Source organism: Rhinatrema bivittatum, chromosome 2, assembly GCF_901001135.1.
Source record: "Rhinatrema bivittatum chromosome 2, aRhiBiv1.1, whole genome shotgun sequence".
Lineage (NCBI taxonomy): Eukaryota > Metazoa > Chordata > Amphibia > Gymnophiona > Rhinatrematidae > Rhinatrema > Rhinatrema bivittatum.
Window position 1 is genome coordinate 81,616,134 of NC_042616.1, and position 511,912 is coordinate 82,128,045.

The window sequence follows — 511,912 nt, forward strand, 5'->3', positions numbered from 1 at the left end:
AATCCCCATGTATACTGGCAGCTGGGCGGGATGCTGAGTCCATCTGCATACACTAAGGAAAACGAGATTATCAGGTAAGTAATCTCTACATTTCCTAGCATGTAGCAGATGGACTCAAAACAAGTGGAGATTTGCTTCCGCCCAAGTCATCAGACTTTCTAGGGATACCTGTCGGCTTCTGGTCCCGCCTCGTCGGTTGATGTATGCCACTGTGGTGGCGTTGTCCGACATCACTCTGACCGCTGTTTCGAAGTCTGTGGGCAAATCACAGGCATGCTATCCTGACTGCCCGTGCCTCTAGTCGGGTGATGTTCCACCCCGACTCTTCTCTGTTCCACCGCCCTTGGGCGGTGAGTTCTTCGCAGTGTGCTCCCCATCCGTTCAGGCTGGCATCTTGTAGTGAGCAGGGTCCAGGTTGGGGAGGACATTCTTGACCCCTGGCTCATGTGGCCGGGCTGCAACCACCACCGTATCTGAATCCACACTCTGGCTGGTAGAGGTAGGTGTACGGTGTAGGTCTGTGATCGTGGGCTCCACCGAGATAGGGCGTGTTGTAATGGTCTCATATGCGCCCACGCCCATGGTATCACCTCCAGAGTGGATGCCATAAGGCCGAGGACCTGTAGGTAATCCCAAGCTGTGGGCCGGGTGGCGCTCAGCAGGGCCTGCAGACGATTCCGGAGCTTTGACCTCCTCTTGGATGTCAGACTGACCTTGTCTTCCTGGGTGTCGAATCAGACTCCTAGGTATTCCAGTGACTGAGAAGGCTGTAGGAAACTCTTGTTCAAGTTTACTACCCATCCTAGGCTTTCCAGAAGAGCTATAACTCTGTTGGTTGCCTGGTGGTTCTCCGGTGATTTTTGCCCTGATCAGCCAATCGTCCAGGAAGGGATGGACGAGGATTCCTTCCTTCCGGAGGGATGCCGCCACTACTACTATGACCTTGGTAAAGGTCCATGGCGCGGTGGCTAACCCGAAGGGTAAAGCTCAGAACTGGAAGTGCTGGTTCAGGACTTTGAAGCGTAAGTAGCGCTGGTGATCCCGATGGATTGGGATATGCAAGTAGGCTTCCGACAGATCTAGGGATGTGAGAAACTCCCCTGGCTGTACTGAATTTTTGACAGACCGCAGAGTTTCCATGCGAAAGCTGGGGACCCGTAGGTGTCGGTTGACTGACTTGAGGTCCAGGACGGGCCTGGAAGTGCCCTCCTTCTTGGGCACTATGAAATAAATGGAATAATGCCCAGAATTTATCTTCTCTGCAGGCACTGGGATTATGGCTTTTAGGGACAGGAGCCTCCGCAAGGTAACTTCTAGAGCCGTCCTCTTGAGGGGTGAACAAGGAGATTCCACAAACTTGTCCGGCGGGAGCCGAAGAAAGTCCAGGTAATACCCTTTTCGGATGATGGCGAGGACCCACTGGTCCAAGGTGATCTCGACCCACCTGCGGTAGAAGAGGGTTAGCCTGCCCCCTATGGCTGCTACCCCCGGATAGGTCGGCTGATTGTCATTGCAGGGTACGGCCAGGACCTGAACCCAGGCCGGTTCCCCTCTTGTTGTGCTTAGTCCGAAAGGACTGGTTCCTGGCCTGCGGACGAGGTGCTTGGTAGCGAGTCCAGTAAGGGTTGAAGCGCTGAGAGTTTCTACCTCTGGATGGTCTAGGAAAAGGGCGCTGGCTCCTTCTTGACCTGTCTTCTGGTAAACGGGGCAATGGAGAGGCGCCCCATTTATTGGCCAGTTTCTCAAGGTCGCTGCCGAACAGGAGGGATCCCTTAAAGGGCATTCTCGTGAGCCGTGTCTTGGAGTCGTCATCGGCCGACCAATTACGTAGCCAGAGCTGTCTCCTGGCTGCCACTGAGGATGACACTCCCTTGGCTGCCGTACGGACTAGGTCGGAGGCTGCGTCAGTGAGGAATGAGAGAGCCGATTCCATCTCTTCTCCGGGGGTGTTGTTCCTAGCCTGTGATAAACAGGAACGCGTCACCACGGTGCAGCAGGTCGCAATTCGTAGGGACATGGCTGCCACCTCAAAGGCTTGTTTCCGAATGGCGTCCATGCGCCGGTTATGCGCTAACTATGGCGTCTACCTGGGGGCACACCAGCAGCTCCTTGGTTGCTGGGTCTAAGGGGTACATGCCAGCCAAGGCCCGACCCCCTTTGAATGAGGCCTCCGGCGCATTCCATTCCAGATCGATTAGCTGTTGTGCTGCTTGTAGGAGGGGAAAATGGTGAGTCGTTGGCGCAGGCCCTCTAACAGGGGGTTCATTGTAGGTTCCCCTGGGGTGTCATGGCCCGGGAGAGCCAGTTCCGACAGGCATTGAGCGATCAGGCCTGGGAGATCCTCTTTCAGAAAGAAGCGCCTCATGGTCCGATATGGTTCAATCCCCGAGGGAAGTTCTCCCTCCTCGGGGGGTTCGTCGTCTTCCTCAGGACAATCTGAATCCCCATAAGTGGGGGTTCCGGGCGGCGAGTGGCCGTGCCTAGGCCTTGAGGGTCCAGGGGCCGGGTCATCCGGTACGTATGGACCCGTTCGGGGAGCAGCCTGCATTGTGACAAAGGCATGAATCCCCTTGAATAATTCCACCCAGGAGAATGAAGCAGGATCTGGCCTTAGGGGCACCAGGTCTCTCGGGTTCCCTGGCTGCTCACTGCTGCCTGCTAGGTCCAGGGTGTTCCCTGAAGAACCAGCAAGTACGCTGGGCTGCGACCGGCCCTGGCCTGGAACTTCCAGGGCCTCTTCACATTGGGCACATAGGGAGTCTGCTTCCTCGCTCTGTGTGGCTCTGAGGTTGCATGCAGAGCAGAGGCTTATGCCTGATTCTGGAGGTGCCGGCTCCGCTGACGCATGGGCTCTCGTACGCTCCATCTCGTCTGTTAACTCAGCTGGAGTCTGCGCTTTGTAATATGCGCGAAAGATGTGCGCCTACCAATATGCGCTTGTCCACGTGCGCTTATCAATGTGTGCCTATCCACTGGCGCCTATCAACATGCGCATGAACGTGCGCCTATCCACTGGTGCTTATGAACGTGCGCCTATCAGCGGGCGCCTAAGGACGTGCACCTATCAACGTGCGCGTAGCAACAGGCACCTAGTGCGCGGTGACGAACCAGGGCAAAAGGAGACGGCGAGCAGGCAGGCAAAATGGCGACCCCCTTGGCGGGTTGCCACGTAGGCAGACTCTGCTACTCCTCGCTTCCTCGGAGACCACAAGTAAGGATGTACGCCTTACCTTGTCTTCGGCACTTCCCGGCTGCGACCCGGGCGGTCTCCGGCTGCGGGGGGAGAGGGTGATTACCGTCACCGCCGCGCTCGAGGAGGTGCACCCGCTGCCTCTAGGCCGCGCCCGAACTAGTCTCGCTCGGGAGCCAAGTCCACGCCGGGACCGAGGCTGCCTCTATGCCGCGCCCGAGCCCTTCTCACTCGGGGGCTAGGTCCCTGCCGTGAGTCGGCCACTGGACCGAGGCTCTTACCTCCGAGGGGCCACGGCAATCGCCTCGGGAAACTCAACTGGGGGAGGGACCAAATGGTATCACCGCAGGAGTGCGGGGCTCGTCTTCAGGTAGGTTTCTTCTATGAATTTAGTCGTTAGAATTTGGAAAAACACTCAGCGAGCGTGAGGTAGCTCCAAACTGCTTTGGAGACGGAAATTACTGAATTGTTGCACTTCCTGCGGGGGTATATGTACCCGGTGCTGACGTCAGATCAGTCTCCAACTGCTAGCACTAGCACACTATACCCACTTGTTTTGAGTCCATCTGCTACACGCTAGGAAAAAATAGTTTAAGGACCATGTTCTAAGGGGTAAATAATACTATATGAGACAGTCCTGACATATAGGTTGAACTTGTGTACCTGATACTCCTCTTCTTCACAGAACCTATTTTAACTAGATACCTTGTCCTTAACTCTCCCCCCATCTCACTCAGTTACACACATGTACTACCACAATCTCTCTTCTGCATAGTGGAGTAATGCCATCCACTAGAATTCCATGGGCCTTTTAAGTCCATTGAAATTGTTTCCACTCAGTGATCCACAGGCACCAGTATACCTTAAATGGAAAAAACTGTGAAAATAATTGTGTGTCCTCTATTGTCAGACAGATCTCTCCAGTCACTCGCTACATGCACTGTTCACATGACAAAATTGTGTCAAACTGTGCAACTGCACGAACCACATTTGTTCACAGCCAAAAATGTGCACAGGATATGACCAAAGTTGCAAACATCTCTAAGCCCTAGCACATCCCGTTCCTCCTTCCAGTCACTCCATGCCACTACCTCTGTCCTTTATTACCATAGACTTGTTGCAATACAATCTGCAGTAGATACTAATATAGCAGGGCCTTCAAAATACATGGAGTTGTCTTATGGAAACCACTGCAGCAGTTAGATCCAATATTTTGATAATTCTAGGTGATTTTAATATCCACACAAACTCTAGTAATACTGGTCCATAATCTGATTTTTATTCTTTTATAAACACAGGTGGTCTTATGCAAATGGGCAGGGGGAAGCTGCATCAGCCTAATCATGCCTTGGACACGATTTAAAAGAACCTTAGATTACAGCCACTGCCTTGGTCCAATCTTTTATCTAATTAGTTTTAGGCTGAAATCCAAGTTCTTTCTTAAGAACAACAAGAAAGTACTTATTGAAACATTCAATACATAAAATAAAAAATGAAACATTTTTTAAGCACTTTGTGCAACCTTGCTATGAAACTTGTAGGTAAATCCACATATTTAGAGCCTGAACACGGATGTTCAGTTAGCAAGAACTGAATCAACCGATCCCATTAAAGAACAGGCTTCCAGAGAATGCTTTAGCTGCCTGGTATCAGATTTGAGAAAAAACCAAAACTGAGCCAGACTGGAAAGGTTAGACATGTCCTAGAGGAAATCAGATTATAGTCAGAAAACAGATGGTCTAAACTATTATAGGAGTAAAAACATTTTGCTTTAGCAACAAAGAAATATTTCTTTTCCATTAAATTAGCAGAAGCATAAAATCAGCCAATAGTTTTCAATAGGTCAGTAATTTGTTAACACACCAGCTTCTAATGCTGCCTTACAGGATTGTTTGTTCCTAAGCTGAGTAACTGTTTGCAACATTTTTTAAATGAGAAAATTACATCAGTACATGCTGATTTGGACAAAAATAGTTATCAGATCTAACTGAATCTGAAGACAGGTTTAGCTTCCTGAAAAATATTGTGGAGATTAATGACACTGAGGCTAAAAAGATATTACAGGGCATGACATCCCACAATTTTTTTGACCCATAACCTTCATGACAAATTTAGTAGAGGGTCAGATGGATTCAGGGATGTAAACCTGATAAGTGTAAATTGCCTGCCTGCCTTAAGTCTGCAGTGCCTCTGCTTAAAATAACTTGGACAGACAATAGTGTGCCAAAAAAAATTACAGGTTTCCTAAAACAGATTAGGAAAAGTGCTGTGGTTACCTAACTACTCCTTAGTGAAAACCCTCATCAATCTGGATTCAGCCCATAGCACTGAAACAGTGGCCTTGGTCAATGATTTAAAAAAAAAAAAAAAAGTTGGGTACGGGTGTTGAATCTGCATATGAAATGGAAGAAATTTTATTCGGGCACTTAAAAATGGGTATTGGAGGGTCAGTTTTAATTTGGTTTGGATCATTTTTATCAAACAGAATACAGAAAGTGGTTACAGGAAAATAATCTTCACAAAACTTTGTTTAATCAAGATTCCCCCAAGGTACTATTTTATCTTCTATTTTATTTAATATTTATTTGAAACCATTGTAGGGTCTGTGAATCAGGGTTTTAAGTTCTTTTGTTTATGCAGATAATACACAATTGTATTTTTTACTGACCATCAAGCGAAAGGAAGTTGTGGAGAAATTATACTCATTTTCCAAACAGATGTTTAAGTTCCAATTAGAACACATTCAACCAGTCAGGGTGTTCTGGAGGAGACAGAAAGGATAGCTCTTACCTGCTATTAATCAAGTTGACTTAGGGAATAGCCATTGCTATTAATTGCATCAGTAGCCTGGGATCTTCTTGGTGTTTGGGTATGTGCCAGGTTCTTGTGGCCTGGTTTGGCCTCTGTTGGAAACAGGATGCTGGGCTTGATGGACCCTTGGTCTGACCCAGCGTGGCAATTTCTTATGTTCTTATGCTAATTTTCGTTCCTGTAGTACCACAGATCAGTCCAGACCAGTGGGTTTATGTATCCCTACCAGTAGATGGAGGCAGAGAACAAAACTTTGAGGCACTGCTACATAAATAGAGCGTGCCACCTGAAGTCCCTCAGTATTGACCTGTACTCAAGCCAAGATTAAAACTCCTCCCCTCTCCCTGGGCAAACTATTAAACCACCTGGGGTTGGAATCCCCTAAACTGGAGATCCACCAAAAACAAAACAACCAAGACCCTTAGGCCCTGGTAACCGTCTAACGAATGAACTTAACTGCTGCATTTGGCAAGGCCAATGCAACATTGTAAAAATGAGCACCAGGAAAATCAGTCTTTCAGCTACAATACCGGGGCAGGTCTCTGTACTGATCTGTGTGTCCAGACCAGTGGGTATGTCCAGACTAGTGGGATATACCAAAGCAATCCTACACCGAGCAGGAACCCGAAAGACCCGTTCTCAGCCTACTGCCACCGAAAGTTGTATCCTCTGGAGCCTGAACATCCAACCACTAATGCTTGGTGAAAGTTTGAAGTGAGGATCACACAGCAGCTCTACAAATCTCCTGAGGAGAAACCAACTGACACTCCGCCAAGAGGCCGCTTGCGCTTTAGTAGAATGTGCCTTAAGGTCACTTGGGACCAGGCAACCCTTAGCAATATAAGCCGAAGAAATAGCCTCTTCTAACCAACGAGCCAAAGTAGCCTTCGACACATTCTCCCCTTTCCTGGCTCCACCAAATAGGACAAAAAGATGATCCGACCATCTGAAAGGATTGGAAAGCTTCAGATACTGCAGAAGCACCTGAACATCCAAAAGGTGAAGATCTCTCCCCATTGTGAGATCCCTAGACCAGTCTGGGAACCCCGGCAACTCCACTGTTTGATTCACATGGAAAACAGAGACCACCTTTGGCAAAAAGGAAGACACCATACTCAGAGGCACCTTGTCAGTAGAAATACATAAGAAAGGGTCGTGAGCCTGAAGCTCCGAAATATGTCTGGCCGAACAGATTGCGACCAGAAACACCATCTTTAGTGAAAGATCTTTCAAGGAGGCTCAACCCAAAGGCTCAAAAGGGGGTTCACAGAGAGCCTTCAAGACCAAGTTGAGATTCCAATCCGGACAGAGCCTGCGAACTGGCAGCTTTAAATGCTTCACTCCCTTCAGGAAACAGAAGACATCAGGACGAGAGGCCAACAGCCTGCCCCGCACCTTGCCCCTGAGACAACCTAGAGCTAAAATCTGTACTCTGAGCGAACTATAATCTAGGCCTCTGGACAGACCATGTTGCAGAAAGGATAAAATCTGCGCAACAGAAGCCAGTAGAGGTTCTACCCTCTGCTGATCGCACAAGGGCTCAAAAACCTTCCACAGTCTGATATAAGCCATGGAAGGAGAGGGTCATCAAGCCCGAAGAAGGGTAGAAATAAAGGACTCCGAATAACCCTTCATGCGCAGTCGCTACCTATCAAAATCCAAGCCACAAGACAGAAGCGATCCTCCCGATCCGAAAGTATGGGACCCTGCTGCAGCAGCCCCTGCAGATGAGCCAGTCTGAGGGGACTGTCCTCTGCCAGACGCACTAAGTTCGAACCACGGCCACTCCAGCATGACCAGAACCACTGGATGCATCACTTGCCCAATGAGCAGTCACAGAGGGAACACATGAAGCATGCCCGTCAGCCAATGACATACCAGAGCATCCAAGCCCACCGAGCCAACTTCTCGTCTTCAACTGAAGAACCATAAAGTCTTCGAGTTGGCCCCTGTCGCAATGAGATCCAGTTGAGGAACCCCTCATCTGCACAAATGTGGTTCCAGGCTTCCAGGGACAGTTCCCACTCCCTGGGATCTAGTTGTTGTCGACTTAAGAAACATGCCTGCACGTTGTCTTCTCCCACAACATGGGAGGCTGCAATCCCTTCAAGGTGATGTTCCACCCAAACAGTTGAGCTTCCCAAGCCACAGTGTGATTCCTTGTTCCTCCTTGGTGGCTGATGTATGCCACCATTGTCACATTGTCAGACAACACTCGTACCACTCGATCCTGAACCAGAGGCAGGAACACCTCCAAAGCCCTATGCGTTGCTCTCATTTCCAGGTGATTGACAGACCAAGTCTTCTCTGCCATCGACCAGAGACTCTGGGCTGAGTGTCCCATGTACATTGCTCCCCAGCCTTTGAGGCTGGCATCCATGGTCATCACCATCCAATCCGGAACTTCGAGAGGCATGCCCTTGTCCAAATTGGGCAGAGACAGCCACCACGCCAGACTAGAAGCAGGGGGACACAATTTTACGATGTCCGATTCCAGCAAGACAACAATGCCCTCTCTGTAGTGGTCGCATGTGGGCAAATGCCCATGGAACCAAGTCCAACGTCGATGCTATGGACCCCAGGACCTGCAGGTAATCCCAGACTCTCGGGACTGGAAGATGCAGAAAACGGGCAACTTGTGCCTGCAATTTCACCACTTTGTCTGCTGTCAGAAACACCTTGTCCTGCCGGGTATTGACGTGGGCTCCCAGATATTCGAGATATTGAGAGGGAACCAGATGGCTTTTCACCACATTGAATACCCAACCCAAGGAGGTCAGAAGCTGTCTCACTCACTGCACCGAACAATCGCACTCCTCCTCAGTCTTTGCCTGGATGAGCCAATCGTCCAGGTATGGGTGTACCAACATCCCTTCCTGTCTCAAGGCCGCCGCTGACACCACAATCACTTTTGTGAAGGTTTGAGGAGCCGTGGCCGGCCTGAAGGGAAAGGCCCGAAACTGAAAACGCTGATCCAGCACCTTGAACCACAGAAACCTCTGGTGTTGCTTTCGGATAGAGATATGCAGATAAGCCTCGGTGATATCCAAGGATGCCAAGAACTCGCCCTTGCAGATGGCTACAATCACTGCACGCAGAGTCTCCATCCAGAATTGTGGTACCTGTAATCTCAAGTTCACCTTCTGCAGGTTCAAGATAGGACGGAAGGTGCCCTTCTTCTTCAGCACCACAAAGTAGATGGAATACCTTTCCCTGCCCCTGCTCAGCCAAGGGAACCAGAAGAATGGCTTCCAAGCTTATCAACCTGTGCAGAGTTCCTTCCACTGTGACACCTTCGCTTCGAAAAGAACAATGCAACTCCAGGAAGGTGTCACTGAGCGGGCGAGAAAATTCTAAAGGTGTAACCATCCTGTACCAACTCCAGAACCCACCGGTCTGAGGTAATCTTGACCCACTCCTCAAAAAAAAAAACGGAACAACCTGCCCCCTACCGCCACCGAGGAGTGAGGGCCCATGGCCTCATTGGGGAGATTTACCGGTTCCAGCTCCCTGCCCTGAGCCGCCTCTGGAGGATCAGCCAACCCCCCAAAAGGAACGCTGATGATTTGATGATTGCTTTTGTCCTGCAGAAGGGGAGCTTCTACCGGCCTGAAACCACCTCGATTCTCAAAAGTGAGGGCGAACAGAAAAGCTCTTCTTGACACTCTTATCTTCTGGAGGGCGACTGCCCTTAGTTTCACAAGCTGGTTCATGTCCTCCCCAAAAAGCATTCCCTTAAAGGGGAAATTAAACAACTGTGTCTTAGTCCACATGTCCGCTGACCAATTGCGTAACCATAAGAGCTGCCGGGCAGCCACCACCGAAATCATACTTTTAGCTGTGATGTGTACCAAATCATAAGGCATCCACCACATAGGCCACACCCCTGCCTCCAGACGGGCCACCTGTATGGTGGCTAGCACACCTGGAGACGCCTGCTCTTGCAGCTTCTGGATCCAGCACAAACAAGTACGCTACATCATACTAGTGCACACCGCCGCCTGGAGACTCAACGCTGACACCTCAAACATGCGCTGCGATTGAACCTCCAGCTTACTATCCTGGATATCCTTGAGGGCAGCTGCCCCCACCACCGGAATCATAGTCTTCTTGGTCACCACGGATACCGCTGCATTGACTTTAGGTATTTTAAGGCACTACAAGTGCTCCTCCACCGGGGATACAGCTTAGCCGTGGCCCTTCCAATCTTCAAGCCCGCTTCTAGGGAGTCCCACTCCCAATTAATGAGCTTCTGGATCTTCTTCAGAATGGAAAAGGCACTGGGGGGACCCCCACAGACCCTCAAGCACCGGATTTATGCCTTCGCTGTCAGACTCCTCCTGAGTCAGCTTGATACCCAGTTCCTCCAACACCTGAGGAATAAGTGGCCTGAGTTCTTCCTTCTTAAACAAGGGCACCACCCAGGGATCATTCCCCTCCATGCCGGCCACGTCCGTGAGGTCCGGTTCCTCCTTGCTCCCATCCAAGCCTGGAGTCTGGTCCACATCCGGGTCCCCCTTGAGCTCCATAGCCAAAGAGGGTGCTCCCCCTTTCTTGCGGGTCAGAGTCTTCAAGATCTGTCGGGGACGGATCTATGTGCACGGCCCGAAACACGAAATACTGTTCTGGCTGCACCGAAGCCACCCCTGCGGACGCCTGAGGTCTCTTGGAGGATCCGGAAGGCCTCTACTGTCCGCCACTTAGCTGCCTTCCTTGCCAGGAAGGCTTTGTGCATCAGCAAAACAAATTCTGGAGAAAAACTTTCCAGGCCCTCTATCTCCCTCAGGGCTTTTGGTATCAGAAACTGCCCCCTCCTCAATGCCATCCTCACAACCTTGTGCCGCAGGAGAGAGGCAGAGGAGAGTCACCAGAGCACCCAGCGGTTGGAACCCCCTGGCTGCAAATCCCCTCGGGAACTGCAGGAGACCCCACTTTGGCCCCCACCACAGGCCCTGCACACAGAGGGCCTCTGGGTCTTAGGACTCTTAATGGAGGGTCCCCTCCCCCCGAAGCACAGGCAGTGCACAGGGAAAGGGGAATGAGGTGGGCAGAACAGGCACACAGGCCCTACAGAGCTCTCCCTGCGGTTTCTCAGACATCCTCAAACAATATGCAGAAAACACTGCTGCTCTGGAAAGACCGCACCACGTGGCTAAAAATTAGGCTGTGTTGTTGCGCGACCCATAAAGGTGAGCAGGAAGTTTGATAGCGGTAGGAAGTACAAGCATGCGAAAAGGACTCCAAACGGCCTGAAAACATGACCAGCTACAAGAGGAATCCCCAACAGGGAAGCCCTCTGAAACGCACAGTCAGAGCGAAGGCAGGCAGATAAAAATGGTACCAAGTGCCCGAATCAAAGACAACTGCAGCACGCTGGTGCGAACGGTCACTGTCGGGAAGCCCCCCCACAGAACATCAGCCAGTACCGCTCCCACTTCCTCAGCGACTCGGCACTCAATGTCGTCTGCCCCAGTCCTTTACAGACTTTCCTGTCAGGCTGTCCACAACAAACCAAAGGACAAGTCGTCTTTCTCTTTTTTTTCTTTTTATTAAACAAAAACTTTACTAGCAGAAAAAAAAACACACAAGCAAAAGGAGAAAAGCCCTTAAAGAGATACTTCCCTGAGGATGCCAGTGATAGAGAAGGGGACCTCAGGGTATGATAAGGGAGCCAGTCCCCTGGCTATCAGAGGCCCTGGAATTCACAGGCATCTCAGCCAGGGGTATCTAACCCCCATCGCCCGGCTCAACTCGAGGGATGGCCCACTTAGGAACTTGGCACCTCGAGGAGCAGCTACTAAATTTCCAACTCCAGATGTCAGGACTGCAGGTTGCATCTCTACCATCTGCTGAAGATGGAGAAATACTGAGGGACTGTAGGTAGCACACTCAAGTTATGTAGCAGTGCCTCAAAGGTTTATTCTCTGCCTCCATCTGCTGGCAGGGATGCATAAACCCACTAGTCTGGACTGATCTGGTATGTTCAGGAACTCATTTGCATGGGCCAAGAATCATCTGCTTCAGTTGACAGCTCAGTACATAGCAGGACAGGTCAATGTTCAAGCAGATTATCTAAGTCGGAACGTAAACAATTTATTGGTCCATTTCAAATGACATAAGAACTGTTGTCAATGGTGTTAATTTGTGCAGTGGATTAAAGAATGACGATAAGTATTACCTCAAACTCTGCAGTTGCTCATGGGTATAGAATATCCATCCCATATTGAAGTTAAGTTCAGAAGGGTGAAGAGACAAGATGCTTTCTTAATCTACAAAGGTTCTGTTTATTTCCAGGTTCACGTTACATTTTTTTTTTTTGATAAGCCTTCCTGATAAATTACTTATTTGCAGATTGTTTAAAATATGGCTGCCTGGTTTCTAAAACGTTATAACTGGAGGGAAGACATCACACCAATTTTTTAGGGCTTCCAGTAGTTACCCATATGCAGTTCTTGTATTTAAGGCCTTACATAACGTGGGCCAAACATATCTTACAAAAAGAAAAAAAATTTAGATTATTTTCCTAAGCCGACTAAGATCTTCCGCAGCAGCCCTCTTGCAGATCCTATCCTTATCCAAGATTACAGTAGTAGGCACCCCTAAGCAAGCCTTTTCAGTTACAGCACCATTCCTTATCAAGTTTCAGATTTTCTATTGGTCATAAAAGTTTCCAAAGCTAATTTATATACTTCTCAGTTTTCTTGAGATTTTATCTGTTCTTACTGAACCTGTTTATTACACTGGAGCCGATGCAATATTTGTGCGCTCTCATGTTGAGCACCTGTTTTCCTAATGCCCAGCCACCTCTCCTGGGCGTGTGATACAATATTTAAATTAGTGGTTGTGCTAAAAAAAGAGGCACTAGGGAAAATTTGTACGTCCCTAGCACCTCCTCAGCATCGGGCGCATAAGAGATGTGGCTGTCAGTGCAGATTGGGAAAATGGATGTTCAACCTACGAGCGTCTGTTTTCTTCTGCTACCGGCATAGACACGCACAAGATACACAGCCTGGACTGTGATTATTGGGCATCCAGAATTGTTTTTTTCTCAATCCTTTTTTTTTTTTCCTTTAACTAAATCTGATTTGGTTCTCCTATTAGTATCGCGACGATACTATTAGGAAGAATCACAGAAACAGGATTTCTCTTTTTTTTGTTTTCCAATGTGCCCTAAGCGTGGCATACCTTTATGCCAGCCCTGGGCTGGTGTAAAATTTGCCACATTACAATGGGCGCATTGGCCACGCAGGAAATCTTTTGCATCACTGGGACTAGCTAATAGCCTCATCTATATGGAATTTACATGTGATGAGCGCTATTAGCTATGCAGTGATTTGGACGCGTGTTTTGGACGTGCTAATCCCAGTATTGCATCGGGGGGTTATGGATGCATGTCCAAAAATGCTCGTCCAATCATGTGTTAAGCTGTGCTCTAGCCACTGTGCATGGTATTGCATTGGCCCCATTGAGTTTTTTTTTTTAAAATTAGATTTTAATTCTTGGAATTTAGAGTGGTTTTTACAATGTTTTCAGAGATGGATCTCACAATTTTTTGTGTTTTTTAAACTTTTTTTTATTTATTGTAATCTCATCTCTTTAGGGGAAAATCAGAACATAAATGTAAAGTTAATAAAAATAAATTTGGACAGCAATAAAGCACAAATTTCTGCAATTATAAAGCAATGTAACCCTCAACAGCAACTCTATTGTTATTTTAATACTTTCCTCAATGGACAAATGAAATTAAGACAAAAGTAGAAAGAATTTCTAATTTAGTGTAGCTGGGTTCAAAAAGGTTTGGATAAGTTCTTGGAGGAGAAGTCCATTAACTGCTTTTAATCAGGTTTACTTAGGGAATAGCTACTGCTATTAACTGCATCAGTAGCATGGGATCTTCTTAGTGTTTGGGTAATTGCCAGATTTGGCCTCTGTTGGAAACAGGATGCTGGGCTTGATGGACCCTTGGTCTGACCCAGCATGGCAATTTCTTATGTTCTTAATTTCAATAAATGTCCATTCCCCAAGCACATTAAAATGAGACCTAGAGGGCACGACAGTGTCTATTTAAAGAAGCATGCACTAAGTTGGTTCTTGCATCATGTAACAAATACAGATCTAACTTAGTACAGCAATTTACTGCATTTCTGTTCCATAAGAAATCCCAATTTTACAAATCACCAAGCATAATTATAAAAATAAAACGGTGAATGAAAGACTCTTTATTGCGTTGCTGATTTATCTGCATATAGTTCAGTTCCCTGGGTACTCGAATACTGCAGCAGCTCCCATTCCCGTTCCAATACACATGGATACAACTCCATAGGCTCTGAAACAGAGTAATACAAAGTTAAAACAGCAATGACCAGCAACTGGTGAGCTGAATTTTCTGTATTTGATATATTTTACACAGTATTGCTGTTTAAAATGGCTAACCCAGTAAGTACATTTCTTGTTCAACTTCTCACCTTTTCCCTCTACGCTTCAGTTCATTTAGTAGAGTCACAACTTGTCGAGTTCCAGTGCAGCCCAGTGGATGTCCCAGTGCCACAGCTCCACCGTTGGGGTTTACCTTCTCCATGGGGATCCCCAATTTCTCAATACAGTATACAGCCTGGCAGAGAGATTACATTAAAGCAAATATAATATCCAAACCAATACCTATTTAAATGAACAGTGAGAATAGTCAATATTTGTTTAAAGCTATGATTCACACATGTATATATGTATGAATGAATATTTGAACAACATATATAAAAACACCCAAACTTGTGTGTGACACACCCAGTCTAACTTCTTATTATGAATATCAGTGTGCATTGCAGCAGTTTATGGTCTTGGAACACCTCTCTGGCTGTACCGTTACAGGATGGTTGTAGAGGAGGTAATGGTCCCCTTCCTTCTGAGTCAGGGTGACCAGATTCCTCCACAGGTTTCCCTGTAGTATGTTCCCTTCTGTCCCCACCCATGTCCTCTCTTTAAAGATCCTCACTTACACTTAAGACAGATAGTGCTAAACCTATACTTGTTAGGGTTTCTGTTTTCCTGGAACCCTCCTTTGACCTCCTCAGCTGGAGTGTACTGATTCTCCCAGATCTTCCTGCTGCACTGGCAAGCAACAATGCTTGTGCCAGGCTTACATGTATATCCCCTGAAAGCCAACAGGAGTCAAGAGGAAAAGAACTGAGCATGCTCAGTTTGACATGCTCTTGCTAATTAGCTTCCCTTTAGTAAGCAAGAAGCTCAATTTTTAGCCAATACATTTTTGGGTTTCTATACCTACACTATTGGGAACATTTTTTTTTTTTTTTTTTTTACTATGCCCATGCTAAATCTTTTAGCATCATTAGTTATATGGCTTTTTAATGTGCACATTAAATTGTTTTTGCAAGCCCATGCACTGTAGACCCAATGCAACGTGGATGATGGGGTCCAAAGGTTTGGTTTGCATAAGTGAGCCTACGTTATATTGAGTTTATATTCAGTGCCACTTAGCAGGATAAGTCCGTACTTATCCAGCTAAATGCAGCTGAATATCTATTATAACATGACTCGATATAACATGAGATTACTTATAATGCGATCAAAGGTTGCTTTCAAATTTGATATTTATTTATTTAAAAACTTTTCTATACTGTCGCTAAGTTAAGTACCATCGCAACGGTTTACAAACAGGCACAAAATAATGTATGTATAGGTAGGTTATCGTACATTCTAACAGGTGCCAATTAAGTACGGTTACAAACTCATTAATAAAATCAATGTTTCAGTAGTGATGGTCAATTCCAGGTGTATTATTGAGTTACTCTTCATAGTTATGTTAACATGCATTTTTAAAAACTGTTAAATTCTTCATTCTAATTGCACTTCTCTGACTTGTTTTTTCTCCTCCTCTCTACCCTCCTGCTTCTTTAGGAAAGGCTTGTTTAAAGAGCCATGTCTTTAAGGTTTTCTTAAAAAATTTGAAATCAGTCTGCAATCTGATTAGTGAGCAATGTGTTCCATAGATTGGGCCCTGCCAGTGATAGGGCCCTCTCTCTTGTGTTAGTTTTGCTGATTTTACTGAAGGGACTGTTAGTAGTGCTTTGTTAGCTGAGCGAAGGTTTCTTTGTGGGACATGGACTCGTAGGGCTGTGTTTAGCCAGTCTGCTTCTTTAACATATACAGTTTGTGTATGGTGCATAAGGCCTTGTATTTTATCCTGTATTCGATTGGCAACCAGTGTAAGTCTGCTAAGGTTTCAGTTATATGGTCCCTCCTTTTTTTTCCCCGTCAGTATTCTGGCTGCAGTATTTTGAAGTATTTGGAGTGGTCTTATTGATGTGCTGGGGAGTCCTAATAAGAGTGCATTACAGTAATCAGTGCTGGAAAAAACAAGTGTTTGTAAAACTGTTCTGAAGTGGGCATGTGAGAGTAATGGTTTCAATCTTTTTAGGATCATAAGTTTCGCGTATCCTTCCCTTACTTTTAATGATATGTGTTGCTTTAGATTAATTTCTGGATCCATTATTACTCCCAGATTTCTTACTTTTTCGGCAAGTTCTATTTTCTGGTTATTTCTTAGAGTTATTGGGGTTTTAATAATTTCAGTATGTTTTCTTTCAAGGTGTAGGAATTCAGTTTTGTCAATGTTAATAACCAGTTCCATTTGGGTAAGTAGTTGTTTTATTATGTCTAGGTGTATGTTTGCTAGTCCTAGTGTTTTTTCAATTGTGTCGTCTATTGGTAGAATTAACTGAATGTCGTCTGCGTAGATGTAGTGTATTATCCCTAGGCCTGCCAGCAGATGGCATAGGGGCAGCATATATATGTTAAAGAGGGTGGCAGACAAAGCTGAACCCTGAGGTACTCCGGTTTCAAGTTTAAGTTTTTCTGATAAAAAAACACTCTATCTGGACTTGGAAGAATCTATTGCTGAGGTATGATCTGAACCAGTTTATCATTGTGTCACATAATCCAATTTCTTTCAGTCTTTCTAGTAATGTTAGATTGTTACTCAGCCAGATAAGTCCGGACGTATCTGGTAAATGGTGATTATTAAATTTGAAAATGGGAGCCAACCTTTATCTGCGTAATAAGCGATCTTCATTATATCAGGTCTACAGTGTATTTACATTTTTTATGAGAATTTTTATTACACACAGCAAGTTTTCTATGTTCTAATTTGTAGTTCCCTTGATGCATTCTTTGATTTGTAGTATAATAAGCTGACCCCATTCCATCAAGAATGGAGAGGGTTTTGTATGATGCACCCCCATCGGAATGCCATTTGTACAAATCCCTTTCATAAAAAGAGTTAAAAAAAAACCCAAACCTCAGCATTAATTTCTTATAAATGGCAGGTGTTTCCTTCATAGCTCAGAATGCCTCCCTAGGGGTTTCTAGGTGACAGTATGAATGTGCAGATACATGCTAATCTACCTTACTGCTGACATCTATGCACTGCTTCAAAACAAACTGTGAAACAGTTAAAACAGGATAATCGAGACAAGATATCCAACCAAAAACAGTGAAGCCATAACCATATTATTACCTGGAAGGAAGTCTTACCTGACTGGCAAATGCTTCATTAATTTCATACACATCAATGTCGTTCAAAGTCAATCCTGTGACAATGAGAAGAAATGTATGATACAATCTGTAATGATGTGACTCTAAGCTGCAGTATGGAATTTGTTAAACAAGACATTCCTAAAATGACATCATTTTCCTCCATTCTCACTGAAGCATGATGCCCTGCATGTTCACTCCATAGAACCGGGCCAGTCTGCCCCCGATTACCAGAGACTAGGAGTGGACCTGCCGGATCTCATTGTGAGGACTTATTGCCACCCCCACCCTGGGTGGATCCGCCTCTAGATGACCTTCCAGCCCCTCGAAAGGACTGTTGCCTATGTGAGGACTGTCTTGGGGCAGAGGCCGCCGAGGGCCTCGTCTGATGAAAACGTCAGGACTCCCGAAAGTGAGGCCGAGAAGAGAAAGGTTTCCGGTCAGACTTTTGATCCTCTGGCAGCCTATTGCTCTTTGTCTCTCCCAGCGACTTCATCAGACGATCGAGGTCCTCACCAAACAGCAGTTTCCCCTGAAAGGGCAGATTACAGAGCTGCGATTTTGATGACAGATCCGCTGACCAGTTGCATAGCCACAAGTGTCGTCTGGACGCCACCACCGACACCATAGCATGGGCCTTGGTTCTCACCAGGTCATACAAGGCATCCGTGCCATAGGCAACCCCTGCCTCCAGGCAGGCCACCTGGACTGGGGAAACTGTTCCAGCAGACTGTTCCAGCAGCTTCTAGATCCAACATAAATAGGCTTGCTGCATCAGACTTGCACATACCGCAGGCCGAGCCCCAGGACCTCAAAAGCTCGCTTGAGATGCACTTCCAACTTCCGATCCTGAACATCCTTCAGAGCGGAAGCTCCAGCCACCGGAATAGTAGTCTTCTTAGTGACTGCCGAAACTGATTCCACCTTCGGGACCTTGAGAATGTCCAGATGGTCCTGCAGAAGCAGATAATGCTTGGACATCGCTCTGCCAACTCGCAGACCCGAGTGGGGGAATCCAACTCTCGGTTGATCAATTTCTGGATTTTCTTCGGAATTGGGAAAGTGCTGGGGGGTTTCCGTAGGCCATCCAGAATCGGATTAACCCCTTCAGCATCTGAATCCTCCAGGATGAGCTTAATCCCCAGCTCCTCCAACACCTGAGGTATAAGCGGGCAAAGCTCCTCTCTCTTGAAAAGCCAGATCACCCGCGGATCATTGCCTTCAGCCTCAGGACCCTCCAAGGTCCCCTGTTCAGATTTAGAGTCCCCTGGGTCCAGAGGGGGATCCCCAATTGGGTCCCCATCCTGATCGGCCTCTGAGGAGACCTCATCCTCCTGCTTAGACTTGTCCGAATCTTCCGAGTCCGATTCCAATCGCACTAGTCGTCCCTCGGGGGCCTGCGGAACCTTTAGAGGGGACCTTTCCCCGCTTTGCCAAACCCGTCGGGCCTTCTGTGACACCGCACTTACCTCCCTTCCTAGCCAGGAAGGCTTTGTGCAGTAAAAGTACGAATTCGAGCGAAAGCCCCCCCCCCCCCGGGCGCTTGGGTCTGCTAGGGTCAGAGACATCCGGACCTTTTTCCCCAGGTCGAACCATGGGAGACAGGAGCGGCGGGGACCCCCCAGGAGAAGCCCCCCTATCCAGCTCCGCTTCTGCGGTCATAGCCACTCCCTCCTGTGATCCTAGCACCACCGCCGCGGCATGCGAATGCCTCCGGGGCTTTGCTTGCCTTTCAGACCCCCCCTCCCCGCAGAGGAGGAGGTCATTCAGGCCGACAGACGGGCTACTACAGGCCCTGCAGGTCTCTCTGAGCCGCCTGTCTGTCATAACAAGCACCAAGAAATAAAGCAAGGCAAAATAAAAATCCAAACAGGCAATCCTATGCTTGCTGCGCTTTCCCGCGGCCTGGATCGCGAGGAGGAGGGGTGCACCACTCGGCAGCTGTCAAACCCTGAAGAGGGCGCACTGCCCCAATAATTTCCCGCTGGCACAGTGAACAGGCTGCTGCCACGACTGAAAATCGTTCGGGAGTACAGCCAGCCCCCACTGGAGTGAATCTGCCCCGACCAGGATCACCCTCCTCCGAATGATCCCCGATCCGCCCACTTACTGCCCGGCCTGCACCCGATCTCGCCGAGGATTTCAGCCTGCTAGGCCGCACAGCCTGCCGCATGCTTCTGCTGTCGCAAAAGCAGACAGCTGCCAATGACTTTCTTTTTTTACAACAAAGATTTAAAGGCCCAGACACACAGGACAGCACAAAAATAAAAGTAAGGGTACATCCCTGTCCTGGGCAGGCGGAGGGGCTTCGGGCCCTCAAAGGGAACCAGACCACTGGCTGTCAGTGGTCCCGGGGTCATGGGCTGAAGCTGGCCAGGGGCATCCAATCCCCCGTTCGCCCGGCTCAACCCGAGGGACGACCCTTCTGCAGGAACCTGTCACCTCGGGGAGCAATTTTCCTTAAAATATCCAGTCTGTACTGCAGGGTTAGCACCTGTACCATCTGCTGGAGATAGAGAAATACTGAGGGACTGCAGGTGGCACTCTCGTATATGTGGCAGTGCCCAAAGTTTTGTTCTCTACCTCCATCTGCTGGTAGGGATGTATAAAACCCGCTTGTCTGGACTGATCAGGAAACAGAGTATATGTTTACATCTAGCCCCGTGACAATCATGTGTTCAGTGTGACACTCATGTGAGAACCATCTGTCAGGTGTGTCCCGACAGAAAAAAGGTTGAGAATCACTGCACTAGGCTAATCCTCCATTAGTTTTAGTAGCCAAACCCAGAAAAGTTTTCAGCAGAGAGTTATTTGCTAAGTTCAGTTTTGGATGGATTGAGACTTTTGCCACTTACAGTTCACTCTATAATTCTGCTGTAAACATCAAAAGAAACAGGGCTAGTTATAGGTTTTCAATAAGGAAATTTTGCACATTGGATACTATGTGGCCTGCCTGAAAACTTAAGAAATATATGCATTCACAATCTAACAACATAAGAACATAAGAAATGCCATACTGGGTCAGACCAAGGGTCCATCAAGCCCAGCATCCTGTTTCCAACAGTGGCCAATCCAGGCTATAAGAACCTGGCAAGTACCCAAACATTAGACATATCACAAGCTACTACTGCTTATTAATTTCTGTAATAGCAGTTTATGGATGTAACCTCTAGGAACTTATCCAAACCTTTTTTAAACTCAGTAACACTAACTGCTGTAACCACAACCCCTGGCAATGAATTCCAGAATTTAACTAATGCGCTGAGTGAAAACGAATTTTCTTCTATTTGTTTTAAATGAGCTACTTGCTAACTTCATGGAGTGCCCTCTGGTCCTTCTATTATCTAAGAGAGTAAAAAACTGATTTACATTCACTTCTATCACATCCTCCCTCAGTTGTCTCTTCTCCAAACTGAACAGCCCTAACTTCTTTAGCCTTTCTTCATAGGGCAGCTGTTTGATGCCCCATATCATTTTGGTCGCCCTCTTCTCTGCACTCTCTCCAGTGCAGCTATATCTTTTGAGATGCAGTGACCAGAACTGCACACAGTATTCAAGGTTTGGTCTCATCATGGAGCGATACAGAAGCATTATGACATCCTCCGTTTTATTTTACATTCCCTTGCTAATAATCCTTAACATTCTGTTTGCTTTTTTGATCGCCACAGCACACTGGACCAAAAATTTCAATGTATTATCCACTATGACGCCTAGATCTCTTTCCTGGGTGGTAATTCCTAAGATGGAACCTAATATTGTGTAACTACAACAAGGGTTATTTTTCCCTATGTGCATCACCTTGTACTTGTCCACATTAAATTTCATCTGCCATTTGGAAGCCCAATCTTCCAGTCTTGCAAGGTCCTCCTGCAATTCATCACAATCCGCTTAAGATTTAACTATTCTGCATAATTTTATGTCTTCCGAGAATCTGATCACCCCACTCATCGTACCCCTTTCCAGATCATTTATAAATATTAAAAAGCACTAGTCCAAGGATAGAACCCTGAGGCACTCCACTGTGAAAACTGACCAATTAATCCTATTCTGTTTCCTGTCTTTTAACCAACTTGCAATCCAAGTTAAGAGCAAGGATGTTTGGACTTATTCTTTGGGATCCTACTGGTACTTGTGACCTGGATTGGCCAAAGTCTAAAACTTGATGTTGGGCTTGAATGACCTTTAGTCTGACCCAGTACAGCATTTCTTATATTCTTATGGTGCCTTCTTTCACTCTGTTTTCCTATGCAGTTGCTTTCTCAATCCTGCTTCTTTTCAGTGAAAAGTCCTTAAAATTGTACCCTTACCTGCTTTCTCCACAGCAGCTGGGATGGCATAAGCTGGACCTATGCCCATAATGTCAGGAGGCACTCCAACTACTGCATAGGAGCGCAGGATCCCTAGGACTGGAAGACCCAGCTGCATGGCCTTTGAACGTTTGGCCAAGAGAACTGCAGCTGCTCCATCACTGACCTGACTCGCATTACCTGTGGGAGAGAAGAATTATTGGGTGTGTTACATTGCATGTTCTTCAAAGCAAGTTATTTCATTATACTCTGCTCATTTGACCTCCAACTATGCTCTACTGATCATGCTCACCAGCATGGCCACTGCCTTGACCGTCCAACTGCACTCTCTCAAACTTCTCCTCTTCAGTTCTTACCCTCTCTGACCATCATCTGATAACAAACACTTAACTACCCTCCCTCCACAGTTTTATACAATCATCATCAACACATTTAGGAACCTCCAGGCTATCGAACCTTGTATCCTCTCCACCAATCTCTCTTCTCCTCCACTACATTGTCAAGAGTCTAAACAAGGCAGTTTCTTCTTCTAATATTATAGTCTCCTCTGCTTTGGACACTCTTGCTCCTCCCCTTCCCATCAGGCAAGCAAACCCCAGTCTTCGTTCATCTCCAGAATTCTTTGCCTATGCTCCTGTGCCTGTCTCTCTGGCTAAAATTAGATGTCCATGTTAATTTAATTCAATTTAGTTGAATAAGTTGCTGAATATTGTGGCTAAGCCATTTACACAGATAACTTTTCAGTTATCTATCCCACTATTAAGATTATCTGCATATTCATAAGAACAAAAGAAATTGCCATGCTGGATCAGACCAAGGGTCCAACAAGCCCAGCATCCTGTTTCCAACAGAGGCCAAACCAGGCCATAAGAACCTGGCAAGTACCCAAACACCAAGAAGATCCCATGCTACTGATGCAATTAATAGCAGTGGCTATTCCCTAAGTAAACTTGATTAATAGCAGTTAATGGACTTCTCCTCCAAGAACTTATCCAAATCTTTTTTGAACCCAGCTACACTAACTGCACTAACCACATCCTCTGGCAACAAATTCCAGAGCTTAACTGTGCGTTGAGTGAAAAAGAATTTTCTCCAATTAGTCTTAAATGTGCTACTTGCTAACTTCATGGAGTGCCCCCTAGTCCTTCTATTATCTGAAAGTGTAAATAACAGAGACACATCTACTCGTTTAAGACCTCTCATGATCTTAAAGACCTCTATCATATCCCCCCTCAGCCGCCTCTTCTCCAAGCTGAACAGCCCTAACCTCTTCAGTCTTTCCTCATAGGAGAGCTGTTCCATCCCCTTTATTATTTTGGTTGCCCGTTTCTGTACCTTCTCCATCGCAACTACTACTTTTTTGAGATGCGGTGACCAGAATTGTACACAGTATTCAAGGTGCGGTCTCACCATGGAGCGATACAGAGGCATTATGACATTTTCCGTTTTATTAACCATTCCCTTCCTAATAATTCCTAACATTCTGTTTGTCTTTTAACCATTCCTGTGGGCTGTTGTTGCTTACATATGCACATGTCATGCAAACAGTATGTTCCCACCAAAATGCAAAACAATTGCCAATTGCTTCAACAGAAAATATCTCCGGGCAGACATTTGCCCTCTGCTTTCTGTTTCTCCATTGCTCAGCAGACTCCCACTGCTCCGCAATGCGATGGCTGAGCTGCCCTGTGTGTATATACATAATATAAAATCATAATCGGTTCTATTTCTTATTAAATGTACAAAGCCTGGGAGGGAAGGATCTGGAGTACCGTACTCGCTCCTTTAAAAAAAAAAAAAAAAAAAAGTCCCAGAATTCATTGCCCAACTGCTTACCAGCTGTGGTGCTACCATTTTCCTTGAAAGCTGGCTTCAGCTTGGCCAGACCTTCCAGAGTCGTAGATGGCCTGATCCCTTCATCCTGGGCAACAGTGATGGATTTTGTGTTCCCTTGATCATCCGTGAACGTCGTCATTAGTGGCACGATTTCATTTTTAAACAGTCCCAACTGCTGGGCTCGGGCTGCTCTGAGGAAAGCATACACAATGTGACGCATTTCAGACTATTGTATGCTGTCTGTATTCCTTCTCCTCAAGTGTGGCGCCAGCCTCAAGAGCAAACGTGAGACATCTCTAAGCTCTGAACACTCGCACCACACTAGAGAGACATCCATGTGCGAGCTTGTATTAAGACTGCTCTTATCTTTTACACTGTAAAAGAGATGAGATTCAAACCGCCATGATAAAGAGGAGGAAAGGAGGCTACAGGGACCCTCCTATACCTCATTATTTCCTTTAAATGTATGCTGCCAGCAGGCTAATTTACATCCTGGCACCAAAGCATGACTAGACAGCATAGTCAGGCCAAGGAGACACGGCTTCCCCCAGGTTGCCACAGGACTGGCTTGGTTTTCCTGCTGCCTTTTTTTGCAAGAGGGAAATATACAAACCATTGGCAGGACAATCAGATAAAGCCAATTTAGGACTTGAAAGAAAGCACTCTACGGAGATTCCTTTTTCTTACCTTCCTAAGGATATTTAGCTCCCTTTTGGTGCACACCATGCTTCAAACTGATTTTGAAGAACAAAAATATTTTTATCTTCTTGAAACTGCAATTCCTGCTTGGCCTCCAAAAGTGATCAATTCTGCTAAGCTTGCTTCCTTATCTTACAAGTCCATCAGAACCTTCCCCTCCAACTCCTGGCAGTCCACTAATAAACAGTACACTCAGGACCACCATTACAGCCATCTTCAGGAAAGGGATCCAGGCTTGTCTGTGTGTAATACTAGCACTGGCACATGCAGACTAACAAGGCACTCAAATGCTCTTCTCTCACATGCCCGCTGGCTCCACTTAAAAAGCAAAGCCTTGCTACTCTGAGCAACAATAAAAATCCAAGAGAAACTAGATTCTATTCACAAAGTACTGGATGCATGAGCTGTTACCCTACAGTTGTCAGTGCCCAAATCTTTTTCACAATAATCAAGTCAGAGTATGCCATGCCTACCTTTGGTGTGACATCAAAGCGAAGGCATCTTGCTTCTGCCTGCTAACTCCAAACTTCTCTGCAACATTTTCTGAGGTTATTCTATAATTAAAATGTTTTTAAAAATATAGTGGATGAACATGTAATGTTAAATACAATAAATACAAAAAAAATGTAATCCAACCTCTGTTTTGCCTAACATGACTCGCTGTACAATTTGGCAGCCTTAGGAAGCCCACAGGAAGTTTGCCAAGGGGTCCCATATTTCTCTGGGAAGTCACCAGCGCTCCCATGTCAGCTCTGCACAGATTCTCTTGATATACAGGTGTTTTGGGGACAGTTTCATGCCAGTTTAGCAAAGTAATTGCAAGTAATGTAACATTGCTAACCAATTCCCTGGATCAAATAGGTAATATATAGACCCAACACTCAGCAAGGGTCTTTGATTTCACAGTCTTTTTACAGCGTCAACAAGTTAGAGCAATAAACAAGGCTCCCTGATTCACACAGCAGAGCAGTTGTGAGAACTTAGAGAGGATGGGGTGGAAATCTACCTTATAAATGGGCTCTGACCGACGGCCCGCAAATGCGCAGTAGAGAGCAGCTCTACCGCGCATGAGCGGGCGAGCACGTCGGTCAGAGCGGAGCGTGCCCGGAAAAAAAAAATGGCGCTGGGTCCTTAGGAGCGGCGGCGACGAGCAGGAGCGGCGTCGGCGAGGAGCAGCCCTGACAGAGGACAACCTGAAACTCCCACCAAGCAGGACTTCATGTACCAGAATTCCCTGCTTCTTAAAGGGTCTACTTACAACCTGCAATACTGCAGTAGTTGGGACATTGAGAAACTCCCTGTCAGCACGTTTTCATTTTTGCCTTTCACTGTTCTCACTGTTCTTATTGTCTGATAAAGCTTTCACTGCTTGCCTGCCAAGTCTGTAACCTAGATTAGAACAATGAATGTATTATGAGCAGGACAGTATTGCTATGCACTCGCAAATTCCTTTCCAGAACTGCAAGTCCCGGCAGCCTCTCCGACAGAACACGGGAGAAGCTTCACAAAAGTTCCAGACTGGAGAGGAGGAGGGGGGCAGCAGCCCCTCAGCCGGAATATGCTTGCTCAGCAGGGTGTAGAACGCATGTGCGAAAGATAAGAAATGTGGAATGTATAAAAAGTTACTCCCTGCTTGGGAGGGGGGGTGCAGTCTTACTGAGTGATTCAGCTGCATCTGTTATTTTTGCTGGCAAAAAGAAAAAGAATAAAAACTTTTCCTTTTTTGGACCAAGTGCCTGGAGTCTTCTATTTGTGCCTGCTCTTTGTAGCCTATTACAGGAGGAGCAGTAGCAGCGGCGACGCGCGCGAGGGAGGGAGGGAGGGACACGCCCCCGTCTGCCAGTTGTGGATGAGCTGAAAGGGAAGGGGATTGAGAGAGGGGGAGTGAGTGAGGGGAGGGGGGAGGTGAGAGGGAGGGGGAAGGAAATGGACCGAAACAAATTTTTTAAATGTAGCCCGTTGTTACGGGCTTAACGGCTAGTTGGAGTATAAATGGACGAAGTCAGGTAATCTGATGGACAAGGCTGAATATCAACTCATTTAAGTTTGTGTAAAGCAGAGAGTGTTATTACCAAAAAGATGTTTTTTCTCTACTTTACTATCACAATCAGCTAATAGACCTAGGGAACTCTGATGCAATTAGAGGTTTTCCACCAATTTTGGATAGCACGAGTTACTCTCACTGTCTTGTGAACATCGTTGCTAATATTCAGGGGAAGCTGGATGTGGAGCTCTTGCAAGCCTCTAGCTCTGCTGATGTCAGTCCAGATGGAGACCAACATTTGACTGGGATGAAAGTTGAATCCTTGGAAGGGAAATCAATTATTAACTTCTTTCTTGGAACTACCCCAGTCGGAATTTGAGCATCTGGTCTCAGAATAACTCACTGTAAGCTGGATTCTTGCCCCTCTTGGATAGTAAAACCAGGTAAGAGGTTATGTGTCTGACTCTTTCAAATGGGGAAGCCTCTTTTGAAAAAATTGTCTCTAGGCCCTTCACTACTGGCCAATTTCAGACCAATACCAAATATCCCTTTTCTAGATACAGTTTTTGAAAAAGCAGGGCTTGACCAAGAGTCAGTTTTTGGAGGACTACAGCATTCTAGATAAAATGCAATCATGGTTCTGTCACAATTATGGCACAGAAACATCTTTAGAGGCCCTCTTTAATCTCCTCCATTCCTTTTTGGACAATGGTCTGGATAGCACATTAGTCTTTGTGGACCTTGCAGCAGCTTTTGATACAATCGACCACTGCATTCTGGCCACAAGACTTCAATCTATAGGGATTTCTGGGACATGCATGGATTGGTTTCATTCTTTTTCAAACAGGGGACAACAGGTCAGCACAGGCTTTCTTCTTGCTCTAAATGAGATGCCTTATGGGGTTCCAGAGACGACAGTGAGCTCTGTGGTTTTATTTAGCATCTAATTGCTAACATCGACTAAAGTCATAAGGGTGCTTGGATTTGAGGCTTTTATGTATTCACATGATATTCAAATCTGCATTACCCTGGGTCATCAACAGGTGGTATCTTTAAGTAAACCACACCAAGGTTTTAAGCTTGTGAGGGTCAACAAGCTTAAAATGAATCCTGCTAAATCTGAGCTAATGTGGGTTAGGAGACCACCTTTTCTGTGGTCTGCCCCCATAGTTAAATTACATGACACTCTGCTTCCAATATCTGAAAGCGTGGAGAACCCATCTGACATTAGAATCACATATTGTCCCTGTTTGAGCAATTACCGTGTACTGTGTCAGATTAGACGCGCGGAACATTTTCGCAGCTAAGGATCACCGAAGGTACAGTTTGGCAGCCACAGAAGCCCACAGAAAATTTCAAACGTCGTTGGTCTCCAAAATAGATACTGAAATATCTTAAATATAGGGCTTTCTAAAAGGACAGCTCAGAGACTTCAGCATGTACAGAATTATGCTGACTGGTTATTGACTGGCATTAAATGACAGTAGTTACTCAGATACCTTTTAAATTGGTGATGCTGATTTTTAAAGCTCTTCAAGATCTGTCACCAAGGTATTTGTGAGAGAAATTATCCCTCTATGAGCTGATGGAAATGATGTGATCCTCTTAATCTGCCCAATGAAATTCCTCCCCCGAGATCAGTTAAATTACACAGCACTAGGAATAGGCCCAAAATGTTGGAATGACCTTCCTAAGGATACTAGGGTTTTAACCAATTTGCTTCTGTTCTGTAAGGCAGGAAAGACATTGCTATTTAATGTGTTTAATTTTCAGTGGGGTTAATTTTAACCAACTTGTTACTGTTAGGTGTAGCATATTTGGGCAGGCAATGGGGCGATATCTCAATATTTGATTGCTATTGCTGGTTTATGTTGTGTATGTTTTTAATTACTGCCTTCATTTTTACTTATTGTAACCCATTCCAAGCACCGTTTGGGTGAATGCAGCAGGATATAAATTAATTTAAAATGGCACTAAACTTGAGCTGTAAATATTCCGGGCCCCAGCAGGAGTACAATGACCACAGCAAAAATCTGTCCTGCTGTATTTTCAATTGGTTTTCTACTTTCTCTGAAGGAAGCTCACACCATCCTGTACACAAGCAAAATCAGCCCTAGCTGCCTTCCCCCAACTAACGGGCTATAAAGGAAAATTGGTTCTTACCTGCTAATTTTCGTTCCTGTAGTGCCATGGATCAGTCCAGACCCTGGGTTATGTCACCAATCCAGCAGAGGGAGGCAGAGAAACGTTCTACTGACTCTGACGTATACCCTGGAGGACCACCTGCAGTCCATCAGTATTGACCAGTATCAAAGCAGAAAAATAACTACTAAAATACTAACTAGCTATCTAAACAGGATAACAAATTTCCAACTCACAAATCCTAAATGGAAGCAGAACCCCAAGAAAAAAATTCTTAGGAATAAACCAGAAAATATCAAGAAAAATAGACAGCATGAAAGGCGAATTAAACACCCAAACAGTGAACGAGCGGACTCTCAAAAAAAAAAAAATATATATAATACACAGACATAAAGGGTGGGCGTCTGGACTGATCCATGGTACTACAGGAACGAAAATTAGCAGGTAAGAACCAATTTTCCTTTCCCTGTACGTACCTGGATCAGTCCAGACCCTGGGATGTACCAGAGCTGATTCATTTAGGTGGGACCCAGAGAGTCCCGCTCGGAGAACACTCTCTCTGAAGGCTGATGAACTTGGAGCTTGAACATCCAAGCGGTAATGACGAGCAAATGTATGCAATGACTTCCAAGTCGCTGCCTTACAAATTTCCTGAGGAGAAACTAACTGACATTCTGCCCAAGAGGTTGCTTGTGACCTAGTAGAATGAGCTCTCAAACCCTCAGGAAGATCACGACGAGCAAGAAGATAAGCTGAACGAATTGTCTCTTTTAACCAACGAGCAATCCTAGCTTTAGAAACCTTATGACCTTTACGAGGACCACTCCACAAAACAAACAAGTGATCAGACAATCGAAAACTGTTAGTAACTTCAAGATAACGCAACAGTGCTCGTCATACATCTAACTTCTTAAGATCCTTAGAGGAAGGATCCAAGCGATCTAAACACGGAAAAGCCAGAAGCTCTTTGGACTGATTCAAATGAAAAGAAGATACTACCTTAGGTAAAAAGGAAGGAACAGTCTGTAATGAAATTCCTGAATCAGAAATTCTAAGAAAAGGCTCTCTGCAAGATAAGGCCTGCAATTCTGAAATCCTACGAGCTGAAGAAATGGCCACCAGAATCACCACTTTCAACGTGAGATCTTTCAAAGTCGCATGATTAAGGGGGTTCAAAGGGAGCCGAACACAGAGCCCTAAGGACCAAATTCAAACTCCAAGCAGGGCAAGGATTCCGAAATGGAGGACGTAGATGTTGTGCGCCTTTGAGAAAACGCGCTACATCCGGATGTACTGCCAAGGAAAATCCTTGAATTTTACCACGAAAACATCCAAGCCCTGCTACTTGTACTCTTAAGGAACTACAGGACAAACCCTTGGCTAATCAGTCTTGTAAAAAAGATAAAATATTTGAAACAGAAGAGTGAACTGGATCTATTTGATGCTCATTACACCAAGACTCAAAAACCTTCCACACCCTTGCATAAGCCAAAGATGTAGAAGGCTTTCTAGAACGCAACAAAGTAGTTACTACAGCATCTGAATAACCCTTATTCTTTAACAGATGCCTCTCAAAAGCCAAGCCGCTAGAGAGAAGCGTTCGACCTCTTCCAAATAAACCGGACCCTGAGACAGAAGGCACGGTATGTCTCGAAATCGAAGGGGACCGTCCAGTGCTAGACTGACAAGGTCCGCAAACCACGGACGACGTGGCCACTCCGGAGCCACTAAGATAACGTTGACTTGTTGAACTTTTATCCGACACAAGATCTTGCCGATTAGAGGCCAAGGAGGAAACACATAGAGAAGAACATCTCTTGGCCAAGGGAGTACTAGAGCATCTACTCCTTCTGCTCCTCTTTCCCTTCTGCGACTGAAGAACCGAGGGGCTTTGGCATTCTGAAATGTGGCCATGAGATCCATTGCCGGAGTGGACCATCTGTTGCATATCATTTGATAAGCTTCCCCGCACAGTTCCCATTCACCTGGGTCGAGATGATGTCAACTGAGAAAGTCGGCTTGGATGTTGTCTACCCCGGCAATGTGTGAGGCTGCAATGCTCAGCAGATGTTGCTCCGCCCAGGCAATCAGCTGTTGTGTTTCCTGAGCTACCAGTAAACTTCCGAGTTCCTCCCTGGCAGTTGATATACGCTACCGTGGTCGCATTGTTGGAGAGAACTCGCACTGACTTCCCGCAGAGGAGAGGTTGAAGAGCGATTAAGGCTAAATGGACCGCTCTGGTCTCCAATAGATTGATTGGCCACTGTGCTTCCTCTTCGGACCACTGACCCTGAACAGATGTTTTCAGATATACCGCTCCCCAGCCTGAAAGACTGGCGTCAGTAGTGACCACAGTCCATTCCGGAATCTCTAGAGGAACACCCCGTTGTAGATTCGCTGGTTGCAACCACCAATCCAGGCTGGAACGAGCCGTTTCTGTAAGAGGAAGGTGGTATAGTTCCGAAACCGGATTCCAGCATGAAAGCAATGCAGACTGAAGAGGTCTCATATGTGCAAAGGCCCAGGGAACCAATTCCAGAGTAGAGGTCATTGAACCTAAGATTATCAGATAATCCCGAACACAAGGAATAGGAATAGATTGTAAATCTCGAATTTGCGATTGGAGTTTGAGAAGGCGATGCTCTGGAAGGAACATTAACCCTTGACGAGTGTTGAACCGTGCCCCCAAAAACTCCAGAGATTGGGAAGGCAACAGGTGACTCTTGTCTTCATTGATCACCTAACCTAGAGACTGCAAGAGGGTGATTACTCTGTAGATTGTATAATGGCAAAGAGATTCCGACTTTGCTTGAATTAACCAGTCGTCCAGGTACGGATGTACCAACAGGCCCTCCTTCCTGAGTTGTGCAGCCACCACAACCATTATCTTGGTAAATGTCCTGGGAGCTGTGGCTAAACCGAATGCGAGAGCCCGGAATTGGTAATGTTGCCCTAAATGCAAAATCTGAGAAACTGCTGATGATCGGATCGAATGCCGATATGAAGATAAGCTTCAGTGAGGTTGAGAGATGCTAGAAATTCTCCTCTGTGTACCGAAGCTGTGTCAGACCTGAGAGTTTCCATCCGAAACTTTGGAATCCTTAGACAACGGTTGACTCTTTTGAGATTGAGAATGGGACGAAAGGTTCCTTCTTTTTTGGGAACAACGAAGAAAATTGAATAACGACCTCTCCGACGCTCTGATATTGGAACTGGAACAATGGCTCCTAGGTCGCTTAAATGCTGTAGCGAGTCTTGGATTATGAGACGCTTTTGTAGGGAAGAACATGGGGAAATTAGAAACAGGTGATGAAGCCTCCGAACAAAATCTAAAGCGCAACCTTGACTTATCACTGATAGAACCCATTGATCTGACATACATCTGGCCCATTCTCCGTAAAACAGAGACGGCCTGCCCCCGATGACGGGAACCGGAGAAAGGACAGGCCTCATCTCATTGGACAGACTTTGCACCTCCTGAGACTTGGGAAGTTCCTGGTCTGCCAAATCAACGGCCACGAAAGGACTGAGACCAATTCTGTTGTCTACCTGAGGACTGTTTAGCTGGAGGAGCCGACGGACGAGAAGAACAAAATCTTCTGTTAGACCTAAAACGAGAGCGAGATGAGAAAGAGCATCTAGGTCTAGGACGGTCCTCTGGTAATTTGTGAATATTATTTTCTCCTAGGGACAAAATTAAATCTTCCAATTCCTTACCAAATAACAATTTTCCCTTAAAGCGTAAAGCCCCTAATTGAGCTTTGGAGGATGCGTCTGCAGACCAATTTCTCAACCAAAGAAGTCTGCGAGCCGACACTGAAGCAACTATAGAGCGAGTCGAGGTCCTAAGGAGATCATATAAAGCATCTGCACTGTAAGCAACAGTAGCTTCCAGTCTACCAGCTTGCGCAGCTTCCTCTTCAGAGAGGGAAGAATTATTTTGTAAAGCCTGTACCCATCTTAGCCCAGCTCGCAAGGCTAAGCTACTACACATAGCCGCCCGCACACCAAGAGCAGAAACTTCAAAAATTCTCTTAAGCTGAACCTCCAGCTTACAATCTTGGAGATCCTTAAGAGCTGTTGCTCCGGTTACTGGAATAGTTGTCTTCTTAGTGACCGCTGATACAGCAGCATCTACCTTAGGAAATTTTAAAATTTCCAAAGCTTCCTCAGGTAAAGGATACAATTTATCCATAGCTCGAGCTACCTTAAGTCCCAACTCAGGAGTATCCCACTCCCGGTACAGAAGATCAGTGAAAGAAAGATGAAAGGGAAAAGAAGTTGTGGGACCCCTAAGGCCAAGCAATACCGGATCAACGTCACCCATCCGAGAATCCTTTACTGGGGCCTCTAGACCCAACTCCAGTAAAATTGCTGGGATTAAAGGACCAAGTTCCTCTCTTCTAAACAGTCGGACCACTTTGGGATCATCCCCATCCGCAACTTGAGGGTCTGAAGTAGTACCCAAAGCGGGATCTTCAATTATATCCCCCTCTGGTAGGGACTTGTCCGGGATAGGCAAAGAGTGATGCTCAGAATCATCTGTGGAAGAAAACATTGACTGGTCCAGACCCAAACGAAGGGGGCGCTTAGGAGCTGACCCCAGTCCCAAATGCTTAGATCTAGTCCTTTTAGAGGAATGTGGTTTTAAATTCTGACCAGATGAAATCTCCTCCAGGCAATCAGCAGATAAATATGGGCCTGTTTCACGCGGCTTATCCCCCCCAGGGACAGCCGGATGCGGCGACAACGAAGGTGGGTCTGCAGCACTCTGAATAGCTTGCTGTGTTGCTGTCCTCAGAGTAGACAAGAGCGCTTCAGTCCCAGCACTGCAGGGAAATGAGCCCGGGGCAGGAGAGCAGCTGGTCCGAGGATTTGGAGTCTTGCGAGGTAGCCTGGTTCTTTTTTTAACCGGCAAATTTGACAAACCTTCCCCCCCGGGGAGACAGTAAGTGCAGAGACTCTCTCTTGAAAGACGCGCGCGCGTCCCCACAAGCGCGGCAGGCCACGCCTCGCGGCATTGCAAAGAAAAAAACGACGCGAAAGGAAAGAAAAACTGAAAATTAAAAGAAATAAATAGAAACTCTGCTAAAAAGAATAAAAGCGCAGACCAACCCAACACCAAAGGTAAATAACCCACGATTCAGCTGTCCAAAAATAATTTACTTTTTTTTTTTTACCTGACCAACCGGACCCTCGGCCCTGCTCCAAGTAGGGTGAGTGAGCTGGGCTCCCCGGTATCACCCCTGCCAGGAGTGGTTGCTGGGCCCAAACCTCCCCAACTCCGGCAGTCTCAACCAGGAGGGATAGTCCTCCCAGGACTTGACAACCTCCCGGGAGGCAGAGGAAACGGCTGTGAAGAAAAAGAAACTTTTTTTTTTTTTTAATTAACTTAATTCAAAAGAACGGCCTCTCTACAATAGAGAAAAAAAAAGAAAGACTGCAAGGAATTAACTCCCAACTACCTGACTAAAAAATAATAAACTACCACAGACTGCAGGGGTTAGGGACGTCCACCTCTGCTGGGAGACAGAGAAATACTGATGGACTGCAGGTGGTGCTCCAGGGTATGCGTCAGTCAGTAGAACGTTTCTCTGCCTTCCTCTGCTGGATTGGTGACATAACCCAGGGTCTGGACTGATCCAGGTACGTACAGGGAACTATGTTTACTTTTTACTCTTACTGGATTCACTACTTGTCTTTCCAATGACAGAAATCCAAACAGAAATGTAAAAATCCCTTCACATTTGGAGACTCAATGTACTCCTGAGCCCCTCTCTTCCCTGCCTTTCAAAGGGAGCCTTCCCATTAAAAGACCTGTGCTTTTGAGTCATTCCAGGCAATACCTTTCCTGGATATCACAACACTTCACGAGTTCCTGAATTAATTTGGCCTTTCGCCTGGCATCTCTGTACACACACGCCACAATGGCATGGGGAGGCAGAGCACTCGCAGTTACCTCCAATTCCTGGTGCTGATTCACTGCTAGCTTGCCAGCCCCACATTACCTTGGAGAAACAGGTGTCCGATTTTCAGACCTAACACTCCCCCCCCGTAGCTGCACAGTCTGTACTGCTACCTTAAAGAACACTGGAACTATCAAAATCCCAAAACATTACTTTGCCTTGGACCAGAGATCAAGTTTGTGGTGGCTTGAAATGAAAAACCCAGTGATGTGAGTACTGCAAAACACAACCTTTAAATGTACCGAGACATTGCTTACCCCATAGGAATGAAACAATCCTTGGCTTTGCTGTTATCCGCTGCACGAGAACCAATATCGCCCGGATTTCCTGTAGGTTTCAGGGACATGGATTCCACCCTGGAGAAGGAAACTGACATTATATTTGCAGTCTGCCTTGATGCAGTTACAGCTCCCACACATTTAATGCCATTCCTACCAAACAGATTCCAGAGCCCAAGAAAAGTGCCAAATACACAACTGAAGACGGGCCATACAAGGAGGATTGCCTCAGACAGAGACCGTAATCACATGCATGGCAGAAGATTGCAGCAATCTCACTATGCAATCAAATGTAAAAGATTCTAGACAACTCAGCCAAGGACAAGAGTTATTTTGCTTCCTAGTGAAGTCCCTAAAGACACACGTTAACATTCACTTCAGCACAAGCCCACTAACAGCTGCATTTTCAGTTTGCTCACATTACTTCCTTCAACTGTAATCCTGCCACCGGGCTCACACTAAACTGAGATAATATACGGTAAGTCATCGATGGCATCACTGATAACAAAGGGAGCATCAGTTTATCTGCATTGTACTGCAAGGTCACATGAAATCTCTTAATGTAATCGCAAAGTCATGTTATTACCTTCCATAACAAAGGAGTAGTCTGAGCTGAGGACAGGCTTCCTGTAACCAGGAGGATCACACCCTAAAGATATGAAGAGGATGACGACCCTCGAGCTGCCTGGAGAGGACTGCTCGCCAATATAAATAAAAATCAATTTCCTAAAATATGCAGGCCTAGTCATTCTGAACTGCTGAAAAACAAAATCTAAGAAAAACATTTAGCAGGATGTGTGGCAGTGATCCACTGCTTCATATCCTACCAGCAGCATTCCATTCTTATTTATTTATTTTTGACTTTTATATACCGATGTTCCTGCACATATCGCACCGGTTTACATAAGAACTGAACTGTCGCCTTGGGGCGAGTACAAAGAACATGAGATACAGATAAATTATAGCATAGTATGATCAAGAACCTAGAGCTATACCTGAAATCACTTTAAATACTTTAAAACTTTCAATATTTTAAAACTTTAAATACATATATGGTGAAATGTATGGTGTATGCTGAGGGATAATGCTGAGGGATAATGGTGTATGCTGAGGGATAATGAGTGGGACTGATACAAAAAGGCAAGAAAGTTACAAAGGGGTAAAGAGAATAAAACATTTAAGAACGAATAGCTATCAGGTTCATATACAAAAAGTGTATTTAATAGCTTATGTATACAAAAAGCTTACGGATCTGTATACATAACGTATACATCAAGGCAAGAGGTTACAACAGAGGAAAGAGAATAATGCATCTAAGAACGAATAGATTAAGACTCTGGCTCACGGGTCGAAAAGGAGCTATAGGATGTATAGGTTGCGGGGTTTGATCAATAAGGTCGAGAGGGCTCTGAGTCAGTCAGCTAAATTATGGTTGGACGTGATGTGATAGGACTAGAGGGATGTGAACAAAGAATAAGAGTGGTCCTTTGGAGGGACCAGGGGGACCTCTGTGATCTATTATCTCTCTGAAAAGGCTTGACTGAAGAGCCATGTTTTGAGTTTCTTTTTGAAGACCAGAGGGCAGGGTTCATGTCGTAGGTCCGGAGGGAGCAAGTTCCAAAGAGGGGGACCAGCTGTGGACATGGCACGCTTCCTTAGTGAGGTTTTAGCAGGTGGGGTGTACAAAGTGTCTTTCTATGCATTTCTGATAGGTCTGTCGGAGATGTGTGGCCGTAGTTGGTAGCTTAGCTTGAGGGGGAAGATATTATGCAAGGCCTTGTGTATCAACATGAGAACTTTGAAGAGAATTCTGTATTTGATTGGTAACCAGTGGAGGTACTGAAGGATAGGGGTGATGTGTTCTCTTTTGTTGGCGTTGGTAAGGATCCTGGCCACTGCGTTCTGGACCATCTGAAGAGGCTTGATGGTGTTCGCAGGGATGCCCAGTAGGAGGGAGATGCAGTAATCAATTTTGGACAGGATGATAGATTGGAGCACCAAGCGGAAGTCTCGGAGGTGTAGGAGTGGTTTAAGTTTTCTTAGAACCTGCAGTTTAAAAAAGCATTCTTTGGTGGTGTTATTTACGAATCTTTTTAAGTTAAGCTGGTTGTCCAGAAGAACGCCTAGGTCTCTCACATGTGGTGAGTGATTAACAGATGTTTTGGCTAGTTGGGAAGAACTTGGGGAGTTGAGAAGGACTTTGTTATTGTCATGAGCTAAGAGCAGAATCTCCGTCTTGTTGGTGTTGAGGACGAGGTTGAGGCTTGAAAGAAGTATGTTGATGGATTGGAGGCAGCTGTTCCAGTGTGACCAAGTTTTTTGAAGAGACTCTGTGATCAAGATGAGGATCTGGATATCATCCGCATAGAGGTAGTGTGTTAACTTTAGGTTAGAAAGTAACTGGCAGAGCGGGAGAAGATAGATGTTGAATAACGTAGTTGAGAGGGATGATCCCTGTGGGACTCCCAGGTTGGATCTGACTGGGTGCGATTCTTTATTGTTGATCCTCACCTTGAAAAACCTGTTTTCTAGGAAGGATTGGAACCACTTGAGAGCTGTTCCCTTAATGCCAATGTCTACAAGCCGCTGTAGTAAGATAGAGTGGTTTATGGTGTCAAACGCCACGGAGAGGTCCAGAAGAGCGAGTAAGTAGGATTGTCCTTTTTCCAAATTTAGGAGGATGGTATCTGAGAGAGAGGTAAGTATCCGAGATGGTATCCGAGAGAGAGGTAAGAACCCACACCCACTCTACTTGCACGATACAAAACTTTGCTGCAAAATTATAGTGAGATGATCAACAATGCTAAAAAAAATTACTACGCTGGTAAAATACACCAATTTCAATTCAATCCAAAAGTGCTGTTTGAATATGTCACTTCACTTACCAACCTCACTCCAAATATCATCCCAGAAGAAGCAGCCAAAATCAAATGCGAACAACTGGCTTCTTTCTTTCAGGACAAAATTAACAAAATTATGACACGCTTCTCCCACAATTCCTACATGCCCCAAGTCAATAACTGCTGTTACATAAAAGACTCTGCACCTCAGCTAACAATTTTTGAAAACACAGCAACAACTGAAATTGAATCCCTACTCAAAAAAGCTAGACCCTCCTCTCACCCCTCTGATACCATCCCCACAAAACTCCTCCTCACCGTCCCTGATCTAATAGCCAGCCCTATCTCTAACATTATCAATGCATCCATTGAATTTGGGCAAGTGCCCAACTCTCTCAAATTTGCTATCCTTAAACCCACTTTAAAAAAACCAAAACTCGACCCATTAGACCAGGGGTCAGGAACCTTTTTGGCTGAGAGAGCCATAAACGCCACATATTTTAAAATGTAATTCCATGAGAGCCATACAATATGTTTAAAACTAAATATAAGTAAATGTGTGCATTTTATGTAAGATCACACTTTTAAAGTACAATAAGTCTCTGAAAATATTACACCAGGCCTTAAGACACCAATACATCTCCTATTAGGAAAATGGACCAAGTCAGGCTGCTATAGAGTCCTACACAGAAACCCTCACCTGAATCACGTGCTGTCCCTCACCTAACATAGAATAAAAAGACCAAAACGCATAACAAGAAGCATACAGAAAAAAATGAATTGGAAACTGCAACAAGCCAGAGTCTCTGTATGCAGTGTAACAAAGGAAAAAAGAAACATCACCCATCCTTATAAAACAAATCAAGAAATATAAAATCATCAGCAGTAAAACTGTACTAACAAAAAGAACATATTTCGAAACAGCTAATGAGTGGAATATCCAATAATTAAAAACACATATAAAACATTTCCAGATACCAACAAAATATTTCAAAATAGCAGACACAAAGACCCTGTAATGAAAAATAATGATACAAACATTTTTTTGCTCTGCATACCTGGGAACGTTTGATATCCAGGTGTCCTGAGATTGTTCTGAATTAGCAGGAGGTGGGGTGGTTTGCTTGGAACTTTCTCCTCTCTCAGTCACATACCAGCGCTCTCTCTCACACTGGCTCTCAATGACACACCTATACACACATGCTCTCAGTACTCACATATACACGTTTTTTCTCACTCACTTATATAGGCTCTTAATTACACATTTACACACATGCTGTCTATCTTTTCACGCTTACACACACACAGGCTTTCAATCACATAAATACATGCTGTCTTTTTCTCTCACACACAGACTCATTCACATGCTTACAAACATGTCCTCTCTTTCTCTCATTTACACACAGGCTCTCAATCACATACTCACATGCTTCCTCACCTAAACCAGCTCTCAATCACACACAGACACACATGATCTCTCTCTTACTTATACACACAGGCTCTTAATCATACATACACATGATTTCTCTCACACACAAAGGATCTCAATCATACACACATACTCTTTCACACAAACAGGTTTTCAATCACAAACTTACACATACAGGTTCCCAATGGTAAACTTACATTCATGCTCTCTCTCTCTCACAGGCAGGCTCTCAATCACAGACATACTCTCTTTCACATGTACAGGCTCACACACACACACACACAGGCCCCTTGCGCCCGGAAGAGGAAGTGAAGAGTATCGGGTGCCTGCGCGGCAAGAAGAGGCCACGCTAGTGCGCTCGGCATCGGCCCGAAGAAAAGAAGACTGCAGCGCGGCTCGGAGGAAAACGAAGAGGTTCAGCCGCGGCCGATGGGACTCCGCCTCCGCGAGGGCTGAAAATGAAGAGGTTAGCGTTGGGAGGAGGCTGCTGCTGCCGCAAATTCCCGGGGTGGGGGAGAGAGAGAGTGAATGAGCGAGCAAACAGCTTGCTCGCTCATTCACTCTCTCTCTCCCTCACCCCGGGAACTCGCGGCAGCAGCAGCCTCCTCCCAACGCTAACCTCTTCATTTTCAGCCCTCGCGGAGGCGGAAGTCCCATCGGCCGCGGCTGAACCTCTTCGTTTTCCTCCGAGCCGCGCTGCAGTCTTCTTTTCTTCGGGCCGATGCCGAGCGCACTAGCGTGGCCTCTTCTTGCCGCGCAGGCACCCGATACTCTTCACTTCCTCTTCCGGGCCGCGAGGGGGGGGGGGGGGGGGCGAAGAGAGCACGCCGGTGCCGCTGACTCCAGCTGTCCTGCCGCGTTCCGCCCGGGCTGACAGCATTTTAAGCCCGGGCGGAGGAGGACCGGGGAGCAGCTGGGTCAGCGGGAAAGTGTGGCGACTGTCTGCGAGCCAGATGCAGCCCTCAAAAGAGCCATATCTGGCTCGCGAGCCATGGGTTCCCGACCCCTGCATTAGACCTTGCCAATTACCGCCCAATTTCTAATCTCCCATTTATTGCTAAAATCCTAGAAAAAACCATCAACCGTCAACTTAGTGACTATTTAGAAGAACACCAAATCCTCTCTCCCTCACAATACGGATTTCGCAAATTACATAGTACTGAAACCTTGCTCTTATCTCTGTCTGATTACCTTCTCAAAAGCCTAGATAAAAATCAACCTCATCTTCTAGTAATCCTGGATATCTCAGCGGCTTTTGATACCGTTAACCACCAAATTCTCCTCCAACGCCTTCACGAGATTGGAATAACTGGTACTGCTCATAACTGGTTTACCTCCTACCTGTCCAACCGTAACTATAAAGTCAAAATTGGCAACCACCTATCAAAAGAAATCCCCCTGAAGCAAGGAGTCCCGCAAGGCTCTTCACTTTCATCTACCCTTTTTAACATCTATCTCCTACCACTCTGCCATCTCCTCGCCAATCTTAAGCTTCCACACTTTTTGTACGCTGATGATGTACAAATTCTTATTCCAATTACGGAATCCATACCCAAAGCCCTTGAAATCTGGGACACTACCCTCGCTTCTATCAATAATCTACTAACTTCCTTACAACTTGCCCTCAACTCCACAAAAACAGAACTCATGATCATATCTCCTCCCACACCACTACATGCTTCGCCTACCTCACCAATAACCCAGATGCACATACAATTCTCCCACCAAGTCCGAGACCTAGGAGTCATTATTGACGACCAAATGACCCTCAAAAAATTTATCAGCGCTATCCTTAAAGAGTGTTTTTTCAAATTACATACACTCAAAAAATTGAAACCCTTGCTTCACGCATCTGATTTCCGGACAGTTTTACAAGCCATGTTGTTTTCCAAAACAGATTATTGCAATTCACTCCTCCTAGGCCTACATAAAAATGCCATCCGCCCCTTACAAATCCTGCAAAATACTGCAGCCCGCATCCTTTCTAATACAAACTCAAAGGAACATATTACACCAGTTTTGAAGGATTTACACTGGCTCCCCATTCAATCTCGCATACACTATAAGACACTAACACTTATCCATAAAGCCCTCCACAATCCCGAAATGAAATGGTTTAATAATACACTACAATTTCAAAATTCTATCAAACCTACCAGAAATCAATACCTTGCCACATTACAGACCCCCTCGCCTAAACTATATAACTATGCCTCCACCAAAGCGCGAGCGCTTTCTTTTGCTGGCCCTTTTTTATGGAATACCATGCCCACCGAACTGCACCTTGAGCCATCTCCCAAAACATTCAAGCAAAAACTCAAGACATGGTTATTTACACATGCCTATACTTGAAATATATATGTCCTGCCTTATCTACCCGACACCCACTGTCTATATACCAACTCTAACTTCCCTATTTCTGCTATTACTATAAATATCCTACCATATAATTGCTCTTAATCGCATTCGAAGCGCTATCTCTCCCTTCTTACCACCTCTAATTTAGAACTCCATCCCCTCTTAACCCTTTCCCTTAGCTTTTACTTATTCCCCTTGAACCATTTACTCTCTAGTACTGTTTAATTCAGTTCAGTTAAGTTACAACTATATGATAGTTCTGTTTAAAAAAAAAAAAAAAAAAAAAAAAGGATTCTAATTGTTTGATTTTTAAATATTTATATACTTACCTTTGTTAATTGTATAACGCCTATATAACTCTGTTAAATGTATAACGCTTTGGTGTAAGTTCCTGTTTACTGTACACCGACGTGATATCTTTGATGAGCAGCGGTATATAAAAATTTATAAATAAATAAAGTAGTGATTCCGTGTTTAGCGCTTTGCGGAAGCCGAATTGTGATGGGGCGAGAATATCATTTTCTTCCAGGTATTCAGAAAGTTGTTTAACAACATTTTTTTCCATGAGTTTGGCGATCATCAGTAGATTCGCTATGGGGCGGAAGTTGGCTAGGTCCGATGGTGAAAGTTTGGGTTTTTTCAGCAGAGGTTTGAGGATTGCGAGCTTTAATTGGTCTGGCACAAGCCCTTGAGCCAGGGAGCAATTTATAATGTCTGCGATAGGCTTGGCTATGATATTCGGAATGGTGAAGAGCAGGTTGGACTGTATGTGGTCTGACGGGTGTCAAGAGGGTTTAAGTTTCTTGAGGATATTTTCTATTTCTAGTGATGATGTAGACTCAAAAAATTCTAGTGAAGCGTTTTGGTGGGGACCGATGGTGAGAGTGGGGGGGGGGGGGGGGTTTTGAGGGTTGGGCGCCTTGAGGGGCGCTATGAGGATGGCGATTTTATTCTCGAAGTAGTCGGCCAATTCCTTGGCTTTACTGGTGGCTTGGCCATCTGGAATGAGAGGTGTGGACGGTTTGGTGAGGGCTGAGATATAGGAGAATAGTGCTTTGGAGTCGAAAATGAAGTGATGGATCTTTTTTGAAAAGAAGTCCTTCTTAGTTCTGTGGATGGTGTTCCTGTAGGCATTTAGAAGGGATTTGTAGGCAGGTAGGGTTGTGGTGAAAGGGTTTTTACGCCATCTGTGTTCTTTATTTCTTAGGTCTTGCTTGAGGGATTTTAATTCAGGCATGAACCATGGTTTCCTGTTGTCCTGAGCGGGATGTAATGTTTTAGAGATCGTTGGGCAGGTTTGTTCGGCAATTTTGCTGGTGATGTCGATCCAGGATGAGGTTGCTGTGTTGGCGTCAGAGAGGTTGAGGTGAACTAGATCATTGGCGAGCTGCGTGTTTCTATGGAACCGGGTTTCCTGAAAGAGACGGTAGTTTTGGGGAAGGCATATGGGGGGGGGGGGTGATCCTTAATCTCTAGGACCGTGGAGATGATCTGGTGGTCCGACCAGGGGACCGGAGAACATATTGGGTTGGCAGAATATGAGATGCCCTCATTTATAAAAATGAGGTCTAGGGTGTGGCCCGCTTTATGGGTCGGATTGTTAACAATTTGTCGGAATCCCAAGTGCCTAAGAGCAGCCAGTAGCGTTTCGCAGTTCGAGGAATATGGCAGGGCATCCAAGTGCAGGTTAAAGTCTCCCAGGAGGATTGCTGGTTTGTCCGCATTGAAGTGTTTCACTATGAATTTGATAACCTGAGAAGGGTCGGATTCTAGTTGAAGGGAAGGCGATTTGAAGAAGGCTAATTCCAGATTGGAAGTGGCATTTGCGTGATGCAAGCTAAGGCCTAGCCCTTTTTTTGCAGCTAAAAGCAGACCTCCTCCTCTTTTTTTGAGTCGGAATAGAAAGGAGGTCGTATGTTTGGATGGGGAGCTGATTTAATAGCACTGTGTCCGAGGATTTCAACCAGGTTTCTGTGATTGCACAGATGTCTGGTTTGGAATCTAATAGGTAGTCGTTGAGTATGTGAGTGTTCTTGGAGATAAATTGGGCATTGAAAAGGGTTAATGAGAATAGGGATAGGCAGAGTATTTGTGTGACTGGTGAAATCATGATGGGAATGAGTCTCTGTTGTCTGGTGGAAGGGAGAGCACGGGATTTAGGCCGATTGGCCACGTAATTGTAGATTATGGGGATCGCAATGGAGCACATCTTGGAGAAGGAGAGATTTGTTGATTGAATTGGCAAGGACAGGAGTGGCTGATGAGGAGGAGGGATGGCGTCGGCGAGGGTCAAGGCTGGCCGGGGTCTAGCCAGACTTCGCTGATTGATCAGCCTCTGATTGAAGAATAGAGTTAGAGAGATGCACCAAGGGGCTGCACAAAGGGGCGCACAAAGGGGCAGGCTCCTTTGTTGCGCTCCTTCGGCGCGCGGCACCCGGAGCGAGGGCTGGAATTTAAAACCCTGTGGTCGCGGTCAGATTGATGTCAGCAGCACGTGTCTAGCTGCTGATTGGAGGGCATCTTGCGAGGAGGCAGCCGGTAAGGAGAGGTGGCGGTGGTGGGTATGGCTAGGCCTCGTGGCCGGCGGGGGGCCCTCGGAGGTAGGCTATCTTCCCTTTAAAATGACCAATGCTCTGCTATTCAGTGATAAAATCAAGTCTGAAATCAGTGCTCACCTGAAAGAAAGAACTTAGAAAGGCTCCTGGCAAGCTAGACTCATTTCAATACAGTTCAAAAGAACCTCTCATTAGAACATAAGAACATGCCATACTGGGTCAAACCTAGGGTCCCGTCAAGCCTAGTATCCTGTTTCCAACAGTGGCCAATCCAGGTCACAAGTATCTGCCAGGATCCTTGGGATAAGCAGTGGACTTAGAGAAATTCACTGCTTATCCCTGGGATAAGCATCATGATTAAGGCTACAACCAAATTTAAAAACATTAAAAAAAAAAAAAAAAAAAAAAAAAAAAGATGTAAAGACCTGGTTATTTGGCAAAGCTTATCAATACCATGAATAATATAAGATCCAGCAATTCATTTTTTTTATTGCTCCTATTTATTGTAAATTTTAATGGAATTTTTATGTGATATTATTTCCACTATTTTATTTGCATATTTATTTATTATTTATGCACTACATTTAATATTTGCACTGCCTGTTCTAATTTCTATTTTTATTAATTTTATTTTACTGTATTTCTCTTCTAAGCCATATTTAAGAACTACGAAGGTTGGGCATGGCTCAACTATGATGAGAAGTTCCAGGGCAAAATGGCAGGGAATAGGTTCATGACTTGGGGAACTCAGGATATCAATTTATGGCTCACTCAAATGACAAATAAGAGCGCAGGAAACATGAAAGAGGGGTTAGGGACTGGCACGGGTCAATCTGGGTAGGTGAATGCAGGGGGGGGAGCGTTGGGGTCCTTTCGAGGATCCAGGAACAATAGCAAAACTGGAGCGGGTAGCAAAGGTGTGGGAGGAGGATCTGATGTCTGCTGGCGTTTTAATAAGACCACAAGCTTGTTCCCGAGCTGAAAGTTCAGACATGTGTGCGGAGCCCCGCACCCAGCTAGTAAGTGTTCACATGGGCAGGGAGGGGCTAGTTGGGAGGCATGGAAGGAAAAAACTTTTTTTTCCAAATAACATGGGGGAGTTATGTAAGGAATTGGCAGGGTATCCAGATAAGGGGACAGCGGCATTATTATGGGGAGGTTTTCGTGAAGGTTTTAGGATCCCTTATTGTGGTCTGGGGGCAGGGGGAAGGGTAAGGAACACTAGGTCGGTGAGCAAATTGAGGGAGGTCGCTAGGAGTAAACTGGGGGCGGAAATTCAGTTGGGAAGAATTGCAGGGCCGTTTGATGTTCCTCCTTTCAATCAAATGCACCTTTCTCCATTAGCAGTTATACCAAAGGCGGCTCCAGGTAAGTATAGATTGATCCTGAATCTTTCGTATCAGAGGGGATCGTCAGTTAACAACTTTATCCCCAGGAGTATATGTTCCATTCGATATGCCTCTTTCGATGCGGCATTAGAGCTAGTGCCAAGGGCAGGTAAGGGAGCTTTACTTGCCAAAGCGGATATAGAATCCGCTTTTAGGCTGTTGCCAATACACCCTGAAAGCGTACCACTGTTGGGTTTTACTTTTAGGTGAAATATTACGTGGATAGGTGTTTACCCATGGGTTGCTCCATATCCTGTGCGTACTTCAAGGCATTTAGTTCATTTATTCAATGGGTGACTGAGCGACATACGGTCTCTACAAATATGATCCATTACTTGGATGATTTTCTGTTTGTAGGGCCGAGACAGTTGCAGTGCTGTCAGGGGCAGTTACATGGTTTTTTGGAGGTGACAAAGAGATTGGGAGTTCCAATTGCTCAGGACAAGATGGAAGGGCCGTCTGCGTGGTTGACCTTTTTGGGTACTGAAATTGATTCAGAAGAGATGGTGTTGCGCCTGCCAGGGGACAAAATTCAAAAGCTGCATGAATTGGTGGTGAGGGTAAGGCAAGCGACTAAAGTAACGTTGCGACAGATGCAATCGCTAATAGGGTCTTTGAACTTTGCGTGCAGGGTTATTCCAGGTGGGAGAGCGTTTATTAGATGGTTGTTGGCATCCACAAAGGGGGATTTGAGCTGGACATCACTTCATCAGGGTGACAAGGATGATAAAGGAGGAATTGGGAGTCTAGAAGGGATTTCTCGCAACTTTTAATGGAGTGCGAATTATCCCTGAGGGGGAAGTGTCAAATGTTGAGTCGGAACTCTTTTCGGACGCGGCAGGTGCGTCGGGATATGGTGTTTATTTTAAAGGACAATGGTGTGCGGAGCCATGGCCCGAGGTGTCGTTAGCGGAGGGTATAACAAGGAATATTACTTTCTTGGAATTATTCCTTACAGTAGTGGCTTTGGAAATTTAGGGGAGGCAGTTAAGCAATAGGCGGGTGGTGATAGAGTGTGATAACCTGGGGGTAGTATAGGTGATCAACCGGTTGGCGGCGAAGTGCTTAAAGGTGGCCGTCTTGTCTAAAATGGAATGTTACTATTATGGCAAGGCATGTGTACAGAATGCAATCGCGGATGCTTTATCTTGTTTCAAATGGACCGTATTTCGAGAACTGGCACCAAGTCCGATGGCAGAGCATTTTCCAGAGCAACTATGAAGGCTTGGTCTGATGAAGAATGGCAAATGATCAGGAATTCGGTAGCTCCAGCTATGTGGAGAGCTTATGTGGCAGGGTGCGGTGTGGTGTCTCATTTTCTGAGTGAGAAGGGTTGGCGAGGAGGACCGGTGCATGAGCGAGAGGTGGTCAACTTCTTATCTTGGGCAAAGAAGCAGGGATATTCTAGGTCATTGGTTAGGTCGCAGCTAGCTGGATTTTCTCTCTTTCAGAAAGTAAAGGGATGGGGAAATCCAGCAGTGAGCTTCGTGGTAAAGCGTGTTATGGGGGGTAAAAGTCGCCCTATCAGGTATGATGACTTGAGTTAGTGAAGGTGTGTTGGTCAGGGTATGAAGTATTATTTTTTAGGACAGCCTTCTCGCTGGCGTTTTTTGGCGCCTTGCGAATAAGTGAACTGGTGGCAAGTTCAAAAGCAACAAAAGGGGGCGGGATTGATGGTAAGCCAAGTTCAGAGAGGAGATTGTCTCGGTTTGCATACAGCGGTCAAAAACGGACCAGAAAGGCAGAGAGCAGTTCCTCAGGCTAGATCCAGTCGGGCACGCAATAGTTTGCCCGGTAAGAACGGTATGAGCGTTTCTGCATGTGCATCCCAGGATGCGGGGGGGGGGGGGGGGGGGGGGGGGGGTCCTTTTTACTACATGAGGACGGAGTTCCTTTAACAAGTTTTCAGTTCACGAAGGTTCTCAAGTTAGTGGTTGACAGGTTGGAATGGGATACTGAAGAGTACAGTTCGCATTCATTCCGCATCGGTGCGGCCACGACGGCATCAGAATGCGTATGGTCGGAGGGAGCAATAAAGGCTATTGGCAGGTGGAAGTCAAAAGCCTATCAATATTATGTCCGCAAGTAGGAAAGCAGGGAAGAGCGGTGGAGTTGATTTTGTTTTCTTCTTTTACATAGCGCAAAGGGGTGAATCGTATGCAGGAATATGCTTGGGTCGTGGGCCATTCTTTCGTACACTGGGCTCAAAGGAGAGCGATTCACAGACCTTACGGGGAGCATTTGTACTTGGATAGGTTGTGTTGGAGGAGTCAATGGTTGGGTAAATGGGGAATGTGATGGTCTGAGGTCTTGTCTATTCTGCAAGAAGGGTAGAGGTCTTAGGGGTGCTGGGAATAATATTGGTACATTTGGGAGGGAATGACATAGGGAAAGGCACATGTAGGGAACGTATCCCTAACATGCGAAAGGATTTATAGCGCATTGCGGTACTGTGGACTAGCATTAAAGTGGGATGGTCCGATATAATAGTTCGGTGGAATCACAGGGAGGAACTGATCTGGAAGCGGGGGTTAAACTGAACAGGCAGATGGGACGGTGGGTAGAGAGACAAGGGGGCTTCTGTGTTAGACATGAGTCGTCTTGGGAGGAGAACAAGGGACTATTCAGAGGGGATGGGGTGCATCTGTCAGATGTAGGGATAGACCTCTTTAATAACAACTTGCAGGAGGGACTAGAAAAAGCAATTGCTGGAGTGTGAAGGGCCGCAGTGGGGGAACAAGGGTTTGTGGCGGAAAACCCGAGCCCAAACTATGATAATGCATTGTTAAAAGGACATTTGGGGGGGGGGGGGGGGGGGGGGAAGTCCCGTGTAGCTGGTGGGCTGCTACATGGGGCGGCCAAAGAGCAAGGGGCTAAGCTCAAGGCCAGAGCTTACTCTCGCTGGGACGAGGCGGGGTAAACAAGGGTGGGGGGAAATTATTCCTTATGCTTTACTGCTGGGATGTGGTGGTTTAGGCGGATAAGGAGGAAGATATGGATCAAAGGGGGGGGGTATGTTATAAATGTTAAATGGATAATGTATTGTACGGGCTTGGGTTAGTTAATAAACTGCGGCCTTTTATAACGCCAAAAGTTGTTGTCTTTGTTGGTGGTGAGGGAGAGGAGCCAAGCACAGATCTTGACTCCCTGAATTAATCTCATGTTAGCTTGCAAATCTCAAACTCACAGGAGAAGGAAATCAAACAGGGCATAAGCACAATTCCAAACTGACAATTTTGTCCCATGTGATCTGCATTAAGTTGCAATCTTCTGCAAATTCAACAGCTGAGAAGTCTGACAGATAGGATGTCTGAGTCTCCAGCAGAACTACAACAAAATTCAAAGACAGATACAAACAGAGCAAATAATCACAAGGCCCATTTAGTCTTCTACCACCCTGCCGCAATATCACTTTATCCTCTGTTTCTTTGAAACCTGAGCCTTGACACCAAAGGCAAAGAAATCATCCTAAACAAATAAGCAAACCCTGTTGCATCTTTAACTTTACTCTTCCTTCCCCCACTGCTAAGGATCTTCTGTGCTTGTCCCAGGCCTTCCTGAATTCCAGCAACAATTCTGTCCCCACCATCAATGCATTCAACACCTGCTTTGTCAAAATATTATTTCGTCACGCCTTATCTATTGCCTTTCCCCATGAATTGTTAGGATCAGGTTTGCCCCAGTTGAAAAATATGAATGCTTGCTCGTGAAGTTGGGGTGAGAGAATCAATTAGGTATTTTAATTTGTTATTGCCCTGCTGGAAGTACAGTTAATACTTCTGATAGGGTGACTCAGCCAATATTAGAGGTACATCCAACTGTCTTGAGGTTATTGGCTGTAGAAGATTTCTATCTTCGTGTCTATAATTTGAGCTTGATTTCATCCTCCTCAGTGGGAAGCCTCTTCCAAATTATGGAAGATCTGACCCATAAAGACAGGCACACTCTGGATTTGGTTTCATGTCATCATGAGCTGGAGATTAGAGGGCTATCAGTGTATTAAACAAGGCATACCCCTCAGGGTTTTCCACTGTCTTCCTATGGTTTCCCCTTGGGAAATGTAATTAAGCCATTTAAGATGGGATTTACAGGTAAAAACTTCATAGGGAAAGGATGTTACAAGCTGGCTTCACTTTGTTGAATTTTTGACCGGAGTCAATTTCAAAGTGGTTACTTAATAGCAGGCTTATACCAAACAGTATCAAGACTAAGATTCTTTGGGTAGGTTTTTCTAGCATATGGGCTGGTATCCAAATGCCTCTGGTTTGAGGTGTGATCTGCACTCCCCCCCCCCTTCCCCAGGATTCTGCCTGGCTATGCCATGGGCACGCCAGGGACTCTATCTAGCCGTTTCCTCTCATAGGCCGTGTTGTGGAAGCTCCAGGGATTCTGCATGGCTGCCTTCTCCCTCATGCCAGTTCTGTAGGAGCACTCATGACTCTCTACACAGCTGCCTCGTGGCTACTAATAGGATTCTGTGTGGCTGCTCCCTCTCTCACAGCTGCAAGGTCTTCAGAGAATCTGCATGGCCTGACCTCGCTCACAGCAGGACCGTGGGCACACCTGGGCTTCTCCACAGCTGTTTTCTGCCTCGTGGTAGTGCAAGAGGCTCTCCCTGGATTCTGTGTGGCTGCTTTCCATCTCTCAGAGGTGGTGTGGATGCACCCAGGATTCTGGGTATCTGCTTTCTGTTACAGCTGTTCAATGCGAATTCCATGGACTCTTTATAACTGTTTTCTGTCTCAAATCTTTACCAATTTGACACTGCCTTAAGGAACTTACAAATATATTGCATGGTCTTCAATGCAAGCCTCAGTTCTTACTACAGGCTTACTTCAATATTTGCCCCTGCTATACAACACAAATGAATGTTGACCTTTACCTATACTTCCACTGTGAGGGACAGCAAATGTAATGGACAAAAAAAGTTTCACTCCATCTCATGGACCCTCTTTCTTTAATGCATTGATAACTTTGTCCTTAGGTCTCAGTCTCCCACAAAAAAAAAAAAAAAGAAAGAATCAAAGGAAGCCACATCGCCAACAGAGCATACAAGGTGCCTTTGCAAATTATGTCAATCCTCATGCATAAACCTGTGCCATATAATGTGTACAAAGCAAACTGTCAATTTTCTTTTAATTTACAAAATTTAGCTTTTTTATTTCAGTATAATGCACTGGTGTTCATACAAACGAAAAACACTAAGTCATAAAACCATGTTACACAAATGTGCACATGCCGATCAATTCTGAAGCAGATAATTACAACAACAAAAAATAATAGCCAAGAACAAAGTGGTATAAAGTGCTGAGAGAAGTTTCAGCATACAGCTTTACAAGATGACTAACTATAATGAAGAAGAACTGGGCAGGACACCGTTCTGGGCTCCAGAGAGGCAGCAGCGTCCATTCAGGCCTGCCGCAAATCGATCCAGAGCTTGCTCTGGGACTTCACCAGCATCGATGGGCAAAAGGAGGAAGGTGACTGTTTCCAGCTTAGAGACACTGCAGACCCTGGGGCGAGCCAGAATACTACAACACCCCAGAAACCATTCAAGTCTGTATGGGAGGTCGGTGGCAACCTAGCACCATCCGTCTACAAAAACCAATCATTAATTCCTTTTTAATTGCCATGTATCAGATGTTGACAGTGTACGTATTGACCTTGCTGAACTTATTATGTATCTGATATAACTTTAATGCTTGCAATGATTTGAACCATATTGTACTAAGTATCTAATGTTACTTTAAATGACTGCAATGTGCTGCTTGTATCTATAACGATCGCTCTGTAAAACTTACTTTTTACCAATAGAATTTATTTTCTTTAAAAAAAAGATTCTGTGCTGAGACCATCAAAGTGATGACCTTCACTGGAGCCAGGGCCATATTTGCTGCAGCATGACTGCTTTTTCTCATTATGGCCATCATGCTGCCCAAGCACCCCGCAGCAAAAAATTAGGATTCTCGCCACTGTCCACCAAAGCAGAAAAAAGCAAATCTTGAAAGGGATCAAATCAGCAAGATTCTGCATAGAAATATTCTTACCCACAAGCCATGCCAATGTCATAAGACCCATTTCTGATGCCACCTGAAACAAAAGTACTGAATAAATCTAATACTCAAGGTAACACTTTTTATTTTTTATTTTTTTTAGCAATTCTGCTACAATGAAAGCTGAACCGGTATTTAGTGCCTCAGGGCAATCAGTAGTATTTGAAGATTAGATTCCTGCAAACAGCAGAGCTATCACAAGTAAAGCGAAAGAGAGAGAGAGCACTTGCTTACCAGCTATATTGATGACTGCTTGCAAGCCCGAGGAACACTGCCTGTTAACAGCATATATGGGTACAGACTCGGGGATTCCACTACAAAACAAGGATTGATCAGACAGAAGTTAATCAATAACACAACCAGCCTTTCCCCCATCAGCCCCAAAACCCACTCTTTCCCCATCACTTCCAAAACCCAACAGAATTCCCCCACCACCACTTCTGCTCCATCTCAAGACCCCAACAGCCTTCTCCCATCAACTCCACTGCTCATCATGGCACTCCCAGGGTCCCTTTCCATTTCCTGCCAGAGAAAGGTGACTGCTTCAATGGAGAACAAGCGTTGAAACAGATCAGCATTTAATTTCAGTGTGTCAAAAGCATGGCAGTGGGAACAGGAGATTGCATTCCCCACGATACAATATGTAAGAAGGGCTCCTTTTAAGATGTTAAAACAATGGCTTTTTGCCCAGGTATGTAATATGTAAAGTAAAAAGGACATCAATCTGATGAACTAATCCAGCGGTTCTCCACCGGTGCGTAGTGACGCACTTCCTGGTCTCCCGCTGCTCTTCCCTCCCTCTCCTCCACCCCCGCGAGCAGCACACATTTCTGCCACGTACACTGCCGCCGTTCCTGCCCAGGCTATCGGCACGTTCAAGCCCGGAGTGGGTCGGCAGCAGTGTTTGTGGAAGCGAGCAGCTTAGATTTATGGATGTGCTGTTGAGGTTCCCACCCCCACCAGCAATAAAAGGATGGCGCGGTTTATCGATTTGCCAGCGAGGCTCTCACCCCCACCGGCAAGAGGGCGACGGTGGGGCCAGTGAGGTTTCCACTCCCACCGGCAGGACGAGGACCGCGCGATTTGACGACTGCCCGGCAGGCAGAGAGTTCTGCGTAGGTTGGGGGGTGGGGGTTTCCAGGCCCCTCCTGCAAAAAGTAAATTGGCGCACTGGCTGTTTTTCCACCTCTGTCTGCTAAGCAAACTCTTGCCAGGAAAAAAAGGAAGTGGAGGAGGGCTGAGGCAAGCGGGAAGGGGTTGTGGATGAGGTGAGAGGGGATGGAAAGAAAAGCGAAGAGGATGCGAGTGAACAAGTGGGAAGGGAAAGTGGGAGCAGGTGAACCACTACCGTGAGTGCAATGGGGAGGCCCAGCCTCACCCGCAGAAAAAGAAGAATGGGGGCATTGCAGGAGCACAGCCAGCGACTGGGAGGCAAGGTCATAGCAAAGACGACCCGGCTGGACCAAGCAAGCCAGGAAGGGAAGGGAGGAGAGAGTAGAGGGGAAGAAAGGGATGAGTGAGCTGGGCGGGAAGGGAAAGGCGTGAATGAAAGGTGGTGTGAGACGGAGGGAAAGGGATGGAGAAAACGCAAGGGTGTGGAGTGGGGAGGGGAAAGGAGGAGTGCACGAGAGGGAAGGGGTGGTGTTCACCTGCAGGTGGAGGCAGCAGTGGTAGAAAGGGCGAGACACAGAGGGGGCCACTGCAGCCCGAGAAAGAAAGGAAGGAGAGAGAAAGGGCCAGCAGCTGAAGAAAAAAAGGTGAGAGAGAGGCCCCGGTAGAGCTGCTGGTGGCGGAGAAAGGAAAACCGGAGAGAGGCCTTGGCACGAGGAAGTCTGTGTGTGTGTGCGCGAGGGTGCATGTGTAGCGGGACGCGTGGGAAGAAAAGGCCGTGCTGCACTGAAAAGCAGCGGCAGTATCGGCCTCAAGCAGCAGCGCAGGTCTGGAGCAAAATGAGAAGCAGCTGGCGGTCGGCAAGCGAGACAGCAGCGTTAGCCTCCACGGTCAATGGGATTCTTCTTTTCGGGCCACTGGGGTTTATGCTCTGGGGGAGGGAGTGTGTGAGAGTGTGAGTGTGTAACTGAGGCGAGTTAAAAGACCTCACCTCATTTATTCTGTTTTCTCAACAGGACATGCATCGGTAGTGAACTGCTGCCATTTTATAAGCAGGGCTATTATATGCCTGGTAGCAGAGGGAGTTTGTGTTGTTGTCGAGATAACACCAGAATATCATTTTTGTATGGAGAATTGTACAGGGAATGTTCTAGTTCTGCTTTATATCCATTGCTGAGAGTCATTCTAGTGAATGCAAACTGTACATTTACATTTAGCCCCGTGACGGTCATGTGTTCAGTGGCCACACACGTGAGAACCATCTATCAGGTGTGTCCTGACAGAAAAGCTGAGAACCACTGAACTAATCCATCAGCTGTACTGATGCTGAAAAGAGTTTACCAGGAGTCAAAATCTGTTTGATGGGCCAAAGAGCTGCCTAGAATGATTCAAAGATGCTCATTCTAGTCATTTGGTTTACTTTGCTGTGACTTATTTACAATTTTTGCATTATATGACCTTTTTGAAGTCCCCCCGCCCCCCCATATGACAGAGTAAGCGGAGAAGGCACTGGAGCCATCGGTGACCCAGGATCCATCGTTGGAAAAGCGGCTATAAGCGCTTCCATCTTCGAGAGCAGCGGTGCCAGTGCTGCCAGAATCGGATCGGTGGTCGGTTCCACAATCGGCACAAGTTTCAGCGGCGGAGGAATTTTAAGTCTTGCATCGCCTTATCGATGGCCTCCTGAACCATCCAGTCCAGTTCTTCACGGAGACCTGGAGCAAGCAGTCCCGGCTCCAGAAGGAAAGAAGGAGGCAGAGGCATAGCCGGAGGGACCACCGTTAAAGGTGGAGTTGCGGCTCCCGATACCCATCTGGGTGAGGGTTGCTTCGGTGACCCGGTCGCAGAAAGGGTTGGTACCTTTTCTGGACGGGGTTTCTTCGATGGCGGCTTGGACGATGGCAAGGTCAAAGATTTTCCTTCCTTGATGGTCCAAGACTTGCGGTGTCGATGCTGATGTTTCTCTCTACGATCCCCTCGGTCCTGAGGGGGGGTAGAGGTAGTTGAAGGCCGAGAAGTCGTCGATGCCGGACGGCCGGTAGCCGACACTGGTGCAAAGTGGACGGTGCCGGTTCAGACAACATCGATGCAATAGACGGCGTCGGAGTTTGAGAACGGAAGAGAAGTTCGATTTTCTCCATTCTGGCCTTGCGACCTTTTGGTGTCATTAAGGCACATTTGGTGCAAGTCAGGACATCATGTTCGCACCCGAGACACATTACACAGACTTTATGCGGGTCTGTAATGGACATGGTACGAGTACAGTCCGGGCACCAACGAAACCCCAACGCCATGGCCTTTGAAAAATTTAGCCGCAGTACGGTCGACGGCCAGTAGGCCGCGAGGGCCAAACTCGACGGGAATCGACCGAAAACAGGTAAAAACTTACCGGAGTACCGCGGAGTCAAAATTTCGAAGGAGGGACCCCTGTGGGGTATGAAAGTTTTTAGTTATTCCATGAGGAAAATTCCCGTCAAGAATCTCTGTGGAGCTCCTTAACCTGCGTGGCTACTGCTGCTATACATTTTCATGTATGTTTGCAGGTAACTTATTTGTGCCCCTGAAGCAGGCACTTTATAGTGCTGAAGTGCCATGGGGCCAGGCTTCAATTTGCAGAACATACAGCATTTACTGCTCTGTATTCAGAGGAATTGTCATCATAAATCTTCAGATGCTTTTTATTCTAATTTCTACAAGCTAAGTACACAAGTAATAGAATTTGGGCATTTTGCGGTAGCCTTGAGTAGTTTTTGGACAGTTATGTGATAGACATTTTATTTGCAACAAAACAAAATATCTCTATGTAAATATATCACAGGTTTATTGAGCTGGGTGCCTTGGTAAATGATTATACTCTGCAACACTGTTTATACTGCTCGCAGGGTTGTGTACCCAATGAATCAGCTTTAGGACACACATCTTTGATACCAGACAAAAGGCAGTAGACCCTTTTTTATTTCTGGGCTTCCGACAGGCTCAAAGTTGGTTTTCTGGGTGTACTATACACGATTTCAGCTTACTGAAAGAGGAAACATTTAGTTTACATTTGATCCCACTGTGTCTTTTATAACTTGTTCATGAGGCAGAGTGGCTGATTCTCTGCAGCTTTTCCTGATTAAATTGGTCCCTGTCCAGTTAACCCATGTGTTGAGATTTCCAACCTTTAACCCTGAGATTCATTTGTCTTGTCTGTTTTTAATAGACCGAGTGCCACAAAAATAGAGACTCTTGCGTGACCCTGGACAGTGTTGTGTACACCTTATGAAGCACAATATAAATGTTTAACAGTTTTAGTTTGTAAGGCATATTGTACTGTCACTCCTTGCTCAGAAACAGCTTCAGCTGAAATATGAGCTAAGGACAAACTTCTCCTGAAGTGAAATAAAGTAAAGAATGCATCACATCAGGATACGGTTACAGTTGGGGGAAGATGCCTGACCTCACACAGAATTGGGCATCCTCCGGCTGGTTGATACGCAGCATCAAAGAATTGGCCATGGAAGCAACATCTCAACCCAAACGCCATTCTAGCATCCAGCCCACTCATCTCAAGCATAAAACAGAAGATAACAGGAGGATCATAAAAAGAAGATCAACGCAACTTACCTTAGAAACTGAGCAATTCGTGCAATTACAGCCCCAGCCCCAGGCTGCAAAACATTACCTACACAGAAAGAAAAAAACAGCTGGGCTTGGCTCTGAAACAGTATATTCAAACATTCATTATCTTCTGGAGGCTCCCAAGCACAGGGAAAATTATTTTTGCACCTTTTGTTAATAGAAGAAACTCTGGTCAAAGCTCCCACTTTAAAGAGATTTGTAGGGGAGGGTTACAGAAAGACTATTTATTCTTTTCTGCTCTAGCTCAGCGGTGCCTTCAGTTTTTACTATTCAAAAACCATGCCCGGCGGAACTGGGTGTGCAAACCGTGCATTTGCACGGAGCGGCACACCCGGGGAGGCGGCGGGCCGGCGACAGCAGGAAAGCGCGCCAATGCATGCCTGTATGAGCATGCATGTGCGCATGCCCGCAGCGTTCCTGTTAGTCCCTGCCCTCTGAGACAGTTTTCCTGAGGTGTGTGGAGAAGGGGCACTGGTACACTTCCCTTTAGTCCTAAAGCTCAACACAGTGTCCACTTGGTCAGTCCTCAGGAATCTCCTGCAAAAGGAACAAGAGGGGCTTCAGGCCCAGGCAGCAAAGGAAAGAAGGAAGAATTTAACTCTCCCCGATGTACTAACTAAAATGACCAGTACACTGCCTGCAAGCCTCACTATAAGGAGCCGACCAGGACAGAAATCCTGCCTCCCCGGGTGTGCCGCTCCGTGCAAATGCACAGTTTGCACACCCAGTTGCGTTTTTGGGCATGGTTTTTGAATAGAAAAACTGAAGGCACCGCTGAGCTAGAGCAGAAATTGGCATTGGCGCAGTTTGCATGTATGGAGAAACGATAGGAAGTATGATTAAAATACAGGAGTATATGTATCCCTCCTACCTCCCCAGTCCACAACAATCTCAAGGTGACTGGAAATCAAAAGATCCCCGGTGTGGAGAGCAGGAGACTTTTTAATCCTTATTAGTTTTAATTATTGGGTGTAATTTGATGTCGCTACTGTTTCAAAATATTGTTTGTGGGAAATTAGAACATTTTAATTATTGTATTTTTTATTCATCAGATAATTTGAAATATTCTGTTGGTGTTTGGGAAATTTTGGATACATTCTAATTTGTTTACTGGTTTGAAATATTCTTTTTATGACTATGATTTTACTATTATGATTGATGTTTTATATTTCTTGATTTTATTTTTAATGTTTTATGAAGAATGGTAATGTTTCTGTTTTTCCATTGTTGCTCTGTTTATAGAGGCTGGCTTGTTGAGGCTTCCAGAGCAGTTCTTCTTAGCATATTTCTATTTATACTTTCTGGTCTCTCTATTCTGTATTTGGTCAGGGTCTGGTATGAGTTCTCCATATGTGACCGAGGTGAGGTATTCTGTCACCATGTAAATTATCTGTAGTGATCTATAGCAGTCTGATTTGTTCTGTTTTACTAATAAGTGTATTGGTATTCTAGGGCCTGATATAATATGTGCAATGTTACATTTTCATAGATAAGGTGGTTACTGTTTGAGTGCTGGCAGTTAGGGTTGTTTTGGTATGGGAGGTTACCATTACTATATTGTATTGGTAATTCTGTTTGTTCATGGCTTTCTGAGAGCCAAGCCCACACCCAACACACATTACAAAAAAAATGTAATTCCATAGGAGCTCCAAGTGTTTTTTGCAGGATTTTCTGGTTGGCATCACAGCAGTGCATGTAAATATAGTATGCATGTTGTGATGTTTTGCCTCAGAAGGCTGTACTTTTGAATGTTCTTTTTTTTCATGTAAAACCTGTTATAAATGCATAATCGAATTGTGTATGCGCGTCTATAGAGGGTGAGCGTGTGCAAGGCTATAAGGTTTGCTTAGGATACCTATTACCCTTCCCTTGACCATGGGTTCCGTTTGTGGGGGGGGGTTGGTCAGTTTTTAAAGATAAAGATTGCTGGAGGGAGCTGGGTGCAGGACAGAGACTGAATGATGTGGGTGCGGCGGGAGGAGGGCAGCACAGTAATTGTTTGCACAGGGCAGCAAAATAGCTAGCACCAACCCTGTTCAAAAACTATGAGACGAAGAAATCCATAACAACAAAATGATAAATACCACTCCTCATTCGCAAGTGTACCTTACTTGCCCCAAGTTCCTTCCTGTGAATGCTATGAATCCAAAGCTTCTTGCATTTTCAGACGATTAGAGCCAAATTTCCTCTATAAAACAACCAAAAGCCCCTCCCCAAGCTACTATTGGCTGTGCTAAACCTCACCTGGCGGTCAGCCAGGACCCAAGAGTTAAGATCCACTGCTCAGGTGCATTTTTTTTTTTTTGTTAAATAGTGGCAAAGAGGGACGACCTTAGTCACTAAACATGCTGTCACAGGCAGAAATTGCTTAAGGGTACAGCAGTCCAAGGGGCACCCTAACACACACGACAGACAGACTGCGGCAGTCCTGTGCCACCCGCACAGGACTGCCGCAGTCTGTCTGTCGATATGGGGTGGAGCCTGACACCAGCTACTGGGCAGCAATACTCTATGGACAAAGTGTTTATGCACATCCTACCTGCAGTATGAAGCAGCCCCAGACGCCTGAGGCTCTTTAAATATACTTCTTGCACAGTTGGGATCTGTAAAGCCAGTAAGAAAGTTCCCCCTAGTCTGGAACCCTACAGCTCCTCTTCTCATTGTACACAACTCTCTTTCCTTAGGCCTCAGATTTATTATTTATTACTTGGATTTACTTCCCTTCTTTTGAATATGAGACTCACTCAAAGCGGGTGACAGCATGTTAGAAAATTAGCTCACACCTCAGGACGACTTTTTGCTGAAATATTTTCGTAACTTATTTCTAGCATATCATGCTGATAAAGGATTTCTAGTCTCAGAGTCCTGGGAAGCTTAAAAGCTTCATAACAATGTTGTACCAGCACAAAAATGTCAAACACAGGAAGAAAGTGCCCACTGCTGCAACTTTACACCTGTTACCTGGACTTTTATATAAAATGTATTTTCAAAAGTAACAAAAATGATCTCTTGATGAAATAAAATATACCCCATTCGTATACAGCAAGCCTGAGCAGTGGCCTACAGACCCATCAGCTCATGCTGAGATACTGACCAGGCGGTCATCTCAAGAGAACGATGGATGCTCGAACTTCTGAATGTTGCTACTGGGCGCTAAGATTTCTAGTGAAGATTCCACCTCACATTTGCCATAACTTAAAAAAAAAAAAAAGGAATTTGATCGAATGCAGTAAGACGTCCAGGAGCACCTCCCAGTGGCAGTAATTCACCAGAGACGAGACAGTGAGTTATGTAGAAATACTTGTGTGCTGGTGTATCTAGCAGAGGTGCCTCAGGTTAGTTCGTGCAAGACCACTGCTGCCAGGCGAGTGGCTGGGTCACAGCCTAAACCACTGCAAAATCCTTCATCCGTGTCTTTCAACAGTTTGACTTTCTTTTGGTTTTCAAATGTTATCATACTGTTAAACCCACAGTGGAATGATCTGCCCGCCTAGCCACCCTGCACAGAAAATCGGGGGGTGTCGGAAAAACAAGACACCGGACTTGGTGCTTTTATGATCTCCCTAACATCACACCATTGTACAGCACAACACAACGCAACGCATCCTTGCAAGCGCATAAAGGATCCTGTAAACTGCTGCATATCCATCCACAGAGAGTCATTTTTTTAGGGTAAGGGGCCCCAGAAATTGTTTTGTCCTCTCGGCTAGATCACTGCCCGTTAAGTCTTTTCTCCCCAACAGCAGGGAGTGCAGAATCTAGAGGAAATTCCAAATACTTCAGAGGGTCCCACAAAACTCGTTTCTCTTTCATATACATGGCCTAGCAGCTATACTGGATTTCTGGGCATTTCTCCCCATTTTGCTGCTCTGTGCATTATCTCCCCAGGCTTCATGTCACATACAGAGTCCTCCCATCGCGCCCCAGGGAAGACTTACATGCATGATTAGATAAAAAGTCTAACCACCTACTGATTGCTTAGCAGCTTTTTTCCCATGTTCCATTCACACAAAATTTGATATCTGGCCTCTACAGAGTAAGTGGGGAAAAAAAAACCCAAACAAACCACAAACCTAAACAGCAATTCTCACAAAAGCAGATATTCACAAGTTAGTCATCAAAAAAAAAAAAAAAAATCACATCCTTCAAAAATGATACATGCAGGGCATCGAAAGAGACCATTTTAACACCCACAGATATATACATCTTTTATTCACCCTTGGACTAATATATATTATAATCCTGCCCAACAATGGCCTATATACAGGCCAGAGCACCACCCAGCTCCTCTGAGTTTGTATAAGAGCAATTCTGACAATTTATAAACCTTTTTACCCCAGAGAAAAAGGAGAAAAAGGCAAGCTTGCTTACCTGTAAGAGAGGGTTCTCCGTAGACAGCAGGATGAATCGGCCTTCGTGTGTGGTTGGCATTTAACAGCACCAGCACGAACCCAGCTCTCAGAACTCAGGCATGATTTTACAAAGCGCGTGAGGGAGTTCTCGCATGCAAGCACCCTGCCTCGTAAGCCTCCCCCCAGTCTCTTCCAGAGCTCAAGCTTTTCGCAAGGCAGACGACTCTCCAGGGCAGCAGGACTGGTCGACTTATCCTTCTGCCTACGGAGAACCCTGTTTACAGGTAAGCAGATCTGCTTTCCCTGTAGACGAGCAGCCATGAATTAGCCATTACGCATGGGAAGTTGCAAGCTGAACGTTGCACAGCGGAGGCGCTTACTTATAAAACAAGCATGCTGCCAGAAAAAAAAAAAAAAGTGACTTATCTAGTCTGCCCATCCACACCAACTATTCATCTTTACTACCCCTACCTCGCCCTCAGAGATCCTGTTTATCCTATGCCTTCTTGAATTCAGAAAGGGGTAGATTTTATAATTTTGCGCGAGCGCGAACAAAAGTACGCCGGATTTTATAAGATACGTGCGTAGCCGCGCGTATCTTATAAAATTCGGGGTCAGCACGCGCAAGGGGGTGCACATTTGTGCAACCTGCGTGCGCCGAGCCCAGCGCGCACTGCCTGTTCACTCCGAGGCCGCTCCTATTTCGGAGCAGCCTCGGAGGGAACTTTCCTTCGCCCTCCCCCCACCTTCCCCTCCCTAACCCACCCCACCGGCCCTATCTAAACCCCCCCCTTACCTTTGTTGGCAGACGTAAATCTGCGTGCGCCAGCAGGCTGCTGGCGCACCATCACCCAACCCGGGGGCTGGTCTAGAGGCCTCGACCACGCCCCCAGGCTGGCACCACGCCCCTGGGCCCGCCCCCGAAACGCCACGTCACGCTCCCGAAACGCCGCATCATTTAGGGAATGCCCCCGACACGCCCCTTTTACGAAGCCCCGGGACGCACGCGCCAGCGGCCTATGCAAAATAGGCGCACGAGGGCCCTGCGCTCGTAAATCCGGCCGGATTTACGCGCGCAAGGCATTTAAAATCCGGCCCAAAGTGTCTGCACCTATACACCACCTCTACATGGAGACTGTTTGATGCAGCCACTACCCCCTCTGAAAAGTAGTATTCCCTGAAGTCATCGTTTCCCCATCCTTTTCAAGCTGAAGGCATGCCTGCATTAACAAAAATGCTGCGTGGCACATCACCCTCCTTAGAGTAGACTGTGCGGACATGAAGAGGAAAGCTAGGGAAGCTCCGAAAGCCCCATTAGCCTCTCTTGTAAATCTTTAAATGATGGACAGGGGCAGAGAGATAGACATGTACCTGTCATGGTGGACTCCCTCAACATACAAGTGCAGGCAGTTGGCTCAGTTAGTTAGTTATTTTGGCTGCCAAAACTTCTTCACTGAAACTACTTTCATCGACTCGGAGTAAGCCCAATCTCATTCAGCCTGGTGATAGGAAGTATTTAAAGTAGGTGGGCAAGAGAAGGAAGTGCCGTGTGCAACTTGTGTAATGTGCAGCTATCCGTGCCCTGCAGGCTGGCCACTACCAGGGCTAATTCTGTGGCTCGCAAGGAAAAGCAGGCATTATGACGTTCTCAGAAAGGAATGCCTACACATTTCAGAGGAGACGCTGGGGTCTCTTGTTGTTGTGAGGTGCCAAAAGCAGAGCCCAGGGATCTGAGCATAAGGCAGTGGTGACTTTTCCATGGAAAATCCGATCAGCATACCAGCGTGCCATGACATGGGGATTGGAAAACTCCATCTTAGATTACTTTTGCATCTACCTACCTTCATCTCATAACCCCCTCATTCTCGAACTGCCCTTCCACTGAGAAGGGCCTGCCTCTGCTGCATAGAAACCCTGGAGGTATTTAAATGTCTTTATCATATCTCCCCTATTCCACATTTCCTCTAGGATATACATGTTTAGATCTTTAAGTCTGTCCTCAAATGATTTAGAATGAAGACCACTGACCATTTTAGTAGCCACCCTCTGGACCAACGTCAGGTTATATCTTTTTGAAGGTGCAGTCTCCTGAACTGTTCACAGCATTCCAAATGAGGTCTCACCAGCGACTTAAGAGGCAAAACTCAGCTAACTATTCCTCTCCCTATACTCACTGCTCTTCTGCTTCCCCTAGGATTTTCCCATCCAGCTAACGACTGCTTGAGGTACTCTCCCATTTTAAAAAAGTTAAGTTTCCTAAAGTCCAGAACCTTCATCACCTGCACTCTAATACTGAACCATGCCATTGGTTGATTACTGGATCTGAAATGATCAGCCACAAGATCATAAATGCTTTCCCCACTAACACAGCCAAGTAAACTGTGATGAAGGTTAAAATATGGTGATGTTTCATTTAGTTGGTGGGGGCTTTAATCAGAGAAATCATCTCTTGAAACTTGTTCTCTCTACAGGGCTCACCTGCCAGATGTGCACATATGCTGTCATGGAGGCCACTCACCTCAAAGCCATGCAAGCCTCACACACTTCTCGAATCAGGCATTGAGCCACAGACGGAACCAGCTGCACCTCCTACCCCACCCTAGCTTCAGTGGCGGGACTCCTGGGCTTGTGTACGGATATGACCGACAGCGTCCTGGTGTGCCCCACACCAAATGGGATTGAGCCTTAGAGTGCGAGCTTTGCGCAGAAGACATGGAAAGAGCCCTGGTCAGCTCCAGGTCTGGACAGAACACATTGCCTTGGCACCATGAGAATATTCCACATCATGAAGGATCAAAGGACCTGCGCTGATCTGGTTATCTCCTGCCTCTGGGTTGAAGAGGCCTGTTCCAGCGGATCTCTGTACTGATGGCAATGACTCCTTTTTTGACTTCAAGGAAGATGGCCAGGAAGTGAGTCCCTCGTATCGTATGGGTGCTCTTCTCAGCTTTGGTGCCATGCTAAACCTCTGATCGGAGGCAGTTCTGGGAACCAATGCCATGGGGATGATGGGGAAGCCTTCCCATGCTTGCAGGAACAAGGCGAGAAGAATTCCTGTTTCTACCTCCTGCATCAAGAGCCTGACACCACCTTGCTCCTATACAAGGAGAGGCCTTATGCCCAGCCACATGTCAAGGCTTAGGGCTCCTACCTGCCAGCCTCCTCCTTAAGACCTTCATCTTCCAGGTATGGTGCTGTTGTGCCCTAGGAGACATCTAACTACAGCTGTAGCAGTATCCATGATGTACATCCAGCATCCATAGATGCATGCCTTGCAGCTGTTAAGTGCAGGTTTCTTGGCCTTAGACTTTTCCATGCTCATCTTTGATGTCTTCCTTCTCTTTACCCTTTTTTCCTAATTAGAACTGAAAAGTTCTTTGAGGGGCTACTAGACAGTGGCAAAAATACAGAGGAAGCAAAAGGGACATAAAGCATCAAGTTGGAAAAATCTAAGAAAGATTGGGACACGTCTATGCGATAGCTTGGATGAAGAAAAACCAAGGGGCTTACAAGGCAGTGCGCATGTGTGGGAACTCCCGCACATGCTCAGAAAAGTCTTTACTGAGCTGACTCTGTCGTAGCAATCGGATGTTATCACTCAGGCATAATGGTAAATTCATGCTCATCAATGGAGAACTTATGTGACTGAGCCTTCTCCTTTCATTCTCTTAGAGCAGACCTTATATTGTAAAAACCTTCTGTTATTTCTAAGTATGAGTAAAACATTAAAAATGCAGTCATGTGAGCAGCACCCAGAAGACATGGTATCTATATACTCTTAATTTAAAAAGAATTGGTTGACAGTTTGGGTGAAAATGCTCCATATAAAACCAAACAGCATCCAAATGTGCTTTCTAACAGTTGAACTTCAGAAGAACTCAGACCATGCATAACCTGCAACTCACTTGCGTATGCAGACAATGCATGGACATCCCCTCAATAATATTACCTACGCAGCTAAGATGCTAGAAAGAGAGCAACTTGACAGGGATCTCTCGCACTCTACAGTACAGTAACATAGAAATGATGGCAGAAAAAGATCAAACGGTCCATCCAACTGCCCAGAAAATCTCTTATGGTAGTATCTGCTGCTCCGTGCATGTTATGCCCAAGCCTTATTTTAAGGGTAGTAATATTTTCAATCAAACCCATAACTAGCAACATTTTTACAGGGTGAGCAGCCTTCATAATTCAGATAATGCTGCGTGAATATGCTTTGTTTTCGGACTTGGCTGTAGAAGCTGTCCTGTGCTTTTTCCCCTAATGGCTGCATATCCGTACAGTAAAAGTCGGGGGCCAGCGTTGAATGTCTGAATCCAATTCCTCTTTTTGTCCCCACCAAAGCGGAGATCAATGTTGCAACTGTTCAAAAACATCAAGGCTAACTGGTTAAGGGTAGTAATCCCCATGCCTTCTGTTAAGGGTAGTAACTGCTGCTCCGTGCAGGTTATCCACATGCACCCTTTCTTCAATTCCAACCTATAGCCTTTAGGGATCCGCAGTGTTTATCCCATGCCCTTTGGAATTTGTTTCTGTTTTCATCCTCACCAATTCTTCCAGAAAGGTATTCTAAGCATCCACCATCCTCTCTGTGAAGAAATACTTCCTATTGTTGGTTCTGAGTTGTCCCCGCTGGAGTTTCATTTTGTGACCCCCCTAGCTCTTCAGTTTCCTTTGCAACAGAAAACGTTCAAAATTTGCGCATCATTAAAACCTCTCAGGTATCTGAAGGTCTGTATCACATTTCCCCTGCACCTCCTCTCTTCCTGGGTATACATATTCAGATCCTTCAGCCTCTCCTCATAAGTCTTCCAATGCCGACCCCACACCATTTTGGTCACCCAACTCTGGACCACATTCATCCTCTGTCTATCCTTTTTAAGATACAGGCTCCAGAACTGAACACAGCACTCCAGGTGAGGCCTCACCAAGGACCTGTAAGAAGGGCATCACCACCTGCTGGTTATTCCTCTCTCAGGCCAATGCAATATCAGCACACGTTAAATGGGCGCTCATGATTGAGCACCTGCTCTCAACGCGCACCGACCTACCTCTCCTGGGACTCGATTTAATATTTAAATGGGCTGCCGCAGTAAAAAGAAGGGGCTAGGGAAAAGTTTGTATCTCTAGTGACTCCTCAGCATCAGGCGCCCAGGAGAGGTGCCTGTCAGCACGTTAGGAAAAAGAGGCTCAATTTTACGAGCGTCCGTTTTCCTAACCTGACCTTCGGCGACAGTTTTTTTTTTTTTTGTTCTTTTATCGATTCCTCAGACTTAATATCGCCTCATCAACATGAATTTACATGTGATGAGCACTATTAGTTTTGTGCTGGTTTAGACGTGCGTTTTGAACGTGCTAACCCCCTTATTGCTTGTCCAAGCACCTGTAAAGCCATGTGCTTGGCTAAACACACTATATTGCATCAGCCAGAGCATGCAACCCAGTATTCTTCTGGCTTTAGCTATCGTCTTGTCACATTGCTTTGCCACCTTTAGATCGCCAGACGCTAGCACCCTAAAGTCTGGTCCCTCTCCTAGGCCATGCACATTAGTCTTTCACCCATCATCACATAAAGCTCTTAGATTACCGCTCCCCAAATTTATGACTCTATACTTCTTGGCACTAAATCCAGCTGCCAAATCTTCAACCATGCTTCAAGCTTTCTTAAAATCACTTTTCATTCTCTCTACTCCTTCAGGCGTGACCACTCTACTGCAGAGTTTAGTATCATCCGCAAATAGACAAACTTTGCCTTCTATCCTTTTCACAACGTCACTCACAAACATATTGAGCAGAGCTGGTCCTTGCGGCACTCCACTTAAACATCATTCCCTCTTTAGGATAGGCTCCATTTACCATTACACGCTGTCTCCTGTCAGTCACTCGTTTTTTTATCCACTCCACCACCTTGGCGCCCACTCCCAAGCTTCTAATTTTATTTACAAGCCTCCAAATCAAAAGCTTTGCTGAAATCCAAGTAAATCACAAATCAGGCCAATAGTGTAAAAGTCACGGGAGAGCGCCCGCTCTACCGGCGCGCGCACAGGCCATTCTCCTGTGCGCGCGATTTAGTATTCAAATGAGGGCCCGCGGTAAAAAGAGGCGCTAGGGACACTAGCGCGTCCCTAGCGCCTCTTTTTTTTTTTTTTTTTTACAGGAGCGGCGGCTGTCAGCGGGTTTGACAGCCGACGCTAATTTTGCTGGCGTCTGTTCTCAAACCCACGGACAGCCAAGGGTTCAGAAACCGGACGCGGGCAAAATTGAGCGTCCGGTTTTCAACCGCGAGCTGATTTTAAATTTATTTTTTTTAATTGTTTTTTACTTTTGGGACCTCCGACTTAATATTGCCATGATATTAAGTCGGAGGGTGCACAGAAAAGCAGTTTTTTACTGCTTTTCTGTGCACTTTCCCGGTGCTGGCAGAAATTAGCGCCTACCTTTGGGTAGGCGCTAATTTCTGAAAGTAAAATGTACGGCTTGGCTGCACATTTTACTTACTGAATCGCGCGGGAATAAGTAACAGGGCCATCAACATACATTTGCATGTTGCGGGCGCTATTAATTGCAGGGGGGGGGGGTGGCTGCGCATTTTTGACATGCTATTACCCTTTACTGAATAAGGGGTAAAGCTAGCGCATTGAAACGCACGTCCAAACGCGGGTTAACAGTGCACTCTGCCGGAACGCATTGTACTGTGTCGGCCTGAATGAGCACTATTCCTTGATCCAATTCTCTAGTTACCCAATCAAAAAAAATAAAGTCTATCAGTTTAGTCTGACAGGACTTTTCCCTGAGCAACTAACCGGATTCAAGATAGTTCACTAGCCTTTCTTTCAGCAGAGTTTCCATTAATTTTCCTATCACATAGTTGAGGTTAACCGGGCCTGTAGTTTACAGCCGCCTCTTTTCTACCACTCTTGTGAAGCAGAACCACAGCCACCAACGGTCTTTGTCCAGGGGCGTCTTTAGTGAACACCGAACTGAAGTATTTAATATTTCTGCCATTTCTTTGTCTGTATCTACACAATGCTCCTCATCACCTTTCAATTTCACTATACCACATTGGGCCCTCCTTCTTTCCCTGACATACCTGAAAAATGTTTCGTCATAAGAACATAAGAAGTTGCCATATTGGGTCAGACCAAGGGTCCATTATGTCCAACATCCTGTTTCCAACAGTGGCGATCCCAGGTTACAAGTATCTGGCAAGTACCTAAACATTAAGTAGATCTCATGCTACTAATGCCTGTAATAGCAGTGACTATTCCCTAAGTCAACATGATTAACAGCAGGTAATGGACTTCAGCTCCAAGAACTTATCCAATCCTTTTTTTAAACCCAGCTACACTAACTGCACTAACCACATCCCCTGGCAACAAATTCCAGAGCTTAATTGTGCGTTGAGTGAAAAAGAATTTTCTCCAATTTGTATTAAATGTGCTACTTGCTAACTTTATGGAGTGCCCCCTAGTCCTATTATCCAAGAGAGTAAATAACAGATTCACATTTACCAGTTCTAGACCTCTCAATTTTAGAGACCTCCACCCAGCCATCTCTTCTCTAAGCTGAACAGCCCTAATTTCTTTAGCCTTTCCTCATAGGGGGGGCCATTCTATCCCCTTTATTGTTTTGGTTGCCCTTCTCAGTACCTTCTCCAGTGCAACTATATCTTTCTTGAAATGTGGTGACCAGAATTGTACACAGTATTCAAGGTGCGGTCTCACCATGGAGCGATACAGAGGCATTATGACATTTTCTGTTTTATTCACCATTCCCTTCCTAAGAATTCTTCACATTGTTTGCTTTTTTGACTGCTGCAGTACACTGAGCCGATTTAAATGTATTATCCACTATGACGCCTAGATTTTGTTCCTGGGTGGTAGCTCCTAATATGGAACTTAACATCCCTTTGAACTTGTCAACATTAAATTTCATCTGCCATCTTGATGCCCAATCTTCCAATCTCACAAGATCCTCCTGCAATTTATCACAATCCTCTTGTGATTTAACTACTCTGAATAATTGTATCATTTGCATATTTGTTTACCTCACTCGCTGTATTCCTTGCCAGATCATTTATAAATATATTGAAAAGTAAGGGTCCCAATACAGATCCCTGAGGCACTCCATTGCCCACTCCCTTCCACTGAGAAAATTGTCCATTTAATCCTACGCTCTGTTTCTTGTCTTTTAAGCAGTTTGTAATCCACGAAAAGACATCAACTTCTATCCCATGACTTTTTAGTTTTCTTTAGAAGCCTTTCATGAGGGACTTTGTCAAACACCTTCTGAAAGTCCAAATGCACTACATCTACCGGTTCACCTTTATCCACATTTATTAATCCCTTCAAAACAATGAAGCAGATTTGTGAGGCGGGACTTCCCTTGGTGACTGTGTTTAATGTCTTTAAGATCATGAGAGGTCTTGAACGAGTAGATGTGACTCGGTTATTTACACTTTCGAATAATAGAAGGACTAGGGGGCATTCCATGAAGTTAGCAAGTAACACATTTAAGACTAATCGGAGAAAATTCTTTTTCACTCAACGCACAATAAAGCTCTGGAATTTGTTGCCAGAGAAAGTAGTTAGTGCAGTTAGTGTAGCTGGGTTCAAAAAAGGTTTGGATAAGTTCTTGGAGCAGAAGTCCATTAATGGCTATTAATGAATTATACTTAGGGAATAGCCCCTGCTATTAACTGCATCAGTAGCATGGGTTCTTCTTAGTGTTTGGGTAATTGCCAGGTTCTTGTGGCCTGGTTTTTGGCCTCTGTTGGAAACAGGATGCTGGGCTTGATGGACCCTTGGTCTGTCCCAGCATGGCAATTTCTTATGTTCTTATGTGTTCCACTAAACCATGTCTTTCTATATGCTCTGTGATTTTGATCTTTAAAATAGGTTTTCCACTATTTTTCCTGCCATTTAAGTCAAGCTCACTGTCTATAGTTTTCTGGATCACCCCTGGAGCCCTTTTTAAATATTGGGGTTATACTGGGAAGTCTTGAGGTACAATGGATGATTTTAACGATTGTTACAAATTTTAACTAACAGATTTGAAATTTCGTTTTTTAGTTTCTTCAGAACCTTGGGATGCCTACCATCCGATCCAGGTGATTTGCTACTCTTTACTTAGTCATCTGGCATACTGCATCTTCCAGGTTCACAGTGATTTGGTTCAGTCATCTGACTCATCACCCTTGAAAACCATCTCTGGAACCAGTATCTCAACATCCTCATTAGTAACTGGCCGTCCACCGGTTAGGAAACCCAAAGCCGGGGTTTCAGGAAATGGATGCTTGTCAGTTGAGCGTCCATTTCCTGTACCCAACTGTAAAGGCAGAGGTTAATATCAGCTAAATATGCGTCTGAGACGCACATTTTTTTTTTGCATCGGAGTGAATGCCTAATAGCCTCATTCACATGCATTTGCATGTGATGAGCGCTATTTGATTCACTCTGCGTTGGACGCACGTTGAATATGCACAATCCCCTTATTGCATTAGGGGATTGATTAGCACCTATTCAGCCCGCGTACAACTGCGGGTTATACAGTGCACTCGGCTGAGCGCACTGTATTGCATCGGCACCTTAATGCATGGAATACATCTGGACTGAAAACAATGCCCATGTCTGTTATACACTTATTCTTTGCAGCTTTCAGTTGTTTTCTATTTTCCTCATTTTATCAAAGTTTCCCTTTTGAAAATTTCATTTTAGAGCTGTAGATTTACATTTTGTCCCCTCTTCCAGTCATTAGTTCAAATTTGATCATGTTATGATTACTATTGCCAAGTGGCCAAACCACTGTTACCTCTCTCACCAAATCCTGCGTTCCACTAAGAATTAAATCTAAAACAGCTCCCTCTCGTCTGTTCCTTCTTGCATTTTCCTGTATCGTTAGTACCCACATGTACCACGACAGCTGGCTCCTCCCCAGCACTGTCTAAAACCCTATTAAAACCCTATCTAGGTGATGTGTGAGGTCTGCTACCTTTGCACCAGGCAGTCCTCACATCCACCAGCCACCCTGTTATCTACATTTCTAATAATCGAATCACCAACTATGATGGCCGACCTAACCCTTCCCTCCTGGTCAGTAGCTCTGGGAGACTCGTCCTCAGTACAAGAGGACCATGCATCACCTGGAGAGCAGGTCCTTGCTACAGGATAGTTTCCTGCTACACCAGGGTAATGCTCTCCAACCGGGAGACCTTTCTGATCCAAGGCAGCACCAGGGCTGCCAGACTGGATTTGAGATTTGGCTACTATGTCCCTGAAGGTCTCATCAATGTTCCTCTGTCTGCCTCAGTTCCTCCAGGACTGTCACTCTAGATTCCAGAGATCGGACTCGTTCCCTAAGAGCCAGGAGCTCTTTGCACCAGGTGCACACATACAACCTCTCACCGGCGGGTAAAAAAAAAATCACACATGTGACACTATGCAAAAGACCGGAAAGCCCCCCTTCTTTACCTCTATGGCAATTCTTTCTTCCGCTTGACCTTTTGCTTTCCTGATTTCTTTCTTCATCTCCCTCAGTTTCACCAGGTATTCTTCCCTAATTCTAAATCCATTCTCTTACCACTAAAACAGAACTCCATCACCGACTCACCTACACAGACATCACCTAGCTTGTCTGGACTCAGGTGGACATCCCGAAGCACTGCCACCATCACGGCAGAGAGCAGCTCATCAGGTGTGGTCTCCTGAAACAAACCAGAGAAACATGAAATTCACCACGGAACCCCCTTACAAGCACAAAGAAAAAGCAACTTACTAAAAGCACTTTAGACCCAAGGTCCCTAAACTTTTGTATTCACAATCCACTTTCATGCTCTAATGGAATTATAGAACCTAGCACAGAGAAAAAGACTTCAACATGCCTACCTGGTGCGAAGGTGGCGGACCTCACGTGTCACCTAGATAGGATTTTAGACAGTGCTGGGGAGGAGCCGGCTGCCGTGGTACATGTAGGCACCGACGACATAGGAAAATGTGGGAGGGAGGTTCTGGAAGCCAAATTTAGGCTCTTAGGTAGAAAGCTTAAATCCAGAACCTCCAGGGTAGCATTCTCTGAAATGCTCCCTGTTCCACGCGCAGGTCACCAGAGGCAGGCAGAGCTCCGGAGTCTCAATGCGTGGATGAGACAATGGCGCAAGGAAGAGGGATTCAGTTTTGTTAGGAACTGGGGAACCTTTTGGGGAAGGGGGAGTCTCTTCCGAAGGGATGGGCTCCACCTTAACCAGGATGGAACCAGACTGCTGGCGCTAACCTTTAAAAAGGAGATAGAGCAGCTTTTAAACTAGAACAAAGGGGAAAGCCGACAGTCACTCAGCAGCGCATGGTTCGGATAGCGGTATCTTCAAAGGATACTAATGATGCATTAGAAATTAGGACATCCCAACAGTGAGGTTCCAATAATAAGAAAAGTAGTCCAAGTGCCTGTAACTAAAAACTCACCTGAGCTAAAATATTCTAACTTATCCCTATCAATTAAAAAGCAGAATGAAAATACAAACAAAAAACAAACTTTGAAATGTTTGAATGCTAATGCCAGAAGTCTAAGAAGTAAGATGGGAGAATTAGAATGTACAGCAGTGAATGATGACAAAGACTTAATTGGCATCTCAGAGACATGGTGGAAAGAGGATAACCAATGGAACAGTGCTAAACCGGGGTACAAATTATATCGCAATGACAGAGAAGAGCACCCGGGAGGCAGTGTGGCGCTTTATGTCCAGGATGACAGAGTCCAACAGGATAAACATCCTGCATGAGACTAAATGCACAATTGAATCTTTATGGGTAGAAATCCCTTGTGTGTCGGGGAAGACTATAGTGATAGGAGTATACTACCATCTACCTGGTCAAGATGGTGAGACTGACAGTGAAATGCTAAGAGAAATTAGGGAAGCTAACCAAATTGGTAGTGCGGTAATAATGGGAGACTTCAATTACCAAAAGCGCAAAAGGAGCAGAAACTGTACTTAAAGCAATATTGCAGAACACACAAAGTGCAGATACGTGTTCAATCCTGACAGAACACTCACGAAATGTTCAAAGGTCAAAATTGTTTTATTTCTTCAATATGGCAACTCCACTGGTTTATACAAGAGATATCTGCGGCGAAACACGGTCCCGCGGGAAACCATTCAATCTCCCGATTCAGACCCTTGGTCTGAATCGGGAGATTGAATGGTTTCTATTCACCTAGGTTCCTAACTAAGCAGGGTTGGTTGGTCTGCATCTACTGTTGTGGTGCACTACAGGAACGGGAACCAATGAACGGGGCCCTTTGACCCACGTGGTTGGTTCTCCTGTAGGTTTTGGCGCCTTCTGCTTTGTTTAAATACCTGTCAGCAGTCAAGGGTAGTGCGCTCCCTGTCATTTTCAAGTACACTAGCTGTCAGGTATGTTTTGATTTGTCTTAATCGTTGATAACATGTTCAGTTGTAAGTCCTGCTTTGTTTTTCCTGATATTTACTTGTTTATTACAGCTTTACCTGTGAATTCCTGGTGGCGAGCCCTCCTGATGCAGCCCGCGGCGAAACACGGGACCGTGTCGGGGGACGCCATTAAGATATCTCTTGTATAAACCAGTGGAGTTGCCATATTGAAGAAATAAAAATTTTGACCTATGAACATTTCGTGAGTGTTCTGTCAGGATTGAACACGTATCTGCACTTTGTGTGTTCTGCGAGACTTCAATTACCCCAATATTGACTGGGTAAATGTATCATCGGGACACGTAGAGAGAACCTAACATTGTGTAACTATAGCAGGAGTTATTTTTCCCTATATGCATCACTTTGCACTTATCCACATTAAATTTCGTCTGCCACAACCCAACCCAAAAAAGAAACCTAGGCGTCATAGAGGATAACACATTGAAATAGTCGGTTCAGTGTGCTGCGGCAGTCAAAAAAGCAAACAATGTTGGGAATTATTAGAAAGGGAATGGTGAATAAAACGGAAAATGTCATAATGCCTCTGTATCGCTCCATGGTGAGACCGCACCTTGAATACTGTGTACAATTCTGGTTGTCGAATCTCAAAAAATATATAATTGCAATGAAGAAGGTACAGAGAAGGGCGACCAAAATGATAAGGGGAATGGAACAGCTCCCCTATGAGGAAAGACTAAAGAGGTTAGGACTTTTCAGCTTGGAGAAGAGACGGCTGAGGGGGGATATGATAGAGGTGTTCAAAATCATGAGAGGTCTATCATGTTGATAACTATTGCCAAGCAGCCCCACCTCCCTTACCTCTTTCACCAAATCTTGCTCTCCACTAAGAATTAGATCTAAAATAGCTCCCTCTCTCTTCCATTCCTGACCCAATTGCTCCATAAAGCTGTCTTTCAAGCCAGGAACCTTCTTTCTCTAGTATGTCCTGATGTTACATTTACCCAGTCAATAGTAATGGTTTATTTCAAATACAAGCTTCTCTCCATGATTAACAATAAAGTTACTGACTCATCTTCCCACTGGAAAGCCCAGAAATAAATTATCTTGACTAATCTGAGCAAAAGTAAACACTTCACTCATAAGTCAGATGGGAACACTGTCATTCTGAATAAGACACCAAAGTGTATTAACTGAACCTTCACCCCTTCTGAACAATTAAAAAGGGAGGTACCCTCAAATTGTTTTATTCCCTTCATGTGATCCCCAAGCCTCCACATGCCAGCAATGCTCAACTGAATGGTTCTTGACTGTTCCTAGGTTTAATTATTTCACTTCAGAAACAGAAGACATTGAAATGGTACAACAAACCATCTTGTATGGCAGAGCCAACAGTCAGGCCGATACAGTACAGTGCGCTCCGGTCGAGCGCGCTATTAGCCCGTGTTTGGCCACATCGAAAACGCGCGACTAACCTCCCCCGAAACTAATAGCACCCGCAACATGCAAATGCGTGTTGATGGGCCTATTAGTTATTCCTGCGCAATTCAAAAAGTAAAATGTGCAGCCAAGCCGCACATTTTACTTTCAAAAATTAACGCCTGCCAAAGGCTGGCGTTAATTTCTGCTGGCACCGGGGAAGTGTACTGCTTTTCTGTACACCCTCCGACTTAATATCATAGCGATATTAAGTCGGAGGCTCCAAAAGTAAACAAATTTAAAATTAAAAAAAAATTAAAATAAAAAATCAGCCCGTGGCCCGGAAGATGGACCCTCAATTATGCCGGCGTTCGTTTTCCGAACCCGTGGCTGTCGGTGGGCTCGAGAACCGACGCCGGCAAAATTGAGCGTTGGTTGTCAGCAGCCGCTCCTGTCAAAACGGAGGCGCTAGGGCCGATACTAAATCAGGCGCACAGGACAGTGGCTTGTGCGCGCGTCCAGAGAGCCCGAGTGTGGGGGATTTGTTTAAATATAAGAACTGCGTTTAATTCAATCTGTGGAGTCACCGTACCAAATATTATGTAACCAACGTGTGGACTTTGGACTTTTCTGCTCGTTTTCCCTTGGATGCTATAGAGCTAACAGTGTCCCATCCACCTCAGTTTCAAAGTTCCTTTTAGTTCTCACAAATATATAAACGTTTGCAAATACAATGGAAGCTACAGGAAACATTATTTCGATTTACAAGGACATGAAAATACTGCCGAAAGCAGAATGAAGGAATCTTGGATTTATAACATTAGAGGACTGGGCTCATCCCATGCACCTTCTAATAAATCTCTCGGCGAGAATATGTAGTGCACAGCGACCTACGGAACCCCCTCATGACCTGGCTGACTGTGCGGTAAAGACCTCCCTCTCTCCGTCCCTCGAAGCACGTTGCAGGATAATTTGGCCACTTCTATCTCTCTGCTCTAGTCCGAGTTATCTCAAGGCAAAATTAATTCCACCTTTATCTCTATGTAAACACTTTCTCCTAACCCAAGAGAAAAGACGCAGGAGAAGACAGCATGGGATGCTGGGCGTAGTAGTAGCAGCAGCAGGGGAAAATCGATGGACGGGTACGAGGAGAGGCACGGATGATAGGGAGAGCAGGAAATGTTAACGGGGGGGGCGCGAGGGAGCACGTAGGGGTGGAGGTGGGGGAAATACCTTGAAGCCTCCCCTCCGAGCCTTGCAGATGGCAGTGCGCAGGCCGTGCACCACAACGACGTCCTCGGGTCCGTCCCGGGAAACCGCAGCGCCGCACCCAACGGCTCGGACGGAGCCGCTTCCGGCACCAGCGGACAGTTGCCCGAGCACCACCTTCACCCGATGCATGCTTGGAGGCACTCAGCGAGGCCGCAGCTGGAAACCAGGATGCATCGAAGACAAGGTCCAAACGCCCGGTCCCCCCCCTGGCGCGCGCGCGCGGAGCGAACGACGCCAGAGCGCCGCTGACGCTCAACGACTGCCAATGACGTCACGCCCGGGCCTGCCTCTGCCCCGCGCCAGTCAGCCGGAAGGGGGAGCACGACTCGGCTTGTGAAGTACTGCTCAGTGTTACCGGAGGTCCCATACATTACATTTAATTCGTCCCATTGTAGGATATTCAGTCAGCAAACCCCCAGTACTGCAGAAATGCACGATAATTTGTATCCACCGATACGTTAACCCTTTTGCTCTGAGGTAGTGGCCTATGCCTAAATCCAGGCCTTTATTTTGCTGCAGAGGAACCCAGCCCGGCCGACCTGCCTTCCCTTCCCGCTCTCTAAGACCAATCAGGGCAGCTTCGGACTTCCTTCCTATAACGAAGAAGGGGGTTGGGTATTGGAGTTTGCTCTGCCTGCAAGCAATCAGCTGAGTATTTCCTCTGCTGGGCAGAGGAGCAAAGGTTTTGTGCTAGATTTTGTTCTCGATGCTTTTCGTTGTCTCCTGTCAGAAAGTGTAAGGAGTGCCTATTTTACCGTAAGGCGCCCTGCTCTGGTCAAGAAAAAGTATCCAAAACCGTAAGGTTGTGAGCCAGGATTGCCCTTTGACTGCAAGTGCCTTCTTTACCTCCCACTGCACAACTTTTGTTAGAGATAACTGAATGGCATGTTGATGTTCAAATAACTTTATTAGCATGACAATTTTACAGGTGTGTCCAAAGTAATATACAGGATACTTAAAAGGGTAGGAAAGAAGGGAAAAATTACAAAATGATAATAAATCAAGTAAAGGTACATGTTACAGAAAGTACAGTTTCAGGGACGTGTCTGAGGTTTTGAAGCTGGTCCTTATTGTCGCTAGTCAGGTTTCATTTCTGGCCTTGTGGCAGGGTACCACATATTTTGCTGCTATAGCTACTGATTTTCTTTTTTCCTTAGGATTATAAAGAGGCTTTATTTATTTATTTATTTAAAAAATGTATTCTCCTAGGACAAGCAGAATGGTAGACCTCACACATCGGTGACATTATCGGATGGAGCCCGGCATGGAATACTTATTTCAAACTTTGACTGGCACACTGAGCATGCCCAGCATGCCACTATCCACACATCCATGCGGGGTCCCTCTTCAGTCTCTTCTTTTCTGTGAAGCTAGTCTTCTCATGGTTGCTCGTTTTGTTTTGTGTGGAAAACTAATTTTTAGAGTTGGTTCTTCTACTCCTCTATGCAGGGTCCCTCTCCATTCTTCCCGTTTTTCGATTACTCAATGGCGCAGTAAGTTTTTGCGTTCTGTGCAGTCGGTTCCCGGTCAAGTGTTTTTTAGTAGCCTCTGGTTGCTGACCACTTGCCGGCTACATTTTTTCGTCATGTATCGTTGGGGTTTTTGGCAGTGCCCCAAGTGCCCTCGGACTTATGGATCCACACAAGGTGTGCATCCTGTGCCGGCGTGCCCACCTGAATAAAATGGAGAAGCTGCTTAGGTCCAAGAAATCTGAGCCCTCGACGCCAGTGTCGGGAGCATCAACACCAAAGGGCAGTGGGGAACCAATGGAAACTGATCCTTCGGTGTCCACCCCTCCACCATGGCCCCCAGTGGAGAGGGGAGCCGAGAATCCGGCTTTGTCGGTCTCCTCTCACTTGAGGACTTCTGGATTGTCCCCGTCCACCTCGGCGCCACGGATAGACCAGACCAAGCACCATGAGAAGTCCTGAAAGCATTGCCATTGGTCTCTGTCCTCGCACAGTACCAGGCTCGAGTTGGCACCGGCGCTTGCCATGATGCCCCCGAAGTGACTCCGCAGCGAGGAGGTATCGCCCTCCATTGATGCTGGGGGTCCGAGGCGTTCCCCACCAATTCCGGTGGTGGGTGTTGATCCCTGTCCTCGATGGTCTTTGAGGAGGAGCTGAAATGCAGGGTGCAGTTGGCGGTTGTTTGAGCCTTGCAAGGCATAGAGCCGCTGGCCCCGCTGGAGCCCGAACCCTCCCTGTAGTTATGGTTTAGCGGTCTTTGGGTGGATTCTTGGGTACTGTGGCAGATGACCACGCCCATGGGAAGGAGCCCTGTGGGGAGCCACAGTACTGAGCTAGACTCAGGACGCACAAACACAGATCTTTTATTGTACAGCTGATGTATACCACCAGAGGTGGCAGTAGTGAGGTGATCCAGAGGTAGCAGTCCAGGGACCCTCGGCAGAGTGAACCCATCTCACCAAGTTGGTATAGGGAGATCCAGGTGTAGGTTTCCCAGCACAGCAAGGCTGTAGATGAGACAGACTGAGAATTAGATTACTCACTAGATGGTAGCTGTAAGTTTGGCGATTCCACCAGGCTGAAGTAGATGGTAATAGGCACCGAGGCAGGGAGAGCAGGCCCTCGAGGAGCGAGTACCTGATCCCAGTAAGGCACCTGAAAGGAAAGCAGAGGGCCCCCAAGAAGCGGGTACCCAGGTTAGAAAATACCCTGAAGGGCAGAGAGAGAGCTTCCAGCGGCAGCACGGAAGCAGCAGAGTAGCTTAGACCGGACGAGGCCAATCCTAATCCGAGTCCTTGCTAACTCAATGAGCTAGCAAACAAACATAGGCTAAATACCCGGATGGCATGACATCACTTGAGGGGGACTCCCCCGAGTTTCGCGCCATAGCTGGAATAAAGACGTGGGTAGCACGCGCGCACCCTAGGAGGCCCTTGGGAGGAACATGGTGGGAGGCAACGCCATAGCCATTCCAGGGATGCCGGAGAGAACGGCTTGCAGACGCGGCGGTGGCCATCTTCCCAAGGCTAGCGGGGAGAGCAGAGAAAAAGGTGAGGCACAAGGGTCGAAGCCATCTGGGACCGACGGACGCAACAGTACCCCCCTTCAAAAGGCCCCCTCCAGACCTCCTGCCTGGTCTTGGTTTCCGAGGATGCATTCTGTGGAATTGCTGAAGCATCTCTTTATCCATGATATTTGCCAAAGGTTCCCAAGAGTTTTCTTCAGGTCCATAACCCTCCCATGACGGGAGGTATTCCCATACTCTCCCAGTCTTTCTCACATAAAGGATAGCATCTACCTTGCATTCAATGTCTTCTTCTGCATCAATTGGTGTAGGTTCAGGTGTCTTGGTTGAGAACTCACTAAGGACTAATGGTTTCAATAATGAGACATGGAACGCATTATGAATCTTCAATGCTGGTGGAAGTTTGACTGTATGTAAGAGTACCTAGTCGTCGGAGACTGGGAAAGGGTGCTACGAAGCATGGAGCAAAACGAGCTGAAGGTAGCTTGAGTCTTAAATGTTTTGTTGACAGCCAGACTTTGTCACCAGGCTGGAATTCTGGAGCCTTGTCGTGATGAGCGTCATAGCCTTTCTTTGCTCTTTGTCCTGCTTTACGAAGCATCTCTTTAGTTTTAGTCCAAAGTTGTTGAATATCTTTGGCAGTAGATTGAGCTGCCGGGGACGACACTGAAAGTGGAAGTGGTAAGGGTGGTGATGGTAGTCGTCCGTAGACCACTTCAAATGGTGTTGATCCAGTAGATGTTGCTGGATGAGAGTTGATGGCGAATTCAGCCCAGGGTAACAGTTCAGCCCAATCATTTTGATGAGTACCCACATAGGCACGAATGAACTGCTTGACTGTCCTATTCATTCTCTCCGTTTGCCCGTTAGACTGAGGATGGTATGCAGAGGTGAAGTCGAGAGAAATATCAAACTTCTTGCACAATGCCTTCCAGAACTTAGCTGTGAATTGGGCTCCTCTATCAGAGACGATGTGCTTTGGCATGCAGTGTAGGCGAAAGATGTGAGCGATGAAAAGCTTTGCAAGCTCCATGGCTGAGGGCAAGCCAGGGAGAGCCACGAAGTGAGCCATCTTCGAGAAACGATCCACTTTTACCCAGATGGTGTTGTTTCCTCCTGAAAGTGGTAAGTCTATAAAAGTCTATAAAACTCCTGTTTGTTACCGAAAACTAATGGCACCACCCATGTAATGTACGACCCATTTTTTTTTTCTTTGATATAGGTGCCCTATTGTAAACCGTTGTGATGGTGAATAACTTAATGATGGTATATAAAAACTCTTAAATAAATAAATAAATAAAAGTCTGTAGCAATGTGAGTCCAGGGCTCTTCTGGCACTGGCAAGGGTTGGAGTAGGCCCCAAGGATGACCGGGCAGCGGTTTCTGTCTGGCACAATTGGAACAAGAAACAACGTAGAAGAATATGTCTTCCTTCATGGTGGACCACCAGTAGTACTTCTGTAGTTTTGCCAGAGTTCTGCGTTGACCAGGGTGTCCAGCCAGTTTAGAGTTGTGAGCCCATGCCAACAGCTTTTTCTCAGGTTCTTGGGTACAACGGTCTTACCCGCAGGTACTGGGTGAGTAGCTGACAAGATAAATCTTTTCGGGTCGATGATATGTTGGGGTTCATCAGGTACGCCTCAGAGAGAAATGAGCGAGATAAAGCATCTGCTCTGACGTTCTTATCTCCAAGGTGATATTTCAGCACAAAGTCAAATCTGTTGAAGAACAGGGACCATCTCGCCTACCTATAGTTTAGGCGCTGAGCGTGGCAGAGGTACTCCAGATTTTTGTGGTCCGTGAAGATTGTGATCTGATGTGCACCTTCAAGCCAGGGGCGCCACTCCTCGAAGGCCATCTTTATTGCCAGTAAGTCTTTATCTCCTATGCTGTAGTTCTTCTCTGCTGGCGAGAAGCATCGGGAGTAAAAAAGAACATTGGGTGTAAGGTCTTAGAGTCACCGGCCTGGCTTAGCACAGCCCCTACACCTACGTCTGAGGCATAACTTGTGCGCACACACTGCACATAGCTTCTGCGCTCTCGACGTGCACAACAAAGAGCATCCACGCACATAACTCTCACACAGACACGTTTTTAAGCCCTACACGCACGCAAACTACGGCACCACCATCGAAGAAGGCCAAGGGACCCTTCGTTTGCCCAGCCTGCCACTTGAGAGCTGCGCAGCCTGAATTAGAATCCCTCCTGTGCCAGCAGTGCGAACAGAACCAGGGAGAACCAAATCAAGATCTCCCACAGCCAGGAGTGGGATCCAGAACCACTGATGATGGCACCCCAGACCTAACTATGTCCAACGCAGCGCCCTCACAGGAAAGTTCCTCCTGCGCTACCACTACAATCCCTCCTGGCATCAGCATGGACCTAGGAACCTTCTCCTGGGTGGAATTTTTCAAAGGGCTGCAAACCTTTGTCCAGGCGCAACCAGCCCCGGCTGTCCATATGCCTCAAACTCCGCCGGAAGCACAAGTCCTTCCCAGCACCTCCTTAGGCTCTCGAGACATGCCTCTCCTAACCTAGAGCATCCCGGATGGGGATCCGGACACCTCAGATGAGGAAACAGACCCCCTGGAAGAAGGGGAAATCCCCCCAGGGATGGAGCCATACCGCACCATGCTCCGATTCTTCCACAAAGACGAATTACCAGCCCTCGTGTCCCAAACTATGAAGACACTGGGTCTCCCAAGCACGGACCCTACATTGGAACCGAAAAAGAATCTCATGTTGCTGTACCTCCGTAAAGCCTCATGCTATTTTCCTATGTTGGAGCCCATCAAGGAACTGATTGATCTGGAATGGAATGCTCCAGAGGCCAGTTTTAAAGGGGGATAGGAACTAGAAGCTCTATACCCTCTGGAACCCATGGCCAAGGAACTTCTATGCTTCTCTAAAGTGGATGATCTGTGCTGTCTCAAAACGCACCACGATCCCTGTGGAGGGAGGAGCGGCACTGAAGGATGCCCAAGACAGAAGGCTGGAAGCCATCCTTAAGCAGTCCTTTGATGTTTCAGCAATGACGCTACAAATTGCCACCTACTGTGCCTTGGTGGCACGTTCCTGTTTGATCTTCTCCAGAGACGCTACCACGCCCGGAGAAGCGATGGAACCTAAGAACATAAGAACATGCCATACTGGGTCAGCCCAAGGGTCCATCAAGCCCAGCATCCTGTTTCCAACAGTGGCCAATCCAGGCCACAAGAACCTGGCAGGTACCCAAAAACTAAGTCTATTCCATGTTAACATTGCTAATGGCAGTGGCTATTCTCTAAGTGAACTTAATAGCAGGTAATGGACTTTTCCTCCAAGAACTTATCCAGTCCTTTTTTAAACACAGCTATACTAACTGCACTAACCACATCCTCTGGCAACAAATTCCAGAGTTTAATTGTGCGTTGAGTAAAAAAGAACTTTCTCCGATTAGTTTTAAATGTGCCCCATGCTAACTTCATGGAGTGCCCCCTAGTCTTTCTATTATCCGAAAGAGTAAATAACCGATTCACATTTACCCGGTCTAGACCTCTCATGATTTTAAACATCTCTATCATATCCCCCCTCAGCCGTCTCTTCTCCAAGCTGAAAAGTCCTAACCTCTTTAGTCTTTCCTCATAGGGGAGCTGTTCCATTCCCCTTATCATTTTGGTGGCCCTTCTCTGTACCTTCTCCATCGCAATTATATCTTTTTTGAGATGCGGCGACCAGAATTGTACACAGTATTCAAGGTGCGGTCTCACCATGGAGCAATACAGAGGCATTATGATATTTTCTCTTTTATTCACCATGCTCTTTCTAATAATTCCCAACATTCTGTTTGCTTTTTTGACTGCCGCAGCACACTGAACCGAGGATTTCAATGTGTTATCCACTATGACGCCTAGATCTCTTTCGTGGGTTGTAGCACCTAATATGGAACCCAACATTGTGTAATTATAGCATGGGTTATTTTTCCCTATATGCCTCACCTTGCACTTATCCACATTAAATTTCATCTGCCATTTGGATGCCCTTATTTTCCAGTCTCACAAGGTCTTCCTGCAATTTATCACAATCTGCTTGTGATTTAACTACTCTGAACAATTTTGTGTCATCTGCAAATTTGATTATCTCACTTGTCGTATTTCTTTCCAGATCATTTATAAATATATTGAAAAGTAAGGGTCCCAATACAGATCCCTGAGGCACTCCACTGGCCACTCCCTTCCACTGAGAAAATTGTCCGTTTAATCCTACTCTCTGTTTCCTGTCTTTTAGCCAATTTGTAATCCACGAAAGGACATCGCCACCTATTCCATGACTTTTTACTTTTCCTAGAAGCCTCTCATGAGGAACTTTGTCAAACGCCTTCTGAAAATCCAAGTATACTACATCTACCGGCTCACCTTTATCCGCATGTTTATTAACTCCTTCAAAAAAGTGAAGCAGATTTGTGAGGCAAGACTTGCCTTGGGTAAAGCCATGCTGACTTTGTTCCATTAAACCATTTCTTTCTATATGTTCTGTGATTTTGATGTTTAGAACACGTTCCACTATTTTTCCTGGCACTGAAGTCAGGCTAACTGGTCTGTAGTTTCCCGGATCGCCCCTGGAGCCCTTTTTAAATATTGGGGTTACATTTGCTATCCTCCAGTCTTCAGGTACAATGGATGATTTTAATGATAGGTTACACATTTATACTAATAGGTCTGAAATTTCATTTTTTAGTTCCTTCAGAACTCTGGGGTGTATACCATCCGGTCCAGGTGATTTACTACTGCAGTCTCCTTTCTCACCGATGCTACTGCATACTTTGTGCGCACATCATGCAGGGGTGTCGCTGCCGCAGTGGCGGCCAGAAGATAATTATGGCTCCGAAATTGGTCGGCTGATGCATCTTCCAAGGCGAACGTCACAAAAATGCCTTTTAAAGGATCTCTCCTGTTCGAGAGCGAACTGGAGAAGTTAGCCAATAAATGGGGCAAATCCCCAGTACCCCAATTACCTGAAAATAGGAACAAAAGAACATATAAGCGCTCCTCCCCCAGAAGAACCAAGGGTAGAGGATCGCAGCATTTTAAACCTTACAGGAACACACAGTCCCAAACACCTCGTACTTCAGGAAGGTTTCAGTCCTTTCAGAACAAGCACATTAAGAGAGGAGCAAGCTCAGGGGCAGCCTCCGGCCGTGCCCCACAATGAGAAGACGCAGACCCATCCACAGGAAGAAGACATAGGGGGCAGACTTACCCTCTTCTACCAAAGATGAGTCAGAATAACATCGGACAAGTGGGTCCTAACTATCATTCGAGAGGGGTACCCCCTGGAATTCCAAAGCATCCCCCCAGACAAATTTATGAGATCACCATGCCACTCCCAAGAGACTGGCCGTGGAAACCACACTAGCAAGACTACTCAGCCTGAAGACAATAGCTCCGGTACCTACATCTCAACAAAATACTGGCCACTATTCCATCTATTTTATCGTTCCCAAGAAAGAAGGAACATTCCGGCCCATCCTGGACCTCAAAGCTGTCAACCGTTACCTGAAGGTACAACACTTCCGCATGGAAATCCTACACTCCGTTATAATGACGGTACAACCGGGAGAGTTCTTAACCTCCCTGGACCTATCCGAAGCCTACCTTCACATCCCGGTCTATCAGGACCACCAGCGCTTCCTGCGCTTTGCGATACTGGGTAATCATTACCACTTTCGAGCGCTACCCTTCGGACTAGCTACCGCTCCCAGAACCTTCACCAAAATTATGGTGATAGTAGCAGCAGTACTGAGGAAAGAAGGAGTTCTGGTACATCCTTACTTGGACGATTGGCTGATCAGATCAAAGTCTCTGGAGGAGAGTCGCCACACGACCACCAGAGTCAAGAACCTACTACAAGAGCTCGGGTGGGTCGTGAACACAGCCAAGAGCTGCCTATAGCCCTCCCAGTCACTAGAATACCTGGGAGACCGGTTCGATACCAAGCTGGACAAGGAGAAGGAAACTGATGGGTCAATTGCAAAACCTGTTGAACTCAACTTGCCCCAAGGTATGGGACTACCTTCAAGTCCTCGGCCTCATGACATCAACTCTGGAAGTTGTTCCATGGGCAAGGGCCCATATGCGACCACTACAACGCTCCCTATTGTCACGATGGAATCCAGTGTCCCAGAACTACTCAATTCACCTCCAGCTACCGACAGTGGTTCGGCATCAGCTTCAATGATGGCTACAGGAAGAACACCTAAGCAGAGGTGTAAACCTATCTGCACTGAAGTGGATCTTGCTCACCATGGACGCGAGTCTGCGAGGCTGGGGAGCCCACTGTCAGGAACTAACAGCCCAGGGGCAATGGAACAAAGAAGAGGCGGAATGGAACATAAACCGCCTGGAAGCTCGAGCGGTCAGAATAGCCTGCCTGCAATTCAGCAACAGACTCCGAGGCGAGTCTGTCAGAGTCATGTCAGACAACGCCACAACCATGGCCTACATCACCCACCAGGGAGAAACCAAGAGCCAGCAGGTGTCTCTGGAAATAGACCCTCTCATGGAGTGGGCGGAAACAAACCTGCAAGGGATTTCGGCCTCCCACATCGCGGGAAAAGACATCTCAACGGATTATCTCAGCAGAGAGAGCCTAGACCCGGGGGAATGGTTGCTGGCGGACACAGCTTTCTAGTTGATAGTGAATCGATGGGGTCCCCCAGCCATGGACCTCCTTGCAACTCATCGCAATGCCCAAGTCCACAGATTTTTCAGCCACAGACGAGAACCACAATCTCAAGGAATCGAGAACTCATCCAGAACTGGCCAGAGGAAGACCTCCTGAAAGCATTCCCACCCTGGCCACTAATGGGCAGGGTCATTCACAAGATAGAGCACCACAGAAGAACATGGTACGCGGACATGCGAAGACTATTGGCGGGGAATCCTCTGCATCTACCGCCATACAGGGACTTTCTTCAGCAGGGACCGATCTCCCACGAAAACCCGGCTTGATTCTCTGGTGTTGATCCAGTGGATGTTGCTGGATGAGAGTTTATGGCAAATTCTGCCCATGGCAACAGTTCGCTCCAATCATTCTGTCTGGTGTTCACGTAGGCACGAATGAACTGTTTGAGTGTCCTGTTCATCCTTTCTGTTTGGCCGTTGGACTGAGGATGATATGCCGATGTGATGTAGAGGGCTATATCGAACTTCTTGCATAAGGCCTTCCAGAAGTTAGCTGTGAACTGAACTCAGCGATCGGAGACTATATGCTTAGGCAAGCCATGCAGACGGAAGATGTGCATGATGAACAATCGCGCAAGCTCCATGGCAGTGGGTAAGCCTGGGAGAGCCACAACACATGCCATGTTCGAGAACCTGTCAATGGCTACCCAAATGGTGTTGTTCCCTTCTGATGATGGAAAATCTACCACAAAGTCAGTGGCAATATGTGTCCACGGTTCTTCAGGGACCAGCAAGGGTTGGAGGAGACCCCATGGACGTCCTGGCGGCGTCTTCTGTTTAGCGCAGTTTGTGCAGGAAGCGACGTAGGCGAACGAGTCCTCTTTCATGGTGGACCACCAATAAAAGGTTTGCAGTTTAGACAATGTCCTTCGTTGACCAGGGTGTCCTGAGAGTTTGGAGTCGTGGGCCCAAGCCAATAGCTTTTTCCTGAGGTTTGTCTTTCCTGCAGGCACCAAACGGGTAGCTGCCAATATGACCTTTTCGGGGTCAATGATGTGTTGTGGCTCTACGGGTACATCCTCAGAGAGGAAGGAGCATGAAAGAGCATCATCTCTGATATTCTTGTCTCCTGGACAATACTTGAGCACGAAGTTGAATCTGTTGAAAAACAGCGACCATCTTGCTTGTCTATGGTTCAGCGCTGTGCGTGGCGGAGATACTCCAAGTTCTTATGGTCTGTGAAGACCGTTACTTGATGTTGCGCTCTTTCGAGCCAAGGGCGCCATTCTTCGAATACCATCTTTATAGCCAGAAGTTCCTTGTCTCCAACTCCGTAATTTCTCTCAGCAGGAGAAAAGTGATGGGAGAAAAATGAGCATGGATGTGGGACCTTAGAATCTCCAGCCTGGTTTAGTACTGCCTCTACGCCATTGACAGAGGCATCAACCTTTACGATAAAAGGTTTTGAGAGGTCTGGATGTCGAAGACATGGCTTGGTTGAAAAGGTATCCTTCAGCTTTTGGAATGCAGCAATCGCTTTGGGAGACCAATTAGCCACGTTGGCACCTTTTCTTGTCATAGCAGTCAGCGGTACTGTGAGTGAGGAGTAATTCTTGATGAAGGTTCTGTAATAGTTGGTGAAACTTAAGAAGCGTCTGAGAGCCTTTAACCCGGTGGGTTGTGTCCATTTCTTGATACTCTCCAGCTTCTGAGGGTCCATTTGAAAACCTTCTTTGGAGACAATGTAGCCTAGGAAAGGCACTGATTCTTTATGAAATTCACATTTAGATAGCTTAGCGTAGAAATGGTTCTTACGAAGCCTCTGTAATACTCTCTTGACATCTTCTTGGTAAGTGGTGATGTCTTGTGAGAAGATTAAGATGTCTTCTAAGCAGATGATAACACATTTATAGAGGAGGTCTCAGAAGATGTCGTTCATTAAATTTTGAAAGACGGCCGGAGCATTGCATAGGCCGAACGGCATCACTAAGTACTCGAAGTGGCCGTCTCGAGTGTTGAAGGCAGTCTTCCATTCATCGCCAGCTTTAATGCTAAGCAGGTTGTATACTCCTTTCAGATCCAGTTTTGAAAAGATCTGGGCTTCTTGTAGTCTATCAAAAAGTTCCGAAATCAGAGGCAAAGGATAACGGTCCTTAATAGTTATTTCGTTAAGGCCTCTGTAATCTATGCAAGGACGCAATGTGCCATCCTTTTTGCCCACAAAGAAGAAGCCTGTGCCTGCAGGAGACTTGGATGGTCTAATGAAGCCCTTGAGATTCTCCTGAATGTATTCAGACATGGCTTTGTTCTCTGCCACAGCCAAGGGGTACACTCGGCCCTTGGGTGGCTCCGTATTTGGCTTCAGACGAATGGCGCAGCTTCTTTTAAAAAGACATCCTAAAGATATCCAGAGCTGTTTCCTCGCTCCCACGTAGAAAGATTTTTTTCCTTCAGGGTAAGAAAGGGCTAGGGCGAAAAGTGAGAGACGCCGCTGCCGGTACAGCAGGCTTGTAGGGGGCAACGCGCCCAGTGTCCTTGTAAAAAGGGAATGGGAAAGAAAGGGCAGCGGGAAGAGTGCCGGGTGCCGCCAAGGAGGGGGAAAAAGCAAAAGAAGCAAAAGCCTACAGCACCGGGTATTCCCAGGCGGTCTCCCAAAAGAAGCAAAAGCCTACAGCACCGGGAATTCCCAGGCGGTCTCCCAAAAGAAGCAAAAGCCTACAGCACCGGGTATTCCCAGGCGGTCTCCCATCCAAGTACTAACCAGGCCCAACCCTGCTTAGCTTCCGAGATCAGACGAGATCGGGCGCTTTCAGGGTGGTGTGGCCGTAGGCAGTGATGCAGGCTCCCTCTCCCGCTCTTAGTCCGCAGCTCGGCCTGCCGGGTGCCGCCTCTCGCCTCCCTTTAAGGCCGGCTCCTCCCCTCTGCTAGCTCCTCTCCGCTGGCGTTCGCTTCTCCCTCCGCACCTTCTCTCCGCTGTCGTTCTGGACAGGCAGCCTCTCACTTTTCCTTTTCCCCCACAGCCGGGGCAGTCCTGGCCGCAGACGACCGGCCGGGCAGCGCTGCTTAGCTTCTCTCACTTAACCCTGGCGTTGCAGCCCTTCTTGGGCGTGCTGCAGCAACTCTGACCGCCGGCACTCGGGAGGAGGAAACATCCCGCTCGCCAGCCGCCCCTGCAGCTCAAAAAGCGGCCAAGCAGAGGAGAAACTCTTTGCCTACAGCCAGGGAAGGTTCGGCTGCCCCCGACACAGCGGCCAGAGTTTCCTTCCGCACGCCTGAGAAGGAGAGCCCGCCTCCAGGGGCAACCAAGATACCGCGGCACCCCCAAGCCCCTCTTCGCCAGAAGCAGGCAAAAAAAGGCCCCACTCGTTTAAGCGAACAGGCCCACGGCAGGCGAAGCCTTCCTCGTCGGGCTCTAGCAAAGCAAGGGGGCCGCTAGGAGATCGGGAATGGTCCTCTGTCCTCTCCCCTGGGCACGGTGGACTTCCCGCACCTCCCTCCGGCTCGCTGGCCGCAAGCAGAGGAGATGTTTGGGGAAAACCCAGATCGGCTGGGCTCCGCTGTACGGCATGGGAAAAAGGCAGTCTTAGCTGGGCTTTCCCGTCGTCGCGTGCCATCGTTTTCTCTGCATTCCGTCTTTTCACAGCCTCACCGCTGGCTCCGACACAGCTCCGACGGCTGAGGCAGCAGAGGAGGCACAGCTCTCGTGCGGGGCCGGCTGGAGTCGAACCAGCGCACTGTGCGAAAACTGGGTCCGACGCCCCCTTCTCCTCTCCGTTTTTCTGGTGTCAGCTTTGGCCCATCGCTGCTCCTGCACACAGATCACCTTGTATTTCTCTCTCTCTCTCTCACTCTCTCTCTTTCTCCTAACCTGGAAATCCCCTTTTCTTCTTCCCACCCTCCTTCTAGCCTCCCCCCCCCCTCATCTCCCCTTCCCTCCCCCCCCCCCCCACCAGCATCGTCCCTATTGAACCGCACTCTTTTTCCCCTCTGCCTAAAGGATGCGTTTTGGTAAGGGGAGAGGGTGCCAGCATTGTGGCGCCCCGAAAGACGGCCCTGCTGTTACACCACGGGTGAGACATCTCTCCCCTTGATTGTCCAAAGCCCAGAGAGTGAGAGAGCAACGAAGAGTAGAGGAGGGGTTGAAGGTGATTTTCTGGCCCGTGAGACTCGAGAGCGGGGAAAACCGCCCTCCTCCCGCAAGAGGAAAGCGCATTCACCTTCCGATCGCAGCACAGACTGCTGGAAGCGCTTCCCGCCACGTGTGCTTCGGATGAGGAAAGGACGGCTTTCCCATGTGCTCCCAGGGAATAGAGCTGACTTTCAAAGGCGCAGCCCCGCCTTTCCGCAGCCCACCCTCCCCCAACAGGCAAGGAAAGGAAGCCCTAGATGGACCTCCGTGCCCCGCGGCGCATCTCGGAAAACAGATGTGGGACCGCTTCTCTTCACCTGATGTGGCTTTGGCCCGCGTTTCTGCCCTCTTTGCTGGTTCGGTCGCCCGGGCTTCCGTCCTCCCTTTCGTTTCGGTTCGGCGCCTCTCTCTTCCTCTTTTCGGCCGCCCGCCTCTCGTCGGACCCTGCTTCCGCCGGGGACCGCGACACGATGAGCCCGCGTTGACGGCTACTGCCCGGGGAGCGTCCCTCGTTCGGAATGGCTCTGCCTTTTGCCAAGCTGTCCGGGAGAGGTGGCGCGCCATGCCCTCCGAAGCGGGTGCAGGTGCGCTGCTGGGCCCTGGGAACGCTGCTTCTGCGGTTCCGGCCGGCACGGGGAGCAGGAGCCGGCACCCTAAGGTTGCGCTTTGAGTTTCAGGGAAGCCATTCCTGGTCGACAGGTTTCTCTGGGAGCCACGGGTTTTTCCTTTGCAGGTGTTTGGCTTCATTCTTCTTTCCTCGCTCCCACTTTGAAGGATTTTTTTTTCCTTCGGGGTAAGAAAGGGCTAGGGCGAAAAGTGAGAGACGCCACTGCCGGTACAGCAGGCTTGTAGGGGGCAACGCGCCCAGTGTCCTTGTCAAAAGGGAATGGGAAAGAAAGGGCAGCGGGAAGAGTGCCGGGTGCCGCCAAGGAGGGGGAAAAAGCAAAAGAAGCAAAAGCCTACAGCACCTGGTATTCCCAGGCGGTCTCCCAAAAGAAGCAAAAGCCTACAGCACCGGGAATTCCCAGGCGGTCTCCCAAAAGAAGCAAAAGCCTACAGCACCGGGTATTCCCAGGCGGTCTCCCATCCAAGTACTAACCAGGCCCAACCCTGCTTAGCTTCCGAGATCAGACGAGATCGGGCGCTTTCAGGGTGGTGTGGCCGTAGGCAGTGATGCAGGCTCCCTCTCCCGCTCTTAGTCCGCAGCTCGGCCTGCCGGGTGCCGCCTCTCGCCTCCCTTTAAGGCCGGCTCCTCCCCTCTGCTAGCTCCTCTCCGCTGGCGTTCGCTTCTCCCTCCGCACCTTCTCTCCGCTGTCGTTCTGGACAGGCAGCCTCTCACTTTTCCTTTTCCCCACAGCCGGGGCAGTCCTGGCCGCAGACGACCGGCCGGGCAGCGCTGCTTAGCTTCTCTCACTTAACCCTGGCGTTGCAGCCCTTCTTGGGCGTGCTGCAGCAACTCTGACCGCCGGCACTCGGGAGGAGGAAACATCCCGCTCGCCGGCCGCCCCTGCAGCTCAAAAAGCGGCCAAGCAGAGGAGAAACTCTTTGCCTACAGCCAGGGAAGGTTCGGCTGCCCCCGACACAGCGGCCAGAGTTTCCTTCCGCACGCCTGAGAAGGAGAGCCCGCCTCCAGGGGCAACCAAGATACCGCGGCACCCCCAAGCCCCTCTTCGCCAGAAGCAGGCAAAAAAAGGCCCCACTCGTTTAAGCGAACAGGCCCACGGCAGGCGAAGCCTTCCTCGTCGGGCTCTAGCAAAGCAAGGGGGCCGCTAGGAGATCGGGAATGGTCCTCTGTCCTCTCCCCTGGGCACGGTGGACTTCCCGCACCTCCCTCCGGCTCGCTGGCCGCAAGCAGAGGAGATGTTTGGGGAAAACCCAGATCGGCTGGGCTCCGCTGTACGGCATGGGAAAAAGGCAGTCTTAGCTGGGCTTTCCCGTCGTCGCGTGCCATCGTTTTCTCTGCATTCCGTCTTTTCACAGCCTCACCGCTGGCTCCGACACAGCTCCGGAGGCTGAGGCAGCAGAGGAGGCACAGCTCTCGTGCGGGGCCGGCTGGAGTCGAACCAGCGCACTGTGCGAAAACTGGGTCCGACGCCCCCTTCTCCTCTCCGTTTTTCTGGTGTCAGCTTTGGCCCATCGCTGCTCCTGCACACAGATCACCTTGTATTTCTCTCTCTCTCTCACTCTCTCTCTTTCTCCTAACCTGGAAATCCCCTTTTCTTCTTCCCACCCTCCTTCTAGCCTCCCCCCCCCCCTCCTCTCCCCTTCCCTCCCCCCCCCCCCCCCCAGCATCGTCCCTATTGAACCGCACTCTTTTTCCCCTCTGCCTAAAGGATGCGTTTTGGTAAGGGGAGAGGGTGCCAGCATTGTGGCGCCCCGAAAGACGGCCCTGCTGTTACACCACGGGTGAGACATCTCTCCCCTTGATTGTCCAAAGCCCAGAGAGTGAGAGAGCAACGAAGAGTAGAGGAGGGGTTGAAGGTGATTTTCTGGCCCGTGAGACTCGAGAGCGGGGAAAACCGCCCTCCTCCCGCAAGAGGAAAGCGCATTCACCTTCCGATCGCAGCACAGACTGCTGGAAGCGCTTCCCGCCGCGTGTGCTTCGGATGAGGAAAGGACGGCTTTCCCATGTGCTCCCAGGGAATAGAGCTGACTTTCAAAGGCGCAGCCCCGCCTTTCCGCAGCCCACCCTCCCCCAACAGGCAAGGAAAGGAAGCCCTAGATGGACCTCCGTGCCCCGCGGCGCATCTCGGAAAACAGATGTGGGACCGCTTCTCTTCACCTGATGTGGCTTTGGCCCGCGTTTCTGCCCTCTTTGCTGGTTCGGTCGCCCGGGCTTCCGTCTTCCTTTTCGTTTCGGTTCGGCGCCTCTCTCTTCCTCTTTTCGGCCGCCCGCCTCTCGTCGGACCCTGCTTCCGCCGGGGACCGCGACACGATGAGCCCGCGTTGACGGCTACTACCCGGGGAGCGTCCCTCGTTCGGAATGGCTCTGCCTTTTGCCAAGCTGTCCGGGAGAGGTGGCGCGCCATGCCCTCCGAAGCGGGTGCAGGTGCGCTGCTGGGCCCTGGGAACGCTGCTTCTGCGGTTCCGGCCGGCACGGGGAGCAGGAGCCGGCACCCTAAGGTTGCGCTTTGAGTTTCAGGGAAGCCATTCCTGGTCGACAGGTTTCTCTCGGAGCCACGGGTTTTTCCTTTGCAGGTGTTTGGCTTCATTCTTCTTTCCTCGCTCCCACTTTGAAGGATTTTTTTTTCCTTCGGGGTAAGAAAGGGCTAGGGCGAAAAGTGAGAGACGCCGCTGCCGGTACAGCAGGCTTGTAGGGGGCAACGCGCCCAGTGTCCTTGTAAAAAGGGAATGGGAAAGAAAGGGCAGCGGGAAGAGTGCCGGGTGCCGCCAAGGAGGGGGAAAAAGCAAAAGAAGCAAAAGCCTACAGCACCGGGTATTCCCAGGCGGTCTCCCAAAAGAAGCAAAAGCCTACAGCACCGGGTATTCCCAGGCGGTCTCCCAAAAGAAGCAAAAGCCTACAGCACCGGGTATTCCCAGGCGGTCTCCCATCCAAGTACTAACCAGGCCCAACCCTGCTTAGCTTCCGAGATCAGACGAGATCGGGCGCTTTCAGGGTGGTGTGGCCGTAGGCAGTGATGCAGGCTCCCTCTCCCGCTCTTAGTCCGCAGCTCGGCCTGCCGGGTGCCGCCTCTCGCCTCCCTTTAAGGCCGGCTCCTCCCCTCTGCTAGCTCCTCTCCGCTGGCGTTCGCTTCTCCCTCCGCACCTTCTCTCCGCTGTCGTTCTGGACAGGCAGCCTCTCACTTTTCCTTTTCCCCCACAGCCGGGGCAGTCCTGGCCGCAGACGACCGGCCGGGCAGCGCTGCTTAGCTTCTCTCACTTAACCCTGGCGTTGCAGCCCTTCTTGGGCGTGCTGCAGCAACTCTGACCGCCGGCACTCGGGAGGAGGAAACATCCCGCTCGCCGGCCGCCCCTGCAGCTCAAAAAGCGGCCAAGCAGAGGAGAAACTCTTTGCCTACAGCCAGGGAAGGTTCGGCTGCCCCCGACACAGCGGCCAGAGTTTCCTTCCGCACGCCTGAGAAGGAGAGCCCGCCTCCAGGGGCAACCAAGATACCGCGGCACCCCCAAGCCCCTCTTCGCCAGAAGCAGGCAAAAAAAGGCCCCACTCGTTTAAGCGAACAGGCCCAAGGCAGGCGAAGCCTTCCTCGTCGGGCTCTAGCAAAGCAAGGGGGCCGCTAGGAGATCGGGAATGGTCCTCTGTCCTCTCCCCTGGGCACGGTGGACTTCCCGCACCTCCCTCCGGCTCGCTGGCCGCAAGCAGAGGAGATGTTTGGGGAAAACCCAGATCGGCTGGGCTCCGCTGTACGGCATGGGAAAAAGGCAGTCTTAGCTGGGCTTTCCCGTCGTCGCGTGCCATCGTTTTCTCTGCATTCCGTCTTTTCACAGCCTCACCGCTGGCTCCGACACAGCTCCGGAGGCTGAGGCAGCAGAGGAGGCACAGCTCTCGTGCGGGGCCGGCTGGAGTCGAACCAGCGCACTGTGCGAAAACTGGGTCCGACGCCCCCTTCTCCTCTCCGTTTTTCTGGTGTCAGCTTTGGCCCATCGCTGCTCCTGCACACAGATCACCTTGTATTTCTCTCTCTCTCTCACTCTCTCTCTTTCTCCTAACCTGGAAATCCCCTTTTCTTCTTCCCACCCTCCTTCTAGCCTCCCCCCCCCCTCATCTCCCCTTCCCCCCCCCCCCCCCCCCCAGCATCGTCCCTATTGAACCGCACTCTTTTTCCCCTCTGCCTAAAGGATGCGTTTTGGTAAGGGGAGAGGGTGCCAGCATTGTGGCGCCCCGAAAGACGGCCCTGCTGTTACACCACGGGTGAGACATCTCTCCCCTTGATTGTCCAAAGCCCAGAGAGTGAGAGAGCAACGAAGAGTAGAGGAGGGGTTGAAGGTGATTTTCTGGCCCGTGAGACTCGAGAGCGGGGAAAACCGCCCTCCTCCCGCAAGAGGAAAGCGCATTCACCTTCCGATCGCAGCACAGACTGCTGGAAGCGCTTCCCGCCGCGTGTGCTTCGGATGAGGAAAGGACGGCTTTCCCATGTGCTCCCAGGGAATAGAGCTGACTTTCAAAGGCGCAGCCCCGCCTTTCCGCAGCCCACCCTCCCCCAACAGGCAAGGAAAGGAAGCCCTAGATGGACCTCCGTGCCCCGCGGCGCATCTCGGAAAACAGATGTGGGACCGCTTCTCTTCACCTGATGTGGCTTTGGCCCGCGTTTCTGCCCTCTTTGCTGGTTCGGTCGCCCGGGCTTCCGTCATTCCTTTTCGTTTCGGTTCGGCGCCTCTCTCTTCCTCTTTTCGGCCGCCCGCCTCTCGTCGGACCCTGCTTCCGCCGGGGACCGCGACACGATGAGCCCGCGTTGACGGCTACTACCCGGGGAGCGTCCCTCGTTCGGAATGGCTCTGCCTTTTGCCAAGCTGTCCGGGAGAGGTGGCGCGCCATGCCCTCCGAAGCGGGTGCAGGTGCGCTGCTGGGCCCTGGGAACGCTGCTTCTGCGGTTCCGGCCGGCACGGGGAGCAGGAGCCGGCACCCTAAGGTTGCGCTTTGAGTTTCAGGGAAGCCATTCCTGGTCGACAGGTTTCTCTCGGAGCCACGGGTTTTTCCTTTGCAGGTGTTTGGCTTCATTCTTCTTTCCTCGCTCCCACTTTGAAGGATTTTTTTTTCCTTCGGGGTAAGAAAGGGCTAGGGCGAAAAGTGAGAGACGCCGCTGCCGGTACAGCAGGCTTGTAGGGGGCAACGCGCCCAGTGTCCTTGTAAAAAGGGAATGGGAAAGAAAGGGCAGCGGGAAGAGTGCCGGGTGCCGCCAAGGAGGGGGAAAAAGCAAAAGAAGCAAAAGCCTACAGCACCGGGTATTCCCAGGCGGTCTCCCAAAAGAAGCAAAAGCCTACAGCACCGGGTATTCCCAGGCGGTCTCCCAAAAGAAGCAAAAGCCTACAGCACCGGGTATTCCCAGGCGGTCTCCCATCCAAGTACTAACCAGGCCCAACCCTGCTTAGCTTCCGAGATCAGACGAGATCGGGCGCTTTCAGGGTGGTGTGGCCGTAGGCAGTGATGCAGGCTCCCTCTCCCGCTCTTAGTCCGCAGCTCGGCCTGCCGGGTGCCGCCTCTCGCCTCCCTTTAAGGCCGGCTCCTCCCCTCTGCTAGCTCCTCTCCGCTGGCGTTCGCTTCTCCCTCCGCACCTTCTCTCCGCTGTCGTTCTGGACGGACAGCCTCTCACTTTTCCTTTTCCCCACAGCCGGGGCAGTCCTGGCCGCAGACGACCGGCCGGGCAGCGCCGCTTAGCTTCTCTCACTTAACCCTGGCGTTGCAGCCCTTCTTGGGCGTGCTGCAGCAACTCTGACCGCCGGCACACGGGAGGAGGAAACATCCCGCTCGCCGGCCGCCCCTGCAGCTCAAAAAGCGGCCAAGCAGAGGAGAAACTCTTTGCCTACAGCCAGGGAAGGTTCGGCTGCCCCCGACACAGCGGCCAGAGTTTCCTTCCGCACGCCTGAGAAGGAGAGCCCGCCTCCAGGGGCAACCAAGATACCGCGGCACCCCCAAGCCCCTCTTCGCCAGAAGCAGGCAAAAAAAGGCCCCACTCGTTTAAGCGAACAGGCCCACGGCAGGCGAAGCCTTCCTCGTCGGGCTCTAGCAAAGCAAGGGGGCCGCCAGGAGATCGGGAATGGTCCTCTGTCCTCTCCCCTGGGCACGGTGGACTTCCCGCACCTCCCTCCGGCTCGCTGGCCGCAAGCAGAGGAGATGTTTGGGGAAAACCCAGATCGGCTGGGCTCCGCTGTACGGCATGGGAAAAAGGCAGTCTTAGCTGGGCTTTCCCGTCGTCGCGTGCCATCGTTTTCTCTGCATTCCGTCTTTTCACAGCCTCACCGCTGGCTCCGACACAGCTCCGACGGCTGAGGCAGCAGAGGAGGCACAGCTCTCGTGCGGGGCCGGCTGGAGTCGAACCAGCGCACTGTGCGAAAACTGGGTCCGACGCCCCCTTCTCCTCTCCGTTTTTCTGGTGTCAGCTTTGGCCCATCGCTGCTCCTGCACACAGATCACCTTGTATTTCTCTCTCTCTCTCACTCTCTCTCTTTCTCCTAACCTGGAAATCCCCTTTTCTTCTTCCCACCCTCCTTCTAGCCTCCCCCCCCCCCTCATCTCCCCTTCCCTCCCCCCCCCCCCCCACCAGCATCGTCCCTATTGAACCGCACTCTTTTTCCCCTCTGCCTAAAGGATGCGTTTTGGTAAGGGGAGAGGGTGCCAGCATTGTGGCGCCCCGAAAGACGGCCCTGCTGTTACACCACGGGTGAGACATCTCTCCCCTTGATTGTCCAAAGCCCAGAGAGTGAGAGAGCAACGAAGAGTAGAGGAGGGGTTGAAGGTGATTTTCTGGCCCGTGAGACTCGAGAGCGGGGAAAACCGCCCTCCTCCCGCAAGAGGAAAGCGCATTCACCTTCCGATCGCAGCACAGACTGCTGGAAGCGCTTCCCGCCGCGTGTGCTTCGGATGAGGAAAGGACGGCTTTCCCATGTGCTCCCAGGGAATAGAGCTGACTTTCAAAGGCGCAGCCCCGCCTTTCCGCAGCCCACCCTCCCCCAACAGGCAAGGAAAGGAAGCCCTAGATGGACCTCCGTGCCCCGCGGCGCATCTCGGAAAACAGATGTGGGACCGCTTCTCTTCACCTGATGTGGCTTTGGCCCGCGTTTCTGCCCTCTTTGCTGGTTCGGTCGCCCGGGCTTCCGTCTTCCCTTTCGTTTCGGTGCCTCTCTTTTCCTCTTTTCGGCCGCCTGCCTCTCTTCGGACCCTGCTTCTGCTGGGGACCACGACACAATGATAGGAAAGGAATCTGGGTGGAAGGCACTGGACATACCCGTGTCCTCGGTTTCACCGGTGGAAGGGCACCAATCAACGCATTCAGCCTGCCAAGTAGTAGTGTGAACGCCGTGCTAATCTGGTTGGCGACTGGGGCCGGTGTCGGTACCGGCGCCATTGGAGGTTGGAAGCCTTGCAGTGCCTTTCCGATGGCCTCTTAGATCATCCGATCCAATTCCTTGTGGAAGCTTGGGGTGTGCAACCCGAGTTCAGGAGTAGGAGGCAGCATTGGCCTAGCCTGAGGGTCCACCGGTGAAAGTGGAGTCACAGCTCCCGGCACCAATGAAGGTGGAGAACTCCTCCATGACCCAGTCACAGAGGAGGATGGGGCCTTCTCTGGACAGGATTTCTTTGTCGGTGGTTCTGTTGACGCTGATGTCAAGAACTTGTCTGGATCAGGGGACTGAGCCTTCCGATAATGGTGTCGATGCTCTTCACTATGTTCTCCTTGATCCTTCTCCGGAGCCGAAGAGGAAGAAGTCGACGCCTTCGGAGTAATCTGTGCCCCGTGAGCAACACTGGTATCCCGCTGCTGGAGAGAAGTCGATGGCACCGGCTCAGACGATGTTGAAGCGCTTGATGGAGTCGGTGGGTTTGCCTGAAAAAGAAACTCCATCTTCTCTGAGCGGGCCTTACGGCCCTTTGGTGTTATTTGGACACATTTGGTGCAAGTTAAGACGTCATGGTCTGACCCCAAACATAACACACAAATCCTATGTGGGTCCATGATGGACATTGTCCGAGGACTATCAGGGCACGGATGAAAACCTGACGCCATGGCTTCGACAAAGTTTTAGCCGCGATGCGTTCAATGGCCGGTAGGCCTCAAAGGAAAAACTCAATGGGAATTGACCGCAAATGAGGGTAAAGCCTTACCTTACGATCGCGGAATACGGAATCGATAGGGGGACCCGTATGGGGTAGAATTTTTTTAAATTTTGGAAAGAAGTTCCATGAAGAAAATTCCTGTCAGGAATCTCTAGAGAGCTCCTTAAACCGCATGGCTACTGCTACATGGAAAAAAAGGGGACCCCTGCTGGATGCATGGTTAGTGCCATGCTGGGTATGCCCAGTAGATGCAGGCCAAAGTTAGAGAAACATTGACAAAAGTGTTCCATGATTGGGCTCCATCCTGATGATGTCACCCATATGTGAGGACTACCATCCTGCTTGTCCTGTGAGAACCCATTACTCTAGCAGACCTCAAAAGTGATGATTGACTGCTCCCTATTTGACAGAGGAAAGTTGATTTACATGACAAAAAAATATACATTATGCAGAATTTTGCCATCATTGATTGTACAAGGGGTAGAATTATTATATAAATGCAATAATTTTGGTCCATCTGGCAACACTGCATAGTTCCCATGTTCATTCTTCAGAAGTGCTACACAAATTCTATCATGCCCACAACTGCTCCATCCAATTGCCTTTGCATGCTAGTAAACGGCCAGGTTTTAACATCTGTGGGCATCCCCTTCTCTCTTTCTTCTTTCCCTCCCCTTGCTAGTTCTTATAATTTTAAAAAGATGCTAGACATACTTAGAAAAGGAAATGATTAATTTAATGAAATAAAGTGTTTTTTTGTTGTTCTTACAAAACTGGCTTCCCAATACAACAGTATATCTATATGTTTAATTTCATGCATCGGGAAATGATTTACAGCATTTTACAAAGTACATTCAACATACCGTCTGATTGCCAACACTGCAATGACTTTCACCCCCCCCCCTCAAATTCAATTGCTAACATGTTTATCGGATGAGCATAAATTGAAGAGTAAGACTAAAGAAACATAGCGATAGTACCTTAGAGATCTGTCAAGAGGCAAGACATTTCCAAAAGGGCAGTGTCAACTAATCTTAACCAGGATACTCACATATAACAGTCCCTTTGGATACAACAGATAAGCCCATACAGTTTTCTTATTAACTTCACACTTTTATTTTCAGATGTAACAGACACCATATGGGGGACAGCAAGGTTTGATTTAGATCAGGGGAAGGCAGCTCCATTCTTCGAGACTGCAAGAAAGTTGGGTTTTCAGGATAACTACAAGGAATATGCATGAGATGCATTAGCAATTGTTTATGGACTTTTCTTCCTCCTTTTTAAACTCGGCTACACTAATAGCTTTCACCCACTGGCAGCGAATTCCAGAGTTTAATTATGCGTTAACAAAAAAAAAAAATATATATATTTTCTCGTATATTTTCATTGAATGTCTCCTAGTCTTTGTACTTTTTGAAAGAGTAAACAACTGATTCACATTTACCTGTTCCACTCCACTCATGATTTTATTCACCTCTATCATATCTCCCCTCTTCCATCTCTTCTCCAGGATGAAGAGTCCTAATCTCTTTAACCTATTCTCATGAATATTCAGTACTGATAACTTGAAAACCTGACCAGTTTGGTACCACTCAAGAACTGGAGTTGCCTAACCTGGTTAGGTGCTGGAATTAGTGCTTGGGCTACAAAACAATAGTCATCTTATCAATAGGCAGAAGGACAAGACCTGACATTCCACCTACAACTTCATATTGTTAAGTGTTGCAAACTGTAATTGTGAAGAGTTGAGTGAGGAGGGTGCCAGAAATGGATGGCTCTTCAGGATTAAATGGGGGGATGGTATGTTGCAAACTAGCCCTAGCCTGAAACATTTCCCCAAGTCCACCTTAATAATGGTTTATGGACTTCCTCCTTTTTAAACCCAGCTATACTAGCAGCTTTCACCCACTGGCATACTACAGTATACTATGAAAGCAAGTTCCGAGGAATATGAGGGCATCTCAACATCAACAGTAACCAATGGAGATCACTAGTGGTATGATTATTTTGAGAGTAGTTATAAAGGGATAATTCTGATAAATTATAGGTGAGCATTAACGAGCTAGAAAAGATAATTCTTTTTCAGGCCTTGTGGTGGTTTATGAAACAGTTATCTGAACTGCAAAATTAACTTTTATAAAATTTGTAATGTATGTTTAATCTTGGCTCTTGATCAAAGTGAAGACATCAGTTTGGTTTGTTTCAGTGTTATGTATCAATACTCCAGTCAGAAGCCCTTCAATGAACACTATAAGGCATAAATAAGCAGAGTAATGAAGATTGTCTAGAAAGTTCTCAATTTAATCCTTATGGTAGACTCCCATAGCATATACCGTCAGCTCAATGTTTAGTTCCTCGTAACTTTTGGTAATTTACTTCACTATAATATTGGGCTTTGCTGGACATATTATTCTTCACCTTTAAAAGTGTGATGCTAGTCTTGAAAGTGAGTGATTTGGTTGGGTTAAGAGAGATCCATTTTCCTATGAAGGTTATACTTGTGCTATCTGGAAGAGGGGAGAGTCACGGGCTATAACACAGACAACAGCTGACAGCTTGGTCTAAAGCAGAGAGCAGTAGCTGAGAAGCTGTTTATAAATAATCCAAGTGCCAGGCATTATACCCTAAAGCTTAGACACATCACCCACCAATTTTTTTTTTTTCTGAAAGTACATTAGCTTTTATTGGTATCGATAACTAGAACCAATTCCTTGCTTAATGAGCAGCCATGCATTTTTAAGTCCTCATCAGGAATCTAAGCTGTAATTCTTAGTTTATAAGAATGCATACACACACAATCTCCGCCATTCTCAGCTACTTCATGTTCACTAATCTGATCTTTCCGTCACCGCTGTAATGCCATGTTCAAACCAGGGATCTGTCACCAATTTCTCTCTAAGGGGCTGCCAACTTTACTGTATTTGGTGAGACACCTGGCACTTAGCCTGGCTCTTAGCTGGACAAACGGCAGAATTTGAAATTCCCACCAGTTTGATCACTCTGACATTGCCGGCTGAGTTTTTAGTTGGCTAAAAAACTCATCCAGCTAGGTCAGGGCATTCTGGGAGTGGAGTATTCTTATCAGGCTAAGTCAGCCAGATAACTTTGTGACAGCTGTGGGCAGATTCGGAGTTACCCAGCTACGTTAACTGGATAAGTCAGATCTGCTCGATAGCAGGTCTAAAGCTAGCCAGATATAACTTCTCCGGGTACATTCAGCAGCACAGCTGTGCCACTGAATATCCCTTCTGTGTCAGCCAGATAAGTTATATTTAGCTAACTTGGACAGCAGGATAACTTTGAATCCTGGGCTCTTTCTTGTCTCCTACTTGACTTGTTAGAAAGAGGGATCACTTCAGACATTTACAAGCAGACCTGGACCCAGATCTCCTGATGTTATAGATACTGCAAATTTGGCAGACACCTGACACAGTGACGTATTTAACCAACATTCAAGTTAGAGAAACTTACATTGTTGCTAATAAAATGGCACAGTAATACATTTTTAGAAAAATATTTTCCCCTAAAATCTGTTTAAAAAAACCCCCAAAACCTTACATACCTGAAACAGATGTTCCTAGGGTGAATCATACAAGGCTACAGCTCCTTATTTAGGTCTCAGTCCTACTCTCTCTTTCAGCCCCAAGGGGTTTTGCTTTCTTGTTCCCTGTCAAACTCTTATAAGTACAATTTGCTGCACAAATATATTTGGCCCAGTGTTTAAAAGAATCACAAGATTTATGGGATATGATAGAATTCAGGTGATATACAATACTACCCCCTCCCCCCCACCCAAGATAATGCACAGGTAATAATCGGGGGGCAAACAAATAAAGCAAAAGAATGTCTACCATTCATTATTATGAAATGTAGTTTCAGATGCAGCTCACAGAAAAATGCAAAGATATTTCCTTTTCCAGCATAAAATTGAGAGGCAAAAACGCCCAATGACCGAGTCAGCAGAAAGATGCCCCCCGGGACATGTAGCGAGGTTCAGAAATCATGACCTCTCAGAATGATACAAGTCAGCAGCCACAAACACAGACCCCCTCAGAAGTACAGATAAGGAGGAATAATATCCACCCTGTATTGATTACAGAATGCTGGAAGCAGCTTCCCTGCAATCATCTGGAATCCCTTGACAAGAGCATCACACATTGCTTTGCGCACCCAAGAGACCAGACTGGTCTGTGTTTACGCCATTGTCACAAATGACATTAACACTCCCTGGCAACAAATAACATTAAAATATTTAAGTTTGGTTTATTATAGGACCAGCATATGCCGGACCCAGGCACTTAAATAAATTGTGTGAAGATCAGAGCTGTTGTAATCAATGGTTCAAGTCTTTAAAAGTCTTAGGAACAGATTGTGCGAGATAAGTAATGTCTTACATTCAGCTTATTTGAAGAAAGCATTTGAGAGTTTGAAGAAGGTTTTTGAGAATTGTTTGGACACTTATAAAAATTCACTTTTAAGTTTGACACACTGAAGCACTTCAAGACTTTTAAATTATTGGACTTATAATTACAATAGCTCTGATCCTCACACAATTTAAGTGCCTGGATCTGGCATATGATGGTCCTGTAACAACATATATTAAAATATTTGTTTAGTTTATTTATTGTTAATTATTCTTTGGTACCAAACTTAAAAATCTTGGGTTATTTGTATTTGTGATAACACTGCATGAAGCAAACACATGAGGTGTTTTGGGGCACTGCCCCCGAAGACCAAGTGATTGCATTTTTGACTGATTCTCTGCTTGCAGGTTTTGGAATACTGCACGGCCCACAGCAGGTACAGAGTTTCTTCTCTCTTCCATGATGGATAGTGCACTGTACCGTGGCTCTCTCCCACCATTGACCCTGGAAAGGAAAAAGCCTGCTCAGAGGTGGAGCGCCAATAGAGGGCACCATGCACCTGGTCCACCCCCTGCTCAGATCAAAGAATGGGCTCCAACTAGAAAAGCAAGGCAGCTGGTTTTGTCAGAGGAATGAGAAAACAGAAGTGTTCCTGCACATACTGTATGCAAATTTGGAGAACAACTGATAACTCACAGTAAGAACATGCATTTGTCAATGTTACAGTATCCTAGTCATATGGAACTGACCTTCAAGAAGTAATTTTCAAAAGGTTTTAGTGCGTAAAATATAAGTGGCATGTAAGCGTGCAAATAGTATTTTGTTAATGCGTGATGTATGAGCTTGCAAGCAGGGTCACCCGTAAATGTTAAAAGGTGGGGGTGTTCTGGGGCAAGCTTTGGAGGCTCACGCACGAGTTAGTATTTCATAAGCGTACGTTACCACATATGTACGCACACTTTTACACCTGCTGAGTGGCAGAAATGAAAGCACCCTTGTCTTTTGCAGTTTTTGGGTAGGAGGTCAGAGTGACATGCTGGAGGGTAAATTGGTGGAAGTGCTGATGAACTGGTGGCTAAAGGTTTGCACACAAGCATTTCTATAGGTGGAGTACGTGCATGCTTTATAGAATAACTGTCTCCATGCGTAGCCTCCAGTAATTACAATTATTTCACGTGTGCTTACTTTTCTAAAATAGTGCTGCACTAAAAAATTGTGTGCACACTGAAACGCACACAGGTACTTTTGGGACAGAGAGAACGCAGTATTTTATAAACTGTGCAGCTTCCACTGCAGCTTATAAAATACAGGAATAACTTTCCCCACGATCACTTCTGTGTGCATTTGGTAATTTATACACACCACTGTAAATTACCTTCTTAATGTATTTTCTGAATTTTAAAGCTATTTTAGATTTTTCTGTTGCTTAGTTGATTGCCACCTTGTAAGACAAATTATAAATAATCCTAAAGTTACTGAAGCCATGGAGGATTTAGTCTACAGTGGACGCATGGAAAATAGAGCAGCTTGTGCTGGCCACATAACAGTGGGACTAGTGTAAAGGGCGGCTGTAAATTCCAACTCCACCACAACCCAACCAAAGCTACCTTCCCCCAGCATATTCCTCACCTCTGACCATAGGGAAGTAGGACCACTTGCTTCCTACATTTTGTTTTGCTTCGTAATGGCCACGGTACAGCAAGGTTTTCCGTGACCCAACCGTGCTTCCTGACCAAAATAAATAATTAACTGGGATAATTCTGCATTAAGTGATAGAAGCAAGCAGGGGGAGGAAGTTCACTAGCACAGTGTCCAGCATGACAGAGACAAGAACGCATGGTCACTTCACAGTGCAGTGAGGTCACTTGTGTTCTGGACATCCCTCCTGCTGACGGCAGGAGAAGGGAAACACTGAGACTTTGAAAGAAAAATGGTCACATTTTAAGGCCACAAGAGGAGCGGCCATTTATCCCTCAGAGTGGCCATCACAAAATAAAACCTCAGATGAGGCGATCAGCACCACAGAGGGAATTTCTCAGAGGAATGTGGAGAAGCGGCTGGCAGGCACATGAGGCAATTCGAGCAGTCTTTGGACTAAACAAGCACCAAGGATTTCTGGGATCAGCAGCACAGAGGGGATTGGTCCACAGAATCAAAAAAGTGGTACCCGTTCCAAAGCAAGCCAGAATTACAGACACATATAAAGCGCAGAATACAGTTTTCCTAAAGCGGGCCAGCAGTGGAAGAAGTCATTACAACCCTATGCAAAGCTCTAAATGACCCTCTCTCAGTCAGACAATTACATGGATATTGCCAATGGTGATCAGCTCCTGAACAAACCACTCTAGGTCTTAATGCAGTTTTTCTAACAGTAACCAAATATATGCTTAAATATCTTTAAGTAGCAAAGTGAGCCGGTGTGACCTCATGTTGACCACTGAATCCCACCCCTATCCTGGTGACACACCTAACCAAGATGGTTTTCAGGCTATCCAAAATGAATATGCATGAGAAGGATTTGCCTGCTCTAAAGACCCAGTGCTTACAAATCACTCTCCTGCATATTCATTTTGGCTATTCCGAGAACCAAATTGGTTAGGTGTTCTCCAGGATAGGGTTGAGTACCCCAAAGCTTTCATTTTTACAGAGTCTTTTCCTCAAAAGTCTGCTAAGCTCCTTCTACAGAGGAGAGCGCGACTAGCACATGACACTAAACCATTTTTACTGCCCAAATATATGGTCATAAATTCAGCACAGCATTATTGTGGGTTAACCAATGGTGGGGTGGACATTTGACACCTGGTAATATTCAAGGCATACAACAGTACAGCCCTGACCAGTCTAGGAAGTTGGCATGCCTAGTGCCTACTTCTCAGCGGTCTTCAAATTTCATTCCTGACAATCAGAACGAATTTTTCCCCACTGCTGGGACACGGTTGCAGCCCTACCCACTAATGAGCCCAGTTCATTGAGGATCTGCGCCACTGCCAATGTGATTATGTGCTTCTTTTAGTGCAAAAACAGGCTGTGCAGTGTACATGCCATTTACTGCGATCTATTCTATTCCTGACATCTCGACAGAGTTAATGGAACAGAACCGGGGGGGGGGGGGGGAGGCACATTTTGGTCTAGGGAGGCTTCCTTTGGTTGAAAATGCAACTCAGAAACCAGCTGATTTTGCAAACTGCCTACTTCACGTCCAGACCCCTGAATTATTTTTTCATAGGCACAAACAGTTAATAAAAAGCTCCCATGGAAAGGGAAGCAGAAATATTTCAGTGCAGAAGGGCCAAGCACTCTCGTCCCAAAACACTTTTAACCATTCCTAATGGAATAATCATTGGAGAGTAACCAGCAGTAGAATCCTTAAGCAAAAAATCGCATTTGAGAGATTCTGCTGGTTACTTCTATCTAGCAATGAAAATGCTAAAAACAGCAATATCTTTCAAGTCAAATATAAAAATTATATTTCTGCAGTAGTGTGTGTATACATATATATGTGTATGTTTATATATTACAGTCTATGTACACACACATATACATACAGTTTTATTTATTTATTTTTTTACACTAGGTTGGATAATTTCCTCCCACTTTTTTGCCTGCTTTGCTCCCAGGCTTTTGTCCCCTTCATTGTCCCTTTCTTCGCCTGCTTTTCTTGCTATAAGAGCTGTGCAGCACATTCCGGTCTTACGCAGGTGCCTCTGGCTCAGTTTTCCAACACCGCTACTGACCAAGAGGAGGCACTGTAGCCAGGTCCTCACACCTCAGCTCCTCTGGGGCTCCTCTGGAACTCAAAAGCAGTCTCTGAACTCCTCCGGCAGCAAGTGACGCTTCTAGTCACAACAGGAGGATAGGAGAAGAAGGTTCATTGCTGTCCGCTGGCATCACTACCAAAAAAACGGAGTTGGAACTCTTCCCAAAACGGAGCTGCAGTCAAGTACACCAACTTCCATACAGGAACAGCAGTACTTAGAGCAAAAGAAAACCAACCGTATTCTAAGCAAGGAAGCAGAATAAGATTTGGGATAAATTTAGGACTGATCCAAAGAGGAAACTGAGGTTTTTCTGATCCCTGGAGCATTTGTTTGCCTCCTCTTTAAAAAAAAAATAATATGTATAATAAATGTTGTATATATACATAGAAGTGTGTGTACACGAGTGTGCCATATGTAGAAATGTTTTTATACAGGGTGGAGGCCTAGACGCTACAGCTCACAAACGGGTGGCTTAAGAGTTCTTCGGCTGGTGGCCTCCGTTTTTCTTCAACGAAGATCAGTTTGAGGAAATTCCTGCAGTAGTCTGAAACCCCATCGGGGAGCTTGGGCTTGGTCGGCTGTGTGGCAATTTTGAAGATCGCCGCCATGGCTTCAAACTCCGCCCAGGGAGGCTTCTCTGTCAGCATTTCCACCACGGTGCAGCCCACGCTCCTGCAAACGACACACAGAAAGCATGGGGGGGGAGTTAGCAAGAGCAAAAGGCTTCCCTTGGCAACTGGGGGGGAAACATCCACTCTGCTTCTGACGTTATGCCTCGGAAGGCTCAAACGGACAGGCCTGGCACCGAATGGTTCACAGGCTGTGAAGGTCGCAGAGCTTAAGAGAAAGCCGCAAGCACGAGGCAGCCTATCTGGAGTGCGCACAGCAAGTGACAATGCTTGCCCTGTATGACTCCTGAATCAGAACCGAAAAGCTCATATGATCAGCTTCCGACACGAGTTTTTCCCAAGCATCTCCTTCTAGAGTTTGGTGTGTTTTTGCTCTTGCACCTTTAATGCTGATTTTTTATAAAGTTTATAATTAGCCTCATTTCCTGTAGGGAAATTGACCTTAAAAGGTCACTGTGTCTATCCCTCTCCTCCCTCTAACACCCCCCCCCCCCCAATATCTTTTGAACTGACTATCAAATTTCACTCAAAATGTGTGCCACAGAGTGTACAACACCCTCGGCTCTCATTTTTCCTGATCTCTCAATGCCCTTGGCATCTCTTCTTTTTTGTTTTGTATAAGGAAACAGACCGGTTCAGTTGTAATCTCAGGGAAGTCACAGTACACTATCTTTAAAAGGGCTGCATGTGCGCCCATAAATACGCATAAAGATATGCGCTATTTTATAAAGTGTATGCTCTGCGCACATATCTTGCGCTTGTGGGGGGGAGGGGGAGAGAGGGAGAACCTCTTTATAGGGCTCAGCCTGACACGCAATACATGGACCATTGTAAGGGGGCACTTTGATTCGGGGTGACGTTTCGGGAGGTGGGTTGGGGTTGGGCGGGGGTGTTATAACAGACACATTCCGAGGTACTCATTGTAAAACTGACATCATTAAAGATTTTTTTGTCCTTCTAAGTGATGAAGAGTTGTTTGTACAAAGTGCCCCCTTACAATGGTCCATGTATTGAGTGTCAGGCTGCGCCCTATACAGAATCTCTCTCTCCCTCCCTAGACTCCTACACCTCTCGAGGACATGCGCAACATACGCACGCGCTGGCTAAGGAAAATTAGGGGTTACGTGCTGGTATGTCCATGCCCCTTTTCCGCCTGCTTTTTCTGGGTGCGCGCCCTTCCCGGCTATTTAAAATTCATGTAGCTCCCGCGCGGCCCACTCACACACGTATGTGGCCGTTTTTGCGTGTGCAAGGCTTTTAAAATCCACCTCTATGATGTCATCTAGCATTTTCCAAGCTGCCCTGCTATTGGTGGGCCAACCATTTTGAAAGCTGCTTTGCCACTGGTTAACGCATATGGTCACCAGCAGATGCCATTTCTTGCACAAGAGTCTCTAATATTTAATGATATACCTATTACACAGAAATTCACATAATGAATATTGTCATAACAACGTGCAAATTTCGGTATAAAGAAAACAGGCATCATAACATAACATAATAATTAAATCCTGCTAAACATGAGATATGTAACAGCATAAAGCAGAGTTGCTTACCTGTAACAGTTGTTCTCCTAGGACAAGCAGGATGGTAGTCCTCACACATGGGGGAATCCCTAGCTACAGGCTGTTCCCAAACAACAAGCAAGACCAACAGGCACCCAACCAGGTGCCAATGGGTACAAAAACACTGGTTTCATTGGTAACAGAGGGAGACAGCCTGAACCCGAAAAATGGTCCCCAGGCAGGAAGAGTTGGGTTCTACACCTGAAAGAGATTCCGGAGGACAGACTGGCCGAAGCTGCTATCACGTTGGCCATCCCTGTCCAGACAGTAGTGAAAGGCTACAGCGAGGAGGGAACTCCATGTCGCAGATCTCGTCCAAGGGGACCACTCATGTGGGTCACTGAAGCCGCCATGGCTCTGACAGAATGAGCCTTGACATGGCCCCCAAGCTGCAGTCCCACCTGAGTATAGCAGAAGGAAATGCAATCTGCCAGCCAGTTGGATAGGGACTGCTTAGCAACCACAATTCCTAACCTATTCCTGTCAAAAGAGATGAAGAGTTGTATAGACTGCCTATGGCCTGATGTTCGCTCCAAGTTGAAGGCTAAGGCTCTCTTTGCAATCCAGACTGTGCAGAGCCCATTTACCCTGGTGCAAATAAGGCATGGGAAAAAAGGTGGGCAGGACGACTGACTGGTTAAGATGGAAATCTGTCACCACTTTCGGCAGGAACTTAGGGTGCGTGCACAGAACCACCCTATCGTGGAAGAACTTTGTGTAAGGTGGGTACATCACTAGGGCCTGAAGCTTGCTGACTCTGCACACTGAAGTGACTGCGACCAAAAAGATGACCTTCCTGGTCAGGTACTTAGGGTCACAAGTGTGCAGCGGCTCAAAAGGAGCTTTCATGAGCTGAGCCAACACCACATTGAGGTCCCAAGTCACAGCAGGAGGTCACAGGGGAGGCTTCAACTGCATTAGACCTTGTATAAAGCGACTCACTATGGGCTGCACAGAGATGGGCGAGCCATTAAACCTTGGTGGTAAGCACCGATAGCACTTAGGTGCACCCTAACGGAGCTGGTCTTTAAGCCAGTGTCTGAAAGGTGCAGGAGGTATACAAGCAGTTTCAGTGTGGAGCAGGAGAATGGATCCAAGCCGTGGGAGTTACACCACATGGAAAACATCCTCCACTTCATGCCATAAGACTTCCTAGTGGAAGGCTTCCTGGAAGCCACCAGGACCCAAGACACATCATCTGACAGGTCAAGGGGCTGTAGAATTAACCTTTCAACATCCAGGCCATCAGGGACAAGGCCCTGAGGTTGGGATGGCACAGCCTGCCCTGATCCTTCGTGATGGGATCTGGGGAAGTCCCCAGAGTGATCGGTTCCCAGAGGGAAAGATCCCGCAGGAGAGGGAACCAGATCTGCCTCGGGCAATGAGGGACTATGAAGATTATTGTCCCCCATCCTGTTGGAGCATTAGGAGAGTCTTGCAGAAGGATATGCTTACAGAAGGCCCTTGCCCCAGTGGCGGGCAAAGGTGTCTGAGGCTGGCTTGCTGTCTCCCCTACTGGTCGAACTTCCTGTTGTAGGGGGATGTGAAGAGATCTACGTCCGGGGTGCCACAGAGATGGAAGATCCGATCTGCCACCTCCTCATTCCGGGACCATTTGTGGGGTCGGAAGGCTTGACTCAGCCTGTCCGCCACCACATTCTCCGTCCCGGCTAGATACATAGCTCGGAGCACCATACCCTGGGACAGAGCCCGTGACCAAAACTGAACTGCCCTCCACATGACCAAAACTGATCTGCCCTCCACATGGGCACCCCACCCCCATTTGTAATGAGCACAATCTGGGCAGGGGGAAACTGAAAAGGAATCCCCTACTCCAAATTGGGCAGACTCTCCCACAATGACAAGTAGTCGGAGAGGCAGAGTAACACAGATGCGAATATGGAGGTCCTGGGTGATCTGCTGCCACTGGGTTCACAAGGTCCATTGAGCTCTGTGCATATGTAAGCGAGCAAAGTGGGTAACATGGACAATTGTGGCCATGTGACCCAGGAGCCGTAGCATGCGGTGAGCTGAGACCTGCCGGCTCCATAGGACCACTCCCATAAGGGATGCCACACGAGCACTCGATCACGGGGAAGAGAAGCTCTGGCTTGAGCAGTGTCCAACTCGGCACCGATGAAGCTCAACTGAGGCGACAGAACAAACTTGGACTTCGGGTAGTTGATAACAAATCCCAGGGACTCCAATACCCGAACAGTCAACTGCAGGGATCGTAGCACTCCCTCCTGGGTGATGCTTTTGACCAGCCAATTGTCCAGGTAGGGAAATACCTGCACCCCCAGTCTGCGGAGTTGTTCACCTACCATGGCTAGACACTTGGTGAAGACACCTGGGGCAGAGGCAAGGCCAAAGTGCAACACCCTGTACTGGAAATGCCACTTGCCCAAGACAAACCGGAAATACTTTCTGTGACCGTTGAAGATCTCGACGTGGGTGTATGTGTCTTTTATATAGAGGGTGCAAAACCAGTCTCTGCTTTGGAGGAGGGGAATCAGGGTGCCCAGAAAGACCTTCTTGAATTTTTCTCTTTTTAGAAACTTATCAAGGCTCTCAAGTCCAGAATAGGACGGATTCCCCTAGTTCGCTTTAGAATCAGGAAATACCGGGAATAGAACCCTCAACCCCCCCACTGCTGCAATGGAACGGGCTCGACTGCCCTGGCCGTTACAAGGGTGAAGAGCTCCATCAAAAGTATTTCCTGGTGCTAAGATCGACCTCAAAAGAGGGAGGGGGAGAGTCCGATGGGACATCCAGGAAGTTCAGCCGATACCGTCGATGAACAGAACCCACTGGTCCGAGGTGATGCTGGGCCAATGGTCCACAAAGAACCACAGCCGGAGGGTCTGGCATCATAGGCACAAGGTGGCTGGCTGGGGCACTGGCTGAGGTCTGGGGATCTGCTGCTTTCTAGGGAGGCCCCTAGAGCTCACGCGCTGGGAATGGGCATGAGAGGCAGGAGGATAGTATTTCCTCTGGCGATAAAAGGACCTCCTTGGATCTTGTTGAGAGGACTTCCTGGCCGAAGACGGTGGATCAGACATATTGGCAGAGAGATGCTGCAGGGTCTCATGGTGATCCTTCAAGTGAACCACAGTATCCCTCATCTTACCACCAAAGAGGGTTTTGCTAGTATACGGCAGGTCCGCAAGCTTCTCCTGAACTTCCAGCTGGAGATCAGAAGCTCAGAGCCAGGCATTCCTATGGGCACCAATTCCCGCAGCTGCTACTTTTGCCGTCATCTCAAAAACGTCATAGGTGGAGTGCACCCCAGGTTTGCCACATTCAAGGTCCTGCTGTACGACCGCCAAAAAATCATCTGCTGCTGCTTCTGAGGCAGGCACTCAGACAGGTCCTGACTCTGATTCCAGAGATTTCGAGAATATTGCTTCATGTACAGCTGGTAAGAGGCGATACGGGCAATCAGCATGACGCCCTGAAACACTTTCCTGTCCAGCACCCAGAGCCTTGTGTTCCCGTCCCAGAGGGCCAGAGGTATGGGTGCGAGAACACTTGGCCTTCTTAAGGGCAGACTCCACTACAACCGACTGGTGTGGGAGTTGATGGTTCTCAAACTCCAAAGTGTGTTGGACCAAGTAAATCACATCATCGGAAGCACAGAGATGGGGTGTTCCCAAATCCGAAGGAGCAACTCTTTAAAGATCTCATGGATGGGAACAGCCACCACCTTCTTCGGAGCATCCACAAACTGAAGATCCTCCAGCATTTTGTGTCTGGCATCCTCTTCCATTAGTAGTTGGAACAGAATGGTTTCTGCCATGGACTGCACAAACCCAGCAAAGGTTAAGTCCTCAGGTGGGGATTGGCGCCGTTCCTCTGGAGAAGATGGGTCTGAGGGAAGGTCACCGGAGTCATCAGAAGAAGACTTGGAGGTATCATCCCCTCATGGGTCGTAAGGTGTGTCATCATCGCTGAGATTGCCCGGAGATACCAGTAGAGAGCCCTTCCCAGGTCCCGCAGTTTGGGCGCCGAAGGCATTGAGGGCTCCAGAACCGGACCAGGCAACACTGGCCACAGAACCAAGGGCCTCGACCATGCCATGGGCTTCAAAGGGCCTTCCTCCTTGGAGGAACTCACAATGGAAATAGCACCAGGAGGAGGAGGCAATGGTGACAGCTGGAGCATCGATGGACCCCCGCACACTGACAGTGGCTGCATGGGGAGAACGCTGAGAAGGAAGTCAAGGTGCTCCTGTAGCATGGCCAATATAGAAGGCACAGGCTCTGGCACCAGTGGGGCCGGTGGCTCGATGCCCTGCATGGCTTGGACAACCGCCAGTTGCACCCTGCATTCCAACTCTTCTAGGAAATCTGCCAAAGACAGGATGGATGGAGGAGTGGGAGGCGTAACCGAATCTCCCCTGGAACCCAGAGGGAGATCTGTGCCCGGCACCAAAATCGGTGGGTAATGCCTGGGACTCCTGCCTCCAAAGCAGGATCGCTTTGGAGGATTCACAGCAGGTGCTGGTGCTGACCCGAGCCCGATGAAGACCAGTGGAGATGCTTCCTGGACTTCCCACGAAGGTCCCAGTGGAGGGGTGAACATCGAAGACTTGGTGTTCATTGTCTCCCCTTGGCCTTTCAGGGTCAATAGCCCTGACACCAGAGTCAAGGGTTCAGATTTATTCGATCCAAAGAGCAGAACTTCTCCATTTTATCCAGGCAGGCGCCCCGGCACTTGGGGCTCATCTGTTGTGAAAAAACTTCGTATAAGGCGGATACGACACCAGCGCTTGCAGCTCACCTACACTGCAAGCTGATGTGACTGCAACCAAGAAGATCATTTTCCATGAAAGGTACTTGAGATCACAAGAGCACAACCGCTCAAATGGAGGTTTCATGAGTTATGAAAGGACCACGTTGAAATCCCAGGAAACTGCTGGGGAGCAAGTAGGAGGCTTCAATTGAAGCAAACCTCTCATGAACTGGCTAACGAGCAGAAGGCAGAAAATTGGGTAACCATCCAAGCCTCGATGGTATTCCCTATGGCACTGAGGTGGACCCTCACTGACATGGGTTTGCAGACCGGACTAAGAGAGGGACAATAGGTAGTCCAGAAGTGCAGGAGAGAAGCAAGAGAAGGCATCCATACCGTGACCCTTGCACCAGAAAGAGAACAGTTTCCACTTCAGATTATAGGACTCCCTGGTGGAAGGTTTTCTGGACTCCAGAAGATCACTGGATACCCCCATCTGGTAGGCTGAGGGCCTCCATCACCTGATCAACATCCAAGCTGTGAGGGCCAGGGTCCACACATTGGGGTGATGGAGCCTGTCCTGGTCCTGGGTGATGAGGTCTGGCGCCGTTCCTAACCAAATTGGGGATTGTGCAGCTAGGTCTTGAAGGGTCGGGAACCACACCTGACAGGGCCAATAGGGAGTGATCAGGATCATGGAGCCTTGATCCTGCTGCAACTTCTGGAGTGTCTTGGATAAAAGCAGAAGGGGTGGGGAGGCGTACACAAGCCTGTCCCCCAATGGATCGAGAAAGCGTCAGCTATCAATCCTCTGCTCCTCCTGCCGAGGGAGCAAAACTAATGTAATTTCCTGTTTCCACGGAGGCAAAAAGGTTTATGTCCAGGGTTCCCCCAGCAGTGGAAGATGCTGTTTGCTACCTCCTGATTGGACCATTCAAGGAGCCTGAATGTCCGACTCAAGGTATCAGCCAGGATGTTGTCCACTCCCAGTAGGTACACCGCCTGGAGAGTGATACCATTCTTAATAGCCCATGTCCAGACCTGGACTGCCTTCTGGCAGAGGGGAAAAGACACGTTTCCTCCCTGCTTGTTCAGTACCACATGGCCACCTGATTGTTGGTTTGAACCAGAACTACCTTGTTCACAAGAATCTCTCGGAACACCCACAGGACATAGCGGACCGCTCATAGCTCCAAGAGGTTGATCTAGAGCCAAGCCTCCTGAACTGACCAAAGCCCTTGGGTGCGGTAACCCAGAACATGCGCTCCCCACCCCATCTGAGAAGCATCGATGGCGAATGTGGCTTGGGGCTGAGCATTCCAAAAGGGGCATCCCTGCTCTAGGTTTGCGGAGATTGTCTACTACTAAAGGGATTGCCGCAAGCTTTCGGCAACCATGATGCGGGCATGCATGTCTTGCAATGCCTGACACCACTGAGAGCGCAGCGTCCAATGCGCATGACGCATGTGTAGTTGAGCAAACGGGGTGACATGTACCATCACTGCCATATGGCCCAGCAGCTGAAGAAAATGGTGGGCAGAAACATATGCACAGCTGGAGACATTTCATACAAGAGCTGCTAAAGTCTCTGCCCTCTCCTGAGGTAGGTAGGCCCTCTCCTGGACAGTGTCCGGGTATGCTCCAATGAAGTCCAGCTGCATGGCCGGCTGAAGGTGGGACTTGGGATAGTTGATCAAGAATCCCAGGATTTCTAGTGTCGATCGCGAGGTGCATGGCACTCTGCGCCCCTTGATGGGAATTGCCTTTTATGAGCCATTCGTCGAGGTAGGGAAACACATGAATTCCCTGCCTTTGAAGATGGGCACAGACAGCTGCCATTTTGTGAAAACTCGGGGTGCAGTCGCCAGGCTAAAGGGCAGAACTCAGTACTGATAGTGGCGCCCGTAGACCAGAAATCTTAGGTACTGCCGATCTGCCTGAAAAATGGGGATATGAGTGTTCGCATCCTGAGGATCGAAGGAGCAGAGCCAGTCCCCCTCCCTGAGCAGGGGAATCAGGGTGCCCAGCGAGACCATCTTGAACTTTTCCTTCACCAAGAAGCGGTTTAAAGCTCTCATGTCCAGTATGGGCCTGAAGCCACCTGTTTTCTTGGGAATTAGGAAATACCTGGAGTAGGAATAGCCTAGTGGTTAGAGCAGTGGACTATGAACCAGGAGACCAGGGTTCGAGTCGGTGTCGGTGGAGGCCACCTGGAAGCCTCGGTTGGGTCAGAGGGAATGGCTTCCTCCACCCTCAACTGCTTCATGGGAGGCACCAAGGTCAGTGCCTTCTCATGGTCTGGTTTGGAAGAAGATGATCGATGTCGGTGCTTTTTGGACCGTCTTGACAATGACCACGGTCCTTGCCCGATGCCGATGGCGATGTTGAGGAGCCCAATCGGGAACAGGATGACAGGGACAGCAGTCAGTCCCCTGCACCGAGCTTGGTACCCGTAGGGCCGGGGCAGGAGAACCCAAAGGAGCCGAGGCTGAGGGCTCCTTACCAAGCAGGGTGGGGACTGGACCCAAAATTTTTCCATTTTGTCGAAACGGGCCTGACGACCTTAGGGGTCTTCTGGGCACAGAGGTTGCAGATGCGGACATCATGGGAAGCCCCCAGGCAGAGGCCACAGACCTCGTGTGGCTCCATGATGGACATAGTCCGAGGGCACTGAGGGCACTGGCAGAAGCCAGTAAATGCCATAGGAAAAAAAGCGTGACGCGCGGTCGATAGATACCAAGAGGAGACGCCGTCAGCGATTGACATCAATGACCCAAAAACTTATTGACTGGAGGCAGAGAAGGGTGAGGGACCCTACGCCACGTGTGGAAGGTGAAGAAAATCACTTTGCAGTCGCAAATATCAAAAAAGAAGCGCGAGCTCCAAAACCGCAAGGCGACAGCTCAGCGGAAAAGAAGAGACTGAGGAGGGACCCCGCGTGAATGCGTGGTTAGCAGTATGCTGGGCTTGCTCAGTGTGCCTGTTAAAGTTTCTAGAAACTTTGACAAAGGTTTTCCGTGCCGGGCTCCATCCTATGATGTCACCCATGCATGAGGACTACCATCCTGCTTGTTCTTGGAGAAAATAACATTGTGTAGATTTGTATTTTCAAGGCTGTATGCAAATTTCTTTTGTAGAAAACACTACTTGCACAAAAAGCAGATGCCAAATTCCACAGGTACAGAAATTTGAAAGGGAAAGAATGCCATGCTGACTCTCTTTGACTTTCCAGGGCAGGAAGCGGCTCTCCCTGGAGCTGTCTAAACTGATTATTAGATGTTCCCAGATGCACCACACCCTGGCCATCAGCATCTCTCCCAAACCCCAGTCAGCCCAAGGAACCAGCCCTTGGTCACCTGCCACTGTCCACAGGTGTGCCCCAATAAGGATTACATTCTTCAACAAATTTCACAAATGTACACAGAATGCTTTTCAAAAAGCTGGACATTGCTTTAACTTCGTTTCTCACCACACATCCGCCTTCCTTCCGTATCCTTCACCGCTGATCACCTCTGGGCTCATCCAGTAAGGGGTTCCTGTGACAGATTTAATTCCCGATCCAGACATGCAGATGGTCTGAATGCGTTTACTGGCACCAAAATCACCCAGCTTCACATTCCCAGCAGAATCTCTCAAAATATTGGCACCTGCGGCAGCAAAAGAAGAAAGAAAAAAAAAACCACACATCCATAATGCAATCTGTGCAAAACTGAATCCAGGCTGAAAGTCTCTTCTGCTGAGCACACATTCTACAAAACACGGAAACAGCCAGGCAGCATGCCAGCAACACAACACAGTCCCAAGGCTAAACTTTTTATCTTGCAAAATTCGCCTTCTTTGGATTCTCTCTCGCTTTCCGTTTTTTTGTAGAAGGTGAGAAGAGGGGGTTATTTGAAATGCCCGCTGTTTCTGTGACCTTAAGCATTTCTAAGAGGAGGGTGGAGGTGGTGGTGGGAAGGAGGCCACAGGGGCAGCAACAGAAATGGATTGGCCCCTGGGCGCTGGAGACTCTTGTTACCCCCACTGTGCAGCCGTAGAGATGGAAATACCCAAGCTTGGGACATTGTCCTTCACCTGCAGCTCTTCTCTCTTGCCACTGCTTCGTTTGAATTATATTTTTATGGACATGCTGACAAAGTACACAGCACTGGAAAAGGTCAGCTCGGAAGACCTCGCTATGAATGGGTGAGCTCGGATGGGCCCAGAGACCTCTCTCTGCCGCCATTTCCCACACTTCTAAAGACATTTTTATTACTCTTCATGCTGGGCATTCATTTTTGATGCTGGGACAAGTAATGAAAGCTCATTAATAAATAAATGATAACAGCAAGTTGAACTGGGCCCTGAAAAAAACTGGATTCTTTGCAGTTTGGGAAATTTTTTCTGGGCCCCACGTTAGAGATTATCCAAAGGTGACGCTGTAAGTTAGCATTCAAGGTCGCAGAAGTCCCTTGGTGACCGATATCTTTTTTTTTTTTTCAATTTAATATTTTTATTGAATTATAACATCTTTTCACAAATGCGATAATCAAGAATAGTAAAGAAGTTTAAATAACAAAAAAGGTAATTTCAGACATATCATATTACATAACATTCCTAGTCCACATCAAGGGTAGGAAGGGGGGTTCCCATTGCTATTGCATACCTTTATTCCTTATGCAGCCCTAAATCCTAACAAAACATTTTCTATTGTGGGGTTTTATCCCTTAAGAATCGTTCCAGGTGGGTAGGATCAGTAAAGATAAATTTATTAGTCTGAAAAGTTATTAGGCATTTGCAAGGAAATTTTAGAAAATAACTGGCCCCTATATCAAGAGCCTGTTTCCTCAAATTTAGGAATTGTTTCCTACGTGCTTGGGTAGCACGGGAGACATCTGGAAAGATTTGGACTTTATGCCCACAAAAATTAAGATCCTTGACCTGAAAATATTTAGAAAAAAAACTATCTTTATCTCTCTTTAAGGAAAAAGAGACTAACAATGTAGCTCTAGTATTTATGATATCCATGGAATCCTCCAAAAAAGTGGAGATCCCAGGACTGTTCAACATGTCCATCCCCTCCTCTTGTACCTGAGTAATCCTTCTACTAAGTAAATAATATAACCTTGATAGTATTGGTAGTTTATGATTCTCAAAGGATAAAATCTCCATAGCATATTTATTAAACAATTCACCTGCTGACAATAATCTAGTTTTGGGAAAATTTAACATTCTTAAATTGAATGACCTACATTCATTCTCCAATAGCTCAATCTGATTATGTAGCATTAGATTGTCTTTTATAAATGAGGTATTGGTAGCAGTAATAGTATTAACCTGTGGGCCCAACGTTTCAACCACTTGCTCTACTCTCATAACCCTATTATCAAGATCTTCAAATTTTGCCTTTACCTGAAGCGAGAATTCATGTGTTTGTACTACAGATCTAGTTAGTTTTTTATCTATTTTTGCTGACAATTTCCAAACATCAGAAAGAGTAACATTTTCTGGCTCTATATTACATTCATCAACTTCTTCAGTCAGTTCTGGTAATACCATTGGACAAGGCACTTTATCAGTACTTGCGGTTTCAGTTCTCCCTTCAGCATTTAAACCATACATCCTATTCCCTCCGGTGACACACCCTTCTAGATTCCCTAGGGGGTTCACCCGTGAGTTTTCGGATGTTAGAGTCTCTCCAATACCTTCCATCAAAGGTTGTAGGGGGGGTTGACTGGACCGGGGGCTCAAGGTAACCCCTAAAGAGGAGCTACCTGCAGAATCCCCCCGTACAATGGACTCATCCATATGAATTATATGGTTGTCCATTGGTCCTTTTCTTACGACTGGAGTTGTTGGTGAGGAGGTCCAGTTCTTTGACTTCCGTTTCCTTCCCATGGTAAACCTCTGTAAAACAAAAATTTACCAGGGGCGCGCCCCTTTGGCGCGCGGCTTTGGCTGCGCGCCGGCGGCTGTGCGCCGCAGGTGCCTGTTTTTATGGTGTTCCGGGTGCTCACGAGTGACGTCACCTGGGGGCGTGTCCACAGCCGCGTCCTCCTTTCCCTCGACGAGGAGATAGAATGTCTCTTTCTCTTTGCAGCGATTAGCACTCGCCTGGGACTCCTGCAATAGCCGGTATTCTCCTCCTTCCCCCGACTATTGCTCCACAGGTGCCTGTTTTTATGGTGTTCCGGGTGCTCACGAGTGACGTCACCTGGGGGCGTGTCCACAGCCGCGTCCTCCTTTCCCTCGACGAGGAGATAGAATGTCTCTTTCTCTTTGCAGCGATTAGCACTCGCCTGGGACTCCTGCAATAGCCGGTATTCTCCTCCTTCCCCCGACTATTGCTCCACAGGTGCCTGTTTTTATGGTGTTCCGGGTGCTCACGAGTGACGTCACCTGGGGGCGTGTCCACAGCCGCGTCCTCCTTTCCCTCGACGAGGAGATAGAATGTCTCTTTCTCTTTGCAGCGATTAGCACTCGCCTGGGACTCCTGCAATAGCCGGTATTCTCCTCCTTCCCCCCCCTTGGTGACCGATATCTGAAGAAGGGGACCAAATGTGATCTCCAAAGCTCATGCACATCATTCTCTGGATACCTTCTACTGGCCCAATCAGCAGAGAACCAAACTCCAACCAGATGCATTTATACATTTAGGCTCTTAGGATGGGGGAGGAGTGAAGTAAACCCGGCAGACTATAGAATGAGGACATCTACAGTTTCGAAGAAAACACGAAAACTGATCTTGATTTTCCCAGACTGGATTGGTGCTGTTTTCACTTAGCTCCAGAACCTTAAATATTTAGCTCTCTCTCATTCACTCCTTCATTTGGGGCAAGCACTGTCCCATTTCCAGACCTCTATCCTTTATGTGTCCTTTGCTCAGCTTATCCAGACACCCTGGGGTAACTTGTTTTGAAGCAATTTAGATTAAATCTGCACTTACAATTCAGAACTACATGGCTTGGGGGACTGGCATGCAAGGAGCCTTCCACCTCTAGGCTACTGCTCAAATCCAGCTCAGATCTGACAAGGAGTTCTTTGGCGACCTGTGAGATCCAAATTGGTGGTTTCTGTTCCATTTCCCAGGGCACAGCAGTTATCCCCATCACTATCACTGGCACTGCCAGACTTGCCACAAAGCCCAAGGACCCTCACCCGCCTGCAGAAGGCTCCTGACGGATACTGCTGGGAAGCCTTCACTGGGACCAGCCCTGCTGATCCTGTTTAGTGCAGAGACAGACTACTTCACGGGCCGATTCAGTAAAGTCCGCGGGAGAGCGGGCGAACGCCCACTCTCCCGGCATGCGCACAGGCTACTTGCCTGTGCGCGCGATACAGTATTTAAATAAGGCCTGGTGGTAGAAACGAGCAAAAGGAGGCGCTAGGGACACTAGCGCGTCCCTAGTGCCTCCTTTTTGACGAGTGGCGGCTGTCAGCGGGTTTGACAGCAGACGCTCAATTTTGCCGGCGTCGGTTCTCGAGCCTGCTGACAGCCACGGGCTCGGAAACCGGACGCCGGCAAAATTGAGCGTCCGGTTTTCGACCCGACAGCTGCCGGCCAACTTCAAAATTTTTTTTTTTTAAACTTTTTTTTTACTCTTCGGGACCTCCGACTTAATATCGCCATGATATTAAGTTGGAGGGTGCACAGAAAAGCAGTTTTTACTGCTTTTCTGTGCACTTTCCCAGTGCCGGAAGAAATTAGCTTCTACCTTTGGGTAGGCGCTAATTTCTGAAAGTAAAATGTGCGGCTTGGCTGCACATTTTACTTTCTGAATCGCGCGCGAATACCTAATAGGGCCATCAACATGCATTTGCATGTTGAGGGGCGCTATTAGGTTTGGCGGGTTGGACGCGCGCTTTCCGCCCCTTACTGAATAAGGGGTAAGGGAAAACGTGCGTCTGATGGCAGGTTAACAGTGCGCTCCGTCGGAGCGCACTGTACTGTATCGGCCTGTCAGTTTGTTCCTGCATCCATGGCTTGGGAATGAACCTCTGCCCTAGACGGGTGTAATTCTGCAGAACTTAATACTTCTTAAACCAACTCCAGAAACGAAAAGCATGGCAGACTTTTTCAGCTTAACATATCCAATGCCATGTACCTACCTTTAATGTCCCTGTGTACAATCATGTTACTGTGCAGGTAGGACACGCCCTGGAGAATCTGCCTGGTGTACCGCCGCGTGACATTTTCAGTCAGAGCACCATAGGCCTTCAGCTGGTCTTTTATTGAACCCTGGGGTAAAAAGCAAGAAATAACCAACGACATGGACCATCTCATGTACAGGACTGTTGGTATTGACAGGCAAAGACATGAACAGGGAATATTTTCAGAATCCTGTATCCTGGCAGTTTTGAGTCACCTAAGGTTTCACAACCAGCCATACCTGCCCAGGTAGAAGCCTCTAAGACGTACCTATCTGTGCAGGAAAGGCAGTCTGTGCTTTACAAAGAGTCTCTTAAACTGATTTCTGGATGCGAGTTCAAGGCATAGCTATGTCAGGACATAATTCCCTAATGATGCAAGTTAATAGTTGGGAAGCACCTGAGGGAAATTATTAGACTCTTTAGGGCTGTATGAGGTTGAAGTGAATGTCAGGTTGAAGGATTTTGCTTACATGAGCCATTTTAAAGTGTGGTTTAGGGTGATGGATGGTTTAGGCAAATTATTAATTCTATTATTATTATTGATTTGATAATTATATTTTTACTGAATCCATTCCCTAGTAAAAGTAGGATCTAGTTGATTTAGAAGTTTTGGAATTATGAATTGTACTTAATATTTTGCTTTTAATTTGTATTTAATATTTTTGTTATTATGAACTATATTTTATTGTTTTCTTATATGAATTGTATTTGTGATAGTGCATTTTACTCTATATTTGGGTATTCCCTTAGAATTTGATAAGATGGGATACAAGTTCAAATAGAGATGAAAAAATAGATAATGATGACATAAATATACCTAGATTAAAATTCAAACTTCATTGTATCAGAGCTCCAAGAAAGAATGGGGGTAACCTGCAAGGAGCAGTAGTTATAACCCCTAAACAGCAGGGCTGGTGCTTTCACTAGGCAACCTAGGTGGCAAAATCCCATCAGCCACTGGTGGAACCCATCCTGCCAGCAGCAGAAAGAGAGAGAGAGGTCCAGGGCTGCCAGCAGAGTCCAATCTGCCGGCAGCCAAGGAAGGAGGAGAAGCTCAGGGCCAATGCCACCAAAGAAGAGAGCATTGTGTTAAAGCTGCCACCAATAGGTACGTTGTTTTTTTTTTTTTTGGGGGGGGGGGGGAGAGAAATGGGAGGCAAGCTTGGGGATTTGCCTATGGCACTTAACACCCTTGCACCAACCCTGCCAAACTGCAATGTAAGATTGCATCAGAGCTCCAGGAAAGCATGGGGAGGCCAATACTGTGAAGGACTTTGGCCATGCTTGAGACAGACATGAGACCCAAGGGGGAAGTTGTAGGCTTGCATCTGGGAATTTTATTTACTCATCTACCAGAAGAGGATGAATCTCATTCGGACAGATTTGCTAAGCCATTTAGGTATTTATCCACCATCATTTACTATGTTACAATGAACCAAAGAGCCTTAGAGTAGGACTCAAGTATCACACTGCTATTTCTTGCTTTTTCTATAGGTTTTCTGGAATGGACAGACAGGGCACTGATATTTCCCTGTAGCCCATTGTAGGCAGGCTTAAACAGTTAGGCAATGTGTGCGGAAAGTGATAAGTGAGATGACATAAGAGCCACTGTCACTGAAAATGGTAAAGTTAAAAAATACATTTTCTATAATTTTATGATGCTCCTGCAATAGTGCCTATGTCCAGCAGCTACACGTAGATGTCCCAAACTGAAAGTCAGGGCCTGACTCTGCAGTGTCATGGGACATAGGAACTAAGTGACTCTCGTCTTGGTGTATAACGGGGTAGATTCTCAGAATAGTGTATCCAGCTGAGCACACAGTGGCGATGGTAAAATGCATCTCAGTAAACAGTATTTTCACGAGTTGGCAACCTTTACTACAAAGGGAACTACAGCATCTATAAAACACTTTTAAAAATCTCCTCTCCCCCCTGTAAAACAAAACTCACAATCGGGGTTTTGTGTTTATTTTTTTTTTAATTGCTGCTTCAGCTGCTGGTTGCAGTATCCACTCTGCAGCCAAACCCTACCCTTACATAAACCTATGTTTAACAGACTACAAAGCACACCCTGCCTGCCTGCTGAGTGCCACAACAGTACGGCGACACAGGTACAGCAAGTCACTCTTCAGTCAAGGGAACATGCTGCTGAAGAAAGAAAACAGTGTTTCTTGCTTCCTTATGATTTTGGATGATGCTAAAAACTGAACGGCACAACCAAGCTACTGAGAAATAGACTTAGAAGACCAAACACAGACCCTGGTTTAAAAAAATGTGAGCAAAAAAATGTATGTGCTAAACTTCAGTGCGCATTTTCTTTACTCATGCTCAAAAGAAATAATAAATAAAAGAGAGCTAATTCCTGATGAGGTATGCTAATGAATTGGGAGTTTAATTAAAAAAAAAAAAATCATGCTAGGCCAAAATGTGTGCATCAAACTATGCTTAGCATGCACAAAACATGAGAGAAGCGTAAAACATTTTCCACAAAGAAGTTTACGATCCCCTCAGGAAGCTCTTTTGGAATTACCATCTGTAAAAGAGGCTCGATTAATGGATAGCAGACTAAAAGCTTTCTCTTTTGTTGCCAAAAGAAGTTCTCTCAATCAAGATTATTTGAACTTCCATACACCTTCTAAGCCTTGGTCATGCACCCTTGCATTTAGCTGAATGATTCGAGGTGATATGGTTACCTGGACTGTGTATTTATTCATCATTTATTATTTCTATATATTTGGTAGTCCACCTTTTCCCCCCCAAAGTCGGTCTCAATGCAGATTACAACAAATTTAAATCAACAAAGACAACTGCACAGCTTACAATCAGAAGACACAACTGGAGTAGTATTGGGAACTAGTCTAGGGAACCTATTTTTCATACAACTTGCAGTTCCCTATTTGTCCCTGTTGTGTATAACAAAGCTCCTGGTTAGGGGTTCAAGAAGTTAGGCCAAAGGGATGAGGGTCTCCGAGGGAAAGGTCTGGATAAAAAGCCATGCCTTAGCCTTTTCCCTGAATTTAAGGTAGCGTGGCTCCAGGCTTCTGTGCGTAGCGACTGAAAGCTTGGCGTTTTGTGCAGGATAATCTGGCGGCAGTCAGAGGAGGAGAGGAAAGAAGGGCCATTTGCGAGCTCCTCTGCTGACAGGGAAATATCTATAGTACCGAAATTGAATCTGCTTTGAAGCACCTGAAAGGCAGAATAGAAACTAAATAAATAATAATAATAAAAAAAGAATCTGAGTTCCCTTGAGGGCATATATGGTGGAGAGAAGTTGTGAGAAGTGATCAGGGGCCGGTTTGTTCATGTTTTGAAGTCAAAGCAGAGAGAATTTTAACTTTTATCCTGATTTCAACTGAAAGCCACTGAAGATAAGGACTAGGCTCGATATGAACAGTTGCTTTTGTACCCACCATAATTCTAGCGGCAGTATTTTATAGGAGCTGGAGGCCCTTCATAATGTACTGAGAGATGCCTCTGAATAGGGAACTGCAGTAATTGATATGGCTGATTAACGCATGTATTACAATAGCAGGATTGTGTTTATCAAGGAAATGATGGAGCTGGCAGATCTCACGCACATACATGAAGGTGGACCCTACCACTTTAGAGATGTGGGGTTCCATTGTGAGGTTTTGGTCAAGTTGAACTAGGCTTTGTATTGACTCTTTAGACCAGCGGTTCTCAACCAGTGTGTCGCCAAGCACCAGCAGGTGTACCTGGTCACCCGCTCTTCCCTCCCTCTCCTCACCCCAACGAAAACTGCTGCTGTTCCTGCCCGTGCTGTCAGCACTTTCAAGCCCAGAGTGGAATGGCAGCAGTGTTTGTGGAAGCCGGCAACAGCAGCATGGCCTTTTCTTCTTCCCGCCCCTGTGGCCCGGAAGAGGAAGTGATGTTTACCAGGCACACGGGAAGAAGAAAGGGCCACGCTGCTGCTGCTGCTGCAGAAATCATGTCCCAATGCTCCCAAGATTCTCCCCCAGCCTCGCAGTGGTAAGAAGGCAGCACTCAGCTGTTTGCCTGTGCTGCGATCATCACGGCGCAGAGCAGTCAGCTGAGAATGTGGCCAAGGCGATTTCCTGCTGCGCGGGCTGTTTGGGAAATCCGTCGATTAACTGCCTCGGGTCTGCGGCGTTTAACTTTTTTTTTATATGGCCCCCTGCTCCAGACGTACAGGTCCCGCTGATATCATCACTGACATCAGCAGGATTGTGGCCTAAATCGTAAGGCTCCCATTGCCATCTGCAGCTCCCCTCTCTCCTCATGGTGGCACTAGGCTCAGAGACTCACGACTGCGGCCAAGTTCATTGTGGGAGAGCTGGCAGCTATAGTGGCTCGACATGCAGCTGTCTGTTCCAGCCTTCCCCTCGGGAACACTTCCTGCCGCCTCTTCTCGGGCTGTGAGCAACTGGCTCCTGCAGATCAAAATGCAGCCTCTTCATACTGTAGAGAGCCTGTCATTGCTTCCCAAGGCTCTGCACATCCACGGCCTACAGCCGCTATTCTCAGCCCCTCCTCCCTGCACCCTCTGTACCAAGGGAACTTCCCCGGCTCCTGCAGCCTTTCCGCTCTTGGCCACTCACCCGTGCAACCAACAATGGCCCACAGAGAGAGATGGTCATTGACTCCCGCAGCCCTTGCACATCACGGCTACCCAACGGATTTCCCAAACAGCTGCATGGCAGGAAATCCCCGGGGCCACATTCTCAGCTGACTGATCTGTGCTGCAATGATCACAGCACGGGCAAACAGCTGAGTGCTGCCTTCTTATCACTGCGGGGCCGGGAGAGTTACTCCTGCTGCAGTTCCTAGCCTGTCACGACTTCTTTAATAGCAGAATACCGGCTACATTGTGCTATAGCTGCCATGTGGGGTGGGGGTGAGTGAGTGAGACAGAGAGTGAGCCAGCATGTGTGTAAGTGTGTGAGAGAATGTGTGTAATTGAGACTGTGTGCAAGAGAGAAAAAAATGTGTGAAAGCAAGAGACTGGTCAGGGAGGTGACTGGTATATGTATGAGAGAACGAGATCGGTCAGGGGTGTGACTGGTATGTGTGAGAGAAAGAGAAATTGGTCAGGGAGATGACTGGTGTGTGTATGTATGTGTGAGAGAGAAAGATTGGTCAGGGAGGTGACTGGTGTGTGAGAAAGAGAGGTCAGGGAGGTGACTTTGTGTGTGTGTGTGTGTGGCAGAAAGATGACTGGTGTGTGAGTGGCAGAAAGTGTGTATGTGTGAGACAGACTAGTCATGGACCCTAAGGAAGAGGAGCATCAGAACAGGGCTTCAGCAGCCATTGCTGCTTCTGGTGTGTGCTAAGGCCTACAAGGGAAAGGAGTAGGAGAGTTGCCGGAGAGGGTAAGTAAAGATGGCTTTTTATCTTTCTTGATTGACTGCCATTTTAATTATTGGGTATTATGTAATGTGTCTGCTGTTTGAAATATTTTATTGGTGTTTAGGGAATTTTTAATAGTTTTGTAAGTTTTTAATGATCAGTTGTTATTCTATTTTTTAGCTGTTTTGAAATATTTATTATATTTATTATTCTAGTTTTAGAATTATTATTTTATATTACTTGAGAAATGTATAAATAGTAATGTGGAGACAAAAACTGAACTGGAAACAGCAAGAAGCCAGACTGAGTGTATGCAGTGCAACAATGGAAAAACAAAATCATTAACTTGACGGTCACTTTATTCTGTATTTGGTGAGGGTCTATCTGTGTTCTGCATGTGTGACCCAGGTAAAGGTGTTCTGCAAGCTTGTAGTTTCTGTGTAGGGATCTATAGCAGCTTGGCTTGTTCTGTTTTCCTCATAGGAGGTATATTGGTGATTAGGGCATGGTTAAATATTTGTAGTCTTGCCTTTTCATAGCTGGGTTGTTACTATTTGAATGAGTTCCATAATGCAGGTGTAACTTTTTGCTTATTAGTTTGTGCACATTAATGCAGATCCTGGGAGTCTACTAGGTGCTATATTTGTTTCCATTTCTTCAGTTTTGTACTGCATGCAGAGCGGCTTTTTTGGATCTCCATTCCAGTTTGTCTCCATATTTGTAATTTGCGGTCTTTCTGTATATACTTGGTGAAGGTTGATTGTATGTGTGTGTGACCGAGGTGAAGTATTTTACTAGCATGTAGGCATTTGTATCAATATTATTTGTTGTGTTTTCTCAATAGGACATGTATTGGTGGTAAATTACTGTTGTTTTCATAAGGAGGGCTATTGTGCATAAAAACTGTTTATGTTGCCGTTACTGAGATGACACCAGAAATATCTTTTTTGCATGGTAAATTGAAAGGGAAATGTCCTAGTTCTGTTCTGCACCCATTGTTGGGGGTCAAGGCGGTTCCTGTAGATACAGAGTATATATTTACATCTAGCCCCATGATGGTCATGTGTTCAGTGTGTCACGCATGTGAGAACCATCTGTCAGGTGTGTCCCCACAGAAAAATGGTTGAGAACCACTGCTTTAGACTATAAAGGGATATCAACTAGTGAGGGAGGAGACTGTAGGGGATGACCTTGGCGGCTGAGCCAGAGTTCAGATTTTGAGGGGTTTAATCTGAGTTTTTGTTTGCTAAGCCATTGGGCTACCACTGTTAGGCAGTTATTGAGAATGATAATGGAAGAGGTTTAGTCAGATTTCAGTCTAATGCAGAATTGGATGCTATCTGTAAATATATGGCATTTGATGTTGAAAGACTGGATGAGGTCGCAGTTTGGACGCCTGTAGATGTTGAACAGTAACAGGGAGAAGACTGAGTCCTCGGGCATTCCACAGGTCAGCTCTCTGGGACAGGATGTTTGTTGGCTCACTTAACTGATTGTCTTCTGTTGAAAAGGAATGATTCAAACCACGTTAGGGCTGTGCCATTGATGCCAATGTCCTTTAAGTGTTGAATCAAGAGATTGTGGTCAAAGATATCGACAGCAGCCAAGAGATCAAGTAGACCAAGGAAGGAGTTGCCACCTTGGTCCAGATAAAGGTGGATACTGTCCCATGGCCTTTTCCTAAAGCCGAATTGGGACTTGTGAAGAATATTGTACTCATCTAGGAAATCTTAAGAGTTAGAGATAAACTACTTTTTCCACCACCTTGGACAAGAATGGGAGGGTGGAGACTGGATGAAAGTTGTCGATTATTTTATGAACAGCACTAGGTTTCTTTAGGATAGGTTTGATAACAGCCTTTTTGAGTGAGCAAGGTAATGAGCCTTGGATATGAATGGCATTTATTATGTTGGTTAGCTAGGGGACTAGGTTGTGTTTCAGGATGCAGATGAATCTGGGAGGGATAGGATCTAATGAGCTCATGGACTGACAGATTCGATGGAGGATCTTTTCCCCTCTTGTGGACAGACTGTCCTGAAGTTGGACAACAGATAAAGTCTGGAGGGAGTTGAATACAGTTTACCTGGATAGGAGGGGTGGGGGGGGGGTAATTGTATTTTGGGGTGATTGAGGTGGATAGGTGGGGGAGGTGCAGGGATTTAAAAGAGGAGCCAACAGCTTGTATTGTTTCCATGAAGAATTTGGTGAAGTTTTCAGCTATATTACTCTTTGTGGTGGTGGAAGGCATTTGGGTTTCAGGACACTATTAGTTAGTTCTATCTGGTTTGGATTTTATGATTTATTGTATTGTACTGTTTTAAGTTAGTGAATATATGGATTATTATTCAATTATGTGTTATATATTCACCCAGAGCCCTTGTCGAAGGGTGGTTTACAAATGTGATAAATACGTAAATAATTTTTATGTGCATAAAACACAATTTGTGCCCAAAGCATTTCTCTACATAAAAATATGATTTATGTGCATAAAACATGATTTATGCAGAGAGAAATGCTTTCTGCATAAATCATATTTATATGCAATAATCCCAAATAGAGGATCCCCGCACCACCAGCTCCAGGTTCAACTCCATATAATAACACTTAACCCCAGGAACTTTACTTCCTTTCTTACCTGGAGTTAAAGTTCCAGCATTAAGAACACAATTTAAACCTACACAGTTCTCTGCATTGGAGATTAATAGCCAATGCCTTGAATATTATCACATTAGTAGTTTTTGTGAGCACATTTTTTTGTGCGCCTAATTCCTTGTTAAATCAGGACGACAGCTCTATGCACAAAAATATACGCACAAATGTATGCTAACGTGTGCACAATCAAGCACCCTTTATTACATAGGGGCCATAATAAATATAACTGCTGAGAAAAGGGGAGTTAAAGCACTTTGTCCAGCTAAGTTTGAACTTAGCTGGACAAATTGCAGGATTTAAATATCCCACCAGTTTGACTGCCTTTGACAAAGCTGGATAAGTTGTTAGCTTATCCAGCTATGTCAGGAGTGGTCTGGAGGTGTTCTGGGGCAGAGTGGCATTATCCAGCTAACTTGGGGGGTCATTTATCAAATCTTGTTAAGGCTCTAATGCCATAACACATGCAATAAATAACACATTGCGAGATGTGTATGCAAATTTGAAAAGTTTAGTCAAGTGGGAGGAGTTTGGGAGGAATAAATGAAAATGAGGGGTGCTTAACGTTGCGTGCAATAACATAAAGCATGCTATCGCGGGATTTAACACTGGAAATAACTACACTTTTTTTTCCCCAGCGTTATGTCTGCGATAGCTGTGCGTTACAGCCGAAATGGGATTTATCGCAAATCCCGTTTCAGGAAGGGAGAGGGAGAGAGAGCCTCTGGGGAGGCACACATATTAGTCCACTTTTTATGCCACGTAAGAGGGGGCATTCTGAACTCGGGGTGCTGTTTTGGGGGGCAGTTTTATTTGCAGTCAGAGGTACGAACAGCACAGTTACGATCAGTAAAGATTTTATGTGATTTGGAGTGATGAAAGTTACAAAAAGATTAGATTTGTACAATGTATTTTCGACCTAGCTTGATGCACTCTCTGCCTAGCTGCTATCAAGCTAGGTTGAGAGTACAATGTACAAATCTCATCTTTGTGTATCTGTCATGACTCCAAATCACATCAAATGTTCACTGTGATCTTCTGTTCTGTTCGTACCACTGACTGTGCATGTAAAACTGCCCCACCAAAACCTAACCTCGAGTTACTAGTTGCCCCTCTTACAGTAGTATAAATAGTTTACTTATATGAGAGCCTTATAAAGAGTCTCTCTCTGAAAAATTAGCCTAACCACACCCATTTTTTTTTCGTGGGCACTATTTTCGCAAAAATTATAGCAAAATGATAAATCTAGGCCTCAGCTGGAAAAATTTTAGGATTGCCAGAGAGCAGTCCTAAAGTTAGCCAGATAAATGATTCCTGCCAATTTTACCAGCCATCCAGAGGCTGAAAATGGACCCCATAATACTTACAAAACAAATAAGAAAAGAATTGCACCCAAGGTCTGAATCGAGTCAGTTACATGCAAGGTTAAAGCACCGGCCTTCTGTCCATGGCCTGCATCCAACTTACCCCAGGCATGTATTCTACAAAGATGGAGAGCTTTCTGTCCGCGGGGTCTCGCAGGCAGCCATAATAATGCACTATTCTGTCATGGCGGAGGTTCTTCAGCAGCTGTATTTCACATTCCAAGGCGTTCACCTCCTTTAGTTAAAAAAGGCAAGAAAAAAAAAAGTAGAAAAACATTGCAGAAAATGCCTGCTATAAGACACCTGATGGCTTCTAGAAAATCAACCTTGGCATCATTCAATCATTTGAAAATAAAGCACTGAGTTAGTGGGAGCCCATGCTGGCACGGTACGAGGGCAGCTTTGTCAGGCTTCAAGTTCTGACAGAATTTTCCATGGGGCAGAATCCAATACATTCTAGGAGAATTGCCAAGCTGGTACCGGCTGTAAGGGGAGAGCTGGGTAAGCATTGGGGGGTTTTTTCTGGTAGTTTTTTTGCCTTCTTCTGGATTACCATTGGGAAATCGGAAAAAGGTAATGTAAGTAATTATGGGATAAAGCCTTGAGGAGGCAATTTGCACAACTGAGAGGCCAATATTTTAAAAACTGTCCAACAAATAACTAATCCAGCCAAGATTGGCCAAATACGTTATCCTGCATATTTAGTGGAATAAATGTTCCACTGGAAATCCCCAAATAAAGTTAGTTATCTGGTTAGCTTCAGCAGGATAACTTTAAATATAACTGGCCATCTTTTAAATACTGCTGATTAGGTTTAAAGTTATCCAGCCTCACGTGGCTGGATAATTTGAGACTTAACTGGCTATATTAAAAAAAATATTCAGCTGGTTAAGTGGTTTGGTTGGTGGGCAGGGAAGAAGTGAGGCATGGGTTTGTGGTCCGATTCCCTTAGCCTCACTCAGTGGGTAATTTTCAAAAGAATTTACACACTCAAAACTGGAGTTTACACACTCAAAACTGGAATTTACACACTTAAAACTGGAATTTACAAGCTAAAAACTGGAATTTACAAGCTTAAAACTGGAATTTACACGCTTAAAACTGAATAGGTGGGCTTTTGAAAATTGCTACAATATATGCTTTTGAATTGTCACTAGGTTTTATCAACCCTGAGTGCACTTAACATGAGTGAATGGGTTCTGGAAACTGCTAGGATGGTGTGCTACATTTACACACGTAACGCCTTTGAGAATTACTCTTCGGTGTTTAAAAGGGCTGAGGCCCGTCCACCCCCTCCTTGGTTAGATTTTAAAAGATTCCAAGTGCTGTATCACTTGGCGACATCTCCCTGCCGATTTAGAAAGAATGCCGCCTCCTTCCCTCCCACCCCCCGCCTGATATGCTTGAGCACGAGCCCGGCTGCCTGCAGCATCGCTGTGTGTTTGGTCGCTTGCGCTCGCAGTGCGGCTGTCACAGCAACGCTGCCCGTGGCCAGGATAGCTTGGAGCACACCGCGATCCTGGCATAAGGGTGTTTAACGGAACCCAGTGAGTGGGGGCGGGGCACTCTCTTCCAAATGGGCGGGACCGGAGAGGGGGCGGGAAGAAGTCGCAGACTGGCGCATCTGTATTTTAAAAAAAAATCTAACCATGGAGAGGTCTGCTGGGGGGGTGGTGGAGAGGAGAAGCTCGGCTGCTCTTTTAAACAGTGAGTGGGGGTTGAGAATTGGTCCACAGGCCCATGCCTTACTTTTTATTTTCCCCAACACTCAGCCACTTAAGAGGCCAAAATTCAGTTTGGACTTATCAGGCTAAGTGGCGCTATTTCAATATTTGGCTGCGTTCAGCGGCCACCATTTATCCGGAAAACTGCTTTTCTGGACTTCTTCAGTGAACAAAAAAAAAAAAAAAACCCCTCGGCAGACCGCCGAGTTATGAAGACCGAGGCTGGTAAACTCGGATTCAGTTTTCATAGCCGGCCGTGTGCCAGTAATGAAAAACGGACGCCGATAGGTCATCATAACCGGCAGCCGCCGCGGGGGTCGCATTAGTAAGGAGGCGTTAAGGTCGCGCGAGTTATCCCCCTAAATGGCTTTGAATACTGATCTCTGCGCATTTTGATGCAAAGCTCGCAACCCGTTCTTGAAAACGGTTAAGCAGGAGCATGCTTTCCAAGGATAAAGCAGCCGCAGAGATTTGCGCCTTCTTTTTTCACGGATACTCTTCCTGGTCAAAATCCAGAACTAGGCCTGTAGCTGCATATCCCCCCCCCCCTGCCCCCCCCGCCGGGAAAGGCTCAGCTCAACGCGGGTAAAAGCAGGGCCTCTTGTGGCACCACCTAGGCACTTTCACCCTCACGCAGGGCGGGCAACTTTCAAAAACGCCCTTTTCCCTGGCTCTACCGGCCACTCTTGCTTATCCGGCAAACTGGAGCCCCCCCCCCCCCTTCACAAGCTTTGATCTGCACTCAGTTTTTAATTTTTCCTGTCAACTGAGATTTCTTCTCGTCTTTGTCGTGAACCGACAGCGCACTGGCCCTGCTGGCCTAATGCGATCTGGCACACGTGGCCATTAAAGATCGGATGGAATGATTCGGTTGTATTTGGTTTTAGCAAGTTGGCCGTTCATGAGCACGCCCTTTGGCATCCCATACTCCATCCATGGGGGCAGGTTCTCCGCTACTTTGTCCTCCCCCTCACAGAAAAAAAAAAAAGGTTATTCAGATGTTCTTTGTAACTAGCGACACCACGCAAGAGTCTTCGACTACTTTCTTTTGGAACCAAATTTCCTCAGCCCCTGTTGTGCAGGCATGGCTTGTGATAAAAGAATGGTGAAGAGGCAGTGAAACACTTTTTGAAACGTCACACAAGAGAGCATTATTCTTATTCTCCTAAGGTTTTTGATCATAAGTAGCTTTATAATTACAAACGAGTATTCTATAGCATCCTTGCTTCAGTTTTGTGCTTTGTTTTTGCTAGATGGCAGACGCCACAGAAAGGGAAAAAATGCTGTATTAGCTGAAAAGTAGTGGGCTACGGTATTACAGAAGTTATGTTTGCCATACAGTGCCAGTGTCATGCTGGCACTGTAACCAGTGCAGGCCCATAGATAACATTTGCTTATAAAGCAAGGATTAATTTACATGCAGAGCAAAAGAAAATTAACATATGGCCATTCGGATTAAGTGTTTATAGTAAAATGCTGTGTTACAATTATGTAACTTAGTTTAGGGGATGGAAATATACAAGTGTAAATCCTATATAATGTCTTATTATCAATAAAATCATTTGAGAGATAATTTTATACTAGTGCTTTGCGTAACGCTCTGTCTCTCTTCTCTCTCTATAAGGTATATCTTATAATTATATTTGTAGCAATTAATAAAAAAAAAAGATTTTTTTCTACACTGCTGTTGGCTTTAGAGTTTACTCATTGATCCACATCACTCCTCCCCAAAAGACTAGAAATCTGCACCATGAAATTAAAAATTTGGCAAGTCATTAAAATCATAGGAGAAGGCCAACTTGGAGAATAAAAACACATTAAGAGGCAAAGCAATAAGATTAATAAAAAAAAGAATTCTGTAAATTCTGCTCATTTATGGTGCATTGAAATTGCCGTCACAGAAAGCACTGCTGTGCCAGGCATCTCTGCTTGCTCACCTTGCTCGTCTCCTGGCTCTCCGGATCAAAGGGCACCTGCTTCACTGCCAATTCTCTGCCGGTGTCCACGTCATAGCACAAGTACACCTCTCCGAATGCACCTCGCCCCAGCAGCTTGCCCAACCGCCAGTTCACAGGAGCCTGTGGGGCTGAGGCAGGAACAGAAGATATTTCAGTAACACTCCCCCAAAGTTTAGGCCATCTCTGCATGACCATCAAAAATCTAGCGGTGGAGTAATAATGATGAGTTTAGCATTGCAACTGTGCTTCTGATCTTGCCCACTCCCCAAACCCCCAGAAATCAATATGCTGAATTTAAATTTTACCTAATTAAAAACACATACCAATTCTTGTTGAGATTATATATTCGGGAAGCCTGGCTAAGATGTAGTGTTGGCATCTCCAGCTGAAGATGGTCTGATACAGACAGTCTGCCCTAAGGGAGACTCCTGAACCAGCCCCTGGTGGTCTAATGGTGGGTGGGAAGAAGGGAAGGAAAAGAGCTCCTGTGTTAGCTGGTCAACCTTTGGCACCAGGCTACACCTGGCAGCTTGTTTAGCCTGTGACCTGCACAGTGACAGAAATGAACCAGGAACTCCTGCATTCCAGCTCAGGCTGATGGAGCCTCCTGCCAGTGGAATCTGAATGTCAATCTAACTTATTAGTAAATGAGAGGCAGGGCACAGGAGCACCTGGCTGACCTCGTTTCTAGGGATTATATTATCTAAATGCCAGTAACTCATGGATGGACTTGTTCTTGCCGAACAAGCTCCCATATCAGACCATCTATGGACGATGCTGCCTGGTTAAAAGCAGTACATCGCTTGTCATGTATCTGCAGAAAAGAAAGCAAGCCGGCTGTGCTCAGTCCTAATGCAGTTATAAAGCACCAGCTAACGAAGCAAATGCTGAAGAGAAAGAGATGATGGCAAAAGTAAAAAAAAATATATATAATATTCTCTCTCATTTACGGCGAACATCAATAGCACCCGCACACTCACTGCTCCAGTTTTTAAAGGTTTGTTTGAGAAATGACCTCAAGACACTATTTTGGGATAGCCTGGCCCCAAGAATTCAGAAAGAATCCCCAAGAACCTTTCCTTATGCTGCAAGTACTTGATGCACTGCAACTGGACCAACGTAGGTGGAAGATCCATCTTTGCCACGCTCTTTTAAGCTGAGCAGACATCCGTGCAGGAACTCTGTCCTGGCAGTCTTTGCCTTTCACGGCATTAAGAGGCTTGCCCATTGCAATTAATTGTCCAGCTTAATAAATCAGGAGGAAAAGGACCTTTCCTTTTCTTAAATCAATGTTTTTTTTCTCCCCCAGAAAACACACCAGCAAAAAAAAAAATAAAAATCTGCATAAACAAGACATTAATGAAGCCAAAGGATCTGCAGACAGTAAGGCAGTTCTCGGCGGAGGTGAGCGTTTGCTTACATTTGCCAGGCCGAGAAGAGGGACAGCAAGGCAGTTCTCGGCGGAGGTGAGCGTTTGCTTACATTTGCCAGGCCGAGAAGAGGGACAGCAAGGCAGTTCTCGGCGGGGGTGCGCGTTTGCTTACATTTGCCAGGCCGAGAAGAGGGACAGTAAGGCAGTTCTCGGCGGAGGTGAGCGTTTGCTTACATTTGCCAGGCCGAGAAGAGGGACAGTAAGGCAGTTCTCGGCGGAGGTGAGCGTTTGCTTACATTTGCCAGGCCGAGAAGAGGGACAGTAAGGCAGTTCTCGGCGGAGGTGAGCGTTTGCTTACATTTGCCAGGCTGAGAAGAGGGACAGTAAGGCAGTTCTCGGCGGAGGTGAGCGTTTGTTTACATTTGCCAGGCTGAGAAAAGGGACAGTAAGGCAGTTCTCGGCGGAGGTGCGTTTGCTTACATTTGCCAGGCTGAGAAGAGGGACAGTAAGGCAGTTCTCGGCGGAGGTGCGTTTGCTTACATTTGCCAGGCTGAGAAGAGGGACAGCAGAAGAAGGGGAGACTCTTTTCACATTTCTTCCAGCGTTTTTTCCTGGGCTCATCGTACTGCATTGTGACAACCAGGCTGTCCCCGTTGAAGCTTCGGGTCCTGCTGGACGGGATCAGCTGTAAGATGTTCTCCTGCCGCATGTGGCTCCGGGGAAAAGTCCTGCGACCTTCAACAAGTGAACAAAACACAAAACACCAGAGCTGGCACACTGAGCAAAAAAAATGTTGTTCCTTATCATTTCTGAATGAAGCTTGGGGTGAACGAATGCGCCACAAAACTTGTGCAATCCATCAATACGAACATTACAAACGTCAGGTGTGTGAGTGTTTATTCCTTCCTATTTTCTTTATTCACTGCCATTTTAGGGAGGTTCGTTGCCCTTGCTCAATTGTTCGTGCCACCTCGGCGCTTTCATCGCTATCAAAGAGAGGGCTGTGGCTTGTTCATGCTTCCAGTGTGCACCAACTCCCGGCAGACAGGCGAGGCCCAGCAGCGAGAGTGCGGTGCACTGAAATGTGGAGAGACTGCCACTTCTAACCAATGCCCCATGCCGAGCGTGCTGTCTGCAGATGGTCTTATAACCAACTCCCCTTGATGCTTTCTTTTCTAGCCCTTTTCCCACCCTCCTGAGCATCACTCAAGTCACTTTTACCACTCTCCTGCAGTAGGGTGGAGTTTTCATCTATGAAGCAAAGTTTCTATGAAAAGCACAGGGAGAATAGAAGAGAATTTTGTTTGCCACTGGTTAGAGGAGTTTATTCAAATAATAATAATCATTATAATGTGCCCTGTCTTCTTTGGAAGCACTTACACACATCGGGCTCTGATACTGGCCTTTTACCTCAATGATAACTCTCTGTACATTTCCTTAGTGTTATAACTACAAAGCGCCTGAGGATCCTGCTTGGATGACAGGCACTGTGCGTGCACGAGGACTTCTTATCAAAAAGAACCACAAACACAGAGCTGTGAAACCTGAGACCCTTTCACAAGCTTCCAGGTTCGATGGTCATCCATGCCAGCCTCACTGCATGACCCTGTGTAAGTTCTGTATCCTCCACATCTGTGCACATGAAATGAGCTTTCCACCTCCATGTAAAAGATTATAGAAACAAAACATCTTCCCTTCAGAGCTGTCAGCAGCCCTCCTGACGCCTGGCCACCAAGGTTTTTCTTTCATTTACCTTGTGGCTTGATCTCCGGCATCCCTGACAGCATGCCAGAGTCCTTATATCCTTTGCATGTTGGCGCCATAGCATCTTTGGCCTGAGTGGCATAAACAGCACCGTCTTATCTCAGCTATGGGCGCAGCTCCTCCCACTCCTCCCCCCAAGTCTCACCATCGCTGTAGTCCTTCCGACTCTGGGAAAGGTGATACTGCCTGGGAAAGGTCCCTCCTTTTCCGAACCTCTCGCAGTGTGGAATTTCAAAGTCTTCTGCAGGGGGGAAAGAAACGGGGGCGGTGAGCAAAAATCTGCCAGGCAGACACGCAGCCAGTTTCTCTGAAGCCAAGCTCCTGCTGTAGCCTGATAACGTATCCTGCACCTTTCCAGGGTCACTTTGTTAACATGGTGAGTAACTTAGGAGGCAGCCACGTACCTAAGTGGCACCAGTTTTCAAAGTCGACTTGTGTGCATAAATCTGAAATAAGGTGCCTAAACTCACCCACACAAAGCTTCACCTGCTCTTTGCAGCCTGTGGCTTGAACAGGTTAATTTACGCGCACACTTTCTAAAACCAAAAGTATGTGCGTAAATCCAAACTCGTCCCCTCCCCCCCTCCCCGGAATGCCTATTTTGTTTGCACCTAAAAGGATACTTGCAATCCTTAGATGCACACAGCTCCCAAGCAATTCTGTAACAAGACATTTACATGCACGAGCCTGAGTTTTATGCAGGGAAATGACTTGAAAAATTACCCCTTAAAGGAGGCGGGAAATCAGTCTCAGAGTGAGGCATCATGAAAAGCCTCAACAAAAAAAAAAAACCAAACAAACCCTCAGATATTCAAAACAGGGCAACCTGATTATAAGCAATAAATTAAAGAAAATTATTAACAGCTCACAACTTGAGCAAGACCATTGGAAAATACATAATTCTATTAAACTAGGGCAGTGGTTCTCAGTCCAGTCCTCGAGTATCCTTTCCCTCCGCAGCCAGTCGGGTTTTCAGGCTATCCACTATGAATATGCATGAGCTATATTTGCATATGCGGCCTCCCTTCTATGCAAATCCCTCTCATGCATATTCATTGTGGATTGCCCAAAATCCCGACCTGTTGTGCCTGCGTGTGTATGCGGGGGTGGGGTACTCGAGGGCTGGTGTGAGAACCACTGAATAGGGAACATACAGAAGTGTTTTCCTGCTGCCTCCCCCACACACCCAGGCCGATGCAATATTTGTGCATAGAAGACGGGCGCTCAATGCTGAGCACCCACTTCCCTAATGCGCATCCAGCCACCTCTCCTGGGCGCGTGATGCAATATTTAAAAGAGGAGTCGCGCTAAAAAGGAGGCGCCAGGGAAAACTGCGAGTCCTCATCGGCACTGGGTGAACAGGAGAGGTGTCTGTCAGTGTGGGTTGGGAAAACGGACGCTCAATACTAGTGTCCGCTTTCTCCCTCTACCGGCACAATATTTACGCAAAGATACATGGCCTGGACCGGTTATCCTTCTCGTGTATATTAGGCGCCCAGAATTATTTATTTAATTTTTTTTTACCAAGACTTTTGGGGTGTTTTTTGTTTTTTTTACCCGAATCTGCTTTCTGTGGTTCCTCCTACTTAGTATCGTGACGATACTAATAGGAGAAATCACAGAAAGCAGGAATTTTTGTTTTTATGAATCAGCCCTTGAGTGCGGCATAACTTTATAAAATTTGCTGCGTTGCAATGGACGCCTTGGCTGCGCGGGAAATTTTTGGAATCACGGGTATTAGCTAATAGCCTCCCCCTACATGGAATTTGCATCTGAGGAGCGCTATTAGCTACGCAGTGGTTTGGACGCGCTAATTCCTGTATTGCATCGGGGGTTATGGACGCCCGTTCAAAATGCGCATCCAATCGCGTGTTAAGCCACGTGCTAGCCGCAGGGCACGGTATTGCATCGGCCTGACAGTATTTTGGCAGATAGAACGACATGCTTTAAATTGGATAAATACATTTCCCATTTCATGCGGATCATTACAGCCAAGGGAGACTCCCCGGCTCTGCGAGGCACTGCAGAAAAGGCTGGGGGGCTCTTCTCTTTGCTGTGGAATTTACAGAGCCGTTCCAATATTATTGCGCTTACAGCCGTGATCCTCCAATTCTTACAAAATGTACAAGAAGAGCAGGGGATGTGTGCTCCAACAGCCCCCTGTCTCTGAAACACAAAATAATACCTTTTTTTTGTTCTGTAGTTTAACTGTGAAAGACGTGCAAAATAAGCATTTAGATGAAGTAAAAAAATATATTTCTGCTAATTGTTAGGTGGTGTCACTACCAGGGCTGATATCAAAACAAAACAGGCAGCTTGATCAGTTTGTGTTTCATCTTCACATTGCTAATGATACCTTGGGGGCCTTGACCCCACTTCTGGAGCCTGGCCTCTCCACATGTGAACAAGCTTCCCCCCCCTCCCCCCCCCGCACATCTGTCGGCGTAAGTGTGAGAAGGCACACGTCTAGCTTCAGGCACCCATCCCCACAAGGGACAGACTAATGGCTCACGAGCGTCACAGAACACGCCACGTTTTTAGCATCTTCCCTGCTTTGACTCCACATTTCATGCTTCCATCCAGAAACTTCACACTCGGGCCAGAAGCCTGTTGTTTTCTCTGTGGGCATGCCGCCAGCTGTTCATTCTGCAACCGTCACAAACATTGCACCATGCCAGAGTTTCCATGATCTCACCAGCTGCATGTTTACAGCCGGCTATAAGTTAGAGCCTGCTCCTCCCCCAAGCTGAAAATATTCCTCCCTCCTTGAACGCCCACTCCCACTCCCCCCCCCCCCCACCACTAGCACAAGAATTCTTTTCCGTTTCTTGGCTTGTGAGCTTTCTGACGGCACTTCCAGCAAGGTCATCCGTGTCAACCCGTGCATCAGTACAACAACTAGCCAAGAGCAACTTATTTTCATGAGTGGAGTGCAGAGTATACAGCACCGGATCAGGCTATGTGAAGCCTCAGAAAAATGAAATCAAAATGTAAACAACGATGGGCAATGCATCAAAACCAGCAAACATCCAAAACAGCAGTGGTACGACTGAACTGTGCTTCTACGAAGGGCTTTGGAGTAACCTGCACAGAGTGGCGGTTACAAACCTAACCTTATTTATTTATGCAAACAATTTATATTCCACTGATCCACCAATCTCAGTGGATTACAAAAATATACAAAGTAAAAAAAACAGACAATCCTGCATCATAAAACAGCAGTAATATGATTGCACTGGGGTGTCCTGCCTGAAGCAGCAGTTACTACCCTGTACAGCAGTGGTATGATGGCATCAGAAAGCATTGGGATAAGCCATTGTTAAATGGACTTTGAGCATGCTTGGGATAGAGATGTGAAGAGGGTTGAAATGTCAGGTAGAGAAGGTGGAGGATGAGCCTCAACTGGGCAAACTGGAGGGGCCAACCTGGTCTTCATCTGCCATCATTTACTAAAGCATGAAATGCTCTTATATTCAAATTAGTGCTCGGGAACTGATTGTTACCTTTGGTCCTGCCTGAGGCCCATCTCTCCTCACTGAACTGTTAAGATGAGCAGGACCCTCTCACTTTCTTGTATAAAACAAAACTAAAATGTTAATTGGATAAGCCACCTCTGGTCGGTTAATGCCCTGTCTGGGTAAAAGCCCTCGGTTTTCACACACACACACACACACACACACACACACACACACACACTCTCTCTCACATGCTGTATCTCTGAACTTTCAAGCTCTCACTCCCTCACCCAGTCTCTCAACTCACTCTCATACACACACAATCTCTCAACTCACTCAGCCTCTCTCTCGCCTCTGGGCCTCTTCTTTGCAGGTTGCTGCAGGATGGGGCTCCACAGTGGCCCTGATCTTATTGGGCTATCACAAGGTGGGATCTGCAGTGGCCCTGCTGCTGGGTCTCCTCTTCTCGGGCCACCACGAGGTGGGATCCACGGCAGCCCTGCCACAAACGCTGATCCTCTTCTGTACGCGGCCCATGCTCCTCATCCTTTCTGCCCATGAGGCTCCGGCAACCTTTTTCTTCCGGGGCAACGCAGGCAGGAAGGAGGAGGAGCACCTGGAGGTTTGGACGTGACCTTTTTCTTCGGGCAGTGGTGGAATGAACGCCACCATGGCCCCGCGATCTTCCTGCTGAGCGTGGCCAGCACACAGCATAGCAGTAGTTTCCTGCTCAGTAGGATGAGATCCACCGGCGGCCGCATGGGCCTCCCTGTCTGCTATCAGCGCCCCCCCTATGGCCCTGCGCCCAGGGGCATTGGCTTCCCCCGCCTCCCCTTGCTATGCCACTGGGCGTGGTTATAACCTTAGGTAAAAAAAAAAAAACAAAACCCAAATCAAAAGGATCACTCCAGAACTATTCCTGAATACATACAACAGGGAGTGCCCACAAAATTTTTTTTAATTAAAATGTTTAATCAGAAAATAAATCAATAGGAAACATGGAAAGATGTCAGAAAAATATTACCAAAACTTAAACATTTTTAATATATTGCAAACATGTCATGATGCTCTCAAGCTGCACTCATTTTGTATTGTTCTACCTGACTGATTGGTTTGGTATTACTCAATCTACACAGCTGTTTTGTGACCGAGCATGTTTATTTCCAACCATGTATGTATGTTTATGTTAAAATGTTAATAAACATATGTGAAAAAAAAAACAAAAAACGACAGAGTGAAAACACAGTGATGGAGCTGTCACACGCTGTGAGCTGCGATTCTTCTACCAATGGCGTGCTGCAGCCCAGTTGCTCTTAAATCAGGAGGCCGAATGGCAGGCACCCCTTACCTGCCAAACCTTTGACATCTATCCCATCACTAGCATCTCCAGTAAGTGTTTGGGTGGGTCATGGGATTAATAAGCTCTCTTTCTGCAAGTGATTCCTTTTTTCACTTGATTAGAAGAGCTCCGAGATCGTGCTGCGCAACCTTTGGGGAAGCTGGGAGTGTGCATCTTTCCTATTTTTTTAATATTATGCTGTTCAAAATTATTTTTGGCAAAAATGTTGCATTGAACATTTTTTAGTTTTTTGCAGAATGAGCAACAGTTTGGTCCTGGATGTTTTGTGTTTGTTGCCTGTACAGATCAAGTGCCACAGGCAAATCAAAGGCCTTCGGTCGGGGAGTGTTACTTTTGTAGGACTCCAAGTCAGTTAAAATCTTGTTCAAATTTTCATTTGTTGAAGATTCCAAAATTGTGAGAAATTCTTTTGATCTGGTGGTCATTGTGAGGCACACTGTTGCTCGTTAATTCATTGTGACGGGACTGTCCACTCGTTGATCAAGGTTATGCTTTTCTAATATGTGAGGAGTGGACTCACATACGCCAACGGCACATGATTATAATTAAAAAAAAAATAATCTTCTATATACCAAAATAAAGTTTTTCTTTTTCAGAGTGTTTTTTTAAATGACATTATGATTACATTTTATATTCTTTGTGATGTGATCCATCACTGTGTTGTATGGGTGTTGTTTTCACTATTTTTCAGAAATTTATTTAAAAATATGTTTGTTTTGATAATGTTTTTCCAACATTCTGGTTAAAAAAATTTGTTGTAATCTTGCAGGCACTCCCTTTTGTGTGAACATATGGTTATAACCTTATCATGAATAAGCATGCTTGGGACAGATAGAGACGGCAGTGGTGGAATAGGATTGAGAGACTGAGTCATGGGGGAGGAAGCCAGTCTTGGTTTAGGTACAGGAATTTATACACTCAACTACCCAACATGGTTGAAAATCAGAGCGGATGGACCAAGCAGTCTATCTGCCATCAGTTTTTCTATGTTACTGTATGTTACTATGGACAACACACCTGCCTTTTACCCTGGGACTGAATGGTTTTTCACTCAGTTGCCAGGCAACAAGGCATCTGCTTCGGAAAGCCTCACAACTGTAATCTCATACAGCTCAGCCCAGTTGGCCATCAGAGAGCTAGAGAGGCCCATGTGTACAATAATAGAACCAGCTGACTGTATTAAACTATTTCTACACTCTCTCCTCCAAGAATGGATGAACCTCCAGGTCCACATGGAGACTATGGGTGATATGGGGAAATATGCACTGCAGATGACCAGCCACGCACAATGCCGATACTCAGAGACATCCAGTTTGCACTGCTAACGTTCCTGGAGTACTCATGAAAATACGATACAGTCCTTATTTTATTCCTCCACCGCCGCCGCCCCCCCCAAAATATGTTTGAAATAAATTCCATGTAGGTTTCAAACACAATTAAATTGCAAGTCGAATGGAACATTCATCAAACTCGCTCGTGAGAAAATTTAATGTGGCCCGTATGGTATTTATTACCATGGTTTATCAAGAGACCCATCAGTACCTTGAGTTATGGGCCTATTTTGCAGAGCCGCCAACTGAACGGAGGTATTAAACCATGAAAAATATTAAAGCTAAAACCTTATGTCATGATAGTCAACACTGTAGTAAACAGAGAATTGGAACGGGTGAGCAGTGAAAATTCTGGGCCATACGGCAAGCCTCTAACTAAAATAAAACCGCAAGCACTCGGGGGCAGGAATTCTCAACACCAGTCCTTGAGGGTGGCAAACAGGTTTGGTTTTTCAGCATAGCCAAAATATGCAAACTAACCCCAGTTCCTGAATCAAGTGTATGCAAATATGTCTGATGAATATTCATTGTAGATATCCTGAAAACCCAATCTACTTGAAGCCCTTAAGGACTGGAGTTGAGAACCACTGATCTCAAGGCAGGCCAGTAGTACAGGGGCTTCCCAAACTCATCCTTGCAACCCCATAGGCAGTTGGGTTTTCAGAATATCCACAATGAATATATGTAAGTGGGCCCCAAATACACTCCTTAGTAGTGGAATTGCCCTTAATCATAATGACCACAGTGGGCTTAAAAGATCTGGTGTGCCAGTAGTATAGGATCAGTGGTCTTGACAGACCCTGCCCTGCTAGGGAAATCCGTGTAGATAAGAATGTGTTAGGAGGTTTGACACTCCCCAGTAGGAGGAGGTTCGTGTAGATGGGAGGAGGTTTGACACTCCCCAGTGGGAGGGGTCATAGGTTTAATTAAACTCTTGGAGGCCATAGGATTTTAGAGTTGGAGTATGTTAGAAATTATTAGGAAGGGAATCGCAAATAAATGGTAGATGTCATAATGGCTCTGTGTCGCTCCATGGAGAGACCACACCTTGAATAATGTAGGCAGTTCTGGTCACCACATCTTAAAAAAAGATATAGTTGCACTGGAGAAAGTACAGAGAAGGGCAACCAAAATGATAAAGGGGATGGAATGGCTCCCCTATGAGGAAAGACTAAAGAAGTTAGAGTTATTCCGTTTGGAGAAGAGACAATGATAGAAGTCTACAAAATCATGAAAGGACTTGAACAGGTTAATGTAAATCAGTTATTTACTCTCTCAGACATGGGGGCACTCCATGAAATTAGCAAGTAGCTCATTTAAAACATATCGAAGAAAATGCTTTTTCATTCAGTGCATAGTTAAGCTCTGGAATTCATTGCCAGAGAATGTGGTTACAGCAGTTAGTGTAACTGGGTTTAAAAAAGGGTTGGATAAGTTCCTAGAGGAAAAATCTATAATCTGCTATTAATTAATAAGCAATAGTAGCTTGAGAACTATTTAACATTTGGGTAATTGCCAGGAACTTATGGCCTGGATTGGCCACTGTTGGAAACAGGATGCAGGACTTGATGGATCCTTGGTCTGACCCAGTATGGCAACTTCTTATGCTCTTAGAGTCCGAGTCAGGAGAAGCCATTCTGCAAACTGCAGTGTGAGGACACTCCCCCCACCCAATAGAGTGATGCTAGTAGGGTCTTTCCTTTCACATGGAAAGTTCCTGGAGGGGGACATTCTCACAACTGAGGTGAGTCTGGAGAAAGAAGAATTCTTATCCACTGAAGGGGATTTGAGACCCAAGAGAGAAGTACCCAGTATTTCCAGAAAGGAAAGAGGTCCTGGGATTCAGCTGGATCTGAAGAGAAGAGATGTCTAAAGTTCCTTGTTTGTACAACCCGACCATCCTGTCAGGCTACCTGTAAGCCCTGGGACATATCATGGTTGTGCAGTTAGTGAGGGAATAATTAGGGGAGGATCCACTGGTGTGCAGGCCCTCTCCTTGAGGCTGCTGGAATGGACGTCCCACTTCAGAGGTTTTAAAGCAGTGCTCTGTCAAGAGCTCTGGGGACAGCATAACTCTTTTTCACTCAACGCACAATTAAGCTCTGGAATTTGTTGCCAGAGGATGTGGTTAGTGCAGTTAGTGTAGCTGTGTTTAAAAAAGGATTGGATAAGTTCTTGGAGGAGAAGTCCATTACCTGCTATTAATTAAGTTGAGTTAAGGAATAGCCACTGCTATTACTGGCATCAGTAGCATGGGATCTATTTAGTGTTTGGGTAATTGCCAGGTACTTGTAGCCTGGATTGGACACTGTTAAAAACAGGATGCTGGGCTTGATAGACCCTTGGTCTGACCCAATATGGCAATTTCTTATCTTATGTTCTTAAGCAGTTCTGGAGGAAGTTTGTAGATTTTAGCCTCAGTTGTATTTTTGGCCTACCTGGAGTCCAAGGCTCCATCCTGTCTGGGATCTTTTGGGACTGCTGGACTCTTCTCCCAAGGTGCAGAGTGGTTGACCTGGGAATATTTTGGCTTTTGGACTTTTATGTGGTAGGAGCATTGCTGGACACCTGGGCCTTTCCTGTATTCAGGGAACGGGGAACCCTGTGTTTTAGACACCCAGAGTTAGGGGAAACCTGCCCACAGAGGTGGTGATCCACCGCAAGGTACAACTCCAGTGTTAGTACTGTTTGGGGACAAGAAAGACTTTTGGTTAATTGTCCAGCAGGAAGACTTTTGCCCTCCTTCCTGCCTGGAGTGGAAAGTATGTGCCATTAGTATATTGCACTTTTATTTTTCCTGCTACCAGTGCCAGTAAATATAAGCTTGCATATACTGGCTCTACAATTGTCTTACTAACCTTTTGAGAGAGCAGAGTTGGGAAGGATGAAGTAGTAGGGCTGGGTTTTTGTAATAAGGAATATTATATTTTTAATGTATTTATTCTGATATATGTTTTCTTTTTTTAATATCGTAACTCCTAGGTTGATGTAATTGTTGTTGAATTTGTGCTTACTGGGGACTTGATAAGAGTGGTTAAATCTAAGAATAGAATACATGCAAATTTATCTCATGTACATTCATTATGGATATGATGAAAAGCTGACTGGTCAGCGGGGGGGGGGGGGGGGGGGGGTCATCAGGATAAGTTTCGGAAGGTTTATAGTCAGGAAAAAAAAAAAAAATAAAATTAATCAACAGCCTTTCCTTGAATCTTGGACCAGAAAGGAAGAAGTGAGACAGGGTACTGAATAAAAATATCAAAAGGGTTACTAAAGAGTGAGAGAATCCAGGGCATTCCCAAAGGAGGAAAGAACAATGCCAGATGGTTAAAGAGGAAACGATTAGCCCGGCGCTGAAAGAGAGAAGAACAGCTGGGACAGGCCCTGCATAGTTTTAGAAACAGACAGCCCTGGGCCTCTGGGTATGCCCTGCAGTATTCAGGGGGTTCACAAACCAATAAGAGTCACACATCTCACAAAGTTTTCACGTCTCATCGCGTGACCTGGCTCTGCTGCCACCGCTCTGCTCAGCTGGCCGACGAAAACTCTCAAAGCCTCCATTAACCGAAAGGAAAAAAAAAAAAAAATACGAACAGAGCACAGAATTAGAAATGCCAAGCGAGGATGAATCCTGCAAACTCTTGTCACGCAGACCGGTGTGGAAAAGCAAACAGAACAGGAATTGACAGACGTAAGACAAAAATCCTGTTCTAGGTTATTTTGCCTCCAGCCTGGACCTTGGGGATAATGCCAGAGCAGGAGCCTTATTGAAAGGCGAACAGTGTGGCTCAAATGACTCATTTTCCAAAGGCCACATCTGGAGATGCCCTTTTGTCGGTTCTGCAGTGCTTTAAAACAGCTCGCATCTCTTTTCTATGGTCCTCATCTTAGAAGTCACCTGATGGCACGCTGGTGGAAATTTGGCATGTTAGAGCTTTCAGGAGTCCTGGACAGAACTCCCCTGATGCAGTTCATGACAAAACACGGCACCATGTTGGGGTGAAGCATTAAGAACTGAGTGAAGTACCTTACATTATTTGAATTTGGCTTTTTCAGGGCTTTAAGACCACCATCCGGTGTTCCGCGCCTTGGCTGGGCTTTAAAATATTGGTTTTTAAGTGGCACTGGATTACAAAAACCCAGAAGAATTATATAGTAATACAGACCCCTACCTCTAAGCGCAGTCTTAATTCTACATAATCAGGCTGCTTTGCAACGGTCCTACAAATGTATTTTTTTTTTTGGCATTAATTGAATTTTCAAAGTTATCCAGGAATATTTTTTTTGTTTTGTTTGGATTATCTCAACTTTTCCCGGTTTATTGTGAGTTTGGAGCTTCTGAGTGCTAACTTACGAATTCCATCATTTCATCACGTATAGTAGCTTTGCATGCATCTGAAATAGAGTTTTGCGCCCCATTTCGAGACAGGCAACTTTGAAGTAGGTAATTCTTTTACCCACTACATATTGTGTGAATGACTCCAAGGGTTTGGGGGGGGGGGGGGGGGGGAGCATTCAGCCGGCTCACCAGCTAAATTCCAAATGTGGGATATTTTGGGCACTTATCCAGCTAAAGTGTAATTGGATATATCTCATTGTCCAGCTAAAATTTAGTCGGATAAGAACATAAGAACATAAGAAAATGCCATACTGGGTCAGACCAAGGGTCCATCAAGCCCAGCATCCTGTTTCCAACAGTGGCCAATCCAGGCCATAAGAACCTGGCAAATACCCAAAAACTAAGTCTATTCCATGTAACCATTGCTAATGGCAGTAGCTATTCTCTAAGTGAACTTAATAGCAGGTAATGGACTTCTCCTCCAAGAACTTATCCAATCCTTTTTTAAACACAGCTATACTAACTGCACTAACCACATCCTCTGGCAACAAATTCCAGAGTTTAATTGTGCGTTGAGTAAAAAAGAACTTTCTCCGATTAGTTTTAAATGTGCCCCATGCTAACTTCATGGAGTGCCCCCTAGTCTTTCTACTATCCGAAAGAGTAAATAACCGATTCACATCTACCCGTTCTAGACCTCTCATGATTTTAAACATCTCTATCATATCCCCCCCTCAGCCATCTCTTCTCCAAGCTGAAAAGTCCTAACCTCTTTAGTCTTTCCTCATATGGGAGCTGTTCCATTCCCCTTATCATTTTGGTAGCCCTTCTCTGTACCTTCTCCATCGCATTCCATGGATGTACAGAAGAATAGTCCTAAAGTTAGCCAGGTAAACAGATCTGGCTATCTTTAAGAGAGCTGGCAATATTCAATGGTGCGGCTACACCACTGAATATTCTTCCAAAGATAGCCATTGACTAAATAAGGCTTCCAAGCTTCCTGTCTGAATAAAATGTAAGCAAATAGTCAGACCTGGACGCACTGCTGAAAACGTCACAGGTACCTTTTACAGCCATACTCAAAACAAAACTACTCCAGTACTTTTCCTTTATTGCTCCGCTCAGAAGCGCAGTCACAGAAACCTATGCTTAGTTTCTGTGTGGGTACCTTTTATAGCTGGGGTCGGGAACCTATGGCTCGTGAGCCAGATGTGGCTCTTTTGATGGCTGCATCTGGCTCGCAGACAAATCTTTAATAAAAAAGTAAAAATCTTAACAAAACCCCCCACCCTCCTGACACCCCCCAAGACCTCCAAAATTAATTTACTACACCCCCCACCCTCCCCAAGACCTGCCAAAAGTCCCTGGAGGTCCAGCGGGGGTCCAGGAGCAGTCCGGGAGCGATCTCCTGGACTTGGGCTGTCAGCTGCCAGTAGTCAAAATGGCGCCGACGGCCCTTTGCCCTCACTATGTCACTGGGGTTGACCAATGGCGGCGGTAGCCCCTGTGACATAGTAAGGGCAAAGGGCCGTACTTTTGTTCGCGCTTGCGTAAATTTATAAAATCTACCCCACAATGTACGCGCACAGGGCCAGATTTTAAAACTTACGTGTGGGCGTAGATTTGTGCGCGCAACCCAGCGCGCACAAATCTACGCCCTATTTTATAACATGCGCGCCCTCCCCACCTTCCCCTCCCTAACCCGCCCCCCAGCCCTACCTAAACCCCCCACCTAACCTTTGTCTTGTAAGTTGCGCCTGCCTCCGGGCAGGTGTAGGTTGCGTGGGCCGGCCATCCGGCAAATGGCCGCTGTGCCTGGAGGCTCCGGCCCTGCCCCTGCACCCCCCGCCTCGTCCCCGGACCACCCCTTTTTTCAAGCCCCGGGACATACGTGCGTACCGGGGCTTGCACATGTCGCCGGGGGCCTACATAAAATAGGCTCGGCGCGCACAGGAGCGGATTCTCGGGGTTACACGCGTAACCCTTTGAAAATCTGCCCCACAATGTACACGCACAATAGCAAGGGGGGCTTAGCTCTGGGCATCCAGCAACTTCAGCAAAATTGGCCAGAAGCGGGATAAAAACGGATGCTTGTACTGAGCGCCAGCTGCAATTGTGGGGGCCTGATGCATTTGAGTGCATTTCCCTAGTGCGTCCTTTTTCCCGCAGTCCCTCATTTACATACTGCATCAGGCATCCAGGGGATGTGGCTGTGCGCAAGTTAGTGCCCGTTTTAACGCGCGTCTTCTCGCATCGGTCTGAGAGGGTGGGTAAGCCCATGCCTCACAGTTTGAAATAAGATCTTATGCCTTTCTGGGTTGGTTGAAACTTTAGAAGAGATGAACGAACCTCCCAGAAAATTCTGTCTGGCAACTCTTCTGGGTGAGACTCAATGCCCAACTACGTTTCAAGAACCAAACCACCAAACTTAAACCTTGCAGCCTTCCTCCCAGACTTCCCCTTTAAAAATCTGGCTGACGCATGGAACGGGATACAAAGCACCTGCAGTGAAGCAGGCAGAAAAGCGTGCGCCGGAAATGGTGCATGGACACCGAATGCAGCTCCCCTGCATAATTTAACTGCCCTGTACTGACGCTGCTTACTTTCCCCCCACATGGTGTCCGTGTGCACATTTTTGCCGGGGGGGGGGGGGGGGGGGAGGGGGCTTGTTTATTCACACTGCATGTTACCATGCAACACGGCTCAGTAAATAGGCCCCTCCCCCCCGGGGGACTGTTTTCAGTTGACAAAAGAAATAAGAAATATCAAGGCAAAGATGCACATAAGCAGTGCAAAGATAACAAGACAGGGAGCAACAAATGAAAAACCGCTAACATGAAAACAGTTTACATAATATAAGAATTGCAACTTTCAAAAAGACAATTATCAAAATACACAAGAAAAAAAAAAAAAGAGGGATAAAACTGCTAGCCAAAGCAATAAACAAACAATATAGATCTATGATCCAGAAAACTCAATAAAATACCGTCAGGGCAATAAATGACCAAAAACATGCAATGGTCTGAAAAAACCCCCTAAGATGTTTCGGCTAGTGCTTTAGCCTATCTCATCAAGTGCCTCCCTGGATCTCATTTTTGCTGATAACTGATTTAGATCTTGGGATACCATTTGCTCCTTGTGTATTATCATCATCATCATCGAAATGTATTTAAATGTAAAGACTTTGGTCTTTTTTGAGAAGCCTCCCATACAATTAGCTCTGACCATCCTTACCCAAGCATTCCAGGCTGTCCTTGGCCTGACTTTTCCTCCTTGAAACAGATGTTTGTGTGAAAGCAGAGCTGAAAGGAAAGAGAAGTTTCAAAATCACCTAAAGAATCACAAAGCAGTACCACCACTGGCTAATTCATATCTAGGTTACATCACCTTTTTTTTTTTATTTTGTTTTAACAGCCACTGCTGCTCAGCCAAAGGTAATCCTGAAATCTAGCTGGATTCTCGCATCTGTATCTCTCTTTTATGTACTCACCCATGGTCACATGGAAGAGTATGACTTGGAGTTGTCTATATGTAAGCAATAACGGTAACATTTAAGGCAATGCAAATCCTTGGGTGGGGGGGTGGGGGGAGTCAATATTCATAACGGTTGTCCGGATAACTCTGGAAGTTAGCCAGCAAATATTTGGGGTTAAAATTTGCACACACACACACCCCTCCACCGGAGGTAACTTTTATGTGCCTAACTTGAGTACTCAAAATAATCTTGCATAAAATGAGGTGGGGCCGGAGACGCTCCCTGGACACGGTTAAACTTTATGGTCAGAAAAATAACTATGCTAAAGTTAGCCGGTTAAAGCATTGCTCTTAACCAGACCCAGAAATACTCAACGGCACACTTGAGTCGCATAAGTCCCGCTGAGTATCTGATAAAGTTACGTGCTAGCCGGCTTAATGAATATTGACCTCTCAGAGTTCAACCAGTTTCACCCTCTCCCCTTTCAGACCCCTCAAAATATTATTCTTACATTTAAACACAACTTGAGTTTACCTGCCCTCAACATAAATTCTGCTTCTGTAGCAAAAGGTTTCTTTCAAAGCATCCCTCTTTTGAACCTTAAACACAAACTCCTGCGGCTTTTACCCTGCTCCACAGAAAACTACGTTACTGCAAAACAGTATCAGAATGATGCCACTTAAATGATGACGTGTTTTTGTATTAAATAGCAACTTGGCTCTTCAAAGCATCGTAAGACCAACACTGGGAACAAGAAAGGGAAGCTGGCAGAATCACTGCTGGTGATTTGTGCTCATCTTCCCTGCCTCCTTTCCTCACTGTAGTTCTTACAAAGAGGGTTTTCATCACTGTGTTGTAGCTCCTTGACATTGCTTACATTGGTTGGCTGCTCTCTAGTGTCCCTTTAGAATTCAGATCGATAAGAGAGGGTTAAAATTGTTTGAGCGCTTTCTTTACGTAATGATTTATCTGCTGTACCTGTCCACAGGTCTGTCCAAGGACTGGCAGCTACTAGAAAGCGAATCATCCGGACTGATGAAAGAATCCAGCATCTGCAGCCAAAAAGGGAAATAAAAAGCAATGAGACATGCAAAGTCTTCAGTTTTACTGTAGGCCTAGGGCAAATGGCGCCCTGGGCAACAATCAGCTCTGTGCTCCAGACTAACATAACGGGCAATACCAACAGCACCCCAGGTAACTGCCCACCATGCCCTACCCAAAGGCTGCACAATAGCCCAGCTTAAGCATTTTGTTTTATTTTATTTATTTATTTATTTAAAATCTTTTCTATACTGTCGTTAAGCTAGATGCCGTCACAACGGTTCACAATAAGGCACATAATTTCATGTTGCTTAAATGTGTTAAATTATAATAACCAAACAGGTGCCATCAAAATATTGTAACATAGTTTCATATTAAAATATTACTTAGTGGGTGTGATAAGTCATATCTACTTCTATCTATATGAGCTATAAGATAAATAAATACTTAGATCTAATCCTATGTTGTTGAAATATAATAAAAATAAAATACACACAATTCGAGTAAGAAGGTATGTGTGTGTGGGAGTTCTGCTGACCGCAACCTACATTTCCCTGGATTCTATTCTCCATTCTCTTTGTGGTACGCTTGCTTAAAAAGCCATGTTTTTAAACTTTTTCTGAATGTTTTGAAGTCTCTTTGCATTCTGATTTCTAAAGGCATGGTGTTCCATATTATAGGTCCTGCTAGGGATAGGGCCCTATCCCTTACTTGCGTTAGTCTGGCTGTTTTTACTGAGGGGATAGTTAGCAGTGCTTTGTTTGCTGATCTTAGGTTTCTATTAGGGACGTGTACGTGAAGGGCTGTGTTCAGCCATTCTGCCTTTTCGTCATGTATTAATTTATGTATGGTGCATAGAGTCTTGTATTGTATTCTTTGTTCAATGGGTAGCCAGTGTAGTTCAATTAGGGTTTCGGTGATATGGTCTCTTTTACTTTTACCAATTAGAATTCTTGCAGCTGTGTTTTGTAATACCTCCTGTAGATATTGATTATCACTCCAAGGTTTCGTACTTTCTCAGCTAGTTGTATTTTTTAGTTGTTGTTGATTGTGATTGGGTTTTGAATGATTGGAGACTACACGGATGTTAGCATTAATGACTTCATTAAATGAGCATTATTGTGGGCATCAACTAACTTCCATGAACTAAACACATTAACACAAGCTGTATGCACATTGGCCCCATATAAAAAAAATAGTGTATTAATACTGAAAGTGCTATTCAATGTTAATACATATGAGGCTTAATTGTGAGGGGTGCTAAGGCAAGTCTATGACTATCCCTGGGGGTAGCTGAGCCAAGGCCTAGAGGGGGTAGCCAGACATGTCATGCGTGTTACCTTTCCTAAGGAGTGAACATCATCCTGCCACGGGCAGGGATCCTCTCACAGATGTCGCAATTTGAGTTGTACCAATGCAGTCCAGACTGTACTGTGTTAAGTCACTGGCTGGGCTTGGCACCCAGGCTGGCTTGAGAAGCCTTAAGACATGAGCTGGGTGCTGCCACAGCAGGAGAAAGAATCCTAGCTTGGAACACAGCAGGGCCCAAGGACTTGCAGGGATGTGGCTAAGTTCATGTTGTGGTGGGCTGGCAAGCATAGGAATTTACAATTGTTTACCTAACCTGAAAAGGGCAGTCAGACAACCTAAACAGGTGTCTGGATCAAGTATGAAGTTCTATTTTTGCAGTCTTTTTTTTTCTACTCACAAATGATTTGTCATCTACAGTTTTGCAGGCTGGGAGAGATGAAAACAGGGACGGTTCTATCATTAGGCAAAGTGAGGCAGTTGCTTCAGGTGACAAAATTTTGGGGCAGCAAGTGCTCTCCAAAATACTCCTGCGGTGACCTCCTCATTTCCCAGACAAACTGAAAGAGAAAGTCCCATGGTGGTGCAGTGTAATGACTTGCCAGTAGGGTTCACAATCCTACCAGCAAGAGGAAGACTTGCACACCAGAAAGAGACAAACCCAATGGAAGCAGCACACTATAATGATGTGCCGGTGAGATTCCCACCCCCACCAGCAAGAGGGAGACCTGCATGCCAGCAGGGTTCTCCCTTCTCCGCTAGCAGGAAGAGATGTTAAAGAGGTGGCAGTGGGGTTCCACCACCCCACCGCAAAGAGGAAGACCTGTGAGCCAGGAAGAGACAGCCCACAGAGGTGGCACACTGTAATGACAGTCCGATGGGGTTCCCTCTCTCCACCAGCAAGAGGGAGACCTGTGCGCCAGCAGAAGAGACAATCCTGCAGCAGTGCAGTTCGAAGACCTGTCACCGTGGTTCCCTCCCCACACTGACAGGAGGAAGACCCGCGCATTGGCAGGGATCTCCCTCCCCCCCTCTGCAGCAGGAAGACAAGATAGAGTGGCATGTTGAGTTTGCAGAAAAAGAAAGATGACATAGAGAGAGACTGCCACCTAAGTGAGAATGTGTATGAGAGAAGAGAAGGAGTGTATGTGCGTATGTGTGACAGAGAGAAAGAGTGAGAACATGTGCATGCTTTGTGTGAGAAAGAGAGGGAGGGTGTGAATAAGAGAATGAGCATGTGTATGTATACGAGAGAGAGAAGAGAAGAGAAAGTTGGTGCATCCCCTCTCATCCCCCACAAATCCAAGATAATCTCAGGATGACCTAAAACCAAAACTTCCCAGGTATGGAGAACAGGGGATTTTTAAAAATTCTTTATTAGTTTTAATTGGGTGCTATTTAATGTATCTGCTACTTTGAAATACTGTATTGATGTTTGGGAAATTTTTATAATTTTTGTAAGAGTTTTTAATTATTGAATGTTCTATTTGCCAGCTTTTTTTTTTTTTTTTTTTTTAATAAGAACATAAGAAATTGCCATGCTGGGTCAGACCAAGGGTCCATCAAGCCCAGCATCCTGTTTCCAACAGAGGCCAAAACCAGGCCATAAGAACCTGGCAATTACCCAAACACTAAGAAGATCCCATGCTACTGGTGCAATTAATAGCAGTGGCTATTCCCTAAGTAAACTTGATTTATAGCAGTTAATGGACTTCTCCTCCAAGAACTTATTCAAACCTTTTTTGAACCCAGCTACACTAACTGCACTAACCACATCCTCTGGCAACAAATTCCAGAGCTTAATTGTGCGTTGAGTGAAAAAGAATTTTCTCTGATTAGTCTTAAATGTGCTACTTGCTAATTTCATGGAATGCCCCCTGATCCTTCTATTATCTGAAAGTGTAAATAACCGATTCACATCTACTCGTTCAAGGCATCTCATGATCTTAAAGACCTCTATCATATCCCCCCTCAGCCGTCTCTTCTCCAAGCTGAACAGCCCTAACCTCTTCAGCCTTTCCTCATAGGGAAGCTGTTCCATCCCCTTTATCATTTTGGTCGCCCTTCTCTGTACTTTCTCCTTCACAACTACATCTTTTTTGAGATGCGGCGACCAGAATTGTATACAGTATTCAAGGTGCAGTCTCATCATGGAGCGACACAGAGGCATTATGACATTATACAGCGTATACTTATTCATTTTATTAATATGGTTTTAATATTGTGATGTTTTATATTTCTTGATTTTATTATTTGATGTTTTATGATGAATGATGTTTCTATTTTTCCATTGTTGCACTGCATATAGAGTGGCTTTTTGCGGTTTCTAGTTCAGTTTTTGTCTGCATGCTTCTGTGTATACTTTATGATCTCTTTATTCTGTACTTTGTGAAGGTCGGTGTGTGTTCTCCATGTGTAAGCAAGGTGAGGTATTCTATTGGCATGTAGTTTCTGTGTAGGGATCTATAGCAGCCTGGCTTGTAGTGTGTTCCTAAAAGGTGGTGTATTGAGATTTTAGGAGCCTGGTGTAATATTTGCATTGTTGCCTTCTCATAGCTAGGGTTGTTACTGATTGAGTGCTGGCAGTTAGTGATATTTTGGTATGGGGCATTTACTATATTTTAATTATAATTCAGTTTACTCATGGCTTTCTGTGGGCAAGTACACAGCAAACACCTGAAAGACCAGATGGGTTCCAAGTGTCTTTCTGGCAGGGTTTCAGCAGTGTATGTAAATATAATATACTTGTGATCATATAAAGTGATATTTTTACCTGACAGTACTTTGAATGTTCTTTATCATGTACAATTTGTTATAAATGCATAATTTTTAATGGTGGTTGGACAGGACCATGAGGGGAGGCTGGGGTGCAATGCTGTAAGGTCCGTCTAACGTGCCTAAATAGTCTTGCACCGGCCCCGATTGGAAAAACAATAAAAAAATTGAGCATTAAAAATGAGGGGGGCAAGCACAAAACGTCTTTGCACGGGGTAGGACAAAAGCTAGCACTGGCCCTGGGTGGGGGTGTGATTGGGGAGGGAAGAAGGGGGAGGGAAGGGGGATGAGTTTCTAGGAGGGAAAAGAGAGAAAAGAGGGGTGGGTGCATGGGAGGAGGAGAAGAGGGTGAGTGAGAGGGAAAGAAAGGAGAAGGGGATGGGAGCGAGTGAGAGGGCAGTAAAATAAAAGGGGGGTGGGAGCAAGAGGAGGAGGTGCGAAGGGAAGGGAAAGGCGAATGTGAGTGGGGAAGGAAGGAACAGGGGAGGTGGAAGAGGGGAATGAGAAAAAAACAGGGGGAAAGGGAGAGAAGTAGAGAGGGAATAAGACCATCCCACACAGACCCCCCACCATTATTCCCACTTCTGGGGGGGGGGTGATTCTGGGGAAGGCGGGTGGGAGGCAGGAGGTAGGGTTCCCGAGAGTGCGGCAGGGTTGACAGCTCTCTAGAAATGTAACTGACGTTCTCTCTGCCACACCCCTGAGAACCCTCACCCCTGCCCTGCCTTCCTTCCACAGCTTTTCAAACCAGACCAGGGGTCTTTCACTCAGCAAAACTCAAAAGGAGCGCCGGCCCTCTCAGTGTGACACGACCTGCACGGTGCCTCAGGGTGGGGGTGGGGGAGCACCGTCTTATCTCTCGCCTCAGGCAGCCGATTGCCTAGAGCCGCCCTCGGGTGAGAGCAAGGGGGTCACGACTGTCTGTGTTATATATTCCACCAGCCACCCTTACGCAACATATTTATTTATTTTATTTATTTAACACTTTTCTATACCGACCTTCATGAAAAATTTCATATCAGATCGGTTTACATGTAACAAAGGGTATAACTTAAACAAGAACAATTCACTAGACGCGGAAGTTACATATAACAAGGGTAGATAACTTGGGGGCTAGGCTAGTCAGAGGTAAAGGACAGTGTAACTGAAGAGAACTAGAAAAGGCAATGAAACAAAAGAAACGACGGCTTAATTACAATGTCTAAACATGGCGGGGCGTTAGCCGGTAAAGCAGAGTCCTGTCCGGTTGACAATTAATGGCTTAGAAAGTTCATATACAACAATCACATTTCATATACAACAATCACATTTCACATTTCAGCAAGAGTGACCTGGGAAAAGAAAAAAGAAAAAAAACCCCACACTACATTAAAAGGCCGGAAATTCCACAGTCACACTCGACCTTAATGCATGACCCCATGGGAAAACCCCCGAAAGTGCAGGTGCAGATCAAGCGCTTCAGTGAGGGTTAGAAAGAGTCCCTGAAAGTGCTGACTGCGGTGGGGGAGCGTCGCAGATCCCCCATCGTGAGGGCCTCCATGTTCAGATTAGGACACAGCAAAAGCTGGACGGCGGGTGCATAGGGTGGCCGAGGGCAGGTCTCGAGGGCAGTAAGGAGGGCGGGCCTGACTGTGGAATTTCCTCTCTTCTGGTGCGGTGGTCTGTCTGTCTGCCTGCCAGTGACAAATCTACCTTGTAGTTTACAAAGCCCACACCTCAGAGCAATATCTGCATATTTCCGTGCATTTCTAATTCATAAATTATCTCCAAAATTCTACCACTGGGAGAGAGACCAATTCATGATTTTTTCTTCAATGGGCATTTTATTCCTTGCTGATTAAAGATAAAATAATATCTACAGAAATAATTTTCCAACTTGCAAGTTGCTCTTATCCGTGCCAGTCTCCTCCTTGGCCAGCTCTCGGCTCCGCACTTTCCACCTTGCTATACCGTATGCCCGAATCAGTGCGTCATGCTCCCTTCTCTGCCCGTACTCAAGTCCAGTTTTAAAATTCACCTTTTCAAAACTGATTTTAAATCCTAAGCACTTGTCTACAATAAATGCAACTTCCCACAGACTTGTCTATCATCCGTGTTTGCCTTGCCTACTTTATAAGCTCCATGGAGCGGGAACTGTCTCCCGTGCACTGCATGAGTCTAGCAGCGCTTTATAAATAAAAGCAGTAGTAATAGTGGTACGAATCGAGCTGGCCCTCCAGACTACTCACACTCTGGTGCATGGTCTCAGGAATGAACTCCCCTTCACTGTTGATGCTGGTGTACGATCCCTGTCGGGCAATTTGCTGCTGCTCTTCAGGCACGCTCCCCGGGGGCGGAGAACTCCGACCAGTGTGCAAGGAGCCTAAAGCAAAGAGAGAGGCGAGAGAGTTCATGCACCACAAAATGTCCTCAGCAGCAGAAGGAGGGGGGCCGAGAAAAAATGTGAATGTGCAGGTTCGGTCCCCATTAGGGCTTTGCCTATAAACACGCAAAAGCTATCAAGTAGCCATGAAAGGCGTAAAGTTGTTTTTTCAACGAACCCATGAGATAACGTACGCCATGTAGGAGAAATGAATCAGTTTCAAGATCAAGAAAAGATGTAGAGACTACTCCAATTACACTGATGGTCCTCTGTAATTCAGAGAATGCCCATCTGGCAGAGGAGGAAGACGACCGGCCGGGGAATGACAAAAACCGCACCCAGCGGCTTGCGTCTTGCAGCAAAGTAGAAGAGACGTCTCCTCCGAAACAGGACTAATTCAGCTTTTTCTGTGCAAATGTTCTTTTAATGAGGGCAGGCGCGTACAGCAGTGATAACCTGTGCCGCTGTGAGTCCTGGCATCCATATTCACATGGGGTGAAGACACCCTGCATGATTTATTTTCACCCATGCTTAGTTAGTGCCAACTGTCCACGGAATATTTCAGCTTGTGAAGAAGCCAGCAGGGAACTCTAGAGGGCCCCCATGGTTTGGCTTGGCCAGATCTTCAAAAGCTTTGATTTGCCCTGTGATTAAAGACCACCCAGCTCTTATGCTTGCTGACATCACCCACCCATTGCTTAAGATGCATTCTTACATTTTGAGACCTCTGTGATATTTGTAATGAATGTTTGACTCAGTATTTATTTATTTAAAATTATTTGTGTACCGCTTTTACAATTAGAGTTGGTCAAAACGGTTCACAGGTAAAAAAAAAATATACCTAATAAAGCATAAAAACATGGAATCCAAACAGTAGTCAGGAAAAACTACGTTAAAATAATGACAAGAACAAAAATAAGCTGATGGTAAAGCTTATGCTTAACTGAGGCTAGATAAGGTTAAGCTTTCACTGGGAAGCAATGGGAAACTGAAAGCTCTGGAGAACAGCCAAGTTTTGAAAGTTTTCTTTAGGGTTGATGATCTGCCGTGGGAAAGCAGGTATGGAGTTCCAGAGTATAGGGCCGGCGACTGACAAAGCGCGTTTCCTGGTTATATCGAGCCTGGCGAAACGAACGGAGGGAGCTTCGAGAAGGTAACGTGTTTAAGGATCACAGGTGTGTCTGTTAGGCTGGTACACACGAAGGGCAGTGAAGGACTGGGTATAAGGAGTGCATAATGGACAAGAGCTTGTATTGAGTCCTATGTAAGGCGCACAGGATAGGGGTAATGTGGTCTTTCCTAGATGTGCCTGTTAGGATGCGAGCAGCGGTATTTCCAGTTAGTTGCAGGGGCCCGGAGAGAGGTATCAGGGAGTTCCCAAACTTTGTTTTATTTATTTATTTATTTATTTGCAGTGGGTCCCCGCCAGGACTAGACCACATCACTGTGTTAAACCATCAGGTTCCCCTGGGGCTGATCCTTGCCACTCAAGCTCTGGTTGAGGGGCAGATAAACTGCCTCTCTCTGCAGATTCTCATCCCCCCCCCCCCTTCCATCTTTGCCTTCTCTCTGTTTTGCCTAAGGTCAATTCCCCTCCCCCCTCCATCTCCTGCTCCCACTCTTCCTGCTTCCTAGTCTCTCAGCATTCAGCTCCTAAATCTTCATCTCCTCCTCTCTCTGTCTTCCCCTACCTGTATCAAACTCTCACTCCCCTCCTTCACACAAATCCCATGGGTTGCATTGCCAGTTTGCATTACTGACAGCAAGGAGGCCAATTATGGCACGTGCTCCCTTCCCTCCCTGAAAAATATAAACCATACTTACTACATATACAATAAAAAAAGGATGCAAATAAATTGCACATACAATACAGTCACATATTCCATCAAGGTGTCAGGTGTCGACTGACCCTGAACCTGCTTCTTGTAGATTTCAGGGTTCGCCCTTCTTGAATGAGCTAACAGGCCTGTAGTTAGCTTGCCTTCAGCTAAGCCTACTTCTGCCTGTTAACCTGTCTGTTGTTCCTTGACTGACCCAAATTGCCTGGGATATGTCTTCCCTGCCTCTGACTGTGCTCCTCGCTGGTTCACTGAGGAGGATTATTGCACCTGTGCTCTGTAACTTCTGCTCCAGCCTCTGATATTCCTATTAAGCAGTGAGCGAGCCTATTAAGTTCTGCCTAGAGACAGTGAGATGCCCCTGCCCATTAAACCACAAGTCTTAGTGTCATGCTTTGGGCAAGCGGGACCCAAGCTATAAATCCCCCTCATCCCCACCCAAGGTGTCATTTTGAAGGATGTGTGCAGGATTTCCATCTCGCTCCTCTGGAGTGAGGTGGTCCCATTTTGGGGTAAGATTTTTTTTTTTTTTTTTTAATCATTAGGGTTTCTAGGTCAAGCACATTAGGTGCTTGGCTCCAGTTAAGTCATGTCCTAGTCATGCCCAGAAGGGCCCTTGTAATATTCCTGGGTGGTCTTCTGTGTGAGTGAGAGTAACCCAAGAGCTCCTAGTGGTGTAAACCACGAAAGATGAAGAGGCAGAGGCTGCTTTGGTGGCCTCCACACAAAGATCTTAGCTGGCCAACTCCAGTCCTCAAGAGGCACAAACGGGCCAGCTTCTCAGGCTATCCACAATGAATATGCATGAGATAGGCTTGCATACAATGGAGGTACTGCATGCAAATCTGTCTCATGCTGGTTGTGCATACAGCTTGAGAAGTAGCAGTGAAACCCATGTTAAGTGTTTACCCGGCCCACAAAGGCTAACCTTAGGCATTACTGAAGCATACTCTGCAGCGAAGAGTCTCTTAGTTATACACGACTGGCCCCTGGGATTCAGAGAGCCTGCCTGTCGGTGGCTTGTGCTGTTCGTTTTTCCTTGTGAACCCTGTGCATACACTGGAAATCGATTCTATGTGGAAAAGGGCAGAATTACACCATGATGCCATCTATCGAGGAGATGTTACCCTATACATACCTGTTGAGTATTTCCTTGTCCTTTCCGAATCTTTATACAAGGACCCCATGATGTCTCCCATGGACTTGGATATTCTCATTTCGTGCTGCTTGCTGTTATTTGGCTGCAAATGCTGAAAAACACAAGTAGGCCAGTCAGATTCTGCTGGAAGAAGCGGATCTTTGGTCATGGCCCAGGGCCCTCTTAGCGGATAAGGGCGCTTGATTTTCCATTGCAGATTGGGTGCTTTGCTGATACTGGTGCTTCTACAAAGGGTCCTGGACTTTAGGCACGGGTGGACTCTGTCTAACACAGGCACCTTCATAACAACCGTAGTTATGACAAGACAAGCTAGTGGTTAGAGCAAAAGGCTGAGAACCAGGGAGATGGGGGCTCAAATCCCACTACCCCCCCCCCCCCCCCCACTGCCGCTCCTCAGGCAAATGACTTCACCCTCCACTGCTTCAGGTACGAGCTACCAACTATGCTTGACTTTGTCACTCGCCTCGAGATTGGGACTGGAAAGACGAGTCATTAAATCCAAACCTCCCCCTACTGAAAAAAAACTAAGAGTTCCTGTGTAACATTTGTTACAGTCCTCACATTCTGCTACAATAAACCCTCTTTATAGTAAACAGATCAGCTGGCACCCGGCCCAACTATAATGAAGACAAACAGAATTGATATATTAAAATATCCTCTTTTCTAGTGCTAGACATGGATAAATGCCGGCAGAATCTTACTGCACGCCAAGCCTGTGGCGAATATGAACGTTGCAATAAGCGTGTAGGTTTTAAAAAGTGTTATCCACCATAACTAAACATCCCTATAAGCTTACATTTTTCCAAACTAGAAAGTGGAGGAGAAGCCTAGTGATTAGAGCAGCGGGCCACAAACCAGGGAAGCCAGGATTCAAATCCTGCTGCGGCTTGTGACCTTGGGCAAGCCATGTCACTCTCCAGTGCCTCAGGTACAAACAGATGGTGAGCCCTCTTGGGACAGAGAAATAACCTGTACACCATCTGAATGTGATCTGCTTTGAAGGAGCTGAAAGGTGGACTATAAAATAAATGAATATTAAATAGAAGGGTAACATGCTTCTCAACAGAGGACTGCGCTGCAACTGTGCACCGGCTGCAGATACGGAAATGTATGGCTACATGATGTTTCCTGTTTATTGCAATTAAATGCATAATAACAGTCTCGGAATCCAACATATTGTTATCCAGAACCAAGTCTTGAAAGGGATAGCAAAAGAAAAAAAAAAAAAAAAAGTCGGCAGCAGAGAATGTGGTTTCTGCTATTCTGCTCAATGAACATTCAAGACCTCTTACATATTTTAGATCTGATCAACTGACCCCCTGCCAATAATCCCTCTTCCTCCCGATCACAACATCTATCTGGAGGCATAAAAACAAAAGAACCCTTTTTTACATTTCATTTATTCAGAACCCAGCTTCCGGCCTTAAGAGACAAGCTTTGGCTATAACTATCCCAGGGTAGTCAGGAAAACCCTCCTGCACTGAAAAGCTGAGCAGCTTGCCATATTCTCTCTCCACTTGCATCAAGGAGTGAAACTGAGTTTGCCAACGCCAGAAAGAGGGTGAGTCTGGGTCCTCCCACACTGATTTTTTCCCCCTCCCATCAAAAGATCTTTCCTGATATATGCCCCTCTCTACCCCTACATTTTAGAGAGGGTCAAATTCACAGGGAACACCACAACCCGTTCATGAAATGTTTTATGGATTTTAGAAACTGAAAGCCTGACAACCTCATCTATCATAAAAAAAAAACCTCCTCCAATTTCGATGGCACAGCCAAAGTAAGGAACCTTCCATTTAATGAACAAACATAATGCCTCAGCTGCAAATAGGGAAAAGGTCGGTATTTAGTAGAGAGCTTTTATTTGCTGGAAGGACCTAGTTGGCCCTCAGAGTCTAGCACATGTTTCATTGGAGAACTCCCTGAAGGATCGAATCTGGTCACCTGCTGGAAAATCTAAACCCTCCTGCTCCCAAACCTTTATCAGCCTCCACAGCAGCTCCCTGGGGTTAAATCCCTTCTACAGGAATTTTAGAAGTATCAAGATATCATAAATCTTTCCCTAATAAGCAAATGGGAAGAGTCTGCAGAACCTACAGCCATTTAGGACCACGAATCATCTTAAATAGATTCATTCGACCTGTCAAAGAAAGAGGAAGGGTTTGCCACTGTCGAAACTTCACGTCCATAAAGTCCACCAAAGGCAAAATACTGTACTCATATAACAATCTTAGATCTTCAGGGATTAAAACTTGTAAAGACCATTGAAAGGGGAACTCATTGGACCACCAATATCTAACGGAGGTAGGAAAGGCCAAAGCCACCACACTTTAGATACATTTAATTTAAACCCTGAAAAAAAAAAAAAGCCCAAATCTGTCGAATAATTCCATCAGACCAGTCCAAGACTGCGTAGGATGTGTAAGGAATACCAAAAGATCATCAGCGAAAGCTGCAATTTGTTTCCCCCTTTTCCGCCTAACTGTGCACAGTAATGTCAGCCTGGACTCCCCCCCCAGCAGACACCGGGAAGCAATGCTTCGGCGCTGCTTTTCGCCTAGTGGCTACTGCGGGATTCGAATGTTAGTTACAAGTCAAAATGCCGGTAATGAAAATCTCGCCAACGTCGCACTCTTTGCAAATGCAAAATCTTGTAAACTTACTCTAAGTCGGGCTCAGAATACCAAGTCCCTGCCTAGTATGGTTACTTGTCTAAGGGTACCCCGAGGCACATCCTGTACGAAGGATGGACAAGTCTTAAACACCTACTGAAATGCATCGGGCTGGAAGAATTAAGTTAAAGGAGAGATCCACATCACGGAGGGTGATTTATTTCTCCAAGCTCAGCTGAGCACCTGGGCCTTCCAAGTGATCAGCCTAGCCCCGAGGTTTCACTGTGCACCGGGACGACTCACCGTCAGCCTTTTCTGAGCTTTCACAAATATCCTCAGGCTCTTCACAGAAGGGCTCAGGTCCAAGTGCTCCACTGCCCGGTCCAAGTCTTCCTGGCACTTGAGCGGGATCAGGAGCTGGAACACATTTAAGCAAACACGCGGCAATGTTATCCAGCGGGCAGAGAGAGAGAGAGGAAGCAAAGTCGCACAAGCTGCTCCTGTCACTGAAATCTACAGAAATCCCGGCCTCACCAGCCAGCTGAGGAGGCTTGGAAAACAAAACAAGTGACTGGATGTTATATTTTTAACCTTTTCCTCCAAGATAGTATCAAAGAAGTATAATAACAAAGCTGACAAAAAATAAACAGTTCTCACCCTCCCAAAATAAAAAATAAAAAAAAAAATCCTGCAGCTGCAAATGTTCAAAGTGCTGCATCAGTGATTTGAAGCAAAATGGTAATGAAGAGAAACAAAAAAACTGACCAGTTTGGATACTACAAAATACGCTAAGACCTTTAGATTATTCTAAAGTCAGCAGTTCATTTATTAACTGGGAATCAAATATGTGAACATATTACGCCAGTTCTCAAGTCACTACACTGGCTTCCAGTACACTGTGTCTAAAATGCAAAACAGGTATTATACACAATCTGTTGAATGCTGTTACTTCACCCTGAATTACTTCAGCTTTAAGAATTCATACTCCACGCCATCTTCTCTGTTTGTCCAATCAACTGTTACTTTATGTTCCTTCCCTTAAAGCAGCATGATAATTATCAGAGATGCGCGAGAGGTCTTTTTATATATTTGGTCCAACTATTTGGAACTCATTAGTCTAGTATATGTCATATGACAAGACACTCCAAAATTTTAAAGAAACTTCTTTAAACTTTTTTATTTAATGACGCTTTTCTCTCCATGGGACAGACTCCTCGATCCGAAGCAGTGAACTAAGATAATATGATACCTTATACGCCTAAGAACGTGCAGTATCTATGATATGAAATAATGTTCTTTTCCTTCCGAGGGTACATTACGGTTACCACTGAAATGTTCTTTTTTATTTTTTAATGGTGTATTATTGACCACATATTTTGTTTTGTAGTTGTTGTTTATTAAGTGTTATGTTTGATTGTGTATGATTTTACAATACCCCAACCTGTACTATTTTAGAAGGTGAGTGACAAATACTTTAAATAAATGAAAAAGCAAATAAACATCTCTCTGTTATCTTACAACATAATTAAAGAAGCTGGCACAGCTGTAGTGCGTAGTTGGCAGTGATGTTAGTGAAGGAATTTCAGGCGCACTGTATCATTAGATGTCAGGGTCCTCCTACCTTGGAGGCTTCCTACAGAAATGTTCTTCAATAACTCGCTGAGGTCCACAACTTTACACTGACTCAATCTGCCCTCAATCTTACAAATTTGAAAAGAAAACTCCTGTTTCCAGATGTGCTGTCCATGCCATCATCTACTCAGATTTATTGATTCCTCTTCCATAGTAACCCAATGAAAAAGACATTAGTGATTAAGCTGAGAAGGTTCCCCACTCGGCTGGTTGGTATGAAGAAATCAAAACCTCAGCATCCCAATCCAAACTGTCTGGCACCTCTGGTGGCTACATCCTTCATTTTCAGCGCTCATTTTGCCCTGGTGGCCTGATCCTTCATATCCAGCCCCCATCCCGCCCCTGGAGGTCTAATCCTTCAGATCCAGCCCCCATCCTCTGGCAGCCTGATCCTTCAGATCCAGCTCCTGGCAGCTTGATCCCTCACATCCAACCCCCCATCCCACTCCTGGTGGTCTGATCCTTCATATCCAGCCCCCATCCTGCCCTCAGTGGCCTGATCCTTCAAAATTCTCCTTCCCTCTAGCCCAATCCTGCAGACTATGCTCCCCACCCTGATTATGCAAAGTATTATCCACTTATGCCCCGCTTCCCTTGCTTCATGGAGGTCAAAGCATGAAGTGCTGCTCAGCGGACACTGCAGAAGTCCATGCAAAGCTCAAAGGAGTTAAAGAGCTCGCCTCTTGTCAGTCAGAAGAAAAAGGGCGGGGGGAATCTTGAGAGGGGTGGAGAGCAAGACAGCAAAAGGGCCCTCCCTCCCAAGTGGTTACTATTTTGCATAATATTTTGAGCTACTGGAAGGCAGTCAGCAGAGCTGAGCCCACAAGGGTGGAAATCTGAAAGAAGGAGGGAGGAACAAATACAAATCCGGCTGCCGGGGGAATGGGGAAGACAGGGTCCAGGACGTTGCCTTGTCCCCATGAGGTAGCTGCTAGTGTGCCAGCCCTGCTGTGCAGACAGTGGAAAACAGACCCCGATAATGTGCCTATGGCCCACTTGCTGACCAACGTTAAATGCCATTGAATTTTGGGGTCGATGCTCTGCCATTCGATCCCACTGGAGCACGTTGATGTATTGGCCATTGGCAAAGTTGGAAGATTAAATGCTCTTGTTTAAAAAAATACCACAGCAAATAAGAACTCGTTAGCCCAGTATTTACCTACTTTGCATATGTGTGTGTGTTATTTTTAGTGGGATTTACCGTGTGTGGTAGTCCTGCAGCACATAACACTGTTTTTAGCATGCCCAGTAAATAGCACAGCTTCTTACACTGGCCCCAGCAGGTAAGGATGTAAATATTTAAAATGTTAACAGTTTAAACTACTTAAATACATGGAAGAGCCACCTGCAGCTGCTTGGAGAGAGAGAGAGAGGAGACCCCCTCCACCAACGTGCCCCTTGTTCCCTCCTCTCCCTGATGTGCCTGCTCACAGCCCAGCCTGCCCTAGAGAGGAGAGCTGCACAACATGCCGGGACCAGGGAACTCAGAAGTCAGCCCCAGACTGACCTGAGCTGGCCCTTGGCTTGCTCAGGCAGAAATTAAATGTTGAAACTGTAAGATTTTATCTACCGTTTAATCATTTCAACGGTCAACAGTCCACATGCCTGCTAGCAGCCAATGGAAACTGCTGAAGCGTGGCTGGAATTTTCAGTAGCCAATCGGGTTGTGCCGGAATGGAATTCTGGGAAAGAGCTTGGGCGGTTTGAGCGGCCGTTGCCCGGTGACCGTTAAAGCGAGGAGGCCGCTGCTGATGTAGCTTGTGCAAGAGACCTGCCTGAAGCCGAAAGCAGAGAGAAGCGGTAGGAAAGTGCTAGAAAAGGGAAAGCAGTTGCTCCATTTAAGGGAATAAATAGTCTGCTGTGAATGTCCCCACAGAACTATACAGTGCCAGTCATTTGTATGAATATAACGCAACCTTAAGTCTTAAGTCTTTTAGTCACTTTGCATTACAGGGTTAATTTGCAGCATTCACTTATGCTGGCCCAGAGAGTTAGAGTTAGATCCCTCAGTACCTCGCTGGTCAAGAAAACCCTAAATCTTTTAAAAAAGAACTAAAATCTTGGCTACTAAGCCAATCTCTTACTGACAGCTCGGACTTTTGATCTCATAACTATCAGTCTACCGATAGGACAATTTATCCCGCCCTCTAACTACAGATATATCCTATTATCTATGAACCCTGTTTTTTCAGTATACCTTACTTGTAATATATCCTGCTGTTTGTTAGACTAATTTTTATGTCTGTTTCTCAGTCTGATTAATGTAATCTGTCAAATTTAAATGTAACTGGTTTGTTATAATGTAAACCGGAGTGAAGGCAACTCTGCTATACCTCGGTATATAAAAAACGCTAAATAAAAATAAATAAAAATAAATAAATAAAAAATTTTTGACAATTACTCTTGTTGCCCCATTGAAAAATGCTGCATGTACTGGTAACGAATCAGAGGCTTGCCGTGATTTTATTTAAATATATTTAATTGAATTGTAGGGTTTTGTGATGGGGGGCCGGTGGTTCACATGCATCCTGATTAGGGGATTATCAAGTAAGAATTGCGATTATTGTATATCAGAGTAGCTGAAAGCAGACAAGAGACTGGATTACAAAATCAACATTAATTGCTTAAGAAGTTGTAACATCGAAATTGTTGAATTTTCTCTGTTGCTGCCCTCCCTGTTCTTAAGGGTCATCTTAGGTCACCTGAGAGAAGACTATAAAAATGCTGCACTTATCATATGGACCCATGAATGAAGTGAATGCGTTGCTCTTTTCAGCAGTCTTGCGTCAACAGGAAACTGTAATCCACTGGTGCGAGCGAAGCTCACTGAAGAAGTCAGCGCACCAAGGAGTGGGGGATACGCAAGTCTCTTTAAAAGAGGTTTGCCACCCAGTCTGACAAATTTATGAAATTCCTTGAGCCAATTCAATGAAGCTCTTTTAAAGAAAAAGTTGCAACTGTGGCAAAAATCCGCATCAGCTGCTCCGAAAATACAAAGCAGGTCTGAGGAAATCCACTGTGATGTCAATGGCTCAGAAAATCCACTCTGGATTTTTGGCAGATTCATTTCAGATTTTCCCCAGCTCAGCCAGGGCAGGAGTTCCCAAACCTGTCCCGTGGACCCCACAGCCAATCAGTGAATAGACAAGAGATAAATTTACATATTCTGCAGAGGCTGTATACATACATTTCTCATGTATATTTATTTACTTATGGTATTTGTAAGCCGCCTATGCCAAGGCCTAAGGGTGTGTACATATTCTTTGTGTATTTCCTGGAAACCCGACTGGCTTTACGCATCTTGGGCACACCAATCCTGTGCCTGCTACACAGGAGGCTCACCTAGTTGATGTTGCAAGGAATATGACTTTAGGGCAACCCTTTCAGCCAAGGAACCAGCTGATCTGGAGAGAGGGCAGGCCTGCCAACAACTTCATTCTGTTACACTCTTGGCCAGTAACAACTGGGTTCGGTGCTTCAGGCCTTTGCTTTGGCCACAGCAGGTAGATGTGCTCTCCATTCAGTTCTTTAATGCCCTGGAGAATGGCATCCATGAAACAACTAAAAGTTCACCTAGCCACCATGGGCAATACCCTGACTCCAGATACCGGGCTGGAGCTGGCAGGGAAGGTGAGTACTTGCCTGAGGCTGCGATCATGTTTGGTTTAGGTATGCTTCTTGTCCTTTATGAAAAGGGCTTGGTACTTAATCAGCAACTGGCTAGTACATTATGGCGTCCACTGATCACCTGGAGCTCAACAACCTTGCTGCATCTCCCAGACTGAGGTTGCTGGGTCCTTCTGGACTGGAAGGAAGTACCTGGTCTCTGCAGATGTTCTGAGCATCTGACAGGCAGAAGGCGGATAGGGCTTAGTGTCTGTTAAGAGTCACGTGTACACCTTCCACCTCCAGGACTGGAGTGGTTGCTTTTTTTTTTTTTTCCAAATAACTAAAGAACTGAATCCTTGAATTGGAAAATCTACAATGCTACAGTGAAAAAGCGCTGGCTGGCACTGGTACGACAGGGGACAACTTAAAAGACAGAAAAATAGGGACTTATAGAAAAGCATGCATGGCATAGTTGTTCTCAGTATCACTTCACCATAATCAAGACCCTGAAAAAGAAACATCTTTTTTTTTTAAATTTATTTCTAGAATTTTAAGATATTCTTGAATAAGAAAATATCATAGCTTGAAACAATTTGAAATTTAATTTACTGAAAAAATTGTCACCTCAATATGGAGGGGTCCAAATAAAGAGGAAATATATCAGGAAATGGTAGGTTCCTAAAATATCCATAGCAAATGGAAATATCTTAATACAAAAGTTAATGACTGTATATAAATGCTTTACTTACTGTGTCTTGAAAAATGTATCAAGTAACCCAGCTCTCCTTACTTGCCGAAGTTTAAACCGTAATGTTCTGCAACAGGGCACCTCCGGTCCCGGAGTGACCCAAGCAGGTCAGGTTTTCAGGATATCCACAATGAATATGCATGAGATAGAGCTCCATGCAGTGTCTCCACCGTATGCAAATCTATCTCATGCATATTCATCGGGGGTATCCTGTAAACCCGATCTGTTCCTGGTACTCCAAGGCCAGACTTGCCTACTCCTGGTCTGTAACAAAGGCAGCAAGGGTGCAAACAAATTTTTGGTCTTGGCTTAAAACTGAATTTTTCTTCTTCTGCAGGAATCTCTCATCTCAAGGAAGGCCAAGCCGTAGCAGCATCCATCCCCCAGGAACAAGAGCTATGGTGATAGTTACAATTCTCCAAATTGGTCCATGCACAGTAAGCTTCAGCCAGATCCCAAGCAGGAGAGAAAGGAACCGCTCCCCATTCACCTAATCTGGACCGAAAGCCCCCTGGGGCTGCCCTCATCCCTGTTTACCAGGCAGACAGAGAACCCAGGCACATTACCTCATTATTAGCATAGTGCAAGTCCATTATTTCTCCAAATGCGTCGGTCACTTTCTGCAGTACTTCCTTGAATTTAATTGGTCGTCGAAATGGAATAATCCTGCAATTTTGAAAAGGGACGGCATGAGTTTACTACTCAGATCAAAAAGCTACGTCCTGTATACCACGCTTAATCAGCTCTGTCATAGATGTTGCCCCTCAGCACAAAACTGAAGAATCCCTTTTAAACTTACAACTTTTATCGTAAGAAGAGCAGTCTTGTAAAACAGCCACTTACAATTACAGTCCAGAAATTCTTCCTGGCTGTCCAAAAGGCCAGAAACTTCTAGAACAATCTACAAGAATTCTTCCTTACAGTTTCAGGTGTCTCATCGTTCAGAGTGAAGTCCATGGACTGTGTCCAGCCAGAGGCTCTCTTTAAGGAAATGGCTTTGACCCCTTGGTTCTCTCCTCTGTGACAAGTGTTGACCTTACAAAATAACATTTTTTTTTGTTGTTGTTGTTGCAAAAGGGCTTAATCCTCCTGCTTTGGCAGTGATCATGTCCTGCCCCCAATGGGGATGGGTAGCAGGTTCTCAGTCTCAGCCTAAAGGCCAAACAGGGCTGCTTCCCCCCCCCCCCCCCCAGACTCTGCACTTGGATATTAACCAGAAAGAGACGGAGAACGAGGCTCCTGTGCATTCAATCTGAACAGCAGGACTGCTGGGCGGGATTCTCAGTTTTTCATCCTCATGTCTGCAGATGTTCCAAAACTGCAGCAAGTAATTCCAGAACAGCTGAGCTTTCTATGCATGTTAATTCTGTTCCCCACCTGGAGTGCCAGGTAGTACAGGCTATAAACGCTGAAAGTAAATACACACATCTGGTCAGCGGAATCCCCTTGCAAAAAAACACCAGAAAGCTGTCTGACAGCAATGTTACCTTCAGCCAGCAATGTACAGTACTGTACACTCTTTGAGGGCACTGCTAAAGTTTAAGGGATCCCCCGCCCTCCCCCCTGAAGGAGTACGCGCACCCCTGGACAGGCCCCCACCAGAAGGCTGCAGGGCAGAACAAATGAGGCCTCGGAAATCAAACAAACAACATTATTCCTTACAGATTTCCATCTCCTAGCTACAAGATGGTCAGTCAAGTTGGAAGGTCACTTTGATTAAACCCCCAAAACAGAAATACTTAAAATTCAGTTGTTTGGTTTTTGTTTTTTTTGGGTTTTTTTGTTTTGGTTTTTTTTCAGAGGGTTACATTCAGCCGTTCAGTCACACAAAAAAAAAGCCCCCAGACAGGTGACACGTATGATGCAGCCATGTGTCTGAGGCGAGTTTTTGTACAGAACTGCGACAGTCCAAACTTCAAAGTTGCTGTGCCTTACTGGCATTGTTTCTTGGTAATAAACTGCTTCTTAAAGCCAATGGCAGTAAATGGCAGTGGGTGGAGAAGGGTGGACAGGCTTCTAGTCACAGCTTTAAGATAACCAGATTTTGGGCACAGCGCCCATAATAATAAAGGGACAAAAGTGCCAGATCAAACAAACCTTGGCCTGCCTAAAACCGTTCAGTTCAGACCTGATTCGGCCCTTCCGTGATCACCGAGCGAGCGGTACGGCTCTGCAGCCGCCCCCACCCACAGGGATTCAGGAGCAGGGCATTTCTTTGTATTCGTTATGGAGCCTTCTGAGACAGGAGGTACCCCCAGCGAAGGGGAGCTAAGCCAGTAAGGAAAAAGCTCAATTTCTCTGCATGCATTCATCTTTCCCACCCGCACAAACCAGTAGACCTCGCTCAGTGAAAAACTGGACTATCTCCTCTTGAGTTTCCCCAAAGGCCTGGCAGCCGAGGGTCATGCGGTGCAGTGTTAATCAGTTAACGTTACCTTTAGACCTGGGGTTCTTACTTCTGACTAAACCATGCTAAGAGCAGACTCTATCCTACAGCCATCAGAGCCAAGCCACTGGATGCCGGATGGCATGACCATGGAATATCAAACCCACAGCAGGCAGCTGCTCGCTTTTCTTTAATTAAACCGACGTAGATGCAGCTTGGGGCTGTTTAATCTGTTTATTTATTTCAGAGCATTTGCAGCCCGCTATGCCAACCCTGCCAGGTAGTGCGGTGTGGCACAAATCTGTCCCGTGAGGGACTCCGAACGCGGGAACAATGAAGGCACATAAATCTGCGAGCTAAGTGCCCAAGTTAGAGCAATTTACGCAGCAAATTCACTTTGAAAATTATCCCAGCCAAACCACATACCCGCAATTATGCCTGCTGTTTGGTGTGTGTTGTTTAACCGAGAGAATTTTTTGACAATCAAAAAGCATGCACAGAAGTCCCAGCTCCGCCCAGACTCCACACCCCCCTAGAACGTCTCTCCCCCTTGTGCATAAAAACACACAGTGTGCCTGCAATTTTATCTATGTACCAGTTGCACAATTTTCCAAAGAGCCATTTCTGCACGCAAACCACAGCTCCACCCGCAGAAGTCCCTTTCAAAGTTACCGTGCCCCCCCCTCCCCCTCTTCCATCTTCCCCTCATCCCCCATACTTTTTTTGTTGACAATTTGCAGTCCCTCAGCTCAGTGGGGTCTGCACGCCTGCTCCACTGGGTGCACTTGGGTCTGAAGGTAACACTGCGTACGTAGCACAGACCCTTAAACCAATGCAGATTTGTGCAGGTGCCCGCGGAAGACTCCGGTGCTACCACTGGAGTCGCCCACTGATTCTCACCCAAAAAAAAAATGCCGCAGTTCTTTAACAGCCTGCACTGTCCGAAAAGACTTGATAACACTTTAAATACGAAGTGATAAAATTAGAAGTCATCAGCCTAAATGATCTCTCTCTCTCTCTCTGGTAAAATGAGGTGGTGAGGCCGGGCCGATCTGGATCTTTTTATTTTTAGTTCACAGGAAGTAGTGAAACCACTGAATACAGGCCCTGCGCACAGAGCCCACGTGTTAGCAGCAGCAGAAGATAAAGGGGGGAAAGCAGCAACCAGTGCCACTGAGGGGACCGGTAGGGGGATGGTGGCCATGCCACACGATAACGGATCCGCACCTACTGCCAGCGCACCCCAGCCTAATGGCAACACTACTGCAGAAGGTTCTGGCGCAGATAACCGGGAGCAAAGACGAGTTGGCCCCTCAATGCCGCCGCCACCACAATCCGGCCCCCCCTCCCCCACTCCCAGCAGCAGCAGCAGACCCGGCCCTGCTGCCGCGCGCCACCACAACCTTTAGAACGGGAAACGACAGAGTCCCCGGCGTTCCCTTTGGTCGAAGATGTTCTTCCCATGTGCCCACGGGACTGCAGCTTTCACATGAAGCCCCCCCTCTAGTTTCTCTCACTATTAAACCAAGAAGAAACAGAAACAGCCCAGCCCTCCCCCACGCCAGCACAGGCCTTCCACGCAGCGCAGTGACGTACCTTTTCTCCCCATCGTATTCAAACTTCAGTCTGGTCTCCTAGTGAAAGAAAGAGATCAAAAGCATTAGAACAGAGCTGCTCTCTGGCGTTCCCACACTCGGTTCAGTAAAAAGCTTTTCCAATCAGGACTCAGAGGGAAAAGCCCCCAAGGTTCTACAGCTGCTTAAGGGGCCATATTGACCAAAGGGGTCATTTTAAAGGATTTTATGCACGTAAAAAACCTTTTGTCAGCTCAGCCCGATGGAGTGAATTTTCAAAGGAGTTACGCGGGCAGAAGTAGCAGTTTTCAAATTCTCCCTGGAGGTGCGTAAATCCTTCCGAAAACCACTTCCTAAGCATTTTTCTCATAGACACAAAATGGGTGAAAATCGTTTACTACATAGGCCCCCACGACCCAAAGGAATAAACAGATATCCCAAAAGAATAAAGACTTCCAACTCGGAATTGAGTTTTGGTGTTTTGCTCACCCCTTAATTTTTTTTCCTGGGACAGAACTGTTAACCCTTGCTCTGCTGTCCCGCTCATATCAAGCCAGTGCGGCTCACTGGGGCCTCTAGCCCTACAAAATCTGGAGGGGTGCCAAAAAAAAAAAAAAAAAAAGAGAAGTCCATATCGGTGGCAGAGAACTCATCTTCCACCCGAGCCGGCGCAAATACCTTTTTTACAGCATGAGGAAAAAAAAAAAATGTCATGGGCCGAGTATCTGCAGACATGCATCACTTTATGCGACTCCCTGCGAGAAGGCAGGCCCAGAGGGCTAACGACAATTGCTGGGCACAGCAGGGAAGTCTGGAGAAGCCTTGCAAACTCACGCCAGCTCTGCCTCTCGAAAACCCCAAACCTCTAAAGGGGGGCAATTCTGAACAGCCCTCATTAGCTGCAACGTGCGCCGGCACTTCCAGCCCGCAGAAACCGAGGAAATTTTCAAAGCGAAACATCAACAGTGGCCCACCGTGCTGCTAATCACAGGCACAAGCTTTTACACTCCAGTGTTCAATGAATTTAATGGAAGTGTACAAACAAACTGACTTGTAGGATTTGTTTTAGCTCCCTCTACCACCCCTCCCCTCCATTTTTTGCCTAAAATGTTTTCATAAAAGTACCTCACACACTTTCCACAGAGGAAATAAGCAGACAACCGTGGACAAGGCAGCATAAGAAATAGAACTTGTGCACCAGAAACTCTTGTGGTACAGGCAGAGACAAAACAGTGGCTCATTCGGCACGGAAACACAGAAGTGCTGTGGGCAGGCCTAACACAGCCCTCCTAGAATTAGTGATAGGCAGGATATGCATGTTTTAAATAATAGGCCATGCAGTAAGCCCCTTATAGATTAGCGCTGTCTGTGGGTTGACAACATATGACTTGATTTTAGCCTGGATCTTAGACCAAGAGAGCTTGATACTGGGGACAAGACCAAAGCAGATGCCCAGAGTTCCCTGCCTCAGCACAACCCTACCAAGACCCCAGGGAACCCCCCTCGGCTTCAGCTGACGCGCATGCTGGAGAATTCCAGACGTCATGTCCCTTAGCCTTGAACAAAATGAGACTGGGGGTGAGGGGAAACAGTTCCGGAAAGCATCCTCCACATCATCTTCTGTATGAACAGACACACCAGTTTCTCAAACCAGAAGTGACTTAAGCCCTCTCTGTTCGGGTCCTTACTCTGAGGGATTTGGTAATTTCCAAAACCTGATACGACCTGCAGCTCAGCTCCAAGGCCAACAACTGCCTGGAAAGAAATGGAATCTGCTTCTTTTTCCTCGGGCAGCGAGAGCGTGGACTACAATCCACCCAGGGAAGAGCGAGGAACCTCGCAAGCCCCCGATTCAATCCTTAAAAGGGATCCATCACCCACCTACTATTAGACAATTGTCTTGTCTTGCTGTTATTTTTGCCCACTTATTGATATCTGCCTGGGCACATGTGGGATTGGCACATAGCCTCAGAGGGGAGGGGGGTCACCATCTGACTGATCCCAATAAATACCAGTGCTTTACGGCGGGCTCCTAGCATACAGCCCATGCTTGCACAATCTCTCCTGTGCATTTCCCTCCTCCCTGCCCTGCTTTCCAGAGGTTGCCGCTAATCAAATCCTTGTTCCAAGGATGCACTGCTTCAGAATTGTTCAAGCAAAGGGATTCGCAAGCCTTCTTGCCCTACTGTTGTTGGCCAAAAATGACATCCAGCCTGAATGCCCTGCTGATACACCTCCTATGCAACGTGCAGCCCAGTACAACAGCGGTTAACAATCACTTGCACACTCCCTTCATTAGAAAGAAATCATTCCTGAATGGGTGGGTTGCAGAGTTTCCTGTGCATTGTGCTTATCTCCAACGCTGGCTTTCCAGAGTATGAAAGTACAGTTTCCATACTCTCACTCCATCTGTTAGAGGTAACTCTATCTTCCTTTCATAGTACTGGAATTAATGAAGGAGAGTCAGAAAAAAATACAATCTCTTGGATCTAAACTTGGGAGGAAAGCACAGAAACTAAAAAAGAAAAAATAGGAATGCATTCAAAATTGGTACGGAGAAAAATGCCTTTTCTGTGAATTTTTCAGGGTTAAAAAATGATCAGCTATTTCTCTTAAGGATAAACCATCATAGTTCCCACAGGAAATTATGATGTTCCTGATGATATATGACGACAGGGACCATCCCCCTACTTCACCCAGAGGTCATAAAATAAAGCCTGGGACAGCCTCCCACCAAGCTCCAGGGCTGGCATGCTAATTTTCCATACAATTCGGCTGGCAGCTCCTTTTTCCATAATGATTTTGCTCAGACATCCTAACCTTGAAACATAGGATTGCCACCTCACCCCAGGCCAACCGTACATGCTGATTCTGTTACGATTTTGTCCCACTGCATACAGGACGTTATAGTTCTCTGATTTTCTTATGGAGATCAATGGAGAAAATCAAAACTACCACTTCATACATGCCATGGTGCAAAACCTGGACTACATCAATTGACCTGGGGTTAAGGTGGCAGGTCTATTGCCAACCTCTCTCCATTGCCACTCATTAACAGGTTTTGCTCCTGGTTTTCCTGGGAACTCTTATATTTAGTACGCTCACTTTTTTTTTTTTTTTTTAATTTAAATCATTATAAATCATTTGCTTGCAGTATTTCAACCAGCAGAGTACAAAAAGCAGGTAATCAGAAGTCTTCCAAAAGAGTAAATATGTATGATGGATATACAGATGGAAATTGTACCAGCGATATAGTGCAAGAACAGAGGCAAGAGATGGCAGCAGTCTCCAGCACAGCTTACCCCCCCCCCCTCCCCGGTGCAGTCTGGGAATCGTAGTCCTGGCCTGATAACACAAACTATGCTACTACAAATCCCAGAATGACTGTTGATTGGAGTTTTAAAAAGTAAAAACAACCAACAAAAATCCAGGCCCAGCTCAGTGGTCCTGAGAAGGATGGTTTACCATGCTGGAGGTGGAGGTCTGTAACAAAACGAACATTGATTTCCCTCCCAGAAAGCAGAGTTGCTTATCTGTAACGGGTGTTCTCCAAGGACAGCAGGATGTTAGTCCTCACAAATGGGTGACACTGACTAGGCACACTGAACATGCCCAACATGCCCTACACCACGCATCCACATGGGGTCCCCACTTCAGTCTTGTAACATAGAATTACGATAAAATAAAAAAATAGAAGAAACCCAAATCCGCAGGGTGGCGGGCAGGTTTCGTGAGGACTAACACCCTGCTGTCCTCGGAGAACACCTGCTACAGGTAAGCAACTCTGCTTTCTCCGAGGACAAGCAAGGTGGAAGTCCTTTCACATAGGTAAATCCTTAGCTATAGGCTGCTCCCCAACACAAAAAGAGCACCAACAGACACCGGCAGGTACCAACAGGCACTCTGTTGGTAACAGAGGAGGAGACAGCCTGAACCCAAACAACGGGCCCTAGGTTGGGAGAGTTGTGTTCTACAACTCAAACAGGTTCCGGAGGACAGACTTTGCGAACCTCCTGTCGCGTCTGCCATGTGTGGAGAGAACTCCATGTCACAGTCTTACAAATCTGTTCCACAGGAACGGCTTGCAAGTGGGCCACCGACGCTGCCATGGCTTTGACAGAATGAGCCTTGATATGACCCCCAAGATGCAGTCCCATCTGAGCATAACAGAAGGAGATACAGCCTGCTAGCCAATTGGATAGTGTCGGTTTGGCGAGGCAACGCCCAACCTATTCCTATCAAAAGAAATAAAAAGATGGGTGGACTGTCTATGGGCTTCTGTCCGCTCCAGAGAGAAGGCTAAGGCTCACTTGCAATATAAACTGTGCAGCGCTTGTTCACCTTGGTGCGAATAAGGTCTAGGAAAGAAAACTGGCAGAATGATTAACTGGTTAAGATGGAAATCCATCACCAACTTAAGCAGGAACTTGGGGTATGCATGAAGACCATTCTGTCATGATAACAGTATAAGGTGGATAAGTCACTAAGGCCTGGAGCTTGCTTACCACCCTGCACTGAAGTGACGCCACCAAAAATATGACCTTCCAGATCAGGTACTTCAGGTCACAGGCACGCAGTGGCTTAAAAGGAGCTTTCATCAGCTGAAATAACACCACACTGAGGTCCCAAGACACAGCGGGAGGCGTTAGGGGAGGCTTCAATTGAAGCAGGCCTTCACATGAAATGTACAACTATAGGCTGTATAGAAATGGGCGTACCGTCTACACTATGTGGTATGCGCCAACTGCACTAAGATGAACTCTGCAGTAATGATTTTTAAGCCATCCTCCGAAAGGTGCAGAAGATAATCAAGCAGTTTTTGTGTGGATCAGGAGAATGGATTCTAGGGCCTTCTACTCACACCACATGGAAAACCTTCTCCAATTTCAGTCCATAGGACTTTCTAGTAGCTACCAGGAGAAGGTACAGAGAAGGGCAACCAAAATGATAAAGGGGATGGAACAGCTCCCCTATGAGGAAAGGCTGAAGAGGTTAGGGCTGTTCATCTTGGAGAAGAGACGGCTGAGGGGGGATATGATAGAAGTCTTTAAGATCATGAGAGGTCTTGAAAGAGTAGATGTGAATTGGTTATTTACACTTTTGAATAATAGAAGGACTAGGGGGCATTCCATGAAGTTAGCAAGTAGCACATTTAAGACTAATCGGAGAAACTTCTTTTTCACTCAATGCATAATAAAGCTCTGGAATTTGTTGCCAGAGGATGTGGTTAGTGTAGTTAGTGTAGATGGGTTCAAAAAAGGTTTGGATAAGTTCTTGGAGGAGAAGTCCATTAACGGCTATTAATCAAGTTTACACTGTTATTAATTGCATCAGTAGCATGGGATCTTCTTAGTGTTTGGGTTCTTGTGGCCTGGTGTGGCCTGGTTTGGCCTCTGTTGGAAACAGGATACTGGGCTTGATGGACCCTTGATCTGACCCAGCATGGCAATTTCTTATGTTCTTAGGACCCGAGACAAATCCTCAGAAAGATCAAGCAGCTGCAGGATTAACCTCTCAACATCCAGGCTGTGAGAGATAGAGCCTGGAGGTTGGGATACCACAGCCTGCCCTGATCTTGTGCGATGAGATCTGGGGAAGGCCCCAGACTGATCAGTTTCTGGATGGACAACTCCCACAGGAGTGGAAACTAGACCTGTCTCGGCCACTGAGGGGCTATGAAGATCATAGTCCCTCTTTCCTCGCGAAGCTTCAAAAGAGTCCTCGCCAATAAGGGAATCAGAAGCTATGCATACATAAGACCTTTGCCCCAATGACAGGCAGGGCCGCCATCAGGGCAGTATTCTTGGGCCTGCAGTATGGGGCCCCAGGATCTACTGCCACATATGGGGGCCCGCAGCCGCCAGGCGGCAGGTGCGCTTGGGGGATGTATTAGTTCATGGCAAAGAGGCCCACTGAGGCTCTCTCCGACAGTCTGTCGCCCAGGGGCCTACTGAAACCTGGAGCCGGCCCTGGGTGCGGGCCCCAGAGAAGGGAGAGAATCAATGCTATGCGTGTCTTTTAGACACACATAGCATTGATTTACAGAGCACCGCAGACAGAGACTCGTCCGCGCGCTCTGTCCTGCCAGCGTTCACTGTCTGACGCGGCTGTGACGTCACCGCCGCGTCAGACAGTATGCGCCGGCAAAGCGCGCGGGCTGTATGGGGCCTCAAAATTCCTGATGGTGGCCCTGATGACAGGCCAGGGCGTCCAAGGCTGATTTGCTGTCTGACAGGGAGCAGAACTGAGGTACCTTCCTGTTGCAGGAGATGTGAACAGATCTATGTCTGATTTGCTACCCCCTGATTCAGGGACCACTCGTGGGGTTTGAAGGCTCAACTCAGCCTGTTCACTACCATGTTCTCCATTCTAGCCAGGTACATGGCCCTGAGCACTATCCTGTGAGACAGGGCCCATGACCAGATCTGGACCGTTTCCTGACACAGGAAACAGAATGTTGGGAATTATTAGAAAGGGAGTGGTGAATAAAATGGAAAATGTCATAATGCCTCTGTATCGCTCCATGGTGAGACCGCACTTTGAATACTGTGTACAATTCTGGTTGCCACATCTCAAAAAAGATATAGTTGTGATGGACAAGGTACAGAGAAGGGCGACCAAAATGATAAAGGGGATGGAACAGCTCCCCTATGAGGAAAGACTAAAGAGGTTAGGACTGTTCAGCTTGGAGAAGAGACGGCTGAGAGGGAATATGATAGAGGTGTTTAAAATCATGAGAGGTCTAGAACGGGTAAAAGTGAATTGGTTATTTACTCTTTCAGATAAGAGGACTAGGGGGCACTCCATGAAGTTAGCATGTAGCACATTTAAAACTAATCGGAGAAAGTTCTTTTTCACTCAACGCACAATTAAACTCTGGAATTTGTTGCCAGGGAATGTGGTTAGTGCAGTTAGTGTAGCTGGGTTTAAAAAAGGATTGGATAAGTTCTTGGAGGAGAAGTCCATTACCTGCTATTAAGCTAACTTAGGGAATAGCCACTGCTAAATAGCATCAGTAGCAAGGGATAGACTTAGTTTTTGGATTCTTGCTAGGTTCTTATGGCCTGGATTGGCCACCGTTGGAAATAGGATGCTGGGCTTGATGGACCCTTAGTCTGACCCAGTATGGCATGTTCTTATGTACAATCCCGTGCCTCCCTATTTGTTGACATAACACATGGTTACTTGGTTATCAGTCCGGATCAGGACAACTTTGTTGGCCAACCGACCTCTGAAAGCCCAGAGCACGTACCTGATTGCCCAGAGCTCCAGGAAGTTGATTTGATAAGAACGTTCCTGAGTTGACCATAGGCCCTGGGTGCCAAGTCCATCCACGTGAACTCCCAATCCAAGGATAGATGCATCCGTGGTTAGCACAACTTGAGTAAGGAGGCTCCGAAAGGAAATTTCCCATTCCAGATTGGAAAGCACCCAATACTAAGACAGAAGTCCCTGAGAGACAGAGTGACTGAAGAGGGACCCCACGTGGAAACGTGGTGTTCGGCATGCTGGATATGTTCAGTGTGCCTAGTCAAAGTTCTAGAAACTTTGACATAAGTTTTCCGCATTGGGCTCCATCTGATGATGTCTCCTATGTGTGAGAACTACCATCGTGTTTGTCCTCAAAGAGATGATGACATGAAGCAAGAAGTACTGTATAACCTCTTAACATCAGCACCGACGCTACACAAGGGCAGAGTGGATGGCCACCTGGGAGAAGAGGGGGAAAAAGCTGCAGCTCTATAACCACCTTACAAGGATGAGGAAACTGACCAACTGCTCCTCTAGAGCAAGTAATCGACCTATGTGTCTAATCTACAGATCTTTTGCGTGTTTTCTATCTCAACTACTTCTCCAGAAAAGAAAAAAAAAAAAACCTTCACTCCAAGACCCTCTCCTTATGTATGAGAGAGTACGATAACTGGAGCTGGGCACTGCTGTGCCTTGGAGGTAGGGGGAGGACCAGAGAAATAACTTTGGGGTGAGGGTGGGAGTGGGAGTCAGACTTCTCATACCACTACCTATGGGCGCTCGATATATAAATCCGGCCTGGTCCCTACCCAGGGAAAGAGATCACAGCTGTTGCCTGGTGGGAGAAAAGAAATGGTGAGGTTAGAGAGGGGAATGGGCAAAGAGGCCAGACAGAATGAAGATGTGGAGGAGAGAGAGGGAGGAGGCAAGGAAGGGAGAATAAAGGAAAAAGTATAAAAAGTTAAATAGGCAAATTAAAACATGGGAAAATAATAAAGATGAGCAAACTATGAAAAATACAAAAACAGAGAGAAAAATATAAAAACAGTGAACAAATAAAATAAATAAATAAATAAATAAATAAATACATACATACATACAAGTTGGACAGGGTGGGATGGAGTTTCTCAGCTCCTAAAAAATTTTGACTGCCACCTAAGACGGTAACTTGTAAAAAGCCGCACAGGTGTACATGTACACGCATATGCTGGCTCGCGTCAAGGATGCAGCTATTTTTATTTATTTATTTATTTATTTCTTTTGTATACCGACATTCGATCGAGATATCACATCGGTTTCCAGATAACTAAAGGAATAGGGTGGTAACAGCCCTATTTTACATTATAACATGGTATTAAATAGATGTAAGAATATTTTACATTATAACATGGTAATAAGTATAACAAGAATATTTTACATTATAACATGGTAATAAATATAACAAGTTGTAACAGAACTAACAGGAGTACATGGAACATTAGACTATAATATATAACATATATACATAACTGGCTTGTTGATGAGGATAAATTATGGTAAGGAGAGCAGGGAGTGTAGAGGGGGTAGGGGAGAGGAAGGGATGAGTGGGAGGAAGGTAGTGATAGGGAGGGAAAGGGTGGTGGGAGATGCTTGTGTAGGGAGGGAAAGGTGTGGGGCGAGATGCTTGTGGAGGGGGCATGGAGTGGATGGTGTGAATTGGGCGGGTTATGTGTCGGGTGGGAAAGCTTTTAAAAATAGCCATGTTTTGAGGTGTTTTTTGAAGACTTGCAGTGAAGGTTCGTTTCTGAGACAGGTGGGGAGGGTGTTCCATAAGGTGGGGCCCGCTATTGTTATGGCTCGTTTGCGGGTGACGTTGAGGTGTGCAGCTTTGAGATTGGGGACGGCTAGGAGTCCAGTGTTGGTGGATCTGAGAGTTCTTTGAGTAGGGTAAGGTTGTATTCCGTTGTTTAGCCAGTCCATTTTGTTGTTGTTTATTTTTTTGTGCATGAGGGTGAGGGTTTTATACTGGATTCTTTGTGTAATGGGTAGCCAGTGGAGTTCTTTGAGCGGGGGTGTGATGTGAGGGGATTTTTTGTTGTTAGAGATGATTCTGGCGGCAGCGTTCTGTAGAACTTGGAGGGGTTTGATGTGTATTTCTGGTAGTCCGAGGAGGAGGGAGTTGCAGTAGTCGAGTCTTGACAAGATAATTGATTGGAGGACTGTTCTGAAATCGTGCTCTTGGAGAAGGGGTTTGAGTTTTTTTAATGTCTGCAGTTTGAAGAATCCATCTTTGATTGTATTGGAGATGTGTCGTTTAAAGTTGAGTTGGCTGTCAATTGTTTTATAACCATACATATGTATATGCGCATATGTTATTAAATTGTCAGTATGCACAAACATGTGCATACAATTTTATATGAACGTGTGCATTTGCATGCTAATGCAGCCTCTACCACGTAAGTGTGGGGATTTTGCTTGGCATGAGCGCCGATGCAAATACCCGTTTCCCCAGTTTGTTTCCAGTTCACCACGGCAAAAGATAGGACTTCCTAACTGCCTAGCTAGATAGTTTCCCTTTTATCCTATTAGCCCCAATCCTTCAAACCTTGTGGACTAGTCCTGATTTTTTTATTTTAAAACTTACACACCATGCATAACAGAAGTAAAGTTACGTGGTAGGGGACTACTGTCCGCGTTTGTGTGCATACTTACGCGCAGACTTCATGTTACAGGCCCAGATTTCGCCAAGACCCTGCCCCTTTTTTTGCCTTTTCGATTTGTGCACATACCGGGAGATATGCACGGACTTGAGTGCTTCTGAAAAATCCATGTGACGCGTACCGGCCCAAGACACATGCATATCTCCTGGCTTTGGCACATGTAGGGCTTTTAAAATCCACCCATTCATTTTTTTAAAATTTTCCAGCCTTTATCATTGTGGTGTATGGCCTGTGTGTCTGGGGATGGTGTGGAGTGTGATGTTTCTATGTTTGTCTAGTGTGCTTTGGCCTGTGTGTGTGGTCTGACTTCCTGTGTTTCTGTCTGGGAGTAGGTATGTCTGCCTGTGTTTGTCTGTTTGTGTTGTTCTATGCCTCTCTCTGCATCTGTGCGTCTGTCTGGGGATAGTGAGTTTGTGTTTTTCTGTCTAGGTGTTGTATATCTGTGTCTCTATACCTGTCAGGGGGCTGGGTTTCTGTCTCTATGGGGGTATCTTTGTCTCACTGTGTTTATCTGTCTTTCTGGATATCCGTTTCACTCTCTGTAGGTCTGCCTGTGAGTTCTCCTTGCCCATGTATGTGTGTATGAGCTTACTCTTTTCAACAACTTGAATAGAAACAATATGTGAGCTTTGAGCCACTGACTGGCAGTCTGGTTACCTGGTGAATACCCTTCACATATATCTATCTGTTATATATATATATATATATATACGTACACACACACATACAGGTATATACATATACATACCCATCTTGAGGGGGACCCAACCAAGTGCATGAAAGGAAGGGGGAGGGGGAGGCATGGCTCAAACAGTTTGTTCACCCCTGCTTAGTCTACTGCAACCTGCTCCTCACTGAGCCATCTCTGTCCACTACTGCCATATCTTCGAGTGGTCGAAGATATGGCAGCTGAGATTCAATGCTAAGAAGTGCAGAGTCATGCATATGGGGAGTGGAAATCCGAATGAACTGTATTCGATGGGGGGGGTGGGGGGGAAAGGCTGATGTGCACGGAGCAGGAGAGAGACCTTGGGGTGATAGTGTCTAATGATATGAAGTCAGCGAAACAATGTGACAAGGCGATAGCAAAAGCCAGAAGAATGCTGGGATGCATAGAGAGAGGAATATCGAGTAAGAAAAGGGAAGTGATTATCCCCTTGTACAGGTCCTTGGTGAGGCCTCAGCTGGAGTACTGTGTTCAGTTCTGGAGACCGTATCTACAAAGAGACAGAGACAAGATTGAAGCAGTACAGAGAAGGGCGACCAGAAAGGTGGAGGGTCTTCATCGGATGTCATACGAGGAGAGATTGAAGAATCTAAATATGTACTCCCTGGAGGAAAGGAGGAGCAGAGGTGATATGATACAGACTTTCAGATACTTGAAAAACTTTAATGATCCAAAGACAATGACAAACCTTTTCCGTCAGAAAAAAATCAGCAGAACCAGAGGTCACGAGCTGAGGCTCCAGGGAGGAAGACTAAGAACCAATGTCAGGAAGTATTTCTTCACGGAGAGAGTGGTGGATGCCTGGAATGCCCTTCCGGAGGAAGTGGTGAAGTCCAAAACTGTGAAGGACTTCAAAGGGGCGTGGGATAAACACTGTGGATCCATCAAGTCTAGAGGGTGTGAATAAAGAGGAGGCAGCAAAACACTGCACGGAGCGGCAGTAGCCACAGAGGCATTCACGGAGCGGGATGCCAGTGGTTGGTGTTCCACCTTCACGGAGCGGAAGGATGGAGGGCTGCCATCTCCAAATTAAAAAAAAAACAAAAAAACAGGGGTGGGTAAGAGTATGTAAAATTAACGGTGAGTTCATAGGCTATAGGTATTACCAATTATTAGGCTTATTCAATATTTGTTGATAGTTAATGTGGCTCTCGCGGAAATGGGGCTACTACCTGGAGATAATGCCTTGTCCTTTTTCAGTGTACATGCACAGGGTTGATGGGACTCCATCATGGCTCTGGGCTTCAATGGCAAGAGGTAATGTGGAAGAAAAATTAAAAAAAAAATTTTTTTTTATTCACAGGGAAGCGAGGTGTAGCTGGGCCGATACTTTACTTTCAGTGCATGTCCAGTGTAGCTCTCTGCTTTGGCGAGGGAGAGAGTCTGATACTTCTCTTTCAAGCATGGCTCTCTGCTTCAGCGGCAGGGGGAGTGTGGAAGGGAGGATCGGGGTGTGGACGGCAACCAATGGGGTCTGGATCGTATAGTCTGGGTGGACAGGGGCAGGGGTGTGGCCTGCTTGTTGCGGAGGTTGCTACCCCTAATTGAGCTGGATGTTCACATGGATGCAGATCTAGCGATGCTCTCTGCATTGGTGGTGGGATGGAGGGGAAATAGGGCTGGAGGGTACTGGAAGCCAAGAGTAACAGGTGTGAGAGAAAAAGGAAGAGAAAAAAAAAGTGCGTAGCTTGCTGGGCAGACTAGATGGGCCGTTTGGTCTTCTTCTGCCGTCATTTCTATATATATATATCTACACACATTCCAAATAAAATTCAGCTGCGCCACTTCTCTTTTGCCAAAGTTGCTTCTCCCATTTAACCCCTCTTCTCAAGTCACCTCACCTCATTGGCTCCCTACCAGTTCCCGCACACAGTTCAAAGTTCCTCTTAATCACCTACAAGAGCCTTCACTCTGTAGCTCCTCACCACCTCTTCACCCCTCTTCGTGCACTCTGCTCATTGGGCAAGTCACTCCTATCTATGCTCTTCTCCTCTATCGCCAGTTCACGACTTGGCTGCACCGTAAGCTTGCCATAGACTCCTTGAGCTGGTGCATCATGCTCCCTCTCTTGCCTTATTTAAATCCCGTCTAAAACCCCACCTTTTTGAGGCTGCTTTCACATCTTAATCAAATTGTCCCACTTATAGTCTCATTTATTTTTAACCACTGTCTTAATAAATGAAATTCCCCCAGGTCTCTTTTACGCTATATGTTTGCTTCGATTACACTGTAAGCTCTACTGAGAAGGGACTGTCCCTTATGTGTTTTTGTATAGCGCTGCATGTCATGTAGCGCTAGAGAAGTGTATAGTGGTAGCAATAGAGCACAGCACTACATCTCTTACCTGTGGACTGCAAAAGCAGAAAGACTCTCACATGCTCTGTGAAAGTTTTGCCACTCCTCACTCACTCTGGACAAAGGTATAATTAAATTTGGGAGATTTTATTTATATTAATTTAGGTGCATGCTATGTGCCTATGGATTTTTTTTTTTCATATTATTCATTTCTCTGCTGAAACTCGGAATGAAAAGAATTGCCAGTCATTAAAAGAGGCAAATGAAAGAAAAACTTTGAAGCTGCAAAAATTGTTTTTGTTTGAGCAGTATTTTTAAAACAAAAGTCAACCAGTGGCCCAGGCTGGTGGGGGTGGGCGGATGAAGGTGGCATTCATAGTCAGGTCAGACCTGCTGCAAGCCATCAAGAGCTCCAGCAGACCTTTCTTCCATTCAGAGGGTAAGCTGTGAGAGGCATGGGATCGTAAAAGATCAGATCAAACAAAACAAAAGAACCAATCCGGGAGAAAATACGCAGAAAAGAAAAAAAAAAATTAACTAATGATCATTTGGATTCCCGAATTCTGAATCCTGCTAATCAGCTTAATAAAACAAACAAGGATTTCCATGTTGATATAATAAAAGTATTTTACTTATTTTATTTCAAGTATTTATAGGCCATTCAATCCATAGTCCTAGGTGGCCTACAATAAAACATAATACGGCAACAAACCTGCTGATTCTGCTGCTACTTGTTTTAGGGCAGAACATGTTTGCTGACAAACAGCTACATTTGAAGACCGCGGAGCTGTGCAAGAGTCATGACAGTAGTTAAGACCCAAACAGTAGTGGCAAGCAGCAGACTTGTCCAATGCTTCTTCAAAGACATGCATCTTCAGATGTTTTTTGGGGGTTTTTTAAGTTAATACCAAAAATGCCATGGATACAAATTCACTTTTTTATTTTATATACACCAGGACACCAAGTATCTCATGAATCATTAAAAGGCACTGATATGAAAATTGTTAAGAGGCATTCATGTATGTGAAGGGTGAATCACTAGAGCCACTTGACTCTTACAAAATCAATCATAGCCTCAGATTAAATGTGAGTTATTTTCTTATGTAATATAAAGTGTCCAAAAGAATATCCAAAAAATGTATCCAATATGTTCAAATGTAACAAAATACTTGTGTATCCCACTTTTTTTTTTTTTTTTTAAAGGCAGCTACGCCTGCAAACCAAAACTATGTTGCATGTCTACTACCACATGGTAATTAGGGAAATTGCATGATTCATTGGAACAATCTGTCTCTATATAAGTTCGAAAGGTCCCACATCCCCTAACCAAACCACTTGTCTTGTCTTCAGGATGATCAGTAAATCTGCATATTAAAAATGAATGCCTCTTAATTTTCATATTAGTATCTTTTAATGATTCATGAGATACTTGACATCCTGGTATACATACAATAAAGAAGGAGAATTTTGATCCATGATATTTTGGGTATTATTTTCTTCTGGTGGATTTATCAGCTTGTTCCCTGTGGGGAATGTGAAGAACATTCTTAAAAGGTTAACAAGTGATTCTTGCCAGAACTGCTCTTCCAAAAGAGGTGCACAGAATAGAACTGGCTATTGCCAATGTGCTCTCACGAATCTCCACAAATCTGACTTGACCATGCAACAGAAATGTCAAGTGGGCACTATCCAACAGGGTAAAGGTTTCCAGTTGGTCTATAAATTTTGAGTAGCGAATTAATACATAATGGTGCATCATTGTTGAGAGCGTTCTGTATTTGTGTCAGAATTTTAAATTGTGTCCTCCACTGGACAGGCAACCAGTGGAGGGGCTGCTGAACTGGGGTAATAGGAAGCATGCATGCAGTTCCAGTGAAAATTCATGCTGCAGAGTTTAGTGTTTTTAACAGAGACCCAGGAAGGTGGAGATAAACAGAATTATAGTAGTCAAGTTTCATTAAAGCAAGATATTTAGAAAACAGGTTAAGGTATTCTACTTTAATATTGCTTTAATTTTGTAATGATGTTTTATATGTGTATTGTACATGATATTTGTTTATTAAGTGTTTGGGTTATTTTAGTGTTTAGTTGTGGACGATTGCTTTGTTCTCCGCATTGAATACATTGTGAAAGTTGCGGAATATAATAAATGCCAAATGAAGAAATAAATAAAATGATTGCAGAACTGTCTGAAAATCAGCAAGACATAAGCAAGATTTTAATCTGCTTAATAGAAGTTTGAAAAAAACACTTCGAACAACAGATCTGAAGCTGAAAAAAGAGAGAGCCAAATCAACAAGGGCGCCAATGTTTTGAACCAGATTCACAACCGGAACTGTGAGGTTGTCAAACTGTAGCCTAGCATGTGAGTTAGATGCCGGAAATCTATTCAAAATAGGAAAATTGGTTCATACCTGCTAATTTTCATTCCTGGAATACCACAGATCAGTCCATACATGTGAGTTTTGCATCCCTACCAGCAGATGGAGGCAGAGAATAAAAAACTTTTCAGGCACTGCTATTTAACCGAAAATGCCTCCGGCAATCCCTCAGTATTGACCTGTACTCAAGCCAAGATGACTATTTCTCAAATTCAAAGGATTTCACACTCTAGAGTAAGCTGAGGGTTAAAGTTGCAACCCACAACAAAACTGAATCCTCAACAGGGTAATGAAAAAATGTCCAAACCTAAAATTGTTTAACTATGTACAATCTTTTTCAAATTCTGCATCACAAGAGGCATCCAGAAGCAGGAAAGGTCTTTCGCAACAATAAGGGGATGGGAGTCTACACTGATCTGTTTTATTCCAGGAACAAAAATTAGCAGTAAAGAATCAATTTTCCTTTTCTGTTCATACCCCAGATCAGTCCAGACAAGTGGAATGTACCCAAGCCCCTCTACTCTAGACGAGAGCCTGAAAGACCCACACGCAGCACAATTTCACCGAATGTGGCCTCCTCCGGAGCCCGAACATACAAACGATAATGTGCAAAGAAGACCAAGTCTCCGCTTGGCAAATCTCCTGCAGAGAAACCAATTGGCGCTTCACCCAGGAGGTTGCCTGTGCCCTAGTAGATTGCGCCCACAGCCCCTCCGGGACCAACCAACCCTTACAGATATAGACAGAGATAATCACTTCCTTCAACCATCTCACAATCATGCTCTTAGCCACTTTGCAACCCATCTTTGCTCCACTGAATAAAACAGAGATGACACGACTACCGAAAGTCATTTGTAACCTTGAGATACCGCAATAGGACCTGATGCATGTCCAAAAGGTGAAACTCCTTCATATGGGGTGAATCAAATGCCAGGTGCGGAAAGCCTGGTAATTCCACTGTTTGGCTAAGATGAAAGGCAGATACGACTTTGGGTAAAAAGGAAGACACCATTCGCAACGAGAGTCCATTGTCTGAAAACCGCAAAAAAGAATCTCTGCACGATAAGGCTTGTAGCTCTGAAATTCGCCTAGCTGAACAAACCACCACCAGGATCACAGCTTTCAAGGTGAGGTCCTTCAAAATTGCCCTTCTTAATGGTTCAAAAGGAGGCTTACACAGTTCTTGAAGAACCAGATTATGGTTCCAAGACGGTCACATCCTACGAACCGGAGAACGCAAATGCTTTGCTCCTTTAAGAAAACAATGTCCGGATGAGACGCTAGCAGCCTCCCTGGGAAACAGACCGAAACTGCTTCCTGGACTTAGAGAGAATTATAGGCTAAACCTTTCGACAAGTAACCTTGCAAAAAGGCCGAGACCTGGGCACATCCACCTGCAAAGGATCAATGTCATGGACTCCACACCAGGGCTCAAAGATTCTCCGAACTCGAATATAAGCTAAAGAAGTAGATGACCTTCTAGCCTGAAGTAGAGTAGTAATTACTGGCTCTGAATACCCCTTCAAGCGGAAGTGTCGCATCTGAAAAGCCAGGCCACTAGACAGAAGTGATCCGCCTGTTCCGAAAAGATGGACCCTTGGCGTAATAATCCCCGTAGGTGACTTAATCGGACAGGACCATCTACTGCCAGATCCGCAAACCAGGGACTGCGTGGCCACTCCGGCGCCACCAGGATCACTTTTCCTGGATGTTGTTTAATGCACTCTATCTATGAGCAGCCACAGGAGAAATACATACAGCAGAAGTCTCACTGGCCATGACTGCACTAAAACGTCAATTCCTTCAGAGCCAGATTCCCTCCAGCAGCCGTAAAAACCTGATCGCCTTGGCATTTTCCTGAGTTTCCATGAGACAAAAATGGGGTTCGCCCCACCTGTGCCGAATGAAGGCAAAGACCTCCGCTGATAGCTCCCATTCCCCCAGGTCCAGCTTTTGCCTACTGAGATAATCTGCCTGCACCCTGTCCATTCCTGCCACATGCAAGGCTGCTAATACTGCCAGATGTCTTTCTGCCCAGGCAAAGAGCTCCTGAATCTCCTGAGCCACTAAACGACTCTTTGTTCTACCCTGATGATTGATGTAGGCCACTGTCATTGCATTGTCTGAGAACACACGCACTGCACACCCCTGAATCCATGGAAGAAAGACAAGTAGTGCCCTGCAAACATTCTCGTTTCCAGATGATTGATCGACCAGGACACCTCCACTGCCGACCACTGGCCCTGGGCTGCCAATCCCTGACAAACTGTTCTGCAACCACTGAAGCTGGCATCTGTGGTCACCACCACCCAATCTGGAACCTCTAGATCCACTCCTTTCTCCAAATTGGGACCACGAGAGACTGGATCTGGATTCCCCCTGGAGTGGCAAAAGTAGTTGAAACTCCTCCGACAACGGATTCCAACAGGACAAGAGCACCTTCTGGAGAAGTCACATCTGAGCAAAGGCCCACGGCACCAACTCCAGAGTAGATGCCATGGAACCTAGAACTTGTAAATAATTCCAGACTTTGGGAACTGACAGATTCAGCAGCCGAACTTGAGCCTGCAACTTGACCACCCTCTCTGGGGTAAGGAATACCTTGCCTAACCGGGTATCGAATCTAGCCCCCAGATATTCCAATGAATGAGATGGCTCCAGGTGGCTCTTCGACAGGTTTATCATCCAACCCAGGGATCTTAGGCTTTCCGTTACTCATCGGATGGAACAACAACACTCCATCTCTGACTTTGCCACTATGAGCCAATCATCCAGTATGGATGTACTAGGATCCATTCCCTTCTGAGGGCTGCTGCCACCACCACCATCACTTTCGTGGACGTTCTTGTTTCGGTCACCAGCCTGAAGGGAAGCGCGTGAAACTGAAAATGTTCTTCTAGCACCGTGAAGTGCAAACTTTTGATGATCTGCTCGGATGGGAATGTGCAGATATGCTTTCGTTAGATCCAAGGACACAAGAAACTCACCCTTGTGCACCGCTGAAATCACTGTCCGTAGCATCTCCATATGAAAGCACAGCATTCATAAGGACTAATTGATCCTCAGCAGATCTAGAATCGGCCAAAAGGAACCCTCCTTCTTGGGAATCATGAAATAAACAAAATATCTTCTTCAATCTTGTTCTCCCAATAGAACAGAGACAATGGCTTCCAGGCGCTGCAGCCTTAGAAGCATGTCCCACACCGCCACCCGCTTAACGGGCAAAGCCCAAAGAGGCACCACATAAGCTTCCTTGATGGGGCACAAAAATTCTAAGACATAGTCATCCCTTATCACTTCCAGAACCCACTGATCAGAAGTGATTCTGGTCCACTCCTCATAAAAATGGGATAACCTTCCTCTGACAGCTTCCAGGGAGGAGTACACCAGCCCGCCTTCATTGGACGGACTTAACACCTCCGGATCCCTGCCCAGAGCTATCTCAGGCTGGTCTAAGTGTCTCTCAAAAGGCTGCTGCCTTCCTGTACCCTACTTCAGTGTGGGTCAAGAAGAACTCTTATTGGAGTGAAACCTCATTTCCTGAAAGTGAGTACACGGCGGAAAGGTCTTTTTGCCCACTTATCTTCAGGTAACTTGTTTCCTTTTGATTCCGCCAAATGCTTCATTAGCTTCTCCAGATCCTCCCCGAACAATAGCTTTCCTTTGAAGGGGAAATTACAAAGAACCACAAGAGTCTCCGAGCTGCTATTACAGACCCCATCTTCCTGGCTGACATACAAACCATATCATACAGGGCAACTGCCATATGGGCCACCCCCCGCTAACAAAGTCTCATGGTTGAAATCATCAGAGGCCCCCCAATGTCTTCTCCTGCGCCTTCTGTACCCAGCACAAACAAGCTCTCTGCATTAGGCTAGCACAGACCGTAGCTCTAAAGCTCAGAGCTGAGACCTCAAACATCCTTTTTAACAAGGTCTTTAGCTTGGACATCCTTTAGCACCACCAAATCTGCCACAGGAATGGTCGTCTTCTTGGTCACAGCAGAGACTGTCGCATCTACCTTTGGAAGATTCCAAAGTGATCTCTGGCAAGGGATACAACCTGACCATAGCCCTGGCCACCTTCAGACCTGCCTCGGGAAAATCCCATTCCCGGTCAATCAGCTTCTTCACCTTCTTTGGCAAAGGGAAAGCCTTTGGTGGTCCACACAGCCTATCCAATACTGGGTTCATACCCTTGTTGTCTGAATCCTCCTGCATAACCTTGATCCCCAGCTCTTCCAGCACCTGGGGAATGAGAGGCCGCAACTCCTCCCTATGGAATAATCCTACCACCCTAGGATTGTCCCTTTCCAAAGAGGAACCTCCTCCACATCAGGGCCACTTCCCACTGGAGCAGCAGCAGGATCAGCGCCTGGGTCATCTTGTGGATCTTCCTGAGGAATGTCTCCCTCCAAACCTTCCAAGGAGTCATTCTCCACCCCCGCCGAGCATCCCAGGCCCAGCATGCGAAGAATGCCCTCAACCTGGGGGAGGGTGCCTCAGCTCGAGGCTTCTTAGCCAAGCTCTAGGACTTCAGGGTGGCTGACCGCTTACCCGCCACTTCTTTCTTAGTGAGACAGTCCTCATGCAGCAACAACACAAAATCCGCGGAAAATCTGTTGGATCCACTGGCTTCCTCATCCACCAGGTCCTCTCCTGGCTCCTCTGCCTCTTCTCTATCCTCTCCAGACCCTTGCTGTACTAGAGATAGCGGGGGAGGGGATTCGCTGAACTCCCTATCCATTGCCACCCAGCCACCGAGCAACCCAGAAAGTAAAAGGGAAGATATACTTTCCTGCTTCTGGGTGCTCCTGGCTGGTCCAGTCGATAGGGCAGGTGAGAAGGGCAGGTGAGAAGGCCTCAGGAAAAGCGAGAGAACCAGGACCCCTGACTTTCCCTCCCCCTGGAAATCAAGGGTCGAGCTTAGCTAGGGATTTCCAAACCCCCTGCTCAACCAGAGGGATGGCTCACGAAGGAACCTAACACCTCTGGGAGCAACAGTCTTCACTTCTTCTTATCTTTTCCTATCTTCTTTTTTTTATTTTATTAAACTAAAGTTCAGACTGCAGGTTTGCATCTCTACCATCTGCTGGAGACAGAGAAATACTGAGGGACTGCAGGTGGCACTCGCGGTTAAGTAGCAGTGCCTGAAAAGTTTTTTATTCTCTGCCTCCATCTCCTGGTAGGGATGCAAAAACCACTTGCCTGAACTGATCTGGGGTATGAACAGGAAAATGATTTTAGCTTTTGCAACATTAAGTGCTAGTTTACTACTTGTTAGCCAAGACTTAATGGTGTTCAGGTAAATAGCATCAGTGGCCAAAGCATTTGATACTGTTGATGTGATGGAAGTAGGTCCCGGGAAGCTTAAACCAGGTCCTATGTTTCCCTATGGATATGAATAAGGAGAGATTCACACAAGAAAACCATTATCAAACCTCCAAAAAGGGAATAAACTGAATGGTGTATCCAAGAATTTGTAAGCTGCTAATGCTGCAAAGCGTTTTGCATGCCAAATATTCCACTGCAAACGGGATTCCAGTTGTGGCTGCATATGCAAAACATCCCAAGTACACAAGACAGGTCAATGTCTTGAACTCACTATAAAGTAAAAAAGAAAGAACTGGGCACCACAATTTGGTGCTCATGGCCCTATTATAGCCATGACTTGTAAAGGAAAGAGATGAAGAAGCAGTGAAACACTTTTTGACATAGCACACAAAAAAGTCATTATTCTTGTTCCCCTAAGTTGGGTTTTTTTTTGTTTTTTTTTTACTTTTTTGATCATAGGCAGCTTTTATAATTACTAAAAAATATAATATTAAAACATGAAATTTTTGCTTCAACCTTGTGCTTGTTTCGGTAGACAAAGAGATGCTGTAAGTAAGATGGGGATGATAACATTATCAGAAAGCACTGGGCTACAGGGCCTTGTTCCCTATTCTTTTCCACAACCAGTTTTCTACTGTCCTCCTTGTGATTTGCGCTCAATAGATCATAGATTATTGGTGATCCCTACACATAAGTCCATCCGCTTAACTGAGTCACGTTCTCATATTTCCAGCATCGCAGGTTACACCCTTTGGAAAAGTCTCCCAAAACCACTAAAAATGGAATATGACCTATTACATTTTAGAAAGATATTAAAAACTTATCTTTTCTCCAAAGCTTTCCTTGCCTAGTTATTTTAAGGGATTATAGAAAGGGATTATAGAATGCTTTACTATGGTTGATGACTAGCAATTTTTTGCTGTTGTGTTTAGATTTTAATCTGTTTAATTTGTTTGTTTAGTCTAGGCATTGTATTATTTTTGTTATGTATGTAATTTTTATTACCTGCTAAAATCTATGGATTAGTGGGCACCAAATTTGCAAAATAAGTAAATAGATAAATATTGAAAACATTCTTAGAACAGACACAAGGTCATGCTTGTTTGCGCCTGGAGCGCCAGCGGGGGTGCGCCTATTCGCGGTATTTGAAAATCTACCCCTTAGTTTTTGGGTACTTGCCAGGTTCTTGTGGCCTGGATTGGCCACTGTTGGAAACAGGATGCTGGGCTTGATGGACCCTTGGTCTGACCCAGTATGGCATTTTCTTATGTTCTTATGTTCTTATGCTGACATTGCAAAACTCCAAGAAAATATTTACATACAAGGTGAGGATTAATTAGCATGGAGAGTGAGAGGAAATTAACATATGGCCATTCAGATGAATAGTTTATAGCAAAAAAACATTCAGAGAAATTTTGACGCGTTTGAAATCCTATAAAACATCTTATTATCAGTCAAACCATTTGAGAAGGAGTTTTATGCCGGCACTTTGTGTAGCACTCTGCCAGTCTCTCTCTTCATAAGGCCTTACTATATTATTTTATAGCATTTAAATTTAAAAAAATGCTTTTCTCTACAGCTGTTGGCTCTAAGCATCTATTTCAGAGAACCACATCAGCACACTTTTAAAAGGCAGCAAAGCTACAAAGAGAATCAGCTTTTAATTCAGAAAGAAAAGTTATATTGGATACAAGATCTGGAAAGAACTGTAGAAATAGTAAAGCTCCTGGCTTCATGAAATACGGTATTTCAAGGAACTGCTGACAGATTGCACAAACCAAACAAGGGTAGTCTTTTAGGTGAGACTAAGCTAGCGGCTAAAACTGAATCTCAGACAACACATAGAAGGCCCAGAAAGCAACAGGCTCACATGAGCTCAGTATTTAGGTAAAGAAAAGCAGCCTGTGCTACCAATTCCTTATCAAGGGCTTCCATCAACTCTCCCCTACTTGGTAAGAGGCTTGTTGTTTTTCTTAAATTATCTAACCAGGTGCTCCCCAACCCCTCCAGTATATCATGGCACAGAATGAATGAAATGAGCTACTTGGGGATGCAAGAATTAAAGAAGTTATAAAGAGGGCTCACAATGGTTTTAGAATGCACGCCAGATGTCTGTCACCTGGAACAGTTCACAACAGTTATCAGACTGGTCACTGTTTCTGGAGGGCACTCAAGGAGTTGTGAACATTTCGTTAGATTTCTAAACATGAATGATAGGGTTAAGCATGGTATTCCGTGAATATTCACTGATCCTCCCAAAACTTAATCTTCTACTAATTAAGTGTTGTGATTAAAATAGCAATAAAAAGGATAGAGACAGAGCGATATCCAAGGGCAGATTTACAAGAAAAACAAAAAGGGGTTTTTTGTTGCTACATATGTCACAACTTCACTTCTGTTGGGTTGAATACTGTCCATTTTTCACCAAGATCTTAATTACTCTTCAATGTCTGTTTGTGGTTAAACAAGTTTTATTTATTTAAGGTTTTTTTATACCGGCATTCATGAAGAGCTCACATGTCGGTTTACATAGAACAGGGGTGCAATGGATATAACAACGAACATAGATTAAACGTGATGAAGAGAAGCAGTTACAATTAACAAGGACTATTGAACTGGGGTGGAGGAATTAAAGAGAGATAGAAGAGGTTAATTATATACAATTTTTTATATATATACAAGTTTTGATGCATCTAAGCACGGGTGACAGATTTTAAAGACATAATGTGAACATAAGTGTAAAATCCTTCCCAGAAACAAGGTGGGAAGGAAAGACTAATGCTGTAAAGATGGCGAGGGTTTAGCCTTCTTAATTAAACAAAAAAAAAAAAGAGAAAAAAAGTGTGAGACATCCGAGAACCATCTCGGTGCAAAGACAGGCAAAGAAAATGACTTTGTACAAGTCACTGATGAAACCTCATTGGGAGAATCATTCTCAGGCCCGGAGGCAGCACCTCCAAAAGGATCTAGACGAGAGAAGACTGTTCTGAATGGTGATGGAGCATCAGCACTAGACATCGAGGAGATGAGGCTTCAGGACCTAAATCCACACACCCTATGGGAGAGGGGAGAAAGGCGGGATTATGAATGAGACAGGTGCACAGAACAGCCTCTTGGTGAAGGCAGCAGAGGCAAAAACAGTAACTGCATTCAAAAAGGTGCATCACAAGCACAGAGGATCTTTACTTGCAAAGAAGAGAACGGAAAGCCGAAGATCAAGTGGAGACTAAAGCATTTTAACAGGAAGTAACTGGGCACACTAGATGGGCCTTATGGTTCTCATCTATCATCATAAACTGTTTTTAATATACTGCTGTGGTCAGAATTAAGAAGGGTATTAACAGAAACCAGCGCCTGGGTTTGAAATGTATATGGCTAATGCTACTTTCCCTCATTGAAAACTGGACCTCTTTCCAGTTCCCCTAAACTAAATGGCACTTTGATTGTAAGCATGCAGACCTAATGATTCAAGAAAGAGACCCCAAAACTGTTCCAACAAAATTATGCCACACAGTGGTTTCAAGTTCAAATGAACATTTTCAGTCAACATAAAATATATGAAAACCTTCTGAAATCATTCTAAATTTTTGTTTGTGCTCACTCAAGTTCAGCTGATATTTTCTAAAACTACCCAGAGCCTAATAATTTATTGGCCGATAAAAAATGCCTAAATGATATTGCTTGTCAAAATTCCCCCCAATTTCCCCACCACCTCCATCTTTTCCTTCTTTGACCACTCTCACTTCCCCCATAGATGGCATGCCGGCTGAGAGATAATCCCTCAGTACAGCTCTCCATGGCCGGCAGGGCCTCCAAATTAGAAAGAGCCATCTTGACTCCCTTTCACAAAAAAACACCAAAACAAAAATATTTGGTCAGATTCATAGATAACAGAAACTGTCAATAGGCTATCAAGTTCAGATAAAAAAATCATCTGTATAGTGTTACCAGTTGTAGGCAAGTTGTAAATCTATGATACAATGAGCAGCACATCTCCAATCAGAAGTCACAGACCCATCCTTGAAAAGAGACAAAGAAAAATTTCTGGTAGGAGAAATCTCCACTCTAAAGGGATACAAGGAGAGAAAACATTGTGTGTGAAAGAAATTGCAAACCACTAATGAGCCATTGTGGTCCAACAGCCTCACGTCCCATAACAGCTAGGTTGCCAATATATAATCAATCAGGGTCCAAGTTAACTTCCTCCCCCCCCCCCCCCCCCCCCACCACCACCATGAACTCATCATCTACAAGGGCATCCTGGTCAGACAAAGATACGTCCTGTGGAGCTGCTCAGTTACCAAACCTCTGTGTGAAGAGCTGCTGCCCGGCGAAGCCAACATCCCGGAGGCTCTGACGACATTTAGTCAGAGCAGGTCCCAGTAAAGCCCACTTTGGCAAGCAATAACCTGCATCAACAGGATCAATTCTGCAGCATTGCGAAGGGGCTCACTCCAGATTCAGAACACAAGTGTGGAGCTTCAGTAAGTTACTTTAGTGATAAACTAATGCTGGCAGACTATTTGGATATTAAAGTTGTGGAAAAGTTTGCGGCAAATAAGTTTTAAATGCACATGCTGCGAACTCACCGCAGTTCAACAATGTTTCAAGACTCAGGGATGTGTTACCGCTTCATTTTCTTGTATGCAATTTTTCAATCTAGTGCAGCTGAAACACAATTTGTAAGAAAAAGGATTTCCTTTCCGTCAGAATTATTAAAGGGCCTGGCATGAAAGCTCATACTGGGCCCTGCACTAATATTCTAGTGCCCTAGGTGTGAGAGTGTCAGCCCGAAAAACCAGAACTGGATTCTCATCTCTAGCAGGAAGAGCTGAGCAGGCAAAGGGTTTGGATGTTCCTCTTTGCTCAGTTTCCCTTTCCCGCATGAGGCACTGCTCCTTGACCCTTATCAGAACCTAATACTAATAAAGGAAGGTAGGGCTACCCAGAAAGAGATGAAGAACAGGGTCAGGGCCTGCGGGCATCACAACACAAAGCACACAGTTTGAATTAAAAAAAAAAATAATAATAGTGCAAAATAAAAAGTGAAATATATTAGGCCAAAAACTGAAAGAAGCCAGAGCATCAGGCCAAAATGGAGAAAGAATAGCACTGCGAAACCGGGAAGTGGATATTTTGAGCAATTCAGAGAGTAGTTCTTTACTTTTTAAAATCTTTTTAAGAATACTCTTTTCGTAAGTTTTGTTTCATGCACTGCATGGATGTTCTGTCCTGGAACTGAAGGCAAAAGGGTTAAGTTTTCCATTGGGGTAAGCGGTTTACCCAGAATCTGAGGGCGGCCGACGCCAGAGTTAGTCAGGCCCACCTCCCCCCCCCCAAAAAAAGGAAACGTTGCACTACAATGAAAAGCCCCCTTGCTTTCTGATCCAAACAGATTTTTCAACACAAACAAGGAAAACAACGCTAGGCTTGAAAGTTGGCAAAATAATTATTCCGTCTTTTTTTTCCCCCGCTCCACATCGCTGCAAGGAAACAAAAATAAAATATTGTCGGGCTACGGTGGCCACAATCCAAGGAAAATAAACTGTTCTGTGGCGTTGTGCTGTGGGAAGCAAACACAAATAACCCAGCCGCGCCGGCTTTGTGCTCCTGGCTGCTGTGCTACTTTCCCGCTCTCAACAGCGGAAAGTTACAGCAGCAGCAGCAGCAGCAGCAGTGCCCTGCGAGCCGCTGCAGCTCGGAAACCTGCGCCGAGTGCTGTCGAACCGGAGGAAGAACAGGTGGGGGTGGAGGCCCAGAGCAGGGAGGCCCGTCCTCCTCTTCAAAGCACTGCTCCCAGCTGCCACCTCCCCACACCTGCCCTCCGCGGAGAAGAGGCACTCTGAGTTATATAAATATTATACAGCACCGACCAACTGTCTCGAAAGAGACCATGAGGAAACCATGGGACCCACTCCATTTTGCAGCTCTTAAAGTCTGCTTAGAAAATCCCTGCCACAGGCTGCAAAAGAATAACTAAGAAAGAGCCCAGGAATATCTTCAGCACTCTTCCACTAACAAGAGGGCACTGCCTCCCTCCTTAACTATTCGCTGCACACCAAGGGTTGTGACAAATGGATCTGAATTGCATCTCAATGCAACAGCAACATTTTAAAATCTAATAGGGATGCGCAGCCCAAAAAATTTTGCTGCAGTTCATTTTTCGTTTGGAAGATTTTTTTTTTTATTACTTTTTTTTTTCCATTTGTTTTAATGTTTGTTTTAGTTCATTTTATTTGCTGAACTAAAATAATATTAACCCTCTGCCACAAAAAAAAAAAAAAAAAAGAATCTCCAAAACAGGGCTTCCTTGCGGCACCCCCCCCCCTCAATACGCCTACTGATGCTTTCTGGGTATTTTCAATTTTTTTCAAAAATTAAAAAAAACCCAACAACACTGTGTCCTTCCCAGGATCCCACTGCCACTTCCAGAAACTTCCTTGGGCCCCCTCCAATACCTCCAACCCACTGTTCGTAAGCTGGGGCTTGGGCTTAACCAGCTGAGCTGAACCGAGCCTCTGAACCCCCCCTTCCTTCCCGCACAAATTAGCCGGGGCTGGGGCTATCCCTGGCCCCCGCTTCCCCCTTTCATCTTGTAGCAAGAAAGGAGCAGGTGCAATCCCCACTCAGGCCTGCCTCACTTTAAAAATGGCGCCAGCCCCAAGAGTGGCACCGAGTGTGATATCCAAATTGTTCCCATCACAGGACCCAACGGACACAGTTGCCTTGTACAAACGCACAAACGTATTGCCATACGCGAAACTGACGCTGAGCAATCTCAGTACTGCTGCCATTTTAATGTCCTACTTCGTGCCACTCTCAGGAGCAGCCAGAGTCAGGCAGGAACGATTGGGGATCAATCCGGACCCTTTCTTCCTGGGAAAGTGGGGGCTGGAGGGCCCTGGCACTGGCACTGGCTGATTTGTGGGAAGCAGAAGGTGGGGTGGTGGTTGGAGAGGCCCAGAGAGGCCTCAGGGGATCTCAGGAAGCATCAGTGGAGGCCTGGGCTTTTTTTTTTTTTTTTTAACATTTTTGAAACAAACTGAATATGCCCTAAAATCTTGGTGTATTTTTGGACCAGGCTATTTTCAGAATAAACATTTTGCATTTTTGGCTCTGCATTTGTTTAAATCCCTAAAATCTAACATAGATAGATCAAATACTTTTCAATGTCTTTTTACAGGTTCGGGTTTGGCTGGCAGGCGCAATGAATAGGAAGCAGTGGCTGCTGGTTTGGGTGTGGGGCTTTTTCTGCAACTCTCAATCCAATAGGTCTACCTCCTGCGTTTCCTCTTCAAAAGGTGCAGAAAGAAGATGGGGTCCCTCCTCTGGTCACAAATCAGTGACAAGGTGTGCAGCAGGATTCCCAAAATTCGTAGGAAGCTGAGAAGGGTCCCATAGTGCCCAGAGCAACTCATTTCACATAGGCCGCTTAACATCTACTCATTCGTCTGAATTTTGTTTTTTTTATATAAATGTCTTTAAGTTTCAACAGACGAAGTTAACATAAGAACAACAGGCAGGAATCAACAGTTAGTTGCATCCCAACACACCCACCAAACCCCTTGCCCTCCCTCGAACACCATGAGCTTCAAAAAGGGGCAAAAACATAAACCCTAAATGCGTCAAGTACAAATCAGATTGTAGGTAGCACAGAAACATCTGAAGGAGGAGCACGCGTAGGTCGCTTCTGCAGAGAAACCGGTAATTGCTTGATAAAGGATTCCCATATCCTGGAAAAAAGCAGATCTTTTTCCTCGCAAAGTAGTAGTCCAGGTCCGATATTCTAAGCTCAAAAGGTCCAACATTTCTGCACGCCAAAAACCAAACGTTGGGACATCGCACTGGATACATTTGGAAAAAAAAACCAAAACATTTCTGAGCAATGCAAGTCCCTTTAATGAAGAGTTCACAATCAAATTTACTACAGCTCATGTCATCAGAAAAGATTCCCAGAAGACACAAAGAAGCACTCACAGGAATCACAGTCCCCAGCAGGACAGACAAATACTTCAGCACAGATTCCCAGAAACCCCGAATTGAGTGGCACTCCCAGAGCCCATGACACAGAGTGGCATGATCCACCGAGCACCTTAAACATTCTGGAGAAGATATGTTTCATCTGAGGAGAGATAATTACCCCTAGATATTGCTCCTGGAACCCAACCGAGGATAAGTTTTTATAAAGGTCAGCTAGACCATATGAAAAATCATTCTCATCCAGCTCTAACCCTAAAGCTGCATTCCACAATCCCGCTAGAATCACAAACATTTTGTAAGGAGTCATGGAATGCAGAAATGTATACAACCCTGCCAGAGACTGTATCTTCCCCCGAAATATAGACAGCAATATTTTATTTATTTATTTGTAGAGTTTTATATACCGTTATTCGGTAGAGCCATCATAACGGTTTACAAAATATGCAATTAGCATACAAAATATGCAATTAGCATACAATCAAATGGAGTTAACATGGTAGTTGGGAACAGTAGAGTATTGTGAACAGTAAACATTTTTTCTTTGTAGTTGAATAACAGAATAGTGAGGAGAACATTTTCAATGAACTTAATGAATCAAGTGAGATAGCAGGGAGGGGTGAAAAAGGAGGGTACATCAGGAGAGCATGAAGGAGGAGGATTATGCTTGCGAGTTCTGTTGAGGGCTGGGATGATCAGGTGTCAGATAGTTAGAATAGAGTTTGCGGAATAAAAATGTTTTTGGGTCTTTTTAAAATGTTTTCAGGATGTGTTGGGTCCTCAGTTCTTTGGGTAGGGTGTTCCAAATTTTGGGGGAGGCAATGGAAAATGCTCTCTCTCGTGTAGTTGAAAGATGAGCGTCTCTTAAGGTGGGGATGTGAAATATGAAATATGAATATGAAAAGGACCCGAGGAATAAGCAGCCAGACAGGGCCTAAGAATTTTGGTAATAAAACTAACAATTTGTAAATATTGAAAAACTTGCAAAAGTTCCTAACATCGTGGGAAGGACTGAACCTTCCGATTTTGATAATCAATAAAAGCATGAAACGCGCTACGATCAGCTTGCGTCAGGTGCCTGAAAAAGTTATCTTTCCCAGGCATGAACCATGGATTGCCACATAGCGGCAACCATGGAAGGAGTTGCCCAGAAAGCGGCAACCTCCACCTCACAGCTTTCCAACCAAATTGCATGTACTTCACCAAAATATTATGGGATAAATAATAGGGAAGGTCCTTGACACTCGCATGAAGTAAGAACCGTAAACCATAAGGAGAAGCAAAACACTGCCCCGCTGGCACGTCAGCAAAGGAATGACTTCCCAGCAGCCATTCTCCCAAAGCCCTCAGAGCACATGCCAGATTATAACACTTTACATTAGGAAAACCCCATCCCCCCTTGAAGGGAGGGTACCATCAGTTTAGCAAAGCATACCCTTGCTTAGTGTTCACTCCATACAAACCTAGCGCAAACTCCTTTAAGATCCTTTTTATCCTTTTGAGTGAGAACTAATGGCAGCATTTGCAAAGTATAAAGTAATATCGGTAAAAGACATTTGAAACACAGCTATTCTGCCCATAAGTGATAAAGGAAATGACAACTATATTTGCGTATCAGGCATCTCACCTTTTACCACCATGGCATCAAACAAATGTTTCAAACTCAGCAACAGATCAGGGTTCAGTGCTTTATAAAAAAAAAAAAAAAGAAGAGGTTAGCCCATCCGGACCAGGTGCCTTGCAATTCCTTAATTCTTTTACCACAGAATCTCTCTCCTGCACCTGAAATCTGGTCCTAGCAGACAGAACTTCCTCTTCTGCTGGGTATAACTGGCGGTAATAATGCTGAAAGACAGCACCTATTTCAATAGTGGCAGTGGCCAATTTCCCATCACGAGCCCGTAAACCAGATAGAAAAACTGATTTACATTCTCCCCGTATTAAATTAGCCAACATCTTACCGGAACGATTCCCAAAAACAATTTATGTTTCAACGAGAACAAAGAAGATGTCGCTCTCCTATGCAAACTCTCATTCAAAGTTTTCTTTAAAAAATGAAATCTGCGCTGGAGCTCTGGCGTGGAATGTGCATTAAGATCAGTTTTGCACCAATTATGTTCTTATGTTCTAATTCAGTTGATGGGTGAGCTCCAGAATTTCCCTATCTAATTCCTGTTTACGGCGAAGGGAATAACTAATGATATCACCCCTAAGCACAACCTTCGCCGTTTCCCAAAAAAGAATAGACTCTGATTGATGTTGCTTATTATTCCTCTCAAAATCATGCCATTTAGATAAGAAGGATTCCTTAAAAGCTTTATCTTGCATTACCAAGGAGGCATTTGCCATTTAGAGAGATTACTTTCAGTGCCAGGTCTCTGTAGGGGACAGGACACCGGGCAATGGTCTGACACCACCATGGGCTCAATAACCGAGCTCCGCAACTGAGAAAAGAGAAACTCAGAGACCAATAAATAATCAAGATGTGTCTTAAGAGTCAGCGGCTCGTGCATAGTGGGTGAAATCCCTGGTACCGGGATTTAGTACTCTCCAAAACATCTAAAACCCTTAGGGGCGGATTTTAAAATGAGCGCGAATAGCCTACTTTTGTTTGCGCTCCAGGCGCAAACAAAAGTACGCTGGATTTTAGTAGATACGCACAGAGCCGCGCGTATCCGCTAAAATCCTGGATCGGCGCGCGCAAGGCTATCGATTTTGTATAGCCGGCGCGCGCGCCGAGCCGCGCAGCCTACCCCCGTTCCCTCCAAGGCCGCTCCGAAATCGGAGCGGCCTCGGAGGGAACTTTCCTTTGCCCTCCCCTCACCTTCCCCTCCCCACCCGCCCGGCCCTGTCTAAACCCCCCCCTTACCTTTGTCGGGGGATTTACGCCTCCCGGAGGGAGGTGTAAATCCCCGCGCGTCAGCGGGCCTCCTGCGCGCCGGGACGCGACCTGGGGGCGGGTCCGGAGGGCGCGGCCACGCCCCCGGGCCGCCCCGGGCCGTAGCCACGCCCCCGGAACGCTCCCGACACACCCCGAAAACGCCGCGCGGTTCGGGCCCGCCCCCCGACACGCCCCCCGACACGCCCCCTCCGAAAACCCCGGGACTTACGCGAGTCCCGGGGCTCTGCGCGCGCCGGTAGGCCTATGTAAAATAGGCTTCCCGGCGCGCAGGGCCCTGCTCGCGTAAATCCGCCCGGTTTTGGGCGGATTTACGCGAGCAGGGCTCTGAAAATCCGCCCCTTAATGAGTCACACAAAAAATGGTATTCCTTTAGTACTGCTGAAGGGCCTGCCCTGGGAGTGTGACTGTCGATCCAGAATAGGATCAGACACACAGTTAGGTCTCCTCCCAGCACAATCGGCACCTTGCCCGAGGAACTAGCACGGGCAATAAGGTCTGAGAAAAAACCATGGTCACACTGATTTGGCCCATAATCAGATCAGTATTGTTAATTTACCAAACAGAAGGCCTGTAGTAATAATATACCGCCCCCTAGGATCTGCTGAAGATTGTAGCAATTGAAAAGAAACTGACTTATGAATTAAGATGGCCACACCCCGACTATGAGAGGAGCCAGGTGCCACAAAACTTTGGTTGAAGCCTTTCTTGTTCAACTTAAGGTGAGCCTTGGCAGTCATGTGAGTTTCTTGTAAAAAAACAAAAAACAGAACTTTTAAGCCTATTTAGATTGGAAAGCACTTTTTCCCTCTTCACGAGAGTATCCAACACCACCACATTCCAGGTTAAAAACTTAAAAGGTACTCCCCATTACTCAAAATAAGAGAAAAATAACAATAAAACTGAAAAAGTGAGTGCCCACCATCCGGTTACAAAAATCATAACATGTACAAACAGAGCAGTCTGTTTAGAAAGGACAATGCTCCCCCTTGCCAAATGATCCTGCAGGAATGACAGCCCCTGCACAAAACTATTTTCGTCTTCCCAAACCCCTTTCCCAAATCTCACTCCCCCCCTCCCCCAAGACCACCAACCCCCAATCTTCTAGTTTCATCTCACTTGGAAGTACACTCTCTGCCACCAGAGAGCTAGAGTCACCCTTGATGCACACAGGTGCCTCCCCACCATCAATACAGCACTGGCAAACAAACAAAAAAAGAATGAAAAAGAAGTAAAGAATTACAAACATCAAAGGAAATAAAGCAGCAAAGATAAAGCAAGCCCCAAGGTATTCATGTCCAACAATACTGCAGGAATCTCTCCCTAGGGAGTGTCGTAAAGTAGACTAGAGACCGGGAATACAATGAGACATCTAGTATCACGGCCTGGACTACTGGCTCGTTGATCTATAGCCAAATAAACAGAAACCTCCAGGAAATGGCATCATTAGGCTGGGAGAAAGAAAACCATATAAAATAGCACTGCAAGAAAAACATAGGTCAGTCTTACTGACCAACAAAGTGCAAAATGATATGCAAAACTTGTCAGTCACTGATCAGGTCGCCAGCTTCGGAAGCGCATTTAGAAAATACTCTGCTGCCTTAGCTGTTCAAAAGGCTGAATGCCATCCGCGGTCTAGATCTTTAGACGGGCAGGGTATAAGAGTGCAAATTGAAGTTGACGATTCACCAGGTCAGAGCAAACCAACATAAATGCCCTCCAAAGCAAGGATATTTCCGGTGAGAAATCTTGAAATATTAAGTCTTTGTCCTTCATATCGGAGATCCCGTTTTCTACGCTGATGATGTTCAGATCATCATCCCCATCCAGAACTCCATCTCTGCCGCACTAGAACATTGGGAGAAATGCCTTACAGCCATCAACTCCCTGCTCACCAACCTACACCTCGCCCTCAACACGAACAAAACGGAACTTCTACTCATCTCACCTCACGCTGCCCCTGCACCTCCGCCATCGGGTACCTCCAAACTCCACCTCCTCTCAACACAACCAGCTGTGAGAGACCTTGGAGTTCTCCTTGACCACCAACTAAGCATGAAGAACTACATAAACTCCATTCTCAAAGCCTGTTTTTTTCAAACTCAACGTACTTAAAAAACTCAGACCCCTTCTTCACACCCAAGACTTTCGTACAGTCATACAGGCCACCATATCATCCAAATTAGACTACTGTAATGCTCTTCTTCTAGGACTCCCTTACTCTTCCATCAAACCTCTACAAATGTTACAACATGCCACAGCGAGACTCATTGCAAACTCTCGTAAATACGACCACATCACCCCTATACTCATAGACCTACACTGGCTCCCCATAGCCTCTCGTATTATCTACAAAACACTCACCATAATGCATAAAGCAATTTACACCCACAACTCCAACTGGCTAGACCTACCCTTCACAACCACCCAGTCCAATCGACAGACTAGAATGACCAATAAAGGCACCCTAGTTGTGCCCTCCCTTAAAGCAGCCCATCTCACCTCTACACGTGACCGTGCTCTTTCCATAGCAGGTCCCACTCACTGGAACACACTGCCGCCTGACCTACACCTTGAACCATGTATGAACAACTTCAAAAAGAAATTGAAAACATGGTTGTTCAAACATGCCTACCCAGAATAAAAACTCACACCTCCTCCAATAAAAAGTAGACCACATTGCGTCTGTTCCATCTTCCTCATACTGAGGAACCATATGTTGTTATCCTCTCTCCTCGTTCACACCGAGGAACCATGTTAATGTTAATGTTATTTCTCGTCTATCCTATTTAATTATTTACCCTCCTCCCAGTTTCTAATTCCCTGTTAAAATGTAATTTCCATACTTTACCAGTTTTGATGTAAACCGGCATGATGTCCACAACTAATGCCGGTATATAAAAATGTTTAAATAAATAAATAAAATAATTAGAAGGACCTTATGGGCATAATTGAGAATTTTGGCAAGCGCGACTCTCAGCTTTTCATTTCCAGCAACCGGTGCGCCTACATGGTGTGCATGTTTGACTTTCAGATGGCTCACCAGGTCTGCAAGGCCTAATTCCAATGGCAGTCAATTTTCGATTACCTCAAGCAATTTAGCATCGGTAAGTTGTTCTGGGAATCCCAAAAACATAGATTGGACCTCCAGGATCGATTTTCAAGGTCCTCTATTTTTGCTTCTTACGAGGTCACAAGTTTTTCCAGCAAGGCAATTTTAACAGTTAAAGCTATGGTATCGCCTTCAACCACACTCACCCTTCTCTCCACGGTGTCCATCCGAGATTAGTAGTCAGAGAGGGAAGCTTTAACCTTTGCCATTTGAACAGAAAGTTCATCGAACTGAGAGTTCAGGGCAGTAACGACCGCCGCTGTAAGATCAGAGACTACAGAGTCGCTCAGAGCGACAGCGGGAGTCAGATCCTGCACGGCAGCCATCTTACCCTCCAGCGCGCCCAGCTTCTCTTTTTCTTTTTTAGTTAGCCGTGTGGACATCATGGAGAGGAAATCCACAAACAGATAGATTTCACCAGTGCAGAAAGCAAAGTAGACAGTAAAAATCGGCAAGAAAGGGCTCCTTATCCAGATGTAGTTAGATATTGAGGGGGAAGGCGCCTGGAGCACAAGGCGGAACGTCCTCCCCGGCTCAACGCATCACAAGATCTCCTGAATTGTTTTTTTTAACCCTGGAGTCATCCAGTCTGTGGAGAGATTCAGATTAGTTAAACAGGGTTGGATTGGCTTGCCACAGCCAAAGCTTGGAAGCATTTAGCCACGTTGCCCCCTGGCTGAAAGGCAGTGAAGTGTGAAGTATCCCCATGATTCTCTCACAGGCCGATACAGTACAGTGCGCTCCGGTGGAATTACTGAACTGCGCGCAAAGGCTACTCTCCTGTGTGCGCAATTCAGTAAATAAAAATATTCAAATTAGGGCCTGTGGTAAAAAGAGGCACTAGGGAGACTAGCGCGTCCCTGGCGCCTCTTTTTTGACAGGAGCGGCGGCTGTCAGCCGACGCTCAATTTTGCCGGCGTCGGTTCTCAAACCCGCTGACAACCATGGTTCAGAAACCGGACGCCGGCAAAATTGAGTGTCCGGTTTTCAACCAGTGAGCCGTGGGCCGATTTTAAATTTTTTTTTTTTAAATTTTAAATTATTTTTAACTTTTGGGACCTCAGACTTAATATCGCCATGATATTAAGTCGGAGGGTGCACAGAAAAGCAGTAAAAACGGCTTTTCTGTGCACTTTCCCGGTGCAGAGAGAAATTAACGCCTACCTTTGGGTATGTGCTAATTTCTGAAAGGAAAATGTGTGGCATGGCTGCACATTTTACTTACTGAATCGCGTGGGAATAACTAATAGGGCCATCAACATGCATTTGCATGTTGCGGGCGCTATTAGTTTCAGGTGGGTTGGACGCGCGTTTTCGACGGGCTATTACCCCTTACTGAATAAGGGTTAAAGCTAGCGCGTCGAAAACGCGCGTCCAAACACAGGTTAACCGTGCGCTCCAGCGGAGCGCACTGTACTGTATCAGCCTGTAAGTTAGGCACAACACCTTCAGTAAAAATGGGTTGTATTGTCAATGTTCATTCCTGCTGCCTGACAGGAGGACTGCTGGGGACAGTGTCTGTGCTCACCTACCAGCTGACTCAATGATGAATTTAAAGCATTAGTGGGGCATTCAGCCAATCAAATTATTGAACTGGCTGACATGCCTCCCCATCTGTAATTTAGTGCACAGTGTCGGTGCACACAGGAACAGCAGATGGACTGCTCCACTGCAGGTTCTTGGGGGGCTGGGGAAATCTTTCCCTGTGGCACTTTTTAAAATTAAAAAACCCACTGTTTATCATCAAGCAATTGCAAATGTAAAATCCATAGATGTTCCATAATCAGAAAATATGTGCTGTTGCCAGCGAATCCTACTGTTTAACCTCAGAATGGTGAACTGGTTCGTCCTGTCAGAACTCCTTATCTTACTCCATTCATCCCATAGTCCTTATGGCCAAACCTGGGAACACATAGCTATCTACAGCATTTCTTTACTTGATGGATTGAGGCAGTGGGAGTCCCTGCTGAGACCCATCAGGTGGTACTGCAAACACTCTGGTGGAAGAACAGACACCATTAATCTTTCACAAGAGGCCCAGGGTAGAATCCCCAGGCTTCCTGCAGCCCTCACACATCTTATCTCACATTGGCATTTCAAGACTTTTTAACAGTTTGGAAAAAAACAAACTCATTGTGCTTCTGGGATGCACGTTGACTAAAGCAGTACAGTTACCATATCAATCCACTTGAACACACAGAAATAAAGGTTAACAAATAAGCTCTAGGTGATACATTTGAAAGGATTAATGCAATATATATATATATATCAGAAATTGGGCAATATATGTAGTGTATAAAGTGCTCTATTTTATCTACAGAAAAAATTCCTGAAATGGAAAAATACATGCAATATCTTGAAATGATAGTTCAAATCTCCCGGGTTTTGATCTGCCAACCCGGGACATTATAGACCATAGGTTGTCATCTCTGTGTGTATGAATGAATGTTAGTATGTCTGTGCATGTTTTTGTGTTTACATATCTTGTAATTTAAGAATACAACATTTGAAGTACTGATACACAATCAATGGTGCAGCCATGTATAATGACTAATTGTTATTGATATCTGACTGCCATTTCAAGATATTGCACATATTTGTTCATGTGTATTTTGTAACATTTTTCTGTCTATTTTTGTACTTGATTTAGGTAGTGTTCGAATGTTAGGGTTAGAACTTATTAATGTTGTACTATATCTGATTGTTTAGAGTTAAAAGGTATCAGGCATTGCTCACTTATTTTATTATGGATAATTTTTGAATAAAAATATTTATAATACCTTCATTTTTCCATTTCGGGAATTTTCTCCATTACTAGCTTTCAAAAGCTGTGCTCCCTTCACCAGGTCGAGGAAGAAATTGCACAGTTTCATTATAAAATTATTAGCTGGTGTGAGAGACTTGCTCACAGAAGATGCTGGCAGATAAGGGGCACTTGGTCTACTCCCCCTCCACTCCCACTTGTTTGCGCCTGCCCGTTCTCTCATACATCAGCTGCAGGCCTCAGATGTCAGGGGTAGGGAAGCTAGACTTGCAGGACTCCATGTACTTTCAGGTTCTGCCCCCCACTGCAGCTGATCTTGGGGGCCACAGGAACATCAAATGCCAGTAGCAGCTGGCAGGGTGCAGTCAGAACACAGCCTAAGGACTCCATGTGTCTTCTGTGCCTTATCCTGCCAGACTGTATGTTCTCTATGGCATGGAGGGTGGATTCTACCCAGTTCTGTTCACCCTATCCATAGCGATTACAACATTTTTATTTTAATTATTTCTGTATAGATTTATTTCAAATTACTTAGCAACGCCTGTAGCCTGCCCAGAAATGGCAAAAACAGTTCAGAATGGCAGTGATTTCCTTCCTTTTCATACCCAAGGCATACCTACACTAACAAAAATGTGTGGCACACCAACCTCCACAGAGCAGGCAGTTCAGACACAGAGAGGATCCATATGGCCAAAAGAAGAGCTAAGATAACACTGAAAGCCCCATTAGTCTCTCTTCTAAATTTTAAAACAAGAGAGAGAGGGGGTGAAGACACACTTGAACCCGCAAGATGCACCAGCTCTCACAGAAGGGAGAAATCAGTGTGGAGTGGGCAGCTGACTCAGGTACTTACCTTGGCAGTCATATGCAGCTACCAGAGCTCCTCCACTGCTGCTGCTGCTCCCAACACTTAAAGCTAGTCACATCCAGTGTTCAGTGCATGCTCTCCCTGTCTCACGCAGCCTGGGGATGGAACAGAAGCTTAAAGGACCTCAATATGGGAGAAAAAGAGGAGGTGCCGTGTGCATTGTGTTTAATGCACAAAGTTGGTCCCAGCTATCTACCCATTAATTACCACACTATGGGCCTCAAGCTGCAGCTAGAAAGAAAGGCATGCATGATTTACACATGTTATCAGAAAGGAGCTCCTGATCGGTTTAAGAACCACCGCTGCTGCTGCAAGGTGCCGAGAACTGAGCAAAGTTGCTGGCCTGGATCTGAGCATCAGGCAGTGGTGACTTTTCTGTGGCACCCTTGATCAGATCTGAGGGCACACTGGTTGGGAAGCACTGATTCACTGTGAGGGTTGGCCTGGTGACTCAGTGGCAAGTGCTGTGCAAATCCACAGAAGTCTGTGCAAATCCAAGCTAAGAAAGCGCTGGGATAGCTCAGGAACGATGTCTGATGAGTAAGGGGCAGGACCTGCTGAGGGATAAGATTTCGCTGCTCTATTTTGTTTCCTACACTATAGGGGCACCGTTTTAAGGGCCGACCTCCCCCCCCCACCAGTGGTTTCAGTTTTGTAACTTGGTAGTGACAATTGCCCTTTTATTGAACCTGAGATCCACAGAGGGACAGAAGTAAGGCCTCGATGCACCAGACCGCTACACTACATAATTCAAACATAAATTTAGCATTTTATTCCTTTACGGTTTCCTTTTGCTTTTATAAAAAGACTTTGGATAAAGTAATTTGGCTGCCATAGTGCAAGAATTTCGGAAGTGAAAATGATCGGACAATTTGAAGCCGACAAAAACAGGAACTCGTGCAAACTTGTTTCTGATCTGGATGACAAAAAATCCCCATTAAGCCCTGACGCAGCAATTAAGGTGAAACGTTGGCAATGTCGGCGTTCTTGAATGACATCGGCATTAAGACTATCCAGTGCTGGCTTAAACATTACAGCCTAAGATAAGTTTTTCTCTTGCTATTAGAAATCAAAGACAATAAGAAAATGAACAGACAAGAGATTCTGCACATAAAATAATTCAGAATATACCGGCAATACATTAAGAGATGGCAAGAACGTTCATTAATTACCTCAATATACAAAACAGAAGAAATTAAAAATCAAAAAAATAAAGAGGTTTTCGGGACCGGTGAGTGGAATTTCTGAGATAAGATCCAGCCAATAGGCGTTTCTACTCAGAGCTGAGGTCCTTTCCTCTTACATGAAGAAATTAGTTTGGTTTTCATACTGAACAAGAGTACTGGAGATTGATTTATATGTTGTACCTATCACCTTATATACAGTATTTTTTTGTTTTATATTTTTTAACCTTTATTTTAGAGTAAAAAGACTTTGAAATTCTTTGCAAGAGGATAAGGTCAAAATTAAGGGGCCAGCTTCCAAAAGATAACAGATAAACTTATCTGGTTAATTTTTTCAAGATATTCAGCGGCGCAGCAGTGCTACTTTATGTACCCGACGATGCACCACCCTGGAATGCCCCCGGAAGACCCCTACATTATCCAGTTAAATTTTAGCCGGATAAGTGCCCCAAATATTCAAAAGCTGGCTTTTAGCGGGATAACCCACAGCCTAAGAATATGGAACCCTAAATGTAGAAAACCTGAAAGCAAATGTCATTGTATGGGTCGGAGCTTGCTGGAGGACAGATGTCAACACTGGGCGCCTGGAAGCAAATACTGGGGGTATTTTTTCACCCATGGTGTTTGCAGCGTAACAAAAGCAAAAAAAAAAAAAAAAAAAAAAAAACGAACATCGTACTTTCGCTTTGATTATTGTCCAGCAAAAAATAGCAACAGGTGATTTCCTCCTGCCTCCCTTGCGAGTAATTTTGCGACTCCAAACAATGCATGTAGATTGGAATAATAAAACCATGCGCACTGTTCTTTTCTCTGCCCCAAGAGCCTGTGGTTATAAGCGTGCGTGTTCTTTAATAACATGCAACTTTTACACGCAAATAGGTCACGTGCTATTCAAAGCCCCCATTTCGGTGGGTGAAAAAAATGAAATGCTTTTTTACCCACAGATATGGCTTTGAACATTAGGGATGTGCATTCATTGGTTTTTATTTAGTCCATTCGTATCATTCGTTTTGACCCATCTGCGCGTGTCTCGCAACTGGAACATACACACACAAAACCGCTGGTATGCGCGCTTACCTGAATGTGCACATACAATCGGTTTTGCGCACTTACTTTCCGACCGAGAGATATGCGCACATGGCCGAAACGAATGAAACAAATGGCCCGACGAATGCACATCTCTACTGAACATTGCCCTCCCCATGTCCCATAACCCACTCGATTACCATATATACAAATATCATCTTAACAATCTCTCCCCACGCCACACACAATCGAAATGGTTCAATTCTTCTACATGTATGCGAGGAAGAAGAGGACAACATTCCATGTAAATGTTTAGCATGGCTCATTTTTTGCTTGTGTCTTTGTCCTTTTTTCATTTACAGTAATGCAGAACATTCTGCGAGAAAGATCACTTATGACATAAAAAAAGGTTCTCTGTGTTTTTGTTAGCCAGCCTGCACGCAGTCACGTGTCATGGTCCAGCTGCAGAACATGGCTTCTACGCACTTATCAGAAGTGCTACGCCCTGCAGCAACTGGGCACGACAGCTCTGGGCCAAACAAAACAGCATGAGAGAAATCTCACCGTGCAAAAAAAAGAGTAAAGGGTTTTCAGCCGGCCTTCCTCCCCATACTGCGAGACCAGACGCTTGTACTCACCCTTCTGAATTCTGCCAGCCTCTTCCTTCCAGAAGGCGCTCTGGGAAAAGGAGCTCCAGGCACTGGTTTAGATTAGCGGGGGTGGGCAGGAGGCAGGGAAAAGCTGGGAAGTGGAAAAAGCTGCACAGCAGAACGAGGTGAATCACGATGGCGTATGGAGTCCCCTGGAGGGCCGAGGCCTGTTTCTGGTAATCGTAATGACGAAGAGCAATTAGGCCTGAATGGGGTGGTGTGTGTGTGTGTGTGGGGGGGGGGTTACTGACAGCAAGCTGCACTCGAGCCCTTCCCCACTTAAATCAGCAAACAAGAAATTTCATGGTGCGATTAATAGGTTTGGCAGTGGTACCCTGCAGAGCCATCCCTTACAGTGAAGGGCGCTTGAGGCAGTGAAGGAAGAAAGGGGGATCGACAAGAAAATGGGAAGATCAATGATGGAAAATTACCAAGAGAGGGCTTTCGGCAAAGTGCTTGACCAGAACCCTTGGAAATGTGTGCACCCGCGGGCTCTCTTTACTAGCCAAGCAATATTTATGTTATTCTCAACTGCAAGAGAGACAGCCTTGCTAAGGGAGATCAAGCTGTACGCGCTCCTGCTTCCATTCCCCCGGCATGTGAACTGTGTTTCTTTTTCTCTGACGGTGTGTCAAGAAACAACGCCGCAGCCTAGGCTTTCCAGGAAAGGTTCACTGCGGGCACGCACACCTGCTCAGCACCTGTGAGAACGAGGGCTGGGTCAGGGACTGATTCGGATTCTAACGTCCTGCCCCGTAATCCCTGACACACACTCCTTCCATGTCACAGAGCGTCAACTACTAATCACCACCCTCGCTGACAAAAGGATGCGGGGGGGCATAACTGGGGCATGCCCCTCACCTCCCCCTCTCTTTTTCCAGCGTCCTTCACTTCCCCAATAATGATGCCTTTTCTTTTCAGTTTCAGAAATGCATCTTTACTGAGTGGATGAAAACGGCCACAGCCTTAGCAACTTAAACATAGCATTTTTAAACACATCAAAGCCAAGTGCATAACATCAACAAACTCGCAACACCGTTAAACCTGTGCCCCCGACACCACTTCGCTCACTCCTGAAAGCCCCAGCTATAGCTGGTGCCTAGGTGAGGCGGATGCCCTTAATTTTCCTCTCCCATAAAGTTGACCGCCAGCTGCGTGAATGACACTGGGACAGGCCTGGTGACTGCTGCTGGTTGCAGTACACTGCCGTTATCTGGCTGTCCTCGTAAGGCCATCCTTCTGTGGCATACCTGACCTCATTTAGGCTTCCAGGTCTTGGGGACCACCAACCTGTGGCTTGACTCGGCCTTCTTTATGCCTCTAGGTCTTGAGACTACTGCCTCACCTACCCCTGGCCGACCTTGCAAGGTCACCCTTCTATGGATTGATCCAGCTTTCTTTAGGCCTCCAAGTCTTGGGATAGCATCTAACCCACCTAATTACAGGGCTGAAGAAACCTGCCAAATGGCACCCCCAATCCCAGGCACCCCACTTTTCTGGTACCTGGACCCCCTGTCACCAGACCAAGGTGCCCCCTTTTACTGTCACCTGGGCTCCCCATTATTCCATGCCAACCAATGGCACCACTAGACCTGGGAACCCCCTTTTCAACTGGCCCTCAGGTTCCCCCCAGTACTATCAATCTTTCCCCCTTTGGGCCAGTGACAGCCTGCCATAGTAGGGACCAGTAACTCCTTCTGCTGGTACCGTGCACCCCAACCCCTCTCTTCCACCTATTTAACTTCCCTTCAGGACTCCTGCTGCGACGTCTCTGGGACTGGAAGCCCCTTGCTCTCCTTTGATTACTTTTGAATTTCTTTCCCTTCCTGTTTGTTCCTTACCTCCTCCTCCCCCCTCTCAAACCCCCCCCCCCCCCGCCCCCCCATGCTTGCTCCTGGATACCTGGCCAGTTATGGGGCCCAGGCCTCCTCAAACCAGAGACAAGGAGAGGCCAGAGAAGAAGACTCAACAGAGTTAAAACAAAGACCACCTCATGGGGAGAGGATGAGACTAAAGCACAGGAGGATGGCACCTGCCACCAACACCTAAAAAGTAAAGGAAACGAAAAACTGTCCAACTGGAAAGCTCAGCTGAGGCGGGACATTGACTTTTTCTCCAACTCAGATTAGTGTCAGAAATATGGAGCTTGTTCAGAGACAGTGGGCTGATGGTGATCTGTTAAGAGCATCGAGCTTTGATATGGGACAATCTTGTTCCATTTCCCTGACCACCACTCAAGTCACCTAAACCTCCTGGTGCCCACATAAAGCCCTTCTTTCTTATAACCCTGCGGATGGTTACCCTCAACAGTAAGAACATAACATAAGAAATTGCCACGCTAGGTCAGACCAAGGGTCCATCAAGCCCAGCATCCTGTTTCCAACAGAGGCCAAACATCTAAATAAACATCTAATATGCTAAATACTCTGCACAAAGAAGGCTCAAATGCCAAGAAAAGGATTTCTCATGGCAAGTCCGGATAGGTTATGGACTATGCTGTTGCTCATTCCATACCCTAAGTTAAGCTAGGGTAACTTTCAGGGGTTAATGATTTTTCTAGGTATTTAGAATTGCTGAAGTCAGAATGAATGGCTCCTCGGTCAGATATCTGCTCTATTAGTCTGAGGATCAGTAAGGAAGGTTTTAGCTGGGGAGAAGACACCTGGCATGACATGAGTTCTGTAAGGTTTCAGCCACGGTGCAATGATCATCTGATCTGTCAGCTCTTCACTGTGACTATTTAAGAGACAATAGCAGCACTAGACCAGTGGTTCTCAACCTTTTTCCCCATCGTGACACACCTGACAGACCATGCTCGCTTGTGTGTCACACTGCTCATTACAATTCACGGCGAAAATAAAAAATAAAGGCCCAGTATAGTTTTTATTGTTAAGAATGACACAAGGGAAAGACAAGTACTCTGTCTGAACAGAAATTGCATAAATAATAACATCCCACACCAAATCAGCACCAATTTCCAGCACTCAAACAGTAACCATCTTACCTAAGAAAAGGCAACACTGAAAATATTGTATCAGGCCTTAAGTCACCAATACACCTCCTCTTAGGAAAACGGAACAAGCCAGACTGCTATAGAGCCCTACACAGAAACTACACGCCAGCAGAAAACCTCACCTGAATCACATGTGCTGACCCTCACCTAACAAAGAATAAAGAGACCATAAAGCGTAACTAGAAACATGCAGACAAAAACTGAATTGGAAACCACCACAAGCCAGAGTCTCTGTATGCAGTGTAACAAAGGAAAAAGAGGAACATCACCAGTTCTTATAAAACAAATCAAGAAATAAAAAATCAATAGCAGCAAAACCATACTAACAAAAAGAACAGATTTCAAAATAGCTGATGAATGTAATATCCAGTAATTAAAAACTCATATAAAGAATTTCTAGATACCAATAAAATATTTCATAATAGCAGACACAAAGACCCAATAATGAAAAATAATAAGGATACAAAAAAATGTTTTGCTCTGCATACCTGGGAACGTTTGATATCCAGATGCCCTGAGATTGTTTTGAATTAGCAGAAGGAAAGCTGGTTTGCTTGCAACTTTCTCCTCTCTCTCACACTGGTTCTCAATCACACATATATACACATGCTCTCTCACCTACAAAAGCTTTTAATTGCTCACATATACACGTGCTTTTTCTCTCTCACTTATGTAGGCTCTTAATTACACATTTACACACATGCTGTCTGTCTTTTCACACTTCACCCACAGGCTTTCAATCACACACATACATGCTCTCTTTCTCTCACACACAGACTCTCATTCACATACACACACACACACACATGCTCTCTCATCTACACCAGCTCTCAATCACACAGACACACATGCTCTCTCTCTTACTTATACATACAGGCTCTTAATCATACATACACATGATCTCTCTCACACACAAAGGATCTCAATCACACACGCATACTCTCTTTCAAACAGGTTTTCAATCATACACTTACATTCATGCTATCTCTCTCACACACAGGCTCCCAATCACAAACATACAAGTCCAGGCGCTGCTCACCACTTTCTCTTCTGGGCCGCGGGGGGGGGGGGGGGAGTGGGAAGAAGAGACCATGCTGGTGCCGCTGACTCCAGCTGTCCTGCCACGTTCCACCCAGCCTATCAGCATTTTAAGCCAGGGCGGAGGACCTATTTCGCTGGAGTAGTGGGAACAGCTGGGCCAGCGGGGGGACCGGGAAGTGTGGCAAAACACCTGCATGTGCTTGGTGAAACACTGGTTGAGAACTGCTGCACTAGACTACAGAAAGTTCAAATGTAAAAATGAATGAAATAACCAAATCTTCTGTTAAAGGGCTTCTCTTCTTTCTTAGAAGATAACCTCGACAGGGTACTAAGAATATAAGATTGTGCCACCCTAAGTAAACTTGATTATTAGCAGTTAATGGACTTCTCCTCCAAGAACTTATCCAAACCTTTTTTGAACCCAGTTACACTAACTGCACTAACCACATCCTCTGGCAACAAATTCCAGAGCTTTATTATGCGTTGAGTGAAAAAGAATTTTCTCCGATTAATCTTAAATGTGCTACTTGCTAACTTCATGGAATGCCCCCTAGTCCTTCTATTATTTGAAAGTGTAAATAACCGATTCACATATACTCATTCAAGACCTCTCATGATCTTAAAGACCTCTATCACATCCCCAGGGATAGTCTGAAAACGGATTACTCTCAAATTAAAGGATTAAATATATTAATGGCAAATACTGATTAGCATTTTGTGACATTATAATAGTATTAAGCCCGTGGTATCCAGTGCAAAGCATGCTAGACACCAAGAGTTGTATCTTTTATTATTCTTAGCATGGGGGTAACTATAGCAATTCCAAAATTAACCAATCACTATCAGCAGTCACTCCAAAGATAAAGCTGGTAGAAAGACATATCTAGAAACAGAGAGATTATAATAGCAGATAAGGGCTAGAATACCTATTTAGTCTACCCACTGGTGCTGTGCCATACAGCCCAGCTCATCTCTGGTTCTTCCTTGACCTATGGATCCCCTGTGTTTATTCTGCTTTCTTCAGTTCTATTACTCCTTTTGCCTCCATCACCTGCCTTGGAAGACCATTCCATGTATCCACCCCCGTCTCCATGAAGAAATATTTCCTGATGTTGCTCTTGAGTCTACCTTACTTGGGAGCCTCCTGTCATGACATAGATCTTCCTTTCGACTGAAAAAGGTTTACTTGTTATGCATTATGTATACGTCTGAGGCACCTGAACAAGCTCAGATCACTAACTGTCCCCTCTTGATAAAAAGGTTCATCAACTGATCCCAGATTACCTTCACTGATAACAACAGGGCCCATCCTCCAGCACAGAAATGAGAATTAGTGGGGTACAGAAAAAATTCCTTTCAAAATGTCTCACATTTAGAGGGCGTTAGATCAAGAATCAGGTGATTTCAGGGCATGGAAAATATTCTATTATTGATCTTTTTCTTGCTAGCACTCGTAAAGTGAGTGTTTAGTTCCGCTCAATTGCCTTGAGTTTTCAGTTGGATCACACCTTTATGGATGTGAATAAATCAGAATAAGCGGACCATTTTAACCTCACTAAATTGGGGGCTAGGTAACTCCGGTCCTTGCGAGTTACAAACAAGTCTGGTCTTCAGGATAACTAAAAAAAACCCACAAATAAACTGGGGTCTTAGACCAAATACATGCCAGTGTGTCTGAGGAATATTCATGGCAGATGTTCTGAGTTTCAAAACACCTGCAGCTTTCAAGACTAGCATTTCCTACCCCATCCTAAAACAGTCATTAAATAACCCGCTGCTGAACGACGCCATGTTCTGTGCGGAGATGAGGAAAACAAAATGCATTTATTTTGTTTTGCTGACAGGTCGAACTTCCCTGCTGGTATTTTCTAGGATGCTGGTCAGTTAGTTCCAAGAGGGGAAACATTCCTTTCACTCTCCACAATGTAAAACAACATGGGAATGGAAGAGAAAGAGAAAGCAAACCAAATCCTCACAAATTTAATCCAGGTTATTAATGTAAGAGGTGAAGCTTAATGAAGTATTGAGCCTGGAAAGAGAGCAGCAGCTCTGGAAAATTAACCAGTTATATTATGCCTTGAGTGAATCACTCATTCAAAAAGGTGGGTAATAAATCCAAATAAATACATATTTGAATAAGATTAAGGCGGCGGACGAAGTTTTAAGTCACATTTCTCGACCAGAAGCAAAGACAAAACAATAGAACCAAATCCAATTGTACATCAAGTGTCACTACAACCTTCTCACATTTGTTTGCCCAACCCGTGAACACCTTCATCTCCTCCAAAGGAGAATCCATTAGGACGTGTCCCCTCTGTCCCCTGCATTTAGCCCACAAACTTTTAGGAAGACTTCAGTTATCATTTTGGGAGCAGCAGCAACAAGATAGCCGATGACAGGTCAGCCTTTTCGTCAGATTCTCTCCTAACCCTACAGACTTTCAGAGAAAATGTACATCATGGTCCCCCAAGACAGATGTTTCATATGGCGCCATGTAAAACTGAGAAACAACTTTTTTTTGCTTAATTAAACAGGCAAATCTCCAGGTTTCCAAACGGTAGAAAGCAACTGACATGCATCCCCACAAAAAGTTACGAAAAAGCAAAATATTAATCAAAAATCCATAGAAGCTAAAAAGAAAGAACTAAAATCCTGGTCACTGAAACAGGATGGGAGAGTTATTACCCTCCATCGCTCTCCATCAGTCACACAGGGTGAATCTTAAAGATCCAGGCTTGAAAGGGAAGTCCATATCATGGCCAGACTACTGAAGTACCTTTCTATAACCAGCAGAGGAGATGAGGGGTTGGGGGCCATGCAATCCACAGCTATCTTCCCTTTCCTGGGGGTCTCAAGCGCCCGGATATTACCCCTCAGGATTCCACTCCGCAATAGCGCTAAACCAACGGTGCCTAACTCGAGTCCTCAAGGGCCACAAACAGTCAAGCAGGAGAAACATTTGCATAGAGTGGAGGCATGCATATCCCATGCATATTCATTAGGGATATCCTGAAAACCAGCCTTGCTTGTGACTCTTGAGGACTGAAGTTGGCTGGCCCTTGCAATAAGGCAATTGCCAGAGCTCCGAGCAGTGAGCACTTTCTGATCCAGCACTGTACAACAGGTAATACATTTTCTCACCTGTTTGTGGGAGAGAAAGTTATTTTTATTCCGGCTGGTGTCCAACAATCCTCCACGTCTGCCCAAGGCAGCCAAGTCTTGCATAATCGAGTTAAGAGCTTCCTCTTCATCTGCAATAGAAGAAATAAGAGAATGACTTAATCAGGTGACCTACTTTAAACACCACATGGCCTGCCCAAGGTGAAGTCATGCAAAAATGGAACTACCCCGCACACCTCAAGGTTAATATTTATAGAAGGAACATTCCATTCATTAACCTTAACACTTTTAAAAGAATGCAGGTTCTCCCATGTCTTTCTGCTTCTAGTGCCACAACATGCTACAGATGCCGTGTTTAGAAACATTTTGCAGCTCCCCTGTGAGGAAAGGCTAAAGAGGTTAGGGCTGTTCAGCTTGGAGAAGAGACGGCTGAGGGGGGATATGATAGAGGTCTTTAAAATCATGAGAGGTCTAGAATGGGTAGATGTGAATCTGTTATTTACTCTTTCAGATAATAGACTAGGGGGGCACTCCATGAAGTTAGCATGTGGCACATTTAAAACTAATCGGAGAAAATTCTTTTTTACTCAATGCACAATTAAACTCTGGAATTTGTTGCCAGAGGATGTGGTTAGTGCAGTTAGTGTAGCTGGGTTTATAAAAAGGATTGGATAAGTTCTTGGAGGAGAAGTCCATTACCTGGTATTAATTAAGTTGAATTAGAAAATAGCCACTGCTATTACTAGCAACAGTAACATGGGATAGACTTAGTTTTAGGGTACTTGCCAGGTTCTTATGGCCACTGTTGGAAACAGGATACTGGGCTTGATGGACCCTTGGTCTGACCCAGTATGACATGTTCTTATGAATTTGTAGCAGTTCGGCTTGTTCTGTTTGCCCATTAGGTGATGAATTAGTGTTCTAGGGCTTAGTGTAATGCTTGCTAGGGATGTGCATTCGTTTCATTCATTTAATTCGTTTCATATTACATGCTTGTATAGGAAACGGATGAAACGTATGAAACAAATGCACATCCCTAATGCTTGCCTTTGCTGCCTTTTTGTAGATAAGGTAGCTGCTGTTTAAGTCCTGAGAGTTACTGCTGTTATAGTATGGTATGGCTTTTTTTTTTTTTTTTTTTTTTTTAATGATTTGTTTTACTTTATAAAATGGCTAGTATTGGAAGGAGTTTGTTTTGTTGTCACTGAGATGGCACCAGAATTTGAATATATATTTTTTGTATGTCCTAGTGCTGTTCTGCACCTATTGCAAATCTTAAGTTCTTAAGATGATTATTATGATACTTGCTGTTTTATTGTAGCTGATATTCTCTGCATTTTTGGAAAGAGGATTCGTAAAAGAACACATTGATATTTGTTTTATTTATGTGATTGGATCTGATATTTCAGTTAAGCGTTTTTGTTTACTTTTTACATAATGTACAGCCTCTCAACCTTCAAGAAAAGACTCAAGACCTGGCTGTTCATGCAGGCTTTTCCTAACTCCAATATTATTTAACTCCTAACAAACAACAAACAACACACATCACCATCAATATCACTATTAGCTACCTCTTACAATGTAATTATATGTAATTAGCTGGTTTTCCTTTTCCTTTCTCCTTCTCATTCCAAGTTCTATTTTTCCTTGTTACATGTAACTGCTTTTTCCGCACTATTGTTCAAGTTTAAGTTTATTTTGCACTCCTGTTTCATGTGAACCAGCATGATGGGACTATTGTCTTGAATGTTGGTATATAAAAAACTTAAATAAATAAATAAATAAATAAATAAATATAAAATGCAATAAATATAAAATAAATTAATAAAGATTAATAAGGTATTTTTAATGTTAATAAGTGCTTTAAATAATGGACTTAAATATTTTAAAGCATCAATCATGATGAAACTACTTAGAAATCCACTGTCAGGTGCATGTTAAGGTATTATTTATCCAGAAGAGTACAACTAGTAGGGTCTAGACCCGTATGTCAACTATCCACCCATGCTAAACTTGTCCGTCCCCCCCCCCCCCCCCCCCCCCCCCAAAAAAAAAAAACACAACCCGTCATTTCTGGTACGCCACTGACAAGTACGAGACTGGATAGCTTAGGAGGATGGTCACAGCATAACAGAGCCTTTTACCTCTAGGCCACCAGTTGAAACCTCATTGCAGGTGGTTACCCTAAGTAACATGAGCCAATGGTCTCCATCCAATTCCCTGGGACATCGAAGAAACATTCACACTGCAGCTCCTGTCAGATTCCTATGAATCTGTGAATTCTGCTGCATGCTTTACCACTGAAATGTGACAAGGGCATGAGGCAAGACAGCAAGGCTTTGCCAACTGCTAAAGCACAATCTTAGGGGTAAATTTTCAAAAGCATTTACATTTATGCATGTACACGGGCTTTTAGAAAACTGCACCAGGAGGTGCATACATAAAAGTCCACATGGAAACAATTTTGTGCGTATTTTTACGTGTACTGCAAAGACGAGGTCCTAGGGCAGAGAAATCATTAAGATGTGTACTTCAGATTTTTGAAAGTGTGCATGTAAATGTTTGCAGGTGTGAATGCGTGTGCCTAGGCCATGCTAAGGTAAGCACGCTCCCACTAATGTTCAAAGCTGACTTGCACACAGGCTGTCATAAAATTTCTCTCTTAATTAACAGCACCTTTAAATGCGCTGGCAATAAAATAGTAGTGACCTGGATCTCTCAAATTCAAAAGTTAGACCTCTTCTAAAATGGAGATTCCTCTGAACAGAGCCCCAATCACAAAAGGGAGCCGTCTAAGCATGATATGACATAGGCATGTGGTCTGAAACATAGGTACTCAATGGTAACAATACATGCTTGGGCCCCGGCACCTGCCCACAGCACCACATATGCTGACACAGGCACCTCTTGCGACAACGCGCGCCATCCTGCAGGTGTTTCTATCATGGCCTGGCCAATCCAGTTACACCTTCTTCTGAGACAGTGGAGGTAGAATGAGCATACACTGTAACAGGCTCATATCTGTATAATATATCTGAACGATAACATTCTGAAGCCTCGGAGAGTGGTTTTCAACCTTTCATGACTACTATACCTCTATGCAGAGTTTGAGGTGTCTTGTGTGCCCCTCAGGGTCACATTCAAAGCAAATATTGTTATTTGCATTTCAGTGATGATATCTGGGTCTGCTTTTAGCTTTGGTTCGATACGTAGGGAAGGTAAGGTTGCCAAATTTTCCACCACCGGAAAAAAAATGGCCACATGACCCGCCCTGCCACTCTGACATCACATTATTAGCTGCTTTGGGTGAATTTAACGTTCAGAAAAGTGGGCAACAAATCCAAATAGATAAAATAAATTAACAGATTTATTGCCTTACCACTAAAAGTTTTCATGGCGAAGAACATCAAGAAATTAAATACTGCATAACAATAAAGTCCATCAAGAAGCTCTTACATTTTAAGCCGAAAATAAAAATCATTTTACACTGCCTGCAGCTTTTGTCTCTTGCTCCCTTCTCCATGCGCTTTCAGGCTCTGCTCTGGACTCTTTCCCTCATACAGGAAGCTGGCTTCCTGAGCTTGCCTCCCCCTCGTAGGCTGCAGAAAAGCTTTCCTGCTTCCTGCCCATGCTTTCCCCACCTCCTCTGCCTCATACACTGCATTACCAGTACCAGCTTGCCGCCCAGACTCCTCTCCTACTGCCTGAAGCTGCTCCCTCCTGTGGGGGAGGGGTGGGGAACAAGGCCCAGCCTGCATCTGCCTTTAGGGCAGTGCTGTCTCTTTCTGTGTGGCCTTGGGGGCTGGAGAGACAAGCTCAGTCCGGACACCGCGGTTAGATTAGCAGCTGCCCAGGTCCATCTGGCATGCGAAGTGCATCTTTGGAATGCGCTGGTTGGAGAGAGAGCAGCTGCAATATCAGCTTTTTTCACTAGGCGTCACCAGCGGGCACAGGAAAGGAGTCAGCGTGTACCACCCAGGCCCCACCTCCTGCTAACAGGGGTGGAGCCACCACAAGGGCCTAGAAGAGGAGTAGGTGCAGACTCCTTCCCTGTTCCTGCCCACCTGCAGCCGGTGCCTTCTAAAAAAGCCTGCAGGCCAATGCAGAAAGGTGAGTTCAGATGAGCGCTCAGCCTAACCTTCATTCAAAGGCACATTTGTGAGCGTAAACTTTACTGCCGATGCAGCTTGGACGCATTTTGGACGTGCATCCATAAATCCCGAAGCAAAATGGGGGGTTAGCGCGTCCAATCGAGCGCCTAGGTAATAGCGCTCATCACATGTAAATTCATGTTGCGTCTAGCACCGATTCACCCCAATGCAAAACAAAAAAAAAAAAAAATGGGCGCCAGAAGTGCACAGTTTAACCTGCAAAAATTAACGCCTGCCCGGAGCAGGAATTAATTCTTGAGGAGTCCAAAACAATTACAGAAAAGCAGAAAATGCTGCTTTTCTGTTCTTTTTTTCTGTTCCTTTTTTTGGAACCAAAATAAGAGAATTAAAAAAAAAAAAGTGTGCCGGCGGGGGTCGAAGGTGGAGATGAAAAGAAGAAATTGAATTACATTGAACAGCAATGGATTTTCAAACTAAATACGGTAGTACCAAAAGGATTAAATGAAGAAGTGGAGTGGGCGAGTCTAATTTGAGATAGAAAGTGACCGGATATGTGTCTACTTTGGACGAGCGGCCCTTTAATTTTGAGACAACCAATCACCAGTTGTTTGGTGAATATGACGTAGTACGCAAACACGTATCCACACCATTGGATGATTTGAGATCTGCTGACTAGCTTTTAAAGCACAGAGAAGACGCTAAGAAACAACGCCGCCACTAGGAGCTTGTAAGCCTGAGAGAGAGAACGGACAACTGGAATAGAGAGCCATGATGGATTAACGGATTAACAGAGGAACAAATGAAAATAAGAATGGACACACTCCCCTGACGAAGGAAGAACGAAACGCAGCTATGTCGGGAGATAAGTCGTTAGTAGTTATATCGAAGCAATGGCAGTCTAATATTAAGAACTCGGCGTTCATGAAATCCTTTTTAGGGTTGATTAAGACAGAGGGCGTATAAACAGCATGTATTGAAATACAACTTTCCACGAGCATAGGGATATAAGCATTTAGTCGCTTTACAAAAATTGAAAGAAAAAACATAAGTGACAATATCTTATCTATGCATAGTGGAGAGCATGATTTTTATAAGAAAAGTGTTTGATAAAAATTGTTATATTCAAAAAATATTTTTCACACGATAAATAATATAACACACAAAAAAAGGGGGAAGGAGGCAAGTTAATGATTATATCATACGAACAGGCGCAAGGCCGTGGAGGCATGCACTAGAAATATGAAACTTACCTCTTTCTCCAATATATATATATTTTTAAATGACATCAAAATTAAAAAGATAGTTTATTTAGAATATTTTTGGTTGATGAGAGCACGGGATTTTGGGAAGATATTTAAATTGCTAACATCTCTCTCTCTCTCTCTATATATATATATATTTTTTTTTTTTTACCTTTGTTGTCTGATCTTTGTATTTTTCTAATCAGTTGGTCCTGGTCTCTCTTTCCCATTTTTTCCCTTGTCGCTCATTTCCTAATTCCTCTTCAGTGTCTTTTCTACTACTGTCTTCTTCCCTTCCACACACACACACACATATATACATAAATGCTTTCTCTCACAGACTCCCTCACACATTCAGGCTCTCACTCTCATATGCTCTCCCCCCCCCCCCCAGCTCACATTCTCTGCAGACACACATACAAGCTCTCACTTTCTCACCCCTTCCCAGGCTTATATTCTTATGCACACACAGACGCACATCCAGGCACCAATTCTCATCCACACACACAAACCCATTCTCCCATTCTCACCCACACATACACACATTTAAGGTCCCATTCTCACCCACACATACACACTTTCAAGCACCCATTCTTACCCACATATTCAAGCTTCCATTCTCACCCACACACACAAACCCAGGCTCCCATTCTCACCCATATATATACACATTCAAGCTTCAATCCTCACCCACATATTCAAGCTTCCATTCTCACCCACATATTCAAGCTTCCATTCTCACCCACACACACAAACCCAGGCTCCCATTCTCACCCATATATACACACATTCAAGCTTCCATCCTCACCCATATATACACACATTCAAGCTTCCAACCTCACCCACATATTCAAGCTTCCAACCTCACCCACATATTCAAGCTTCCATTATCACCCGCACACATTCAAGACTCCATTCTCACTCCCATACACACCCAGGGTCCGATTTTCACCCACACACACACAAGGCTCCCATTCTCATCCTCACATACACATTCAAGCCTGTGCCCAGTTTCCGCTTCCTCCCCCTAGAGCAGGAAGATCAGCTGCCTCTCCTGCTGCCACTGGCCTCCTGCTATCTTCGGGCCGTATGGCCGACCGATCTTCCTGTTTGGGGGGGGGGAGGAGAGCGGAAGCACCGCGCACAGTTTCCGCTTCCTCCCCCCAGAGCAGGAAGATCAGCTGGCCTCTCCTGCTGCCACTGGCCTCCTGCTATCTTCGAGCCATACGGCCGACCGATCTTCCTGCTGGGGGGGGGGAGCGGAAGCTGTGCGCGACGCTTCCGCTCTTCTTCCCCCCCCAACAGGAAGATAGGTCGGCTGTACGCAGGAGGCCAGTGGCAGCAGGAGAGGCAGCTGATCTTCCTGCTCTGGGGGGAGGAAGCGGAAACTGTGCGCGGCGCTTCCGCTCTCCTCCCCCCCCCAAACAGGAAGATCGGTCGGCCATATGGTTGTAGGACCGCTTTCCCACGTGTGCCGTGATGGCGTGCCAAGCATGGGTTCTCCTCTTCACTGTTGCGGGGATGGGATCCCGCGACAGCCTTGCAGTTCTGGTGTCAGTTGGGTGGGCCTGGGTCTAAATTGGGTGGGCAGCTGCCCACCCAGGCCCACCCGTGGCTACGCCACTGCCTGATACACAAGGGATTTCTACCCATAAAGATTCAATTTTGTATTTAGTCTCATGCAGGATGTTTATCCTGTTGGAGTCTATGCCATCCCGGACATAAAGCGCCACACCTCCTCCCGACTGCTCCTCTCTGTCATTGCGATATAATTTGTACCCCGGTATAGCACTGTCCCATTGGTTATCCTCTTTCCACCATGTCTCTGAGATGCCAATTAAGTCTATGTCATCATTTACTGCTATACATTCTAATTATCCCATCTTACTTCTTAGACTTCTGGCATTAGCATACAAACATTTCAAAGTTTGTTTTTTGTTTGTATTTTTATTCTGCTTTTTAATTGATAGGGATAAGTTAGAATTTTTTAGCTCAGGTGAGTTTTTAGTTACAGGCACTTGGACTACTTTTCTAATTATTGGAACCTCACTGTCGGGATGCCCTAATTCTAATGCATCATTAGTATCCTTTAAAGATACATCTCTCCGAACCATGCGCTGCTGAGCAACTGTCGGCTTTCCCCTTTGTTCTAGTTTAAAAGCTGCTCTATCTCCTTTTTAAAGGTTAGCGCCAGCAGTCTGGTTCCACCCTGGTTAAGGTGGAGCCCATCCCTTCGGAAGAGACTCCCCCTTCCCCAAAAGGTTCCCCAGTTCCTAACAAAACTGAATCCCTCTTCCTTGCACCATCGTCTCATCCATCGTCTCATCTCAACGTTTTCAGAGTGCTCCAGGCTGTCGGGCTGGGGAGACAGAGTGGGGGGAGTCCCAGCCGGACTGGAGACCAGTGGAGTTGGCAAAAGACTGACATTTAACATCGGCTGGTTTTCTCGCCTGCAGCCGCTGGCCTCCCTTTAAAAATTAAAAAACGACCAGGTTGGCCAAATACCAGCCAGTTGGTAATCTTAAGAGAGGCTCATCCTATCGTAGTTTGCTAGTTGTGCATATCTCCCCCCAATCCCTTTTAACTTCTGAACAGCTAACTCTAGTTTAACCGAACAAGCAGGCCAACGCAACATCGGCACGTGTTAAAGGGGAGCTCGTGATTAAGGGCCTGCCCCCATAATGTGCGCCGATCCACCTCCCCGGGGCCCCCAATGCAAAATGCAAATGGGCTGCCAGCTAAAAACGAGGCGCTAGGGGAAACTGCGCGCCACAAGCGCTTCCTCGGCAGCGGGTGCCCGGGAGAGGTGGCTGTCAGCCACTTAGGAAAATGGATGCTGAATTTTAGAGCATCCCTTTTCCTAATCTGTGCACAGCCACAGGTTAGGAAAATTAACGCCCGGTAATTGAATGTCCTTTTTCCTAACCTGACCACCGGCACCCTTTTAAAAAATTTTTTTTTATTTTTCGGGTCATTCTAATTTTTTAAATTCCTCCGACTTAATATCACCACAATATTAAGGAGGAAACACAGAAATGTATATTTTTTGGGATCCTCCAAAATTAACACCTGCTCTGGGCAGGCGTTAATTTTGGCGAGTAAAAATCTGCATGTCAGGTGCACATTTTTTTTTTTTTGGCATCGGGGGAATAGATAATAGCCTCATCAACATGCATTTGCAAGTTTTGGACGTGCTAACCCCCATTTTGCATTGGGGTTAGGGATGCGCGTCCAATCTCGGGTTGATCCGTGCGCTGCAGCCAGCGCATGTTATTGCCTCGGCCTGAAAGTGAGCTTCGATGTTTGTTTTTTTTTTGTTCAAGCTCAGTCATTTTTAATCAGGATGGTGGTGCAAAAAAATTAGAACTGTTTCTGTATCTTTAAGCCACATTTCTTGGTCTCTGATTACACCTCAGTACTTGGTGATCTTCTCTCTCCATACATAGTACAGAATAGTTGCTTAGACTGATCACTAAAGCGATTGATAAATGCTATTAAATAAATAGTGCTGACACTTATATTAGCAGTGCTGTTTTTGTTGGTTTTCTAGCATGAATAATTATACTCTATGATTTATGCAAAGAATATATGTAAGAATGACTAATTGCAAATGTAAAAAAATTGGCAGTCAGAATGAGACCAGAGCTAGAGGGTGGAGCTTGTCTGCCCCCACCCCCCCCAACCAAAAAAGCTTTTCGCTGCCCCTGATTAAAGGTGACCTTGGGACTCCTTAGGGAGGATTGTAAGGGGTTACATGTGAAAACCGATTTTCGCCCTAATTCAGAAGTTTCCAATAATGTGTCGCTGACAAAAGCAGCTACCTTCCAGGCGTGGAAGGAGAAGAGAGAGAAAAATAAAGAAAAAAATAACTAAACTAAAAAAAATAGACAAAAATAAAGACAAAAAAAAATCACTCCAAAGTACACTCTCATATTTACCCAGAAAAAATTAGTCATTTTTCCTACTTTCTCTTGTTTTTTGGGGGTTCTTTTTCATAATAAACCCTTATAAATTCCCAGAAAAATAAAAACTGAAAATGTCCCTGTCCAGACCGTAGTGGGATATAAAGGAATGGATTGATGACCAAGCCGTCTTTGCATAAATCTTCAATGGAAGCTGCCCTGAGATGAGCGACTGAAGTCACCAGAGTTCTCACTTGATGAGCCTTGACCCAGTCTGTAATCTGTAAGCCATCTAGAGTGTAACAGTACCCCTTATAGCCCACTATTCAATTTCACAAAGTTTGTTTGGCAACTGCTCTTCCAAATCTATTGAAATCAAATGACAAACAGCTGAGAAGCTTGATGGTAAGGTTGCGTCCTTTTTAGGTACTGCGCCAGTACTCTCTTATAGTCCAGTAAGTAAAGAGCCCACCTCCTTTTTGTGTGAATGTGGTCTTGGGAAGAATGTCTGCAGCACAATAGCTTGGTTAATGCGTAATGCAAACACCACTTTCGGAAGGAATGTAGGGTGAATCTGCAGACCAATCCTGCTGAGCATAAACTGAAAGCATGGTGAATATGGAACCAAAGCCTGCGGTTCACTCACTCTTCCAACCCAAGTGATAGCAATAAGAAACAACACGTTCCAAGTAAAACTTTGAGATCCATATTCAGCGCATTAGTCTGGCTACGTTGAGCACATAAGCCAGACAAATGCCAGACTTTAAAAATATCACCAATCTGACTGCCGCGAATTTAGCTGGAAAAGTCGGGATGGGGCAGGGCTAGTTATCTGGCTAACTTTAGCAGAATAAACATTGATTTTCAGTGTTATTTGGCTAATGTAGCTGGATAACTTTAGGAAGCCAAAAAGCAGTCCTAAAATTAGCCAGATAAATGTATCTGGCACACTTTAAGATACATGGGTATATTCAGCAGTGCACCTGCGTGAGAGGTTTGAAGGGAGGTTTCGTGAATTAAGCTAGGACTCCACTGAGATCTCAAGGCATTGGAATACCACAGATCTGTCTTGAACTTTGGTATTAAAGGGTGGAAAAAGATTTGAGCCCCTTCCTATTGTCCACTGAGTTGAACAGGTCAGTTATTAACATAGATCCATTATTGACATGTCCCAGTGATGGAAGAGGCCATTCATGACATCTTGATCCAAGAACCATTGGTGTTGTAGAACTTTATTAAGAGAGTCTGCCAGTGTATTCTGGACTCCATGAAAACAAATCACTGTGATGACCGGCCCATGACCAGATTCAGAGGGCATCCAAGCCCGTTCCTCCTTGCTTGTTCACACAGAATATGACTACCTGGTTGTCTGTCTGGGTCAAAATTCTCTTTCTTGAGAAAAAGTGAGAGAAAACCTGTACACAGGTTCATAGCTCCAGAAGTTTTTTTGCATGTGACTCTCAAAAGGAAGCATTTTGTACTGATAGTGCAAGTTCACCTTAAATCAGAGGAACTGCCAGTAGGTAGGGTGAATGGGAATGTGTGCATAATCATCCTTCAGGTCCATACAGCACATCCAATTCCTCTGTTGGATGAAGGGAAGAATCATCTGGAGGGAGTTAATCTTGAACCTTTCTCAAAGCAACAACCTGTTCAGCCTCCATAAGTGCAAGATAGGCCTCAATCGCTCTGACATCTTGGGGATTAGAAACCACAAGGAAGAGACTTTCTGGCCACATTCCTGAGAAGGTACCCGCTTCATTGTCTTCTGTTGAAGGAGAGATGCTACTTCCAGTTGCAGATGAACATATTGAGAGGTATCAGAACTGAAAATTGGTATCCATTGAACCAGAGGAAGGCGAGAAAAGCGCAAGTGGTAGCCTTATTCCACAATTTTCAGTACTTACCTTCCTTGGTGATGCAGATCCATTCTTAAAGAAAGGACTGGACCTTTCCCCCACTGGAGGAAGCAGTGAAGTGGGCTTCAAAGATGTCAAAAGCTTGTTCCAGGCTTAGGTTGCTGAATCTTCAGTTGACGCCTCTTCCTCTAGAGGACAGCTATTGCTGCTGGATAGCAGGAGGAACCTGATGACATTGAAATGGGTTGATGGGATTTCTTGAAAAGAACAGACATTTGTAGGAAAAGTGCTGATGACAGGTTAGGGCTGGATGATCCCCTGCCACTGTGGAAAGGGATTGTAGAGCAGATTGATGCTCTTTAATCAAAGCCACCGTTTCATGCATTTTTTCTAAAAACAAGTTCTCCACCTTACAGGAAACATCTGCTAGATGATCATGTGCATCTTCTCAAAGCCTACTTGCTCACAACCACACAGGCCTCATTTCTATGAAAGCTACTGAGATTCTGGCCGCAGTGTCAAAAGCTTCATATATGAAATGGATTAGGTGCTGCTCGTACACTTCAACATCCTCCATGCCTCATTGGAACTCTGCCTCTCAGGGTTCTGATGAGTCTACCAAAGGCTTCAGCTTTCGCACACATTTGTATGAATATTGTATCATGGACAAATGATAACCAGCAATCTAAGCACTAAGCATGGATTCTTGGAAGACTTTCTCCCCAAACATATCCAACATCCTTGGATCCTTCCCAGAAAGCATGTTAGACTAATCCTGGATGAGCTTTATTCACATCAACTCTGACTCCACCACTATAGAGTGGTGTGGTAGCTGATCTACACCAAAAGATTACCCAAAGATACAATATCAGAGCCGCCACATCATCATTTACAGATTCTGGAGGAGATTATGCACTGGAATGGATGTAGAGACCACAGGAAGTTAAAGGAATTGCAATAACCTGAACACATCCATTCTCAGGTTCTGCTGTTTCTGAACACAGATAGACTGTGTCTTCACTAGTTTATCCACATAACATGAGTAGCTAATATCTTCCAGAGGAGATGTATTATGAGGCAAGTATGGCACTGACGTTTAGCAGGAATTTGTTTAGTAGTATATTATGTTTTATTATATTGTATTTTTTATTGTTAATTTCAAGTATGTATGCTATGTATTTTAAATGTAATCTGCTAAGCACGATTGGTTGGATCTGAAGGTATCTCCTTTGAATCCTCACTTCCTGATCTTGGAGGGAGGTTGAAGAGAGTTCTGTTGATTTGAGGGGGAAATGTCCAGTAGGAACTCTGAATGCATTGAACCCCTCCTAGGAGGGGAGTGGGGAGGGGGCATAGTTGCCTCATTCAGACAGGGCCTTTTTCCCACTACTGGAAGCCCCTGAGATGAGGTATGAAACTTTGGTGGACTCAGCCATTTTCCTATGTTGGAAAAGTTTCCTCTCCATCCTGAACAAGAGAGGTTGCCATTTCCTTCGGTCTACAGGATTGATGAAGGCAAAGAAATTCTTCATTATCTCCAACAGCTGGGCTCCCTCTGGAGCACTGGAGCTGAAGGAGAAACATCTGTTCAGAAACCCAGATTGGTTCATCCTCCCTAAGGCCAGCTAACACTAGCAGTGCTGCATAGGAACTTGAAGCCACTGCCACGGGGTTTGCCACTGCAGAAGTAGTGGGTTATGACACAGTTTGCATCAAGTTGGACCGATGCCTCTTGCTGACCGGCTCTGTGTCTAATCACCAGCAAAACTATACTCGGTGCCATTGCCTTGCCTTCCACAGAAGCAGGTCTCTTTTGCTTCCGTGCCAAGGTGCTCTGCTCTGAAGAAATTGAGAGAGCTTTAGCACCCCAAGCCGAGGGTATTGACTGTGACCTGGCACCATAAATGAGGATGGCATCTGAGTCAAGAAAGGCAATTACTGTCTCGGAGACAAGCAAGGGTCCACGTTTGTTTATTTCTATAAAATGTTTTCTATTCTGCCTATAGCAACCAATCGTGCTTAGCAGATTACAATTAAAATACATAGCATACATACTTAAAATTAACAATAAAAAATACAATATAATAAAACATACTACACTACTAAACAAATTCCTGCTAAACGTCAGTGCACAATATTTATCACTGCAATTTATACACTTCCATAAATAGATGAGCCTTCACTTACTTCCTGAATATGCCAATTTCTTTAATGCCACGAAACGCTGGGGGAAGAGAATTCCATAATTCGGCTGTTGAGAAAGATCTAAGGTGTGTCTCGTTCAAATGTGCTGTCTTAATTGAGGGAACCAATAATAAATTTTGGTCTATGGACCTCAAAGCCCAACCAGGTAGATATCTTTGTAAGAGATTTGCTAAATAACCAGGGCCATCCATTCTTAAGGTGAAAACTAAAATCTTAAACTTAATCCTGTATCCTACAGGAAGCCAATGGAGCACAATCCATTTGATTGGAGAAAGATGCTCCCAGCATTGAGTAGATATTAAACGTGCGGCAGAATTTTGCAATACTTGAACAGCCCAGAATGAAGTGGTCAGTAACCCCATAAATAAAGAATTGCAATAATCAATGGGGCACAGCACAAAATGCTTGAACCATCTGTGGAACTCCATGTAAACAGCACTGGTTTCTTCAGCACCGAGGGGGGTGGCTGCAGAGAAGCTCCAGGTGCTCGTTTGTGCCTCGGCTCAACCCCTCACCTGGGGTGATTCCAAGAGCTAGCACTACAAGGGGGATCCTTCTCCGACTTGCTGGATAAAGCCACATTTGAATCCCGCCTAGGCTCCCTGTGGCACCAAGAATCCAAGGAGGCACGACTCCGCTGGTTGTCTTGTGCCCAAAGCTTCAGCATCTTACCTGATGTCGCCTTCTGCGGGGCCTCCATCTTCCAGGGGCAGTACTGCTGCGCCCTCGGGGACACCCAAGCACATATACAGCAATTGGCAGTATCGTGATGCAGGCCCAGGCAGCAGCAGCAGCAGTCAGAGTTGGGGATCTGTGATGGACATCCAAAGCCCACAAATGCAGGTCTTAAACCTACTGGCCGTGGCCTTTTTGCCCTTGGATTTTTTTTGCATAATACTTCTCTGTACAGAACTGAAAAGTCAAGGCAACGACAGGAAAAGGAGAACTGCAAGCAGGACACACTTCAGAACCAGGACATAGCAAGGCCCAAAAGGAACATTTTTGTAAGGTAGCTCAGGCGAAGAAAGACCGAGAGGCACACAAGGCAGCAAGTGCACACGGGAATTCCCGCAAATGTTCAGTAAGACTTTTACTGAGCTCTGAGAGCTGGGTCTATGTCAGCGCCGTCGGATGATGTCAGCCATACGTTATATGTCTGATTCATGCCTGTTTGTCGAGGGAGAATATTATGCGCTGTTGCTATATCAGATATTATGAAAGCCTGTGTGTGGCACACGGGGATTGCACTCGGGTTCCCCTTAGAACCTAACTATAAACCTTTGTAATCCCTCTTCAGCCTTAAATCAAACAACTGAAATGCTCTCAGCACTCCTGATACACAATAGCTGCCTCTCACAGCATCGCAACACTAACACAACACTAAGAACAACAATGGGTAATGAACATAGAACAAAGCATTATTCTCAAACCATGCCGTGGAGCCAGACCTGGGCAAGCCACACAAAAGTGGTTTCTCCTGCTCAGTTATCAGCAGAAGTAGCTGCTTCCTGATCGCCCCATCCGATGCTCTCTTTCCGGAAACAGCTGCGGCTCACTTCCCCTCCTCTCTGCCAGCTGCCAGATCCATGAAAGACTTTCTCCCGGTCCCTTCTCGCAGGGGAGGGGGAAGGCTCGGTGAGCCTGCAACTATTTACAAAGATGCTTTGCCATAAGGAGAATTTGTTCTTTAGACAGAGCCCTAGGTGCCTTAGGAGGGCAGCAAGAGTTGCTCCCCTATAAGCAGGGTAACTCCATAGACGGCAGGATGAATCAGCCATCGTGCGTGATCTGATGTCATCCGATGGCGCCGACACTGAGCTCAGTTCAAGTCTTACTGAGCATGAGGAGGAGTTCCCGCAAGCCTACACTGCCTCGTAAGCCCCTCAGTCTCTTCCAGAGCTCAAGCTTTGGCGAGGTACTCAACTTTCCTGGGAGGGGGCAGGTATTAAATATGGCCGAGTCATCCTGCTGTCTATGGGGAACCCTGTTTACAGGGTAGGAAAACTTACTTTCTTCATCAGCAAGCAGGCATGAATCAGCCATAACCCGGGGAGAGTCCCAGGCTAAGAGCTGCGTAGTGGCGCAAGTACTTGGACAACCCGGCCCCACCGACAGAGAGTGGGACTGCTGGTTGACAGGATTCACAGAACTGCCTGGCCAAAGTTACTGTCTCTTGGGGCCTCTTTACCCTGACAGTGCTGGGATTTAAAGGTGTGAATTGAAGACCAAGCAGCAGCTTTGCAAACCTATGCCAATTCAGCCTCCCCTTTTTGTGTCTTTTATCATTTGTCCAATCATGTGCGCGTGTATTTTTCTACTTCAGTCATGTGAAATTCTTAAGAAACGGCCATTATCACAGGCATGCAGTGAGTTGATAACCATCTCCTACTTATGTCTTACTTCATCACCTTTATGCTTCCATGTCTGGAAAAGGCTGCTGAGTAATGTACTCCCTGGGCTCAAAGATTCATGGGTTGAAACAAAACCGTGCATAAGCTCACTGTGCCAGATGGAGGGAAGCGAAGAGAGTATACAGGATAGCAATGACACGTCATTGGAGGGAGGAAGGAGGCCACTCCCCTCCCATACTTGCATTATCATTTTAATTTTATTGCATTTTCGTGTCTGTAGGTGTGGCCTAGTGATTAGCACAATAGGCTGTGAACCAGAAAAAAAACCAGAGTTCAAATTCCTTGGGCAAGTCATTTTATCTCCTGTTGCCACAGGTTCCCCTCTTACAGGCCGATATAGTACAGTGCGCTCCGATGGAGCGCACTGTTAGCCGGCATTTGGATGCGCGTTTTCAACGCGCTAGCTTTACCCCTTATTCAGTAAGGGGTAATAGCGTGTCCAAAACGCGCGTCCAACCCCCCCGAACCTAATAGCGCCCGCAACATTCAAATGCATATTGATGGCCCTATTAGGTATTCCCGCGTGATTCAGTAAGTAAAATGTGCAGCCAAGCCGCACATTTTACTTTCAGAAATTAGCGCCTACCCAAAGGTAGGCGCTAATTTCTCTGGGCACCGGGAAAGTGCACCCTCTGACTTAATATCATGGCGATATTAAGTCGGAGGTCCCGAAAGTTTAAAAAAGTAAAAAAAAAAAAAAAAAAATCTGAAATAGGCCCGTGGCTTGAAAACCGGACGCTCAATTTTGCCAGCGTCCAGTTTCCGAACCCATGGCTGTCAGTGGGCTCGAGAACCAACGCCAGCAAAATTGAGTGTCGGCTGTCAAACCCGCTGACAGCCGCTGCTCCTGTCCGAAAAGAGGCGCTAGGGACGCGCTGGTGTCCCTAGCGCCTTTTTTTTTTTTACCACCGGGCCTAATTTAAATAAATTTATTTACTATATCACGTGCAAAGCAGAGTGCCCTGTGCGCGCGCTGGGAGAGCGGGCGCTCGCCCGCTCTCCCGCGTTTTTTACTGTATCGGCCCGTTAGTGTGTAACCTCTTTGGAGCAGGGACTTCTCATGCCTGCAAAAAGGTTGCAAACCACCTTAAGCTAAAATTGCAAATGCAATCTAAAAATATTGCAAGAATTTTTAAATACAATTAAAGTTAGAAATGGCTGTATAACAAAAACAAGACCTGATGGAAAATAAAACTCACGGTTCAAGCAGCAGTTCACAAATATTTCCCCCAAAATGCAAATTAAGCCTCCAACTCAGTTTATGAAGGCATAAAAGTTCTATATTAAACAAAATAATTCCAATATGAACAAAAATGTTGTTAAGAAATTAAAAGGCTAGTGAAGACTAATGCTCTACTACAGAATTGTTGCGGGGAGACGGGAGGCGTGCATGGAAAAGGAAACTCATACCAATACCTAGAGGGTGAATCTTCTAGAACAGCCAGGCCTGGGTTTCTCAATAGGCACACTAGGCCTGGGCCTGGGGGGGAGGGGCAGCGGGCTGGCTGAAGATTTGCTGCATCTCACTCAGCAGAGAACAGGCCTCTGCTTCCTACTCCAGGGAACAGGAGAGGGGGGGAGTGAGCGTGCAGCAGACACAGCAAAGAGGGATCCTTTTGGGGAGATTAGGAGGAGCAGAGTAGAGATAGTTGGAGGGTGGGAAGGAAGGCTGGGGGATGAGAGGAGGATCAGCTGCTCTGTAGGTCTCTGTCTGAGAGAGGGGGGGGGGGGGAACCAGGGTAGGGGGCAGTGTTCATGTGTGTGTGAGAGAGAAGGGATTGGTGTCAAGTGTCTGTGTATACATGTCATATTGGGTGAGAGGGGATGCAAGAAGCAGCAGGACCGGAGCATGGTAGAGACACCTCCCCCTCCTCTCTTCCCACTCACGGCAATTCAAATCCTCCCTCCCTTGATCTTGGATTCTGTCCCCCAAATCCTGGATGCTCCCTTCCTACCTCTCCCTCCTCCCCAGATCCTGGAATCCACTCCGCAACCCTTCCTAATCCCTCCTCCTCTTCCTCGATTCAAGAACCTGCCTCGCTCTCCCCCCTTCTTCCCCATCTCCCACCCTCCCCATTCCCTATTCCCCTTTCCTTCTCGCACTCCTCATTTCTCCTCTCCCATTCCTGATCTTTCTCCCTTACTCTCCCGATTTCTGTCTCCTCCATGTACTGATACTTGGGATTACGTTTCTTCACTAATAAAGATAAGTTATAAATTATACTAATACATATACAGTAAAACGATTGTATTTTTATAAAGTTATATAAAAGACAAAAATGTTTTTGTTTCAGAATTTTTAAATTTTTCCCACAGAATCTACCCCAAGCTGCCACAGGAAACTGGAGGGGACTGTGTCTTAGAGACCTTCTGTTCCCTACTGTTCAACCTCGGGGGGGGGGGGGGGGGGGGGGGGGAAGAGTGGGGCGACAGTACCAACAGTGCCTAGGAGCGCCAAAAACCTAAATCCTTCTCTGAGGAAAGCTTGCAGGAGATGCAAACCTTGATCTGTTCACACTGTGCTAACATGGAACACAATTCTTTAAGGTTCCTTCACATCTTAGGCAGTGTCAGAACACAACTTGAAGTAAGAGAAAACTGGCAACATTCTCCAGGTGCCCTAGGTGTGCCTTACAGCCCTGCATCCACCATTCCCACACACAATTAAAATTGATAACAACAGATATTCCATAGAAAAGGACTTTCAAAGTTCATTTTCTGAGGTAAAAATATCACTTTCAACAATAGCTATATTATTCTTACATTCAATGCTGTGGTGCCAATCACAATAACCTTGAAAAAAAAAATATAAAAATACATTTGGAACCCATATAGTAGTAGGCCTATTGTAATGTATGTTGAGTTTGAACTTAGCCTTCAAAAAACCATGAATACATATAATTACAATGAAAATATAGTAAACCTCCTATATCAAAACAGCACTAACTGCAAGAACTCAAACAGTAATAACCCTACCTATGAAAAGGCAACACCATAACTATTACACTAGGCACTAAAACACTAATACACCTCCAATTAGGAAAACAGATCAAACCAAACAGCTATAGATTACTAAACAAAAACTTCACACTAGCAGAATATCTCACCTTGGTCACACATGCAGAATACAGACAGACCCTTACCAAATACAGAATAAAGATTTTGTTAAACTTTTCTGGATGTGCACTTAATTTGCTGTAACAACTCCTTCTTGTGATAATTTTTATAATTCTAATAAATAAAAAGTAAAAAAAAATTTTGAAATGAGCAGGAAAAAACTGAACTGGAAACCGCGACAAGCCAGATTTTTATGTACCTTATAAGCTGTTTTGGTCTCTTATGGAAAATGCGCGTTATAAATGACATGATTAAATATGATAAAGCCAAACTCTGTATGCATTACAACACTGGGGAAACAAACATCACCATTCCTCATAAAACATCAAACAATTAAAGCAAGAAACATAAAACATCAATCATGATAGTAAAAACCATACTAATAAAAAGAATAAATATATCTAAACAGCTTATCAAGAAAATAACAGCCAGTAATAAAAAAAAAACTTGTTTCAAAATTTTTTAAAACTTTTCCAAACACCAATAAAAATATTAAAAACAGTAGATACATTAAATAGCACCCAATAATTAAAACTAATAAGGATAAAATAAATCCCTCACGCTCCATGCTTGGAAACAATTTCCAGGTGCCCTGAAATCAGGGGTTGAAAATTTTCTACATCATTTATTCACTATATGTATGTATATATATTTTTATATTGTAACGGCTCACCGCCAGTGCTGCCCGGATCTGCCACTCCTCTGGGTTCCTGGTTACATCTTCAGGGAGTCCCACTTTGCCCCTGGACCGGCCAGGCGCTTGTAACTCCCCAGGTCCTGGTCTAAACAGACCCTGCCTCCGTTTGGCTTCAGGGTTCTCCTTAGAAGGAGCGGATGGTGAAACCACCCCCCCCAAGCAAAAGACAGTGCAAAGACACAGTTTTCTTCAAAACAGTTTATAAGGCAATTCAAATGTCCATTACCATTCCTTCATCACCCTCACCTCCGCCAGTTATTGGGAACTCACTGCCTGAACGTCTAGTTCAGACTCCCAGCACCCCCGTTCCTCACAGGTGGGTTCTTGACCAGTTTTACTATTAAGTCAAGGATCCTCTTTAAAGCATTTACCCCACATGCTCTATAGAGCCCTTCCTCCCCAATTTCCTTTAAGATATGAATTGTAACTCTCCCCCTTCCTGGCTATTCAGTATCCATGGCTGAGCTGGAGGATTCCTCTCCCCCAGAACCTACCTCCATCCTTTCTTCCTCCTGTTCAGAGGTGCTAGGCTTTTCTGGCCATTCCCACCATGCCGGCATGCCCCCTTCCTCCAACTCCAGCGATTCAGCTGTGGCTGACTCGTTATCGTTTAACTCTGACAGCTGTTTCCCCTCTTGCTCTGCCCACAGGTAAGGTGGTGGTTCTAAGAACCTGGGAGTTGTAGTTTTTGCTGCCTTCGGCAACGCCCTCTGCTGTCTGCCTCTGGTATTACCTGACTTCATCCTATGATGCCGGGGCTGTTCCTGACCCCGACAGTGCTGCACTGCATCACAATGTGTGTGTGTGTGTCTGTGTATGTGTGTGTATATATATACATATATATACATACATACATACATATATACATATATACATATATATATATACACATACATATATATATATATATATATATATATACATACATACATATATACATACATACATATATATATATATATATATATATATATATATATATATATACATACACACACACACACACACATTTACTCTCACACATGCTCAAATCACAAACATACTCTCTCTCTTTCACACATGCTTATTCACACAAACACACGCTCCCTCTCTGGATGCACAAGGGCAGCAGAAGCCTCCTCCTTCAGCCCCTGGCTGACAGGAGGAGTCCTTTTTCGGGCCACAGAGGCCCATGCTGCTCTTCCTTCTGCAGTTCTCCTCCTTTTAACTCATGCTGCAGAAACTTCGCCGCCTGCTGTTCTTTTCAGCCCACGCGGCCGATGCTGCTCTTGGGGGGGGGGGGGGGGAAGGGGTGTTAGTAGGAAGGAGGATGTGTCTTGAGGCCTGAGAGGACAGAGAGGAGGAAGTTTAAAAAGAAGGATGGATGAACAATGAAAGAGCAAGAGGACTGCACCTGAGTGGAGAAGAGGTGAGGGGGAAGGCAGAGGTCTGCATGGGGGTCGGGTAGGGTGGAGTGTGTCACTCTTCAGGAAAGAAATGTACGCCTGCAACAGCCAACCCACCCAAAAGCAAACTATTTGGGGGTGACGGGGGGGGGTGCAGCAGGACAGTGACTAAATGATATAGAAAGTTTTCAAACCCTGATTATTGTTTCCCAATTATAGCTAGGTAAACTGAAGCCCAAAGAGTGATGGACTTGCTTGGGCTCACACAGAGAATCAGTGGGATGTTGGCGTTTGAACACAAAATACAAAAAGGTCCAGCTATATGTAGAACTCAATGCAGACTTGCTTACATTTGCAACCGTCATACATAGCCTCAGTAGGATAATGGCTTATAGTGTCAAGCCCATACAATTCTGGGCTTGAATAATCATAGGTTGCTGTAAGATACAAACACTGTGTAAACACTACAAATGTTTGCTCTTATCGTTTTCCACCAGCCAGGTGAGTAATATCTTACATCCTGAAGTGCACGCTCCAACACAGCAGTGTTTCGGACTGTCAGACTCCTTCCTCAGGGAACTTCAGGGAGGTAGTTTACTGGTGCAATTCTGTGTGGAAATACAACAAAAGAGTTCTAAAAAATGCCCAAAGGCTAATAGTTCAACAAATGGCAAAGATTTGGAAGCAATGCAAAACTTACTGTGAGATGTTGTTTCTGGTCAGTCAAGAAGCGGTGCAAAACACTGGCTGAAATCGCTGAAAAGACAATGCATGAAAGACAACGCGTATGGGGTTCAGAGAAACCTCCCTTATAGAAGAACTTGTGCATTAAAAAATTGTAATTTAACCTATATAAGTTTTAAAGTCTCTCAATCCTCTGAATTTTGTCATTGCGGTAACAATGGTGAAAAAACTTACGTGCGAGACTTTAAAACTTACGTGCGAGACTTTAAAACTTACGTGAGAGACTTTAAAACTTATATAGATGTTAAATTACAATTTTTTAACGCACAAGTTCTTCTATAAGGGAGGTTTCTCTGAACCCCATACGCGTTGTCTTTCATGCATTGTCTTTTCAGCGATTTCAGCCAGTGTTTTGCACCGCTTCTTGACTGACCAGAAACAACATCTCACAGTAAGAAACATAGAAACATAGAAACATAGAAATGACGGCAGAAGAAGACCGAATGGCCCATCCAGTCTGCCCAGCAAGCCTCACACATTTTTTCTCTCATTCTTATCTGTTTCTCTTAGCTCTTGGTTCTATTCCCCTTACACCCCCACCATTAATGTAGAGAGCAGTGATGGAGCTGCATCCAAGTGAAATATCTAGCTTGATTAGTTAGGGGTAGTAGGGGCAGTAACCGCCGCGATAAGCAAGCTACACCCATGCTTATTTGTTTTACCTAGACTATGTTGTACAGCCCTTGTTGGTTTTTTTTCTTCTCCCCTGCCGTTGAAGCAGAGAGCCATGCTGGATATGCATTGAAAGTGAAGTATCAGGCACATTTGGTTTGGGGTAGTAACCGCCGTAACAAGCCAGCTACTCCTCGCTTTGTGATTGCGAATCCTTTTTTTCTTCACCCCTGTCGTTGAAGCTATGCAGGATATGCGTGAAGCATCAGTTTTTTGTTTTTGTTTTTGTTTTTTTTTTCCCCTGCTGTTGAAGCAGAGAGCTATGCTGGAAATGCGTGATGTATCAGTCTTTCTCCCATGCCGATGAAGCAGAGAACCATGCTGGATATGCATGGAAAGTGAAGTATCAGGCACATTTGGTTTGGGGTAGTAACCGCCGTAACAAGCCAGCTACTCCCCGCTTTTTGAGTGCGAACCCTTTTTCTTCTCCCTTGCCGTTGTAAGTTTTGCATTGCTTCCAAATCTTTGCCATTTGTTGAACTATTAGCCTTTGGGCATTTTTTAGAACTCTTTTGTTGTATTTCCACACAGAATTGCACCAGTAAACTACCTCCCTGAAGTTCCCTGAGGAAGGAGTCTGACACTCCGAAACACTGCTGTGTTGGAGCGTGCACTTCAGGATGTAAGATATTACTCACCTGGCTGGTGGAAAACGATAAGAGCAAACATTTGTAGTATTTACACAGTGTTTGTATCTTACAGCAACCTATGATTATTCAAGCCCAGAGTTGTATGGGCTTGACACTATAAGCCATTATCCTACTGAGGCTATGTATGACGGTTGCAAATGTAAGCAAGTCTGCATTGAGTTCTACATATAGCTGGACCTTTTTGTATTTTGACAGTTTCTGATTTTCAGCTATCTAGAGTTTTTTATAAAGGCGTTTGAACACAGGCATCTCCAGAGCTCTCGCAGTGCTCTATTCCCCAAAGAAGCAGGTCATGAGGGCAGATCAAGACCACAAGGCCCCTTCTATTCTTTCCAATTTGCTTTCCTGTTGCAATGTTGCAGACCCCAACTGATCTCTGGTTTTCTTCTCATCTTCTCAACTATGAATCCTGTATGCTTACCTCAGCATTTCTGGAATTCCATTACTGTTTTAGCTGCCTCCATCTCTCCTGGGAGGCTGGTCCACATATTTTACAGCAATAAAAAAAAAGTCACATAGCAGGGAAGAGTTGGTTCATGTATTCATCATATTCATATTCCATGAAGAAATATTTCCTAATGTTACTCCCGTGTCTTCTACCTTTCAGCCTCCTGTCATGGCCTATTGTTCTAGAATTTTCTTTTCACTGAAAAGGCTTGTATTTCATGCAGTATCTGAGGTCTTAGAATGTCTCTATTATAATCCCTTTCCCCTTCTCTCCCCTAGAGTATGCATCATTATGTCAGTCTCATTTCATAGGACTTTTGGTGCAGAGGCTACACCTTTTCGGTAAGAATATAATTGCCATACTGTGTCAGGACGAGGGTGCATCAAGCCCAGCATCTTATTTCTAATCAGTGTCCAATTCAAGGATCCCAAATAGTAGATTGAGCCCATGCTGCTAATAATCAGAGTTAAGCAATGGTTTCCCCCAAGTCGACCTAGTTAAACATTTATGGACTTTTCCTCCAGGAACTTGTCCAAACCTTTTTTTAAACCCAGCTATGTTAACTATTTTTATCACATCCTCTGGCAATGAGCTCTAGAGTTAATTTTGCACTGAGTGAAAAAAATATTTTCTTCAATTTGTTTAATTGTGATACAAATTAACGTCATAGAGTGAACGCAAGTCTTTGTATTTTTTGAGGGATTAAACAACTAATTTACATTTACTCTTTCTATTCCATTAATGGCTTTATAGACTTTTGGTATATTTCCCCCTCAGCTGTTTGTTCTCCAAGCTGAACAGCTATCATCTCTATTGCCTTTCCACATAGGGGAGCCATTCCATCCCCTTTACCATTCTGGTCACCCTTCTCTGTAACTTTTCCAGTTCAGCTATATCTTTTTTTTTAGATGCAGCAGCCAGAATTTAATACAATAGTCTAGGTGCAGTCTCACCATGGAGCAACAGAGAGATATTATGACATTCTCTTTGCTTTCTTGACTGCCAAGGATTTCAAAGTATTATTCACAATGATGCACTTAACCTTTTCCTGGGTGGTAACTCCTAATATGGAATCTAACACAGTGTAACTACAGTTTGGATTACTTTTCCCTAAGTGCATTGCTTTGCACTTATACACAAGCAGGCATAACTTATACACAAGTTGCTTTGCACTTATACACAAGCAGGCATAACTTGTGCAGCAAAGATGGTGGGGGGGATTTAGGTAGGGCTGGGGGGTGGATTAGATAGGGGAAGGGAGGAGAAGGTGGGGGGGACACGGAAGGAAAGTTCCCTCCGAGGCCGCTCCGAAATCGGAGCGGCCTCGGAGGGAATGGAGGCAGCCTGCGCGGCTCGGCGCGCACAGGCTGCCGATTTTGCGCAGCCTTGCGCGCGCCAACCCAGGATTTTATAAAATACGCGCGGCTACGCGCGTATCTTATAAAATCCGCAGTACTTTTGTTTGCGCTGGTTGCACGAACAAAAGTACGTGCGCGCGTACTTTTTAAATATCTACCTCATTAAATTTCATCCGCCATCTGGATGACCAGTCTTTCAGTCTTGCAAGGAGGTCCTTCTGTAAATTCTCACAATCCACTTGTGAAGTAAGAACTCAGAATAATTTTGTGCCTCCTGCAAATTTTATCATCTGACTCTTATTCCCTCTTCTAGATCATTTATAAATATATTAAAAAGCACAGGTTCCAGGACAGATCCCTGGGTCACTTCACTGTTTACCTTCCTCCATTGACAAAACTGACCATTAAGTCCTACTCTCTGTTTCTTATCTTTTAACCAGTTCACAGTCCACAACAGGGCACTGCTTCCTATCCCATGACTTTTTAACTTTCTCAGGAGTCTCTCATGAGGGATTTTGTCAAATGCTTTCCAGAAAATCCAAATACACCAGTTTACCATTATCTGCAGATTGGTGAGGCAAAACTCGCTTTGGATAAATCCATGTTGGCTGTGACCCATTAAATGTTTTCCTAGATGTTCTGTTATTTTGTTCTTTAGAATGGTTTCCATGATTTTTCCCGACTCTGAAAGTTCTCTGGTCTATAGTTTCCTGGATCACCCTGGACCCCTTTTTAAAAATTGGTGTTACATTGGCCACTCTCCATCAGATACAATAGACAAGTTTAATGATTACTAGTAACAGATGTACAGTTCTATTTTTTAGTTCTTTCACAACTCTGGGGTGTAAACCATCCGAACCAGATGATTTTCTAGCCCTTTTTTGGGCTGACTCTCCTCTGTTTTTTACATATGGAGATGTGGTCTCTAACACTGAGCACAATATTCTAGAGGAGGCCTCAACAACTACCTGTACAGAAGCATTATCACTTCCTTTTATTATCCACTGGCAACAAGTCTTCCCTATACACCCCACATTATTTGGGCTCTAGCCCTCAATCATCCCTAAATTAAAGCTACACCACCACTGCTTGCCCCACCCTGTTATGCCTAGAACAAAGTCATAGCTCCATTACCTCTCTCAGCAAATCATTCCTAAGCTAAAACTGTATCACCATTACTGCACATTTAGGACAAGAGAAATCTGGGATTACTCCTTCTCCTGGGGCTGCTGGGAGGGTGTGAAGGGGACACCACTTGGGGGCTAGAAGCCTCTTTCTTGCTCAGAGGGTGGATGGCGTAGAGAAAGGACCAGCTGTGGTAACTGCTTAATGCACTATCTACTAGGTGCTTAACATCCTTTAGTAAATATGTTATTGTTGGCATAGAAACATACATTAAAAACATGGATAAAACTTTGGAGGTATATTCAATAGTGCATACTCACTACTAAATATAGCCGGCTATTTTAAAGTTAATTGGCTAATTTTAGCCCACTAACATTAGGGCAGTTCTTTGGCCTAATCAGACTTAGCAGGCTAAATCATCCGGCTAACTCTGAATATCGGAGTTAGCCAGTTAACTTTGCCAGCTAACTCAATTTCTCCCAGTTACGCTCCCGGAATGCCCCTAACTTATCTGGCTAAAAAGTCTAGCCACATAACTTATTAGCCCGCTAGAATTTAGCTGGATATGTGCCCAATATTTATTTAGCCGGCTAACTCAGAAATATGGACCTCAGGCTTTACTAAATAGGAGTCCCTCCAAAACAAAATCACAGTTCTGCTATTTATCCCTTCAAAGTATCTGCAGCAAGTTCTCATTCCTCGTATCCTCTCTGTGTTTTTTGTTTGGTTTTTTTTGTTAATCCTTTTAGCTTTTACTAATCTGGTATTATTGTAGAGTACTCAGAAATCCTTTCTGCTATTGTCGGGAGCTTCTTTGTCCTGGGAATGATGGGCAGCGAATCTACCTTCTGTAGCTGTGATACTGAGTGACCGGCCTGAGTTCTCCTAAAACCAGTGTCAGGGCTTGAGAAGACAAGCTTTCCTATTCATCTCTGGCCTCATCCAAAGTCAAATATTTATTTTTCTCATTCATTTTGAAATGGATTTTCAGTCTTAAAGGGCGATGAAGCAGCTTCCAGGTGCTACATCAAAGAGGTGCGAGAGAGAGAGAGCGGCACAGCAGGAACCAAGCAATGCCGGAATAAAAGGCCTCTCCACCCCCTCTGTGTATAAGAGACAAAATTAACGTGCCGGGGGACCTTGCTTGTCTTTCCCTTCCCCACTTTTTCCGTCTTTGGGTCATGCCAACTCTGGCAATGGCAGGAAACTCTTTCTCCATGGAGCGCCGAGCTGAGAGGCAGCATGACATGCCTTTAGGAGAGGCCACGGCGGCAGCTTTCTGCCCCTTGCTTCAGGACTGCAGAGCAAGCTCCCTCTCATTTGTCCTGACAATGATAATGTGTGCAGGAGGGAATCGTGCATGTACACCGAATCTTATGTTTCAGTTCATAATCTTGCTTTTCTCATGCCACAGATGTACAGGGGACAGGGGTACCTGAGCCAAACGGTGGAACTGCAGGGACAACAGCCACACACGGCACCTTACACTGAAAGCAAGGGGGTGGGGGGGTCTCCTTTATTCCAGCTAGGGTAGGGAGCCCCTTCTTAGCAGGGGAATTGTGCATTGGGGCACCAGATTGCGGTGGAGATGGTGTTGCATGGGCAGGCAGCCAGCTAGTTACGCATGGGGGGAGGGGGTCCTCTGAAAGCCACGCAGCACAAGGATGCAACCACGCTGATGAAGGTCACCTATCGTGGAACCATGGCAAGACCTCAAGGGGATCGGTTTAGCTTATTGCTCAGTGGGCTCAGTGAGGTGCATGAGCTGCCAAGCTACAGGATGGCAGGCAGCCAAATATAAGAGCAGAGTTTGGCTCGGGTTATATATATATATTGTGTAATCACGGCATCTTGTGTTAATAAAGCTGAGGCCTGCTTAGATTCCACAAATCTCTCAAGCGTCTAATTTGTGGTGGAGGAGGAGAATGAGAGGAAAGAGGCTGCCAACCGCCTGCGTTACAAGGACAAAATGTGACGTAGTGTGCCTCGGTAAAAAAAAAAAATAAATAAAAGTCAGCACGGAGCCAAGCACAACGGAAGCCCAGTGCTGCTCTCATGATGTTAAGTGAGAGGCCAGTGGAAGTAACAGAGGCGGGCTGTCGCGGCCCTCTGCACCGTTAGTTCCTGAGAATCACAGTGGAAACAGCAGCCTGGGCCGTGCCCTTGCAACGGGGCAGGAGAACCTCCAACCCGCACCCTGTTCGAAGCAAGGATATGATTCCCGCTGAGGAAAACTGCAAACTAGGGCAGAGATCCACCGCCACAGATTAGGAACTGGAGCAGAGGGCAGGGAAGCGGTCAGCCTTGCTGTCAGGAAAAAGGGAAAAAAAAAATCGGGGGAGAACTGAGCATTTGGATGGCTGTGACACTGCCTCTTTATTTAAAACTGCTTTGAAACCTTCTCTGCTTGAAATGCCTTTTGATCTGAGCTACTATGAAACGGCACAGGTCTGCGCTGTTTTGAAAAGACCTAGAAAGCTAAACAGAAGCCTCTGTGAGATGGATGAGGTAATTCAGCCGCAGCTCCCCAATTAAGACTGTCCTTGTGGCTGGAGCTACAGACACCCAGGCCAGGGCCTAATCCAGGAAGGACCTGGAGGACTCCTTCCATTGCCCGAGAGACACTGAGTGAGTGCAGTAAGCTGCTGGTTATTTGTACTCTAAAATTAACAGGTTTCCTCAACTGTAAACAGAAGAGCTGGACCTATTGGACCTTGAGGCCTAGTGGCTGAAGAAAGAAGAAAGGTAACTCTTAGTTGGAATGGTTTCCTGAAAAAAAAAAAAAGACAGTTGCATTGTGTGGAATAAAAACCTTTTTCTTTGAAACCCTGAAACTAGAACATGCTGCCTCGTATATATCTGTCCTCCGCTCGCAGAAGACTGTCACAGCCCTGCTTTCAAGAATTTTGCCAGAGGCACCGAACTTTTAAAAACCTAGGGACCCACTCATGCTTTAAAGTTTTAAGACTGGCCCGCCTGAGGCTCTCCGAGCCCACGAGTTAATGCGGATGGGGAGCCTGGGGCAGATAGGATGGGCCTGGCCGGCCTCACTAACTGTCACGCTCCCTGGGCTCCTCTCTTACTTGGGCCTTATCTAATCCCAGCATTTAACAACAATTTCTACTGCAAATGTTTTGGGTTTAATGTTTCATAGCTTGTTTGTCTTTTCACAGTGCAGTGAATCTTGATTATTTAAATCTTTCTTCACTCCCTCCATCACCGTGCACACCGATGGAGCTTTACACATAAAATATATTAATTAGTATATAATAATAATAATAATAGCATTATGGCAATTTTCTTTTCCCATCAGCAGCCAAGATATTTGACAGAAATGAGGCAAAGAAAATAGAGAGAGAGCAAGTTCACAATGTCCTGAACATTTTATGTTTAGCTACAATGATCTATGCAGTACAGCTTCCTTTAATAATTATTATTTGATGGTATTTCTGGTTTTTAATGAGACCTCTCTCTTGAAATAAAACAGCAGCTGATGTGTCAGGGAGGCACGGAGAGCACCCAGAAAGGGCCCTACTGCAACGAAACGGATGTGCTTACTCCCCATCAGCTGGCTAGAGAGTGTACGGCACAAAGACGCTCACCCCATGTCTTGATGCAGGACCTCAGACCACTACAGAGCACTAGATAAAAACAGAGAGCGTGAGCGAGAAGCTCAGAGCCTCCAGTTCTACAGACAGACCCTCTGCAGCCACAGAAAACTCCCCAAACAATGGCTTCAGAGCAGAACCAGGACGCTTTCCCTTACTACTCACATTACTGAAAAGAATATTCACATTCTGGTGACACCTCAGTAACAGCAACACAAACTCCCTCCACTTCCACACACACTGAGACGTAATGCCAAACCCTGCCTCGGCACCTACATTGCAAACCTACTACATCAAAGCAGTACTTATGCCCTGGACATAAACAGCAAACTCCTACCTATGAGAAGGCAGCACTGCAGAAAATAGCACAGAGCATATCAAAAGCGATTTCATGGCTCTGAGAGAGAGAGGGTGAAGCAGATAGGACTAAGGAGAACGCCACCTGCGTACCTATCAGTCAAGAATAAAGGCCCAGGCAGGGAAGCCTGCACTCTGGAGATGAATGAATGGCTGCTTAGATGGTGTCAACGAGAAAGCTTTGACTTCCTAGGCCACAGGATGATGAGGTCAATGAGGATGATATTTCAAGGACTGCTGAGCAGAGATGGGGTCCAGCTGTCAAAGAAAGGGTACAGCATCTTCCAAAGCAGACAAGCAAAAATACTGAGGAGGATGTTAAAATAAGATCAGGGACCGGTGGCCAAAAGCCTAAAAGAAAGTAAAAGTGCTTTAAACACTTGTAGAGAAATGGGGAAAAGGCCAGCATCTGAAAAGCTACGTACACTAATGCTTACAGCATAGGAAATAAAAATCCCGCATACAGAGGCAGTCATAGAAGATGCTGTCTTGGATACAGTGGCAGTCACAGAGACATGGGATGCAGAGAAACATAACTGGGATACAGTTATACCAGGCTGTAGTCTAATTAGGAAGAACAGGGAAGGAAAAAAAGAAATTATATATATATATATATATTAAAGCAACAGAATTGCAGGGCTTACGAGATAAGGAGGCGGCACTATGGGTTCATCAGGAATGAGGGAATGAATCTTCCATTTATACTGGTATTACATGCAGACCTCCTTCACAGGAAGAAGAAATGGATGGAGATTTAATGGAGGATATTCACAAAACTGCTATGAAAGGGGAGATGCTATTTCTAGGTGATTTCAGTCTGCCTGATGTTGATCAGGACATCCTAGTTACAGTGTCATCTGGAAGCAGGTTGGTTCTGGATTATTTGCAGAACTATTCTGGGAACAGAATACTGGGCCTGGTGCTGACAAAGGGGGAGAGTGTTTCTGATGTCACAGTCGGGGGAAATCACCCGGGATTGAGTGATCACAAGATGGAGTGATTCAGTATTTAAGCATAGACAGTGGTGGTTCATCCAAAGGTGAGGCTCCTGGACTTCAAAAAAACTAACTTTGTTAAGATGGAGTACATCCAGGAGGCATTAGCTGGAGGAGATAAGCTAGAGGGAGTAGAAGAGCAGGGGGCAAAACTGAAAGGAGATAACATAAAAGCAACAAGCCTTTTCATTAGAAATGTACATTTAAAAAAGAGGCCACTATTTTTTTTTCTAAAGAAGTGACTGTAAAGGTTTTAATGTTCATAGAATGTACCTGGAATATTGTGTGCAGATCTGGACACCGCTTCTCAAAAAAAAGATATAGTTGCACTGCAGAAAGTACAGAGAAGGGCGACCAAAATGATAAAGGGATTGGAACAACTCCCCTATGAGGAAAGGCTGAAGAGGTTAGGGCTGTACAGCTTGGAGAAGAGGCGGCTGAGGGGGGATATGATAGAGGTCTTTAAAATCATGAGAGGTCTAGAACAGGTAAATGTGAATTGGTTATTTATTCTTTCGGATAATAGAAGGATTAGAGGATACTCCAAGAAGTTAGCAAGTAGCACATTAAAAAACAATCTGAGAAAATTATTTTTCACTCAATGTACAATTAAGCTCTGGAATTCGTTGCTGGAGGATGTGGTTAAGGCAATTAGTGTAGCTGGGTTTAAAAAAGGGTTGGATAAGTTCCTGGAGGAGAAGTCCATAAACTGCAGTTAATCAAGTTGACTTAGGGAATAGCCACTGCTGTTACTGGCATTAGTAGCACGGGATCTATTTAATGTTTGGGTACTTGCCAGATACTTGTAAACTGGATTGGCCACTGCTGGAAACAGGATGCTGGGCTTGAAGGATCTTCGGTCTGACCCAGTATGGCAACTTCTTATGTTCTTATGACTACAAGAGATTGTAGAAAACGAAAGAAAGGCACCAATACCTGGAAAAGCAGTCAGGAGAGCGAAGGAGTAAATGGAAGATAATATGGGTAGCCCACACATATGTCCTCTCCCCACACCCACTCCCTTTACAACTAATACCACTACTAATCCCCCTAAAACAAACAGAAACCAACACAATTATTGAAATCGAAAGGCTGAAGTTTTATTAAGCAACATAATAACCAGCCAAGCATAACCATTACAACATAGCCAAACATCCCCGATGGGTCATCTGCCACTCCCCAGCAAGATGTACTTCCCCCAGGCCACCCGGCCTGTAGGCACCCGGCGGTGCCAGCCGCCTCCCTGTGGGCCCCAATCATATCCCTGTAAGTAGCCCCCTCAATGGATGTAATTGCACTGAGTATGCAAGATCCCACAGGGTCTCCGGAGTCAACCCTCTGGGCCCCCTGACCAATTGATTGACATTGCCTAACCCATCTAATGCTCAGGTATTCCAAGCGCACACACACACACACACACACACCCACTGCAACAAGCCAACACTGTAAAACAATAAACACACAGAGGACGGGTGGGAGGGAAAAAGCCAAGCAAGATACAAAAGGCGGAAGATACAAGCCAATCCCGTCCTTTGTATCCACCCAAAAGGAATCACGTTCCTTCTCTTGAACCCCTGGGGTACAACCAATCACAAAGCCAAGAGAGCCTTGCATAAGTCAAATTAACTAGAGGAGCAAGGGAGTCCCCTCCCTCGCAGGGTCTAATTAACGGACCCCCACGGAAAATCTCTCTGGTAAGAGACGAGATCAAGCCTAGCACCCAAATTATCATGGGCAGCTAGTGACCTGGCGCTGTCTGCCCTGCACAAAAAATAGGTAATGACAGAGGAAATGCAAAAATAAGATTTTAAGACACAAAGATGAGATGGGACATTGGGGGGGGGGGTTTGACTAGGAAAAAGCAGAATTGCTTGCCAGATATTTCTGTTCGGTCTTCACTGAGGAAGGGCCAGGAATAGGACCACACAAATCTGCTGCAAATAGGAATGAAAGCAAGCTAGATTTCAAACAATTTTCAGAAGATTTAATTTGCGAGGATTCAGCAAAACTAAAAGTAAAAGTAGATAAAACAATGGAGCCGGATGGGATACATCTGAGGGAAGTTCTGACAGCTCCAATATCTGACCTTTAGTCAGGAGTAGTTGCAAAGGACATGAGAGGACTCAGTTACAAACTGAGCTTACTCTGAGGAAAGGTGTGGTTACCTGTGGTGTGACACAGAAGTTGGTCTTCAGTTTGTAACTGAGCTTACTCTGAGGAAAGGTGTGGTTACCTGTGGTATGACAGAGGTTGGTCTTCGGTTTGTAACTGAGCTTACTCTGAGGAAAGGTGTGGTTACCTGTGGTGTGTCACAAGGATTGGTCTTCAGTTTGTAACTGAGCTTACTCTGAGGAAAGGTGAGGTTACCTGTGGTAGGACACAGAGATTGGTCTTCAGTTTGTAACTGAGCTTACTCTGAGGAAAGGTGTGGTTACCTGTGGTATGACAGAGGTTGGTTTTCGGTTTGTAACTGAGCTTACTCTGAGGAAAGGTGTGGTTACCTGTGGTGTGTCACAAGGATTGGTCTTCAGTTTGTAACTGAGCTTACTCTGAGGAAAGGTGAGGTTACCTGTGGTATGACACAGAGATTGGTCTTCAGTTTGTAACTGAGCTTATTCTGAGGAAAGGTGTGGTTACCTGTGGTATGACAGAGGTTGGTTTTCGGTTTGTAACTGAGCTTACTCTGAGGAAAGGTGTGGTTACCTGTGGTGTGTCACAAGGATTGGTCTTCAGTTTGTAACTGAGCTTACTCTGAGGAAAGGTGAGGTTACCTGTGGTATGACACAGGGATTGGTCTTCAGTCTGTAACTGAGCTTAATCTGAGGAAAGGTGTGGTTACCTGTGGTGTGTCACAGGGATTGGTCTTCAGTTTGGTTCTGCTCAACATTTTCGTAAGAGCGGTCATGAAAGATTTGCCTTTATGCGGATGATACCAAAACCTGCAATAGGTCTCATATCCTGGAAGGTGTGGGAAAACATGAGAAGCTTGAGGAATAGTCTAAGGACCGGCAGCTAAGATTTTGTTTAACTTTATTTTTTTCAAAATAGTGCATTTATTAGAAGAATATACCTGTAACACAGGAAACATGTAATACCAAAATCCACAGTACATACGAACAGTTAATAAGAAAACAACGGTATTACTCTTTAGACCACAAAAAAACTGGTGGGGGGGGGGGGGGGGGGGGGGAGAGGAAGAGAAATAGGGAAGAAGAGAAAAAAAAAGAAAATACAATTTTTGAAAAGAAAGGAAAAGGCATGGAAAAACTCATACTAAAAGGATAAGCCAATCAACCCAACCCCACTATCTAGAGCGTAGAGGAAATTCTCCTATCCCAGAATTTTTTCAATTGTCCTCATTCAGCAAAAATATAGTCCACATTAAATCTTACAAGACATTTATAAGGATATCTTGAGAAAAATCTTGTACCAATAGCCCACAGCATCTTGATGCAAAGCTTAAAAACAGTTTCCAGTATTTATGAGTAGACCTAGAAAAAGTATGAAAAATTCCAGATGTTCTATCCCAAAAAAACAACTCTTTGGCTTTCCGAAAATAAGAATGCAATACCATGCTCACATCTCGCTCTCAGTCAAAGTCGCTTGCGCAGGTGGAACTAGGGACCTCAGGCATCCCAATAACATGTAACACCTTGTTCCTAGAAGGCAAATAATATAATTTATTAATTGAAGGATAAACATCCTCAGAAAGAGACCACTCCTTAGATAAATATTGTTTCAACAAAACTTTTGAAGAAACCACTTGGGAACAAGGAAATTTCAAAATCCTCAAATTTAAACACCGGGAATAATTTTCCAAATATTCAGGACTCCAGTGAATCAAGCGTAGCACTAACCTCCTTGAGACTTGAAAACTCTTTTACAGTCCTATCACACTGAATTCTAGACTGTTGTATTTCAGAATCCTGCTTGTCCACACAAAATATAATATCTGAGGAAGGGGGAAATAATAGAGCTATTCATGCTCACCAATGCGTTCCACATGGAGTCAAGTGTAATTACCTCAGATCTTCCAAGTCTTATAGGAGGCCTTATAGAAGAAAGCTCCACATTCACCTAAGCACCAGGAACACAGTTAAAACCGATCCTACAGCCTCTTGAGCTGAACCTGTGGGCTCTCCACTGCCATCTCCAGTGAGCCTGCTTCCCTAGGTGCGGTCAAAATGGCGACGTCATCCACTTGCACCGGTTTTGACAGCGGGCTCAGAATTTCCTCTGGGTGAGGAGGCAAGCGGTGATCCAGAAAGAAGGAGATCGATCCAGCCCAGACTGTCCCTGCTCTTCCATACTAGGACAACCACTGGGAACAACTCCCCCGCTGAAACGGGTTGTGCCCCGAAAAGAGAAGAGATCATCATCTGGACCAAGGCAGTAGAGACTTCAAAGAGAAAGAGTCTTACTTTCCCGTTGCACTTCAGAGCCATAATCAGATAATCTCACTCGGGGGAAAACCACGCTCAGATGATGCTCAGGGACTCATGCTGCCATCTTGCTGTACCTTCCCCTCCCCCGGCAGCTAAGATTTGCTAATATAAAAATGCAGTCATGCATTTGGATTGCAAAAACCCAAGAGGTAGATTTTAAGAGCTATTTCCGTGCACACACGTGGGCGCGTTTGCCGGCACATGCAGATGGACATGTTGATATTTAAACATATGCGTGCATTTTAAAATCGGCCAATCGTGCATTGATGTGCGCACGATTTCATATTGACGTGCGCGCAAATGCCGCCTTGCTCGCATAAGTGGAGGAGATTTTTACTAGACGCGTGCCAACGCTGGAGCCCATTTTCCCAGTTCACTTCCAGTTCGCCTAGTTAACCGATCGGTCTTCCTACCCCCCCCCCCCCCCCGTTACTTTGCCTCCCTTTTATCGTCTTAGGCCAGATCCCCTAAACCTTCCTAAGTAGCCTTCGTTTTTTTTATTTTATTACTTACATGCCATTCCTAGCAGAAGTAAAGTTATGCGGTAGGGGACCCCCGGCTTGCACTTGTGCGTGTAAATAGGTACGCGCAGAAATCATGCCTCAGCCATGCCCTGCCCAGACCATGCCCACGCCACCACTTTCCTGAAAAACCTTTTGAGCGCGTTGACGGGAGACGCGCATTGTCGCAGGCCTTTGAAAATCCGTGCAGTGTTTACGTGTCCGAGACACGCACGCAGCTCCCGGTTTTGGTGCGCACAAGGCTTTTTAAAACAAATCAGCAAAGGGGACAGCACAGCATAGGGGGGCGAAAGTTTTCTGTGAACAATTCAAGAGTGGGATCTGAGGTGGATCATATGGTGGCTAAGCAAGTAGGTAAGGTAATGGCAGAAGCCAGAAGGATGCTTGGGTACATAAGAAGAATAGCCAGCAGGAAAGGGGAGGTGATACTGAATTTGCATAAGTCTTTCGTGAGATCTCTTTATAGTTCTGTAGCTTGCACCTTTCAAAAGGATATAAACCAAATGGAGTCAGTCCAGAAGGCAGCTACTAAAATGGTCAGTGGTCTTGATCATAAAGATCTACGCTGGAGGAATGGAGGGAAACAGGAAATGTAACAGAGACATTGAAATACCTCAAGGAATAAATACACAGGAGACGAGCCTCTTTCTATACAAAGGAAGCTCTGGAACCAGACATCATGGGATGAGGGTAAAAGGGGGTAGATTCAGGAAGAATAAGAAAATATTTCTTTACAGAAAGGGAGTGGATGCATGCAAAAGCCTCTCTGCAGAGATGGTGGAGACAAGGCCTGTATCAGAATTCAAAAGAGCATGGGACAAGCAAGGAGGATCTATGAAGGAGAGGAAGCAGGAGATGTGGATGGGCAGACTGAATAGTCTATTGCCCATATGATCTGTATCTTTTGGCAGTTAAAGACAAATTGTCTCATTCAGTCTGCTCTGGTTTTCCACCATCCTAGGTAAACATACAAATTCCCATTCACAAACCAATACCAGCCTACTCCCCCCATCACCTACCAGTCCCTCAACCTCCCTTCCACCACCACGCTCCACATCTGACCCAAGCAGGTCTAAAATCTTCCATGTACTGGCCTCCGCCACTCCAGCCTTGCCATCTTACAAGAGTAATACTTAAGCTAAGACCCAGGCTCTCTTCCATGTCTTTTTACCAAGTTTTGTAATAATCCATACAACCACCAAGCTTTAGTGATTCTGTTGTTTAACTTTTAACATCTTGTTTAATTTTATTGGGGGTTTTTTTTTAAATTTTCTTTTGTCTAAATGACAAACGTTTTAAATATGTCTCTTGATTTTGTATGTCAATATGTACTCAGCTATGAACTGTGGAATATGAGTAATAAGAGTTTAGATGGACATACAAGATCCAATACTTAATACCGCACTCAGCCACCCCCTCCTCCCATGTCTTAATGTCAAGCTTTGTAAAAATCTAAAAACAGCAACCAGAACTAGCACAGCTATTGCCCTAACGTTAGGCCTTCTAAGTCACCGTAGACTTACTGTACAGTATCCAGCCACCATCAACCTGCCAGCTGGCACCAACCCCATCTCACCTCAGTTACACACACACACAGACACAGAGAACACCTCACCAAATATATAATAAATGACCACAAATTAGAAATAGAAACATGCAGACAAAATTAGATTGTGAGCCCTCTGGGGATGGGGAAATATCTACAGTACCTGAATGCAATCCGCTTTGAAGTGCCAGAAAGCAGAATATAAAAATCTAAAAAAAAAAAAAAAATCTGCACTGGAAACCCCAAGAAGCTAAGACTCTGCATGTACTGCAACACTAAAGAAAAAGAAACAGAAATGCGCTTCCTCCTGCACCATGCAAAACACAAAGATATAAAGGACACACATTTCTGAAAGCCGACACACAAAAGTCTTCCTACAAAAGGCTGAGTAGGAAAAACTACATATAACTCTTGGGAGAAGCAGAAAAAACAACAGCTATAGCAGCAAAATATGTTGTGTCCCAGCCAACAGGCCAGAATCCCCATCTGACCAGAGAAATACGGACCCGAACCTGGAAATTGTTCTCTCTGCCCGTTCCGATTTTATTTTACTGTTATTAATATCATTTGTTTCCTTTCTGTTTTTGCACCTTTGTCACTTTGGCCACCCAGGTCACTACATGCGCATATACTGGGACACCTGCTAACAGACACAAAACGGGGTTGAATTAGCACAAGCGTGAAACTTGTGAGCAGTAGCGCCAATCGTCAAGGCTTCAACCCTGGCTACTGTCCATTCGTGCATCTTTCGTATTCATTCACGATTCAAGCATCTTTTAAACATCTATCTAAAGTGGGGAGTCTTCACAAAACACTCACATTCACTTACCTCAAGCCTGCATCACTAATGGTTGGGCAGCACGCTGGCAGAAACGCTTAAGAAGCTGTCTTGGGAAGTTTAAATATCAATAAGCAAACAATTTATACGTGGATGTGACTACAGTGAAAGGTTTGGGAGCACTTTTTATTTATTTATTTATTTTAAAGTAGATGGGATGCATTCCTGGGAAATGCAACTAAAATGACAAAAAAAATATAGCAAAAATCATGTATTGCTACTGATTCTACCATGATCCTCATCTTCTTACTATCTAAATTTCTGGGCTTGTTTAATTCCTTTTAGGCTTTTAGACTGTCCAATGTAATTAAAAAGTACTCCTGGTACACTCACAGCCAAATTATGATCTCAGCCATTCAAGGGATCCATTTCCTTGGATCTGTAAAGACAGTATCCTTGGTACATACGTAAATTCCACCTAACTGCAATTACAGAGCATATATTGAACACTTGGTATCACATGCAAAAAGGGGCTGAATTAGCACGAGCGTGAAACTTGTGAGCAGTGACAACAATCGTCAAGACTTCAACCCTGGCTACAGTCCAATCATGAATCTTGCGTATTCATTCATGATTCAATCATCTTTTAAAAATCCTTTTATGATTTTTAATGTCCATTCCCCAGGACTTCATCCTGGCTACTTAGAAAAAAAAAAGTGCTTCTCTGCCAAGCAACCCTGGCCCCAACGCCCCGCCAACACATTCACCTACAAAACATTGCCTGGAGATACTGGTTTATTGCCTAGTTTTCATTATTGTTTGCTTTTATGTAAATGAGCTGTTTCATATATTGTTTTATTATGTTTTAATTGCACTATTTTAATTGGCTATTTAGTTTGGGTATAGGCGGAATATAAATCTTGTTAAATAAATAAACTGTTCGTCTATTGATCTTTAAATTTCCCCAAATCATTCCTTAAAGAGCTTCAGCCCGCATGCTGCCCGGCTGTCACAATTCAAAGCATGAGGTAAGAAAAGGTGTTTTGTTATACTCTTCAATTTAGACAGATTTGTTTTTTTTGTTTTGGTTTTTTTTTAAAGATGACTGAATTATGAATGCATGCGCTGATGGACAGCAGCCAGGGCTGAAGCCTTGACGAATGGCACAGGACTGCTGACGAGTTTCAAACTTGCGTTAATTCAACCCCTTTTTAGCGTCCGCAACACACGCACAAACTGCCGTGCCAACAAAATTCCCCTGAATCTGAGAGCCAGGCTCACAAGCTTCTAATTCCTAAATCCCAGGTCAACATCAGAGTCCAGTTTCAATCACTACCGGCCCGATTCTGAAAGGCCTTCTTGTTTCCATTCTGTACCAACCGAAAACCAGCTCTGTTGTCACCCCCTAGAAAGGTTTTAAGCGTCCATTCTGGGATTAAAAGGCTTCGACAAAGGTGGGAGAGCTAAATTGACCTTTCCTATTTTTAACTTCTAAAATACACTTGCTGAAGTTTACTCCACCAATGAATAAAGCTTGCCTTTTTTCCTTTTCTTTTAACACCAGAAAGCTGCACACTGAAAATGAGTTGTGAAAATCCCGCTGCCTTCCTCCGATAGCATCAACGGGCAAATTAGTGCAGGGTCAAAGCCGCCTGAGGTCACAGCAGGAGAGAAAAATGAGCTGGCGCGGCGACTTGAACGTGTAACCAGCCCATAACTAACCACTGCGTATGTCAAGCCAGGGTCCAGGTCTTTAGCCATGAGACACTTCGCTTTATTAAAGAAATACTTCCATTTATGATGTTACTCTTACTGCCTCGCTAGTTGCACAACCGGAGGAGAAACAGGGATTCCTCGGCCCCTCTAAGCAAGAGCGCCCGAGACGCGCAGACTCTGGGGCAAGGCAGAAGAGCGGCAGCCCAGGCTCTCCACCGCGGTGTCATTCCCGGCCGCAGCTAAAGGCCAGCGAGAGGGGAGACCTGGAGGTATCTCTTACAGGCGCAGCCACTGATCCGCCCACCAGTCCCAAGCCGGGCAGAGGGAAGAGAAGAAAGAGGCAATTTATGAGGCATTTTCTTACCTCTGACAGGACCTGTCTGCCTGCCTGCTCCCCAAACTTTTCGGCCTGCGTTTTTCCAGCACTGGTTTTTGTCATCAGTTCCACACGTTCAATGCTGGATAAAAACATCACTTCAAATCCCTAAAACTAATTTCAGATTATGGGAGTGTCCAGGCTGCTGTAAGGATATGAGGTCTGATTCCAGACACCTGAAAGACTGTAAAGGGCCAGTCTCTGAGCCAGTTCTGGTTTTTTTTTTTATTTTTTTTATTCGTCTCACTACATCAACAGCCCGTAGTCTTACTTTTTTTCTCAGAGAAATTTGGACCTTTATGTTCATAGGGAATGAGGAGGTAAAACCAGGGGGCTGGCTCAGCCTGTCCCACTGCACACAAAGTCATCTATTCACCTTCTTAGTCTAGGGCACCTCCAGTCATCCTCTGCCCCAAACAGGTCTGGTTTTCAGGATATAGATATCTACCTTATGAACGGGCTCTTACCGAAGGCCCGCAAATGCGCAGTAGAGAGCAGCTCTACCGCGCATGCGCGGGCGGGAGAGCACATCGGTCAGAGCCGAGCGCGACCTCTTACAACGTGGCACGGGGAGGAGCAGCGAGGGAAGGGGTTGTGGATGAGGGGAAGAAAAGGGAAGATGAGAGGGGATGGAAGGAACAGGTATGTGAGTGAGTAAGTGGGAGGAAGGCTGAGGGAGAGTGAAGGGGTTGTGGATGAGCTAGGAGGGGATGAGAGTGAGGGATGGGATTGAGAGAGGGTGGGGAGTGACGGAGGGAAGGGGAGGGAGTGGGAAGGAGAATGAGGGGGAAGGTGAGAGTGAGGGGAGGGAGGCAGTGGGAGACAGAGGGATGTGAGTGAGTAAGTGGAGAAGAGAAAGAGGGAGTGGAGGAAGGCTGAGGGAGAGGAAAGGGGTTGTGGATGAGCTGGGAGGGGATGAGAGTGAGGGATGGGATTGAGAGAGGGTGGGGAGTGACTGAGGGAAGGGGAAGGAGTGGGAGGGAGAATGAGGGGGGGGGGGCAGTGAGGGGAGGGAGGCAGTGGGAGACCAGAGGGGTGAGTAAGACTGAGGGGAAGGAAGGGATGAGTGACTGAGGTGAAAGAGCGAGGGGAAGGGGGGGAGTGAGGGAGAAAGTGTGGAAGGGTGCTGTGTTCGAAAATGGACCGAAAAAAAAAATTTAATGTAGCCCGTTGTTACGGGCTTAACGGCTTGTATATATATATATGCACAACATCATTTATTGTTATTATTAGATTTATATTCTGCTTTTTAGGCACTTGGAAGTGCATTACATTCAGGTACTGGCGAGGCAGCCCTCTGAGCCTGGCTTTCCCAGTCAAGAACAATACAAGTTTATATTTAATACCATTACACCTGCTGCTGTATACAGCAAGCTCTGAACCGAACGCACGTTCCTCTTAGGGCCAGGCTCACTGAAGCTTTGCTCCCATTCTGTGTCCCTGGGAAAAGACCGCGAGCTCTTGGCCATGTCTCCCAAACCTGCAAGCGGGAGAAGGAAGATGGGGACTGAGCAACCAAAGCTATTTATGAATGTGCAATTTGTCATCCGCACTGGACAAGCTGTTCTTGGAAAGAGCAGAATATAGGGGGATTTCAAATAAATAAATAAATGGAGAGGGCCTACTCTCAGTCACCGCCTACCTGCGCCTCTTTGCGTTTTATTTCCAAAGGCCAAATAGGGCACAATAACGAGATGATCTTTATACCGTAATAACAAGCAGGCTCCCAATCTCTCACTCTCTCTCACAGGCAGACACACAAGCAGGCTCCCAATCTCTCTCACTCTCTCTCACAGGCAGACACACAAGCAGGCTCCCAATCTCTCACTCTCTCTCACAGGCAGACACACAAGCAGGCTCCCAATCTCTCTCACTCTCTCTCACAGGCAGACACACAAGCAGTTTCCCAATCTCTCACTCTCTCTCACAGGCACACACACAAGCAGGCTCCCAATCTCTCTCACTCTCTTTCACAGGCAGACACACAAGCAGGCTCCCAATCTCTCTCACTCTCTCTCACAGGCAGACACACAAGCAGGTTCCCAATCTCTCTCACTCTCTTTCACAGGCAGACACACAAGCAGGCTCCCAATCTCTCACTCTCTCTCACAGGCACACACACAAGCAGGCTCTCAATCTCTCTCACAGGCAGACACACAAGCAGGCTCCCAATCTCTCTCACTCTCTTTCACAGGCAGACACACAAGCAGGCTCCCAATCTCTCACTCTCTCTCACAGGCACACACACAAGCAGGCTCCCTAATCTCTCACTCTCTCTCACAGGCAGACACACAAGCAGGCTCCCAATCTCTCACTCTCTCTCACAGGCACACACACAAGCAGGCTCCCAATCTCTCACTCTCTCTCACAGGCACACACACAAGCAGGCTCCCAATCTCTCTCACAGGCAGACACACAAGCAGGCTCCCAATCTCTCTCTTTCTCTCTCTCAGGCAGACACACACACAGCTCTCGCACAAGGCGGCTCAGCAAGGACCACGCCTTCCCCGCTCCTTTCTTCCACGGTAGTGTGGCACTGCAGCCTGTAACTTTTGATTCTCCACAAGTCCCCTACCAGCCTACCTTGCTTGTGATAATCCACCAACCAATTAATAGACTAGCTGCCAGTGGGCACTCGCTGCACGTGCAACACAGCCTCGTTTGCTGGCAAGCAGTGTTCCCTCTTAAGCTGCCAGCCTGCGAACAACTTTTCACATGAGCGCGCACGGCAGTGGCGGAGGAAGCGAAAGACAACAGACCTGGCTGTGGACCACTGCCAAAGATGAAGTAAAAAAAAAAAAAAAAAGAGAGACCCAGCTGCAGGGCACCACCGGAGCCCAGCCTAGTGAGACCGAAATGGAAAAAAAACCCTGAAATCCTGCTGTAGGCCGCTGCCTAGCCCAGGCCTGCGGGGATGAAATGAAAAAAATAAAGAGAGATCCTGAGATGCCGCCACAGGCCACCTCCAGAGCCCAGTGAAGCGGCACACAGTGGCTGAAAAGCTCTGGGCTAGGCTGATGCCGTCAGGGAATAGTTCACCATCTCCTACTTCCTATGTCCTAACCAAGGAGGCTAGTGCCTCTTTCTTTCAAAGGATTATTTATATGCATCTTTACAAAGTAATATGGCTTCCGTTTGTCTAAGGAAAGCAGCAGTATATCCAAATTTGAAAAAACAAAACAAAACCCTCTTTAGACCCTTATTTGACTTGTAATTATTGCCTAATATCAGATTTACCTTTTCTGGTTAAATTACTAGAAAATAAAGGTCTACAGCGACTTCAGGATTTTCTGAAGTCGCTGTAGACCTTGGATACCTGGATACTGCTTAGTAGGGCTTCCAAAAAAAAAAAAAAACCCCACATAACCAAAATATTACTTTTATCAACTGTCGATTTTCTCTGACAGAGGCTTTAAACAGGGGGAAATTGCACAATGGTGCTATTGGATATTACTGCCACTTTCAACACTGCTGATTTTTATATATTACTCCTACATCTTAAGGAAATTGGTATCAGTTTCCCAATTCTTGACTAGTCTGCCTCTTTCTTAGCACATCGATTGCACAGATCAGAATAGGAAATTATATATATAATTAGGTTCCCTTATCTTCAGGCATACCTCAGGGATCTTCTCTCTCTCCATTACCTGCTATTAATGAAGATGACTTAGAAAATAGCCACTGCTATTATTTGCAACGGTAACATGAAATAGACTTAGTTTTTGGGTACTTGCCAGGTTCTTATGGCCTGGATTGGCCACTGTTGGAAACAGGATGCTGGGCTTGATGGACCCTTGGTCTGACCCAGTATGGCATTTTCTTATGTTCCTACTCTTTTTAATCTGTCTATTTATCTATCTCTTCTGTATATTAAGACGTGTCGGTCACACTGTCATGCCCGTCTGTGACCACCAGTGGAAGGTGCACTGTGCAAAAAACAATATGTTCTATCTGCAAAGCCCCGTCTCTCAGGCTCACACACATAGGCACAGGCAGGCACACCCACAGGATTCCCCCCACACGCATACATGCACACACATGCATAGGGCACCGCTAGATCCCTCCCTTCAGCCATCATGGCTTGTGCATAATTACATCCATTTGCGCAATTCCTTGGTGCGAGACCGTAGGGGTGGAAAGAGAGAAGATGTTGAACATTGCAAAAATGGGGTAAAGAAACGGGTGATGCTGGTGTGCCGAACAGGGAGTGAAGGGGAGAAAAAGGAAGATGCTGGGGGAGGGGAAGAAGAGAAGAGAGAGATATGCCAGACAATGCGATAGAGAGAAGGGATGCTGGGCACGGTGGACAGGGGGCAAAGGGAAGGGGATGGTGGACTTTCAAACTGAAGGACCTGAATACGTACACCCTGGAGGAGAGGACAGAGAGGGGAGACACGACACAGACCTCTAAATACCTTAAAGGAATTAATGATACACAAGAATCAAACCTTTTCCAACCTAAAGAAAGGTATAGAACCAGAGGTCATGATATGAAACTCCAAGGGGGTCAGACCCATAAATGTCATCAGGAAATATATGTCTTAATGGAAAAGGTGGTGGATGCATGAAATGTCCTCCTGGCAGAGGTAGAGAAGACAAGAACAGCAAGGGAATTCAAAAGGGTGTGGGATAAATACAGAGCATCCCTAACAGCTAAAGGATGGAAATGAGGCAACCTGCACAGAACGGCAGTTCCTATCCTTGCTGAAACTGCCAGAGCACGGTGTCCTCCCTGTAAGCATACCACGGTTTAGCCAAGTGTCTCTCGGTGGGCAAGGGAGAGGAGCAGGCCCACAAGAGCTGCTTACTCTGTGGTACCGTAGAACCGGACACTGGAGCAGCCGCTGCGGTAATTCCACAATCAAGGAAGGCCAGTCTGGCCTCAGACCCGGGGGGGGGGGAGGGTTTTTGATGCTGAAAGGTCACAGCTGTTGCCTAATGGGGGAAATGGGCTAAGTCCAGAAAGAATGTGGTGGGGACAGGAAAATAAAGGAAAAAAATGTGTAAAAAAAAAGGTTAAATAAACAAATCAAAACATGAGAAAACAAAAAGATGAACAAAAATTAGTGAAAACAAAAAAAAAAAAAAGGAAAAAAGAAAAAAGTTGGGCAGGGTGGAATAGAGTTTTTCTCAGCTTCTAAAAAAATGTTGGCAAGCACCTGTCAAACATTTTCCAGCCCTTATCATTGTGATGTGTGTCTCTGTGTTTGTCTGGTGTGCTTGTAGTCTTTCCCTTTCTGTGCTGTGGTCTGTGACTTTCTCTGTGTGTGTGTGTGTGTGTGTCTTTCTCTGTGTTTGGGTGTGCTGTTTCTGTGTGTGTGTGTGTGTCTTTCTCTGTGTTTGGGTCTGCTGTTTCTGTGTGAGTGTGTGTGTGTGTGTGTGTCTTTCTCTGTGTTTGGGTGTGCTGTTTTTCTGTGTGTGTGTGTGTGTACTGTTTCTGTGTGTCTTTCTCTGTGTTTGGGTGTGCTGTTTCTGTGTGTGTGTGTGTGTGTGTCTTTCTCTGTGTTTGGGTGTGCTGTTTCTGTGTGTGTGTGTGTGCGCGCGCTGTTTCTGTGTGTGTCTTTCTCTGTGTTTGGGTGTGCTGTTTCTGTGTGTGTGTGTGTGTGCGCGCGCTGTTTCTGTGTGTGTCTTTCTCTGTGTTTGGGTGTGCTGTTTCTGTGTGTGTGTGTGTGTGTGTGCGCGCTGTTTCTGTGTGTGTCTCTCTGTGTTTGGGTGTGCTGTTTCTGTGTGTGTGTGCGCGCGCGCTGTTTCTGTGTGTGTCTTTCTCTGTGTTTGGGTGTGCTGTTTCTGTGTGTGTGTGTGTGTGTCTTTCTCTGTGTTTGGGTCTGCTGTTTCTGTGTGTGTGCGCGCGCTGTTTCTGTGTGTGTCTTTCTCTGTGTTTGGGTGTGCTGTTTCTGTGTGTGTGTGTGTGTGTCTTTCTCTGTGGGTCTGCTGTTTCTGTGTGTGTGTGTGTGTGCGCGCTGTTTCTGTGTGTGTCTTTCTCTGTGTTTGGGTGTGCTGTTTCTGTGTGAGTGTGTGTGTCTGTGTGTGTGCGCGCGCTGTTTCTGTGTGTGTCTTTCTCTGTGTTTGGGTGTGCTGTTTCTGTGTGAGTGTGTGTGTGTGTGTGTGTGTGTGTGTGCGCGCGCGCGCTGTTTCTGTGTGTGTCTTTCTCTGTGTTTGGGTGTGCTGTTTCTGTGTGTGTGTGTGTGTGTCTTTCTCTGTGTTTGGGTGTGCTGTTTCTGTGTGTGTGTGTGTGTGTGTGTGTGTACTGTTTCTGTGTGTGTTTTTCTCTGTGTTTGGGTCTGCTGTTTCTGTGTGTGTGTGCGCGCGCGCTGTTTCTGTGTGTGTCTTTCTCTGTGTTTGGGTGTGCTGTTTCTGTGTGTGTGTGTGTGTCTTTCTCTGTGTTTGGGTGTGCTGTTTGTGGGTGAGTGTGTGTGTGTGTGTGTGTACTGTTTCTGTGTGTGTCTTTCTCTGTGTTTGGGTCTGCTGTTTCTGTGTGTGTGTGTGTGTGTGTGTGTACTGTTTCTGTGTGTGTCTTTCTCTGTGTGTGTGTGTGTGTGTGCTGTTTCTGTGTGTGTCTTTCTCTGTGTTTGGGTGTGCTGTTTCTGTGTGTGTGTGTGTGTTTCTGTGGCTTCTGTCTGGGAATACAGTGTCTCAGTTTTTAAGTCTAGGTGTGGTATATGTGTGTCTCTGTGCCTGTCTGGTTGTTGGGTTTTTGTCTCTCTGTGGCCGCGTCTGGGTTTGGGGTTTCTCTCTCTTTCTGTGTCTGTCTTGGTATGGAGTTACTATGTCTGTCTGTGAGGTCTCTTGTCTGTTTCCCTTTCTGTCTGTCTGGGTATGAGGTAGCTGTTTCTCTCTGTCTGTTTGCACACCGGGTATCTGCCTCTCTGTGCCCAGGCAGGTATGCGTGTGTGAGCCGATTCTTTACAGCAACTTGAAGAGAACCAAAACAGGGGCTTTGAGCCACTGGTTGGCAGTGTGGATGTCTGATAAATACCCTTCCTGTGTGTTTGTGCACATATAAATCCATCTTGCGGGGGGGGAGGGGGGGGAAGGGAAGATCACGGCTCATTAAATTTGCTCGCTCCTGGCCTAGGGTCCCTAATATCCTTCCATCAGTCGCGTCTGGGTCACCAGTTTGGAGGCACTTGTCATACAAGTGTAGCTGGTTCCCAGTCTGTGCCATTAGCATCAACCAGAGGGGCTACAGGTCGGGGTCCAATTCCAGAGGAGGGGGGGGGAGGGGAAGCGATCTTTCTGGGCCTCTGGCACAGCCAATCATTAATTCAGTCAAAGGCTCACACTCCAGTTGGATGATTCCCACCGCATGCAAGAGTGTCCAATGTAGGAGCAAGAAAGCAAAAATGATCCGAACGGATAAAAAGCAATCAAGCCGATGTCCATCCAGTCACATGGGGCACTGCAAAAATGGTTACACGGGGTTTTTGCAGGTATGCAAATTAAACTGTTTACTTTAATTTAAATAAAAGTATCCAGACCAAAATCATGAAAATGAGAGAGCATCAAAAATATCAGAACAACAAAAACAATGGTTTCCCTGTCCCTGTCTAGATCTTCTCACCAGTTTCCCATCTCTTGCAACACCATCCACATCAAAATATCCTCCCCACTGAGGAGAGGATAATTGGGAATGTAGCCAGCATTTGCTGGTCAAGATGTAAAAAATATCTGCAAGTCCAAAAAAAGTATTAGAAAAACTCCAACAGGTCCAAAATCTTTTAACTGTAATCCAATTGCAAACATCTCTCAAAAAAAAAAAAAAAAGGTGGTCACTGGATGTCTCTAGTACAAGAGTCCAAAACACTTCGAACCCTTGCTTCTTTTCTTGTGCCCAGGCAAAAAGATCTCTCTGAATTCAATATTTCAGGCTAAGAACATAAGAAAATGCCATACTGGGTCAAGACCAAAGGTCCATCAAGCCCAGCATCCTGTTTCCAACAGTGGCCAATCCAGGCCACAAGAACCTGGCAAGTACCCAAAAACTATTCCATGTTACCGTTGCTAGTAATAGCAGTGGCTATTTTCTAAGTCAACTTAATTAATAGCAGGTAATGGACTTCTCCTCCAAGAACTTATCCAATCCTTTTTTAAACACAGCTATACTAACTGCACTAACCACATCCTCTGGCAACAAATTCCAGAGCTTTATTGTGCGTTGAGTGAAAAAGAACTTTCTCCGATTAGTTTTAAATGAGCCACATGCTAACTTCATGGAGTGCCCCCTAGTCTTTCTATTATCCGAAAGAGTAAAAAACGGATTCACATCTACCCGTTCTAGACCTCTCATGATTTTAAACATCTCTATCATATCCCCCCTCAGTCGTCTCTTCTCCAAGCTGAAAAGTCCTAACCTCTTTAGTCTTTCCTCATAGGGGAACTGTTCCATCCCCAGAGGAACACCCTTTCCATCCAAGCTGACCCAGTCTGTATCCAAAAAAAAATCTTCTTTCTACTTACAAAAACATCCAAAAACCCCAACTGTAGATCCTACTGCCAAGCTCAATAGCTTGAGAGCCAGTGATGATCTCTAGCATCTGTCCTTGTTAGTCCCTAATCCACTAAAAGCTAAGCATGCTCGTGGGCATTTTTATATCCCCACACAAGCCTCCCCTAAAAAGGGGAGGAATCCTAGATATCAAAAACCCCTCCTACCACTCCTTGCTGGGAGAAAATGTTAGTGATTGGCAAACCCCCATCACACAAGTATATATTATTTACTATATTTATTGTTGCACATCTTTGTATATATTGATGTATATCATTGTTCTTATATACTATTTACTATATTTATTTTGTTACTTAAAGTTCTTCGTTATATGTAATGCTACCAAGCAAGTTTAATTGTTCTCTGTAAACCGATTTGATTTGCATACTATGTAAGAAGATCGGTATATAAAAAACCAAAAATAAATAAAATAAATAAATAAGTACAGGAAAGTAACTTAACTGAACATAATAACATACACACATATATATGTCACTTGTAACTAGGCAGGAATCTCAGAGAAGTATAGCATACATCCCTCATCAATATATCACCTGTGACTGACAGGTATACCAACTGCAAATGATATAATTATGACCCAGAGCAAGAGACTACAGAGGCATTATCAGGAAGATATTCTGATTAGTCTACATCTCCCTGCCTCCATTTTTTCCTTCAGGACTCAGGTGTGGCCTACCTGGACCTGAGGGTAAGTATTACTCGTAAGCATAATCAGAAAATCTGTTTGTTTGCATATAACCTTTGGGTGATCCCTTATGAATGCAGCTAACTAAATTGTTATAACAAACAAATAAACACTGGGGCCAATATTCAGCCGCTGAGCGGCTCAGCTAGTTAAGCCGTATAAACCTAACCGGCTAACTAGCAAGATATATTCAGCATCGCGGTGGCCGCGCTGAATATACCCGGTTATCTTAAAGGTAGCTGCATATATTTATGGGGCTAACTTTAGGACAGGCCAGCAGCATGACCAGAGGCAGCTGCATAACTTATGGGGCTAACTCTGCTCCTCCCGGATATGGCTTTCAATATCGCCGGTTAGCCATTTAGATAGGAAACGTTTCAGTTATCCATCTAAATGGCTTTTGAAAATCGACTTCATACATTATAAACTTGATTGGCTTGTAATGTGTAGTTTTCTACTGTAATAAAATGTCTTTATTTGGAATTTCCTGGTTTACCAAAAATTAATCATTAGCAGTAAAATAATTAAAGCTAACACCACAACTAAAGAATTTGTACAGCCTGGGCCTGAGGACAAGTGCAAGAGAATTTGCAAACCTTCAGTCATGCAACCCTGTTTCCCCTACTTACATGCAGCACAAGACTCCCTCCTGTTGGCTGCAGTAGCTCCAGAACAGCGCTCCCTTCTTGGCAGTATTGGCTCTGGCACCACACTCCTTTGGGTCCCATGCTAGCGAGATTTTGCCAACCTCAAAATTGGCGCTCTAGGCTTATCTGGCTACCTAGCAGCCGCCGAGTTTACCCGGACAGTATATATCCGGATATAAGTACTACTTATCCAGCTATCTGCCGTTTGAATATCAGGCCCCAGGAGTATATTCATCTCCCTATATGGACAGCTGACTTACATATTATAAAGAGTTTGGAGTTCTGCATCTAGCCCCGAACTGATTATTCCCTGCCCCAATGGTACAAAGGACAACACCCAGAGACATTCAAACAGGGCGTGGAGCGTTGACAGCAGTGATGGTGAATCCACAACAGAAGCACTCAAAGCAAACTTGTGGCTCTCTCTATCAGCACAGCTCTTAACTGAACATGAAGGACATGCCACCTATGTGAGAATTGTGGGTGTCTGGCACGTTACGGCACCCAAGTGCAAACGGTTTCCTCCTCACTACTGTCTAACATTGCATGTTCTTTCTCTTCCTTACCAAGGAAGTTTACTTGCTGCATCCTGGGACGATACATAATGTCTGCTTGAATACTTATAAAATCATTAATGACGGGTTACGAAATACACTTGAGGGAGGATTCTAGTGTGTAATAAACCAAGAAATAAACAATTGCCAAATACAATATAATCTTATTACCATGAAATACTCTAGTTTTCCCTGGGGGAAAAAAAACCCAAAACATTTTGCTATAGAGACTGCAGCTTCTCCGCTCATCGATATCCGGAACAGGAGCCAAGAACATACGCAGTCACTGCTGCTACTGTTATATTTGAACAGGGTCCAATCACAAAGTTTCTAGGTGCTTCACATTTAGATTAGAAAGCAAACCCATGGATTCGGGGACATTGTGCTTTAGTAAGTACCTTCCTTAGTTACTTGCTACAACTGAAGTGCATTTGATGGCTTTATGGACACGAGAACTGGAAAAGCACAGAGCTGTCGGACCGGGAGCCTCAGCACTTTCCAAAGAGCAAAGCTGCACTAGCACGATGGAGAGAAGCACAAATGGGGTCCTGGAACACAAGACAGCGTCACTAGGCCCAATGTGCAGGGGGCCAGGTTGGGGAAGGGGGAAGGAGCCCAATGACAGCAGACAACAGCTCTTCGGGTCCAAGAGCAGCACATGGCCCTCGTCTCTCCCCCAACTCCCCTTAGTGTGAGACACACAGTTCTTCCTCTGAACGGCTTTCTCCATGCTACTGCAAGCAAAGGAAGAGAATCTGGGCAATATGCGGAAAATCCTTCAGAAAAGAGCTCTGCTTTCCAGGCAGATAGCAAGCTGGGATTGCAGCAAACTGCTCCCAGCTATCACCCATGTCTTGGAATGAAAAACTGAGGACACTGCCTTAAAGGGATCCAGCAAATCCAATATTGCCAGGGCTGCACATGCAAGCCAAGGTTACAGCACCAGACACGCAGTAAGAGGAGCGGAATGAGAATGTGGTGGGAGGAGGAAGCAGAGGAGCTGTGGGCCCAGCACAGCACGCAGTACATACAGCTTCTACGCTGCCCGAGGGCTTTAGGGTAAAGAGCGCAGCCTCAGTAGCATCAACACAACTGTTTGAGAGGAAACAAAAAGTAAACAGATTGCTAAAAATAAGAATACCAAGAAAGAGAGCTGCCAGACTGACAACTGCTCATAACAAGGACCTGGACAGCAAGAAAGCTGACACCAGGCAGGGGATTCGCCATCTGGGCAAAAATGTATAGAGTGCCTTTCATGCAAACAGTGCCGTGGAAATGCTTTACAATCTCAGCACTGTCTTCATATACTTTTACTGAAGTCTCAAGAATATTTCTTTTATATAATTTCTGTTTAGTTAACACAACATTAGCTTGACTGAGAGGATACTGCTACCATATTGTACAACAGAGTTTATCTAATGATACAAGAAAGATTGCAGCACAATGATCTACAGTTTTCCAGATTATCTGAAATTTGCTAAATCTATTATACTTTTAGGCTGCAAACGTTTCAGATGTGAACAATCATACTATATTCTGCGAAGCTTATATTTTAATGTATTTATTTGATTTATAACCTGCTTTCCACAACTATGAGAAAAGCTATCCGTTGGTGTTTGAGGTAGTTGTAGGTGGATCCTTGGGCCGGTGGCAGATGACCACGCCCCCGGGGGAAGATCCCGAGAGGGACCACAGTTCAGGTTCAGAGTTGGGAGACAGACACAAAACTAGTTCTTTTATTAAACAGTATACTGAACCACCAGAGGTGGCAGTAGTGAGCTGGAAGTACCCGGCAGGGCTGTAGTACAGCGATCCTAGATAACTGAGCTGTACCCGGCAGGGCTGTAGTACAGCGATCCTAGATAACTGAGCTGTAGAGAAGCTGAATACAGTGAGCAGGCAGGGTATGCAGAGTACAGGAACAGAACCTTGATGATAACACTCACACAATAGTCTCTAGAAGTAGTCCAGGTGTTGGAATGAGTTAGGCCCTCGAGGAACGAGTACCTGGTTCCAGGGAAAGCTCTGAGAGAGAGAGTAACTCACTGGTGTATTAGGCAGTGATGACTCCCAGGCAGAATAAGTATTCAGCAACCAGTCTGGGAACATGGGCAGTCGAGGAGCGAGTACCGGTTCCTGACTGACCTGAAAAACAAAGAGAGAGCGAGGCCCACGAGGAGCGGGTACCCCTGGTAAGTCTGAGGAGGCAGAGTAGCTTGGAGAGAACACTTGAACGTATCCAACTCCTATTCAACTCCTTGGCTAACTCGATTAGTTAGCGATTACAGAGATCTGCTGGTACATCAGTCAGGGGGCCACGCGCGCGCGCCCCTAGGCTCCTGTGAATCATGGCGGATTGCAGCGTCGAGCCGCTCCAGGGACGCTGGAGGAAGACGGCCGAAGGATACCGCGGCAGCCAACCTTCCATTTGAGCAAGAGGGAGTTGCCAAGGGGGGCGGAGTGGAGACATCGAGCAGCGACGGTCGCAACACTATCCAAAAGCTATGAGACTTAACCATCACTGAAGGCAGTGAAGCAATGTGACAAGTCGATAACTAAAGCCAGGGGATTCTGGGCTGCATAGACAGAGGCATAACCAGCAGGAAAAAGGAGGTGATAATTCCTCTGTACAGGTCCTTGGTGAGGCCTCACCTGGAGTACTGTGATCAGTTCTAGAGACTGTATCCCTAAAAAGAATAGAAGCAGAACAGAGGCGGTCCAGAGAAAGATGACCAAAATGATGTTGATTTGCACCGAAAGACACATGAGAAGAGACTGGAGGACATAAGAACATAAAAACATGCCATACTGGGTCAGACCAAGGGTCCATCAAGCCTAGCATCCTGTTTCCAACAGTGGCCAATTCAGGCCATAAGAACCTGACAAGTACCCAAAAACTAAGTCTATTCCATGTTACCATTGCTAGTAATAGCAGTGGCTATTTTCTAAGTCAACTTAATTAATGCAGGTAATGGACTTCTCCTCAAAGAACTTATCCAATCCTTTTTTAAATACAACTACACTAACTTCACTAACCACATCCTCTGGCAACAAATTCCAGAGTTTAATTGTGAGTTGAGTAAAAAAGAACTTTCTCCGATTAGTTTTAAATGTGCCACATACTAACTTCATGGAGTGCCCCCTAGTCTTTCTATTATCCGAAAGAGTAAATAACCGATTCACATCTACCCGTTCTAGACCTCTCATGATTTTAAACACCTCTATCATATCCCCCCTCAGGGCTTAAATATGTATATCCTAGAGAAGAGACGAAGGATATGATACAGACATTTAAATACCTGAAAGGTATTAATGATGCACATGAATCCAACCTTTTCAGATGGAAAGGAAGCAGTAGAGATAGAGATCATGATATTAAGTTCCAACGGGGCAGACTCAGGACCAACATCAGGAAATGTTTGGGGTTTTTTTTGTCACAAAAGAATCATGGACACATGGACTGCCTCCCGAAAGAGGGTGGTGAACACGAGAATGACAACGGAATTCAAAAGGGCAAGGGATAAACACATAAGATCCCTAGTGGCTAAAGGATGGTAATGAAGAAACAGAATAACTTTAGGGGTAACATTTCTGTACGGGGGTAACCTGGACAGAGCAGCAGTTACAACCCTAAACATTTTGCTGGAAGACAGGATGGACTATTTGAGTCTATTTGCCATCATTTACCTTGTAAAATATATATATCAATTTTTTATTACTAGAACTTTGACTGGCTCACTGAGCATGCCCAGCATAAGTGCAAGGTGATGCATATAGGGAAAAATAACCCATGCTATAATTACACAATGTTGGGTTCCACATTAGGTGCTACAACCCAAGAAAGAGATCTAGGCATCATAGTGGATAACACATTGAAATCGTCGGTTCAGTGTGCTGCGGCAGTCAAAAAAGCAAACAGAATGTTGGGAATTATTAGAAAGGGAATGGTGAATAAAATGGAAAATGTCATAATGCCTCTGTATCGCTCCATGGTGAGACCGCACTATGAATATTGTGTACAATTCTGGTCGCCGCATCTCAAAAAAGATATAATTGCGATGGAGAAGGTACAGAGAAGGGCTACCAAAATGAAGGGAAATGGAACAGTTCCCCTATGAGGAAAGACTAAAGAGGTTAGGACTTTTCAGCTTGGAGAAGAGACGACTGAGGAGGGATATGATAGAGATGTTTAAAATCATGAGAGGTCTAGAATGGGTAATGTGAATCGGTTATTTACTCTTTCGGATAGTAGAAAGATTGGGGGCACTCCATGAAGTTAGCATAGGGCACATTTAAAACTAATCGGAGAAAGTTCTTTTTTACTCAACGCACAATTAAACTCTGGAATTTGTTGCCAGAGGATGTGGTTAGTGCAGTTAATATAGCTGTGTTTAAAAAACGATTGGATAAGTTCTTGGAAGAGAAGTCCATTACCTGCTATTAAGTTCACTTAGAGAATAGCCACTGCCATTAGCAACGGTAACATGGAATAGACTTAGTTTTTGGGTACTTGCCAGGTTCTTATGGCCTGGATTGGCCACTGTTGGAAACAGGATGCTGGGCTTGATGGACCCTTGGTCTGACCCAGTATGGCATGTTCTTATGTTCTTAAAGCCTGGAGCAAGCACGAAGGATCCTTAGCTGCAGGGAAGTGACGATACAGTCAGAGATTAAGTAGGTTCTGTGGTATTGGCTCGGACATGGGTAAAGGGCAGACTAGATGGGCCTGGAGGGCTTTATTCATTCTCCATTTCTGTATCTGTGCATAACAAACTCAGTTTGCAATTGAATCTACGGATTATGAGTAGGGCTCACTAGTTTTTAACTTGTGTCCAGTTAAAGATCACTTTTTAACAAAGATAACACATTTTCCATCTTTTGCTATGTTCTTTCAGATGGACAATTTTCTGTCTTTACCAAAGTAAAGAAAAAATTACTATTTTATGCTAAAAATGTGCTGTCCACCTAACTGAGTTTGGGACAGTAGTTCATCTGTACAGTGAGCTGCGATACAAGTGACCACAAGGAGCAGCGTGATCAAGTTCTCATACGTCCATGCATGCACACATTTGGGAAGCAGAGCCGATTCAAGGATATTAAGCGCCCTAGGCGAACCTTCTGCCTTGCACTCCCGCCTCTTTTCCCCTTCTCCGGCCCCAACTTAATTCACTGAGGCGCCGCTTGTGGCCCACCAAGTGTTTGCTTTTCTCAGCTGCGAGCAGGATGGGCACTGCTCACCGCCAGTCAATTCTGTGCTTCTCTGGGCCGCAAGCAGAATGGGCGCCGCTTGTGGCCCACATGGCTGCTCTTCGCCGCCCCTTAATGGTTGGTGCCCTAGGCAACTGCCTTGCTCGCCTAATGGGACGCACCGGCCCTGCTGGGGTGAAGCCACATTTTCACATCTCAGTATCCCTAAAGTGGGCACACACTACTGACAAATGTGTAAAATAAATCTTAGAACTTCATTTGCGAAGCAACTCTGAAACCCCTACCCGCGGCCCCCACAACCTATCCAAGTGCAGGAATTACTGCCCTAGGGTAGAATTTCTAAAATGATCTCCACAAGAGGGCTGACATAACAGTTACTGACATAAACAGAAAGCCTCTGTGCAAAGGCCACTCATGGCTGCTTCCAATCTCAGAAGAGGGCGTGCCAAATCCATTTCCGCCAAATTATCTTTCAGTTAACTTTTTATTTTATAAATGTTCTTATTCTTGAAAAATTTAGCATTTATATGGTGGATGAACTCAAATAGGTTGAAATTAAATATTCAGAAGATGGAAATCATATGGGTTCAGAGCACTGGCTGTGAGAGTTTGGGGGTTGATAGTATTCCAACCAGGTAGGGCTAGAGATCACATGAGTCTAGGGGGTAGAAGTGTACTAAGGGTTAACTCTAAACTGCCAGGTCTCCGGAGTGGTTAAGTCGGGGATTTACCATCTGCGACAGTTACGGAGGATGCGGCATTTTTTCACCCAGCTAGATCTTGCAAAGTTCATGTACGCCATTCTAATGCCCCGTCTTGACTACTGTAACTCCTTGTATTTAGGTTTGCCTGGGCAGAGTATAAACCGGCTGCAGCAAATATAAAATGCTACAGCAAGGCTACCGGTTAGTGCTGGCTTAGAGATAATAACTCCCCTATCCTTAAGAAACTAGATTGGTTACCTAATATCCAGTGGGCACCCTTTAAATCTCTAGCTATGGCATTTAAGGTTCCAGGATATTTGGCTAGAAATTCACCACTATACCAATGAGGTCATGCATTACATGGCTTGCCACCTGGTGATTCCATCATTGTGCCTGATTAGACATTCAAGGGCATGCGCCCGCGTATTTTCCTGTGAAGTGCCACGGATGTGGAATGCCTTGCCAGCTCAGCTGCAATCAGGTGGCTGAATGGAAGCAGTTTAGGCATGACTTGAAGACTTACCTGTTTCCTGGGGGAAAGTAAGCGTACAGTAAGATGATGAAGAAGGAAGAGGAGTCTGTGTTTTATGCTTGCTTGTGGCTATTACGAGTGCTATAGTGTAACCTAGTCTGGGCATTTTCAGTAGGCTGGGTAGAAAATTGAAATAAAAAAAAATAAAGAAATCGTAAATAGTTTTCAATTCTCCCCCTTTCAATACACAAAAAACAAATATTCTTTAAAAGGTGTGATCCTAACATTTCTGGTGAAACTTTGTTGCGAGCGCGGGGTGCAGTTGCTTGCTTGAGAGAAAGTGAGCCCTTGGATGACAGTATGACATCAGGGCAGAGCTTCAAGGTACGCACCGTGGGAGGCAAGCATATCCAGGCAAGAGCTGGGCTTGGAATATAGCTTGAACTTGGAATATCGCTCTCAGACCTCTACTGAACCTGTACATATAGAGTGAACCTCAACAATGCAATGCTGGTCTCTAGGGTAGCCCTCTGGCCACTCGATAGTAGGGATGTGAATCGGGCTTCAGAAGATTGAAAATATCGTCGATATTTTCAAAATCGTCAGAAATCGGGGGCTCCCCCAACGATAGGAAAACGGGCACACAAAAATAACCCCTAAATCCACCCCGACCCTTTAAAACTAACCCTTTAGCTTCCCCCACCCTCCCGACGCCCCCAAAACCTTTTTACAGGTACCTGGTGATTCAGTGGGGGTCCCGGGAGCGATCTCCCACTCCGGGCCATCCTCCCGCTCCCGAGCCGTTGGCTGCCACTAATCAAAATGGCGCCGGTGGCCCTTTGCCCTTACCATGTGACAGGGTATCCGTGCCACTGGCCGGACCCTGTCACATGGTAGGAGCACTGGATGGCCGGCGCCATCTTGTGCTCCTACCATGTGACAGGGGCTGACCAATGGCACCGGTAGCCCCTGTGACATAATAAGGGCAAAGGCTATCGGCGCCATTTTGATTACAGGCAGCCGATGGCCCGAGTGCAGGAGATCGCTCCCGGACCCCCGCTGGACCACCAGGGGCTTTTGGCAAGTCTTGGGGGACCCTCCTGACCCCCACAAGACTTGCCAAAAGTCCAGCGGGGGTCCGGGAGCAACCTCCTGCACTCGGACCGCCGGCTGCCAGTATTCAAAATGGTGCCGATAGCCTTTGCCCTTACTATGTCACAGGGACTACCGGTGCCATTGGTCAGCCCCTGTGACATGGTAGGAGCACAAGATGGCGCCGGCCATCCAGTGCTCCTACCATGTGACAGGGTCCGGCCAATGGCACGGATACCCTGTCACATGGTAAGGGCAAAGGGCCATCGGCGCCATTTTGATTAGTGGCAGCCGACGGCCCGGGAGCGGGAGGACGGCCCGGAACGGGAGATCGCTCCCGGGACCCCCACTGGACCATCAGGTACCTGTAAAAAGTTTTTTTTGGGGGGGGGGGGGGTTGGGAGGGTGGGGGAAGCTAAGGGGTTAGTTTTAAAGGGTCGGGGTGGGTTTTTTGTTTATCGGCTCGGGGTGCAGCCGATAAACAAAACCACGATCGGGCCCGATGCAAAAAAACCCACATGTGAATCGGAACCGGAATCGGAACCGATTCCGGTTCCGATTCACATCTCTACTCGATAGCCCTTTTGGACCTGCTGCCTGGAATGGCGAGTGCTTCAGGACAGACAAAGGCTAAGGACAGGACAGGACATGGCATGACGAGAAACATGGATGAAGACACTGAAGGCTTGGAACTTGAACGAAGACTAGGAACTTGGACGAAGATTTGAAGCTGAAGAACATAGATAAAGGCTCTGGAGACGAGGAACATGGATGAAGGCTCAGGTTCAGGCTAGTGTTCAGTTTCCACGGGCTCTGCACCTCAGTGCCCTACGCAGCCCCCTGTGGGCTGGTCGCAGTCCACACTGTCCCGCTGCGTGCCCTATACAACCTGGCACAGGTTGGTCGTGGACCATCCCGGGAGTAAGACAGGCTCAGGACTGAGACTTGGATGAGGACGGGAGTCAGGACATTCCTTGGAATGAGGAATCATGGCTAGGAATGAGGATCATGGCTTGGAACGAGGAACAAGGAGATCCACTGGCTGGACAAGTTCCACGAGCCCTGGAACTAGGAATATGACTAGGAACTCGAGACTTGACTTGGAACTTGACTTGAAACTTGGAACTCTAAAAACACGGATGGACTCTGAAGACTTGATCCAGTGAAGATGGACTTGGAGACAGGCCCTGTGCCAGGAAGCGCCCTACACAGCCCCCCCCCCCCCCCCAAGGGCTGGTCATGGACCACAACGCTGACATGCTTGAAGGAAGGGCAAGGAAGGATTTAGAAGGCCGACCTTGGAACGAAGGCAGGGACATCAGGAATTTGATTGAAGATTCAGAACACTTGGACAAAGCGAAGACTCAGAAGACTTGGACGAGGAACTGACGAGAGACCAGGAACATGGAACATAGAACATGGAGGCAAAGAACAACCAACGAAGAACATGAAGTCCATCAAGATAGGAAATTGACCACAGAAGACCTTACAGGAGAAGAGCCATGGATGACCATGAAGATCTCTTGTGAAGGCCCCCTTGGCAGAGAGCCCTTTTATAGGGCTGCTGGACTGACGAGGCGATGGCATCATCAGCAAGGGCCACAGGGCTTTTCCTGCCACGGGCCCTTTAAATTCACAGGAGAGGCACATGCGCATGCCTAGGGAAGGCACCGGAGCAGAAGCAGCATGTTGGCAGCATCTGCAGCATGGCTGGTGACTCAGAGCCGTAAAGATGGCCATGTTGGCAGCGTTCCTGGCCGCATACAAGATGAGGGCAGTGGCGGCAGCTGACCCACTGCAAAGAACAAGAAGTGGCAGCATCGGCAGCCCCGTTGAGGCAGGGGAATAGGCGGCACTCGGGCTGCAGCAATAGTATTAGTCTCCAAAAATTGTGCAAGTTATAGCCTCTCCTTTTCATTTTCAATAACTTTTCTCACACCATCCATAGACTTAGGGCCAATCTGACATCCACCTGCACCATCAGTTACTACAATTAGAATACACAACTTTATCCTCCCAACCAATCAGTTAGATATGGCATTTGACTTCCAAATACTAAGATTTGGAGACACGTAAACTAAAAAAAAAATAGCAACAACTACAAAAAAATTCAATGGGTTATAGCAGTGGTCCCCAACCCTGTCCTGGGGGCCCACCAGCAGGTCGGGTTTTCAGGATATCCACAATGAATATGCATGAGAGAAAATTTGCATGTTTTGGAGGCAGTGCATGCAAATTTTCTCTCATGCATATTCATTGTGGGTTTCCTGAAAACCCGACTGGCTGGTGGGCCCCCAGGACAGGGTTGTGGACCACTGGGTTATAGGATTGTCATTTTCAGCAGCTTTTGTGCACCGATGCGAGATTCAGCAACAATCGCCTTTTCAAGTCAGCAACAATCACAACTTTTATCTTGAACTTTAATTGCAATCGTGCCCAGGTTGAAACTCCTGGCCATGAGCATCCTCCATCCTCTCGCGTTCCTCCGGGCTTCCTGTGCTTTTGATGTGTGCGACCTCCCACCTCAAAATCACCTTACAGCCTTGGCTGGGCTGAAATGCTGCTGCACCCAGCGACTCCCAGGGGAAGAGCCGAAACACAAAATAAACCACAGATGCCCAAGAGGATGTTCGATAAGACTTGTCTTGAGCATCGGTATATTAAAAGAACTTAAATAAATAAAAATAAATAAACTATTACGTTATCCATCTAAATGGCTTTTAAATATGGACCTCATAATATATATATATATATATATATATATATATTCTATACACATAGAATATATATATATATTTATACATATATATATATATATATATATATATATATATATATATTCTATACACACACACAAATATACATCTACATACACACTTGCATACAAACACACACAGCTTTATAGATTCTTGGATGCTCTTCCCTTCTAAAATTCCATGCCCTCAGTAATTTATCTAAGCTATGATCCAAGTCTCTGCCTTATTTTCTCTCCATGTACAAAGTCCCCTTCACACCCACCTTTACATGTCACCTGCACATACATTTCTTCTGCGCAGCCTCCCACCACTGGAGAACGTGCTCCATGTCACAGACCCTCTATCATCCCTCTCCCCACCTCTGCTCCTGCTGGCTTTCCACCCTCGTCTCTCTGCTTTGTGCTGCTTCCACAGCTTGCGGTGTCTTGTAACTTGATCGGTTACCTTCCCGTTTCTGTGCACAGAGTGCATTCATGGCACCTTGAAATGGCAAGTTAAAAAAAAGATATTAACCTACATGGAGGAGATTGCCAAGAGGTTCTTTTCCCAGATTACTGCTTTGTTATCTTTTCATCTGCTGGTCAGGTCACACGATGTAGTATAACCACAGCAGAGCCCCACTTTCTAAAGTTCAATTAGAGAAAAATGTGGGGAAAAAAAGCTTGCGCTGATAAAGATACATTGAGAGCAGCATCGGAGCAGCAAAAGAAACAGATATTCCTTAGTAAACATCGTCCCTAACGTATGTCACACTATGGGAGGAAGCCCAACCTCGCAGAATGGGGAACACTCAGGGCTGGAGTACGTCGGAGGGCATCCAGGATGGACGCTGAGAGAGACTGAAAGGTTTGGCTGTCGGGAGCGAATCACAGCAAGCAATGGAACTGGGTGAGCTCTTTCCTCCCCCCTCAGGGGCACACAGTATGCTTCACCTTTAATTGGGGAATCTATTTCCTTTGAAGCTGTCTCTCTCACAATGCTACTCTTCTTCATGTAATTTATCTTCTCACTACCATGCATTCATATATACACTGCACATACAAATCTTGTATCCAAAGCCCATCTCCAAACTCCTCATTGCCTTTGGTAGATAAAGCTCTCTCTCATCTGTTCTTGATGTTCAAAGGATGTTTGCTTATTGGCCAAGTCAGGCCAAACTAATGTCCCCAAACAAAAAGAAACCGGAAAGACTCTAAGAACCAAAGTTGAACCTTTGACTATTCGGCGCAGTCGTTCTTTTGTTTCAGATCTGTGTAGTATTACTGTGGCCTACGGCAACAACCTTAATATTTTACTAGAACACACAAATAAAGGTGACAAATAAGCTGTAGGTGATGCCTTTTAAATCTGTGACTAGCTTTCAAGAGCTGCTGCTAGACTCCCTTCATTAGGGCAATACAAAACAACACGGAGAAGCATATGTTTGTAGCCTAGAATAAAATAAGCATCCATTATTTATTTTTCTAGCAGTTTCTAACCCGCCCATTTACCAGACCTCTGCTTGGGGCAATTTACATCATCTGATTCCCCTCCACCTGAATCCCTTTCTTACTACCCTGATTTCCAATCCCCTTACCTGTTCCCCCTCCTTTCTCAAAGGCAAGAGCGGCTGCGTTGCCAGAACTCATGGACCAGTCTGCTGGGCTGATCTTGTGACGTAGGAGATCAGCAGAAATCAATAAGCACTAAGCACAAAGTTTATAAATGCTCACTGTGTCAGCCAACGCAGCAATACTTTGGCGACAGAAAGGATTTTGCCAGCCTCCTCACTCCTCTAGCAGTAGGCAGGATATAGGCTGCTGGCCAATCTGTTCCCCAATTTCTTTGATGTTATGTTCCCCCCACCCCATCACATACACACCTCATGCTTGACCCTGCTAATTAATGTCTGTCCCTCTGGACTGTTTTATAATACTCAGATAACCCCCACCTTCTGACCACAAGAGCTGGGTCTCTCCTTCCACGGATCTGACCAGAGTATACTCACAATGCATCTATCAACTTGCAGGCAAACTGGATCACCAAGAGTGTCTCTTTTCCAAGAGTAGGGACCAAAAGACATAGCGACAAGAGGCACTTTGCATGACTGAAATGCATCTACAAATGGTTTCATGCCATCATTCAGGTCAAGGCCATTTTTATTACTGCTGATAGAAAACGTTCACACCAAATTTACCAGGTTTGCTCCAACGTCATTTACTATGACGTCTCATATAGGGATGCCAACTGGCTCCAGATTTTCAGGACAAATTGATCCAATTCTTATTATACCCCACTGCATGCAGGGGCTTGTAGTTCTAATTTCCCTATTGCATTCCCTAAGAAAAGCAAGACTACAAATCCATGCATGCTGTGGGATAAAACCAGCATTGGATTATCCTGTCCTGAAAATCTGGAGCCAGTTGGCAACCACAGTCTCACATAATGGACTGTTTTGGAGAAGCTGGGGAAGAGAGGTGTTAGATATATGGAACCAAATATACTTAAGCACTTTGCCCACAGACACAAACTAGGAGAAATACTTACTAACAAAAAAGAGGAAGGACCGCCCAATCTATAATAGTTACTGACATTCAAATAGGTATTGCACACAAAATCTTCTGGGAAAAGGCATTAATTCAGACTAAATGCTCTTCCCAACCAATCGTTATCAAAAAGAAGGGGAAAAGAGGCTGCACTTACCCATATTTGCATCCACATCAGGTCCACATGCCACTGGAATTCAGAGTGGCGGATTCTTCCTCCAGTTACACAGGTTCAGCCTATGACAGCAAGAAGAGGGAGAATTACACTTACAGGGAAGGCAGAAAGAGGGCTCTGACATAAAAAAAAAGAAGAGTATGCAAACGGCATTTCCTTCCTGAGCTCTGCAGGGCAGAGACGGCTGCAGAAAATGAATCATGTGCAGTGTGGGTGAAATCCAGGCAGCTAATTTAAACTGGTAGAAAATTAATAAACGATGTCCAGCTTTCCTGCTGCTTTTTCCTTTACTTTTTCCATTTTGTTTCTCCCTCTTTTGTCTATCCTACTGTCTTTTCACTCATTTTTCCATATTTTTCTTTCCTATCATCTTCCCTTAATTCCATATTTCCCATCTGTTCCCATCCCTTTGTCCATCTTATGCCTCTCATCCTATCGCTTTTTCCTCTCTTCAGTGTGTCCACTTGGGGGTCCAGTGATAACTGGACAATGTGTTTTAATACATGAAAAAATGGCTAGGGTCCTGGATTTCAGAAATGCCAACTTTATAAAGATGGTGGAGAAACACTTTTCATATAATAAACTAAGAAGAAATCTATATGGTACCATGGGAACACTTTTCTGCACATTCTGAGACATGTCTAAAGCACGTCTCCGAAGGGTAACAACATTTTGCTATGCATGATCTTACATATGGCTGGTGTAGCCACAAAGCCATGGATTTCAGCTCTAAAATCACTCTACACACTTATTTGCATGGGATGGAGGCTCCCAAATCAGGTCCTGGAGCAGCTCCAACAGGTCTGGTTTTCAGAATATGCAGAATATGACTTATGAGGAGAGGCTGAAGGATCTAAATATATATACCCTGGAAGAGAGGAGGAATAGGGGAAATATGATACAGACCTTCAGATACCTGAAAGGTTTTAATGATGCACGAACTTCAAACCTTTCCCTTTGAAAAGTAAACAGTAGAACTAGGGGTTCATGCAATGAAACACCAGGGGGGACAATTCAGAACCAACATCAGGAAATATTTCTTCACAGAGAGGGTGGTGGATGCCTGGAATGCCCTTCCGGAAGAGGTGGTGAAGACAAAAACATTCAAATAATCCAAAAGGGCAGTGGATAAAAACTGTGGGTCCCTAAAAGCTGGAGGATGGAAAAAAAAAAAGGGTGTATGGGGGTAACCAACTTGGTGCAATGGTTACTATATATGTTGGTTGTAAATTGCTTAGGTATCTGTAAGTGATTAATATATAAGTCAACTGATTGATTAATTAATTACTATTTATTTATTTATTTAATTTATTTATTCAACTTTATATACCGGCTTTCAAATACATGTCAAGGCGGTTTACATTCATGGAGTTTGCAGTAGCAAATTCAAAAAATAAATATGAACAACTTGTCAATTAACTTTTACATTCTTTCAATAATCTATTAGTCTAAAAATTGGTATTAAAATATACAATTAAAACCCTATAAAATATGTTTAAATTTAAAATAATTCTAGAGAGAATAGGGGAACCCATCCATGTTCAGCCCTTTGCCTAAACTTACCCAACCTCCCTTATCCTTATTCCTCTTTTTAAACCCTTGTAACCATTTTGATGTTGTACTTATTCCTTCATCACTCCTCCACTTTATATTTCTGGTAATCGATCAATTACCTTGAGTAAACGCCTGTTGAAATAACCAGGTCTTTATCAGTTTCTTGAAACTGTTGATGTTATCCTCTAAGCGAATGTCAACCGGGAGGGAATTCCACAACTTAGGGCCTGCCAGGGACAATGACCTCTCTCTCACTGATCCCAAATGGGCTAATATGGGTGATGGAATTGTTAGTAGTGCCTGCCCAAGCGATCTTAAATTCCGGGCTGGAACATGAATGCGTAGAGAAGCATTCAGCCATTCAGTATTACTACCCTAGGAGAAACATGGGGATTACTACCCTCAACCTTGATACTTTTGACCAACTGCAATATCACTCTCTGCTTTGAAGGAGGGGGGGAAAAGGGAAATTGGATTCAGATGGCAACCAATATGGGCCCCGACTTTCACGGTCTGGGGTACTGCTACGCAGACAAAGGAAAAAGCACAAGACTGCTTCTACAGCAGAGTCCAAAAGCAAAGCAAGTCAAGCAGCATTGTCCGAATTTTCAAGAAGGCTGCTCACCCTGTAAAAATGTTGCTAGCGGTAATTTTTTATGGGTTTGACAGTTGCTTGGTTTTTGATTGTAAATATTAATTTCCTTTTCACAAAGCTTGGGGGTAACTGCATGGACTATCCTTAAGAGAAACTTGGAGGTAGTCTGCATGGCGCTGAAGATATTATCATAAGAAGCTTGCTGGGCAGCCTGGATGGACCATTTGGTCCTTTTCTATCGTCATTACTATGTTACTATGATTGTATACATATGGCCTAAGAGCAAGTTATTTGAAGATTTTAGTTAGCCCAAATCATTTATTCTACAGATTAACATGAAATAAATAAATCACTTAAATTTGCCATCTAAACAGATACCACTTCACAAGGAAGCCATCCTGAATAAATAGGTTTTAAGCAGGCTGTTGAATGTCTTATGACAAGAGACCATTCTGCTGGTGGAGTCCTCCAAGACCAGATTTGGGAACCAGTGGCAATGGGGAAAGCCTCAAGTTGAACAAACACACCTGGTGCCATTTCCGGATTGTGTGTGGCTATTATCCCCACAAGCCAAAAAGAACACCTTCCAAAAAATGGAAAAGGATCCAAAAGAAGAAACTAAGAAATAGCATAAGCACTGGCAAATCAGATGCAAAGCTTTGATAAGGAGGGCAAAGGCAAGATTTGAAAAGAAGTTTGCCGTGGAATTAAAACCTCATACTAAAAACTGTTTCAGGTACATTCGAAGCAAAAAGCCTGTGAACCATTGGATCATCAAGGGCACTAAGGGAGGACAAAGCCATAGACTCTAAAAATGAAACCCCCTAACCGCCGTCATCCGCTCCTGGTAAACCCCCCCCCCCCTACAGCCCCCATATTTATTCGCTCCTCCCCACCCTCATCATCCCCCCTCCCCCTCCCCCTAGCCACATATCATAAGCTTCCCCTAATACTCCACCCCTCAGTTAACCTCCCTAAGACTCTATCTAAATCCTTATCTAAAACTTATCTTCCCAAGCAATTTATTTATTTATTTATTTATGATTTTTATATACCGACGTTCAATGAGATATCACATCGGTTTACAATAAGGTACAGAAGGTATGTTATAATAGAAATGTTTCTCTCTAGCTCTTAATCAAGGTACCTCGTTACAATGTAAAATGTTACAATATACAAGTTACCTCGTTACAATGTAAAATGTTATTATATAAATATATTATAAATGTTACAATATATATATGCATCTCTTCAGCTCTTATACAAGTTTATTTATTTATTTATTTATTTAATTCTTTTATATACCGACCTTCATGACAGGTATCATATCAAATCGGTTTACATGTAACAAGGGGGTAAACATTCTTATCAACCATTTAACAGTAAAATAATCAGAGGAGGTAATAAAGTTACATATAACAAGGAGATCGAACTTGGGAGAAGAAGAAAGAGAAGGACAGAGGAATAACCATTGTGATAAAAGGTATCACTAAGTAAGTTGTCCAGTAGGCTTGAGATGTGGAGTTCTGAAATTGAATGGATTAAGGGAAAGCTTGGCTAAATAGCCAGGTTTTAAGTCTTTTTCGAAATGTTTGTAGGCAGGGTTCCTGTCTGAGGTCTGGCGTTACAATGTAAAATAAGCAGATCCTGCCTTATTCGTTCAGTTATATGTAAACCGATGTCCTATCGCGATCGAATGTCGGTATATAAAAGCAAATAAATAAATAAATAAAATAGAAGAGATTAAATTAATTCTTTGCTTGGATCTTTATTGAGGAAGATGTAAAGCAGATTTCCATGCCACAAGTGATATTTAAATGTGATGAAACAGAGGAACTGAAAAACTTTCAGTGAACCTGGACAATGTGACAGGGCAAACTAAAAAACTAAAGATAGCAAACACTTGGACTGGAAGGTATACATCCCAGAGTGTAAAAAAACAACTGAAATATGAACTTGCAGACCTACTGTCATTAAAATCAGCTATGGTACCTGAAGACGGGAGAGTGGCCAAAGTAACCACAGTTTTTAAAAAGGGTACAGGCCGTTTCTAAAATGTGCTTGGCGCAAGCACAGCCCGGCCACGCACATATCTCCCAGATATTAAGTGTGCTGGCTTCGAAAATTTAGCCAATGGAATGCTAAAAACATTTAGGAAAGGAATGGTGAATAAAACAGAGAATATCATAATATCTCTGTATTGCTCCATGGTGAGACACCACCTTGAGTACTGTGTGCAATTCTGATACTGTATCTCAAAAAAGATACAGCAAAATTAGAAAAGGTACAGAGAAGAGTGACCAAAATGATAAAGGGGATGCAATGATTCTCCTACAAGGAAAGGCTAAAGAGGTTAGGGCTCTTCAGAGAAGGCTGAAGGGAGACATGCTAGAGGTCTATAAAATAATGAGAGAAGTGGAATGGGTAAATGTAAATTGGTTGTTTACTCTTTCAAAAAGTACACACAATGAAAATACTAAGTAATAATATTTAAGACAAATAGGAGAAAACATTTTTCTATTCAATGCATAATTAAACTCTGGAATTCATTGCCAGAGGATATGGTAAAAGATGTTGGTGTAAAACTGTGTTTAAAAACAGATTGGACAACTTCCTGGAAGAAAAGTCAAAAAAACATTATTAATGTGGAGTTGGGGAAATCCACTGCTTATCTCTGGCATAAGCAGATTGGAATCTATTGACTGTTTGGGATCCTGTCAGGTACTTGTGATTGGCCACTGTTAGAAACAAAATACTGAGCTTGATGGACCTTCGGTCTGTTCTAGAATGGCAAAAACTCAATTTTAAAATAGGGGCAATTAAATGTTATCATAAAGACTTGTCAACTCTTCGTTCTTTCACCCAGTAGTTGAGTTCATTATTTAATTGGCTCAAATCAAATGTAAAAGTAAGTCATGAGCTGAGGATGGTCCCTTCTTGGCTTTTTGGTTGAAACTGAGAACTTGCATAATAAAGGGGGAAGAAGGAGCTGAACACCTACTACTCGACTGCACTGGATACACAAAACCTTCTGGATTCTGGTCAAAGAGAGAGGATTAAATCTCCAGTTAAAAAAATTATATAAAATTGAATAATAATGTTGCTTCTGTTCCTGCTCAACACTTCTATGCCAAGTGCATGGCTGATTTAAGTGTTAAGCATTAACTTATTATAAATTCCAAGAAACATTACACATTAGAAAAAAAAGTAAAAACTATACAAATCATTAACATGCACATTTCCATTTTAACTCTGTATGCACGCGCAAATAGAATTTTTAAGAGTTAAAGCTACTGAGCGCATGGAAAGATTTTACTGAGCTTCCTGGGGCTTCATACACTGAGCAAAATAACTTTAATCCTTGATATCCAATGGGAAGTTTATCCTGCCTAGTATCTAGCTAATTTTCGCCAGATAAGTTAGCCATTTTAGGGAGGGGGGGGGGGGTTATATTGGCCCCTTTAGATTTTTTTTTAGCTCACGCCTTTTCACTGATAGCTGAAGGCGAGTTAAAAATGGAACAACCCAGCTAATCTGCCCAAAATAAGCTTCCTGTTGCAATGTCAAAGATCTCAGCTGATCTATGGCTTTCCTCTTTTTTTTTTTTTTTAAATCAGAACATATCTTAATTTTCTTGACAGTTCTCATTTCAGATATCCGTCTTTACACAATACAGAAACATTACTTTTGTGTAGCTCTGATACTGTTCGTCCTGGGTTCGATAAGGTTTCACAATTCTTATTAGTACTAATCGATATATCCTCAGCCTTTGATACTCTTAATCATACTATACTTCTTTCTCATCTAGAAGCTAGGGGGATTTCTGCAGCAGCTCTTTCGTGGTTCACTTCAATCTTATCTGATCATTCTTTTAAGATCACAATTGGGAACTCATCCTCTGACGCACACTCTTTTACAAGTGTCCCCCGCAATGGCCTACAATTTTAGCCATACTTTTTAACATTCATCTGGCCCCGCTTTGCTCGTTCCTCAAACACCTTGATATTTCTTTTAAGTTATATGCAGATGACACACAATTCTTTTTTTCTGATCTCCAACTATGGAGTGGTACATTTGGCCGATCGTGGGGTAGACCTGGGACCGACCGCACTCTCCAGCAAGGCCCTGGCTCCACTCGCTGTTCCTATGCTGCTCGTACGCTGTCCTGCTTCAGCCACCTCCCGGGACGCCCCCCAGGTGCACACTCTCGGCACTCATTGCATCTTAAAGGGCCCACAGTGGGAAAAGCCTTCAGGGCACCCTCAGATGATGTCACCAGGACCGGAGATATTTAAGGGCCTCACACCCACTGCCACTCACCGCCTCAGCAACGGGTCTCCTGCTTTAGCAGTGCGTGTTGCCGTGTTCTTGCTCTTGCTTCTGAGCTCCGGCCTAGACTCCTGCATTATTCGTGCTTTGCCTCATCCAGCCTTGCCTTGCCTTCCCTTGTCTGCACTCTCATCTGATCTTCTGGCTTTGAACCTTGTTTGCTGCCTGGACCTGATCTTTGTTTTGGAATCAGACTATGCTTCGTCTTCTACCTGCCCTAACCTCTGGCCTGCCCCTGGTATTTTCTTGTCTGCTGCCGGCCCTGGCTTGCTCTTGAACTCTCGCCTGCCTGACCGCCCTCCAGAACCCAAGGGTTCAACCTGCACGGGATGTAGCTGGTACAGGTGAAGCTCTTGCCTGTCCTGCTCCAGGGCACGTTCGCCAGCTGACGGTGTGGGCCTTGTGGGTTTGCCTGCCAAGCTGCGCCAACCACGCCACAGTACTAAGAGCTCGCAGATAACCACACTCATTGCACGGATTTCACTTTCCAAAAATTATCCTCTTGTACATCTCAAATCAGAGAGTGGTATTAGCTAATAGACTAGCCTTGAAAATTGGAAAAAAATGATATTGTACTGCTATCATATGCCCCGCCAGTCAATAACCCTACAAATTTTAATCTTTGACAATTATTCTATCCCAATTAAACTTCAAGCCCGTGACCTGCGTGTGCTGGTGAACTCTTTACTGTCTCTGTGCTCTCATATTGATTCTCTTGTTCAGTCTGCTTATTTCAAATTATGGATGCTGCACTCTATCAAACCTTTTCTCTGCCACTCGGATTTTCATACTCGATGCTTGTAATGCTTTGTTTCTTGGTATTCCTCACTCTCATGTGAAAGGCTTACAACTGATCCAAACTCTGCTGTATTTTTGATCTCTGATATTCCCCCCACAAAGTATGTAATCCCAGTACTGTTAAAACTGCACTGGCGGCCAGTGGTGTGGAGAATAAAATGTAAAATCCCATGGCATTCCATCATTGATTCACAGATACATGCCCTCATGGTACTCTCCGTTCCTCAACAAAGCTATTGCTGGAGGTTCCTTCCCTTTAAATTGTTCATTTTTCTGAATCTAGACAAAGGATAGAGCTGGCCCAACACTTTGGAACCCACTACTAGAGGAGCTCAGATCGGAGCATGATTTTCCCCGTTTTAGAAAGCTCCTCAAAACTCAACTCTTCGGCTCCGCGTTTCCTACCTGAGAATGTAACATCGTTGGTCTTTTATTAGATTCACTTTGCATCCAGATGATATATTTATATGTATTTGCTAGTTTTGTTTCATTAAGTAATTGATGTGTGTCTGTCATGTTTGATTATGTATGCAATTGTAACCCGCAGAGATTGGTGGATCCGCGGGCTATAAATTGCTTAAATAAATAACAACTTCAAGTAATCTAGAGTGGCAAAACCAAAACAAAATGTAAGGAATCTTAAAGCAAGCAAAAAAGACTAAGTTTTACCATTTATCAGTCCACCGTTATTTAGGAGAATCTTAAGTCTCAACCCAAGGTAATACATGGAGATTGCAAAAACCAACAAACAAAGAAGAAGAAAAGAGGACAAAAACCAATCAAAGGGAGGTCTTATGGACATTTTTTTTTTTTTACTAAAAAGGAAGGTGAAAGAGGAGAGGGTAGTCGTACTCTCCTGGACAATTTTATCTCTAATGAACAGAGAAAGATGCCCGGATTCAAAAATATATATAAAACATTTTGATAATGAACAGCACATTTTACATGGAAACTTATGTAAAGCTAAATTCAAACTCTGACACTAACTTCCAAGGCTCTATGAGGAGATGGATCTGTCCAACTGAGCAAAAGGCTCTCCCCTCATACATGCCTTCCAGACCACTAGAGCCACAAACAGAGCCCTCTATAACATCCCAATTGACAAAAGAGATCGGAAGAAATCGATCCTTCTTGGGAGCAGCACCTGCCCTTTGTGTAACATGACACAGAGTGGACCCTTGGGCCAGTGTGAGGAGAGAGTACTGTGAGGTAGCTCTCCCATATGGCAGGCTGCAGGCCAATGGCAGAGTGAGAGTGGGAGATTCTGAGCTGGAGTCATGGCAAACAGCAGGCAGAGACATATTCAGAGTCCAGGCCAGTGTCATGGCAAGTGGCAGGCCAGGTGGAGTCAGTGACCAGTCCGAGGTCAAGGCAGGCAGCAGACAAAGGTCCGAGGTCAGCAACTGAAGATCAAAGCCAAGGAGACGAAGACTACAGAAACTCAAACGAGGCAGGAGGGCAGGACTAGACAGGAAGACAGGCACACGTCAAGGGAGGAGGACTGGAACACAGCAAGGCATGAATAAGCCAGGAAAACAAAGCTCCTGCAGGTAGGAGCATGGCAGAAGACCTGTTGCTGAGGCATTGGGTTTCTGTACTGAGCTTCTTTTTAAACTGGAGCAGAGATGACATCATTAGTCAGCGCCCCCAAGAAGTACTGGCTGCTTGGCCTATTAAAGTGCTTCAGGAAGTGCAGGTGGTTCTAACCAGGCCCTAGGATGCACACGCTGCAGGAAGCTATGCTGGGAGTGTCTGGAGGTAAGGAACTCTTTCCCACAAATACATGACTACTCTTACTTCAGGAAGCAAATAAAACCTGATTTTTCTATCAGGCTTTGAATGCTAAACCCAATGCTGCTACATTGACTATGGGAGACTGTTTTGTTATTTCACCTTGAATTGCCTTAAACATGCTGCTACAGTCCAGACTTTTGCACTGGGACTATTTGTTCTTAGAGTTAAAATTATTAGCGCTTAGGGATGAATGTTAACTTCTTAGAGCTAGACTCAAGGCGCACCTTAAATATATCGAATTATACTGCAATATTACTGTTACTAAAAACCGCTCACATTTTGTAATGTGAAACTACAAATGACCTATTTGTAAACTATTTCTCTAATATGCTGTAACCTGTTTTGAGTGAATCTTGTATTCAAAAAGGCAGGAAATAGATAAATAAAGCCCTCAGCTGTACCACTTGGGGCCTCATCAGAAGGAACTGTCTCCTTTTCTTCTGGGTTGCCTTCACAACATCTGGATAGATCCTTTCATTTTAAGAAAATTTCTCTCTTGGTATCTGAAAAATAATTCAAGAAGCCAAACCCCTAACCAGCTCCAAGACCAGAGTCACTATCAAAGTAGCAGGAGTTGCTAAATTTTCATCTGAAGATCCCAGGAAAACTGTCAGATCTAGCGCATGGTCAAAAACTGGTGGCAAGTCCATCCAGGCACCCAAAGTTTCTTTCATCTTGACCGACGGAAGATAAGCTTTTGAAACAAGAAGCTGATGTGCCGAGACTTTCAAAACCTCCATGAAACATTTCAAATGACGAGACAATTGGGAGTGATGCTAGCAAGCTCACACAGAATGGCTGCACAGAGATCTTCCTTCATTTATTTATTTATTTATTTTTAATTTTTATATACCGGAATTCCTGTATGCAATACAAATCATTCCGGTTTCATGGGAAAGCCATCTCATAATCAGTGCCTAATATCTTCCTGGAGATTATTTCTGGGATAGGGTGGATCACCAAGAACAGGGATAAGAGGCCAGGGATTGAGGGATGAGGGAGATCCCAGAAAGAGATGGAAGCCTCAAGATAACAAACTGTTAAGTTACAATTGTTTTGTTGAACTGTGCAAACCAGATGTTTTGTTTATTACTATTCACCAATACAGAAGCTTATAAAGATTTTAGCCAGAGTCCAGCTTGGAGCTGGTTCTCTGGTTAGTCCTGCCCACTCAGTATCACATATGGTGGCAGCAGGAGCCCGCAGCTGCAGCAAAGAAGAAGAAAAAAAAAAACAAACAGTATTTTTTTTTCTTTTCTCCTGGGACCTCCCCTTTCAACTCATCCAACTGAAGCTGCAACAGGTCAAGGGGTATAGCCCCACCTGTGCAGCCAGGAGTCAAGCAATGCGTCAGAGCCGGACAGTCCTTTTGGGGGGGGGGGGGGTTAGTTCCTCCTCTTCTTTCCTCAGAGAGATACCCAGTTTGGAGGTGGCTCAGAAAGTCAGGAAGATGGAGCAAGGTCCTTGCTTCAGAGCAGCAGCAATTGCAGAACGCCCTACAAACTCAAATTAACCAGCAGCAGGTGCTGCAAGAACTTATACAGCAAAATACAGTCCTAAGGTAGCACAGGCCGTGCAGACCTCTGTGACCAGGATACACCAGGCAAATCTGTTTCCTCAAATCCTATTTAAAATGAAGGCAGGCGAGGACCCAGGGGTCTTCCTGAAAAACTTTGAGAGGACCACCTAATTGCCGACTTGGCTCCAAGCAAATTGGACTACATACTTGGCTAACTTGCTCACAGGCAGGAGTCAAGCGGCTTTCCAAGCAGCCAACCCGGATGGGAGGGCTAACTATGCTGAAGTCAAGACCACTAATCTGGAAAGAGCTGGGTGCCCCTCAGAAACACCAGCAGCAGTTTCCGGCAGGGGTTCCCGCAACCTGGGGAGAGCCTCTGAAACCTGTTTCATTGCCTGAAGGATGCTGGCTGGAAGTGGTTACAGCTGGAGGCAAAAACTGGCCTCGAAGTAGCCCAACAGATGCTACTGGAACAATTCTTAGACCGGCTTGACCAGCCCATGTGAAATTGGGTCTACCAACACACACGGCTTTCATTGGAAAGAGCTCTAGAAGTGGCAGATGCCTTCCACCAGGTGCAATTAATGCTAACGTGGCAAGGAGGCTAAAAAGACAACCCACATAAATTCCCTAATCTATGTGCTTTAACTGTGGTGAGAGAGGTCATTTGGCAATGGACTGCCAATTTGAGGAACTGGAAATTATGGACTTCAGCTTAGTGACTCAGCCAACACTAGAATGTAAAGTCTCTAGGGATGTCCTTCCCCTCCACCTTGCTCTTTTGTGCCGAAGTTCTAGTATTTTCAAAATAATAATAATGACGTCTATATTCAAAAGCCATTTAGATGGAAAACTCAAATGTTATCCATCTAAATGGCAAATGTGGCTACTTATCCATCTAAATTATAGCTGGATAAGTAATTATCCAGCTATAATTTAGTCAGATTAAAAAAAGGGATATTTCAAGGGTGTTCCGGGAGGAGTTGTCTTATCTGGCTAGGTTAGCCAGATAACTTTAGACCTGCTTCTGAACAGGCCTAAAATTATTTGGCCTTGTGTGGCTGGATAACTCATTACTTACCTGCCATTTATCTTCAGAGATATTTAGGTAAGTAGTGTATTTTAGAGAAAAAAAGTTGCGTGCCTCCTGCCCCGATGCCCCCCCCCATCATCATCACCACATCTATCTACCCCCTCTCCCCCTCCACTATACAATAAAGCTGCCTACCAGCTTGAAAACTTTCAAACGTTCATAACAAGATCATCGCCAGCCCGGACCTCCCCCTCCCTACCTGCCAAAAAATCATTAAATTTCCCTCCTCTGCCTCCCCCCTCCCTCACCCCAGGCTGATACCCTCCAACCCACCCGTTACCTGTAAAAGTGGCCTCCTTTCTCCCTGCTTTTCTGCGATCCTGCTACTTCTACCAGCTGGAAGCATTACTTAGGTAATAACCAAATAAAATATATTCACTGACTCACCATTATTTACATGTTTATTAACCTCTTCAAAAAATGTAGCAGATTGGTGAGGCAAGACTTCCCTTGTGTAACTCCATGTTGACTGTGTCCTATTAAACCATGCCTTTCTATGTGTTCAATGATTTTGCTCTTAGAATAGTTTCTATTATTTTTCCCAGCATTGAAGTCAGACTCACCAGTCTATAGTCTCCTGAATCACCTCTGGAGCCCTTTTTAAAGAGCAGTGCTACATAGGTAATGCTCCAATCTTCTGGTACAATAGACAATTTAATAATAATGTTACAAATTACTAGTAAAAGACCTGCAATTTTATTTTTGAGCTCTATTAGAACTCTGGGGTGTAAGCCATCTGGTCCAGGCAATTTGCTACTCCTTAGTTTGTCAATGTACCCTATTACATCTTCCAGATTCACCGTGATTTGTTTCTTCTGAATAATCACCATTAAATACCAACTCCGGCATGAGTATTTCCCCAACATCCTCTTCCATAAACATAGCAGCAAAGAATTAATATGGTTTTTCCACTATAGCCTTATCTTCGCTAAGTGACCATCGAACAGTCCAACCGACTCCCTCACAGGCTTCCTATTTCGGCTATATTTAATAAAGATTTTATTATTAGTTTTTGCCTTTAGGGCCAGCTTTTCAAATTCTCTTTTTGCCTGTCCTACCAATGTTTTTTTTATCTAACTTGCCAATACTTATGCTTTTCCCTGTTTTTTTCAGATGGATCCCTTTTCCAATTTTTGAAAGAAGTTGTTTTGGCTAAAATAGCCCCTTTCACCTCTCCTTTTAACCATGACAACAGTCATTTGGCTTTCCTTCTACCATTTTTTTTAACTCTTTATTTATAAAGAATTTTTGGCATAAAAAAAGAAAACATGTACAAATGTATTACTATCATACAAGTATTACAGTAGGCAGGGAAATAAGAAAAATAAAAACAAAAGTAAATACATGCAAAACTGAGAATATATGACAAAAAGAGAATGAAGAACTAGACAAAATGTTGATGATAAATATCCCAAATCAAATGATACTTAAAGGGCTGGACCATTCAATATTTAATACAGTTTTTCCAATTCAGCCACCTCCTTCACCTGGGACTGCCAATAATTTATGTTAGGGATGAATTTCCAGAAAGTAGCAACTGTATATCTAGTGGCCAGTAATAGCTGAGAGACCAATTTATGATGTTTCAGGTATATAGGCAAACCCGTCCATCATCCCAGTAGAGCCAACGGGGGTGTAAGACATACTGAAAGCCCCAATATGTCCACAATATCCTGCATAACTTGTGACTAGACGGTCACAAGAGTAGACAGGACCACCACATATGTTTATAAGAACCTCTTTCCCCACACCCGCACCAACAAAGAGTTTGCCTCAGGGAAGAATTTAGAATAAAACGTTGGTGTGCAGTAAGTCCTATGAAGTAATTTAATCACTAATTCAGTACATTGTACACATATAGAAATATGATGCACAGCCTGCCAAATAGTCTTCCAGGCTTTGGCATCTAAAGTGATCCCCAAGTCCACATTCCAGGCCTCTATCAACCTGGGAGAGGTATTAAGGCAATATTTACTCTTCAAAATACCTCAATATAATAAAGCCTTGCCCTTTTTCTTAGCTCTGGAGTCACTTAAATACCGTTCCACGCCATTCAAATGTCGGAATGGTTCAGCGAAATTAAAATGGCGTTTCAAGGCATTTTTTAAATGAAAAAAGGACGCTTATGACTCCCAGCCAAGATCAAATTCATTACTAGTTCAGAAAAATCCATAAAAATATCGTCATCCCATAAATCTAAAATGAGAACTAACCCCTTATCTTTCCAGCTTTTAAAGATAGGAGAAAAAGTGCAGGTGTCCAGTACCGGGTAATCAAGTATTGGTGCAATATCAGATAGCCTTACTGTATTCATACCCAAAAACTTTTGAACCTGGCCCCAAACCGTGAGAGTATGAAAAACGATAGGACTGGATCTACAGATTCTGCGTCTTAAAGGGGAAGTAGAGGCCATAAACGGAAGAGCAGCTGTTGACTAATTCAGCTTGCTCTTTTTCCAAACTGAACCACGCCACGTCGCCACCATGCAACCATTCATGCATTCCCACCAACTGGGCCACCCAATAATAAAAGCAAATATTGGGCAAAGCCATACCACCCTGAGATTTAGGAAGCCATAAAGTGCTCAGTCTCAACCGTGCCTTGCGTTGCTTCCAAATAAATTTAGCCATGACCTTATGTAAATCAACAAAACCTTGGGCAGGCACATTGCAGGGAAGATGTTGAAAGAGGTAAAGTAATTTTGGGAGCATGGACATTTTTAATAGGTTAATCCAACCTGCCCAGAGACAGATAAATGGTCCCAGTCTATTAGATCTTAATACGGTTGAGGTCAGGGTTATAAATTTTGTGGTAAAGATCCCAAAGGTTCTTAGTAAACTGAATACCAAGGTAAGTAAATCCAGTCTCAAGTCAGTGAAAAACAGACAGGCCGATAGCAGAAATTTGTTTTCCAAGGGCAGCAACTCCGATTTACCATAATTAACCTCATACCCTGAAAGTTGGCCAAACTCGTGACGAGTGGAAACCAGTGCTGGGTCAGATATTCTTGGCTGGGTTAAGTGAAGTAATACGTCATCAGCATACAATGAAATCTTGTGTGTATGGCCTCCTAGCCGCATACCCTGAATCGACGAGTTTTGTCGGCCCGCCCTAGCAAGGGGTTCGATAGCTAAATAAGGAGATAAGGGGCACCCTTGTCTAGTTCCTCTATCAATCGAGAAAAATTACCATTAACCAACAACTGAGCCCTAGGGGTTTTTATACATTGCAAGAATCCAGGCAATAAACCTATTTGGTATGCCCACATAAGTTAGGACTTCAAAAAGAAAAGGCCACAACAACCTATCAAAGGCCTTTTCCGCGACTAGAGATAGCACAATGCCAGAAATACTTTTCTCCTTAGCCAAATGAAGAATATTGAATAAACGCCTCTTATTGGAGGTGGATACCCATCCTTTAACAAATCCAGTTTGATCATTATGAATAAGGGTAAGGAGTACTTTCTCTAAACACAGTTGCAATATTTTCACCAGTATTTTTATATCGGAGTTTAAGAGAGAGATAGAGCGGTAGGAACCACACAACACTGCATCTTTCCCTGGCTTGGGCAATAAAACAATAGTAGCATTAGCCACTGCCCGTAGGAATCCCTCTAGATCAGCATTATTGAAAATTGGGTGTAAAAATTGCACAACATCAGGAAGAAATTTTTTATAAAATTCTATAGGGTATCCATTGGGGCCTGGGCATTTCCCCTTGGGAAGTGCCGAGATAGACAATTGAATTTCCTGGGTCGTAATAGGCTGCATCAGCCCCTCAGCTTGGTTCTCAGAAAGCACAGGCATGTCCAAACCCTAAACTGAACCCTGCCCCCAGTACCCCTCCAGTGGAAAGTCTTTCAGGACTTGAGGGAGAGGACCCCAAAAACCAGCACCCGTCGCTTCTTCATTTCCCAACCAGGAAACCACCCATTGTTTAACATCCCCCATTGTTTCCTCAATTGGTATTCTCTATCCAGGACTTTATTATTAAAATATAATGCACAAAAAGAAACAGCACTTGAGTCTTAATAACAATATCAGACGCATAAGAGTCTCAACAAAAGTAACAGAAGGGAAAAATATGATCTTTTCTGGAAGACCTATCCAAAAAATCAAAAATAATATTAATAAAATAAGTAATACAATAAAAATTAGAAAACCATAAATGATACCACCAAATAGAGATGAACAAAAAAACAGAAGTTATGCTTCATTGCAAAAACAAAAGCAAAACAATAGAAAGAAAAAAAAGGAACCGTGTTTGCTGCAAATTCGAATTCAGTATGTGGATGAGGGAACACAGATAGGGGGCAACAGTAGAATACTTTTTCAATGGTACGGAGAAATCAAATATGGCCCACAATACTATGAAAAGATAACATTGAAAGAGAGTAGATTTGGCCTCAAGATCCTTAATAGGGACATATGATGCCCTGTTGAGCGACTTCCGTCGCTTGTGAGCACAGAGAAAAACCATACCAAAATCTCTAGCCGCAACTCCCGCTAATTAATCCAGGAAAAAAAAGATTAAAAAAAAAAAAAAGCTGATAACAGTGCAAAACATGTAATGCCTCTTTCACCCAAACAATCATATCATGTTCCTTGTTTGTGATTGTCTCTGTACTCCCTAATCCACTGAATAGCTGCGGGCACATTTTCCAAAGTAACTGAGCCTCCATTAACAAAGACCCGAAGCTCAGCGGGATAAATTAAGGCGTATTTGACATTCACAGTTTGCAGCTCCTTTTTTACCGCCATAAATTGTTGTTGCTTACGCTGTAGTTCAGGGGAGAACTCTGGAAAAATGAAGTTGTGATTACCCTGAAACTCAAGCTTCTGTAAAATCACGGGAGATGGTAAGGACCAACTGTTTATCCGTAAAATTATGGAGGCGAATTACCACCACCCGCGGTTGGCCTCCCTGCGATGATGGCAGGGCTAAAGCCCAAGGTACCCTGTCCAACTTCAGTTTGCCTGTACGGGGTTGTAAATGAAGGATATCAGGCAGCCATTTAGAAAAAAAACTCTACTGCATCGTTACCTGTAACTTGTTCTGGAAGACCCAGAATGTGAATGTTGCACAGTCATGAGCAGTTTTCGAGGTCATCTAGTTTTTTCATCATAGCTGTGTACTTTTTGTCGAGTTTCTCAATTTTAGCTGTGGTAGTTGTAGTCGCCATTTCTAGATCAGCAAGTACAGCCATCTTGGGCCTCAACGCATTCGTTGTGGTCTTTCACACTTTGCACCAGGCTAGTTACTTTTTCCACAATAAGATTCAGACACGAGTCCAATTTGGTAGAGATTTTTTCTGCAAAAGTATCTAGCAAGCCCTGAAGTTGTTCCGAGCCTGCCTGTAGCCCAAAGAAATAGTGGTAAGATCATCATCTGAGCCAGAGTCTGCCTCCATCAAGATGTCGTCATTCTGTTGCACGTCGGTCAGACAGGCCATGGAGTTGCAATCTTTTAATTTGGGTTTCCCATCTTTGTTAGCCCACATAGCAGGGACAGTTCTTTTCCCTTTTATTGGAGACATAGCTCAAGTAAGAGGTCAAGTACTTACAAAAAAATAGCCAAAAAAAAATACGAGAAATAGTGGGAGCGCGGCTATCGTGCGCCCTTCCAGCTCACGGCATAACCATAAGTCCCTTCTACCATTTTTAATGTGTGGAAAACATCTAGTCTGGGCCTCCAAAATTGTTTAAAAATACCATGTCCATACTTGATACAAACGCAACCATTGTAGCTGCACCTTATTTTTTTTCTAAATCATTTCCTTATTTTATCAATCTCCCTTCTGAAAGTTAAATGCTAGAGCAGTAGCTTGACTTAATGTCCTCCCGTCCAGTCATTAAGCCAAATTTGATTGTATTATGATCACTGTTGCCAAAACGGCCCCACTACTGTTACTTCTCACACCAAATCCTGTATTCCACTAAGAATTAGGTCTAAAATATCTCCCCCTCTTGTCAGTTCCCGAATGTTGTGCTTCCTGGCCGCATTCGCTCCGCAGCCGGGCCTGCTCACCTTTCCCGTCCGTCCATGGTTCTCTCATGCCGCAGCTGCAGCCAGTTCGCAGCATCCCCAGCTCCCCCACGCTCAGGCTCCTATCCAGGCCTCACGGAGGGGCTCGGCATCCTCCGTGGCATCGGCCCCGTCCCTAGGCGCACATGCGCATGGACCGCCAGGCCTCTTAAAGGGCCAGGGGCAGATCCCACCTCCGCGGCGCACCCTGATTGATGGCTGTATTAAGGGAAGTGGTCTGACACCACTTCCTCTTCTTGGCAATTGGGTCGTACATTCCGGTGTCTCTAGTTTGCCTTCCAGCATCTCTTGTTCCAGTGTCTCCTGTTCCTTTGTCTCTCCATTCCTGGTAGTACCCTTCAAACTGATCTCATGGTACTGACCATTGCTTGCTCCTGACTATTCTTGATTGCTGCCTGCACCTGACCTCTGCCTGTTCTCCGACTACTCCTGATTGCTGCCTGGAACCGACCTCTGCCTGAACACTGACTACACTCCTGATTGCTGCCTGGAACCAACCTTTGCCTGAACACTGACTACTCCTGATTGCTGCCGGGAACCAACCTCTGCCTGAACACCGACTACTCTTGATCGCTGCCTGGAACTTGACCTCTACCTGACCTGACTACCTCCGGATTGATTACAGGTACTGACCCCTGCTTCGGCTGATCATTCTGAACTATTACTCTGGTCTTGATTCTCGCTATCCATTCGGACTCTCTGTTCTGGCCTCCTGTGACCTCTGCACATTCTTGTTTGGACATCGACCACACACACTTGTTTGTAGTGGGCACTCCTCTGCACTTCCTCTCTAGGAGACCCTGCGAGGCCCACCTAAGACCAGGTGGCCTAGGTAACCAAGGGCTCAACCTGAGGGAACCCTGGGTTGCTTTTGGTGAAGCTCCAGTTATCCTCTGTCTCCTCCTGTGTTCCGCCTCCTGGTGGCAAGCGCTCTCTGGGTCTGACTGGAGGGTCGAACCAATCTTGCACCAAGCCAAGGGTCCACCTCCAGTGCAAACCAGACTAGCTGCTCCATTAATCAATCATTTATTTTATCTAGAAACTTTACCTCCCTAGCATGTCCTGATGTGTCATTTATCTAGTCGATATTGGGATAACTGAAATCTCTCATTATTACTGTGCTGCCAAATTTGTTAGCTTCCTTAATTTCTGTACGCATAACATCATTCATATGTTCATTTGGCCAGGTAGACAGTAGTATACCCCCCAAACACCATACTTTTCCCTATCACGCACAGAATTTCCACCATAAAGGTTCTATTGTGCATTTAATCTCCTGCAGGATCCTTATGACATCCCCAACATAAAACTTCCTCACCAATTTGATCCACCCTATCATTGTGATATTAGTACCCTGGTATAGCACTGTCAATTGGTTATCCTACTTCCACCAGGTCTCTGAGATGCCAGTTATGTCTACTTCTTCATTCATTTATTTCCTTCTAAAAAATATAACAAGTTAGTGAGGCAAAATTGTGTCCCAAAATTGTGATTTTGTTCTTTAGAATAGTTTCTACGATTTTTCCCAGCACTGAAGTCAGTCTATAGTTTCCCAGATCACCTCTGGAACCCTTTTTAAAAAGATTGTTGCTATTTATTTTCGACTGCTGGAATCATTGACAGAAAACTAAGAACCAAGCTGATAAAGACTCATATAAAAGATATCAGATGATCTACTGCAAGGCAAAACTAGTAGCAGTGGCCAGTGGCCAGTAGTTGGTGTTCCACCTTCACGGAGCGGAAGGATGGAGGGCTGCTATCTCAAAAAATAAAAAATAAAAACAGGGGTGGGTAAGAGTATGGGGTAAGGGTGTGGCCTGCTTGTTACAGTGGTTGCTACCCCTAATTGATTAGGGCTGGAGGGTACTGGAAGCCAATAGTAACAGGTGGGAGAGAAAAAAAGGGGGAAAAAATGGATAAAGTGCGTAGCTTGCTGGGCAGACTAGATGGGCCGTTTGGTCTTCTTCTGCCGTCATTTCTATGTTTCTATGACCTACTAGTCCAAAACCATCACTTAAGCAGCAAACTCACTGAGAGAACTTTTCCGCACAGTTGATAACTCATTGGATGGGCAGCATTCATACATCTCAGTCCCTCCACACCTACTGTGACAAACTTGCAGAATTCTTTGCAAACAAAATTGCTAAGTTCAGAGTAGAAAATATTAACAGCAAAGCCCTCCTGGCCCAACTCAACCTAGACCCTACTACCATTCATGCTCTTTCCTCCTTCTGCCCCTTGTCTCTTGAAGTGGCCTCCATCCTGACAGACCTCAAGCCTGTTACTTGTCCCGAAGACTCTTGCCCTTCCTGACTCATAAAACAGGCCAAAGCTAGACTGCTCATTCAGATCATCATAAATATTTCACTGATGGATGTTCATGTACCCCAAACTCTTAAGCAAGTAGTTAGACCCACTCTGAAGAAACCAAACCTGGATCCAGGAGAATTCCGTAAGTAATGATCAGTTTTCAATCTCCCTTTCCTCAGTAAACTTATTGAAACATTATTCCTACGAGAACTAAGGGAGCTCCTTCAGACCACTAACAAATTGGACACACAACAATCAGGTTTTAGACTTTTCAAATTACTGAAATAGCCCTAACCCACCTGGTAGATGACTTGCTTCTATACCTAGATAGAGGTCAACAAGATCTCCTAGTGTTACTGGATCTCTTGGCAGCATTCAACACAGCTGACCATGAAATCCTCATATTCCATCTGGCAGAACTAGGAATCTCTCCTTCCTCTAGAACCAGACCATCTCTCTAGGCCAGGCCTCCTCCTGCCCCCAACACCTCCCATGTAGAGCACCTCAAGGCTCTACCCTCTCCCCCACGCTGTTCAACATTTACCTGGCTCCACTGGGCAAGCATAGCAAGGCTTGCAATATCCCTTTCCACATCTATGCAGATGACATTCAGCTCCTAGCTTTCCTTTAGAATTAAGCACACAAACTAAAGATTAATTTTAACCACAATTTCAACTCTCCACCAAATTTTAAGTCCCCAAATTACTCAGCAAAGCAATACTCACTGATGCTCTTCAGCCACCAGCAAAATCTTTTTTCCACTCCCAATACTCCTGTTTTTGCCTAAGATTTTGCCTGCATGCTTGTTTTCTGTGGAATTTTTGTCTTCTACTTGTTTCAAAAAATTGAACTCTTGGGCAAAATGTATTTCAAAATGATGCAAGCAAAATTAGTTGCAAGATTTTAAAAATCTAAATGTGAATCTGGCCCTTAGCTGTGCAATGCCCATCTCTTTTTCCCACACAAGTATATTTTACCAGATGGACAAGTTAACTTGGGGGGATGGAAAGAATCTGTTCCATTACTTATGTTAAAGCATTAGGAGAACTAAAACAGAGACAAAGTTACAGCTACCATAGGGAGGGATTAAAGTTGCATTTATGCTAACTGCCAGCACAAGATTATATTGCAAACCTTGCTTGCCCTCATGCCCACAAAGGAACTTTGTGTAAAAAGCAAACCAGCCAGGTGTGCAGGTTTCTGGTTTTATGGCATCCTGGCCATGGAAAATCCAGTACTCAAATCTGGTCCTAAAATGGCAAGTTGGTCCTAAGCTGACCTCAAGACATGCAGGGCTTCAGCAACAGCGACAACACAAGCCCTAAGTGCCACTGTCTGGACAGGAAAAATGGATTAAGGATAGGAGCGGAAGCAAGGAATTCAAATAGTATTTCAATTTAACTGACCAAAATAGAAAATTAAGCTGGCATGCAGTATAAAAACAAATATATTTTAACTAAAAAAACAAAAAAAAAACTAGTGGCAGACATATGGAAGTTAACAGCCCCAGCAGCTGCTATGGAGCATGGACCTATACCAGACCACGTTGAACCCTCTGTTCTATCCTCCACTCAACTCCCTGGCATGTACCAGCAGCACGAAAACAGAGCGAGCGCAAGCTCCCTGTCCATGCAGCAACTCCTCACCCGTTACCTGCGGCTTATGTTCCTTCTAAAGAGGAAGTGTGTAGAGGAAGTGGTGGCAGCTCATCTGTGGTGGGAACAACAAGTGTGCACACACTTTCATCTGCTCCTGTGCTGCCACCGCCACCGTGAGGCCTCCTGCTGCCAGGCAGGGGTAACTCTTCTCTTACTGCCGACGCTGGACCACTTCTTATTACTACAGCTCGATGAGGCTCGAGGGGAGCAGAAAGGAGGAGGAATGGCGATTCCGGTAGAGGTAAGAGAGGGACATGGTGTGGAGAAAGTTGGAGGAACGGAAGCCGGAGACGGCGGTGAGAGAGAGAGAGAAAAGGAGAGCTGGAAGGGTGATTTAGAGAGGGGGTAAGAAAGAGGTGGCAGGCTAGAAGGTGGGGAAGGGCTGTGGGTGAAAGTCGGAAAAAGCGGGAGAGCTGAGAAGTACAGGAGACAGAGGCAAGAGACAGCTGGGCAGGGAGGGGTGAGTGAAAGGAGAGAGATGGGAGGGGGAGAAAGAGAAGGGGAGATGGGGAAATTGAGTAATAAGGAAGGGACAGATGGAGGACTAAGAAACAAATGGAAGCAAGAGACAGAGGTGAAGCGATGATAGATGGGGAGGTGAAAAAAATAAAAAATGATACAGAGAAGGAGAAGGAGAGATGGAGAGGATGAGGTGAACAAGAGACAAGCAAATTGACAAAGATGGAGAGAAGAAGAGAGACATATAGAAGGAACAGACGTAAAATAAATGCAGAGGAGGGTCTGAGAATAGTATGAAGAGGAAAAAAATCTCAAGACAACAAACTTGAAAAAATTGTATTATCATCGTTAATAGTAAGAATTTGTTATCATTTACATATGCCATTATATGACTGATCATTAGAACTGCTCTACCTTGTGGGCCCAGATTGCAGTTGAACACCGAATGTCAACTGGGGACTTTCATGTCCCAGTTCTAAAATTTGCTATGGAGCCCAGAAAAGGTAGATAGCAAATAAAGCAATTCTATGTACACAGATCACATATAATAACCACCAGAGACCCAATCTTATCAAGGTGCCCAAAGGCCGGCTCCCCAATAGGACCCCTCTCACCCTCCTTTCCCTGAGCTCTGGCCCACACTTGCTCATCCTGGCCAGCAGAAGGAGAACAGTGCTTATATGCTGGCCAGCTTTGGTCTTGCAGATGAACTGAACCAAATCACTGTGATCTTGGAAGATGCGGTAGGCCAGATTGACAAACTAAAGAGTAGCAAATCACCTGGACCAGCTGGGATGCACCCCAGGGTTCTGAAGGAACTCAAAAAATGAAATTTCAGATCTATTAGTTAAAATCATCCATTGTACCTGAAGATTGGAGGGTGACCAATGTAACCCCAATATTTATAAAGGGCTCCAGGGGTGATCCAGGAAACAAGAGACCAGTGAGCCTGACTTCAGTGCCGGGGAAAAATGGTGGAAACTATTTTAAAGATCAAAATCACAGTGCATATAGAAAGACATGGTTTAATGTAACCCAGTCAGCATGAAGGCAAGTCTTGCCTCACAAAACTGCTTCATTTTTTTTGAAGGGATTAATAAACATGTGGATAAAGGTGAACTGGTAGATGTAGTGTATTTGGATTTTCAGAAGGCGTTTGACAAAATCTCTCATGAGAAACTTCTAAGAAAACTAAAAAGTCATGGGATAGGAGGTGCTAGCCTTTTATGGATTACAAACTGGTTAAACGACAGGAAAAAGAGAGTAGTATTAAATGATCAATTGTCTCAGTGGAAAAGGATAAACAGTGGAGTGCCTCAGGGATTTTGCTTTTCAATCTTACTAGATAAACGAAGCTTGACCGACGTGCCGCAAATGCGCAGTAGAGACCAGCTCTACCGCGCATGTGCGGGCGAGCACGTCGGTCTGAGCCAGCGTCAGAAAGAAAAAAAAATGGCGGCGTCCAGTGGCAGCAGCTGGCGGCGACGGCGGTAGCGAGCAGCGGCGGTACCGGCAGCGGGCGGTAGCGAGCGGCGGCGGCGGTAGCGGGCGGCGGCGGTAGCGACGGCGGTAGCGGGCGGCGGTAGCGGCCAGTAGCGAGGGAGGGAGAAGAGAGAGAGAGGGAGGGACGGACTGAGTGGGAGGGAGGGACGGAGAGAGAGAGTGGGAAGGGAGTGACTGAGTGAGAGGGAGGGACTGAGTGGGAGGGAGGGATTGAGTGAGGGGGAGGGACTGAGGGGGAGGGAGAGGGGGGACTGAGTGAGAGGGAGTGGGACTGAGGGAGGGAGTGGGACTGGGAGAGAGAGGGAGGGAGTGGGACTGAGGGAGAGTGAGTGGGACTGAGTGAGTGAGAGGGAGGGAGAGAGGGGAGAGGGAGTGACTGAGTGAGAGGGAGGGACTGAGTGGGAGGGAGGGATTGAGTGAGGGGGAGGGACTGAGTGAGAGGGAGGGGGGACTGAGTGAGAGGGAGTGAGTGGGACTGAGGGAGGGAGTGGGACTGAGGGAGAGGACGGAGGGAGTGGGACTGAGTGGGACTGAGTGAGTGAGAGGGAGGGAGAGAGGGGGGAGGGAGTGAGTGGGACTGAGTGGGAGGGAGGGACTGAGTGAGAGGAGAGGGAGGGTGGGGAGGAGTGGGTGAGGGGGGGGAGGGAGGTAGGGGGTGGTGAAGAGTGAGGGGAGAGAGAATGAGGGGGAGGTGAGAGACAGAGGGATGTAGCTCGTTTTAACGGGCTTAACGGCTTGTATATTTATAAATGATCTAGAAAGGAAATTGATGAGTGAGGTAATCCAATTTGCAGAAGATACAAAATTATTCAGAGTAGTTAAATCACAAGTGGATTGTGATAAATTGCAAGAGCACCTTGCATGAGTGGAAGATTGGGCATCCAAATGGCAGATGAAATTTAAATGTAGACAAGTGCAAGGTGTTGCATATAGGGAAAAATAATCCATGCAGAAGTTACACAATGTTAGGTTCCATATTAGGAGCTACCACCCAGGAAAAGCATCTAGGCATCATAGTGGATAATACATTGAAATTGTTGGCTCAGTGTGCTGCAGCAGTCAAAAAAGCAAACAGGAATTATTCCAAAAGGAATGGTGAATAAAATGGAAAATGTCATAATGCCTCTGTATCGCTCCATGATGAGACTGCACCTTGAATACTGTGTACAATTCTGGTCGCCGCATCTCAAAAAAGATATAGTTGCAGTGGAAAAGGTACAGAGAAGGGTGACCAAAATGAGAAAGGGGGTGGAACAGCTCCCCTATGAAGAAAAGCTAAAGGTTTTTAGAGCTGTTCAGCTTGGAGAAGAGATGACTGGGGGGGGAGGGGGGGTATGATAGAGGTGTTTAAAATCATGAGAGGTCTAGAATGGGTAAATGTGAATCGGTTATTTACTCTTTCCTATAATAGAAAGACTAGGGGGCACTCCAGGAAGTTAGCAAGTAGCACATTTAAAACTACTTGGAGAAAATTATTTTTCACTTGATGCACAATTAAGCTCAGGAATTTGTTGCAAGAGGATGTGGTTAAAGCAGCTGGGTTTAAAAAAGGTTTGGATAAGTTCTGGGAAGAGAAGTCCATTAACTGCTATTAATCAAGCTGAGTTAGGGATTAGCCACTAATCCCTAACTTGCCAGGTACTTGTGGCCTGGATTGGCCACTGTTGGAAACAGGAAGCTGGGCTTGATGAAACCTTTGTCTGACCCAGTAAGGCAATTTCTTATGTCATGTTCTTTTGTGGTGCTCCATACTTTCATGGGACCTGCTGATACACTTTCAAACTATGAGGCTGAAGTCAATCAGTGAGGGAGACTAGCACAGACAAGCATACTCTTTTCCTGCCTGGCCTGGAAAGGGAGACAGACAGGGCACTCTCAGGAGGAGGAAATAAATGGGGCCCAGAGCTGGCTTTGGGAGGGTGAAGCAGGGCAAGTGCATGGGGCCCCAAACAACAAGGTTTGGAGAAGCTGAGTGACATCAGAGGCAGAGATTCAGAGTGCCAGGCCCTGGCTGGGCCCACTCTTTAGTTTCTGTCCTGGCTCCACTATATCTAACACCCAAAAATATGAAAACTGTTCTCTCCTCGCTCATCTAAATCTAAATAAATTACCAGCAGATCCCTATGATAAAATCAGGCCCTGATAATCATACTTCAGCAAAATCCACATTCAAGGAAGCCAAGATGCATTCAAGTGCAGTGAACATTTTAAGTCACACAATTCAGAGGCAAGACCGAGGCCTGCATTCTCCAGGTTTCATAGCTTCGTTCCAACCACTAGGCCTGGTCGCTTAAGCAGAAACTTTTCCTTTCACTGAGGAGTGGCGGCATGCAACAAGTACTCTCTGTACAGTTTACTGAGCTGTAGTCAAGTGGAAAATTTCTTCTTTTTTTTTTTTTTGCAAAGACTCAACCACAGAAACTTTCAGCAAGTTTCCAGGATGCCTGCCAGACAATACTAAAACATTTTCATTTACCGAGCAATTAAAAAAATATATTATCGCAAATCTTTTCCAAAACTTGGAGGTCGGTCCTAACGCAGCGATAAAAGCCAGAGAGCAGTACAATTAGAGGTGTTTTCTTAACACCAGGAATCCAGAAAGTGAATGCAGGCATTTCAAGCTTCATAGAAAGCCTCCACTTGTGGACCTGGCTCATATCAGGTTTAGTCTAGCTCCATGCAGCCAAGGAATTCAGAATTCTGCTGGGGCTGCTCTGGCAGCTAAATTCAGGCCACTGCAACCGAGCATGTCAGCACTGATGGGAACAGTTCACTCGGGCACTACACTTAGGTTTTATTTAATAAAAAAAAAAAAAAAATTCAACTGAACTGATGCTTTATATTTTCAGTTTCCCAAAAACAGAGTGGTTTATTTTAACCTAAATTCAGAAAGACATTTGGGGGGGGGGGGGGGGGGAAGAGGTGGGAAAGGTAATGAAAGCTCATTGTGTATGACAAAATTAACTGAGCCATGAGGTTTCCGAGATGGACCTGGAGGTCTGTTCCAGCGTTTTATGATTTTTTAGATTTGATGCAAATAAACCTGGAACTATCGGCCACAGGATGGAGACAGAAATTAGAGAAGGCAAAGATTAGAATACACATGCAAGAATGAAAAGACTGCTCCGTAACAATCTGCACTAATATAATAGAGTCGCAGTGCAAAATACTACTGCTAGTGAATAAAGGAAATTTGATATATTTAAGAGTACCGCTGAAAAAAATTCATTACATCAATAGACGGTAGGATTAGCAGTCTAACAAATTGTAGGCAATACCTACATCACATTGGACTAACAAGCACATCTGAGAGAAGCTTTGATCCTTTCTTTGTCAGATCAGTGAAGAAGCAGCGCAGTTACCCTGGGTTTACATAGTCTGCTTATCAAGTCTGCTGGAAATCCAAGTTTGCTGACTGTTATGTTATTTATATTTATAATAATTTTAATTTTAAGTCGTTCGCTGCTTTATCTATAAGTTCTTATGAAGTTAGCCCTGTTATCTGTACCCACTTGTTTTATGTAATTTCAAACTTTGGTTCTATGTAAACTGACGTGATATGTACTAGCACAAGAACATCGGTATATAAAAGCCTTTAAATAAATAAATACTGAGTCAGCTAGGTCCAAAGACAGGAAAGTCCACAGTACTGACCAACATTACTGAAAGCCTTAAATAGGACACTGCCATCTAGCATGCTCAAAAAATTACTCCCACACACAGCCACTAAGCACTTTCTTAGGACCTACCCACTCACTGTGACTTAACCCCACCAGGAAGCACCCCTAGTGAGAAGAATAGAGGGACGTGCAGTAAAGCTGATACGTACTGGAGAGTTTCCTGGCTTCCTCCCTTTACACTTGTCTGCATTTATTTAAAATTTATATTGCCATGTTTGCCTTGCATTACTGACTTGCAGCCACCTGAAGCATGCAAACCTCCTATAAACTTTCTCCAAAAACAGTTGGCAGACTTGGTAATCATCTGCAAGTCCGACATTCAGAATGTTATCTGTTTTCAACCTCTCCATCAGTAAAACCATTTTCTTTGTCAACTGCAAGACCAAATGAAATTAGGCTTTTTTTTTTTTACCCTATATCGCTCTTTCTTACCCCTTTTAAATACAATTTATAGATTATGATGTTTTTCTGTGAATTTTTTTTTTTTTTACCTCACTTCTCACTAGCAGGTCTATTTCTAAAGGAAAGCGCTTTTATTTGGGAAAAAAAAATCAGTCAATTTTTCATTTTAAGCTCAAAGTCAATATTCAATTTACACCAAGTCCACACTGTCATAGGAACAACTTCAGACCTGCTGACAGCTTCATAACAAGATCACACAGGCCAGCCTGCAATAACAAGTAGACGGGTGTCGTGGTACCTGTGGGGGTGCATAACACAGGAAGGAGGTGGTTCTAGAAGCCAAATTTAGGATTTTAGATAGGCAGTTGAAATCCAGAGCTTCTAGGGCTGCATTCTCAGAAATGCTCCCCGTTTCGCACGCTGGATCCCAGAGGCAGGCTGAGCTCGAGTATCTCAATGAGTGGATGAGACGATGGTGCAAGGAAGAGGGTTTTAGATTTGTTAGGAACTGGGGAACATTCTGAGGAAGGAGGAGCCAATTCTGACAAGATGGGCTCCACCTTAAACAGGGTAGAACCTGGCTGCTAACATTTAAAATGGAGCCAGTCGCTCAGGAAAACAGAGTTTGGAGCGAGGTAACTTCTAAGGATACTGGCATAACAGGGAGGTTAGAATATCCCAAAGGTAAAGGCTGAAATAGCCCAGGTGGAATTAAATGAAAAGTAGGCAGACATGAAGGATTCTAAATTACCTGTATCAACTGCTAATAAGCAGGGTATGAATAAAAATAAACAGTCTTTAGATTGTCTGTATGCGAATATCAGAAGTCTAAAAAATAAGTCTAGAGACTTAGACTGTATCGTACTCAATAAAGAGATAGACATGACTGGCATGGGATTCTGTGATAACAGAGTACAAGATATAGTGGCAGGACAGAGCAAACTGGTGGAGGGGTGGCACCATACGTTAAGGATGGTATAGAGTCAAGCAGGATGAAATTCCTGCAGGAAATCTTCCTGCATTGAAATTCCATGCATAAGTGCCATTTCACTGTCTGATTCTTAACAGAAATTAGAAAGGCAAATAAAATTAACAACACAACAAAAACAGGAGAGTTCAATTACTCCAGTACTGGGTATACAACTCATCAGGGCATGCTAGGGAAGTAAAGTTTCTAGATACCATAAATATCTGCTTCACGGAACAGCTGGTCCTAGACCGACAACAGGGGCGTGGGATTTTCTGGTTCCGGTCTTGCCCGATCTTATTGTTCGGGATCAGAACCATGTGTGTATGCAAAGGCGACCCCCACGCCTCCAGGTGAAACACTTACTGTGAAGTAGAAATGACTCGGCACTCTTCTGTGGCAGCATTAAAGGACACTTTACTTGGGGAGCTGGGATATGAAAACGATAAACATTCGAGATGCAGTTGCGTGGTTCTGGACATGGGGATTGCACTGGGTTGACAAGCACACTAGACAGGGAGGAAGGTTGGAGACTTGCTAGCACAGGATACATCTTTTCTGTGTAACCCTTACAAGTCCTACCCCTTCCCATACAGGGTCAGGTGGCACAGCTAAGGACTGTTGACCCCTGGCTATCTGGGCTGGAGGTTTAACCTTCTGCTATCAATCCTCCACCAAAGGAGTGCTATTTTAGATCTGGTCCTCAGTGGAACGCAGGACCTGGTGCAAGATGTAATGTGATGGAGCCACTTATATTTACCTCAAAGCAGTTTACAAAATAATCAGTATGGTAGACTGCAATAAAATTTGACATTATCACTAGAGGTGAGAACATTAAGTAAAACTACTGCAAAAAGATTTAACTTTGAAAAGGGAGATTACAATAAAAGGAAATTTAGTTACAGAAAAAAACTAAAGGCATGGTTACATAGGTTAAAAATACCATATTGGAAGCTCAGATAAAACATATTTCATGGATTAAAAAAGTTCAAAAGGAAGACCAAACAACCGCCAGTGCGGCTAAATGGTGAAGTGAAAGCAGTTAAACCCAGAAAGACATCTCTCAGATAATGGAAAGCAGATTCAAATGAAGAAAACAAGAGCGAGCCTAAGTACTGGCAAGTTACATGTAAAACATTAATAAGGCAGGGCAAGAGAGAATTTGTAATGAAGCAAACACAGAAGCAAAAACTAACAGTAAAAACTTTTCAAATACATTTCAAGCAAGAAGCCTGTAAAGGAATCAGTTTGAATGCTAATGACCAAGGGGATGACAAGGCCATAACAAAAAAAGCTAAAAGGTAGATTTTAAGCCCTGCGTGCGGCCGTCCATGTCTTGCCTTACACTCTACCAGATTTTTGAAGTTTATATTATGTTAGTACTTATATAACGCCTTTCTCAAACAAACATTTACCTCAAAGCAGTTTACAAAATAATCAGTATGTAACTTGTAATAAAATGAAATATATCAATAATCAAAAGATGCATCATTTACTAACGTACAATTATCGAAACACAATCATAGTTCAATACATAATTACATTATTAAGAAACAAGTGGTTAAGGGAGAGCCAGTCGATATAGTGTATCTGGATTTTCAGACGGCATTTGACAAAGTCCCCTATGAGACTTCTCAAGAAATTAGAAAATCATGGGATAGAAAGCAGTGTCCTACACTGTTCTGGTGAAATTCTGCACACACAATTTTAAAATTCTCCACAAAAAAATATTTAAAATGCTGTGCACCATATTTTACAGTTCCCCATACTATATTTATCAAAATAATAGAATGTAATCACTGAGTAATAATTCATTATTTTAAACATATCTTTATTTGAACGACGTACAAAACATACAACTTGTCAAAGAAACAGCAATAACTCGATAGCCAAAATTAATTTAAAGTAAAAACAGAAAAAAGTTCTTACTCAAAAGATGCAAAATTTTTAAGGTTTCTGTGCAGAATTCTCCTGGGAGTACAGCAATAAGACACCGTATCTAAGGTTTCTGGTTTTTGGGATTTTACTCTAGCAATTCACAGTCTTAAGGGAGCAGCGAGCTACAGGCAGTGCTGCCTTCTTGCAGCATTATGGTGCTGTCTGTAGTTGTCACTACCAATCAGGCCGATTCAGTACCGTGCGTTCAGGCTGAGCGCAACGTTAGCCCCCATTTCGACGCGCGTTTTTGACGCGCTATTATTACCCCTTATACAGTAAGGGGTAGTAATAGTGAGTGGAAAACACGCGTCCAACCCCCCCCCCCCCCCCCCCCCCAAAACTAACAGCGTGCTTAACATGCAAATGCATGCTGATGAGCTTATTAGTTAGTCCCGCTCGATACAGAAAGTAAAATGTGCAGCCAAGCCGCACATTTTACTCTCTGAAATTAACTCCAAAGGCAGGAGTTAATTTCGGCCGGCACCAGGAAAGTGTTCAGAAAAGCAGAAAAAACTGTTTTTCTGTACACCCTCCGACTTAATATCATAGTGATATTAAGTCGGAGGCCCAAAAATAAAAAATCTGAAAAAAAAAAAAAAAAAATCTGCCCGCGGCTCGCGGGTTGGAAGATGGACGCTCAATTTTGCCAGCATCCATGTTCCGAACCCGTGACTGTCAGCGGGTTTGACAATTAACGCCGGTAAAATTAAGCGTCAGCTGTCAAACCCGCTGACAGCTGCCGCTTCCGCCAATAAGGAGGCGCTAGGGACGCGCTAGTGTCCCTAGCGCCTCCTTATTAGCGCGGGCCCTCATTTGCATACTGAATTGCGCGCCCAGAAGAGTGGCTTGGACTCGTGTTGGGAGAGCGGGCGCTTGCCTCGGAGCACCGGCTCCTCTCCCGCGCGGTTTACTGAATCGGCCTGAATGTCAGCAGTTTAAAAAAGTGCTACCAATGGCCAATTGAAACCCCCTGAAATCCAGAAACCCTAACCAGTAAAGCAGCAGACCAAACTCCCCCTACATACTCGCTCCTTCCCCCCCCACCAAAACCCCTTCAGTCTGCCCCTCTCCAGTTCATCCCCTCCATCACTTCTCCTTCCTATTCCCCTCCAACCCTTCATCTTCTTCATCCCCTCAACACGCTGCCTCTCCCTTTCACCCCAGTTCATCCCCTCCAAAATTCTCTCCACCCACGTCCCCTCCACTCTGCCCCTCCTCCCAGTTCATCCACTCAGCACTCTTTCCCAGCTTGTCCCTCCCAACACTCTCTCCCCAGCTTCCATCTACCTCCCAACAATCCCTTATTCTTGCACTCTCTCCCCTGCCCTAACTCAGCCTCTCTCACATTAACCCCATTCCCCACCCCCCGTTCCATAACCCAGCCTCCACCAGTGAACCCGGCACAGCCCTCTCCCCGTACGATACGGCTCTGGGCGTGAAGCGCGGTGCCTGAACTCCTGCACTGTTCTCAAAGTCTCGCGAGAACTGCACGGGAATTCGGGCTTCTCACTCGGTGCCCGAAAAAGACAGCAGCTGCTCCTCAACCTCCTGCAAGCGCCCCACACTCTGGCTCTCTCTTTTCTCACCAGCTCCGGAGGGTCAAATCGTGCATGAAAAAAGGTAAATTCTGTGCCGGGGGATTTCTGCCTGTGCGGAACTCCTCCAGGAGTAGCATTGGCAACAAAGAGTAGGACCGCATGGTCAGTTTTCCCAAATGGAGAGCCCCAGGGATCCATATTAGGACCGGTGCTGTTTAACAATCGTTAAAGAATATGGAAAGGGGGGGTAACGAGTGACGTGATCACATTGCAGGTAATGCAAAACTATTCCAAGTTGTTAGATTCTGAGGAACTGTAGACAAGAATAAAGTGATGCAAATAGGGGAAAACTAACAAAACTACAGGTACACAATGCTAGGCTCTCTGGGGCCAATGCAATACCTATTTAACCCGCGTCGGACGCGGCGTGAATGTAATAGCGCTCATCACATGCAAATACATATGAATAAGCCTATTACTCATTCACTCCACATGCAAAAAAATAAATGTGCGTCTCAGATGACTAGCTCTGGAGAGTAGGGATGTGCAGTCATCCTGTTTCGGGAAACCCGAAAAATGAACGAAAGTTTTCAGAAATTTCGGGAAAAATTCATTTTTTGGGTTAGTTCGTGCTAACTCCCTGTTAGTGTGCGCTAATCCGAAATTTGGGGCGGCCGGAAAAAAGGCCCAAACCGCGGGGAAACCGAAATTTCCCACGGCGGGCTGATAACCAAGGCCGGACCGAAAGATTCAGCTGAAGCACATCTCTACTGGAGAGCCCTCCTCCCTTCATCAAGGCACTGAAGCTCGCCTGCTGACCTTGAATTTCAACGCATTTAAGTGGGGACCAGCGCAACAACTTTGTTTTTCATAGCACTGACATGACATCTCCTTAGATCAGTACCGGAAGTCTACACAGACCTGTCCTCAAATATTCATCCACCGAGTCTGCAGCTAACAGCGATGGAAGCATATCTTGCAACCTTACCACTGCCGGTGGGAAAAAATTCCCTTCCTTTGGAAGTAAATCTCAAACAGGGCCCTATGGCACTCTCCCTCCCCCTCCTTGCTACTGAGGTCCCTTTGTGTTTCCCCCAAGTATGTTTGAATTCTGCCATAGTTTTGGCTTCTACTAGCTCCGTTGGAAGTCCTTTCCAGGTATCCACCAGCCTTTTCAGTATAAAATGTTTATCTGGGGACTAGGAGGCAGGAGGTGCCTTTTGGGGGTGAGCACTCGCGTTGATAGCCAACAGGCTTCAGGAAAAGGTGGGAGTAGCAGCTTTTGAGATCCCCATGGCCCGCTGGCTCGGAAGAACCACTGCTGGGGCCACCCGCCAGCTCTGACCTTGCAGCTGTCAAGTGATGAGCTGGCGACCGGAAATGCTTCCAGACTTCCAGAAAGTCTCCAGCCAGCTTCTTGGTCTTTATGCACTGAAAGAACGTGCTGTTGCTGTTTGCACACTCAGTAGGAATGGCTTGGGCTAGCTGAATTGCTTTTTCAAGCTGCACATTTTTTATTTTAAGAGTGATTTCTCTGCCTCCTATGCCTCTACTAGCTTAGCTACCAGATTAAAAGACTTCCCTTCTCTTACTTCTGCTGGAATTCTCTGTTATGCACTGAGCTGCCGCATTCTGTTCAAAATCACTTTCCAGCCAATATCCTGCCCTCTCTCAGCTCAGCCCTGCTGGAAGGCTGCTTCCCGCCACACAGTCTCAGTGCTAACTGGAAGCCTGCAGCCCTCACGCTGCATTTTACCGGCAGTCCATCTCCAAGGCCTCCTCTGCTGGTGACAATCTTCTCTTCCCCCTTTTCCTGTTAGCAACAAAAATGTTTATTTTCCCCTGCTATTATCTAACATGTTTTAAAGTACTGCAGCAGAGATCAGGGGAAAAAAAACCCCCATATAACTTCCAACACAAACAAGCCAGGCCACAATCACACAGTACCTGTGAGCCCTCCTAAGGGGTCTCAGCATTAAAGCAGCAGCAACAAGAACTGGCAATAGATCAAGTTACTCAACTCTTGGCTTCCTCTTAGTTTGATTCCTAGGACCTCTTTCATTTATTCTTATCCATTGTCATTTGTTATATTTATTTTCACATATTTTTGGAAGACCAGGCGTGCCTCTTTTTATTAAAAGCCACGCTCATGGTTTCTAATACCCAAGCTCTCCTTCCACTAGTGTCCTCTTCAGCGGTTTCTATCAGGTCTTGGGGTTGCAGAGGGGCTCAAAGGGCCGAGCACAACAGCAAAAATGGCAAGGGAAGTGACACTTTCCAAAACTTTAAACAACATATCCCCGGGAGTGAAATATCAATCAAGGGGAAAAAGAAGCTGCTTGCTATTTTTTTTTTATTTTTAAGCTGCCAAAGGATTTCTGCAATTTATTTTACTGTTCATCTTTTTTTTTTTATTTGCTAATACTGCTTATAGCAATAAAGATCTGTATATCCACCTTTCAAGCTTGCACAAGAGTGGTCTTCGTTCTGCGAAATGCAGATGTGTGCAAAAAACCTGCAGGGGTGTACACAAAGCACAATATCCTCAGATCTGACCTTAATAACTTATTCAAAGATGCTCTTTTGGATCGACCAACCCCCTGCTGTGAGTACTGAGAAAAAGAGGGAGAGTGACTGTGCAGGCTGGTTACCCCACCATAGCACCTAAGGCCCCGGAGGATTAGGCTTCCTCCCTGCAGGGGAACCCCAGCCCCCGGTGCTGAAGTTTGGGGCATGAGTATGTTAGAGGTCCGGGAGAGTAGAGACAATCCTGGGATTGTGCTGTAGCTCCTGCATCAAGGACCCTCCGCCAGAGTGGAGGAGTTGCCTAGTGGTTAGAGCAGTGGACTATGAACCAGGAGACCAGGGTTCAAATCCTGCTGTTGCTCCTTGTGACCTTGGGCAAGTCACTTTACCCTCCATTGCCTCAGGAACAAACTTAAGAGCCGATGCAATACAGGTATTTCCCTGGGGATAGGGAAATACCTACAATACCTGAATGTAATCCACTTTGAAGTGCTGAAAAAACTGCAAAGAGCAGAATATAAAAATCTAAATAAATAAAAGTTAATGATGTAATGAGACAGTTTAAGCCCCAAGGGAATCTTTCCTATTACCTTGCTCAGTGGTAAGCAGGTTTTGAAAACCGAGTCGTAAATTACTTCCCTGTCATTATCAAGACAACTGGGATAGCTCACTGTAGTATCCGATAATAACTGCCAGGACTGTGCGGTTTCCTCTCTGTAATCAGGGACACATCCTACAAGTCCTCCCTGGTTTTCCAGCTGTACTGCAGTGCTTTCCACTGTCTCAGGCCCCGTCAGGAGCCGCAAGACAAACAGCTTGCACTTAAAGCAGCTGTAACAGAAAGCACAGCCTCCTAGGCCACCATAAGAGATACCCGGACACCAGGCTGCTGGTCTTAGGCTCCTGAGGGGGCTGAGATAACGGAATGCAATACAGCTAGAATGCCAGCGAAGACTTGCAAGATGTGTCCGTGACAACACATCTTTCATTTTTACACTGTTCTGGACCAAAAGGAATCCGACTTGTTCTGAACATCCCCACCCCAGTCTTTAAAAGTTCACATCCAACAGACCCATTCTATGGCTTGTTTTTTCTGTGCCGATACCGTACATGCAATGACGTGAGATCAGCATGGGGTTCGGCTGATACCGCACTAGCACAGCCAGAACCTGCAAAAACATTAATGTCTCACCTCAGAAATTTAACTAACTTTAGAACACCGCAGCAGAACTCAGAGAATTATTCTGACAACCAGTTGCCGCTGAAGTTTAAGGAAGAAGAGTAGCCTGGGCTTTTCGGCTTTCCCTTTCAAGCATTCTGGGATGTGTAGCTCAGTTTTCTGTTTGGAAAATACGGGACGACAGCACAAAATGCTTAAAAGCTCACAGATTCCCCCAGTTAAGAAGTCTACATAAGCTATCTCCTGAAAAACTCGGATTAGTTTTGTTTAAACAGTAGAAGAGAGAGAATGAAGAAAGGGATCTCAAAGAGAGATCAGAAGAATATAAACTTGCACAAACACAAGCGATGAAGGTCAAAAGCTACCAGGAATTTATTCCCACAAAGTAAAGAGAATTAAAAGTCTGCACAGTTTCAGCTCCACTTCTGGTCTCTCTCTCTCTCTGAGAAAGGAAGGACTCTGGAAATCCCCAACTCGACTGGTTGAAAGGCAACCGAGCCCACAGCGTAAGCCAAAGTAATGAGCTCATCTGTTCCTAGCACTTTCTCAATAAGCATGCCGTTAATCAGGCTCTGGCCTGAATCTATGCAGGGATAGCTACAAATACCTAACACACAGTTACTAATATACGTATATAACGCCAAGGCAGCCCCAGACACAAAAGTTCCGAATTCCACAGCTTACATGCTCCGTCCCCCAATGTCACAAACTATGGGTTTTCTCTGACTCAGCAGCTGCCTGTCATTTGCTTTGCCCCATGGCACCCAGAGTACCACAAATCATGGAAGATCTTCTGACCGCCCCAGGCTCGCATCATGAAACTACCCACATCGCATGGAAGAAGTGGATTTGACGTGTGCTTAAGAGACCTCCACAGCAACACAAACCAGACCTCTGGGAAGATGCACAGAGCACCTACCAACACATGCTGCAGGATCATACAGCAACCCTAGAACAGGTAGCATATATGATTAAAAACCTGCCCTGAAATCCAGGAGGCGGTAAAAGACAATTCTGGAACAGCTGGATGGGACCTGAACTCAATACTATGCCTGAATTAGGAAGCCAAAGGGGTAAAATTTGGATTAAGCACTTCCGGCACCTCTGTAAAAACATAAGAAGCCTGAAGATCTCGCACAAGATCAAAATGCACTCAACAAACTTTGTCAGGAAGTACAGTCAAAAATTACAACATGCATGTACACCTCCATAACAATACTAGAAATCAAAAAATGCCTTCTGTCCTGGTGCTTAAACCCAGAAAAAGGAATGTGGCCCCAACAGGGAATGGAAGGAAATGCTCAGTCTAAAAGTCCCAGAAGCACTAATAAAATTATTTCAACCAATTTAGTTTATTAAAATTTATGAATTGCTAAAAGTACAAAGCTCTAGGCAATTTACAATTAATAAAACCCCACGCAATCATTTACACATAACATATACTACAAATAAAAATATGCTCTTCATATCAGCTACGATATTAGCAACTAGAACATAATGGTCATGTCAAGGTCAGGTTGAACAAGTAGGTCTTCAGTTCAGCCTTGAATTTTATTATAATTTATTGTCTTGATTTATCACAATATCTTACAGTTGTAAATCAATGTGACGTACAATTAATACAAATAATAAATCATAGTAAAATAATAAATTAATTTATTCAGCAACAATAACTTATAAAATACCAATAATAATAAAGCAAAAATAGCAAGTTAACTTTAGCAATAAACAATTATAAAATCAATTCAGATGTCTTAATTTCAAAAAATGAGCAGCTGAGAAAGTTATCAAAATATCAGTAGTTCGAGTATGCATTCATTAAAAAAAAAAAAAAGTCTTTAGTGCTTTCCTTAATTTAAAATAATCCTTTTTAATCGCAGCTCAAGTGGAAAAGAATTCCCCAAAGATGGCACCAAGCAGGAAAAATTGTTCTCCAATGTCCTAATCATTTTCTATGCTCCTCACAGTAGAAACGCCTAGTTCTTCCATCACCTAAAGATACTAGGTTTGAGAGCACCCATGGGAACAATCAGATGAGAAAGATATTGAGAAAAACCCCAGCGCAAGGCTTTAAAAGCCAGGCACCCAATCTTGAACTGAATTCTGAGAGAAACAAGTGACCTATCTAAGCCCTTTAATAGGGATGTGATATGATCTTGGGGTTTATTTCCCCCCCAAAGATTAGTTTCACTGCTGTGTTTCTGTACAAGTTGTAGCCTGCAATAGTCCAATTAATTCTACTTTCTGGCCATTTATATATTTATTTATGACCTGCACTATCTAACCAAGATGTAAAGGGTTCATTACATTGATTTATAAACATGGGGATACTACTATTCCAAATAATTAGAGAGAGATGCGTGTGAACAGAAATATTGGCAAAATGTTCTGTAATGTCCTCAACAAAAGAACACTACAGTTGCTAATAAATGGCCAAAGCCTGAACAGAAGTCAGATCAGGATCCTTCCCAAGCACCGAACCCACTGATTACATCTGTATCCAGGTAAAGCAGAGTTGCTTGCCTGTAACAGGTACTTTCCAAGGGTAGCAGGATATCAGTGACATCACCCAATGGAGCCTGGCACAGAAAAACTATGTTGAAAATCCAGAACTTTGACTGAATCTCACTGGGCATGACCACAGCATGCCATTATAGCAGGCATTAACATGGGGTCCTTTCTCACTTATAATTTAGCAAAAATGAAATGAAGTAGTGGAGAAACCAACTCCATGGGGACAGTCCTCCATCATGAGGACTGTCATCCTACTGTCCTTGGAGAACACCTATTACAGGTAAGCAACTCTGCTTTATCAGAGGCCAAGCAGGATGGCAGTCCTCACACATGGGTTATCCCTAGCTACAGGCTGCCTCCAATGAAAAAGGGGCAACAACAAAACTTGTGCCAATGGGCAGAACAACAATGTTCTTGTTGGCAACAAGCCTTTTTTGTACTTATGCTAACCTATGGGGGGCAGCCTGGAACAGTCTTGGGTTCTACACCTCAAACAAGCTCTGAAGGCCAGATTGGACAAACCTGCTGTCTTATTGTCCATTCCTGTCCAAACAGTAATGCGATGCGAATGAGTGGAGAGAACTCTACATCGCAGCCTTGCAGATCTCCTACATGGGCACTGATTGCAGGTGAACTACTGACACTGCCATGGCTTAGACAGAATGAACCTTGACATAGCCAACTAGATTCAACCCTGCCAGGGCATCAAAGGAAATGCAATCTGTTAGCTAATTAGAAAGAGCCTGTTTGGAAATGGCAATCCCCAGCTTACCCAGATTAAAAGAAACAAAAAGCCTTCAGTCCACTCCAGGGAGAAGGCCAAGGCTCTCTTGCAGTCCAAACTGTGCAGGATCTGTTCACATAAGAACATAAGAAAATGCCAATCTGGGTCAGACCAAGGGTCCATCAAGCCCAGCATCCTGTTTCCAACAGTGGCCAATCCAGAACCTGGCAAGTACCCAAAAGCTAAGTCTATTCCATGTAACCATTGCTAATGGCAGTGGCTATTCTCTAAGTGAACTTAATAGCAGGTAATGGACTTCTCCTCCAAGAACTTATCCAATCCTTTTTTAAACACAGCTATACTAACTGCACTAACCACATTCTCTGGCAACAAATTCCAGAGTTTAATTGTGCGTCGAGTAAAAAAGAACTTTCCCCGATTAGTTTTAAATGTGCCCCATGCTAACTTCATGGAGTGCCCCCTAGTCTTTCTACTATCCGAAAGAGTAAATAACCGATTCACATCTACCCGTTCTAGACCTCTCATGATTTTAAACACCTCTATCATATCCCCCCTCAGTCATCTCTTCTCCAAGCTGAAAAGTCCTAACCTCTTTAGTCTTTCCTCATAGGGGAGTTGTTCCATTCCCCTTATCATTTTGGTAGCCCTTCTCTGTACCTTCTCCATCGCAATTATATCTTTTTTGAGATGCGGCGACCAGAATTGTACATAGTATTCAAGGTGCGGTCTCACCATGGAGCGATATAGAGGCATTATGACATTTTCTGTTTTATTAACCATTCCATTCCTAATAATTCCTAACATTCTGTTTGCTTTTTTTGACTGCTGCAGCACACTGAGCTGAGGATTTTAAAGTATTATCCACTATGATGCCTAGATCTTTTTCCTGGGTGGTAACTCCTAATATGGAACCTAACATCGTGTAACTACAGCAAGGGTTATTTTTCCCTATATGCAACACCTTGAACTTGTCCACATTAAATTTCATCTGCCATTTCGATGCCCAATCTTTCAGTCTTGCAAGGTCCTCCTGTAATGTATCACAGTCCGCTTGTGATTTAACTACTCTGAATAATTTTGTATCATCCACAAATTTGATAACCTCACTAGTCATATTCATTTCCAGATCATTTATATATATTTTGAAAAGCACTGGTCCAAGTAGAGATCCCTGAGGCACTCCACTGTTTACCCTTTTCCACTGAGAAAATTCACCATTTAATCCTATTCTCTGTTTCCTGTCTTTTAACCAGTTTGTAATCCATGAAAGGACATCGCCTCCTATCCCATGACATTTTAGTTTTCGTAGAAGCCTCTCATAAGGGACTTTGTCAAATGCCTTCTGAAAATCCAAATACACTACATCTACCGGTTCACCTTTATCCACGTTTATTAACCCCTTCAAAAAAATGAAGCAGATTTGTTAGGCAAGACTTCCCTTGGGTAAATCCATGTTGACTGTGTTCCATTAAATCATGTATTTCTATATCTTCTACGATTTTGATCTTGAGAATAGTTTCCACTATTTTTCCCGGCACTGAAGTCACGCTCACTGGTCTATAGTTACCCGGATCACCTCTGGATCCTTTTTTAAATATTGGGGTTACACTGGCCACCCTCCAGTCTTCAGATACAATGGATGATTTTAATGATAGGATACAAATTTTAACTAATAGATCAGAAATTTCATTTTTTAGTTCCTTCAGTACCCTAGAATGCATACCATCCGGTCCAGGTGATTTGCTACTCTTTAGTTTGTCAATCTGGCTTACTACATCTTCCAGGTTCACAGTGATTTCATTCAGTTCATCTGACTCATCACCCCTGAAAACCATCTCCGGAACTGGTATCTCCCCAACATCCTCATTAGTAAACACGAAAGCAAAGAATTCATTTAGTCTTTCTGCAATGGCATCTTCCCTAAGAGCTCCTTTAACCCCTCGGTCATCTAATGGTCCAACCGACTCCCTCACAGGTTTCTTGCTTTGGATATATTTTAAAAAGTTTTTAATATGAGTTTTTGCCTCTATGGCCAACTTCATTTCAAATTCTCTCTTCGCCCATCTTATCGCTTCCTTCACATAAGGTAAACTGCAGTAAGAAACCAAAAAGTTTTGATCGACCCAGGAGCAAACTCTTTGAGCTCAGGACAAGAATACAAGAGAATGTGTTGCTCTCTGACCGGTCCTGGGGACATAGTGAGAATGAGCTGATTGAATAGACTATACATCTCTTCAGTCTGCTTTTAACAGGCACATTGGGACGCTATCCCATTAAAAACAGAGAAATGAAAGATGCTGAAGTCACAAAGCCCTTCAGTCTCCTCTCCTTTGATGAATTCCATGGAAGGGCAAGTTAAACCAGCATAGAAAAGTTGCAACACTTTTATCTGCTGAATCAAATTACAGCCAGTATATGTCAACAGACTGAAATACAATTCTGTAGTTACTGTAGGTTCGTTTGTTTATGAGTTAATCAGCCAATTCAACATATCTAGAATTGGCTTACAACTTTTTCATTGGTAGCTCAAGGCGAGTTATATTCAGGAGCTGTTGCGTCCATCGGTCGCAGACAGCTGCGACCGCTCTGCCTCACCTCTCTTTTACCCTTTTCCTCCTTCCTTGGAAGGATGGCTGCCTCCGCTGCTGTTTGCTGAAACCCTTGGCATCTCCGAGCCAGCATGGGCATCCCCGTCCGCCATGCTTCTTCCTGAGGCCTCCTAGGGCACGCGCACACTGCCTACGTTTTTGAATACGTCATGGCAGGAACCTCGGGGGCGGCCCCACCGCATGACGTCAGTACCTCCAAGTATTTAAACCTCCGCTCCGCTACAATTCAACGAGTTAGCAAGGACTTCGGTTTTGCTACTCTGACCGCTTCTAAGCTGCTCGCTTGGAATCTTCACTACCCTGCAGGATATCTCGCTCCTACAGAAGCTCTGGGTACCCGCTCCTCGGGGGCCTCTCGCTTCTGCTCGCCTTCCGGGGTTAATCTGCCTAACCTTAAGGACACTCGCCCCTCGGGGGTCCTGCCTGCTTTCTTTCAGGAACCCTCGGCGCTCCTAGGTACTCGCTCCTCAAGGGCCTATTCAGCTTAAGGTATCCTGCACCTCTGACCACAGGTCCCTCTCTTCATTCAACTACCAAAGGAAGATATCAGCACTGTGTCTCTGAGTATCATTACGCTCCAGCTCTCCTCATTCCTTGGGCAAGATTCAAACTCATCAACAGCAGTATAATAAAATTTTCTTTCCTCAGTGTCTGTTTACTAAGAGTCTAGCCAATCATTGTGGTTCCCCACGGGGCCCCTTCCCACCATCATCAGTCATCGCCACTTCAACCAAGAATCCACAATATGCCACAAACTCAACAGGAGCAGTAGATATTTACCTGTCCCCAGAGGGCTTCCAATCTAAGGGTAGATGTACTAAACTTCCTAAGGGTATAATGCACTAAAAACAGCATTTAATTATTTGATATACCCTCATCGTCGTGATATTGTGTGATATTCACAATTTCATAAGGTACTTTTTCATAAAATTCCACACCCTATTGAAATTATCTGCGTTACATGTATTTGCATGCATACATTTTCCAAGTGCATGCAAAGCTATTAATGTATACAAATAAAATAACATGACTTGCCAAAAATGGCTTGCTTGATTACGACTCAAGAGTTGTAGATATTTTGCTGCAGAAGCATCGGGACGCTAACGCACATCCCAATGATCCCATACTGATGTTTAAAGAGCAATGTGGCCCAAAAATAAGCCTTCCTCTCACCATTTAAAAATCCCACCCACCCCACCTGTTGAAGCAATCCAGGTTCAAAACAGTGTAAAAAAACAATTAAATGTTACATGGCAACACCCAGCCCCTTCCTAAACCTCTTTCCTTGGTTCAAAATTACTCCCCACACTCCGGTATCCACACCCCGGTATCCAAACCCCCACCAAGTGGCAGGACCCCCCCATCCCACCCAACATAAACCATAATTCCTGGTAATCTAGTGGCCGCCCACTCCACCTGCATAGAAAATACACTCTGGTGGTTTAAGGGGGCCACAGGCCCCCCCCCTTATCTAAAGAAAAAAAAATCCCTGATATTATGCTGGCAGCCTAGAATGCCTCCTAGGCCCTGGCCAGTCAATGGCATCAACCGGCCCGAAGCTAGGGGTGCTCCGGGCTGCCACTGGACCACCTCTTTTATTTTTAGATAAGGGGGGGGGACCAGGGAGTCCCCCCAGACCACCAGGGTCTATTTTCTATGTAAGGAGGAGGTAGGAGAGGGTGGGAGCCTCTAGACTACCAGAGATTATGGTTTATCTTGGGGGGATAGGGAGACTACTATTTGGGGGGGGGGTGTATTTGGTTGGAGCAGATTAATTTTGAACAATGGGGAGGGGTTTAGGAAAGGGGTGAAGTGTTACCACATGACAATTTAATTTGTTGCACAAGACCCTCCTCTGGGGGGGGGGCCTTTTCTTGGGCTGCTTTACCCTTTTTTCAAAATGGTGGCCCTAGGAGAAGGGGGCCACCATTGCTGTTTCTTTCCACGATAAAATATATCGCAGGGAAACAGCCGTGATATTTTGCTGGGGAGGGTCCTAATATCTCTGGAACTCCCACCCACTGCGATACTTTTATCTGCCCAATGGTAAAATATCGCAGTATAATCCATCTCCCTGAGACAACAGACCTTCCCAGAGTCACAAGGAGCATCGGCGGCTCCTTAGCAGGGAGGGAGGAATGGAGGGACAACAGTTTTAAAGCTCTGAGAATTAACAAGGAAATTGCTCATTATCATGCCAAATTGCATTCAACCTTTCCTGCAAAATTCTGAACGATATGAGTGCAAGCAGGCCTCAGCTTGAGGTGTTTTGAGTTACAATTCAGAGTTACGGCATTTCTAAATTAACACCCTTTATCAAACTTGCAACACTTGTTAACACATTCAAGCATCTCCCAACAGGTACAGGTTTGGTGTGCGGGTAACCATGAGGCCTGTCGAGGTGATGTCAGCAGGAACAGTACCAGGGATTTCCTCTGCTCAAAACTGCTTCAGTGAAATGACTCAGCACTTTCCTCTTCAGACAAAAAAAGTACTATAGATATCTATAATCTATCTATCTATATAGATAAATTATATATATATCTATCTCTAAGACGATAGTGTATCAATACAAATAAAGTGCCTCACTATAGTGATATCATAAAACACCTCCATATAAAGCACTACAGTAACTATTTAAATGTTAAAAACAAATTTATTACAATAAGTATAAATCTAAATAAATCAAACAATAGTTACAAAAACTGAATCACAATACACACATTCAACTTTTGAAACAAATGCTTATTTCAAAAACCAAACGATATAAGGACCTGAAGAAAAAGTCCTCAAATGGGTCAATTATTACGAAGTTCTTGAATATGTTAGGATCATTCAGCTTACTAAATAATGATGTGATCGTTTTTCCTTCAGCAAAATCTGTCAATTGCTGCTTTCCCAACAAAGGCGTCTGTTTCACCAAAACTGGCCTCTTCAGGGGGGAAAAAATGCTGCACAGCTCTCCAAGGTGCCTAAAATATAGATCTCACCACATTGTGAGGTCAGAAGTATTCGTAGTCAAAAATAGATCTTCTCTTCATATATTACTTATACACATAAGCTCTGGAATTATGCACAGGATGTGGTTAGTGCAGTTAGTGTAGCTGGGTTTAAAAAAGGTTTGGATAAGTTCTTAGCAGGTAATGGACTTTTCCTCCATTAATCAATTTTACTTAGGGAATAGCCACTGCTATTAATTGCATCAGTAGCATGGGATCTACTTAATGTTTGGGTACTTGCCAGGTACTTGTAACCTGGATTGACCATTGCTGGAAACAGGATGCTGGGCTTGATGGACCCTTAGTCTGACCCAGTATGGCAATTTCTTAAGTTATGTTCTACTAATAATCAGGCCGATTCAGGCCACTCTCCTGTGCGCGCGATTCAGTATTTAAATGAGGGCCCGCTGTAAAAAGAGGCACTAGGGACACTAACGCGTCCCTAGAGCCTCTTTTTTGACAAGAGCAGCAGCTGTCAGCGAGTTTGACAGCAGACGCTCAATTTTGCTGGGGTTGGTTCTCAAACCCGCTGACAGCCACGGGTTCGGAAACCAGACGCTGGCAAAATTGAGCATCCGGTTTTCAACCCACGAGACACGGGCCGATTTAAAATTTATTTTTTTAAAATTTTTTTTTTACTTTGGGACTTCGACTTAATATCGCTATGATATTAAGTCGGAGGGTGTACAGAAAAGCAGTTTTTAACTGCTTTTCTGTATACTTTCCCGGCGCCGGCAGAAATTAACGCCTACCTTTGGGTTGGTGCTAATTTCTGAAAGTAAAATGTGCGGCTTGGCTGCACATTTTACTTAGTGAATCATGCAGGAATAACTAATAGGGCCATCAACATGCATTTGCATGTTGCGGGCGCTATTAGTTTCAGGGGGGGGCGGGGGTTGGACGCGCGTTTTCGACCCCTTACTGAATAAGGTGTAAAGCTAGCACATCGAAAACGCGCGTCCAAATGCAGGTTAACAGTGCGCTCCACCAGAGCGCACTGTACTTTATCGGCCTGAATGATAGTGATTTGGAGAGAGTTCAAGTCCATAAATTTCAAATCTCTGTTCCAAATAAATGCTTTATCCGCTTAGAGAAAAAAACATCTTGATGAACTATGTTCCAGTCCCCCCACATGGGCTGTGTTTCGTTTAACTGCATTGGGAGGAACCAAATCTCACTGTAATGCTGTCAACAAGGCTTATACATCATCAACAATCGATTAAAGAAAACAGGTCTATCAAAAAACAATAATGGCTTTGGAAGGCAATAATAGCCCCGGGAAACTTAGAAATGATGAAATCTCAGAGAAAACCTTACAATGAAACACTGGGAACAGTATCCCGGAGTTTCAATTTTGCAATTAAAAAATAGTTACTTCCCTTTTGTGCAATGAATTCTTCATCCAAATGCAGCAGCACTAAATTCACCCAACATAGCGATATGTTTTGAGTTGAGCTCTGCATCAGGAGTTAGAGATGCTGACACCGCTGATAAACTATCTAGAGTAACGCACCATGAATGAATGAATGAACTCATTTTTTTGTTTTTATTTTTGGGTTTTTTTTGTTTTTGTTTTTAATAGAATTCATCAGTAAAGGATAAGTTACTTATAGAATGAGTCCATGACTCAAAACTGCTATAGAATCAACAGGGACATGATAGTGTTCACTCTCATTTAACAACTAACATTGATTAAAACTATGTTACCGAACATTATGGCACCTGTGTAAACTGATAGAGGTTAATAGCATTTCTTTTGTGCCTTACTGTAAACCGTTGTGACGGTACCCACCTTAACGACGGTATAGAAAAAGTTTAAATAAATAAATAAATAAAATTTTGATCTTAAGCATGAATTTGTTTACTACTAAGCCTAATAATATGTCAACCCCTTTATCCCTATAACCTTATTTTGTAAACCGTTATGATGGCGTAATTTTGATGTTTCCGAATAACGGTATATAAAACTCGTTAAATAAATAAATAAAATGTAATCCTCTTCAGGTTAGGCAAATCCCTGATGTTGGGTTGGGTGAATTTAGTGCAGCTGCTTTGGACGAAGAATTCATTGCATAAAAGGGTAATAACTATTTTACTTGTAAAAGGAAAAGTTAAAAAAAAGAGACATTTGATAGGACCGATGATTATAAATGACCCAACATTATCATGCCAAAAATAAGCAAATATTAAGCACGCATGGGTGTTATGATCGTCCTTTGAAGCATACACCAGTGTTAAGAACATAAGAAGATGCCATGATGGGTCAGACCAAGGGTCCATCAAGCCCAGCATCCTTCCAACAGTGGCTAATCCAGGCCATAAGAACCTGGCAAGTACCCAAAAACTAAGTCTATTCCATGTTACCATTGCTAGTAATAGCAGTGGCTATTTTCTAAGTCAACTTAATTAACAGCAGGTAATTGACTTCTCCTCCAAGAACTTATCCAATCCTTTTTTAAACACAACTACACTAACTACACTAACCACATCCTCTCGCAACAAATTCCAGAGTTTAATTGTGCATTGAGTGAAAAAGAACTTTCTCCAATTAGTTTTAAATGTGCCACATGCTAACTTTGTGTCACCACGTTTAATGTATGAAACATGTTGTGAATGCTCTTATTGAGTTATATCTCCAATTTATTAGCCAAATAGGCCAGACCATCCTCTTGAAGGGCTTTAAACACTAAGGCCACAAGCTTAAATTGAATTCTTGGGGTAATCGGTAACCAGGGAAGCGTCTTGAGCATGACAGTAATATGCTCTGTGATTGAACAAGATACTGCCAGATGCACAGCAGCGTTCTGTAATAGCTGCAGAGCTCGCCACATGTATTTGAGTAGTCCAACATATAAAAAGAGTTACAACAGGCTGGGGTGGTCAAAATGAAGACATGATCGACTGTTCTGAAGTCAGCAATGGGAAGTATTGTAGAAGATGTATCATTCTTAATTTGAAAAATGCTGATTTTATAACAGAACCCACCTGAGGCTTTAAACAAGCCAAGATCCTTAATAACATTAGTGAAGGTGAGGGGAGTTCCTTTAACAGTAAGATCAAGCATCTAGAATGGTAAAGGACATTTACCAATCTGTAACACCTCAATCTTAGCGAGATTTAATCTAACCTAACCAACGATTAACAGCTGATAAATAACTTAATATTGCATCAATCACAGAGGGCAAAAATGAATCAACAGCAAAGAGTAGCTGTATATTGTCAGCATAGATTTTAAATTCATCCACAAAATAGGCCAAAATTGAACATATAAAGGTTAAACAGCATCAAGGAAAGGGCTGATCCCCGAGGGACACCCTTAAATGTAGACTTCCAAGATGAAGGAGCTTGGCCAGCCTTAACCTGAAATTGGCGCCGATACAAGTAAGACAAACCAGTCTCAGCCTACAGTTACATCAATGTGCTACAACCTTTAGCCCTTGTACCTCTTCAACACGTCAAGACAGTCAACACCAGTCAGAAATTCGCAATTCTGTGCCAAAAGCCACAAGAAAACAATCTATGTATTTACATTTTGGGTTAGCATGTGGGAGTTTACCTTTATCTTCTCCAACCTGCATGAGTCACAGCCATTTCAATTTATGAAACCCATAGCTCAGAAGTGAGAAACGGATTCTGGTTTACACAGTGGTATTTAGCAGGCTGGATGCCCTGGGGTTGTGGGGGAAGAAACGGCATGTCTTCAGCCCTCAAGCATTACCAAGCAGGTCTATCGGCTTTCTTCTCAATCTCCGGAGACAGGTTAACACACACAACTGGAAGAAAGCCAAAAGCAGCAGGTATTGATGAAGCAGCCAAGCTACCCTGCAGAGGAAAACCAAGGGGCAGGAAGCCTGCATTCCTCCTGCCCCAGCACAGACAGGAGGCCATACGCCCTGTTCAAGGTACTTATTTCCAGATTTCGCAATATTCTGTAGCACGGCAAGAACTGCTCTGCTTAACAACTATTCAGATAACGTACATTCAGTCTCACTTCAACAGATACCCATTTAAAGAGCAGTTTAATTTGTGACTTATTTACAGTGCAAAGAATGGAAAGTAAACACAGTTAGGTCAGCTAGGACCTTTTATGGACATGAAACCATATGTATCATCAATGAGGTCCCTATTTAATAACACAGCCCTCGTCAGAATCCTTGTAGTGTACATTAAAAGTGCTGCATTCTGTTTCAAAAACGGAACAGATCTGCTTGTTGACTACTCAGTTCGGTTCCTGCCAGTCACAAAACCATCTGAAGATAGCAGCAGCCTTCTCCTTTAATGTGGAAAAGACATTCGTCCGGCCCCACCAAATCGCCATCTGTTACTACAACCATTCCACACTTTCTGGTGTTGTGAACTAGTAGAACCGGGGAGCTGACAAACTAGCAGCAGCCTTGGGTAGCTACCGCATAGTAACATAGTAATGACAGCAGAAAAGGACCGGATGGTCCATCCAAGTCTGCCCAACAAGCTTTTTATGGTAGTATCTGCCAATCTGTGCAGCGTACCCCCTTGTTTCTCTTAAGGGTAGCAACTGCTGCCCTGTGCAATTATCCCCAAGCCTTATGATAAGGGTGTAATATTTATAATCAAAACCAAACAACTGTCAAACCCATAAAAAAAAAAAATGGCTGCTAGCAACATTTTTACCGAGCGAGGAGCCTTCTTGCTAATTCAGGCAATGCCGCTTGACGTTCTTTGCTTTGGGACTTGGCCATAGAAGCCATCCTGTGCTTTTTCCTTTATGTCTGCGTGTCGGTACTGGCATCAAAAAAAATAAAGATAAGAGTGCTTAAACTTGAACTTGCAGTTTAGAAAAAAAGGTTGGTTCAGAGAACCAAAACAGCAAACACACCCCAAACAAAGAAACTTGACTCATTTGCTAGGACACCGAATTCTCCTTAAATGGCAGCTGGGCTGTGCAGTGTTCACACAGCACCTGTCCAAAGAAGCCCAAACAAGGATCTGAAAGGTCTAAACTCAAACGCCAAAAGGACAACTGCACTCCTCGCAGCTCAATGAAGTCGCCTCAGAGTCCCGGGCACTTAGTGCCAGTGCTCAAAAGGAAAAGGCGCTGGACACATGAGAGGCGCCTGCCAAGGGAAGGGGCAGGACAAGAACAGGAACTGAGAAGATCCCTAACCGATGGGAAGTCAGGACAAAGCCAGATATCAAGCAGGCTCTGCTGTACCACCGCAGGAAGGGAAAGTATGAAAATGAGTTCGATGTGGCAGTCTTTATCTACCGTCCTTCTTCTCTCTTTCACCACTCACCGCTGTGCCTGAACTTGGTATGCACCAAGGGTAGGGGGGACACGGAAGCAGGAAGTAAAAAGAGACAAGACAAACTCAGCCGCTGCCTGGGAATTTACTGCCATGATCGATTTACCTCAAATGAATCCCCTTGCTTAGAACTGCAGTGGAAATGCATAAACACTACACATGTTTTAATATAAAAAAATCACATTAAAAAAAAATCAAGAATCTAGCCCACCCCTCCTGTTATTCAGGGACAGGAAGGGAGGGGATGAGTCTGAAGCAGACAGAGCAAGTGTGGGGGGCTCTTTTTCAGGAGTTTAGGAGGGGCTGAGTGTGGGATCTTTGGAGGGTGAGGAGGTCAGCTGGAGGGGGCGGTGTCTGCGTGTAAGAGAGGGGATTGGCTGGGAGGTGTGAGTATGTGTGTACAGGGCCCATGCAAGAGCATTTAACAGCCTAGGCGAACCTTCAGTCCTGCATCTCTTCCCCCAACTTGCTTATTGGCAGCAGCTTCAACTCAGTGCTCCCTCCTATTGGTGGCACTGGCTCCAGCACAGCGCTCCCTTCTTTGGCAGTATTTGGCTCTGGCACAGCACACCTCTGGCTGCACTGGCCTGTGTGTGTTAAGAGAGAGTAACAAGGAAAAGGAGGCAATGTTTGTGTGTGGGAGAGAGAAGAGATTGGTGCCTGTGTGGTGTGCATGCACCACAATGAATGGGAGATTAGAGAGGGAATACAAGAGGGAGCAGGACCGGAGCATGATAGCAACACCTACCCCCCACTCCTTACCACAATTCAGATCCTCTCTTCCTTGATGAATAAGAACATAAGAAATGCCATACTGGGTCAGACCAAAGGTCCATCAAGCCCAGTATCCTGTTTCCAACAGTGGCCAATCCAAGTCACAAGTACCTGGCAAGTACCCAAACATTTGATAGATCACAAGCTACTATTGCTTATTAATTGCCGTCATAGCAGTTTATGGATTTATCCTCTAGGAACTTATCCAAACCTTTTTTAAACCCAGTAATACTATCCGCTGTAACCACATCCTCTGGCAATGAATTTCAGAGCTTAACTATGCATGGAGTGAAAAATTATTTTTTTGATTTGTTTTAAATGAGCTTCTTGCTAACTTCATAGAGTGCCCCCTGGTCCTTCTGTTATCTGAGAGAGTAAATAACTGATTTACATAAGCTTGTTCCTTTCATGATTTTGTATACTTCTATCATATCCCCTTCAGCCGTCTCTTCTCCAAACTGAACAGCCCTCGTTTCTTTAGTCTTTCCTCATAGGGGGGCTGTTCCATGCACCTTATCATTTTGGTTGCCCTTCTCTGCACTTTCTCCAGTGCAGCTCTATCCTTTTTGAGATGCGGCGCCCAGAATTGTACACAGTATTCAAGGTGCGGTCTCACCAAGGAGGGATATAGAGGCATTATGACATCCTCTGTTTTATTTTCCTTTCCCTTCTTAATAGTTCCTAACATTCTGTTTGCTTTTTTGATCGCACAGTACACTGGGCCGACAATTTCAATCTATTATCCACTATGACACCTAGATCTGTTTCCTGGGTGGTAACTCCTAAGATAGAGCCTAACATTGTGTAACTTCAGCAAGGGTTATTTTTCCCTATATGCATCACTTTGCACTTGTCCACATTAAATTTCACCTGTCATTTGGAAGCCCAATCTTTCAGTCTTGCAAAATCCTCCTGCAATTCATCACAATAAGAACATAAGAACATAAGAAAATGCCATACTGGGTCAGACCAAGGGTCCATCAAGCCCAGCATCCTGTTTCCAACAGTGGCCAATCCAGGCCATAAGAACCTGGCAAGTACCCAAAAACTAAGTCTATTCCATGTAACCATTGCTAATGGCAGTGGCTATTCTCTAAGGGGCGGATTTTCAGAGCCCTGCTCGCGTAAATCCGCCCAAAACCGGGCGGATTTACGCGAGCAGGGCCCTGCGCGCCGGGAAGCCTATTTTACATAGGCCTACCGGCGCGCGCAGAGCCCCGGGACTCGCGTAAGTCCCGGGGTTTTCGGAGGGGGCGTGTCGGGGGGCGGGCCCAAACCACACGGCGTTTTCGGGGCGTGTCGGGAGCGTTCCGGGGGCGGGCCCGGGGGCGTGGCTACGGCCCAGGGCGGCCCGGGGGCGTGGCCGCGCCCTCCGGACCTGCCCCCAGGTCGCGTCCCGGCACGCAGGAGGCCCGCTGACGCGCGGGGATTTACGCCTCCCTCTGGGAGGCGTAAATCCCCCGACAAAGGTAAGGGGGGGGTTTAGACAGGACCGGGCGGGTGGGTTAGGTAGGGGAAGGGAGGGGAGGGCAAAGGAAAGTTCCCTCCGAGGCCGCTCCGATTTCGGAGCGGCCTGGGAGGGAACGGGGGTAGGCTGCGCGGCTCGGCGCGCGCCGGCTATACGAAATCGATAGCCTTGCGCGCGCCGATCCAGGATTTTAGCGGATACGCGCGGCTCCGCGCGTATCTACTAAAATCCAGCGTACTTTTGTTTGCGCCTGGAGCGCAAACAAAAAGTAGGCTATTCGCGCTCATTTTAAAATCCGCCCCAATGTGAACTTAATAGCAGGTAATGGACTTCTCCTCCAAGAACTTATCCAATCCTTTTTTAAATACAGCTATACTAACTGCACGAACCACATTCTCTGGCAACAAATTCCAGAGTTTAATTGTGCGTTGAGTAAAAAAGAACTTTCTCCGATTAGTTTTAAATGTGCCCCATGCTAACTTCATGGAGTGTCCCCTAGTCTTTCTACTATCCGAAAGAGTAAATAACCGATTCACATCTACCCGTTCTAGACCTCTCATGATTTTAAACACCTCTATCATATCCCCCCTCAGTCGTCTCTTCTCCAAGCTGAAAAGTCCTAACCTCTTTAGTCTTTCCTCATAGGGGAGTTGTTCCATTCCCCTTATCATTTTGGTAGCCCTTCTCTGTACCTTCTCCATCGCAATTATATCTTTTTTGAGATGCATAATTTTGTGTCATCCGCAAAGTTGATTACCTCACTCGTCGTACCCCTTTCCACATCATTTATAAATATGTTAAAAAGCACCGGTCCAAGTACAAATCCCTGAGGCACTCCACTGTTTATCTTTTTCAACTGTGAAAACTCACCATTTAATCCTACTCTCTCTTTCCTGTCTTTTAACCAACTTGCAATCCACAAAAGGACATTACCTCCTATCCCATGACTTTTTTGTTTTCTTAGAAGCCTCTCATGCGGGACTTTGTCAAACGCTTTCTGAAAATCCAAATACACCACATCTACCGGTTCACCTTTATCCACAGGTTTATTAATCCCTTCAAAAAAAATGTAGGAGAATTGTGAGGCAAGACATTTGTTTTGTGATTTTATTCTTTATAACAGTTTCCACAATTTTCCCCAGTACTGAAGTCAGGCTCACCGCTCTATAGTTTCCCAGATCACCCCTGGATCCCTTTTTATATATCATCCAAACTTCATGTACATTGGATGATTTTAATGATAGGTTACAAATTTTTACTAATAGGTCTGAAATTTCATTTTTTAGTTCCTTCAGAACCCTGGGGTGTATAGCATCTGGTCCAAGTGATTTACAACTTTTCAGTTTGTCATTCAGGTCTACCAAATTTCCAGGTTCACTGTGATTTGGTTCAGTTCATCTGAACCATCACCCATGAAAACCTTCTCTGGAATGGGTATATCTCCAACATCCTCTTCAGTAAACACTGAAGCAAAGAAATTGTTTAATCTTTCCACGATGGCCTTATCTTCTGTATCTTCTTGATCATCCAATGGTCCAACTGACTCCCTTGCAGGCTTTCTGCTTTGGATATGGACATGGACCTCAGGCACGGAGACTTGACATGGAACAGCTGAACGAAACAAGGAGCTCCTAGAAGACTGGAAGACCTTACATGAACTCTGGCAGGCCGGAGCCTCCAGAGCGAAGACTCACGATGATGCAAGGCCCTGGAGAACTGACGGAGCAGCCCTTTAATTGCAATGGAGAAGGTACAGAGAAGGGCTACCAAAATGATAAGGGGAATGGAACAACTTCCCTATGAGGAAAGACTAAAGAGGTTAGGGCTTTTCAGCTTGGAGAAGAGACGACTGAGGGGGGATATGATAGAGGTGTTTAAAATCATGAGAGGTCTAGAACGGGTAGATGTGAATCGGTTATTTACTCTTTCGGATAGTAGAAAGACTAGGGGGCACTCCATGAAGTTAGCATGGGGCACATTTAAAACTAATCGGAGAAAGTTCTTTTTTACTCAATGCACAATTAAGCTCTGGAATTTGTTGCCAGAGGATGTGGTCAGTGCAGTTAGTGTAGCTGTGTTTAAAAAAGGATTGGATAAGTTCTTGGAGGAGAAGTCCATTACCTGCTATTAAGTTCACTTAGAGAATAGCCACTGACATTAGCAATGGTAACATGGAAAAGACTTAGTTTTTGGGTACTTGCCAGGTTCTTGTGGCCTGGATCTGGTGCTATCATATGGAAACAGTGTCACTGATTTCATGCTAAGGGAATCTTTAGGTACCGGTGATCACCACACAGTGTGTGCTTCAATCCTAGGCTCTGACTGTAGCCCAGAGTCCTGGATTTCAAGAGGGCAGACTTTCAAGCTAACGAGCGACAGTGGTCAGGAAGTCCCGTGAAGAATGCAACATCTGCAAGGGACAGAGGAAGTGTGGGCAGCAAAGGGCACAGAGAACAACAAAATCTGTCCAAGGCATGTCAGCAAGAGGAAGAGGAGAAGGAGACCAGTGTGGTTCTCAGAGGGCAGAGTACATACAATTAGCACAGGGGAAAAAAAACCCAGGATGAGGACAGGCAGATTAGCAAAACACAAAGGGAGGCAGGGAAGGTAATTAGATAAGCAATGGTCCAAAGAGGAGAAAACTGCCCAATCAATAATAGGAGGATATTTAAAAAAATGTTTAGATAGATAAAGGAGAATGCAAATCAAAAGTGATGGTATTGGTAAGAGGAGAAAACTGGGTTAGTGAGAAACGGGACCAGAAAACGGCAGGAAAAGGTTCTTTTTCTTAGTGTTCACAGAAGACAGATAGGTAACATGCCAAAGGCACAGTGCAAAGGTGTACACGATTATGAAATGATTGCAAAACCATTTACAAAGGAGAAAGTATTTAAAGTACTTAAGCAAATGAAAGCAGATAAAACAATGGAGCCCCTGACGGAGCACGCCCAAGAATAACAAAAGTGCGGCCTGCACCCCTCGAAGCTCTTCCGTTCATTTGGTCTTTTGGAGACAGGGAACTCCCAAGGGACCGCAGAACTATCACTGCAGCCCCACTCCACAAAAAAACGGGGAGGAGGAGGCATTTAAAGAATGAACTATCGGTCTAGAGCAAAGCTGAGCAAACAGTGCTAAAGAAAATGATCAGTATCAGACCCTAGACACCCTGAGTTTATAAGAGGGAGATCTCATCAGACCTGAACAAGTTCTTTGATGAGATGACGGTAGTACAGGATTAGGGAGGAACCCTGATGTGGTCTATTCTCAGGGGTGAGCGAACGGGAGGGGGGGGCATGCTGTCGACCCCAATCAGGGGAGAAGGCGCGTGGGCACTTGCAAAGCTCAGGAGAGAGGGAGCTGTGAGAGCAGAGTGGCATCATTGTAAATATACAACACAAAACTTTTCCCAATTATAACCTCGTGAGTGGACATAAAAATATGTGATACAATAAAACCATATCTATGTTAAATAGACCATCATAAAAGACGTCATTGGAGAAAGTGTTAACACTTTATGCTTTCTTCCGCCTTATATAAAATCATTGGTCTGTAGCGGTACGCCAAATAATTTATTTGTTTTTTTTGCAATTACAATATCGCATTTAGTTTTCAAAGAACATGGTAGAAATTAACGCCAAACAGCCACCGTGGAAATATATTTCAGGAAACACGCGTCTAGTCTCAGCCCAGATGGGCGTTTCCTGAAATATATTTCCACGGTGGCTGTTTGGCGTTAATTTCTACTATGCTCTGTGAAAACTCAAGAAAGGTTTTGGTCTATATTTTGCTACTAAATGCGATATTTTAATAGCAATAAAAACAAAAAAATAAAAACCCTGGGAGGAGTTCCTGCTGCTGCCGGGTCCCTAACGAGAGAGAGAGAGAGAGAGGGAGAGGGAGAGGGAGAACAGCTGTTTCCCTACCCAGGGAAAACAATGGTGAAGTAGGGGAAAGGAATGGGCAGAGAGGCAGGGAAGAAAGAAGAAAGGCAGAATGTTTTTTAAAAAGTTAAATAAACAAATCAAAACATGAGAAAATAAAAGATGAGCAAAGTAAAAAAAAAAAAACCCAAAAAGAGAGAACATAGGGAAAATTTATGAAAACAGGAAAAAAAAAAAAAAAAAAAAACTTTGGGCAGGGTAAGACGAGTTTTTCTCAACTCCAAAAAAATGTTACAGCCCTTCCCATTCTGGGGTGTGGCCTGTCTGGGTATGTTGCATCGCTCTCTGAATGTGGAGTTTGTGGTTTTCTGTGTGTGACCTGGTACTTCTGTTTCTGTGCCTGTCTGGGTGCTGGTATGGGATAACTGTGTCTGGATATCTGTCTGGGGTCTCTGTCTGGGGTCTCTGTCTGGGGTCTCTGTCTGGGGTCTCTGTCTGGGGTCTCTGTTTCTCTGCCTGGATATTTTCTGCTCTTTTCAGCAGCCTGAAGAGAAACAAAAGAAGGACTTTGTGCCACTGACTGGTATAGTATAACTGCCTGGTGGATACTTTTTATATAATAGACAGATAGATAGATAGATAATTGAAGGCAGTTAAAATAATAAACTTAATTGTCCAAACTCAATACAGAGTAAAAAATAGAAATAGAAAAATGAACACTAATGATAGAAAGAATTCTTAATAAAGACATCTATACTGATGAATTTATACTTGAAAAGGCTTTATTTAAAAAAAAAAAAAAAACCCACAAAAAATTCCTAATCATACATATACATACATACATAAAGACACACACATATTTAAAATCTTTTATAGGCCGCCTATGACACAGGTCTAGGCGGCTTAAAGATAGTACTAACACAGAAAATCCTAACATACAAACATTAAATAATTAAACAAACACAAATTTACATCACAAATTGAAGTCACGTACTTGCATCTCAGTGTTCACTAAACCATGTCAGGCAAGGCCAGATGAAACAAATAAGTCTTAAGCATTTATAAAAATTATTTTGTACATCCTCTCAATCGCAGGTCTACCAGCAATGAGTTCCAGAGAATAGGGGTGGCGATGAAAACAGCCCATTCACGCATTTCCGAAAGACGTGCACAGTGGACTGAAAGAACCTCAAGCAACACTCTTGAGGGTAACCTCAATGTCCGCCTAGGGTTGGAGATGCGGAGCATCAAGTTCATCCAAGGTAGCTCATCTTGACCAAATATCCTATAAGTTAGCGTAACCAACATACTAACAACTTCACCATACCCCTATCTAACTTTCCTACCTTTTCCTCTTCCTCCCGGACCCCTACACTCTACCTATTAGATTTTTTGTTTGTTTTAATACTTACTTCAACTTCAGACTTGAAGTAACCTCAGCAAGCCAGCAGCTGGCCAGCACGCGCTGTCCTGGTCCTCCCCTCCCCACCCAGACCACACCCCCGGCCCGCCCCTTTGGAGAGGCACAGCGCTTCGGCATGTAACAGGGTTTACGCGCGTGGCTGGGCCCTTCCGAAAATGCATGCGGAGCGCGCACGGCCCCAGCCACACGCACAACCCCCCATTTTTATGTGCGTGGCCCTTTTAATATTGGGTCGAAAGTACAGATGCTGGCAACCCAGTAAAAAGGGAACTGTGATAATCCAACAAGGGGAGAATTAAAGCTTATATCACAAATCAACACTCATGACAGCCCTACAATGGTTTTAAAGGCTGCAGCAAACAGTTGCGTCCGTCAATGCTAGACGGCTTCGCCCCGTTTGCCTCACCTTGTTCACGGCTCCTCCCGCATCCCTAGGGAAAATGGCTGCCGCCGCGTCTGTTTGCCGACCTCTCCGGTGCCCCCGGAATGACTATGGTGCTGCCTCCCGCCATACTCCTCCCAAGGGCCTACTAGGGTGTGTGCACGCGTGCCACCCACGTCTTTATTCTAGCAATGGAGCGAACCTCAGGGGTGTTCCCCTCTACTGACGTCATGCCATCTGGGTATATAGCCTGTACTATGTTGCTAGCTCATTGAGTTAGCAAGGACTTGGTCTCGGCCGGTCTAAGCTACTCTGCTGCTTCCGTGCTGCCGCTGGAAGCTCTCTTTCTGCCCTTCGGGGTAACTGCTAAGCTGGGTACCCGCTCCTCGGGGGCCCTCTGCTTTATGTCAGGTGCCTTACAGGGATCAGGTGCTCGCTCCTCGAGGGCCTGTTCTCCCTGCCTCGTTGCCTATACCATCTTCTTCAACCTGGTGGAATCGCATACTAACAGCAACCATCTAGTGAGTAATCTAACTCTCAGTCTATCTCATCCACAGTACTGCCTTACTGGGAAACCTACACCGGAATCCCCCTATACCAACGGGGTGAGAAGGGTCCCCTTTGCAGAGGTCCCTGAGACTGCTACATCCAGACTACCTCACTACTGCCACCTCTGGTGGTAAAATTCAAGCTGTCAGGCCGATACAGTAAAACCCGTGGGAGAGCCGGCAATCCAAGGCGAGCGCCCGCTCTCCTGACGCGCGCAGAGGCCACTCCCCTGTGCGCACGATTTAGTATGTAAATGAGGGCCCGCGGTAAAAAGAGGCACTAGGGACACTAGCGCGTCCCTAGCGCCTCTTTTTTGACAGGAGCGGCGGCTGTTAGCAGGTTTGACAGCAGACACTCAATTTTGCCGGCGTCAGTTCTCAAACCCACTAACAGCCATGGGTTCGGAAAACAGATGCCGGCATAATTGAGCGTCCGTCTTCCGGGCCGCGGGCCGATTTTAAATTTTTTTAAATTTTGGGGCCTCTGACTTAATATCGCTATGATATTAAGTCGGAGGGTGTACAGAAAAGCAGTTTTTTCTGCTTTTCTGTACACTTCCCCGGCGCCGGCAGGCGTTAATTTTTGAAAGTAAAATGTGCGGCTTTCTGAATCGCGCGGGAATAGCTAATAGGGCCATCAACATGCAATTGCATGTTGCGAGCGCTATTAGTTTCGGGGGGGGGTTGGACACGCGTTTTCGATGCGCTATTATCCCTTACTGGATAAGGGGTAAAGTTATCGAGTCGAAAACATGCATCCAAACTCGGGCTCCGGTGGAGCGCACCATACTGTATAGGCCCATGTATAAATAAAGAACTAACTCTGTATTTGTGCATCCTGCATTTAGTGGAGTACTGTGGTGCCAGCACAAAATGTTCTATCTGGACTTCAATTAGGATTAGGACACTATTCTGCAAAGAAGAGTGGTAAACAAAATAGTATGGGTCTAGGGCAGAAAACTAACCGAGGAAGAACTGGTTAAACTTTAGAACAGAGAAAGTGGCAGTAAGGCAGTAGAGTCCACTCTGGTGAAGCTATAAGCAAGGTACCACAAGGATCAGAGCTAGGGGACACTTCTTCTCAGGATGTGAAGAAATGTGAGAAAAGTGAACACCTGGGACAGACTGCCAGTTGAAAAAACAGAAGCCAAACTAGAATTCAAACCATACACAAGACATATACATTATTAATTCATTTTTTTTATAGACTCAATATCATCAACATGTTCAAAACAGTGATCATCAAATAAAATCAAATATAAACAATAAAACTAAATTAACAAAAAGCGATGAGATGAAATACATAAAAGTATTAAAAATATTAAAACATCATAAGTTTATATAACTGGGCAGAAATCCATAAAATAGTTAAAAACGTTCAAGTAAAGACATCATAAGAGAATCGAGAAGCTCATAAAACCTAGACATTATGAGTCAAAGATTTAAAAGCACATTCATGTGACCCTGTTAATTTCACCTCAGAAGTTGTTCAGACACAGAAAAGATCCTCCTGAGAAGATCTCGACATCCTTACTGGATTATAGAATATTAACTGGTCTTTCAAGCCATTAAAATTGTAAATTTTACTCAAAAATCTAACTTTCACCACTTAGGGGGGTAAAGTGTTCTCCAAAATTGAAAAAACACAAAAAAACGCTTGCTGCTGAACTCTCATCTGCCAGCCTCCTCGAGTAACTCAGGGGAAGACGAACTGAAAGTAAATATGACTGAACGTAATCAGCATCTCAGTAGTACTGTACCTTAAAATCCTGGCTAAGAACAGGCAGGGATTTTAGGCAAATATTATAAAGCATGCATGAGGAATTCCCTCCCAGGAACACACTTTCAGGCTATTTCCTCAAAAATAAACCAAACCATTTTAAAACCACATTGCCTAACCCAAGCTCCTTTTGACAATTTATCATAACGGAGCGGGTCAACTGTATCAAAAGCTGAAGAGAGAGAGAGAGAGAGAGAATAACTCTTAAATCGCTTCCTAAATCATCTAAAAATAAATTCTACCAGCGCAGTCTCTGCACCATCTAAAACCAGACTGCTAAGAATCTAAAACAATATACATTGGACGGAGATACTGATGTTTCTTTAATATAGGATGAATAACTGCCATTTTCGGAATCTGGAACCACCCCCTCTTTCAAGGGAAGTCATTAACCACCTGCCTCACCCAGTCCAACAAACCACTGGGGATGGTCATGGGTCTAAAAGGCACATGGTTCCTCTTACATCATCCAAGATTTTAGCAATCTGTGCTTTTTCTGCTTCCTGGAGCCAAACCAAACTAGCAGCTAAGTTAGAAGTTAAATTCAAATCCGGCACCAACACCATTTCCAGCTCCAAGGTTAAGACGATCAATTTTACCTGAAAAAAAAATCCCAGCAAACTGACTGCAGTGGTCAGCTTTCTTGAGCCAGCTGTGGAGAAGAGGGGGATGAGAGATGATTAACCACTGCAAATAACTCTTTAGCTCTATGCTGAGAAGAGGCTACCTTTTCCCAGAAAATACTATTCTTTTGCTGCCTCTTTTTCCAATTACACAGGCAGAGAAATGAGACTTACATTGAAGTCTATCCTCACATGCTCTAGACCAGCGGTTCTGAGCTTTATTTGAGTCAGTGGATATCAAACTGAAATAAAACCCAGTCAGTCTGGTTTTCAGGTCATCCACAATGAATATGCATGAGATGGCTCTGCTGTATGCAGATTTCTCTCATGCATATTCATTAGGGCTATCATGAAACAGCTGGGTGTATCCTGAGGAGTGGGTTGAGAACCACTGCCCTAGACTTCTTCCATTTCCTTTAAAGCCTATGGCCCTTGTGTTTCATATTTCGTAAATCCTCCAAGAACCACAGCAAGATGCACAAATCTTTTCTGGTGCCTTCCTCATGCCTGAGATCCACGGAATTAAGAACTTTTCTATATCTTCCTCATCTCCCGTCCCCGTTTATCAAATCCAAAGCAGCAAAGAATGCTGGGGGGATTATTTTTTATTTGTCAAGAGTCTTTCTAAACAACATCAGGGAGTGCTAACCCTAATAGGGTAATTTTAATTAAGTGGTGATCAGACCAAGTGAAAGGCTCAATTATTGCATCCCTAATGTTCAGATCTAAAATTTCCTCCTAGATGGTGGAACACAAGGTCTAACATATGATCTGCATCATGTATGACCTCCACAATCTCTTGGGAAAAATCCATAGCCAAAGTGAACATACAATCTGAAAAAATACTGGTCAAGTGGAATTCCATACAAAAGTTAACATCACTCACTACTATAAAAGCTAAAGAAATAACAGAGCCTGCTCCGATATATATTCTAATTTTTTTATGTTCAATTTTTATTGTACACTTTTTATTTTGGTAAAACTGGTATATGAAAAATAAGTTTACCTTTAATAATTCAGCCACAGAATCTCTGGAGTTATTCAGGATATAGTAAACCATCATGAACCCCACCCAGTACTCCCAATAATGGATTTTAGTGGAACAATAAGTCAGGAGGGTACCACAGATCAAGCAAATTTGTGGCAGTAGAGCAAATGGGCAGACTGGGTGGACCATGTGGTCCTTATCTGCAGATATATTTTATATTTCTATTCCAGCTTCTTTAAAGCAGCAGTAGGAGCTAGATTGTTCACAATATCAACTTTTCTGTTACAAAACGAAAGAGCAAAAGAGGAAGTATTTCAATGCTTTTCTTTATATTTTTGCAAATTTCAGAATAGACGGTGTACTTTTTTTTTATTATTATTATTATGGCCACAATCCTTGTTTTCAAAAAAAAAAAAAACTCCTTTCCAGAAGTCCTCTCTTCATGCTAGTTTTATACTTTGGAGGTAATTTTAAAAAGAGTTACACTTGTAAATGTAACATACTATCACAGCAACTTAAAAAAAATGTACATGTGTAAAGTGTACTTACACATGAATATCCTATGGACAATTCAATGGCATATATTTCTAGCAATTTTCAAAAGCCCAATTACAAGGGTAAAGTGCATTTACACATGTAAAACCCAATTTTAAGTATGTAAATGCTTTTAAAAATTAGGCCCTATTTGAGCAGGGACATTACAGCTGCAGGAGGCTCTGGAAGTACAGAGAAGACAAGTATTTTTCAGTGGAAAGAACATTCTAGAGCAAGAAACAGGCTGGGATGGTAGAAGTCGACTAGCAGCTGGGTCTGTCTGGCAGGCTGCAAGTTCAGCAAGCACTAGAAGTCCTGGTGAAAATGCAGGTGCTCTGGCATCCTGGCTATGCAAGGGATCTAGGAGGCTCCCTAGTAAATGGCGCTGTTTTGATAACTGGCTCTGTCTGCAAGTTATGTAATAATTAGAAGTTCTAGCACTCACATAGCCAGATCATGTAGGAGGCTGGATGTTTGGGCAACAGCCATGCTGGTATTGCTGGCTATCTAGGTTATTACAGTTTTGTAGTTAGACAGGGGAAAGGTGGGTGCTGGAGTGAATTAAGTGATGATCTTGTGTGTTTTCTACTGAAGGTGGAGAGAGTACAAACAGAGGAAGACAAGACAAAGTCCTGGATAACACAAGTGAAAGCCCTTGGGTAAGTAAAACATTAAATACTTGTACAGAAATGGGGAAAAAGGGCAACATTTGGAAAGCTATTTACACTGATGCTCACAGTATGGGAAAGTCCAGGAACTACAGACAATCATGGAAGAGGCAGACTTGAATGTAGTGCCTGTACACGGAAACCATGACTGAGCTAGGGTTATAGGACGCTACAATCTATGCAGGAAGGACGGAAAGGTCTCTCTCTCTCTCTGTGTGTATATATATATACACACACACACACATTCATACAGAGAGAGAGAGAGAGAGAAAAAGAGATAGATAGATATTTTCAGCATATATAAATAATTCTAAAACATCAGAATTGCAGGGTTTAGGAAGTATACAGGCAGCACTATGGGTTAATATGGAAAGAGGCAATGGATTAGACAGAAGAAATGGACAGAGATTTAATGAAGGATATTCACAAAATTGCTATGAAAGAGGTGGTTATTTACAATTATTTATATACCACCCCTCCAGGCAAAGGAGATCAGGGTGGTTTATAATTAAAATATTCACAACACAGTATTAAACAAAAGAAAAACAGTACAACATGAGTACTCTGGACTGATGAAAGGAGGATCATTTGATACTAAATGCTGTCCTGAATAGCCAGGTACTATTGCTATGGTATTTCAATCTGCCAGATGTTGATAGGGACAGCACAGCTGTGGTGTCTTCTAGAAGCAAAAGAGATCCTGGATTCCCTGCAAGGAGAACTGTTCCATCAACTGGTAAAAAATCCACATCGGAGGCGGCGATACTGGGTCTGGTTGTATTGGACGATCATCCGGGATCCAGTGATCACTGCATGGTGTGCTTCAGTATTAGAGCACAACCATTGGTGGTTCTTTTAAAGACAAGGGTCCTAGATGTCAGGAAAACTAATTTTATTAAAATGGGGGGCTACCTTAATGTAGGGGTGGGCAAACTACAACTTGAGGGCTAAATCCAGCCCGTCATCAGCTTTCTTCTGGTCCGCCAAATTAAAATTTATATTATGTGCGGCCCGCGCAACATCTGGCCCTGAATAGCACGCTGGCAGGGTTCCTACCCCCGCCAGCTTGAAGAGGACCCTTGCCAGCAATAAGATCCGCCCTGCGCTGCTGCACATTTAGTGATCTGCTGGCAGGGTTCCCAGCCAGCAGGAAGGTGACGACAACAAAACCAGCAGGAAGGGTGAGTCACATAGTGGGTTCGGAAGAGAAGAGTGAGGGAGGAGAGTGAGAGGGGAGAGAAAGGAAGGGAGTGAATGGGGGAGGGAGAGGGTGTGACAGAGGGAAAGGAGTGAGTGGATGTGTGTGACTGTGAAGGAACGGAGTGAGAAGGAGGGAGCATGCGTGAATGGGAAGGAGGAACTGTAACAGAGGGAAGGGAGTGGGAAGGAGGGAAAGTGACTGAGTGGGAAGGGAGTGAGTGGGAAGGAGGGAGCCTGACAGAGGAAGGGAATCAGGGGTGAATGACAGAGGAAAGGGAAGAGGGTAAGCGGGAGTGAAGGGACTGAGTGGGAGGGTGAGTGACTGACAGATGGGAAGGAAGGGGGTGAATGACTGAAAGGTGAGTGAGAGGAAAGGAGAAGGGACAAAGTGGAAGAGGGGAATGGGAAGAGAAATACTCCTGGGGGAATTCTGCGCACAAAAACTTAAAATTCTGCAAAATTCTGTAAACTTTATATTGGTCAAAATAACACAATTTACATGAAAGAGGAAGATATATGACAATATCTGGAAAAGCTAAAAGAAGCTAGTAAAGTAGTCAGGAATGCAAAGATGCAAATGGAAGAAAAAACAGCAAATACAGTGAAACGGGAGCAAGGCTTTTATTTTTTTGTAGTGATAAGAAGTACTAAAGTGGCATTTTGAAAGCTGAACATGAAGAATATGTAGTTGAATGTGAGGAAAAAATGTAATTCTTTAACAAATATTTCTATTCAGTGTTCACTGTGGAAGGGTCAGGAGAAGGACCTCATAAAATAAACACAAATAAGCTTGAAAGTGAAGTAAACCTCAATCGATTTTCATAAAAGTGTGCGCGTGAGGCGCTAACTAAAGTAGATAGGCCAGATGGGAGATATCCAAGGGTATTGAGGGAACTTAACAGAAATCCTGGCAGCTCCACTGGCTGACCTTTTCAATGCTTCTTTAGCATCAGGATATACTTCCAGAGGACTGGAGAGAGGGGGATGTGGTTCCTAGTCACAAAAGTGGAAGTAAGGAGGAGGCTTGAACTACGAGCCCTTAGTCTGACCTCCATGGTGAGCAAATTAATGGAATCACCACTAAAACAGGTCAGTTTCTGGAATCCAACAGATTACAAGATCCAAAACGGCGTGGCTTTACTAGAGGTAGGACTTGCCAGACAAATGTGATCAATTTCTTTGACTGGGTGACCAAAGATTTGGATCAAGGAAGAGTGTTAGATGTAGTGAATTTGGATTTCAGAAAAGCCTTTGACATGGTTCCGCATAGGCGTCTTATAAAAAAATTGAACATCCTTGGTATGGGTGAAAAAGTGGCTAACTGGGTTAGAAACTGGTTGAGTGGTAGGTGACGTAAATGGAGTTCACTTCGAGGAGAGGGACATTACTAGCAGTGTATCAAAGATCGGTTCTTTTCAACATTTTCATGAGCAACATTGTGGAAGGATTATTGGGAAAGGTTTGTCTTTTTCCTGATGATACCAAAATCTGCAACATAAACTGATTGGAGATGATCCAGAGGGGGGCTGCTAAAATGGTCAGTGGTCTTCATTCTAAAGCATATGGGGATAGACTTACATATCTAAACATGTATGCCCTAAAGGAAAGACGAGAAAGGGGAGCTATGATAGAGACATTTAAATACCTCCAAGTTTTCTGTGCAGAGGAGGCAGGCCTTTTCAGGCCTGCCTCCTCTGCACGGTGTTATGGAATGAGGTGTTATGGAATGAGAGTGAGAGGGTAGACTCAAGAGTAATCTAAGGAAATATTTCTTTACAGAGAGGGTGGTGGATGCCTGGGACAGCCTCCCCATAGAGGTGATGGAGACTAGGACAGTATCTGAGTTCAAGAAGGCATGGGATAACACTAGGAGGTCCATATTCAAAAGCATGTAGCCGGCTAACTTGGAAGGTAGCCAACTAAATTAATATTTAGGCACATATCCAGCTAATACATTAGGAAGCTAGAATTTAGCCGGATAAATTAGGGGCATTCCGGGGGCATAACTGGGAGGAGCTGAATTAGCTAGCTTAGTTAACCAACTATCTCCAATATTCAAGTTAGCCGGATGACTTAGCCAGCTAAGTCTAGTCGGGCTAAAGAGCTGACCTAAAGTCAATCTACAATCTATTCAACAGTGCAGCTACACTACTGACTATGCTTCCAAAGTCAGTCAGATAAGCTTATCCAACTAACTTTACTATCTGGATTGTGTCTGAATATGGACCTCAAAGGATTTCTGGGATCATAAAGCCGAATTGTTGGTATGGCTGGCCAAACTAGATAGACTGTAATGGTCTTTTTCTGTCATCATGTTTCTATGTTTCTAAGGAGAAATCTTGCAGGTAGTCACGCTCTGTGGCTGGCAGTTGGGATGCATCCTTAGCAATACAGACAGGATAACTGGGGCAGGATGGATGGGCCGGATGGTTTTTCTGCCATCATTTACTATGACCTAATGCTGATGTCAGTAATGTGTTGCACATAAGATGATTTCAGCGCCCTGGTATTGCAGTGGCCTGGCGCTGAAGGGCAACGTGGGAGCGAGAGATGTTTGCCATTACCGCTCACAGTGTTCACCTTATTTCCTCTATTCTGCTCCTGAACCTGGCCTCACACCACCTGCGACAGCACCCCTGAGGAGGCAAAGGCAGCGCAGGGCCAATGGCGGAAGCCAGCCTCAGCACTGAGGCCATGCGTGACGAATCACAAGGAGGCAGCAGGGGCCATGGGGCCAACAGCAGAGGCCAGGAGACAGAAGGAGAAGAGCGACCATAAGGCAACTCACGAGCATTTCAGGGGACCATACCCAGCGAGGGCTCAGGGAGAGGAGAAACACGGACCCCCAGCCAGGTCTCAGATGGATAGACTGAGGTGGCTGCAACTTTGCAGTAAGAGAGAGGCTGCCGGTGGGAAGGGAAAGAAATGGGGTTTGCCTGACTGAGAGCATTCAAAGGAGACGGCTAGAGACGGGGGGGGGGGAAACAGACGTTGAGAATTGAGAGAGCGAGACAGACTGCGGGGGATGTTAATCTTGGGCCCTGCCACAAAAATCAGTTCTGGCAAGACCCCTGTTGGTAACTAAGGAACATTCTTATGGAAATTAAAACAGAATGCTAAGGTTTGACTCATTTCCCTGGCTGTGTGAGTGTCTCTCACACACACAACAGTCTTCGGCTTCAGAAAATGTTAATGTTTCAGCAGGAAAGTAGGTCAGTAGGGCACATCATGCTGTGGTGGCTATTTTATGGGGCAAAGACATGCAGCCTCTAAATACATTTTCTCTGCTCCTTTTTATCATTTTTTGTGTGTTCGTTTCAATCATTTTAACGTAAGAACTCTTGAATATTAATTTTAATGAAATTAATATACAACAACATTAACATTCAAGAGTTCTTATATAAAAATAGGACAGCGGACTTTCTTTTCCTCAGTTACTATATGCTCCTATGTAAATCACTACCTGCTGCTGGATAGCAGTGATTAATAAAACGTAAAAACAGAGTAAAGGAGTCTGTGCCATGTGTGAGAAATTACCCGCACACTATGCAGAGATGGAAGGGAGGCAAACCTTGGCATGCTCTTTCCAAACGGCCCAGCCTGAGGAGGAGGAGGAGACTCCAGCGATACCAGGGGAATGGTTAGTACCGAGAGAACCTGAGCGGGTGGCGGGGGGGGAGAGAGAGAGGATGTAGGGTTATGTGAAAGAGGTGTGAGAGGGAGACTGGGGGTGAGGATTCTATCAAAGGGGTGATGGGGGGGGGGGGGTGAAAAACAATTCCATTGCTTTATTTACCACATAACTTTTGTGGGACCAGCCATACTTGATTTGCAGGAAAGCTTGTAACGTCTGCCATCGATTGATTATAAGATTGTTATGTATAAGAATGCTGTGATCCACTTCCAACAGTTTTTGGTAATGAATTGTAGAATATAAGTATATGTAAATAAATAAATAAATAAATAAATAGATCACTTTTTTTTTTTTAAACACTTCAGTGGAGAATCAAACATTTTTTGACAAAGTGGTGGTTCCTAAGGAAAAAAGTTGTTTGCTTTCTTCAGCCCTCTTGCAGAGATGAGTATGTTCAAGATAAAAGACCATGCTGTCCTGTGCTCTGTGTTATGAGATCGTTGTTTGCCACACATCAAATTTCTAATGACATCATCACAGCCAAAGCATGAGAAACACTGCAAGGATGAGGTGGACAAGGCAGAGTTAATCAAACAGGCCATGGTGAGGCACAGTGAAGATACTGCTATGCTTTCTAACTTCTGTGTCAGTCATAAAAAGAAATTAAGCCACAGAAAGAAGTTACAGAATCACACAATGCATTACAAAACATGGAAATCCATTTATAGATGGAAATACAGAAAAGAGGTTTTTCTCACTTGTTGAGATGTTTTGTTCAATGGATTGGCCAACAAAGGCACATCTCCAGAATAAAAATAGACTTACCTGTGTCTGCTAGATCAGTGGAGACACATAAATGGCAGAAAACATTAACCAACAGACGGCAGCATTAACAGACGCGGAGGTATGTAGCGTCACACTGGATGACTCCATGGATATAAAGGAAGTACCACAGTTAGATGTTGTTGGGAGATCCTATGATTCAGATGAAATTTGAGAGGAGCTATGCTGCCTAAAACCCGTGCATGTCACAACAATGAGGGAATTTATAGCAAAGTCAATGAAAAACAAATTAACATCACAACGGTGCCCCTACTGTTGTCGGGGGAAAAAAAAGAAAGGGAGTGGCAAAGATCATGGAGGATCAAATTGGTCACCCAATGGTAAAAGTTTCATTTTCATTCTTATGTACTTGTCAAGAAAATCTTTATTGCCAAGATTTCTAACTCTGACCTTAACGATGCGATGACTATAGTGGTGAAGAACCTGAATTTTCTCTTTGCTCAATCTGCCTTGACGCACAAGCCTCAAGAGATGGACGGTGCAGGCAAGGACATTCTGCTTCACAAGAAGGTTCATTGGCTAAGCCAAAGGAAGATTTTGGCATGCTTTGAGAACCATCTTGATGCAATTAAGATCTTTTTTTGGTCAGGGCAAAACTATCCCAAGTCTGGACATTAATAAATGAGCCATGTGGCTAAAGGTTTCTGACAGCACCACACATCTAAAAGAAGTCAACCTCTGTCTGACCACAGGGTGCTAGTCAAACTGTTATGGGTCTTTTGGAAACATAGAAACCATTTGCAAAAAACTTGACTTTTTTTTTTCTTTGAGGCACTGATACCACAACTTTCTGCCACGTGATCTTAATGACCAAGCAAAACCTTGCACCATCCGTATTGCTGAGATTAGGATATACATGCAAGAACCTACTTCAGACAATTCGGCCAGATTTCAAGATTTCCAGTGTTTTGGCCTGATATTTTCCTTGCTAATTAAACCAGACAACTTGGATACCAGTGATATGAATTTTGATGGTGTTTCAGTGGATGAATGTGGGGGATCTGAAAATGCGGCTCACTGAATTGCAATGCTCAGGTTTACAGGTTTCAAAGTCTGGAGGATCTGTGGTGTCCACTTGAGGCTACCAAGAGAGATCAAAGGGGTCTCTTTCATACTGGCTGAAATCCCCTGCTTGTGAAATGTGGCTGTTTGAAGAACATGGCATTTTCACTGCGCTCAACATTTGGATCTACATGCTTGTGTGAACAGATATTTTTGCCTATAAGGTCAGGTCGTTGTCCCTCTCTGAGCCAGTTTACGACTGAAAGCTCAGAGGTGTTTGTGCTGCTTAAGGTATCAAACTACAAGCCTGAGACTGAAGAATTCAGCAAGGGAAAGAAAGGGCAAGGATCACAGTAAATTATCTGCAAGATCCACATCTTTATTTATTAATGCAACTCCTAAAATGTAAGTAGGACTAATGTCGATGCTACAGTATCAAAGCCATGCAGCTCTGTAAACAGAAGTGAATACGTCTGAGATGATATTACATGCGCTGTCTCCACTGCATCCAAATGCATCTAAGGCTTATTTACTGTGGATATCCTGAAAGCCCCGCTGGTTTGCGGCACTCAAGGAATGGAGTCACCTACTCCTGGATATAGATTTTGGCACACCACCTTCGAAAGGTCGTCTACCCCTGACCTAGTGCTTCTGGCTGCAATGCTATTCCTCAGCCCGCTTCCACCAGCTGTGAAAACTGAACGGCAGAAGCAGGCTAAGGCAGTCCAAAAGTCTGCTGCCTCCCATCACAGCCAGTACCCGTTTACAAAAATCAAAACCAATCTTGATCCCTCTCTACTCACCTCTCCCCTCCTCAGAGGCACATTAAATCCACATCAAGCAGCGTCTAGTTACACTATCCAGGGTCATACCCAGCATCAGACAAGGAAGCCTACCCCGGCCCAGGGTTTGAGTCTTAAACAAACACAGTGAAATGAGACCGATTTTATGTACCCAGCCTTCTGAACAGTGGTGGAAAAGCAACCCTGCTGGATATCAGCCTCTGTCTCCTGGCAGGCGCAGCTCTCCTCTCCCAGATTCCTGCAAGCTGCGGTTTCCTGCAGGTGGCCAGGGCAGCGTGAAACTGACTAACACTGTTACTCTCACGCTATGACTGGCACGGTCGGGTCACGGCTGATGCACAAGCCCTGGATCCGCGTGTAGCTGGAGGGGGGAGCAAGGGGAGTTTGGCAGCTCTACAGATCCTGTCAGCGCCTTTGGACAGTATTAAAAATAAATTCTGGATTTCATGCTCGGGTCTTGCAGGAAAACCTTGTAGGCTGTGATGTATTTCACTGGACCAGCAATATAGCAGCCCCAAGAGAAGAAGGGACCTGGGTGATCGCAAGTTAATGCGCTTTTTTTTTTTTTTTTTCTTCGTCCAATCCAAGACATTTCACTTTTTTCCCCCCAGGATCAAAACGGTTACCAGACTTCTGCCCTACACAAAAGGTCACTACATAGGCCCAGGGATCTGTGCGCAGAGAATCTCTCAGCCACTCTTTGCATTTCAAGAAACCCCAGCAGAAGACGTCTTCCTTTATTTACCAGGTAGAATCCTGCTGCACAAGGAACTCAACACGTAGGACGGAAGGTCGTAAACTGCAGGGAAAACCCCTGCAAGAAAAGGCTGCGAGCATGCAAGGTTTTTCTCACTTTATGCAATCCAGCACAGCTTCCAGCAGAATGCAACGTCCCACTGGAGAGGACACGGCAAAGAACAGACCTGCTCTTCACTGGAGTTACATGCTCAGGACGGCTGAAAGGAAGCCAGAAGTCCATCTACAAGCACAGTAATCCAGGTGGCAGGCAAAACAAAGATCCTGTCTGGCCTTAGATGCAGCAGTCCAGTTCATCTCAGGCCAGACAGGCATCATCATCATCATATCCAGCGATGTCTGTTTCCCCCATGCACTTCTGCAGTTTGACACTGACTGGATGGAGTGTTATAACAGGGCCTGACCAGCCCCATCAGTAAAAAGTTTCATGCTTTCACCGCTCGTAGCCCACAGATTGCCTTGTTCTGGGCTGCAATTTACTTCTCCTCAAACTTCCTGGATGCCCCCTTGATTTCGTTTTCACTTCTGGGGTAGTAACAGGGGCAGAAGAACATCTTTTTGGTTATAGCAGGGCCAAACAAAGCAACCGCTGCCTCCGCCCCCCACAAACATTGGTTGGGCCATGTGGAATAGAGTATGCCTCTAGAGTGGCATACTCTATTCTACAGCCTATGAGTAATAAGATATCCTGCAAGGCCCCTGTAGGCTCCACTGATATACATACTCTGTAGTTTTCACCACCAATGTACTCAGAGTACATTGGTGGTGAATGAAACACCATCCTACAGAAATACAAGTTAAACCAGAGAAAGTCCTATCTCTGATCCAGTTTCCACCTCTCCTACCAGTTCCGTCACTGCTTTTATGCCTGTGCTCATGAACGAGTATCAAGAGCCAAAGCCCTACCACTGCCCTTACTGCTCACAATTTGCACCTTCTGCTGAGGCAATCTACCTAAAACGGATTAGCACCACTATTAGGTTCAGAGAGCCGACTATTTTCTGAGGGAAAAAGTAGAATGAGAAGAGGCCTGAAGGTCTCAAAACACTCATTACACACACACAACACACAAGTATTCTTGCAGTTCCATTAAGAACCAGGACTGTCATTCTTTCTCCATTTCTGCCCACACAGCCAAAGGTCCCCACTGTTTGGCTGACAGGAAGGCACATTTCAGGACAGACAACTAGGAATAGGTACTGGAAGAACATGAGACACGGACTAGTAATGCAATTTGAATGGTACCACAAAAGGGGAGAGGAGTTAAAAGCACTAATGTACAGCGGCACAATATATCTAAATCAAACACTGCAACGTTACTGTGCACTCGGGTCTCCTTCCAAGAGGTTGGTTCATTTACAATATCTCAAATACTAGCCAAAATGAAATCTTCATAGACTCAGCATCACATCTCTCCGTATTAATCTCATTTAGTGAACCTCTCTCTTAGATCGGGTGTGTTTCCTAACACTGTGAAGCAAACTTCGATATTACCCAACCCTAAGAAGAATATTATTGATTCAACTAACTTCACTATTCAAAAAGAATTTAAAAACCTGGCTTTTCAAGCAAGCATTTTACAAAGAGAGCAGTGAATAGTGGAATATGAAATCTGGTAGCAGAACATCAGAATGCAGCACCTTTCTGCTCAATAAGCATTTTTTATTAAAACAAATCATACATCCCGATAGAGTTATATATGAAATTAAAACTGTGAAACGTAGAAAAAGGACAAGATCTTTAACTATTTGCAAATAGTCTTTATTACGAAACTATGTTACCGGACCTTAATGGCACTTCCTATAGATAGTATTAACTTATACATTTTCCAAAGATGTATATATGTGCCTCACTGTTAACCGTTGTGATGGTATATGCAATAAAAAAGTTTACCGAGGACACAGATACTACTTAACGACGGTATAGAAAAAAAAATACACTATGTATCAAATCTGTCAATATCTGGTTATCTCACAATTGCTTAAAACTCAGTACCTCTAAAACTGAAATTATCCATCTATCTGCAATACCAAATTAATCTCATTGTCCCGTCCCCCCCCGAGTACTATAACAATTGATGTATCTCTTTAACTCAAAAAGCCCGAAATCTCGGAGTAATATTGTACGAGAATTGTCAATTTTTATTTGCACACATACCATGATAGAAAGAACCCAACTCTGGCCGAGTTTCGCACAACGGCTGCATCAGGGGCTTATGTATTTATAAAATTCAATTTTGCTAGATGTGAATCCTAGTCTATTGAAGAAATAATAAATAAATAAAGTTCCAGCAAGGTCAAACTGAAATGGTGTGCTGTGTGCGGCAAATATTGTATCCAGCAACTAGGTTCTCCAACCTAGTTTGATCTTGCCGGAACTTTATTTAATATTTCTTCAACAGACTAGAATTCACATCTAGCAAAATTGAATTATATAAATACATAAGCCCCTAATGCAGCCTTTGTGCGAAACCCGGCCAAGGTTGGGCTCTTTCTATCACGGTATATGTGCGAATAAAAATAAAAATCGCCACTCTAAGGCGACTAGTCTGTCTTGCTTCTGTTTTGCCTTCTGGCTTCGACAGACCGTCTTCCAGTCTGCTTTGTGGGACCCAAGAATTGTCAATGACTCGTCACATATCCTCAGTTGTTAAAAACTCATTTTATAAGAGTCATCTGCATAAATGCTTAAATCCTCTTCTCAATTCAAATGATTTCCACTCAGTTTTACAAGCATTCATTTTCACAGGTCTAGACTATTATAATGCTTTATATCTAGGCCTGCCAGCAAATGCAGTCCATCCACTGCAATTAATTGAAAATGCAGCAGGCATGTATTGTTTAATTCTAATCGTAGATTACATATAGCACCTATTCTTTACTCCCTACATTGCTACCTGTTTCTTTTCATATCCAGTATAAATTTATTACCATGATTCACAACTTACTCCACAATAACTCCTCCATTTGGTTACGCACAACTCTTCGTATTTACAAACCTGGAAGGCACTTCCGTTCAGCAAACAAAAACGCTGGACATTCCCACTGCTAAAATAACCAGACTCGATCTTACTAGAAAGCATGCATTTTCAGCTGTTGGTCCCATTCTTTGGAATGCACTACCTGATTCACTCCGTTTAATAGAAAGGAGTTTAAGAAAAAACCTTACCTCTTTAAAAAAGCCTTTGACAATATGGGCTGGTATAATATATTCTCAAGTCATTAACAGAACTGAACCACTTCTTACACCTAATCTTGCAGAGGGTACCATTACCTGCTATTAATTGAGCTGACTTAGAAAATAGCCACTGCTAATACTAGCATCAGTAGCATGGGACAGACTTAGTTTTTGGGTACTTGCCAGGTTCTTGTGGCCTGGATTGGCCACTGTTGGAAACAGGATGCTGGGCTTGATGGACCCTTGGTCTGACCCAGTATGGCATGTTCTTATGTTCTTACTGAACCTGTTTATAAATGTGTCATTTTTACTCTTTGTCATTTTATTTGTTCTTAAAATGGATCTCTCATTGATGTGTTAATTTTATACTGTTTTACTATGAATGTGACTATGTGCACTGCCACGATCAATACTTTTGGAAGAGTGTGGAATATAAAACTTTTTAAGTGAATAAATAAAAGTCGAAAATAACTTGAAACGATGCTTTGTTTTTCTGAAAGTGCAAAGCTTGTTTGCAGGGACCATTCACCCAGTGCAAAGCCCTCTAAAGTGACACAGCAAAACAAGGTCCACATGGCTTGGGACACCAGGGGGGGAAAGGACAGACATTTTAATTGCATGCACTAAACCTCAAATGACTGAGAGAAAAAACCCTTGTAGTTTTAAAGAAACATTTCCCCATTCTGAAGGCACAGCACGTTGAGCCCAGGTTTCTGTTGTGCACACTCCAACATTTTTGCACTTGTTTAAAGCAGCAGTGTTTGGATGCTCTGTATAATACTTTGCATCTTTCTTAGCCTAGCACAGTCACCACCCATCTCCTCTCTTTTCTTGTCCTAACGTGTTGTCACACTAATCTGAAATCTAAGACAGCGGTTCCAGTGGTTTAAGTGTTGTGCTTTAACACTTTTCCAGCAGTGAGTGTGCCACCAGGCTGGAAGCCATATTTAAGAAGGCCTTGCTTGACCCATCCTTGCTGGTCTGAACAGTGTCCTGAGGCCCTGAGTGTGAAAACGCTGCTCAGCTAGCCCTGACTCCATGCTAAGGCCCTCATGCCATCAGCCCATCCGGGCCTTCAGGTACTCTCTGAAAACACCAAGTCCCAGCCACAGCTTGCACCCTTGGGCTCAGCCCATGGAGACTGGCTGTGGTTGCGTGTGAAGGCCCCACCCGGGAGCCTAGCATGGTAGGCTGCTTTCCTCAGACTACTGCTTCCTAAAGCCCTGTTCTCCTCTAGTCTCTTACCTTGCCCATTCTGGAGAGGAAACCCCGTTACAGGGGTGGGGGATGGGGGGAGGCAAAGGCAGGTGATTTGGTTGGGAGACAGGGGCAGGAAGAAAAGATGATTATGCCAGGGGGGAGACAGGGAAGCAAGGAAAGGCAATTACATTGTGTAGGGGCTAGGGAGAGAAGGGGATCTTGTACATTTACTGAATCCCTTACTTTGCATTCACCTCACACCACAGGTTGACAGAGAGAAGATCCAGCAGGGCCAAGGGAAAGAAAGGAGGCTGCATCCTGCATCAGCTTGGGAGAACAGGAATGAATGCTGGGACTGGGGTACCTGCTTGGAGCAGAGAGGACAGAGGGGGATTTAAAACTTATTTAAAACAAATTTAGAGAAAGCATTTGTTCACTCAATGCACAATCAAGCTGTAGAATTTGTTGCTGGAGGATGTGGTCAAGGCATCTATCACATCTGGGCTGAAAGGGGGTGTGGACAAAACATAATAACACAGTAATGATGGCAGAAAAAGACAAAATGGTCCTTCCAGCCTGCCCACAAGTTTCTTATGGTAGTAAATGCCGCTCCGTGCAGCTTACCCCCAAGCCTTATCTTAAGAGTAGTAATCTTTACAATCAAAAACAAACCAATGTCAAACCCATTACAAAATCACTGCTAGCAACATTTTTACAAGGTGAGCACCCTTCCTGATAATTCGGACAATGTTGCTTTTGGACTTGGTCGTAGGAAGCAGTCCTGTGCTTTTTTTTCCTGGAAACAAGAGTCCCTGAACGATTATTAGCTAATAGACTGGAGAAAGCCACCACTGGAAGCAAGCAACAAGGAATGGATCTATTCTCTGAGATCTGCCAGGTACTTCTTAGTGACCCGAATTGGCCACTGGCTGAGACAAGATGCTGGGTTTGATGGACCTTTGATCTGACCCAACATGGCACCTGTTATGCTCTTATCTTTTACTTCTGCCACCCCATCTCTCTTGTTTATAAAACCAGAAGCTCCACACGGAAGTAAGGGAGACTATTTTCCAGAAGACCTACTCACACACTGCATGGATTACTGAAAACAATATCTGAGCCCCATCTCCTGAAAATCGTGCATGGACTGCATGAAAAACTCAAGACATTACTAAGTGGAATAAATGCATGGGCGTATTCGTGAATTCACCCCCAACAATAACCCCCATGATCCTGAAAAATGTTCAGAGGGATAGCCGAGTTAGCCTGGTGTAGCAAAAATGACAGGAGTCGTCGGGTGGTACCTTACAGACTAACCAATTTATTGAAGCATGAGATTTCGAGGACAACCTCCACTTCATCAGATGCATGATCCTGTTAAACCCTCTATCATAACCATTTGTTATGGCTCAGATGCAAAACCTAAAATATAGTTGGGTAGGAACAACTGGATTCCAAAAATAAATAAATAAATAAATACTCGTCAAAATCCGCATTGCCCCCCAGCCCTATATACTCCGAAAATGTGGCGTGGGTAAGGCCCGGAAAGTTATTAGTGAGGGGTAGATATGGGGGGGGGGGGTTTAATCACAGGACCCCCCTCTCTTCAGAAAGAAGACTCGAGGTGTCTGTGTCAGAGTGCTGCAGCTGTCTCTGCCTCTTCCTTACAGATGGGATAAGGACGGCAATAGTTTCTGATGTGGAATAGCACAGTAGGGCCTCAATGTACCCGGGTAGAGCGACTGAGCAGGAGAAGCTTCCAAAATCTCTGAACAATGGAAATGAATATTAAAAAATATATATATAGATAGATAAAAATCAAAGCAAAAAAAAGAAGAATCTGATTTTAAACTAAACTACCGACTCAATTACTTAACAATAAAATACCAAACACTGCCAGCCCTGAAGCTTTGGAGAGGAAGTTCACAAGGGGAAATCGTGCCCGGAGCAGTGCTGAAACAGGCAGAGTTTGTTTTACTTACCAGTGACTTTGTAGCACAGGCACAGAGCTAAATGTTACATAGTCAAATAACTAAATAAGCTGGTTTCCTACGCCCTCAACTCCCTGAGCAGCCAATTTAAGAGTCTGGTTCACATGCCAAATATAGTCTGCAAAAATCAGGCACATAGTCTGGTTGAACCCTCAAAAATGTAAAACTGAACATAGGAAAAACACAAAGCAAACGCCGCTTCAACATCTTATGTGCTTGTTTGTTTAATTTGGCAAACTGGTTAAAAAGAAAGAAAGAAACATACAAATCTCTGCTTTTTTTGTTCTGACATTATGCAACAGTCTTTCAGAAACTCATTGGCATTAATGCTTTGGAAATATCACCTAACGCCCAGTCAAACGAATCCATTCTCAAGTGAGACATCCACTACACTGGGGGAGGGATCCTCCTTTACCTCAACACAGATCAGTGGCTGAAGTTAAAAAGGCCAGGCCCATCTTAAAGGTGGTCAAGTGGAGATCCTGTAAACCTAGTACACCCCATTCAGGCGACTCTCATGAGTTGCAGCCACGAAATACACAGCACAAAAAAAAAAAAATGGGTACAGGGCCACATTAGCCATGCATAAAGTATCAGTCATTATTTTATGGATGTATTTATTTTATTTTTCATATTTTTATACTGCCTATCAAAACGTCTAGGCGGTTTACAATAAAAAATACATCCATAAATTAATACATATTAATAAATATTCAATAAAACAAACTAAAACAAATATACATAAACAACATTCTAATACCAGTATTTAAAAATTAACAACATAACTAAAACTCAATAAAACAATGTAAATTGTACTCCGCATTGAACAGGATTTCTCGGGTTGAAATAAATAAATAAGCCTAGCTGGCTGAAGGTCTCTCTTACATGAAGGAGGCGGGGGCGCCTGTCAGCTAAGACAGGGGCTACTGACAGCCAATGACCACGTCTCAGGAAGGGGTTTCCCCCCTCTATAGGAAAAAGTGATGTATTTCGCCACAAGCCAGAAACTATTACGTCCAAACCCGGGTCCTGCCGTTCGTACCCACGCTCGGAGTAAAAAGAAGGTCTGAACACAGGACTTTATTCGGCAGCTAAAACAGCCCATACGATCCTGGTCTGCGCATTATCCTTCCGGCCCCGTTTCGCCTGCAGCTTTAGCTTCACCTCCTTGCCATACCCCCTAAGCTTTCTTGAATTCCGTTCTTGTTTTTGCCCCCCACCACCTCCAGCGGGAGGCTGGGCCACCTACGCGCCGCTCTTTCCGAGAAGGAATATTTCTTTAGGCTACTCCTACATCTACTCTCCCCAACCTCTTTTCTTATCCGCTGGGAAAGGGTTTGCTTCGTGCGCTCTGATGTCTCTATCCTTATCCTATTCCCTCCTCATCTTGCAGGTTGGGAGTTAAGTACTCAACAGGCAATCCCTGGAAAGACGTGACCCCAAAACATGGGGGTGGGGGGAGACAACTTCCAGCACCGGAACCACTGAAGAAGCAAAGACTTTCCGTCAGCAGCAGTGACTTTTTTTTAAACTAAGCTGGGCTGGGCTAATGCAAGCCACTGAGAAAAGTTTTGGGAGAGCGCTCCGGAGTCTCTCGCTCTGGGGGGGGGATGCCTGCCGAGAGCTGCCGGAGTCCGTCCGTCCTGTGCCCGGATCGGAGCCCCACCGGGGCACTAGGAGAGTTCCTGCAGCTGGCAGGAAAGGAGACAGGAAGTCCCGTGCCAAGCGCAGCTAAAGTTTGCAGCAAGCGAGCGAGCTCTCCCCTGCAGCCCGGAGTCCGGCGCCACTTACCCGGTCACTCACCGGCGGAGAAGCATCTTCAGGCTACCTCTCTCCCCCAGCCCCCGATCTCCCGTGCCTGGGGAGGGGGCGAGCTCCGGCCCTCCCCGCCTCTGTCTCTCACCGATCCCTCATGACAAGCTCCGCGAGCGCAGCCAGGGATCCCGAGCCCAGCGACCGCCAGCCCGGGAAATAACTTTCTCTCCTCTCGACCCTCCTGCAGTAGCGGGGAAAGGAGAGCGAGCGCAGGCAGCAGCAGCGGCTCGGTGGCGGCAGGAAACTGATGACCTCAAAGTCGCAGGAGGAAGGAAGGAGAAGGGGGGGGGGGAGGAGAGAGCCCGAGCCAGACTCTACGCTTACAGCCCTGATGGAATACGGATCCTTCCTGCGCCGCCAGGGGGCGCGTCGGAGAGCCCGTGGCATTCTGGGACTTGGAGTTTTTAAGGGTTTGTATCGGGCTACACGTTCCTTCCCTCCGCGGCAGGGGAGGGGCTGCTTGGCGCGCACGCGCTGTGGCGGCTGCGTTCCCTCGGGCAGCGGAAAAGGTGCGGGTTGCGTGGCTTAATAATGCGGCACTCGTGTGCGGCTCTGACTCCTCTCGGCCGCCTCCTGCCCGCAGCAGGGACCAGCTCCCGTCTGATAAAGAGGAAGCGGCTCCATCTCCGGCAGTGCGGGCTGCAGGGAACCCGAGGTGCTGCAGCTCCAGCGGTCTCTCCCAGGGAATGTTCGCCCTACGCTGGCATTTACAGTGCCACCCATCCACCAGCCTCAGCCCTTATTTATGAGGCACCCGGCCGCGGGGTTACCTGCACCATTCAGCCTACCTTGTGGTACCGATAGAAGGTAAAGTTTGTCTATTTGTGGATGGTACTAAGATCTGCAACAGAGATGACACGCCTGAAGGAGTAGAGAGAATGAAAAGAGAGCTTGAAAAATGGTCAAAGTCTTGGCAGCTGGGATTCAATGCCAGGAAGTGCAGCGTCAAGCATCTGGGGTGCAGTAATCTAAGAGCTGTACCGGTATGTGATGGGGGGAGGCGGGGAGTGGCTAGTCGCAAGGATTGGGAGAGGGACCCTGGCGATCTGAAGGTGGCGAAGTATTGTGACAGGGCGATAGCTAAAGCCAGAAGAATGCTGGGCTGAATAAAGAGGAATAACCAGTAAGAAAAAGGTGGTGATAACAGCCTTGTACAGGTCCTGGAGTACAATGTTCAGTGCTGAAGACTGTATCCCAAAAAGGACAGAGAGGTCCAGAGAAGGCTGATCAACATGGTATGGAGTCTGTATCAGAAGACTTATGAGGACAGGCTGAATAATCTGAATATGTAGACCCTGGAAGAGAGGAGGTTCAGGGGAGGCATGATACAGACCTTCAGATACTTAAAAAGTTTTAATGATGCAGGACCCTCAAATCTTTTCTATCAGAAAGCAAACAATAGAACTAAGGGTCATAATATGAGAAACCCCAGGGGGGACAATCCAGAACCAACATCAGGAAATATTTCTTCACAGAGAGGGTGGTAGATGTCTTGAATTCCTTGCCAGAAGAGGTGGTAAAGATGAAAACAGTAAACAAAAAAAAAACCATAGGATAAACACCGGCAATCACTAAAGGCTGGAGGTGGAATGATGAAATGGGGGTAACCTGCAAGGAGCAGCAGCTGCTGTCCCTAACAGAAGGCATGGGATTTACTACTCTTAACCAGTTAGAATTGATGCAACTGCAAGATCGTTCTCCACTTCAAAAGCAGGGGGGAGGGGGGGGGGAATTAAATTCAGAAGACAGCCAGCACTGGGCCCAGACTTTCATGGGCCAGGGTACTGGTAAACAGACAATAGGGAAAAAGCACAGGACTGCTTCTACCGCCACGTCCATAAGCAAAGCATGTTCAAGCAGCATTGTCTGAATTATCAAGAAGGCTGCTCACCCTGTAAAAATCTTGCTCGCAGTAATTTTGCCATGGATTTGACAGTTGCTTCATTTTGAATTGCAATTACTATCCTTAACACAAACTTGGCAGGAACCTGCACAGAGCAGCAGCTGCTGTCATGGGAAGCTTGCTGGGCAGACTGGATGGACCAGAGAGGGTTTTTTTTTTTTTCTGCCATCATTATTATGTCACCATGTTTAGGACATCATTAGGACTCTACTATTCTTTTCAGCTTTTGTTTTCTGCCAGAATTAAAGCTTTTTAGTTCATCTTCATTTGAAAGCATTTGGCTTCCAAAATATGTACTATAAATATTTTCAAAAGTAAGAAGGAGGAACTAAATTAATTTCTTTCCTGAACATTTAGGGTGTTTATATGTTCACGTTCAACATTATTATTAAATACTTCAGATTCTGGATACATTTCATTTTTTTTAGACTTCCAAAATTTCCTGGAATGTCTAGCCTTTGGGACCCCTGTGGTGATGAACGAAGGTAGGTGGTCATAGTCCCAAGAAGCAGGGCTTGTAAGGAAGATAGGAAAATTAGCATCCCAGGTCCCGGTGGGAGAGACAGTAAAGGCGTGAGGTAAACTGCACGGAGCAGTAGTTACTACCTTAAACTGCACGGAGCAGTAGTTACTACCTTAAGCAATTTGCTAGGCAGACTGGATAGACCGTTTGGTCTTTAAGGATCATCATTCACTATTTTCGCTATCGGGGATACAACATAGTAATTGAAACCAGCTAGGTGCTGGCGGAGAGAGGTCCCCAGTGGCCCAGGAATCCGGTGTACTGTGGGAACAGAGCGTGAGGATGGTGTGTCTGTGCGCACACCTGCACATAAGCTGGGGAGATGGAGGAGTGAGAGAGGGGTACTTCTAAGATGATTATCCTCTTGAAAGAAAATGCTGGAGAGCCATGTTAACAGGTAGATAATTATGTCAATGTGTTTAATGTATGAGTAAAGATGTGCTGGTATTAGTACTGAAGTGTGGCAGCATGTGGAAAGGGCACTGGCAGCTAGCCAGCAGCAGTAAAGCAGATAATCTTAATTTGCTAGTAGTGATAGTGCATTGTATAAGAAGCAGTGTTCAATATATAGGGGAATCTAATGGATAGGCTCTCCAGTAATAACAAACTGCACCTTTCTATAAAAGAATCTGATTAGTAGCAAATGCACCAGTTGGAGGCTGCCAGCACCATGGGGTTTGTAGTGCAGAATTTATATAGTTGAGATGAGATATATATTTAATTCTTAATAAGCTTGCCTACAAGTTGTATCCTTCATTGAGTTAGCTTAAATGGCAAGAGCATACAGTGCAAGAAAAAAAAAATAGTTCAGTTAAGTTTGCTAAACTTGCAGAGAAGGTTGCTTTGATGTTAAATTATGACTTAAAGGGGAATGTATGAAAACATGTATAGTTCTAAAGTTTCTGGAGGAGATTGATTTCATTTATAATATCAAAAGTCTTTCAGGGAGTTAACAGCTTAATTCAAGGTTGGTTTCCTGCAAGAAAACATTCGTGCCTGAGTAAGGATTATAGTTTGGGAGTCAGGCATTTCATTTATAGAGCAAGCATCTGCCTCCGTTCAGTGACATCAGGCAGACAGGTAGTTTGCACTTTTTAATGCAAACGGTTGAGATTAGGCAATTCTCAGTTTTGTGGGATGCAAGAGTGTTAAAATTGGGGAGGTTTATTATATGCTTTAGGAGCGAACACAGGAGATTGGAAATGATTCTGTCATACAATAGTAAAACCGAAGTAATGCAGTGGAGCATTAGCTTCTGCTAAACTGATTTGGACATGTGAAGGGAATCAAGAGTCAGAAACCAACTGAAGGGTAAAAAGGTATAAATGAAGTTAAGATAATTTGAGCAGGACATGTCTGTTATATGTAAACAAGAGGATGCCATGGAGTTTATCAGCTGAGGGCGTGAAGATCAGACAGTGGTATCTGCAAACCACTGATGAACAAAAAGGTTCACACAAAAAAAGCAAAATGTGTAACCCTTGTAATGGGTTCCAGATAGTAGTTCCAAAGGCCATAATCTCAAATTATAGTTTCAAATAGTTCACTTTTAGATGGTTAATATGCGGGCCCATTGCTCATGCATGGAAACCCATGACTAACCTGGGGCAGGGCAGGCTTTCTCTGCGACCCCCCCCTCCTCCCACAGCAGGCCCAAGGTCGACTAGGCTCTCGCTCACCAGTACACGGTCACAGCATATCACCAGCAGCAGAACCTCCCTGAAGGGGGATTGCTGTCTATTTTAATTTCACTTCAGAGCCCTCGGTGCTACACGGCAGCGACACCCTGCCACAGCATGCAACGCATCCCAGATCTTTAGTTGATGGCGTCCTTCCCTCCACCGCATTGGTTCTCCCACATGTTCACAATGCATCGCAGATGGGAAGTGGCATCGGGGATGTGATATGGTCAGGATGCAACGGACCAGTACGGCACAATTCCCAAGTAGCATCAGGACATTGGTCGGGCTTTCCAGCCGATGGGCTCATAGCACCAGTGACGTGGCAATAGAGAGGCAGATGGATTCAGGGATACTCAGTCCCAGTTGGGGACCCTGTCCTCAGTGGGGTTTTCCATTTCACCCCAGTTTTCCGGGATCGTATCCCATTCCTACATACCCATGAGGGTGCTGGCCTATGCAATCTCAGCATCCGCTACTCCGACTATACACACCGACAATCACATTGGTGACACCTCCGCACAACACACCACCACAACAGCACCCATTTTGCGTGGCATCATCGGGGATGCAGCCAGCTCTTCCTTCTCTCTCGGGTGACACAAGCAGAGCAGGTACTGATCGCACCTTCGGAAACTCAAACCAGGGGATGATCGAACTCTCCTGTGGGGGCCAGTACCAGCGCTCAAGGGACAAGCACTGCCATGGCAAGAACCGTTACAGCAGCAGGTGAGTCAATGGAGGAAATGGGTGGTAATGCACACCCCATGGGGGGGGGGGGGCCCTGCGCCAAGGACTAAAAAGAAAGGCAATGACCAAGCGCAAATGCAGGGTTAGTTGCTGTTTGAATAGCACCATGGACACGTCCAACTCGGACAATTCAGCAGAGGATAGCCCACCGCGGTCTACAGTGGAGACCAAGCAGATATCCAGGGGGGCCACCTGCACCTACTACACTATCGCAGCTCTGGGAGAGTGTGCTGAAATCTCTTGACAAGAAGATAGACATTTTCTGCTTATTGGAAGGAAGAAGGAGAAGAACCACATGCAAAAAGGATAAGGAGGCAGATATTGCATCTGTCTCTGACAAGAAAGTCTGAAGAAAAATAATCAGTTGGACGTGGGCATTCTTAAGGATGATAAGTGTGATAGGACAAGACAACCCATCCCAGTATGGCCACCATGCTGATCTACACAGGCATCATCCTTGAAGTGACAAGGAGTACGACGGTTGGGTGTGGTTAAACTACGACCAATGATTCCGCAACAAAATGGAAGAAAACCAATTCATGCCCTGGGAGACTCAAGATGTCAGCTTGTGGCTGAAGCAAATGATGAATAAAGTGAGCGATGCAGGCACGAGAGAATAGCCACTGCCATTAGCAATGGTAACATGGAATAGATTTAGTTTTTGGGTACTTGCCAGGTTCTTATGGCCTGGATTGGCCACTGTTGGAAACAGGATGCTGGGCTTGATGGACCTCTGACCCCTAAATCTACAACTTTGGTTTTGAAGAACAGTTGGCCCAGTGTTTATTGGGGGAGTGCAGGAAGACGACTGGTGCGGCATTGCCCATGTTACATTTTCTGCCAGGATCAAAGTCTATGTTAGTTCATCTTCATTTGAAAGCATTTGGCTTCCAAAATAGGTAAATGTGCAAAACTGAGGAACTAAATTAGTTTCTTTCCTGACTTCAGGCATCATTGAATACTTCAGATTCTGGATACATTCAAAAATTTTTTTTTTCCAGCTTCCAGACTCTCCTGGAATCCCCTGCCAGAGACCAAAGTTTTGGCCTCCACCTCCTACGTAGTCACACTCTCCCTTATAGGCCTCCGATCATTGGGCATTGAGGGGAAGTTATCAGAAAGTTGAGCAAGGGCAGAAGTCCCGCACATCCTAATCGGAATGGCTGCTTCTTTAGGTTATGAGAGATTATTTTCTAGTGAATAAAAAAGACTGGTCAGAGGAAGGGAGTGTTCAAAGCTGGTCAAGAAATGTATCACGTTAGTCCCATGAAAAGGTATTGCCTCAGATACTTTTGTTTTTCTTTGTTAACCTTTACGTCCTTGGATTCAGGCCAGCACACTACTTGGAAGGTAATGAGGCTATCCCTGAAAGGCCATAGCTCTCTGACTGCTGTGGGGGTGTACGTCTGTGTGGTAATGGGATGTTCGGGTGAGCTGAGAATGTTGGGCTGAAGGTTCTTAGGCTTGGGTCTATCAGTTGCAAAGGAACCGAAGACCTTCTCCCCGTCCTCTTATGGACATGTGACTCATCCTACCTGTTATGGTAATTAATGTGTGGGAAGCAGCCTCTGGCTGATTGTGGCTTGATCCATCTTATTAACCCAATCCCATTTTAGATGGGGGGGAGTGGAGGGGTGGAAGAGACATGCTGGTACCATCTTGATAACACCCCCCTCCCACCCCCCCCACAAATGAATGTATGAAAGGAATCATTATTGAACACAAGAAAAGAAAGGGAAGAAGCGAAAACCAGGCTTATGCATGGATTTTCTATCCCTTTTCAACATTGGCCCTGTTGAAAATTACCTGACTTTTATTGGATCAAGGTCATCATGCAATAGGTTGGGTTGTCCGACCCATGCTCCATCTTCTCTTACTCCTCTGCTTCTCCCCTCCAGTTTGGACCCGATCGGTGGATTTTCTTAAAGTTATCATTTCCCCAGAAAGACTAAATGAATTGCTACTATAATCCTTTCAGCCCCCACCACCACCACACCCAGATTCTCTGAAAGAAGAAGGCGCACTGTAGAGCAAGACCCGGGAAAGATGTAAGAATGAGGAAGATCTGAGGTGGAAAAGAGAGAGATGTAAATTCTGATTTAGGAGAGAGGAAAATCAAATTCCTTTGATTTGGGACGGTTTTTTCCCCCCATCATTAAAGTAAAGGAGAGAGAAGGCAGCTGCCTTTTCTCTAATTTCTCAGGCAACACTGCAAGTCCGATGCAGAAGTTTGGAAACTTGATCTGTTTTGGTAGATTTGAGATCCATGCTCAGGAAAAATGTATGGAAAAGTGTTTACATACGTAAAGACTCTTGCATACATATGACTAACCCAAGACCCGAAATGGAAATCTGAATGTGGAAGATGTGCTCATAATGCAGACGCTGCTGTAGCCTTCCCCCACCGTGTGACCCAGATGCAAATGTTCTTTACAAGGGAGCAGAGATTTGCAGAACGCAGAGGAAACAGGGCAGGAAGTCTGCAGCGTTCTTTAGGAAATGAAGTATCTGTTGGAGAATGATATGTGAGTTTCAGAGATTCAGTACTGGCCTGTGGCTCTTCTCTTTTCACTCTTTGAGATCTGCCTTAAAGAACAGGCTTTCATCACAAAATAAAGTTGTGCTGCACTTTCTAGTTTGTGAAATACATATATATATATTTTTTTTACCACATTTCTCTTAATAAAAGGTAAATCTTAGATGATGTAGCAAAAAAATGTTAGCCCACATGGATACCTGGAATTAACAGTCACCAAAAGAGATGTAGGCGATACCTTTTTATTGGAATAACTTAATACAACTGTGAAGAGCTTTCCAAAGTTGCCCTCTCTTCCTCAGGTCCGTGAAGAAACGGCGTAGTTACCCTGCCTTTAAATAGTGCAGAGTCAGCTAAGTCTTAGGCTGCCTGCATGTGCCATTACAGCTCAGTAAGGAGAAGGGGGAGAGGATTGACAGGTGGAAAAACTTTGCAGTTGAAAGGGCCTACATCTGATAATGGGTGAGAAAGCCAATGTCCTTTTTGAGTCCCTTTGAGTTTGGAACAAAAGGGCTCAAGGGGTAACCTGTATGGAGCAGCAGATCGGCAGTTAAAACCCTGAACACCTTGCTGGCCTGAACACACATTACTAATGAGGATATTTGCTTTCTCACCAGATTATTAGACCCTTTCACCTGCAAAGTTTTACCATCTCCTCGCTTCTGTCATTCTGAACCCTCCCTCCTCTCCATTTTAAAGGCAAAAGTGGATAGAAAATTTGGAGGTTGCTCTTGGTGGCAGAGAGACACTCTGTAACAGGTTGTTCCCCACTGATTCAGGCTTAAGAAAATGGCTCCTGAGGATATTTTGTATCTTTGGGACCAGAGCCCCTCCATGAGGAGAAGAATGCCTCTGCCAGAGGAGAGACCCTCGGTGCCGATCTGCTCTTCTCTGCATTTTCAATTGCTGTTCTGGGCTCGGAAGACTGGAGAGCGCACGCTCCCCCCTCTACTGCTTTGACCCGAGGCACTACGCTGGGACGCATCACTCTAATTCCCCTAAGTCGGCAGTGACTGAGGTTCCTTCCTATTGGAAAGTGTGAAAGGTGTGAGGCAAGTAAACTCTCAAGAAGACAGGAAGGTGAATGGGTCTTACCGTCGCACCTCCACTGCCCCACTCCAGAGGAATACAAGCATGGAAGGATCAGGCCCACTGTGGGAACACTCAGCCCTTCTATAAAGCCATGACTGGGCATGCCTTTTACTAAACACGGCCACAGAGAAAGTGCCTAATCTTAGGAAGAGTACAAGTATCCCTGAGGCTACAGCACTTGTGATTTGTGGAAATATTAAAATGTACTGGGAGTGGGAGGATACACCTCACTGACAGGCCGATATAAAGTTCGTGGGAGAGCGGGCGAGCAGGCCACTCTCCTGTGCATGCGATTCACTAAAAAAAAATTCAAATTAGGGTCCGCGGTAAAAAGAGGCGCTAGGGACACTAGCGCGTCCCTAGCGCCGCTTTTTTGACAGAAGCCGCGGCTGTCAGTGAGTTTGACAGCTGACGTTCAATTTTGCCGGCGTCGGTTCTCAAACCTGCTGCCAGCCATGGGTTCAGAAACTGGACGCCGGCAAAATTGAGCATCCGGTTTTCAAGCCTCGGGCCGATTTAAAATTTTTTTAAATTTTTTACTTTGGGATCTCCGACTTAATATCGCCATGATATTAAGTCGGAGGGTGTACAGAAAAGCAGTTTTTACTGCTTTTCTGTGCACTGCTTTTCTGTGCACTTTCCCAGTGCCGGCAGAAATTAACGCCTACCTTTGGGTAGGCGCTAATTTCTGAAAGTAAGATGTGTGGCTTGGCTGCACGTTTTACTAAGTGAATTGCGCGGGAATAACTAATAGGGCCATCAACATACATTTGCATGTTGCGGGCGCTATTAGTTTCGGGGGGGGGGGGGGGGTTGGACACGCGTTTTTGATGTGCTATTACGGATAAAGCTAGCGTGTCAAAAACGCGCGGCCGAACGCACTGCACTGTATCAGCCTGTGAGAGCTTAAGGAGGTGTGAGGACCTTTCTAGGATCCCTCCTTTCCACGCTGCAGGTTGTATTAAGTGGGACCTAAGAAGGTGGCCTCTGAGGCATTGATCTCCCACTCTCACCTGCCATGCCCCTTGCCACCAGTGCGCGTGGTGTTGCTTTGAAAGCATCAAATTGATAATGAAAGGCCCAAGTGGAAAACTGCTGGCTAGAATCTTTCAAGCTTTGCTTTGTTTAAATGTGACATCCAGAAACTGAAGTTACATTGCATAGTTATGACTACTGTACCTGTTTGCTACCATATAAGCTCCAACTGAATTTAACCTGAAATCTGTCAAACCCAGTCCCTTGAGTTCCCCTGACATATGTCTGTTTTGTTTTTTTTTTTATCAGGAGATCCACAGTGATAAAAGGGAGAACTAGTTCACCGACCTGTAGCGATGGGTTAGTAGCTGTTCTCTGATAGAACGCCAAAGTTTTAGGCCTGCAGACTTAAATCAGGGGAGAAACAGAAATTTATAAAACCCTTTTTCTCTTGACCTCTTCTCAACCTTTCTACTAGACACTCTTGAAACAATGAGGGGGGAGGGGGGTTGTCAGTCACTAATACGAAACCTGTTACACTCTGGAGTGTAACAGGTTTCGTATTAGTGACTGACACTCCAGAGTGTAACAGGCACTGTTACACTCCAGAGTGTAACAGGCACTGTTACACTCTGGAGTTTTAGTGTGCCCTTGCGCCTCAGCCCGACCCCAGACGCGTCCAGGACCGACCCGAGGGTTGACGTTGTTTATTCTAAGAAAGTACAGCTGCAATAGGTAACTTGAGACTTTATTAGGGAAAGACAAAGGGATAGGGACAAGGAACAGAACAAAGCACGAGGAAATAGTTTGTTCTGGGGGGCGACAGGTCCATACAACTGTACAATCACCCAGCCACCCCAAAGAGGTGCATAATCTTTTATACCTTTCATACTGACCAATCAGAGTATATTCAAAGTGTTATTCTTAGATAAGTGCAGTGCATTTCATTTGAGAATGTATTAGACCAATCAGCTAATGGGTCTGGGGTGTTGGCTGGCTGCATTCCAGCACGTAGGCAGAGTCCTTTGCATTCTGTATCTAACACTGGTATACAGGAATACTGCACTAAGAGGTGTCAGAAAGACAGTGCATACCTACAGCGTGGTTCAGCATGGCTGACGGGCTTACCCTCTTCCAGGCCTGCAAGCTCCCATGGCCAAGGATGTTGGAAGTTGAATGGTCCTCCGACCATTCCGAGCCCTTTTGGACCTGCTGCGTGGAACAGCATGGAGCAGCAGGCCTGGCCTGAGGTTGAGGGCAGACGGAGGCCTTCACACGTAGACAGGACTCTGAGGGATGCTACGGCATCACGGACAAGACTGGGTTGATGTAACGGCATCACAGGCGAAGACACTTGGGTTGATGCAACGGCATCATGTGAGACTTGAAACTTGACAACAGCTGGGAGGAAGGACACTGGCACTGTCTCCCAGGGCGCCCTACTCAGCCCACCCACGGGACTGAGTCGCGGACCACCCTGTCCCACTACGCGCCCTACACATCCCTAGGAGGCTGATCACGGACCACGAGGAGAGCGGGACAAGCGCAGGGAAGACCCAGGCAAGGAGGAACTCCAATGACGGAGCCGATGTCATCCGAAGCTCCACCTATGGCTGGCGGGAACAGAAGCTCAGTAGCACAGGGACAATTCCCTCCTGCAGGCCACTCCATTCTCAGGCACAACATCATCCAAGAACCACAGCTCTACAGGAACAGAAGGCTCAGGAGCACCAGACGAAGACGCAGGGAAGAACATCCGGACAGGCAGGCACATCAGGAGGTGGAAGATCATGACGGAACATCAGGAAATGGACAGGGACCTCAGGCAAGACATCAAGACACGAAGACATGGTACGAAGGCAGACGAGACGAGGAGCTCCACGAAGAACAGAAGACCTTACAAGGTTCTGGCAGGCAGGAGCCTCCAGAGGGATGTCACTCCTTTGCAAGGCAACGACAGACTGACTGAGCAGCCCTTTTATAGGGCTGGAGGAGGAAGTCCCATTAAAGGTGGGGCCAGCACACTTCCTGTGTCTGGCCCTTTAAATCTAGCAGAGAGGCGCGCGCCGGCGCCTAAGGAGCAGGAAGCAGGGCTGTGCAGGACCGTGGACAGCGGCCTGCACAGCGTCTGTGCGTCAGAAGCGCAGGGCTGGCCTGAGGAGCAGGCCCGAAGACGGCAGCGGCTCCAGCCGCCACTCGAGCCCGGGGATGTGGCCTTCGCGCCGTGAAGATGGTGGAAGTCGGCAGCGGCTCTATGCCGTGAAGAAGGAGAATATCCGGGGCGGCCTCCGGGCCGAGTGGGGAAGACAGTCAGCGGCTCCGGCAGCGTGGAAGGCCCGACGGCGGCGTCCTGCCGCGTCGGGTGAAGAAAAGCAGCATGGTGAGTGAGTCTGCTCGCGGGGGAACCCGCGGGCAGCACGGTTCACAACAGTGCCGTGGGCTGATGGTAAAATCCCATCGCCTACACTGCCATGGGAATGTATGATCCCTCTACGGGGCATGCTCTCTGGTAAGGTTCTCAATGGGGCCTTACACCAATAAATGCGTCTTGGTTAAACAGACTGAGGTTGCTCCCCCTGACCTCGCCACATGGAAATATAAAATATTCAAGATGCTAGAACTAGACAAAATCCCAATTACAGTGAGCAAACAGCAGAAGGCCGGAGATCTTTGGGTCAGGTGAAGTAAATGTATTTACCATTTCCCTACTAGAGAAAGAGAGTCAGAATTAGATACTAAAACCTGAATAGAGTTTCAGAGAATGTCTGAGTCTGAGGCAAGCGAACATGATGATCTTGTTTTGGGTTAGAATTATATATGTTATATAAAAAGAATTCACTGAGTTAGTACTGTATCAATGTGTAAGCCTAGTGCAGGGGAGCTTGCCTACAGAAGTGGGGGTTTGCTAAAATGAATGTCACTCAGTTTTCTCAATTAAAAAAAATACTCGGAGAAGTACTTTTCAAAGTTGGTTCATATAGGAATTTTGCTTCTTTGGAAACTGTAAGCATCCATTTTGAATTTTCAAAGCTAGTAAATAACTTCAAATCTGCCTATCCTATGTGATTTACTCTTCGCAGGGAACTGCTTAGCAGACACCGATGCATTGCACTGATGAATCTTAACTCTACATTACATAACATAACATACGATAACGGGTAACTTGTTCTTATGTTCTAACCTCATGGCCTGTGCTTCTGCTAACCCATGCAGGTTGCATGATGTCTATACCCAGTTCAGAAAGTTAATGGAGTCTCAGCCCAGAGTCCGACCAACTATCTATCCAAATGCCAGAGCAGGTGAAGCCTCTGCCTTCGGGGTAGGCGAAAGACTTATCCTAACATTAGCTGAGGTAGGACGGACAGATTGGGGACTTATAAAAAAAAAAAAACAACCCACAAACAAACCCTCAAACATTTAAAAAAAAAAATGCTGTGTTCTCTAGTCTCTGCTTGAGGCTTTTTGAGGTGAGGTTGCACAAATAATGCTAAAAGCTGTCCTGGTCCAGCAGTGCAGGAGACCTGGCCGGGGTTGCGTTCTGGTCCCTAGGATGACAGTAAGCCCGCAGCCACTCTGGGGAGAGAGATACAGATACAGATCTTATAGCACCATCTGCTGGTCCACAAGCAGCACCTGTGGGGCTCAGGCACAGATTTAGGCTTAGGCAACTACTAGGCTCCCAAATTTTGAAGGTGCCAAATGCCCAGGACAAAGGGAAGCCTGTTCTTAATTGCTTTGAGCTGCCTGCCAGTGCCACTTCAAAGGAACATCACCATGGCATGCTCCCTGTCCTCAGATCCTGCCTGTGAATGCCAAAATCTTAAATCCAGCCCTGCTTGGGCTCCCAAGAGAGTCTCAGCGTCAGCAGACAGCCCAGGCTTGATGACTGACACACAGGGATGAGGGTGAGGGGGGTGATTAATGGGGGTCACAAAGTCAGTCAGCATGCAGGATAGTGCTAGAAGCGCCAGTCCTGCAGGGCTGTACCATGCTCTGCAGTAAGTGGCTGCTGTTGATAAAGCAGTGAAGGGATGGTTCGGCCTGGCAGAGGGTGGGACTGGCCTGCCAAAGTTCCAATCCAGGCTGCACCCTAGCTGAGTGAAAGAAAAATGCCACCCTCCCTTATTAGAGATTAACATAGTTTTATAATGTTAATTAAACACTTGGCTTCAATATTTAGAGAGTATAATTAGGATAAAGTGCAAGTAAAGAATGTTTATTTCAATTAAAATAAATTAAAATTTCAATTAAAATTTCAATTTTTGCTATACAATTATATTAATTGATGCAATTGACTGAAATGTAAATATTTCTTTGTTCAATTTCTCCCCCTTTCCAGATCCTAGTTAATTTTCCCTGTTTTGTTGTAACTTTCTCACATCCATAATATTGTTTTCTGTATTTGAAGTTTGAATTGGGAATATGGTTTACTATGTTACTCTCTACCTTACACACATTGTTAATTGTAAACCGGGTTGATGTGATTCTAGTCATGAAACTCGGTATAACAAAATAATAAATAATAATAATTACAAGGCTAGTAATGTTACTTTAATGACTTTTTCCTTCTTCTTTACTTTCTCCAAGAAAACTGTTTAATCTTTGCACATTAGCCCTCGGGGTTTCCATAAAAACAGAGCTGAGCGTTAAGTCTTTTTATTTTCTGTTTCTATTATATTTGATTGTTTTATTGTACACTGCCTCGAGTGGTGAATTGACGTGCAAGTTATGCACTATTTCAGTTTATTTAAAAAAATGTAAGTGTTCCAAATGTATTTACATGGACTCAAGAGTGCAGTTAAATGCTTTGCCCATTCAACATAGAAACCAATGACAGATAAAGACTTCCTATCCCCAAAGAGCTTGCCCATCTTCTCCACTGGTGCATTACAGTCATATTCCCCCTTTGCTATGGATCCTCTGCTTGCCCTGAATTTTTATAATTCATGATGGCATCTTAGCCTCCACTGAGAAGCAGGTCTGTGCAGCACCACCCTTTCTGTAAAAGATTGCTTCCTTGTATTACTCCTGAATTTATCTCCACCAGCCTCACAATCATGGCTTAGCAGTTACAAGGGGGAAATACCTTTTATTCCGTGTTTACCAAAGAAGAGGCTGGGGAAGGGCCATTGATGCCTGGCAGGGATAATTACGGTGACAGGGTAAATATCACTCCGCTGACAGAGGAGAGGGTTTGCAGGGAGCTAGCAAAGCTAGAAGTGGGACAAGAGCATGGGGCCTGGAATGAGAGATATCCCGGGGAGTTTATAGACTGAGATTCTGGTAGCTCTACAAACAGTTCTGTCCATTCATTCTTTGGGGGCAGGAGTGGCTGCAGAGGGCTGGAGAGGGGCAGATGCTGTCCCTTTTTATAAAAGGGGAAATAGAAAGGAGGCCTCTTTGGTGGATGAAAAGGAAAAATTTGTCTTTTTTTCAGATGATACGAAGGAGCAACAGATTCGACATTTCTGATGCAGTAGAAAAAAAAACGAGCAAGCTAAGAGTCAGAGGAATTGCCAAGTGCTTAATCTGTTAAGAGTCGGTGTAAAAAAAAAAAAATTAGATTTAATTGAGAATCACTTTTCTGTATAAAGTTGTCTACTACTGTTGAAGTTAATTGTTCACTTTTCTATTAACTGTTGTATGCAAAACCTGTTGCTATTTATTGTTTTCTTACTGTATAACTTGTTACTTGTAAAGCATTGTGCTATGTTATTGTTCTCTGTAAACCGAGGTGATGTAGACCTTTACGTACCGCGGTATATAAAAATCTCAAATAAATAAATAAAAACAAGTGCAGAGTCATGCAGATGATATGTAGAAATCCAAGAAAATAGTACAGAATGGGATGAGAAGAACAGATGTGCAAAACAAGGTGGCAAGGCAATAGCTAGAGAGATTTTACATAGGGAGAACTATAGTCAATAAAAATGATAAAGGTCATACAGCCACGATGTATAAGTCACTAGTGGATCTCAGCTGGAGTGCTGAGTGCACTTCTGGAGCTGTACCTTCAAATGGATGTAGAAAGAGTAGAGGCAGTACAGAGAAAGTTTACTGAAATAGTGCAGTGTAACCACAGCACTTACATAACTATTAAAGATCACAGAGCAGAACCATTACTAAATTCCAGTAACTGCAACCCTGTTAAAGTCTTTAATCTGGAAACCCAGGAACTGCAACAAGTACAGCATTTGTACAATTACCAGGACCGGCTGACCAAAATGAGTCCCTCCCCTGGCTTCCTTCTGAGCGTGCTGGAGGAGGGCAGTGTTTGTGTAATATTTATCTGATTCCTGCTCTATGTGTCTCCCTGACTGCTAGATACTCCTCCCCCACCCAAGTTCACAGAACAAACTACTCACATCCTCCTTTGATCCCACTCAATCATTCTTCTTTGTGTCTGTCATGTCAGATAGGGTGTCTACTGCAAGATGAGGGTGTATGGCACTGTTAGGACTTGGTTATCAAATAATCTGACTTAGCCCAGCCTGCAGATTGTTTGCACAGCTAAGGGGACCAGTTCTGCAATTGTTCTCAGGATGAGATCATATCAGCTGCTTGCTTTATTTCTTCATCATATGCACACAAACTGCAATAAGTATTGTATGCAGTTATGGAGGCTATACCTTCAAAAGGATATAGACAGAGCAGAGACATTACAGAGAAAGTTTGCTGAATGAAATGGTGCCATCTGCACCAAAATCCTTAAGAGATTAGATTCAAGGAGAGGAGAAAGGAAGGGGATAATAGATGCATTCAAATACCTGAAAGGTATTACTAGTGCACAAAATGCAAGTATTTTGCAATGGAAAGAAAGTTCTAGAACAAGAGGTCATGCATGAGAATCTGAGGAGATTCAGAAGTAAGATAAGAAAATCTTTCTTCACAGAAAGCCTTCCCATGTAGGTGATATGGGCAAAAAAATAACTCTAGAAACCATGGGATAAGCACAGAGGATCCTTAATTGCAAATGTAACCCTTGTCAGCATGCTATTTCCCAGTAGAACCCTATAGAGAATGAGTTTAGGGCTTGACCTGAGCATGTGCCTAGGAGAATCTGGTCAGATCACACCAGAGGGAAAGTGTGAGGTCAACAGGGCTTGAACAGTAAGGAGAACACAGCAAGTCTCCAAGACCTTCTGAAATAAGTAGCAGCAGTCAATGCCTGTTGAAGGAAGAATCTGCATCCTGGGAGGCTGCCTGAAGCTCCTGGAGAGAAACAAACACTGGTTATATCTGCTTTCTGAAGACCTCTCCATGTGTACACCCAGAAGTGGAGCCCTCCCAACAGGGTAACAGTCTAGAGTAAGTTGTTGCTCACATCTGGGAATCCCGGTGAGAATTGAGACCCATTCAGGATCAGAGGGAATGACCTCAGCAAGAAAAAAAAGGGAATTGGCTTACTACTAAAGGAACCCTAATATTGACTCTTGTCAGTTTCAAGGGACTGAGACATAAGGACCACTATCAGAGTAACACAACCACAGTGGGGAAAGCCCAGCCTTGGTTCCAACAGGCACATCAGTAGCATGGGATCTTCTTAGTGTTTGGGTACTTGCCAGGTTCTTGTGGCCAGGTTTGGCCTCTGTTGGAAACAGGATGCTGGGCTTGATGGACCCTTGGTCTGACCCAGCATGGCATGTTCTTATGTTCACTACAGGCAGAGCCAAGACACAGGTAAAGGCCAGGATAGTTAGCATTCAAGCAGAGTCATGGAACAGGCAAACATCATGGTTGACAGAGATCAAGCAGAATCAAGGAGCAGTCTGAGTCACTACTAGCAAAGTGTCCGGGGGGCAGGGGAGGCAAGACAAAGAAGGACAGGAGAACAAGGCTAAACAAAGCAGGCACCATCACACCAGCTGAGAGCCACTAGATAACTAATCACTGAGGCACAGGCTGGTTGCAGAGGGCTTTCTTTTATACCTGGCCACGATGTCCTGGCTACAAGACCTATAAAAAGAACTCAGGAATGCAGGAAGTTCTATACAGAGCCCTTGGATGCAGCACAATATGGGATGCAGGAGGTGCTTGGAGGTAAGGGGTGTTACATCTCTGGTGAAAGGTTTAGGAGTAAGATCAAGAAATGTGGCTTAGCTCTTCAAGTTTCCTGGTGTAGTGTGGACTGTCCTGCTTTCTGCTGTAGAAGGGACAGAATTGCAAACTGGAGTTTGATTATTTGATTATTGGTCTCATATTTTATTTTAGTGCTTTTCTTATCCCGGCATTCATGATACAGATCATATCACGTCGGTTTACAGGTAACTGGGGTTATAACCTTACTATTAACATAGTATAGAGAAATAAAAAGTTACAATGAAACAGGGGTGAAAGAACTGGGGGAAGAGGAAAAACATAGCAGAGAGTAACTTGTTAACCATAGCAGTTATTTACAGTGTGATTGAGTGTTCAGTCAAGCTAAATCGAGCGGCTCTGTGCTTATGGAGAGGCCTGTTTATTATGGAAAGGTCTGTTTAAATAACCAGGTCTTGAGCCTTTTCCTGAATGTCAAGAGGCAAAGTTCTTGTCTGAGCTCTGGGGGAATAGCGTTCCATATGGTTGGTCCCGCTGTAGAGAAGGCCCATAAGGGATCATGTGTTCAAAGCTAGTCAGTTATGGGAGAGTGCATCAATGCAACTAGAAACTAGAGATGTACTTCAGATAAAAATTTCATGTCGTGCTTAGTTTTGGAGCCCCCCTCCATGGGAATTTCGTTTTTTCCGGGGGCCACGATTTTCGGGTTAGCGCGCACTATCTGGAATTAGCGCGCACTAACTAAAAAATTATTTTTTTACGAAATTTCGGAAAAAATTTGTTGCGTCCGTCGGTCTTTGATGGCTTTGCCCTGCCTACTTCTCTCTTCTTGCGGCTCCTCCCGCTCACCTTGGACTGATGATCGCCGCGGCATCTGCTTGCCGACCTCTCCGGTGTCTCTGGACTGGCTTTGGTGCTGCCTCCCACCATTCTCCTTCAAGGTACCTCTAGGGCGCACGCACGCACTCCGCCCTCATCTTTATTTCCACGTTGGCGCGAACCTCAGGGGCGTCCCCCTGTTCTGACATCATGACTCGAGGGTATATCTGCCTACTACATTTGCTAGTTCATGGAGTTAGCAACTCAGGATTCGTACGGATGGGATTCGCTCTCCGTTCCTAAGCTACTCTGCCACTCCAGCTCTAACTGGAACTCTTACTACCCTTCGGGGGTATCTACGGGGTACCCACTCCTCGCAGGCCTCTCTGTTTCTTTCAGGTGCTATCAGGAAACCGGTACTCACTCCTCGAGGGCCCATGTTCCCTGTGTCGCTGCCTGCAACTTCTACCTTCTGCTTGGAAGAACTAACTACAGTCACCATTAGTGAGTACAGTAAACATCTCTCTCTACAGTACTACTTCGCCGGAATCAGGAACTCGCTCCTCGAGGGCCTGCCCTCTGCTCCGGTGCCAGACCTCTCGTCTAGTGGAATCTCTGCTACTCTAGTGAGTACAACGCTACTGAGTCTCTCTGCTCTAAGGGATCAGGTACTCGCTCCTCAAGGGCCTGCTCTCCCTGTCTCAGAGCTCTACTATTCTACTTGGGACTCTGAATGCTAATTCTATTGTGTGCTCATAACTCTCAGTCTCTTTTCCACTACAGCACTGTCTACAGAGGATCTGCTGTTCCAGCGTCCTGTGAGAGACGCGCCCACCCGGGCTCTACAACCACTACTCACTACTGACACCTCTGGTGTTCCACATACTGTTTAATAAAAGATTCAAATCTGTGTTTGTCTGTACGGAGTTTAGCCTGACACTGTGGTCCTTCATGAGCAAGTACCATCAACAAGGAATAACCTACATGGGCCAGACAGTTGAAACTGGGTTCTGAGAATAGAGTCCCAGTGATGAAATGGGTACGTAAGACTTGTCAGAAATATACTGACCCAGTGCCAGTGGAGAAGATTACCTGGCTTGTGAGTTACCATTCGTCCATGGGATGTTGGATCATGATTTTCCCCTATATGCCTGGCAAAATTTCTGAGATAGATGCCATCAAGAAGTCTTGGCCAAATCCTAGTCATCATAAGGACCGGGTTTGATATGTAATGTTCCTCCAAGCCTGTCCACCCCCTTATTGAGAAGTGATCCCTCTGCTGTCTGTTAGGGAAGTGGACCCTCATGTCTGCCAGTTGTCCGACCCACATTGACAACTGGTGGACATGCCCCAAGGTGGGACCAACACCAGCTTTGCCTATACCAACTGTCTCCCCCGCAGGTTTGAGCCCATGGCTTCTGATGGCCAGTAGGTCTTAGAAGGGTCCCTGGGGTGATAGCAAGGGTAAGAATTCAAGGTCAGGGTAGGCAATGAACAGCAGGAACTGGCACGCAGGCCAGATGTCGAGGCAGGTAGCAGGAACCCGTAGACAGTCCAGAGGTTGGGGCAGGCAGCAGACAGCAGGAAGCAGTAGAAAGGCAGAGATTGGGGCAGGCAGCAGAAAGTCAGATCCAAGCAGAGGATCAAGTCCAGGAGGCAATTAGGAAGGTCAGAAGACAAGCCAAGGTCAGTCCAGGAAGTCCAGCCAAGAGAGACAGTAACAGAGTACTACAGTGGGGACCAGGGCAGGACAGGAGAGAACTGGGACACACAAGCATAGCAGGAAGTTGGAACACAGGGGCACGGGCTGTTAGGAACACAAGCAGACAACAGTCCCTGTAATGCTCTGTCCTGATAATTGTCTGGGAGTGCTTTATGGTTTCTTACTGGAGTAATTAGTGTTGTGAGTGTGAATACCTTCCTCCTATACTTAGATAAAATTTAACCAGAGTTGCCTCGTGCATTGTTTAGGTGGACTATGGTGTTTGCAGTAACTATGGCAACTGGCTGTATAGCTCCAGAATTGGGAACGAACCAAGAGAAAACAGGAAGTTCACCATGATCAAACAATGCTTGGACTATGAAGACAATATAATTGCAGGTGCACATCACCCATCAGAACGGAGGCAGCGCAAGGCTGCAGCATGAGCAGTTTCTGATCCTCATCCAAAAATCCAGTTTAGCATCTGCCGCTTTGGGGGCCTAGATGCTAAACTGCATTCAGATCAGCAGGTTAAAACTGCTGTTAGTGCGTGCGTTAAAATGGCTCTTACTGTGGTATGCGCTACCTGCTAATTAGATGCATACTGTGGTTGCACCAGTTCTCTTATGCTAGCCATGGTAACCCAGTTACTGCAGGAAACTGGTTACCTCTGCCCCTCCCCTCTCTCACAGAAAGAGATAGTGCAGAGGATGAAAAAAAAATAAAATTTATCTCTCCGCTAGATATGAAACCCCCCCCCCCCCCCAATACTGCCACCCCTCTGATCCAATATCTGACCTTCTCCTACCCCAGGAGGAACCCCCTCTGCTCTGGGTGCTGGGTGAGCAGGAGGAGAACCATGGATTTAAAGTACAAGTCATGGAAAGAGCATCATTTCAGATGAGGACGAGGAGCCAGCAGGAGGGAGATCTCCTCCTTCCTGCTCATCCCTAGAGGAGGGGAGTCAGAGTGGGTGGGTGGGTGGGGCAGGTCTTTATGGAGGGGAGGTGGGAGATATTGAGTGATGTTGGGGTAAGAGGGACGGGAATGTGCATGACAGGGTTAGTGCACTGGATACTTTCACGCTATACCATGCTAAATTAGCTGGCAATGCACCCAAAACAAATTTAGTGCAAGTTAATAAATAGTAGGGGTATTGCAAAACAACTTATTACCTTACTGTTTGCACATTACTCAGGTGGCAGTGCTGAAATGTAAATGTGCCATACTAGTTCAGTGCGGTGGCATTGGAGTGGAGCTTTTGGGCTTTTTGTGCTTATCGGAGGGCTCTCATTTCTCTCAAATGGCACTGTCCTTCCAGGCTTATGCCTCTAATGTATTTATTTGCAATAATTTTTAGACAAGATCACTGATCACGCAAAGTGGTGTACAAAACATTTAAAAATTATGATAAAAACATAACATCTCTATAAAATACAAAATATCATTAAATAACATAAATAATTCTAGTTATGATATGCATTTGAATAGTCAGAGTAAGTCTTCTTGTATTTACAAGTGTGCACCTTGCACCAGGTAGCTTTAAAAAGCATTTGGATCAATATCACTTTAAATTTAGCTATAGTAAAGTGCACTTCTGGCCTTTTATATCTTCATGGTAGTGCACACCCTTAAGAGATTTTTCTTGGTTGAGGAAGGGTTCACATTCCAAGGCTGCTTCTGCTGTAGCAGCTGGCAATAAAGGGGACCTGAATCACAGCTCAGGGTGTCATTCTGGGAATGCTGGCAGGGACTGGGAATACAAACAAAAAGGAAAAATATAGATATTTTAAAGTTTGTGTTTCCAAGAAAGGAATGAAACAGTTACATCTAGCAGCAGACATCCCATCCATTTGCAGAGGTACTGCAGCTTTTCCAAATAATTAGGTTGGTAACTTTGAAATGCTTCCCACCTACAGCGCCAAAAGGTAGCGTTATAATGAAACAAAGTTATTTGATTTGGAGGCTTAACTCATGTTCCACCTCCGTCAGCTCCCCATTTCCCTGTAGAACTGGAGGGCTGGTCATGTGCTCCCATAACCTGCCGTGATAGGCTAGGAGAGGGTCAGGGGGGTCAGAGAGCAGATGCTACACGGCCCCTCCAAACAAGCCCTGGGACACTTGTCGGGCTACTTATGTACAGCAGGACGCACCCTGCACGCCCTGGGGGAGCATTTCAGCTTCATTGACTTTGTGAGTGGATGGCAAAGGTGAAATGCCATGTTAGACAAATGTGTGACATTGCCAGCTATATATATACCATGTAGGAAAAGACATCTGTAAAACAAACATGCTAGGAGTAAGTGAAAGACATTAAGGTAGAGAAGCAGGGCTCTGGCTGGTGGGAGAGGCTGCCTGCCAGTCCTTGCTTCCATTCCTCACCTTGAAGCGCACCCATGCAGGTTGATCAAACAGGAACACTTTCAAAGGAGTTTCTGCGAGTAATGGGGATATTTACCCTTGGGAAGAACAACTTTGAAAACTGCCCCCTCTTCTGTACGGGGGAAAAAATATGCACACTATCTTCAGTTTTTACCCCCATGGGGGCAAAAGGAGCAACGCCAGGGGGCAGGGTTAGAGTGGACTCATGGAAGTACGCATGGGGAGATTTCATTTTGAAATCCCCGTGCCTTTTTACCCCCACGTACTTTGCCCTGGGCCTGTAAACTTCCTTTGGGGTTTGGAAACTGGCCTAACGCTCATTAAAGTTGGGGGTAAAAATAACCAAGTTTGAGCACAGTTTGGTAAAACCGGCATTCTTGCTGAAAGGTTTCGGGCTATCACGTTATTACAGCACTAGAAATGACCCATTCCATCCATTTCTGATGCAGGGAGATGACGTCCGGCTCTGGGTTCCAGAGTCGCAGGCCATTAAGGACAGTGACATGCACATCCCTTGGACCCTCAGTACGGCCTCCCTCTCACCTGCTGGCACAATTGTAAAGGAGACCTGTCCACTGCCAATCATTAGTGATGTCTGAAAAGAGCAGACCCATCAGTCAGAAACCGGTAAGTGCCACGAAGGATCCCTCCAAATCAAAGGACTAGAGCTTCAATTAAGACGGGAGCATATAACCCTCACTCTCATCCACAAAGCACTCCACAACCAAAACATGCATTGGTTCGCAGGGCAACTTATTTTTCACAACACAAACAGACCAACTAGACAGCAACATAGAGCAACTCTTCTCACCCCTGCACCTAAACAATCTAAACTTAGATCCACCGAAGATAGAGCTTTTTCTTTAGCAGGTTCCGTCCTATGGAACAAGCTCCCATCCCTCCTTCGTCAGGAACCTTGCCCAAAAAAATTTAAGCAGAATCTGAAAACCTGCCTCTTCAGACAAGCATACTCTTAGCAGCTTTACAGCCCCAAAATGTCTCTTTTCCTCCAACTTATTCGACACTCTGCTTAGATTTAGCTTTGATTCCCGCTGATCCTCTAACTACTATGACTTTCTAATTGTATTTAGTTATATTCTAAACCCTCATAAATTGTATATTGCTCAGATATCCTTTAGGATACAGTTGTGTCCCAGATTGTTTGTTATGTTACCTTGTTGTATTGCAATGTTTAATTGTTACATTACAATGTTTATTGTTTCGCTGTAAAGCTCGTTGAGCTGCATTTTTGTTTAATGTAAACCGATGAGATGTTCCCAACGTTCATCGGTATTTAAAAGCCTCCAAATAAATAAATACATAAAAATATTGTTATGCTCAATGTTTTATGACAAACTGTGTATCAAAAGGCACAAAAATGCATTTAAAAACGTTCAAAAAAATTATGAGCTGAATTGCAGATTGTGATAAATTGCAGGAGGCCCTTGTGAGACTGGAAGGTTGGGCATCCAAATGGCAGATGAAATTTAATGTGGACAATTGCAAGGGAAAAGTAATCCATGCTATAGTTACATGATGTTAGGATCCATATTGGGTGTTACCACATAGGAACAAGATCTGGGCATCTTAGTGGAAAATACATTAAAATCCTCAGCTCAGTCTGCAGAAGCAATCAAAAATTCAAACAGAATGTTAGGAATTATTAGGAAGGGAATGATGAATAAAACAGAGAATCTCATAATAATTCTGAATCGCTCCATGGTGAGACCGCACCTTGAATACTGTGTACTATTCTGGTCACTGCATCTCAACGAAAGAGATGCACTGGAAAAAGGGAAGGGTGACCAAAATGATAAAGGGGATGGAACAGCTCCCCTGTGAGGAAAGGCTAAAGAGGTTAAGGCTGTTCAACTTGGAGAAGAATCATCTGAAGGGGGATATAATGGAAGACCTGAACAAGTAAATGTAGTTTGGTTATTTATTCTTTCAAATAATACAAGGTCCAGGGGGGCACTTCATGAAGTTAGAAAGTAGCAATTTAAAACAAATCAGAATTCTTTTTCACTCAAAGCACAATTAAGCTCTGGAATTCATTGCCAGAGGATGTAGTTAAGGCAGTTAGCTTAGCTGGGTTTAAAAAAAGGTTTGGACAAGTTTCTGGAGGAGAAGTCCATAAACTGTTATTAGCCAAGATGACTATGGGGTGGATTTTAAAAGCCCTGCGCATGTAAATCTGGCCGGATTTACGCGTGCAGGGAACTCGCGCGCCAGCGCACCTATTTTGCATAGGCTGCCGGCACGCGCACAGCCCCAGATCGCGCATAAGTCCCGGGGCTTCGTAAAGGTGCGGGGATGGGGCATGTCCGGGGGCATGGCGCCGGCCCGGGGGCGTGGTCGAGGCCTCCGGACCAGCCCCCAGGTTGGGTGATGGCGCGCCAGCAGCCCGCTGGCGTGCGCAGATTTACGTCTGCTTTCAGCAGGCGTAAATCTGCCAACAAAGGTAGAGGGGGTTAGATAGGGCCGGAGGGGTGGGTTAGGTAGGGGAAGGGAGGGGAAAGTGCGGCGGGGGGGTGGAAAGAAAGTTCCTTCCAATGCTGCTCCGATTTCAGAGCGGCCTTGGAGGAAACAGGCAGCGCGCGCCGGGCTCGGCGCGCGCAAGTTGCACAAATGTGCACCCCCCTTGCGCGCGCCGACCCTGGATTTTATAAGATACGCGCGGCTACGCACATATCTTATAAAATCCAGCGTACTTTTGTTCGCGCCTGGTGCACAAACAAAAGTACGTGCTCGCGTAAATTAGGGAATAGCCACTGCTTTTTACTGGCATAACTGGTATGCCATAGCGCCCTGAGATCCCACTCCCAACCCTGACCCTGCCCCATTGCCAACAATGACACAATACAATGTCCATAATGATCTTTGAGTGGATAAAAAGGCCACAACCACATAAGCATGAACTTAAACATAAACATCAGAATTACTTTATGCAAACTAAACATTAACCTTTTAAAAGGATACTGGCCTACACCCCCATCGGCAAAGACTTTGTGCTCTTACCCACCCCCCACCCCCACTCGCTTGCTGCTGCTATCCCAGTGCGGAGGCAGCCCTCCAACCTTCCACTCTGTGAAGGTGGTAACCACTGGCATCCCACTCCATGAATGCCGCCGTAGCCACTGCTGCTCCATGCAATGCGCTGCTGCCTCACCACCCCCCTGGGCGTCCTTGCAGGCCAAGCTTATATATGCCAGGTCCTCATTTGGCCACCATCTCACTCTGTGCCATCCATTGCATAGATCAGCATCCTCTGCCAATTAATAGGCTAATAATGCCCATTTCATGCTCTCCCACAAGCTTCCTTCAATGTGTAATCTTTGGTGCCTGGACCTTCCCCCCTCCCCCAAACACCAAAGCATCCCCCTATGTGCCAGTCAGGGCCCTGCCAAAGTAGGGACCAGTAACCCCTTACTTGGTCCCTACCCCCCACTTAACCTCACTAGTGCTTCTGCAGCCATTTGCAAGGAGAGGATAAAGAGATCTGTGCCAGCCTCAGATAGGGGAACTCCATCTGGCCTATATGAGCCCATGCAGCCAGCGGGGATATCTTCGTGTAGGATAACGTGTCCTCCCATAGCCCGTACCCACCATCTCACTTCTTTAATTTTCACCTGCTCTTTTCAATGCCTTTGCAGGATCACGCTCTTCTCCACACTCATGGGCTGATACAGTACAGTGCGTGCCGGTGGAACGCACTGTTACCCCGCATTTGGACGCACGTTTTCAATGCAGTAGCTCTACCCCTTATTCAGTAAGGGGTAATAGCGCGTCGAAAACGCGTGTCCAACCCCCCCGAAACTAATAGCACCCGCAATATGCAAATGCATGTTGATGGCCCTATTAGTTATTCCCGCGTGATACAGAAAGTAAAATGTGCAGCCAAGCCGCACATTTTACTTTCAGAAATTAGCGCCTACCCAAAGGCAGGCATTAATTTCTGCTGGTGCCAGGGAAGTGTACAGAAAAGCAGTAAAAACTGCTTTTCTGTGCACCCTCCGACTTAATATCATGGAGATATTAAGTCGTAGGTCCTAAAAGTTTAAAATAATTAAAAAAAAAAAAAAGTTAAATCGGCCCGCGGCTCGTGGGTTGAAAACCGGACGCTCAATTTTGCCGGCGTCCGGTTTCCGAACCCATGGCTGTCAGCGGGTTTGAGAACCGAAGCTGGCAAAATTGAGCGTCGGCTGTCAAACTCGCTGACAGCCGCTGCTTCCGTCAAAAAAGAGGCGCTAGGGATGCACTAGTGTCCCTAGCGCCTCTTTTTACTGCGGGCTCTAATTTGCATAGGCCACCGTCCTGAATCACGCGCCCAGGAGAGTGACCTGGGCGCGTGCTGGGAGAGCGGGCGTTCGCCAGCTTTCCCGCGCGTTTTTCTGAATCGGCTCGTAAGTGAGGGATAATGTCAGACCAAACTAACACTCCAACGGCCAGAGGGCCTTGATGAACACTAAGTCCTTTTTGATGCTAATTCTATATGGCTATGAGAGTGAAGTCTGGAATGTATAGGAAGGGACAGAATGTCACTATAAATCCTGCACCTCCAGTTCTGTAATTCTGTGCATCCACTGAAATTCCCCCAAACAATGGAGCTTGGATGTTTCACTTACAGCTCATCATACTAAAAGATATTTTCAAATTCTGGTGTCACCTCACAGAAACAGCAGCACAAACACCTTCCACTGCCAGGCACATTGTGAACTAACACAAAACCCTGCAAAAAAGACACTCAAAATGTATACTACAATCCCATCGTAACATAACAGTAATAACACCAAGGACTCAAACAACAATATCCCTACCTGCAATCCCATCATAACATAACAGTAATAACACCAAGGACTCAAACAACAATAACCCTACCTGTGAAAAAGCAAGGGTAAATATTACACTGGGTCCTAGAATACCAATACACCACCTACTGAGGAAACAAAACAAACCCGATTGCTATAGATCCCTATACAGACACTACATGCTAGCAGAATCTCTCATCATGGTCACATACACAGAGCAGAGACAGACTCTCACCAAATACAGAATACAAAATAAAGGAGCACAAATTAGACAAAAACTGAAATGGAAACCCCAAGAAGCCAGACTCTGTGTATTAACAATGGAAAAACAGAACCACCATTCCTCATAAAACAAATAAAATCAAGAAACATAAAGCATCAGTTATAATAGTAAAACCATACTAATAAAAGAATATTTTAAAACTACTGATAAACAGAATTTCTATTAATTAAAATCATATACATTTTTTACAATTTTCTAAACACCAATAAAATATTTCAAAACAGCACATATATCAAATAACACGCAATAATTAAAACTAATAAGGATTTTAAAAAGCCCCTGCTGTCCATACGTGGGAGCTCTTGATTTCCAGTCACCCTGATATTGTCAAGGATTAGGAGGTTATCCTCTCTCTCACACACACATACTCACATGTCCATTCTCTCTCACACATACACTGTCACATACATTACCATTCATTCCCCTTTACCCACCATAACCTCTCGCTCTCACAGACACTGACACACTCCCAGGCTCTAAGACACTCTCTCCCCCTCCACACATACACCCCCACACAAACTCTTACTCCCCTGGATTTTCTCATACACACTCATGTTCTCTCTCTCACTGGCTCCCTCACATACACACAAACACCCAGGCAAGCTCCCAGTCATTCTCACACACACACACACACACACACACACACACACACACACACAGACCCCCAGGCACCAATTCATTCTCACACACACAAACACCACACAGGCAGAGACCTATTCTCACACATACAAACCCCAGGAAGACATCCATACATTCTCATACACAGACACACCCTCAGGCAGGCACCCATGCATTCACACACATACACCCCCAGGCAGGCACCCATGCATTCACACACATACACCCCCAGGCAGTCTCCCATTCATACACATACACACACTAAAGGCAGACCTCCTTCTCTTTCTTTTGCCAGCAACTTCGTAGCCTCTCTCATTCCTCTGCTGCCACTGTCACTGATGCCGCATGGCTATTGGGGAGGCGCTGATTGCTGCTATTGACACTGAAGCCCATTCTGCTGCCTCCTCTGTGCAGGCCCCATGGGTTTCCACTTCCTCCATGATGATCTCGTACATTGTGAGATCCGCATAGAGAAAGGGCTACTCTTGCACATTACCAAAGATTACATGTGCCAATCACTAAAAAGTAATTTTTTTTTTTTTACCTTTGCTGTCTGATCTTAGTTTTCTAATCAGTTGGTCACAGGCTTTTTTGTTCAACCTTCCCTTTCTTATTTTTTTGCCAGTTCCTTTATATTGTCTTTTTTCTATTTCTTTTCTCTCCATCTATCTTCTTCCCTCAAACACACAGTCAGGTTCTCATTCTCACATGCTTTCTCTCTTTCACACACACACACACACACACAGGCGCTCACTGTCACATGCTCTCTCTCATACAATCATTCATACACACAGTCTCTCACTGCCACATGCTGTCTGACTCTCACACACAGGCTCTCTCTCACTCCCACATGCTGTATTGCTCAAGCAAAGGCTCTCACTGTCACATGCTGTCTCTCTCATACACACAGAGGCTCTCACATGCTGTCTCTTCTCACTCCCACACACTCCCACACACACTCCCACACACTCCCACACACACAGTCTCTCAACTCACTCTCACACACACACAATCTCTCAACTCATCTCATACACACACACACACTCTACGGGCCCTCAGCCTTTTTCTTGCCTCTGGGCCTCCTCTTCACGGGTCGCTACAGAATGGGCTCTGCAGCGGACCTGATCTTCTCGGGCCACCCGCAATATGGGATCCACGGCGGTGGCCCTGCTACCAGGCCTCCTCCTCTTCTCAGCCACTGCAACTTGAGATTCGCGGATGACTATAAACGGTGTTCCTCTTCTGCATGCAGCTGATGCTCCTCCTCCTTCCTGCCCACGCGGCTCCAGCAACGTTTTCTTCCGGGGCCACGCGGGCAGGGAGGAGGAGCACCTGCAGGTTTGGACGCAACTTTTTTCTTTGGGCCGTGGTGACATGAGCTCTACCACGGCCCTGCCGATCTTCCTGCTGTGTGTGTCCGGCACACAGAACAGCACAGCGGTAGTTCACTGCTCAGCCGCCAGTGGGATGAGGCCCACTGGCGGCCACATTGGCTCGCCCTGACCTCCCCTCGGTATACCACTGCTCGGCGCCCCCTAATGCTCGGCGCCCTAGGCCCAGGCCTAGTTCGCCTAGTGCTTCCACCGGCCCTGAACCCACCTCATACCTTGATTGCCTAGCCAAAAAATGCTGGCTTTGCTCCATGGTTTCCCCACCTCTTCAGTGGTGCTCTTTGCCTTGGCTCATATATGTGCCCAATAAACTTATGAGTGACCCAGGAGCCATTGCAGTTTAGAGATTTATTATTTATTTAAAGGTTTATAGGTGATAGTGGGAGAAGAGTCTACGATAAATAAGAAAAGTAAGGGTGAGCAGGGTAAGCAAGTGTCCCAGTATGCTATGCCAATTCTAAGGAGGACTGTTTTATAGGCCGGACGTATGATTTGTATCTGCTAGACTGCCAGTGCCCTATGGCTTTCATCTGTGCCTTGCTTAGCCCACTGCTGCTTGCAAATGATGCCACACCAGTTCTGAAGGCGTGAGTGTGATATTTGAGCAGCTCCACCCCTTTTGTGCTAACCCTCTACAGAACATCTTAAACTGGTAACGTGACAATGCAGATCCATCCTATTTTAATAAAGGGCCTTTCCCAGGTGGGTGCACCCCTAATACTCCCGCGCAGCCCTAACTGGGCATATATATAGCCACCACACGAGCTGGATACAAACTAACCCACCTACCCACCTCGCGCTGGTCATTTTTTGACCTTCTGATGAAAATTTACACTGTATTGGGACAAACTCATATCCTCTATTGCAAGACCCCCCCATCAGAAGCTCTGGTGGTTGCTTTTGCACGGGCGATCAGCTCACTTATCTTAAAGGCCCCCAAAAAACATCAACAAAAAGGCAAGTGTCCACAGCTTGACTTCAAAAGCACCCCAAACTAGTCGGGGGAGCTCATCCACTAAAGCCTGTAACACAGGAGGCGTAATAGGCCTTCTGTTGTCGACCCTAGCAGGGTCTTGTCTCTGCCAGCCCTCCAACCTTTCAATCAGGAAGGAGCTGCTGATGCAGTTTTTACCCCACAACTTAGCCACAAATCCATTGACAGCCAGGTATTGTCCCACCTGTGGTCTGGAGACGCCAGAATCCCTAAGGTGAATTAAAAATTCAGTCACTGTTCTTTCCATAATTTGCTTGGGATAGGAGATGCCCTATGATATTCCAAAACTTTGGAATAAAGTCCATTCCTTTGAATAGACTCTGTGTACTCTCTGCCAGTGCTGGGTCTCAACATAGAGGCAACTCCGGGCACCCCAATTCCCAGATCCAAGGTGGGATCCATGATGACCCTGCCTCCACCTCCAGGAACTTGAAACGAGACCACTGAAAACACAAATGATGTTTTTAAACAGTCTGTCTGTCTGTACCCGTGAGTAAATCTCTTGTAGTTAACTTGACAGCGGCCTGTGTTTTGCAACAACGAGTTGCTTCATTAGGAGTCACTCAGAGACATGGCGTCCTAAAGAAGAGAATAACATACAAACATTGTCGCAACACGTCTAGGCACAATGTTACCATTTCCTACAAGAGATTTACTCACGGATACAGACAGACAGACTGTTTTTAAAAACATAATTTTGTTAAAAATCTTGAAGCACTTTGTGATCCACTTAACCACAAACGATTGAAATGACCGGACAGCTTTGATTGTCACAAAGCACGTTGTCAGGCTTGCTGATGCGGTTAAACACATATATATATAAATTTAAAAATCTAAAAATAATGTTTGTTTGGTGAATGCTGTTGAAATATTGGATCGGCAGATTCCGTTTGTATTATTTGCATTTTGCATGCAGGATCATTTTCGGCTCTTTGTTTCGGTCTATTAGTTTCAAATCAGCCAGGGAGCCCTATTGACCGCATGCGCCCTCCCTCAAGCCTGCCCAGTTATGAGCCCCATGCCTCATTTGGATGGGCCTCCTTTAGTAGCATGGGATTTATTTACTGTTTGGGTACTTAGCAATTTCTGATGTTCTTATTTCTTCATTTATTGAAGTTTACCAAGTAGGTTGGCACAATAATGTAGTGAATGCCACCTGAGTGCAGAGGTGTCGCCGGTAGAGAGTACCTCACAGGACTAAGGATGCCAAAAATAAAGAGGCAAAACTTCAAGCTGAACCATGTTGCACTAACAGAAGAAGATCTTAAATTCATAGAGGTCCATATTCAGGTGCATTTGTCCAGCTATGCTAGGCACTTAGATGGAAAAACACTGGGATTTGAAAATCCTGTCGTTCTGACCGCCCCTGACATAGCTGACTAAAAACTTATCAAGGGTGGTTCGGAGGCATTCCAGGACAGAGCGATATTATCTGGCTAAGTTAACCAGTGTTGGGAATCCCGGCTTTGGGTCACCGCAGCCGGGCTCCCTTACCTCCTCCAGCAGGCACCGGCTTGAGCCTTCTTCCTTGGTGGCACGGGGCAGGCCATTCCTGTTACGCTTGCCGTCCATGGCAGACCCACAGCACGGCCCCCTCACCTTCCTTCTATGATTCCAGCTTCTGGTTCCTCCTCTTTGGCGGCGGTAGGCTGCCAGCTCCGTCCTTGGGCCTCCCCTGGTACTTCCAACCCTGCTCTGGCTCCTGGCGTCCTTAGTCCTGCTGCGACTGTGCATTGGGCCTCTCCACGTGGCCCACGGAGAGACGCTGCCACTTGTGCCGCACCCCTCCCTAGGCGCGTGAGCACCACTAATGCTTAAGTAGGGACCATGGTGGGAACCTAGCCGCGGCCCCGGATGATGATGTCAACACTGTTATAGTATATAAGCTCAGGCTCCTCTCCCTAGCATCACCTTTGCAACATTTTTCCTCGCGGGTCGAGTACTCCTTGCCTTCAGAGATTTGTCTCACTTCCTGCGATCCTGTTCCTTGTTGTTCCTAGTTCCAGTCTCCTTGCTTCTACCCTTGCTTCATCCCTCAGATTGCCTACATGGACTTTGACTTTGCTTTGCTTTGCCTGACTTCACCACTGACTCTCTCCAAGCCTGGACCTCTGCATCGCCTGACTTCGCCATTGACGCTCTCCAAGCCCGGACCTCTGCATCACCTGACTACGCTATTGCCTATCTCCAGACCCACGCTTCTGCTTCGCCTGACTACGTCATTGACTATCTCCATGATCAGACCTCAGCCTTGCTTGCCACTGCCTTCGGATTGCCGCCAGCCCTGACTCAAGCCTGTTCTTTGACACCTCTTCCTCAGGCTTCAGCCTGCTCTTGCTCGAGCGCTCCCTGTCTGCTTCTCTTCCATTGGTGCTCGAGTTTCCAGGACACTACCTTGTCCAGAGTAAGACTGTACCATCTCTCACCTGCTGTCTCTGGGCTGAACCAACTCTCATTCCTTGGTCTACCTAAGTCCTGCCAGCCCCGGCACCCAAAGGCTCAACCCGCGGGGAATGAGGGCTGGTATAGGTGAAGCTCCAGACTGCCTACGAGCCATCTACCTGGATGGACTCTCTTCACAGCTGGAAGATGAGCTGGCTGCAACGGAACTCCCTTCCTCCCTGAGGACCTTATAGATTTGACAGGCCAAATTGACCATAGTCTTCAAGAGCGTCACCGGGAGAGTGGGATGCCCAAGAAGCCCTCTCGGGTTTGATCCTGTTTACCACCGACCACCAGCCCTGCTCCAAGTAGGGTCTCCATTTGTTATTGTTTTGAGGTGTTGGAGTGGATTCTTGGGTACTACGGTGATGGCCACTCCCACGGGGAGGAGCCCCATGAGGAACTGCAGTACTAGGCTAGACTCTATACATGCAGACACAGAAAATTTGTATTTATTATACAGCTTGATGGTACTGTCCAGGGAGCAGACAGCAATGAGGTAACCCAGTAGAAGTAGTCCAGGGGTCTTCAGCAGAGGAGACCAGTCCCACACTCAAGTAGATGGTAGGCAACGCAGGGTAGCCGAGGAAGGTCCCGGCTAAAGACTCCCAGCGCTGAAGCTGAAGGTGAGACAGACCGACAGGGTTAGTAGTTACTGAAGTAGATAGCTGTGTTGATGAAGATCCTGGCAGGCAGAAGTAGTTCAGTAGTAGGCACCAGAGTAGGGAGAGCAGGCCCTCAAGGAGCGAGAACCTGATATCCCAAATAGGCACCTGAAAGAGAGGATAAGGGCACCTGAGGAGCGGGTACACAGGTTAGCGATGAATTACCCCAAAGGGCAGAGAGAGAGCTTCCTGCAGCAGCTAGGAAGTGGCAGAGCAGCTTAGACCAGAGGCAGTCCAATCCAATCCTATCTTTGCTAACTCGGTTTGTTAGCAAACGAAGGGCAGGCTAAATACCAGGAAGTGATGACATCACTCGAAGGGGACGCCCCCGAGGTTCCCGCCATGACGTGGCTAAAGATGTGGGTGGCGTGCGCACGTGCACCCTAGGAGGCCCTCAGGAAAATCATGGCAAACACCATTGCCGTTGCCGTTCCAGTGATGCCGGAGAGAGCGGCATGAAGACGTGGCAGCAGCCATCTTCCCAAGGCTTGAGGAGAGAGAAGGAAGAAAGGTGAGGCACAAAGGTCGAAGCCGTCTGAGACCGACGGACGCAACACCATTGTGGCCAAGATGGAAGAACCCATGCAGTTGGGCCGTGGGCGGCTGACACCGGAAGAGCGCCTCTGGTGGAGACAAAACAGTCTATGTCTATATTGCGGAGCACCTGGCCACCATCTACAGTCCTGTCCGGTCCGTCTGGAAAACTTCCAGGCCTAATTTTGGTAGGGGTAGTGAAATTGGGCGCAACTTCTCCAGCCCCTCAACTGTCTGTACCAGTCACCCTGATCTGAGACTCCTGGTCCTTCCCAGTTTTGGCTCTGGTGGATTCCGGAACAAGAGAGAATTTTATTCTTAAGGATCTAGTTTACCTTTTGGGTATAAAGACTTATCCTCTAGAGACCTCCCTATGCATAGTGTCCATTTATGGAGAACCGTTACCTGGTTGAATAAGTTTTACCACAGAGCCATTTCAAATGCGCACTGGTGCCTTCTATACAGAAGAACTTGAACTGTTAGTATTGGAGAAACCCATCTATCTGATAGTCTTAGGACTTCCCTGGCTCCAAAGACACTTACCCAATTTAATTGGGGATCATTGCAACTGGTGGAGTGGGGCCCAGCCTGCCACCAGTCCTGTCATAAGAACATAAGAAAATGCCATACTGGGTCAGACCAAGGGTCCATCAAGCCCAGCATCCTGTTTCCAACAGTGGCCAATCCAGGCCATAAGAACCTGGCAAGTACCCAAAAACTAAGTCTATTCCATGTAACCATTGCTAATGGCAGTGGCTATTCTCTAAGTGAACTTAATAGCAGGTAATGGACTTCTCCTCCAAGAACTTATCCAATCCTTTTTTAAACACAGCTATACTAACTGCACTAACCACATTCTCTGGCAACAAATTCCAGAGTTTAATTGTGCGTTGAGTAAAAAAGAACTTTCTCCGATTAGTTTTAAATGTGCCCCATGCTAACTTCATGGAGTGCCCCCTAGTCTTTCTACTATCCGAAAGAGTAAATAACCGATTCACATCTACCCGTCCTAGACCTCTCATGATTTTAAACACCTCTATCATATCCCCCCTCAGTCGTCTCTTCTCCAAGCTGAAAAGTCCTAACCTCTTTAGTCTTTCCTCATAGGGGAGTTGTTCCATTCCCCTTATCATTTTGGTAGCCCTTCTCTGTACCTTCTCCATCGCAATTATATCTTTTTTGAGATGCGGCGACCAGAATTGTACACAGTATTCAAGGTGCGGTCTCACCATGGAGCGATACAGAGGCATTATGACATTTTCCGTTTTATTCACCATTCCTTTTCTAATAATTCCCAACATTCTGTTTGCTTTTTTGACTGCCGCAGCACACTGCACCGACGATTTCAATGTGTTATCAACTATGACACCTAGATCTCTTTCTTGGGTTGTAGCACCTAATATGGAACCCAACATTGTGTAATTATAGCATGGGTTATTTTTCCCTATATGCATCACCTTGCACTTATCCACATTAAATTTCATCTGCCATTTGGATGCCCAATTTTCCAGTCTCATAAGGTCTTCCTGCAATTTATCACAATCTGCTTGTGATTTAACTACGCTGAACAATTTTGTGTCATCTGCAAATTTGATTATCTCACTCGTCGTATTTCTTTCCAGATCATTTATAAATATATTGAACAGTAAGGGTCCCAATACAGATCCCTGAGGCACTCCACTGTCCACTCCCTTCCACTGAGAAAACTGCCCATTTAATCCTACTCTCTGTTTCCTGTCTTTTAGCCAGTTTGCAATCCATGAAAGGACATCGCCACCTATCCCATGACTTTTTACTTTTCCTAGAAGCCTCTCATGAGGAACTTTGTCAAACGCCTTCTGAAAATCCAAGTATACTATATCTACCGGTTCACCTTTATCCACATGTTTATTAACTCCTTCAAAAAAGTGAAGCAGATTTGTGAGGCAAGACTTGCCCTGGGTAAAGCCATGCTGACTTTGTTCCATTAAACCATGTCTTTCTATATGTTCTGTGATTTTGATGTTTAGAACACTTTCCACTATTTTTCCTGGCACTGAAGTCAGGCTAACCGGTCTGTAGTTTCCCGGATCGCCCCTGGAGCCCTTTTTAAATATTGGGGTTACATTTGCTATCCTCCAGTCTTTAGGTACAATGGATGATTTTAATGATAAGTTACAAATTTTTACTTAAAGGTCTGAAATTTCATTTTTTAGTTCCTTCAGAACTCTGGGGTGTATACCATCCGGTCCAGGTGATTTACTACTCTTCAGTTTGTCAATCAGACCTACCACATCTTCTAGGTTCACCGTGATTTGATTCAGTCCATCTGAATCATTACCCATGAAAACCTTCTCCATTACAGGTACCTCCCCAACATCCTCTTCAGTAAACACTGAAGAAAGAAATCATTTAATCTTTCCATGATGGCCTTATCTTCTCTAAGTGCCCCTTTAACCCCTCGATCATCTAACGGTCCAACTGACTCCCTCACAGGCTTTCTGCTTCGGATATATTTAAAAAAGTTTTTATTGTGAGTTTTTGCCTCTACAGCCAACTTCTTTTCAAATTCTCTCTTAGCCTGTCTTATCAATGTCTTACATTTAACTTGCCAATGTTTATGCTTTATCCTATTTTCTTCTGTTGGATCCTTCTTCCAATTTTTGAATGAAGATCTTTTGGCTAAAATAGCTTCTTTCACCTCCCCTTTTAACCATGCCGGTAATCGTTTTGCCTTCTTTCCACCTTTCTTAATGTGTGGAATACATCTGGACTGTGCTTCTAGAATGGTATTTTTTAACAATGACCACGCCTCTTGGACATTTTTTACTTTTGTAGCTGCTCCTTTCAGTTTTTTTCTAACAATTTTTCTCATTTTCTCAAAGTTTCCCTTTTGAAAGTTTAGCACGAGAGCCTTGGATTTGCACACTGTTCCTTTTCCAGTCATTAAATCAAATTTGATCATATTATGATCACTATTGCCAAGCGGCCCCACCACCGTTACCTCTCTCACCAAGTCCTGTGCTCCACTGAGAATTAGATCTAAAATTGCTCCCTCTCTCGTTGGTTCCTGAACCAATTGCTCCATAAAGCTATCATTTATTCCATCCAGGAACGTTATCTCTCTAGCGTGTCCCGATGATACATTTACCCAGTCTATATTGGGGTAATTGAAGTCTAAATGCAGAAGAAGCAGAACCATGCACATAAGTGAGACACACAAAACGCTGGTGCAGGATAAATGTTCAATCACCATTCAATGGTGTACTTTAATAGTTTCCAAGAAGGCAGAATACGAGGGTTCATAACGGCAACTCCATAGATTCAAAATCAACCATGTAATAAGAGGTCCCCCGACACGGACCCGTGTTTCGTCGGGGGGGACCAAAGGTACAGTCAAATCTTTAAATAAGTACCCGGAGATTTGACTGTACCTTTGGTCCCCCCCGACGAAACACGGGTCTGTGTCGGGGGACCTCTTATTACATGGTTGATTTTGAATCTATGGAGTTGCCGTTATGAACCCTCGTATTCTGCCTTCTTGGAAACTATTAAAGTACACCATTGAATGGTAATTGAAGTCTCCCATTATTACTGCACTACCAATTTGGTTAGCTTCCCTAATTTCTCTTAGCATTTCACTGTCCATCTCACCATCTTGACCAGGTGGACGGTAGTATACCCCTATCACTGTAGTCTTCCCTGACACACAAGGGATTTCTACCCATAAAGATTCAATTTTGTATTTAGTCTCATGCAGGATGTTTATCCTGTTGGAGTCTATGCCTTCCCGGACATAAAGCGCCACACCTCCTCCCGACTGCTCCTCTCTGTCATTGCGATATAGTTTGTACCCCGGTATAGCACTGTCCCATTGGTTATCCTCTTTCCACCATGTCTCTGAGATGCCAATTAAGTCTATGTCATCATTTACTGCTATACATTCTAATTCTCCCATCTTACTTCTTAGACTTCTGGCATTAGCATACAAACATTTCAAAGTTTGTTTTTTGTTTGTATTTTTATTCTGCTTTTTAATTGATAGGGATAAGTTAGAATTTTTTAGCTCAGGTGAGTTTTTAGTTACAGGCACTTGGACTACTTCTCTAATTATTGGAACCTCACTGTCGGGATGCCCTAATTCTAATGCAAAATTAGTATCCTTTAAAGATACCTCTCTCCGAACCATGCGCTGCTGAGCGACTGTCGGCTTTCCCCTTTGTTCTAGTTTAAAAGCTGCTCTATCTCCTTTGTAAAGGTTAGCGCCAGCAGTCTGGTTCCACCCTGGTTAAGGTGGAGCCCATCCCTTCGGAAGAGACTCCCCATTCCCCAAAAGGTTCCCCAGTTCCTAACAAAACTGAATCCCTCTTCCTTGCACCATCGTCTCATCCACGCATTGAAACTCTGGAGCTCTGCCTGCCTCTGGTGACCTGCGCGTAGAACAGGGAGCATTTCAGAGAATGCTACCCTGGAGGTTCTGGATTTAATCTTTCTACCTAAGAGCCTAAATTTGGCTTCCAGAACCTCCCTCCCACATTTTCCTATGTTGTTGGTGCCCACGTGTACCACGACAGTGGTACACGTGGGCACCAACTTGCACGGAAATATCAGTTCAGTACAAACACTTTCATTAAGGTAAACATTCTTCATATACATTTTTAATCTTGTACTGAGCTTTAAATAAAGAAAATAAGGGGAGGCCCTAAGATATGGGCGAATACCGAATAACCACAAAGAAAAACAAGTAAAAAAGGACACATGAGGAGTTAGCTCAGTACTCAATTACCGAGCCTACTTGAGAAATTACTTTAGATGCGTGAATCCAAGAAAGCTCTAAGTTGGAGAGGATAAAAAAAAGTGTAACTCTGGTTTAAATATTTAATAGTACATTTACAAGGGTAGCGCAATACAAATTGCGCCCCTTTCTGTATTGCTTCTGTACGCATGGTTAGAAAAATGTTTCTTCTGGTTTGGGTAACTTTTGTAAGGTCTGGGTATACCTCAACCTTTTGGCCATAAAATAAGGCATCTTTATTACGGAAGAAATGTTTAAACACATTATTGCGATCAGATAGAAACGCAAAGGAGACTAAGAGAGGTCTCCTTCTCGATACCTCAGTCTCCAAAGACATCTCTAAAAGCTCAGAGATGTCTAAAGAAGGCTGGGGTGCATCCAACTCTTCAGAAGCAACATTAATTTGAGGTAAATAATACACTTTGGTAATAACTGGTTGAATAGGATCAGGAATTTTCAGAACTTGGGAAACATATCTTAAAAAGATCTAATGGGGAAATTTGGGAAACATATCTTAAAAAGTTCAAGTGGGGGAAATTATAGTCAATTCAGGAAAATTCGAGATTCTCAAGTTATGAGATCTCAAACCGTTTTCAATGTTCTCCAATTTCCTGCTATAAACCGAGTCCATTTGAACCAGATTTTGTTGTATTTTCTCCACCATTGTTACAAGTTGATCCAATGCTTCAATTTTTTTATTTTGTTGCTCTATCCCAGTAGCATTTAACATCACTTGATTCTTAGTTTCCATCATAATATTTGTTAGGGATGTTATTGAAGCTTCAAGAGATTTTAAAGCCACCCAAATTGTATTCAGAGTCATTTCTGCTGGGGGTTGAATATTTACTCCCAAACCTTGCACTCCCTGGATATTGCCTCCCATTTCAAAAGTAGTGTCTGTCCCACTAACCGTGGTTAAGGGTCTCTTAGGAGTTAAAGGTGTTCCAGTTTGTTCAGGCATCTCAAGTCCCCTTTGTCTACCTTCCACTTGGGACTGTACCTGCAGCTGATCTTCTCCCTGATAGATCTCCTTTGGGGATTCTCCAGATGCCACCTCGGTCTCTCCTCCCGGAGGATCCACTGTTAGAATCGAAGTCGTCAGCAGTTCTCCACTGCTCTCTCTGTGCGGTGGGGCAGGCCTGCTCGGTGATCCGGGGCTCAGAGATGTATCTAGCGTCAAGGGGGATGGTGTTCGCCCATCACCTGTCCCCTCTGCAACCGGCTCTCCTGGCGTTCTTGCCATCGCCAAAAAGAAGTTCCCAATCCTGGGTTGTGTGGTCTCCAACGGGGAGGAACTTGTTCCAGTCTCCCTCACCCTTGCCTTCCTTTTCGTATGTGGCATTTGCAAGACTCAGCGGCCAATAAGATAATTGTAGAAAAGAAAAGGATAGTCAGGTTAGGAGCTCTCCTTTGGCGTGTCTCCTCAGGTGGCCATCTTAATCGGACCTCCACAACATTTTTATTAATGTAGGCGTGCCTTGGACTTGAAAAGGTTGAGAAACACTGCCTTAGACAATTAGGAAGAGCCTATTCACAGTGCCAAGGACATCCCTAACATTTCAGGAAGGAGAAGAAGGGACTCCAAAGTAGAATTTAGGGCCCACAAACGCAGTTGTAAAATGATGTATTTATGTAAAATGGATGTGACAAGATGAAAATGTATACAATGCCAAATAATTATCATTGAACTAGTAAATGAGGGAAGATTTATGCTGGGACACCATACTGAAGTCCTGACTGTTTCACGACAGAACACTAACTGTCACTAAATGGCTTGGGCCTTGGAGGTGCATCCTCCCCCCCCCCCCCCCCCAGCTCCCCATCAGAGGACTTGCATTCAGGGCGGATAGAAAAAAAGACAAGGACAAGAGAAAGGCAAGGAGCTGCCAGCAGAGCTGTTCTTGGGGAGTGTAGGTGTGTGTGGGGAAGCCCAATAAGGGCAACCACCCTGAGCCCCCGCACTAGGGGCTAGGCCCACTCCCGACACTATGATTTCCTGTCAGTTTGGGGGTACAGCCATGCACCTCAGTGTTCCAGAGCCTCCCTGCGGTTGATTCGCCCCAAGCCCCGCACCTTCCTGAGGTCAGCCCAGGCCACCAGAGCCTGTCAGCTGATTCCAAAAGTCTTGAATGTGATGGGTCCATGTGTGTGTGGCTGCCCCCTCGTTCCCTGCTTTAAAATATGGAAGAGAGACTGGTGGGGCTCTCAGTGTTTCCCTAGTTCTTCTTTTGGCCATAAGAGTCCTCTCCATGGTCGCACTGCCTGCTTCATGGAGGTTGGTGTTGGCAAGCACTGGTGTTCATTCTCGTTTTCCACAAACTTCCAACAAAGTTGTCAGGTAAGGATCACAAACTAAAATTTATAGTTACATATGCATATGTAAAAGGGATAAACATTTTGCTTTCGCTTACATTGGTGGCAGTGTACTGTCTCTTTAAAAGAGACTGAACGTTGTGCTGCACTATTCTCCCCTGCTGTAAATCAGCAGCCCTTTGTTTTTGTAGCTGGTCAGTGAACTGTCTCCTGCTGTGTTTAGCTGGGGACAAGGGCTGCTGCAGAGAGAGCATTATGGATGGCTCTTGTTACTGCCAGTTGCAGATTCAGGTAACACGGTGTTGCCAAAGTAGTATACATAACCATTGAAACAAAGTAGCTCCGAGAGCTGGTGCTGGACGAAAGAATGGGGCCAATGCAATAAAGTGCGCTCAGCCTAGCGTGGTCGGTCACGCCTGATGCAAAAAGGGGGTTAGCGCTTCTAAACAAACCTGTAGTTAATAGCACTCGTCACATGTAAATGCCATGTAGATGAGGCTATTAGCTATTATCCCCTGATGCAGAATATCTCTGATCGCCCAATGGATTCTTTTTAACACGGCAAATTTAATGCCAACCCCGGAGCTGGTGTCGTCATTACCACAAGCCAAGGGCACATGAAAAAAAAAAAATAGTGCCCTCTTTGTGATACTAAGCTCTACTGTTTGTGGCGAGGAAAATGTATTGGGCTGATAACCAAAAAACATTTTCTGGGCGCACAATGTAGACACACAATATATACTCCAGGGCGATGCTATTGTGTGTGTACATTGTGCATGTAAATAGCAGCGGCGCGGACTTGTCCCAGCAATAACGTGGGGAAAAGGCACGCGGCAGCGATGTCTGCGGGGCGGGGGGTGGTGGTGTCGCGAGGGGAGATTCAGGCGGGAAGAAGGGCCAATAGCGCGGCGCCAGCGCTGCGAATGGCGGTGGTGCTATTGACGGGGCAGGCAAGCAGCACAACGGCCGTTGCCGTTGTGCTGCTTGGGCAGACGAAGCGGGCAGCTAGAGAGAGCGGCTGGGCGGTGGGGCTTTTTTCTTCCCTCCCACCCTCCCTTCATGCAAGTGTTGATATGTTGATACCCTGCCTTCCCACATTTAGGAAAAGACTCAAAACGTGGCTATTCATGAAAGCCTTTCCAGACCTAAACTGAACCCAATTCCATTATTAACTAGTCGCTTAGACTTTGCCTTAACATGGTAATTAATAACTCCACCTCATCAGGGCAATTCATTAATGCTACAATTACATTGACTGGCACATATGTTCTCTTTATTAAAACCCCAGCTTCTTTTCTCTGTTCCAAGTTGTATTACTCCCTTGTTTTATTGTAACTGCAACCCTTAGCCTTCACTTGTTTAATGTTTACTACTATTATTATTATTATTATTATTAGGATCAATGTTATTTATTACCTTTTTTGTTCCCTCTCCACTTGTTAATTGTAAACCGACATGATGCGATATTTATCGCGAATGCCGGTATAGAAAAACTTAAAATAAATAAATAAATAAATAAATATGTTACTGTTTTGGTGAAAGCAAGTGTGCAGAATTGTGGCAGTGGAGGCGGAAACCCAAGCCCAAGTTGATTGTTGTTAATATATTGGATGTTAAAGGACATGTGTGTGTGTGGGGGGGGGGGATTGGTGAGTCTCGTGCAGTGGGGGGGGGGGGGGGGGGCTGCTGCACGAGAAGGCCGGAATGAGCTACGGGCTAAAGCTCAATGGCCGAGTCTTACCCTCGCTGAGACGTGGCGGGGTACGACAAAGGGGGGGGGGGACATAACTTACCCCTGGGACGTGGTGGGAGCTAGAGCTCAAAGTGGGTGGGTGGGGGGAAATGTTCGGCTGACGTGTTGTCAGCATGACAGTTATATTGTTCGGGCTCGGGTATGTTAATAAACTGAGGCCTTTTATAACGCCAAGCAAGTGTCATGTTTTATTGGAAGGGAAGGTAAAGAGCCAAGCGCAGATCTTGACACCTAACGTTAATCAACTGCAGGGCGAGAATACGGACTCTCGTGTTGAGCGCCTGTTTTCCTGACATGCACACATTCACAGCTCCTGGGCCGCCCGATGCTTTTGAGCGCTAGGCATGCGCAATTTTAAACTAGTGTGGCCTTTTTAACGTGACTGCTTATTTAAATACAGCATCGGGTGCCCAAGAGAGGTGGGAGTGCGTGCATTAGGAAAACAGGTGTGCAACACGAGTGCCCATTTTACCGCGCGAGATATTGCATCGGCTTGAGAGAATGTCAGCTTGCCCTAAGAATGGGACAAAGGGAAGCCTGTGCAGAGAAAGTCTGTTTAGCCCAGGGGGTCCCCAAACTTTATTTAAAGGGAAGGGCCACATACGAAATTTTTAATTACCAAGAGGGCTGGGGGAGGGATGTGTGTCTCCCTCAGAATTTGAGGTTTGCTGAAGGGGAGGTAGCATCAGAGATGGGATGGGAACGGTTGCATCTCTGTTCATTTTGATGATTTGAAATGCTGGGAAACGGAGGGGACAGGGATGTGGCAGACACAATGCCAGTAATAATAATTTAGATTTCTCGGAAGTTGGCAACCCTGCCGCACCTCCAGCAGCCCCTCCCGGTGCTTTAACCCCACCCTAAACCCTGCCTAAACGTTTGCTGGCAGGAACCGAGAAGGTGGAAGAGCCTGCGTGCTCGCACCTATCCGCGGTCAGACTCAGAGGCTGTACCATGTGGAACCGGGGGTGGGGGGAGGCGGAGGTGCCGAGGACACGGGCAGCAGCTTAACCCAGCAGGTAAGGGGTTTGCAAAGAAGCCTCTGGGAGCTGCTCTCTGGAGCACCGCAGTCTTTGCCGAGCCCCCGGAGCTGGGGAGCTGGTGGGTGGTCCCCGCGGACTTTGGAATCGCCCGGGCCGGGCTTCGCCTGAGAAGGGACGGCGCTTGCGTCACGTGCTTCACCCCGCTCGCGCAGCCCGGGAGAGGTGCGTTCCCTCCCTTCTGCACCTATTTGCCGGCAGTGGAGTGTTCAGGAAATATTAGTAAGGTTTTACGAAGGATTTTACTGGAGTTGTTTTTACGCCGCTTGCTGAAGGCTTTAAGACTGCTGAGGCTTGTAAGGTAACTTTTTTTTTTTCTCCTTCCTGGTTGTGCAATTGAAGGGCGGCGCCGGTTTACTGGAAGAAGAGAGTGAAACAGCTTTCTGGAGAGAAGTTTTAAGTTGCACAGCAGGCCCTTGATATCCGTTTTGCTACGATTTTAGGTCTATGGCGAAGTTAGACGGGGGTCTGGGTGTGAATGTAAAACAGTACAGCAACAAAATGCGCGGTCTTAGCTTGTTGCAGTAATGGAGTTAAATAGCTGCAGTGCTGGGATTACGGGGAGGAAGGGAGCGGCTGGCCCCTGGATGTCAGGCCGAAGGGAATGTCAGCAGTAGGGTTGCTTTTACCTATGGGCATAGCAGGAGTGCACAGGGCTCTGCCCTAGTTTGGCCAATACCTGAATCGCAGGCGGCAGAGAACATACCGTACCTCTGCCTCCTGCTCCAGCCCCTGTCCTCTTTGACAGCCTGCAAGAAATACGAGGGTAAGGAGCTGAGCCAGAAGCAGACAAACCTTTTCTCCTCTTGTTCTCCCTGCCCTCCTGTCAGAAGGGAACAAGAAGTGGGGCAGTGGGTGCAGCAGGAGTGGATACCAGAACAAAGAAGAATGTAGCTTTTTGTCTGCATATTTCTGTTAGTAATTTTTGGAGGATCTGTATTCTGCTAGCATTTAGGTTCTGGAGTGGTCCAGCTTGTGGTTCCATTAATACCATCAAAGTGGTAAACAAAAATTAATGAAAAGTAAACCAATTCAATTATACATAAACTTCTTAAACATAAAACTAGCATAACCAAGTAAATAGTTTTCCCAATCAGAGGCATATTGGTGCTTTAGGGAGGTGATTCCCAACCCAGTCCTGGAGGCACTCTTAATCACTTAAGTTTTCAGTATAGCCATAACGAGGGCCCAGGGTATGTGCATGCTAGTGAGCAGTTGTGCACACATTTTTGTGCGCAGAACATTACTCCTGATTTAACAAGGACTATCGTGCACAGTCAGGCCAATTCAGTATGGTGCGCTCAGGTTGAGCACACCGTTAGCCCCCGTTTGGACGCATGTTTTTGATGCGCTATTATTACCCCTCATACAGTTAGGGGTAATAGCGTGTGGAAAACACGCGTCCAACCCCCCCCCCCCCCCCCCAAAAAAAAATAATAGCACCCTCAACATGCAAATGCATGCTGATGAGCTTGTTAGTCCCGCTCTATACAGAAAGTTAAATGTGCAGCCAAACCACACATTTTACTCTCAGAAATTAACTCTTGCTGGAACCGGGAAAGTGTACAAAAAAGCAGAAAAAACTGCTTTTCTGTACACCTTCCCACTTAATATCATAGCAATATTAAGTCGGAGGCCCCAAAAATTAAAAAAAAAAAATCTGCCCACAGGTTGGAAAGTGGACACTCAATTTTGCTGGCGTCCATGTTCCGAACCCGTGGCTGTCAGCGGGTTCGACAACCAACGCCAGTAACATTAAGCGTCGGCTATCAAACCCGCTGACAGCCACCGCTTCCGCCAATAAGGAGGCACTAGGGACACGCTAGTGTCCCTAGTGCCTCCTTATTAGCGTGGGCCCTCATTTGCATACTGAATCGCGCGCCCAGGAGAATGGCCTGGGTGCGTGTTGGGAGAGCAGGCACTCGCCTCGGAGCACCGGCTCTCCCGTGTGGTTTACTGAATCGGTCTGAGTGTGAGAGTGCTGTGACAGGGAGAGGGGGTGTGGAGGGTGTAATTTTTAATATCTGCCCTGGGTGCAGAAAAAACTGCCCTGGGTGCAGAGATTCTGCATGCAGGAAAAAGAGGATTTTTTGATAACTCAGAATTAACCCAGTAATTAACTGTCATCCTTACTTAGTAAAATCGTTTTCATAGCTTTACTGGCAGCTGCTTACTGTACTTTTCTGAAGTGATGACAATAGGATTGAAGAATGACACCCACTTTATACACAACCCCAAAGTCACTGTCAAAAATTCCTGGTCCTGGAGGGACTGTTTTATAATTGTACCATTGTAACCCGCCCTGCACTTTGGTGGGTGTGGGATATAAATTCTTTTAAATAAATAAATAAAGTTATTAAGTTAGGGGCACGTTTACAAGAAATCGTAAAGGTCAAATACCTACTGGAATTTGTCAGCCAGCAGGAACACAAACTGGATTCTTAGAAGTACCGGGAGCAGAAAAAAAAGAAATTCTGAAGTTTGATTCCAAAGTCCACTTGGGAACCAAGGACCAGGCTAGAAATGGAGTCGGTGTAGTAGAGGGTGAGTTGAGGCATTTAGGGGGAAGGTCTTGGGCAGCTGGCAAAGGGCACAGTATTTTCTGAGGTTTCACCTGCTCATGGTAAGGGGGAAAGAGAGGCAGCTTCACTACATGGCTCAAAAAAAAAAAAAGGCATAAAAAAAGGGTTTTGGATGTATTTGGGGACTGGGAGCACACATGGGGAAAATAAAATCTGTGCGGTAGTGACGGTCTATATCTGTGACAGGAAAAAGGAGAGAGTGAGTTAGATTATCCATTACCAGGCGTTTAAACTAGAGGAGGGGGGATGGGCGGATGGAAGCCAATTCAATCGGGTGGACTTCGAGTGAAGATCCCGCAAGGCCACTGGGGACTTTGCAGAATTGTTAGACAAGGTGAGGAGAAACTGCTGGATACTGAGGAGCACGAACGCTCAGAGTCTCCAGGCAACAAAGTTCTGGACCCGCAAGCCCTAACGACAGAGGCAGACCTAGATGTTGTTGCCATCGCAGAAACATGATTCACCGAGTCCCATGACTGGGTACAGCCAAACCAGACTTATATAATCTGTATGGGACAGACAGGGCATGGCTCTTTATGTGTAAAAGAGCATCAAAGCAGCTGAAATATAGGGGGCATGGGGAAAGGAAAGGGAGATGCACATTCATCTACATTGGTTTGGTTTGCAGATCTGATTGAAGACATCCAGAAGGTGAGAATAAAGAGGGAAGTGGGCGTTGGTGAGAGATTTTTTAACCTGATGGATATGAGTTGGAGTATCCCATCTTCAGAATTGGTTAGGAAGAGAGAGATCCTGCATCCCCCTCCAAGGGACTCTTCTCAGACAAATGGTAGTGAAATCCATAAGGATAGGACTGATAGTGGATGAGATACGTAGGAACTGAGAAGATGTTTCCAATGTTCATCTCAGCATGAGCGATCATCAAATGGTATGATGTCAAAGGTCAAAGTCCTATATTTGAAATACTCTCCCTTTGGAAAATAGCGGATGTACCTTGAGCAAGTGCTTGCGTAGTGGGAAAATGTAGGTGATGATGAAGAACAGTGTGCTAAACTAAAAGGAGCTAAATAAAATGCAATACATATTTGTTGAAAAAAGTAAAAAGAGGAAGAAGAGACCAATATGACTTTTTACAAAAAGATTAGCATTTGAAACATAAGGAAAGCCAGAAAGAACAGGGAAGAATAGTAAGGCTAAAAGACTTAGAGAAAGTAATTGGGATGCAAAGGCACAAGTGGAATAAAAAAATTAGAAGTAATGTGAGGTAATTATGTCGGTGAAAGAAGGAAGGCTAGAGGTGAGACTGTAAGATTGAGATGAGAAATGTGTGGAAGGGAACAAGGAAGAGGTCTCTGCCTCCACTGGAGAAGAACTGTTGGTTGTTGGCTGCGGCGTGCATGGTAGTAGGATGGATGCCAAGCTGCTTTTGGAAGAGTGTTCATGTGGCACTAGAAATATTGCAAGTAGGCAAAGCCATGGGGCCAGATGGGATACATTGTAGAATATTAAGGGAGCTCAGAAGCTCTGGTGGATCTGTTCAGTAAATCTTTGGAGACAGGTGTGGTCCATGGGACTGGAGAGAGGCAGATGAGGTCCCTCTTCATAAAAGTGGTAATAGGGTTGGAAACTGGAGTGATCGATCTGACCTCTGTGGTGAGAACATTTATTGGAGACATCTAAAGTAAAGGTCAGTGAAAAATCTTGAATCTGGAGGGTTGGGGAATCCGAGGCCACATGGTTTTACCAGAGGGAGATCAGACTGGATACTCGGGTTCTTCAGAGAACAGATTGGGTTGGGCCCTGGATATATGGTGTACTGGAGTTTCAGCAAAGCCTTTGACTCTCTGTTCTGTATTGGAGGCTGATAAATAGACCGAACAGTCTGATTGGTTGAGGGATAGACAACAGAGGGGGGTGGTAAGTGGTTACTTTGAAGATAGAAAGGGGAGGAGTAGAGCTCCTCAGGAAATCAGTCCTAGCCCTGGTCAATATCTTTGTGAGTATTAGGGATGTGAATCGTTTTAGGACGATTAAAATTATCGTCCGATAATTTTAATATCGTCTTAAACCGTTATGGAACACAATACAATACAGATTCTAACGATTTATCGTTATAAATCGTTAGAATCGTGAGCCGGCACACTAAAACCCCCTAGAACCCCCCCCCCAATAACTTAAATAACCTGCGGGTCCAGCGGCGGTCCGGAACGGCAGCGGTCCGGAACGGGCTCCTGCTCCTGAATCTTGTCGTCTTCAGCCGGCGCCATTTTCCAAAATGGCGGCGGCCATAGACGAAAAAGATTGGACGGCAGGAGGTCCTTCCGGACCCCCGCTGGACTTTTGGCAAGTCTCGTGGGGGTCAGGAGGCCCCCCACAAGCTGGCCAAAAGTTCCTGGAGGTCCAGCGGGGGTCAGGGAGCGATTTCCCGCCGCGAATCGTTTTCGTACGGAAAATGGCGCTTGCAGGAGATCGACTGCAGGAGGTCGTTCAGCGAGGGTTCCGGCGCCTCGCTGAACGACCTCCTGCAGTCGATCTCCTGCCGGCGCCATTTTCCGTACGAAAACGATTCGCGGCGGGAAATCGCTCCCTGACCCCCGCTGGACCTCCAGGAACTTTTGGCCAGCTTGTGGGGGGCCTCCTGACCCCCACGAGACTTGCCAAAAGTCCAGCGGGGGTCCGGAAGGACCTCCTGCCGTCCAATCTTTTTCGTCTATGGCCGCCGCCATTTTTCGGCGCCATTTTGGAAAATGGCGCCGGCTGAAGACGACAAGATTCAGGAGCAGGAGCCCGTTCCGGACCGCTGCCGTTCCGGACCGCCGCTGGACCCGCAGGTTATTTAAGTTATTTGGGGGGGGGTTCGGGAGGGTGGGGGATTTAATTTAAAGGGTCGGGGGTGGGTTTTAGGGGGTTTTAATGTGCCGGTTTTTCGATTTTTCGATTTTTAACGATTTTTAACGATATTTTACCCCCCCAAACGGCAACAATACGATTCCCTCCCCCTCCCAGCCGAAATCGATCGTTAAGACGATCGAGGACACGATTCACATCCCTAGTGAGTATTATTTTATGGAGAGGTTTGGGGGAAGGTTTGCTGCTTATGTGAATGATACTAATATTTGCAAGAGTGGACATGCCTGAGGGAGGAGCTGGCAGGAAAAGCAATCTAAGAACTCGGTGTGGTCAGCTGCTTGGCAGCTAAGTTACAGTATTAAACATGTAGAGATCATCAGTGAAACCTCACCTGGAGTATTGGATCTGGTTATGGAGACTGTGCTTCTGGAAGGTTATAGAAAGAGTGGAGGCAGTCCAGAGGAGGACCTCTCTGCAAGCCCCTCTAATTTTTTAGAGGGGCTTGCAGAGAGGTCCGTCACCTCTCGCCTCTTCCCAGGCGAGAGGTGACGGAGAAATCCAGATACATTTACTGTACTCTGCCTAGAACATTTTTTGGTGAGGCAGGTAATAAACCTTTTAAATAAATTTAATAATGCACATGTGGTAAGCCTTTTTCAGTAGAAGGGAAGTTCTAGAACAAGAGGATAAACTCAGAAGCAACATCAGGAAACATTTTTTCACAGAATGAGTTATGGATGCACAAAATGCCTCCTGGCAAACAGGTAAAACAGTAGCCTTGTTTGAGGGCAATGGGGTAAATTTGTCAAGGATCTTTTGATTGCAGACTGCAAAGAAAGCAGAAGCAGGTCTTAGCGGCGCATGTTTGTGTTTACAGTTCTTTACTCAGATAATTCATCAACTAGTTTTGGGGTTGCCAGGATGAATGACCATGTGGGACGTATGACACGCAGGCATCGGTGTGGCTGTCTCTCTGGCACGCTGCAGTGATAGAATTAACTAGCAGCCGGGTTTGCAGTTACAGCAATAACTAGGAGTCTTGGCGGAAATGCAGATGCTAACACAGCTGGATCTGTCTGGCAGGTCACGAAGGGGACCTAGGAGGCAGGATGTTCAGGCAATGGCCACGCTAGTAGGGGCAGTTATTTTAGATTATTGAAAAGTTTTTTTTTGTGCTTTTAGGTGCATAAATTATTTTGAAAATCAAGTCCTTAATACAAAATAATTATTTCTTATTCTATTTGTCTGCCCACCTGCACAAGCTTAGGAGGGAGATCATGTTCTCCACATTTAAATTGCAGTAATCATAGTCCCAGAGATAGTGAATTAATATGAAAATACTTGCATTAAAATAATGATTTTGTTGTATTTGGTCTGGCAGTTTCCTCTTACTCTTTTGGGCTTCCATGTCAGTTGGATCTAGCCTGTACAGGACTATAGTGCCCTGGTGCCTTGAGGATTGGCACTACTGCACACAAGCTTCAAACTTTTGTTAATTCAGTCCCTTTAGGTGTCTATTACCATGTGTCCAATAAATGCGCACATGCTTTACCACGTTTTATAAAATCACTTCCCCATCCTTCATATGGCCAGTCACGTTATAGTGACCGTACTTGGCCAGGGCTCACTGGTAAGTGTGAGTCTTAGGAACTATTTTATTTATGTATGTATGTATTTATTTATTTATACAATTTGTAGCCTGCTGATCCACGGAACTCTGCAGATAAACGTACAAAATCAACATATTAAAATAAGTTACAATTAAAACAATTCAAATAAAACCAACAAAATGGCACAAAACAAAGTAAAAATACATGACAGCCTTTCATTTAGCCTGAAATATCACATCTCCATATATCACAGCAATTATGGTGGAAATGCAGATCAGAACAGATGGGTTACCGCTGTTTAAACCCACTGGATGCATGGTAACTTTGGCCGCTCAGCTCTGATAAAAGCCAGTGAAGAAACTTGTTCTGCCAAGCAATGAATAGCTTATGAACTCTCAAAAGAATTTAATTCAAAACACTGTTCCAGTGTCGGTGTGCAAAAGAGTCCATCTAAGATAAGTTGTTTCCATAAAATTGATTATTTTTTAATTAAATATATAAAAACTTCTCTAAAAAAAAAAAAAAAAGATATATATGGATTCTGCATGCAAGATATGATCACAGTACATGTGCAATCAGTGCAGGATATGATGGTCACACAATCACCATGTGATTCTGTTTATCTACCATCTGAACTTGTTGGGGGATCTTATTATAAAGCCCACATTGCTGTTTTAATAAATGGTACTGCAGGATAAATGAAACCCCACAATAACGCATTTGACCTGTTGGTATAAAAAGAGTTAAAAATTCTCACGCTAATACTGCAGAAGAGAAACCTGAACCAAGAGGTGCTTGGAAACCCATCCCACCTGAAGTACGGACAAGAAGTTACTGAGAAATAGAAGGTGACACGGACACTTTAGGTGGCTGTGCCCTTTCCTGTTAGCCCATCCACAGCTAATGTGCCAGAAGGACTCTGGGCACACTGCACGATTCCAAATGCACTGTATTCTTTGGACACGAACCATCTCAGGTTTTCAGAAGACTTTGGTTAAAGTCCAGTCAGGTAATTCCCGTCTCCCCTCCCTCCCCGAGAAACAGAAAAAAAAAAATCCCTGCTTATGCCTACTAACCCTTCATTTGTGTTAAGAATGAAGACTTAAGTAACACTACACCAGAGAGAGGATGAATCCAGGCTTCGGGTGGGGCTGGGGGTAGGAAAGGCAAAACCGTAAAAATAGGAGTCAGCCACCTCGCCCGATATGTCAGGAAATGTTGACATTTCTTTCAGTTGCTCTGCTGGGAGGGAGAATAAAAGACTGATGAATGTAAAGAAATGCTGACAGGAGCTGTGACTGCGAAGGTAGATAAATAAGGGTGAGCGAGGCAGGTGAAAGCCCATTGAATCGGCTTCTTTTTTTTTTTTGCTGTGAGGTAAGCAGAATCTTCCCTTGGCCCTAAAAGAAGATGGTAGATGCCTGGAAAGGGAAGCGAGCTCGGTGGACCGATTCTCTTGGCCCCAGGCTCTTAAACAATTCCTCCTCATCTGTTGCATCCTTTCTGAAAAGGGAACGTTTGGCCTTCGTCAACGCCGTGTTGCCGTCTCTGATAATGTAGAGGATCAATACAGTAAGATACAATACGACTGTCCAAAGTCAAAAGGAGACAAAGCTAGTTTTAAAGGTTGATGGGGTTTAGGGGTTGTTTTTTTTTTTTTTTTTCAGTCATTGAAATTTCTTTTTCCATGTTAGCAAGAATTTTTCTGCGAACTTACTTTTGCAATCTGCTCTGAACAATGCCGTTGGAACATATATAAAACAATAGTCTTGGGTATGCTCTGTCTGATGCTTCTCTATTCATTTTTTTTTTTTTTTTGTTATAAAGGGGGAATTCTGAAAGGATGGGCCGCTGCTATTGACCTTATTCCGAATGCCTTCTTGAGGAACCATTTTTTTTAATGTGGTTGAGAACATCTGGAAGAGAAACGCTTTCTGAAAGGCTAAAGCCACGGTGAACCGGAAGCCCCTCCCAGAACCGAGGAAGCAGAAAAGGGAGGTTTGCCCGGGCTGATCATGGCCACCGCTCCTGTAGGCGCAGACTGCGGCCTGGGCCTGAAAGGCATCGATCTAAATTCCATCCCCCTCGTCGCCCTGAACTTCACAGTCAGGAACAAGCTATCCATGTACCTGAACCCGAGAACCATGGTGGCTCCTGACTGGACCAGCCTGGCAGAGGAAATGGGCTATGAATACCTAGAAATCAAGAACTTTGAGGGCTTCCAAAACCCAACAGCGAAGCTGTTGGATAACTGGCAAGGAAAGTGCTATCGAGCCACCGTGGGAGGGCTGTTGGACTTGCTGAAGAAAATCGAGAGGCACGATATTCTCACAGACCTGTCGCAGAATATAGGTATGTTGGTTTTTGGTGTATGGATTCAGGCTAGAGTTTTCTTTTTAATTTTCCCCAGCTACCAGGGTTGACTTTGGAGGGGGACAGTATTTAAAGGGACCCTTTGCTTTCTGTTTTGGATGCAAAATAAATGGGACTGGGGCGCTGTGGTCAGTTGGGCGTGCATGCAGGATGCGTGGGGAGACACGGGCGGCAGATCATGCTCTGCCTTGGAGTCCCCACCCCATTAGGGCTTGTTTTGGAAAGTAGCATTTGATTTTTCCACCCCTGTTTTGCCAAACTTCTTTAACATATGAGGTCCTTTCCAAGCTCAGTAATCACTGGAAGACCTAGCGGCAACCCAAGTGCTCGCGTAGCCACATCTGGCAGGCTACATGGGGGCCGCTACAATCTAATCTAACAACCACTATAATCTGTTCAATTGCCGGCCAGCGCCCTCAAAGCTACCATGAACAATGCTAATATTAAAAAATATTATTATATTATAAAGTCAATAATTCAATGTAAATACAATTCAGTGTGATATATTGGTCAAAAGACACTTTCCCTATATAATATTATTACTCCTTTATGAAAAGTTTGTAAAACATCGTACATTACTCCTGGGGGAATTCTGCGCACAAAAACTTAAAATTCTGCATACTTTATATTGGTCAAAATAACACAATTTACATGACAGTCTTTAAGTAATTACATTTTTAATTAATACAGAAAAAAGTTATTACTTAAAGATGCAGAATTTTAAATATTTTGAGCAGAATGTCCCTAGAAATTCACTGTAAGAGGGTCCCTTCTCCCCTGGCCACTTTACCCTCTCAGGCCCCAACTCCTTCTTCACCTGCCAGTATCTCTCCCCTCCACCTCTAGGCTCATCTCCCTCCACTCTATTGCTAGTCCCAGAGTTTGACCCCGTTCTCAGTACTGCCCCTCACACAGGCTCCCTCCCACACACAAGACACACACACACCCTCATAGAAGGCCCTCTTTCTTGCATACACACCCACACAAGCTGTGTCTCTCTCACACAGGCTACCTGTGGCTCTCTCTCATGCACTCCTTCATGCAGGCTCTCTCTCACACATACACAATCCCTTCACACAGACTAGCACCCTCACATACATACAATCCCTTTTTCATACACACGAGCTCCCAGTCTCTCACACATACACATTCCTTCACAATCTCCTCATATAGGCTCCCTCTCTCTGAAACCCACACTTAAGCATCCCCCCACACCCCCTCCCCTCTCTCACACACATTCTTTCATGAGCATGCCACGAACGGGCGCGTGCTGCGGGACGCGCTCCGTTCGCAGCGAAGATGAAGGCCCAAGTGTGCCGTTCGCGGCACACGGGGGCCTTCCCTTTTCGTCGCGAATGGTGCACCCTTGCCTTCATCTTCACCGCAAACGGAGCGCATCCCGCAGCACACGCGGGACACGCTTCGTTCGTAGCATGCCAGGGTCTCTGCTATTTTCTGCGCAGAATTTGGCAATTCTGTGCAGGGGGAATTCTGCGCAAATTCTGCGCTCCGCAGTAGTGCAGAATTCCCCCAGGACTGGTGCACGCTGCCCTTATCTGAAAACACATTATGGATGCCCCCTAGGGACATCACACTACCCCACAATCATACTGCACGCCACACAATTTCAAATACAATCTAACTTTATAGAGACTACCTGGGAAAAAGATGTTATCTTAGAGAGAAGCTGTGCTTAACTTGCAACATTCGTCAGATTGATACCTAAAAAATAAAACTGTAATCTTTTTTTAATTAGTATGGAGCATGTGGTGAGGAGGTTTGCTGAATAAAAGTTTCCCCTGGTGCAGGCACAGGTGTGCCGAAACGCTGCAGTGTCCGGGTAATTTTCGGTGATGGACACCGGTAAAAGGCATTAGGTCACTCTGACATTTGAAATAGTGAATTAAGTGGAAAAAGTTTCCTGTGAACTAAGCGACGTGGAGCCAGCTTATGCAAAATGTGGACTGAAGTATGCGGCGCCAAGGATGATTGACATTTTCTTGCTTAGAGAAGATTGGTGACTGGCATTGGGGATATTTACAAGTATAAGTTCATATTGGGTTAAAGACATCTGTTGGGGAGCTGGTGGACAGTGAATTGTTTGTGGCCGTGATCATTGAAGAGACCATAGGTCAGGCCCTTGGACTTGAGGCGTTTGAAGCTTGAAAATAACTTTTTTCTAAGACTTATCTTCCGATGTTGGATGGCAATAATATTTGCTGGAGTTGCTTAATACTAATTAAAAAAAAACAAATTACAGTTTGTTTATTTTTGTATTTTCTGTTTATCAATCTGACGAATGTTGCAAGTTAATAGCTTCTCTCTAAGATAACATCTTTATCCCAGGTAGTCTCTTTAAAGTTAGATTGTATTTGAAATTGTGTGGCGTGCAGTATGATTGTGGGGTAGTGCGATGTCCCTAGGGGGCATCCATTTTGTGCCTTTTAGAAAAGGGTAGCATGTATTATGTTTTATACATTTTTCATAAAGAAGTAATATTATATAGGGAAAGTGTCTTTTGAACAGGATATCACATTGTGCATTAAAAGTATTTACATTGAATTATTGACTTTATAATATAATAAACATTTTTTAATATTAGCTCTGTTCATGGGACGTTTTGAGGGCTTTAGCGTGCCACGCAGAGGACCTGCTTAGATCTGATTTGAGATGTTTAGACCCAGCTGCTAGTTTGATTCTGTCTGGCAAGCTGCAGATTCTGTAAGAGATAGAAGTCCTAGTAAAAATGCAGGCACTCCTGTAGCTGGGTCTATCTGTCAGATATATGCAGGGGATCTAGGAGGGCAGATGTTCAGGCAGCAGCTTCCACTTTTCTTGCTGGCTGCTGATTGGAATGTTGTGGACCTCTGTACGTAGGCCTGGGAGAAGTGGATGCTGAGAGACCACGGTGGGTATCTTGTATGTTCTACTGCCTGGGACAGTGGAGTTCAAGAGTGTCTGCCCTGGATGGGGAGAGATCTTGCCAGTGGTGCATTCTGCTGGGCTGTGTCGTTTGGTGGTGTGGATGGAGTAGTTGAGCAGAGTGAATGGGCTGGATGGCCTTTTTTTTTCCTGCCATCATCTACTCGGTTAACTTAAGTTATTTTATTATTTAGGAAAGCCCCCATCAGCGGTCCTGACTCATGAAAGCTTTTGTCATCAATAAAGAGAGATTCAGGGAGAGACGTGTAACATCAGAAGTTAAGTGTATGGTAGTCAAGGAACGGATATATCTAGGGACCTTCATTTTTGTTTTGTATTCTTTGTTTTTCCTGAGAATTTATCAGGTTTCATTATGACCAGAGCAAAAACAGGGGAAAATCAGTTGGGGGAAAAAAATGACTCGTTTTTCTGGGTAAATATCAGAATTAATTTTAGTGGACAAAGCCAGGAGAAAATAATAATAAGCAGATTCTCCCACCATCTCTATACCCCTCCCCTCCCTCCCCCCCCCCCCCCCCCCCCACACCTCACTGCAGCAGCAGTCGTCCTTACTGGTGGTGGCTGCAGGCTTCTCCTCTCTCCCTCAGCAGCATTGCTTACTGAGGATCCCTCGCTCTGCGGCACTGCACTTCTGCTTTTGTTCTGGGCCAGAAAGCATGCTAGGAAGTGCTTCCTTCGCGGCATCAGACAGCAGGCACATTGACTGCTTGGGGGGTGAGGAAGTGGACCTTGAAACGCAGCATGGGCAGTACTGGAGGGCGAGTGCGTTCATTGGTGGGAAATGGCGCTTGAACACAGCATGAGCTTTGGCCCACACTGGCTTCCAGCAGTGCTGGAGGCTTTGAAATGCTGCTGCTGCAGCTCTGGAGCAGCTGTTAATAATCCTAGAATTAGGGTGAATATCGATTTTTAAACCGATTGTCACCTTTGGGGGAAAAATCAAGGAATTTATGGGTGAAAATTGGTTGAAACCAAATAGACATATCTCACAAGTAGAAGGCCTCTGGAGCAGGACAGGTTCTTCTCATGCGCTCTTTGTGCGGAAAACGTTTTGTACAAAAGGTGGACTGCAGTGTGTACATGAAGTAATTTCCTCATGCTAACGAGGCAGTGGATAAAGTGCTGGGGACCAGAGCAGAAATCTTTTGATACTTTATTGGTGTCTGGGCAGCTGGCCATAGAGCTGCCATTTTCCCACGGAGATCTGCTTAAACTGCTAGTGCTGAAGGAAATAGAGTAGAATTTTAACTTCACCAGCTAGAAATTTTTTTTTTTTTTTTAATAAAACCTATCCATCCTTCCAAAGTCTGAGGCTTGTTTCCAGATGCCAGACTATTATCTGAGCACCTCACCGCCACAAGGGGCTTGTCAGGGTGCTGGTCTGCCAGGCTACGTGCTGCAGGCCAGGGAGCAGTGACTTCCTGGTGTACGCTTATCTCTATGGTATGGAAAAGTAACTTGCTCTTTGTATTTTTTTCCAGGAAGGGTGCATAGCAATATATAAAATGTAAGGCCTTATTTTAACACAAGACAGCTGTCAGATTATTTTAGCAGCAAGACACTTTATTCTGTAATGACGTTAGAAATGTATTTTTAACTCGCATAATTCACGTTTTCTTAATCAAACCGCGACTTTTCTGTGTGCAGAGGAAAGGGTATCCGTTATAGAGCTGGTCTCCTGTTCCCTCCATCCTTGTTTGCAAATATTCTCCTTTTAACCCTTACAGATGTGCATATTATTAGATACAGACGCACAAGGGAGTTGAACTAACACAAGTACTGAAATGTGTGAGCAGTAGCGCCAATCAAGGCTTCAACCCTGGCTACTGTCCTTTTGCACAATTTTTAGATATTTATCATTTAAAAAAAACCCCCAAACAAAACAAATCTAAAAGTGAAAATACATCTTACATTCACTCACTGCCATGCTTCTCTTTGATCAAAAAAGGTAGGGCGTGTCCTTAGAAATGTATATCTCTGTGGAGAAGCTGGTATGCAGGCAGATGTTATTGTAGAGGGGTCTTTTAATAATAATAATATTGGCTACAAACTGCAATAAGCTCATCACACACTGAAGTTCAGTTGTTTGCAGCCAGATTGGCAGTGTTTTGAAAAGCATTTCCTTGCGCCCTGCTATGCTGCAATGCCATGGACCTCACAAATGAATTTTTTCACAGGGACACAGTGAGATGAAGATCAGGTTTCACATGCAATCCATCTGCCATGCAGCTATGGCTTATTTCCTTCTTTACTATCCTGGGTTTCCGTTTCCCGTAAACTGGCCCACTTTTGTGACAGGGACTTCCTCCTGTTGCACACGCGCCCCAAGAACACTATAACTTGCTTGTTTTATTATCAGGAACTGAACCGTCTGACTTAAAATCTGTTGTTGGAAAGAAGAGCAGCCTTGTCATTTTCAAACCTGTTTGTTTTTTTTAAATTCTGAACTACAGAAAACCCTTGTTTGTATTTAGTTAGTGCCCTTCTTGTGCTGGGGATTTTCAGGAGTTTACCCTTAGCACTTTTGGGAACCAGGTGTCCTGTTGATGCTTGAGAGCTGTCGTTTGGCCTTGCTCTCTGGTAGCTTACAGATGAGTAGAGGGAGCGCGCCAGTACTCCGAGTAGCGCAGCAGATACAGGTTTGGATTTTAGGTGGAATTATGTGCCTTTCCAGACCTTTTTAGGATTTAGCTAAGACCTTTCAAGGCAAGTTAGATTCTGGTACAGAAGATATTTCCCTCTCACTAGAGAGCTTACAATGCAAGGAGTCTGTTAGCTATGTTATGTGTTCCTTGGGGGGATCCCATGGGGTTTATTAAGCTACGGTACTGCAGCTTGGTAAACTCGTGGTGTTTTCCCTGGCAGTAAAACATGGCTCTTTAAACTAGCTTATCAGAAAGAGAAAGGAGAATAGTTCCCAGGGGAAAGCGGGCACAAGCAAACAGGTGAACAACACATAACCAACATCAGTATCTATATATTTTTATTTATTTAGCTTAAGTTTCATTTTTAAGATCAGCAATAAAAGGTAAAAGTACAATGATAAAGGTAATCTAGTAGCCTAAACCAATACAAGGTGAATTGGACATGATTTATTACACTTACCAATTAATATTATTGCAAACTATGTTACCGATCCTTAATGGCACCCATGCAACTTAAAATACGTTAGCATTATTTTTATGTGCCTTAATGTAAACCGAAGTGACTGTCCCCACCATACGACGGTAGAGAAAAATGTTAAAATAAATAAATAAAATACTGTGAGTTAGTAGACCCTGCTTCAAAATGATCACAGTGGCGACTCTGCTCTCTGGGGCCACCATGATTTAAAAGAGCGATGAGCCTGAAGTACCCTTAACAAATGTGCCCCCTCTGCCTCCCTGAAGCCGCTGTTTGTGTGTGTTTTAAAAAAAGAAAAAAGTTTCAGTGTGGTGCAAAGCCCCCTGACCTCTCCATGTCGGCTAAACCTCCTTGCCCCCCAGCTTCTGCCTCCAGTAGTGGTGGTGGTGGTTCAGTAGGGGCCCAGAGGGTCATTTTCAGAATCCTGGGTCTTTGCCTTTTGGCAGGGTGGCGGGTGGCGGCAGTTACTTTGTGCCCCCTTTAAATTATGGCTACAGGAGCATCGTGTGTCCTAATGCTCCCAGGGAAAGTTACTACACCTCAACAGTTGTAGCTAACTTTAAATACAAATAATGCAGTTTGCGATTTTTTTTTTGAGGCAAGCCACATTGTTTGGTTTACATGTTTTTGCCTAGTAATGAGGTAATTAGCATGCCAATTGACTCATTACCATCTTCATGGTGCCAAGGGTGGGGTGAAATAATGCAGGGTATTGCTGCCTTAAGGTGTTTACAGGCCGATGCAATATGGTGCGCTCGGCCCAGTGCACGGCTTTACACGCGTGTTTTGGATGCGCGTCCATAATCCACGATGCAGTCTGGGGATTAACGCATCCAAAACACGCGTCTAAACCACCGTGAAGCTACTAGCTCTCGTCACCTGTAAAGTGCATGTAGGTGAGGCTATTAACTAGGGATGTGAATCGTGTGCCCGATCGTTTTAACGATCGGGTTCGGCTGGGGGGGGCGGGGAAATCTGATAGTTAGAGATGTGAAGTGGGATCGGTTCCGATTCCAATTCACATCACTTAATTTTTTTTTAGTGAGGCCCGCGCTGATAAAAAAAAACCAAAACCCACCCAACCCTTTAAAATTACCCTTTTAGCCTCCCCCACCCTCCCAACCCCCCCCCCCAAACCTTTTAAAATTACCCGGTGGTCTGGGGGGGGGGGCGCGGGGAGTGATCTTTAAAGATGGCGCCGGCCATCCAGTGCTCCTACCATGTGACAGGGGTCGGCCAATGGCACGGATACCCTGTCACATGGTAAGGGCAAAGGGCCATCGGCGCCATCTTTATGAGTGGCAGCCGATGGCCCAAGAGCGGGAGATCGCTCCCCGCGCCCCCCCCCCGACCACCAGGTAATTTTAAAAGGTTTTGGGGGGGGTCGGGAGGGTGGGGGAGGCTAAGGGGGTAATTTTAAAGGGTCGGGTGGGTTTTTTTTTTAATCGGGCCATCGGCGCCATTTTAATTAGTGGCAGCCAAAAGGCGCCGATGGCCCGAGGGCGGGAGATCACGCCGGACCCCCCCCCCCCCCACTGGACCACCAGGTAATTTAACATTTGGGGGGGTTCGGGAGGGTGGGGGAGGGTAAGGGATTGGTTTTAAAGGGTTGGGGTGGGTTTAGGGGTTGTTTTGGTGTGCCGGTTTTCCCCGCCCTCCCCCCAAATAATTCCCGTGCCCGATTTAACGATTTTTGACGATAAATCGGGGGAATTTGTATTGTAGCGCGCACTCTTAACGGTTTTTGACTATTTAAAAAATATCGACGATTTTTTAAAATCGTCAAACGATTCACATCTCTACTATTAACTAATCCCTGCAATTCCAAAAATTTCCCACGCAGCAAATTTTCCACCAGCCTGGGGCTGGCATAAAGGTCTACCACACTCAAGGGCTCATTGGGGGAAAAAACAAAAAATCCTGCTTTCTGTGATTCCTCCTTTAGTATCGTTGGGATACTAAGGAGGAAACACAGAAAGCAGATCCAGGTGGGAAATAAAATGAAAATTCTGGGCGCCCAATATACACTGCCTGGACCGTAAATCTTGTGTGGGTATCTTGTGCTGGTATCAGGAGAAATGGGCACTCATATTGAGCATCAGTTTTCCTAACCCGCACTGACAGCCACCTCTCCTGGGCGCCCGGTGCCGAGGAGGCGCTATCGAAATTCTCCCTAGTGTCTCCTTTTTAACGCAATCCCTCATTTAAATATTGGATCGCGCCCCCAGGAGAGGTGGCTGGGCGCTCGGCATTGAGCGCCCGTTTTCTGCGCGCCCATATTGCATCGGCCTCTTAATGCAGCACAGTGAATGATCCCCTCAGTTTGTAGGTGATGCAATGGAGAGTGAAGTGACTGGTGCAGTGTCACGAGGAGCATCGGTGAGAAAAGCAGGATATGATGCCCTGCTCCTCAGTCTGCTGCTCTAACCACCAGGCTGCCACTCCATAAAGACCGTACGGCACACCACCCTCATCCTGGCTCAATTTCACCAACATTACTTCTCTGCTGAAGATGGCGTGTTCCATGCTTTCTTATATTGTTTTTGCCTTCTCTGCTCCTATTGGGTAACTGTTTCATGCATAAGTCATTTTTTCCCCTTGAAAAGATTCTTCATTATATTGTTGCTCTTTTGTTGTAGAACCCACGTGGGCAAACTAGGACCCCAAAGGAGGCTTCCATATGGCCTATGGCAACTTGATCATCTTGCTTCTGCCTGGAAGTAACATCCACTGGCCTGAAGTGATGTTTGCCATGTGCCTCCAAGGACCCGCTCATGGCCCTGGGGCCCAAACGTTTGCCCACCCCCATTGTAGAGCTTAATTTCCACTGAAATGTTTTCCCTTTGCGCTTTACTTGTATATTGCAGGCGGAGTATGACATTTCAGTTCCAAATGCACTAGCCAAAAAGAAATGCATACTTGCCAAACTTGCTTGGTTTGAGAGGAGTGGATTAGTTTGGTCGGGAGGGGAGAATTTCGGTCTTTGTTTTCTGATACGTGTGAGTGTCACAAATTGACCTGTGTGCACTGATGCAGCTACCAACAAGTTAAGGTGATGGCTATAGGAAGAGACCCGCCTTGTTGATAGCACAAACCTGCAAGATAGACACATTGCAAAAACGGATTACTTGGAGCATGGGGAAACAGGAGAAGAAGGGACTCAACATGAGATGGGGTGAGGTAAAATGGAGACTAGGAGACAACTGAACATGTAATAGAAGAAAGCATAGTAGAGGGATGAAGGAGAGATATAGATGGTGCTGGAAGTATGATGGAGAATGGAGATCCCTCCCCACTTGGATGAAATGGAGGCATGTTCAAGGGCAGCCTGAATAGATAGGGCGAGGAAGAGGAGGAGGCTGGGGCCTAGTGAGACTAAAAACAAAGGAGAGGAGCAATTCATGGCATGGTGTCTATTGTTTTGAACAGTTCTTTATTGCCACTCTGAAGGATGCATTTGGTTATACAGGAACCAGTGGGCAGAATCTTTTGCATCAGACCTACTTCTTTTCTCCTTGTATTACAGAAGAGGACTGCAAAAAGTACCTTGAGAAGCAAAAATGCAGTTACCCCCCTATTCAGGACCCAGCTGTAGACAGCAGTGTGGTGAGGTCTGCGGAACTGGCAGGAATCACAACCCGAGATGATCCTCTAGGTAACCTAGAAATACACTGTGTTGCGTTTTGCCCATAACCTTTGTTAAGCTGGAACACCATTTTCAGTTCATGGTAGCAGTTTGTTGTATATACTGGGCAATGAATGTTGAACTAGTGACTAGAATAACATTAGTAACTCTACCACATTTTCTGTGTGAAAAATTCCATTAGTTGTCCTATGTAGGACTGAGGGGGGCATTATTTTTTGGCCCTTCCTTTCCACGGAAAACAAATTTAAAACAAGTCATAAAATACAGTAATTGTACATATTTACATGGGATAAAATGCAACATAAACCAATAATTAAACAACAATCTAAAGCGCGGTACTAAAACAAAAATAATTTAATACACTACAGCTCCATAATGCTATGGCCTGGCACTAATTAATTAAAGGCTCTACAGACAGAGGGTCATCAACTTTCACTGTCCTCTCTGAGATTATAAACATGTCTAAAAAGAAAGGCCTTGATGAGCTTCTAAACCTCAGTAGAGAGTTCTGTTTTCACCTCCAAAGGTAGCATACCATAGTTCTCATTGCTAACATCCTAGATAGCATAACCTATCTACAGCCTTCTGAAAGTGTGTTAAAGGATGCTTGATCCTCCTGAGGCTAATTAGGATTGCTGTAGAGTTAGATCACTCAATCCATGAGAGGAATATTTGGGCCTAGCAATACCTCAGTGCAGCTCTTAATTGCCAAATAAAGATCACTGGAAGCAGTAGCCTTCTCTCTAGGGTATAAGAGTGACTACGGTAATTTGTTTAAATGCATAAGAAAACAGGACAACTTTTAAAACATGTATGAAGGTTTTTTTGTGAAAGCCAGAGAAGGATTAAGGAGAGGGATCTTGCAGGGAAGCACAAACAGGAAATAAAAATGTGAGTGGAATTAAGATGTTTCCAGTTCAGACGTAGAGGCATAAACTTTTTTTTTTTTTTTTAAAGTTTATTGTATCGTTCCCTTTCTTTTTGTAGGAAACACACCAGAGCTTTTTGATGCCTTCATTTGTTACTGCCAGAGTGACATCGAGTTTGTCCATGAAATGATCAGACAGTTGGAACAGACAGAGTATAAACTGAAGTTGTGTGTCTTTGACCGGGACGTCCTGCCTGGAACATGTGTTTGGTCCATTACAAGTGAACTTATAGAGAAAAGGTAATGCAAGCCAGCAGATACCTCATGTTTTGAGTTTGCAATGACTTTGACAGATATCCCTGAAACTTATATCTCCTATAGACTTCTGACTTGTATTAATGTTTGTTATTGCTCAGGAGACATTTTTAACTTTAGGGTGTTCATATTTTAATCTAGATCTAACCAAATGGCCTTCTAACACACTGCATTATTGTGCTGATGACCCAAGTTAAATCCCTTCGTTGGGTCTTTGTTTGTTAAATTGATTATAGGTACTGTGGAGACAGCATTCCCATATGTTGTAGAATGTGGGAGTATTAGGCACCTCTTCTATTAATACTAGTTGTCATTTCTAAAGTGCTACTAAACATACACAATGCTGTATAGGTACACATAAGAGAGAGTCTCTGCGCAATGGCGCTTGTAAAGGAGGCTTCTATATGGCTAGACAGGGAGCATGACGTACCAACTTAAGAAGTCTATTCCAGGTATTCAACAAAGCAAGATGAAAAGCACGGAGTTGGTAATTGGCAATGGAGGAGAAGGGTACAGATAAGAGCAGCTTGCTCGATGAATGGAGTTCATGAGGAAGGATATTAGGAGAGAGAAGATAGGTAATGAGCTGCAGGGTGAATGCATAATTATAGGCAAGCAAGAAAAGCTTAACATGGCCAAAATGGAACTTCTTGTTTTCCTCCCCAAATCAGCTATCAGTTTTCCCTCTTCCTCTCTCTATGCATGGTACGCTCATCCTCCCAGTTCCCTCAGTCATCTATCATGCCTCTCTAACCTTCTCTATGCACATCCAAAACACTGCTAAAGCGAGTTAGTTCTTCCTTTATAGGCGAGCAAGAAAAGCTTGCTCGCCTATAAATGTGACAGGGCGCCATTGTAGCAACTTACATGGTCCTAGTGATGTTGAAGAAAGGTGAATTTTGAATAGACTGCAGTGGAGAAAGACATTTCAGTGGGAGTCCTGAAAAGACCACGCTGCAGTAGTTTAAGCAGAAGGTGATTAATAGTATGGATGAGCATTTTAGTAGCATGCTCAGAAAGGAAGAGATGGATTTTAGTTATGTTATAAAGGAAGAACTAACTCGCTTTAGCAGTGTTTTGGATGTGCATAGAGAAGGTTAGAGAGGCATGATAGATGACTGAGGGAACTGGGAGGATGAGCGTACCATGCATAGAGAGAGGAAAAGGGAAAACTGATAGCTGATTTGGGGAGGAAAACAAGAAGTTCCATTTTGGCCATGTTAAGTTTTTAAGGTGGTAGTGGGACAACCAGGCGACGATAATAGAAAACAGGCTGAAATGTGGGATTGAATTTTTGATGAAATTTCTGGTGTAGAGATATCCAAGAGGAGTCTGCATAAAAGCAGCACTGAAAGCCATGGGAGACGATCGGAGCACAAAGGGAAGAAGTGTAGATAGAAAAAAGAGGAGAGCCCAGGACAAAGCCTTGAGGCACAATGACCTATAATGGAATAGCAGTGGAAGAAGAACCACCAGAGGATATGGAAAAAGGATGCTGGGAAAGGTAAGAAGAAAACCCAAGATAGAGAAGAGCCTCAAAATCCTGTCAAAAAGCAGTTGGTAATCAGCACCAACAATCAGCCAGTTTCAAAAGCAGCAGATAGGTCAAGGAGGATGAGTACCATGTAAAGGCCCTTGGCCACAAAGCAGTCGCTGGAGACTTGGGAAAGAGCGGTTTCTGTGGAACGTAGAGGGAAAAAGCCAGACTGGAGTGGATCCAGAACAGCTTGAGATGAAAGAAAGTCAAGACAGCAGAGATGAACAGCACACTCAAGGAGTTTGGTTATAGATAGAACGGAGATGGATTGATAGTAGGGCAGGTAGGGTCCAGTGAAAGTATTTTGAGGAGCATTGTGCTTACAGCATGTTTGAAAAAAGAGGGGTCAGTCGCTGTGGGAAGGGATCAATTGAAGATGTGACAGCTGAAACTTTGCTGGGTCATCCCCTGAAGAAGACCGCATATTGTTGACAAAACTAGGGTCCTAGTTGGGATGTGGGTGTTTTAAAATATAGGTTTAATGCTCTTGGATTTGTTTGTATGCGAGATACTTTTGTAATCATTTTTTTGTTAAATAAAATTTTATGTTTTTAAGAATATTTATGGCATCCCCTAGTAGTCAGTGTTAATTACATTGATGCCAATGTTTTTGTTACCTTCGACATTATAGTACAGCTGAAACTTCTCCAGTGGCACAAATAGTGCAAATAACAGAATTTAGTGAGGGATTCTGCTCTGCCTATTTGTCACTAAGACTCTGTGCCCAGCATGATGTTCCTTGAAGCCAAATACGTAGGCTTTTACCCTGCTTTGCTATGAAGCCAAATCCTTAGGCTTTTATACTGCTTTGCTTTATTCGCTGTAGTCTGTGCAGGAAAGGCTATCAAATAAGTAACTAGGTAGCGTCTTGGTCTGATGTGTATAGTTCTGATTGTCTGGATTAAATAATGAGATGAAATGGAGAACTCCAACAGGAAAATAGGAGAGAGATTTTTCAGTGAATAGATATGCTTGAAGTTTGGTTAAATGCATGAACTAAGCACATCTATTTTTTTTTTTTTTTTTTTTTTTTTTTTAATCCAGATGCCGAAAGATGGTGGTGGTAGTTTCAGATGATTATCTAAATAGCCACGAATGTGATTTCCAGACCAAATTTGCTCTCAGCCTCTGCCCAGGTAAGAAATTTAAAAAATGTCCTTTACAAATTAGTTGTTTCAATGGTGTCTGGGACTTGAATGCCCAAAAAGCAAGGATTCATTTTGGGTACTCTCTCTCTCTAGATACCGGTTAATGGCTGCTTAACTATAAGGCCACCTGCTGCTTTGACTGCTGTTTCTTGAACTGTTCAACAAAGATGAAAGATTAGCTTTGGAAGTTAGTCTTGTCAGCGACATGTAATTAGTATAAGACACAAGTTCATTTCCAAACCAGAGTTCTTTCACACTGAAACATGCATTCCTGCCTCCAAATTTGCAAATTCTATTTATTTATTTGTTTTTATATACTGACATTCATTGGAATATATCATATCGGTTTACATTATAACTAATGAAATAATAAGACTAGGGTGTCTTATTATTTTTACATTGTAACATTATAACTTTATAACATTGAGGGCATAAAAGAACTTGAGGTATATATTAATATTGAAAGCATAGAAAGATAGTAACTGTGAGACATAATAACGTTATGCATAGAAATCTTTGTTCAGGGGAAGGGTTAGAGGGAGCTGCTAGGGGGCATGGGAGGGGAGATTAGTGGGTGTGTTGAGGGGGTAGGGGGGGAGGAATTAGTCTGTGTGCTGGTAGGCTTTTCCGAATAGCCAGGTTTTCAGGTATTTTTTTGGAATGATTGGGTGGAGGGTGCTAGTCTTAGTTGGGTGGGCAGCTTGTTCCAGAAGGTGGGGCCCGCTACTGAGATGGTGCATTCTCTGGTGGAGGTGAGATGAGTTAATTTTGGGTGAGGGATGGTGAGTAGGCCTATGTTTTGGGACCGCAGGTTTCTCTGGTATTCAGTGGGGTGGAGGGTGTGCTTTAGCCATTTGATTTTTTTTTTTATTGTTGATGGTTTTGTGCAGGAGAGTGAGGATTTTGTATTGTGACCTGTACATTACGGGGAGCCAATGGAGTTCTTTTAATATAGGGGTGATGTGTGAGGAGCAAAACGATTACCGGCATGGTTAAAAGGGGAGGTGAAAGAAGCTATTTTAGCCAAAAGATCTTCAATTCAAAAATTGGAAGAAGGATCCAACAGAAGAAAATAGGATAAAGCATAAACATTGGCAAGTTAAATGTAAGACATTGATAAGACAGGCTAAGAGAGAATTTGAAAAGAAGTTGGCTGTAGAGGCAAAAACTCACAGTAAAAACTTTTTTAAATATATCCGAAGCAGAAAGCCTGTGAGGGAGTCAGTTGGACCGTTAGATGATCGAGGGGTTAAAGGGGCACTTAGAGAAGATAAGGCCATCGCGGAAAGATTAAATGATTTCTTTGCTTCGGTGTTTACTGAAGAGGATGTTGGGGAGGTACCCGTAATGGAGAAGGTTTTCATGGGTAATGATTCAGATGGACTGAATCAAATCACGGTGAACCTAGAAGATGTGGTAGGCCTGATTGACAAACTGAAGAGTAGTAAATCACCTGGACCGGATGGTATATACCCCAGAGTTCTGAAGGAACTAAAAATGAAATTTCAGACCTATTAGTAAAAATTTGTAACTTATCATTAAAATCATCCATTGTACCTGAAGACTGGAGGATAGCAAATGTAACCCCAATATTTAAAAAGGGCTCCAGGGGCGATCCGGGAAACTACAGACCGGTTAGCCTGACTTCAGTGCCAGGAAAAATAGTGGAAAGTGTTCTAAACATCAAAATCACAGAACATATAGAAAGACATGGTTTAATGGAACAAAGTCAGCATGGCTTTACCCAGGGCAAGTCTTGCCTCACAAATCTGCTTCACTTTTTTGAAGGAGTTAATAAACATGTGGATAAAGGTGAACCGGTAGATATAGTATACTTGGATTTTCAGAAGGCGTTTGACAAAGTTCCTCATGAGAGGCTTCTAGGAAAAGTAAAAAGTCATGGGATAGGTGGTGATGTCCTTTCGTGGATTGCAAACTGGCTAAAAGACAGGAAACAGAGAGTAGGATTAAATGGGCAATTTTCTCAGTGGAAGGGAGTGGACAGTGGAGTGCCTCAGGGATCTGTATTGGGACCCTTACTGTTCAATATATTTATAAATGATCTGGAAAGAAATACGACGAGTGAGATAATCAAATTTGCAGATGACACAAAATTGTGCAGAGTAGTTAAATCACAAGCAGATTGTGATAAATTGCAGGAAGACCTTGTGAGACTGGAAAATTGGGCATCCAAATGGCAGATGAAATTTAATGTGGATAAGTGCAAGGTGATGCATATAGGGAAAAATAACCCATGCTATAATTACACGATGTTGGGTTCCATATTAGGTGCTACAACCCAAGAAAGAGATCTAGGTGTCATAGTGGATAACACATTGAAATCGTCGGTTCAGTGTGCTGCAGCAGTCAAAAAAGCAAACAGAATGTTGGGAATTATTAGAAAAGGAATGATGAATAAAACGGAAAATGTCATAATGCCTCTGTATCGCTCCATGGTGAGACCGCACCTTGAATACTGTGTACAATTCTGGTCGCCGCATCTCAAAAAAGATATAATTGCGATGGAGAAGGTACAGAGAAGGGCTACCAAAATGATAAGGGGAATGGAACAACTCCCCTATGAGGAAAGACTAAAGAGGTTAGGACTTTTCAGCTTGGAGAAGAGACGACTGAGGGGGGATATGATAGAGGTGTTTAAAATCATGAGAGGTCTAGAACGGGTAGATGTGAATCGGTTATTTACTCTTTCGGATAGTAGAAGGACTAGGGGACACTCCATGAAGTTAGCATGGGGCACATTTAAAACTAATCGGAGAAAGTTCTTTTTTACTCAACGCACAATTAAACTCTGGAATTTGTTGCCAGAGAATTTGGTTTGTGCAGTTAGTATAGCTGTGTTTAAAAAAGGATTGGATAAGTTCTTGGAGGAGAAGTCCATTACCTGCTATTAAGTTCACTTAGAGAATAGCCACTGCCATTAACAATGGTTACATGGAATAGACTTAGTTTTGGGTACTTGCCAGGTTCTTATGGCCTGGATTGGCCACTGTTGGAAACAGGATGCTGGGCTTGATGGACCCTTGGTCTGACCCAGTATGGCATTTTCTTATGTTCTTATGTTCTTATGTTGTTTGTGAGGGATCTGGCTGCTGCATTTTGCAGAAGCTGGAGGGGTTTTGTGGAAGACGCAGGGAGGCCAAGGAGGAGGGAATTACAGTAGTCCATTACTGTGCGGTAATCGTGGTTGAATAATGGCCATATTTGAACTTTTAGAGAACTAAAATCAGTCACAGTCGTGGGTATATTATTGGTTGTCTAGCTGGTCATTCCCTGTTCTGGTGCTTTTTTTTTTTTTTTCTTTTTTAAAATCTGTTTCTTAGTGACCAGTCAGATGAATCTAGGATACTGTAAACCGTTGTGATGAAACCTCTCTAAACGACGGTATATACAATTTTATAAATAAACAAGTGGGTTTATGCTCCCCTACTAGCAGATGGAGACAGAGTAAACTGACTTCACAGTATAAAACCCCCTCTAGTGACGACAGCCTGCCAGTTTTTTGTTTTTTTTTTTGTTTTTTTTTAAATTCTTTATTTATTGCATTTTAAACATAAACAAAACAAAAACATTTGCTTATTAGAAACACCGTGAATACTTTCATTACAGAAAACAAATACAAATTCCTTTGCCACTTCAAATAAGCAGAAAAAACAATAAATTTATATTCATATCTTTTTAAACACAATCTTAGTATGCAAAGGATTTATATAATTCTTTAACCATTATTCATATAATTCTAGTTTCACTCCCAGCAGAAAATAATTTTAGATCCAGAAACCATTTAAGGAACATATAAGGTAATTGACAAAACTAACTTTGCTGGTTGCACATAAACTACAGTCAAAATCTATATTTAGGTTATGATGATAATTTTCCTGGCTTCAATAAACTCCTGTAGTTGTTTAGGAATGAAAAACACAAATCGCTCATTATCTTTCATGAGAAAGCATTTACAAGGAAACTGTATTTTTACGATATATCCCAGCCTCCTAGCCTCTTGTCTGAGGGATAAAAACCCCCGACGCCTGGCTTGGGTAGCTGGTGCAAGGTCAGGAAATATTTTTACAGCTGCCTCATGAAAATTCAGCGGATATTTTCTAAAATATGCTTTCATTACTAGGCGGATATCTTTAACAGTTATAAAGGACACCAAAAGCGTCCCTCTATTTATGACATCTAATGTCGAGTCCTCTAAAAATCCTGTTAGGTTCCCTGCAAAGGGAACGTTTTCAGGATTCCCTGGGCGCGTCGACAAGGGGAGAAAGAAGCAGGAATTAATGGAAGGCATATTTAACTCAGTCAATTCCAAACTTTCAATAAAGAATCTCTTCAAAGTGGTGTATGGGATTTCTTCCACCACTTTGGGAAAATTGATGATACGAAGATTCAAATATCTAGATTTGTTCTCAATAAACTCCATACGTCTAGAGAGCGATTGACTGTCTTTTATTGCTGCAATTTTATATAATTGAAATTGCTTATTTTCTTCTTCCAGTCCGCTGACTTTCTCCCTTAAACCGTCTAGTTTTGTTTGCACATCAATAGATTTTTGAGCGTGTTGTGAACTGGTGTGTTCCAGTTTTTCATTCATGGTGTTTATTGCTGAAGCCATGCCGGCCATAAACTCCCATAGGGAGTCTAGAGTCACTTGAGCAGGCCTCGAGGGGATAATAATTAGATCTTTTTTCATGAGGTTTCCCGAGGACGTACCTTCTCCCAGATTTTCACTGGTTTCAGTCTGCCCACCGGCACTTCGATGTTCCACCGGGCTTGATGTTTGAAATCCCGGTATTATCCCTTCGGAACTCTGTGAAGTAAGGTCTGGAATCGGGTCAGAAGCACAAGCCTCCAGAGCTCCGCCCCTCGCCTCCTCCACTCTGCGCTGCGTTGGTGGCTCCCTCTGCTCCGGGCTTAGAGACACCTCCTCTGCCGGCTCGGGCAGCTGTTCCACGCTGCCCTGCACACCAGTTTCCTCTGTTCTCTGAGGGACTGCAGGACTCACAAAGCGGGTGATTTCCGTCTGAATAGTCATGGAAGGCTTAAGTTCGGCTGGGTAAGTCCGAACTTTACCTTTCCTCTTAGCAGGCATTTGTTTCAGCGGAAAAAAAAAAGCACAGCTAGACAAACCCTCCGCTCAGGTCTCAATACGTGCGGCCATCTTGGATCCAGCCTGCCAGTATTCTCTGTCTTCAGCAGATGGTGGATGTGCATCTCTCCACTGGGGATTGCTTCAGTTTGAGAAAACGAGAAAAAAATAATTCGCCCTGCTCTTCTGCAGTGATACAATAAGGTCCCTCCCCGAGTTGAGAATTCCTGAGGTGATTCCCGTGGTCCCTCAGAGATGTGCCTTTGGTCCAGTAGCTGGTTTTTCAGCCGGCGTGGACTTAGCTGCTTAAGCAACTGAAAGGCGGCGGGTGCAGGAAGCCAAGCGTGTCGGTGATGCCAAATGCTCTCTCCCCCCATAGCCGGAGACAGTCTGTGCTCAGCCAGATAAGGATTTTTAATATTTAAAAAAAAAAAATTGTTGCAGAGACAGTGAAGGAGGGTTCAACTAGGGCTTCCTTTCTCCCAGTCTTCATGCTTGGTGCGCCGTTCCGACATTCGTCCCGCTGGGTCGAGGGATGTAGGCAGCTTGACAAGTTGAGCATCCTCCATTGGCTAGGCCCCACTCTGTTTCTTGGTTGGATGCCGCGACGGGAACAGGAGATAGGGGAACACCTCTCTCTTTTATCATATCAGATCAGTGGGTCTTAGAAGCAATGCGATGGAATCTCTCAATGTTCCTCAGGATGTCAGTCGACGAAGCAGTGTGACACGGCGATAGCCAAAGCCAGAAGAATGCTGGGCTGCATAGAGAGGAATATCTAGTAAGAAAAGGGAAGTGATAATCCCCTTATACAGGTCCTTGGTGAGGCCTCACCTGGAGTACTGTGTTCAGTTTTGGAGACCGTATCTCAAAGGAAACAGAGACAGGATGGAGGCGGTTCAGAAAAGGGTGACAAAATGTTGGGTGGTCTCCATCGAATGACTTATGAGGAGAGGTTGAGGAACCTGAATATATATACCCTGGAGGAGAGGAGGAGCAGGGGTGATATGATACAGACCTTCAGATACTTGAAAGGTTTTAATGATCCATGGTCATCAACAAACCTTTTCCATTGGAAACAATTTAGTAGAACTAGGGGGTCACGATTTGAAACTCCAGGGAGGAAGACTTAGAACCAATGTCAGGAAATATTTCTTCACTGAGAGGGTGGTGGATGCCTGGAATGCCCTTCTGGAGGACGTGGTAAAGACTAAATCTGTGAAGGATTTCAAAGGGGCATGGGATAAATACTGTGGATCCCTAAAAGGCTAGAGGGTGGGAATAAATAAAAAAGCTAAACCGGCACAGAACGGCAGTTACTACCCTTAAGAGAAACATGGGGGTAATCCGCACGGAGCGGCAGTTACTACCCTTAAGAGAAACATGGGGGTAATCCGCACGGAGCGGCAGTTACTACCTTGGGAAGCTTGCAGAGCAGACTAAATGGACCATTTTGGTCTTTTTCTGCCATCATTACTATGTTACTGTATATATGTATGTATTCATAGAGTCAACCTACTACTCCCTGCAGAAGAAGCAGGTGGTGGAGAGTTCATTTGTCAAGGTTCCTCAGTCTGAGGGCTGTGGTCCCAGTGTCTGCGTCTCAAGTGCCAAAGAAGTCTGCGTCTCTGTGCCAAAGAAGGAGGGCTCCTTTTGTCCCATCCTGGATCTCAAAGGTGTCAGCTGTCATCTGCAGGTGAACCATTTCCGCATTGAAACATTGCACTCAGTGATGCTGGCTCTGCAGTCGGGGGAGTTTGACCTCACTGGATCTGTCAGAAGTGTACCTTAACATTCCCATCTGACTGGAACATCCATGCTTTCTCTGGCTTGCAGAGCTGGGGCGCCATTTTCAGTTTCAGTTGCTGCCATTTGGTTTATCCACCACTCCTAAAATCTTCTCCAAGATAATGGTAGTAGTTGCGGCAGAACTGTGAAGGGCTTGAATCCTAGTACTCCCATATTTGGATGACTGGCTGCTCCAAGCCAAGTCACTGGAAAAGAGCCACCTGGTGACTCACAAGGTGAGTTCCCTGCTGCAGGAACTTGGCTGGATGGTGAACCTAGCCAAGAGTGGTTTTCAGCCTTCTCAGTTGCTGGAATACTTCAGAGTTGATAAAAGGGATGGAACAGCTCCCCTATGAGGAAAGGCTGAAGAGGTTAGGGCTGTTAAGCTTGGAGAAGAGACGGCTGAGGGGGGATATGATAGAGGTGTTTAAAATCATGAGAGGTCTAGAACGGGTAAATATGAATCTGTTATTTACTCTTTCAGATAATAGAAGGACTAGGGGGCACTCCATGAAGTTAGCATGTGGCACATTTAAAACTAATTGTAGAAAGTTCTTTTTCACTCAATGCACAGTTAAACTCTGGAATTTGTTGGCAGGGGATCTAGTTAGGGCAGTTACTGTAGCTAGGTTTAAAAAAGGATTGGATAAGTTCTTGGAGGAGAAGTCCATTACCTGCTATTAATTAAGTTGACTTAGAAAATAGCCACTGCTATTACTAGCAACAGTAACATGGGATAGACTTTTTAGCTTTTGGGAACTTGCCAGGTTCTTATGGCCTAGATTGTCCATTGTTGGAGACAGTATGCTGGGCTTGATGGACCCTTGGTCTGACCCAGTATGGCATGGTCTTATGTTCTTATGGGTTCATTTCGACACAAAGCATGCTGACAGTTCGACTTCAGAAGCTGATAGCCCAGCTCCGTCTGTTGATGACCTCTCTGCGCCCGACTGTATGGTTTTACCTGCAGGTGCTTGGCTTGATGGTGTCAACCCTGGAAGTGGTACCATGGGTGAGGGCACATATGCGTCCTCTTCAGCGCTTCCTGCTCTCGGTGGAACCTGCAGTTTCAAGACTATTCGATTCTGCTTCTCCTGCTGATTGAGGCTTCCTCCTAACTGCAGTGGTGGCTGAAGGCAGAACATCTGAGGAAGGGAGTTTTCCCTCATCCCTCCGGACTGGCTGAGACTGACGACAGATGCGAGTTTCATTGGTTGGGGAACTCACTGTCAGGAGCTGACAGCGCAAGAAGGCTGGAATGCAGAGGAGTCTCTCTGGAACATCGATCACCTGGAAGCCAGAGCAGTCCGGTTGGCATGTATACAGTTCGGCGACAGGCTGCAGGGTCAATTGGTCCAAATAATGTCAGGCAGTGCTACGACAGTGGCTTATATCAATCAGCAGGGAGGTACCAAGAGCCAACAAGTGTTGTAGGAAATAGATCAATTTATGGAATGGGCAGAAGTGCATCTCCAGATGATCTCGGCCTCGCACATCACAGGCAAAGACAACATAAGAGCAGACTTTCTCAGCAGGGAGAATCTGGACCCAGGAGTGTGGGCATTGTCAGCCAAGACATTTCAACTGATTTGGGATTGCTGGAGTCTTCTTTTCTTAGACCTGTTGGCGACCTTGTGCAGTGCGAAGGTTCTGTGCTTCTTCGATCGCAGAAGAGATCCAAAGTCCTTGAGGATCAATGCCCTAGTGCAGGAGTGGCCGGAAGACAAGTTGCTGTATGCCTTTCCTCCATGGCCCATGTTGGGCAGATTGATTTGAAGGATCAAGCACCACAGAGGGGGTGATGCTCTTGGTCGCTCCAGATTGGCCCAGGTGCAGATCTGCAGAGGCTCCTGATGGACTCGCCTCTTCAACTTCCAGTGCACAGGGACCAGTTCTTCATGAAGATCTGAATCTATTTTGTCTTATGGTTTGGCCCTTGAAAAGGGCTTGCTTGCTGAAACATGGCTATTCTGCAGCAGTGATTTCCATTTTACTAAGAGTTAGAAATTCTCCACATCCTTGGCCTATGAGTGGGTTTGGAGAGTGTTTGAGGTCTGGTGTGAGGCTAGAGGTACTCTTCCTGCCTTGGTTGAAATTCTGCTCATTTTGGAATTTTTGCAGGGTGGCTTGAATAAAGGCTTGGCTCTCAATTCCTGAAAGGTACAGGTAGTGGCGCACACCTGTTTTAGGGGTCAGGTGAATGGTGAATCCTTTTTGGCTCATTCTGTTGCCCATTTTCTGAGAGGCATGAAACATCTTCGGCCTTCCTTGTGGTTTCCACTGCCCTCGTGGAGTCTTAATTTGGAATTGGATTCTTGGCAAGCCCTACTTCTAGACCGCTATGTACTCTATCCTTGCTGTTGTTGACCTTGAAGACTGTATTCTTGTGGCAATTTTTTCTGTACATAGCGTTTCTGAACTGCAGGTCCTCTTTTGCTGGGGAACAGTTTCTCCAGGTGACTCGGGGCAGTAAAGCTGCGTATTGTTCCTTTTTACCGAAGGTGGTCACTGAGTTTCTACCTGCTGTCCTTAGACAGAGCGAGATGTAGAGTAGTATCATTTGTTGCGACCCTTGGATGTCAAGAGACATTGTCAGATATCTCAAGGTTACAGAACCTTGTGGAAGTCGGACGGTCTATTTGTCCTTCATGTGAGACCCAGCCTTGTGGACTACAATAGCTCGTTGAATTAAGGAGGTAGTCACAGCTGTATACATGGATTCCAGGAAGCCTTAACCTAGTCAGGTTAGGACGCATTCCACTAAGGCTCAGGCAGTGTCATGGGCAGAAGTTGTTGTCCCCGTCAACATTTGCCAAGTTGTGATGTGGTCCTCCTTATGCACCTTTTCCAGGTATTATCGTCTGGATGTGCAGGCCCGGGAGGACACAGCCTTTGCACGTGCGGTTTTTGTCTGGACCGCGGGCAGCCTCCCGCCCTATGAGGGAGTAGCTTGGGTACATCCCACTTCTTCTGGATTCATCTGACTGGATGCTAAGAAATGAGAAATTACTACTTACCTGATAATTTCCTTTTCTTTAGGACAGTCAGATGAATCCAGCTTCCTCCCTTGGCTGCCAAATGATTGTATTATAGTCTTCCTGTGAGGCTACATGTTACAGGGATTACTGGTAAGTGTTACTCAGTCCCTAGACTAGTGTGATTACATTCTTGTCTGAGCTCAGTGTTGCCTATAGGTTGAGTATTGAAATGGTTATCTGTTTTTAATCAAATGTTTTGCTAGCCTGTACCCAGTTGCATTTAAAGAGAATACTGTCAGGCTGATGTCACTAGAGGGGGTTATATACTGTGAATTCAGTTTACTCAGTCTCCATCTGCAGGTAGGGGAGCATAAACCCATTTGTTCTGGATTCATCTGACTGTCCTAAAGAAAAGGAAATTATCAGGTAAGTAGTCATTTCTCATTGGTAGGCATTCTAGCTTGTAAAAACTACCAGGAATGTTAGCATGGTGAGCAGAATCAGAATTACTGTAGGTTTGAGCAGTTCCTCTGAAGATAGCTCCCTGAACAGCTAGGATCCAGAAATTCCACTGTGAGCAAGTTCTGAATTCTTTCTACAAGCGAATTGTGCTAGGAATATAAACACTGTGCTGAGCCACTGATTGGGGGGGCGGGCCCGGGCCCTGTTCAATTTTGAATGTTACACATAATTACTAAAGTATTACAAGTGCTCAGTTCGCTCATCTCAGAAGGGTTTATTATCTTTTCCTTCGCCTTTTGTAGTTTGCTTGAGTCAACTAGGGATTCTTCCCTTAGTTATCAGACTCCTTTACCATTACCATTTGATATTAGCTCAGAAGCAAACTATGCCAAGTTCAGAAAGGCAGTAAAAGCCAGGCATTTGATAACCTCTCGACATGATTCCAGCTGCCAGTTTTGTTGACTGTCTTTGTATGTACATTTTAATTATTTACATTTATCTTTATTTTGTTTTTAGTTGTACTTTGCTATTAGTAGATTATGTGGGGGGTGTTAAATTTTGCATATTGTTTTAATTCATTTGTTTTTTATTGTACCCCCCTTAGCTAACGTGATTTACAGGCAGTAAATAAAATTTTTAATAAATAATAAAATGTGTTCCTTCTTCCTAATGATTTTATGTTAGGATAATTATAGTGAAATGTGTAAGAGGGGGGAAGCTCTTTGAGCAGCTTTAAGAACCTCTTGTTCTGACCTTATGTGCAGGTGCTCGTCAGAAACGTCTCATTCCGGTCAAGTACAAAGCCATGAAGAAGGAGTTCCCCAGCATTCTGCGCTTCATTACATTGTGCGACTACACCAATGTCTGCACCAAGATCTGGTTTTGGAACAGAATTGCTAAAGCTCTGTCAAATGCCTGAAGAGATTAAGTAACACAGGAGAGGACACTGATCAGGCCAGTCTTCGTGTAGAGCCAGACATACCAAACATTTTCCCTGTAGATAAAGAGTAAGGGGAACCTTTTTAGTACGTCTGACCCATAATCCAGATGCACACAGTGCCTTCCATCCAAAAAAAAAGGGCTCCCCAAGCATTTGTATATCAGTCCCATCGGAAACCTGCGTCTCCAGCCACCATCCTGTTACAGGAGGGAAGGAGCACAGTCACTCATGCTAGCTATATTCTACAGACTAATGTGCTGCTTCCCGTCTCTCTTGCTTCTGGTCTCCTATCTAGCTTTCAATGCTTTGGCCTACCCCATTGTGCCTTATTTTTATACAGTTCCATTTGGAATAAAAGTTTTATGTACCTTTTCTGTGACCAGGTCTTCTATATTTTTTTTCTTTCGTACATCTTTCCTGTGTCTGGTCTTTAGGTGTTTCTCCTATGCTCATACTGAGGTTTGGACAAGTTCCTGGAGGAAAAGTCCATTAACAATTATTAAGGTTGAGTTGCAGAAATCCGCTGCTTATTCTTGGGATAAGCAGCTTGGAATCTATTGACCCCCCTTGGGATCCTGCCTGGTACCCGTGTCATGGATTGCCCACTGTTGGAAAAAGAATATTGGGCTTGATGGAGCTTTGGACTGACCCAGCATGGCAAGTCTTGTTCTTATATCCATGCAGTGCCTGCCTAATGCCCTGATAGGTAACACCATTTTTCCTTCCACTTTGTGTGTGTGTGTCATTGCAATGCTGTAGGTGAAGAATATGAATAAAAACAGCGATAAAACCACAGATGAATTACTCTGTAAAGAGCCTCAGAGGTTGCTACTTTAGCAATAATGATTTACCATTCTAATGTTTTTCTGCTCTGATCAAACCCCAGAGATCAGTTTAGGTTATCAGAGTGGTTGACTTTTTTAAAGCTCAAGCAAATTGTGCCACGCGTGTCCTAAAGAAACTTTCTAGGAAGGACACCAAGCATGTTTTCACATAGGCTGCTGTAACGGTAAGAAGGCATTAATGGTGCAGCCTTAGCGAAGGTATCCCATCACTCCCCCTGTCTCTAGCTGGCGCCAGCTTTAGTTCTTACCGCCTTCATAAGGTAATAAAAGCAAAGTATCTTCAAGGGATATGGAAGGAAGAAAATCAGTTAAAGGGGGAGGGGGGGAGTGACCCATGTCACTCCTTAATGTGCAGTCATATTTATGAAGCATTTTGGTTTGCAGTTTGCGTGAGAGCCTTTCCTCTTTCACCCTCATCCCATGATCTCTCATTTTACTGCCTCCTTTCCACTGAAAGAGAACTGTTTCTTTTGCATTTATTCCATGGAAGGCAATGGTGATTTTCTGCCAGGTCAATGACCTAGAACGTTTTTGATTTTGCTTCCTTTTTTTCCTTTATAACTAGAGTGGAAGATAGAGGCCACTATATGCCCCAAGCTGGTACCTATTTTTTTTTTTTTAAGGAACTTTCAATTATTTCATGTTTTGATTTTATTTTTAAAATATACATAATGTACCACATTTATATACTTTTCATTCTTATTCATGCAACATTCTTATCAACCCTATTTGCGTTTCTTCAAAAGGGAAAACCTCAGACAGCACTTTGAAATTCACACCATTATGTGATATTTTTAACTTTAGTGCTTAAGCTTAATTTTTGTATTTACAGCTGGTATCACTGGGTGAAAAAAAATTTGTTTTACTTTCGTTCAAGTGTAAAAACACTTGGATTGCTTAACAAAATTACAATCTACAATCAGTACTAGTCTGTTTCCAGTCTCCTATAAATTAGATGCCGCCATGGCTGTCTTTCACTGCAATTTGCACTCTGCACTTATGTTGCAGCTCCAGCAACAGTAAGAAATAAATAAAATATTTTAAAAAAAAATAGGGTTGGAATAAAAAAAAGAGGAGGTGATGGGGAGTGCAGAGCTGCCATATTATAAGATTACCAATGGGATGATGGCCGTCCAGTAGGACAAGAAGCATAAAGCTAACTGGCATAGTTTTTCTTAAAAAAAAAAATGGGGGGGAGGGTGAAAGTCATCTTTTGGAGACACGGAGCATCTGTCTCCACCCAGTCCTCTGAGCTCTTCCTGCTCCTTCCAGATCAAAGTCCACGGGATTATTGATCCCATCCTTCCCCCAAAAAGAAAATTAAATTAATGTATTTGGAAGTGATGGGTTCTGGCTAATCAGGTTGCCGGGCATGTAATGGAGTGCTTGAAATTTGAATGGATGCCCCTTCAGTCTACCCCCTTGCCTGTGGCTCGGCAGCCCCCAGCTCAGTGCACAGCAGGAGCATTAAAGGGTTGGGACATATTAATCCTGACCTTATGGACTGCCTTCCTGCTGGTGTCTCTCTGACCAGCAAGGAGCCGGAAATCGACGGGGAAGAGTTAGAGCATCCATTCCTCCACGGGGGCCTAAGAAGGCAGCAAAAAGACCTGTGGGGGGCAGGAATTCAGGGACACAGCACCCTTTTCTCAAAATCAAGTTACTCAGAAAGCCAGGGGCCGTAGAGGAAAAGCATGGGGTAAAGGCATTGCAAGAGTAAATAGCGCTTCAGCCTACCCACCCAACTGAGAAAATAATGTACCCAGCACGGGGGTCACCCCTCCCCAGCAGTACCAAGGGAATGTCAAACAGTGGCAGCGAGCACTGCACCAGTACCACAAGAGAAGACCGCAGGAAGTTTAGGGTACTTAAACCTTTGAACCCTGAGACCAGCCCCAGGCATAGATCCCTAGTCACCTTTTGCTGGGTTGTGGAAAAATTGTATCCCACTCTATGAGCATCATGATAGATGCAGATACAAGGAGTATTACCCGGCAGACTATTACAGCCACGAGTATAGGAGGAGATCCTTGAGTGGTGCCTCTGGGGCAGGATCTCTATATTGCAGAGGTCCATATTACTCACGGAGTAGATATTCCCCTCCATGATATTACCACAGAGAGTATTCCCCCTTATCAGAGACCTAGGAGTTACAGGGATTGCAGTTCCGCTGCCACCACTTATGCAGCTCCAGATCTGTCTCGGAAGAATTACAGCGACCGCCAACAATGGAGGGACCAGGATGTGAGCAGGCAGCCTCACACTGCAACAGAGGTGTACAGGCACAGATGGCAAGGACTCTCAATAGCATGCCAGAAGTGCCAAGGGCTCCCCCTCCAATGCTCGGCCATGATCTGAACAGGGTGAGTGTTTCTTTAGTCACGGGAGAGGTTGGGCAAGAGGGTCTCAAGAAGAAGGATAAGCGGGGGGGGGAGGGGGGGAATGGGATGGCAGAAGGTCTTACTCTTCTTCCTCCAGCAGGTTCTTCCTTTCCTCATTCTCCGCTTCCGGTGCCTCTAGCTCAGAGCTTTCCAAACTTTTCATGTTGGTGACACACTTTTTAGACAAACATAATTTTGTGACACAGTAATTCAGTCTACTAGCAAACCAGAGGTTAAAGGTTAAACGAACGAAATGTATTTCGACAATTTATGTACGTTTCCTTAAATATATACATAAATAAAATGTTTCATGACACAACTTCTCATGAAAACCTTTCATTTATATTAAAAATATATAATATTACAAGATTAATGTTATTATAATTTATGAGTAACAATAATAAAACAAAGTTATTGTGTTATTCAATTTACCTCTTTAATGAGATGTATGAGCTTGATGGGATGAACACAGATTTTGAATATTTGGTGTTAATAAAAAAAAAAAGTCCAAAGGGTCTTTACACTATAAAATTATTTGATAGCCTCATTCAACTAATTCTATATGCCTATGAGTGTGAAGTCTGGAATTTATAGGAAGGGACAGAATGTCAATATAAATCCTGCACCTCCAGTTCTGTAACTCTGTGCATCCACTGAAATTCCCCCAAACAATGGAGCTTGGATGTTTCCCTTACAGCTCATCATACAAGAAATTATTTTCAAATTCTGATGTCACCTCACAGTAACAGTAGCACAAACACCTTCCACTGCCAGGCACATTGTGAACTAACACACCCTGCAAAAAAGGCACTCAAAATCTATACTGCAATCCCATTGTAACATAACAGTAATAACACCAAGGACTCAAACAACAATAACCCTACCTGGGAAAAAGCAAGGGTAAATATTACACTGGGTCCTAGAATACCAATACATCACCTACTGAAGAAATAAAACAAACCCGATTGCTATAGATCCCTATACAGACACTACATTTATTTATTATTAATTGTTTTTGTTATACCGAGTTTCATGATAGGCATCACATCAACCCGGTTTACAAATAACAAGGAGTGTAAAGCATAACATAACGTAAAAAACAATATTTTCAATAAGAACCTTGAACTTTAAATACAGTGAATCAGAAAAAGGGAGAGGGAAAGTTACAAAAAACAAGGAAAATAAACTTGGGATGGAAGGGGAGAAATTGAACAGCACAATATTTACATTTATTAAATATTTATTATTTATTTATTATTTATTTATTATATTTATTACATATTTATTATATTTACATTTATTACATAATACATGCTAGCAGAATCTCTCATCATGGTCACACACACAGAGCAGAGATAGACTCTCACCAAATACAGAATACAAAATAAAGGAGCACAAATTAGACAAAAACTGAAATGGAAACCCCAAGAAGCCAGACTCTGTAATGGAAAAACAGAAACACCATTCCTCATAAATCAAATAAAATCAAGAAACATAAAGCATCACTTATAATAGTAAAACCATACTAATAAAAGAATATTTTAAAACTACTGATAAATAGAATTTCTATTAATTAAAATCATATACATTTTTTACAATTTCCCAAACACCAATAAAATATTTCAAAACAGCACATATATCAAATAACACCCAATAATTAAAACTAATAAGGATTTTAAAAAGCCCCTACTGTCCATATGTGGGAGCTCTTGATTTCCAGTCACCCTGATATTGTCGAGGATTAGGAGGTTATCCTCTCTCACACATACTCACATGTCCATTCTCTCTCACACATACACTGTCACATACATACACATTCATGCTCTTATACCCTCCATAACCTCTCGCTCTCACAGACACTGACACACTCTCAGGCTCTAAGACACTCTCTCCGCCTCCACACCCCCCCCCCCCCCAACACACACACACAAACTCTTACTCCCCTGGATTTTCTTATACATACTCATGCTCTCACTTTCACTGGCTCCCTCACACACACACACCCAGGCAAGCTCCCAGTCATTCACACACACACACATACACACACACACACTGACCCCCAGGCAGGCATCAATTCATTCTCACACACACAGACCCCCAGGCAGGCATCAATTCATTCTCACACACACATACACCATACAGGCAGGCACCTATTCTCACACACACAAACCCCAGGAAGACACCCATTCATTCTCAACACAGACACACCCTCAGGCAGGCACCCATTCATACACATGCACACACTAAAGGCAGACCCCCTCTTTCTTTTGCCAGCAACCTCTGAGCCTCTCTCATTCCTCTGCTGCCACTGCCACTGCTGCCGCTTGGCTATTGGGGAGGCGCTGATTGCTGCTACTGGCACTGAAGCCCATTCTGCTGCCTCCTCTCTGCAGGCCCCGTGGGTTTCCACTTCCTCCATCTTGATCTTGTACATTGTGAGATCCGCATAGAGAAAGAGCTACTCTTGCACATTACTAAAGATTACATGTGCTAATCAGTAAGAAGAAATTTTTTTTTTTTTACCTTTGCTGTCTGATCTTAGTTTTCTAATCGGTTGGTCACAGGCTTTTTTGTTCCACCTTCCCTTTCTTATTTTTTTCCCAGTGCCTTTCATATTGTCATTTTTTTCTATTTATTTTTTCTCTGTCTTCTTCCCTCAAACACACAGGTTCTCATTCTCACATGCTTTCTCTCTCTCACACACACACAGGCTTTCACTCTCACATGCTCTCTCTCATGCAATCATTCATTCACAGTCTCTCACTCCCACATGCTGTCTTGCTCAAGCACAGGCTCTCACTGTCGCATGCTCTATCTCATACTATCATTCATACACACAGGGGTAGATTTTCAAAGGGTTACGCACGTAACCCCCGAAAACCTACCCCAAACTCCCCCTGCGCACGCTGAGCCTATCTTGCATAGGCTGCCGACGCGCTCGTAAGTCCCGGGGCTTTCCTGGGGGGCATATCGGGGGGGGGGGGGGGGGCTTGTCGCAGCCGGCGCGTCATTGGGGGTGTTCTGGGGGCATGGCCGCGGTCTCTGGACCAGCCCCCGGACTGGACCATGGCGCGCTGGCGGCCGGGCAGGTGTAACTTTTGCAACAAAGGTGGAGGGGGGGGGGGTTTAGATAGGGCCGGGGTGGGTTAGGTAGGGGAAGGGAGAGGGGGGTGGAGGGAACGGAGGCAGGCTGTGCGGCTCGGCGCATGCAGGCTGCAGATTTTGGCCAGCCTTGTGCGCGCTGACCCCAGATTTTAACAGATAAGCACGGCTATGCCTGTATCTATTGAAATCCGGTGTACTTTTGTTTGCGCGTGCGTAGATTTATAAAATCTGACCCATGGTGTCTCTCACTGGCACATGCTGTCTGACTCACACACATAGGCTCTCTCTCACTCCTACATGCTGTCTTGCTCAAGCACAGGCTCTCACTGTCACATGCTCTCTCTCATACAATCATTCATACACACACGTCTCTCACTAGCACATGCTGTCTGACTCTCACACACCCAGGCTCTCTCTCACTCCCATATGCTGTCTTGCTCAAGCACAGGCTCTCACTGTCACATGCTGTTTCTCTCACACACACAGAGGCTCTCATATGCTGTCTCTGCAAACATTGAGATCCTCACTCCCACACACAGTCTCTCAACTCACTCTCACACACACTCTGTCTCAACTCATCTCATATACACACACACACACAATCTCTCAACTCATCTCATACACACACACAATTCTCTCAACTCATTTCATACACACACATACACTCTACGGGCCCTTAGCCTCTCTTTTGCCTCTGGGCCTCCTCTGCATGGGTCGCCGCAGGATGGGCTCTGCAGTGGCCCTGATCTTCTCCGGCTGCCTGCAATGTGGGATCCGCGCCGGCGATCCTGCCACTGGGCCTCCTCCTCTTCTCAGCCCCCTGCGACTTGAGATTCGCGGATGACTATAAATGCTGCTCCTCTTCTGCACGCAGCTGATGCTCCTCCTCCTCCTTCCTGCCCGCACGGCTCCAGCATCGTTTTCTTCTGGGGCCATGCGGGCAGGGAGGAGGAGCACCTGCAGGTTTGGACACAACCTTTTACTTCGGGCTGTGGTGACATGAGCTCCACCACGGCCCTGCCGCTCTTCCTGCTGTGTGTGTCCGGCACACAGCACAGTGGTAGTTCACTGCTCAGCTGCCAGTGGGATGAGGTCCACCGGCGGCCGCATTGGCTCCACCTGACCTCACCTCGGTGTATCACTGCTCGGCACCCTAGGCCCAGGCCTAGTTTGCCTAGTGCTTCCACCAGCCCTGCTGCAACAGAGTGGAAATGCCGGAAGGAGTAGAGAGAATGAGACATGATTTAAGGAAGATGGAAGAATGGTCAAAGATAAGGCAGCTGGGATTCAATGCCAAGAAGTGCAGAGTCATGCATCTGGGGTGCGGTCATCCAAAAGAGCTGTATTTGGGGGGGGGGGGGGGGGGGGGAGAGGGAGGGTTGTTGTGCACAAAGCAAGAGAGGGACCTTGGGGGTGATAGTGGCTAGAGATCTGAAGATAGCGATGCAATATGATAAGGCTAAAGCCAGAAGAATGCTGGGCTGCATAGAGAGAGGAATAACCAGCAAGAAAAAGGAGGTGATAATGCCCTTGTACAGGGCCTTGGTGAGGCCTCACCTGGAATATTGTGTTTAGTTCTGGAGACCGTATCTCAAAAGAGACAGAGGCGGTCCACAGAAGGGCAACAAAAATGGTGGTGGTGGGGGGTTTCCATTAAATGACTTATGAAGGGGTCTCTGCAATACAGTGCGCTCAGCTGAGAACACTGTGTAGCCCGCACTCCGATGTGGGTTAAATAGGCACTAATCCACCCCCTAATGCAATAGGGGGATTAGCGCCTATTTAACCCATGTCGGATGCGGAGTGAATGCAATAGCGCTCATCCCATGCAAATGCGTGTGAATGAGGCTATTACTCATTCACTCAGCATGCAAAAAAAAAAAAAGTGTGCGTCTCAGAAGCACATTTTGCGCTCAGCTATTAATGCCTGCCTGGAGCAGGCATTAATAGCTGGCCATTGGTAAAAGAAGTACAGAAAAGCAGAAAAAAATGCTTTTCTGTACTTCTTTTCTCAAGTAAAAAAACCCCAAACCTCAGCAGACTGACGCCGGTAAACGCGGCGTCCGTCTGCAGTAATGAAAACGGCCGCCATGCACGCATTAGGAAAGCGGGCGCTGACTTTTCAGCACCTGCTTTCTGCGCTTTTTATATTTTACATATTTAGGTTGAAGAACCTAAATATGTATACCCTGGAAGAGAAGAGGTGCAGGGGAGGCACGATACAGTCCTTCAGATACCCGAAAGGCTTTAATGATGCACAATTATCAAACCTTTTCCGTTGGAAAGAAATCAATAGAACTAGGAGTCATGTAATGAAACTCCAGTGAGGATGACTCAGACCCAACATCAGGAACTATTTCTTCACAGAGAGGGTGGTGGATGCCTGGAATGCCCTTCCGGAGGAGGTAGTGAAAATAAAAATGGTGAAAGATGTCAAAGGGGCATAGGATAAACAGTGTGGATCCCTAAAGGCTAGAGGTTGGAAATGAAGAAAAGAGTGCATGGGGGGTAACTTGCTGGTGTGGTGGTTACTACTCTTCATCCCTTTGATGCAACTCCATTATTGCTCTCTGCTTTTATGGCAGGGGGAAAAGGGGAATTACATTCACACAGCAAGCAACAAGGACATTGAATTTTACGGTCTGGGAAAACAAGTAACTTGCTGATTGCAGCCGTTACCACCCTTGACCAATAAGCCTGATATTTTTGATCCAACTACAACAATGCTCTCTGCTGCAACAGTAAGAGGTAACGGGGAATTGGACTCAGACAGCAACCAACAAGGCCCCTGCCTTTGATGCTTTGGGAAACTAAGGATGGGGGTGACCTGTGTGGCGCAGCAGATGCTACCATAGGCTTGCTGGGCTGCCGTCATATTCTACGTTTCTATGCTTCTAACTAACTCACAACATTTTGCCTCACTTTTGGGAGTTACACTTGTACTTGACTGCCACCTTCTGGTGGCAATGTGTCTATGCACCATTGTACAGACAGTTGAGCATGACCTGATGTGCTGCCTGCCCCAATCTTTACATCCTCCACATTCCCCCAGGGCTGGTGCTAGGTTTTTTGCTACCCTGTGTGAACAATTACTGAGCTGCTCCCCAAGATTCATTCAGTCTCTGTTCCAGCCCATCAAATAAAGCCAGGATCCCTCCTGCAATCTATATATTTTTTTAAACTGAGATGCCCTCATCCCCTCACCTCGGTCACATATGCAGAACACAGACAGCCCCTCACCAAATACAGAATGAAGAGATCAGAAAGTATAAACAGAAATGTGCTGAGAAGAACTGAACTGGAACCCACAACAATGCAGAGCAACAATAGAAAAACAGAAACCTTACCTTTCTTCATAAAACATTAAATAATAAAATCAAGACATATAAAACATCAATCATAATAGTAAAATCATATTCATAAAAAGAATACATATTTCAAACCAGTTAATGACTACAATATCCAAAATTTCCCAAACACCAAGAAAATATTTCAAAATATCTGATAAATAGAACATTTTTTAATTATTGAATTTTTTTATTTCCCCACCAAAAAATTTAATATTTCAAAAGAGCAGAAACATCAAATTACACCCAATAATTAAAACTAATAAGGATTTAAAAATCTTCTGCTCTCCATACCTGGGCACTTTTGATTTCCAGCCATCCTGCGATCATTGTGGATTGGGAGAAGTAGTTTGTGTTATGAACACTGCCCGCGGAGCTAAATCCCGCGAGCAGGCACTCACCTTCCTCCCCCATGCTGCTCCCGACGCGGCCGGATGCCGCCGAAGTCGGGCTGCGGACTCGCCTGCAAAGTGAGCGGCCCAGAGGCCGCTCACTTTGCCTTCATCACCGCGGCAGGAGCTGCGGACTTCTCTGCCTTTCTTCGCAGCTGGAAGCCGCCGCCACCACCGCAGTCATCATCTTCATGGCAGGAGGCCGCATTCCCAAGCTCGATTGGCGGCTGGAGCCGCTGCCATCTTCGGGGCTTGCCTCCAGGCCCAGCCCTGCGTCTGCGTCGTCAACGTCGGTGCAGGACCGCTGTCCACGGTCCTGCACAGCCCTGCTTCCCTCTAGGCACGCGGCCGTGCCTCTCTGCTATATTTAAAGGGCCCACAGCCGGATATGCCCTGGGCCCCACCTTGGTGACTGTTTCCTGTTGCAGCCCTATAAAAGGGCTGGTCTTGCCATTGTTCTTTGCCTTGCATCAGAGTGTCTTCAGTCCTGGAGGCTCCTGCCTGCCAGAGCTCCATCAGATCTTTTGTCTTTTTCGTGGAGCTCCTCGTCTCGTCTTGTCGTCTAGTCATGACATGTCTTGATTGCCTGAGGTCCCCGTCCAGGTGTCCTGGTGTTTCATCTCCTGATGTCTCGCTTCCTGGTGTTCTAACCCTCCTTGGTGTTTGTTCTTGCTCCGGAGCCTTCTGTTCTGCCAGCCGTGGATCTCCGGGTGGCGCAGCTTCGTCATGAGAGATGCCGGCAGTGGACTGGTGCACCTGAGCCGTCTTGTCCTGCCAGCCTTTGTGGCACTTCGGATGACATCTGGCTCCATCGTCAAAGTTTTGCCTTGGCTGGATTCTTCCCTGCGCTTGTCCCGCTCTCCGCGGGGTCCGTGACCAGCCTCCTCGGGCTGTGTAGGTCGCACAGTGGGACAGGGTGGTCCGCGACCAGCCCATTGGGTCCGCCCGTGAAGGTGGGCTGAGTAGGGTGCCCTGAGAGACAGTGCCAATGTCTACCTGCCAAGCTTCTCGTCTTGTCTGGACTTCGTCAAGTTCCTCGTCTCGTCTCTGATGCCGTTGCATCAGCCTTGGTGTCATGTCTTCAACAGCCCTGGTGTCATGTCTTCAATAGCCTTGGTGTTATGCCTTCGCTTTAATCCTCGTCTATGATGCCGTCACATCAACCTTGGTATCATGTCTTCGTGTCACGGCCTCCGTCTGCCCTCATCCTCAGGCCAGCCTGCTGCTCCATGCCGATCCAAGCGGCAGGTCCGAAAGGGCTCGGAACGGTCGGAGGACCGTTCTTCTACCAACATCATCATGTTGTTGGTGCTGGGAGCTTGCAGGCTCGGCAGAGGGTAAGACCGTGTCTCTGCCATCCTGGGACACGTTGCCAACCCTCGGTTCAGTCCTGGATCGGTCTGGGGTCGGCCTGAGGCCCAAGGGCACACTAAAACACCCCCTTCTCAACAGAATGCAAGGCCCTTCGAGGCTGCCTATGTAACAGGGAGGGGTCCAAACTCGTTTGAGCCTGCAGCGGTATGCGTGTGTGAAAGTGAACATTTTTACAGGATAATGGGGAAAGGTAGAAGGGGGCCGGTAAGCAGAAAGTTATCCGGCCACACGTAGCCAGTTAGGTTTTAAAGTTAGCTGGCACCATGTAGCTGGATAACTTTAAGAAAGTATGTTCAGCAGGACGTTTATCCCACAGGAATATATGGAAGAAGTTATCTGGCTAATTACAGTCGGATAACTTGTCCACTAAACAGCCTACTCAATATTGGTCTCGAGGTCTCTAGCATGGCAGTTATGTCACTGAACCAGCCCAAAGGGGTGAATTGTTTTAGTAATAAGTTCCTGCACTAAATCATGCATAATTGTCTGGTGTTAGTCTATAAGTTAATATGATGGGCCCTGAAACCGGAGAGCAGCTGGGGCTCCTGCAGGCAGTTGTGTTGATTTATTTAGATGACCCGTAGGAGTCATAGTTTTGTCTGAAACCATTAACAGCATTTTCAGCATCACAAGTCAAACTGAGAATATGTAATAAGGTAAATGGCAATTACGCCTACAGAAAGTCTTCTTCCAAAGAGACCAGTTTTAGAAAATTGAATGAGAGCAGAGAAACCAAGCCTAGTGTTTAATGCTGTTTTCATCTTCTTTCAGAACTTTTTTTTTTTTCAGCTTCTCCTGCCAGGCAAGGGTTCTCTTAAAAACTTGCAGGATTAAAATGAAAATTAAAGCACTGCTGAGCACTTTTGACTTTCATCTCAGTAAATGCATTGCAATTAATCTTCTTTACAAAAGTAGGCACTTTTGACTGCTCCAGCCACCAGTGGGTTATAAAAGCCAGCAGCCCATGGAAACCTCATGTAATCTACCTGTATAAATATTTACAGAAACAATACAATGTAGAAAGAATATTCACAGTGGTGTTCAGAACTGCCAGATAAACATTCATTATCTTGCTGCAGATCTTTTGGAGTAGCAGACCCAAAATAGCCATGATGTAAGTGACTGACTGTTGTTTTCTAGCCTGTAATAATATCATTGCAATAGTTCTATGTGATGTGAGCCCCTGGCTCTGTGGGAAAGTTGACGCAACCTGAGGGATGAACCCAGAAAGCCCTCAGGAACAGCTGGTAGAGTCTTGCTGGCAAGAGGCTGGACTAGGGCTTCACCCGAACCAACCTCTTTCCCCGCAGGTTGAGCCTGTGGGTTCCGGGGGCCGGCAGGGCTCAGGTGAGAGTCTCTGAGAGAGAGGCATAGACAGAGGTCCAGGGCCAGGCAAGAGAGGTCAAAGTCCAGGCAAAGGGTCAGAAGCAGGCAGCAATCTTGTTGTCAATATCCAGGTGAAGGTTAATCCAGGTGATCAGTCCGAAGAGAAGACACGAACGGGGGAAGGAAGGACTGACACACAGGACAGGCAGGGAGGCAAGAGGAACTAGATATGACAAAGCAGGGCAGGCTGGAGAGACGAGGCAAAGCTGAATGAGGGAGGGCAGGCTGGAGAGATGAAGCAAGGCTGGACAATGCAGGTCTGACTTGAAAGACAAGGCAAAGCTGGACAGGATGAAGGACACTGGCAACATGCACTAAGGCGTAGGTAGACCTGTTACTGAGCCAAGGTAGAGATGTCAGGCAAGCCCTAATATAGGGCCAAAGCATGTGACGTCATCAATGGATATCACAGCCTTTTCCCACCATGGGACCTTTAGGAAAAATCTGTTTATTGAGCAGAAGGGTTTTACAAAGTCTAACCATTATTAGCATACACAACTCTCCAATCATATTCATTACCGCCCTAGGGCACAGCAGGACATCCCCAGTTCCCCTTCAGCCCATTATTTCCTCCCCACCCTAACAACCGATTTCCTTCGAAAAAGATGGCCTATTGGGCGAACTCTCCTATGGAGGAAGTTGGTGGCCTCCTGCTGCAGGGAGGAGTCTGGCAGCATCTGGGGTAAGTGTGTCCGGTCATGGGGTTGTCCTTTGGGGTTGATAGAGGTCCCAGGTAACTCCAGATCTGTGGCAATAATCTGACTTGTAGCACATGTAACACCTCCTTGACTGCTTACCTCATGGGGCATTGCCTGGGTCCGGGCCTGATCTGGCAGCAGCCTCCCTAGGGCAGACTCCATTGGTGCCTCCACCTGGGGAAGAAGGTGTTAGTGGATGGGTTTTCCCTCCCTTTACCCCAGGAAAACAAATGGGACTATGAACAAGGCTGGCAGTATGTACAATTATATAAAGGTTTATTAGACTATATAAGTATATACAGTTCTACATGACTATGTACATTGCTAATAGGTTACCAAACAGCATACTTATCTACCACCCAAACAAACACCTACCTGCATCGAAAATGCACCTCACCCCACCGTTAATCTTTCCAGTCTACACGCGAATGTGAGCATGCTCGTGCTAAAATACCATTTGGCTCCTCCCCCCCCCCATGCCCAACGTTCACAGATGCACAGCAGCATAAATGTGATGCCTTTTTCCCCTGAGACTTGGTTGGTACGGAGGAGTATTTCGAAACATTGGGGAGTCTTACAATTACATTCATCGTTTCAAGATAGTCCTCTGTTTGCGTTCTCTAGGGTGCCCAATTTGAGGGATCAGTTGGTGCATTCTGCAGTGTCTTTGGATTCAGTAATAGCAACACAAAGGGGTCATTTTCCCTGTGGCAAATGTAGTGTGTGTTCACTGTCGTTCAATGGGGAGAAGGTGTTCTTGTCTAATAAGCGTCCTTTCAATTTATGATCTTATACTACTTGTGATTCTTGTGGAGTGATTAATCTGATTTCGTGCCCTTGTGGTCTAAACCAGTGGTTCTCAACTTTTTTTCGGCCGGGACACACCTGACAGATGGTTCTCACATGCGTGACACACTGAACTGGTGACCATCACGGGGCTAAATGTAAATATACTTTCTGCATCCTCAGGAATCCCCTTGACCCCCCCAAAATGGGTGCAGAGCAAATCTAGGGCATTATCCATACAACTCACCATACAAAAAAAGATATTTTGGTTCTGATGACATCTCAGTAAAAGCAAAACAAACTCCCTTTACTACCAGGCACAATACCCCTCCTTATGAAAAGACAGTAATTTACCACTATTGAGAAAACACACAAATAAGATTGATACAGATACCTACATGCTAGTAAAATACCTCACTTCGGTCACACACCCAGAACTGACCTTCACAAAGTACAGAAAGACCACAAATTATAAATATGGATTCAGAAACTGGAGTGGAAAAACAAAAAAGTCACTCTGCATGCAGTGTGAACCTGGAGAAATGGAAAGAGAAATATAGCACATAACATAGTCCCAGGATTTGCAATAATGCACACAAACTAACCTGCACAAAGTTACACCTGTATTATGGAACATATTCAAATAGTAACTACCCTATCTAAGAAATACAAGTATTAAACCAGGCCCTAAACACTAATACACCTCCTATTAGGAAAATAGAACAAGCCAAGCTGCAATAGATCCCCACACAGAAATAATTGTAAAACTATACTAATAAATGTTACAAAACAGCTGATGAACAGAATAACATCCATCAATTAAAAACTCATAAAATGTATTAAAAATTGTCCAAATATCAATAAAATATTTCAAAACAGCAGACATATCACACAAAAAATAAACTTAAAAATTCACCTTTACTTACCCTCTCCAGCACCTCTCCTACTCCTTTCCCTTGCAGGCCAATAGCACACACCAGAAGCAGCAGTGGCTGCTGAAGCTCTGTCCTCAAGGTCCTCTTCCTTAGGGCCCACAACCAGTCACTCACATACAGTTTCTGTCTCATTCAGACCAGTAACCTCCCTAACCAGTCTCTCTTCCTCACACACACACCAGTCACCACCTTGATCAGTCTCTGTCTCTCATGCACACACCAGTCACCTCCCTGTCCAGTCTGTCTCTCACACACAGACACCAGTCACCTCCCTGACCAGTCTCTGTCTCACATAAACACACACCAGTCATCACCTGACCAGTCTGTCTCTCTCTCACAGAAACACATCACCTCTCATCATGGTCTCTCTGAATCACACACATGCTCTCTCACTTACATACAAGCTCTTAATCACACACAAATGCTCTTGCTTCCATTCTACCACACACCCACAAAGCTGCCACTCATGCACCGAGGCACCCATTCTACCACACACACACACACAAAGCTGCCACTCACGCATCCAGGCATTCATTCAACAACACACACAAAGCTGCCACTCACACATTCAGGCACTCATTCCACTACATACACACAAAGCTCTCACTCAGGCACCCATTCTACCACAGGCACACAAAGCTGCCACTCATACACACACACCTACACTCATGTGGAGCCTCTTCTCATTGCTTGGCCCAATAAGCCTGGCCTCTGCTCTTTAGCTGCTGCCAGCCTGGCCTCCGACGGCGGCACAGCATCTCTTCGTTCTTCGGCCCACCAGCCTGGTCTCTAGGGGCAGCGCACAGCGTCTCTCCACACTTCAGCCCGCCGGCCTGGCCTCCGGTGGAGCTACTCCCCTATCAACTGCATTGGCTAGTCTGCCCCTGGGGAGAAGGGAAGCACAAGTGGGGCAGTGGGACACCGGGAGCTGCGATACACCTGCCGGTGCTTAGCAACACACTGATGTGTCAAGACACACCAGTTGAGAATAGTTGGTCTATACTATATTGGCAAGACGTCTCGCAAATTGAAGGTCAGTATTCAAGAGCATGTCAGCTGTATTTGACACAATAGACAGGATGTCCCATTGGTTATGCACTGGGAGACAATGGGCCATTCAATTGAAGATTTAACTTTTGTGGCTTTGGAACAGTTGTTTCCTCGAATGAGAGGGGGGATTTTGATAGGATGCTGCTGTTTAAAGAACAGTGATATATCTTTCAATGGAATACTATAGTTCCAGTGGGGCTTAACAAAGAAGTTGAGTGGAATGCTCTCTTATAGATAATGCTGAACAGTTGGGAGTAGACCCTGGTCCGGTAAGATGACTATAGGTATTTTTGAGGGTTAATGGGATATTATAGTCTTGGTGGATTGTAATAAGAGAGTTGGCTGGGAGGAGTGCTTATCATACATTTTGTTGGGGGGCATATTTTAGATATAGAAAGGTTATAGGAGGGGGTAGATGTAAAATTAATTATAGTTGGGTGGCCAGTAGCAATTGAAACAATGAAGATCCCTTAGGAGTGAAAAAGGACAATTAAAGGTTAAAAAGTAATAGTACAAGATTTATTAAGTAAGAGTTGATGTTTATTTACATTTTTAAAAGTAATAGTTTTAAATTCAATTATTTCTTTGCTAAATAAAAATAGGAGGGTGTCTTGATGTATGTAGAAAGGGATAAGAAGGGAAAGCATTCATGCTGCTGTGCGTCTGTGAACGTTGGGCTTGGGGGAGAGGAGCCAAATGGTATTCGGGAAAGCATTCACGTTGTTGTGCATCTGTGAACATCGGGCTTTGGGGGGGGGGGGGGGGGGAAGCCAAATGGTATTTTAGCGCAAGCATGCTCATGCTCACGTGTAGACTGGAAAGATTAACGGTGGTGTGTGGTGCATTTTCGATGCGGGTGTTTGTTTGGGTGGTAGAATGGGAATTTGGTATGATTGTTTTTGAATTTGATTGATGGAGTGTATGTTTTTATGTTTTCAGATTGTTTGAGTGCTCCCCTGATGTAGGCTGCCCAAACACTGCAGCATCGGGATGATATTCGTCAGGGTCCATGGGGATTATATTTGCCAACGGGTTGCTTTGGCTGCTTACAAGTGTTTTTTTGCAGTCCTGCTTTTAAGAGTGTTACAAGTGTTGTGCAGCAGATGCCCGAAAGCAAGCTTCGAGGTTGGAAAGAAAGTGAATATATTTTGGCAGGGGGTTGCTTAGTCCGCATACAAGTGTTTCGCAGCAGACCTGGGGGTTATAAGAGAAACAGGAGACTATGTGCTACAATATTCTCATGATCAGAACCCCTTAGGATTTGTTGAAGAATTGAGGAAGCGTGTTTTGCTTAAGCCTGTGGACTTTTCCAACGAACACGGACTGGTGTTTACAAACACGTGTGAAAGGACAGAGATTCTGGGCATGATTTAACTTGACTGGCGGGGGGACCCCCATGGAGGGCGAATTAATGTTTTGGCATTTTTCTGAGCAGTTTTCTGCTCTGGGAGTTATGTATTAACAATGTGAAGAGAATTTTTGAGGGAAAAATGGGAATATTTATATATGTTGTGAGTGTGTTGAATGTTTTTGTGATATGGGATGGATATTGTGATGCTATGGATTGTGTGGTATGGAGTATATTGAATTGGGTGTGAGTGAGTGGGGGATTATTGAGGGGGTAGTTGTATAAGAAAAGGGGATGGGGTGTACCCATGGTAAAGATGTTATAAATGTTGTATTTGATAAGTTATACAGATAACTTGACTTTCAACAAGTGGTGAACTAATAAATATGTTTTAGATTGGAATTGTGGGCTAAGAGTATAGACTGTCTCCTTTTGTGGGGGTTTTATAGTTGTTTTGTATTATAGACGGTCTTTTAATGGTTTGTTGGTGTCTTATTGTGATTTATGCACGAATGATTTGAACCATTCATGAGTAGAGCCCTCAACATCAATGTCTATCAAGCATTGTTGCAGGAGTAGATGATCAATAATATCGAACGTGGCAGAAAATTCTATTAGGGCTAGGAGAGGCCACCACCTTAGTCAGCATGAATATGGATGCTGTTAGTTAAGGTTAACAGGATATATTTGCCTTTCCTGAAGCTGGATTGGTAAGGATGGAAGATGCTTGCATCCTCTATGAAGTCTAGGAGTTGAAAGCAGACCATGTTCTCCATGAGTTTGGTTAGGAAAGGAAAGTTGGAGGCTGGGTGATAGTGATCAACTATTCTGGGGTTGGTGCCTGTTTTTTCCAAAATGGGTTTGTTCACAGTCTATTTAAGGGGGACAGGTAGGCCTCCAGGGGTTAACATAGCATTGATTATGGTGTTTAGCCGGAGGATAAATCTTGTTTCAGGTCGCAGATGTATTTGGGACGTATAGTGTGTAAAGAGCAAGGAACTAATTGATCCTTTTGGGGATCTCATCTACCTCTTTCGGGGTGAATGCCCTGAACTTAGTGGAATGCATTCTGCTGGGAGTTGAATAGGTCTGGTTGAGGTTGGAGGAGAATCTGGGGTAATTTTATTGCATAGGCCTGTGGGAGGAGGGGGATATGTGATGACAGAGGAGGAGCAGATAATTCTTCAATTTGAAAACTCAAGCTATGGAGAAGCCTTCTTCTGAGGGACTCTGTGGTAATACTACGTGTCATGAAGTCAGGTCTGGAGTTTCTTCATGAGAATGAATAGTTTCTCTGAATGATTGTCAATTTTAGTTGTTTAGAGGTATAGTCCTTTTTTTTTGCCAAATGAATGGCTGTCCTGTATTTTTTTATTTTTTTGCATTTTCCTTGCTAATGCATAAATTAGTTATCTGTCTTTGGTTTACACTTTCTCTGCTCCAGTTAGAGGAATTATTCCTTGAGAAATCATAGACCATCATTGAACCAAGGATTGTTCCTGGGAGGTCTGATTGGATTTATTTATTTTGTTTAAAAATTCTTCTATGCCGCTCTATCTTATATACTAGGCAGCTTACAGTAAAACAATCATATTATATAAGTAATTAAAAACAAGAATTAAATAATAATGGATTGAGTTTGAGGAGGGCTAGGGTATCGAGGAGTGAAGTTAATTTTTCATTCCATTGTTGGAGAAGGTGTTTCACTTGTTCTGACTTGATTGCTGTTTTTGGTAGGTTAAGGAACTTGCTGATGATGTCATTATTGACAAAGGAAATATTCCTGGTGGGAAGTTTGGGCTCAATAATATGAAAGGTTTTGTCTGTGTGGGTAGTAATACCTGCACTAAGTAGTGATATGAGCCACCATGACTGAACTAGCATTTACACAGATGCTGGGGGAGTGGAATATCAAGTCTAGAGATTGGCCATCCTGGTGAGAAGGCACTTTGATTAGCTGGGTGAGGTCCAGATCCTCCATCTTTCATTGAAAGCTGGTAGCAAGGTCACATAGAAGTTCTAAGTGTTAGAGGAAGAAATCAGGTTATCTGGTGGAGAGCAGATTAGGACCAATTTAGGTCCCTCATCTCCTTGGAATTTCAGGACAAGGCAGCCTGACTTGCTTGCTTGCTTAGTTATGGCCCGGTCAAGTGCTAGGGATTGGTAGAAGATGACAATTACTCCCCCACCATGGCCCATGGACCAGGATGTGTGATGCACCTGGTAACTTGGTGGGCAGAGCTGGAGTGATAGTACTGCCTTATCCTAGTCAGGTGTAACCCCTGTGATGACTGAACCTGGATACTAGTTCCCGGGGCCATATCTCAAATTTCTGTTATAATTGGAACACTTATCCTAAAAGATGTACTTCCAGGGTTTCCTGCATGGGGTTGGGGAGTTTCCTTTCAAGGCCATTCACATTGCTTTTAGTTTTTCTCTCACTAAAGTATTTTGCACAACCTCTGATGCAGCATAGATATTCTCTACTCAATGAAACACATGAGAGATATTTGTTGGTTTCCAACATTCCTTTTTATTGCTAAAGTGCAAAATGATTAATTTAAAGTCTTTACAGCTGATGGGTTCTCATTTAAGATAGTACAAGTGATTTTAGTAAGTTTGTGACTTCTGACAGTCTCTCTCAACTTCAGATGATAAATCCAATTGATCTAGTTCTTTCATTTAATGATTTCTTCCCTCCTATTGGATACAGAGCAAGTTGATGTCTTCCTCCCAATGTAGGTGAAGTATGAAAGATGAATTCATTTTATATAGTCATTTATCCCATACCTCCTTCTTGTAGCTTTCTTATCTCTCTCCTTTTACAGTATCAGGGTGATACCTCTCACTCTTCTCCCAATCTTCAGCAGATGTACATGGGTCCAGGATGGGGTCCAACTCCTCTCCTCTCTCCTCCTTCTTCCTTTCAGAATGGCTGGAGCTCATGCTCCTCTTGGTGATCACAAGTCCCTCCTTCCATGAAGGGAACCTCTTCCATTTGACTGAAGAGCAAACTTAAGTAAACCTAACTAAGTCACAAGGGACTGGGCACTCCAAACTCAATTAAATTAATTAAAGATTCAAAGATTGACTGGGAGGGTGGAAAGAAACTCCCATCCAAGCAAAAGATCTCCATGGAGCCATATCTAAGCTAATACAAAAAAAAAAAAAAAAGTACAGACAAGACAAGTGGACTCTACAAAAGCAAAAGGGAAATCCACACTGTAAAATGGTGACAGAGTAATTCAGCATTACTAGCTTCCATTTTGGGGAGCTCCAAACGACAAGATTACTTCTATGTCTCTCCCCTAACCATTGGTATATTCCTATAACTAAATCATAGTTAGGGACTAACAGGATCCCTATACAGGTCTTTATGAGACATAGGGATGTCCTCTTTAAATTCTTCAGACCGGTCCATGATTTATTTATTTATTTTATTTATTTAGTGGTTTTTTATATACCGTGGCACGTTAATAACATCACCTCGGTTCACAATAAACAGTAAATTAGCAACAGGCTTTACAGACAATATGAAATACAGTGACACATATCATATATCATTATAAACAGTAAATAGCAACAGGCTTGATAAGATGATAAGATGAGCTCTGTTGTTAGTGGTGCGTGAGTAGACCTTGCTGAAGAGGGGAGAAGTGACTTGTTTGGGCCTATAGGGTGATAGGTACAAGGAATCTGTGACCATGTTGGTGGGCTATAGGGTGATAGGTACAAGGTATCTGTGACCATGTTGTTAGGCTATAGGGTGATAGATACAAGGTATCTGTGTCCATGTTGGTGGGCTATAGAGTGATAGGTACAAGGTATCTGTGACCATGTTGGTGGGCTATAGGGTGATAGGTACAAGGTATCTGTGACCATGTTAGTGGGCTATAGGGTGATCAGTATAAAGTATCTGTGACCATGTTGGTGGGCTATAGGGTGATAGGTATAAGGTATCTGTGACCATGTTGGTGGGCTATAGGGTGATAGGTATAAGGCATCTGGAGCGAGTTACATTTGGCTTCTTCCTGCCCCAAACCACCCCCACAGCAAGACTGGTTTTTCTGAAACAGATTGTGGTGGTACAGCTTAAATCAAATGCTGTTTATCAAGTGTTCACTAGATGCACGGGGTCTTAAGTAAAGGTCACTATAAACTACTTTCAGGCCTGATTAGATCCAAAATAAAAGTCTTTGATATAACAATTGAAATCAGATCAGTTGCCAGTTTCAGTCTTCCAGTATTGTAAATCCAGAAAGCAGAGACTGCAATTTTACAAAGGGTTATGCTTTCAAGCAAGTTCAGGAAGGATTGCAGAGCAGGGTGGAGTGGAAGGGTGCAAAAGAGCAAGTTTTAGGCTTGACAGTGTTAATAGTATGACTAGATATTGCCCTGAGCAGCTTGAAGATGTAGCTGAGATCAGGTTACACTGTTCTGCCTTGGCTCAGTAATGATGATACATGGGGTTGGTGGGTGGTTACTTTGCTTCTATTGTTTTGAGGCATTTGCAGGCAAAGATCTTTGAAGTTAAATTACCTTGCAAAAATTCCTAAGGTGGGGCTGTGATCTCAGGAAGGCTGCACAGAAGTCTTTTGCACCAGATACGTTTCACTGAAGACAAGGCTAAAGACTACAATGTTTAGTTTATTTTAAATAAGTCTATGTCATTTAACTGGGGCAAATCTATATCTTGGCTTTTATTTGTATTGCGGCTTTATTTTTCTAGTTTCCAATGCTTATATATTTTGTGAATTTGTATTGTTGGATTTTCATTTTTTATTTGTACACTGCTTTGAGCATTCCACTTTGATCGGGTAAGCAGTATAGAATCCAGATAGCAGTAGTGAGATTTCACAAGGGGGTTGTTGGTCCTTGTTATTTGTTAAACCCTCTTGTGATTCCCTCTCTCCTTTCCTGGGGTTTAAAATTCAATGGACTAAAAAACTGGGCTCCCAGACTCCCAAACACCCTTTTATATACCTGATTTCCAAATGCTTGAATCTTCTGCCTTTCTCTCTTTTGGACTCTTGAATTAAATCAGTTTTTCAGGCCCAAGGCACATCTACATTCCTAGGGAGCAGACATGAAGAGGACCCATTTACCAAAAGAGCTGAAGAAGCATTGAAAGCTCCAGCAGTCTCTCTTCCAAATTTTAAAACAAAAGGGGGCAGGGAGGAGGAGGAGGAACTCTTCATAATGGATCAGCTTCCTCTGCACTCAAGTGCAGGCGAAGGGAGAATTCCATGCGGGCAACCAGCTCAAGTTATTTATCTTGGCTGTTGTATGTGGATGACAGAGCTCCTCCATTGTTGCCCAACACTCAGAGAGAATCACATCCAGAACTCAGTGCACGCTTTCCCCATCTCACTCATCCTGGGGATAGGACAGATGCTGGAAGGACTCAAAGAAGGAGGCTCACCAGGGGGAAGATGAGGTGATGCTGTTTGCAGTGGGTGGGCTGCACAAAGCGGGTCCCAAATCTACGTATCTTAAATGTTGCCCATTAATTATTAAACTCTGGGACTCGAGCTTTAGCTAGGAAGAAGAGGCATGCAGGATTACACGTGTTTTCAGAAAGGAACTCCTGCATGTTTAAGACCACCACTGGTGTTCTCATGTCGCTGCAAGTTCTTGAAAGCAGAACCAAGGTGCTGGCTTGAATTTGAGTATCAGCATGTTGTATTCATGCCTCTTCTCGCCCCTCGCTCCACCCTCTCTACCTTGGGAGCGACTCCCTTCAGCTTCTCCCTACCTCTTGGTCCCGGTGTTCCCGGGCTGGCTTGACGCTGCGGATCCTCCATGTTCCTGATGACGTAAGGGGGCGTGTGCGCTCCAGACTTTATACCAGCAAGGGCGCGAACCTCGGGGGCATCCCCCCATAGTGACATCATCCATTTTCACTTTAAAAGGTCTTTGTTTGCTAACCTCTAACGAGTTAGCAAGGAACTCCAACAAGACTTGCTTCGGTAGTCCACGATACTTGCAACAATGATCCGAGTCAGCCAGGGGAAGCCTTCTCCACTGCTCGGCCTTTTCAAACTTACCAGGAGTACCCGCTCCATGGGGGCTCCGCTCTCTCTTCTTGATTTCAGATTGCCTGGAAGCGATCGCAGACATGAACACAGTGAGTTCTATTGTAGATAGGAATCGGTACTCGTTCCACGAGGGCCTATAGCTCTGAAGACTCCCTTCCGTCCAAGACGTTATCGCAGGTACGGAGATCGAGAGTTATATTGGCAAGATTACAGATAGGAACCGGTACTCGCTCCACGAGGGCTCATGTTCCTAGAATCCTTTACAGACTCTCTTGTACTCTAGAAGCCATTTCATATACAGCTATTGTAAGTTCTTATTACAGATTGTTTAGAGGAACCAGTGCTCGCCTACGGCTCCTGTTCCTGAATATACAGAAGACTCTCTGTGGCATAGAGACCATTGCAGACATCTACTATTGTGAGTGTACCATCTTGTATCCAGTATACCCTGTCTACTCACTACTTCTAGTCTCTCTCTACAGCTCAGCGACCCAGAGATTATATTCCAGTATCATAAGAACTTCAGCCCTACTCTGATTAAGACGCTGCAGAATATTTAAACCCTGCAGCCACACTCCTACCTCACCTTGCAACGAGGTTGACTCTTTGGAGTGACTAGTTGTGCTTCCTGTTCCTGGTTCCTGCTTCTTCTCGACATCTGATTCCTGGCTCCCGACCTTGCTTCATACTCTGGCTCCTGCTTCCATCCCTGGTTTTGGCATCCGACATCTGACTTCCGGCTCCTGACCTTGGCTTGCTCCTGGACTTCGGCTTTGTCTCTTCCACTGCCACAGGTATTTGTTCGTCATCTGCCTGGAAGGTTCTCCTAAGTCCCAGCGGCTCGGGTCTTCACGGGCTCCTCCCGGGGGGACCGCGGGCTTCCAAGGGTGAAGTCTCTTCTGACCTCCTGGGCACCATCTCATCGTTGGATTACCTCGGCAGGCTGCTCTTCTGATCTTTGGTCACATAGGATCCACCTAAGACCAAGAGGTCCGGGTCCCTACGGGCTCCTCCTGGGGGGACCTCGGGCTTCCAGTGGTGAAGCCGATTCCGAAGCCTCTTCTCAGCACCGCCTGCCGGCTGCTACACCCACTGTGGGCATTCACAGCATGATACCCGCAGCCACAGCCTGCCCAAGGGTCCACGATCCGAACACTTGCCAGGTTCTTGTAGCCAGGATTGGCCACTGTTGGAAACAGGATGCGGGAAAGGAATACGATGAGTGAGGTTATTAAATTTGCGGATGATACAAAATTATTCAGAGTAGTTAAATCAGAAGCGGATTGTGATACATTACAGGAGGACCATGCAAGACTGGAAGATTGGGCATCCAAATGCAGATGAAATTTAATGTGGACAAGTGCAAAGTGTTGCATATAGGGAAAAATAACCCTTGCTGTAGTTACACGATGTTAGGTTCCATATTAGGAGCTACCACCCAGGAAAAAGATCTAGGCATCATAGTGGATAATACTTTAAAATCGTCGGCTCAGTGTGCTGCAGCAGTCAAAAAAGCAAACAGTATGTTAGGAATTATTAGGAAGGGAATGGTTAATAAAATGGAAAATGTCATAATGCCTCTGCATCGCTCCATGGTGAGACCGCTCCTTGAATTCTGTGTACAATTCTGGTCGTTGCATCTCAAAAAAGATATAGTTGCAATGGAGAAAGTACAGAGAAGGGCAACCAAAATGATAAAGGGGATGGAGCAGCTTCCCTATGAGGAAAGGCTGAAGAGGTTAGGGCTGTTCAGCTTGGAGAAGAGATGACTGATGGAGGATATGATAGAGGTCTTCAAGATCATGAGAGGTCTTGAATGAGTAGATGTGAATCGGTTATTTACACTTTTGAATAATAGAAGTACTAGGGGGCATTCCATGAAGTTAGCAAGTAGCACATTTAAGACTAATCGGAGAACATTCTTTTTCACTCAGTATATAATAAAGTTCTGGAATTTGTTGCCAGAGGATGTGGTTAGTGCAGTTAGTGTAGCTGGGTTCAAAAAAGGTTTGGATAAGTTCTTGGAAGAGAAGTCCATTAACTGCTATTAATCAAGTTTACTTAGGGAATGGCCTCTGCTATTTCTGGCATCAGTAGCATGGGATCTTCTTAGTGTTTGGGTAATTGCCAGGTTCTTGTAGCCTGGATTGGCCACTGTTGGAAACAGGATGCTGGGCTTGATGGACCCTTGGTCTGACCCAGCATGGCAATTTCTTATGTTCTTATCTCTTTCCACCCTGAACCTACCAGCGGCAGGAAACTCCTCTTTAGGGCTTCCCCTTTGGCCAATGGAACTCCTATTTCCAGCCATGCCATATCCTTCTTTTGGCATGGGCCTATGAGATTTCCTTTTCTTCCTTCAGCCCCCCCCGGGCCAATTGGAGGTCTCACCCTTTCTTTCTGCCTGCACAGCCAGGAAAAAGGAAGGAGTCATCTAATTGGCCCATGCCAGCAAAAAGAAGGGAGGAGGCCTCACATTGGCTCTCCTGGGCAGGAAAACTGGAGGAGGCCTCCAATAAGCCCGTGAGGGGAAGGAAAAAGGTAGGAAACCTCTGATTGGCTTGCGGTGGTAGGAGAAAGGGAGGTCGTATCCGATTGGTCCCCAGGGGAAGGAGAAAGGGAGGAAGCATCTGATTGGCCCATGAACGCCAATTGGACATCTTCTAGTGTATGCAGGTTTTTCGGGTTGCTTCACTAGCAGCAGCAGTAGGTCACCCAGAATTTTCAGGTGTTGGCCCGGAGTCCTAGCAATTCTGTTAGAATTCAATTGTCTCTGAGTCAAATCCTGAGAGTTCCCAGGCATGAGCATCCAGCAGTTGAGATTTTTCTGATCACACACACCAGCTGGGAAACACTGGATTCCTTCACCACATGCTTGGATCTTGTTTCTACTCTCTAGGAATCCTTAATCAGATAACCAGATAGGCAGCTCTAGTTAATATATAGGGAGGGGAATTGCCTTTCCCCAACAAAGGAAATAAGTCTAAATAAAAGAAATAAACTGCAAATACAAGTAAGAATTGATGCCTCACCACATACTGAAAAGAAATATGTGGGTATTATTAAGTTTAGCCTAAAGACATTTTTTTCCACTCTGATGCAGGAGCTGATGTGAACACAATCTCTTTCCTGCTGCCTGCTTCAAAGAGCTGTATAAAATTACAAATTTAAATAACTAAGTGTAATACATTCAGGCCAACTAAATGCTGACTCTTCCCATCAGTAAGTTCCCATTCCACGTTACCCTCAGGAATGTTAGAAGAACTTAAGAATGATCTAGAGCAATATTTTACTACTTCTCTATTGTAATAGTCCATCATTCAGATGCCACGACCATTGTTTCATGTATAATTAGACTAGCTAAAGAATGTAATTGTTACTGGGGCATTGTCTGTTATATGTTTAGAATTGTCCTAGAAGATCAAAGTATCATGTCTAATGTCAAGTAGGAGCTTTGTAGAAATAAAAACAGGAAATATCCTCTCTATTTTGGATTTATGTCTTTACCGGTCTGCTAGGCTCACTTCCTTCAGTAATTGCAAAGGTTAGAAAAATTCCTGTTCCCCATAGGACCAGAGGGATCAGTCCTACATCCGCGTCAGCACATGTCAATAATGCTTTAAAATATGTCTCTCTGTCCTTTGCATATGGAGCAAAGCATTAGGGTTACCAAAGCCAGAATTAGAACAGTATTTTCCAGCTGTGTGCTGTGTGCAGCCTTCCATTTTTCTCCATTCCTGTCCTGCAGGATGTCCTCCTGCCAGCAGAGGGTGCCAGAGAACAGCATCTATCTGCTGCTGCTTCCCTCTCTGCAGGCTCTATCTTGCAAGACAGGCTGGCAGCATGCTGGTACTAATGTAGAGGCAAACCCACAGAGAAGACAGCAGTAGCAGGTAAGTGCTGCTCAGACTTGAGCTGGCTTGGGGGGAGAAACAGGTAAATGTGCCAAGGGGTGTGGGGGAGGGAAAGATGAATGTGCCATAGGGTGTGGGGGAGAAGGAAAGGAAGGTGAAGATGCCAGAGAAGGGAGGGAAGGCAATGATGGCAGGGGGTGGGAAAGAGGGATGATGATGATAAGGGCTAGAGGGGCTGGGTGGCTGGACAAGGAAGCTGATGATATACCATAGGGGTAGAAGGAGAAGGAAAGGAAGATGATAATGCCAGGGGAGAGGGAAGATTAAGATAATGATGGTGCTAGAGGCTTGGAGGGGAGGGAAGGAAAGAGAAAGTGGGGATGATTCCAGGAGGTGGAGGGAGAAGGCGATGGTGCCAGGGGTGGAGGAAGAGAAAAGGAAAGAAGGTAATGATCCCAGGGGAGAGGGAAGAGAAGGTGGTGATGATGCCAGAAGAATATAACCCAGCACCAATTCAACATGGTCCAGTATATTTATGACCTTGTACAAAATCTGAAGCTATTCCTTCTGGGGGAGTTGGGAGAACCTGTCACTCCTACCCCTTTGCATGACTTAGAGGAGGTTGTATGCCATTTTCTGAGCTCTGTATATGACGCTTTTGACACTTCTGCCCACACATTGGCAGTCTCTATAGGCCCTCACCACATGGCCTGGTTACAGGCAAGCCTCATTTGTGAAGAAGTGCATGGAAAACTGGCTGAACGTCCATGCTTGGGGGACAACCTCTTCAAAGAAAAATGCTGGGAAACCATGTCTCAAATTAAAGAGCAGAATGTGGCTGTTCAGGCTCTATCGACAACAGGGGACACTCCACCTAACCCCAGACGGCCCTTGTTATCAGAAAGCCATAGTACAGGCTGTACCATCAATACAGGCTTCCCCGTCTGCCACAGGCTAGTCAGACTTCTCAGAGCCAGGTCTCCTGCCCCCACCCCAGCGAGATCTCCTGTCCCTGCCAACAAAAACAACCATAGCAGCAACCAGTGGATGTTGAGCATTGTGGAACATGGATATCGCATAAGCTTCATCTCAAGGCTGCCAGCTCCACATTTGTCAATCTCACCAGTTGATCCATTCCAAACTCTTCTTCTGTACCTCGAGATTCAACAATTGCTTCAACAAAATGTTATCCAGGAGATACCCATACCCAAAGTCCAGAATGGATTCTATTCGCAGTACTTCCTTGATTCATAAAGACAAGGTGGGTCTGTGGCTCATATTAGATCTCCATACCCTCAATCTCCACATCTGCCAAGAGAAGTTCTGATGCTTTCCATGAGGGCCATCCTTTCTGCAGCACAAGGACTAGATGTGCTCGCTGAACCTGAAAGATGTGTGTGCTCATATTCCCATCCTCCCATCCTACTGGCACTTCCTCTGCTTCAAAGTGGCCGACCACCACTACCAATACAAAGTACTACCATTTCGTCTCTCTTCGGCCCCAAGAATCTTCACAATGTGCTGGCAGTGGTTGCCGTGCATCTCAGAAATCAGGGAATCTGAGTTTTCCCTTACCTAATGACTGGCTAATAGTGGCTCCATTTTAGAATACATTGCACAATCATTCATGCTCCACTATTGGCCTTCTTCAGTTGCTAGGCTTCTTTTTCAACTTTGAGAAGTCGATCCTCACCCCTGCACAGAAGTTACGATTCATTGAGGCACTCATAGTCATTACTCTGATGAGGACATTTCTTCCCCCCGAACAGAATAGCAAATCTTTGCTGGATGGCTGCCTCACTGCTTTGATTTGCTTGAATGACGGTCCGCAACATCTTCCGTGCACATGGTTATACATAAGATGGATCCAGTGGGGGTTGTGTGCACAGTGGAACCAGAGCCTCCAACCCTTCCACACCAAAATTACGATAACCTCTGAGATGGCGCAAGAAATTCGCTGGTGGATTGATCTGCACCACTATCAAACTGGTGCCCTGTTGCATTCACCTCCTTCATCAGACAATCGTAGGCATGGATGCCTCAGTGTCAGGTTGGGGAGCTCACAGGGGTCCCCCTCAGAATGCAAGGTATTTGTTCGAGGCCAGAGAGTAAATTACAGTCAACTTATTAGAGCTCAGGGCTGTTCACTATCCCCTGCACGCCTTCAGTCATGTCTTTCACAGAAAGAGCATCATGATCACACGGACAATCATGTAGCAATGTATTATGAGACCAAATAGGGAAGCACAGGCTCCTGGAGTCTTTGCCACGAGACCTTACGGATCTGGCAGTGGGCGATATCTCACAAGGCCTTTCTACACGTGACAATTATTCCCAGTGTCGACAACCTGGAGGCAACTCAGCAGAGTTTTCCACCCCCATGGGAAACACCATGGATAGATCTGTCTTCCATGGAAGACAACAAGAAACTAGATCATTTCTGCTCAGTTCTTCACAGCTGCTGGAGAGAGGCCCCAGACGCATTCCTTCTATCCTGGGGAGAGGACGCAGTTGTACGCTTTCCCTCCGGTCCCACTCATCACTTGCACTGTTCAAATTGCGATGATACTAATAACTCTGGCTTGGCCCACACAACCGTGTTTTGCAAATCTAGTTCACTTATCTCTCATGCCTCCTATCCCATTCAGAAATAGCCCCACCCTGCTAGCTCAGAAAGGTGGGAACCTGCTACATCCGATGCTGCAATCTCACCTCACATGGATATTGAGCACTTAGTCCTGAACCGTTTCTCACTACTGGAGCCAGTTCAGGAAGGCCTCATTCAGCTCATAAGCCTTCCACATATCAAAACTATTCCTTCAGGTGGAACTGCTATGTAAGGTGGTGTGTGGCATGTGCAGTAGACCCTTTTAACCTGTACATCATGGCTGCTGCTCAATTACTTACTTCAATTGTCAAAATCTGGTCTGGCGCCATCATTTGTCAGAGTTGACCAGAATGCCATAGCAGCATATCATGTACAGGATGATGGACACCCCATCTCTCTACATCCTCTAGTATCCTGGTTTATGAAAGGACTGGTGTGGCTTCAGCCACTGATCACGAAACCCCCAGTGCCCTGGGACATCAATGTGGTCCTCTGCTCTTATTAGTGCCCCTTTTGAACCACTCGAATCAGCTCCTCTTAAATATGTTACCTGGAACTTACTCTTCCAGGTTGCAGTAAAGTCTGCACGCCACGTCAGTGAACTTCAAGCACTGGTACATCTGCCGCCATATCTTCAGTTCTTTCATGGCAAACTGATGCTGCAAACACACCCTAAGTTTCCCCAAACATGATCTTTGCTTTTCACTTGAACCAATCCATTATGCTTCCCACTTTCTATGCAAAGCCCCATGCCAATGAGGATGAAAGCATTCTCCATACGCTCAATTGTAAACGAGCCCTAGCATACTATAAATGTCGCACACACTCTCACAGGAAGAACCTGCAACTGTTTGTCACTTATGACTAACAGACTGGGAATAGCAGTTTCCAAAAGAACTCTGTCCAAATGGATCACTTGCTGCATCCAGCATTGCTACATGGCAGCTGACCTTGCTCTACCAGATCCAGTCAGGGCTCACCAAGTGCATGCAATTGCAGCATCTAGTGCTTCTGAAAAGCATGCCCATTGAGGACATCTGCAAGGATGCCACCTGGTCGTCTGTGCACACCTTCATCTCCCACTAGTGTCTGGACACTTTGGCTTCCAGAGACAGTGTAGTGGGATGCATTGTCTTGCAACACACAGAATATAAGTAGTCTATTCTCCACAGTGGAGTCCGAGTTGCAAAAAAAAAAAAAAAAAGCACTTAATGGAGTTAGTTGGTAATTCTCATCACTGCAACCCTCAGCTATGGGATTCCCCACAGATAATGACTAATTGAGCCCTGCTTATCAGTGGGGAAAAAAGCAAGTTTGCTTACCGTAAATGGTGTTTTCCATAGCTAGCAGGATGAATTAGCCATGAGATGCCTGCCCTCCTCCCTGGATAGCAGACTCTTCCTTCATTGTATTGCTTGGAATGGACTGAAGAGTTATGCTGATGACGCCCCCCATTGCAGGAACTCTTACACGTGCCCAGAAGAGCTGAAAACTCTTAGCTTGAAGAGACAGTTCTGTCCAGTGATGCCAGCCTGTGCAGTGCCGCAGAACATAGCTAATTCATCCTGCTGTCTACGGAAAACACTGTTTATGGTATTCAAACTTGCTTTTTGTGGTAGTTATGAGAAAGGGTCCACACACTCAAGCTTCTTCTGTTCTCTGCCTCTAAGGAAAAGTCTTCAGAAAGTGAAGTTTTAAGTCTTGCCTTCAATCTTTGCAGCCCTAGCTATCTTTTGCCTTTGGCAATATGGATACAAGGAGAGAGAGGCTGTAATAGATTGTATCCTTGAATATGATAATATAAGGATACAAATAGAGTATTGTATGCTGCTACTTGAAGAGAGGCTGATGGAAATATAAAATGTAGATCTTCTGACATAGCTGAGGAGTCTGTAATCTAGAATAGGCATATTTCATCTTCCCAGTTAGGCCCAGTTTACCCATTCATCCATCTCTTTCCCTTGCCCTCATTTCATTACACTTTGCTTCTTTTTTTTTTTTTTTTTAATTAAAAAGCAAGATTGCAAGCTTCAAAAGCTGTACTATAACAGCATGAACAATGAAGCACTGTGAAAACTGAATTCTGAACAGTAATGACCAAGGACCCAGAGAGGAGATAAATACTGCTTTCATCTTGTTTAATAAAATATCCGTTTCTGACTTTTTTTTTTTTTTTTTTTTACCAAAAATTGTTTTTCATTACTGGCTGTTGAAAACTTGTGTTAGACACAGATCTCAATGTAAATTAAGAAATGCAACATGATATCTGCTAGCAGGGTACTGCCAGAAGTGGGAATACTTAGCTGTGAAAAACTAGGTCTCAATTTCACCTCTACCACTTGCAGGGTGACCTTGAGATAGTCTCTTAACCTTCCTTTGCTCTACATTGACGGGAACAAGAAACTTGATTTATCTTACATAATCATCTATATTGCCAGGGCTTTATAAATAATAGATTTAGCTGCCATTATATTAAATCAGGATTCTACAAGAAAAGAATTCTGATTTCATGATAGTTACACCATCTGCTTTCTTAATTAATCACCGAAATTTGGGGGTTACAACAATGAGGTTGAGCTAGTCTTACCTTTTTCCTACAATATTTAGGGAAACCGAGATCTAGAATCCCAGAATGCACCAAATTGTGATGATTGAGATGGTGAAGCAGGACACATGCATGACTGCCTTCACTTTGTAGGGGAACAGGAGTCAAAAAACTTGTGACATACTGTTCTAGACCAGTGATTGCCGTCCTTTATTGTGTAGTGGCACACCCAGCACAGGGTTCATTTCACCGTGGCACACCAGCATCTTCACAATCATCATCTTCTCTTCCCTGTCACCCCACCTCTGGCATCATCACCTTCCCTCTCCCTCTTGCTATCATCACTCTCCCTTTCCTTTTCCCCCACCCCTGACACCATCACCTTTCTCTTCTCTTCCTTCAATCCCTAGCATCATCATCTTATCCTCCTTTCCTTCTTCCCTCTTCCCCATCACCCTGACATCATCACTTTCCTTTCCTCTCCCTCCACACCTTCTGGCATCATTACCTTCTTTTCCTTTCCCCTGACATCATCACTTTCTCTTCCTTCCCTGCAGAAAGGATGGTCCTCATGGAAAGCACCCAAAACTTCTCTTGGCAGATGTGGAGATCTAATATGGGCCTCAGACCCACCCTGTCTTTATGGAGACAAGGAAGTACTGCAAATAGAATCCATTCTGGACTTTGGGTATCTCCCAGATCACATTCTGTTGAAGCAATTGTTGAACCTCGAGGTACAGAAGAAGAGTTTGGGATGGATCAACTGGTGGGATTGACAGATGTGGAGCTGGCGGCCTGGAGATGAAGCTTAGATGATATCCATGTTCCCACAATGCTCAACATCCACTAGTTGCTGGTGATCAGTTGTCAGGCTGGAATAAAGACGGATTCTTCCTACAACTCGAGAAGTTGGAGCCGGGGTACGAACATCAAAAATTGGATTCTGGCTTAGATGGCTGTTGCTGCTATGGTTGTTTTTGTTGGCAATGTTCACTGGTGTGAGGGCAGGAGTCCTGACCCTGAGAGGTCTGTCTGGCCTGTGGCAAATGGGGAAGCTTGTATTGATGGTACAGTCTGTAAGGCTTCCTCAAGTACTATGGCATTCTAAGAAGGGCCATCTGGGGTTAGGTAGAGTGTCCCCTGTGGTCGATAAGAGCATGAACAGCCACATTCTGCTCTTTAATTTGAGACATGGTTTCCCAGCATTTTTCTTTGAAGAGGTTGTCCCCCAGGCATGGACATTCAGCCAGGTTTCCATGGACATCTTCACAAATGATGCTTGCCTGCCAATGTGTGGGCAGAAGTGTCAAAAGCTTCATATACAGAGCTCAGAAAATGGCATACAACCTCCTCTAAGTCATGCAAAGGGTTAGGAGTGACAGGTTCTCCCAACTCCCCCAGAAGGAATAGCTTCAGATTTTGGACATGGTCATAAATATACCGCACGAAACGCAAAATAAGAACCCGGCTTATAGAACATAGAAGTTGTATAAGAACCGAGAAAGTAACTGCGCCGATGGTACCGCATTGTATTAGGCATCAGCACGAGTTCACGGACCTAAGATGGCTCATCCTGGAACAGGTGCGTTTAGATCCGCGTGGGGGGGACATTCAATTCCGTTTAAACATGCGTGAACAACACTGGATCTACTATTTAAACACAGTAGACCCTACAGGACTAAACGAGAAAGTAAACTGGTATTCGTTGATCTAGATGCAAGGCAGTATATATTTGGATGTGGACGCAGACCCAATAAGACATAGCTGCCGATGGATGGACATGTGACCACCGTTGCGGCCACAGAAACTCTGGGTTATAAATTGTATTAGCTCTGTTGAGCCACCAAATATAAAGCCATGGGGGTTTTAGCCACCCATGGATGACGAGAAAGACGCCTTTTTGTCGAGTATGTAGGATAAGCAAAACCAAGATGAAGTGGTGGTGTTCATTATATACTTAAATCCAATCGCAGTGAAAGGTGTTCTGGTTGCCTGTGACGTGCCTAGGAGGAGGAGTTTATCCAAATGAGAACGACCTGAAAGGAGACTTATTCTGTTGCAGCGACAACAGCAGCCAAGCAGTGCAAGACGGTGGAAAGGAGCTAACAGGTTGAAAACTGTGATGAGTGGTCTAATATGATGACGCATGTATGGTAAGAGGGTTTCCTGAGATTTTAGAGGGTTCCCTTGTTAATAACAATTCACATGTGAGAGAAACGATTCGGACGTGAAAGAAGACTGGGGTATCTGCCGGCACAGCCGATGGTGGTGACGTCACCATCGGATGTGAAAGAGGACTAGAGCTTCCGGCAAATTAGACTTCCGTTTTAGGGTATATAAGGATCACTTGAGGTGGTTGTCATTTCAAAAGGAGACGCAGTCCAACGGGGCTGCCGTGGATTATAAGAAAGAAGCAATACCAATGAATGTACAAAAGGCTTCCCTACGACGCTCTCAAAATTAAACTTTGAAGGACACCCCCTGAAGCAGGACGGCATCGTCCGAAACACAGCTGTGTCGGGTGAACTACCATGGAGTAGATGAGTATTTGTGTCCCCCTTCCTGGAGTTGTGTGATTTTACTATAATAGAAAAAACCTTAACAAAAATGGACAATTGATAAAAAATTTAAATTAAAGCAAGGTGACCCTATACAACAATAGAGTCTGTTGCACAATACAGACCCTTGAAGTAAGGGGCCTACATATACTTGGTTTTGCACATTTGTGAGGTGTTTAAAATATACTGGTGGTACTATTTGATTTCTGATATTGTTCATAAATATACTGGACCATGTAGAATTGCTGCTGGGTTATCCGAGCTGATAGCATGTACCTCTGGAATACCTTTTTCCCCAAACTCGTCCAGTAGTCAGTTATCCTTCCCTGGCAGAGTAGAGACAAGATTTCTTAGCTCTCTTCATAGCCAATTTCATGACTACCGAATTGTGGGGGAGTGGGATGACCCCATATCCATGGGACTTTTTCATATAAAACTTGAGATCCAGTTTCCTGGCCACTGTTGGTCTGGAGAAAGAGGTCTCCCGCATTTTCATCAAGACAGTGGCCAGTACTTTATGTGTCAGCAAGGCCATAGGTTCTGATGGAATGTCCAAGATCTTAAGTATACCCAAGACTTTCGGCTCTTGGGTCCGGATCCTTCTGAATTTCCACTTTAAGTGCCATCCCCATTTTTTCCACAAAACGGGAATACATTAAATCTTCCAGTGGGGAAGAGTGGTCTGGCATCTCTGGGGTGGAATTCAAAGAAATGCCTTTAGCACTGGATGAAGACTCCCCAGGTGAAACCGGTATTAACCATGTAGGCGGGAGATAGAAGTGAACGGGAGATAGAAGTGAACTTGTAGGATGCTTCCATTCTCCAGATGAGGAGGAGTGGAGATCTGATCAGGGGGAGGGGGACCAAGGCAGTGCCCCCAGCCTGAACTTCTCTGGAGAGACTGGAATGATTGGGTAGATGGGAGGAAACTTCAGAGGCTCCACTACCGGGAAGAGTGATGAGAAGGAACAACCAATGTCTGTAATCTAATCCATTACTTGTTGAGAACATTGCCCTGGGGTCAACAGTGGGGCATCCTCTTTGGAAACCAGTATGAGTTCTCCCTCCAGTGATGGCAGTGGGAGGAGTGAACACAACGTGTCCAGAGTCTGAAGCCAGAGGCCTTGGGTCTACAGTAGCAGCACAGTTAGTGCCCTGATGATAGGTGGTAGTAGGTGAAGTGATGAATCACTATGTGGAAGAGGAGAAGTTGTATACCTCTGTATAGGCAACTCAGCCTGAAGAAAGTCCCTTGCAGCCTCTATCCCCTTGATATCCCAGGAGTACAGGGAAGTGCATGTCCTGTAGTTGCAATCCCCTAGGTGTTGTGGAGCAGGACGACAATGGATATAGATCAGGATCATTATCAGAGCTGGTAGAGATGAGCAGGGCAGGTTCCGATGGTTGTGGTCAAGAAGGAGGCTCACTGTCCACAGTTAAAGCAGGGTGAGCTGAAGATTTAGTAGTTGGTTTGGGAGCTATATCCTTAGGAGCAGAATGTTTCTGCTGGAGGATGTGTCAATGAGGCCGGCTTTGATAAGGTCCTGAGTTTAGCTCTGGGGTGCATCGATGTACCGGGTGGGTCGACATAGAGTATGTAGTGGAATTGATGCTGTATCAGTGGTTTCACCTTATTTGGAGGCATAGATGCAGCATGAGTCAACTGCATCGAACCCTCCGTGTTTTGCCTTAGAGGCCTCCCGGACTTTGTGTCCAATGCACCCTGAAGTGGCATCAAGGTAACTCGACTCTTATGACTTCTGGAGTCACTGGCGCAGAAGAACTTACTTTTGCTACTCCTTGATGTTGAGGGAGAGCTGTGTCATGGTTAGAGTTGGAGGGATTACATTTTTTCCACTCTGGTCAAATGCACTCATGGGTACATGAGGCCACAGGGTTGGCTGTTGGCCAGATCATCCTCCGGCCCAAGGCAGAAGTAGCAGCGGTCATGACCATCATTTAGGGACATGATCTGGCTGAATGTACAGGTCTTGAATCCACTTGCCACTCTTTTTGTCATGTTTTTCTTCTTTTCTTCTGTTTGAAGAGTAGAACCGAAAAGTGCTGTTTTGGGGCTTGAGAAGTGAGGAAAATAGGTTTTAGGTGATGACACCCAGGAAATATACTGAGAGACAATTTCACCATCCGTGCAGAGTGTGGACAAAAGTAGACTTAGGAGCTACGCTGATAATGCTCGCACAGGAACTCCCGGGCATGCCCAGTAGAGCTGAAAGCTCTATTAGCTTGGAGAGAGTTCTGTTCAGTGACAACAGGGGGCACACTATCACAGATCATGGTTAATTCAGCCCTGCATACTGATGGGAAATAAAGGTATGATGAAGCTCAGGGTGACTGTCCATACTTGTAAGTGTTGCTGCATGCCTGCTTTCTACTCCCACATTTCTTACCAGTTTCCTCAGAAGTGCCACATGTCCTAGATTTTGTTACATTTGGCAGCTCACAGGATGGTCCTGTGAGTCACTGCACTCACCCCTGCTGCTGTCCGACACTGCCAGAAGCCTCCCGTTGCAGCGGTGGCATCCCACCATCCCCGAACACTGTAAACCATTGCTGACGCTGCCATATGAACATAAGACTTGCCATACTGGGTCAGACCAAAGGTTCATCAAACCCAATATCCTATTTCCAACAGTGGCCAATCCAGGCCGCAAGTACCTGGCTGAATCTCAAGGGGTAGATAGATTCCAAGCTGCTTATCCCAAGAATAAGCAGTGGATTTCTGCATTACTACCTTAATAATGGTTAATGGACTTTTCCTTCAGGAACTTGTCCAAACCTTTTTTAAAACACAGCTACATTAAGAGCTTTCACCACATCTTCTGGCAATGAATTCCAAAGCTTAATTATGCACTGAGTAAAAAAATATTTTCTCTTAGTTTTAAATGTATTATCTAGTAACTTCATTGTGTGTCCCCTGGTCTTTGTACTTTTTGAAAGAATAAGCAACTGATTAACATTTACTGTAGCAAGTGCAGGTGAGTGTTCGAGAGAGTTAAACTTTGTACCATGGCACAACCTCAGGGTGAGGCTCCAAGGTATGCACCACGGGAGGCAAGCATATCCAGGCACGGGCTGCACTTGGAACATAGCTTGGACTGACTTGGAATGTGGATCGCTCAGGCCTCTGCTGAGTCTGCATGCACAGGAGGGAGATGCAGCAATGCAATGCTGGTCTCTGGAGTAGGTCTCTGGTCACTCGAGAGCCCTTTTGAACCTATTGCTTGGGAATAGCTAGTACATCAGGACAGACAAAGGTCAAGGAGAGAAGATGACTCGGACCATGGAACATGGCTTGGAATGAGGAGCATAGCTTGACGCAAGGAACATCAGTGGGAAATGAGGAACATGGCTAGAAAACTGTTGTGAGTCTGCATGTGTGCCGCGAGCAGCCCCCCACCTACCTGCTTCACCGAACACGGGCAGCCAGGCCGTTGCCAACGCCATCCCACGGCAGGCCAAGCCACGACACCTCGGGTTCCCCCATGGCCCTAGAGCCGCCGGCAGGAGTCTCCTCTTCGCGACATGGAGCCACTGCTGCAGTCTGTTCCTTTCTTCGCAGCAGGACTGCCACCCGCTGATGCCACCGTCTTTCGGGCCCCCCACACGGCCTGCATGCTGGTCCTCGGTTCTGCTCCTGCTTTAGTATAGGTGCGGGCATGCACCTCCCTTCAAGATTTAAAGGGCCAGCGGCGGGAAAAGCCCCACAGCCCTCATCCATGATGTCATCAGCTTGTTCCTGCTTCAGCCCTATAAAAGGGCCTTGCTGCCATTCCTCAGTACCTTTGGATTGGGTTTGCACAGTGTCTGTGATCTTCCTTCCGTTCCAGGTCTTCCGTGGTCTCCTGTGCCTTGATGGATCTTCATTCCATGTTCTTCGTGTTCCTGAACTTCTTCTCCTTGATGTCCCTGGTCTCGTCCCTCCTTGGAGCTCCTTCATCACCTGTCTTCTTTTCCTGATGTTCCAGATGTTCTGTTTCCAGATGTCCTGATGTGCCATGTTCCTTGTTCCCGATGTTTCTGTATTTATTTATTTATTTATTTATTACTTTTTTATACTGAAGTTCAAGTAACAGGGTTACTTATCAATCCGGTTTACATTACAACAGGTAGCAAAAACTGACAAATATATGTCTTACAATGAACAAGGGTGTGAACAACTTGGAGAACATAACTGGGTAGAGAACAATGTAAGCAGTTACAAAGAATTGGATTAAAGGGAAGGTTACAATGGGGGGAATTAGGTAATGGAGGGGGGGAAGGGGAAAAGCTACTGTGGCTGAGTGAATATAAGCTTAGGTCATGGGTAGTGACAGTCTGTGGAGGCTATAATCTGTGACGGTTCGTGGAGGCTGTGGGTGACTCAAGAGAATTATGGGAAAGCTTGAACTCCGTCCGTCTCATCTTCGGCTCTTCATCCAGTTCCCAGGTCCCTCGTCTGTCCACCTCTCTTGGCATGCCATGTCGTGGTCCGTGACCAGCCCGTGGGATGGCTGTGTAGGATGCCTCATGGTACAAGGCCTTCTTCTCGTCTGCAGCGCAAGCCTCCGGGAGACATGTTTTTAAAGCCTTGTTCCTGAGTCTCTTGTTCCCGGTCTACGGAGTTCCCTTGTGCCTGCATCCGTCCATGCCTAAGACTCTGCCAGAACCTGCTCCGTTCCAGCGTGGTCCACGACCAGCCACAGGTGGCTGTGTAGGGCGTGCCCCAGTGCAGGTCTCTACTGAATCTTCGTCATGTTCCAGTCTCAACTTTCACGTCTTCACCTGGAGTCTTCTTCGCATCCAGCGTGGTCCACGACTAGCCATGGGTAGCTGTGTAGTGCGATGAAGTTCTCACCCAGTACTTTCACCTGCCTCTTGAATCCTTACCTGAAACTTCTGAGCAATTTGAATCCTTGTCCGAGTCTTCTGAATCTCTTGAATCCTTGCCTGAGTCTTCTGAATATCCTGAGTCCTTGTCCAACTATCCAAGTCTTCGTCCGAGTCTCCTGAGTATCCAAGTCTACGTTCGAGTCTCCTGAGTATCTGAGTCTACGTTCGAGTCTCCTGAGTCTACGTCTGAACCCTCTAGAGTATCCAAGTCTTTGTCTGAGTCTTCATGTTCCTGCCCTCAGCCTCTGTCTGGCCTCACGCACTCGTCGTTCCCCAGCGACGGGTCTGGAAGGACTTTCAAGTGGCTGGAGGACTGCTCTCGAGGTCAGCATTGCGTTGCTGGATCTCATTGGTACGTGTAGGTCCAGTGGAGGTCTGAGCCTGCCTAGTTCCTGTTCCGGAATCCCCGCCTTGTCTTCACTCCAGCCTCGCTCCTGCTCCACTCGTGCTCGTAACTGCTCACCTCCCGCGGTGTGTCTTGGGGCTCCTCCCTGAGCTATGCTGCAGCCCAAGGGCTCACATCTTCCTTAGATGGAACCGTGCCTCCAAGCTCCTAACTGGGTCTGAGAGCGTGCTCCGCAACAGAAACAAGTAACACGGAGATCCGCTGGCTTGACATGCTCTATGAGACTGGAACTAGGAACAAAACTAGGAACTTGGAACTCTAGACTTGCCTTGGAACTTTAAAAACAAGGATTGGCTCCAAGGACTTGACCCAGTGAAAACAGACTTGGGTGCAGGCCTTGTGCTATAAGACACCAGAAACAGCCTGCCATGGGCTGGTTGCAGGCATACTTGGATCTTGGAGACTTGGACAGACATTCTGAAGACGAGAATCAAGACTCTGTAGACTTGGCCCCAGGACTTGGGTAACGGCGTGACCTACAGAGCCCACTGTGAGCTGGTCACAGTCCACACCAAATGCAGGACTTGGATGCAGATCTCCGAAGACTAAGAAGACTTGGACAAGGTGAAAACTCGGACGACTTGGATGAGGTGAAGACTTGGATAAGGAACCAACCAGAGACCAGGAACATGGAACAGGCAACATGAAAGAGCTCCCACAAAGAACAAGACCTTGAAAAAACCAAGACTCCTGGAACAAAGAGATGGAACAAGAACTCCAGGAGCAAGGCAACTCCTTGCGAAGGCAAAGCTGAACTGGCAGAGAAGCCCTTTAATAGGGCTGCAAGCATGACATCATCAGAAAGAGCTGCAGGGCTTTCCCTCCATGGGCCCATTAAATTGTGAGCAGAGGCATGCATGCGCCTAGAGGATGTTGAGTGTAGGAGTGGCAAGACAGTGGCATTTCCAGGCCATACAGAGGAGCCAGCATTGGTGGCATCCAGGCTGCGAAGAACAACGTTGGCAGCACTCCTGGTTACATGGAGAAGTGACAGTGGTGGTGGCCCCACCACAGGGAGGAAGGCAGGACACAGAGCTCTGTCAACGGCATCTCCTCAAGCAGTGACTGACTGACAGAGTTGTCGGTGGTGAGTAAGCCGCTCGTGGGTAGAAAAATGCAACATTAGAACATAAGAAAATGCCATACTGGGTCAGACCAAGGGTCCATCAAGCCCAGCATCCTGTTTCCAACAGTGGCCAATCCAGGCCATAAGAACCTGGCAAGTACCCAAAAACTAAGTCTATTCCATGTAACCATTGCTAATGGCAGTGGCTATTCTCTAAGTGAACTTAATAGCAGGTAATGGACTTCTCCTCCAAGAACTTATCCAATCCTTTTTTAAACACAGCTATACTAACTGCACGAACCACATTCTCTGGCAACAAATTCCAGAGTTTAATTGTGCGTTGAGTAAAAAAGAACTTTCTCCGATTAGTTTTAAATGTGCCCCATGCTAACTTCATGGAGTGTCCCCTAGTCTTTCTACTATCCGAAAGAGTAAATAACCGATTCACATCTACCCGTTCTAGACCTCTCATGATTTTAAACACCTCTATCATATCCCCCCTCAGTCGTCTCTTCTCCAAGCTGAAAAGTCCTAACCTCTTTAGTCTTTCCTCATAGGGGAGTTGTTCCATTCCCCTTATCATTTTGGTAGCCCTTCTCTGTACCTTCTCCATCGCAATTATATCTTTTTTGAGATGCGGCAACCAGAATTGTACACAGTATTCAAGGTGCGGTCTCACCATGGGGCGATACAGAGGCATTTTGACATTTTCCGTTTTATTCATCATTCCTTTTCTAATAATTCCCAACATTCTGTTTGCTTTTTTGACTGCCGCAGCACACTGAACCGACGATTTCAATGTGTTATCCACTATGACACCTAGATCTCTTTCTTGGGTTGTAGCACCTAATATGGAACCCAACATCGTGTAATTATAGCATGGGTTATTTTTCCCTATATGCATCACCTTGCACTTATCCACATTAAATTTCATCTGCCATTTGGATGCCCAATTTTCCAGTCTCAGAAGGTCTTCCGGCAATTTATCACAATCTGCTTGTGATTTAACTACTCTGAACAATTTTGTGTCATCTGCAAATTTGATTATCTCACTCGTCGTATTTCTTTCCAGATCATTTATAAATATATTGAACAGTAAGGGTCCCAATACAGATCCCTGAGGCACTCCACTGTCCACTCCCTTCCACTGAGAAAATTGCCCATTTAATCCTACTCTCTGTTTCCTGTCTTTTAGCTAGTTTGCAATCCACGAAAGGACATCGCCACCTATCCCATGACTTTTTACTTTTCCTAGAAGCCTCTCATGAGGAACTTTGTCAAACGCCTTCTGAAAATCCAAGTATACTATATCTACCGGTTCACCTTTATCCACATGTTTATTAACTCCTTCAAAAAAGTGAAGCAGATTTGTGAGGCAAGACTTGCCCTGGGTAAAGCCATGCTGACTTTGTTCCATTAAACCATGTCTTTCTATATGTTCTGTGATTTTGATGTTTAGAACACTTTCCACTATTTTTCCTGGCACTGAAGTCAGGCTAACCGGTCTGTAGTTTCCCGGATCGCCCCTGGAGCCCTTTTTAAATATTGGGGTTACATTTGCTATCCTCCAGTCTTCAGGTACAATGGATGATTTTAATGATAAGTTACAAATTTTTACTAATAGGTCTGAAATTTCATTTTTTAGTTCCTTCAGAACTCTGGGGTGTATACCATCCGGTCCAGGTGATTTACTACTCTTTAGTTTGTTAATCAGGCCTACCACATCTTCTAGGTTCACCGTGATTTGATTCAGTCCATCTGAATCATTACCCATGAAAACCTTCTCCATTACGGGTACCTCCCCAACATCCTCTTCAGTAAACACCGAAGCAAAGAAATCATTTAATCTCATTATTTTAAAGACCTCTGTCATATCTCCCCTCAGCTATCTCTTCTCCAAGCTGAAGAGTCCTAACCTCTTTAGCCTTTCTTCATAGAATTGTTCCATCCTGTTTATCATTTTGGTTGCTCTTCTTGGTACTTTTTCTAATTCTGCTATATCTTTCTTTGAGATGTGGTGACTAGAACTACACACATTATTCAAGATGAGGTTGCACCATGTTAGTTTCATGAAGCATCACCTAGACTTGGTAGTATTTGAAGGGCAAAATAATGGTTCCCAATTTAGTTATTTCATCCCATTCATGATTTTCTCAACCTCTATCATATCCCCTCTCAGTTGTATATTTTCCCCAAGCTGAAGCGCCTTGTTTAGCTTTTCCTTATACGGGGGAGACCAAATATCAGCTGAACTCACACCCCCAGCTGCAACCACTGCTCTGATCAGCGAAGGCGAGGGGGAAAGGCCTTCACTGTCAGAAAAGAGAGCAAGGGGAGATGGGCAGGGAGCACTTACCAGAAGCAAAGACATCTTTTTTGTGCTATTGCTGGAATTCCTATGACATTCCTCCATTGCCTTATTTTAGAAACATTTCAATATTTGACAGCCTTCGATGAAGTATAGGAAGGAGAAATTAACCATGGAAAAGAAAATTCAAGGTGTAAAGTTGAAGGAAGGAGGGCAGAGAAAACCTGGGAAAGCACTTTATTCCTAAGGAGATGTCTCGAATAGCCTAATGGCAGAGATTTTGCGAACCCAAAACTGAGACAGAACTCAGGCATGTTTGGGACAGATATAGATGAAGCATCGGGTCACACAGTGCATCCCAAACTATGATGCGGCGCTGCAGTTTTAAATCCTAGCGATATGGCTCCCAAGGAATTTTGTAAGCATGATGTAGAGGGAGGTGTTCAGAGAGTGTCAGTGGAGGAGCTGAGAGCGTGTGAAGCAGCATATACAGTATGTGTTAACAGCGGCTCCAAAAGAGAGACTTCCACAAGCAATGGCAGTAAAAGAAATGCTTGGCTCCAAGTGAGGCTGCGGGCTCCTGGATGGAAGATGAATCCCCTACGATCGTTTCCTAGAATGGAGAAAAGGGAGAGGGATCCAAAATTTCTCAAAGAAGGCCAGGAATAGGCAGCATGCCTTTAAAATCCTTGAGAACAGGAGAAAGAGTAAGTAAGATACTTGGTGATGTACTCAGTAACTTCAGGGAGCAATCCATGTGACTGTGACAGATCTAGATGTGAATAAATCTGTGAAAAATGTAGAGCTTTTCTTGTAAATAAAAGTCAGACCAGTTGTGGAACCACAGATTTGGAGTTGTCTGCAATTATTTCAGGTCTTGACTGACATGAAACTGCTGCCACGGAGAGGAGTGGTCACCCTTTATCTTGAGTGCGTTCGCCTGCAGTCCACTACACGAGCTAATTGACTACAACTTACCACTTGACTACAACTTACCAGAACCCTCAGACTATTCAGAACTTCCCCCTAATCACTGGTTATCTAAAGGACGGGTTAGGATACTGCAGTATTGCAAACAACTTACTCTTCATGCTCTTGAGAGGAAATGCTAGAGAAGAAGTGAGAAGGAAAAAATGGCACAGGAAGAAAGCACAAGCAAGAGATACTGCAGGCCAAACATTGCCAGTCTGAGACTATAGTAATCAGTGTGACCACTGGGCCCTTCTTTTCCTGGAGGCACCAAGCAGGCTGACTGAGTAGCGGTGAGATGTAGCTAGCCTTTCAGTGCTCCCTACCTTGCTTCTGCTCGTGTCACTATTTTACTGCTAACTTTTCCACAGATCAGGACTGGATACTTGAAGACCAGGGAAAGGAAGGGGGGGGGGGGGGGGTGTTCCATTCCTCTCATTTGCATAAATTTGTATATATTCCAGATCCTGCCCCTTGGAAACCATATGGTATTAGGCCTACTCTGTAACGCATGTTTGATGTGGACTTGGCCCTCAGAAAGCAATGAGTATACTGAATTACAATTACAATATTGTAAACCTCCCATATCAAAACAGCACTAACTGCTAGCACTCAAACAGTAATAACCCTACCTATGAAAAAGGCAACCCTGCAGATATTACACCAGGTCCTAAAACACAAATACATCTCCTATTAGAAAAACAGAAGAAGTCAGGTTCCTATAGATCCCTACACAGAAACTACAAACTAGCAGAATGCCTCACCTCAGCCACACATGCACAACACAGACAGATGTTCACTAAATACAGAATAAAGAGACCAAGATGTTCATAAATAAAGTATAAACAGAAAAATGCAGACAAAGACTGAACTGGAAACTTCAACAAGCCAGACTCTGTATGCCGTGTAACAATGGAAAAACAGAAATATCACCATTTCTCATAACACGTCAAACAATTAGATCAGGAAATACAAAACATCAATCATAATAGTAAAACCATACTGAAAAAAAAATGCATATTTCAAAACTGCTGGTGAATAAAATATTAAAAAAACTCATAAGAATTTTTATAAATTTCCCAAACACCAATAAAATATTTCAAAACAGCAGACTCATCATATAACATCCAATAATTGGAATTAAAAAATCTCCCTCTCTCCCTACTTGGGAACATCTGATTTCCAGTCACCCCAAGATTGTCATGGATTGGAGGGAGGGAAGGTGAGAGCGCCGAATAAATTTTCTCCTCTCATATACACACATTTATGCTTACATGAATGGACACACGCTCACACATGCTCTTGCACTTATACACGCCCTTTCACATAAACTTTCACTGATACCTCCACAATCTTTCATATATGCTTTCACTGACATATACCTGCTCATATGTGCTTGATACACATACACACACCTGCTCCTGTATGCTCTCATGCTCACACACACACAAACACATCTTATCACTTACGCTTAGAAATTTTGATTTGCGGTATACAAGCTTCTCAAATAAATATTCTGACACACACACACACTCTCATTCAAACCCCATATACACATACTGAATCATGCTGGGGCCTGCCTCTCTTCCCTAATATCTTCAACCGCTATTGAGATGGGCTTCACTGGCAGCTGCTGAGCATCTCTCAGTCTCTTCAGCTGCTAGCAGGATGGGCTTCACTGATGGCCACTGGGCCTCTCTCTGTTTCTCCGCATTGGGTTGGGTTCTGCCGACAGCTGCCAGGCCTCTCTCTTTCTCTCCCGGTGTTTTCAGGCACACCCCCCTCTGCTGATTGTCTGCTGGCCTTGCTGACCGGGTTTTACAGTTACCCTTGTAACTGGACATCGTACAACTAACTGCAAAACGGGGTTGTCTGGTCAAAAACTGGGTAGTTAGTCACTCTAAGCACAACTTGTGCTCCAACTTATGTTTTGCATGTACAACGGAGTAATATAAAAGTTGTGCCCCAACACCTCATCTTTTGTGTGTACAACTTGTTTGTACACAAATTATGGTATCTGCACAAGGCGCACAAGTCATGGTTTATGCACATTATACACAATATTCATAAATTTGTGCACATTTTATGTTTTACATGCTATTTTGTCCTGATCTATTTGCATACTATTAGCTTACTTCATCAGGAGTTTTCTTTTGTTTTAACTAGCACATTAAGCAAATGTGTGTTGAAATACAATGCACAATTTTTTTTTTATTCTTGTCTTATTATATTGGGCCCTAAAAGGTAGAGTTCAGTAGTAAGAACGAAGTAGCTGAAAAGAAGATCAGATCAAAACTTGTTTCTGCCTGTAGCTTAATCTCTGCAGCAGCTGTGCCGAGTCCTGGCCAATTCACTGCTCTGCAAATAAGGACTGGCATTTACTGAGAAGAATAAAAGAATCTGGGAGGATTTCTTTACCTTCTTGGGAAAGGTTCAAGAGAGGAATCCAACTCTACAGAGAACTAAGTGCTGTCACTTTATATACAATACAGAAGAATTCCAGAGGTGTTTGGTATTAGGTCTGTACTCTGAATATGGTGCAGGTATATCTAGAGGCTTCAAGACCTACAGCCACAGTTGATCACACACATACAAACACATCCCTGATCGAATACTATATTCTGTACCCTGGCCTTTAACTGGGCCCAATCCAGCCTTGGAAATAAAATGTGCTTTTGTCTGTAAACAGTGAGTATTCTGTTTGTTCCTTCAGATATCAAGAGCTGTGGGTAACAACCTCATCTTCATAGAAGATATCAGCTTTTAATGAAATTGAGATATCCATAGTACCTAGGGCTGGATTTAAGATTGTGGCAGCCATAGGCAGTGCCATTGTTGCGGTCCCGGGTTGGCCCCGGGAGCGCCGCCTACCTCGTCGGGCTTCCGGGCCCTCTCTGCCCTCCCCGGGCCTCTGGGGACTCTTGCCGCCGCGCTTTCGACGCTTGCGCACCTCGCCCGGGCCTGCACCCTCTTCTGCCGCCACGCTCCTGCTCCGGCGGAGCAGCCGGCGTCTCGCCGCGGCTGGCTCCGCCCCCTAGGCGCACACGCGCGTCCCGGCTCCCAATTTAAAGGGCCAAGTGCGGGGAAACCTGGTTCCTCCCTCGGGTGACGTCAGAAGCTGCAGGGCTACTTAAGCCCTGCAGTCACTGTTCCCAGGGCCTTGCAACGAGGTTCCCAGGTAGTCCCTGTTCCTGTTGCGGAGTTCCTGTTTGTTCGTGTGCTTCTCTGACTCGCTTTGGCTGACGTTGATTCCCTGGTTCCTGACTCGGTTTGGCCGACGTTGATTCTCTGGTTCCTGACTCGGATTGGCTGACGGTGACTCTCTGGCACTCGACCCAGGACTGGTGAACGACGACCCACTAGGACCCCATCAAGACTCCTTCTCTGAGGACTCTCCTAAGTCCCAGCGGCCGGGTCCCTACGGGCTCCTCCTGGGGGGACACCGGCTTCCAGGGTGAATCTCCTAAGTCCCAGCGGCCGGACTCTTACGAGCTCCTCTCGGGGGAGTACCGGCTTCCAGGGCGAAGACCTTCTACTACCAGGCCAGTCTCACCTTCTCTTCATTCCCCTCCTGAGCCCTTGGTCGCATAGGGCTCTTCGTGGTACCTTTCTCCGGCCATCCTCGAGTCTGCCTCTGCCGCCTCCCGGTCGGGACCACTGCTGCGAACCCTCACAGCAGCTCATCCATCGGTTCCAATCGGCCCAAGGGTCCACGAAGCCAACAGCCATGGTAAAGGGTGCCCTTGGTGTCTTCAAAATTTGGTGTCCTAGGCAATTCCCTGTGTTGTCTATGATTAAATCCAGGCCTGTTAGGCCCTTCTCTTTTGACTAACTGGATGGTAGAAAAATAACAAACATTGCCCACACAAAAGTTACGGAATGAGGAACTGTGCAAACATTTCATGAGACTGTGGCAGCCAGCCACTAACTGATGGCATTATGTGGCATTCCTCACATAGGTTCAGCCAGGGGACCACCTAAGGTTGCCAAGCCAGGTCAAACATGGGTACTGTGGAAATATGAGGACTCTAAATATAAGTCCAACCAGGAAAAACTGAAATGGAAAAGGCTGCTATATTTATGTAACAAAGGTCCAAAATGATTGGCTAACATAAATGGATAATTTACTATCTGACATATGCAAACTGGATTAATGGACAAAATATGTATTGTACTGTGGAAAATGGATACTTCTATGCTAATGGAGAGTAAAGATCCTTGGCCCCAGAAGCATTACCCAGTACCAGAACAAGCAACTGGGCCTGTTACAAAAATTACTGAGAAGTTTCTTGAGCAAAGCTTAATTAAAAAAAAAAATTGTTTCTACCCACTCACCCTCACTGTGGCCAGTGAATAAACCTAATACATGGCATCTGATAGATGATGTATTTGGGGCCCAAAAATCAGTTAAGGCAGTACTGTTGTATTTATATGTTCTTGCCTCCCCTTCCTAGCTTGGAGGAAATTGCTGGGTGCGTGGTGGAACCCTATCTCTGTGGGAAGACCTAGTTTTGAGAAAGGCAACATCTGAAAGCTTGCTGCTCTGGTCACATGATTACACTCAACAACCTCAGGCATGACAGCAATCTTCACCCTGCCAGTTTACACATACTCTGCAGCCTACTCGTGCCTTTCTTTGCTTTGTGGCCTCTGGACAACTCTTACCTTCTGCCTTGCCCAGTGGCCTATCCAGGTCTCTCCTTGCCTATTGGCATCCATGCCTTATGCTTAGCAGCGTATGGGCCTTCTGTATGCTGCCTTCTCTATTCTGTTGTCCTTGTCCAGGCCTGTCCTTGTCTGGTCTTGTTGTGCCCTAGTATCCATTTCCTACCTTGCCTTGTTTTGTCCGAGTCTGTATCTAGCCCCAGTCCATGCTCTGTGTCCTGCTCAGTCTGTGTCTGCACCCAGCCACAGCCCTTGATCAGTACCCCACTACCCTCCTGCTCCAGTATCCAGTCCTCAGGTTCAGTCTTGTCCAGCCTGCCCAGCTTCATCCAGCTTCTGCCAAGTTTCCAGCTTCCAGTCATGATGCACTGCTGCTGCAGCCAAGCCCTACTGGTCCCCAGAACCCAGGAGCTTTTGTGGGGAAGGGGGCTGGCTAGGCAGAAGACCAGCCTTTGTCCAGCCTTGCAGTCCTTCACTGCACAAGTGAGGGTGTATCCCATCCCTAGCCTGGCACACCCCATGACACAACCAAAGAAGAAGAAAACAGAAAAGTATTTGGATAATGTTGCGCTGTGTTGTGCCGGAGGTGGACCCTTGGGCCGAGGTGGAGTTGGCGTTACCCGTAGGACAAGCCCTATGGGTCCCCACCGTCAGAAGGCGGAGCTGGCTGACTGACGGAGGCCGGCTGGAGCTTCGCCAATACCAGCCCTCGTTCCCCGCAAGTTGAGCCCTTGGGTGCCGGGGCCAGCTAGAGTTAGGTGGGCCTCCGTCAGATGTCTTCAGGAGGACGAGGAGGAAGTCAGCCAGGGGCCAGCAGTGGTAGGAGTCGCAGGTCTGATCTGGACGAGGCGGAGTCACAGAGACCAAAGAGCCAAATGGAACAAGAGGCAGAAGGAGGCGCTCAAGTAAAAACAGGCAGAAGCCTAAGAGGCCGAGTCCAGACTGAATATAGTAGAGGTGTCGTAGAACTAGCAGGAGTCAAGGCAGGTGGCTGGCAAGGTAATGGTCAGGTCCAGGAGATTATCAATAGCGTAGTCAGGCAAAGCAGAGGTCGGGTCCAGGAGATGATCAGTAGCGGGGTCAGGCAAGGCAGAGGTCGGGTCCAGGAGATGATCAGTAGCGGGGTCAGGCAAAGCAGAGGTTGGGTCCAGGAGTCAATCCGTAGAGCAAGTAGAATCACACAGGAACAAGGAGAACACCGGAACTTGGAACAGGAACAGGAACAAAACAGGAACCAGGAACACGAAGGAGTCACCAGGGAAGCAACGAAGTACTCGACCAGTGTGGACACCTGTTGCAAAGGCAACTAACTGTGGCTGGGCCCGGCCTTATGTACCGGGACCCAGTGACGTCATCATCTGGGGCTGCGGGTTAGTTTCCTGCCGCGGCCCCTTTAAAAGGAACAAGAGGTTTGTGCGCCTAAGGAGGGATGCGGCACCTGACGGTGGCGTCTCCCCACGGAACACGGACACCTGTAGCCGAAGCATGAGCATGGACGTCTGTAGCAGAGGCAGAAGCATGGGCACTCATAGCAGAGGCAGGAGCAATGGGACAGGCCCGAGGTCACAGGCAGCGGCCCATGGCCGCAGGAGAGACGGAGCCAGATGGTGGAGCAGGCAGCAGAGGATAAGAGGGCCTAGCCGCGGGCCTGCCGTGGCCAGCACACGCAACAGATAAGGTGTGATATCTACTACTACTATTTATCACTTCTATAGTGCTACATGATGAATGCTGTACGGTACAAAAACACAGTCTCTGTTCATTGCCTGGCTACCGACTCCATCTGACTACAGTCTGCCTGACTTGTGAATTGTTCCTCCTGCTGCGAGATTCGTCTAAGTCATGCCAGCCTCAGAACCAAAGGGTTCAACCTGCAGGAGAAGGTGTTGGTATAGGTGAAGCCTTCTCTGTCTCAGCCCTTACTGGGTCTGCCTGCTTTCAGGGTGGATCCAACCGACTCTGGCGGTGGGGCAGCACCAGTCATACCACAGCCTAAGCACTCACAGTCCGTGAAAAACCCCAAAGGTAAGGAGCTTAAAGTCTTTGAAAATTGTCCCCAAGGGGTGTAATAAAACAGAGAAAACTCTTGGCATGTAATCTAAAAATAAAAGTGAAGAATTATAGCACAAGCATTACTTGTTGCATGCCCCTGTCGTGGCTCTGAAGATCCAGGAACAGCAGCGGTTCTTAGAGGCGCTGGCCTCTTCCGTCGAGCGCCTCCATGTCCATCTAGATACCCACACTGGTCCTACAGCACAGCACTGGTCCTTCACCCTCGCCCTGCAGGGCTCTGCTGGCCCTGCCTGCTCCACCTCGTTTTAATGAGGACCCTAGACTCTACAGAGGGTTTATCAACCAGTGCTATATGCAGTTCGTTCTGCAGCCTTCCATCTTCCAGGATGAGCTGACGAAGGTTACCTTCATTCTTTCATGTCTGGAAGGCAAGGTGCTGGCATGAGCATCTCCCTTGTGGGAGCATTCGGACTCTCTCCTCCAAGAGCTGTCACATTTCGTGACTGTCTTTTGTCAGACCTTTGACGACCCGAGGAGGCAGGCTGTAGCTAGTTCCAGTCTCCTATGTTTGCGGCAAGGCCAACGAGCCCTCAATGAATACCCAATAGAGTTCCAAACTCTTGCCACAGAATTGGCTTGGCAAGAGGATTGCCTCCGAGCCATTTATCTGGATGGTTTATCATTTCAACTCAAGGATGAGCTTGCAGCCTGCGAGCTACCACCCTCCCTTGAGGACCTTATTGACCTTGCAGGCCACATTGACCACCTCCTCCAGGAGCGTCACTGAGAAGTTCGGACGACCCGACGCCCCACTGCGGAGCATTCCCGCTCTCCATCTGCAGCAGGGTCTGCTCCTAGTGGAACCCCGCTGTCAACCAAAGCGGAAGAACCCATGCAGCTGGGCCGAGAGCATCTGTCCCCGGAGGAACGCCTCAGACGGAGGCCATTGGATCTGTGCCTGTACTGCAGGGCTTCAGGCCACCGCCTTCTTTCTTGTCCCGTCCGTCTGGGAAACTCCCAGGCCTAAGTTCAGTTGGGGTTTTGAACTTGGGTGCTACTACTCCGATCCTTCAACTGACACTGCCAGTCACCCTGACTTGGGACTCTCGCTCCTTCCCAGCCTTGGCTCTGATTGACTCAGGAGCAGGTGGGAATTTCATCAAGGACCTGGTGCACCTCCTAGGCATTACCACTCGTACTATTGAGATACTGCTACACGCTGCCTCCATTCACGGTGACCCGCTGCCCGGAAGGATCTCCCAAGTGACGGAACCCATCCATCTCCTCACCGGAGCTCTACACAAAGAGGTCAAGGTCTTCGTTCTAGAGAAATCCATCCATCCAGTGGTCCTGGGATTACTGGGGCTCCAGAGCCACTCCCCCCCAGTTTGACTGGGAAATCTTACAGCTCACCGAATGGAGCCCAGCCTGTCATCAGACGTGCCTCAAGAAGGTGGCACCCTCTCCCACGATTCCCCTCGTGGTGGCTGCTTCTAGTCTTCATATGCTGACTTTGAGGATGTATTTTCTAAGCAGAAGGCAGATATACTTCCACCTCTACGCAAGTTTGATTGTCCCATCGAGTTGCTGCCCGGCAATATGCCTCCCAGGGATAGGACCTACCCTCTGTCTGTGCCCTAAACCTGAGCAATGTCAGAGTATATTCAAGAGAACCTGGCTAAAAATTTCATCCATCCCTCTACTTCGCCTGTGGGTGCGGGCTTGTCACAAAGAAGGATGAGTCTCTAAGACCATGTATTGATTACCGTGGAAATTCCATTACCTGCAAGGACAGGTACCATTTACCATTAATCACGGAGCTGTTTGACCACCTCCAGGGTGCCACCATTTTCACCAAGCTGGATCTGCGAGGTGCTTATAACCTAGTCCGCATATGTCCTGAAGACGTCTGGAAAACAGCATTCAATACCAGGGATGGACACTACGAATATCTCATAATGCCATTTGGACTTGGTAATGCCCCTGCGGTATTCCAATGCATGATAAATGAAATCTTCCGCGACCTCCTGTACACTAAGGTTGTCGCGTATTTAGACGACATCTTCATTTTTTGAAGGACCTGACCACTCACCATGCCGACGTTCGCACGGTGCTCCAGCGTCTATGGGACAACCACTTGTTCGCTAAACTCGATAAATGCCTTTTAGAAAAATCAAGCTTGCCTTTCCTAGGCTATATCATCTCCCAACGAGGTTTCTCGATGGATCCCAGCAAGTTAAAGGGCATCCAAGATTGGCCCCGGCCTGTGGGCCTCCGGGCGCTCCAGAGATTCCTAGGATTCACTAACTATTATCGCCACTTTATAGCAAACTACTCTCTGCTGGCAGCACCCCTCACAGCCATGACCCGTAAAGGCAGTGACACCAAGAACTGGTCTCCTGAAGCCCTCGCTGCCTTTCAGAGCCTAAAGGACGCCTTCCTTTCAGGCCCTTGCCTGCGCCACCCGGATCCGAACCGCCCTTTCGTTGTGGAAGTAGACACCTTTGCTATAGGGGCTGGGGTGGTTCTGAGCCAGCACTTGAACCAAGAAGTCCTCCATCCATGCTCATTCTACTCCCGCAAGTTCTCCCCCACTGAATAAAATTACAGCATAGGGGATAGGGAACTGCTCGCTATCAAGCTCGCCCTCGAAGAGTGGCGTCCCTGGTTGGACGGCGCTCAGTTTAAATTCACGATCTTTACTGATCATAAAAATCTCGAGCATCTCCAACATGCCCAGAATCTCAACGCTCGCCAGGCCCGCTGGGCATTATTCTCCCAATTTAACTTTGAGCTCTGCCATCATCTGGCAGAGAAGAACCTCCGAGCGGACGCTTTATCCCGCTCCATTGAGCCTGAAGACACCCAAGACAAGCCAAGTCACGTTATAGATCCAGCTAGCATCTGTCTGCCTGTCATCGTTACAGTTCCAGCCGGGAAGACCGTGGCACCTCGCCGGCTCCAAGAGAATGTCTTGCGCTGGGCGCATGATTCTAAATTGGCTGGTCACCCGGGACGTGCCCAAACTCTATCACTCCTCCAATGCTACTACTGGTGGCCCACCATGTTTTCCGATACCTGTGCCTACATGGACTCTTGTCCAACCTGTGCCCAACAGAAACCACCAGTAGGTTGACCCTGAGGACTCCTCCAGCTACTGCCTGCACACGAAGAGCCTTGGACCCACTTGTCCACAGACTTTGTGGTGGACCTACCAGCATCCAAGGGGAATACGGTCATCTGGGTCATCGTGGACCGATTCTCCAAAATGGCCCATTTCGTTCCTTTGCTTGACTTATCATCGGCCCCAGAGCTAGCACGTCTGTTCTTTTTACACGCCTTTTGCCTGCATGGCCTGCCCACGGATATCGCCTCTGATAGGGGCCCTCAGTTCGTTGCCTGCTAGTAGCGTTCCCTATGTAAGACATCTGGGATCACTATCAGCTTGACTACAGCGTACTATCCCCCAGGCCAGGCTGAGTGGATGAACCGCTCACTCAAGAGTTTCCTTCATGCCTATTCCAATGACCAACAAGACAACTGAGCGGAATTACTTCCCTGGACAGAATTCTCCCATAACTCTCATATTGCAGCAGCTACCAGAGTCTCTCCATTTTCACTCGTGTATGGCAGACAACCCCGACTCCCTCTACTGATTCCTATTTCAGTACCTTTACCTGCGGCCCAGGCCACGGCAGAAGCCATCCAGGCGCTTTGGACCCAGACTAATCTTCGTCTGCATCAGGCCCCGGCGCGAACCAAGAAATCCACGGACGCTTGGCATCGACCGGCTCCAGAGTTCCAGCCAGGCCAAAAGATTTGGCTAAGTACTCGGTACATTCGACTTAAGCTTCCCTCGCAGAGATTTGCGCCTAGATTTATTGGACCAGTCACGTACCAGCTCCGTCTGCCACCAACCTTGGGAATACACAATGCTTTCCACGTCTCCCTGCTTAAACCACTGGTACTCTCCTGGCCATCATGTAAGGCCCCGAACATACCCAAGTTGTTTCCAAGACCGAAATGGTCTATCAAGTCCGTGATGTACGAGATGTCCGCAGAAGAGGCCACTGTTGGAAATACCTTTTATCCTGGGAGGGCTATGGCCCCGAAGAGAACTCATGGGAGCCAGCAACTAATATTCTGGACAAGGGACTCCTCCTCCGGTTTCATCGTGCCCATTTGGGCAAACCCAGGCCTCCAAGAGAGGGGCGTAAAGGGGGGGTACCTTTGCATGTCCCTGTTGCAGCAGGCCCACAACCGGGCCTACTCATCTCCGGCGCCCGGCTCTTGTGCCCGTTCTCCCTGGCGGCGGTGGCTAGCTGCTTGCGCTCCTGCATCCCTGCTGCCTCCTCGGCCTCTCTCTGTGGGTTCCTCCGGCTCTCCCTGTTCTTCCACGGACTCCTCCAGTTCCCGGCGGGTCTCCCCAAGTGTGCTGCGGGGAAATGCCGCTGTCCAGCGGCCAGCTTCTTCCTCTTTTAAAGGAGCCGTGGCGGGAATCCTACCTGTGGCCCGGGATGATGGCATCATCGGGCCCTGTTACTTAAGGCGGGGCCCGCCACTCATTCCTTGCCTTGGCAACAGGTATCCATGCTTGTCGTGTGCTCGTTGCTTGTCCTAGTTCCTGACTTCATTCCTGGTTCCTGTTCCTGACCTTGTTCCTGGTCCCAGTTCCTGATTCCGTTCCTGGTTCCTCCCTAGCCTTGCTGGGACTGACTACTGACTTTGACCCCTGCTACGTTTGGACCACGCTTGGACTGATTACTGGCTTTGGCCCTTGCTTCGTTGAAACTGCGCTCAGGACTGATTACTGGCTTTGACCCTTGCTTCGTTGGAACTGCGCTCAGGACTGATTACTGGCTTTGACCCTTGCTTCGTTGGAACTGCGCTCAGGACTGATTACTGGCTTTGACCCTAGCTTCGTTGGAGCTATGCTCCAGACCGATTCTCGTCCTTGGCTCTCGCTCCTCTACACCTTGACTAGCTCTGCCGCCTGCCTCGACTCCAGCCTGTTCCCGACTATGCTTTCGATATCTCTTGGACTTGGCCCTCTCAGGCTCCGGCCTCCTGCTGTCTGGGCATCACCTGCTCTTGTGTCTGGGCCCTCCTTTGCTGCCCAGGTGTCTGGACCCTTGCCTCATCTGGATCTGCTTTGGTCTCTCCGATACCTCTGCTGGTCCCTGGCCACCTGCTACAACATCCACCGGGAGTCGTCTCATGGAGGCCCGTCTAAGACCAGCCGGCTTCGGCACTCAAGGGCTCAACCTGCGTAGAACGTGGGCTGGAATTGGCGAAGTTCCAGTCAGCCTCCGTCTCCTAGTCTGCTCCGCCTCCCGACGGTGGGGACCTGTAGGGCTTGCCCTACGGGTAGCGTCAACCCCACCTCAGGCCAAGAGTCCACTACCAGCGCAACATTACTACTTTTAACATATTATAGAATTTACAAATTTTCCAGACCAGTTCCTGTGAAAATAATTTTAATATCAAACCAGACAGATGTGTGGCGCAATATATATATAACTGTTCAATACATATCTACAGCTTTATTTGTTTAAGGACAACAGGAAAAACACAAATTACAATATGCACTTGTTATTGATGAAGCCCCGACATGGCCGTGTTTCGCACCAGGTCTGCGTCAGGGAGACCAACAGGCATTCATATCTATGAGTGAAAACAATTTGTAAGTACTGAATAGGAGGCTAGCATAGGAAAAAATTTTAACAGTAAATTCAATAGTTTATACAGAGAGAGGATCAGCAGAGCATACCAAGCGAGGGTAAAACACAGTGTGAAAATCCTGGGCCACCACAGCTGCTAAGGTACTGTGGCCTTAGCATTCAAGTGCTATAATACAATGAGAAACGTGTTAAAAGTACAGAAGGATAGAGAAGGGAGGGGAGGGGGAAAAAAGGGGGTGGAAGGAGAAGGAAGGGTTAATAGCAGTAGAGGGAGGGAGGGGGGTTGGAGGGAGGGGAATATAATTGAAATACTAAGCAGGTGAAGTCAAGTAAGCAAGAAAATGTAATAAATCTTAAAACGGAGCACATATATGGAGACCTTCCAAAGAGGGTATAAACTATCGAATTTCTGTAAACAATTTTTCCTGTGCTAGCCTCCTGTTCAATACTTAGAAATGGTTTTCACTCATAGATTTGAATGCCTGTTGGTCCCCCTGTTGCAGCCTTTGTGCGAAACACGGCCATGTCGGGGCTTCCTGGAACAAGTGCATATTGTAATTTAAGTGCTTTTCCTGTTGGCCTTAAACAAATAAAGCTGTGGATATGTATTGAATAGTTATATATTTATTGTGCCACACATTTCTCTGGTTTGATATTTATCTACATGTGTGTGCTGCCATTGATAATGCTGAAAATATTGGGCTCCACCCCCTCTGATTATTTAAGTATTTTGCACACAATGTTATATATTAGTACAATCCATGTTAATATCCATCTATTAAATGAAATCAGCTAGAATACAGTTGATTCTACTGTAGGGACTCTAATTCAGTCCAAGTGTTCTAGAATTAGCTGAGAGGTTATTAACAATTAACATTGTACTTGCCTTTTATCAGTACAGGATTTAATTACAACTATCTGTGCCTGTCCATAGAAATCTTGGATGTGTGCTTTTCTCTAATTAACTCTGTATCTAGTAGCTCTTTAACTATTCTTCAGACTGTTATCTTGCAAAGGAAACCAGATACCACTACCTGCAAACAGATAGTATATGCAAGTAGAGAAAGACAGAAGCTTTAAAAATAAACACACAATTACAGACACAGGCAACAGATTATATATACATCAAGAACTGCATTTTCAAAAGTGCCAAAAGTGACCATTTAAAATTACCATAAAATATTTATCTGCAGCTAAATAATTCATGGAGTGCATTTTTAAATAAACATTTTAAAACACATTGTCTCATATTTATATTGTGCCTTTCAGGCACTTCAAAGCAGATTATATTCAAATAGTGTAGGTATTTCCCTGTCCCCAGACAGTTTATAATCTAAGACTGTACATGATACAATGAAGGGTGGAGTAACTTGATTTGAACCCTGGTTTCTCTGGTTCTCAGCCCACTCCACAGTCCTGTCTATTCCAAGCAAATTTATTTAGGACTCACAGAAATAATCATTTTTTTTGCTATTAAATTGATTCAAAATCATGGAGTACTAGAGCTGATCTCAATACAACTGTGATTTCATATTACAAATATTTTCTCTATGCACTTTCAGAGGAGTAAAAGGTTTTATTTTCAACAATTCAGGAAAACATTCTCACTATTGCAAACCTTATAGTGCAGCAATCTGATGAGGAAACACAAATTGTCACTGCAACTCCCTATGAAATTGGGACAAGCCACCCCTTCTTCCATTATCTCAGTTTCCTGTTGCAGCGCCTGGCCGAGGCAGCCCTCGGCCAGTCCCCCCCTATCTGCTCTGTTTGCCCGGCGCGGTCTTCTCCACATGGCTGCGATGGCGTCCTCCTTGCAGCCAGCGTTGGGGCTCTCCCTCGGCAGACCGCGTGCAGGGGAGGCTCCGCCCTTTAAAGGGGCCGCGGCGCGAAAACCAAGCCCAGCCCTGGGGATGACATCACATAGGAGGGGTATTTAAACCCCACAGCTGCTCTCTGCGGAGTGTCTAGTTGCTGTTCATGTGTTCCTGCGTTCTTGTCCTTTGTTCCTGCTTCCAGCTCCTGCCTCGATCCAGCTCCTGCCTTATCCTTGCTTAATTATCCAGTCCTCGGCTTGATCTCCAGTGTTTGACCTCGGCTTGTCTTCTCGTCTCTGCTAGTCTGCTGCCCATCTTGACCCCTGTCCTGCTTCTCCGTTTTCACCTCTTGCTGCCTGCCTCAGATCTTCTGCCTGGACTCCGTTACCGCTTCTTCGCTGCCTGCCCAGATCTGGACTGCTGACCCTGTCTCCGTCATCTTCTTCACCTGCTTCTCTGAGGCACCCGCACCTATGTCCTGCCTGCCCCGGCACCCAAGGGCTCAACCTGCGGGGAACGAGGGTTGGTACAGGTGAAGGTCGTGTCGGGTTGTCTTCACCAGTGCCACCTCCCGGAGACGAGTTCCATTGGGGGCAATCCCTCGGTGGTTATCACCACTCTCTCCGGCTCAAGGGTCCACAACCGTAACATTTCCCCTAAAATTGTAAACTGTCAGGGGCAGGAACTCATTTTAATCCTTTTCCTGCCGGTACTTTGTGGCAATTATTACTGGGCTATTTTAATGTTTTGCAGGCGAGTAGCACTGTATTACTGCCACAGCCCACCCACCATCGTCATCTTGGCTGACATCATCCACTTTAATGGCCAATTTGATGCCAGCAGCAGCGTCCCCGCAAAGGAACACTGCAAAGAGGCAAACCCATTGCAGACCATCTGGATTCAGGATTTTAATACTTGTGTTTGCTTCTTTAAAACACATTTTTATCACCTGTTTTACTCAACGGTATTTGGTTATCATTAGTCTTCAGTTTTGATTTATTTTGCTATGATCTGTGTAAGGCAGGGATGACCAACTCTGGTCTCGAAGTGACAGAAATATGTCTGGTTTTCAGAATGTTTATATGTATAAAATATTATTCATTGTTTTGGATTTAAAAACTTTAATAAAGTATGAATTATAAAAAAAAACAAAACAAACAAAGCAGAGAGGCCCCCGAGGAGCGGATAGCCCGTTAGAGACCCCAAAGTGTAGAAAAAGAGTTCCAGATAGGAGCTGGAGTGGCAGAGTAGCTTAGGAACATCTGTACGAATCCTGTTGCTAACTCAACGAGCTATCAAATACACAGGACGATTCAGTAAAAGTCTCGGGAGAGAGGGCGAGTGCCCGCTCTTTCGGCGCGCGCACAGGCCACTCTCCTGTGCGTGCAATTCAGTATTTAAATGAAGGCCCGCAGTAAAAAGAGGCACATCCCTAGCGCCTCTTTTTTGACAGGAGCGGTGGCTGTCAGCGAGTTTGACAGCAGACGCTCAATTTTGCCGGCGTTGGTTTTCAAACCCGCTGACAGCCACGGGTTTGGAAACTGGACATCGGCAAAATTGAGCGTCCGGTTTTCAACCGGTGAGCCGCGGGCTAATTAAAAATTTTTTTTTTAAATTTTTAATTATTTTTTACTTTGGGACCTCAGACTTAATATCGCCATGATATTAAGTCAGAGGGTGTACAAATAGTGAATTAGAGACCTTTAAATATTGGAAGCGGATGACGTCATCTCAGGGGGACACCCCTGAGGTTCGTGCCCTTGCTGGTACTTCAATCAGAGCGCGCGCGCGTGCCCTAGGTCATCAGGCAAACATGGCGGATCTGCAACATCGAGTAGGTCCGGGGACACCGGAGGGAAATGGCATGGAGACGCCGCAGCAGCCAGTTGTCCATCAGACCCGGAGGGAGTCGCCACAGAGGTAAAGAGGGCGGAGTGAGGGCATCGAGCAGCGACGGACTCAACAACCATGACAGGAAATAAACCATCTGGAGCCATGGATGTGGACCATGCTCCATTTGTACAAATATGATTAACACGAAGACATTTGAAAATCCTGGTGATAACGAATGCACTAGTACAGTGATGGCCAACCTTTTGCGCTCAGTGTGTCAAAATTCATTAAAAAACTGAGCATAACTCGGGTGGTGTGTCACTTCTAGAAAAATCCATAATTTTGTGATATTTGTAGCTCTAATATTAATAACAAAAAGTTATAATTTTAATATATGTTCTGTATTCATTAATAAAGCAAAAACAAATAATTCTTTACCTTACCTGCTTAGTGACTTTTTTGTTGCTGAATTTCATTGGTTAAATCTTCAATTAAAACACTCTCTCCCCCTCCACCCCCCCCCCCCACCCACAAACTCTTACTCCCCTGGATTTTCTCATACACGCTCATGTTCTCACACTCACTGGCTCCCTCACATATATACACACACGCACACACACTGAACCCCAGGCAGGCTCCCATTAATTTTCACACCACTCCCGCTCCATCCTCCAGGCAGGCACCCATGCATTCACACACATACACCCCCATGCAGAGTCCCATTCATTCACATGCACACACTAAAGGCAGACCCCCTCTCTTTTGCCAGCAACCTCGGAACCTCTCTCATTCCTCTGCTGCCACTGTCACTGCTGCCGCATGGCTATTGGGGAGATGCCGATTTCTGCTACTGACACTGAAGCCCATTCTGCTGCCTCCTCTGTGCAGGCCCCGTGGGCTTCCACTTTCTCCATGCTGATCTCGTACATTGTGAGATCCGCATAGAGAAAGTGCTATTCTTGCACATTCCCAAAGATTACATGTGCCAATCACTAAAAAGTAATTAATTTTGTTTTTTACCTTTGCTGTCTGATCTTCATTTTCTAATTGGTTGGTCACAGGCTTTTTTTCCCCACCTTCCCTTTCTTATTTTTTTTGCCAATTCCTTTTATATTGTCTTTTTTTCTGTTTCTTTTCTCTCCATCTTCTTCCCTCAAACACACAGGTTCTCATTCTCACATGCATTTCTCTCTCACACACACAGGCTCTCACTGTCACATGCTCTCTCATACAATCATTCATACACACAGTTTCTCACTGGCACGTGCTGTCTGACTCTCACACACACAGGCTCTCTCTCACTCCCACATGCTGTCTTGCTCAAGCACAGGCTCTCACTCCCACATGCTGTCTTGCTCAAGCACATGCCGTCTCTGCAAACATTCAGGTCCTCACTCTCACACACAATCTCTCAACTCATCTCATACACGCACGCGCACACACACAGACCCTCAGCCTCTCTCTCACCTCTGGGCCTCCTCTTCGCGGGTCGTAGCAGGATGGGCTCTGCGGCAGCCCTGCTACCAGGCCTCTTCTTCTTCTCAGGCCGCTGCGACTTGGGATTCGCCGCTGCCCGTAAACACAAGCGCTGCCCCTCTTCTGCACACGCTGATGCTTCACCTCCTTCCAGCCCACGTGGCTCCGGCAACGTTTACTTCCCGGGCTGCACAGGCAGGAAGGAGGAGGAGCATCAGCGCGTTTAAACGTGATCTTTTTCTTCGGGCCGCGGCCCTGCCTATCTGCCTGTCGCTGTGCCCGGAGGCATGGGGGGGGGGGGGGGGGGGGTGGTGGAGGGCTCCGGAGGGTGGGGGGATACTAAAAAACTAGTTTTAAAGGGTCGGCGCAGCCGATTAAAAAAAAAAAAAAAAAGGCTCGGCACAGCCGATTAAGAAAAAATTCCCGATAGTCCACGAAACGCTGCGCGTGTCAGCAAAAAGTCTCGGCGTGTCACCTCTGACACGCGTGTCATAGTTTAGCCATCACTGCACTAGTACATTCGGTGTTTATCTCCTCATATGTCCATACAAAAACGTATATGCTGGAAAAACAGCTAGAGCTTTTCCAACTCGTCTGGTAGAACATCGAAGTTGCCTGATACTTACAATTGATGCGGTTATCTTTTTATCACATTGTCTGAAACTTAAAACATGAATTTGAATCTCTGAAATGCATAGTCTTAGATCATGTATTACCACATTTATGAGGAGGTAATTGGGATTTGGAGTTAGTCAAGGGGAACAGACGTGAATATTTCAGCTGAACACTTTAGAACTGCAGGGTTTAAATACCTACATTGACTGGAACCTGTTTCTTTAACATAAACGAGTTGTGTGTCACGTGCTGACGTAAGATATCATCATAACAAATGTAACCAACAGAAGAGTTCCATCCCAGTGCAGTTTTTAGTGTTTTCTTCATCAACTTCATTCTCACATCAGGCATTTTTTTTTCTAAGATAAGTGCAGTTTTACAATTAATAGTTTTTGCATCTTTGAACATTCTTTTCCAAAGACAAAGGGCATTCCTTGAGTTTTTTTTTTTTTTTTTTTACAAGAAAGGTTGGCTTTTCATTCAAACATTTGAATAATATCTTGGAATGTACACTTTTTAAGATAAATCTTAGTTACCATTTTAGAAGTTTGTTGAACTCTACAAAATACTTCAGACCAATTTTATATTGGGACTTTAAAAACTTTTCACTATTTATTTGATATATATTCTACTTAATAATCACTTTGAAAGAAGAAAAAGAAAAGGGAGGGTGAGGTTTTAATGACCCATGATTGAAATATCAACAGAAGACTATTCTTTTGCCTCTGTTTCCTGAGGTCTTTTCCTCCCTAAAAATTAAGTAAGATAAAATGTGAAAAAATGTTCAATAATCCTACAGAGGAGAGTAATGAGGTATTTCCTTTACATATGGAGAATAATTTTTGTGAAGCCATTTTCTTGAAAATTCCCAAATTACTGTGCCCATTAGTCCCTACACCTGATTTCAATCTCCCTTGAGCTGCAGAATCAGTATGCAGCCCTGGAAGCGGAGGAGAAATCATCCCAGGATGAAGAACTGAAACAAGTAAACCCCAAAGCTGCAGGCTCAACAACCACTGCACCCAGAAGGCAGAAGATAGTGGCGGCTGGTGTTTTGCTTCTGAAGGACACAGAGGCATCCATCTGCCGACCAGACGTGCTGTCCCAAGATGTGGGCTGTCTTCCGGGTGCCAAAATCCAAGACACTATGGAAAGACTGTTGAAAATCCTCAAACTCAACCATGTTGGCAAGAATGATGCTACTAGGTACCACACAGATTGTATCAAAAGTGACTCCATGGCTCTGCGAGAGAAGGTAAAACAGATAGATGCACAGGAGGTAGTCTCAGACCTCTTAATCAAGGATAAAGGACCAGGCAGGGATGCTTTCATTCTAGAAATGAATGAATGGCTGCGTATATGGTGTCAACGCGAGAGTTTCAGTTTCCTGTATCATGGGAAGATGTTTCAAGAACTGCTGAGCGGAGATGGGGTCCACTTGTCAAAGAAGGGGCACAACATCTTCCAACACAGATGGGCAAACCCACTGAGCAGGGCTTTAAACTAGGATTATCAAGGATGGGTGAACAAAGTCCTCAGGTAAGTAAAACAAAACACTTGTATAGAAAGGGGAAAACGGGGTAACATCTGGAAAGCTATGTACACTATCCCTCATGGGGCCGATGCAATACTTTGGCGCAGAAAGCGAGCACTGAACAGTCAGCGCCCGCTTTAACGCACCCCCAGGCGCCCCCTGGGGGCACCATGCAATAGTTAAATTAGGGGGTCATGTTAGCAAGGACAGCCAGAGTGTTACGCCTGTCGGTTGCAGACGGCTGCGACCGCTCTTGCTCACCTCATGCTTCACAGCACCAACTGCCTTGGGAAGACTCGCGGCCTCCGGCAACCATGGCCTCTCTATCCCTGTACCCGGGCCTCCCCGGATGCTGCCGACCACCATCTTGCCTTCAGAACTCCTTAGGCGCGCACGCTCGGGCCAGTTTTATCCACGTCATTGCGGGAACCTCGGGGGCGTCCCCCTCTGATGTCTATCTACTGGGACATTTAAGCCAGCTGGCTCTCTCTGCCTACGACTTGGCAACGAGTTCCCTCTTGCCGAATCCACTTTGCTAGGACGTCTGTTCCAGTTCCGGTTCCCTCGGCATGAGACGCCTCGGGTACCCGCTCCTCGGGGGCCCTTACCTTGGCTCTGGCTATCCACTCCTCGGAGGGCCCTGCGCCTGGGACTATTACTTGCCCCATTCCCCGGGGCTTCCTCTGGAACCAACGCTACTCTGAGTACTCCGCTCTGCGGACCTATGCTTTACCATCTACTGAGGACCCCCCCCTCATCGGTGTACCCCCCTCTGCGGACCATTGCCGTACCGTCTACGGAGGACCCCTCATCAATGTACCCCGCTCTGCGGACCATTGCCGTACCGTCTACGGAGGACCTCTCTTTGGTATACTCTGCTCCGCGGACCATTGCTGTACCATCTACAGAGGACCCTTCATTGGTGTACCCCGCTCTGTGGACCATTACCATACCATCTGCTGATGAACCTCATCGGTGCTACTTCACAGACCTCGGGGCACCTCTAGGTCTGTGCGACCTTTTACTACACTCCCTGTTCCCCGGGAAGTGCTGTACCCTTCTTGACAGAGATTCAAAGACTCCCGAGCTGCTTCTACATCGGCCCCCTACACTGACGTATCCTGGCTCCAACCCCTGGGGCCATCCTCTCCACCTCTCTGTCTACAGAGAGGCTGTCAGCGGGCTCGAGAACAGACGCCGGCAAAATTGAGCGTCGGCAGTCAAACCCGCTGACAGCTGCCACTCCTGCCCATTTCTACCGCCAGGCCTCATTTGAATAGTGTATCGCACGCACAGATCAGTGGCCTGTGAGTGGCCTGTGCGCACGCCGGGGCTCTCCCGCGGACTTTACTGAATCAGCCTGTTAGAAAGCCATTCTAGGGTGCTGTATATGGCATTATTTATCAATAAGAAAATAACTAGTAGATCTCAGACCTGCATGCCTACAGCCCACCCATGTTAACCTTGTGCCCACCCAAAAAATCAATTCTGGCTACCCCACTGGTTCTCTCACTCTTTATAATTACATTTTTAGATGTAACATGCGGCTCTCTCCAGAATCGCCTCCAGCCAGGGGTGACCCCGTCCAAGAATACTGCATCATGGCTGTGAGAAAGGAACACGCAGGCCATCAATCAAGTGCCCCAACCCCGTATGCACCTATCAGCCGTTCCTAGAGCTGGGACTGAACTGCGGCCTGCACGTGGCCCTTTGACGTAAGCCAAGAACTAAAGAAGCCATAGTCCATACTGACCAACAAGCGACGCCCCATTACATTTCTCTCGTTTTTTTTTTTTTAAAATCATATTCTCATTTAGTGCCAGCGTGCCTATGTGATTGATTTCTACTTCAGCCAATAGCACTCTTCTAAAAAGTAAAGACACAGCCTTCAGCAAAGGGCAGGCAGTTGGTCTTCAGCATTTCCTGCTGTTCGAAGACTATAAAAGGGCCAAATGCGGCAGCCATGTTGTGAGTGGCACATATTATGTTATAATAATTTGCCTATTGTCGAGGTATTTCATTAAAAAAATAGAACTGGAGAAAGACAAACCAATAAATTACAAAAAAAAAGTGAGAGATTTTAATACAAAGTATATACTATGAATTCTTTAGGAGCATTTACAGACTTACACAGAAGTTGACAAAAGCAAGTAACACGCAGATAAATAACTTTTGAATAATTGTGAGACTTTGAGCTTAAATTGTTGCTATTACATGTGCATAAAGGATAAAAAATGTAAGTTGCTTTATGTGTTTGATATTAAAAATACTTTTATGCTGCTATTAAATAGAAAGGCTGCTAGAAATAAGAGTATGGCAAACTGACAGCTGAGAAATATCCTTATAGTTGTGGTAAGCTTGGTAGAAAAAGCAAAAGAATGATTTTAAAGCAAAAACCCTTTCCAGAAGTTAAGGGAGAAAATAAAAATCATCTTTAAAGGATGATTTTTGTCTCTAACACAAAGCAGTTGCCGAAGGAGGAAGTGGTTGTTATCGTTTTGGGGTGTTGAAGTGGATTCTTGGGCACTGCGGTGATGGCCACTCCCACGGGGAGGGGCCCTGTCAGGAACTGCAGTACTAGGCTAGACTCTATACACACAGACAGAGAAGTTGTATTCATTATACAGCTTGATGGTAGTGCCCGGGTTGGACAGTAGTGAAGGTAACTCAGTAGAAGCAGTCCAGGGGTCCTCGGCAGAGGAGACCAGTCCCACTCTTAGGTAGCTTGAAAGGCAGCGCAGGGTAGTAGAGGCAGAACCCAGATGTAGACTCCAAGCGCTGACGCTGAGACAGACTGAGAGGGTTAGTACTCACTGAGCAGTTGGCTGTATTGATGAAGATCCTGGCAGGCAGAAGCAGATCAGTTCCAGGCACGGGAATGCAGGCCCTCGAGAAGCAAGCACCCGGTTTCCCAGATAGGCACCTGAAAGAGAGAAGGGGGGCCCCCGAGGAGCGGGTACCTAAGTTAGCGATGAATTACCCCGAAGGGCAGAGAGAGAGAGCTTTTAGCAGCTGCTGGAAAGCGACAGAGAAGCTTAGACTGGAGCATTCCAATCCTTGCTAACTGGGTTTGTTAGCAAATAAGGGCAGGCTAAATACCAGGATGTGCTGATATCACTCGGAGGGGACGCCCCCGAGGTTCCTGTCATGACGTGGATAAAGGCATGGGTGGCGTGCGCGCACCCTAGGAGGCCCTCAGGAGAAACATGGCGAACGCCGTCGCTGATCCGGGGACGCCGGAGAGAGCGGCATGAGGACGCGGTGGCA

The 511,912-nt window shown here is 45.4% G+C and overlaps 3 protein-coding genes and 4 non-coding genes across 10 annotated transcripts; 1 reads left to right on the forward strand and 6 right to left on the reverse strand.

Annotated features, from left to right (window-relative positions):
- Positions 1–13,008: 13,008 nt before the first annotated feature.
- Positions 13,009–75,818, reverse strand: ACAA1 (acetyl-CoA acyltransferase 1). Its single transcript, XM_029588372.1, has 12 exons — positions 75,519–75,818; positions 71,075–71,168; positions 56,100–56,157; positions 51,618–51,697; positions 51,378–51,420; positions 34,740–34,838; positions 24,864–24,944; positions 23,692–23,882; positions 21,856–22,035; positions 17,549–17,604; positions 14,467–14,612; positions 13,009–14,327 (listed from the first exon to the last, which is right to left on the reverse strand). Exons 1-12 carry the CDS (start codon positions 75,684–75,686, stop codon positions 14,252–14,254), a joined length of 1,272 nt encoding a protein of 423 aa, XP_029444232.1. The 5' UTR covers positions 75,687–75,818; the 3' UTR covers positions 13,009–14,251.
- A 12,107-nt stretch (positions 75,819–87,925) lies between these two features.
- On the reverse strand, positions 87,926–88,044 carry LOC115086316. The gene has a single exon (XR_003855217.1). It is a non-coding gene; the product is annotated as a 5S ribosomal RNA (ribosomal RNA).
- A 2,348-nt stretch (positions 88,045–90,392) lies between these two features.
- LOC115086403 lies at positions 90,393–90,511 on the reverse strand. Its single transcript, XR_003855275.1, has one exon. It is a non-coding gene; the product is annotated as a 5S ribosomal RNA (ribosomal RNA).
- A 2,346-nt stretch (positions 90,512–92,857) lies between these two features.
- LOC115086408 lies at positions 92,858–92,976 on the reverse strand. The gene has a single exon (XR_003855280.1). It is a non-coding gene; the product is annotated as a 5S ribosomal RNA (ribosomal RNA).
- A 2,346-nt stretch (positions 92,977–95,322) lies between these two features.
- Positions 95,323–95,441, reverse strand: LOC115086413. The gene has a single exon (XR_003855285.1). It is a non-coding gene; the product is annotated as a 5S ribosomal RNA (ribosomal RNA).
- Positions 95,442–100,700: 5,259 nt separating this feature from the next.
- Positions 100,701–366,205, reverse strand: LOC115084066 (mitogen-activated protein kinase kinase kinase 3-like). 3 transcript variants are annotated; one of them, XM_029588374.1, is made up of 17 exons: positions 365,867–366,205; positions 286,334–286,413; positions 222,781–222,890; positions 174,442–174,479; positions 171,026–171,125; positions 164,774–164,887; positions 161,838–161,949; positions 158,728–158,861; positions 152,354–152,427; positions 151,135–151,202; positions 137,561–137,656; positions 136,192–136,386; positions 134,259–134,407; positions 130,701–130,832; positions 121,215–121,344; positions 116,596–116,773; positions 100,701–106,870 (listed from the first exon to the last, which is right to left on the reverse strand). In XM_029588374.1, the coding sequence occupies exons 2-17, from the start codon at positions 286,335–286,337 to the stop codon at positions 106,642–106,644; spliced, it is 1,863 nt and encodes a 620-aa protein (XP_029444234.1). In that variant the 5' UTR covers positions 286,338–286,413; positions 365,867–366,205; the 3' UTR covers positions 100,701–106,641. The 3 variants fall into 3 exon arrangements, with proteins under 3 accessions (XP_029444234.1, XP_029444233.1, XP_029444235.1); XM_029588373.1 differs by having other exon boundaries at positions 365,855–366,205; XM_029588375.1 differs by lacking the exons at positions 286,334–286,413; positions 365,867–366,205 and adding an exon at positions 242,798–242,892.
- Positions 366,206–409,718: 43,513 nt separating this feature from the next.
- Positions 409,719–444,501, forward strand: MYD88 (MYD88 innate immune signal transduction adaptor). 2 transcript variants are annotated; one of them, XM_029588378.1, is made up of 6 exons: positions 409,719–409,870; positions 418,722–419,246; positions 428,860–428,988; positions 429,967–430,147; positions 432,744–432,835; positions 443,947–444,501. In XM_029588378.1, the coding sequence occupies exons 2-6, from the start codon at positions 418,910–418,912 to the stop codon at positions 444,099–444,101; spliced, it is 894 nt and encodes a 297-aa protein (XP_029444238.1). In that variant the 5' UTR covers positions 409,719–409,870; positions 418,722–418,909; the 3' UTR covers positions 444,102–444,501. The 2 variants fall into 2 exon arrangements, with proteins under 2 accessions (XP_029444238.1, XP_029444237.1); XM_029588377.1 differs by lacking the exon at positions 409,719–409,870 and adding an exon at positions 409,945–410,192.
- The last annotated feature ends 67,411 nt before the right edge of the window (positions 444,502–511,912 follow it).

Bases quoted from the DNA above. Each gene is read 5' to 3' on its own strand.
- ACAA1 (XM_029588372.1), bottom strand. From the start codon at position 75,686: ATGCATCGGGTGAAGGTGGTGCTCGGGCAACTGTCCGCTGGTGCCGGA. The intron at 51,421-51,617 runs GTAAGCAAGTGC...CTTTTGTTTCAG, and splicing joins AGCAGTCATCAATATAGCTG to GTGGCATCAGAAATGGGTCT. The intron at 22,036-23,691 runs GTAAGCAGTTGG...TCTCTCCCACAG, and splicing joins AAATGGTAGCACCACAGCTG to GTAATGCGAGTCAGGTCAGT.
- LOC115084066 (XM_029588374.1), bottom strand. The intron at 134,408-136,191 runs GTAAGCAAACGC...TTCCTGCCTCAG, and splicing joins CTCTTCTCAGCCTGGCAAAT to CCCCACAGGCTCCTGTGAAC. The intron at 116,774-121,214 runs GTAGGTACATGG...TTGCTGCCGCAG, and splicing joins TGTACACAGGGACATTAAAG to GTGCCAATATTTTGAGAGAT.
- MYD88 (XM_029588378.1), top strand. From the start codon at position 418,910: ATGGCCACCGCTCCTGTAGGCGCAGACTGCGGCCTGGGCCTGAAAGGC. The intron at 419,247-428,859 runs GTATGTTGGTTT...CTTGTATTACAG, and splicing joins AGACCTGTCGCAGAATATAG to AAGAGGACTGCAAAAAGTAC. The intron at 428,989-429,966 runs GTAACCTAGAAA...TTCTTTTTGTAG, and splicing joins AACCCGAGATGATCCTCTAG to GAAACACACCAGAGCTTTTT.